Here is a 495,196-nt window from a genome sequence, read left to right as displayed (position 1 = left end):
CAATCTAATACAGGCTAAATATGTGCTATCATTTAAACATATTTACTTATTTGTCATGTGCAAGAAAAATCAGACTGACAAGAAAAAATAATAGGTGTAAATACTATGCTTTGATCCATATTCATTCTTCATGGTTCTCTGGATGTGACTAGCATTTTCCTTCCCAAGTCTATTGAAATTGTCTTGGATTGCCACATGAGTAGAGCTAAATCATCACGTAATCTTGTTACTAGGTACAGTGTACTACTACTGATTCTGCTTATTTCACAGCATCAGTTCATGTCTTTCCAGACTTTTCTGAAATTGGCCTGCTTATCATTTCTTATAGAACAATAATATTCCATAACATTACCATAACTTATTCAGCCATTCCCCAACTGATGGGTATCCACTCAGTTTCCAATTCTTTGCCCACTACAAACATTTTTGCCCACATGGGTCCTTTTCCTTTTTTTTATTATCTCAGATTCAGATCCAGTAGTGAGACTGCTGGGTCAAAAGTTTTATAGCTCTTTGGGCAGAGTTCCAAATTACTCCCCAGAATAGTTGGATCATTTCACAACTCCAACAATGTACTCGTGTTCCATTTTTGCCATATCTCCTCCAATATTTTCCTATCATCTTAACCAATCTGAGAGGTGTACCATTGCATCTAATTATCTAAATTTGCATTTTTAAAAAAAAATTTAATAGCTTTTTATTTACAAGTTATATGCATGAGTAATTTTACAGCATTGACAATCACCAAACCTTTTGTTCCAATTTTTCCCCTTCTTTCCTCCACCCCCTCCCCTAGATGGCAGGATGACCAATACATGTTAAATATATTAGAGTATAAACTAAAACCATTATTTTGCTGTACAAAAAGAATCAGACTCCAAAATATTGTACAGATAGCCTGTGAAGGAAATAAAAAATGCAGGCGGGCAAAAATAAAGAGATTGGGAATCTGATGTAATGGTTCTTAGTCATTTCCCAGAGTTCTTTTGCTGGGTGTAGCTGGTTCAGTTCATTACTGCTCCATTAGAACTGATTTGGTTCATCTTATTGCTTGAAGATGGCCAGGTCCATCAGAATTGATCATCATATAGTATTGTTGTTGAAATAAGGAATGATCTGGTCCTGCTCATTTCATTCAGCATCAGTTCGTGTAAATCTCTCCAGGCCTTTCTGAAATCATCCTGTTGGTCGTTTCTTACCGAATAATCTATTTTTTTACTATGCCACAATTTATTCAGCCATTCTCCAATTGATGGGCATCTACTCAGTTTCCAGTTTCTGGCCACTACAAAGAGGGCTGTCACAAACATTTTGGTACATACAGATTCCTTTCCCTTCTTTAAAATCTCTTTGGGATATAAGCCCAGTAGTAACACTGCTGAGTCAAAGGGTATGCACAGTTTGATAATTTTTTGAGCATAGTTCCAAATTGCGCTCCAGAATGGCTGGATGTGTTCACAGTTCCACCAACAATGTATCAGTGTTCCTGTTTTCCCACATCCCCTCCAACATTCCGCATTATCTTTCCCTGTCATTCTAGCCAATCTGACAGGTGTGTAGTGGTATCTCAGAGTTGTCTTAATTTGCATTTCTCCGATTAATAATGACTTGGAGCATTTTTTCATATGGCTAGATATAGTTTCAATTTCTTCGTCTGAGAATTGTCTGTTCATATCTTTTGACTTAATTTACATTTCACCAAAAGTGATTAGAGCATTTTTTATATGACTTGAATTTAATTTCTTCATCTGAAAATTGTCTGTTTGTATCCTTTGACCAAATTACCAATTGAGGGACAACCTGTATTCTTACAAATTTGACTTAGTTTTTTATAAATTTAAAATGAGGCCTTTATCAGAAACACTGGCTATAAATTTTTTTTATCAGAGCTCTGCTTTCCTTCTAATCTTGGCTGCATTTACTTTTTGCAAAATCTTTTCATTTAATATAGTCAAAAGTATCCATTTTGCTTTTCATTTCTGGTTCTTTGGCCATAAATTCTCCCTTTTCCACAGATCTGACAGTCTCCAGGCAGGTACTCTTTTTAACTTCTGTTGTGTTCCCTTCACCACCTTGTCACATAGTAGTAGGTGCTTAATAAATATTTGCTGATTTGATTTGATGATCTTGAGGTTATCAGTAGCAGTTACATAAACAGTATAGATATGTTTATCAAAAGTGTTTGTTTCTGGTTTTCTAGAGCATCATTCAAACATGAAAGAATTTCTTTAAAATGATGAGTCCTCCAGATGTTTTTGTAAATGATATTGTGCTATTTATGTTATATTTTGGAATAGCTCAAAGGTTCATAATGAGATCCACTTATTACCTAAGTGTAGATCCACTAATACTTAAAAGTATTCAAGTCAAGAGAATAGGAAAAGTCAAGAGAATAAAACTTCCTAGCTAATTCTATACTATGTTGCTTCTACTCTTAATTATTCTCTTTATCCTCTTCCCACTGGAAACCTTGCCTTGAATTCCATTCTTAGATGTTAGTCTCTAATAGATGAGCTTTTGACTAATTCTGCACTAGGTCTCTTATCTCCACCATGAGACCAAATGAAAAGGATCTCCACCTCTCTTGCTGTCTTCCCAAGCTGCCATCAAATCAGATAAGTACTTAAGGGATGGAGATGGGAGTTGGGCTCTTACTGCCTGTGTTTCATACCACTGGGGCCTTGTCTTAGAACCAAGTACGCCAGACTACCCTCTCTGGGTTCTATTTTCTGCCCCTTAGAGCCTTCTTTGGAACAACCAACAATGTATCTTATTTAGGAGGTACAGCTTCCTTGGTCTTTAGGATGGTCAGACATCACTACCAAGCTGGATCTCCAGGAAGGACTTCAAATAATATAACCTAGTACCTCCCTCAACAAAATTGCCTCCAATCACTGATAATCTACGTGGAATCTATTCAATAGTAAGCATATTCCCATCCTCACTTTTATCTCAATAGTTCTAAATCCTTATCTGTCCCATTCTCCATCTTTGATTCATTCCTGCTTTAGAGCTGCTTACCTTTCCTCTGTGCCCTCTAGAATGTCTAGTCAATAATTTAACACATTTCCTTTTGACTACTGCCTATAAACATGTCCATAGCTCCTCCTTCTAAAAACAAACAAAACTCCATCTCTAATTTGATCACTACTGTAATCCTATCTCTCTCCTAGCCTTTTCAGCTGAACAAGAAAAAATAATTTATATGCAATGCCCCCACCTCCTCAATCACTTCTAAACCTCTGAAATGTGGATTCTGAGTTCACTATTCAATTGAAACTGTCACCTCTCGAGTTAGCCTATTATTTTTATGGGCTTTTCTCCATTCTCATCCTAGATGCCTCTATTGTATGTGACATTGTAGGTCCCCTCTTTCTACTACTCTCAAGACCTTCTGGTGTCAGCTCTCTCTTACTTAGTTTTGTCTTAGTCTCTTTTCATGATTCTTTATCCATGTCATGTCCACTAACTGTGGGTGTCCACCCACCCAAACTCTTTTCTTGGTCCTCTTTTTTCTTCTTTACTCTCCGTTTGGTGATCTAAGCAGTTCCCATGGATTGTTATCTCTATGTATTTGATTCCTAGATATACATATTTAGGCTTATTCTTTGTTTTGAACTATGTAGTCATATATTGACAAGTGCCTCAGATATCTGGTACTAGATGTTCTGTTGGCATTTCAGTATGTCCAAAATGGAACTAATGATCTTCCCCCCAAAACCCTCTTTTTCTTTAAAATTTTCCCAATCATCCCGGTCTGTAACCTAGCTGTCATCCTTGGCTTCTCCAGATAGCTAATACATTGTGAAATCTTAACATTTTTACCTTCACAATATCTCTCTACATTTTTCCATTCACATCTAAAAGCCTAATTCAAGCCATTATCACCTTCCAACTAAGACCTCTCATAGCTTTCTAACTGGTCTTCAAGTCTCTCCCTAATCCAATCTATCCTCCACTTAACTGCCAGAGTGATCTTTCTAAAGGGCAATTCTGACCATGTTATTTTTTTATATTATATTTCTTTGTATCTTTGTCCAAGATCAACTATAAAGTCCTTTTTTTGTTGTTTTTTTAAAGTTTCACAACCTGGCCCTTAACTTTCCAGGTTTCATAAATAACACTTTAACCCCCTTCATACACACTGACCCAGCCACACTGGTTCCTATCTCCTACGTCCATTCCTTTGCAATGATTCTTTCCTCATCCCTAGAATGTTGTGTCCCTAACTTTCCTCTTAGTTTCTCTGACTTCCCTTCAAGATTTATCTTACAGTCCACTGAGTCTGGGCAACCAGCAAAGATAGTAACTCAATACCAGCTATCAGTAAAGCCCAAGAAATGTAGAATGTGAAGCTACTGTATGTATAAAACATTTTCATCTAGCTTTTTTTTTTGGCTGAACAGATATAGTTGAATTTAAGAAACTTAAAGGTGTATATGGGAGTATATGTATGTATATATATATGTATATGTATTTGGGTATATACACATATATTGTATATCTTGAAAAGTCAATGCAGATTGACAATGAATTAGGCCCAGAATTAAAGGGAAAAAAAGTAGATTGGAATTCATTTTTGGAAATTGTGCAGTATTTTCAATGATTCTAAGCTACTCCTTAAAAAGAAACCTCTGAATTTTACATCAATATTCTTGTGGTGATATGTGTAGCTACAAATCTTGGAACATTACACTTTTCAAGAAATCAGAATGTTAGGTGACCCCACAAGGAAATGATAATGTATTTTCTGATTATGAAGATGACAGCGAATACTCAGAAAATGGCCTTTATTTGGTAAGATCAAAGAAGATTCAACAATCCTGAGGCTACACTGGTTCTTACTTGCTAATTTAATGTTAAAAGACCTAGAGAAAAATCACATATTTTGGGTGGATTCTGTATGACATATTTATTAGAGACTGTTGATAAGTTTTAGATAAGATGGGAAGCCATGAATGAATGGATCATGATCTTTATTGTCAGCAGAAGTATTCACAAACTTGTGATTATGGATCCATTTAAATATTGAAGTATTTAGAAATAACTCTTAAAAGCAAACTAAGAGTCTTCTAAATGATCTGCTTCAATCTGGTAAGTGACTTGTACAGAGCCATGGATGTAACAAGTAGAAAAGAGAAGGAATGCAAACCTAGCCATTTGACTTTCTTTTACTATATGATGTTTTAAAATGGAAGCCACCCATGAAAATCATCTCTGAATTATTACATATATGGTGTAGTTTTAACTATTCCTAAGCAAGGGACCGTAGATTTCAACAACAGACTCTGATTTATAAGTCATTTCGTATTAATAGGAAACAGATGGTACTTAAGGGAATTCAAAGAACATTTATGAAGTTCCTAAGACTACAGAGACAAGAAATAGCCCCTGTCTTCAGGGAACTTTTATTCTATTGGTGTAAAAGGAACAGAAACACACAAAAATATGAAATATAGTATATACAAAAATAATTTGAGCAAAAGGCCCTAGCAACCAGGCAGAACAGGATAGGCTTTCTTGAGCTATGAGAAAGAGGTGCAGTGGAAACAAATTCTTGGCATGGACAGTTTATGTAAAGGCAAGGAGAAGGGAGAGTCCTCTATTGAAGAAAAGTAAGCACATTTACTGGGACTTTAGGTGCTCAAAATTCTGGAGTCAGATTGTAAAGGGCTTTAAAAGCCAAAAAGTGTAGTTTGTGTTTTATTCTAGAGGCAATAGGGAACCAGTGGAGTGATGGGTCAGATATGCAGTAGTCAGAAGAAGTGTTAAAAGAGACTTGCCCTGTTGGACTTAAAGTTAAATATTATTGAAGTAAAGCATGAGGTGCCTACCAATTTATCTGCTTGATGGGCGGTTGTTTTGAGTTTTATGATTAGATTTGTTACAAAGGAATATCTGTTTTTATATCTAATAAGGAAAATTTCTTATCCATCTAGTTCTGGTTATTCTTCCTCTTCCCAGTGGTTCTATGTACATTTCAACTGTATCACCTTTTGGAATTCCCTTTAAATAAGATAATGAGACTTAGTTTTGGTCAACCATGTAGTATAATTATCCTGTTGAAGAAAATCCTTTCTATTAAGACTAAGTTGAGGTGGGATAGCAGTGAAAATGGATAGGAACTACTGAAGAGGGTACTGAGTATAAATGTCCAAGTTGGGGCTAAATTGCCAGTGGTTACAGGAGTGGAATGCATTTTATAAAAGCAAAAGCAATAACTTCAGGAAATATAGTCAGACATTGATGTCTGCACTGCTGCCTGTTAAAAGGCACTTGACCTCAGCTTTGGTTTCTCATAATGTACCCAGAGCATGTGCACAAAGTACATAACTTGGCGTGTCTTGCTCATTTAGTATGCACATGCAAATTGGTATGGAAGGGAAGATGATGTATTTATTTGGGAGCTGGAGAGAATAATATATTGAGCAAGTGACCTGACAGGAGTTGATTGCTCTGTTAGGGCCAATTTATTTGCAGGTTTCATTTATAGTAGCATTACACCACCAACCAGAGCCATGATTTTTAAAGTAACTAGACATCATCCCTCCTATCTTTGCCACCTTTCCAACTCCACCACTCATTGTTTGAGAAATGAATAATTCAGAGAGGTAACAAATTTGGCGTTGGCCTAAACTGAATTATGGTGGTATGCTACAGAAAAGACTTCTGTCCACAAGGGATTCCTTCTTACCTCATGAAAGACCTCAGTTATGGTCAGATTTTTTTATTGCACCAAACCCCCCCCCCCCAAAATCCATTTACTGCAAAATTAAGTTCTTAAATAGAATGATGTGGCTCATGGATATGTTAAGTTCCCAAACCCAGGCTCTTGTACAAGTATAGAATCTCAGAGTTTTTTCGAAAAAGGAAAGGGAACCTTCGGAGATCACATTGCCTGGATCCAAACAAGAGCCCGCTCTTTCTGTGGGTATTGTCACCTACCAGAAAGGGATATACAGGGAGGGGGGAATCTAATACTTGCTCATGAATCCCATTAGGACAAGACAAATTTTTGGGAAAAAATTTTTCATCGATTCTACAAGATACTAGAGTTCCCCATTTTCTTCTCTACCTCATTTTAGAGATGAAGAAACTGAGGCAAACAGGGTTAAGTGATTTGTCCATTGTCACACAGTAAGTTTGTCATTGCTCCTAATTTCCTGTCTTCTGGTGCTATTTCCTGTTGCACAAGACAACTCTACCAAGACTGGTCAGGATCTTCTCTACAACTTTTTATAACCAAAGAGAATTGCCTAGTCCTTAAGCACTGAAAGATAGTTTAAAATGATACAGCCAAAGGCAGAATTTGAACCCCATCTTTCAAGCTTTAAGAGCTGGTTCTTTATCCATCAAGGGTAAAGTAATTTGGGGAGTGATTACTCCCCAAAGTCACTAACTAGCTCCCTGTTAACTCCAGAATCAACTATAAAATCCTTTCCCTTTTAAAGCCCTTTCCAAGCTTCTCATACCTTGCCCTCCTCCAGAGCTAATTGGGGAGCCTTGACCTGGCAGACAGTGTTATCAAATGAAAGCCTTAGTATGGTGTAGTGAAAGGACCTGCTGGGTTTAGATTTAGTACCTGGATTCCAATCCGGCTCTGTCATTTATTCATCTTGAGCAAAACCTCTCAGACCTTCAAATTCCTAGTCTACAAAAATGGGACTGATCCCATTTACCTTGACCACATATTTGCATAGAGTTGTTGCCCTTTTTGGGGGGATTGCGAGGCAATTGGGGTTGTGACTTGGCTAGGGTCATGGAGCTAGTAAATAGTGTTGTTGCCTTAACACAATGTACACTTTGTAAATTCCATCAGTGTTAAATCTATGACACCCCCCTCCTCCCATCCCTCCAAAAAAATCTGAAGTAGGAAGGCAACCATGTAGTTCTATTTCCATATTGCTTGTGACGTTGTTCCCCTCGTGTCTCTCAGAGGCAGCTAGGTGATTCAGCAGATAGGGCTGAATCTGGAGTCAGGAAGACCCGAATTCAAATCTGGCCTCAGACATTTACCAGCTGCGTCTCTGTGCAAATTATTTAATTTCTGTTTGTCTTAATCCACTGGAGAAGGAAATAGTGAACCACTGCAATATTTTTGCCAAGAAGAGCCCACGGACAAAAAGGTACACAGGGTCAAAGAGTGGGACACTACTGAACGACAGAACAACTGACATCTAGTAGGCGCTTAATAAATGCAGAGTCGGGCTGCTGGGCTGTTAAGAACTCCACATGCCAGTGGAATCTAGAGCTGAGAGAGCAGGTAATCAGGTTCGAATCTGCAGGAAGGCGGGGGCGGGGGTGGGGTTGGGGGGGGTGGGTAGAAAGGAGGGAGAAATCCGCTGTCCATCCCGAAGGTGCATGAGCCACAGGGCTGAGGAGACCTTGTGGTATAGAGGGACATTCTCTTAAGAACGCCGCCAATCTTTGATAGAGTTTCCCCACCAGCATTTCGGGATTTGAATTCTGGGATTCCTAGGTAGCTAGAAGGGGAGGTGGGGCGGGGCTCACAGCTGGAGCCCGAGAGGGAGGGGCTGCAAGCAGAAGCGGGCGAATTCAGGTCCACCTGGCGCCTGGGCTGGTCCTCTATCCGCTGCTCCGCAACTCAAAATTGGCAATTTTCTGGGCAGCGGGACCACGGGCCGACCAGTGAGGCTCCTTCCACACGGTATAAAGGAAAAGATCTGCTACAAACAGCGGGTCAGTCTCGACAACCCTTCCTTACTGACAGTTACAATTCTGGACTCCATCTGCTTGGGGGAACCTCGTGAGGCAAGACTTGTTACTCCCTATGCAGAGCTGGGAGAGAAATATTGAGCCCGGGTTCACGCCACTACTAAGTGTCAATAGCAAGATGTGAACTGTAGGCCTTCCTGATCACGACACCTATGTCCCACTGTGGATACCTCCCTGTAGCGGGAAAAACAAAGAACATACTTTGTTCTAAAAGCAGGCATATGGACATAATTCGAGGCCACACAAACCCACCAGAGACATCCCCATGCATTAAGAACAACACAGTCTCTGATGATGTGGGATGGGGGTTCAAATCCTGGCCTCTAACTTGGAGTAAATCACACAACTTACCCAGCATCCGTTTTCTCCTAAGTAGAAGTTTGGCTTGGATTAGATGGTCTCTAAGGTTTGTTCCAAATCTGTGATTTCTGTCCGCTGTTTAGCAGTTACTAAGAAATTCTGCCACCTGCCCACTGACACACCCTTCCTTCAGTGTGCCCATCTTCCTCTTCTTGTTGCCCAAGCTGTTATTGTACCAAGTTGGAGCTCTTGGCAGCCTTCTTGTATGCAAAGATCTCAGCAACCTGCATCCCTACTCCACGTCCCCAAGCAGGAGGATGAGTAAGAGCTAGGAAAGCCAACTTCATCTTTTCTCTTTTTTTCAAAAGAGCTGTGCTTTCCTGTTCTGTCTGTCTGTACATTCTGCTTCAGGACAGTCATCAAATCTTAGAGGCAGAGAGCGAGAACTGCCTCTTGTACCAGCTCATACAGAAAGCATTCTCTTGTTTTTAAGACCTTTGAAGGGGACTTCCCAGTTCTCACTGTCAGAAAATTATTGTTCTCATTCAACCAAAATCCCCTGTGCTATCTGTAGTTTATGTCCATTTTTTCTTTTCCCATAACCTTCAGGACAACTTTTCTCCCAATTCCCTTCCTCCCTCACAACCATAAGCCTCAACCCCTAGCCTTTTTCCTTTTCCTTTTTTGGGGGCCAGAGCCCTATGTTGTCCTCATTGCAGGGGAGGCCATGTTTGAACCCATCCCTAGCTTCTTTTTGTTCCTTACTACTGGTCCCCATCACTATTGCTTGCTTTGTCTCTACTCTCAATGTGTCCAACCCCATGTTTGGTCTTCTGGAGGATTCAGAAAAGGAAAAGACCCCTGTCTTTGCCCTCTAGGAGCTCATGGTCCACTCAGGGAGAAATGACAGAGATAAAAAGATGAGTCACCAGCCAGATGATGCTCAGAGACAACTAAGTTCTTTCAGTGCCTTGGGATGTGGTAGGGCAGCCAGGCAGTCCAATGGATAGAGTATGGGGGTCTGAAGCTAGAACAACTCACCTTTCTGAGTTCAAATATGACTCCAGACACTTGCTAGCTTTACAAATCCGGGCAAGTCACTTCACCCTGTTTGCCTCAGTTGTAAAAAAAAAAAAAAAATAAGCTTGAGAAGGAAATGGCAAACTACTCCTATATTCTGCCCAAAAAAATCCCACAAAACCAACCCAAATGAGGCCATGAAAAATTGAACACAGCTGAACTGACTGAACAATATAGGGAATTGATGTGAAGCACCTAATAGGAAGGGAAAGGAAAAAGGAGAACAGAATGGTCAGATTCCCCCCAACCTCATTGTGGGGAAGGGGAATTCCTGTCTCTAGAGCTCAATGGCCAAGGATGAGTTTATCCCCTCTCCTCTTCAGATGAATCAGTCTCATTGCTGTTATTTAGACTCCCTCTTCTTTCCATGACCACCTGGCTGTGTTCCAAGTAACTAACAGTTGTCCAGAACCACAAGATCCTAACTAAAGCTGGAAGAGACTGCAAAGGGAATACTAGTTCATACCCCTCATCTTACTGAAGAGGAAACTGAGGTGTAAGGAGGACAAAGGTGCCCACAGTCACATAGGGAGTAAGCATCAAAGGCACAATTGAACCCAAACAGGCTGGCTCCAGAGCCAGAATTCTTCCCATTATCCCTAGTACTTCTAGGCAGCCCCTAGACAAACTGTTGTGTAACTATTAGGTATTGTTATTTCTATGATTATTTTCAATATTATAACTAGCATATTTTTAAACTTTCTCTGGCAGGGGCAGAGATAAATGGAAGAAACTGCTCTTTAGAGTAGCTACTAGACCTTGAATGAAGAGACTACATGTGCTCCCTGAACAATAGGTTCATTTATATAATCTTCAAATAAACTTTTTAGATCCTAATTGCAGATGTGCTCATCCTTCTATTCGGACATTCTGGCTTCCGATTTTCTGCTCCCCATCCACCCTTTTCAAGCCAGCATCCTCTTTAACTTTCCCCATCTTCCCCCATGAATTCCAGGCTGTAACCACTAGACTAATCTCTAGATGCCTTCCTCTTAGTGTACTTCTTAGTGTCAGGCAGTCAACAAGCATTTATTAAGCACCTATCATGTACCAAGCACAATTCTTCCTTCACAATATTTATTCATTCATTATTATCACTCTTGCCCAGGAAGTTTACTCTTCATCCCCAAACTGTTGTTGTAGCCCAGATCCTCTGTCTTCCACCAATCTCTTTGGCACACCAGAGCTCTCTTTTTCTTTTAGGTCCAATCTCAATGTGTCCCTCCTCTGCCCAGAAAATTCTTGCAGCTTTCAACTTCCTAAAGGCAAAAGTAATGGAATCATAAATAGATTTAGAGAAGGAAGGGGCTTATTTCATAGGTGATGCAACTAAGACCCAGAGAGGTCAAATGCTTTGGTCAAGGTTGCATAGACAGAAAGTAGCAGAACCAGGATTCAAACCCAAGTTTTCAATCCAATTTCCTCTTGACCTGGCTATCTCTTATTCCTTAGCTTGATACTCAAGGCCCAGCAAAAACTTGTACTCAAACTGGACACACCTTATTCTCTGATAAAAGTTGTGCTTATTCTGAGTTTACCTCTAAGGTTCTTTTCATGTGGAAGACCTTCCCCCTCTTTTCTGTCTCCAAATCCTCCAAATCCGTCTCAAGTCCCCATTCTTCCATGAAGCCTTCTCAAACCCAGCCTAGTCCATAGCAACCTCAATCCTCTGGATTCTGGACTTCAACTTCCTTGAACCTCTGGAGCATTTCTTTAATGTAACTTCTGTAAATGTGAGCACACAGCCACTCTCCCTGCCCCCTTCATCTGAGTGCTGAGAGAATACTGAACCATCTGGTGTCCCTGCTTGCTACCATAAGCTCCTACGAACCTTGCTCCTTGGGGTCACCTCTTCCAGAAGAGAGGGGACAGTGACAAGAAGGAATTGGATGGTGAGGCTTATTTGAGTAGGAGACAGGTGAAAGATAATTTTGGAGGGGTTGACAGGGCCCAAAATGTAGATGGTTTTGAATGCCAATTTAAGGAATTTGAATTTTCCTTTAAGGACTTTGGGGAAGTCATTGAAAAGTTTTGAAGAAGGAAGTGACATGCTAGAAATGATGTTTTGTCTAAAAATGGTCCACAGGCTGGGTTGGAAAGGGAAGAATGGCAGCTGGAGGGAGGGGGTTCACCTATGTTAAGATGATGATCAGACTTGTGTTAGTATAGAGGAAATGAAAGTAGAAAGGAAAATATGGGAGATCTTTGAGGGGGAGAATCTAAAAAACTTGAAGACTAATTGGATGTGAAATATGAAGGACCCCCTAAGGGTTTTTTTTGCCAGGATGACCGGAAAGATATTGATTGGTGCAATTATCAGTCAAGCTGATGTAGTAGGGACAACAAGGAGTTTCATTTTGGATATGTCGAATTTGTGAGGTGTTAGAGGGACACTCAGGAGAGGAAGTGCTGTCCAACCAGCAGTTGGAAATGCATGACTAGTTTATAGGATAATAGGATTATAAATTTAGAGCTAGGAAGGACCTTCCTTATTTATCATTTATTCATGACCTCTCATTTTGCAGATGAAGAAACTGGAAATCAGAGAGTTTAATTGATTTTTACAGATGAAAAAACTGGAAATTAGCAAGTTTAGTTGATTTGTTTAGATCATATCATGGGTCAATGATGTGGATGGGATTTGAATCCAAGTCCTCTGATTCTAAATCCAGCTCACAAGAGAAAGGTCAGGACTGGAGATATTGATGTGATAGTCATCAACTTGAGACACTAGTTGAAAGAGTGGGAAAAAAGTGTAGGGAAGGCAGATTCTCTTTTTATGAGGGCAAAAGGAGAAAGCACCTGAACAGGAATACTTGAGAGAGGAGAGAATCAGAGAATGCAGTGCCAAAGGAACCAAAGGAAGAGGAATCTCAGGACAAAAGTGCTCAATTTGACCTTCAGCATGAGCACAATTAGAATCACAGTTTAGGTGTTCTAGGTAGAACCATGTGGTTAGGCAAGGGTAACTAGTGCTTTATTTTAGGCTGTTATAATTGAGAGCACTGATGTCAAAGCTAAACCAGTACATTAGAATCCTTGTGGACTTCATTTTAATTTAGTTTTCAAATGTGATACTTATGTTTTATTGTCTTTTTATTTATTTTATTAAATATTTCCCAATTACATCTTAATCTGGTTCAGGACCACATGTTTGATACCTCCAATTTAAAAGGTGTGTGGAATTCTTTAGCAGATAGAAACAACTGAACTTAATAAGCAGTTAGCAAGAAAAGTTAATTGAAATAAGAAGCTTCAAGACTGGATGCTCCTTTCCTGCTCCTCCCTCCCTTAGGTATCGTTTTAGATGAACTTCTTCCCATCCCAGTCTCACCTTATTTGTTCTCTTCCTTGTGGCAGCCTCTTTACAAGTGGCCTCCTGGTAATCTGGGGTCTTGGTCTCCCCCAGTGGGACAGTGCTCTGAACTATTTCCCCCATGGGACCTTGTGTTCCAAAGTCCAAAGTCTTCCCCCCCCCAACTAGATTTATTTTACAGAGTTGATTGGAGGGTACCTTCTTTAATGTTTGATCATGACCTCAGATTGGCCAGTTAAGGTATGTCCCTTGTAATGTAAGTCCCTTGAGGGTAGAGACTGCTCCATTTTTTTCTTTGTTTCTTCATAAACTAGCACTTGGCATACACCAGATGTCTTAATAAATTATTTTTTATTGAATTGTATTGCCACTGGTAAGTGTGGAGGAAACAGTGTCACCAGAATGGTGAAAAGGGAGCAAGATTTAAAGGGATAGAAAATGTGTGGGTTAAGAGAAAGTAGTATCATGAATGTAGATCCCGTTTTGGACAAATATGATCTTATACCAATACATTTAAGAGTGGTGGAAAGAAGGAAAATGAATCAATCTCTATGGTATTCTTGGGGAAAAGGGAAGGATTTTTAAGACCTGGGGAAACCTAAGCATATTCCTAGGCCTAAGGGACTATAAAAAAGGAGGGTGGGTGGGTATGATGTGATCAGTGGAGCAGATGCGCTCACAAATAAGGTAGTGCATGTGAAAAGTACAAAGTACTCTTACAAATTCAAAAAATCATTCATTCTCTTTGTCATTTGCATTTCTTAATAGTTCTCCTCCTTAGGGAGCTATGTTCCGCTCATTGCTGATACATATCCAGAGAAGCTACCCACCTGAACAATGTCAAGTACAATCTCACAAGGACACATTATGTGACCCGGACTGGCTTCTTGTGTTCTGTTGGACAAAATGCTTAACTTCCTCGGCCTTCAGCTGTAACTCGAGAAAGCTGGACTAGAGAATCTCCAAGGTCCCTTCCAGCCTTGACATTCTGTGATTCTTGGCCTCCTGCCAGTGTCTATGACCATCACTGAAGTCCATATGTCCTTCATTAAAGGGATTTCTAATTTTGAGAAGAGAGAAGGTTCAAGTTCCATCTCTCTTGGAGAGAGCAGAGTGAGCCATTAACTCTGTCCGCAGCACAAGGCTTCCCAGTGATTTTGCTCAGGGTCAGGAAGACGTTTTCCTTCACTTCAAAGGAATATTAGTAAAATGAATATTGATAGAATAATGAATATTAATAAAATAATATCTAGAACTTCCATAGCAATTCAAGGTTTGCAAAATACTTTATGTTATCTCATTTGACCATCACAACCACCCTGTGAAGTAGCTATTAATTGTAATTATTATTATTTTCATTTTAGAATGAAGGCCAAGAGAGATAATTTGATTTATTCAGGATAACACAACTACTAAGTATCTGAGGCAGGATTCAAACTCAGTTTCCCCCCGATTCTAATACTCTATCCATTGTATCATCTAGCTCCATTCATAATAGGAACAACTTTAGAGTATTTGTAGAAAATCAGACATAAGATCACAGATCTAGAGCTGGAAGGGGCTTTCAGTTCCACCCTCTCATTTGACAGATGAGGAAACTGAGGCCAATGAGTTTGAATGATTTTCAAGGTCCACAGCAAATGTCAGAGAATAGATCTGAATCCAGGTCCTGGGAATCTTGGGAGCAGCTAACCGGATCATCTGGGGTCAGGAAGACCTGAATTCAGATATAGTCTCAGATCAGTTGGGTGATGCTGGGCAAATTACTTTACCTCAGTTTCTCTATCTGTAAAATGGAGATAATAACAGTACTTACCTTCCAGGGTTATATTGTGAGGATCAAATGAGATAATATTTTTAAAGTACTTAGCACAGTGCAGTACACAGCAGGAGCTATATAAATGCTCACTCCTCACTCCTGCCCTCTTTCCCTAGACTCCACAACTAGTATTCTTTCTCCTATGCTATAGTAACTTGTGTATGTGGTGTCTTCCAGAGTTCCAGTAGCATCTCCTCACCCTGAAGTCTGCTCCTCAATGTTTTGAATTCTGATGTTTACTCATTATCTTCCCCCTGGGGTTGGACAAACTCAGGACTGACTGTCCAATGACTGTCAGCTATTCAGGGTTTTAAACCATCATGTCAGTTTATACACATTGCAATAATTTCTTCTGGTCTCTGAATCTTGAAGCAATCTTTCCAGATTGGCTCACTTAAGTGTCAGAGGAAGTCGCTTGAAAGATATTCCCATCCTGCTCTAGTTAGGGACATTTCTGTCCGAAGAACTCAAGAGGAACAGATGGATAATGACAAAATTTAACTCTCTAAGCACCCATTTCTGTAGACTCTAAGGACAGATTTTTGTCCTTTTGATTCCTTTGCCTCCTTCTCTAGCACAGCCAGGCACTCTCATCCTAACCTGATGTATCATGTGGTCAGGGATGTGTTGGAGCCAGCTTGAACCAGCTCAAAAGAGCCCATTGCTAAATTGATAAAATTTAGTGTGAGCACTGACACCTGGGAAAATGACCAAGGCTACTACAACCCAGGGCTTGACATTGTTTTGTTACTGTCTAGATTTAAGAAACTGGAGGAGAAAATGCTAATAATGCAAAGTAAACTTAAAAGTATATCAAGCATATTTTCCCGTTCTTCCCATTGCCCCAGAGCTAGTTGTTAAAACATTTACTCTGTGCGTAGTCAGTTTTAAGCTAAAGACATCTAGGGGGAGCAGCTAGGTGGTGCAGTGGATTAAGTATCAGCTTTGAAGTCAGGAAGGACCTGAGTTCAAATCTAATTTCAGACACTTAAGGTTTCCTAGCTATATGACCTTGGGCAAGTCACTTAACTCCAATTGCCTCAGGAAAAAAAAAAAAGAAATCTAAGGGATTAATTCTAACCTAGGAGAAAACAAAATGTCTAGCCCACTTCCTTGAGGGTTCTCTTTCTAATATCAACAAATGACATCTTTCTCTAATTTAGAATTAAATTCCTAGATCATTTGGGAAGAAACAAGATATGACAATGGTAGGGAGGAGTGCTGGGACTAGCTTGTTGGCTAGTAGCAAAGAGGAGCTACACCAATGGTGTGAACAATGGCAGCCTTTTTGGATTATGCATGTAACCTCTCTGTGGAATGACTGGAAAAAGTACCACTTATTTGTTAAATGTAAGTTTTAGCCTCTTTTAATCCAGTATGAAGTAAGCTAGATGAAGCAGTGGATAGAGCTCTGGGCCTGAAGTCAGGAAGATTCAAACCTCAGAAAGTTTATTAGCTCTGTGATCTTGGGCAAGTCACATAAGTCTGTTTGCCTCAGTTTCCTCATCTATAAAGTGAACCAGAGACGGAAATGTAAACCACTCCAGAATCTTTGCCAAGAAAATCCCAAAAGGGGTCACAAAAAAGTCAGACATGACTGAACAACATTCTCATCATGATTATACTCCTCCTTTGCCTCTCAATACTTCTTTAACTTTTGTCTACTTTCAGGAGAGAAATCCAGTCTCAAAAGAAAATATTTGTGCAATACTGTCCTTCCCCCTCTGCCCCACCCCAAACTCATTCTGAGCTTCAGAAGGCGGGAGTAGCATTTCTTATAAGAAGTCTCTCTGGATGGCCAACGCTCCCAACCCATTACTATTGCTCCCTCATACTTCAGATTGGCCTGGCATTCTACTTCTTTACATCCACGTTGTAGTTCCCCAGTAGAACATAAGCTCTATGAGGGCAGGGACAATTTTGATTTTTGTTTTTGCATCTCTAACAATAGGGAGCCTTGCACTTTTTTTTTGGTTTTAGCTTTCTGTGGGGATGAATTCATTTGGTTGAGAAATCTCTCCCCAGGGCGAGAAATTTCTCTAGGGAGGCAGTTCAACAATTTGTTCATTGTGTATATTCTGACAACTGCCTGAAGATGGGACAGTTAAGTGACTTGCTAATGGTGAGACAGGAAGGAAGTGTCAGAGGCTGGGCTGGTAGCCAAGACATCCTGACTCTAAGGCAAACCATTTAACCACTACCAGATTCCTCTCGGTTCCCACTTTTCTTTTTGTTAGAGAGCTAGGATTACATTGATGCAGGGAAAATCTTTGGGAAGAAGGCTCCAGGTACAACCTAGTCTTTGAGAGTTGCCTGGGGCCACTGAGAAATAAAGTGACTTATCCAGGGTTGCTCTGTCAATATATTTCAGAGGCAGAACTTGAACTCAGCTCTTCTTGCTGTAGAGGCTGAAGTCATCTCTTTATCAGTCATTCCAAGTTGCTTCTCATACATATAACTGGCATTTAATAATTATTTGTTGAATTGAATGTCACCTCTCCTCCCAACCAGGAGTTTGCTGGAGCCAGCTTGAATTAATTCTCTCAATTCTATTATCAAATTTTCAGTGTGAGCACCTTTTACCTCAAGAAACCAGAAAACACTACAAATCTGGGCTTGATTTATTATTTTGTTAATCATCAAGATTTAGAAAGTGTTAACAATAAAGATTAAACTTAAAGATGTTTTTTGTACATCCCTGAGAGCTATTTGTTAATATTTACTAGGACCACTGTCCCAGAGCCAATTCTACAATTGGGTTACCATTGGGACAGCTGGATTATTAACCCGAGTAGTTCCTTCCTCTGCCCTATTGTCCCTGTCCACTGTTGTAGAGCCTCCTCCTATGCCTCCAAGCTGCCCCTTTAGCCTGGCCTTCTTTTGGATGCATAGATGGTGTTTTCTTCGCTTCCAGAAATGCTTCATCTGTAAGCAGGGCCAGCTGAAATCCACAGAGCCCAGAACATTAAAGGGATTAGTGTATTGAACCACTAGCAATTAATTTTAGAAAGCTGGAGTCAAGTGAACAGCAGACCACAAGCTCTGGGCCGGTGGCGGTGGTCAGGAGGGGAAAGTGAGGAAGGGAAGATGTTAAGGGAAGAAAATGTGGTTTCATTAGTTTGTTTCAAAGAATCATTCCCCTCCAGCCCTTTTCCCTCAGCTCCCTTACACTGGCCTAAGGCTGCCAAGAACAGAGAGGCACTTTGTTTTGTGGGTGTCAGAATGATGGCCAAGAGGGGCCCAGGGAATGGAGGGGGAGAGGGAGACAAGTGCTCAGTATCATGGGGCTGAGGTGCCATTAGTTCCCGGTCCCTGCTTGGGTAGAGCAGGGAGTAACTGATGGCCATTCCCTGTGCCCCTATAAATGTCTCATAAGAATAATCCATGGCCCCAGAGACCATAAATGCCAACGCAGCAGGCTGGGTTATTTAGAGGGGTTGCAGGGTGATGGGGGGTGGGGAGCGGGCGGAAGGTGGAGGGAACAAGCAGAGACCTATTAGGCTGAACATCAGGGAAACATTTTCCCCTGGCAGTGGGAGCCATTTAGATGAGGAATAAGCTTTCAGGGCCAGAGGGCAGCTTCACTTGCAATCTGAAAGTGAGCTAGGTTCCCCAGGGGGACATCCTGGGTGTAGGCTGACCTCCTAATCTCTGTTCTTAAGGGATGGCCCAGCTATCTCCAATGACATTGCCAGGATCAAGTCAGGAACCACGGGCTCTAAGGAACCATGTTTTAAGTCTGGTTCTAAGGAGGTAACATAACCGTGGCTCTACCTATTACCAGGTATCACCTAGGGCCTCACTTATGCCATCCTTAAAATGGGCATATTCCTCCTTTTTACTTTGCAGACTGGGGTGGTCAGTATACAAGAATTTAAGAGAGCTATGTGCTTTGTAGGAACAAGAAAATCAGATTTAAAACACATCACCCAACTAACCAAGATCAGAGTTATAGCTGCTTTATGGTTTAAGGACTATTGTTGTACGATCACAGATTGAGAGCTAAAAGGGACTTTGGAAGCTATTGAGTCAAACCCCCTCTTTTTATAGTTGAGGAAACTGATGCACAGAGAGGCTGAGACTTGTCAGATACCACAGCTACTTGTATTGGAGATAAGATTTGCACTCAGGTCTTTTCTTCTTCTTTTAATTATAGGATAATCATAAAATGCCAGAGTTGGAAAATTCAGAAAGTATCTTATCCAATATTTAATTTTACAGAGAAGGAAACTGAGGTTTCTCTTTCCTCACTTTGCTCCCAGAAAATGGCTGAGTTCTTCCTTGAGTATCAGATATCATAGGATTTAGCTCTAGAAGGGACGTAAAAGGATATCTATTCTAGATTTTTTTTACTCATTTTACAGATGAGAATGATAAGGACATAGACTTCGAGCTGGAAGTCTATCATTCTAGCTCCATCTCTTCAGTTTAGAGATGAGAAGATAGATGCCTTTTATTGTTTAGTCATTTTCATTTGTATCCAATTCTTTGTGACTCCTTTTGGGGTTTCCTTGGCAAAGATACTAGAGAGGTTTGTCATTTGCTTCTCTAGCTCATTTCATAGATGGAAAAAAAAACCCTGAGGAAAACAGTTTATAAATATCTCAAGCTAGATTTGAACTCAATTCTTTCTGGATCTAACTCCTGCACTCTATCCACTGAGCTACCCAACTACCCTATTAAAGTATAGAGAAGTTAAGTAATAAGATCATAAGTAGGAGAGTTAGGCCTTGAACCCAGGGTTCTCTGAGTCCAAATCCAGAACTCTTTTCACAAGGTTATGTGACCTTAGAAACAGAGCAAGACAGTTCAAGTAAGTTGTCCAGGAGAAGAATGGTTGTAGCCTCCAAAAGTGAACTTTCCCTTTATCCTCTGCCCCAATTTGGGGCCAATTTGTTTATGAAATGAGTCTTTGGGGACTCTGACTTAACAACTACTTCCCCCCACAGGGACCCTCCCTGGCACTGAGCCTGTTCCTAATGAGGCTGAGACAGCACTGCCTTTCAGAGGTCAAACACAGCAGACAAGAAAGAGCTGAGATACCCAGCTCTCCACCCTGCTGCTCTATGCCTGCCCTAATGGAAATCGGCTTTGCCAGGCAAGACCTACAATTTAGGGCCCATTCTATCCTCTCCTATTCAAAAAACTGCAATGGCTCCCTATTACCTCCAGGACCAAATATAAAGTTCTCTGTTTAACATGTAAACGCTTCACAACCTGACTCTTTCCTCCTTTTCTAATCTCTTTAGATTTTATTCCCTTTCAAATTCTCTATGGATTAGCTGCACTAGCCTCATCTATGTGCTTTAATATGGGTTGTTCCCTATATCTGAAATGTTTTCTCTCCTCTCCCTGTCTTCATTCAAGGCTCATTGTCAGTCTCACCTCCTGGAGGAGACTTTCCCTCTGTGCCTATCTCCAGCTTATCTGAGACATGTTTTGTTTGTATGTGGTTACTTATAGGTTGCTTCCCCATTAGTCATGAACTCTTAAGGTGCAGAGACTGTCTTTGCCTTTCTTTGGGTTGCCAGGGCTTAGCATAGAGCCTGGCCTGTTGTAAACATTTAGTAAATGCTTTTTGACTGGCTGACTGACCATGAACAGGAAAGTTCCTTGGCCTAGAGTCAGGGAACATGTTGACTATCCTTCTGTTTCTTTATGAATCAAAATACAAAAGACATTAAAGAAATAAAAAACAGAACACTTGCACAGAAATGAAAACAGGGTGGAGAAAAAGCAGTTAACAGATCTTTTACTCTGTAGGATTATATGCCATCATCCAAACACCCATGGTGAATGGCTCTTCCCTTCTTGTCCCGTTGATATGTAGGACACGATACAAACAAAAATAATTCTCTACAAAACGAAGTACTGATCCCTACATTCTTCAGAGCCTCCCCCACCTCGAGACAGTGAAGTCCTCCTCACCTTAACCCCAAGGTTGATCTTAGGGGTCTGGTGGTTTGCAAAAGGAAACCAGTGAGAATACAAAATATCATAAATTCAGCATCGAGATTTGTAGGCAACTGTAACGCCGGGCTGTCCGCCAACTGGGGACGGTGCTTGCTGCCGGTCCTCAGTCAACCAGAAAGACTTGGGAGGGATGCTGTTGTTGCCTTGTCAGAACTTGGGGTGTCGAAGGGGAGAGTGATCACTGTCCCTCCCTCCCCCACAAAACCACCCTGGGGAAATGAGAAAACCAGAGGTAAAACTAAAATTGTAGGTCGTTTGCTTTGGCGGGGGGAACTGGGTCCCAGGCCGTGAACGATGGCCTACGTTGGGGAAAGAGGATGGGTCACGGAGGACAGAGTCCACGGAAGGAGGGAGAGCAGAGACCTTGCTGAGGAAGCCCCGGAGGGGGCTTGGCCGGCACCATTCTGGCAGGAAGGGTTAGTGTTCCCAGGCCAGGTCTTCGTGGCTGCTCCTGGTGTTCAGAAGGACATGAGTGAGGATGGAATGGAGGTGAACAGTCCTGGTGTGAGGCAGTCCCTGGGGGTGACGATGGGGAGGGGGGGCCTGCGCCTCGACGGCCCCTCCTAGCCCCCAGCTTTGGGGATGAGGCGGTGTCAGTAACCCAGGCAGCCCGCCAGCCACAGAAGGAACCCAGAGCCAAGGAGCGCGGCGAGGTGGGGGCCGGCACAGGAGGCAGGGTCGCAGGCTTGGCCTTCCTCCCCCTGGCAGAGAGGCTGGTCGCACAGCACGCCCTGGAAGCCGCTGGGACAGAGGCAACGCTGGTTCTGGTAGCACGTCCCCCCATTTTGGCAGAGTAAGTATTCATCATCACAGACATTAGCTGGGGAAGGAGAAAGAGAGGGATATGAGGCAGAAAATAAATCCTCCTAAGCCCGAACAAAGCCACGGCTCCTCCAAAACCAACCCAGAGGCAAAAAAAAGTCTGCCTTCTTCATTCTTTTTTCTCCTTTCTTTCATCCTGTCATTAACTTTTACATTCATGTAACTGTAATTTCTGGAAATTCCCTACTTCAATCCAGTCTCCCCACTTCTCCCAGGCCTATTCCCACCCTCAAACAGACTGAGCCTTTATACTTGTAACAAAGAAAAGCAACAAAGTACAAACGACCCAGAGATCAGAGCTGACAGTGTATACAGTAGCCCGCCCCAGTAGTCTGCCGCTCTCTGCCGTGAGGAGACAAGGGCCTTCTATTATCTGTCCTCTGAGGCCCTTATTCCTTTGACGTTATTTCCCCCAAACTCCGGAAAAGTAATTCTCTTGGCCATTTGCTCTCATAGGCTTAAACTAGAAGGATTTTTTTCTCTCTAAGTCAATCAGAATCCCTCTGGCGGTATTCTCCTGATTCCACCCTCTGGAGACTTGTGCAATAGCTTGTGCTCCTGCCCCTGTAGTATTTTCCCTCCGTTTGCCAGATTTGGGCTTCAGTCTCCTCACAGCCTTCTCTTCTCTAGGCTAGAGAACCCTGATTCTTCTCGTCTTCCCTCAGGAGATCCAGCTTCTAGGGAGCCCAAGGATTGCTCGGGGTCAGCCGGTACAAGATGAAATAAGGTCACTGGCAAAAGATTTCAAAGGCAAAACCCACCCACGTGAGAAAGAATTAAAAGTTGGCCTCAGAAGAAGTCAAACCTGGTTCTTATTAGTGTTCTCCACAATCCCGGAAGGGAGAGCATTGAACATAGAAACAATACAGAGAACCAAAGCCTTTCCTCTTTCCCATGGACCAGAGTAGCTGCTGATCGATTGGCCTGATATATACAGCACATACCCCATCACTATCATCACCATCCCCCTCCCTGTCAATCTGGTACATGTACACTTCTCCTTGCCCACCTGCAAGAGGGCAGTAGTGAGTAGGTGGGTACAAGGAGAGAGTCTTGGAGAGAGAGAAATGCAGGGCCCTTCCCCAGTGGAGATTGTCCCTCTAGCAGGGATTCTTAAACCTTTTTTTAAAAGTCATTGACTCCTTTGCTTGAGTGAAGCTGATGGATCTCTTCTCATGATGTGTTTAAATGCATAAAATAAAATACACAGGATTACAAAGGAAGCCAAAGGTTAGTGAGAAGAAAGATGCATTTTCTATTCCCATTCATATTCGGGGATCTGAAATCTATTCACACATTGAGTACAGCTAAAGAACCTCTGCACTAGAAAGACACTCCTCCCCAAACAGCTCCATGTATTCAATCAGAAAGACACACAGAGACACACACAGAGACACGCACTCCCTTTTATTTTTCCCATCTCTATCTTTCCCATATCTCCATTCTATCTCTATCCACTTCTCTATTTTCTCTGTCCTATCTTCAATTCCTGATGGGATCTCATTGGGAGGTTACTCAGACAAGTGTCCTGAATCTTTCCTGAGGTGGGACCTTACTGTCCACACAGTCTGGACATCCCTGTTTTTGATTCTTCCTGCATTTACTCTTGGTCAGCAAAGGCTCTGCTGGTCTGAAAATATTATCTAGATTGGATCATAGATTTATTGGGCAATTTGATGGCTCGATGGATAGAATGCTAGGCTTGGAGTCAGAATAACCTGAATTCAAATGCAGCCTAAGACACTTACTAGTTGTGTGATGGATCTCTTCTCATGATGTGTTTAAATGCATAAAATAAAATACACAGGATTACAAAGGAAGCCAGAGGTTAGTGAGAAGAAAGATGCATTTTCTATGCATTTTTGAGCAAGTCCCTGAACCCTGTTTGCCTCAGTTTTCTCATCTGTTAAATGAGCTGGAGAAAGAAAAATGGCAAACCACTCCTAAGTGGTATCTACCAAGAAAATCCCAAATAGTATCATGAAGAGTTGTATACTACTAAAATGACTGAACAATACAACAACAGATTTAGAGGTGGAAAAGATCTTAGAAATAACTGAGTCTAACTCCTTCATTTTACAATAAGAAAATGAGCCAAAGAGAGAGGTCAGAGAACCAAACCTAATGTGTCTGAATGGGATATAAACTAGATTTTTCTGACTCCCAGTCTGGTGCCATCTACTAGACTACACTTCTTCCATGATGCTAAACATCCTTGTGTTGTTATCTTCCCAACTCAATTCTGTTGGTTCAAATCCTAGTCATTCTTCAAGACCTGATTCAAGCCCTAACCTCTCCCATGACTTTTTCTGACTACTTGAGCCCACACTGATCTCTCCCTCCTCTACAATCCCATCTTTACAGTCTCTATCATGCAATCTGGCATTAGCTATAATCTCTATAGTGTCTAGTAGCGTTCTTTGTTTTGTGCATTTGGGAATGCTTTGCATCCTTACTCAGTTTGAGTCTCTCCATAAATATTGTGTTTGTTATATATATAGGAGGGATGCTTTACTACGTACTGTGTAAAGTTCAAATCCTTCAGCCTGGCATTCAAAGCTTTCCAAAATCTAATGGAAACCTACTTCTCCAACCTTATCTCATAGTACTGTCCTTTGAATATGTTCTACTCCAGTCAAACAGAACAAACTCTCTGCTTTCTGCTTTCTGCTCCTATCCCATGCTCTCCAGCCTTTATTTGGGTTGTTCCTTATGCCTGAAATGTCCCATCCTCCCTTCTTTTTCTATTTAATTCCTCCCCAGGCTATAAAGCCTAGATCAAATGCCACTTCTTCCAGGAAGCTCCCCTGTCCCTAGACATTTCCCACATCCCTCCCTTGAATTTATGTAATACTTTATTTATTTTGTTGTTATTCAGTTGTGTCCAACCCCATTTGGGGTCGTCTTGGTAAAGATACTGGACTGGTCTGCATTGTGTTCCAGCTCATTTTACAGATGGGAAACTGAAGAAGCAATTTTCTGGAGGCAAACAGGATTAAGTGACTTGCCCAAAGCCATACTACTAATAAGTGTCTGAGGTTGGATTTGAACTCAAGGTGAGTCTTACTGACTCCAGGCGGCTGCCCCTACACTTTATTTATACCTTTCTAATGTACTTTCTGTGTTTTATGTTGCATTGTAATTAGGTATGTCTGTTGTTCCCCCTACCAGGCTATTGAGGGGAGAGAAGCTGGGAAGATGGAAATGGCATCTTAGCTACACTTTGTGAACTTCTACACATGTGGACATGACTAGTAAATATGCTGTGGTTCAGTTTGAAATAAAGACATTTGAACTAAATCCCAGAAAAGCAACACAGTCTTATCCCCATTTCCAATCCAATTCCTGGCTTTCCTTCAGCATCTTTTGAGGTATGAATTCAGAGAAACGGAGGTCAAGCTTATGGGTAAACTCCACCCCCACCAACTTACGGAAGCAGCCCTGGCGCCAGTAGTGACTGGGGAGGCAGTCATCACACTTGGGGCCCGCAGCCCCTTCTCGGCACTCACAGTGACCGGTCTCATTGCACCGGTCATTAATAGATCCTATCTGGTTGCAGTTACATTCTGTGCAAACACAGGAAAGAAAAAACAAAACAAAAATAAAACTATGGTCAGTTTTACTTATAGCTCTCCCACTATACAAAACCTCTCTCCTTAGTTCCCTCCCCACCAACTCCCAGCCTCCCATCTCCATTCATTGGAATCGGACCCCAAAAATGGTGCACAGTCTTACCAACCATTTCTCCCTCCCTCTTGTAGTTTAGTTCTGTCCAGCTCTCTGTGACCCCATTTAGGATTTTCTTGGCAAAGATACTGGGGTGGTTTGCCATTTCCTTCTGAAGCCCATTTTACAGATGAGGAAACTGAGACAAACAGGACTAAGTGACTTGCCCAGGATCATACAGCTAAGAAGTATCTGGGATCACATTTGAACTCATGAAGAAGCAATTTTTTTCACCTTGGGCTTGGTCCCTAGTTGCTTATCCCCCTCCCATTTTAGAAGACAGGAGCAAGAAGAAAAGGAAGGGAATATATACTTATTGAGTGCTCCTCCATGCTGAGCACTGTGTTAAGTGCTTTGTAATCTCATTTGATCTTCTCAACAATCCCATAAAGTAGATACCATTATGATTCCCATGTTACAGTTGAGGAACAGAAACCTTCCCCATTGGCACTTGAAGAACTGGCTGTGGGATGCCCTGGGTGTGTGTGTGGGGAAAGGGCACAAGGCTATCAGAGCCGGAAAATGTGAGTTCAAATTCTTAGGTATGCTCTTCTTCTCTGGGCCTCAGTTTCTTTGTCTGCACAATGAGGGAGATTGCACTAGAATGATCTTTGAGTTCCTTCCTGCTCTAAATCCTGTAATCACTAAGCTCCTTTTGAGAGCTTACATTCTCAGAGTCATTGAGGATTCATCCCCAATTACTGTCTAGTTCTTAGCTACAGATGCTGAATTGGTCATTTTGATTTTGAGACATTCATATATTCAACTGCAAGCATTTTCTGCTTATAAATTTCCATTCACCCTTACCCTACCTTCCCACTCCACTCCCTATTATTTCCATCCCACTTACTCCTTCCTGTCTACCATGCTCCTAATCTTTCTTCTAATTCTGGTGGAATCCCTCCTTGTCCTTTCCCTCTGATGTCAGCCTGGGTCCTGTTAGCTCCATCTTCACCCATTTACATGTAGACACAGACAGAACAGACATAGACAGACACACCAACACTCAAAATTGTATTGGATAGGGAAAAGGAAGGGAGGGAGCCCACTATAATCCATCCAGAAGGTTCTGATTCTGCAACCTAACTCTGACCCAGGATGGGGCCAAATACAATTTAGTTTTGATGACCTGAAAGCTAAAGGAATTATCTCCTGTATTCTGGGCTACCCAGAGCCTTAATACAGACTGACAGCTCCAGGCCTAGGGCCCAGGAGAGGATGGCAAAAGGATTCCGACTCTCTCCTTGCAAACAGGCTGTAGGCACTAGAAGTGATGCCCCCAGAGGACAAAGTAGCCAGCCAAAAAGAGCCCAAAGAGCCTAACTGAGAAAAGGTGTGTGCACACGTATGCTCTGGGTTTAGGGGGAGGAAGAGTGGTACCAGCAGTGAAGAGATCAGCCTTCTCCTTTGGTAGAGGTTAAAAACAAAACAAACAAAAAATGAAGGGTAGAATTCGGGCAGCAGAAACCATGTGGCTCTATCCAAGGCCAAGCTATCCAGACATATTCCCATGAGAAGATTTGGAGCATTTATCCAAACTCTTCTTTTAGCAGCTCAGGAAATTGAGGTTTACAAGGGGAAAGTGATTCCCCCCATTCTCTTAAATAGCAGAGACAGGATTTGAATTCAGATCCTCTGGCAGAGTTTCCAGGGATTCAGTCTCCCTCTCCCCCAGAACAAATCAGCCATTAGTTGACTGTGATTGGTCTTCTGGCAGGAAGGAGGCCTCCAACTTTTACTCCCAACCAAAGCATAGCGTGTTTTCCCTCTGGGCTGCCAGTATAGAATCATCCATTTGGTGAAGAAGGTTGGAGTTTTAAGGAAATTTAGAGAATATTTATAAGGAAGAAAAAGCCAATGAAGATGTATGAGAGGGGTGCTTTGGACATTAATGAGTATGGCTATCTTATTTTAGAGATAGAGAAACTGAGATCAAAAAAAGGGGAAAGAACTGGTTCAAGGTCATAGAGATGTTTAGGGACACCTGCAGAATTAAAACCCATCTCTAATAGAATGTCAAAACCTCGAAGGCAGGGTTGTTATTGTTAACCTTGCCAATGGTTATTTTGCCTTGGTTAACCTCGCAATCAGTGCCAATTTCTGGCATAGTGCTTGGTACACTGTAGGTACTCAATAAATACCTTAATAAAAGGGTGCTGTTATTACGTGTCACTGGCATATCATTTGCTTGTTGCTAACCAATACCTTCTCCCCCCTTTCCTCTGGAGTTCACGTGCCCTTCAAAGCCCCCCTGGCTTGCTCATGATGCGACTGGGAGCCTCTGAGTCTGGCCATCAGCACGAGGCGGGGCCACTCACCAATGCAGACGTTTTCATCGTCCAGCTCGGCGGAGCCGTTGCGGTAGTAGCCCAGGCGGCAGTGCTGGCAGTGCTGGCCCCGGGTGTTGTGTTTACAGCTCACACAGGTCACCACATTCAAGAAGTCAATGTAGCTACAACGATTGGAATGACCATAACACTCGCAGTCTGCCAAGAGGCGAGAAGAGGAATCAGTCCCACACAGGCCTTGTAGCCAGGTGTGTCACCATGGCTGAGGGGGACCTTTATTTTGCAGAGGTTAAAAAAGTGGAGGCAGGACCCAAAGAATTCAAGTAACTTGCTCAGAGTCATTCAGCAAGTTAGAGGCTCTCCCCTGGAATAAGCATCTGGGTCTCTAAGCTAGAATTCTCTTGCCCCATAGTTCTCTAGGTTTCTTGCTACACAAATCTGGGTAATCCAGGGGCACAGGGCTCCAGAGTGTGGAATAATCATTCTAATCTGCTTCCAAAAATCATAGGTGGCTCTTGGAACTAATGGACAAATCCTCTTTGGGATCAGTTTTGAGGTTGTTTTAAGTCTCCTCTGAGGAAGAATGTCTTTCAGAAAACTTTCCTGTATAACAAGAAGCAGTCTTTTGGCCAGCACCAAACGTTACACTTAATCTTTGAGGAAGACTCCTGGACCTGGGGCTTTGGGGAAAACCTTCATAATCCTCAGGCTTTGGGGGGAAAGGCTAGGAAATACACTTTTAGAAAATATGGCCTAAAGCACAAGGTACAGGAAAGTATCGATCCATTTAGGATTTCCTATGCTGAAGTGGGCCCCTGACTTGCCAATTCCTATGGCAGGGATGGGGGGAACAGTGGAATCCAATGAAGATGAAGAACCAGGTCTTGACCAGGTGGGATTGACAGACCTTAGAAAGGAGTAAGCATGCAAGGAATAGATGGAATGGGCAGATAGCCACAAAAATTGGGGCAGTGAATTGAAGTCACATCAAACACAACAGAATGGACAAGGAGCTTCCCCACCCATGCTGCATTGGAAACAGGAACCTGGAAACATAAGCTCTCCCCAGAAAGGATGGGAAAAGAAGGAGGAGGCATTAGCCATGTTAACTAGGACAGGCTTTCTCATTAGACAATTCCATAAACCTTTAGCTCACCTGTCCCTGGATTAGTCTTTATTCCAGCCTCAGGACAATTATATTTGTTTCATCATCTTTGTACGTCCAGTGTTTAACACAGTGCTTGGCACATAGTAAACACTTAATAAATCATTCTTACTGGCTCCCTAATGCTTGAGGTAGTTTCTTCCCCTTTACCACCCCTCCAATCTTTCCCTTAGAGTTCTGGGAAGTTAAAAGAGAGTCTAAGATTAGAATAGATCTGCTAAAAGAGTAAGGTAAATTCCATCATGTCCCAAGTGAGTGTCCAGGGACTGGAAGTTTTGGTCATGTTTCTCTAGTGATGACATCATTAAAGGAAGGGATTTGGGATGGAGAGGGTAAGGTAGTGAGGAAGAAGAGGCTGGAGCATATCTCAGGAAATGAGGATCTGCCTTTAGAAACACTGGGCAAAATGTCTAAATAGCCTCTGAGGTTTACCCATCCTAAGGGAGTTTTACTTTCTACTGGGAAGGAATTACACTATTTATAGTGCATAATTACAATAAAAAATGTTTACAAGGTACTCTCCCCCAAATTGCTGTATGAAGTGCTTAGTATTAAGTATTATTGTCCTCTTCACATGTATAATTGATAGCATATTGCTTGCCTTCTCAATGTTTAGGGAAGGGCTCATGGAGAGAGAAAATCTAGAACTCGAAACTTTAAAAATGAATGTTAAAAGTGTAATTGTAAATATTTTTAAAAACTATCATTTGTGTATTTATGTATCTATGTATCTACCCATCCATCCACCCACCTGCCCATCCATTCATTTATCTATCTATCTATCTATGCACACATTATTATAACTATTCTAAGGATGAGGAAACTAAGCTTCAAAGAAATTTGTCCATAGGCATACAGCTTATGAGTGTCAGAGCTGGAATTCACCCCAGATCTTCTGATGCCTTTATTCAGGGCTATTTCTACTACTACATCATGTTCTTGTTTATGACAAGGAAAATCCCACTACCTTGAAAACATAAATAACTTTGAAAATGCCTCTTCCATCTGAAGAAAGAGAAGATTCATTCTTGACGTCTTGGGGAGTATGGGGTCTCTGGGGTACTCAAGGAGAGACAAGGATTCCAGTCTCTACATTCCCAGAGGATGCTTGGCAATGCTCTTTACCTCCAAGAGAGACTAAAAAGATATAACTTTGATATAGCTCATTACTCCAATCTTATTCTGTGGACATGGTCTGTGCTAACAGCCACATTATCACCAACCAAGACCACATCATCTTGTATCCAAGATGGTAGCAAGCAGACCCAGTCTCTTCCCTGCCACTAAGCCAAGGGGTTCCCAAGCCCCTACTTCCTGGAGGAACCCAATAGAAAAGAGATGTCAGGAAAAGATTTCTACTTTAAGCATGGCAGTTCAAAGCCTGAGTCCAACTCTATAGGGTTGGGAGGAACATAGAGAAAAAAACCAAAAAAGACATTTGACTTTTGCTCAGCTGTGTAAATGGATGTTCACAGTCCGGCTCCCAAAATGGCCTTTTGGGACTCTAGTCTCTTCGTCCTGTTGGGCTGTTTGGTCTGGCTTCCTAATGCTGCCTTAATGCTCTCCTCTGAGCATCCATCTCTTTCCCCTCTTACCTTTGAATACTTCAATGGGCACCACTTGAGGAGATTTAGGCTTGAGCTGGAAAAGTTTGGAGATCTTGGCAGGGACAGCAACAGTGGTGATGGCTTGGAGAAACAAGAGATAAGCTCTTTTTATCACTTTCCCTAAGGTCTCTGGATATACAGGACAGGAAGCCATGAAAAGGCCACTGTTGGCCTTATCAGAGGCTTAGAAGAAGCCATTCAGGCAGAGAGAATTTAAATAATTGGTTGCAGATCAGACAACAAAGTCAAAAAAAGGCTCCAGATCTGCCTGATTCCCCTTTCAATACATCCTCTATAGATCTGCCAGATTAATCTTCCTAAAACACTGATTTTAAATGTGCCATTCCCTTTAAAACTTCCAGTGGCTCCCCATTTCCCACAGAATACATTTCAAACACCTACCTTTGCAATTCAATACTTCTATTAAAGGTAATCAAACCATCTTTATTCTGATTTGTTCCTAGACTCCAATCCAACTGCTTTATTTATTCTCTTCTGAAGAAATTAGATTCTTTCCTACTTTGAGCCATTTTTTCACACTCTTATCAAGACCCAAGACTGGAATATCTTCTTCAATTAATTATATGTCCTGTCTTCTAGCATTTAAGACTCAGTTCAAACCACACTTTCCCTCCTACTCAAAGTGAATCCTCTCTCCTTTGCATGCTTAGGACACTTGACAGATACTATTGAAAAAACACAGAATTACGGAATAGTAAAGTTGGAAGGAATTAGTGATGATCTAGTTAGTCCACCCTCTTCATTTTATAGAGCAGAAAAACCAAGATCCTTCAAGAGAAAAACACTTGACCACAGCAAAACAGTGGTTAGACTAAGATGTCTAGAACCCTGGGCTTTTGGACCCCAATCCAGTGATTTTTATACTATCTCATGAATTTTACACATATTTCAGCTAGACTATAAGCTCTTGGAGCACAGGCACTAGGTTCTATTTATCTGTGTATTTTCCACAGTGCCTAACACACAACCCATATTTGATAATGTGTTGAACGAAAAGGGATCTTACTCGTCAATTGGTTTTATTACTTTTTTAAAAAAACAATGAAAATATTGAGGTTCTGAAAAGTAATGCTATCTGTTGAAAGTTAAATAAGTGAGATTCCAAACTAAGTCCTCTGACTTAAAATTATTTCTAAGGATGATGAAAAAGGCTCTAGGACATCAGTTTCTGCTTCCCTTTCAGGTACCAGATATCCCACCTCTTTAGAATAGGAGAACTGTCCCAGGCTAGACCATTGGACCCCATCAAAAATCATACTTTGACCCCCCCAGTGTTCTCTAAGCCAGAGCCATTATTTACCTATGGTTCCCCATCACAGTAATGTCTAATATTGGCATCCAGTTCTGGGAGCTGTTGACCAGCAGAGGGTGCTGAAAGCCTTGATTTATTCTTTGTACTTCCGTAGAAACACAAAGAAACCTCATTTTCTGGCAGGTGGGAGACTCAGTCTGGTGAGCCTTAAGACCCAAGCCTTCCATGATTTCCCAGTTTGGAAACAACTCCTTTCTTAGGGCTAAAGATGCTCATCTTTCTGATCAGTAGCAGGAATGGCAGGGAGGGAGCAGGAAACTTATTAAGAGCTGAGGAAGTTAGCCTAGTACTGCCTCTGACTCCTTTAGGTAAGTCATTTCCCTTCTTTGGACCTTAGTCTTCTCATTTGTAAAATGGGAGTGATAACCCCTGCCTTCTCCCTTCTCACAGGGTACTATGGTGAGGACAAAATGAGATAATGGATGTGAAAGTGCTTTCAAAACCATCAAACATGATTTAAACCGTGAAGGAAGGAAAATAAGAATTTACACTGCACCTCCTATGTGCCAGGCACTGGGTTGAGCGCTTTACAAATAGCTCATCTGATCCTACAACAATCTGTAAGGTGGGTGATATTATGGCATCCATTTATAGTTGAGGAAATTGAGGCTAACAGAGTTATATGACTTGCTCATGGTCATACTCCTGAGGTCAGAGGCCAGATTTGAACTCAGGTATTCCTGAGTCCAGGTCCAGTACTCTCTCCACAATGCTACCCAGGGGTATTTATGTGACCCTGGGCAAGTGACCTGTTTGGCCTTTGTCTCCTCATCTATAAAATGAAAGGGCTTGGACTTGATGATCTTTGTGCCTTCTAGTTCTGAATCTTGAGATTTCCCATCATTACTTAGCACAAAAAGGCCAGAGATATGTTCAGTTCAGCTCTTCCCCCATGAGAAACCAGAAAAGTAAAAATTTCCACCTGTCTTACATGACTCTTGTCTTTCCATCTGCCTTCTTACCTCTTCTCTCTGCATATTTTCTATTGTGACAAGATCTTAGATTTCAAGCCAGAAGGGAGGAAGGTGCCATATTGGGAGGGTCTGGAAGGGACCTTCACACTTCATGGGAAGTGCTACAAGTGCCCAGATTCTATCATAAATCTTTTGACTCCAAATCCAGGCATTTTTCACCCTAAATTCTAACCTCTTTGGCTTTGCATTCTAAGCCCTGGCATTATTTGGCATCATATCTAAAACAACAATAACAACAACCGTGATAATTCAAATTTCTCCAGTGGTTTCCAGTCTCTAACGCGCTTCCTTCATGAGTAAGCATGAAAGGTGGGCAGCAGGCAAGTTTACCCCTCCTTTTCTGTCCCTGTTTTCTTTTCTGTACCTGTCCCTTCTTCCCAGAATACCACCCTGTCTGTTCCCCGGGGTTGGTTTCTTCATTGATTTCCCCTTCTAACAGCAGCTCATTCTTGATCCTGCTACTTCCTCTAAATGAGTAGCTTTCCTTATTCCTTATCAAACCCCTCCCCATCCTTCAAGGCCCGGCTTGTCTTACTGAATTCCTCTGACTCCCTGGATCACTTAGTCTATACGTCATCATCTAGCACTCGGTCTTTGAACACAGAATTCCTCCACTCCAAAGCTTTCCATTATCCTCCCCCAACCCCATCATTTCTTAACTAGAGTCATGTAATCCAGGATTAAAGATTTGCTTTTATGTATTTTTGTCTCTTTAACTCTACATCACCTATAATGTGACTGGCACAGAAAAGGCACGTGGCAGGTGACACATACTTGTTAAGTGACTTATACTTGCACACATATATGCAAATATATACATACACACATATATCCATGTATAAGGATTACTTTTCCCCAATAAAATTGTGTGCTTTATTTAAAAGGCACAATGGAAAGATAAACATTAGCTATAACTCTTATCCATATATATACAAAAAAGGCAGCCACATCACCTGCCAGGTGAAAGCTGAGGCTAGCCAAGCATGGCTGAGGTCAGGACAGCTGCTGGCTTCTCCCCAGTGATCCCTATCAGCGAGTATTCACTTTTCTGGAACTGGGTGGACATCATAGCCACAACCCGGTAAGGGGAATAGGTGTAGGAGACATTGGGAGGATCCCTGGGTGATCTCAGGTGTCTCCTGGGAAGAGGAGGCCAGATGCCATAGAAATCTCAGAGTAAGCACCCTATTCTCAGAGATTCTCAGAGCAAGCCTATTGACCTGCTGAATGGTCTTATCCCCAAAACAAGCCAGGCTCATGGGATTAGAATTAGGCTATTCCGGTGACCTTTCAGCCAGATATATTTCCTTTCCAAAGCAGGTGGGTCAATCTCTCAGATGCTGGTTTGGGTGGACAACTCAGTAGCACACTCTTCCCTGTCTTCTCCAGGGCAATTCAATAATGCAGAGAGCCCTCACTGGCTCTGGTATCTGAGGACCTGGTTTCAAATTGTACCTTTGACACCACATGCTTGACCTCAGATAAATCATTTAATCTCCATTGGCTTTAGGATCCTAAATGAGGGGACTGGATGAGATAGCCTTGGAGGTTCGCTCCATATCCATGACCCTAAGTCTCTAAGTGCATGGGATCATATCCCCATAGGAGTAACTCCTACCCTAAATTATCTGGGTTACTCTTACAATTCCCTGCCTTTTTCTTAGGGGAAAAGGGAGCTCCATCCTATGTAGTACTCTGAAAGAGACAAGTACTTAGTAGTGCTCACTGAATGAATGAAGAAGGAACCACAGCATCTCATTCCACCCTCAGTGACATATCTTACATAAATGTCTTCTCCTTTCCCTACTCCCTAGTAGTTCTACTCAATATTAGTCCTCTTTATGAATGATCATCAATGGATTTCCCATCGGGAAAAATTAGATCTTCTTCCATAACTTCTCATTTTAAACTATTTCTGATAGATTTAACAAGTGACATTTTTGTGTCACTTTCACTTTTGTGAAGCACTTCACATACAAGTTTCATTTGGACCTCACAACTAGCCTGTGAAGTAAGGAGACTACTGATAGTAATATTTCCATCTTATAGATTTAGAAACTGAGGCTGAGAGAAGTCAAACAGTTAGTAAGTGTATGTATGGCAGGACTTTAAATCAAGTTTTCCTAATCCCAAGTTCAGTGCTCCATCCCCTTCACAATGCTGCTGCTCTAACTACAAAGGGAACACTGTAGGGAACACACTCTCCCCTTCTCTGATCATTAGGAACAGAAACCAAGGTTGGACTAGCTCCACCAGGAGGTTAAAGAAATTTTCATGGTGCCCTGGTTAGAGCTCTCACCTAGTGATCTGTGATGTTTCAGGAATATCTCTTAGGAAGATAATAATAATAAAGGTAGCATATAAAACTTTGCAAAGGTTAACTCATGGGGAAAGAATTTTTTTAGGATAGCACTCTGAGCTGAAAGGGGTTTTAGAGTCCATTAGGAAGCTGAGAGGAGGGAGAGGGGAGAAAGATAGAGACAGACAAAGATAGAGACACCGAAATCAACACAAAGGACAGATAGAGAAGGGAGGGGAAGGGAATGAAAAGGAAAAGAGAGAGGAAGGGAAAAGGAAGGAGAGACAGATAGACACACAGAGAGACAGAAACAGAGAAAGATACAGAAACAGAAAGAGGAAGGTTAAATGGAGAGAGGGAGGGAGAGAGGGAGAGAAAGAAAGAGAGAGAGATAGAGAGAGAGGAAAAAATGAGCAAGGGAAGGGAGAGACAGACAGATAGACAAACAAAAACAGAGATGAGAGAGAGAAGGTTAAAGGGAGGGAGGGAGGGAGAAAAAGAGAGAGAGAAAGAAAGTGAGCAAGGTAGAAAGTAGCAAGGAAAAGAGAGAGAGAGGGAGAGAAGGAGAGCGGGAAAGTGAGAGAACCAAAAAATAGAGGTACAGAAAGCTAGAGATAGAGAAGGGGAAGAGACAGAGACAGAAAGACAGACACACAGAAATATGGAAACAGATAAACAAAGACAGAGAGAGCAAGAGTGCCACAGTGACCTAGGAGACACTCCTCCAAGGGCATTCCCTGACAATTTTTTATTCCTTTGAGGTCCAGTAATAGTACCCAGGAGATGTTGTAATCAGCAATAAATATGTCCCTACCTTCTGTCTTGGTGTTAACCTTGGGCATAGGGGTGCCCATCTGCAGAGGGGCAGCTGTTGAAGAACTGGTCCACTCTCATGTAGGAACAAGAGGAAAGTCCAGTTACAAGGTGAAATAAGGATTAGGACTAGGAGGTCCCAGTGATATACTCAATTGTTCCCTAATAATGGTGTTATGGATTTAAACTCCATATTCCATGATGTACCAGGAATGGCTGTGTCTACACTGGTTGATTGGATCCAAGTCCAGATGAATGGCATCTACACCATTACAATCTTTGGCCTCATTTGATTTGATTCCATCTGCAATAGTGCATATTCTCTTCATCTCCTGGATGGGTCTTTTGCTTACTTAGAAGTCCAGATATATAGAAGTCTTGGAAGGTTCAATTCAATTCCTAAATTATCTAATCAATATACAACACAATCTATCTACACTGCCAAATGTAGACCCAGCCACTCTTGGGGAAACATAGCACTAGAAGCACTAGAAGCAATACCTTCAGCAAACATTTGCTAAAGAGCAAAATTATTCCAATACATATTTCTGTTCCCACATTAGACCTGACTTCTAAGTCACCATGAAAGGATCTCTGTCCCTTTGTCCAAATCTTGAGTTTTCTCAGAAGAAGGTTAAGTTGCAGCCAACTCTTCTTGACCTCATTTGGGGTTTGGTTTGGTTTGGTTTTGCAAAGTTACTGGAATGATTTATTTCCTTCTCCAGCTCAATTTACAGATGAGGAAACTGAGGCAAACAAGAGTAAGTGACTTGCCCAGGATCATATAGCTAGAAAGGATCTGAGGCTAGATTTGAATTCAGGTCTTACTGACTGCAGGCCAGGCATTCTACTTATTGAACTCACAATAAATTGTTATTCATTCATTCATTCATTCATTTGGAAGTATTTCATCACATTTAACCAAAATTCATTTCTCTTCAGAGTCTAATCATTGCATCTAACCTGGCTTTCTGAGGCTAAGCAAGGACATTCTTCCTCTTCTCATATGATAGCTTTTCAATTGCTTGAACATGCCTCTAGCCTATGTCCTTATTTCCTCTAGCCAGTCCCCATAAAATACAAACTCAAGGCTCTTTATCATCATAGATGTCCTCCAGTCAAACTCCAAAATACTATGTTGCTCATTTTGGGGATCTAAATGAAGAACATGATGATGGGAAGATGGAGAGGGGGTGGAGGAGGAGGAGAGAGAGAGAGACAGAAAAAGAAAGAGAGAGACAGGGCAAGGAGAGAGAAAGAGAGAGAGAGAAAGGGAGAGAGAGAGGGAGAGAAGGGGAAGAGAGAGAGGGGAGGGAGGAAAGAAGAGAGGGGGAGAGAGGGGAGGGAGAGAGAAAGAGAGAGAGAGAGAAGAGAGAGAGAGAGAGAGAGAGAGAGAGAGAGAGAGAGAGATCTCCTTTGCTCAGTTTCAAAGGATAAACCCAGAGGGACAAGATCGAAATTTGATTTTTCTGCTCCTTCGAGGGATTACAAACAACAGCAACTGGTAGAGTATAGAAAAAAAGAATCTAATGTCTAAAAAGTGCAGGGTACTTTTTAACTGGGAGCTGGAAGCCTTTGGTATCAAATTGATATTAATATGGTGTTCAATGAGGAGAGGAGACCGCCCTCCTCAAATTGGCAAGGGCTTAATTAGAGTCATAATAAAAACCAGCCCTGAAGGCATTTTGCTTTTTAATCATGCACATATATCACCCCTCCTCCTCCTCCTGCTAAACAGGAAAAAACGAAGAACAGTTTCTCAGAGTCCATCCTGACCAGCAATCCTGTCTCTGGTTTCTCTGAGTCCCTGCCTATGCACATGCTGACAGGCGGAAGGGCAAAGCAGATGATCCAGGTGTTTGGAATTTTCCTCTTTGTGTCCATAGCACTTAGTACAGTTTTGTCTGTTTGTTTTTTGCACATAGTACACGCTTAACAATGATTTATCTCTGGTTCATTTGGGAAGTCCCAGCTGGACTTGGGCCAAAGGGCTGGAATTACATATTTAGAGGTGCTGAGATGGCCCAAGAAATTTTTCTGGCTTGGTATCTGGAGAGAAAAAAGAATACACACAGAAAATGACATCCAGATTTCCAGGATTCCAGGTTTTTCTGGGAACGTTCTCAGGTGCTTCTGAAAAGTGTTCACTCAGGAAACCTGAGATATATGCCAGGGCCATATGGAGGATGTGATTGCGCCTCTCTTGTTACTTCTCAAGGTGCTGGGGTGCTGGGGGCTCTCCCAGGGAGGAGTGCCAGGAACAGGGAGGGCCAAGATCCCGGGTATTGGCAGGAACAATAGAGTCACATAACAAGTACTCTAAGATTGTTTGTGGATAATATGAACTGATGAGTTAAACAGTGGTAAGGATGGAGCTGATAAAAACAGTGATTCAGAGGAAGATGATTTTGCATGGACCCAGACACCTTATCCTTCAGGACTTGTGCTAACTGAAGTCTATCTTCGAGACTGGAATCTTAGCCTTCTTTCTGATGGGAAGTAAATCACTTTATTTCTCTTAGATGCAATTTCTTCATTTTTTAAAATGAGGAAGTTAGACTAGATGGGCTCAAAGACTTCCAGGGCAAAATCTGTGATTCTCTCCACTATTGACTTCTTCAGGAGGAAAATTTATTTTCTGGGTCTGGAAATGTTTACAATGTTCCCCACATTATCAATCTGTTAGTCCCATTATTTTGAGGGCTTCCATTAGCTGGATGCACTGGGCTTATTAAAATGCCTCTTTTTCTTGAAGCTCCCCGATTATTCCCTCTATCCCCTAATCAACCCTTGCCTGTGCTCTCTCCCAGGAAAAGGTTCTTAACCTTTTTTATGGGAGGGAGGTTCATGGACCCCTTAGACAGTCTGGTGAAGCCTATAGACCCCTTCTCAGAATACATCTTCAAATTCATGGGATTTGGGATTACATGGGATTACAAAAGAAACCATCCTTTGGAAATAGAGATGCAATTTTTTCTGTTCAAATTTCTAGACTTCAGCAATCTCTCCATGGATTTTGGATTAAGAACTCATGTTCTTAGCACTTATATGGACAAAGTTCCCAGTACAAGATTCTTAGGTTCCTGAAGGTAGAAACTGTGTCTCTGATTTCTTTTCTCTCTTTCTTCCAAAGCAAAGAATCCTTTTGCAAGATGTAGCACAAACTAGCAACTAGAAGCCTAGTACTAAGATTGTACGTTAAATCTCTTGGGCTCTCAGACCCTCTGGAACACTTCACTCACTACAATCAGTGAGGTCCCCAAGGCCAAGAGGCTCCCTTGACATACCTGGACTTCCCTGAGTTCTTCCACCTGCCCTGGTAACAGGCTGCTCACTGGGAGTAAACCCTGAGTGCAGAGGCGGCAAGACAGTAGGCAAAAGAACAAAAACCCATAAATCATATTAAACAAAGGATATCATCTTCTAGGGATGAGGGGGATTCTCCTATGGTCTTACCACGCCATCTCCTCCCCTACTTTGACCTCCCAAAGCTCACAAGCTAAAAGCAACAGGGAAACTCAACTTAAAGTGACTGCTCTAGCTCTAGCTTTTACTTCCAGAGACAATGCATTCAACCCAAGCAGTTGAGGAGGGTCTGCCTGTTAAGACTCTTACAAATGGAGGAATGATTGGGATGAGGAGTAGAAATCTGTTATGTGTTTTGAAGGAAAGTTTCTTGATTCCTGATCCTTCCATTCCCCCAAGACTGTCACAGAGGAGTGCCCTGACCTAAGGACCACCCTCTTAGCATTCTTGTCCCACTTCCCCCTCACTCTAATCCCATTTTCCTTTTTATGAGGATGCACTTAAACTGTTTCCCCCAGTAACTTTAGAAACAAAAAGAGGGATTCCCCTTGTCTTTTCCCTTAACCAGTCAATGCATGTCTCTTACTCATCTACCTCAACTCTTAATAACTGAAAAATTCACTTTCCATGCTTGGGACCTTTGAGATCATATTAAATTAGTTCTCCATCTAAATCTTGCGTTTTAAAATGGCAGTAGGTCTGAGGATGCTGGGGACATTGCTCAGCTGGACTAGGAAGAGGAGAAAGCAGGTTAGTCAAGTAATAATCCAGTTCCCAACCAGTTAGACTAAAAGAGCAAGGGAAACCACAGAGATTCTCCCTTTCCTCAAGTGACCTCCATTCATTTAGTTCTATTGACATGACTTGGGGAAGCCACGTGTCAGATTTCCAGGGACCCAGGGACCCAGCTCATGTCAATTTTACCAATAAGGTGTCCAGACAATGATGCTGTCAGGTTTGAGAGAACATCACTTAGTGACTCTTTTCCTTCTCTTTCCCTCCTGAAAATATGGTAAACAACCAAGAAGATAAGGTTTTAAATTCCTGTCCAAACTGGCATTTAATCCCCACAACAGAGATCTGCTATAGAAGGGCTTCCTTTACTGGGTGGGAACTTGGAGTAGATAATCTATAAGGTCTTATTCAGTTCCAAAAGCCAATGGCTCTAAGAGTCTGTGAATCAATAAGCAGAGTAATTTCTTCTCTGGTGTCACAAGGTATACTATGGAGAAAGGTAACTATCTAAAATGAGTTAGAGCAGCCAGGATTATTTGCTGAGCATTATTGGGAAATGGGGGTGAGTGGGTGTCTAATTTCCAATACCTACCTGTGGATTGTTGGGTGCTGGGAAGGGTGAGGGCTTGTGTGGTGGGGGTTGTGGGAGTAGATGTGGTGCTGGCCACCCTGGGAGCCATTGTGGTGACAGTGGCCTTGGGGATAGTGACCTTCGGTGGCCGACTGATTCCTGGCGAGACATGGGAAAAACAAGAAGGGGCGGATGGAGAAAGGGAATTGGACGGAAAGGGAATGATCATTTCAAAAATAACATCTATTCCTTGTAAGACATTAGGAGAGATCATAAGACACATGTCTCCTATTGGATCCAAGATCATTCTCATGATGGTTTTTTTTTTTACCTTTACCAAAAACCCGAGCAAAGGGGGAGTATGGTAGGTAGTTGCTTAGGACTGAGCCCTGAAGAATAGGGGTTGGGGCCATGGTATGGTCCCCTATAGCCCATGAAGAAAAAGAGGAAACTTCCACATCACTTCCTCAGAAGGCTTCTCTCAGTTTCCTCATCCTCTATTCCCCCCCAACTATGACACATGACTAGTTGGAATTTGGATATCAGATAGATTTCCCTAAGTAGAAGGCTAAAAAATGATCCTTTGCTGAAGCTGGATTAAGAGTTTAGAATTTAAATCGGTCACTGGTTAGAAGGAAAATCACTAGCAGTAGAGACCCTTCTGGGAACCCCTGTCCACCGCCAGTCCAGGTGAGAGGAGAGGTTGGGCAGTAAGAAGAGGGAGAAGAAGTTCACTGGGGGGTCAAGGGGACTTGCAAAAAGTCCAGTTTGTTCCTTTTTTCCAAGGCAGTGCTAATGAAGCTCTAGGGGAGAAACTGAAGAGGCAGTAAGCTGCAAAACAACAAAAAAGAAATCAGAAGAGACTGGGGGAGGGAAGAGGGGGACAGCAAATGAGACACAATTAGAGGAACGAGATGGATGGCTGGCAGGCACAGAAAGAACATTAAAGTCCCTTCTTTTTTTCCCCGTGCAAACAGGCTCATGCAATAAGGATGTCAACCTTCTTTCCTTTCTCTCCTTTACTTACTGCCAAAGGCGGAGCCTGCAGCCGCACCTGGAAAAGAAAGAAGACAAGGTCAAGTTATGGGGCTGAAGGCAGGGAGGCTACTTTCTGCAAAGAGTTTGTGTCTCCTGGGGGAGAAAGAGAGATGGTGATGAGAGATATCTCCAGCTTGAAGATATCCTGACCTTCAAAAGAAAAGGTTGCCAACTAAGTTTGGGGAGCATTTCAGAGGACACAAAGAGAAGGAGGCATCCTTCACTGGGTGTGATGTGGATTAGGAGAGGATTGAATTTTTCTCCCAGAGTTCTGGAGAAATCCATAAATAATATAGCCCAGATCTTGCTTCTACACCATTCCCCTGCCCTCACCCCTCCAAAATCTATTATTCTCCATTGTGCTAGAAGGAAAAATAAAAACATTTCTTTCTAAGACTCAGGAACATCTCAGATAACTCCAGGAGATTTCTGGGAAAAATCTGGGAGCTTCTGCAAACATACTGTCACTACCTGCCATGGTTTTTGCTGGCACGATCCTCTCTCAAATCCAATGAAGAAATGACCTTACAAAGAGCTCTCCCTTATGCAGAGATATGTTTCCCTTCCCACAGGGGAAGGCAGGAAGGGAGGGAGGGTTTAAAATAGTTACCTGGATCTCTCCTTTGCCCTTCTAACTCCACCTTGTATCACAGCTACTTATGTACTTGTCCTTCCCACAATATGGAAAGTACTATGAGAGCCAGATTCATGTTTCATGCCTAGCCTTGCAACTTCAGTATTTGATGCGATTGCTTTTGCAGATACATTTAGATATTTGTCAAATTGATATGAAGAGAGCAGTGGTGGAATAACAGAAAGAACAATGAACTTGGGTTCTGAGAACTGGTTCAAATCCCATCTCAGATACTTAGGGATTCCCATGATCCTTTGCTTGCCGCCTAACTCTCTACATCTCAATTACTTCACCTGTAAAATAAGGTGGGAGGGAGGGGAGGAGTCGGACTCCATGGCCTCTAAGGTTCCTTCCACTTCCAAATTTATGATGCTATGACCTGAATTTGAGTCCCAGCTCTGCCACTTATTAAATATTTGATCTTTAGCAAATCATTCCTCTCCTCTGATTCTCATTTTCTTCAACTAAAAAATGACAGGGTTGGAGTAGAGTAATCTCTAAAGCCCTTTTCAACTCTGATATTCCAAAATTCTGAGTGTATGAAATGATATAGGATGTGAAATCACCAGGCTACATAGGAAACTGCAAAAGGCAGGAGGCTTTCCTTAATCATATAAAGTTTAGGCCATGAGTTGGGGCAAAAAGATCTCATTTAAAAAATCTTCAGGCACTAAGTGAGAATCAGATAAGAAAAGGGAAAACATCTCGGAATGGGGATGACAAGCAAAGGGTCTCAAAAAACATTCTCTACAAGGAGGGAGACATACAGCATATGGAGGGAGAGGGAGAGGTAAAGAAAAGGAAGGAGGGAGAGGAAGAGGGAAGAAGAGGTCTTAGAAGAAGAGTTAGGGATAAAGGGAGAGAGAAGGAAATAGAAAAAGGAGAACAAAGAGGGAGAAAACAGTGAGTGGAACATAAAGGGAAGAAGAGAAGAAGAGAAGGAATGGAGAGAAAGATGATTTTGACAGAGTGAGACTGATGAGAGAGACAGAGATAGAGAGAGACAAAGTCAAAGAGTCAGAAAAAGAGGCAGAGAGCTAGGGAGCCAGAGAGAAACAGAGAGAGACAGAGACACAGAGAGAGAGAGAGGTAGGAAGGGAAAGAGAGGAAGGAAGAGACAAGGAAGATAGACACAAAAACAGAGACTGAGACCCAGGCAGAGAGAGACAGAGACAGAGAGATACAGAGAGAGACACACGCAGAATAAAGACTGGGAGACAACCAGAGACAAAGGGAGACTGGGGAGGAGGAGGCAGTCACGGAGCTCTTGTCATAGCCCCAATGCTCTCCCTGCTCTCAGAGGACCCGCGAGCGCTATCCAGCAGCTGACAAGCTCGTTTTCTTTCAAAGGCTCTGTCGTCTCCCGTCCCTGGCACACACAACATTCCTGTCACGGCCCTCGCAGCCTGTATTTTAGCTTTGATCATCTTAAAGCCACATAAATCTTTCACCCACCGAGAGGAGAAGCAAAAGAGCAAGGCTAAGCCTCCCTTCCCAGGCAAGGCCATTAGAAACCCAAGCAGTGACATTTGCAAGTCTGAGCTGTGTTTAAGGGCTTCAAGTGGGCTCGGGTTCCAGGGCTAGAACAAGAAAGACCAAAGGTCTTTCTGCCTCCACAAATGATCTCACCAACTTTGACCTTCTCCTCCCCTCATCACAGGGGGAGTCCCGAGGGACTCACTGCTTTGTGGAGATTTCTAAGAACACCTATGGAGAGACTTCCAGACCCTATCACTGGCCAGCCCTGCTTCTTATTGGGATCATAAGATTTTGACCTGACAGTCAAAGGTTTTCTAATATAATCTCCTCATTTTAGAGATGGGAAACTGAGACCTAGAGAGAGATTAAAGACTTGACTAAAGTCACACAGGTAAATGACACAGCTGTGAATCGAATTCAGCTCCTTTGACTACAAGCCCTACTCTCTTTCCACCAGACATGCTGCTTCCCTCCAGAACTGCCCATCCTACCAAAGAGGTTCTTCCTTAGAAATGACAAAGCTTGAAGAGGAACTTCATTATAATCTTTAAGAACAAAAAATGCTTTCTGAATGATGTTCTGAATTGAGAGGGAGACTAATCACACGAACCTAAGTCTACAGCCAGAAGAAAACTCAGAGGATGTCTAGTTAGACTAGACTAGACATCTAGACTAACCCTCTCTCTTTAAAGATAAGGAAACTGAGGCTTAGGGACTTTGAATGACTTGACTTATGTCCCAAAGATTGAACTGAGACCTTCTGACTCCAAAGCCATTGTTCCTTTGTTGTACCAACCTGCCTCTTGGTAGTCGGGAGATTCTGGATTGTATAATGATGAAAGGTTAGGGAATCTCCATATCATAGTGGATAGAGCACTGTACTTGATGTCAGGAAGCTGGGAGTTTGAATTCTCCTCAGTCCTACCAATTTACTGCCGTATAACTCTGAGCAAGTTTCTTAACCTTTCGGTCTCAGTTTTCCCATCTTTAAAAAAGGTATGATAAAAATAGCTAACTAAATCATAAATGAGATAACATACATAAAGTGTCTTGAAAATCTTAAATTCTATGTGAATGTTATTATTAAAGATGACTAAAGATGTAATTTTGCCCAGAGGCAGGGGAATGAACACAATGACCTCCCACAGGCCATCCCCAGTCTTAGTTTAGCTTCTTCCTATACATACATGCATTAGGGGACCCATTAGGGAGAGGCAGGTAGGACCCTGCTCTCCATGAGCGGGTTCGAAAGTTCTTCTTGCATTTGCCACAGTCCTGGCCAGTGGTATTGTGTTCACACTCACATTGGAGGCCGCCTTCTTTGTAGGAGCACAGGTTGGCATGGAGGTTGCATTTACACCTGAGAGGACACAAGACAGGAGACATCATGTGAGTCACTAGAGCCCTCTTGAGCTAATTGGACAGAATTTCATCAGAATTCCCTGGGGGCCTCAAGATTAGGGATGCAACCTCAGCCATATGAGCAGAAGGAAATGTTCATGAAGTATTCAGAAAGGTTTGGATGAAAGGGTCCAACACTGGAAACTGTCTTATTTGTCTCTAAACATTTCTCTCTAGCTTTCACTATCTGAAGACAAGGGCTTTCCAATATTTTTTTTTCAACTTTTGCCAGATTGGGAATTTTCTGGCTTATTCAGAAGAGAATCTCCATCTTGCTCCATTCATCTCCTTATCCATAACTCTACTACTGAACAAAGTACTACCTGAGTACTTGAAGAGTACTACCTGAACTCTGTTAAATAAAACATTAATTGACCAGTATGGCCTCGTTCCTTCTCCAATGGCCCTCCAATTTGTATGGCTTTTCATTGTTCTTCTTCAATATAATGCAGAGTGTGCCTAGTTCTAGACAGTGGTTTTCTTTGTTCTCTAAATTTCCCCTTTTAGAAGACAGGGATGTGTTGGAGCCAGCTCAGACCAATTTTCTTTCATTTATGAAGAGATAAGAGAAGACACTCCCAATCTACCCTTGGTGGAAATGCAAGTTACATGAGCATTGCACGTTGTACAAGTGTTCTTTTTTTTTTTTTTTCAATATATTGATTAATTGTGCTGATTTTTCCTCTTATTTTTCAAATTTTTTGATCCTTTAAAAAAATACAATCTGTTATATGTGATGGCTTTCTGTAAGGCAGGGAGAAGGAAACCAAGGAAAACTATGATAACATTTAAAAAAGAGAAAATATCAATACTTATTTTTTTTGAAAAAGTATGTATTTTGTATATTTTTTTGTTTCAGAGAGCCAGTTGTTAAACATTTAACACTACAACTGCTGTCCTTTCCCCACTGTTTCTTAGGTTCAATCTTTAAAATGTTAAAAAACTCAACTTTATTTAATTTTCAGTTCTGAATTTTCTTTTTCCATCTCTCTCATACCCTATCCATTGAGAAGGCAAAAAAACACCCAAAACCTATTACAAATATGTAGTCTTGTGAAACAAATTCTTACATTAGCCATGTCCTCCCTTCACCCCCAAAAAAGACAGAGAAAATATTATGCTTCAGGCTGTACTGTGAATCCATCCATTCTTTATCTGGAGGAGCACAACATATTTCATCATGAGTCCTTCAGAATTGTGGTTGATCATTATGTAGATCAAAATTATTAAGTCTTTCAAAGGTGATTGTCCTTATAATATTGCTATTACTAAATTGTGATCCTAGTTCTGCTCACTTCACTTTGCATCAGTTTGTACAAGTCTTCCCAAGGTTTTCTGAAGCCATGCCCTTCATCTTTCTTACAGCACAATTGTATTTCATCACAATCACATACCACAACTTGTTCAGTCATTCCTTAATTCATAGTGTTTATCTGCTTTGGATGTTCATTAGACCAGGTCTGTGTCTCTTTCCCTTAACTACTCCCAATCATCCTCCCTCTTCTCACTATGATGTTCCCCTCTACTTTCACTCTCCTAATCAAACAGGAACAAAGAAGAACAAGGAAACGAGGCCATTTGGACATAGCTGTCCAATATTCAGTAAGAGGAAGAACATTGGGCTCATGAGGGTTCTCAAACACTTGGAGGTCTTTAAAGACAAGACTTATGGGTCCCAGATGGTTTATGGGACTTCTCGCCAGGAAACAAATGATGGACTAAATGGACTTCTTAAAGGCTCTTCTAGCCTTAAGATTTTATGTATGCTGCCTCCACAATATACTCCCTGGGTGACTTTGGTAAGCCATAGTCTCATTTGGATGTCAGTTTTCTCATATGTAAAATGAGAATATTGGGCTAAATAATCTTGAAAGTTCCTTTTAGTTCTAAATACTGTGATTCTATGATGAATCCTGCGTTTTACTCCTTGCTCCTTGGGCATCTTGTGGTTTGGAATCAGTTTTGTATCTCCCCATAGGTGTACCTAAACCCAGCCAATCTCTAACATCACATTTAGGGGATGTACAATTGGCTAAACTGTAATAGCACTAGAAGCCAGGTGCATTAAGTGACACAAAAATTTATGATAATACATTGAAATAATGTTTTATTCTACCTCTTTCTTTTCTTTGCCTGATGGATTAAAAAAAAGCCTCATCCTTTAAGGCACTCTAAAATTCCAATCTATCTTGAAGACAGCCTGGTGGTCCAATGGATAGAGTGTTAGACACAATCAAGTAGATCTCTGTTAAACTCTGTCCTCAGAAACTTAAAAGCTATGTGACAATGGGTAAGTCATTTAACCTTTTTGCCTCAGTTTCCTCTTCTGTAAGATGAAGATCATAATAACACCTATCTCTCAGGGTTATTTTGAAGATCAGATGAGATAATATTTGTAAAATGCTTAGTAAATCTTAAAGCTTAAAGCACTCCACAAATGCTATCTATTATTAGATATCATCTTATTATCTTAATAATTATAGGTCAAACTTATCCCATCAAATAGGTCTCAAGATCTCTGTACACTTAAGTTTCTCTTGTATGGGCAGGAATATGCCTACACTCTGTATGCTTGTGTGTCTACTATCACTTATATTTTTTCCAACATTTAACCAACATTTTTTTCCTGTTTAATCTGCTTTAAGCTCATCCTTCTCTTCGTTGTGTTACCCTTTCCATTGCACTGATTCTTCTTTCTCTAACAGGAGGATTTAAAAATACTTGCAGACAGTTATATCTTCCCTTAGCTGTTGCTTATCCACATTCTACATATTTAACTCCCTTAATCTTCCCTCTACTCATAAATCAATCCTGCCAGCCCCTTAATCATTTCTGTTACTCACTTCTCTACTTCCTCTCATTTGTCTCCATCTGCCTAGTAAAGCCAGATCCAGAGATGCACCAAACCCTCCCAGGAAGTTCTGCCATGGGTGTGGAAAGGGGTCAAACATCCTGGACTGGCGCCTGTTCTTCTAGATATTATTTGGTTGTTTGGCTTTGGACAGACAGTAGCTAACTGTCTATTCACTCCCCAGCCTCGTGGGGTATATTCCAATTTAAAGCTATCTACCCTACTTACTGAAGTTGTCGTGGACTTTTCCCTCTCTCTCACCTCTCATGTCCAACAGATAAGCACATCCGTTTGATTCTACCTTGACAAAATCTCTCATACCTGTCTATTGCTCTCCCAATATTCTAATACAGGTAATTGCTATCATCAATCTGGACCCTTACAACAGCCTCCCCCCATGCTTGCTTCAGCCCATCCTTCATTTTTCTGCTAGATGTGACCATGGCCCTCCTTTGGTCAGAGATCTTAGGGAGCTCATTATTGCCTCCTGAATAAAATTCAAGCTTCCTTGCTTGGAGTTTGGGGACCCCCACAATCTGGCCCCAGCTAACCTTCTCAGCCTTATTTAATATCACTCGCTTTTACCCAGTGAGTGCCGTGTAGTGGATAGAGAGCTAGTTGGTCTTGTGGCCAGGCCGATCTGAATTCAAGCGTCATGTCCTGGGCCTCAAGCAACTCTCTTAGAGACCACAAGTTGGAGAGAAGGTGTTGACTTGATTGGTAGGAGTCTCCTCAGCCAGAATTTCCAAATACCAATTAAAGCACAAATCTAGTTCCTACATACAATTTATGCCCCAGCCAAATTATCCTATTCTTATGTCCCCTGTGCTTTCCCACAGCCATAGTTTGCTCCAGCTAGTTCTCATGCTTGGAATGCACTTTCTTCCTTCCTACCTTTTCTTTAAAGACCATTTCAAATTCTACCCCCTCCAAGGAGCCTTCCCTGTTTCCCCAAGGGGGTAACAAACTTGCTCTTTCTGCTTTGCTTCACAGATTTAATGCTTCTAGTCTGCAGTGTTGCATATTACAGTCATCTATGTCTGCATCTTATCCCCTGTTGGGCTGCAACTGTAATGAAAGCATTAGACATGAAATAAAATGAAAACAGGAGCTATGTCTCATTTAAACTTGGTAGCAGCACAGGGCTCTATATGTAGCCTGTACATGTCATTTGAATCTTGTCCCCACCATTAGAACATCAGCTCCTTGAGGGCAGGGCCCCTCTTTCACCTCTTTTTACATCTCCAGTGCTGGGCACGGTGTCTGAAACATAATAGGTACTTAATAAATGCTTATTGATTGATTACATATAGTAGGTATAGAACAATGTTTCTTGAATGAATGAATAAATGTATGATCAGTAAGAGCTAGGGAAAACCAGATTAAAGTCTAGCTCTCTTCTAACTCAGTTCAAGGGCTAATTCTTCATGGAACTTCCTAATTCGTTCCTTACATGCCTGTTGTCTTGATTGGACGACTTTCTCCAGCTGCTAATGCCTCTGAAATGAACTGGTATTTACTTTTGATATATTTTACATTTCAGAGAGTTGCCTAGAGTTGTGTAATCAAACTTCAAGGACCACTAAACCTTAAGCTTCCCAATGGGCACATGTTGATTGAGAAAACATATTAACATTATCTTTACTCTTCTTAATTTTATTTATTTTCTTAAATATTCCCCGATTACAGTTTAATGTGATTCCTAGATGAGTTGTAGACTGTACAGGGTCATGGGTCTCATGTTGGATACCTCCGGCCCAGAGCATAGTCAGGAGTCCTCAAACTATGGCCCGCAGGCCAGATGCAGCAGCTGAGGACGATTATCCCCCTCACCCAGGGCTATGAAGTTTCTTTATTTAAAGGCCTACAAAACAAAGTTTTTGTTTTTACTCTAGTCCCGCCCTCCCACAGTCTGAGGGACAGTGAACTGGCCCCTATTTAAAAAGTTTGAGGACCCTTGGATAGAGAGAGAAAGTCATTCGCCCAGTAGGTGGGCCAGTAGGTGTTAGAGGTCATTTATAAATATGTTTGTATGTTGTTCCTTCCATAGAATGTAAGCTTCTTGAGGGGAAGGAATGTTTCATTTTTTTTTTGTCCTTGTCTAGCTCTGTTCTGACAACCAGTCCAGGCTTAATGAATGCATTCTGCTTGACTGCTTGAGGCCCCAAAGATCAGGTTACAGAACAATTCTTCTGTAATCCTTTAAATGGTCCTTTAAAGCCCTGAAGGATATAGTGGATAAAACATTGGCACTTTGGGTTAGGAAAACCTAAGCTCAAATCCAGCCTTAGGAATTTAGGAGCTATGGAACCCTGGACAAGTCACTTAAGCTGTTTGCCTCAGCTTCCCCAACTGAAAAATGGGGATAATAACAGCACTTATCTCTCAGAGCTGTTGTGAGGATCATAAAAAGTATTTTTTTAAAGTGCTTTACAAAACTCAAAGCTAACTATGCTATAGTTAGCGTATCTCTTTCTCACTTCATTCTAACCATCCTGATCATTACACCTTATGGATCACACTGAGAAAAAACTCACTAGGACTCAGGAGAGGCCATAGGGAGGATGGGGAAGATTATAATTAACTTGGTTGGTTGCCAAATATCAAGCTAACAAATCTAGATTTACTGTGATCAGAAGCAAAGTTCAACTGCAACTCAGGTCCCCAACTCAGCTTGTTCTATGAAACTAACCATTAAGACCCTATGGAATGTCTTCAGTTTCTCTCTTGTAAAGAATTTTCCCTGTTGGAATTACCTGGGGGTGTGCAGTGCAGTGCAGTGTGTGTGTGTGTGTGTGTGTGTGTGTGTGTGTGTGTGTGTGTGAGAAAATATATACACACACACATATAAACACAGGGTCTCTGTGTGAGTGTATGTATGTGTGCAGGAGCAAGGGCTTTGGGTTATGCAACATATACACACAGGGTTATGCTCCTTTTATATAATACACATGTATATGCATGCAGGGTAATGGTCTCTGTATTACGTATATATATGTACCCAGTGTGTATATGAGTATATACATGTGTGTAACATACAGGGTTGTGGTCTTTATATTTAATGCATGTATATGCGCGCAGAGTTATGGTCTTTGTATTATATAATACTACACACACATACACAATGTATATGAATATATGCGTGTGTGTAACACGTGTATATGTGTGTATGTATTGCAGGGTTAAGGGCTTTGGGTTGTGTATACACACACACACATACACATACAGAGTCAGGCCTTTGTATTATGTATTATTATACATACATGCATACAAAATGTGTATATGAGTATATGCATTGTGTGGGGATCATCATGAGTAGCATGAAACCAAGACGGGACTCCTGCTGAGCCAGACTCACGGGGGCTTAATGAGGAGAATTTGCATCTCTAAGGAGCCGCTGGGCTCTCCTCCAGGTGCTTCTGGGCACGGAGGACAGTGGGAGGGAGCTGGGCCGGACGCTGGCTCTTGATCACTCAGACTTTGTAGGGGACCTCCAACCCCTTCTGCTCCCCAGGGCGCAGGGCTGTCCGGCAGCCCGGGAGCCTCATGATCCTCGAGTCGATGTCGCCCTTTCTTCTGCATCCTCTAGTTCCCACCCAAAGAAAGCCTTGGATTCTGTCTGAACGTTCCTGCCCAGGGAGTGAGACCGAAGGATTTTTTTATGACTCTGTCCTTACCTGAACAACCTTAGGAAGTAAGTTCTCCTCCCTAGGTCTTGGCTTCCTCTTCTATTAAATGCGGGATTTGAACTAGATGAACTTTAAGGTCCCACTGGCTCACAATCCATGCTTCCTGAAGTTCCACTTGCCCAGGCTCTCTGATTGCTAGTGAGTGAGGGCCAGGATGTCTGTTAAACCTTAATTCCTGAGCCTTTGGGGGCTCCCTCCCCTGCAGCCAGCCCCAGTCTGGTCCTACTTTGTCTCACGCCTGGCTCTAGTGAGAAGGGATTAGCCCAACGAGCCTAATTAGCTTTTTTTGTTCAGAGAACAGATAGGAATGCACTGAGAAAGAGCAGGACAAAAGGCCAGGTTACAGAATGTAGAACCACAGAAAGAAAATCTCCCTGTTGGGGCAGCTGGGTGCCGCGGTGGAGAGAGCACCAGCCCTGAAGTCGGGAGGACCTGAGTTCAAATCTCAGACACTTAACACTTCCTGGCTGTGTGACCCTGGGCAAGTCAACCCCAATTGCCTCAGGAAAAAAAATCTCCATGTTGGAAGGAATTGTAGACCATCAGTCAGTCTCCCCTAACCACCCAATAATGAAAACTCCTCTTTAGTATCTTTGGGGGCAAAAATCTGCTTAAATACCTTAAAGGAACTCACTTTTGTTTAAAATCAATTATTGGACAATCTTATTCGTGAAAACAAACAAAAAAACCCCCCAAAACCCCAAACACCATTCTTATGCTGATTCAAAGTTGACTTCTTTGTAACTGCTTCTCCTTGGTCATAGAGCACAGAGCTGCTCCTCCAGGTTCATTTTTTCTCCATGGCAGCTCTGCAGATATTGGCAGTATAGCAAGAAGGTTAGATTGGAATACTTCTCATAGAACTTGGCTCCAGGGGAGGGAGTAATGGGCTTGAGCCCCTTATTAAAGGGTATGTGAGACCAGCGGTACCTGGATGACTCCTTGGTCTAACATTCAGATGGGCAGACGGGGTGGGATTTGGGAATTAGTAACCAAGCCAGGAATTGCTAGGAACTCTGGGGGCCATAAAGAACGAAAAGAGAGGGCCTCCAGTTTCTTTTGAGGTGATCTAACTTCATTGTCTCTTTGTAGCCAGAGAAATCTCTCCCTGAGACTTCTACAGAGGGAGGAAGAGATTTCTCTTTGGCTCATCCCCAGAAGCATATATGGTCTTTGCCCGAGGAGACAGTGTATACAACTGCATGGAAGGGCTCAACTTTCTCCCCTGCTTCTCACTTCCATGCATAAGTAGCTTGGTACCAGCGGAAAGAGTACTGCATGTGGAGTTAAATAATCTCTATTCATATCTTGTCTTGACTACTGCTTCCTGTAGGACTTTATCTATAAAATGGCAGTGTGCACCCTTCTAGCTTTAAATCTATAATTCTATGTTCATGTTCCTCCTCAGCCCCAAAGCAAACCCTAGTTCCTTCAACCGCTTCATATATGAAGTGGTTTCTAGATTCCCACTCACTTTTGTGGTCACCCTTCCCCAACTGTGTCCTGTAGATTTTCATTGCTCTCTTGAAGTGTGTCCCATGGTGCTGAACTGGACTCTTTAGGAAATGTATATATTTTCAAAAAGGCAGTGCCGCCCACCCACTTCCTAGGCTTCTACAGAAAAAGGAATTTCCCAATAGACTTGAGAATTGAAAATGAGAGAAAGAACTGTGGACACTGAATGAGGATCGAAGCATACAATTTTCACCTTTTTTTTTTTTTCCTTTTTGGTTTGCTTTTTCTTTCTCATAGTTTTCCCCTTTTGTTCTGATTTTTCTTTCACAACATGAAAAATATGGAAAAATGTTTAAAATAACTGTACACTATTTTTCTCTCCCAACATGATACATATGGATATATGTAAAAAATGAATGCAAGTATAACAAAAAATGTTTTTACATGTAGCTGGGAAAATTTTTAAAAAATTAAAAAGAGAAAAAAAATTAAATGACTGTACATGTATAACCTATATCAGATTGCTTGCTGTCCTGGAGAAGGAGGAAGTAAAGGAGGGAGGGAGAAAAAATTTGGAACTCAAAATCTTACAAAAATGAATATTGAAAACTATCTTTACATATAATTGGAAAAATAAAATACTATTGAGAAAAAAAAGTAAAAGGAATTTCTTCAAGTTGAAAGAGAATCAGTTTGTCTGTTTACCTTTTTCCTCCCCTAATCTTCCTTCCTTCCTCCTTCTTTCTCTCTCCTTTTCCCTCCCTCTCCTTCCCTTTTTCTTTTCTCCTCTCCTGTCTTCCACCCTTCTCTCTACCCCCTTCTTCCCTCCCTCTCTCTCCTCTTCCATTCCTCTCCCCTCTCTTTCCCTCTTTCCTTCTCTCCTTGTTCCTTCTCTCTCTCTCCCTTTTCCCTCTCTTTTCTGTCTCTCCTCTATTCTCTCTTCTCCTCCTCCTTCCCTTCTTCCTTCTCCTTCTCTCTCTTTCCTTCCTGCCCCTCCCCCACCCATGTTCTAGTCCTTTTGTCCCAAGCAAAGCCAGTGGCTGGGGCTCCCTGATCCCTTGATCCCCCAGTGGAACAAGGCCCTTGATTTATTTAGTGGTCAGGACTTGCTAGGTCTGCTCAGTATATTCTTTTCTCCCAGAGGGAAAGAAATATGGAAAGTGAAGAAGAGGACGCCGTCCCTGACACTTTCCTCAGCAGCAGAGGATGAAGGCAGGACTGAAGTGCTAAGCTCACTTCTGGCTCTAGCTACCACTTAGTTCTCCCAAGTGACCCAACCTGGGGTGAAATCCAGGATCACCACGCCCTTGGCACAAGCCTTCTGTGACTGCTGGGAAGATGGGTGAAGGGATGACTCTCCATGTTTCTCTCAAGGAGGTCAGCTCCCATTGCTTACAGGAGAGGCACAATTGTGTCATGAACTTACTAGCTGTGGGAGAACCTCAGCCTGCCTCATTTTCATTTGGAAAATAAGGGAGCTGAATGATCACCTCAAAGATCCCTTCCAGCCCTAAATCTGTCATCCTATCTTGTCATCTGCCTTCCTAGGAGACATTCTGACTACTGTTCTCTCTCAAATGGAACAAACTGAGGTCCAGAGATCTCCCGGGATTGGGCAAAGATTACACAGAAAAGCAAATTTGCTGGAGAAAGAACTTAGACATGCTGCCTTCTGGAGTCCAGCACATTCTTGATTATGCTCCTCACCTAATTTCTTCATCGCAGAACTCGACGTTAAAGAAATATATAGAAAATCTTGTGTGCTGGCTTTGGACTCAGGAGACCTGGGTCTCAATTTTGATTCTGCCATATACTAAAAGTGGGATTATGGACCAGTCACTCTCATAACCTCAGTTTTCTCCTCTGTAAGATGGGGATAAAAACACAGAAGAGGAAACTGAAGCAGAGGGTAAGCAACTTCCCCAGTCACACAGTTAGTAAATTTCTGAGTTTGCATTTGAACTCAGATCTTCCTGACTTCAGGTTTAGGGCCCTATTCACTATGTCACCTAATTGCCACAGACTCATTGTGTTGAAAGCCTTTTGTAAGACATATTACAGGTACAGGACTGGAATTAGAGTTAAGAAGTCTAGGTTTCAAAAGTAGCATCTGGTATTAGCTGTGTGGCTTTGGGCAATCTCCCTGAACCTCAGTTTCCTCATCTATAAAATGGGGACAAAAAGGACGAAAAGCAATATAAAGTGCTGTATACACTTCCAAGTGTCCTGAAAACATCAGTTTGACTGTGTGACACTGAGCAAATCATTATCCTCATGGTCCCCCAGGCAACTCTAAAATGATACATCAAATTTAAACCTGTATGAATAGAAGCAATTTTCTCTCCCAGAGTTCCTCATACAGAAACTTACTAAGTCTTAAAATGCTACAGAAATGTTAGCTCACTCCTGCATGGCCTCCCTCCTCACACATAGATCCCTTTATTTTGACTTCCAAGGTCCTGTTTAACTTTTTCGTTTCATCTACAGGAATTGAAAAAGGGGAAGTGACAAAAAGGAGAAGATTAAAAGAAATAGCTCTTCTCTTCCTCCACCTCATCCCCCTTAGAGAAATACTTCTTTTAATGACAAAGTTAATTATGTGAATTTTTAGGGTTAGAAAGGATTTGAAAAATCTATCTTGTTTAAGCTGAACTGAAGCAAGATCCCCACCTATAATAATATCTCTGACAAATGAGAGAGAGAGAGAGAGAGAGAGAGAGAGAGAGAGAGAGAGAGAGTCTCTCTCTCTCTTTTGCTGAGGCAATTGGGGGTAAGTGACTTGCCCAGGTCACACAGCTAGGACGTGTTTAGTGTCTGAGACCAGATTTAAACTTATAGCCTTTCTTTGAATATCTATATTGACAAGCAACTCACTACTCTCTTAATTATTTTTAATTCTTAGCTTTACAGCATCAGATAAAATGAGCATTTATATAGTACAGAAGGAGGACCTGAACATTAAAGTACAGAATAAATTCAACAAGTAACTTTGAAAGCTTCCCTACTTGTCAATGATCCGTTGACCTCACTTCTCCAAGCTGTCCATTCCTCTCTAGAAAAGCTCTATTTGTTTAGCAATTTTTCCTTATGTTGAGTTGAAATCAGCTCATACATCCTCACCAAGCAAAAAGGTCTAATCTCTTAACCTCTATCTACCTCAGTTTTTACAAATGCAAAGTACACAAAATAATAACACCTACCTCAAAGGGTTGTTGACAGATCAAATGAGATGATGTTTGTAAAAAGCACTAAGTGTGGTAGCTGGTACCTAGTAGGTACTATATCAATGCTTATTCCTTTCCCTTTCACCTCTCCTTTCCATGTCAGCTCCTAAAAGGATTTAAGACAGTGATTGCATCTTCTTGAAATCTTCCTTCATGATCTTGGACAGACTTTGGGAGACAGTGATAGACAGAAGGGTCTGACATGCTATATAGTTCATGGAGAATGAACCACACCAAGAATCAGGTGTGACTCCAAACTAAATACATTTAGTTCCTTCCATTTTACCTTAATGTGTCACAATTTTTGCCTTCACTACTCTGATTGCCCTCCTCTGGATCTCCTTCACTTTGCCAATGTCTGTTATAAAACGTCAGCCCGGAATTCTCTTTTGAGAAGTTGGGAATTTCACAGTTTTCACTGGAGCTAGCAACTGAATTCTGAGTTCCATGTTTCCTTTTTCAAACTCCATCAAAAGCATGAATACAATAGAAGGACTATGACATGTAGAGTGGCTCTCAGTCACAGAAATTTCAAAGGTGTAGCATAAGCAACAGAGAAGGACTGCTTTTACAAAGATCAGGATGGAATCTCTTCAATACCCTATCACCCAATTAGTGAAGTATGATCAGACAGCCCTCCAATGTGATTCTAGAGTCTAGGCAGTGACATAGGGAGGAAGCAGAATGGGAAAAGGGAAGCTAAAGCATGGTATAGTATAAAGAGCAAAGGACTTGAGTCAGGGAGAGCTGGGGTTCACAATCCCATCTCTGAAATTTCCTAGTTAGTTGTGGGATTCAATCTCTTTCTTCATCTATAGAAGGATAATAATATCATTAATATTTACTTCCTAGGGTAGTTATAGAGATCAAATGAGACAAAAATGTTCTTGTGCTTAGCAGACCTTAAAGAACTAAATAAATGTCATTTTAAAATTGTTAATCAGCATAACTGATAGAACACCAGATTTGGAATTAAGAAGAGTTCAATTTAAATTCTCCTTTAGATTGTTCTCTCTCAACCTCAGTTTCCTCGTCTGTAAAACATGGATAAAAACAGAATCTACTTCTGAGGTTTGCTGTGACAATCTCATGATCTTTGTAAAGCTTAAAGAGCTTCATAAATATTACATTATTGTTGTTGTTGTGCTATCTGTGAGCTAGTACTAAGAAAAAAAAAAGATACAAGACTCCACTGGTAGAATGTAAGTTCCTAGAGGTCACCATTTTATTTTAGTACCCCCAATGCCTAGTGCAATGCTTGGCATATAATAAATGTTGATTGATTGATATATGTACAACTAGTCCTTCCTTTCCTTACGACCTTTACAAGGTTATTGGAGGTCTGAAGAACTTGCCAAGTATGTAATAGAAGGAACATTATGCTTCAAGTGGCAGCCTGGGGAATTCCTAGAGAGGTAAAATTGTTGTTGTCCATTTGTTTTTCAGTAGTGTCTGACTCTCTGTGACCCCACTTGGGGTTTTCTTAACAAAGATGCTGGAATGGTTTGCCATTTCCTTCTCCAACTCACTTTACAGATAAGGAAACTGAGGCAGACAAGGTTAAGTGACTTAGTCACACAGCTATAAAGTGTGTGAGGCTGGTTTTGAACTCAGGGGCTCCTGATTCCAGGACTGATGCAGTACCTAGCAGCTTATGAGAAGTAAAGTGATTTAGTTGAAAGAGAACAGACTTGAACCAGAAAATGGGATCATAGATTTTAAAATGATGGGGGGCAGGAGGGATGAAATAGAAGAATACAGGTATTTGTTATATATCTACTATGTGCCAGGTCCTACTTTACAAATTTTATCTCATTTGATCCACAAAACAACCCTGTGATGAAGGTGTTAAATTATCTTGCCCAGGGTCACAAGTATGTGAAGTCATTTAAACTCAGATCTTCCTGACTCCAAGTCGAGAGCTCTATCCACTATCCATAGCTCCTAGCTGTATCTCTTATTAACAATTTTAAAATGACATTTATTTCATGCTTAAGGTTTGCAAGGTCGTCTGATTCAATTCTTTCACTTTACAATTGAGGAAAGAAAGTCTTGGAGAATTTAGGAGATTTACCAAAGGTCATATCCGCAAGTTTTCTTTCTGCTATCCCACAGTTTCAACAACCTCAGCTCTGCTACTAAGTAGTGATGTGATCTGGAGCAATTAATTTAACTTTCTGATCTTCATCTTCAAAATAAGAGCATTGGACTAGATGATCTCTGAGGTCCTTTTCAGTTCTAAATCTTATGATCTGAGATCTCTCCCAGTTCTGTGATTTTATGATTCTAAATGAGCCCTTTCACAATGCTGCCTGATTCTTGTGACATCTTTCTTTTTCCAGGCATCCTCTCATAGGTATTTATACTTAGTTTTCACCAGTATAACTATAGTGGGGAAAGGGACCAACTGCACAGGATGATTTCTCTGGTTATTGACATTACTGAGCTCCAATGTACAACCTTATACTTGCCTGAATTTCTCCATTTTCTCCCAGTGACCAGCTTCCTCCTTCTTCTTCTCTCCCTCCCCAAGGTTAATGCTTCCAGTTTTGTTTTCTCTCCAGTCCAAATACTTTCCCTGTGTCCACAGGCTCAATTTTCTCAAGGAATAGCTTCCTCAATTTGACCTTCGAGAATCATCAATCTCACCAGAAAATGCTAACCCGAGCCACCTGACCCCACAACACAGCATTTTTCAGACCAATCCATCAGGATGCATTATTTAATAATGAGCAAAGGAGCAATTCAGGATTGGTCAGGCCACCTGGCTGCCACAGTACAAATTCCTAGCCCATCACTGGTCACCTTTCTCTCCCTCACCCATGGCCACAAGGTTCCACTGCTTTAATGCTCTGGGATTAGTTCCAATAGAAAGGGTACCACACCATGTGCCATGGCCAAGAATGACCTCAATCAGTTTTGGGGCCAAGAGTAGAGGTAATGGATTAGTGGAAAGGATTCTATACTTATAGTCCAAGGTCCTGGGTTTGAATGTTAGCCATGCTATAGAGTTAACTGTGATCTCTAGCAGTTGCAACTATTCTCTGGGCATCAGTTTACTCATTTGTAAAATGAGGAGGGATTGAACTAGATGATCCTGAAATCCAATAAATGCACTGTTTGACCTTAAGCAACTGCCTTCACTATTCTTCCATTTCTCACCATTTATGCCAATTCTGCCCCCTATGCCTTTTACAAGAGGTAGTGAGATGTACTTGACAATTGGCCTTGAAGTCAGGAAGACAAAGATTCGAGTCTACCTCGGACAGATACTGGCTATATGATCCTAGGCAAGACATCTGACTTCCCAGTCAGTGTCTTAAGCAACTCTTTGCAGAACAAATGTCAATCTGCTTTGATAGAGGGTGTTCCCTCCACCAACAAAATCACATCTCCAAAAACCAACCAAACAAACAAAAAACAAATCCCCAGAGACCCAAAACCTTCCTTTAGAGAGACAGGATAAGGGCAAGTATGAGCTCACAGAGATACTCTGCATTCTTACTCTAGAAAGCAAAGTCACCTGAATAATGAACTGCTTCTACTAAGCATATTTTCATATTACCATTTGTTCCATGGCCATAGCCATGGCCAAGGTCATTTTCAGTCCAGGTGTACAGGGAATTTTGACTCACTCAGGAGAGTAAACAGAGTTCTTTGGAAAGGTCTTTAGAGAAATTCCAGGAAGAAGCATTAATTATCATGACTATTAAAATAAACTTTTACAGTACTGATGAATTTCATCTTAACTCATTATAACAGCATGGGGTCCTATGGGCCATATTTATTCCAATGATCACTTATTCAACAATCATTTGTTGGGCACTTACTGTGTGCAGAGTATCTGGCATTAGAGAAGGGAAGGAATTGAATAAAAATGAAAACAAGACATGTTCTTGATTCTGGCGGAATCAATCAACAGACATTGTAGTGTATACTGTGTACCTGATACTGTGTTAAAGTTTAAGGATACAAAAACAAAAGTCAAACTGGCCCTACCCTTAAAGAGCTTACATTCTATTAGGAGAGATAATAAATAGGTACATTCAAGGTGCATACAAAACTTAACCTTAGAGAGAAAGGCACTAATAGCTGGGGGGTTGGGAAAGGCATCCTAGAGATACAGGGGTCCTCAAACTTTTTAAATAGGGGGCCAGTTCACTGTCCCTCAGACTGTTGGAGGGCCAGACTATAATAAAAACAAAAACTTTGTTTTGTGGGCCTTTAAATAAAGAAACTTCATAGCCCTGGGTGAGGGGGATAATCATCCTCAGCTGCTGCATCTGGCCTACAGGCCGTAGTTTGAGAACCCCTGCGAGAAGTTCTCATGAAACTTGAGTCTTGAGGAAAGACAGGAATTAAAAGAGGTTGAGATGAGGAGGGAGACATTGTGGGAGGAAGAGCATGGACTCTTGGACTACAAAAGGGAATAATGAGTAAGAAGACTAGAAAGATAGACGGAGCTGGTTTATGAAGAGCTTTAAATACCAAACAGATTTGTGAGATAATAAGGAGCCAGTGGAGTTTATTGAGGAGGGGACATGACCACATCTCTGCTTTAGGAAAATCAGGTTGGCAATTGTATGACTGATGAATTGGAGAAGGGAGAGAATGGACACAAGGAGACCAATTTTAAGTCTCTAGTGCTTATCATGGTGACTGGCACATAGTAGGCATTTTAAAATGCTAATTTATTGATTGATTCTTTTGTGCTATGCTTATGATTCCATTGTATATGGTGAGCCCCTGATATGGATTACTCTCTACCAACACAGATAATCATCAGTAGCTTTTCTGAAATTTAGTTTCTTGGAATACTGAGTAAGTAAGTTATTAGCCTACCTTCTATCACAATTAACAATTGTCAGAAGGATTTAAATCCTAGTCTTTCTAACCTTAAGTCTGTCCTCTCTTGACTAAGGAGAAAGACCACTAAAGACAAGTAAGTGTTACAGTAGATAAAGATCTGGGCTTCGAGTTTTGAAGAACTGAGTTTAAATCTAGCAACAGACATTTATTAGCTATGTGACACTGGGCAAGTCACAACCATTGCTGTTATTTAGTCATTTTTCTTAGAATTTGACTCTTCATGCTCCTATTTGAGAAAGATAATGGAGTGTTTGTCATTTATTTCTCCAGCATCTCAACCACAGAATGGGTTAAATTATAACAATCTCCCAGAGTTGTAGGGATCAAATAAAATATTATTTGTAATACACTTAGCACCATGCCTGGAACAAAGTAGGTGCTTAGTAAATTTTTTCCCCCATCCTTCCAATGGATAGAGATTACAGTTCTAGACATTGTCTGGAGATGTGATAAATGTTTAGAAATACCACCTTCAGAATAAATGCTTGACAAATCTATAAAAACTATGATTCTGTGCACTGTGACTTTTTGCTGTTGCTGAAACAATGGTCTTTAACTTTAGTTAAGTTCTTCTGCTGAGGTGCACACCCCTATATTTCTTTTTTTTTTTTTTCTGTAGAAGCATTTGCAATATTTCCCCTGAGTAATAAAACTCTAGGGAGAAAAGAACACTGAACTCGTTTGCAGTCAAGAGTCCTGGGTTCAAATTTAGAACTAGAAGGGATCTTGGAGATTATCCTATCCAATCTTTTTATTTCATGACAGAGAAAGTGAAGTTAATGCAAAGGAAACCAGAGGACAAAAGACTTGCTGAATGTCACATAGCAAATCATTGGCCAAGCCAGAACTAGAAACCAGGGTGTGCTGGCAATCTAAAACAGAAGGCCAATCTGTTGAGAGGCCTGGGTCTTTTAGGAAAATCTAATAAAGTGTCACAGCATCCTAGATTTAGGGCTGCAAGAGACCTCAGACTCTCTAGTCCAGCCCTGATATCTTGCAGCTGAACAAGATTCCACACATATTATTAAATGGCACATTTGGCCTTTGAATCTGGTTTCTTTGACCCCTAAATGTAGTACTTGCTTCTGTACCACTCAAAGGACATTTTCAAGGCTCTTCTGCATGGAAGGAGAATAATACAAGGTCAATGTGCCATCATTTGGCCCTTGGGAGCTCTTGTGCAGATTCCTTTTCCTCTCTGGGTTTCAGGTTTTTCTGTTTTGTTTTGTTTTCTATGTTAAAAGCCAGAGTTGAGTTAGAGGACCTCCAGTGGCCTAGACATGAGGATATTTGCTGGCTCACATTAGAACTAGGCTACTTAGAGAGAGACTTTGGGAGCAGGGGGCCCATCTGATCATTGCCAGTGACCTTGGCCGGCCTTGGTCTTTTCTCTTCAGGCAGCCCTCTGGCTCTTTCCTGGCTCTTGAGAACTATTTTCCCCCTCAGACATCTACAGGTTTTTGGAACTTTCGTCTCCTTTGGCCACAAAGGGATGGTGGTTCTTACCATCTCAGAAAAAGGCTCTTGTCTGGGTCTGCACCTGGGACAGCTGTGATCCTGTCTTAGAACTGGGCTCAGCATTCACAGCTCTCTTAAGCCAAATGCTCCCTGGAGCAGACGGTGACCTACACTACCTCAAGGCCTTGATGGCCTGAGGCTAAGGGCCTGCATGCCATCTGGAATCTTATTCTCCCCTTGTTTTCCTTGCCTGGGCTGTCCAACTGTGTCTCCTGAGGCTCCCTCCCACCTGGGCTACCCAGGAGTGGGACACAGATCTGAGTTCTGAGGGATAAGGTGTTCCTTTTGCCATTGTCCATGAACTCCACACCTCGTTGGCCCAGTATGAATTCTGTTGCCAACCAACCTCCAGAGAAGCTAATCGGTTTGACTTTCTAGTGGAATTGTTATTGATAAGTGTCTAACCAGCCCCAGGAGACCAGGTTGGTTTGAAGGGAGCTCTCTGCTTCTGTTCCTAAGGAAGTCCCCTTCTCAGCCATTCTGAAATATGAATGAACCCAGGCTTCCTCCCAGCCCAGTGTCTGTCTGGCACACTGGTTTAACCCCCTCCTGGCTGTGGGACTGGCACTTTGGTCGGGGGATAGCTAGCAGTAGCACGAAACGAGCTGCAGGATCTGTAGGACTCTTGCTCCATGGGGAGGAGCGGGCAATGCCCAGGAGCTGCTGGGGCGCTCTGTGTGGGCACTGGCCCTGCAGCAGGGTCTTGGTGGAGAATCGTGAGCTGGGGCCTTTCTTCCTCTCTGGGAGAGGAGCTGGATGCTTGGAGTCCCTCCCAGATACAGACGGCAGTATAAATGTAGGTCAATTCCTAGCTGCCTAAAATAGTGATGTCATCTGCTCCCCGGGGGAGGCAGGAGGAAGTGGTAAGTTTAGGAGGAAGGGTGAGGAGCTTGGCACTGGCACTGGGACGCTTTAGTTCTGCCCATCTTTGAAGTTCAAAAGAGAGAAAACTATTTGGAAAGCTGTCCTGGGGCTTGAAATGGAGGGGGAACCCCACTCCAGGGCATTTGTAAACACTTAGAGGCTCTCAGGGCTGTGTATGGAGGATCTGAGAATATAGAACCAGAAAGAAGCCTTAGAGAGAATCTAGTCCATCCCCCTCATTTTACAGATGGGGAAGCTTAGGTTTACGGATGTATCACAGCTCTCAAAAGAATCAAATCCATTTTCATCACCCAGTCTCTCTTTGGACTTCTATAAAAAACCAAAACCAAAACAAAAAAAAAAAAACCCCAGCTATGTGATTTCATGGATGAAGGGAACGTCTAGTGTAGAAACTCCATCTATTTATGCTGACTGGTAATTCATCTGTAATTTATGGGGCTGCTTGGTTGGCACAGTGGATAGGCAGCTGGGCGTAGAACCCGAGTTCAAATGTGACTTCCCATACTTTCTAGCTCTGTGATTCTCTGCAAGTCACTTAACCTCTTGTTTCCTCAGTTTCCTCATCTGTAAAATGGGAATAACATTAATAATATTTCTCTCCCAGGGTTATCGTGATGATCAAAAGAGTTAATGATTGTAAAGCATTTAGAACAATGTCTAGCACATAGTAAGCGCAATATAAATGTTGCTTATTTATTATTTTTATTATTAATTTATAGTCCCAGGAAATTGCCTGGCAAAATGAGAGGTTAAGTGATTTAATCTCATGGTCACAACTTACTACGTGTCTGAGGTAGAACTTAAATCCTGTTCTTTCTGATTCCACAACTAGTCTATTCTTGGCCACACTGCACCACCCACTGACTTTTTTTTCGTAATAAATAATTATACCTATGTTTCTATTTTGTTTTAACAAAAACCTTGTTAGGTAGACAGCGCAAGTGTTACTAGTTCCATTTTTATTGTTGAGTCATTTCTACTTTCTGTGACCCCATTTGGGGTTTCCTAGGCAAAGATACTGTAGCAGTTTGTCATTTCCTTCTCTAGTTCATTTTACAGATGAGGAAACTAAAGTCAACAGGGTCAAGTGACTTCCCCAGAGTCACAAGTTATTAAGTATCTGAGGTTGGATTTGAATCTAGATCTTCCTGACTGTAGGATCAGTGTTCCATCCTCTGCATCCCCAGCTGCTGGTGTTCCATCCACTGCACCCCCAGCTGCCAGTGTTTCACCCATTGAATCCCCAGCTGCCAGTGTTCTATCCACTCACCCCCAATTGCCAGTGTTCTATCCACTGCACCCCTAGCTGCCAGTGTTTCACCCATTGAATCCCCAGCTGCCAGTGTTCTATCCACTCACCCCCAGTTGCCAGTGTTCTATCCACTGCATCACCTAACTGTCCTAGTTGCAATGTACAAATGTGAAAACTGAGATTCAGATAAAGGAAATAACTCATTCAGAGTTACACAACCAATAAATGCCACAGGCAGAATTCAAACACAGTCTCCAGACTCCCAAGTTTAGCACTTTCCCCACCATATTATACTTAAGTCACCAGCAATAAAAGAAGTTAATTCCTTTCTCTTCTTGGTGGGAGGGGGCTATACTAGATATTCTCTAAGGCCCCTTCCAGTTTGAAATCCTATGTCTTATGAACTTGGATGATGAGAAAGGGGCAACAAGAGAATATATTGAAAGCAAGCAGGGGACTAGAGGGTCCAGGTCTCGCTGCAATAATCCAAGTGTTGCCTGGTAATGTGTATAAATGCTGGCCAGCTTTCCTCCAGGAACACAGCCGTGCCGGCAATTGAGTTCATTGGCCAAATCGAATTTGGGCTTCTGTACGAAGTTCTTTTCTATTAAGTGCTTTAACATACATCACCTCCCTCAGTCTATTGATGAAATCCTATTATCCGCTCGGAGCTGGAGGCAGCTTCCTCAGCAATCTTCCACCCACCAGCTTTGCCAGAGGTGAGGGTAATCAAGAGGCTGGGGGGTAGGTCAGCACCCGGAGAACCCATGAAGCTTCATGGATTGTGGATGTGATTGGGGGCAGGGCAGCACCCCAAATTCTTAAAGCTTGAGGCTGAGAAGGAAATTCGTTTTTGCTCCAGAACCTCCAGAGGGAGCAGACTGAGGACTTAGCCACCCTCACTCCTCTAGAAGAGGCAAAATTCTAACCATCTTTTGGGCTGATTCAAGCTTTAGGCACTCACTGTACCAGAGATGCCAGGATGGCGCTGGGGATGATACCAGGATTTGAAAATTGTGGGTGGAGAAAGGACTGTCTGCAAGAGTGGTGGGTGTCCCATATATACCAAAATATTCATAGCAACACTCTGTGGCAACAAAAAAGTAGAAACAAAGTGGGTGGTCATTGATTGTGGAATGGTTGAACAAACTGTGGTAAATGAATGAAATGGAATACTATCATGTTATGAGAAATGAGGAAGCTGAGGAACTTGAAGAAACATGGGAAGATTTATATAAATTAGTGCAGGGCAAAGAAAGAAAAACAAGAACATTATATACAATTACTATAGTCATATAAACAAAAGCAATATTAAAAGGTGGCCAGAATTAGCTAAATTGCAGTGACCCAGAAAACTCGAGGAAACACACTTTTCTACCTTTGACAGGACTACAGAACTAGAATGTTGCATTTTACTCCTCAGTTTTCCAAACCTTTTCTTTGTTACAAAGGGAAGTTCATAAGGGAATCAGGGCATATAGAAAATGACTATGCCATATATATATATTTTAAAAGACAGCATTAAAATTTTTTAAACTTACAGTAAGATGGGTGGTGATGGAAGGAGATTAAAAAACAAGATGGTGAGTCTTCCTGCCCCATTTCTTTCTCCCAGTTTTGTTTTCAGGTCCCTTTTCCTACTAGAAAAATATCCATTCTGTAATATTCTGTCTATTTCATCCTACACAGCTGGGACTTACAGGAGGAGGAGTTCTGGCAGAAAGAATATATTTCATTTCCCCTCTTGGGTTCGGAGAAGTCAGAACAATGCATGCATTTTTTTTTGGGGGGGGAGCTAGATGGTGCAGTGGATAGAGCACCAGCCCTGGAGTCAGGAGGACCTGTGTTCAGATTCAGCCTCAGACACTTAACACTTACTAGCTGTTAGTAGAAAAAGACTTCCTTAGGCAAGTCACTTAACCCAATTGCCTCAACAAAACAAAAGTCATATTTTTTTAAAAAAGAATTTAATGGGGAACTTACAAGGTGGCAAGTAATTGCCAAACCCCAGTGGTCCCCAAATCCATTTAGTTCTGATTGAATTTGGAGCATGACAAAGATGATTTGCTGAGCTCAATGTTTAAGAACCCAGGGTTGGTAAGCCCATGTATATGAATGAGTATGTATGTCTGTGGATGGATATATGTACGTGAATAGTTTTGGGTGGTGGCTCACATCTATGATCTCTCTTAGCTATAATCTATAATCTCACATCTATAATCTATAATAAGCTATGGGGAAGCTAAGGCTGGAATTAAAGCTGATTCAGAGTTTTCACTAAGTTTGGTATCAATAACAGCACCTATCTCTAAGGGTTTTGTGAGAATTAAAACACTTAGCACAGTTCCTAGCACCCAGCAGATATTTAATAGATTCTTGTTTCTATCCTATATCTATGTCTATGTATCTAAGTATATATGGGTGCCAGACTACATGTATGAATGAATATGTATAAATGTATAGATGTCTATATATGTATGTGTATTGTGTATACACAATAATGTGTAAGTGTATATATATATGTACATGTAAAGCAAGACACACATAAGTGTGTTGTAACGTATGATTATTTATTTGTATGGCTAAGTCTAAGTATATATATATTTATGGAAGAGTGTATATGTGTATGTGTGTCTCTGTGTGTGTGTATATGTGTGTGTGTGTGGGTGTGTAAATGGATATATAAGTGTAAGCATTTATGTTTATGCAATTATGTGTGAATTGTGTGTACGTATAAAAGAGGTATGGAGATATAGTGGATATGTACGTGATTAGACATATAAGCCTATTTAATATATCTGTTACTTTTCAAATGACACATGTCAGAGCTCTCTCGGTGCCTGTGTGCAAGGAGGCATCATGGGGTGGGAGAGGAAGAAAATTCCTGTTAATTAGCCTGGAATCGATCTGTATCCTCCCAAATTTGATTTTCCTTAAGCAGTCCCGTCTGTCCTGTCCATGGCCAATTAGCTTCAATTACAGCCTGTTAGTCAATGTGATGAAAAAGACTTAGGGAGTTCCAGTGGCTAGAGGAATAAGAACAATAGAGATGGGGCTGCAGCCTCCTGGACACAGGAGATCAGAGGATCCATTATCTGATTTCAGATTGAGCTGTTTTGTTTTGTTGTGTTTTTGTTTTGGTTTTTTGTTTTTCATGATGGAGGCAGGAGTAAAGAGACAGAATCTGGGGGCAGATACGTCTTTCTCATTCTTTTTGGTCCAGTCTAATATTAAAATGAATTTCCTTTCCCTGAGCTCACACTGACAATGAGGGGCTAGACTTAAAATGAAAAACAAACAAACAAACGATCTGAAACATTTTCTTCAGATCTTCTCTAAAGAAGAGTAATCCACTGTACTATGTTGTGCTTATAGGGGATATGTGTATACTCGTTACAATTATACCTCTACTAATGAAGAGGGCACACACCCCCAACCACTTTGTTGGCAGAAATGTTACCAGAGGTAGAAATAATGCAGGAGACAGAGATACCAGAAAGGAGAATTTATAGTATGAAAATATCATTAAATATTCACCAAACAACAGCAGTGCAAGATAACAGGTTGGCCAAGCCTCATTCATAATCAAGAGTAATCAATAATAGCAGCTTATGTTTATAGGCCCTTTATTATCATGTGAGGTATTTCTACCCATATCCTCTAATTTCATCCTCAACAGCCTGTTAGGCAATACAAATGCTATTATTTCCCTTTTACAGAAGAGAAAATTGAGATTTAGGAACATCAAGGTCACAAAACTAGCAAATCACAGATTTGCTATGCAGATATGAATGAAATTTAGACATTTTCAGATCTAAAACAACTCTCTTTCTATTATACCACATTTCTACTCAGTCTGTGATTGCTTCAAGAGCCTTTTCAGTTTGGGGGAAGAAAGCTAGGTTGAAAGGGGATAGTAAACACTTAAAACCAGAGGCCAGGTTCTTTGGATGAGATAAAATCAGAACCAAAATCAGTTGGAGCACTAGAAGACAAATGTCCCTGGCTTCATAGTTTGGCTGTGGGCCTGCCCATTTACCTTCCTATGGGTGCAGGCTGATGAGAACTGTGCATGGAAGTATTTTTGTCTTAGTGGGAACACTGCTGCTGGGTGTTATGACAGGAGCCAACACTGCTATGTAGGAATCAAGAAGATTTTTGCTTAAAAAAATAAAACAAAACAAAGAGAACTTTGAAAAGAGCTGTGCTTATGTTTAGGGGGAGGTAGGAAGGAGAGAAAATAATTTTTTTCCCTAACTGAAAAAAAGTTAATTAAAAAAAAACAAGAGTTAAGTTTTCAGGGGGAAAGCCTGGTACTCCCCAGTCGAGGTATCATTGTATAAAGACTAGCATTTATGTATCATGTTAAGGTTTGCAAAGCCCTTTATAAATATCTCATTTGATCCTCACAACACCCCTGGGAAGTATGTGCTATTATTATCCTCTTTTTATTGATGAAGAAACTGAGGCAGACAGAGGTTAAGCAGCTTGTCCAAGCTCTCAAACACAATAAGAATCTGAGGCTAGATTTGCACTCAAAACTTCCTGACTCCAGGTCCAGAGTTCTAATCATTGTACCACCTAACTTCCTGTACTGGTCTGCCTTCCTCATCTTTCCAATAGATGGTAAGCACACTGAAGAGCAATATAAAATGATTTGGGGGCAAGGTAGCATTTTCTACTGGAAGAAATTTTAGTCTTAGCAGGACTCAGAAAACCCGACTTCTGGTCCTGGTGTTACCCTGTTTTCTTGTGTGATTCAGTTTAAGTTAGTTAACCTCCCCAAGCCTCAGTCTGCCTCATCTGTTATTTGTGAAGAATAAAACTTGCCCTTAGTCACCTTGCCTATTTCTTGTAAGGATAGAATAAAGGCATACTATCATGGTTCAGAGCCAAGAAGGGTTTTAAAAATCATTTAGCCAACTCCCTTATTTTCTAAATGAAGAAAATTAGATTGAAGTTCAAGGTCATGAGGTTTAAATAGACTATTTGTGCCTGATCTGGGATAGAACCTTCTGAGCTCATCACTGATGACTGATCAGTTTGATCGAACACACAGTACCCTGACCCCATCATTGTAATATCATTGTCCTCTTCCATCTTAATGAAGGACAAATAATAGCTCATGAAGTGCTTTATTCTGGTCCCCTCCCTTTTCAGCATCCTTATATTATTTTCCCAATTAGAATTTAAGCTACTTGAGAGCAGAAACTGTCCCAGCTCCAAGTCTGTCATTCAGTGAACTCTATTAGATTGCCCCTCTTTTAGCTGCAGTAACTCCTAAAGATCATCTGCCAAAGCATGGGTGAGCTGTATCAGCATGGGTGGAGCATGTGCTCATGTGAATAAAATCATGAATTCTTGCAAAGTAAGTGCTGCTATTATATCTATGCCAAATACCTCTCAGAGGCTTAGCATCTCATTTTGGTTCTGCAGCCTTGTAGGACTATAGCCAACTAATCACCATTGCCTTTCCTCCCCAGGGCATGGATTAGGAATGACTAGGGCTCTAGGGATCATAGAATCAGAAGTTTAGGGATGAAAGGCACCTTAGAAAGCACTTACTCCAAACCCTTCATTTTACAAATGAGGAAACTCAAATAAAGATCCAAAAAGAAGTGATCTCCTCAAGACCACAGGGATAGTAAGTAGCAGAAATGAGCCTTCATCCTAGAGTCTCTGACTGTAAATCCAGTATCCTTTCCCTTGCACCATAAGGAATAGTCAGGTAAGGACAATTCAAAAGGCCATTCTTCCAAATATATCCATATATCTTTGGGACTTTCTATTCTAACCAAGACAAGTCAACCAGGCCAGACAGTTACCATATGAACCTGTATACATTTTAAGCCTTCTCCTTCCCCACTTCCACTCCTAAGGCGTGATCCTCAATTGTTGTTCAGTCGTGTCTCTTTATGAATTCTGTTTGGAGCTTTCTTGGCAAAGATGCTAGAATGGTTTGCCATTTCCTTCTCCAGCTCATTTACAGATGAGGAAACTGAGGTAAATAGGATTAAGTTAGCTAGTAAGTGTGCGAGCCCAGGTTTGAACTTATATCTATCTTCCTGACTCCAGGTCTGGCACAATATCCCCTCTAAGATTGAACTCTTTGAGAAAAATACTGTATCTTCCTAATACAGTGCCTGACACATATTCAGTATTCAAATTTGCACTACTAACCTACAAAACTATTAGCTCCTTGAGAGCAGGGGCCATTCATCTTCATATTTCCCACACAATACCTAGCACCATGATTTGCACATAATAGACACTGAATTTAATATTTGCTTCATTGATTTTAATTTCTTGAGTTGAATTGAACTAAAGGTTATTTTTCACTCTGCATAACTTGTTCCTTTGGGTGGAGTGCCACTGTCAGCAGCAACAGTCCTGAAATTCTGAAGGCTGGACAAGAGTAAGAGGTGTGAACAGTGTTTGCAGAAAATCAATAAAGAAGTGTTACCTATGAGATAGCAATTTTTTACATTAGGGTGAACTTGGAGGAGAGAGGTAGGGGCTGTATTCTGCAGAGCCACCTTGTCTATGGTGCTCCGGGAACAGTATCAATAAATGCTTTCCTTTCATTCTCTTAGCTGTAAAGTACCTGTGTAAAGGGGCAGGGAGTCTGCCCATAAGTACAGTAAGCAGAAAGGGCTCTGTCTCCCCACTGCCTACTCTACTCCCTCCCATACTGACATGAACAAACCAAGGATTCTTTCCCCCCAGCTGTTTCTATTCTCAGCCCTAGTTCCGTCCATCTCCAATTACCCAGCCGATCAATAGAAATAGTACGTTTATGGAAGATGAAGAAAAGAATGCAGAAGACAGACAGATTAAGAGTGACACACAGACAGGGAGAGACACAGATAGAAAGATAGACACAAGACACAGAGACAGGCAGAGAGATAGAGACAGAGAAAGATACAGAGAGATGCATAGAAAAAGACAAAGAAACACAAAGACAGAGATAGAGACAGAAAGACAGATGGGACACGGGGCAGAGAAAGAGACAGAGAGAGGGAGACAGAGAGAGAGAGAAACAGAGGAGAGAGACAGAAAGACAGGTAAAGACAGAGTGAGATGCACAGAGAAAGAGACAAAGAGATTTAAAGAGAGACAGAGACCAACAAAGGAAGAAAGACAGATGAGATACAGGGTGAGGGGGAGAAACAGACAGAAATACAGAGACACAGAGAGAGGAAAGAGAGACAGAAAAAGACACACAGAGAGATGCATAGAAAGAGACAGATGCAGAGAGAGACATATGATAGAAAAAGAAAGACGTGATGAGGGGAGAGAAAGAGAGACAGAGACAAGGAGAGAGAGAGAGAGAGGAAGAGACACAGAAAGAGCCAGAGAGAGGAAGGAGAGAGAGGAGAAAGACAGAGACAGAGACAGAGAAACAAGAATAGAGATAGAGAGGGACACCCAAACAGAGCCACTCAAAGTAAGAGAGTCAAAAGAGAGAAAAAACTAAGGGGGGGGGTGCCAGCAGCAAGTGAGGGGTATGTGCAGAAGAAGTGATAGGAAGTGAGAAAGCAAGGGCAAAACAAGGGGCAAAGACATGTGAATAGCTTATCTCTTTTTTCTTCTCCATTTAGAAAGTGACTCTGGCTCAAAACCTTTCTAAGGAAGGCAAGGCAAACATCCATGTTTCCAGACTTCTGCTATGGTCTTACCAATTCCCCCCACATTCACTCTAAGTTCTCTGAGATCCTCTGAGAGCAGAAACAGGCACTAGATTTGGGAGTCAGAACTGACTTTTAGGTCCAGTCCTCTAACTGACTGTGTGAACTTGGACAAGTCACTATTGATCTTAGGCCAAAACTTAGACTAAGTGATTTTTAAGAGACACTCTTTCATTCAGTAAGCCTTTATTAAGAGCCTACTGACATAGGCAGTAAATAACAGAGAAGGATTTGAACCCATGGCCTCAAAATCGAAATCTAAGGTTCTTTCCATTCATATTTTACTGGCTCCTTTTTTCTCTCTGAGTCCACCAAAGCATGTTGAAGACTAAGGTATTGCTTCTATGTTCTAAAAGTTTATACTGGAAGTAGGTACATGAGGGGGGAGAGCAGGGGCTACAAATATGGATAGCTTCAATACAAGCGCCACTTCTGATTCAAGCTGATTGTGTAATCTAAGGCAATTTATTTTAACCTCTCAATGTTTCAGGCAGCTTCTGAGCAGCTGCAAGTTGAAGAACTGGTATCAACATGCATTTGCTAAGAGGAAGATTCCTCTCTGAAGAGAAACTTTTATACCAATAACCAAAACAAAAATAACTAAAAAAACCACAACAAAAAAAATAACAAACAAACAAAAGAGAAAACCAAAAATATGAAATCAAATAGGGAAAATCATTACCCACATCAGGATATGAAGAAAGGCTTCATGGAGGAGATAGCATTTGATTTCACCTTTAAAGGACAGGTAGGGATTGGTAGTTGAAGAGAAGGAAGTAGGACATTCTAGGCAGAAAAGCCCTGAGTATGCAAGGAAGGGGAGAAGGGGCAGAGAGCAGTCCAGTCTGGCTGGAATGAAGAATGCAAGGACAGGAGTAATATGAGATGGGGCTAGAAAGGTAGGATGGCGCCAGATTGTGGAAGGCCTTGAATATCAGGTAGAGGAATCTGAGCAAGTCTGATATTCTATAAGATGCTTTGGGCAGAGGTTATTTTATCTTGTACTCTGGAGAGCACAGTTTCCTGGAACTGAATCGTGCAGAGTGGACACCTAAACTGGGCAGAATTTATAAGAGCTTGGGTCCCCGCTCTTTTTTTCTGAGAAAAGAAGTCACAGTAGCATGGAGTGTCCAGTAGACACTTTGTACAGCTGAGTGGATAGGAGGGAGGGAGTTGCTAAAGGTCTAAACCTAAGAACTTATTCATTATGCTTATTTTGGCACTGGATTTGGAGTCAGGGGCACCCAGGTTCAAATTTCAGATACTTAATTAACCTCTTTGTGCCTCTATTTCCTCATGTGCAAAATAGGAAAACTGGACTTGATGCTTCTTTCTAAAAGGAAGTACTGAATATCATCAGCACCTTACTGCTGGTTAGGTCAGGTATTTTCTCCCTCGAGTTCTTACCTTTAGTTCAACAAATATGAGTTAAGTATCTACTCTGTATATCCCAAGGGTGATCAGAGGTATCCCTGATTTGTTGGACTGTGGTACCTCCATGAATCTGGGGATGTGCTCTGGCTCCTTGCCGAAGGATGTACACTTTTTCTCCCAACAAATTGGGAGTTATCTTGGTTATTCCCACTACATGAAGGTATAAAGTATTACATTTATCAAGAGAAAACTGTCCCATGGAACTCTGACTCAGCTTAGATTTCTTCCCAAATCATCATTTCACTCCTAGATGTGTTCAGTGGCTCAAAGCCACTGACTTCTCCACTCTGAGCTTGAGTTTCACTATTAGCACAACAAAGAAAAACAATCCCTATATCTTCTCTTGCCCTTCCTAAGGATGTGATCAGGTGAATGATTTGAGAACCAACAGCATGAGATATAATTGCATTATCAAGTGCCAAGAAGGTGCTTGCTTTATTTTAGTCTCCTATCCCGGCTTCTTCCTTCTTCAGCTCAGGTGGTCTAGGGCCTTTCTTCACTCCCTCTCTGCCTCTTCCTCCTGCTACTTCCCTGCACAGAGCATCAAACTTTGATTTGCACTGATTCCCTACTCCTGCTGCCCCTGGCCCCTCTCCATCTCATCTGGGTACCTGGGGGCAGCTCATTCCCCCTAAGCAGCCTCCATAATTAGCTTCTCAACAGAACAGGAGCTATTTCCAGCTGCAGCCTTCGGTCTTTGGCCAGGCCTGTAGGGCATGTGGGTGAGGGGAAAGTATGAAATTATTCTTGGTGCTTGCATCAGTTTTTCTCCCTTCCTCTTTTTCCCTCTACACCTTTTCCCATGACAATTCCTAGCTGGGTTCTCTTGCCAAGGCACCTACACTTTCTCCAAATGAGATACATCCTCATCAAGTGGGCACCAAAAGATTGATTCTTTTTGCCAACTTAAATTTTTGTCCTAGTCATCAAATCATAGGGTCTTAGAATCATCGCACCACGACTCACAGAAGATCAAGACTGGGAGGAACCTGAGGGCAAAGGATCATGGATTTAAAACTAGAAGGGACCTTGACATTCATCTAATCCCATGCCCTCAAGGTCAAATAGTTCACTAATAGCAGAACCAGGTCCTAGGTCTCCTGAATCATAATCTCATGTTCTGCTTATTATATACCCTGATAGACAAGAGCAAGCCTGAATCCAGATTCTATCTGCTGCCAAAAGCTCCAGCACCAGAGAAAGAAACCAACATAACAAAGAAAGAGGATGAGCTAGAAGGCTCATATTCTTGGGGACAGTTTCTGGCCTTGCATTTTCTCCACTGGTTGGGGATGTCCTAGCATATGATGCTGGAAGATGGGTTGGCTTGTGTGATCATGGATAAAACCTAATTGAGCAAGTATCACCCCTAAGGTTAGCAGGGTTTATATGTTTGTTTTTTAAGTACAAAGATTTCTTCTGAGCTCCCTCAATCATTTGAAAGTACTCTTGTTTTAAATGCCTATTGTCTGCCTTGGGGATGGAAGATAGATTGGATATGTGAGGCTAATATTTAATTGGAAAGGCTGGGAAATACCATTCTTTAGAAATATTTTGGCACGGTCATGCTCTGACTCCAGTTTTAAGAACAAGATGTTACTCTTAGTTGTGGAGGAGAGTACAGTCTCTGCCATTCACATCTAATATTTCCCTTTGTTTTTCCTTGTTCCTGGCTGTCAGGGCACTTATCTTATTGGAGAAATAGAACCACCAAATCCTAGTTCCCGATGATCTTATTGAAGTTATTGAGAACTAGGATCTGGCCCTACTGACCAACGTTGCTATTGCTCAGCCAAAGAGGAAACTACCAAAGCTGAAGGGAAAGCTGACTTCTTGTCATTGTCTTTCTTCATTCCATTGTGGCCATTAAACTTACAATGACAGAAGGAGGTCTATGTATTCAGGAAGGAGGGGGAAAGACCCCCTCAAAACTCCCTGACTAAAACTCTAGGGAATTTATTCTTTGAATAGATTGCATTTGAAAATCCTCTCAGCTATACCACATCATTGTATGTGTACACCCCAAAATTTAAGTAACATTAACCCCAATCAGTACCACTAATTTTTAATGGTCATAGCCAATCAGTCATTCAATAAGCATTTATTAAGAGTTTATTATGTTTCAGGTTCTTTGCTAAGCACGAGGGATACAAAGAAAAGCAAAAAATAATGAGGTCCAGGAGCTCACATTCTAATGGGAAGGGCAATATGTAATTAATTGTATAGACCACCGACCTACATTGCAAATGGAAGGTAATCTAAGAGAAAGTCACTAGCAGTAGAGGGGAAAAGGGATGGTGTGGGGAAATAGCTCTTGTAGAACATGAGATTTGAGCTGCAACTTGGAAGTCAGGCGATAGAGGTGAGGAGGGAGGGCATTCTAGGCATAGGAGACACAGTAATGGGAGGGAGTTGGAAAATGAAGTGGCATGTAAAACACACTCATTTTGTCCCCCTCACCAAGTCTCTCACAATAATGGTGTTTCCTCCAGACTGCTCATTTAAAATTCTGAATTGCTATACTCAATTAGAAACCACTGGGGGAAGAGTAGACAGGAGACTGGGGCTCTGGGTACATTTCTCTGCTCTGATGAAGGGGTTTCAGCTATAACTCTTGCCTGGCACTGACTCTCCATCAGTATAGACTTTATGGGGCTGCTGACCATGGAATATAGAATGCTGGCAATATAACAGAGTATAGAATGCTGGGAATGTCCTGGCAAAAATACTGAATCTGGAGTTAGAGGTCTTGGGCTTAAATCCCACTTCTTTCACTAATCTGTGTTACTTCAATTAATTTCTTTGGGCTTCAGTTTCTTCATCTATAAAATGAAAAGACTAGGCTAGAGAGTCCTAAGTGCCTTTTAGTTCTAACTTTTGAATGATGTTTTTAAAAAATAAACAATATGATATTAGAGTTTGGAATGATTTTAGAGTGCACAAAATTTTACTGATGGGGAGACTGAGATAGAGAGATGAAGTGAAATGCTTAAAACAGTATAATTTGGGACAGAAGGAATTTGAACCCAGTTCTCTGATTCCAGATCTAGTGCTCTCATTATTATTTTTTTCCCAAAGTAACTGGGGTTGAATGACTTGTCCATGGTCAAACAGCTAGTAAGTGTTAGGTGTCTGAAGCTGGATTTGAACTCAGGTCCTCCTGACTTCAGGACTAATGCTCTACTGGACCATTTAGCTGCCTCTAGAACCAGGACTCTTCCCAGATTCCTTACTTGAACAAGTAATTAGCTGAAGATCACATTGGTAAATGAGGACCTAAGTTGGAGCAAAAACACAGGTGTCCTTGCCTACATTGATCAGATACTACAAAATGTATCCAAACCAGCATGGTTAGGGCATAGGCATCTGTGAATAGAATACATCTATTCTCAGAAATACCGGGGAATATTTGGTCCTGGCCCAACCAGACTTTGTATGGAACATGACTCAAAGTGGCTCTGGGAAAGGATCAAGTAGATAGTATGGTTATAGAAGATCAGATTCTATCTTTTCCACCTTCTTTTTCTGGGCTTAACATTTCCATGTCTTCCTGATGCCATCAAGACCCCAAATATCAACTAGAGTAATGGTGATTTCCCCACTAGAATTGGGATGAAAAAGAAAAGCAGAGAAAATTACAACCTTTTGCTGATCTAACCAGACCTAATTAATCAATACACCAAGCTACAATCTGTCCTGCCAACTAGCCACTGGAAGAGTACTTAACTTTATCTGTGAATTGATTGCTGTAGTTTTGCCACCACTACTGCTAATATGAGCTACCCACAGGGTTCTTCATGCCAAGTTCGAGATGAGAACCTTCGAGTCTAGGTGAGAAGGGGAGGCAGTGGGGGGGCAGGGAAAGTTCTACTAGCATAACAAGATTATCACAGAATTTCTAGAAGTAGAATGAATCTTGAAAACCATGACGGCTAATTCCTTTATTTTACAAACAGGTAACAATTTCAGAGTGAAGGGATCTGTCCAAAGTTAAAGTCAGGGGAAGGGGAGCTGGAACATAATGTTAAAGAATTTGGCCCATTTTTCTTTATAAGTAGAAATCACATCACTTTCCTTTCCCCATCTCCATCCTTCCATATGGATATTGGTCTTTATCCTAATTCTTCTCTTCTGGGCTCTGTAGTCTGTATAGACTACCAATGATTTCTGTCCAAGGTACTGAACCACTTCACTCACTGTGTGTGCTTGTCTGGTACGTAGATCCCAGCTTAACCTCAAGATAAGAATTCTGTTTCCTCGATCTTATTTCACTTCCTCTTTCTATAATTCTAACCACAGACCAATCATAGTACTCTTCTGCTTGGTACAAAATGTCTTCCATTAGACTCACTTTTTTGCGTTAACTATTAAAGGGGGTGGTATTATTTGTGGAAGGCCCTTCTTTAAATGCATGTGTTATCTTGGAGGATACACATATAACAAATAGATCCTATGGGATGGTGTCCTCAAGCCCTTTCCCATTAGCATGATTACATTTCTCAGATGAGTGATTTGTCATCCTGAATGGCACAGAGAACTTGGTCCTGAGGGGTTTTGATACAGGATGGAGGAATTTCAATATCTTTGTGAGGAAAAAGGAGACATCCTAATAAGACTCTGTTACTCTGGATGGGAACAACAAATAATGCCAAGCTAGGGAGGATGGGCTGCAAGTAATATAGTTTCAATCCAAGAATTTGCTGAAAGGAGAAAAGGCCATGAAGAATAAACTTTTGTCTAGTTCATACTTATACTTGCTTAGAGTTTCTAATTAAGCAACTTTGGTCAAGTGGCCTAAGGAAGGAAAAATTTACTCCAATAACTCTTAATTTGTTTAAGCTTTCATACAGATGTTCAAATCACCATAAGCCCATTTTCCTTGGGCAAGAAACTAACTATGCTGACTGAATGTTAAAGTATGTCAATTTAATTTCTCTTGTGACCATAAAAACTAATTAGTCAACCTAGAAAAGAGATGAAAAAATGATGCACTCCTTTCAGAAGTGGGGGACTGGGGGTGTGGAATATTTAATATATTGTCAAACTCAGTTGATGTGTTAGTTAATTTCTCCCTTTCTCTTTTATTCTTTATTGAAAGAGATTTCCTGCCATGTAGTGAAGAGAAATGAAGGATTGGGCTATATTTCAGAGTACAAAGAAATCTGAAAGGGGCATGCCTTTACATCTCATTTACTCTGTTACCTGCTCCTAAAATCCTGAAATTTCACAAAATATAGGTTGAGAAATTCAGTTGATTGGAGGATTTCCTGAGCAACCCAGTGCTATATTAAAACTACTATAGAACAACCAACCACCATACAATTAACCTTATTTAGTCTTTCTTGTAAGGGTTTTTTCTTTTTCTTTTTTTTTAAATAGCACTATGTGAGAAATGGTGTCATTAAAAATGGCAATCCAACATTTATGTATATTGGAACCATGATCCTTTAATGAAATATGTCAATATTCAAGACATTGTTAGCTTCCTAGATTAATGACTCACATCCCAGGAGTAGAGCTGGCCTCTATTTAGACCATATTGACATATACCTTGCATAATCTCTCAATATGCTAGAATAGAAAGTCATTTGGCACCAGACCAATTAAAAACAGTTGACATCTCTTTTGGGTGCCATTCAGTTGCTAAGTAAAAGTTCAATATGATGTAGGATGAGATTCCACTTCTCAAAATGACAATTCCTATTTATATTGGAGAGCCCTTAAATCAAGTATTTGCTTTCCCTCTTTAGAATAGCCCCTCCCTTCCCTCCCACAGCTCCCTCAGCCCCGGGCTTTACCTGCCAATGACCTCGATGTTGGAGATGGCATAGAAGTATTTGTAGAGGTTCTCTCGCTGAACATAGGTGCCCCCCAAAGCAGGCCGGAGCAGTTTCATGCGCAGGTCAGTGGCGGTGAAAAACTCCTTGAGTCCCTTGGCACTCTCCAGCCTGGTGTAGAGGTTGTCCAGGTTGCGGAGATCCGGGCCAGCAAAGATGGCAAAGCGGTCTCGTACCTCGAAGCGCACGTGCTTCTCCTTCTTGGAGCCCGCCCACCGCGAATACTCCTCTGTGCAGACCACCCGGTTAGCGCTCGTGGAGGACAGGTCACGGACCCTGCGGGGAGGCATGTTGAAGGCTTCCATGCAGTCTTCTGCGTAATACTGATAGGGATGCCAGGTCCGCCCATTGTCCAGTGACTTCTCCAGCATCATGATAGTAGGACGACCGTACTCAAAGGTCACCACTATGTCATCAGTCAGCTCGATGCTCTTGTTCCAGGAAAGGGTGATATTGGCTTCCAGTGGACTTGGGTATCGGCTCCATGTCACACTCTGCCAGTAGGTGGCCAGCCCCTCATCCTCCTTGTCAAACATGAGCCGAGGTGGGTGGGCCAGGTCTGGGTTTGAAGCATCACACTCATCACTGCACAAGTACGGGTTTTCCTGGGGGAGGGGGAAAGGAAAGGGGAAGGGCAGCTGTTGGCTTGTTAGCAGGGACCCCCTAAAAACAGAACAAGCACCGCCCTCCCCTCTATCCCAGAAGCTGTCTCCAGTATCTATGGCTCTAATGTTTGATTGTTCTCAACGCTACCAGAAAATGTTTTCCTCAACAAAGGGGACAGGAAGTACTTGAGAACATCCAATAACTGAGTAGGGCAGCCTCTGTCTGTAGGTTGGGAAAAATTTCCAAGATACCAGATTATTGGGCAGAGTTTCCAGAGTTGGCAGGTCAACATCCATCCCTCTACTTCCCTCTTAGAGTGTAACAATGCAGGTTACTGCATACAAGCTCTAGCAAATATCCCATTGCTTTAGCTCCAGGCACTTACTGAGAAAAAACTTTACCTTCTAGCTCCTTTTGTTTTCATATTGTCTCTTAGGTTGCTTCTAAAACCATATCTCAGCATTTGGAAGTTTGCACTATTATAGACTTCCTGGGAAGCAAAGGCTGCATATTTCTAAGATGACAATGGTCCCAGGTAATATGTTTCCTCTTTAGATTAGCCCTGACCCCTATTGTTGCCATTTAAATCTATTTTCTCTTATTTGCTTTTTATATGTGAACTCCAGTGTGAATACTGGAATCCTCAAAAGGTTACTCATGAAACTCTGACTCCCCAGGCCATTTTCAGTCCTATTTGATGAATATTTCAAATCCTTCATTTGGTCAGAAGCAAAACAGCTAGAATCCTCGCATTAAAACTTCTTGCTGCTTCTTCATATGGGGGCAAGAGGTGCTCATTAACTCCTGAGATGGAGAATCAGCATGGGACCCAGTGTCTAGATGGGATAGAGGCAAGATGCCAAAGGTAAATCCCCAATTTCTATAGCCAGGCATAGGTAGCCCAGGAGGGCTTTTATTTGCTCTTAAGCCTGTTGATAGCTCTTCCCTCTCTCAATTCTAATGCTTTAAAGGGCACCCCAAAGCCCCCTTGTACAAAAATAGTCCTTCTCCAATCCCTTTCCTTGCAACCAACCTGAAATTCAAAGACTCAAAGGATCAAACAACTACCAGAGTGGGAAGGACTCTTAGTTCAACCCTGACATTTTAGAGATAAGGAAAGCAAAGGCCAGAGAAGGAATGTGAATTGACTACAGTCATACAGTGAGTAAGTGGTAAAGGTGAGGACCAGAAGCCCCACATCCTAACTATAGAGTCCATAATGTATTAAGCAACAAAAGATATCTCTGTCTCTAGATGTCCATTATCAGCCTTCTCTAACTTTCTCTTATTAGCATAGATGAATTTATGAGATTAATATGCTATTACTCTAGGTCCAGAGGATATCAGTTAGTCCTTCCAGCACTGCTTTCTCCTTTCCAACTCTCCCCCCACCTCTTTTTTTAAACAAGTTCTCCTGATCCAGTGGAAGGAGTACTGGCTCGGGAATCAGAGGAAATGGATGCAAATCTTACATCTGTCACTTGTGTGACCTCGGGCAAGTTACAACCTTTTAAGGTCTCAGCTCCTCACTGTAAAATGAAAGGACTTAGACTAGGTGACCTCCAAGATCCTATCCATTTCTAAATATATGATTTGTCATTTTCTTCCTTATTTTGGGCTTTTCTGAAAAGGCACGTAGGGTTAGGGAAGGGATGGGAGGCAATGGCTTTAAGGAAAAATGCTTCATTTGGGATAATTTTTCCAGAAGATTTATCTGTAACATTTTCCCACTATCTTAAAATATCAATGCCCTACCCATTGATATTAACCTAATGGCAACTTGTTAATAAGCATTACTGTAAGTATAATAAAAATTATACTGCACAGATTGTATCAAGGGCAGGAACTATCCATTTTTCCTATGTCCTCAGACACTCTCTCAAAATCTAACCCAAGAGTGACCACAGTGGACTCCTGATCGCTACCCCTAGCTGACTACTGCAGGGGGAAGGGAGTTGCCTGATCATATTCTCCCTCCTACTGTCTTTTTTCATTCTCTCTCACCCAGACCCCAAAGAATAGTATCCTGGGACAAGGATTCAAAAGATGTCATAGCTGACATCCCCCTTTTTACTGTCTGTCCATCATTAGAAAACTGAAACCCTGCTACCACTGAGATCTAACCCCTCTGCCAAATACCGTCCTGCCCTAACCTGGGGAGTCAAAGCGCAGCCCCCTGCTCCTGGCTCTGAGAAGCAGATGGCCAGAAATGCTAATGAATCAGCCTGTGTATTTACCAGCCTGCTCCTGCTGTGGAGAGAGTTTAATAAACAGCAAGTACAATAAATAAATCTAGAAGCTGAACCAGACTGATATTCTCCCATTATCCATTCATTCTCTCTCTCTCTCTCTCTCTCTCTCTCTCTCTCTCTCTCTCTCTCTCTCTCTCTCTCTCTGTTTTCCACACATACTTGACTATTTAATCTTTAATTTTTTTAAGTAACAAGATATCCTGTTGGCATAGACCAAGTCTTGCCAAAGCTGAAGTCCCAAATACACAATTGTTTTATTATATCTGACACCTTCCCCCACCTTTCCTTTCTGCTTAAGGAAATTTGGAAAATTAATTGAACTGCTAGAAGCATGGTCACCCCTAATACCCCCACCAACCCAAATGCCCTGGAACACAGCTGATTAAATTGTGTGTGAGTAATGGGAATTTAGAACCAATCTCTATGAAGGGCAACTGTGGTTCACCCTTGTCTGTTGCTCCTTTGCTGCTTCCCACTTATTTTCATTAGACATGGCTGAATAATAAGATAAATGATGATGATGATGATAATGAGATATAATATGAAAAAGAAGGATTACATCAGGATTATGTTCCTAACCTTTTAAGATGACAGAATCATAGCCTGAAAGGCTGGAAGGACTTTAGAGATAAGCTAATTCATATGAGTATAGAGTTAGAGATGGAAGAGATTTTAAAAGTTGTCTAACCCTTTCCTTTCACAGATGAGGAAACTGAGGATTGGATAAAACAAGTGTGTTGCCTCCATCAGAAAACCAGCAGAGCTGGAATCCAAACTGAAAATCCATTGCACCATGGGGATAGAAACATGGCTTATTTGTGTGACCTCGTATAAGTCAATCTGCTTGTCTCTCAGACTTCTAAGAAGAAGTAATATATAATTATATAATATATATAATCTGTAAGTTGGGGATAATCATACTTACACTTACCTGTCCTACAGGGTTGTCTGAGGTCAGCATATTGTAAACTTTAAAGTGCTCCAAAAAGCATGAGCTACTAATGTGACAAAGGAGGAAACTAAGGCCGAGGTAGGGGAAGTTCCAGCTCATGACCAGAACCCAGGGCTCCAGATTCTGTGCAAAATCCTTTCTGTTACACAGGGCCAATTATTAGATTGGGAGACCTTAACCAAGTGGCGACTCAGAGCCCCTCTCCCAACCACAGTCATATCCAGTCTTGGAAAAAGCCAAAATACTAACATTTGCCTGCCAGTCTTTAAAGTTACACAACAGCAAATAGTCAGAAAGATTAGTTAGGGGGCAGCTAGGTGGTGCAATGGATAGAGCCCCAGCCCTGAAGTCAGGAGGACTTGAATTAAAATCTGATCTCAGACACTTAACACGTCCTGGCTGCTTGACCCTGTGCAAGTCACTTAACCCCAATTGCCTCAGGGAAAAAAAGAAAGAAAAGTTAGTTAGAAAGAAAATATAAATTGGTGGGGGTGACAGGGTAAGTGATGCAAGTGAAGATGGGTAGGAAGTGGTAAGCAAGGATAGCAGACAATCTAGACCCAGGGGTCCTCAAACTATGGCCCGCGGGCCAGATGCAATAGCTGAGGACGATTGTCCCCCTTACCCAGGGCTATGAAGTTTCTTTATTTAAAGGTCCACAAAACAAACTTTTTGTTTTTACTATAGTCCATTCCTCCAACAGTCTGAGGGACAGTGAACTGGCCCCCTATTTTAAAAGTTTGAGAACCCCTGCATCTAGACCAACAGAACCAAAGAGACTCAATAGCCAAAAGTTCTTCAAAACCCAGAGATGGGGGATACCTGGGAGGTTGAAAGAATAATCTCAGATTCCACCCAGATCAAACTCCAATCCCTCCCTGGGGATATCCTGTCTGACACAGACAGGGAAGAGGGGTCATAATGTCTAACTGCTCTCGGTGAAGAATGGTGAAAGCTGAAATCTTTATTCCATAACCTGTTCAGTGCTCCCTTCTCTGTGAACCAATAGTGAGCAGAACTTGCACCCAACAGTTACTTAGAACCAGGAGATCTGATGGTTTCTCTCCTTTCTTAGCTGTGAACTCCCCAAAAGACAAGAAGTATATCTTTCTATCAATTCACATGGACTCATATGTATTAACATGGGAAGTATGATTATAATAGTGAGAATATTCAGAGAATTTATTCACCCAGTGAATTCTATCCTTTAAAGTTGGAGTTTTGGAATAATGTCACATTTATTCCAATAATATTTTCATCACTTAAAACATTTTGGATTTTGCTTAGAATTGAGCATTTCACTTTTTCAATCAGTTACCATAAATAAGAATTCACCTAAAGGGAGACTGATAGGGAGAGTTGACATGATATTGTATAAGAATTTCTGGAAGGAAATTGGAGTATCGAACCTAGGGAAGAGGAAATTTAAGGGAGATGATCATTGTCTTCTAATAGTCACATGGATGTTTTTGGAAGGGAGAATTAATCTAATTTCTCCTGTAAGATTACATAAGAAAGAAATTCTAGACCTGTAGTATAATGCAAAAAGCACTATTCTTGGAGTCATGGAACCTAAGTTTAAACCAAACACTCTTGAGCTGTCTCTGTTCTCCCTCCTCTTTTCTTTCTGTCTAAAGGAATCGAAGGACTAATTGAATTGTTAGAATGCTGGTCATCCCTAAGATCTTAGCAACACCAAGTTCTCTGGATCACAGTTAGTTAAGCGGTGTGGCAGTGATGGGATCTCAGGCAAGTTTTGTTTTTTTCAGGCAACTCACTTTCCTGAGTTCCAGTTTTCTCAATTGGAGAAATGAAAAGGTTGAATTAGATGGCCTTTGGGATCCCCTCATATTCTAATTCTGTGCTCTTTACAAAAACACTGTGCTCTTTACAAAAACAGACGTCACATTTGAAAATTATAATGATATCCCTTTGATACCTGAGAGGCATTATAGTATAATGGATGAATTACATATATTGATTGCAAGATCTCAGGCAAGATTCTTAACCTCAAAGTACCTCCAGCAACTCTTAAGACTTAAGTTGTGGGGCAGTTGGATGGTGCAGTCCATAGAGCACTAGCCCTAGAGTCAGGAGGACCTGAGTTCAAATCCAACCTCCAATATGTAACACTTTCTAGCTGTGTGACTCTGGGCAAGTCACTTAACACTTGCTAGGTATATGAAGCTGGACAAGTTACTTAATCCCAATTACCTCATCAGGAAAAAAAAATTTGAAAAGATTTAAATTGCAGAGAAAGCTGAGAACGTTTCCTCACTAGGAGTTCCTTCACTCCAATGAAATCATAGCAATCATAGCACCAGTTAAAAAAATCATAGCAATCATAGCACCAGTTTGGCTGTCTGGCTTCCTGGATTTGGAGACAGAAAGACCTGATTTTGAATTCTTTTTCCAACTCACCCTCTCTGATCATCAATTTCCTCATCTATAAAATGGAGATAATAATACCTACAGTAACTATCTTTCAAGGTTGTTATCAGGTTCCAATTAGATAATGTATGTAAGCATTTTGCCAACCTTATAATAACATGTAAATGTTAGCTAATTTTTAAATTATATCCATATAACAATCTTTTGAAATAGGAAGGACAGGTATTATTTTTACTTTACAAATAAAGAACAATAAGTCTCAAAAAAGTAAGTGACTGGCTTTTCTGTCACATGCAATCATTAAAATGGAAAAACTAGGGTTAGAGCTCAAGGCTTCTGACTTCTTGTTTGGTGCTCTGTCTACCAAACTGTATTTTGAAGCTTTGCCTAAAAAAGTATCTATCACCCATCCAAATTAGTTCAGGCCTGAAGTATGAACAAAATTAGTCTAGGCGTAAAAGAAAACTGCAAAAAATCTCCAGTTTAGTTTTTTTTTTAAAAAGGGAAAATATAGTCCCACAGTCTTTCTGCTATGCTTTTTCACCAAGCATCACTCCTACTGCCAGACACCCTACTGTTCTGACATGGGGGAGTATGGCCAGGGCCAAGGAACATCTTAGCAGCTAACAGATTTTTTTTAACCTGTCTACCGACTTGCCAACAAAACCCTGTCTCATCTTCAATGCTGCCAACCTCAACTGGGTGCTGAGAAGCAGATGTTGGCAGAGTCTAAGGTGGGTGGCAAGTAGCTGCCAAGGACAAGCCCTGAGGGTGGCAGTGGGGGGGGGAGGAAGGGAGGACAATCAGGAGAAAATGAGGATCAATAAAAAAATCATCTGGGCCTCATGTAGCCCTGCAGGATGGAGGAAAGCTAACCTAAGATCACCAGCCCTTGTCAATATAAAGCAGGACTTGGGACGGACAGGGAAACCATCCTGGCAAAGAGGTGAATGGAGGGAGCTACCCAGATGTTTCTCATGTCTTAATAACATTCTTCTCTTTCATTTTGTTCTTCTTCTGAGGAGAGGTCTGAAAGACTGTGGGGGTCTTTTATTCCGGGAGAAAAGGGCAGGGGAAATTGTTCCTAACAAGCTGTTTCCTATTTATTGATAAGAAAAGTTGGAGCTGGAATAAATTATTAACACAGTGGAAATGGAGCCTTTTACTGAGGAGTTTCTAATTCTAGCACATGAAATCTCTCTCTCTCTCTCTCTCTCTCTCTCTCTCTCTCTCTCTCTCTCCACTTCTCCCCTTTCTTTCCCTCTTCTCTTTCCTTTCTATTTCTCATTTTCCTTCTCTCTCTCCATCTTCCTCTCTGTCTCTTTCTGTCTCTCTTGATTTCTGATTCCCTTCCCCTCTTCCTCTAATCCTCCTTCCCTCTTCTCCTTTCTCCCTCCTCTCTGTCTTCCCCTTACATTTTTTCTGTCTCTTCCTTTCATTCTCCCTCCCCCTTTTCTCTTTTTCCACTTATTTCTCCCCCTCCTCCCAAATCCCTTTCTTTCCCTCCCCCTCTCTCCTCTCTGGTATACTGATTCTTCTCTCTGCCCACTTTCCCTTCACTTTTTCATCCTTCACCTCCTTGCCTCACAGTTCCCATCTTTTCAGTTTCTCTTAAAGAAGAAGGAACACTAGTGCAAGGTGACCCCCTCAGCCAGGATGGCAGAAAACTTTGTGTTCCGTTCAAGATCCCATGAATCAGCAGAAACTGACACTGCCCTGTCTCACAGAGCAGTCCTTAGTAATCACAAGTCAGGATCTGGGGGGGGGGGTCAGGGGTGAGGTGGGACATGCCTTTTGTTTTTGTGAGATTCTTCCTCTTGGATTGAAGCAATTACTTAGGCAGAGCAAGAAGAGCCAGGCAAGGTATGTGTCTTTCCCTAGAGACCTGCCTACTGTGGAAGCCATCCAAGAGATGCCAACTCACTTGTTTCTCACCCTGAACCTTGCCCCTGAGACAACTAGTCTGTGCCCAAGAAAGGGAAGACTGCCTCAGCATACAGAATGAAATAGCACTTTGGAGGTCAAAGGGATCTTAGAAACCATTTAATCCAAGCCCTTCATTTTATACAGAAAGAAATTGAGTCTTAGATAGGAATTGGGGGAAATGACTTGTCCTGGACCACAGTGATGAGATGAAGACTAGACTCCGGTATCTTTATTCCCAGCTCAGAACTTTTTCCCAGGATAATATCCTACTTCCTTCTTAATTCCCAGAGAGCCCTTTGTGCACTTGCTACGGGGCTGAGGTATTCCCAGCCCACAGTATGGTTAGGTGGGAATGCAGGAACACCAGCACCACACTTATATATTGCATTTTCATTATATAAGCCCTTTAATCATCCAGAGAGTTCAGCCCCTAAGCTTACTTGGCCCAGCAAGCCATAATTCAAGCAATTATGTCAATTAAGGAAGCTGAACTAGACGATCTCTCAGGTCCCTTCCAGCCTTAACATTCTATGTTCCAAAGTCCCTAATAATAGCACCTACTTCGCTGCACTGTTATGAGGATCAAATGAGTTAATACATATAAAGAACTTTTCACCCCTTAAAGAGACATATATCCCTATGTGTGTGTATGCATATTGTATTTTGCTCTAAAGTTCTATGTCCTAAAATTCTTTCCAAAAATTTCATTCTATGTTCTAAGGTTCTAATTTTCTATGTTCTGAAAATGCCTTCTTATTCTGACATCCTGTGCTAAAGTAAGCAGGGATACCCTGTGATTCAGTGGACTGGGAATACCCCCAGGCCAGTGGTACTTAGGGGTAGATGAAGTAAAAGATAAAGAATAGATTCAAGACCTTTATCCTTGAGAGTGTAATCATTTTTTTAAAAAACCACTCAGACCCTAGTTCTTTCACTCCTAATAACTAGGGACCCTGAGCTTCATGACTTTCTCAGGTAACCTCATTTTCTTCAAAGAATTTTTCAAGGCTAAGTAGAGGGGAGTAATGGAAGGCTCTCTGTGAAAATGAATGGACATTAGCAAGGTGTGGAGCTCTCTGAAGGAAAGGGGATATGGGTCTCTAAGTCTGCTGCCATTTGATGTCCCTGATGGAGCTAAAGGAACCTTAGGGTTAACTATAACCAGCACATGTCTATTTGGTTATTGTGTCCCTTCCTCCCTTGGCCTTAATCCATCAGAGAATAGATTCTTTATGCTTCCCTAGGAGAAGGCAGAACACATAGAATGTGCAGATTGCCAGTACATACTGATTGCTCACAATACCATTGATCCTTCTCTTCCATTATAATGTATTGCAAATTGAGTCCAAACTCCAGGATTTATTCACTGTGTTGTATCATAGATCCCTTTGACAGTCTGATGAGTTCTAAGGACCCTTTCACAGAATAAAAGTTTTTTTTTAAATTCAGAATGAAAGGAAATGCTAAATTTCTGTTAAAGGTTACTATAGATAAGACTGTAATTTTTTTCATATCCAAGTTTATGGGATCATGTTAAAACTCCCTAATTCTATACAAAGCTATGATATTCATCTTGATGCAGTGGTCCAGTGGTTCTTTCATGTCTGGATTAAAGTAATTGAGAGACATATGTGTCTATCCAGTCAGTAATCTGGAATCTAGGATCCATTGCCTCTTACACTCCATAAGGAACTAGGATATACATATCCATGTGCATACAATATATAAATATACCCAGCACAGACAGAGATCCTTGAAATACCAACCAGCCTTTCTTCTTCTACCATTTATTGAATCTGCTTGCTAGCAAGTGTTTGCCTTTCTAGGACCTGGCATAAACTGTGACACAGCTGAAAAGACATCAGGTGTTGAGGTCCCAAAGAAATCAAGAGACAGATGAGGAAAATTTTCAATAAACATTGTTTCTTCTCCCACTATTAACTCCTTCCTTTTTTATCTTTTTCCTTCTCTTCTCTACAACTGAACACCCTTTGAAAAAGTCCCAACCAAATATATGATGAGGTGTGTGTGTGTGTGTGTGTGTGTGTGTGTGTGTGTGTGTGTGAACAGTAAGATAATCATATATATGAGTAGAATTGTAAGTTTAAAGTTCATGTCCCAAAATACAAAACCTTACTCTGTTAAATGCGAAATAAACACCGGCAGAGAGAGGCTCATTCTATTCCATCCCTTCTCACTCCCTAAAATTCAGGGATTTCTTGGACAGCAGTGATACCCACCAGTATGAGACCACCTTTGAGAATACGTGGCTACTGATATCTAGCAAAAGTCTCTCAAACTAGTGTCTCAAGAAGCAGGAGGAAGAGGGACTGGGCGAAGCATCTTTAGCCCTGCACACACTGTCTGCGAGATGTCAGTAAATCCTTGTAGGATCTCAGTACTAGAGATGCAGTGATGTCCTGGGAAGATCTGATTCACTGAGTACAATGCACCAGGATGAGACTTGTTCCAGTGGACCCAGTAGCTCTAATGGGCTCTACTTGCTTTCCCCCCCTGTGTTTGTGGGCAAGCTCCCTGCTCCAGGAAGCTAATTAATTGCCCAACTTCATATACCAGTTTTGAGTAGGTAAGCCCAACATGACTAGTACTTTTTCTCATCTCAATTTTTTTTGACCATTATGCAAGGGTCCTTTAAGATACCAAATCAGCCAACCCCAAAGACTGGCAATCAATCCTTTTCTAAAAGGCTATGTCATGTACCAAATCAGAGTAGGAGTTTTAAATACAGGATTCACAGACCCCTTTCCCCAAGGGACATAGATAAATTTCAGGGAATCAGGGAACTTGGATGGGAACAGAATGAATTTTTATTTTCACCAACTAAAATGTAGAATTTTCTGCAATTAGAAATTTTAAAAAAAAACTCATTAGCCTGAAAAGGGGTTCATAAGCTTTCCCATAAATTGCATGACATAAAAAAAGTTAAGAACCTTGAAACTATAGGAATATGGCTGTGATTGAGGGCCAGTTCCTGGGAAGGAGGGAGATGAAAGAGCAGGTTCCAGTGAAGGAATGAGGGCAACCAGGAGCAGCACCAAATGCCAACTCCAGAATTGCCTTCTGAATGCCTACTCCATCCCACCACAGTAACTGGCAGTAGATTCAGAATTGTCTGATTCTTCCTCCTCCCTCCACACCTTATCCCCAGCAATGTAATCTGCCTGAGATCTGCTTCAAGAGTCCTGGCAGGGAAGAGTTAACTTCTGTAGAAGCTAAAAATTCTATTCTTAAAGTGATAATCTCTGCTTTGCCCCAGGGCACATACAATTCGTCCTCAGTCCCCTTTTCTATGTAATAATTTCCAAACGACTCCTTCTTTGGGGCTGATAATCCCATCACCAGCTGATACTGCACCTGCCCTGTTCCCCATGGCCTCCCTCAGCCCCCACCTACCCTTACCAAAGACCAATGTAAGTCTACTGTCAAGCAACTCTTTCCTCTCCTCTCCTCTTTTTTTCTCTCCTCTCTCTCATCTTTTTCTCTCTTCCTCCTCTCTCTCTTCCTCCTTCTCTCTCTCTTCGTCCTCCTTCTCTCTTCTCCCTCCTTCTCCACCTCTTCTTCCTCCTCTTCCTCCTCCCCCCCATCTCTCTCTTTCTTTTTGTCTCTGTGTCTCTCAATCTTTGTTTTTCTTTTTCTGTCTCTGTCTCCTCTGTTTCTATTCTTCTGTTTCTGTCTCTGGTCCTCCTTTTACAAGCTAAAGGTTCCTGAAATACAATGTAGAGTTAATTCCCTGGCTCACAAACTCTTACAATATTAGAACCATCTCTACCTTTGAGATTATCTAATCTAATTCATTTCATACATGAGAAAGTATAGATCAGAGTACTAGAACTGGAGTCAGAAGACCTGAATCCAAATCCTGACTCTGCTACTTATTATTCTTGTGATCTTGGGCAAAGTCCCTTATTCTTTCTGGGCCTCGGTTCCTTGGGGTATATATGGACCAAATGATTCCCTTTCAACTCAAATCATGATACTATAATTTGCCTCAGATTGAAAACAAGAAGAAGAGAAAGTGGGATTGTTATTTGTGTCCCATATCTTTCTCTTGCCTCTACACTCAGTCCCTAGCATTCGTTTCAGAAGAGTCAGTCTAGTCTATCAGTTCCTCAAAGGCAGGAATTAAGTATCTCACATATCTCTTTCATTCCATCTTTGGAGAGAAAAGGGGAACAGGGGACAGAGACAGAGACAGACAGAGACAGAAAGACAGAGACAGAGTCAGAGACAGAAAGAGACAGAGACAGAGACACAGAGAGAGCCAAAGACCCACAGACCCACAGACACAGAGAAAGACAGACAGAGACATAGAAAGAAACTATTCCTTAATTCTACCCATTTGCTTGTTCCCATCCCTATCCACGCCACCTCCTCTCCCTGCCCCAATGCCTTCCCTTTCCCCTCTGCCTATTTAAAGCTTATATATCATGCAAGGGTGGCTCACATCCTATCTCCTTTATCCTTGACCTTGATGCCCCCAGCTTCTGATCGTATTCCCCTTTTCTGAATTGCTGCAGAACTGAGTATGAACCATATTTTGTTAGTTTATTTTTAAACCACATTAAATTATTCTCTGGTCTGTTTTTCAAAGGCAGGAATTAGTATCTCAGATATCTCTTAAATTCCATCATAGGACAACTACCTACCAGAAGGTCTTTCTTAAAGTGATGCTTTGGTAGCTTTATGTTTTCTTTCTAATGCTTCTAGTATTAGCTTGTACTTGTTTATGGTTGCTTTTGCATTAAAATGCTAAATACCTTGAGAACAAGAATTGCTTCATTTATGTCTTTGTTTCTTCAATGCTTGGCACAATACTTGGAAGATTGTTGATTAACCAATTTCTCATAGAAACTAGCACAATGCTAGGGACCTCACAGAAGCGACATTATAAATACTTATTGGTTTGATTTTTATGACAGTCCCTAGCTTATCAGTTTGGTAAATTGGATTTGGGGACACTGCTTTTTTAAATGAAAACATACCCATCCTAAGTACTATGGTAACATGTACAAAAATCCCTCCCTGAAAGGCATTTATAATCTAGTTTAAGAGACACCAATGCAGCTTTAGGAGAATGACTTAATGACATTTATAGAATAACATATTGTGAATTCAATTCAAATTTGTAACAGCATGAACAAGAAATAAGGGAAGGGACAAAAAAGGAGCCACTCTCCCAGTTCTATTGAATCAGAGTTCACCATTATAAAGCACTTGTAAGATTTATATAATGACGACATTACAAGAATGATCAAAAGAGTTGCCTAAGGTTACACAACTATGAAATATCAGAGACAAGAGTTTTAACTCATAATTCTGGGCATCTAGATAGTGTAATAGATTGAGTATTGGACTTTGGGCTTAGTGTCAAAAAGATTTGAGCTCAAATCCAGTCTCAGATACTTATTAGCTTGGGCAAGTCACTTACCTATTTTCAGCCTCAGTTCCTCCATCCCTAAGATAGGGATAATAATTCCACGGACTTTCCAAAGTTATTATGACATTTAAAATGAGACAATATTGATAAGGTGTTTTGCAAACAAAATCAGCTATTTTATTATTATTCTAATTCCAAAATCAGTATTCTTTTTGCTACATCAAATGCTCTTAGAAACAATGGTTCCTGAGACATTATCTAATTCAACTTCCTGCCTTTTAGAAGCATCTCTGAAAGAGATGGCTTTTGCTTGAATTCTTGTAATGATGAGAAGCTCAGTTCCTCTCAAAGTAGCCTATTTTCATCATTGATCCAAAAAGATCACTCTTTTCTAGAAATTTTTGTTTGTTAGAACTGTTACAATTGTTAGAAAATTTTTCTTTCTTTGTTATAGCTTGTGTTTATTATATGCTTTTTTGGGGGTATATATCTTATTTATCTCAAGCTTCCATCATGCTTTCTTCTTGTCTTATATTGCAAATGCTTCCAACTGAGCAAGAGAAGGAGAAAACAATGCTGAAGTTAACTTAAGCACCATCTCTCTCTGGGACATTAATAAGACTTCACATTTATATAAATAGCACTTGGTAGCCTAGAAAGCACTTTCCTTACAGCAATACAATGAAATATATGGCCAAAATTAGCATCCCCATTGCACAGAGGAGAACAACTGAGGTTCAGATTGGTCAATTGAATTGTCCAGTTCCTCGGCTAGTTAAGAGTTGGACCTCAAGGTCAATTATCTGACTCTAGAACAGACCGATTTCCACTATTACATCCTGGGTTCTCAGACTGCTGGTGCCTCTCCCTCTCTACTTTGGTCAATAGGGAATTCCCATAACTGGTTCTTCCCCTCAATGGCAGACACACTCAACCTGTTCATCACCAGAGCTCAGAATCTTGGCAGCTGCCCCATTGTTTGCTCCTTCCTCACCACCACCCCTCTCCCCTTGGATTCAGAACCTGGGACTCACCTCCCAAACGGCTCCACCATTTTTATTTAATAATTTTAAAAAACTGAAATGCTGGGGGGTGAGGGCAGGGAGGGGGAAGGACACAAGGTGTTGAAACAGGAGAGAAGCAGCGCAGTAAACAGTATTCAGAGAGCATCCAGTAAAGTGCATTATTGATTCCGCACTAAGAAAATGCTTAGAGAGTAGGAAAAACGTCCTGCTCTTTAAAAGCCTGGGCGAAGAATAAGCTGGGTACATGCAGCCTTTGCAAAGAGGGACTGCTCTGCTGACATGAATATTTTATTATGTTAAAAAAAAAAAACACAACGTTTGGATGATTTAAAGGGGGAGGGGCAAGGAGCGACTCGGGGTGAAGGGTTCCGTTCAGAAAAGGAAAGGGAGGGGGAATAGTCCTTTCTCCTTCTCCAACATGGGAAGTCCTCCTAAGTCACACCCCCAAGATCAAGAAAACCAAAGGAGGCTGGGACCTGGCAGTGCCCTCTTTCAGCTGCGACCTTCCTCCTAGGAACAGATAGCCAGAACTCTGAAATGGGAAAGAGTCACTCCTCCCTTCGCCTGGCTTTCTTCAACCCCTTGTCTCAGGAGAATAAGGGAAACAGGGGATAGAGCTAAGAGATCTCCTTTTCTCCACTGTACAACGGAGAAAGTGCTAGATTTGGAGTCAGAGGACTGATTCTGGCTCTGCTACTTGCTACTTAAGTACTTTGGGGCAATTCCATAACCTTTCTGTATCTTAGTTTCCCTATAAATAAAATGAGAAGGTCCCTTCCAGCTCTCAGCCCTATGAATCCATGATCGTATGATCTATTGCTTTCTAAATAGCCCACTACCTCCTAGAAAGGCATAAATGGCAGGCATAAATAGCAAAGGACCTAAGCTCTGAGCTCTGTGATCTATGATCTAAGACAGTTAGCAGCCCTCCATTATTATCTTTGCACGAGAACAGTCAGGTCACATATTTCACTCATTCCTTTGTTTGATAAATATGTTTTAGGACTTGCAAGGAGCTAGGTAGTGTAGTGGATAGAGTGCTAGATCTGGAGTCAGGAAGACCTGAGTCAAATACAGCCTCAGATATTTACTAGCAGTGTGACCCTGGGTAAGTCACTTCATCCTGTCTGCCTCAGTTTCCTTCTCTGTCAAATGAGCCAGAGAAGAAAATGGCAAACCGGTCCAGTATTTTTACCAAGAAAATCCCAAATGAGATCATGAGGAGTTGGACATGACTGAAATGACTCAACAATAGAAAGAAAGCTCCTTGAAGGCAGGGGTTGTGTTTGGGGTACCTAAATAGTACAATGAATAGAGGGCTGGGCCTGTAGTCAGGATGACCTGAATTCAAATCTGACCTTATATACTCCCTGTGTGACTCTGCGCAAGTCACTTACTCCTGTTTGCCTCAGTTTCCCCATCTGTAAAATGGTAAGCTACTTCCGTGTCTTTGCCAAGAAAACCCCAAACGGGGTCACAGAGAGAGGTACTGTGCTGGGTCACTGGGTGGGAGACAGACTGGTTTGGGATAGTCCCAGACCTCAGGACACAGATTGCCATCCTACAGAGCAGGGCATTGTAGAGGCAGAGGACTGGCCCACAGTAAGGGCGGGAAGCACTGGAGTAGATGTTTGTCAGCTCGTCCCTTCCAAGGAGAGCTCCTGTCTCGCCAGGGCTGGACCAGATGCCCTCCGAGGTCCCTTCCAATTCGGAAGGGGTAATAGTGTCCTGGAGCAGTTGAGAGGAAGGAGATAGCACTGCCGTTTGGGGGGCTTCGTGGGGGAGCTGCGGGGTGGATGGACCAGTGGGTGGGGGGATAGGGAAGGGGTGGGACAGGAGAGCACAGCCCAGATGGGAGGGAAGCACAAGGCTGCTTCTGGGAACAAGGAGCCTGGTTTGGCTGGAGCAGAGGGTGTGTGAAGGGGAGCGCTGGGAGATCAGGCTGGAGAGGTAAGCCAGGACCAGATGGTGGAGAGCCTTGACATTTAGCAACTCCAGGGACAAACACAGGCTTCTCATCACCAGACCAGCCTCCCTCCTCGAGGAAAGGTTAAAGGGACGGTGATTAATCCATCCAGAGAGGAGGATATTGAAGGGTGACAAACCAGGAGGGGGAACCCTCAGACAGTGCTGCCCGCCCCGGGGGAACCAAAACAAAATGAAAGCCTTAGGCTGTAAGAGGAGAGATCTGGGCTGGACATGGAGCAATTCCCTGGAACTGGAGACCATACAAACTTCTTGGAAGGATTCCTCCTTCTGGCATTAGAAAATCTGAGTTCAAATCCTGGTTCTTCTTCCCTGTGTAACCTACTACATCTCTGACCCTCAGCTTACCCCTACGTACATTAGAATGTTGGACTAGTGAATTATCAGAACCCTTCTAGCTCTAAATCAATAAGCCTGTGAACCTTTCTGTATAGTTGCTATTTTTTAAAGATACAACGGCCGGCCAGGCATGGGGGTGGGGGGGCAGTAGGGGGTGGCCAGGATGGACATGCAGACAGGGGCTGCACAGACTGCAGGGATGGGGGGGCGGCGTGGGGTGTGTGTCTGAGCTGATAATGTGGTGCTGATAAGGCAGGATGGCTTGGGGCTGCCTGGGCCCCCCACTTCCAGGACAGTGCAAGGTGCCCCTTCCTCAGGGCATAGAAATAGATATAAAGCCATAAAAATTGGTGTGGGGGTGGGGCATCCTTTTTAAATTTTAAGAAAATCTATTTTGGGACAGCGCTCCTTGATGCTGGGGGCATTCTGCCCCAGCCCCTCTTCTTTCTCCCCCACTCCCACCTCCTCAGCTTTCCGGTACCTCTAACTATCAAACATGAATTCAATAAAAACAAACAAAAAAGACTGACAAAATCTAGTTCTCAGTTTGTCCATCTATAAAATGTCCTCTCATTTTATACCTGTTAGGAATTCCCAGTTTAAACAGTCTATAGATTGAAATCTGAGATGATTGAAAGCAGGAAAATGAGCCAAATGATGCTTTTAAGGTCTCCTAATCAGGTAGGTTTCTAATCATGACTCAGCGCTTCAAGGTTTGCTTGGATAGAGAGCAGAAAGCTGGTCTCCAAGTCAGGAAAACCTGTATTTAAATCCTGCTTTTGACATGTGCTAGCTGTGTGACTTCTCAGTGCTCCAGGCAGTTCCAAGGAATTTATGTGAGTCTTGATAACCTACAGTGGTGGAAGAATTTCTTCTTCTGGGAGACCCCCTTACCCATGAAAGCTACCTCCTGCACACTTCTTTTCTAACCCAGTAAGGGAAGTAGAAGAAGTTCTATTTTATTAAGGAGAAAACTTAGAGCCACTATGGGAGAAGTGACTTGTTCAAGAACAAATAACCAGTAAGTGTAAGATGGATGACATCACAAAAGCCAAATTTCCCTTCTTGGCAAAAGCACCGAGATCTGCTGAATAAAAGCTCTTTGATGGTGATAAGGAGAAAGAAGAGGAAGAGAACTGTAACAGCAAAGGAAGGACAAGACAGAGGAGGCAAAGCACCTTTGTGCAGCTAGAGCTGGAAGTCCCCAGTATTCCAAGAATCCTTCCAGCTCACTACTTCCCAAATCCCCTCCACAGACTGGGACTCAGCCAGGTTCTCAAGCTCCCTCCGTGTAGAGGGAGGGCTCCTTCCCCACCAGGCAGACAGCCTTGGAGCCAAATGCCTTCCATGGTTCTTCAGCGACTATTAGAGACGAGGGGCTAATTTGAAAGCAGACTCCACACATTCCCCTTCGTACTTGGCCCTACTCCCCCTCCGACACTGACCCCCACTCTATTCTTAGTTCTAGTACTGTTGTCTATTATTGGGTATATCCATATGCATATATATACACAAATAAATGCACACAATACACACACATATATATGTATATGTGTGTGTGTGAATACATATGTATATATAAAATCCCCCTCTCCATTTCCCCTAAAAACAGATCAGGTTCCTCCCAACAGAACCATCTCACTTCCTTTAGAGCTGGTGCGTGGGAGAGCTCCCTCTGCCAAACAGACATGAAATAAATGAATTATCAAATAAGTAGATTAGCAAACTCAGTGATATTGCAAAGGGCAGGGGAGTGGCGTGGGGGTGGATAACTCCGAGACTGCTCCTCTTCCAATCTTCTTTTTCTGAGAGGTGTGTGTGTGTGTGTGTGTGTGTGTGTGTGTGTGTGTGTGTTTATTGAGAGGGAAGGAAGGAAGCTGATAAAGACAGCATGCTCAATCAGCTATGCACACACATACATAATGATGACAAATAATGCCCTGAATTTATCGGGCACCTTCTGAGAGGCTCAGAGTATTTGTTCCACATCAATTTGTCCCATTCATCCTAGAAACCCCCGAGTGACAGGACCAGTTTATTAAACAAATGGAATACAAGCTACGGCTGGTTCTGAGACCATTCGCTCCTAAAGGGCAAGACCTCTCTAGATTTTACTATCTAATAAGCGACTAGTCCACCACAATCATTGCCACGTGCCTGCTCTTTCATGTCTTTCTGAACATGGTGGTCTGCCTTAAATGAGGCATTCCTTAGAGGGCAGGGGTCACAGTTCATCTGGATCCCAGAACTGAGAAAGGCTTTAAAAATCACTTAGAGATGATATCAAATTGCTTGCTTTCTTGAAGAGGGGACAGGGAGATAATTTGGAACTCAAAATTAATTTTAAAATAATGTTAAAAATTCTTTTACATGTAATTGGGAAATATTTAATGAAAAAAATAAATAAAAATAAAAAAAACCACTTTAGGTCAACTCCTTTTTTTTACATTTAAGATTTAAACATCTTTCCCATCTCTGTGCACTTGTTCAAACTGTTCCCTATACTTCAAATGTCTCCCCAAGTATTTACCAGAAGAAACCTTATCCATTCTTCAAGGCCTTTCTTAAACAATTGTCCCATAAAGCTTTCTCTAATCACCTCTCCCACTAGCCCTTTTAAAAAATGAATTCTGACTGAGAAGTCCTACACTTTGTATCTTTAATACTTTCATATTATTTTTATTATGTACTTCTCTTATGGGGCAGCTTGGTGGTATAGTAGATATAGCGCTGAGCCTAGAGTCCAGAGGACCCGAGGTCAAATTAATTCAAATTCAAAATAAGAATTCATCCTTAGACACTTATTACCTGTATGACTCTGGGCAAGTTATATTTAACCATGTTTGCTTCAGTTTCCTCATCTGTAAAGGAAGCTAAAGGAAGAAATGTTAAACCACTCTAGTATTTTTGCCAAGAAAACCCCAAATGAAGAATCCAGCATGACTAATCAACAAATAAAAAACAAATCTTATCTTATTTCCCTGACTATCTTAATCCCCTTACTAGATAGCAAGCTTCTTGAGGTCAGGGCCATTTTTCTTTACAAATTCCATTTAGTGGAATAATCATGAATTTGGAGCTTTAAGGGACCTTAGAGATCCCTGTGAGTGCAAATCCTTCATTTTATAACTGATGAAACTGAAGAGAGAGAGTGACCTGTTCAAATCACACCAACAATAAATAGCAATAATGGAATTGGAACATATCCAGAGCTGTATTCAGGGTCCTTACCTCTGTATCATATCACCCAGCAAAAGGACTTGCAAATATTCTTGTTAGATTCTTATCACATGCCTGATAAAATTTTCAAAAGAGAAAACTGGGGCTAAAAAAAAAAAAAAAAAAAAGCAGTCTGCCCGAAATTACAGAAACAATCAGTGGCCAGAAAAAGGACCAAAATTTCCTGGCTCCCCCAAGTAAGGTTCTTTCCTCTACATAGCATGTGGCTTGACACCACATCAAACACCAACAGCTGCTTAATAAAGGCTCTTTGATGGTGACCATGGGGGAAGGGAAAAAGATTGATTACAAAATAAATGAGACATGTGACAATGAAAACCTGGAAATCTCCATACTTTCCAAGGGTGCCTCCCCCAGGCTGACCAGGGAAGGGGAACAGGCTCTTTTTTAGTTGGAGTTCTCCTTTCCCTCTTAATTACCCACTAGACGTTTCTCTCCCGCTCAGTACTTTCCGCCAGAGGTCAGGGGAAGGATAGGAATAGTGGGGAACTTAAAATCCAGCAAATGTTGCTCCTTGTTCAATCTTAGATGGGGTTAGTGACAGAAGGAGGTTGAAGCTCTTGGCTAAAATGAGATTTGGAGATTATCTACAGATTCTATTTTCTACGTTCTCTTTTTTACCCATTAGCACAGAAAACTCACCAGAGGATTTCCTTCCTGCCTCTTTCCTCTCCAAACCTTTCACTGGAGCTCCACGCAGTAAAGGAATGGATTGGCGTGTTTGTTATCTCCTTTGATTTCCCCTGCCAACCTTTTGTAATCAAATAGCCAAAAGGCAGAGATAATAGGAAGGATGGAGAATAAAGTAAATGGCCTGGGTCTTCCATTCACTAGTCCCTGGATCACTCAGTATGGATGTCTGAGACCGAGAATGTCAGTTTATTGAAGGCAAGGTCTGAATCTCTTATGTATTCAGTACAATCATAAAGTGTCAGAGCTGGAGGGACCTTAGAAGTCATCTGGGCAGAACTCCTTTCTCCCCTCCTACCCCTTCGTCCTTAAACATTCCTGGTTATGGCTCTGCGCTTTCCTTCCAGCTCTGATACTTTATGATTGGAAAAACGAGTTCATCTGGTGTGTGTGTGTGTGTGTGTGTGTGTGTGTGTGTGTGTGTGACAACACCCCCATGACAATAATATCAGGAGTCTCCAAATTTCAGTTGTTTTCTGCACAGCTCCCGCCTCCCTTATCTAGTAAGCATCTCTAGAAAAGGACCTTCCATCAAGGTGGTACCAAAGGAATCCATCAGAGTCAGCCCGATTCTCAGGTTAGCCTCCCTCAGTACCATTTCTATTCAGTGGGATCCCATTGCAATATTGGTGTCAGAGTTAGGAAGTAACACATACTTAACAGCCAAACTTAATTATTATGACCATGATTTGGCCGCTGTAACCCAGCGGGTTAAGAACTAACTGGTCTCAGAGTTCAAGGTCTTCCTTTGATACTGACTCAGACATACAACAACTGGGAAATTCATTTAATCTTGATCAGTTATCGGTTTCCTGATTTGTTAAACAAGGATGATAAAACACCCATCTCACAGGGTTGTTGTGCAGATCAAATGAGTTACTATATGTAAATTACTTTGTAAAACTTCCTGTGTTGAATGAGTGATAGCTGCCATTAATCGCTAAGTGTCCAATCAACTCTACAAATATAGAAGGTGCTGATCTGTATTAGTAGAGGGAATTCCTCACTGGGAACTGATGAAATTATATGTCTGGTAAAGCAAAAGAAAACAAGATAAAAAACAAAACAAAACAAAACAAAACACTCAGAATCTGTGTCACAAGTTGAATTATAACAGAATTTAATTCTGATTGGTGGTGGTAATAATAGTTGCTCATAACAACTTGGTGTGATTCTCTTGTTCAAAGGAGGGAGACCCCCTTCTCATTTCTTCTTATTTGCCCTACAGAGAGACAGTAAAGTACTGATCCACTTGAAATTAGGAGGGAAGACCTGACCTCTAGTTCTGATGCTTACTAAATGTGTGATCCTGGGCATGTCATGTCACTTCCCTAAGTCTCAATTTTCTCATCTGTAAAATGGGAGCAATAACACCTTCACCCCTGACTCCATAGGGCTGTTTTGAGGACAGTTTATTATGGTTGTTGTGGTGGTGGTTGAAGGCTTCCCCCTCCCTCACTTTTTTCAGTGGTACCCCTATTCATTGGTACTCACTGCTATTACTCCAGTTCATGCCAACCAAGGAGGTCATCATCCGCTCTGTCCTCTCTGTGCCCAGAGAAAACTTGAGATGGGGGGTGAGCCATTGAAGCAGAACTGAGTCACCACTGTAGCTTTGCTACATGTGTGAGAGAACACCCAAAATGGGTCAAAAAGAGAATTCATTAACCTCAGAGTCTCTCTGGTCAGCAGGAGGTTGTTCCCTGGCTCGAGGTGATCTGACAACTGGTGGAACATCCCTCCCTTTTGTAGGCTGGTGTCATGGATCAGACTCTCTCACCGCCTGGCCCTTGATGCTTCAGCCCAAGGCCAAGCTGGATGCAACACCAGTTGTCACACCAAGAAGGTATTTCCTAAGTTCTCGCCAATCCATTCTTCCCTTTTAGAAAGAACATTGGCTTAGAATCCAGAGACCGGTGTTCTAGTCTTGATTCTTCAGTCAGGCAGATCATTCTCCTCATTTAAGACTCTTTCCCCATATAAAATGAGAGTTGCACTAGATCAAGCCTAAGGTCCATCCCCACTCTGAAGCTCTATGCGTAATCTGTGTTGAATGGACTTAAACTACTCACTGATAGGTGGTTATGATGAGTAGGATGAAAATGACATCTCCCTGTTGAGTGACGTCTCTTTCATTGGGGATAGAGAATGAAAAGACTTTCCAGACAAAAGGAATCAGTTTGAAAGGGTACAGATTTGTGATAATGCTCAAGAAATGAAAGTGAAAAATGAAGACTTAAAAAAAATCCCAGAGTTGGGGCAGCTGGGTGACACAGTAGACTCAGGGGCATGTGAGTGCAAATTTGACTTCATTCACTTACTAACTGTATGGTCCTGGGTGAGTTGTTTAATCCTAAAAAAATCCCGAAGTAACCAGAAAATAGGTAATTGAAGGAATCAAATGGTATTTCACAAAATGGGACCAAATCTTGGGAAGTAAAAAGGGAGGCATGATTGCAATACTGGACCTAGAGATGGACTTCTAATTCAAGATAGGACAGCAATGTGAGTTTATTGTTTGTGTTGCTGCCGATACAATGACTTTGTGCACCTTTTGAAAAATAAGGTACTGTGGACAATAAGCAAGTAAGCATTTATTAAGCACCTACTATGTGCCAAACAGGGTGCTATCTGCTTCCTAGCAGATACAATGAAGAAAATACAATAGTTCCTTTTTTCTAGTGGAACAAAAAAAAATTTTTTTTTTACTATTTCTGTAATAAACAAATAAACAAAAAACAAATAAAATCACCCATAAATGAACAAATAAAAAAATAAATGACTAAATCACTCTCCTTCAAAAAGCCATATGGACCTTAGACCTAATTTTGCTGGTACCTCTTTTATGTACTTAGAAAATGTATTATATTCCTACTATGTATTACTTTGAATTACAGCTTTCTAATTCCTTACTGGAGTAGCTTGATTGTGCAGTGGATAGAGTGTTGGACCTAGAGTCAGGAAAATTCATCTTTATGAGTTCAAATCTGGCCTCAGATATTTCCTACTATATGACCCTGGGCAAGTCACTTAATCTTGTTTGTCTCAGCTTCCTTATCTGTAAAATGGGCTGGAATAGGAAATGGCAAACCACTCCAGCATCTCTGCTCAAGAAAACCCCAGATGGGGCTATGAAAAGTTGGACATGGCTAAAAATGACTGAAGAATAACAACCACCTCCTTATTAAATTGTAAACTCCATGAGAGGAGGGACACTGACTTTTTCAAGCTTTGAATCTCTTAGCACCTAAGATTGTAAAGCATTGGTCGCACAGTAGGTACTTACTATGCTTTTGCCAAATTGAAATGAATCACACATTTATTGAGTGCCTCCTATGGATTAAGGTGCTCCTTTCTGAGATCAGTTATAGTGTAATGCTGTATTTGAAATCACAGGACCTGGGTTCAAATCCTAGTTTTGACATTTATTCTATGTATCACGATATTTCTATGAAACCTCAGCTCCCTCAGTTGTGAGATAAGCTGACTGGACTAGATGGTTTAAGATTCCTTCTGCCTCTAGTTCTAGGCTCTTAGGATTCCAACAGTCAGATCCAAATTGGATAATAATGAAGCAGAGACTGGAAAGGAAGTATTTGGGGACCAGATGTACTCTCACTACTTCTGGTCCTTTGGAGGGTCACGGTAATATCACATTAAAAATAATATGAGAGGAGAAAATGGTGTTTGACTTCCTTTTCAATCCCAGTTCTCGCTGCAGCGAGATTTTTGGATTAGTACTTATCAAATAAGATAATATTTATTAAAAAGCACTTAGCACAGAGCATGGCAGTTAGGAAGTACTGTAGAAATGTTTATTCTCTCTCCTTCCCGCCTCCCACAATGGCATGGACTAATGGACAGAGCTGAGATAAGGTCTTGGAGTCAGGAAGGGTCAAGCCCTGCCCCTAGATTATATAAGCCGTGTGCCAAAGCCAAGTCATTTGATCTCTCAGTGATTCAGGCAACTCTCTAAAATTATAAGGGTCAGATGAATTGTAAATCTTCATTAAAAAATTCACAGAGCAGAACCAGAAGAACATAGTACACTGTAATAACAATATTGTACAATGATCAGCTGTGAATAACTTAGCTAGTCTCAGCAATACAATGATCCAAGGAAATTCCGAAGGATTCATGATGAAAAATGCTATCTACCTTCTAAGAAAGAACTGATGAAATCTGAATGAAGATTAAAGCAGGCTGAGGTGGTGGTTTTTTTTTTTTTTTACTTTATTTTTCTTCGGTTTTCTTGTCTGTTTTCTTTCACGATATGAATAATATGGAAATATGTTTTGCATGACTGCACAAGTATAACTTATTGCTTGCCTTCTCAATGATAAGGGAAGGGAGGGAAGGAGGGAGAGAATTTGGAACTCAAAATTGTAAAGAAATGAAGGTTAAAAATTGTTTTTACATGTAATTGGGGGAAAATAAAATATTAAAAAGGGAGAAAAAATCACAAGACTGGCCTAAGCAAAAAAAGAGAAACATTTTCCATTGCTAATAACAGGTTAGAATGCCTACTCTATAACCTCCCTCCCCCCAACACACACACACACAAATCATGCATTCAAATTTGTACTGTGATGATCTCCCCCAAAATACTATTAAATATTAGACAAGCCATCAGAACTAGAAGGGATCATCTGGCTCAATCCCTACTTCCTTTCTCCCTCTTTTTTTTTTTTTTTGGACAGATTGAAGAAACTAAGACTCAAGGGTTTAGGGATGAGGAAGAAATGAAGGCAACATGATATACAAGAAAGAGCACTGGCTCAGCCAAGTTCAAATCCTGCCTCTTATACCACTTGTGTAGTATAAGAGGGCAACCTTCTTGGGCCTCAGTTCCCTTATCTGTAAAATGAAGGGTTGGAACAGCCACTGAGATCTTTTCCAGGTCTAGATCTACGATCTTGAGTGATTTGTTCAAGGTCACATAACTGATCGGTAGCAAAAATGGAACTTGAGTTTAGATTTCTCAGCCCCATCTACTATAATGCTCGCTGCTACTCCAGCGTGCTGCTGTCTACCAGGAGTTTGGGTGTACTAAGGGAACAGAAACCAGTTTTAATACGTGTAAATGATTTGGCTGTGGGGCAGGCAGGTGGGATGGGGACGGGATTGACAACACAAACCGGAGAGAGGTGATTGAAGTTATCTGCTTTTTCCTGTGCTTTGCATCCCTGCTCCTTTCCAACTGCACAGATAATCGAGGCTGGACCATGTGTGAGCTGACCAGCTAAAATGCAGGCAGCGGACGCCTCTATAGTATACCCACGTGGAGAATCCCAGCAATGCATCTTCCCAGACGATAAACTACAGCAGCTTCAATTCGTTCCTTTCTCCCTCACCTCCCACAATCAAATCAATTCATCCTTGAGAATGGAGCTGGGATCCTTATGGGAGTATTCTAACCAGCCCCATCCCTTGGCCGGCTTGACTGTGGGCAGGTTATGTCTCAGGGCTGCAGCCTCTGCTTGCTCTTGAATAGATCTGCCCTTATGCTCTGCTGCCCCTCTTCACCAGCCCCTAAAAAATTCCCTCCCTTCCACTAAAAAACATGTAGCAGCACAGAACATTGGAGCTAGTTACCACTTGGCTAGCCTTATCTTTCTGCAGGGAAGCAAACAGAAGGAAGAGAATGTATGTTACCATTCCCTCTGTTCTCCTGAAGCCCCCTTGACCTCACCCAAACATGGCTATTCTTCTAACCTTATTTCCCACTATTTCTGAGAAGGAATCTTTCTCTCCAGCCAGGATGCTTTGGTTTCCCCTCAGCCCTGCCCTACTCTGTGTGGGGAGGGGCTGAGAGGGATCAATGATGTTGAGAGATAACGCTTCTTCCTCCTCTCTGCCTATATGAATCTCATCTAAACCTTCAGGGTGGGGGCATCCAGATGGCACAGTGGGTAGAGCACTGGCCCTGAAGAAAAGAGAACCCGAGTTCAAATTCAGCCTCAGACACTTAACACTTAATAGCTGGGTAAGTCACTTAACTTCAATTGCCAAGACAAAAAAACCTCTTCAAGTCCTGACCAAAGACAGTGAGTGGTTCAGTGTGAAGTGTCCTGACTCAGGAGTCAAAGGACTTTGATTCAAAGCCTGCCTTTTTTGTTTAATATGTCAAATCACCTCACTTCCTGAAGCCTCAGTTCCATCATCTGTAAAATAAAAGGGATGGACTAGAAGTCCCTGCCAGCTCTAAATCTATGATTCTATTCTTCCCCATGAAGCTTTCCATTACAACCATATCCATAGGGACCCCTGTCCTCTAAATGTCCTTGTAGGGTCGCTTGATATCCATCTCTTTGCAAGGATTCCTACAAGTCAAGTCATATAGCATATAAGCCTGCAGGAGGGCCTAGTCCTTTTATTATCTTAGTATGCTTCTCAACCTCCAGCCTTTGGCTTTGCACATTAAAGGCACTCAATAAATTTTTGCAGATCTATCGCCTGCCTTGAGTATAAGTGGCCTGTGATCCCTAATCCCTCCTCTCCAGGCCAAATCATTCCTAATTTTTTTTTACTGGATCACATCTCTCCTCTCTGCCTTCCTCTTTTTTCATTATCATAATTAAACGTTCTGCCACTAATGAGGTCTATGACTTTGGGCAAGTAACTTAAACCCTGTGGCCATCAGTGGCTTGGAAAAAAGGTCCATTCTTGGAAGATGGAGGACTCAACTTTGAGAGCTGGCTCTGACAATTTTGCTTGCTGTTTGACCTTGGGAACATGCTTTCCCTTCTTAAAGGGTTTTCTCCTCTAACAAGCAAGAGAATTGGACTGAAAGACTTTTAAGGTGCCTCCAGTGCTAACTCTCAGCTCACCCTCACTTAAAACCAACTCCCTCCATTGTCATGGCGTCATCTCCCTGATACCATGGTCCTCTTGAAGATGAAGGGCAAACAACAACAGCTCTAACTAATTCTGTAATTCTCTGATCTGTTGCTTTATCTTAAAAACAAGAGAATATGCTTCCTAAAGGAAGCAGGTTAGACTAGAAAAGCTCTTCTATCTCACATAGGTTTAAGATCTATGACTCACGGGGGTGAATGTTGAAAACTATTTTTGCATATATTTTGAAAATAAAAAGCTATTATTATTGAAAAATATAATAAAAAATAAATTTAAAAAACCTATGATTCAATGATTGCTCTCCCAAAGACTTTCTATTCTCCTTCACCCCCAGCTACATCCCCTAACACAAATGAACATCTGTCTACTACTACAATGACCCTTGCTATCTATCTATCTATGTATTATCTATCTGTATATATATGTATGTATAGTATGTGCATATGTTTGTGTGTGTATTTTTTTAGGTTTTTTTCTATTAGGTGTGGGGCACCTACTGATTTCCTCCAAGGTGTGTCAGGAAATATTTAGAAATTGACAAGTACTCCACACATGCAAGACGTCAGGAAGCCCTGCTGTAGAGAATTTTTCCCTTCTGTTTCTCCACAGGCCAGCACCTCTCTGACAGGCCTCTTGGACCAAGGCAAGCTGCTGCCCCAGTTCTCTCGGTTCTCTGCTCCCCAGGAAGGAGATTTCACTATATAACAAGATGTCATCAAACAGAACTATTCTTATCCTAGGCAGGGTCCTGCCTCGGGCATTTAAATAGATCATTGAACTGTTTTAACTAAAGTGACTGGGTGAAACTCAATCTCCGAAGTGGCTTCTAACTGAGGGTCAGAGATGCATCTGACTTCCAGAGTCTGCCTGAGTTGGTTGTTTTGTTTTTTAGGTTTTTTCGCCTGATCTGTTGGCCTTTCAAATCCTACAAGGCTTGGAGATTCACCAGAGAAGAAAATTGGGGGCAAAGGGTGGCTGGCGTAGGAGGGTTACACATGCTCTTTCCCCTCTTCTCCCTTTTCATATCCTTTTCATGTTTTAAAGTGTAGCTTAAATCCCTGGTATAAAGTAAAATTTGAAGCAAGGGTCCTGTGTTCAAATCCTGATTTGGATACTTATTGGTGTCCCTCTGAGCAAATCAATGAAACCTTTCAGGGCTGCGATTTTCTCATCTGTAAAATGGGAGGGTTGGGTGAAGTGGCTTTTAAAATCCCTTTCAGCCTGAGGCATAGATCTCAAACCTATGAGATAAAAGAGTTTCTCTAGTCTAACCTGCTTCCTTTAAGAAGGCGAAGAATATTCTTCTCTTTTTAAGATAAAGGAACAAGTCAGAGAATTACAGAATTAGTAAGGGCTGTTGGTCCTTCATTCTTGATGAGAACCATGACTTCAGGGAGGTGATGCTATGACACAAAAGGGAGTTGGTTTTAAGTGAGGGTGCACCGAGAGACAATCAGACCATAGGTTTAGAACTGGAGACACCTTTCAGTCCCCTTTGAGTGCAAGTCTTTGAGGCTATCATGAGCTTCCTCCTGGCCACACCAAAACATCAAAATGGCTCCCTCCCCCATCTCCGGTAACACTGACTATCTACCCCTAGACTGGTGATTAATCAGCCACTGCTTCATCATATCTTCTATACTGTTTATTAGATACTAGTTATCTCTGTGTGTCTACTATGTCTCCACTCCTCACTTAGACTGTAAGTTTTTGAAGGGAAAGTCATGGAATCATAGTTTTAGACCTGGAAAGAATCTTGGAAACTAATTGATTCAATGCTTTCATCTTTTAGATGAAGAAACCCAAACCTAGAAAAGTGAAACCAATTGCTGGGAGTTTTGCAGACAGTTAAGTGTCAGAATCAGAATTTGAAGCCAGATCTTCTGATTCCAAATTCCACATGGGCTTTTTCTACTGCACCAAGAATCCTTGTCTTTTTCCTTCCATTCCATTCCCTTAATACCCAATAGAGAGACTTTGTACATTAGTTAGTACTCAGTAAATGTTTGTTTAGTGATTGAGTCCTTGTATATTCATACTCATTTGTGGGCTTAAGGGGAAAGAATTCAGTGGGTAAAAAAGACCTGAGTCAGCCAGCATGGCAGCTTTGCATCCCATAAGTGGAAACTTTTCCATAAATATTGAGTTCTGGCGAGAGGCACGGAGTCTCTGACCTTAATTTTGCATGCAGTGTTCAATGTCAAACATTTATCGATGTGAAGGAGGAGAGATCTGGGGAGCACTGAGATTACTTCTGGCTCCCATCAGTTAATTTGTATTGTAGTCCTGACAATATAAGCTTTGCAGGTAGGTAAACTGAGGCACAGAGATGTTAAACTCAAATAAGCTGGTTCTTCTCTGCCCCTGACTACTGACTACTAGGATGACTACACTACTTTTGTGACACACAACTTTGATATAAGCTTAATGTTTGAGAGATAACAGGTTTTGTCTGTTAACCTAGAGACATTTGACCTTCAACTTCTCATCTGACTCTAAATTTTAAGATTCTACAATCAAGAAAATGGAAGCCCTGTGGTACCTTTGAGCAAATCAGGAGAAAGAAGCTGCTCCAAGTCCTAGGAAAGCACTGCAGATGCCTCAGAAATCATGAAATCCTAATGTTAGTGTTAGGAAGGTCCTCAGACATCCACTAATCCAGTGGTGTCCAACTTAATAGAAATGAGGGCCACTAAACCACACATGAGGATCCCTGTGGGCACACGATGACTTAGAAAACCACATATTTGTAATACCTACATTTTATTGTATTTTTAACTTATTTTTTAAAATACCCATTTTAATCTAGTTTGGCCACACTCAAGCACATTTTAGCCTGTGATGGGGGGACCACGTTTGGCACCTTTGCTCTGGTCCCAGAGATTTATTAATCAAGAAAATAAAGCTGAGAGACAGAAACCAGCCTGCTCAAGTTTACACGGCTGTTAAGTGGCAGAAACAGAATCAGAACCCAACTTTTCTTTCCACACTGAAGTTACATGACAATAGATAGACAGACAGACAGAAAGATATGGATATAGCTAGAAAAAATACATACACACGTATGTTTCTGTGTATGTATATGTGTGCATACTACCATGCTAAATGGCACAACGGATGGAGGGCCAGGTCTGGAGTCAGGGATGACCCATTTTCTGAGTTCAAATCTAATATCGGACATTTACTAGCTGTGTAGACCCTGACCAAGTCACTTTACCCTGTTTCCTCATGTAAAATTGTTGGAATCCTAGTGTTAACTCAATGTAATTGATACAATGCTTGTGTTCACACCTTTACTCATTGGAGTTCACAAGTATGGGAGATTCACAAAGTTAACTGTGTAACTTTGTGAATTCACACCTCTCTTGAAGCTCTTAGGGCCAGAAAGCACTCTGGGAAGAAACCCATAATCCCTCTCTCTCGTATCCCACAATTCTTCTCTCTCATATATAAGAAATAGACAGAGGCTCGCCGAGAGAATTCAGCTAAATTACACGAGGAGTGGAGCTGAATTTAGATTGAGAGGGGAGCATCAGGTGAGTTCAGCCAGAAGCCCTTTCTGAGTGAAGAGTCTTACTTCAGAACATTGACTGGGGTCAGAGAGGAGCACTCTGGGAGATTGAGACCCAGAGGCTCTCAGAGGCAAGACAGATTCATCTTTGTGCTAGCTCTGGAGGCTGAAGAAAGCAGAGGCAGAAGCAAAGGACAAAGCGGCAAGAGCTCTTGGAACCAAGGAGAGAGAGAGGCATCTAAGAAAAGCAAACCAGGAGATATTGGAGATTGAGAGCCAGAAGCCCTCTCTCCAGGCAAGAGAGATCCATTCCATTTTCCACTTGGCTGGCTAGAGGATTGAAGGACAAACCTTTGGATTTGGAGACATTTGGACGGAGCTCTTGGAACCAACAGAGAGAGAGGCCTCTAAGCTAACCAGGCTATATTGGAGACAATAAAAGATCTGAACTTTTATCACCTGGCTGTGTTTGGGATAATTATTGATCGGAACTTGATACTAAGGCTGCCTCCAGAAAACCTCCCTGAGAAACCTGCTCTCTCTCAGAGAGAACCATCATATTATTATTTTAAAGAAGAACAAGAACTCCAACATAAAATAATCTGGAGAAGGAAATGACAAACTGCTTCAGTATCTTTATCAAGAAATCCCCAAATAGAGTCAAGAAGAATTGGATACAGCTGAAAAATAGACTGAACAACTGAAACGTATGTATGTACAAATATAGCCTATAAACACATCTGTGTACATATGTAGTAACAACACATATAGCCTATATATCATGTATATATGATACCTACATAGGAGATATTTGCCGACATATACATGTATGTATACCTCATCAAACATATTCTATATACATATGATCTCTTCAAATCCTTCCAAATATCTTAACTTGCAACTATCAAATGAGAGAAATGGATTTGCTGCCCTCTCACCTCACTCCAGCCTTGCAATATTCATAAATAATAATAGCTTGCATTTATATGGCATTGTAAGGTTTGTAAAGCACTGTCCATATATTGTCTCATTTGATCATTACACCCATTTTATAGATGAAGAAACTGCCAACGAGAGAAGTGCCTTAGCTAAAGTCACAGAGCCATTTGGTGTTATTTGAACTGGGGTCTTCCTAACACAAGGTTCAGCTTTGGACTCCCTACGCTAAACTGCATCTCAGATACAGAGGGAATAAGGACACTGACCGAAAAACACAAAGTTTGCCTCTGGCCACCGGCTTTTACCTTCTTTCCACTACTGCTCTCCTCAGGTTGGCTATTGTCTCCAAGACACAAAGAAAGTTTTTTTCCTCCTTTTTTATAAGCAGCACAGGTAGCTGGCTGGCAACCTTTCTCCCTTGCAGAGAACTGCCTAATTACTTACTATGCCAAGCCATCTCCCGCCCTCCACAAAGGGAGAGAAAGTGCAGTGGTGTCTGTGGGGGACATCGACGCCCTCTTTATCCCCTCCCCAGTCCATAGACCAGAGCAGTGTGCTTGCTCCAAGCTGAGAAGGTGGCGAGCGAACCGCTCTGAAGCTCTGCAGCTCTCATTCAAATTTCACCCTTGCTCAAGCATCCTTGGTTGAGAGCTCTTCCCTATTAATTCTCATTGTGCATTTAGAACCATCCAGGTTTTTATTTATTCATTTATCTTGTCTATCTCCCCCCTCCCCTTCCTCGCTAGAGTGAAATTTACAATTCATTTCTCAGGTGGCCTTGCCAGAAGGGCATTGATGTGAACAATAAGGAGAAGGCAGCGGGAGAGGGAGAATTCTCACCCCAGACCCCAAGAAAGCCTCCTCTTTGTCCCTCTTTGCCTGCCTTAGTCTCCCTTCCTGTAGCAGGCTCGGGGACCTGGCCATGTAACTCCATTTGTAGGAGCGTAATAGCCACAGGATGGATGGTCTCTTTTCATATCATGGGGGCAGATTGGCTTTGGATCAAGAGAAGATAAGGTTTTCCTGTTTTCGAAACTGCAGAGGGTGGAGCTGGACAAGATCCACTGTTGTTAGAGAGCAGCCTTGACCCGTATTTAGGGAGATTTAGTTGGTAAGACTGAACCTGAATATGCATGCTCCGCTGCTTATTTTCAGCTTTCAGTAAGAAATGGTACTGGGTTTGAAAGAAGAAAGGCCTGGATTTAACCCACCTCAGACACTTATTAGGTGTGCAACTACCATCACTGAACTTCAGTTTCCTCATTTGTAAAATGAGGAGAATGTTAATTATATTCCCCTTTATCATTGTTGTAAGGCTCAAATGAACTAATATATACATATGTAATACATACATTTATTTTGCATATATATGTACATATAATGCTTTGTAAATCTAAAAGGGCATGCAGATAGAATTCATGGCAGTTAGCATTAGTGGTTTTAGTAGAAATATCATTAGATTTGAAGACTGAAGATATGACTCAAAGAGTCCCTTCACTCCTGGGGAAGTCAAGCCCTCAAAGGGCCACCTCAACGCCACTCTTTCCACCAAACCAGAAAGTCTCCCTCTTGTGGGCTGCACATTTGTAATCATGGGGCAGGGCCAGAACGGCGGCCCGTGATAGAGTATTCAAGGCAACCCAACAGGTGGAGAGGTGCTAGGATGCTGCTACTGCAACAGAGACCTTAGAGATGCTCCCAGTTTATTGTACCTCCCACCTGTCCTCACCCACCATGGGGATTAGGGTGGGGCCTAGGGAGCAGGAGAGGGGGTGCTAATGAAGATGAGTTGGGGGGAAGGATAGGAGAGAGGAGGAGACTCTGTCCAGTCCCAGATTTAGCCTCTTATAGCCAGTGGCTGGTAATACCTGGCTCAGGATCTGCCATTCTCAGGGCAAGGGCTCCATCAAAGGGAGGGAAGGAGGCATGCTGTCAGGGGAGAAGGAGGTTATTATTGTGAACTGGATATAGATGGGGAGGGCTTCTGACCTGGCTTTTATGGTTGTCTCTGACCCCTGAAGCTCTTTAAACAAAAGTGAGTCTTTTGAATTATGAATCAGCCATTTCCCCTCCCCCACCAAAACAAGCCTTGCGGTATGCCAAATAAAAGGCAATGATTAATATTTAAAAGAAAAAAAATACATTCAAGGTTTTAAATACAAGAGCTAGTGGTTGTCTTTCATTTTGGAGGGTGAAGAGTAGTTCTCACATGCTAGGAAGAGGGATACTACCTCTGAGGCGCTCTCACTGGACTTTCTGTTCCCCCTCCTGCTCTGAAAAAGCCTGGACACCAAGGCCTTCATCAACATTGCCCTGAAAGCACTGCCCCCTTTCCCCACCCCTGGGCTCTCAGGTGACCTTCTCAGTCACCTTCAGGAATGAGGAGGGCTTCCCTGCACCCATGGGCCCTCTTGGGTGAATCTCTATAGCCAGAAATTAAAACAGCCACACGTAACTGTACATGTATGTGTGTGGACCAGCAAAAGCATCTCTATTTTCAATGAATAAACTGAACGACCTTTACAAGGTCACCAAGGATTTGCATCAAAACTTAGGGAAGAAACTCAAGTATGCCTGGGTCTACTGCCTGATTTCTTAGAGAATCAGATATAGAGGAAACAGCATTTTATCAGGAGTCAAAAATGCCTGGATTTTTATTTCTGCTTCTACCACTTACTAATCATGTGGTCATACATAGAAATGTAGTTTCTCTAAGCTTTAGTTTTCTCACAAAGGGGCATAATAATCCCGCCCTCTCTTATCTCACTGGATCACTGGGAGAGCCAATGAGAGAACCGATGGGAAAATGGAGTACCATACAAATGTAAGGTTATTATTATTGTTTGTAATTTTCTCAGGCTCTTCTTCATTAGTAAAAGGCAGTTTAAAATATTTGAATGAAATTTTAAGGACCTGAGTTCAAGTATTCCTCAGTATCTGACAAATCCTGATTACATGATTACCCTGAGCAAGTAACTTAATATTTCAGTATCCCTGGCAACTCTCTAAGACTACAGTTTGAACTACTATTTACAGAATAGAAGGATCATTATTGGAAGGGACCTTAAAGCCATTAAGTCCAACTCTGATTTTGCAGATAAGGAAACTGAGGCACAGGGTGGCTCCGGATAATATAGTTAGAAAGTATCTGAGGCAGGTTATGAACAAATCCAGGTCTTTATGATTCCATCTCCAGTTGCCTTATTTACTATGCCCAGTTTCCTCATTTGAAGTTCTTCATACAAAAGGAATCGTGGATTTGAAAAAAAAAAACAAACCAAAACAAAACACTTCTCATTAGTATCTAATAAAAAGCAGCATTACCATCCTCATTTATTCTGATTATTGTATGGAATTATGAAAGAACTGGATTTGGAATCTTTAGATCTGAGTTTCAATTACGGTCCCACTCCTGACTACCTGTGTGCTCTTGAACAAATAACATATAACCATTCTGGCTTCATTTTCTTCAATTGAAAAATGTTAAGCTAGCGAATTCCCTTTCTGCTTGACATCTAAGATCCTATGATTCTATGAGTCCAGTAGCTGGCTGGCTGGGTCATCTGGACCCACCAGAGCTGCCTGCACAGGAGGGATTCGCTAGGCCATGATGGGAGCGCGTGGAGGAAGGAGCCCTGGACAGTTTCCTGAATTCTGCAGATAGACTCTTGCCTACTCACTCTAGAACAATCCCTTAAGCCAGAGGAGCATATTAAAGTCAAATTAAGTAACTAAAAAAGCCATGCCCCATGGAAAGGAGGGGAGGGAAGAAGGGCAAGGAGTGGGGATGATCACAATTGGGGATTAAGGAGTGAGAGTGCCCAGTGTAAGGAGTGATCCAGTGGGCACTCTGGATCAAGATCCAGTTTTCATTTAGTTAACCTCACTCTGTGTCTTATGGTCTGGTAAGTAACCTGCACTTTTGCACATGTTCAGGGATGAGGGGGAAGCAGGGCAGAGAAGGAAAAGAACAATAGTGAACTGAGAACCTGGAAACTCCCCAGGAGCATCACCTGTCTGGGTGGCTGGTCCCCCCTATCCGTCCACCCCCAGGCTTTTATTTCAAATGGGCCGATGGGAAGAGACATCCACTTACATGAGTGCAGAATCTCTCTGGGGGGTCTCCACAAGTGATCCCAGCGGGCTCCACCTTCACCGTGACATAGTCCTTCATGCTCATGGCCTTGGGCTGGCAGGCATAGAACTCCCAGGATGGGCCCTCGTCCGTGGTCACCCAGGATTTGCAGATGTCGTAGTCCCCCATGGCCAAGGGGAGGCAGTGCAACAGAAGGGATGCCAGGAGCAGCATGACAGCAGGTGGAGGCGGTGGACTCTGGGCCCCAAGAGGCCCCGGAAAGGCAGCGTCTGGGTCAGGAGTAAATGGTGGGCTCCACATGAAGCCGCCACATCTACCAAACAGGAGTGGCCAGGGGCATGCCGGAGACCCGAGGACCACTGGTCTGTAGGCAAGCAGGAACTGCTCTGTCCAGAAGGCAAATCTGGCCAGCCAAGATGGAGAATTCAGAGCCAGTGCTTCTCACACCGTCGGCCGGCAGACCACAAAGTTGTCCATAACTTCACACACCCCTGTTCCTGGCATAACAAGGTGGGTGGGTGACTTCTCCTAGAGGTGACAGAGGTGAAGCTGATGAAATTGGGCACGCTCTCAAATGGTGACAGGGTTTTGAAATGGGATAGGGAGAAAATCCACAGGGATCTGCATGAGGCTGGATCAGATTGCTTTTAATTTTTGTCCTTCCAATCAATGAAGGGTTTAAAGCGTCCTTAAAGTGTGGTGAGCTGGAAAGAACTTAGAATGAACCCCCCAGGCCTGAATTAGAAAAAAATAAAATAAAATCAGGTAGTATACATGTTAGCTGGAAACATATTCCTCTTTGGGACTGAATGTAATGTTTTGAACCAAAAAAATAGAAAGACTTTCATATGGGTTTAAAGTGACAGCTATCTTGTGATCATCTGAAAAAATAAAAAGCCACTGAGGTGTTGATCAGGGGATGGGTTGTTTTGCTCTACTTGAACAGGGATAGGCACTAATAGGAGACCAGCTGACCTTGGCTTCTAGCCACAGGCAACTTATGAAGTTTCTGAAGCTTCAGCTACCAATCCATCCAGGTACCTGGGGTCTGGCTTGTCTTTCATTGTAAGAAGGGAGGAGAGAGTGCTCATTAGCAACCACACCTGCAAGAAATTAAAGAGAGAGAGAGAGAGAGAGAGAGAAAGAGAGAGAGAGAGAGAGAGAGAGAGAGAGAGATAAAAATTTACAAGAACAAAAGCTCTCTGACCAAATGTGCAAAAAAAAAAAAAAAAATCAGTGCACTTATCTATCAAGGTCTCCTGAGAAATGTGGGTTATTTTTATTAATATTGAAATTGTGCATCTAGAAAAAGCACATCATTTAAAAAGGTGATGGGTTTTCTCATCATTTTTAGTGGTGGGGATTAGGCCAGCAATAGCTCCCTCCATCCTGGGGGTGGAGTGGAGGGGGGGGGTTGTAAAAGGAAATAAAAATCTTCAGATTTTCCAAAAGATCCCCAGGAGCCAAGTTTTAATAGTTGCTTTACTAGCAAATCAAAATGCCAGAGCTATTAAAAGTCAGAAACTAGACTATGAATATAGGTAGAAACAAACAGTAATAGAAACATAGGCCAATAAATAAGAATAGTGGGCAGGAAACATAGTCTAAGGGCCATAAATAAAAATGATTTATAATATAAAAATATATATATATAAAATTTAAGAAACTAGCAATATTGAAGGCTCTCAGAAGAACAATACCATCTCCTCCCAATTAAGTTTTCTGTTCAGAATCAAGGACACTGAAATTCTCATTTTTTGCATTTGTTTGGGTCACCATGATTGCTATCATCGCTTTCATGAATAATAATTATTAGAAATTTATATAATGATCATTTAAATGATACAACTAATATAACCATTGTACTTTTTTACATATTTTAAATATTATGAATTTAATTCTAAGGATTACTTGCCATAGTAAGCAGAATTCTGTAATGTACTTAGCCAATAAAGCTAGTCTCTTTATGATGACTTAAAACCAGAATCATGAGTTATGTATTGTTTCTTATTCTGTTAAATATAATATCAGAACTACCACAGAGGTGATAGTGAACATCATTCTGATCCCCATTCCACATCTCTAAAGATAAAAATGGGAAGGGCAATTTTTTTAACATGAAACCTGAGAAGTTAATAAATTTCCATAATTCCTTCTTACACACACACACACACACACACACACACACACACACACACTGAGTAGTCACTCACACATCTTCTGCCAAAAATGACAAAGTGGATGAGCCATTTTGGCTCAGTCCAGATTGAGTACTCGGCTTATCAGGTCTTGGGTGAAGCCTTAAATTATAGTCCCATTGATCTCTGTTCAGGGGCATTCATACATCTGTATTAACCTCTCCCCCTTCCCTCTCTCTCAGGATGAAGGGCTCCTGATGGAGATGAATGAGAACCTAAAACATCCTCATCTTTCTGTGCTGTTCAGAGGGAAAGCCTGTTCTACAGTTAGCTCGCCTGGCCTTGAATGCGCTCCCTGATAGAAAACTCTCAGAAAGAATACCGTCTGTGTTCTATTTTTACAGCATGAGTAAATGTAGTAAAAATAAAATAGTGTGTGACAGGCAAAGGTCTGAATGCTGATATCAGAGCTGTTGTTGTGTTCACCAAAAACAGTCCTTTCCTAATTAATTCATCAAATGGGTGACTTCCAACTGTTCGGGAATAGCAGAGAAAGGTAGGGAGCTCAGAACGGAGTCCAGCCAGAAACAATTGTCTCTTTTGCTCTCCCGGGGCTAGACATGGTGTTAACTTTAGGGATCCCTTTCTTTAACCTGCAGAACACGACCGCTTTCGTCGGCAAGTCTATTTCTAAGTGTGAGGCTGGCATCGGGAGGGAAGGAGAGAGAGAAGGCAGTCGAGCGGGCTGGTGAGCTGCGTGGACTTAAAAGTAAAATATCTATTAATTGCTCCCCATGTCTGTTGTCTTAAATGCCACACATTCCCCGGAAAATGGAGGTGTGTGTGTGTGGGGAATCAACAACAGAATCTGCCTAGGAAACGTATTTACAACCAATTAAGTGGGCATTTGTAGACATCGTGGGGGGGAAATTATGATTTCAGCACTCTAATATTACCCTTGGTTTTTGTCAAAACAACAATACCAAAAAACATCACCAGAGTTTTCTGAATAATGAAGCATAAATCAGGCGGTGGGAAACGAGAGGGGGAAATATTCATAATCAAAGGTTTCATTCTGGTAGATTGCTTTCTCCTAGGAAAATAAATCTCCACCTGCTATTATTAAGAAACTGCAGCTCTTGAAAACAAATAGAATCAATGTTCTTTATTTTCGTTTAAGAGTCTTGGAGAAGCAAAGTCGGGGATGGGGCTGGGGGGGGTGGTCGCACGATAGGGGGAGGGGTACTGATAGCCAGAGTATCAAACACACAAAATTAGATTTTACCGGGACAGCTGAACTGAGATTCCTATTGTGTTGAATTATCGCCTCTTCAGTCGGGTTGGGATCTGAGAGAGGCAACACTTGGAGTTGCAGACAGCTCTAGTGGCAATGAGTAAACTTGGAGCAGCTACTCAGTCCGGGCGCACTGTTCCTAGAAGGGTCTTCCCGGGGTGACAGGATCCGGGCCAATTACCCCCAACCGTCCTCCTCTCTGTGATTTCCGCGTCCGCCTCTCATCCTCCTACTCCCTCCCCCCACACCCACACCAAAGACTTTTCGGGGGCACTGGGAGGCTGCTGTGGAGATGGCCTGAGAAAGCGGACTGTCCTGGAAAGCTGTCTAGCAGGAGGCAAGAAGAAAAGAGGCGAGCGCCAAGCCCAGAGGCCAGGTGGGTGACCTCCCAGCCGGCGGCGTCTGCTGCCTCTCCTGCACCTCTCTTTGCCTCATCAAGCATTGGTGGCTGGAGGTGGGCGGCTTCTCCCCTCCGGTGTCTTTTCGCCGCACGCTCAAGCACTCGGGCGCCGACTCCTAGGCTCGGGCTCTAGGAGGCAGGACATCCGAAACCAAGGGTTAAAGTGAGGGTGCTCCCTGCGTGGTCCGACTACTCACAAAGTTCTGGGTAGTTGAGAAAAAAACAATTTTCCTAAGGTGAATCCTCTAGGGCACAGGGCGGGGAGGAGCATCTGCACATAAAAAGTCCCTCCGGGGAAGTTTGAAGGGATCTTTCTCCCCATTTTGTGGGCTCCAGGAGGAAAGAAGAGGAGCCGGTGGGTGGCGGCGGGCAAGTGACTTCGGCAAGGCTGGAGTTAAGTGAGGACCACACTACAACAGATCGCGGAACGCAAGCTGCCTGCCTTAGAAAAATGGGCTAATTCGGAGCAGTTCCGAGGCAAATTTTATTGAAAGTTGTGTGCAGGCGACGTTATTAATTAATAATAATGCATTTAATAAAACCCCTAGCACCGGCCAACACTGAGGGTGCCCTGTTCATTTGGCATCGTCTTCTTTAATTAGAAGACTACACTCGAAACCCTCTAGTAATTAGTTGCATCTTTTTTCCCTTCCATTTCTCCAGCATAAAACCATTTAAAAAAAAAAAAAAAAAGGCAGCTGCACCAACCTCTAAGCAAACAACTTCTTCTAGAGAAGCCTTGGGAATGGAAGCAACTTGCAGCTAAAGCGTCGCTGCTCCCTTGCCTTCCCCACGACACCCCGGCTCTCCTTCACACACTGTCCCCGAGCAGTACACACCCACCCACCCACCCATCCCTGCTTCTAGGAGGCAGAGTCCGACCAGGACAGAAGTTTCCCAGTCACGTCTGGAAAGAAGGCGCTCTTTGCAACTTGACAGTCATCAGTCTGCAGTCTGCATGGGGAGGTATAAGGAAGGAGTGAGGGGAGAGTATTGTTTCTGCCCCTCCCAAATGGCAGTTAAATTGGAGGGGAGGGATCGTAAGCAAATGAAGGGTTAATTATTTTTGCATGTGAATACAGACGGATGTATGCAAAACAACCTTCCCCAACACCCTCAAACAAACACAAAACCCCCGAAACCCGAACAGGGTAGACCAACCACCCCAACCCCTTAGCAGCCAGTAAAAAGAAAACCTTCTCCTTTAAGATCTTGCTACAAACACATACACACACCCCTCCAAGGGGGAGACTCCAGTTCTCTCCTAGTAGAAGACGCTACTAAATAACTTTTACATCTGATAATTCACCGGATTGCTTTAAGCGTCGCGCGATCTTGGGGAATGCCTGCATGGTCACCGGAGCCCTTTTAAAATGAAACCAGCCTTACGAAGCTGCAGCAGCTCTTCCCCCCACTCCAGCCTTGCTCTCGCTCTCTCTCTCCCTCTGTCTCCCTCTCTCCTCCTCTCCGCCTTACCCGGGCTTGGAGCCTTTCTAACAGGCGCAGTGAGGGACGGACAGATTCCACCAAGGAGCGCAGGTCAGCCAGCCAGCCAAAGCACCACCACCCCTCTGGGCTCTGCCTCTCTTCTGACTGTTGACTGGGTGGGTGAGGGGGATGTAGGGGTGAAAGCTGGTCCTTTCTCCTCCCTCCTCCTCCTCCTCCTGCTGCTGCTGCTGCTGCTGCTGTTGCTGCTGCTGCTGCTAGTTTGGGGTTGGAGAGCAATCAGGATGCATGTGGAGCTGCCTGCAGCCGTCCCAGAGACATTGGATGAGGGGAGGGGGGCAGGCAAGCCTGCCCGCGCCTCCCACTCGGGTGGAGTCGGAGGTCGGTCACAAACAAGTTAAACTTTTGTTTCCCCTCTCTCCCTGAAAAGAAACACGGAAAGAACCCACAGTGGTTGGGATCTGGTCCTTCCTGGGCTGTGGTGGGTTTCACCTCTTCTCATCTAGGACGGTCAGCATCCCCCCAGCTGAGCTCCAGGACAGATGGCTGGGAGCTTTAGGAAATCTCCCTCTCTCTCTCCCCCTCCACTCCTCTCCAAGTTAATACTGAGGCTAAATCCTTTTGCCATCACTTTCAATCACAATCGGAGCTTTTATCTCACTGTCTGATCCAGGCTGCGTAACTTCCTCTGTGTGGCTTTAACACACCATCCCACCACGGAGCAATGGTCTTCTTAAAGCTGCAGGAAAGAAATACAGTCAGACTCAGGGGAAGAGCCGCAGCAAAGGAGGGAATGCTGAGAGCAGGGTGGTCCAGGGCCAGTGAAGTGCCCTGGCCCCGGTAGTCGACTTGTGATGAAACAAGGCTGTGCTGAGGGCTAGTTGGTTAAACATCTCCTCTCTTGGGCCTGGGGGGCAAGCTCACCAACACAAACGGGGTGCATCCCTAGCCCAGTTTAGTCATGAATGTTTGGGGGATGAGCCACTGTTCTTGCTGGAGTTTTCTTGCAGCTTTCTTTTCCTCGGGTGGCAACAGGGGCTCCACTGGGCTGGCAAAGGGCCCATGAGAGTGGGAGCTGCCCCCATCTAAAACCAGACAGAGGGCCGGGAAGAGCCTTGATCTCTGAAGCCCAGCTCGGAGGACTCCCCTCTAACGTCCAAGAAGATTTCTTTCTCTCCTTCAGTGCTACACATAAGGACCAGAGCAGTGGAGAAAGGGGTGGGTGGGTGGATTTGGGAAGATGGGGGGGGGAGAGAACTGAGCAAATAACCAGAGACTGAATATCAGCTGACACATCAACGCCTCCACCCTGATGGGATCTGTTTTTGATTAAGCCAAGCCAGATTTTTCCACGGGAGGAGTAGGGGGATTGGCATGTAGCTACAAAAAGGTGTCATCGCACCTACCCTCACTGGCAGAGAGATGTGGTTGATGGAGAACTCCTCCAGGGATTGGGACAGAAACCCAGGGGGACCCTCTGAGTGTCAATGAGTAAAGGCAAATCACAGTTCTTCAACCCTTAAATTCTTTTATGTACAGCTTTTCTGTGGGCTGAAAAGGAGTTTCCTCTGTCCTCTAGAGGGGACTTCTGGGAGGCTGTTTGGGTATTCCTAGATCCCTTCCTTTACGAATTGGATCTAGGTCTGAATATCTCAGTTTCATATTATTCAGTTTCATAAAAGGGGATACTGGGACCTAGAGACAATAAAACAGTAAATTGGTCCAAGGTCATGCCTGGAGTAAGCACTAAGAATTCCAAGCCTTATCCCTTACTGATTCTCCACTTTAACCCTTTCTTATTCCTAGTCACAAAGTGGCTCTTGTTTCCTCATCCTTGGAAAATGAGATTATATCCCTAAATTCTATTTCACAGCCTATTGTGAAATATCATCATCACTTGTTGCATGGGAAAGAGCCCCTGCTTTGTCACTGACTAACTAGTTAACTCTGGACACATCATGGTTTCCTTTAAAGCCTTACTTTTCTATTTTAAAATGGCCATTGGTAATTCTAATACCCTCCTTACTTCTGGAGAGAACACATCTAGGAAAAAAATGTTTTAGAGGACATTTTGTCCCTTTCCCAGCTCTAAGCCAAAAAACCGTTTCAGAGAAGTACCTATTCTAATAATGACCTTTGGGGATTTAGATTTAGATTTTTGCATATCCCTTAGTCACCCAATTCAATGCTTCTTCACCTTCTTAGATGGATACAATTTTCAAGGTGAAAATATTATCATGATATTTAAATTACATGGTATTAAAAAAATGGGGGGCATAGTACAGGACACCTCCCAAAGGAAATGATAGACTGAGGTCCCCTCAGCTTCTTTGCTCTTCTCAGGCAGAATCATTAATCCCCAGGAAAAACCTTGCTCTTCCATCATCATGGCCTGCCTGGTTGTCAGTAACAGCAAACAAGAACTAGAAGAGTTTGCATTTTATTTCCATTTCATCTAAACACAGTAGCAAAAGGATCAGAGCTGATCTCTTATTGACAACAGGTTAAAATGCAATGCTGTGGCAATACTCTAAATTACCCCCTTTTCTCAGCTGTTGTCAATTGAACTCAAAATGGCTTCTGAATGCATAGTTTGCTTTCTCCTTTTCTTATCCAGATAGCCTAGAAAGTGTTGGGATTATTTTTTTTTTTCATGGTCTCTAAGGTCCTTCCTATTAATCTGTGTTCCAAGGTTCTTTCTCTCTCTAGTATTGTTGTTATAAATTGATAGGATACCACAGCAGTTTTTAGAAAAGTGCTAGAATTTCATAAATTCATTGAGAAGGCTCTAAGAGGTTATCTAGACCAACCCCTACCAGATACAGAAATTCCCTCTAATATCCTTAATAGATAGTTATATAGTTTTTCCTTGTACACCCTCAGTGATGGAAAATTCATTGTCTCTCAGGGGTAGTCTATTGTTGACCAGCTCTAATTTATAGAAGTCTCTTCCTTAAAATGAACCTGTGTACTGGCCAGTTCTCATTCTACCTTCTGGAGACCCACAAAATAAACATTGAATCATATGTCCACAAGGCTCCAAACAATGTTCCACTGGTTCTGTGATCTATTTTCAATGTGGGCATTCCCTCCAATGATGGAGATCAAAAATCATGCTTATCTACCTATCCTGTTTGGCTCTTGTCCATTTCCCCTCATAGGATATCCATCCTCGTGCTGGGGAACTTCTTTAAGTTTTCTTCATATTGCATGGAAAGCAATGGGTTACACTAACGGTCCAGGGAGTATCCTTTTGTTCTTTTAATATGAAGAGCTCATCTTTTATATACATTTCTTTCATGATATTTTATACTACTTCTCCATAATTCACATGATAGATCTTCATATATCTGAAACTGAGCTTTTGCTCCCCTTAACTGTGAAGACAATTCTTCATATGACATAGTTACAAGACTCCCTCTTCATTGTGGTTTATGCCCCTTGTGCCCAAAAAGGTCCTTTATCTATCCATAATGGAAAAATAAATCGGAGTCCTGGTCTTTTTGGTGAGCAAGTAGTCAGTATGTCTGTTTAGGAGGCACATTAACCCGTTCAGTCAATTAAAGGGCCTTGTAATAATTACTTCTGCCTTGGAATGAAATGAAATGACAGCAGCTCAGGGACCAGAAAAGGTTAACTCCCCCAAATCTCTCCTGTTTTCTTGCTAACCAGCAGAATCAATCTCTCAATTAGCAGAATCCTCATTCTTTGCACAATTTGATTCAAATGGAAGCCATTCAAAATGCAATTGTCAATTTAGGGTGCAAAGTGAGTGAACAGTTTAGGAACATCATAATTTTGGAACTGGAAAGCATCCGAGAGATTATCTAGTCCACCCCCCCTGCAATTACCCTCTGGAGTTAATGGGAATAATTGCTGTTAATCAAAGAATCAAGAAAGAGCCTCAGAACACGTAGAAAGTTAAAGCCAGAAAGGATCTTGTGAAAATACCACTAATTCCATCCCTATTCCCTCCATAGCCCACTACCTGAGACCCATATTACACAGATAGGAATTATTAACAGAATTGGAATCTGAATCCAGTTCTCTGACTCTAAATCCAACATTCTTCCCACTGTATTAGAGCTGCTTCCTTAGGTCCCTACCTTGGGAGGCATATGAACAAATACTGATGAAAATTAAAGAAGTACTATGTGTCTTGTACCCAAGTGTTTGTTGACTTGAATTATAATTGCCTTCCTCATTTTAAATCTATCTCGTTGACCTTAAGCAATTGAGATTCTGAGGCTTATTTATGGCAACATCTTTACTCTTACTAGGTCCTTTCCATGAATTTCAAAGCACAGATAGGTCATTATCTTAATTTCCAAGGTGTGGGGGGCTGAGAGAAAAATTTTCCAAGGCAGAAAGATCTCAGAAGACCTCTCCAAGGTCACAGAGCAAGTCAGTGGCAGAGTGGATGAGCAGAATCCCAGACTCCTCCCCACTAGTCCACTGCTCTACTCTCTAGACCATACTTCCATTAATTATTATTACTGTATTAATCATACATGTGATTAATTCAGTAATGGTGATACATAATTGATTGCATTTTAGATGGTGCCTTTCATCCACAGATCTCCAAAGATGTGCATTGCCTACAACAAGAGAGACATAAAACAAGACGTGTTCTTTATCTCTCCTGGATTTTATTGGATAAAGTTTCTTTGGGTGGAGGCAGGGGGCTAATAGTCCTTGTGTGAACCAGACGTTGACAGTTTTTGAATGTTGTTCTTCCAAAGCAATGCTCTCTTGGCCCGTGGTGCTTCTGTCTCACCTGTCTGAGGCCCTTTCTACCAAGAGAGGCATCCTGTCTTGCCAGGAGGAGGAAAGACCTCTGGGACTGCTACATACGACACGAGCTGAGGCATATCAAGTCCCATTCCCTGGCAGCATAATTCGGTCTGAATCCTGCTGACAAGTCTAGGTTCATACCAGGAATCAGATTCCTCATTTGTACTGGTTGGCCTCTAAGATCCCTTCCAGTCTACAGCTAAGATCCTATGACTAGCTGTCTCTTCTAGCTCTTCTAATCACAGATTTATAGCTAGGAAACTGAGGCCCAAGTAGTACAGTAGAGCTGGAAATTGAACTCAGGTCCTTTGATCTTAAATCTTTTTTTTTTCATATCCCTTGTTTGTAAAAATGAATCAATTGAGCTCAGTGATGTCAAAGACCTATCGCAGCTCTGTTATTTAATGTTCTGTTAGATTCTGACATTCTGTGTTCTAAGGTTCCTTCCAGCTTTGATATTTTCTGTTCTTAAGGTTCTTTCTGGGCCAGACTTTCTGTGTTCTAATTAAATTCTTCCCATGAACTCCGGGAGGTAATTAGAGTTGTAGTCCCTCTTTGGGGGTGGAAGAAATGGAAGCACTGAAAGTTATGACTTTTTCTTAGACACATACCAAGTAGGAACTGGGGGGGGGATTAAAAATAAACACTTGTAGGTTACTCACAGAAGTGATAGAGAAGAGAAGGGCACAAAACCCCCATAATGCTATGCTGCTTTTAAATTCAATTCAATTCAACAAGGATTTATTAATTGCCTACTATATGCCCAGCACTGAACTAGGCACTGGAGATACAAAGGCAAAAACAAAACAAGTCCTGACTCTGGGGTCTTATATTTTTTAGGGAGGATGTATTAGCATGTACATAGAAATATTATAACAAAATATGTACAAGATTATTTTTCAGAGTAAGGTCCTGATCTAATTTGAAAGCATGTATGGTAATAACAGAATGAGGATTCTAGAGGGTACAATGAAAAATCAGGGTAGAATGAGAAGAATATGGGAAAAGGAGAACAAACATGGAAGGAAGCCATCGTATACGGGGAAAGGAGGATCTGGAGAAAAATTCTGAATGCACCCAAAAGACAATAGATGGGTATGCCCTTCACAGCAGTCCTGGTAAAGAGATAGTATTCCTGGGGTGCTAGTAAGTCGGGAGAGGCAAATGCACAAGCATCAGGATAGATAAGTTTCTGATCAAGGCAGGATTTGGTGGAATCCTGGGGTCCTGGGTAGTTATATAGATACGAGATCCATTTGACATAATCAATTTTCAGTGTTCAGCCAGGTGAGCTCTAATGCAGAGCTGTTTCCATGGATAATGTCCACACAGTGGGCGAGAACTAGGAGGATCTTTGATCCCGAATTTTAGTTTGAAGTATGGAAGAGCAGAAGGGCATTGATGGATCTCTGATCCTATCTGATGATTAAGGCAGTGTTGGCAGAGTCTTGGAGCCTGGATGGTTATATTCGATTGAGTACTTCTCCTGATCCCTTTTCTCCCTTAGCCCTTCCCAGCCCCTGACTTTCCTTTTATTCCCCTGTATTCCTCCCCCCATACTTGTTGAGATTTTTTCCCCCTTTCTGGATCTCATTCAGGAGTGTTTCCTTCCACTCAGATAAGGAATGCAGAGTCAGGTCTTCTGTGAAAGATAGAAGAGGGAGAACTACCAGCTGCCTACTCTGGTGAGAATGCTCTATAGATCTTGCTGAAGGGGACAGCTTCCTGAAGGAAAAGGAGCGCTTTGGCAAATCTGGGGGAAAGCTCCAAGAATTCATTAGAAAGGGCTTTTCTAACCCAAAGGGAATATCTCTCTCTGAGTGGGCTCCAAAAGGGTAACATTCAATAGATAATTCCCTTAACCCCAACATAAAAAAGAAAGTGACTTCTTTCCTTTTAGCAAGTTCTGATTATATATGGGTATTGATTCCCCATGGAATGGAAGTCAGATTGGGATTTCTTGTAGGTCTGAAAGGACAAGGAGAACAATTGTTTCTGCTTCAAGGGAGGTGAGCAAACATCATTGGTACTGTAATCTTTGTTACTGTATCCAATCTCAGCTCAGGCATCTCTTCAATATTCCTAAGCAGATCATCAATATTTTCCAACTTTCCTACAGAAAAGATCATAGATCCTTTAGACCCACAGAGCTGGAAGGGACTTCAGAGGTCATGCAGTCTAACATTTTGCAGATGAGGGGAGATGTGGGGCTCAGGGAAGCAAGCCACTCATCCAAGGTCACACAGGCACCAAGTGTCAGAAGAAAGACTTGAACTGAGACACCCCCCCAACTTCAGAATCAATGCTCTTTCCCCTGTATCATGCTGTGCAGGTGAGGCTGGGAATAGAAGGACTGGAAGGAAGACAGGGATAGAGAAGGGAGCTAAGGCAGAGAATAAATCATCATGAATGTCAAAATATGTGCGTGTGTTATTGTATATAAGATAGACTATGTATATATTGGAATACTTCTCTAATAGCATTCTAAAGTCAAATATAAATGCTTTTTACATTATCCCTTGTTTGTGAGAGAAGATCCTCCATTTCAAGATATTAGTAGGGATAATCAAAAGTTAATTGCATAGACATTTCTTAATGGGCTGTGATATTGGGTCAGGAGGATGGGAAGGGAAAACATGAAACACTGAAAAACATTGAAAAGGCCCCTCCTTCCCCCAATACACTACACACTTACAGAAGTTGAAAGAGACCTTATGCAACACATAATCTGTGATATACTAGAGCCAGCTTGAGAATGGATTGTTAAATTTTCAGTGGGAGCATTTACCCACTAGAAATCAGCAAATGGCATAAATCAGGACTGGACTGACTGTTTTGTTGATTTTTAGACTTAAGAAAGTGATGGAGAAAATGTTAATAATACAAATTAAATTCAAAGTGTGCCCCTCCTTATTAGAAAGCCGGTTGTTAAACATTTAAAAAGACACCTCCAAATCCAACCCTCTTGATTTGCTTGGGGAAGAAAGTAGGCTCAGAGCTGTTAAGTGATTTGTCTGACATTACCCAGTAAAGAAGTGGCAGAGCAGAGACTGTAGGTTTCTTGGTGCCCATTTCCAGTTTATACTGCTGCTTAGTGCTGAGTTTCCACCTCTCCCGCCTTCCAGGACAATCTAACAAGGAGCTTTCTGATTTGAATTTCCCCTCCTCACCCTCTTGCACTAATGAGCAGTAAACCAGCCTAGAGGTAAGCATTCTTACCAGGGAGTCCTCTTTTCTTCTTCATTGTCTGGTATTAAACTTCCTATAATTAATGCCAGAGGTAGGGGGTGGATATCACTAGAATTTGTCTTCGATGCTCTTTTGCCATCCAATGGCAAATGCAGCCCTTGCAGGGAAGTTATGGAACCACGCTAGTCCACCACACATTCATGTTGTCTCATTTCTAGGCTGACATAGAAACTTGTGCATCTGCACACCAGCCCCACTCAATATCTTCTTTACAGGATGTACTCTGTAGCATCTCTATATGTTTTTCTGATTCTGGATGCTTATCTTTCTTCCCACAACTATTTATCTCCCCATTGCCCTTGAAATCCCCAACATTTTGGTTCTTCAAAGATCAAACATAGTGTTAACAACGATCATAGTGTGGACATAGGGTTTCCCTCACATTAATCCTGTTAGAACAGAAATGGAAGTATTATTCTGATTCTTTTTTTATAATATGGAGATAGGAAGCAATAAATAGAAAGACAATCTTGGGGTCTCTATTTAGGTTCAATTAGCATATAGGTGTGTGACTCTAGTCAAGTTCTTTAACCTCTCAGTACTCCAAGAAACCCTTAAGATGCATAAGTAGAGCAAATTGTCTAACGGGGAGGTCCCTGATGCAATTGAATTGTAGATCTAGATTTTTAAAAAATAAAAATAAAAGGTGGGAAAAGCATTTATACTACCTACTTGAAAGTTGTTAGGAAGATTCTTTGTAAAACTTAAATTCTTACAAAAAGGTAAGTTATAATTACTTATTTGTTCTGAACCAGTGATTTCATCAGTGTAGGAGTTGGAGCATGTAAACATATTCTTGTCCTCAAGAAGTCTGTCCAGAGAACAAATGGAAAGATTGAGTTGATTAAAACTGGGATGTGGCAAGGAGTAAGACTTAAATGAATGGGTATGAGGGATTAGGGCAGTAGTAACAAGAAAAAGGGGATCATAGGGAAAAGATTTCAAATGGAGCCATCTGGCAGTAGAATCAAACTTCCCTTTGAGGAAGTACCCATGCCAGCCATGCTTACTCTAAATCTAGTACAATCCATAACTCAAACTTCTTTTGGACCAAAATCCAGGGATATTCCAGGGGAATACTTCCATGTTGCCCGTTTCAATTCCCTTTTATGTGATGTCTTCTCCCATTAGAATGTAAGTTCCTTAAAGGACAGCAAATTTTTTGTTTTGTTTTTGCTTATTCTTATATTTCCAGTGCTTACCATAGTGCTTGTCTTCTCCTCTTCTTCCTCCTTCCCCTTCAGAAGCACTTAATAAATGCTCTATCTATCTTAAAATGCTATAACATAGTTTGTGCTTAAGATAGTCTTTTTTTTAAAAAAATGAATAAATCAGTGAACAAACACAGCCATCCAGATATACAAAAAAATTTATATAGTCCAGTGTCTCAGGTCCCCTTCCAGAGTATGAATGAGAGAATGCCACATGGTAGAAAAGGGTCACTGATTAAACAGACTGGTTAAACCCCTGTGACAGATAGCTAGTTCTAAGAGGAAACACTCCAACAGTCTCAGTAAAGGAAATTTAAAAGTCCCCTTGATAACCCAAAGATCCAGAGAGGTAGGGGCCAGAAAAAAATGAGGCTACCTTGCATTATCCAATCTACCCACCTTTCCCTTGGAATTACATCTTTAGTTTTTTAGGCAAAAGACCTATATCCACAGTGTAATGAGCTGGAAAGAATACAGAAAAATAAATCAGGAAATCTGAGTTCAAATCCCACCTTGGCTACTAATTAACTGTATGATCTTGGGCAAGTGTCCTTTCCTGGTCTCAGTTTCCCTATATGAAAAATGGGGCAGGGTGCATTAGATAATCTTCAAAGTTTCTCTAGCTTTAATATTTTACAATTCTATGAAAAGAACAGAATGCTGGATCCCTGTCTCCCCTAAACCAGGTTTTCATCTTTCACCAATATAAAGATCTTGGATCAGATCCTGGGAGACTCCTCCAGATGGAAACTCTGCCTTTCAGAGTTGTGGGAGCACCTAGCCCCCTCCTCCCCACTCTCTCTCTATCCTACCCCATCTTTAGTGCATCCTCCCCCCCAACACACACATCCATTCCCTTGCATTTTTCCTGCAGTATTTCCAAGGCTTATCAGCTTGGGGAGCAAGAGACTAAGTTATTCAAGAAGCAGGCACACTCTTCCTGTGGAATATTTTTAATCCTCAGACACTCCTGCCAGGTGCACATGCCTTCTAATAGATCTGTTGGTAGCAGGGGGAGGTTTTAGGTGAGCCGTGGAGGCTCACACTGGTAATGAGTGAAGTAATTGAATAAATGTTGGCAATCAGATGGGAAAGTGCACAATCAGCTCTAGGAAGCTGCCTTCCCCCAACACCCGCCCTGTTAACTCCTTGCATAGAGAAAAATGGCTTTTTTTCCTTTACCAAGCAGGTGATCAGTAACATAGAATAGACACCGCAGATGTGGCCTTCATCTTAGGCAAGTGCTGAACACAGGATAATTGTCCCATTTATAGAAATAGCTGCTCTTCCACCCAAACCCTCCTGCACACCAGTTCCTTCCATTCTCTTAGCTCCTGGAGACTGGAGCCCACTCAGTGGGGATTAAGTTAGTTTCCTGAAAGTGTGGAAGCATCACTGGATTTCCCTGAGGTTGTGATATACCAAAGCTCATCTAAGTGCCTAGTCCAAATCCCTGATTTTAGAGATGGAAAAATTGAGATGCAAATGACTAATTCAGAAGTTCATGGGATTATAGATCTGGGAGCTGGAAAGGACCTCAAAGGTTTTCTAAAAAATTAAATCTAAATCTCTCCTTTTGCAGATGAAGAAGCTGAAGGTTCAGAGAGGTTAATCTACTTGTCCAGAGTTACACAGTGCGACTCTCACACTTGGGCTCTTCTGATCACATTATTCTGTGTTTTTGCTTTCATATTCACTAATAATAACAACAACTTGTGGGATAGTCCAAGGAATATTCAACATGAGAAAGTGATAGAACAGTGACTTGCTACAGGACAAGTTATCTGAGCTCCAGCCAAAAAAATGAGAATGAGACCATAACTTATGCTTATTCAACACTTGACAAAGTGCTTTGCTTTCTGCATAACAGTTCTCTGAGATAGGTAGTACAGGGATCATAAGATGATCCCCATCTTATGGGTGAGAAATCTCAAGGTCAGAGTATTTCATGGTCATGTAATGACTTGCCCATAATTCCATAACAAGGAACAACAACTTACAGATCTTTTCCACGGGGAGTCCCTTGTGTACACAAATGCATGCATGGGAAATCAAATGCACGTACAGGAGCTGGGTCAGGGCAACTGTGCCTTTAAAAAGGAAAAGTCTTTGCAAAGAATCACCTAGATGGACAGTTCCTGCACTCCTTCCTGTCTCCCCAGTGTCATGGACACAGACACAGACACACAGACACACACACACACACACACACACACACACACACACACACACACACACTGTGTTAAGTTGCCACTTTCCTAGCTTAGATGTGGAAAACCACAAAGCCAGACTGTGCTCATCTTTTTAGCCATTTCCTCTACTGATGCATGCAGTCCCACGAGAACTATTGGCCCCAGGGGTAGGTGTCCTTCCCTCCCCACTCCCACCCGCTATGTCCCAAGTCCTGAAGGAAAATGACTAAGGAAGGATTTTAGACAGCCCCTAAAAGTAGACTATTCCCTCTGCATCTGGGCAATTCTAGCAGCTGTTAAGGTTTACTCCCTCTGGGCTCAATTCCAGATCATTTCTGCTCGAGTAAGGCCTGCAGAATTGGGGCTCCAAACATAGTATTTTGCAGGTAACATCATTCACAAAGTTGACTTTTGATGTTGGTTATCGGGATTGATTTTTTTTAATGGAACCTGGGCCTGATTGATGGGGACAAATCCCAGCTGTCAGTATTACCTCACCCTATCGATTGTTCTAGCGCTAGCCTTCCGACCTTTAGGATGCTCACTTTTAACCTACACCCTGGCCCAGAAAATGAGCCTTCACCTTTGCACTGCTGTCCCTTGGGGGGTTAGAAATCCCTGCCTTTCTTCAGTGCCTTCACAAGGCATTTCTTTGCCTTTGGGAGTGTATGCTCATTCCTTTCTTCTTCCTTTCATTCTCTCTCTTCTTCCTCCCTCCCCATTACTATTTATACATCTTAAGGAAGAAAAACAATTAACCCCTAACAAATACAAAGACTTGGACTTAGATCCCATACAGATCATTCTGTAAGGGCTTCAGGAAAGGTCATTTTCTATTCTTCTTCTCCCTTTCACTATTGCCCCCCCAATAATATAAAAGTCAACAGGGGAGGAAAGGAAGAGGAGTGGAGAGGAAAGAAGGGGTCAGAGGTCATTAATGACTGCAAGATCTTTCAGAATCATCTAATCTAACCTCTTTATTTGAAAGGTAAGGAAACTGAGGCCCAGAGAAGGGATGTGACTTGCCCAAGTTCTCAAAGGCAGTAAATAGCAAAAATGGAGTTTGAACTTGTCATTCATTCTTCTTACCTTTTCATGGGGCAACATGGTGGCACAGTGAAGAGTGCTGGGCCTGAAGTAGGGAAGACTCAACTTTCTGAGTTCAAATCTGACCTCATCATTTAATAGCTGGGCAACTATGGCCAAGTCACTTAACTCTGTTTATCTCAATTCTTCATCTATAAAATGAGCTAGAAAAGAAAATGACAAACCACTGCAGTATATTTGCCAATAAAACTCCAAAGAGGGTCACAAAGAGCAGGACATGACTGAAACAATGAATCAACAACCTTTTATTCCAAATCCATTCTTCTGCCTCATATTCTCTTAATCACTAAATAAACAAAGCCTCCCTCAGTCCTATATCTCTTGGACAAAAAGATGATTTTTAAGTCCTGGAAGGAAGGGAGGAAGAAAGAAAATGAGGAGGTCAAACTAGATCATCTCTAAGGGGCCTTCTCATTAAAAAATATTATGATTTTATTAGCCTCCTATTCAGTGATTATAGCAGCCCAGGAGGAAAGCAGCAAAATATAATGGAAGGAGCCTTGGCTCTGGAGTCTGAAGCCCTAAGTTCAAATCTCAGCTCTTGTGCTTAATACCTATGAGCTTTTGGAAAATATTTCTTATTTCATAGATTTAGAGCTGAAGGAGAGTTCTAAGAGATCACCTATACCAACTCTCTCATTTTACTAATGAGGAAACAGAGGCCCAGAGAAATTAAGTTAACACAAGATAGTAAGTGCCAAACCTTGGTTATCTAAGCTAAATCTCCTATATTCAAGTCTAGGGCTATTTTCACTGCACAAAGCTGACCCCTCTCCATTTCTTTGGACCTCATTTATAAAATGAGTTGAGTTTGATTCCTAAATCCATTCCAAGGACCTCCTCTTCTGATCTCTGACACATGGTGCTTCATTCCTGGCTTGAACGCTTGGAGCGAGAAGGAAATCACAACTGCGGCAGGCAGCCTGGTTCAGCGTTGGACAGCTCTAGTTGTTAGAAAAATCTTCTCTTTTTGGAGCCAAAATCTGCCCCAACTGGCTGGTTTGGCAGTGAATAGACACAGGCTTTAGATACAATCAGTGCTTTGTTTTTCCTAGAAAATAAAAATACCTGAATTCCCCTCCTTCTGACACTGAGCTGGCTCCGAGTCAACAATGGTGCCATTACAAAGTAGCAATGTGCTCAGGATTATTCAGTGAGGCCATCTGTGAGCATGGGTCAAAGATTCTGCCCCCTCTCCTTCATCTTTCCTTAAACAGCCAATGCAGGATTTAGTGACAGAGCTGAGAAAATTGCTGCCTGGCATAATTTGGGATCCTAGAATTTAGAGATGGAAGAAACTAGCTCTCCATTCCAATCCCCTCATTTTACAGAGAAGGGAGTGAGGATCCAGAGAGGAGAAGTCACTGAACAAGAATATCAAGGTGGGCTGTGGTAGGAAGAGGGGCGGGGGAGGGATGGTTCCGCCTTGGGGTCTCTTGACTCCAAAGCCATTGCTCATCCCACTCACAGTGCTCCCTTTCCTCTATACTGAGGCCGCATGGGCTATCTACCACTGACCTTGACAATGCAGAAGAGGAAGGTAGAATCCATCAATTTCTTTCTGGAGGTTTCTGTACCAGGATGGGGGTTTTGGACTACTTCTGGAACGGGATAAGATGGGGGGAAGCCGGTTGTGTTTAAGGAACAGGGTAATGAGCAGAACTGCAGTGTACTCCACTGCCTGGTGTTGGGCTTAGAACTCTTGTTAGAATAACCTAGATTTGATTAGAGAGATCTCTATTTCTTTTGAAGAAGCCTCTTGACCAAAGCTCTGAGCTGCAAGGGATTTTAGAGGCCATCTAATGTTATCTTCCCATTTTACAGATGTAGAAAGGTTATGGGTAGGTTATGTGACTTTCTCAAGATCACTCAATTAAAATCAAAGGCAGGTTTCAAAAAGGTTATCCAATTATAGAGCCAATATCCCTTCTACTGTACCAAATTTCCTCCCTTTCTGTGAAAAGGGTCCTTCAAACTGTAGAAAATATCCACTCAGACACTAGAGAAAAAACACAGGCTCATACTCCTGTGTACTATGAGTTGTTCCTTAATACAATGTAATCTTTGACAAGAGTGTGCTGGTATATGTTTAACAACCAGCCCTTTTGGAGGAAACATTTATGTATACTTCACTTTTTAATATCACTTTTTAACTAAAGCTTTTTATTTTCAAAATATATACAGGGATAATTTTCAACAGTGAGCTTACAAAAGTTTGTGTTCTAAATTTTTCCCTCTCTTTCCTTTTCCCCCATCCCTAGATGGCAGGTAATCCAATATGTGTTAAGCATGTGCAATTCTTCTATACATATTTCCACAATTATCATACTGCACGAGAAAAATCATATCAAAAAGGAAAAAAATGAGAAAGAAAACAAAATGCAAGCAAACTACAACAAAAAGTGAAAATACTGTTTTGTGATCCACACTCAATTCCCATAGTCTTCTCTCTGAAAGTCTTCACTTTTTTAAGTTTAAACTTCATTATTAATGTTTTCTCCATCACTTTTGTAAGTTTAAGTAATCAATTAAAAAAAAAAACCAACAAGCTAATTTGTAGCATTTGTCCATTTTCAAAGTATAATTGCTTACATTAAATATTCAAAAATAACTTTATTTGAGCTGGTTTGAGATGGCTCCAGAATACCCGTTATGTGTCGAGTTTTTCTTCCTCTCTCATATTCAGTTATCTCCTTTATTAAACCAAGAGGTTGAATCTCTTAAGTCCCTCCCAGTTCTGAAACCAATGACTAATCTAAACCTGTTAGAATGGAAGAACGCACAGATGCCTAAAGCAAAACATTTATTTAATATGAAACAAGCAAGTCAACCATGAAGAAGTCACCAAACATTTATTACGAGTTTACTAAATGCTGAGGACTGTGCTAAATGATGGGGACAGGAATAAAGACAGTCCCTGTCCTCAAGAAGCTTATGTTATAATAATAGAGGACATATCATGTAAATAAATAGACGCAAAATACATGGTATACACAAAACAATTGGGAAGAGCGCAAACAGCTAATCATTTATCAGGAAGATATTTTTCCCCCTGAGGCAATTGGGATTAAGTGACTTGCCCAGAGTCACATAGATGCTAACTACTAAGTGTCTGAGGCTGGATTTGAACTCAGGTCCAGTTCTCTATCCACTGAGCCATCTAGCTGATATTTTCTTGCCTGGAATATCCTTCCCTCTCCTCTCTGTTATAATTCTTTCAAACCTTCAAGGCCCCAGATCAGATCTCAGTCCTTGGAGGAAGCTTCCCACTGGTGTTCTTCTTTCTGCTCTTAAGTCTGACACACACACACACACACACACACACACACACACACTATCTGGTGTTATTGGTATTCCCTTCATGTGTATGTCCCTTCTTTCCCTAATTAAACTGTAATAAGTTCCTGGAGGGCCATGATGGTGACTTAACACTTCTTAGCCTCCCCAGATCAACAAAGGTAGAGTTCTGGGCCCAGAAGTGCAGGTGCTTGGCCACTCTTCATTTGAGTAATTGGTTCCCTTTCTCAGGAGGCTTTTTAAGCAGAGTGGAGCCCGTCTTTGCACAGTGGTTTGAGACAGTTCATCGCATAACCCAGGGAAATTGGCTCGGAGTCCTTTACAAGTCCCTCCATCTCTATACTTTTATGCTTACCCCAAACAAAATTTTCCTAGAAGGATAAACAGAATGAGAACTTCCCAAGAATAAGAAAGACACTGTGTAGTGAACAGACTTTTTTATTAGATGCCTGGCACTCACACCCCAAGTGTTATGGCACTGGTGGAAAAACTTCCAGCAATGTTGTTACAGTATGAAGGCTGTACTCTTGGAAATATTCAGAGAACTCAGGGAAGGCCTCCAGTACATTGGGTGGATTGTCTAAAGAGCTTTTATGGGAGGATGTACAACTGCATTTATAGAGCACTTGCAGGTTTGCAAAGTGATTTATAAATCTTGTCTTATTTGACTCTCACAACAACCCTGGGAGGTAGGTGCTATTAGCATGTCCATTTTACAGATCAGGAAACTGAGGCTTCTTTGCACTCATCCAGGGCCATACAGCTAATAAATATCTGAGGAAGGATTTTAATTTGGGTCTTCTTGACTCCAAGAGCAGCATGGGAAGACGGGGATGGTTTGCTTTCTGTACCAGTGAAGGGAGTAAGAATATAAGTTTCTCGAGGCCAGGTGCTGTTTTTGCTTTTTCTTTGACTCCCCAGTGTTTGATATATTAGGACCATAAGCTGAAGACAGGCATAAATTTAAGCTTGTGATCCTCAAGGGCACCATCTCAAGGTCTCTACTCACAGTAGATCAGAAGTACTTTTATTATGTCTCCCAGGAGCCTCTTCGTGAGTTTTCATCTCATTGAACAAATGTTTTTCTCTGCTTCTTATGTGCCTACAAAGTGGTAACCTCATAAAGGATGACATATTTGAAACTGAGGAGAGGCAGGATGGCGTGGTGAGAAGAACAATGCTCCTAGCACCCAGTAACCTGGGTTCTCCAGTTTCTGTTCTTTTCCTTCCAGCTCTCAGTCTCTTTATGCACCTCCATATGGTCATATTATCTCCCCTGGCTGGAGCTACTTGAGAGCAGGGACCATGATGATTTTCTTTGTGTCTTTAGCAGTTAACTACAGTGCCTAGCACTTGAATGAAGCTTTGGGATTCCCAGAGAGTGAGGTGATGACGAAGTGCTTGCTATCAGGGTTGTTCTGGCAACTGTTTAAGAACCGGTTCTCTGGGGAGGTGGGGAAATGTACACACCACACACTTTTAAATTTGATATTTACTATTAACATTTTCTCCATCACGTTCTTAATTCTAGACAATCGGGAAAATAATACACCAAACTTTGAATTGAACTTGCCAATTTAGAGGTAGAAATGCTCCAACTGAAAATTTAACAACCAGCTCAAGAGAATGGTACAAACTAGCTCTAGCATGCTCGGAGGATGGAGTATACACAGCCTATGAAAAACACTGAGGATGAAATGTTGAGTTCATGGAAGAATTAACTAGTTGGTTTGTCTGAGCTGTAGAGTGGGTGGATAGGGAGTAATGTGCAATAAATCTGGAAAAGTAAGCTAGAGTCTGACTGGGAAGGGCTTTAAATACCAGTCTGAGGAGTTGGTATTTTATTCTAGAATAATGAATAACCTTCAGATCAGACTTACGCTTTAAGGAGATTATTTTGGTAGCTTTGTCAAGAATAGATCGGAGAAAGGAAAAGCCAATTGGAAGTCAAGGAAGAAGCTGTTCCAATAGTCTATGTGAGAGATGATCAGAGCCTTGGTAGTGTGGTGATTAGAGGCATGGAGAGAACGGGATAGGTGTGAGATATATTGTGCAGGTCAAATTGACAAGACTTGACAACTGGTTGGATATGGGGGATGAAAGAGAGGAAAGACTCAAGCATCACTCCAACACTGCAAACTTGGGAAACCAAAAGAATTGTGGGATATTAAATAAAAATAGAGATCTTTAGGAGAAGGATAGGGTTAGGAGATTCGGAGATTATATGAATAAATGAAAAATAACGAATGAGCATTTACTATGTACCAAATACTGTGCCAAGCAAAGATGATACAAATGGAAAAAGAAGATAATATTTGCTCTCAAGTTGAGGGAGACAATATGTGCAGGCATGTATAGGAAAGGGAGATAGAAAGGCCTTTGGATCCTAAAAGCTCAGAAATTCTTTGGGTACATGAGAGTTTCTGCCCTTGAGACTGATGTATTACCATTGATAAGGGAGAATAAGCATAGGGTCAAAAAGAAGTGGAGGTTTGGGGTTCTCCCTGGTAGAAATCAACACAAAAGAGGGGTCACTGTCCAGTCAGGAAGGAAAAAAATAGAAGGAGAATTGGCCAAAATGTTGAAGGTAAGGTTGGGATAATTAAGAGAGAGCGGGAGAAAAGTATTTCTGCTTGGTGTTATATCCAACTGAGGCCTTCTGGGTGCTTCTGGAGGGCACTGGGATGGGTTCTATTTTGGACATATCCAGTTTGAGTTGCTGATATAAAATCTAGATAGAGATATTCAGGAGGCAGTTGGTAACATGGTAATAAAGTTCAAGAGGAAAAAATAGGACTGGATGTATAGACTTTGGAGTCATCTGCATAGAGTTGATTTTAAACCTATAAGAGCTAATGAGATCATTACGAGAGGGTGCATAGAGAGGAGACCAGAGGACATTGCTTAAGGGGATGTTCATGCTTAATGGAAGGATGATAGATGGTCTATCAGAGGACTCCCAGACAAAACTGACAGGTGGGGGGAGAGCTGAGAGAGTGAAATGAAAACTAAGAGAAGGAGAGAGTATTCAGGAGGAGGAGGCGGTCGATACTATCAACAGCTACAGTGAGATCAGGTGGCATGTGGACTGAGAAATAGCCTTTCGATTTAGCAGTTTGGATATCATTGGTAACCTGGGAGAGGCTAGTATCAATAGATTGGTGTAGTCTGAAGCCAGCATTTCAAGGAGATGGGAACTGAGAAATGAGCAGATGGAAGCAAGAATGCAGAGGATCCCTTTCTATCCTGTGCCTGGGAAAGGAGGAAGGAACATGGGGGATAGCTAATCTGAGAAAATTGCAGGGCCAAGTGAAGGTTCTCTGAAGAATGGGAGAGACCTGGACAAGTTTGGAGACATCAAGGAAATACTACATAAAGAAAAACTGAAGACGAGAGAAAGGAAAGGCATAAATCCTTCCCTTGATGATCCTTGATCCTGTCTACTTCTGACTTCTTGTGCCCCCACTGTCACTCCCACTCTCTCAGTAATCTTCCATCTTTATCTAGCAGTTGGCTATATTTTTGCTACCTACAGACATGTTCCACATTTCCTCCATTCTTAAAACCCCCTCACTTGATCCTACCAGACTTTCTAGCCATCATCCCACATCTCTCTACTAAACTCCTTGAGAAAGCCATCTACACATGATATCTTCACTTCCGTTCCTCTCCCTCTCTTGCAAACTCTTTCCAGAAGAGCTTCCTACCTCATCATTCAACAGAAAGTGTCTTCTCCAAAGTTATCAAAAATCAGTTAATTTCCAAATCTAATGGGCTTATCTCAATCTTCTTCCTGACTTCTTTGAAATATTTAACCCTGTTGATCACTTCCTCCTTCTCTCTCCTCCCAGTTTTTTCATGATAATGCTCTGTCCTGGTCTTCCTCATATCTATCTAACTGCTTCTTTTCACCCCCTTTGGATGTTTCTTCATCCATGTCATGCTCACTAAATGCTGGTGGTTCCCAAGGTTCTTTCTTGGGACCTCCTTTCTTTTTACCCTATACTATTATCCTTCCTTCTTGTAAACTTTCCTATTACTCCTCCCAGTCATTCTGATATTTTTCTCAGTTTCTCATTCTTTTTTTTTTTTTAGATTGATAAAAGAGGTTTATTATTAGATAAGCAAAGTTAAAGTATAGGCGAAGGTAGAGATAAGGAGGGCACTGGACAGAGGGTCCAGTGGACAGAGGGTCCTCACATGGTAGCCATGTTTGGAATCTCTGCCTCAGTTTCTATATCTTGACCTTTGTACTTTTACAACATCTCTCATATAATACCCCTTCTCTCTGATCAAACAACCACCACTATTGTCACCTCTTAAATGAACTACTGACCTAGCTTTTTGCTTGATTGTCTCCAGTCTCTCCCCACTCCAATACAGCCTTTACTCAATTTTCAAACTGATTTTTCTAAAGTATATGCTCCCTTCACCTATCCTCCCAAATAAGCTTTTATTGGCTCTCTTTTACCTCCAGGATAAAATATAAAGCCTTCTCTTTTCACATTTCTTAGCTCTTCCAAATTTTCCAGTATCTTATATTTCTTTGACAAGAAATAGGCCCCCCCCTTCACATCTTATGATCCAACTACTCTGGCCTACTTTGGTATTCCTTGCACGATGATACTCCATGTTGTTTTCACTGGCTGTCCACCAGACCTGGAATGAACTCTCTTCTCTTCAGAACAAATCCTCTGGACTCTGGAGCTCAAAAGGTCCTTCTCCAGACAAAGGAGGATAAGGGCTGGGTTTGGTGGGGAAAATCCAAGACTGAAACTAAAGCCCTTCATTCCTCTCCTGCCAGCTAACCTGCCCTATGCAGCTCTTTTTTGGGGGGTTAAGCTAGAATGCCATACTTAATTCACTTTCTAGAGTTCTTCATTCCAGTGTACTTAAGGCAAACCCAGAAAAGGATCCAAAAGACATAATGAAATCTTCAGGCACTTTGAACAGACCTCTAGTTTGGTGCAATTTCACTTTATCCAATAGTTTTCAAGGAATTTTCATACTTTTTCTAAAGCCCGTGATTGACTGATTGACTGATAGGGATTCTTACCTAGTGAAATTATCAAGGCTAAACTGGGGTAGAACAATTCAAAAACATAGGTACAGAGGAGAAATAGAAGGGAAGAAGGAGAAAGAGGAAGGAGATGAGGAAAAAAAATAAAAGGAAGAGAAAGGTGTAAAAAAAAGGGAGAAATGAGGACAATTGTCTAATAAATATTTGCTTTACAATCCATTATGTTAGGCCCAGTGGGGGAGACAGAGGCATATAAGACACAGACCTCTTCCTCAGAGAACTCAGTCTGTAATAAAATCATAGCTTTTAGACAGGGGAAAGGCCTTAGAGACAAATCCCCCATTTTATAGAAAAGAAAATGACAGCCCAGGGGATGGAAGTGATTGCCCAAGATCACACGGGCAGAAAGTGGCAGTCAGGCTTCAGGTTTAACTAGAGAAAGAAGACTAAAGCACACCAAAAGATAGTGAGCAATATAAAGAAGTAGGCAAATCCCCAAGGCCTGGCAGAGATAGTGAATGTTTCAGGACTCCAGAAGAGGGGGTGATCAGTGTGAACTGGCATCTCTAAGGAAAGCTTGAAGGAACAGGTGGGCTTGCATTTGAAGAATGAGTAGAATATAGAGTTAGGAGAGGGAGACAGACAGGCTACAAAGCTACTCCTGAGACCACTGATAGGAACAGACAAGAAGATATTATGCTTATTTGGGTGTCAAAGAGATCTATTTGATTGGCATGGAAAAATTTTTTTCTTGGAGAATAATAGGAAGAAAAGTTGGAAATACAGATTAGGGTCAGATTATAGAGGGCCTTGAATGCCAGACTGAGAAGTCTTGCCTTTTTCCTGTACACAGCAAAGTTTTTTGATTTGGAGAGTGATGTAATGAAAGTGGTATTTTAGGAAAATTAATCTGACAGCAGTGTACAGGATAAATTGGAGTGGGAGAGTAGGGAGATCAGCTAAGAAAATACAGTAGTTTAGGTAAAATGATAAGAGTTTGTAATAGGACAATGGCAATGGGAATTAAGGTTTGTTTAAAGTAGCAAAAGAACTTCCATTATAACAAAGACAGCAAATATTTCTTAGGTGCCAATTATATTTAAGGCCTATGCTAGGTGCTGAGGATCCAAATGATCATACTTATATTTCTATAGCCTTTCTCAGTGTTTGCAAAACACTTTCCTCATAACATCTTGGGAAGTAGGTTGGACAAGTAGTATAGTCTTCAGTTTATAGATGAGGAAATCGAGACTTCGACAGATTAAGTGCCTTGCCTATACAAATGGCTAAGGTAGGAGACTGATTTAGGTGTCCTGGTTTCAAGTATAGCAGGCCCCACTGTGTCACATTGCCCTCCCCAGAGATGAATGAAGGAAAAAGCACTTAATAAGTGCTTACTGTATGAAAAGCACAATGCTAGGCTCTGGGGATACAAAGACAAAAATATATATATATCCTCTTTCACGGAACATACTAATGAGATGGATATCACAGATATATCAGTAACAATGATGCAGAGTAAAAACTGGAATAGGAGCAAAAGAGAAATCAAGGTGAAATACACTATGAACATTTGGGAAAAGAAAGATTACTTCCACATTTCCTGTATCGTATATGTACCTATTTTATACGACTATTGTTTCCCGGGAGAGCAGGGACTATTTTGGCTTCTTTGTTGTACCTCCAGCACTTAGCACAGTGCTTGGCACATAACAAGAACATAAACACTAGAAGGTCAGGTACATCAATTTGGGTCAATTGATGCAAGAATTTTAAAATAATTTTACCATAATTTCTTTTATCTGAGGACATACATTTTGCATATAAATAATTGCAAGCAGATATTATAAAATGACTATGAATAAAAATTTTCATCCTACTATCTCTAGTGTATATAAATGCACCATTTTTAATTAATGCAACTTGGTCCTTCTAAATTCTAGTCCTTCCTTAATAAATGCTTGTTAATTGATTGGACACTTTCAGCTGAAGGAAATTAGGAAAGAGTTCTTGGAAGAGGTGGTGGGGGAAATGGGCCTCAAGGGAATACAATACAAGTCTTTCCCTACACAGAAATGAGAAGGGAATATATTCCAGGCTCTGGGTAGAGTCCTTGGTGAGCACGTGGAGGCAGGAGATGAGCTGTCTCCCACTTTGTCTAGAATGTAGGCTGTATGGAGTAGCCTGAAATAAACCAGGAGCCAAATTGGGAGGGGATGCAGGGGGGCTTAAATGCTAGTCTGAGGAGTCTGTCTGTGTGTTATCTTATGGGGAATAGGGAGTCATTGAAATGAAAGGGTATATACATAACATCTTGTGTGTTCTATGTATCTGTATGCATGGAAACACACACACACACACACACACACATGCATACACAGAAACCAAATGAGAACTTGTCGGAGAGACCCACAGTTTTGTCTTTCTCTTCAAACATTTTATCGAGTTTGCATGAATTTAATTGGAACTCAGGGTGGCCGACAAGCAGTTTGTCTGCCGATGAGCCTTCTCTAAGCTAGGAGTTGATTTATAGCATGTTCGGTGTTGAGCTTCTCATGTTTCCTTCTTGATTCAGATGCTATTTTCACACACGATGGGAAAATAACTCTTTCATAGCCCCCTTCTCTGTGGATAGAAGGGGGAGATCGTAAACATATGGAGAGTGTGGGGGAGATTCAGCACAGAGCTCTTTGACTGAAACTGCTATCTGAGTGCCAGTTTTCAACACAAAACTGAAATGAGAATTGGTTGTGAAACAGAGAGGGAAATGAAATTTGGAGAAAGAGGAGAAAACACTCATCACAAAAAAAATGGTTTCTTTTTCCCATAGTTTCTGCTCCCTGGGTATAAGGCTGCATGCCATGGCAACAGCATTCACACTTCTCTGAAATAAATGCTCTCACCAGCTGGACCCTCTATTAAATCGTGGCCCCAAGATTAGCATATTTCATGTGAAAGCCAAGGTGGCACCGGGTACCCACCAGCTGAACAGGGTGGCTGCTGGGACTGCAGCCTGGGAGGCAGAATAATGAGCGGCCTCGGGGAGAGCCAGAAGCTTCTCCATCCACACTACTGTACTTGTACAGTTCCCAAAGAGAGGAAGCCTGGGAGAGGGAAGACAAGGCTGGATTTGGAAACAAGAAAGCTGAGCTGAAGTCCCAACTTTGACCTTCAATAGCTTGGTGACTGTGAACAAGGCATTTTTAGTTACCTCATCAGGTGTGTGTGTGGGAAACACACGTGCGCTTTATAAACCTTAAGGGTAAGGTAAATGTGAGTTACACTATAATTGAGATGGAAGGCCTATCTTAAAGTTAGACGGTTCTGGACTCATCTCACTTTGAATACATAGCAATTAAATGAGCAATCAGGACAAGTCACTTAACCTCTTCATGCCCCAGATAATTTTTTCTCTAAGATTATGAATTAATGACAAATTTCAGATAAAAATTGATAGAATTTTCAATGAGACTTCCCCATATTGATTAAACCAAAGATTCACACCAACATAGTTACCTCTATCTTTCTCTTTCTCTCTCTGTATATGATTCTCTTTGTCTCTGTCTCTGTCTCTCTCCCTCTCTTTTCTTCTCTCTCTCTCACTCCCCCCATCTATTCATCTATATATGGATATATTTGAACAAATGTGAAAATGTTCAAATGTATAAAGGACTGCATGCTCCCATCCTCAAGTAGAAACTGCATGATACACTGAAGGACAGTAGGAAAAATACCTACCCATAAATGAGCCAAATGAGATGACCAACTGTGATTTTTAAATCATGCCGAGATGCCAAAGGACTGTGGTAACTGTAACCCCAACTGATGAGTGAAATACATGTTCTGTACATCATGGAAGAACTCCAGAGATCTTTGGTGGTGGTGGGTGTATGAGGTGTTCAAGAATGTATAATAGGCATAAAACTGTGGTGGCTGAACATGAACCTACTTATCAACCATACGAGGTATTTAAAGCACTTAGCACCGTACCTGGCACATTGTACATGCTGTATAAATATTTATTCCCTTCCCTTATTGAATTGATTGTCAGAACTTGGATTGAGGAGAAAGCAAGGAAAAAGATAAAGTTACTCGATGTCCAAGTGATTCTATCACAATCATTTCAAGAGTAAAGCCGCCTCTTTGGTCTAGTTATTTATTTATTTGTTTGTTTATTTATTAAAATTTATTTAAACCTTTATGAAAACAGTAACTGGTTTATAAGAAATTCTTAGTATTTATACCTCTGAAATACTCTCCACATCTGTTTTTTCCTTTCCTAGTCTCTTGGTCTCAGAATATGTATGTCTATAGAGACCCATTCTTCCTACTTCTAGGCATCATGGCAACACAGAAAGAATTCTAAATTTGGAATCAAAGGACCTTGGTTTGAATCCCAATTCTTATTGATCATATGTGTCATGTTGGGCAAGTCATTTAATTTCTCTAGCTCTCATTTTCCTCATTTGTGAAAGGAGAGCAGTCAGACTACAAGATCTCTTCTAGATCTCAAATTTGTGATTCTTATCTTTCTTTACTCCAATCCATTCCACATATGCTATCAGATTAATAATGTTCCTAACACACAGCTCCAGTTGTGGTCAGTGCTCAAAAATCTTCAATGGCTTCACTTTGCATTTTGAATAAAGTCCAGACTTTTTAGCTTAGTATTCAAGGCCCTTCCTAATCTCACAATGCATTACTTTCCTCTGTGTAGTCTATGTTCCAGCCAACCTGAGTAACTTGTTATTGCTTGCATGTTACTGTACTTTCTTTACAAATAATTGCCATTCATATATTTTTTATGTTAAGTTTACTTTTAAATCTATACATGTTTATATTTTCAAAGAATCTTTCTATTTAAAATATACTCCCTATATTTGTATTTGCTTAAATTCTACCCATAATTCACAGTCCAGCTAAATTTCACCATGAAGGTTTTTAAAAAAAATGTATTGAGTATTTTATTTTCCTTAGTTATATGTAAAAACAATTTTTAACATTCATTTTTAAAATTTTGAGTTGCAAATTCTCTCCCTTCCACCCTTCATATCACCAAGTCCCCAGTGAGAAGGCAAGCAATTCAATATAAGTTATACATGTGTAGTCATGCAGTAGTCAGTTGTGAAAAAAAGAATATATATATATATAGACCCCAAAAAAAACCCTCAAGAAAAATAAAGAAAGTAAAAAAAACTATGCTACTGGTATTCAGACATCAGTTGTTTCTCTGTGTATGGATAGCATTTTTAAAAAATCATTAAATCTAGAATTGTCTTGGATCATTGTATTGCTGAGAACAGTTAAGCCATTCATAGCAGATTATTTTACAATATTGCTGTTGTTTTTTACAATACATTTCATTTTGTATCAGCTCATGTAAGTCTTTACAAGATTTCTTAGAATATCAATAGTATTTCATAAAAATCACACACCACAATTTGTTCAGCCATTCTCCAATTGCTTGAGCATCTCCTCAATTTCCAATTCGTTGCTACCAGAAAAGAGATGCTATAAATATTTTTGTACATGTAAATCCTTTTCCATTTTTAAAAATCTCTTTTAGAATATAGACCTGGTAGTGGTATTTCTGGATCAAAGAGTATGCACTGTTTAATAGCCCTACTGGGCATAGTTCCAAATCGCTTTACAGAATGCTTGAACCAGTTCAGAATCCACCAACAATGTTTTAATGTCTCATTCCCCTCACATCTCCTTCACCATTTGTCATTTTCCTTTTCTGTCCTATTAGTCAATTCTAGTAGGCATAAGGTAAGTACCTCAGTATTATTTTAATTTGCATTTCTCCAATCAGTAGTGAGTTAGAGCATTTTTTTCATACTTTTGATAATTTATCAATTGGGGAATGGCTTTCATTTTTTTTATACATTTGATTCTATTTTCTATGTGTTTGAGAAATGAGGTCTTCTGTATGTGCCAAAATGTTTGTGGCAGCTCTGTTTGTAGTGGCTAGAAGCTGGAAAATGAATGGATGCCCATCAATTGGAGAATGGTTGAGTAAATTGTGGTATATGAACGTTATGGAATATTATTGTCCTGTAAGGAATGACCAGCAGGATGAATACAGAGAGGACTGGCGAGACTTACATGAACTGATGCTAAGTGAAATGAGCAGAACCAGGAGATCATTATATACCTCAACAATGATACTGTTTGAGGATGTATTCTGATGGAAGTGGCTCTCTTCAATAAAGAGAAGATCTGAGTTTCAATTGATCAAATTGAAGCAGAAGCAGCTACACCCAAAGAAAGAACACTGGGAGATGAATATAAACTGCTTGCATTTTTGTTTTTCTTCCCGGATTATTTATACCTTCTGAATTCAATTCTCCCTATGCAACAAGAAAACTGTTCGGTTCTGCACACATATGTTGTATCCAGGATATACTGTAACCTATTCAACATGTAAAGGACTGCTTGCCATCTGGGGGAGGGGGTGGAGGGAGGGAGGGGAAAAATCGGAACAGAAGTGAATGCAAGGGATAATGTTGTAAAAAATTACCCTGGCATGAGTTCTATCAATAAAAAGTTATTTAAAAAAAATAAAAGATCAATTGGTTTGCAAAAAAAAAAAAGAAAAGAAAAGAAAAAAGAAATGAGGTCTTTATTGAAGGAATTTGCTTCAACTTTTTTCCCCATAATTACTATTACTAACTTTATCTCCCTTCAATCTATTCCCCTCCTGTTTATTCTATTCTCTTGTTCCTTTTACTCTGTCCCTCCTCAAAAATGTTTTGCTTTTGAATTCCCTCTTCCCCAATCTGATCTCCCTTGTATCACCACCACCACTTTGCCTCCTACTTTTTTTTGTGTGTGGGGGAGAATAGATTGATATGGTCAACTAAATATATTATTCCTTCTTTGAGACAATTCTTATGAGAGGAAGATTTATTCACTCTTCCTTACCTTCTCTTTCTTCCTCTTCACTGTAAAAGTGGTTTCTTACTCTTTTATGTGAGATGATTTATCCTATTCTACCCTTCTCTTTCCCTTTCTCCCAGTAAATTCCTTTCACCCCTTAATTTTATTTTTTAGATATCATCCCTTCATATTCTACTTATCCTTGTACTGTCTGTTTAGGTAGACTCCTTCTAATTGCTCTAATAATGAGAAAGTTCTTATGAGTTACAAGTATCATCTTCCCAAAGTAAAAGGTAAACAGTTTAATCCTAATGTCTTATTAACCCTTATGCTTTTCCTCTCCTGTTTACCTTTTTATGTTTCTCTTGAATCTTGTATTTGAAAGTCATATTTTCTGTTCAGCTCTGTTCTTTTCATCAAGATTGCTTGAAAGTCCTCTATTTTATTGAATATCCATTTCCCACCTGAAGGATAATATTCAATTTTGTTAGCTTGTAGCTCCTTTGGTTGTAGTTCCTTTATCCTTCAGAATATCATATTCCAAGCCCTCTGATCCTTTAATGTAAAAACTGCTAAATCTTGTGTTTCCTGACTCGCCACCATAATTGAATTTTTTCAATTCAATTTCAAATGCAATATTTTCTCCTTGACTTGGGAGTTCTGGAATTTGTCTATAATGTTCTTAAGAGTTTTCATTTGGGGATCTCTTTCAGGAGGTGACCAGTGGATTCTGTCAATTTCCATTTTACCTTCTGATTCTAGGCTATCAGGGCAGTTTTCTTTGATAATTTCTTGAAAGATAGTGTCTTGGCAATGCAATAAATCTAAGATAATTATAAAAGACTCATGAAGGAAAATGCTATCCACATACAGAGAAAGAAATACAGAGTCTGAAAGCAAATCAAAATATACTATATTCCCTTTTTTTTTCTTTCTCTTTTTTTCCCTTTTATTCTGTTTCTTTTTTCACAACGTAACTAATATGGAAATGTGTTTAATAGGATTGTACATGTGCAACCCATATCAGATTGCTTTCTATGTTGAACAGGAGGGAGAGAAAGGAGGGAAGCAGAAAAAAATGGAAATAAACATCTTATAAAAGTAAATGCTGAAAACAAAAAAAAGGAAACAATATTAGGATAATAGGTTTAGAAGTGGAAAGGACCTCAGAACCCTCTTTTTACAGACAAGGAAATTAAGTTCTAAGCAAATGCTCAGATTCACAGCACTAGTATCTAAAGTCAGATTTGAACTCAGGTCTTTCTGAGTCCAAGTCCAGTGTCCAATCCTCCATATCAGTACTTCTATGACTAGTTAGTATGCCTAAGTTTCCCCAATAAGATGTGTAACAATCCAAATCTAGAAAAAACAGATGATTCTAAAAGTGATTATTCACATTCCAAAAAACATATCTACCTTTTAAAAAATAAATTTTTCCCAGAGTTACTTTACAGTACACATTCATAGTAAATTTAAAATCTAGTTTGAAAATAAAGTAAAATTATATTTTGATTCAATTTCTTAGGATGGTATCTATTATATAAATCAAAGGATATAGTAAAGTGTAAGGAGGTAGCTATATTCAAGTGTATCTATATAAGATATCCCCAGAACATAGGCTGGTGACTGAACATATGAATGAATGAAAAAACATTTATTAAATGATTACAAAAGTTAAACATTATTCTAAAGCCTTGCAATATAGATACAAAAGTGAGAAAGCCCTTGCCCTCAATGGCATTATATGCTCATATGGAGATGACAAGGGCTAGGGATTCAAGAATAGTGAATGAACAGTCAATTTAGTTACTGTATTCAAAGCACATAGAATGGGAAATGGTACATACAAGAACAGGGCAAATGACAAGAAGGTAGGGTTGGTTGACTAATTGGGATGGAAACACTGATCTAGTCTGGGGTTGGTTAGATACAGTGGATTAGCTGAATTGTCATACACTTACCAATCAGTTTAACTCAGTCTCAGGGCAAAAATTCCAAACCTAGAAGTCAATCTAACTTATCTAGGAATGGTTTCTAGAGATTGATTTAAATGATAAGAAATAGGGTCACAACAGAGCAAATGACAAAATGGCCAAGGGAAGCTCCATCACCTCTTCATGCTATTTATCACTGAAGGGACTCTGACAGTAGGCAATAGTCACCTCCTGGAGAAGAAACCTAATAGATTTTATTCAATAATATAGATAAATAGAAATAGAGATAAGGAGAGAACACTGAAGTGAAGTGAGGAAGTTGAACTCTGTAATAGCCCACCAAGTGAGCCCTGCACAGTTACAAACTTGGAGAGACACCCCTAGTTTCTACAATTAGTTAGACTACTGTCTAATCTGAGCTAGTACGGAGTGAATTAAATGTGTATCCAGCTTCAGTTTTACTGGAAATGAAGATAATTATGAACAGATATAGCTTCATTCTATCCTATGACTCAAGCCTCAATACAAGTGGTAGAGATTGGTTTGGAAACATGTATAACCATTCCCCTCCAAAAAAAGATTTCTGCCCTTTTTGTGTGTGTGGATGGGAAAGGCATGTCTTGGTTCTAAAAATCAAGAAGGTATAGTCTATGTCTATGGTACATGAGAGTAATGCTTCCCCTTTATTACCTTTTATCGAATCCAATTAAATGCTTTATAAATTAATGACCTTGGGAGAGGTGAATCAATGAGGCACATCGCCAAGGTTGTAATGAATGGGAGTGGCTAAGTAGGTGGGGGAAACAAGCCAATTGATTGGATGAATGGGAACATAATCTCACACCCCTAGATGCAAATGAGACTGTAAACCAAAGAATCAGTCATATAGAGCTGGAGCTAAGGCGTAATTGGCAACCAATGTTGATTATTGCCAGTGAGATCCTGGCAGAAACAGGTAGAGAGAAACTGATTCCCACTGTGACATCCCTCTCTCTGGTTTTGGATGAGTTGCATTATATCTGTATTTGGTACATAATCCCTTATAGTTCACTACATTTGACATAGATGAAATAATAAATGAATGGAGGGTTTTTGTAGATGACTTCTAAATGATTCTGATAATTGTATAATGTACATACAATCATCAGCTGACATATGTGCACACACTAGAATTAATGAAATAAAATTAATAGTTATTTATTCCTGTTTGCAAGAAACATTACTGAATGCCTATGGCCCCTATACTGAATGCTGTTTGGAATATAAAGAAGAAGAAGACATGGCTTCTGACTTTACAGAACCCTGTAGTTGGGAAGCATGATATGACAAGCATATGTCTCATAAAATCCCAGGCAGAATATAAGTGCCATAAAAGAGGGATGTATACAATGTTGTAGAAAATCAAACAGAGATCACTTCCAAGGATGGAGAGGGAGGGGGAGAAAAGATCAGGGCAGGCTTCATGGAAGATGTGGCATTTGAATTATACCTGGCAATAATAAACAGCCAGAGAAATGGAGGCTTTGAAAAGTTCATTGACTCCCCCAAGGCCACAGGGTAAGGCAGCAGCTGGTGTTTTTGTTCCTTATTTTTGGAGACCATCTGATTACCCAGTGTACACGATACTAGGTACACTTTAGCAAGACAAACTAATATGTTTATTGGTGGGGGAGGGATGGGAAGTAAGAAGCGAGGATATAGCAGAAGGTATTAAAAGTCAAGTCCATCACCATTACTCATCCGTGTGATTTCCAATTAAGTCAGATCCAAAATTCAGTTGGCAAATCATTTGTATTAACAATAACAATCAGATTAGGCAGGCATGATTGGATAATTCAATTGCTTTTGGTGTTTAATTAAAGGGGATGGACAGAGGCGTTCTGAAAGAGAGAAGCAAGAGGCCACTGGAAGACTGATCGGATAATCAAGAAAGATGGCTACAAGGCTGAGTTGAGCTATCCAGATACTGTTATTGGCGGTGTGAATACTACCGTGTGTTGTGCAAGCTGTGATATGCCCCCCTGGTGGAGATATGGATAACAAGATCAACAGCTTATTTCAATCAAAGTGATAGGAATAGGCTGGATTATAAGAAATAAAGCGATCTTGTTAGACTGATGAGAATGAATGGTTTCAAATAAAGTTTTCCCTCCTCAGTGAAGACATGCTAGGATCATGAGATTTTGCATTTAACTGAAATAATTGGGATGATCAGGTGATAGATTGCACAGCACCAGAATTGGAAGACACCTTAAAAAATAGAATACCAAGGGTGGGTCAGAATGTCAGAACTGGAGGACCTTAATCTGGGATCCAGGGAACTTCAGTTGGTTCATGGATGGATTTCATAGAATTCATGAATTTGGGATGGAAACAAAATAAAAGCTTAATCTGGAGCCCATAACTCGTTTTTTAAACTATTTTGATAACTATTTCAATAAACTTGGATTCTTTGGTAATCTTATATATTTTCTTTCATGCTTTTAAGAATATTTTTTTTGGAAGGTTCTTACGGGCTTCACCAGCCTGCCAATGACATCTATACTACAAAGTGGGTTTAGATCACCTGAGTTAGATAGCATCCAATGTCCTTTCATGTTCTAAATCTGCAATCCTATGATCCCATATAATTCTTTATGATGTATTTAGGGCTTCTTGGGACCACCCATGTGCTGATCCATTGTCCTTTGGGTAATCTACAACTTCAGTTTTGATATGTGTCATCAAATGGACATTGATAGCTAAAAGACTGAATGAAGCAAATATAAACTACATACCCCCAAGGATAGTTGTTGCTTTTTGTCTTTCCTTCTGAAGAGGACTGACTTCAGGGAGGAGATGCCATGACATGCAAGTGAATTGGATATAAGTGAGGGAGGGCTGGGCAAGGTCACTGCCTCACTTTCTCCTGCAGAGTCATTTGGGTCCAGTGGTGGGATATAGATTAGGACAATGGGGATGGCCCTGAACAATGGGAGATCTTGGCTTTTTGAAACTAATGTCTTCAACAGGTCTCAACTTGACTGAGGCTGTACCCATTCAGTAATTAAGATTAAGCAGCAATTGAGGCAAAGAATCTCCTCTCATCCAGTCAAAAAAATACATCCAACCAAGGAGAGAGATAAGGATTAGATAAACATGTGCTTTTGACTCTCTATCCAGAAGACTGACCTCTTCTCTGCAAATTAGAATCTTAGAGAATTGCCTAGCTCACTGTCAGGTTAAGTCGTTTGCCCAGAGTCCTGCAGTCAGGAAGTGTTGAAGGTGGGTACATCCCTAAACTAAAAGGAAACGATTATTTTAGTATTCTTTTCCATTGCTTTCTGCATTTGCATAGATAACTGAGAGTTGTCTGTAATTAATTATGGATAATCAATGCCCATCTATTGACATAACCATGATGGCTAACCATTCTTATTAGGCAGGTACAAGGGTATGCTGGTAAATGTTTAACAGCTATCTGGGGGTTGGGGGTGAGAGGGGAGTGTCTGTATGCACCACACACTTCTAATTTAATATGCATTATTCATATTTTATCCATCTCTTTCTTAAATCTAGACAATCAGCAAAACAATAAATCAAACTCTGATTTATAGCATTTGCTAATTTCTGAGGTATAAATGCTCACAATCCAAGCCCAATGAACTGACTTCAATATATCCCTGAGTAAATGCCCCTTTTGTTATCCCTAAAGGTAAGGGCCCCTATTGTAAACTTATAAGGATCAGAGTTTTTCAAGTTTGAAATAGACATTACTCTTTTTTTTTTGGGGGGGGGGCTGAGGCATTTGGGGTTAAGTGACTTGCCCAGGGTCACACAGACATTACTTTTTTTGATAAGTCTTTTTTTGTCCAATCAAACTGGATTTCTTTCTGCTCATCATATCTTATGGTATATCCTTTGCTTTCTTCCTCATACCTTGGGGGAGGGAAGGTTGTTCTTTCTCTCTTTTTAGAACCTTTAGTTTTCTCCAAAGTTCAATTCAAAATGCCTCCCTCCTCATGAGACTTTTCCTGATTTCCCTCCCCCTCCTGATACTGCCTCTCTCCCCAAATTGTATCTATTTTGTATATATAATTATTAACATATATAATAGTATAATTTTGTACATATAGTATGTAATATAATGTATGATATATTGGTATAGTATATATTTTGTATATGTAATATATAATATGAATATATGTCTCTTTTGAGAGAATGTAAGCTCCTTGAGGGCAGGGACTATTTCCTTTTGGTCTCAATATACCCTGCAACTGATACAGTACTTTGTACATGGTAGGCACCTAAGAAATGCTTGTTGCTTAACTCATTACCACAAAGGTCACAATGACAAGACTCATTTCTTTCTATGTACAAAAATGTCTCCAAATTAAATTTTTCACACACAATTCCTCCTCTCCCCAGCTCAAAAGCACAGTTCTATTTCCTGTCTGACAATTTCTGTGTCCAGAAACGTGGAGTCCTGGGTTAATTTTTAAAATTGTAGTTTTTCTCCTGTTGTGGTTGGAAGATTGGACAGTTTCAGCTGCCATGGAGCCGAAAGGTTCCCGACAAGTCGGCCGCCTCACAGCTTTTCAATCTACTTCTCTATCCTGGTGAATGATTTTCTTTCAATTCCCTTATTGAAGATTTCCCTTCATTTTATCTGTGTCATCTCTCTGTTGCTATCTTATTAGGGAAGAGCTTAGAGCTCTCCCCCTAGGGTCAGGCATTGTCTGGCGCTTCCCAGAACCCACCTCGACCTCCAGCAAGAGAATTAAAAAGGCTCATTCTTCCTGCCTCCAAGCCAGTTTCTGAGTAGGTAATTCTGTCTTTCCACTCATCCTGGGGTACTGATCTCCTTCACACTCACTACGGTGATTACAATGAAAAGCAGGAGCTCCTCTGAGCCAACGTTTTTGCCCTTGTCAGAGAACTGGCAGAAAAACAGGTGTACCAGAGAGGAGGTACAGATTTTGCAAGAAGCCAATTTTGGGAAGTGCTAAAGAGAAAAAGAGAAGGCAGCATTGTAATGAGCACACAGATAAACAATAAATGCCTGATGAAATAATTTTAAAAAGCATTAATATTAATAGTGTCGATCCAAATAGAACAATAAACATAACTCTAATTAATTGTTTTAAAAGGCAGCTTCGTTTCCATTTTTGCACTGCACTTTCATTAGCAAGACTCCCCGGGGACTTTTTCAGCCATGGGGAATAACAGCCAGTGATATTCTGGTTTCCTCTACCTACCAGAAGAACCCCCAAATAGTATGTGAAGACATTCCACTTTAGTCCAAAGACATTTATTGAAAATGTTCTATGCCCAAGGCTCAAAAATTCTTTTATGAATTCTTTTCCAGTTAAGACAGTCGTGGCAATAATCATGTCAATTATCTGACAAGTTTGGGGCTTAAGGCAAGAAATATTATCAAGAATGCAAGAAAGCATCATCTTTAGGCCTCACACCTCTGAACCCCACTACCAACATAGATATTAACTTCTATTTCCAAGAAGGAATTAGACTGGGCAGGCCAACTGTTGGCCAAATGTTGCCAGCTTTATTCACCGAGGCCTTGGAGTATCTCTTCAAGAGTAACAACATTTGGTTCTCCTATCCTTGGGAGCTTGGAAGCTCCCTCTTACTAGAATAATAACTCATAAACTTGTGGCTGGGACTGGTAAAGAGTCATACACGAAAGGAGCTTACCTGGATGTATCTCTAGCACTAGATGGATGAATAAGCCCCTGATAGTTCGTGATCCTTAGTAAAACAAACCTAAATTAAGTGCCTTATATCTCTTGCAGAGCAACATAACCAGATAGTCTTGGTTTCTCAAGGCAGTACATTTTTTATAATAAATATAAAGAAGCTAAAAACTCGTTTTTCCTGGATCAAAGAGAAGCAGGCTTTAGCTTCCATATTTCATGGGATGTGAAGAAGGCTCATAATTTATTGAAAATATGAAATGGACCATCTGTTAATATCTTGTCTAGTCTTCCTTTCCAGTAGGGAAATTTTTGTACAGTAACACCCCACTTATCAGGAAGCCAGAATTCCAGGAACCTCAACCATTTGGAGCATAGCCACAAACCTAGACGTAAATGAGAAAGGCTTCTGAGTAGCACAGTTATCACAAAGCCCATGCATTTTATTCCATGATGGAGGCTTAGAGTCAGCTTCTGACCCTCATTCAGACAATAGTGTATAACTGAACCTAGCAGATTCCAAAACAGAAAGTGTTCCTGTTCCTTAGCCCTTCTCTTCCCAGATTTTCACATTTCTATCAGATTTCTTCAGGATCAAGGTCAGCTACTTCTGGTCACAAAATAGGATAACTAGACAGAAAAACTGAGAAGACAAACCAGAAACAGAGAATTGGGGCAGAAGGAAGGAAATTCAATTATTAAAGAACTGAAGTAAAGCTAGGAATTTAGTCACTAAGGACTAAGAGGTCCTTATATATAAAGTCCATGGAGTTCCTTATCTTTTCCCAGTTCTGGACTAGGATTCTTCTGAGTATGGGGCAGTCAGAATATATAGGTGAAAGGTGGTAGGCATAACTACTAGCATAAGAAAGATATGGAAAGTGAGCAGAGGAAGGAGAGAGAAAAACATGAAAAGCAGGTATGAGTCTCCTAAGATACCAAGCAGCCTAACAGTTTCCTAGAGTGAATCAAAATGTTATATAATATAGTATAATAACATAGCACAATAGAATGCTAGAATTGTGATGGACTTTAGACTCAATGCTAACCTGATTCATCAAGAAAGATATAAATTAGCTTTTATTTCCTTTAAAAGAGTGAGGGAGTAGTAATCTAATATACTTTAGAAAGATTTCTAACAAAAGTAGGTAAAATGTAAGTTTTGCAAAAAGTGATGGCCTTACTTCCAAATGCATCTTTAATGCCATCATCTCCTAACTTCTCCCAACAGATCTCTCCTTTCTCTTTCCTTTATCATCTTTCTTACAGTTCTCCCCCATGTACTGGCTGCTTAAAAATGCTTAGAAACAAGTAACAACCCAACAACAACAAAGTAAAACAAAACTTAAAAATTCTAACTTGATCCTTTCATATTCTCTCATTCTTGTCCCATATTTCTCCTTCCCCTTTCAGCTAAATTCCTTGAGAAAACCATTTATGCTTGTTTCTTCTAGTTCTCCTTTCATTCTCTTGTAAACTCTCAGCAGTCTGACTTCTGATCTCCAATTCAACTGAAACAACCCTCTCCAAAGTTCTCAGTGATCTCCTACTTGCAAAATCTAATGATCTCGAGGCAGTTAGATGGCACAATGAGGCAGGAAGGACCTGAATTCAAATCTAGCCACAGACACTTAGTATTTCTACCTGTGTGATCCTGGGCAAGTCATTTAACACCAATTACCTCACACACACACAATAAAAACAGTCATGAAAATCTTATGGACTTTTCTCAATTTTCATTCTTCTTGACTTCTTATAATATATGATATTGTTTATCACCTTCTTTTTCTGTATATTCTTTCCTCTCTAGGTTGTTGTTGTTTTAACAATACTCTCTTGATTCTTCTCCTTTTTTTTTTTTTTTTTTTTTTTTTGATCCTTACCTGTCCCTTTTGGTGATTCTTCAAATATCATGTCCACTAATTGTGGCCTTGCTCTGAACCTTCTCTTTTCCCTCTGTATTCACTCATTTATTGCTCTCGTCAGCTAGATGGCATAGAGCATAGAGTGATGGGCCTAAAGTCGGGAGAATCAGAGTTCAAATCTAGTCTCAGACACAGACCAGCTGTATGACTCTGGGCAAGTCACTTAACCCTGTTTGCCTCAGTTTCCTCATGTATAAAATGAACTGGAGAAAGAAACAGCAAACTGCTCTGGTATCTGCCAAGAAAACTCCAAATGAAGAATAAGACATGTCTGAAACTACTGAACAACAGAAACAAAAAAGCAGATGAATCTCTAGTGTGTGTATCTAGCCCTAGTTTCTCTCTAAGCTTCAATCGTGAATCAGCATCTGTTTTTGGACATTTTAAGTTAGATGTCAAACTCAACCTGTCCAAAATAGAATTAACCTTCTTTTCTCCCAAACCCTTTATTCATCTGAATTTCCCTATTATTATGGAGATCCTCAAGGTGATATCTCAGTTATCTTGACTCTCAGTCCCAACTCCACAAATTTATTAACCCTACATATGCATTCTGTTATCAAACCTTGTCATTTCTACCTTGTCAATATCTCTCATATATGTCCCTTTCTCTCCATTTACATAGTTGTCACACTAATTCATTCCCCTATCACCATTTACTTAGATTATTTTAATAGCCTTCCTTGCCTCAATACTTTCTTTACTTCCAGGCCATCCTCCTCCCTTCAGCTGCCAAAATGATTTTCCTAAAGTGTAGCTCTGACCAGGTCACTCCCCTTGCTGAATGAGTTCCAGTGGTTCCCTATTATTTCTAGAATCAAACATAAGAGCCTCTGTTTGGCATTTAGACATCTTCTTAACTATCTAGTAATATGCTGGTAACAACTGACAAAGACATGCTATTAAGTATAATCTGCTTTATTAACATTTTTCATCATTTTCTTAAGTTTAAACAATCAATAAATCAAGCCCTGATTTGTAGCATTTGCTGATTTCCAATATGTAAATGGATGCATTAAAAATTAACCATTGTCTCTCACTAGCCAGTTTGGGCTTTCTCCAGCTCTCCTCTAAGTCCATTCTACCTCCCTAGTCTTACATTTTATAAATCTTCACATATTCTGTAATCCAGCTACAGTGATAATCCACCTATAATGCTGCTCCCATGTCTATTGGAATTATCTTGGATCACTGTATTGCTGAGAAGAGCTAATTAAGTGCTATAGTTGATCATGACACAATATTGCTCTTAATGTGTACACTGTTCTCCTGTTTCTGTTCACTTCACTCGGTATCAGTTCATGTAAATCTCTCTGGGCTTTTCTGAAAACAGCCTGCTCATCATTTCTTATAGAATAATAATATTCCATTACATTAATAACCATAACTTATTCAGCAACTTCCCAATTGATGGGCATCCACTCAATTTCCAGTTCTTTTCCTCTACAAAAAGAGATGCTACAGACATTTTGCATATATGGATCCTTTCCCCTCTTTTATGATCTCTGGGATACTGACTCAGTAGTGACACTGCTAGATCAAAGAGTATGCACATTCACTTCTAGCTCTTAGCTTTCCTGACTTTCTTTGATTCATCTAAAACACTATACTACTATGGTTGTTACTATTGGATGTTGTATATTTAATCTAGTCCATTGGTCCACACTCTTAGCCAAAACCAGAAATTCATGGTCATCAAAATAAACTAGTACTGACTAACAAAAAGAATGGTAGATCAATGGAATACACTAGACACAGTAGTAAATGACTATAATATTTAATGTTTGATAAAGTAAAAAAAACCAAGCTTTTGAGACAAGAACTCATTATATGACAAAAAATGCTAAGAACACTAGAAAACAGGATGACAGAAAATAGGAATAGACCAACATTTTATACTTTACATTGAGAAGACAAGGCCAAAATGGGTACATAATTTAAGACATAAAGGATGATATCATAAACAAATTAGGAGAGCAAGGAATAGTTTACTTCTCAGATCTATGGAGAAAGAAAGAATTTATGACCAACTAAGATATAGAAAGCATTGCAGGATGTAAAATTGATAATTTTGATTACTTAAAATTAAAAAGGTTTAGTACAAATAAAACCAATGCAACCATGTTTGGAAGGAAAACAGAGCTGGGAAATAATTTTGAATAGCAAATATTTCAGATAAAGGTCTCATTTCTTAAATGTGTAGAGAAGTGAGTCAAATTTGAAACAATATAAGTCCTTTCCCAGTTGATAAACCATCAAAGGATATGAACAGGCAATTTTCAGATGAAGAAATCAAAGCTATCTATAACCACATGAAAAATTTCTAAATCACTATTGATCAGAGAAATGCAAATTAAAACAATTCTGAGGTACTATTTCAAACATATCAAATTGGCTGATAGAACATAAAAGGAAAATGACATGTTGGAGGGAATGTGGGAAATTTGGGACACTAATGCATTTATAGAATTGTAAAGTAATATAACCATTCTGGACAAGAATTCAGAACCGTACCCAAAGTACTATAAAATTATGTATACCTCTTGATGTAGCAATGTCACTATTAGATCTGTATCCCAAAGAAATGGGGTGGGGAGGAATATTTGTCTGAAAATATTTGTAGTAGCTCTTTTTGTGATGGCAAAAAACTGTAGATTAAGGGAATGCCCATTAATTTGGGAATGGTTGAACAATTTGTGGTATGTGATTTTAATGGAATATTATTGTGTTATAAGAAATAATGAGCAAGATGCTCTTAGAAAAACCTGGAAAGATTTATGTAAACTGATGCAAAGCAAAGTGAGCAGAATCAGGATAATATTATACATAGTAACAAGAGTATTTGATGATCAGCTATGAATTCTCATCAGTACGATGATCTGAGATAGTTCTGAAGGACTCGTGATGAAAAATACTATCCATATCCAGAGAAAGAACTGATGGAGTCTGAATGCTGATCAAAGCACTATTTTTTGCCTTCTTTGTTTTTTGTAGGTTTTTTTGCGGGGGTCTGTTTCTTCTTTCACAACATGACTAATATGGAATTACATTTTACATGATTCAATATGTATAACCTATATCCAACTGCTTACCTTGCAGTCTCCAAGAAATGGAGATTATTTGGAACTCAAAATTTAAAAAAAAAATGAATGTTTAAAGTTGTCTTTATGTGTAATTAAAATATTATTTTAAAAAGACAACTTAAATCTCACCCTTTCAAAGAAACTTTTCTGGGTTCTTCCAGCTGTCAATATCTTCTTTTCTGAAATTGATTTCCATTGACTCTGTATATACTTTATATATATTTATTTATATATTTCTAGCCCCATTGTATTGTAAGCACTAGGTCTGAAGTCAAGAGAATCTGAGTTTAAATCCAGCCTCAGACATTTACTAGCTGTGTCACCCTGAGCAAATCATTGTTTTTTTTCAAATATCTGTTTGCCTCAGTTTCCCCATCTGTAAAATGAGGATAAGAATGGCACCTACCTCCAAGGATTGTTGTGAGAATCAAATGAGATAATAATTATAAAGTATTTAGCACACTTCCTGGCACATAGTAATATATAATTATAAGTTAGAATGTAGAAGGGTTACTTCTCACCCTCTTCATCATTATAATTACCTTTATGTCCTCAATACATAGCACAGTACTAGGCATATAATAAGCAATTAATGAATGCTTATTGACTTACTAAAAGATTAAGTTTCAATTACCACAATTACCAATGTGGAAACCCTCCTACCTAATTTGGCAGGTATATGAGGAACTCTTTGTATTGTTATAATCGAAACTATAAATAAATAAATAATGTAATAAAATTAAGATCAGTAACATGAAAATACTTCTTACCAGGAGGTAGTACGATAAGAAATAGTTGTGAATTTAGAACCAGGGAACCTTGTTTAAATTTCAGTATTACTATTTAATCAAGCAATTGGCAAGCATTTATTAGGCACTTACTGTGTGCTAGACATTGTACTAAACACTGACAAAAGGAAAACTTTTCTGTCCTCAAAGAACTTACATTCTAATGGGGGAGGTAACTTGTATTTTCATAAGTATATAGAGAAGATAAGTCAATCAGTAAGTATTTTTAACACACTATTTGCCAAGTATTATGCTAATTGTTAGTTATTCAAATACAAGCAAAAATAGAGACAGTGACTGACCTGAAGGAGCTTACATTCTTTTTTTTTAATTAAAGCTTTTTGTTTACAAAACATATGCACAGGTAATTTTTCAACATTGACCCTTGCAAAACCTTCTGTTCCAAATTTTCCCCTCCTCCCCCCACCTCCTCCCCTAAATGGCAGGTAGTTTAATACATTAAATATGTTAAAATATATGTTAACTCATATATATATATACACACCATGTTTTCCCAATAATAAGACCTATCCCGAAAATAAGCCCTCCCCATACTGTGTAAGATTCCTCTAAAATAAGCCCTCCCCCGAAAATAAGCCCTATTGAGATTGCTACTGTAGTGAAGGTGATCCCCTGCGCTACACGCTACATTACGGTACCCTCTGCATGCACCGTCCGCCCGCTCCCCTACCCCCCCCCCCAGGTGAAACGCACTCCGCACTCCGAGCTGCATCCAATCAGAGCTGCAGCAGTGAGCGCGTCATCCTGTTCTTTCCCAGTGATTTGCTTGCTGGCGCCATTGAGAGCAGTGCCACGGAGGAGAGCTGAGGCAGGACAACATAAAAACCCGGTATGTAAGCGGGAGTGAGGGGGCATGATGGAGGATAAAAGAAGAACTCAGGGGGCATCATGGGGGATAAAAGAACTCAGCCAGCACTCACCGCGCTAAAGAAATGAAGAACTTCTTTGCAGAGAGAAGAATAGATCAAGTAATGATTCCTGCAGGAATGACTGCCTATCTCCAGACCCTTGATATTGCAATAAACAAGCCATTCAAGGACCATTTGCGCAATGTAGTCAATGACTACATTGAAAATAGAATGGAAAGAAATCAGCGTGGAAACTTTGTGAAGCCCTGTCTGCAAGAAGTCGTGACTTGGGTGAAGAAGTCATGGGATAAAATTACTGACAGCTGTGTCGCCAAGGCACTACGAGCAGGTTACCTGGACAAGCCATGTTCATTTAAAGAGAGCTATATTGCTGGACATGGCAGATTGGGTCCACTTCTTCTGAAGGAAATAGAGGCGCAAGACATCCAGGACGGAATTCAGGGTATGGACACTTATGACGATGTTGTTGAAGAAGATGACATGATCATTATTGAATAAAGATACTTTTTTTGTTCACATTTACCTGTTTATTAAAATTGCTGTCAATGTTCATTAAAATAAGCCCTTCCCTGAAAATAAGCCCTCTGGTGTTTTTCTGTCCACAAAAATTAATAAGACAGTGTCTTATTATTGGGGAAACACGGTATATGTATATACAGTTATCTTGCTGCACAAGAAAAAATCAGATCAAGAAGGAAGGAAAAAAACTGTGAAAGAAAACAAAAAATAACAGGGTGAGTGAGAGAGCTATTTTGTCGTCCACACTCAGTTCCCATGGTCCTCTCTCTGGGTGTAGATGGCTCTCTTCATCACTGAACAAGTGGAACTGGCTTGAATTATCTCATTGTTGAAGAGGATTGATCATCATATAATCTTGTTATTGCCATGTATAATGATCTACTGGTTCTGCTTATTTCACTTAGCATCAATTCATGTAAGTAGGAGCTTACATTCTAATGGGAAGAATACATATAAAAGGGAGCTGGAAAGGGGATAACAAAGGGTAAGGAACAAAGGCATAAAGACAAGGCAGATGAAATCCAGGGTAAAGTCTAAATAGGAATGAGGCAAGGGTGGCTTGAGTGCCATCCTTAAACAGGGTTCCTGGAGGAGCCATCATAAGAATGGAAGGTGGAGAATATAAGATTCTACAGAGATGTAGGATACCTCCAATGTATGACTCCTATGACTTGAAAGAGGCTTCAGGAAAAGGATGCAACCTAGAAAAGAATGAGCAGACAAAGTACAGAATGAACTTAGGATTTCAAAGATATAGGGAACTCCCATGTGAGTATCAAGATAGGTCAGTACTTTCTCTGAAGAGGAGTTTTAGGACAATTTGATAAACTTGGAACTCTGGAGAGTGAATTGATGCATAGTATTTTCATCTTTTTTGGTTATCATTTGTGTGCTTTTTTTCATGGTTTTTCCTTTTTGTTCTGATTTTTCTTTCACAATATGACTAATATGAAAATATGTTTAAAATGATTATACATGTATAACCTATACCAGAGTGCTTGCTGTCTTGGGGAGGGACAGATAAGACAGGGAAGAAGAAAAAACTGCAATGCAAAATCTTACAAAAATGAATGTTGAACACAGTACTTTTATTCTTTTTGTTGTTATTTGCTTGCATTTTGTTTTCTTCTCAATTTTTTCCTTTTTGATCTGATTTTCCTTATGCAGCATCATGATAATTGTGGAAATATGTATAGAAGAATTACACATGTCTAATATATATTAAATTACTTGCCATTTAGGAGAGGGGATGGAGGGACGAGAAGGATAAAATTTGGAACAAAATTGCAGGGGTGAATTTTGAAAATTATCTATGCATATATTTTGAAAGTAAAAAACTTTAATAAATAAATGTTGAAAACTATCTTTACATATTACTAGGAAAATAAAATAGTATTGAAATTTAGAAAAAAAAAAGTCTTGGAGTAGCTAGATGGTACTGTGGATAGAGCACCAGCCCTGTAGTCAGGAGGACCTGAATTCAAATCATCTTTAGATATTTAGTAGCTGTATAAACCTTGACAAATCACTTAATTCAAATTGACTCTAAAAAGAAACTTAAGAGTCTTAGAGTCAGTTTGGCCTAGAGCACTAAAGTTAAGTGTTTTAGTGGGGTTAGATGGTAAGTATTGAGGCTTCCTGACTTCCAGGAAAGATCTCTAGTCACTATGCCATGCTGTTTAACAAATACAAATATAAATAAAATAAATACAAATTTGGGAATACTACATATTATTTATCTATCCTTTGGACAAGTTATTTGACCATTCTCATTTGTCTTCTGGGTCCTCATTTGGAAAGTGAGAGAGGGGAACTAGATAACCTCTAAGGTCCTTCCAGTTCTAAATCTCTGAGCTAATCCCTTTTGTAGCATCCTAACAAGCTTTTCCTTCTCCTCCCCACCCTCCAAAATTGGGATGGTTTTTAAAAATTTTTTATTCTCAGTTACCAAATCAGTCAGTATCAAAGTAAACTGAAGGAACAAGAGAAAAAGGGGGAGATTCTGGCTGAAGGGGGTGGTTTGGCTCAAATCCACATGACCTCATACATTGGTATTTTTTATAGTTCCATCAAAAGAAGTCTTGCCCTTTATTACTTTTGCAGAGCGTGTGTGGATGCATAAATCCACACATGCAGAGAGATGCATTCTCCTCTATGAAGGTGATGCATCATGCTGGCTTGGAAACAGCAGCTTGTCTACTCACCTGGGAGCACCAGCATTCCAACATGCTCCTTTCTTACACTTTGTTGGTGAATTGTGGGGAAATGCCAAATAACTGTAAATGAAGGGAAAATCACACATTTATCAGGATATATATATATCTATATATACCTCCCTATTCTTTAATTTCAACACCAATCCCAGCAGCATGTTACAAGCACAGAATTATTAAGAGATCATTATTGATTCTTAATCCCAGGCAACTAAAAAGGCTTTTTCAAGGCAGTCTGCTATAATTTCTTCTGTATTTGGTACAAGGCCCTAACTGCTCAGGAGGCATTACTGGGGGCAAGTCACTTCATCTTTCTGGCCTCAGTTTCCCCGTCTGTAAAATGAGTGGATTTGACTAGATAACCTCTTAGGGCCTTCTGGCTTAACATATTTGATTCTGTTCTTTAGTGTCCTGAGTGCAAATAGATCCTGGTCTCTGGGGTTGTTTCATGGAAGCTGAACATAACTGACTTTTGGGACAGACTTTTATAGGCAGGAATCAATGTTTACAGCCTGACTGTGGGTTTCTGGGAGGTGTAGTTCTTGACAGACGGTCTTCTCTCAGTCTTATAAACAACTGAGACTATGGTGAACAATATGGGCTTTAATACTGTAGCATGTGTAATAGGATGAACTTCTGCTGTGCCAGAGATTTTTTTTTAACCGAACACAGTTGCAGGCAGTGGCAGTATGAGTTGAGTAATCCAAGAGGAACAGAAATGATTGCTAGGAACAGTAGCAGCAGTAAGCATCAGTGGCTACAGTGTATTCTTGGAATAAGCAAGTACATGGAAAGCTGGAGCAAAGCAGCAGGCTGTGGGATTGTTCCCTGAGGAAACTGAGGGAGACAGGTAGAAAGATTTTCCCAGTGTCACGAGGCTCAGTATCTGAGCTCAGATTTGAATTTAGGACTTTCTGAGGTCTCACACTCAGTCCACTGTGTTACCTAGCTCTCCACATTCACATAGAGGGAAGCAAAGTCAGAGAAGACCTTATAAAGAAGGTAACTTCTGAGTTGAATCTTGAAGAAAGGGAGGGGTGACACATGATGAAGACTGGAGTGAGGTGTGGAGGAGGAAAACCCACCCAAGATGTGGAAGATAGGATGAGCAAAGTTGAAGTGGGGAAGGGCAATATGAGATTAAATGATAGAGGTACCTCATTCCACTATAGCTGTACATAAAGTATATAAATGGGATATCCCCCAAGGATCTTCTAGGAACAGGTACAAAGAGGAAAAATTCGGCTTAGCCATCACAGAAGAAATGTAATGGGTCTGAAAAAAAGAAGCATAAATTAAAATGACAACTTATTTTATTAACAGGTTCCTTCTATAACAGGAGGTGAAGTGGGCATTTCTTGGTACTGTACTTTTAGCTCACTGGAGAGTAATAGACAGACTTCATTTCAAGTCTCACATTGATCCCAAATATAAATACTAGACAGAAAAAGGAGAAGTGACAGTTTTATTGACCTAATCATAAAGAAAGTCGGGGAATTACAAGGTAGCCAATGAAAATGGGTGAGGTAAGCCTGTGTTTGATTCCATAGCAACAGACCCTCTTTCAAAAAGAATTGTCCAAAGACAGAGATCTTTGCAATGAGTCAGTTACAGTTACAAACAGCATTTTTGACTAGGAGAGTGACTCCAATTCAAATCCTTCCTCTAACTCATACTCGCTATGTGACTCTGGATAAGTCTCATAATGTATCAGGGCTCTAGGCAACTCTTCTCTTGGAGAGAAGCTACCGGCATTGATAGGAGTTTCCCCACTGGGAAGTTCCAGTGTAATCACAGGTCTCTCCGTCCCTGACCCAATTTTTGGCTACAAACTGAAAGAAGAAAATTCTTATCTAGTAGAAAACAATCCAATCTTCCTGGAGACCCAACCAAACAAAAGATCTGCTCACTTACTAAGTTTGGACAGAAATGCGGCCGGGCAGACTGGATGAACCAGGGGGAACCAAGGCTAAGAAGGGGGAGGGGGAGAGACTAGTGCCTGCCACAAGAGGTTACAATCCACAGGCCTCATGGGATCCCTGAGATTCATTTAGCTTCAGCTCGAACATTTCACACAAAACAAGTGTAACCACCAGATTGCTTCGTGTCTCCTCCTGCTGCCAAGTCCTCAGGCAGGGATCTCGGCAATTAGCCATTCACTGTAGCAGGCTGGTGACTGAGACACCAGACCTCCCTCCCCAGGATGGAAATACGCCTTCCTCCTCCTCTCTCTCTGGTGTCCCGCCCCTTCTCTCTTCCTTTCAGTTGCACCTCTTAAATGAATGCATTTTTATCAGGCCTGATCTCACCTTCGCTCTTTGAACACAGAAAAAAGCCGGTGCCCTAGGAAGGAAAGTATGACTCTCCTCCAGGAAGCTACCAGTTGAGAAAATTAGGGGTGGAGAGGAGGTGAAGGGGGAGTGGAGAAGAATCCCATTAAGGGGACAAAACTAATCAATACTAATAGCAAAGAGGAAGATTTTAAAAGCCTCTCAGTGAAGTGAGTCAGGACCTGCTTCTCTAGTCAATGAAAACCGGAAGTGTGGATCAGGAACAGCGAAGCCCCCGCTGAGCCCACTGCTTGGGAGCACGCCCAAAGGGTTTGAAAGAGCCCAAGGAGGGAGGAAGCGGGGGACAGGGACAGAGAGAATGGTGAGAGACAGCGGGAGATGATAATGTCTAGCAACAAATGAAAGAAAGGGAAAGCCTTTGTCCTTACAAGTGCGCTTGCTTCTTATGAGAGTCATGCTTTGTATCTATACCTGGAAAGCCCTCCCTCTTCATCTTGCTTCTTAGAAGGCCTAAGTCTTTTGAAAACTCAGCTCAAGCTCCACTTCCTACCTGAAGCCTTTGCCAATTCCTTCACCCCCACCTCCTGAGGCCGGCAGCCTGCCCTCTCCCCCTCAGTTACCAGATATGCAATGTGTATGTAGTTTATATGTACTTATAAGGATCTCTGTTCATTCCCAGATACAACATAGGTTCTTTGAGGGACGCGACTTTTTCCATCCTATTTTTGTATCTCTTCTATCTAGCACAGTATCTGATACATAGTTGATGCTGAATGACGCTTGTTGATTGACAACTAATCAGATATTTAGAACTGAAAGGGACCTTTGAGGTCTTTAAGTGCAAGGCCCTCATGCTACAGATGAATAAACTGAGGGCCCAGAGAGGTTAAATGAACCCAGGCCCTCTTTCTATTTTATCATACTGCTGAGGTTCAGAAAGAGACCCCAAAAGGTTGGGGTCACAGATCAGTGTTGTGAGGTGTCTCAAAAGAATTTACAGTCTTGAAGCCATCTCCAAGTCAAGGGGCAAAGTTTATTGTAATTGTAATGCCAATTGAAACGGGCTAAGTTCCAAAAGAATTTAGCAAGGAACCAAGAGAAAGGAGATAGATTTATAGGAAAAAGTTAGACCAGAACTTCAAGTTACTTATTTGCTAATTTTATGGCTTACAGGTGTTAAAATCATAGCCCCAATGCCCCTCTCCCCTGGAAAAATTGGATTTGGGAAACTGGGTTCGAAAAAGCCCTAAACTTAAAACAACCCAGAAATCCCCAACCCTTTTGTATACCTAAAAAGAACCTTGTCTCCTTCTCAGTTAGAACCCTCCTACATAATAACAGCAACAGAAATCTCATCCAAGACTGCTGTCTCCTGCCCTTGTCTTTGATGTATCGCCTTAACAAGCAGTTGCAAATATGTCAGATAAGGAAGCAGGCTAATCTGTTTGCTGGTTTCTATCAACCCTATAAAAAGCCCTGTGTCCTTTTGTTCAGGCCACACAGTCTGATTATTAATCCCATGTGGTCAAGTCGACATAATACATTCTATGATTAAAAATTAATATTTCTCAACTCGTCTTTATATTTTGGCACAACACAGGTAGATTTGAGGGGTGGTCCATTTATTATTATTTCAGGAACTTGGTTATCACTGACCAAAAGATTATCTGACAGTCAGTAATGTTTGTAGGACAAGTCTAAGTCCAGAAGACTTTGGAATCATTGACAGACAGAATGTTAGAACAGATTGTTAGGGCCTCTAAGGTCAGAGGGCCTCTGGATCCCTAATATATCTTTCCTAAAGTCTAAGAGAAGAAATATTATTGTATTCTTAGTCTAGAAGATTTTTACAATCATTGATGGACAAATTGTTAGACCAATAGCACAGTAAGGTAGGGGGACAGGGTGGGGTGGGTAGAGGACTGCAGGATAACTGATTCTAAGGACAGAAGACTTTAGAATCATTGATAGATTCTTAGAACAGAAGCTCTCTAAAGTCAGGGGACCTTAAAATTATTGCTGTATTTCCCCTAGAAGCTGTACCCTATCAATAATACTATTTTTTATTTGTTTTTTGAGATGGGGTTTTACTGTCCTCAACACAAACATAACCTCATGCTAATCAGCATAGGAGTTTTTTTAGCCTGACCCATGTTTTCCTACTTGAGCCAGTTGGCCCCTCTTTAAGCATCTTGTTGGTGCTCTGCTGGTTATATGAGTGCTAGATTTAGTTCATACACCTGGTGGCTTTTAACCTGCAGTAGCACAGAACTCCAGAACTTAGTTGATCCATCAACTTCAATCTACCTCCCTGCTGCCAGTGCCTATCAGGAGGCACCACAAGCATGCATCATCCTACCCAGCATCACGTTACCACCGAAAAGCAACATGGTGTAATGGAAAAATTGGACTTTGTTTCAAGACAGACAGGTTAAATTAGATTAGATTCAATACTTTCTAAATATATGTCCATGGGCAGCCTCAGTTTTTCTGAGCCTTTTCTGAGCCTGAGTTTCTTCATATTTGAAAAATGGTTAAATATTCCAGTAGTTAATTATTTGATAGCCTCCTTTACTCTCAGTTTTCTGTGAAGTTCTCATACAATACAGAATATTCATACTCACTACAGTCCTTTCCATGACCCTCTGTGTAATATTCACTTTTAATACGTAGGAGGTAGTTGTATTCTAGGCTGCTGTAAGGTTTGAATAAGATGATACATGTGTAGCACTTTGGAAACTTAAGTTGTGATAGAAATATTAGTTATTGATATTTTTCTTCTTCACTTTAACTGTTAGAATGGGGTTCCAGCTTGAGAAGTTCCCCTGAAAGAAAGGAAGTAGAGATGAGGAATCAATTCCCTGCCTCAGGATATAGAGGGCTTAGGACACTACTGGTTTGCTCAACATAATTCAATTCAGCAAATATTTATTACGTGCCTTCTGTATTCTGTGCTGTGCAAAAATGAAATCATTCCCCTCCTCAAGAAGTTTTCAAGTTTTTGTGGGTGTTAGTGTAATAAGAGCCACGGATTATATTAGCCCAAGAGTTCTAACTATTCTGGAAGAGGGAGAGGTTCTTTTTCCTTGAGAGAGATCTGGGAAGTCTTCAAGGAGGGGATAGCACTTGAAGTGAAGGAAGAGAATGATTTGAACAGACAGAGATGAGGAGGTTAACTCAGTGTGAAGGCGATTTTTCCCAACATCTGTTCACCTCCTTGAAAGCCCTGCTGAGTCCTGCTTGCCTCTATCAGTACCACTGTTTTCGAAAGCTCTTGCAGACAGCTTGAGGTAAAAGCTTTCCAAAGAGTGCAAGGGTTGGATTAGGATCCAGATCACTCACTTTTTGGTTTTCTGTGATATATTTGAAACATCATTAACAAAAACAGACTAACAGTTTTTATATGTTGAGATAGAGAATTTCATTTGAGGAAACTTCATCTCCTCCACCTGGGGCACCTAGGAAACATAGTGAACAGATCACAGGGTCTGGAATCAGTAAAACTCATCTTCCTGAGTTCAAATCTGGCTACAGACAGTTTCTAGTTGTGTGACTCTGGGCTAGTTATTTAACTCTTTTTGCCTCAGTTTCCTCATCTATAAAGTGATCCAAATAGGATTGCAAAGGATCAGACATGACTGATATCACTCAACAACAGAAATAAAGCTCCTTGAGGGCAGGAGCTGTGTTTTGGGCAGTTAAGTTGTACAATGAATAGAATAGTGGGCCTGGAGTCAGGAAGACTCACTTCCTGAGTCCAAATCTGGCCTGACACTTTAGCTGTGTGCTCCTGAACAAGTGACTTTATCCTATTTGCCTCAGTTTCCAACTCTGTAAAATGAGCTGGAAAAGGAAATGGCAAACCACTGCAGCATCTTTGCCAAGAAAATCCCAAATGAAGTCATGAAGATTTGGACACAACTGAACAACAGCAACAATATCTTCTCTGTCAATGGAGGTCAGCATTTGTTCTGCACTTTAGAGTTAGAGGGAGTTGCCTGAGACTCTGGAAGGTTAAATTATTTTCTGGTGTCACAAAATTATCAAATTTTGTGTTATCAAAGACTGGAATTTGGGTCTTCCTGACTTAGATGTAGTCCTATATCAACTCTGTCATGTCTTCCTTTGGGGGGTTACAAAAATGCCCACATGGATCTGTGTTCTCATTAATTTGAGGATTTCCTTGCATGATACAGATTGCAATCCATCCTCTGTGACTCTCATCCATGTCGTTCCAAAAGTTTGCAACAGGGTATCATTCAATACACTAGAGACTCCTGCAACACTCCTGGCCACCCACTTATCATGCATTGATCTCATCATGTTATCAATCCACATCGTCTTCTGTCGTGAAATTTTTTGATGACGTTATATTCTTGGCTTTTTTTTTTAAGTTCTCATTAGCAAAAGATTGCAGCCCCCTCATAGTATCTATGCTCCTTTCCATTGCCCTCTGTGTGATGCTCATTTGAAGATTTTTGGAAGCACTTCTATTCTAGACTTTGTTGTCATATAGCAACACCAATGTAATTTTATATTTTAAAAAATGGTCCTTGTCTTTTATGGGAAACTTGAGGGTAGGTAAATGTACTTTTCTATTTTCCAAAAGCAATTTAGTCTGCTTTCCTTCTTTTCAGATTTGGATCTCAGTTCATCATTCATGTTCATTATTGTCTCAGATGATGTATGTATGTGTGCTATTGGACAAATCTATAGACCATCCATTTAGATCCTACAACAAATAATGGTTTCCTAGTGATATAATGATTGGTTTGTACTAGTGTGGGGCATATAAGCTAGGAGCCCCAGCCAGGATTCATTCGGAGAGAAGGCAAAGTTCTGGCGGCAGAAGCTTAAGCTCTCAGAACCAAGGGGAGAAATTCAATTAGATCTTGCACTTCCCCCACTAAGACCAAGGCCAGACTGAAAGGCTCTCCAGAAAGCTGCCCAGCCCCAAGAAGGAGAAAACAAAAGATCTGTACTATAAGAAAGCTAACCGGGCCGCAGGAAAGGAGACAAGACTTTGAAAGAGATAATAAAAGATTTGGATTTTAACACCTGGCTGTACTTGTGGTGATTACTCTGAACTGAAAGGAAGGCTGCTTCCAGAGATCCCAAGAAAACCTTAACAGAGAACATTACATAGTACATAGTAGATGCTATAGAAATACTTATTCCCCCCTTTATTCCATTATCAGAAGGTCATTGAAGAAGGATATTTCTGTTATTACATCTTTCAAGGAACCTTAAATAATGCTGATACAATATGTGGATGGGATATATAAAGAGCCTGTACTGTTCATTTTGTTTAACTTAGGTGAATAATTTTTCATGATCAACAAACAACAAGACAAATAGGATCTTATATTCTCTATACTTTTCATATAGTTGTGAAATGGTTGTGTAGTTGCACTATTTAATATCATTTGTGAAAGCCTGCTTTTCCAATACTAACATTCTCACTGAGGATGCCCTTAATTCCTGTGTAGAAAAAGACATTAATAAAAATTACATATAGATGAGAGAGTGTGTATGTTTTCATAATTGTTAATGTTTTTTGGTCTACTTTTTTGAGTCAGTAAGGTAAGAAATTATTTTCCTTCATGTTCTTAATATCTTCCTTTCTTTTATATATCTTGTAAATCAGTCCCTCAATGTCCTCACAGTTGTGTTGCCTCCAGCGTAGATTTTCCCTCTAGATATATGATCATCCAGTCTGAATGTTTTTCTCATTTTTGTTCTCTTAAGTTACCTTTCTACTTCTTCAATGAGAATCTCAGGAATTGGGTTGTTAGGGTCCAAATATAGTGGTTCTATAATCCTATATGGAGAAAAGAGTTTGTTGTTGTCATAATTTTTACAAATTTTTTCCATTTTCTTTTATCATCTTTTTTTTTTTCTGTTTTCATCCTTGAATGCTCTTGGGATGACTTTACTCTCTCCTGCTTCTCTCTGCTTTATAACACAATATTGCTTATAATGGTCCTTCTTGACACTTTTTTTTATAGCTGAGTTTATGTTATAATCTGTTGTTGCCTTTGGCAGTTGTCTTCATCTATGCAGCAAGTAAGTCAAATATTTGCTGACTAAGGCACTTTCTGACAACTTTTTGGTTGCCCTGGTTGTAGCAATTAATTTACATTGATTTAACTACTGAATGAAATATTTACATCAGTGTTGATGTCATTTCTGTTGTCCATTTCTGGGTTTTGATTTTCAATAACTTGTTTAGACATTCAGCGTTAAATTTTCTTAAAATATACACCATATCTCTTTCTCATTACTATCTTTTCTTCTTGTTTATTTTAAATCCTAATCTTAGCTCCAATGAGATCATAATCTGACTGTATAAAGATAAGGGATTCAAGGGATCCATAATAAGTGTTTCCTGTTTGATAGAATATAATCAATTTCTTTCTTTGTGATGGTTTTGTTATTTGGTGTTTGCCATGTCCATTACCCAAACAATTCTTTTTTTGAAGAAAACATTCATGAGGCACGAGACTTCTATATAATCTACAATAAATAATGATGACAGGAATAATTATAATCATGCTAATAACAATAATACTTAAAAAGATCTGTTGTTTTCGAGATGAAGGCTCATGCTGCTGCCTGCTTGAAATCACTTCTCCATCCAGGTGCCATGGAAAGAACATTAGATTTAGACTAAGAATCTGGTTTCAGATCTTAGCTTTGCTATATTCTACTTATATGATCTTATGCAAACTGTTACCATTTCTGGGCTTTTGGTTCTCCATCTGTAAGATGAGGCCATTGACTTTTCCCCGTGGCTAAATCTCTTCCTCTTGCCTGATTTCCCTGGTTCAGTAATGACCTTCCCTGTTGAACCTTACTCTTAGAGTAATTCACTCTGTACATTTCTCATGGCCTTATTATTATGTATCATAGTTATCTGCCTCTGGAAACTTGTCTTTGATGGGTGAGCTTTAATTTGCTAGAAACCAGGATTGCATACCATTTTATGGCCACTTCCACATCATGCTGCCTAGAATCTGCCCATCATTCTCATCCATCTCTTACTGGAACCTTTGACTCTGCCTCTGGGGAGTGTCTTTTTTCTGATAGATGAGCTTTATCTTTATTTTGCCTGAATATCACTCTGTGCTAGGCTATTTTGACATCATGTTGTCAATAGACATCCTTTCTTCCAACCTCTTCCAGCTCCCCTCTATGTGTTATTTTGTCACAGTAGAATGTAAGCCGCTTGTCTTTCTAGTTTGCATTTATATCCCCAGCATTTTGCACAATGTCTGGCACATAGTAAATACTTACTAAATTGTCTGTCTGTCTATCTGTCTGTCTAGGTTCAAGAGCCATAACTTAGGGAAACCAGGAATTTGCTCCACAGTGCCTGACATGGCAGTGAACCCATGAATGTATTTTTTCATAACAGTTTTTTTGTCCCTTTTGGACATCTCTGGTTCCACAAGAAGGTCCTTTACAATTGCAGGATGACTGCTATGTTTCTTGACCTGATCCCTTTTCCCATTACTATCCAATTCCTAATGAATCCTGAGCTTGAGGAAAACAACTATTGTTTGTCAAACCTTTTCTCCCTGCTGTGTTTCCTACCCACTATCTACATTCCCCTTCACCTCTTTGGGGGGGGGAGGGTGTTGGTGGTGAATGGGCAGCCATGAGGGTTTGGGGCCAGACTCTGCTGGGGGATAAGCCTCCTCTTAAGTGATTTACTCAAAGTCCCTCTGCCTAGTATAACTTCAGTTTATCAAGTTTGGGTCAGTTGTGCCCCAAAGCAGCCTGCATATAAATAAAGCATTGGCTGATGTGGGACCATTGGACTTTCCTGTATTGCAGGTATGTTCCTCTATGGTTTGGCTTACCTCACTCCCTACTGCATCAGCACCTTCAAAATTGTTTCTCCAGCTCTAGAACAAGTCCTGGGATTTCTCCCTCAATGAATCCTTAAATCCCCAAATCTGAAATCTCTCTTCCTCTTTTCTCTTCCACTTGTACCAGGTTCCAAGATTGTTCTTTACAACTTCGGGACTGTTTTCCCTCTCTTATGTAAACTCCATGAGGGCAAGAATATGTTACCCAAGCCATCTTACTTTTCAACACTGTTCTGCTTTTCACTAGTTCCCAGAGAATTGAATTCCATTCATTTTTAGAACACTTGTTTGGATTCCAAAGGTTTTTATTGGGGACTTACCCTATTTAGCTCACTAGATCTAGTTGATCCCTAGACCATTTGACCATGTTGCCCCTTCCACTTATCCAGCCATCTACTCAGGTTGTCTTAAATCACTACTGCTGTATATGCACCTCATCCCCACTTGCACTTTCATTCCACTTTTTGCTTTGGGCACAGTAATTAAATCAATATTACCCGTTGCTTCTGGAAAGGGCATGTCAATTGACTACATTATGAATCAATTCACCATTCCTATGACTTAGTGGTACAAAATTTCTCTCCCTGGTCACCACTTTCCCTACTTGAGCATAAGCTCAGTGTAGGGGGTCTCTCTTTCTTTTTGAATTTGTATCCTCATCACTTAAGATAGCATACAAATACTTAGTATATGCTTTTTCATTTATATATCTTAGTATTTTATAAACAATAGATACTTAAATAATTTTTGGATTGTATTGAATCAAAGTTTTCCTCCATGTTGCATCTCTCTACTTTAGTTACTTAGTTACATGGATCAAATATGCTCACTTCTAAATGAGATTTGTCTATCTGGATATGAAAGCAAAGACATCATGGGAAGAAAAGATAGCAAGGCTGAGTGGCTATGGGACCAGAATGTACAATCCCCAAGTTCATCATCTGGCATGGTTTATGTATTTTTTTATGAAGAGATTGTGCCAGGAGGTAGGGGAGGGAGTGGGAAGGAGAAGAGAGAAGGCTTCTAAAGTTACTAAACAATATGAATACTTTATGACATAGTATTTATATAAATCAGCACAATCTTAATTTAAAGCAAGCTCTAGGAAGAAGATGGAGCCTATTTGTCAATAAGGACATCAGCTAAAAGCAGAATGGGGAGTTCTAGAAGGCAGTTAGAGATCCAGAACATGACTTTTGAGGAGCAGGAGGGGAGAAATGGAGCAATAATCAGTTAATCACCTGAGCATTGATTAAAAAAAAGTTTTTAAAACATCTATAGAAAGAAAGCATTTGTGACTGACCCTTAGTAGCTTTCTTTGTGGGAACCCAGGCCCAGGAATTAATTATAGAATGTTAATTTGCTTTAAGCTGGGACTATGTGCTTAGAGAGGATCTAGAACTTGAAGAGACCTTTAAGATCATCTAAATCACATATTCCTTCCCATTTTAAGATTTAAGAAAGTTAAGTGACTTACCCATGTCATACTAGAAATCAAATCTAGGTCCATTGACTCCAATTGAACTACATCAAAATACTTCTGAAAATGTGGTTACAGCCACAAACTAGACTGTGATAGTGTATGTAATAATAGTGAAAATAGCTAGCATTTAAAGAACACCTACTATGCAGCAGGCATTGTGCTAAACACTTCACAAATATTATTATATCTGATCCTCAAAACAACCCTGGAAGATAGGTGCTGTTAATATTGTAATGCCAGAGAAACTGAGGCAAGAGAGAGATTGGTTTTTAATATTTTATTTATGGAAAGTTTAGACTAGCTGAAGCCAGCCAGCTGCATGGGACTCATCTTAAAGTATTCAGCAGAGAACAACTAATGCAGGAGACTTTTATAGGGTTCCAGTTATAGAGGAAACAAAGGCGGGGGAGGGGTGAGCGGACAAGCCATAGTTTCAGGAAAGGATCATAATTTAGTTCTGACAGGATGAGGGTCAAGATAAGAAGATCAAGGACGGGAGACAGTGAGACAAGGGACAATGCGCAAATGCAGGGGGAATTAATCCAGCAAGTATTTGGGATAAGGCACCTGGAGTTTTATGACTCAATGGCATATAAGACTTCTTTTCTGACTCAGTTCTTTCAGTTCTAATGGCAAGGTATGAGGGGGAGGGGGATGGCCATAATAATTTTATTCAGGACATAGCATAAAATTCAGGGAAACTGAGGCGTTACAGTATTCCTAATTTACAGTTGAGGAAACTGAGGCAAATAGTGGTTAGATGACTTAAAATCACCAAGCTAAAGATGACAGGAAAAGATAATGATGAGTGTTGGAGGGAATGTGGAAAAACTGAAACACTAATACATTGTTGGAGTTGGAAACTGATCCAACCATTTTGGAGAGCAATATGGAATATAGAGAGCCAAAGGGCTATCAAACTGTACAGACCCTTTGATCCAGCAGTGTCTCTAATAGTCCTGATTCACAAAGATATCATAAAAAGAGGGAAAGGACCAACATGTGCAAAAATGTTTGTAACAACCCTTTTTGTAGTGACAAGGAACTGGAAACTGAGTGGATACCCATTAGTTGGAGAATGGCTGATAAGTTATGGTATATGGTTCTGGAAGAAACAATCAGAAGGATGATTTCAGAGAGGCCTGGAGAGACTTACATGAACTAATGCTAAGTGAAATGAGCAGAATCAGGAGAACGTTGGTCACAGCAACAAGATTGTACAATGGTCAATTTTGATGGACATATCTCTTTTCAATAGTAAGGTGATTCAGGACAGTTCCAATGGTCTTGTGATGGAGAGAGCCATCTGCACCCAGAGAAAGAATTGTGAGGACTGAGTGTGGATCACAACATAGCATTTTCACTATTTTTATTGTTGTTTGCTTGAATTTTGTTTTCTTTCTCATAGTTTTCCTTTTTGATCAGATTTTTCTCATGCAGCATAATTGTGGAAACATGTATAGAAGAATGGCACATGTTTAATATATATTGGCTTACTTGCTGTCTAAGAGAGGGGATGCAGGGAAGGAAGGGAGGAAAAAAATTTGGAATACAAGGTTTTGTAAGAGTGAATGTTGAAAACCATCTATGCATATGTTTTGAAAATAAAAATCTTCAAACAATAAACAAAATGCAAAAAAAAATCACCCAGCTAGTACATATCTGAGGCTGAATTTGAACTAGGATCTTCTTGACTATAGGTCCAGCATTCTGACCAGTGTACCATGTGCTCATACCTGTGGGTTGGGGTTGGGGAGCTTCCCCAGGATGTAAGGCTTTTAAAATAGAGGTGAGAATTTATTCTGAATATCTGGAGTTTAAAAGGAGGTATCTTGAAAAGCTTCCAGTTTTGGAGATGACAAGAATTTGAAGTTAGAGAATCTAGGTTTTAAGCCAAATTCTTGTTTTTTCCCAACTGTATGACCAGCTTGGAATATCTTAGCTTCTTCCAGGGGAAAAATAGGAAGTTGAAGTAGATGATCTTTGAGTCCTTTCCAGCTCTAAATGTTATATTCCTATGATTAAATTGACAATTCACTGATAGAATGAAAAACCTTAAGCAGGCATTAAGGTATTGATCCAGGGAGTCAGTGGAGTAATTGCATTTTTTTTTTTACACTTTTTAATAGGTGGCCAATGTTGATTTGTTCAGCACCTGGAAACTTTAATGAACTCATGGATATGGCATCATAGGCAATTTCATATCACTTAGGATCTAGAACTATCTGAAACCTCTCCTTTTACATAAAAGGAAACTGAGGCACAGAGATTAAGTGACTTGTCCAATGTTACTCAAGAAGTAGTAGTGATAGCAGGATTTGGATCCAGGTCCTCTAACTCAAAATAAAATCAAATGTCTCTTTCTACTGAACCATCATTATTATTTTATCAATTAAAACAAGGATCCTTTTTTTTTAAAAAATGTGTATTAATGCCTTTTGTTTTTATAAAATCTTCTCCTAATAGATTCTTACCCTTCCCCATAGCCATTCTTTATAACAAAGAATAAAAAAAGAGGAGGAAACAGTTCATCAATACTAATCAATTCATAAATCAATTATGACATCATATGTAGTATCAGTGTTCCATACTGAAGGTCCCTAATTTCAATAAGGAAGAGAAGAAGGTACATATTCATATCTCTTCTTCCTTAAGTCAACAAACATTAATAAGCACCTATTGAGTGCTAAGCACTAAGGTTGTAAAAGAAGGTAAAAGACCAACTAAACAAAACTGGGGCTTCTAACTAAGACTTGAAAGAAGCCAGGAAACTTAGAGACAAAGGTGAAGATTCTAGGTATGAGACATAGCCAGTGAAAAAAGTTAGGGATGTCTTATGTGAACAACAGCAAATAGACACCATCATCATGGCTTGCAGAGTATGTGGAAAGTAGAATAAAGTATAAGAAAACTGAAAATGTAGGGAAGGGGATAAAAATAAGAGCTTTAAAAGCCAACCAGCATCTTTTTATTTGATTTTGAAGATATCAGGGAGTCAATGTTGTGGTTTTTGATTCTTTGTTACTTGATCCCAGTCCAAGAGACTACATAAAAATAAGGAAACAATAAAGTTTGGTTGAATAGAAGTTGAAGTATGCAAAAGATCTTACAAGAGCAGAATTAGCAGGCCCTGGCAACAGGAGAGAATAGGGTATATATATGAGATGTTGTGTATGTAGAATTAATAGTACTTGAGAATTGGACATGGAATGGTAAGAAAGAGAGAGAGAAATTGAGGATGGCATCTGTTTTGCAAGCCTGGGAGACTAAAAAGATAGTGGTATCTTCAACCATAATAGGAAGATTAAGAAGAGAGACAGGCCTGGGAGTAGGGTGAGAGAATTAAAATCTTAGTTGATACTCTATACAGTTTCTTTAAAAAAAAAACAACATTTTATTGGTGTCATCTGTTTTTATATAATCTAAATTTTCCTCTATGTCCCTTCTCCTCCCCCCTCAGAGAGCCATCCCCCATAATAAAGAATTTTTTTAAAAGAAAGAAAAAGAACATAGCAGAAACTAGACGTTGATCCACATTTAACACCATATACCAAGATAAGTCCAAAATGGCTTCATGATCTGGCATAAAGAATGATATTATAAATAAATTAGAGGAACATAGGATAATTTACATCTCAGACCTGTGGAGGAGGAAGGAATTTGTAACCAAAGAAGATCTAGAGATTATTATTGATCACAAAATAGATAATTTTGATTATATTACATCAAAAAGTTTTTGTACAAACAAAATTAATGCAGACAAGATTAGAAGGGAAGCAATAAACTGGGAAAACATTTTTACAGTCAAAGCTTCTGATAAGTCCTCATTTCCAAAATATATACAGAGTTGACTCAAATTTATAAGAAATCAAGCCATTCTCCAATTGATAAATAGTCAAAGGATATGAACAATTTTCAGACAAAGAAATTGAAACTATTTCTAGTCATTTGAAAAGGTGTTCCAAATCATTATTGATCAGAGAAATGCAGGTTAAGACCACTCTGAGATACCACTACACACCTGTCAGATTGGCTAGAATGACAGGGAAAGATAATGATGAATATTGGAGGGGATGTGGGAAAATAGGGACACTGATCCATTGTTGGTGGAATTGTGAACACATCCAGCCATTCTGGAGAGCAATCTGGAATTATGCTAAAAAAAATTATCAAACTAGCAATACCCTTTCATCCAGCAGTGTTACTACAGGGCTTATATCCCAAAGAGATCTTAAAGGAAAGGGACCTGTATGTGCCAAAATGTTTGTGGCAGCCCTGTTTGTAGTGGCTAGAAGCTGGAAAATGAAAGAATGTCCATCAATTGGAGAATGGCTGGGTAAATTGTGGTATATGAACGTTATGGAATATTATTGTTCTATAAGAAATGACCTATAGGATGATTTCAGAGAGGCCTGGAAAGACTTACATGAACTGATGCTAAGTGAAATGAGCAGAACCAGGAGATCATTGTACAGCATATATGGCATACACAGCAACAACAAGATTATATGATGATCAGTTCTGATGGATGTGGCTCTCTTCACAATAGATGACACACACTAATTCCAATTGTTCAATAATGAAGAGAGCCATCTATACCCAGAGAGAAGACTATGGGAACTGAGTGTGAATCACAACATAGCACTGTCACTCTCTGTTTGCTTGCATTTTTGTTTTTCTTTTCAGGTTTTTTTTTCCTCTCTAGATATGATTTTTCTTGTGCAGCAAGATGACTGTATAAATATGTATATTTATATTGGGTTTAACATATATTTTAATATATTTAACATGTATTGAACTACTTGCCATCTAGGGAAGGGGGTGGAGGAAAGGAGGGAAAAAGTTGGAACAGAAGATTTTGCAACGGTCAATATTGAAAAAATTACCCATGCATGTTTTATAAATAAAAAGCTATAATTTTAAAAAAGAAAGAAAGGGGAAAAGAAAAAAAAATCCAAAAAACCAAGGAACATTTTGAAAAATAAAACTGTTATATGCAATGCTCCATACTCATAGACTCTAACTTCATCAAAGGAGTGGGGTAGATGTCTTTTCATATTTCTTCTCTGACACCAAGATTATTCTTTATAATTTTATAAAAATCAGTTTCACTTGTTTTGTGGTTGCTATTCTTTCCATTTGCATTGTTGTAGTGATTGTGTATGTTGGCTTTCTGGTTCTGTTTACTTTAATTTGTATCAATTCATGTAAGTCTTTCCATAATTCTTTATATTTACCATATTCATTATTTCTTCCAGTTACAGTAATATTCAATTTACATTCAGGTACCACATTTTGTTTAGCCATTCTCTAATCAGTGGACATCTATTTTGTTTCCAGTTGTTTGTTACTATCAAAAGTGCAGCTATAAATATTTTGCTTTATATGGGGCTTTTCTTTTTATTTTTACCTTCTTTGGTATATGCCTCAGCAGTAGAATTTCTGGACCCAAGGTATGTACATTTAAGTTACTTTTTTCAACTATTTCTAAATTGATTTCCAGGATGGTTGGACTAATTTTTTCACAACATCTCCAACAATAACAATTCCAATCTTTTGTCATCTTTATCAACTGACTGGGTGTTATAATTGTTTTGTGTTTCTCTTCTTGTTAATGATTTGGGGATTCAATGTTTTTTTTTTTAATTTGCAATCTTTTTGAAAATTATTTGTTTAAACCCTTTCACTATTTATTCATGGCAGAATGGCTCTTGTCCTTTTATATTAGTTTTAATTCACATATTGTTGAGCCCTGGATGAAAAAATCATAGCCACTCCCCACCCCTTCCTTGCCATTAGGACTGGAAATTGAGTTTAAAAAAAGAGTCCAGGAAAAACCTTGAAGCTCTGACCACCTTTACATACCATTGTGTCATAATCTAGGTCCTTGTTAGGATAATTCCTTCTTTTTTTGCCCCACGCCCTTTTTTTGCACAGCTCTGTTATGAAATCACTGGAGGCCCCCAATTTCTTTGGCTATCTATGGTGATTATCCTTACTTATGTCATGTCCCTGGTCAAGATGAGAGTGAAAATATTTCCTTTAAACCCGAGGTTCTTAACTTGCTCTGTTGGCAGATTTTAGGATCTGTGAATATGAATGAGGGGAAAAAATCTTTATTTCAATATTATTGGTTTCCATTATAATCCTATATATATATTATGCAGTTAAAAATTATTCTGAGATAGAGTGCATATGCTTTACCTGACTGATAAAGGGGTCCAGGATACAGAAAGATTAAGAACTTTAGTCTTTTTTGCTGGTTTTGCTTCTCTATCTCTCCATCTCCCCTCCCCTACTCAGGCCACAAGCTCTCTTCCTTTGATTTCCTCCCTTTCTCTTCTGGTTAGTAGTCTTATCCATTTCCCTCGAAGAGAACACACTTTATTTTCCCTAGTTACTGAAATGGAAAGGGAGGGGGACAAGAAATAAAAAAGCCAGTACATGATAAAATACAGTGAAGAATATCTGTCTTAATTATATTTATTGTTCTGGGGCATGTCTGAACACTAACACAGATCCTTTTCTAAAATCACTAAAATCTATCCATTCATTCATTCTTTCTTTCTTTCATTCATTTATTTCTTTATTCATTCAAGAAACATTTTTTGGAGGGCCTGAGTCTTACCTATGAATTTTTGTACTTGGGTCAAGCACAGCAAACAGCACTCAGGCAGCAGGCCTCCCGGGCCTTTTTAGTTACAGGAGAAGGCAAATATCTCCAATGAGGACAAAGAAGACAGAGACCCTAGGACACCTTAAGGCCAATGCTGGTGAAGTTGATCCTCCTGAGGACACCATCTGGTAGTTTCCTATTTTAGCTAATAATTCTTGATAACAAGGTGCTAAGGTGAGTCATTTTCTTCACACAGAAGCCTGATTTCTGGGGGTGGGGTAGCATGGAAACCCTTATAGCAAATAGAAAATTTATTTTGGGGAAAGCATTGAAAGAGCACTAGAAGCAAGGATGGGCTGGTAAATGTTTGACAATTTGGTTGTAGGAGAGAAAGATACATGCTCACACTCTTTAGTTTAATCTCCATCATTAACACTTTCTTAAGTTTAGACAGTCAAAAAAAAAATCAAATCCTCATTTCAAGTGATTGCCTATTTCTGAGATGTAAATACTGGGTGTAAACACTGAAATTTTAACAGTGGTTTGAAGCAGGGGGAAAGGACTGTAGAGATTATCTAGATCAATATCTTCATTTTTAAAAAAAGCAGAAAATTGAGATGCCAGAGAAAGAAAGTGATTTCCCCAACTTCTCAGAGGGAGGTTCATTGAACTTTGACTGATATTGTGCTGTGGTAGCACAAAATGGGAATCCAGGTTTATTCACAGACTCACAAACTGAGCCAGCAGAGACCTAAGTGTACTTTTTGTTCAATTGCCTCATTTTACATAAGCCCAGAATTAGTGTCAGAAGGAAGACTGGAAGCTGTCTCCTGATTCTAAGCCAGTGCTGTCTCAGTCAGGTTGGTGAAATTTGGCCTTTCTCCAGGGCAATGACCCCAGGAAATGTGACTCAGGGAAAGTAGCAGAACCAGAAGAAGGAGGAGGCCTCCATCTTCCCAGGCATATCGTGGGCTCAAACTCACTATCCTGTCAGCTGGAATGGTTGAGAAAAAGACTTTGGCATGGGGGAAAACATTGTGGGGTAGAGGAAGAGAGGAACTGAAGCTTTGTTTCCTTGTCTCCCTCGCTTCAGCCCTTGTTCTACTTTAAGTTACCTTCCACCCCAGTCCAACTTGCTAAGGTGCCACTATGGATTCTCAGACCTTGGGAAGCACTTTTCCCTTCCCTTGACTTGCTGCAATGCTCTGAAGCTCCCCACTCTTGACTTCCAGGGCACCCCACTCTTTGGGGAGATTGACGTGCCCCACCTCCCTCAAGAAGCCAAACTGAAATGTTTGGTGCCATTTCATTTGTCCAACCTTGTACCCTATGAAGGGCCCCCTTTTCACATACTGTTTGGGGAGGGGGCACAAAGACTACTCCCCAACAGCATGCTTGTGTTTCTTAATGCCTTGGTCACCTCCTGTTTTGGGGGAAAGAATATGCTTAAATTCTCCATTGCCAACCCTGAGGGACTTAGACTAAAGTAGGTCTATCTCCCCATACCTATACAGGGCTCAGGGCTCAGCCCCTGATAGACATGAGTTCTGTACTCTCCAGATAACTTCCATCTTGAAATCTGTGCTTGTCCATGCATTATACCCCAAAATATAGTTCAAGGAACTAAAAATCCAGCTAGAGTGAGAATCTAACTTGCCATTCTTTCCTTGCCTTCAAGGAGCTTAGAAAAAATATAGAAATAATTAAATATCTTAAAGAAAATGGAGATTCCAAGAGGCAAAGGAAGAGAAGTCAAACCTTACAGATATGGGAAAAGCCTTTATAAAGACCCAGAGGTGAGAGATGGAGTATTGTGTCAAGTTAAGTAGGTCATTTGCACTAGATATAGGGTAAATGAAAGCAATCAATGTGAAATCACTCTGGAATGGTAGGTTGAAGTCATATTGCAAAGTGTTTTTCATTGTCAAGCAAAAATAGTTTTGATTATGACTGTCTTCTTTAGGAGTACCCTATTATTTTCAAGACAATATAAAAATTACTCAGCCTGAAATTTAAGGCTTTCCCAAGTCTGACTCCTAACATTTCCAGCCTTGTTTGTTACTCTCCTACATATCTATTAGGTTCCTGTCAGACTGTATTATTGGTCATTCCCTAAACTCTTTCTTTTTCAAAAACCCTTCTCTGATCCCATCCCCAGACCTCATTGTTAGTACACACTCTCTCTCCTAAAGATTACTTTGCATTTATTTATCAATGTACGTGTTATATCCCTCCACAGAATGTAAATTACCTGAAGAAGGCGATTGTTTTATTTGTTATTTTCTATATCTAGCACCTAGCATAGTACCTTGCACATAGTAGGTATATAATAAATGGTTAATGAATCCAATTTGTTGTCTCTGCCTTTTCTAAAGACTCTTTCTACTTGGAATGTCCCCTATCCATCCTTTAAGGCTATCCATCCTCTATCCCCATCCTTAAAGGCTAAATTCAAATACTATCTTGTCCATGAAGTATTTCATAACCACCTTCAAATAGAAGAGTCCTATTTCTCTCATAAATGTTTATAATTCTTTATTTATATCTCTTTTATAGCACATATCTATGAATATGTCCTTTCTATCATACTAAACCAGATAATCCTTGAAGGCAGGAATGAGATCTTCTTCAAAATCTCTGTAGCTCTCTATAGCACTTAGCATAGAGATGGAAACCTTGAAAGTGAAGGGTATCATGGGCTCTTGAATGTGTCAGTATGATATCTGTTGAGGCTCTTTCAGCAACTGCTGTGCATTGTTCTCTAGGACCAAATAGAAATCATTAGATTTGCCTGAACCAGCCTATGTAGATAACACACATATACAAAAGAGGGTCTCAGTAGAGTAAAAAACCATGGGGGAGGGAAATAGCACTAGAGAGAGATAAAGACAGACAGAGACAAAGAGAGGGAGAGAGACAGAGAGACAGAGACAGAAACAGAGAGAGACAGAGAGAGAAGAAGAAGAAGAATTAGAAGAGAAGAAGAAGAGAAGGAGAAGAAGAAGAAGAGAAGAAGAAGAGAAGAAGAAGGAGAAGAAGAAGAAAAAGAAGAATTAGAAAAAGAAGAAAAATTAGAAGAAGAATTAAAAGAAGAAGAAGAAGAATTAGAAGAAGAAGAGGAGGAGGAGGAAGAGGAAGAGGAAGAGGAGGAGGAAGGGAAAGAAGAGAAGGAGGAGGAGGAGTAAGAAGAAGAAGAAGAATTAGAAGAAGAAGAAGAAGGGTTGGAGGTAAAGAGGGAAGGAGGAATGAAAGAAGAGGGAGGGAGGAAGGGAGAGAGGGAAAAAGGCCTGGGAAAGATATTCTGTGGGATACCCATGGTTAGTGTTAGAACTTGGAAGAAGAGTCAACAAAGGATCTGAGAAGGAGAAGTTAGAGAGGTGGGAGGAACATAAACCAGCTTGGAAGATATTAAGCCTGCCACCTGAGGGGCATTGGAGCTATTTCTCCAGCCTGTACCAAACACTCTGAGGTTCTATGGAGGAGCTTGAGACCTTTGCTAGGGAAAGCATAAGGAAGTGCCAGAGAGGGCTAGTTAGAACTGTGTCCAACAACTGTCTGTTCTTATCAAGTAAATCTTCCTGGAGACTTGACCCCAGAAACCTAACTGAGTAATGCAATAAAAAGAGCAGTGGGCCTGGGGTCAGGATGAGCTGTTGGAAATGTTGGGAAGACATTCAAAATCATGCTTGTCTAGATTTCTTTGTCCTTCACAAAGAGGCAAGAATGCTAGAGAACTTCTTTAAGATCCTGGAACCCTGCTTCTTCCACTAGTCCAAGGGGCTCTGCCTAGAAGGACCTGGCTCCAGAGGAATGCTATTGTGCTAGTCTATTAATGGCCCCATCTACTATGAGAGAGAGAGAGACTTATGTAACTGTGACAAGGGATGTCCTAGAGAATGGGATTCCTGGCAAGTCCTACTAATAGGCTGAGCTTCAGGTGGCAGGCTGATATGGGAGAGAGCCTTGAGAGATGGAGTAGATAAGATCTTCCCCTATACTGATTCCTGGATGGTAGCCACGGGTTTAGCTAAGTGATTTGGAGCCTAGAAAGCACAAAACTGGAAGATTAAAGATTCTTTCCTTTGGGAGCTAGATTAATGGAGAAATTTTGCCAATGGCTCCTATAGCGTGATTGTTTTGGGGGGCATAATAGCAAGCATCTGGGACATTATACCTTAACCATTCAGGGTGAAGCTATTATGAGGAAAACAGAGATGAAGGAATGAGTCCATTACCAATATAAACATTGGGGCGATGATACCATATTGTACTGGGCACAAAACCACATGATCCCCCTAAGGACAATGCAATTATTCCTGCCTAATTGCTTAACTGGGTTCCTTGTGCTAATTGGATCATCTACCTTATTTAAATGGTCTTACTTGTCCCTAACTTGCAAAATGGCACTCTCTGATCTCAGAGCAAAAAGGTTTCCCTTTCCTAATCAAAGTCCATTTCATCACAAATGTACTGCCAAGATCAGGTGTTCAGCTTCCTCAAAGCTATGTCTAGGATGGGGAAGGGTTCTCTATCCAATGGTTTCTGGAGTCGTCTCCAGGAAGACTTACGTGATAAGAATGGACAGTTGTTGGACACAGTTCTAACTAGCCCTCTCTGATTTCCTTGTTCCTTCCCTAGCATAGATCTCAAGCTCCCACAGAGAACCTCAGAGGGTTTGGTACATGCTGGAGAAATAGCTCAAATGCCCCTCAGGTGGCAGGCTTATTACCTTCCAGGATGGTTCATGTTCCTCCCATCTCTCTGATCTCTCCTCAGTTTCCTTTGTTGAATCTTCATCCAAGTTCTAATCACTAACTATGGGTATTTCACAGAGTATCTGTCTCAGGCCTTTGTTTCTCTCTTTCCCCTTCTTCTTCCTACTCTCTTCCTTCCCTCCCTCCCTCTTTTCCTCTTTCCTTCTCTCCCTTTTTTCTTCCTCCCTTCTTCCCTCCCTCTTCCTTTTCCTCTCCTCCTTTTTCATCTCTCTCTCTCTCCCACCACATATATGTATATATTTATACATAAAATTTCACTTAATGACTCATCAGTCCCCATGGATTCAATTAATATCTTTATGCCATTCCATACATATCCACCCTTAGCCTCTCTACTGACCTGAATCTTGGCTCTCCAGCTGTCTACTGGACATCTCAAACGGAGTAACCTATAAACATCTTAAATGTAACTCATTATCTTATCCTTCAAACCCTGCCCTCTTCCGAATTTGCCTGTTATTACTGAAGGTAACACCATCCTCACAATCACCCAGGCTTGACTAGGGGGCATCCTTAGCTCCTTACTTTCTCTCTTCCCCTCTGTCCATATCAATCATACCTTGATAATACTTCTCAAATCTGCCTCCTTTCTCTCCTTTGACAGTGTCACCACCTTGATGGAGGCCCTCATTACTTCATATCAGGGCTATTGTCCTACCAAAAATCTCTCTAAAATTTATCCTTCCCTAAATTACCAAAGTGATCTTTTTAAAGTACTGTCTGACAATGTCACATCTTCCCTCTACCTCCTCCCAACTCAATATATTCAGTGGCTCCTTATCATTCCTAGCATCTGATATATTTTCCATTTAAATTCAAAGTCCTTCATAATGTGCCCCTCCCCATTTTCCAGTTTTCTTATATCTTACAGCATTAAGGCACCCAGCCCATCTCCCTCCACTTCCATAATCCAGTGATGCTTGTCCTTGCCATTCCTTACACATGACACTATATCCCAAACTTCAGAAATTTTCCTGCTATTCCCCATGCCTGGATGCTCCCTCCCCATCTCTGCCTCCCAATTTCCTTAAGATGCAGCTAAGATCCCACCTTCTACAAGAAGCTTTTCCTACTCGGCCTTGATTCTAGTATCTTCCCTCAGTTGATTATTTTCTATTTTTTCCATTTTTCTTGTTTGCATATTGTGTCCCCCATTAACCTGTGAGTTCCTTGAGAGCAAGAACTCTTTTTTTTTTCTTTCCTTAATATCCCTAGCACTTAGCTCAGTGCCTGGCATAGTTGACACTTAATAAAGTGTTTATTGATTGAGTGAAGACAGGAGAGAGGGTCAGAATTTGGAACTGAAAATAAAAAGTTCTTTTAAATAAAGAAAAAATATTTATTGATTGGCTGCAAAGATTTTCTGTGTTTTTTTTTTTTTGGTGTATGTATGTTTTTGTTTATTTTATTTTATTTTATTTTTTTGTGGGGGGACCAGGGACCAAAGGGTTGGTATTATTGGTTTCCAATAGCATGGTGGAAGTGAAAGTGTCACTGCCTAACTATGGTGAACATATATTTACTTGGAAGAAAGGGAATCTCTTAACTAATGTTGGGATAATTCTGAATCCCTGGGAAGGAGCGAAGGGTCCTTCTTTAGTCCTTGTGGAAAAAGGAGCAGCCCCCTGCAGAGGTCTTTTTTTCATTAAAGCTTTTTATTTTCAAAACATATGCGTGGATAATTTTTCAAAATTAACCCTTGCAAAACCTTGTGTTCCAATTCCCCTCCTTCCCCTACCCCCTCTCCTAGATGGCAAGCAATCCAATATATGTTAAACATGTTAGAAATATGTGTTAAAAATAATATATGCATACATATTTATACAATTATCTTGCTACACAAGAAAAATCAAATCAAACGGGAAAAAATGAGAAAGAAAATAAAATGCAACATCAACAACAAAAAGTGTAAAAATGCTATGTTGTGATCCACACTGAGTTCCCACAGCCCTCTCTCTGGGTATAGATCCCTTCATCACAAGATCATTGGAACTGGCCTGAATCACCTCATTGTTGAAGAGATCTGCAGAGGTTTTGAAGGGGGTAAAAAATGTGCATTCTTCCCCTAACATCAGGGAGAGTTTCTGGTGGGTGAATTAAGGAATACTGACTGGGTGGTGGGTTGGGAGAGCCCGAGCGTTTACTTCCACCTCTGGGGAGGTTTATGAACTCTAAGCTACTTGACTCTGGATAACCCTGCTGGGTTACAAAGCATTGTTGGCCAGGAAGGAGGAAAGCTGCGTCTCTGATGCTCCCAGTGATGCTCCCTGCTCACCGTTACTGCCTTTTACCAGGAGAGGAATCTGGGACTGTGCTGGAGGTGACATCATCTCTTTTGTGTCCCTGATGTTCCTGGTGCCGTTCCAGCTCATTGGCTCATCATCACCACCTTGTATTAGGAGACCCACAGGGGACTGGCCTTATGGTGTTACCTGCTCCAGAGACCAGATTGATGAGATCTGAGATTTGATCTTTCTGAAGAGAGGAGAAAAAGTCTGGGCTTTCTGGCTTTCGTCCTCCACTCCCTCTATTTTTCCTTTCTTGTTTTCTTTATGGTGACTCTTGTGGGGAGGAGAAATGGAAGAATTATAACTTTCTTCTTTCTTTTCCCAGTGGAACTATCACTACTAAGCAGAGTTCCCAGATAAAGTCCAGAAAGCATTTAAATAATAGCAGAACCTCTAGAAGATTCTTAGGACCTTGCCATCATGGGAGTACTATGGGATCAATCAATGGCTACCAGAATTTCCCGCTCCCCGGCAATATGAGTGCAGAAAAGACACAAAGACCAAGACTTGATGGGCCCTAGGAGTAGGGCAAAACCCAACTTGTGTCTTCCTTGGTGCCCTTCCTAGTACTCCCTGATTGGGATGATATGGTTTTTTTTTTGGTCACTTGATGGTATAAAAGATCTCACTTATGTGAAGGTTGGATCCCTTTTGGCTTAGTGGATGTCTACATAACCTACCTAGTTGCTAACCAGACTTGTTTCCATAAGGAGATAAGAAGGCTAAAGACAGTGAGACTTATTGCATAACCTTGCTATGTTTGGACTAAATAAACCACAGTGTCTTATTTAGTTCTTGCATTGAACTTGAATTAGGAGAGGACTGGTGTTGGACCTGGCCCTATAAGCCTGTCACAGTAGTAGTGGATCTTGTCTCCTCCTTACCTCCAGCAAGGCTGCTAGTAGTACCAGCATAGCCTTCCTACTTTCCACAAACGTGGGCACGATTCCAGATCATATTTGTTCATGTCACCCACAAGCCATATTTTGTATTTTTAGGCAGTCCTGTATACATAGCTTACATTAGTAAATAAGGGATTGAGGCAGGGAGTGTAGGGCTAAGAAAATCCCATGATTTGTGTGTTTTTTTTAATCCTATGTTTAAAGAAAAAAAGAAAAGCACGAATAGAATAGGAATATGAAAACCAAGGATGGTGAGAGAAAGCCCTTAACCACTGGCTGAGAGTGTTCTTGAAAAAAAGAAGGGTTAAGATACAGGCTTATTGGGGGAGGGGAAGGAAATCTATTGATTGCTGAACATCAATAGCATTAAGTAGCTATGTTGGAATCCTTGCCTTGGAAGGATTCTGAAATCTCCTTATCTTTCTTCCTTTCTTATCCTGCTATAACTTTAGTAGATTTTAGTTTACAGGCAAGAAAATTCAGAGTTTAAACAAAGGTAGAAGGTATGGGTGGCTTTTATCTAGGCTGCTGGCTTATGACATCAGATCAAGCCCATCTGCTTAATGTAGATGAGTTTTTCCCCAGAGAAAACCCAACTGTCGAGTTTCCTGACAAGAGATTTTGGTGGTTGCGGGGTGAAGGGTCTGGGAGGAAGTAGGGATGGCTGTCCTAAATAATGGATTTCTAATGGCCTTGGAAAAGCTTTGTTACGTTATCCAGTGGGCTTCAGAAACCATGCTGTCCTCCGGGGATTTGCTGTGAAGCAGGAGACCAGAGAGAAGAAACACTTGCTAATAAGTGAGGAGGGGTATGAAATGAATGTTGATGTCGAAATAGCTGCTTTACTGGCCTCATTTCCAAAACGTGCCTTTCAAAAGAAAACCCTTAGAAAAGAAATTAGGATTATTGGGAGCAAAGAAAAACTTTATGAAAATACTAAGTAATTAAGTAGATGATGACTACTGATCAATAATAGTAACAGTGGTGTTAATATTAAATAATGTATTCATATTGCCTTTCTCTTCTGAATTACTCCAAGCTCTTTGTGTCAGATATTCTTTGAAATCCTCTCTCCACAATAACCAAAACAGTTCCTCTGGGGAAAAGGGAAAAGGTTATTCTCAGCTCTTGGGAAGAATTTTTTTGGGGGGAGATAATTAAGCTTTTAAAGTTATAAGAGACTTTTACTGAGAGGGAAAACAAAAAGTTGAGTTAGTGGAAACTATTCATTTTGTGTCTGAGTTGAATGACAGAGGCAGGATGAGGGCCTCCTTCTGGGTAGTTCTGTCTCTTACCTAGATCACCCCGAGTAAACATCTGCATTATCAGCACAACAGTATGATGTTTATCGAAGGGCCCTGAAGGAATTACCTAACCTACTTAGTATTTTGGGAAAATTGTGGAGGACAAAGCTGAAGTTAGAAAACTGGAATGATCCAGGTATGGTCTGAATCTTTTGGAAAGTGAAAAGGAATTATTATTTGAAAATTACTTACAGGTATGTTTGATGTCCATATTAAAATTTTTGATGAAGCCAGTCGAACTCATTTGCCTAATTTCTTCAGTGAATTCAGATGACTACTTGGTTCACTGTGTGGTACAGCCTTGCCTAGTATTACACACTTCTTAATTCTATTCTTTTACAATGCTTACATGGAGTGGCAGACCCAGTTTCATGGAGTATATATGTTCTAGAAGAGTTGTATGAATAGAATTTTTGGCATGCTGAAAAATATTTAAATGAAGCACCCTAGGAAAACTCCTTTATGTAAAGAAACCTGGCTCTATCTTTAAAAAAAAAAATCGCCTTTATATAAAGAAACCTGCCAACTCTTTGGTATTGTTGACCTGGCCCAGGTCAGACCACATTTGGAATATTTTGGAGCATCACATTTTTTAAAAAAAAATATTTATTTAAGGTTATACATGTATATTCATTTTTTAAAACATATTTCCATATGAGTCATATTGGGAAACAAAAATCAGAATGAACAGGAAAAACCATAAGAAAAAAACAGAAAAAAGGTGAAAATAGTATGTACTGATCCACATTCAGTTTCCATAGTTTTCTCTTTCTTCTTGTTGGAATTGCCTTGGATCATTGAATTGTGGAGAAGAATCAAGTCTATCATGGTTGATCATCATACAATCTTGTTGCTTGGTCACCATATTTTAAGAATAATTTACAGGGTGGAGTCAAGGTGTCAGAGTAAAGGCAGGGACAAATTCCCCTTCAAAGAATGTTAAAATAATGCATCAAAATGAATTCTGGAGTGGCAGAACCAACAAAGGAGTCAAGTGAAACAATTTTTCAGCCCAGCACAACTTAGAGTGTCAGGAAAAACTGGTCTTACTGGGGTGAGAAAGGATCACCATCTAGTGTAGGCTATGTCCCAGAAAGCAATCAGCAGCTCTTGGAGGTGACTGAATTTGCAGCTGTGGCTTCTGGAGCTCTCAGCCCACAGATGATATAGACAACTATCAGAAAGAGATTATAAGGTTCCCTTTGTTGGCATTGGATATATGATTCTGTTGCATTGCCCCTCTGTTATTCCGGATTGAAGTCCTGGGACTTGAGGAGACTAGAGTGTAGGGCTACTAGAGAGCAGGAATCCTAGTCAAAATTCTAGGGCAGAAAAGAATGCTGTGGTCACTCAGAATTCAGAACTCAGGCTAAGATTCTCCTTAGATCATACTATCTTGGAAGAATTGAAAATTTATAGTTCCTGCCCCCTGACCTCCTCATATCCACCAAGAATTAGTAACAGAATAACTTGAAGTTTGGTACAGTTCCTCCTCAATCTTGGAAACAGAGTCAAACTTTAATATAAAGTTAAAAGTTTTAAAAAATAGTCTAGAAAAATTATCAAATGATAACAACAACAAAAAGTAATCTGACCATAGAAAGTTTCTATGGGGACAGGAAAGTTCTAACCACAAAGTCAGAAGACAACAAAGTCAGAACAGCTACATCCAAAGCCTTAAAGAAAAATGTAAATGGGTTTCTGGTCCAGAAAGAGTTTCTGGAAGACAATATCAAAGAGGATTTTAAGCCTTAAATAAGCAAGGTAAAGGAAAATTTGGGGAAAGAAATGAAAGTGATGCAAAAAATCATGAAAACGAGTCAGCAGCTTGATAAAGGAGGCACAAAAATATTGAAGAAAATAACATCTTTAAAAGTAGAATGGGTCAAATGGCAAAAGAAAGACAAAAATTCACTGAAGAGAAGAACTCCTTAAAAAAAGCAGAATTGGCCAAATGGAAAAGGAGACACAAATGCTAAAGAAAATAATTCCCTGAAAATTAGAATTAGATAAGTGGAAGCTAATTATTCCCTAAGACATGAAGAAACAATCAAACAAAATAAAAAGGTAGATGGATCAAGGTGAGATAACTTAAAAATTATTGGACAACCTGAAAGACATAATTTAAGAAAGAATCTAGATGTCATCTTTAAAGAAATTATCAAGAAAAACTCCCCTGGTATCTTAGAACCACAGGGTTGAATGAAAGTTGAAAGAATTCACTGATAACTTCCTGAAAGAGATTACAAAATAAAAAATCTCAAATTCCAGAGTTTCCAAATCAAGGAGAAAAATATTGCAGGCAGCCAGAAAGAAACAATTCAAATAGTGTGGAGCCACAATGAGGCTAACACAAGATTTAGCAGCTTCCACATTAAAGGATCAGAGGGCTTGGAATGTGATCTACTATGCATGATTTAGCTATTCATATCAATACAACCATCTAAGACAATTCCAAAAGACTTGATGAAAAATGCTATCTACTCCAAAGCAATCACAATAGAATTTAGACAGAAAATGCCATCTGTATCCAGAAAAAGAACTAAAGAGACTGAATGTAAATCGACACATGCTATGTTCACTTCTTTTTTCTGTTTTTTTAATCTCTCTCATGACTTTTCCCTCGTGCTCTGATTTTTTCTCCTCCTTATGATTCATAAAGTACTTTGTATTAAAATAAATAAATTTACTAGAAAAATGTTATCCATTTTTCCAGAGAAAGAATTGATGGAGGCTGAATGGAGATTGAAGCATGCCTTTTTTAAAATATATATTTTCTTTGATTTTTTTTGGGGGGGTGTTTTTTGCAGAGATGAGACCTGTGTTTTAAATAATAAGGAAATATATTTTATGTGACTACATGTGTATAATCTATATAAAATTATTACCTTCTCAATGAGGGGAAAGGAGAGAGAGGGAGGGAAGGAATCTGGAACTCAAAACATTTTAAATAAATATTAAAAATCATTTTTACATGTAATTGGAAAAATATTTGATAATAAAGAATAATTCATATATTTTCATGGGTGACTTAAGATTTACAAAATGTTTTTCCTGCAACCTCTATGAGATAATCAAAACAAATTCTAAATATCCTTATTTTACAGATATGAAAACAAAGGATTAATGTATTTGTCCAAAGTCACACAGTAGATATCAAAAATAATGTCACTTAAGTCCCAAGCTCCTGATTTCAAGTACAGTACTCTTTCTACTATATCATGCTAATTCTCAAGACAGTCCACTAACAAGCTTGAGGATATTTTAAAGAGGGTTGCAGGGATGATGAGAGTACTGGAGACCATGTCATATAAAAGAGAATTGGTTGAAGAAACCACAGATGGTTAGCCTAGATAAGAGCATTTTTAGCTGGGACATGATAGCTGTCTTCAAGAATTTCAAGGGTTGTCATATGGAAGAAGAATTACATACACTTGTTCTGCTTGCTCCCAGAGAGCCAAACTAGGATGGATAGATGCAGCAGAGAGAAAAATGTGGGCTTGATATAAAGAAAAATCTTTCTGGCCAATTGGAACTATTCAAAAGTAAAATGGGCTATCTCTAAAAGGTCTGGGCTCCACAGCACTGGAGGGCTTCAGATGGAGCCAGGGTGACAATTGTCAGGTTACTCTGAAGGAGATTCCAGTTCAGGTTTTCGCTGATCTAGTTGCTCTCTAAGACCTTTTCTAACTCAGTGGTTGTTTCTTTTGTTTCCCTGGTAATGACTTTACCCAATGACTGATCTGTTTACATAGCTTAAACTTTTAGATTTCATTTTTTCATTACATGGGTAACGTCTGCACTTAGTTGGAATGTGTAAGTTCCTTTCTGAGTCTTACTAAGTTGCTTTTGTATGTGCACTCATAAGTTCTCTCTATTCAATCTTTTTCAGGACAGGGCTAGGCATTTCCTCTGCATAATATCTAAAACAATAATATAGAGTGTTAATAACAAAAGATTACCTTTTTGTAAAATCTAGCAGTTTATAAAGTGCTTTCCTCACAATAATCCTGCAAGGCAGATAAACCCATTTTCCAGATAAAGAAACTGAGATTTAGAGAAATATAGTGACTTGCTTAGGATCCCACAGCTGAAGTTAGAAGAGGGACAAACCCAATCTTCAGGCTCTAAATGCAGACTTTTTATACTGCAGACCACTGCCTATCAACTAAAGTTGAACATGTTGAGTCAGCATTGTTGACTGACTGACCGAAATGATGAGAAAAGCTTCTATCCTGAGAATTACAGCATCTTCAGCAATGCTGGTTTATATAGAAAGCCCATCAGTTACATAAGTTTATTGGATCTTTTGCCAAGAATGACATGACATGGAAGGATTGCCAAAAATAATTAGAAAGCTGGATTTTATTAAAAACATTGGATGCAATGTCTCATGAAATTTTACTTGTGAAATGAATTCAGATTGGGGTGGAAAAGAACCTTGCAATGCATATGGGTGGAAAGTACTGGCAAAGATTGAAGATAAATAGCAATGGGGTGGTTTTGCTGGAGGTGTCTGGAATTGGTGTTTGTTCTGCCCTTATTTAACATCTTTAATAATGATCTGGAAGAGGAGGTAAACAGCACGATAATGAAATTTGCATAAGATACTTAATTGGGAGGTGTCGTTATAACCAGGGCGGGCAGCAAAGTGATACAGATGCCTCAAAAGAGGTTAGAGATATAGGTGGAAAATAACAAAATAAGAATTTTGCTTGGAGGGAAAAAGACAAATTCAATTGGGAGGAAAGTCTAAAATAGGATATTCCCCCAGAGAAAAGAAAGATGGAGAAATAATGTCAAAAGAAGCTGAAACAGAGGGTGAACTGAGTTGGCAAGAAAAGGGGGATGGGGAAGACCAAGATAGATAGTTGAGGGCATTTAAAAAGGCGTATCAATGTCAGGGGTCCCCCTCTTTCTATCCCTAGAAAGCTACCCAAAGAAATGTCACATTGGGTCAGATCATTAATTCATTCAGACTAATAATTTATCTTTGTTGGATACTAGAATAGAGAGTGAGACTGCTTTCTTTCATGATAACCTCTCCCAAATTAGAGGGGGTACCACAAAATAAGCCTCCTACCCCTGTGCCTTTACTCTGGCATAATAATAGACTTTCTGTAGAAATTTTTATTTTAGAATCTACAGGTTAGAAGGGACCTCAAAGATGATCTAGTCCATCATGTATCTAAATGCATATATATAAACCCTACAGCACTCTTGACAGTGTTGATAATGGGACAGTTGAAAGAGCATGAGATTTGGACTCACAGGATTTAGGTCCAATTCCCGGTCTATAACTTACTACCTGTGTGATCTTGTACAAGTCATACTCTCTGTCAGGGTTTTTGGCATTTTCTTACGCATAAAGTGAGGGTGTTAGGCAAAATTACCTCGGTAGTCATTTTTAGCTTGAAATCCTATGTTGACCTAGCTTCCATTTGAAAATTTCCAAAGATAGGAATTTTATTATTTCTCAAGGCAGTCTATGTCATTTTGTACAGCTCCAAATGTTGGGGCATTTCGCTTTATATTGACCTGACATCCACTGACTAGTTCTAGTTTTGCCCTTTAGTGATGAGTAAGATAAGAGTAGGCAGACAGAGTATGAGATTGGCCTGGTACCCAAATCCTCTTACTCCAAAGGCAGAAGATTTGCCACTGCCAACATTTTTTTAATGGATAGAGGAAATCAAGCCAAGATTATGGAATAAAATAAATTAGCATAACCAGTTCTTCCCACAATTACTAAAACAACAATCTAACAAGAATGATAGACAAGTAATGACTGTGCTACAGTGGATCATATTTTTAATTCAAGATTACAAATTTTACCTACAAGTAAGTGATCACCAGTTTAGGAACTGCATGGACAAGGATCACAGACTCAGTGATCAAAGTTCTGATCTAGGCCAGCAGCACTTGGATGCCCAGAGTAGATCTTGAACTCAACCCCTTATCCAGATCAGCAGATCTGGGTCTCTCAGAGGAACTGGGAGTTCAGACTCAGCACCAAGAGTTCCTGTCTAAATTAGTAACACTAATATGAAGTTGCCCAAAGCAGATTGCTGAAAGAATGAGTAAACAAAAAAGATAAAGAGTTATTGTGATGCCAGTAGTGATCAAGACACAAATCTTAGAGAGGTGAACAACTCCTTCAAACAACTCCTATGTGTGTGTATACATATATAAGCAAAGCCTCAAAGAAAGATAAAACTTGCCTGTAAGACCAATTAGAATTACTAGAAGGAATGAAGCAAGAAAAGAGGGGAGAGAGAGACAGAGACAAAGAAACAGAAAGAGAGAGAGAGAGAGAGAGAGAGAGAGAGAGAGAGAGAGAGAGAGAGGAGAGAGAGCATTAAAAAGACATTATGAATGAAATAAAGGAAATAATTGGAAAAGAAATGAAAACTATGGAGAACAGACCTGAAAAGAGAATTAACAATTAGCGTAAAAGATAGAAAATCTTACCCAAGTCATAGATTTCCTGAAAAAAAAGTTAATGATTCCCTAATACAAGAAAAATTAAAAACAAAACTAAAAACCAATAGAAAAATGTAAAATATGTAATATAAAAATAATTAACCAAGAAAATAGAGCAAAGAGAAATAATTTAAGAGTCATTAAACCACCTGAAAGTCACTACCAAAAAAGAGAACATGTATGTCACATTTTAAGCAATCTTGGAAGTTAACTGTCCACATAACCAGAGGGCAATGTAAAAATAAAAAGAATCCATTGGTTACTTCCTAAAATATATCCCCAAATTAAAATCCACAAAAATATCATAGACAAAATCCAGTACTTCACAAAGAAAAAATATGGAAAGTATCTATAAAGGAAGAATGCAAACACCAAGTAACCACAGTCATGATCACACAAGATTTAGCTGTTATCACTATTAAGCATGGGATATTCTAAGAGGCTTACAATCAAGAATAACATATCCAGAAAAACTGTGTTTCTACAGAGGGAAAAAAATGGACCTTTAATAAAGCAAAGGACTGCCAAGTGTTCCTAATGAAAAGACCAAAGTTGAACAAAAAATTTGAAATACAAACACGTAAGTAAAAATAAATATTAAAAAAATACAAGTGAACAATCAGAAAAAAACTTTATAAGGCTGAAGTATTTGCAATCTAAAGGGCACGGGGGGAGAGAAAATTAGAGAAGTATATTTTAAGAAATGTAATGTCATCAGGAATAGGAAAAAGTTAACTAAAATAGTGGGCCCTGGGTGTTTTTGTTGTTTTGATGCTCTTAAAAGAATAAAAGGAAAGGGAAAGAATGAAAGGATATTCTAAGGAAGAAAAAGGGAGGGAAAACTTGTTATTTGACAAAACCAAGGGGCAAAAGTAAAAATCTACACAAATAAGGAAGAAGTTGGAAAACAGTCATCACATGAACCTCACTTTTATCTGAACTGTTTAAAGGACAATACAACACAAATCTACATGGAGTTAGGTAAGGAAACAAAAGGAAATGGGGAGAGATAAAGGAGAATAAGAAGGAGTACTGATCTAGCAAACATTAATCATATATAAAACAATGTTCAGAGTGGGAAGAGAGATTTGAAAGGAATGAAGGAAGAATGAAAGGCAATAAAGAAAGAAGAAAAGAAGGAAGGGGAGGGAGGCAGAAAAAAGGAAGAAAGGGCAGGAAGGAAAAAAGGGAAGGGAGGAAGAAAAAAAGGAAGAAAGGGCAGGAAGGAAAAAAGGGAAGGGAGGAAGAAAAAAGGAAAAAAGGAAGGAAGGTAATAAAGAAAGAAGGAAGGAAGGAAGGAAGGAAGGAAGGCAATAAAGAAAGAAGGAAGGAAGGAAGGAAGGAAGGAAGGCAGAAAAAAGGAAGAAAAGGAAGAAGGAAGAAAAAAGGAAAGAAAGAAGGAAGGAAGGAAAGAAAGAAGGAAGAAGGAAGGAAGGAAAGAAAAAAGGAAGAAGGAAGGAAGGAAAAAAGAAGGAAGGAAGGAAGAAGAAAGGAAAAAGGAAGAAAAGAAGGAAGGAAGGAAAGGTTAGGATAAGTAAGAATCTGTGATTGGCATCTGGGTGAAAAAGAAGAGGAATATGGGAAAGGAAGTTCTTTGAATCAAATATAGGCTTTAATGTGCTAAGCACGTTCATGTTCCATGCCCCTCTTTTTCTATATAAAGAAAGGCTGGGAGCAAAGAGAGGAAAAAAATGTAAGTCAGTATGATGAAGGGAAATGCATAAAATTTAAAAGTTTCTGCACAAGCAAATTCAAGATTAGGAGGGAAACAGTTAACTGGGGGAAATTTTTTTTTTTTGCAGAAGCTTCCCTGATAAAGGACTCATTTCCAAGATATATAAGGAATTGATTCAAATTTATGAGAGTAAGAACCATTCCCCAATTGATAAATGGCCAAAGGATATGAGCAGGCAGTTCTCAAGGGAAGAATTCCAAGCTTTTCATAGTCTTATGACAAAAATGTTCTGAATCACTAATAATTAGAGAAAAGCAAATTAAAGCAACTCTGAGGATTCATTTCACACCTATCAGATTGGCAAAGATGACAAAAAAGGAAAATGACAAATGTTGGAGGAGGTCTGAGAAAACAAGCACACTGATGCTTTGGTGGCAGAGCTCTGAATTTGTACAGCCCTTCTGGAAAACTATTTGGAATTATTCTCCAAAAGTTACTAAACTGTATGCGCTATTTGGCTTTATGATGACACCATTAACTCGATTCCTCCAAAGAAATCAAGGCAAAGGGAAAAGACTCATAAGTATAAGAATGTTTGTAGCAACTCGTTATGGAAAAGAACTAGAAACAAAGGGGAACTCATCAATTGGAGAATAACTGAACAAATTGTGGAGTATTAATGTGATGGAACATTGCTGTGCTTGAAGAAAGTCTGAGAAACCTGGGAAAACATATAAATTGATCCAGAGTAAAGTGAGCAGAACCAAGAGAACAAACTATATCGTAACAATGTTATAGAGAAAAATAATTTGGAAAGACTCAAGAACTCTAATCAATGACTTAACCAGATCTCCAAAAGACTGACGAAGGGTACTGGATCAAGATGGAAAATGACATACTTTTAGACACAGCAAACCTATGGATTTGTTTTTCTTGACTGTGTTTATTTGTTACAAGGGCTTTTCCCCCACTTTACTTGAAGTATATAGGTTTTGGGGAATGGGGAAAGCTATCAATAAGGTTGCCAAAAAAGGAGAAAAAACAGAAGATCACCGAAGCATTTTAAAATGCACAGAAATGGAAGAAAATTAAGAGGGGAAATATAGACATACAGGAGAACTTTGAAATAACATACTGCATCTATTATATGCTTTTTTTTCTTAAAAAACCAGGTTATACTGAGTTTCAATTGAGAAATGATGGACAGAAGCAGCTACACCCAAAGAAAGAACACTGGGAAACGAATGTGAACTATCTGTATTTTTGTTTTTCTTCCTGGGTTATTTTTACCTTCTGAATCCAATTCTCCCTGTGCAACAAGAGAACTGTTCGGTTCTGCACACATATATTGTATCTAGGATATACTGCAACATATCCAACATATATAGGACTGCTTGCCATCTGGGGGGGGGGGTGGAGGGAGGGAGGGGAAAAATCGGAACAGAAACGAGTGCAAGGGATAATGTTGTAAAAAAATTACCCTGGCATGGATTCTGTCAATACAAAGTAATTATTAAATAAAAATTTAAAAAAAAAACAGGTTATACATAATAAAAATTCATGGGGTTCTCTTTTTTGCTTCAATTTTGTATATGGAAATTGTCTTAACTTGCATGAACTGATGCTAAGTGAAGTGAGCAGAACCAGGAGAACATTGTACACAGCAACAGCAAAATTATACAATGACCCATTTTGGCCCTTTTCAACAGTGAGGTGATTCAGGCTAGTTTGAATAATCTTGTGATGAAGAAAGTCATCTACACCCAGAGAGGAGACTGTGGGAACTGAGTGTAGACCACAACATAGCATTTTCACTTTTTTGTTGCTGGCTTGTATTTTGTTTTCTTTCCCATTTTTTCCCTTTTTGATTTGATATTTCTTATGCAGCATGATACTTGTGGAAATATGCATAGAAGAATTGCATATGTTTAACATATATTGGATTGGATGGGGTAGGGGGAAGAGAGGGAGAAAAAATTTGGAAAATTGCAAGTTTTTGCAAGGGTGAATGTTGAAAATTATCCATGCATATGTTTTGAAAATAAAAAGCTTTTAAAAAAGGAAAAATAAGAAATATTCTCTTTTTCCTATTCATTAAATTCAGGATAAGAAAATAGAAGACAACAACAGTATGATCCATGATGATAGGCATTATTTCATTTCTTTGTAGCTCTACTATTTTCCTAGCAAGGCGTTTCATGCATTGTTGCCGTTTGTCTTTCATTCTCGAAGAGGACCGTGACATCAGGGAGATTATGCTGTGACATGCAAGGGAATTGGATTTAAGAGAGGGAGGGCTGTGCAGAGTCATCTGCCTCACTTTTCCTCCAGAGTCTTCTGGATCCAGTGGCCAGATATAAGTCAGTTTTACTGAAGATGGCCCTGGATGTGGTGGGAGACTTTGGCCTTTTTAAACTAAGATTTTACTTAAACAGGTTTCATTTAGACTGAGGCAGTGCTCAGTCAGCAATCAAGGCTAGTTAAGAAAGGAAACAAAGAATGGCCTCTTTTTGCCTAGTCCAAAAAAAAAAAAAATCTGAGAGAGGAAGATTCTCAGGGTTTCTGACCAAAACAGAAATAAAATAAAATACTATTTACATTCACCCTGAGCCAATCAGGGCCTACACAAGAAATCTAGCCAGTAAAACCTTAACTATCTTGCAAGGTTTCAGAGATCAAAATTTACATTCCACCGAGCAGAGTACTTGCTGGTAGGGGGATGATACTCTATGTGGATAGAGGAAAGGGAAAGGAAAGGAAAGAAGAAAGTACTTAACAAAATACCTGCTCAATTAAGTTCAATTAAAAAAATAGCCAGCTGCTTGGTATGTAAGATGGTAGAGATGCAGGCTTGTTATGATAATCTTGTTTGCTTTGCCATCAGTGCATCATTGGCCATGGTCAGTCATCTTGTCCTTCCACTGGATTTCAATGACTGTGAGCCAGAGGGAGGCTAATGACTTTGTACTTGCATTTCTGCCTTACTTAAATCCAACCCACTCACAGGTCAAGACATCACCCCATGATGTCATTGGTCGCCTTCAAATACAAAGGACCACCACCAGCAATTCTTTCTATAGCCTTCAGCTTCAACAAATTCCTTTGAAGTGCCTTCTTCCTTTGTTGTCCTATGGACTATGCTGTCAGGTTGTCCCTCACAAAATGATGTCATTTCTTGTGTTGTTAATTTTGGGGGAGAGGTTATCCCCAGCCTCTAATGCCTTATTGTATCAAAATGGGGAGGAAGGAAATAAGAGCCTATTATGTGCCAGATGCTGTGCTGAGGGGCTTTAAACAAACAAATAAATGTAAAACAAATAAATCCATCCATCCATATGAGTGTATGTTGATTTTAACAAACAACTTTGCAAGGTAGGTGCTCTTACAATTCTTATTTTACAGCTGAGGCAGAGAGAGGTTAAATGACTTTTACCTAGGAACTCACAACTAGAAAGTATTTAGGGTTAGAATTGAACTCAGGTTTTCTTGAGCTCCATCCAGGCCCAGTGCTCTATTCAGTGCATTACCAGCAGCCTTAATCCTTTTAGTCAGAGCTAAGCAGACAGAAAAAGGGACAACATGAAGCTAATAGGTCCTACAAAATGTTTTAATAATAGCTAGCATTTATGTAGCACTTTAAAGTTTGCAAAGCACTTTGACAAAAATCACTTCATGTGATTTTCACAACAACCCTGGGAAACAGGTGTTATTATTTTCCTCATTTTACAGATGGGGAAACTGAGGCTGACAATGATGAAGCTAATAAATGTCTGAGGTCAGATTTGTATTCAAGTCTTTCAGACTCCAGGTTCAGGGTTCTCTCTAATTCACCATTTAGCACAAATGGACCCAAATTACATTAACAGGAGTACTTTTTTCCTCCAAGAACTTTAGCTCCTTCAAGACATACCACTAAATTGCTGTGTGACCTTGGGAAAGTCCACCTTTGTGGAGGTCAGTTTGCTCTTCTGTACAATGAAGTGATTGAATTAGATTGTCTCTAAGGTCCTTTCCAACTCCCAGATTCTACAGTTTAATTTCATCCCTCTGGTCTATAATAATATGGGGAGTGAGCCCCTTAACTACTAAATCTTTTGGAATAATAATAATAGCTGACATTTATATAGCCTTTGAAGGTTTATAATGAGCTCTACATATATTATCTCATTTGAAACATCAACTTCGGTGTCGGAGGCAAAGAGGAGACACACATTGAAAAGTGTAAAGTCATGGAGAGGAGGGAGAGGAATGATTTAGCCAATTCTGAGGAGGAATGATTGATGAAATTTAGGAGCAGTCGATTTAGACTAAATATCAAGGAAATACTCTCTGACAATGAGAAATCAGCCTTCTGAGGAAAAGCTCCTAGCTCTGTAGGCTTAGTCACATTAAGGAGATGGGTGGTGGGGAGGGCATCTCTGCTGGGGTGATGATTCTGCATGAATCTCAGATACTGAAAAAGACCCTTTGCTAGTAGGACACATAATGGAGTTTGGGGAGGTGCTGAGTCGGTGGTACTGATTTCAGAAGCAGTTCCCAGTAGGCTCCTATGATAGCCACCAAAGTCAAAAGGGCAGCTGAGAAGCCTAGAGTATGCTAGGTGCCATTAAGAACTCTTCCCTAGCTTTAAGACTAGGAAAATTTATGTTGTGTATTACACAACACACAGCTCTGTATTAGCCACTTTCTGAAATCCAAAATTCCTTTGTAATTTAGCAAAGACAGGGATTGTCTATCAAACTATCAATAACAAAGAATGGCTTATCCCCATATAACATTTTATATTTTATTACTTTTTTTCTTGTATACTTTTAAAAGCATCTTACACATTCTAATAATGTATATAAATGTTTTATAAGTATTTAAGTACAATTTAGATTTTTAAATTTCTTTTTCCTCCTATTTCTTTTCTTCTTTTTCTCATCTTCATTTTCTTCTTCCTTCTTCTCCTCCTTTTCATCCTCCACTTCCTCTTCCTCTTTCTTCTCCTCCTTCTTTTCCTCCTCTTCCTCTTCATTTTCTACTTTCTCTTCTTCTTTCTTCTCCTTCTTTTTCTTTTTCTCCTTCTCCTCTTCATCCTCCACTTCCTCTTCCCCTTTCTTTTCTTCTTCTCCTCCTTTTCATCCTCCACTTCCTCTTCCTCTTTCTTCTCCTCCTTTTTCTTCTTCTTCTCTTTCTCCTCCTTTTCATGCTCCACATCGTCTTCCTCTTTTTTCTCCTCCTCCTCCACTACTTCCTTTTCCTCTTTTCCCTCTTTCTCCTGTTCTTCCCCCTCTCTCCTCTCCTTTTCCTCCTCCTTCAGAGGCAAGGAGACCTGGGTTCAAGTGTGTGCCTTTGGTATATATTGATTGTATGTCCCTGGGCAAGTCATTTAATCTCTTTTCACAACTCCCGGCGATTATGAATCACCGACCTGCTTCAGAAGAAGGAATTTCCTTATCTGAGAGTTCCCTATGAGATCACCCGTTCAGTACCTATCTTTATTCCTGTTGTTATTATTGTCTAAATTGTTCTTTAGACTAGTCCTGAGAGAGAAGCAGGAGAGGCATTGCTAGTCCCACTTTAGAGATGAGGATAGGGAAATTCGGGGTGATTAAAAGACAAGGTTCCCCGAATCAGTTGTGGAATCTCCGTGTCCTTGCTGCTGACCATAGGCAGAGCTTGCCTAACAACAACAGATGGTTCAGTGGTGGTGAAGAGGTGTTTCACCATAGCAGGTACGTGGGGTCTAGTGTTGGTGTTATTGGAAAGGGGAGCCAAGGGAAATACAGGGAATTTCCTGGGGGAATACAGGAGAGGATGCTTTAGACCTTAGTAGAAAAAAGAGTTACTAAGGCATTTAATGCAGCTCAGTTGCCTCTAAGATTGGGAAACTGTTAGCCCGTGCACTTTAGAGAAGGAAGTGACCCCTTAATAAATTCTGGAGACCTGGCTCAGCATATTCTCAGCAAACCTCAGGGCACTTAAAATTCTGGGCTCTTCCAGTCCCCTTAAACCTCAGGGGGCCTTGGAGGGGGTTTAAATTTCAAGTCAATGACAAGACACTTTAGGCTGAGGTTGCTCATATTCCTAGTTTGGATCTCCTTGGCCCATGACCTTACTTTACAGTTCAGACTTGGAGCCTCTAAAAGCAGCAGAAAATCAGAGGGCAGTGGTTCTTCCCACCTCCTTTCCCCTGCCCCTCCTGCCTTTGTACCCCCTGCTGTGCCTCTGGATGGATGCAGCCAAGGATCTGCAAACGGCTTAGCCACACACGCATGCAATCAATATCAGAAAAGATAAATCTGCTGCAATTGACTTCAGGCTGTACTGTCACTAAGTGACGATGAAAAATGATCAGTGCTTGAATACACTGCATTTTTATCTTTAAATCTTTCTACAGAAGCAAGTGTCAATATCAGAACACTAAATAATCTCTAGATAGCAGGAAGATGTAAGAACATTTTTTTTCCTCGTTGAAGATGGATGTAGCTTTTTCAGAGACCTTAAATACTGAAGCAAGGAATTAGCTCTGTAAATGCTCAAAGACCATTGGCTGCTTGGCCAGTCCTCCGAGGACAATTTGAAAGCCCAACTCTGTTTTTCCATCAGTGTTCTTTAAATAACAATGCTTGGCTCCAAGGACTTCGGGGCGCTTTCCAAGTACTAATGAATCAATCAATCAATCAAATAAACCTCCAAAGCATCTTTTTCCTTAGGCAGCACTCAGTGTCCACAAGGAATAGATCAAGGAAACTGAGGCACAAGTCTTACCCAAGGTCAAATAGCATTTCAATGCCCAGGAGAAGAATCCAAACCTGCAAACTTTGAGAGGTTGATGTCTTTGTTCCTCTCCTAAGATCATAGAGATCTAAGAGGAAACTGAGGGCCAAAGGAAGCGACTCATTCAAGGTCACACAGGTAGTAAGAAGTGGGGTAGCCTGGGATACAAAGTGATTTAGATGCCTCTTTTGTAAAATAAATGGGTTGAATTAGATAATTTTTCAGGAACCTTCCAATTATAATCCTATAACTGACTAATCTTATGATTCAAAAATCCAGTTTTCTTTCCATTATATTGAAAAATAGCTTAGTAGTAGTGATTCAGTGGATGGGTTTTGCATCTGGAGTCAGGAAGTTCTGAGTTCGATTCTAGCCTTAAACACTTACCAGATTGTGACCCTACTTTGACTTGCTTCAGTTTCTTTGCTATAAAATAGAGATAATAATAGCACTTACCTCCCAGCTTTATTGTGAGAATCAAATAAGATTAAAATATTTGTAAAGTACTTAATACAGTGCCTGGTAAATAAATATCTCCTTTCCCATATTATGCCATATTATAAAATTTTGATTTAACAATCAAATGATGGATCATTATCGTTATCAAACATTTAATTGGCACCTATGATCTGTAAGGTACCAGGAATTCAGAGATCTCCCAGCCTTCAAAGAGTTAACCATTTAGTTGACTGATAGAATTATTGAATCTTAGAGCTAGAAACATGCTGATATTATTTTTTCCAACTATCACATATTAAAGATTGAAAAACGGAGACCCAAAGAACTGAACTGACTAGTCCAAAGTCACATACCATCCTTTTTTCATATCAAAACAAAATGATATATTTAAGATTGTTCTGGGTACAATGTTCTAATTATACAAAGAAAGAAATATAGTTTTTACTTTTAAAGAATTTACTGAATATCTAGAGAAATAAGACATAAGAATGGGAATAATGGACATTATCTTATATTTGTAAGTACTCTACAGTCTCAAATAGTCTTACAAAGCTTTTTCAGTCATTTCACTTTTTTTCTAATCACAGAGGCTGATTGAGCTTATGTGGCTTTTTCCATGTAATATTTAAATATTAAAGCTGGGTCTCTGCCTCTAAGTCTAGGTCACTTTCCATTAAACCACCCTGCCTTTCTTACGGTGATACTTTCTGTAATCAAATGAGTTAATGTGAGTAAAACTTGTTGTAAAATTTAAAGTACCATAGAAATCATTTTTATTTTAATGATTAGGATAAGAATTATTTGAAGGAATGAGGAAAAATGCAGATATTAAAGAGTGAATCATAGAAAATTTGAGCTAGAAGGAACCTTAGATACCACTTCTTCTAAGTCCAAATCAAAGTATTCTTACATTGGAAAGAAAGAATGGAATGAAATCATTCTATAAGAAATCATTCATTATGACCAAGTTCGATTTATGCCAGAGATGCAACGAGCATTCCACATTAGGGAGACAATGAACATAATTAATCATATTGAAAACAAAACCAAAACCATTCCAAGTCACATCTCAATAGATGCAGAAAAGTCCTTCAGAAAAGCACAATGATGCTAAACTGCTAAGTTAACAATACTAAATGCTATAGAGAACCCTTTAAAAATATTATTAAAAAGTATCTAAAATGAGAATCAAGCATTATATGCAATTGGAATACATTAGAAGTTTTTTCCAATAAATTGAGGAATAAAGCCATAGATGGCACATTCTTCTTGTTATTATTCAACATAATTTTTTAAAAAATTCCAACAGTAGCAATCAGACAAGAGAAAAAAAATAAAAGTATAAACACAGGCAAAGAAGAGATAAAGCTATCCTTATTTGTTGATGATATCATGTTTTTCAAATCCTAGAGAATTAGGGAAAACTCCACCTAATTAATAACTAGCTTTAGTAGTATTGTAGATTACAAAATAAATCTACAAATCAAACCCATTTCTATATAACAAAACGAAATCCAAAAAAACTGAAATTCCATTTAAAATAACTACAAAATGCATAAAATATTTGAGGGTTAATCTGTTAAAACTTGATACTTGTATAGATTCAATTATAAAATTCTCCTTAAAGTAATAAAGAAAAACATTAAATAGGAAAATATTCAGTGACTATGGATGGGCTGTACTAACATAATAAAATTACAATGCTGCCAAAGTTAATTTATAGTTTCAATACTCTACCACTTAAACTACCAAAGGGATAGTTTACAGAACTAGATAAAATAACAAAATTAATCTGGGGGCACAAAAGATCTAGTATATCAAGAAATGTGAAAAGGCAGCAGTGAAATAAAAATAGTTCTTTCAGATCCCAAACTGTCTTAATAAAGTAGTAATCATCAAAAATATTTGATATTGGTTTTAAAATAGAAAAGTAGATCAATAAAAGACTAGACAAAGAAGAATCAGAAATAATGGAACCCAATAATCCCGTGTTTGATAAATTTAAAAATAAAAATTACTTAGGAAATAACTCTCTATTTGATAAGATCTGCTGGGAAAACTAGAAATCAGTCTGTCATAAATTAGGCTTAGACCAACATCTTATACGATATTCAATAAAAAGATACAAAATGGATATATAATCAGAATATCAAAGATCATACCATAAAAAATTAGAAGAGAAGCAGATCATATATCTTTCACAGACATGTGTAGATGAATTCTTAACCAAAAAAGGAATAGTGAAAATAGTAAAAGATAAAGTAGATAATTTGATTACATGAAATTAAAAAGCTTTTAAATGCATAAAATTAATGTATCTAGAATAAGAAGGGGTGGTTGGCTAGGGGAAAAATCTTTGAGCCAGATTTCTCAAATAAAAGTTTAAAGATACTTAGAAAATTAACAGAAATATATGATCAAAAGTTATTCTGTAATAGATAGTCTATCAACTAACAATTCTCAAAATAAGAATTATAAGCTATTAATAATTATATGAAAGAATGCTTCAATTACTAATAAAAAGAAAAATGAAAATGAAAACCATTAAATTGGCCAAGATGACAAAAGATAGCATCAAAATTGAAGTGGTTGTGGAAAGATAAATATGTTAATATATTATTGATGGAGCTATGAACTGGCATAATCATTCTGAAATATCATTTGAAATTATGCAAATAAAGTAGCTAAAATAACTAAATCTTCCAGAGTTTAGCACAGTGTCTGGCACATGCTTATTGTTGCTGTTCATTTGTTTGAGTTATGTCCAACTCTTTGTGATCCCATTTGGGAATTTTCTTGGTAGGGATAGTGAAATGATTTGCCATTTCCTTCTGAAGCTCATTTTGCAAATGAGGAAACTGAGGCAAATAGGATTAAGGGACTTGCTAGAGTCACATAGCTACTAAGTGTCAGGTCTTCCTGAGTTCAGGCTCTGCTCCAACTATTTTATTACCTAGCTGCCCTCTGGCACATAGTAGAAACTTACTAAATGATGATTGATGGATTGATTTTGGGAAACTCTACCTGGAAGGACAAACAACATGGACAGAGATAAATGAGGAAAATGGAGAAGACTGAGAAAAAGAGACAGAAATGGGAAATAGTGTCCTGATTGGAATGGAGGAGAGGAAAGCAGCAAGAAAGAAATTTAAATAGAAAATGTAGTGCTATCTTGATGAGAATGGGGATCTGGAAAGCCAGGAGAAGTAGGGACATCATTAAATGGGCATAAATTCCAAACAGTATTTCTTCTAGTACTATTACTGAGCTTTGCATACAGTAGGCAATTAAGAAATGCCTGATGAATTGTGAATTATTGAAAGGAGGGCATATAATATAGTGGGAAAAGCACTAAATCTGAAGTTAGAAATCACAGGGTTAAAATCCTGACTGCCATCACCAATGAAATGTGATCTTAAAACTCTTGGGGGCTTTCAGTTCCTCATTAGTAAAGAGAGCTTCTAAATCTATGATTCTATGAAATGAAAATGTGAATTTCACACTTTTGGAATATATTGAGTCAAAAGCATAAGCTCAACAATTGTTCAAAAACAATTTTTGAAATCAAATTACTTTTTTTTAACCTCTGCATTTTTGGGGGGTGGGTTTTTTGTTTGTTTGTTTGGTTTTGTTTTTTACTGGTTTTAAGATGGAATGAATTAAATGGCCAAATGATTCCTTTTTTCTTTTCTAAGACTCTCTGAGCTACATTCTCCTTTTCCCTGGCTGCTCTCTGGAAAAACAAATGAAGGGGGAAGGCGAGAGAACCCTACTAGCTTCTTTTTATAGTCTAGGAGGATGGTAGCAAGTCCTCAACTGACCAATCACAGCTGCTTAAAACAATAGTTCATGCTTTGTAATCTCATCATCTTGATTAGGGAATTGTACAATCTGATAAGGGACTAACTGTGGCCTAGAGCCCTGTAATCTTGTCAAGGTGACTGGGGACCTCCCCAATTTGATCAGGGACTCCTCTGATTCATCTCTTGTTCCTCTAAGTTCCCCCCTCCCTTTATGTTTCTATTAGAGAAAGACCAAACTCCTGTCTGACTTTCAAAGGACCTACACGATCTGCCTCCAGCCAACCAAGCCAGCCTTTTATGTCTTTATATTTTCCAGCACACATTCTCTGCCACTCTCCTTACTATCCTCCTCCTGCACTGCATCTTGGGCTCTTTTTTTCCTGAGCATCTATTAATTTTCCCTCGCATCCGATTTCATATCACTCTTTACTATTTTTATGTAATTATCTTTATCTGTGTCTATGTCTTCTACTAGATTGTAAACTCCTTGAGGGCAGAGCCCATGTCTTCTTTACTTACTACATGTCCCCTGGAATCCATGTACAAGTGTCTTGTGCTTAGAGACAAGGTTCAATAAGGACTGAATCTTAATGTCTCACTGCTCTGGGCAGCTCTCCAAGACTAAAAATTACAGAGAAGCTGCCAACCCACATTGATCAGCGGAATTGTGCCATAGGCTAAACTTTGCTCTAATCATTCAGTCAATCTATGTCAGAGGCAGGACTGGAACCCAGAACTACAGGTAGGTCATGCAGTGGTTAGAGCTCTGGCCTGAAGTCAGGAAGTTCTGAGTTCAAATCCACCCACAGATACTTTATTAGCTGTATAGCCCTAATTCACTTAATCCTGTTTGCCTCAGTTTCCTCATCTGTAAAATGAGATGGAGAAGAAAATGGAAAAACATTTTGGTATCTTTGTTAAGAAAAATCCCAAATGGCATCACAGAGAATCAGATGTAATTGAACAACACTGAATGACTTTCTGATTTGAAGCTGCCTCTCTTAACTCCTATGCCTTGGTTTGTATCATAGTATGTACTTAATAAGTGTTTTCTTTTAAAAAATGAATGAAGGAATTCTGGTTCTTCCTGCCTGGAATGTTTTGCCTCCTTTCCATCTACCTTGTTCAAGTTAACTATCTACTAGATCATAAGTTCTTTGAGAATAGGGACTATTTCATTTTTGGATCCCCACCACATAGCATATCACCTAGAATGTAGTAGTGACTTAATAAATATTGGTAGAATTGAATTAATTCCTTCAAGATCCAGTCAAGTTCTTTGGAAGGAGCTAAGCCTTCCCTAACTTGGCCAGCCTACACTGAAGTCTTTTTCCCCACCCTCTCCCAAGTCTATATTCTAATTTTTTTTTTTTTTGGTAAATAACATTTTACTTTCCCCATAGGTAGTTTTCAACATTCATTTTTTATAAGATTTTGAGTTCCAATTTTTTTCTCATTCCCCCACTCCCACTCCCATCTCCAAGACAGTAATCAATATGATATAACTTATACACATGTAATCATGTAAATATATTTCCATATTAGTCACGTTATGAAAGAAACAATAGAATAAAAGGGGAAAGTCATAAAATAATTCTGCCAAAAAAAGTGAAAATAGTATGCTTTGATATGCATTCAGATGCCATAGTTCTGATGTAGATAGCATTTTCCATGGTGATTCTTTTGGAATTGTCTTAGATCTTTGCATTGCTAAGAAAAGCCAAGTTGAATATTATTCACAGTTGAATATTGCAGTGTTGCTTTTACTGTGTACAGTGTTCTCCTGGTTCTGCTCACTTCAGTCAGCATCAATCTGTGTAAATCTTACCAAGTTTTTTTGTCTGCTCATCATTTCTTATAGCACAATAGCATTCTATTCCATTCAGGTATCACAACTTGTTCAGCTATTTCCCAATTAATGGACATTCCCTTACACTGAATTTTTTTTTTTTTTTCCTGAGCTTGGGGTTAAGTGACTTGTCCGGGGTCACACAGTTAGTTAAGTGTCTGAGATCAGATTTGAACTCAGGTACTCCTGACTCCAGGGCTGGTTCTCTATCCACTGTGCCAGGTAGCTGCTCCATACTGAAATCTTATTGCAAACACACCTTACGTTAGCATTTAATTTATCCCTTTTCATTCTCTGTGTTATTCTGTTTTGCTCAATATCCCATAAATCCTACAAATACTATCATAGCTGATTTCTTAGGGCTTAGGACATAAGAAATGTCTAATAATTGTTAATCCACTGATTCCATTATATTCCCATAACTCAGCACAATGTAAGGTACATAGGCACTATATATGTATATACATATATAAACTGATGAAGTCAACGAAAATGAATTTCTGAGATAGATACAAGTTTGCTATTCTCCAAAGTTGTGTTTTGAGAAGATTTTCAACCAACAATTATGTTCAACAGAAGCATTGTGAAAGAAATGAAATCAAAATGAACCTCTTAAGACCACATTGTTAAATGATGCAGAGAAACACATGACTTCTTCCTACTGTCAACTAAATTTTTCAAGCATTGAAAGAAGGGGAAAGGCCAGCCTCAGATAATTCAATTTGTCTTGAAAAATGAGGCAAAAAGTTGGATGCTTGTGATCTGAACTAGAGGGTAACATCCCTTTCTAGCTTTAATGGAGGCTAACAGCTAAGTACAAAGAATGATTCTGAAATCATTCAAAGAGAAAAACTATATCAACAACAACAAATTACTAAGAGGACATGGTTTTAGGACTCCTTCCCAACTATCTTTTGCTTGGTTATCAATCATAGACCAGCCTCTAAATTTGATATAACCCAAATAATTTATTCTTCTCTCCATATTCTCAGTGACCTCATCAGTTCCCATTGGTTTAACAATCATTTCTTTGTAGAGGACTCCCATTTCTCTCTATGTAGGTCCAGTCTTCATGTTTAGAATCATCTTCATTGATATTTCTTAGAATTCCTAGCTTTCTTCAAACTTGATGCAGATGCTACTTCTTATATAAGGGCTTTCCTGATACCTCCAACAGCTAATATCTTTTTCTTGAAATGATCTTGTACTAATCTACACAGTGAATTGTACCGTGAAGTACTTAGTAATTGATCAGTCCAATGACCCACCACAATTCCAATGTATTCATGATGAAAAATACTATTCCCTGCCAGATAGAGAATTCAGATAGAGAACCAGATAAATGCAGATTAAAGCTTTTTTCTTCTTTATTTTTTGGAGATTTGGGTATCTAAGAGGAGAGAAGGGAACATGACAAATGTAGAAATTTGTACTGTGCTGTTCAGTTGTTTTTCAATTATATCCAACTCTGTGACCCATTTAGGATTTTTTTGGCAGAAATACTGGAATGGTTTGCCATTTCCTTTTCCAGCCCATTTTACAAATGAGGAAACTGAGGCAACTAGAGTTAAGTGACTTATCCAGGATTACCCACCTAATAACTGTCTGAGACCAGATTTGAATTCAGGAAGATGAAGTTGTTCTGGCTCTAGGCCCGGCACTCTGTTCACTGCTCCCTCTAGTTGCCTATAAATATTTGTAAATATAACTTTATAATTATAATAGATTTTGTATTTCTTGCCTTTTTAAGAGGTTGGTGAGATAGGGAGAGGCTTGGGTACTGAAAATAAAATAGAATTTTTAAAAAATTATTTTAAATTAGCTTATACTTATTTTGTATGTACTTCTATAGTAGAGGGGAAAGGGAGTTGAGGAGAAGATCCTGCTTCTACTTGGCCCTCATTAATAAAATCACAGAAATCACACCAGGGATAGTTAACAGAGGCAATGAGGTATTAAGATTTCAAATCAAATGTAAAGATATCCAGTAATGCTTGATGGAACTTGATGGTAGCTTTTTTACTCCTTTATGGGATGTGAAGAAGTTTCTCAGTCAGGCTTAATGCAATTAGAGGGTATTAGCAAAGGTCCTGGAATGTCTTTAGTTGTTCTTTAAAAAGGAAAGACATAGACAGGAACCTTGATGAGCATGATCCTTAGCAACAGAAAAGAGAGTCAATTTTATATTCCAGAGAGCATTGGACCAGGTAATTGATAGTCAGAGTATAGAAAGTAGATTCAGAGAGAGCTTCCATATCCTCCGCTTAGGAACATTAGAATACCACGAGAAGAATGCTACAAGGACTCACCTGAGTTGGCCACATGTATTCCTTACCTGGGTGTTTCACTACCATGTTACTCATTGTATGAGCCTGATCTTCTCATTGATGTGGCTTGTATTGATGAGATTGTGTCTGAACTTTATGCAAAAGGATGATTTCCATTGTTTAAGTTGCCATCTCCGTAAATGTCTTTGTTTTAAATTAATTATGTCTGTCAAGTGATTATTAAAACTAAGCACTTAGCTTTGTGCTTGTGATAGATAGTTCTAGGAATGTGGATCCACAAATTAACTTCAACCCAAGGTTGCTGATCACCTAGAGACCCAGACTGAAAATATGAATTAGGAAAGGCACCCAAATAAGGGAGTTTATACAGATATGCATGCATATCAGTTCCCCTATAAAATATAAGCTTTTGAAAGTCAGGGGCTATTTAATTTTTTTATTTTTATCTTTGCATCTCTAGGACCTAAAAGAGTACCTGGCACAGAACATGAGAGTGCTTGTCAAGTCATCAGTATGGAGCATTGTGGTAGATGCTAGGGAAGATACATAACTTAGATAAAATATAGTTCCTAGTTTCTAGGAAGTTAAAATTCAGTGGAAGATAAAGGAACATAGGTAGCTAAATATGCAATATTACTTGATAAGTACATTGGGGAAATTGAAACAGTTCTCTGTGAGGTCTGATGGGAATAGTTGCTAGGGTAAGAAGACCAGGAAAGACTTCTTGGAAGAAGTAGCATTAGAGCTGGGATTTTTAAAGGATAGGTTTGTCACATATTTAGGCTTTATGTTTTACATGAAGTACTTGACTCAGTGGATAGAGTACCAGGCCTAGAGTTAGGAAACCCAGAGTTCAAATTTGACTTTAAAAACCTAATACCTGTGTGACCCTGGGCAAGTCACAACTCAGTTTTTTCATTTGTAAAATGAGCTACAAAAGGAAATGACAAATTACACCAGTATGTTTGCCAAGAAAATTCCAAATAAGGTCATGAAGAATCAGACACAACTGAACCATAACAACAAAATTTATATTTAAATATCCTTCAGAGGTTGTCTCATGATCACAGAAGGTTAGTATTCTAGGGAGGAAATATCCACTAGACTTCTCAGAAATAGAAATACTTTCATGACTTTCCAATTCTCTTCCTTTTGGGTCTTATGTGAAACAAAACTAGTAAAGAAAAAGCATGACAGAAAAAGGAAAATGATTTTTTCTTGAACTATTTTGGAGTCTGTGGTTGGGCCTAGAGCAAATTCTTTTAGTATTTGAAATTTAGATCAAACACCCTAAGTGCTTTCCTCCTCTTGACCTGCTTACTTGGGATGGCACCATCCTCAAATCATCCAGGCCTCAGGATAATCTTTGATTCTCTCCTTCACCTCTCCTCTCTAATCAGTTACCAAGTCCCACTTACTCTACCTTAGAAATCTTTCTTCTATCCATGTTCTCCTCTCCATTCCCAATTTTTGTGCCATCCGAATTCCCTGCTTTACACATAGTAGGAAATGCAAAATCTTATGCTGGGAGTTAGGGAGATAGCAACACAAATCACATAGTTTTTATCCTCAAGGAACTGATAATAGGCATAGGATGCCTGCTTATCAAAAATGAGAAAAAAGGAAATAGATATTGTACTTTGTAACTAAGAAAAAGAAAGGCAGAGGGACTTAATCCTTATTTTGAAGCCCCAGATTTCTAAATAGACTACCATTCTTATCCAAACATTATTATTTAGAGCAAATCTCTGTATCTAGCTAGATCTGATATTAGAAACTCAAGCAATACATTCTCAGTTTATGACTCAGAGTAATGATGAACAAATAAATGTTCATGATAATTTTGATTTTGGAAAATCAGCCATTTGAGAGAAATCACTGTAGAAAAGTAGACACAAGGCCTTAATAATACCTTTACAAAAAAAACTAGGTATTTGTTGTTAAGTTATCAAGGGGTCTATTTTATAAGTCCTTATCTCTACCCATAATGCATGCAATTAAAAGCAAAAAAACAAACAATAATATATAGGTGAAATTTCATTCTTAAGTCTTCAGCTTTTCAGAAAGACTTTGTCAAACTTCTCCTAAAATAAATTTTTATTCTGGGTCTCTAAGATTTTTTTTTTGATGGTGTGTGTGTGTGTGTGTGTGTGTGTGTGTGTGTGTATTTTGCTTTTTTTTTTTTTTTTTTTTAGGATCCCTATAATTTGGTAAGAGGGAGCTCTGTGAGGCTCTATGGAAAGATATTTTATACACACAAACACATACACACTCAGAAACACAATTAAATAATGAATTACATTGATTTTATGCATGTAAGTATAGAATGAAATCAAACTTCATGGATGCACCCTCACAGCAAACATTGACATTTAACAGATTATGTGATCGTAAGAGGAATATATTATATAGTATATATAATGAATTATATAGATTATGTCAGATATAATTATTTAATCTACATAGATTATATATATAATCTATCATGTAGATTATATAATATAGATTTTATATAAAATATAGATAATAAAAAGCATTATATGTGTATATATATACATGTCTGTGTATGTGTTATGTATGTACATGTATATTATGGCAACTAGAGAATTGAGTACCAGGTCTGGAGTCAGGAGCACTCATCTTCCTGAGTTCAAATCTGGCCTCAGACACTTACTAGCTGTGGGATCCTGGGAAAGTCACTTAGCCCTATGTGCCTCAGTTTCCTCATCTGCGAAAAAATAAACTAGAGGAGGAAATGGCCAACTACTCCAGATCTTTGTCAAGAAAACCCCAAGTGGAGCTGGGAAGAGTCGGACATAACCAAAACAACTTAACAACAGCAACAAAGGATTAGTGATTTAGAGCTGCATGGGATCTTGGAGATCACCTAATTTGCCCCCTTCATTTTACAGACGTGGAAATTGAGGCCCAGAGAAATGAGATGATTTTGAAGGGACAAAATTCAGATTTGAACCCAAGTCTTTAGACTCCTAATCCAGCAGTATTTCTTCCGCTGAGCACCTTTAGAACCTCCCTTGGTAATGTACTCCCAGACTAAACGACCCTTTTAGCTAGGATTTTCTTCCTGTTGCCTGTCCAAAGCCTTCGGCTGCAGGGTAAGCAGGGGTGGGGAACCCCAGCAGAATGAAGGCCCTGTGGGCCGGGTTGCAGCCCTGCAGGGTGCTGCAGTGTCTGCCACTGGCTGGGGAACAGTGCTTACTTTTGCAACCTGTCATGTCACCTTCCTTCCCTGGAGAGCCTCCCTCAGTTCTGAGACAGGAAGCCAGAAACAGAGAACCCTGTGAATTAGCGAGTAACTAACAACCAAGGCAGTGCTGGCTCTGGCAGCAGGTTTAAGTGTACTCACATTTCCAGCACATAGAACAAGCAGTCCTGTGTCAGGGAAAACTTGGAGCCATCCGTGATGGGCGGAATACACGCTCTGGTCCATATGCCAGAGAGCCTTTTCTTCTCCCTAGGTATCCATTTCCATCCAAGGAAGTTTTCTTGCACACACTTCCCGCTCTCCTCCCCAGTTCTTCCTCTCTCTTGAGTTGATCTTTTCTCCTGGGCCAGCCAGTCCCACTCAAATAACTGGGCAGTGACAGCGAGACACAGCTTGCAGGGAAGTGACCCCTTGCCCCTGCTAGAGCAGCCACTGTGAGTTAGTGCCTCCGAGCACGGGGCATCTTGTGGCCTCTCTGGAGCTGGAGCAGATTTCCAGTTTTTGCTTTCTTTGATGCTCTCCCTCCTGCGACTTAATGAGCTTGAAATCAAGGGGGAAGGAGGACTTGCCAGAGGGACATTGGGCTGTCTCAAGTGTTTCTGTAATAACTATAGATCTCTGAATCAGCCACCTGTCTCCTCAAGACCCCCTCAGACCTTATAATGGCTTCCTGAGAAATTAGCATATTTGATTGATCTTGAATTGTTGACTTTGTAGAATGACTTCATATTAGAGAAAAGAGTTTTTCATCATGCAGTGAAAACAGGTTTTTTCTAAGTCCCTCCATTCTTCAGCTTCATTTTTCCAGGGCTACCCCTCTTGTTGGACTTACATTTACCTTTCCCCTCGGTGGACTTTGGATTTGTTATCTTTCCCTGGGGGTGGGAGATAGGAAAAAGAAGAGAAAAAAAAGTTCTTCCAAGACTCCTCTGTTTCCTCATCTGTGAAAGGAGAAGATTGAATACCAGGAAATGAGTTCATTTTTAAGGTACTTTCAAACTAAAAAAAAAAAAGTCCCTACTTTAGGGTAGCTAGATGGCCCAGTAGATAAAGCACTGGTCCTGAGTTCAAATCCAACCTTAGACACTAAATGCCTCCTAGCTGAATGACCCTAAGCAAGTCACTTAACCTCAATTACCTCAGCAAAATAATAAATAAAAAGTCCCTATTTTAGTCCTACCTTCTAACTGGACTACCTGCCTCTGGCTTCCTCCCCACCCTAATGACAGTGCTCATATTGAGGTCTGACTTGGCATTTATTTATGTGATCTCTTTGGAACATACCATAAATCCTAAATGCCAAATTTGCAAAGTTGTCCTGCAAAGTTTGGTGTAAAAGAGATGCCCTCCCTCCTCTAGCTGCTTGCCTCTGTCTAGGCTGCTGCTTTTGTGTTTGACCTTTGAGTACACAACCTTCCCTCTGCCCTAGCCACTGATATTGAAAAAGAAAAGTATATTCTTCAATTTAAAAAGGAAACTGTATACTTCACTTTGTCTGTCAAGTAATATTGCTTGGCAGCTGTTGAGACAGCTGCCACATTCCCCCCATAGAGGTGGCAGCATTTCAGCGGGATTCTCCGGTGCTGGGGCTAGTAGTTTGCTGAATTTGTAAAATTGCTTTGGGATCCTTGGGAATGGGAAACATTCCAGAATTGTAGTGTTATCTTTGTTATTATTGTTTTATCTAATTTGTTCTGGAAAGCAATCATTTTGAAATGGTGCAAAAAATACAGCTAAAGAAATATATTTAAACATATATATTTTTATTTTTATATAATTCAAAAATAAACGCATTGATGTACATTTTCCAAGTGACTGCCTGCTAAATTCATAATGTAATACAACATGACTCAGAGCTAAATTTAAAGAGAGAAGCACATATGTTTAAAGCAGGCACCAACTTTCAATTTGAGGAGAGACAGAGTCGAAAGCATTTTTTTTAGCGTTTGAGTGGACTGAGTGCAAAGTGAATTATCTACAAACCATCTGGTAAGTCTGGTGTTTTTCAGTGCCTTCACAACTCTAATTTTAAGCCGTTATTTGGCCTTTAAATAACAATATATTTTCTTTCCATTCGGATTTGCACCAGATTCCACACTGATTGCACCACCACCTTCCAAAGGGGGGAAAAAATAGACTGATCTTTGAGAGCAAAAAGAGCAAAAGTTACTAAGTGTATTACTCTACAGATTGATTCTGGGATAAAACAGCAGTTTCATATTTTGCAAATGAAGTTTGACATATTCTGGGCCGGCATATTGCACTCACCAAACATAATAGTGAGTTTTTGCCCAGTGGAAAGATGTTTCATTCAAACATGGTACCCCTTTGGGGATCATAATTCTAAGAATAAGGCACAAAGAGTCCAATGAATGCCTTTGAAATGACTTCTTTTTATTGCTATGCTCTACTGATATGGATTGTTACCTAACATAATTATAGAATCTTAGAATAATGATATATGTATGCATATAATTAGAATCATAAGATAGTAATAGAATCGATAATAATAAAATCTTGGAAGGTACTTTAGAAGTCACATAAGTCAATTTCTCATCCAGTGGAAGGAACTCCCTCTATGGCAGAAGTTCCTAACTTTTTTTTCACTTCCTTTACCCCTTGACTTTCAGTAAAACTTCTTGGATTTCCTTTTCAATATGAAAGAAAATAAATTCTAGAGTTTCCTCCATGTAAGTAAAATAGCTGTTTACCAAATATTCTTTGTATACAAATTCTCTGACTTCCTAGGGATATACAAGTTTCAGGCTGCAACCTCCTGCTACATAGTATCCCTCATCTGGTGGTTGCTCAGCTTCTGTTGACAGAAGGCTCATTCCCTCACAAAATAGTCTGTTCCATTGTTAGGAAACTGCATTAAACAAACAAGTTGAGGGTGGAATGTAGGACTTGGAGTCAGGAACACTTGGGTTTAGATCCAGTCGTCAACGCTCACTGGCTGTGTGACCATGACAAGATGCTTATCCTCTGGGTCCCTAGTTCCTCCCAAAGCCTTCCTTTATAGAGAGCAGAAACTGGACTTTACTCCACTAAGTATCAGCTGCTCTGCCTGATTTCAATTCCAAAGAACCAGTTATCCCTTGTAACTCCTTTTCCTCTTCCCTTTTCCAATCTCCTTCCCCATTAGATTGTAAACTTCTTGAGGACAGGTTCTGTCTTTCTTTTGTTAATTACATCCCCAGAGCTTAGTACAATGTACCAGGGTACATAACAGATATTTAATAAAAGTTTTTTGAATTAGATCAGATTTAGGTTAGGCACCTTTGGCAGTAATGCTTTTACAACTGCCTTGGGCTTACTTTTGTATTCTTGAAGAAACTTGTAGAAATAGACAGGGCATATGAGGGTGTAAATCAGTGGAGATTTAAAATTATAGTACTAGAGATTTAGATTGTAATTATAAGGTTATAATTTTAGATTATAGAATTAGAGTGAGACGAACCTCTCAGGAAATTCAACCCTCTCAGGAAAACAAGACTTTAAATGACTTGCCCTATATCACATACCACTATGTGACAAATCCAGAATTTACAATTTGATTTCAAATCTAACATTCTTTCTTTCAATACCATACCACCTTCCAAACTTCTCAAACTTAGGTTTAATTGGGATTTTGCTGATCTCAACTGATGCTCAGTCTTCTGCTTCTCCCTACATATTTCCTAGCAACTTTACAACTCTATGTAAAATGGATTCGGTTTAATGCTATGGCTACATGGCTTGAAGACTATATGACTTTAGGAGTCCAAAAGGCCCAGTACACCATCAACTTTTATCTGCTTTCTCTTATCTGTCATTATAGAAAAAAAATTCATTTATTTGGCAATTTCTTAGGCACAAAAGGCAATGCACTCCAGCTCTGGGTATACCAGAAAAAAAATCATAGTTGCTGCTCTCAAAGAGCTTACAATCAACTAGAAGGGACAACCAAATATGCAAAGTGTGTACAGAGTAGAGAGTGACTGAGGACAAAGAAAGTATCCAAAATGTTGCAGTAAAATCTGAGGAAGGAGCATCACTCCCAGCTGGGTGCATTAGGGTGGGCTTTATGGAGGAGGTGGCTCCTGAGAGGAGTCTTGGAGGAGGAGGAGGATTTCAGCAGGTGGAGATTAGAATGAAAGTGAGTTTCAGATGTATGAGATAGCTTGTGTGAGTACACAGATGACACAAACTAATTAGAATCAATGGAAATGTCCCTTAGTACTTCTGGGGCAGCTCACTTAAGCTTTCTTGATCTTCCCTCCATTGGAAATAGATAGTATGGGACTAGATGACTTTACTGTCTCTTTTAGCTTTTTTTTAAAATAACTTTTTATTGATAGAACCCATGCACTCACTTCTGTTCCGATTTTTCCCCTCCCTCCCTCCACCCCTTCCCCCAGATGGCAAGCAGTCCTTTACATGTTGAATAGGTTACAGTATATCCTAGCTACAATATATGTGTGCAGAACCGAACAGTTCTCTTGTTGCACAGGGAGAATTGGATTCAGAAGGTATAAATAATCCGGGAAGAAAAACAAAAATGCAAGCAGTTTACATTCATTTCCCAGTGTTCTTTAAACACTACAAATCAAGATTTTATTGTTTTGTTCATTGTCTAGACAAAAGAAAGTAATGGGGAGAATGTTATTAATGAAGATTGAATTTAAAAGTATGATGTCTACTTTTTTTTTCAGAGCCGGTGGTTAAACATTTACCAGCACAACCTTAAGTATGATTTCCTGCTCTGAGCTCCGGTATCTGAGCTTTTGTATCTCTTTTATTGCACTTGAAATACATGACTTTATATAGTAGATTTATATATTTTTAAAATTTTAACAAATATGCCATGTCTTTATTAGACTATATTAGAACCTGAGGGACTATGTTTTATTCATCTTTGTGTTCCCAGTATCTAATTCAGTATAATGAATATAGTAGATACTTGTTGAATGGAATGTGATTCTTTTTTTTTTTTTTTTTTTTTGCTGAGGCAATTGGGGTTAAGTGACTTGCCCAGGGTCACACAGCTAGGAAGTGTTAAGTGTCTAAACCAAATTTGAACTCAGGTCCTCATGACTTCATGGCTGGTGCTCTCCCTTCCTGAGACAGTAAATAATTTGATATAGGTTTAACACTACAAATCAAGATTTTATTGTTTTGTTCATTGTCTAGACAAAAGAAAGTAATGGGGAGAATGTTATTAATGAAGAACCTAGCAAAGAACTTTAGGGGAGCAGTGGAAAGAGTGTTGGACTTGGGGCCAAAATATGTAGGTTCAATTATTAATTTTATTACTTCCTACTTGTGTACTCTGAAGAGGTCATCTCTCCTGAATTAGTTTTTCTTCATCCCTAAAGAAAGGGGATAATAATTCTTTCATTCATCATAAAGTTGTTGTGAGAAAGTATTTTTTAAACAATAGCACTATGGAAGAATGAGTTATTATGATAAGGGATCAGTGGATACTTGTTGAATGAAAAAATTCTTTTCTGTTTTTGTCCACTTCTTCTAATCTTCAGGCTTTAAACATATCTTGATTGTATATCTTAGACCCTTGTCAGTATTCTACAGATCTTTGCCTCTCCAGATATGGAGTAGCTGGAGGAATCTTGTATGGATGCCAGGGATTCACATCGGATGCACGACTGGTATGTAAATTTTGAAGGAGAGAGAACAGAGACTTCTGAATGTGATGTAGGGGGGGATGACGGCACAGCCAATTCTCCCTAACACGATATTTCAGATGACTTTGTCCCTAGAAGCAATGCCTCTTTCTGGGAAGGGAAAGGGAAGGCTTTCAGTGCATGAGCTGGACTGATGAAGAACAGAGCCAAAGATACTGGAACAGATTTTTTGACTGTCCTAATTCACCCATTCACTGGATGAAGAAACTCCTTGTAGGAATAGACAGGTGAAAACAGTTTGTTCCAGTGACCATGAAGGTGACTGAAGCAGGGGCTGTGGAGAGCTTAGAGTCTGTCAGACATTGAAGAGGCTGAGGTCATCCACTGCTTCCTAGGCCATTATCTTGATTTTTGTCTTGTGGCTGACTTTGAGATCACTCTGGAAGAGAAAATGAGGTGAACAACTTTGTGCAACTGTCTCACTTAAATCCAATTCACACACAAGTCAAGATATCACCTATGATTTTACTGGTCCTCTTCAAAAACCAAGAACAAACCACAATGAGAATAATAAAAAACTCTTTAAGGCAGCCTTTACCAGACTTGGATCCTGGGGTAGAAGACGTGTTGGAGAGTTAACTGCTTGTATTGTGTTAACCTTTACTGGGAGTTGGGAGACCTGAATTTCCAGGTTGAGTTCTCTTCAGGGGAATGTGGAATCTAGCTACAATCAGCTTCTGAAAGCTTGTTGTTTTATTTTCAGCCCCAGTATTTACTTCTCTAACTAACCACTACAAATCAGGGCTTGATTTATTGTTTTGTTAATTATCTAGCCTTAAGAAAGTGATAGAGAAAATATTAATGATGTAGACTAAAAATAGTTAGTCTGTGTGCACATTTTTTCTCCAGGGAGTAGATTTTAAAATATTTGCATTATTCCTACTTGTATGCTGTGTTGAACTCTAACCTGAAAAAGGTTTTTGGTTTTTGGCCTGGAGGATTGGAATTGAGATGGAGTGAAATAAGTACTCTGTACCGCTTGTGGCTGTAGTAAGAGGAAAATGTATTAAACTTTTATCTGATCTAATTAACCATTTGGCTTGTTGTTATTCAGTTGTGTTCAGACTCTTGGTAACCCCATTGATTAACAAGTGGTTAATTGACCTTGACTGAAATAACTAACAAGAATGCTGGGTCTAGTAAGACTGAAATATGGTGTTTGAGTGACACATTCATGATTGACACATACTCTTTTGATAAAGAGATCCAGAGGTCTCTGGGTGAGCAATAAAATGCTAGATGATTGACAGTCACCCATCCAGAGATCTTGACTATTGACAGAACTTAGACAATACTTTCATACTTGATGTACAAATTCGCTAGAAGAAAAGAACCATCCACTTGAACAATCAATCAACCATTTATTTTTCAAGACTGCTCTAAGTTCCTTGAAAATGGAGATGCTTCCTTATCTTCCTTAGCAGCTAGTACAGTAATCTCTATATATTAGATATTTAATATTCAAGGTTTAGTGAATGAATGAACCAATCCACAACAGGTTACTAAGTAGTAGAGTTGAATACAACCATTCTTCTTTCTAAAAAAAAAAAAAAATCCAAAGGAATTTTGTGTTTGGACATGTATAAATTTCCTTTTGAGGAACATAAGGAAATTCAAATTGTTTCTCCTCATACCATGTAGCCAACATATTATATCTTACTTGTTTTGCACCATATTTTAAAACCCTCATTCTGAGATTACAGAATTTAGACCTGGAAGGGAGCAGAGAGATTTTACAGATAAAGAAACTGAGGTCCAGAGGTGGAATAAGTTGACTAAGTTATGCAGCTAATAAGTAGAAGAGCCAGGACTCAGCCCGCATCTTCTAAAAACTGAGTTTTATGCTCTCTATTCTATCAGGCACTCAGAGCACACTGGGGAGGGAAGAACAAAAGAGAGAATATTTATATAGTGCCTACTATGTGCTGGGTACTGTTCTAAGCATACTTTAGAAATAATATTTCATTTTATCCACACAACCACCCTGGTAGGTAAGTACTAGTGAGGGGTTCCTGGTAACGAGGTGGGCCTTAGCAGAGAAAGCTTGAACCATTGTAAAGAATCTGTAAGCCTCCCTACTCCCAAAAGCAAGCAGGGAAGAGCACTGATGGGATAACATACTCCTGAGGTAAATGGGAAGGAGCGCTGACAGGATTTTAATTGGAACCTTTTTTATTTTGTTTAAGTGGACTTTCTCTGGTAACCCCACCAATCAGAAAACCAAGTTATCATGTCAAACTCCTGAGGTTATATTTCTCTTATAAAAGGACATAACACTACCTTACCAATTTGCTAACTTCTGTAGGAATTTACTCTGCACTGGTATACTCCCACCATCTTTCTTCTTGTAACAGCTAATTGGGTGAGCACACTGCTAGGGAACTTATCCTAAAAGCTCTTTTCCTTGCTGAAGACTGTCAAGGATTTAACTCACTCTTAGAAGTTTAATAAAATCTTAGTCCCTTGATTTGGAGAAAGTCTAAGCCTACAAATTCTTTTGAGACAACCCATGATACCAGCCAATAAACAATATAATTTGGGAGTATTGACTAAATCTCATAATTGTGTTACAGGGAGAATGTATCCCATAATTTCAACACTATTATTATCCCCATTTTTGATTGAGTTAACTGAGGCAGACAAAGGTTAAGTGACTTGCCCAGAGTCACAAGTATGTGAGGCTGGATTTGAATTTAGTGGGAGAATTGGATCAGGGTTTAATTTTCACAGAGTAACAAAGCTTAAATTAGAGAAATGTAGAGAAATAAAACAAATCAGAAAAAAATTGAAATTGAAATCTAAGAAATGGAATCTAAAGGGAAAATAAAAGCTTATGGAAGGGAGCCATAAATTAGATTAAGAAACACATTATAAAATGTAATCAGGGGTAGGGACTCAGACTTACATGGAGGGAAGATGTAATTAAGTACTTACTCTTGGGGGTGAAAATGTAATGATATAATTAGGGGTAGAGATTAGAAGGGGGGGAATTAGATTCTCCAGACCTTCTGTAACCTCTATAGTATCCAGTCAATGGAAAATCGGGGTGGGACTTGGTTTTGAGATTGGAAATAAAAGACTGCTTTTGCACTTAATGGGCATGCTTATTCTATAGGATACCTGCTGCTTAAGTTGCATAATAAAATGGACTTTTAACTTAATATCTCTCCTGAGTCCAAAGGAGTTATTTCTCACATTTGGATTGCCTGACTTCAGGCCAATTCTATCCACAGCAATACCTACCTTCCTTATTGGACAACCAAATGGATCCTTAATCCCATTTTATAGACCTGGAAACTAAAGTGCTATGGAGCTACCTGTGTCACCCTGGAGGATCATTGAAGGCATCTGTCTCCATGGGCACTTTCCAATATACTTTTCTGCTATTAAAGTAAATAAATTTATAGATAAGCGATTAACTCATCATTGCAAAATGTTTATGGCAGCCCTGTTTGTAGTAGCAAGAAACTGGAAACTGAGTGGATGTCCATCAATTGGAGAATGGCTGATTAAGTTATGATTTATGAATGTTATTTAATATTATTGTTCTGTAAGAAATGATCAACAGGATGATTTCAGAGAGGTCTGGAGAGACTTAGACATGAACTGATGCTGAGTGAAATGAGCAGGACCAGGAGATCATTATGCACGACAACAAGACTATATGATGATTAGTTGTGATGGACATTGCTCTTCTCAATAATGAGATGATACAAACCAATTCCAATTGTTCAGTGATGAAGAGAACCATCTACCCCAAAGAGAGAATTGTGGGAACTGAGTGTGGACCACAATATAGCATTCTCACTCTTTTTTGTTGTTCCCTTGCATTTTGTTTTCTTACTCGTTTACTTTCCTTTTTGATCTGATTTTTCTTGTGTAGTAAGAGAATTGTATAAATATGTTTAGATATATTGGATTTAACATATATTTTAACATGTATAACATATATTAAATTGCTTGCCATGGGGGCGAGAGGGGAAAATTTGAAACATAAGAGTCAATGTTGAAAAATTATCCATGCATATGTTTTGAAAATAAAAAAGCTTCAATTAAAAAAAAAATTGCATCAGCTGTAGGGGATACCTCCAGACCTATGGCTAATAATTTTGCTCCTCAGAGAAGAACTTCGTTTCCCTAGTAAACAAGGCTATACAAAGAGAGACAGTACAGACTATTGCCTTATGAAGAGAGAGACTAGACCTCTACAAAGATGCTGTTGTGGAAATAGTCACTTCACACTTGGGAAGATGTAGCAAAAATAAGGATGAATGAAAGTATTTACCTGAGGTTCAGGAAAGATGCCATCTGGAAAATGATTGTTGTGAGTAAGGAGAATTCGATAATTAGAATTGGCTATCTGTTTTAAATACTTTTACTTTTAAATATGTATTTACTTTTTATTAATATTATTTTATTTTTCCCAATTGCATGTAACATTTTTTTAAACATTCATTAAAATTTTTTTTGAGTTTCAAGTTTTCTCCCTCCTTCCTTTTCTCCCTTCTGAGACAGTAAATAATTTGATATAGGTTTAACATGTGCAATCATGCTAGATATATTTCCATATTAGTCATGTTGTAAAAGAAAACACAGGCAAAAAAAAACCCTCAGGAAAATAATAAAGTGAAAAATAGTATGCTTTGATATGCATCCATCAATTCTTTCTCTGAAGGTAGATAGTAACTTCCATCATAAGTCTTGGAATTATCTTGGATCATTATTTAAAACTTATTTTTACTAATCAGGTGCTAAGTTGAATTGTTTTAAGCTGCTAGAAAAATGTAAGTATTATCAGCATTCTTAAATTTCAGTGTCTTGGGGAAAATCCCAGATTGTTCTCACATTAATTATGGCTCTCCATAGGGATATATAAGATCCCAATATGCACACTGATCAGATCATTCCTGTGCACTAGACATATTGTACTTGTTCTCACCTGTAAAACTCTGACTAAATAATTAATGAAATTTATTTCAAACTGAAGCTAGATTGCTGATTGAGTTATTGGTGTCTTTAAGGTGTCAGCCAGGCCACTATCCACAAATGGCCTTGGCTTCAAGTTAGCTGGTTCGAGTTCCAGACTCAACAATTTGAAGTGTTAAAATCCTATCTTGCATTGTAACTAAAATGCACAGTCTCCATAACATGGTAATGCAATTATGAGGCAATTCCTCCCTCAAATGGGCTGTGGTTAAGAGCTCCACAACAATTCATGTTTTATTCTAGTTTGATTTAGCCTAATGTGTTAGTAAAAGGATTCATTTCTTGGGATGTTTCACACTTAATTATGTACTAACTTTGCAGAGAGTGGATACTCCTTATAACATGCTAGGTGGTTGATTAAGTGAACATCCAAATGGACAATCAATAATTTACTTGAATACCTAAAAAAACCTTTTGAGGTTCCTGTGATGGGAAGAATATGACTCATGAACGATTCTCTACTGGTTTTTGTGAAGGTGAATTTCCTTTCTCTTGCTATACTCTTATAAAGTCTTAAGATTTTAAGCTAAAAAGGAACTTGAAAAACACAATACTCAACTCCCTCAATTAACTGAAAAGGAAACAGGCCTAAAGAGGGGTCATGATAATCCAAGTTCACTTATTAAAGTGGCCAATTCATAAGTAGGATTCAAGATTCTCAATCCAATGTTCTAGGGACTTTTGAGGAAATGGTAGAGTAAGGAATTGCAAAGAAGCCTATGTTCTCACAACATTGTCCTAAAAATAGCAATAGAAACATGTACCACTCTCTTCTCCCATGAACAAAAAGCAAAACTGCCAGCAATTTTCTTTAAAAAACGAAACCCCCATCCCCATAGCATAGAAGAATAAATGGTTGAGATGAATCACCCTCTTTGATTTCTAGAACTATTCAAAAATACTATATCATCCCAGGTTAAGTACAGGAACACATAATTGTTGCTTAGTTATGCACAGGTGGACCAATTGTGACTGTCCTGGACAAATCACTCCCTTCAGACATGTTAAGCGTCCATTATAAATGTTAGACTCATTACAATGTTGGGTCCTCAATAAATCTTTGTTGATAAAGTCCTCTTTCCTATCTGATTGCTTGAATTTCATGTATTCTGAATATAATGATACTGTCAGCATATTTTAATTAAATACTAATAGCTTTAATTCTGATCGCTCATTCTCATGCCCCAGAGCTGACAACAACAAACTAATGGCTTCTCCATTCTGGGAAATCTTAGTAGCAGGGTTCTGTCTTTTACCCAAACATAAAATCATAATAATTAAAATAGCATGCTGCCTGCAATGAGTACTTTTAAAGTAATTCATAACCAGCAAACACACAGATGAAAGCAGATATGTGCCAGCTTCTATAATGTTTACTGCATCAATCTAGAAATGTTATCCTTTCCCTTACCAAATGAGAAATAGTTTGCCAAAGAACTCATTGCTTGATGGTTTAGGGAAAAACATGAATATACAATGATCCATTTCCGGTTTTCCCCAGCAAAGATGATTTCAAAAAAGCAAATATGGATATCAAATATGGAAATGGTTAAATTGGGTTTACCTTTATTGAATAAATCACAGTGTAAAACAACTGGTTGAAGTATGGGAGAGACATGACAAACAGGTAAGGGAGGGAGAATCATTGTGGCTAATATCTTGCCTGGTACTATATAGGTTGGACTAGGGAGACAGTATGGTACAGTGGAAAAAATACTGAATTTGGAGTCAGAGGGGCTTGGGTTCAAATTCTGACTTGCCACTTATGTAAGTTTGAGGAACTTTTTTGGGTCTTCCTTTTTTCAATTGTAAAATGGAAGAGTTGGACAAGATGATCTTAACTAGATGATCTTGAAGATTCCTCCCAACTGTGAATCTAAGGTCTGATGATCCACAAATAGATAGCTAACTCAAAACCCCAAGATTTCCTCTTCTATAAAAGGAAGGGGTTGGATTAAGTGACATATAAAGCCTTTTTAGCTCTGAGGTTACTGGACCCTCTAATTAGATGAGAAATAATATTTAAGGACAGGAGTAGGCCTAAGGGAGAATGGGAAGAAAGCTTCTCAATTCTCCTTTAGGAAAACTGATGAATACAGGTTTCTCTCTTCCCCTCACCCCTTTTCAGGTAAAAATTCTTTCCTTATAAAAAATGGGAGAAGGGGGAGATTAGGAGAAGAGGGGTGAAGAGCATACTTAACAAGTACAAAAAGGACAGCAAAGTTAAAATAACTTATGAAATTTCAGTTTGTTGCCTTGTCATTAAGACCCCTGGTCTTATCATTAAGAAGAACTTAGCTCTAATAAGCCTATTGTTTGAAACTTGCTTGATTCTGGGCAAGCATCCTGAAAATGGCAGTAAGTTCTGATTTACGACCCTGTCAGGGAAACTTTACAATATTTGTCTTGCACACATGATAGTATCTGTACTTGTGGAGCTCCTAAACCTTCTTGAAAAGAGACAAAACTCCTTTCTATTGCCATACACACATTTGTTTGTTTAATTATTTATTTATTTTGACAAAAAGCCTAAAAAAAGCTATTAATGAAGTTGTTTTTAAAAAATGGTAGCACATGCAAGTGGGTGAGTTAGGGGAAGAACAGCAATTATGATTTAAAAAAAAAAAAACACTTGTTAAGAAGACAAATCTCTGTTAACTGTGTTTTTAATTCATTTAATTGGATTTCCCAAATCCTTCTTTTCACTAAAATCAACTCTGGGGCCCCGTGCTTTCTGTTTTCTGTTTTTCACAGTTCTCTGAACTGAAAAGGGCTGGGTAGAGAGGTGACACACAGCATTTACATTTTCAGAGCTAAGTGATCCCACTGCTTTAGAGAAATTTTTTTAAATCCACGTTAAGGTGAAGCAGTACATTTGGCTGTTTTCTTATGATTTAGGGGTGGTGGGTTTTTGAGCTGGAAGGGACTTCAAAACAGAATGACAGAATAGGAAGGGCCCTTAGAATATTATAATAACTTCTTAATTGGTTTCCGACTGAAGTCTCTCCTCTTTCCAAGTCATGTACCATAAGCACTAGCTCAACAAGCAGATAGAGTGGATAAAGTGGCTGGCCTGGGGTCAGGAGGACCTAAGTTCAGATCCAGCTAAGATATTTAGAAGTTGTATAAGATCATTAACTGCTATCTACTTTAGTTTCATCAACTGCAAAATAGGGACAATAATTGCAACCACTTTCCAAAATTGTTGGGAAGATCACCTGAAATAATATTTGTAAAGCACTTTGCAAAGTACTTGGGATGTAGTAGGCATTTAATAAATGTTTGCTTACCATCATGTAAGCATTTATCGTGTACCAGGCTTTTGGATACAAATAAAATAAACTCACTTTTTGCAAGGGACTTCTTATAAGGGAGACAAAGACATATAGAGATATGCAGAATATGTTTATATGCAAATGTGTGTATACATGTGCATGTGTGATAGAATATATATTGCGTCAATATATTAAATATATGATTATAATAATACATTTTATATCCATTAAAATACATATATTTTATATCTTTAAGGAGAAATAAATACAATGTGGATAAACATAAGGTAGTTTGACAAGGAGGGCACTGTAGTTGAAAAGATTAGGAAAGTTTTCATATAACAGAGGTTCTTCCTCCGGGACTTATATAAACTGGATGTTTAAAATATCTTGATAACTGTTTTTCTATACAATTGGTTTCCTTTACAATCCTATGCATTTAAAGACATTATTCTAAGAAGAGGTCTATAGGCTGCATCAGACTGCCAAAAACATTTAGATCATACAAAAGGTTAAGAATCCTTGAGGTAAGAGGGGGTGCTTGAACTGCATTTTGAAGGAAGAAAGGGCAAAAATGAGGTAGGAGTATATTTCAGACTTGAGGAACTATCCTGAAAAGATGAAGATTGGAGATATAGGTTGCTTGTGTGGAGACAGAGAAAAGGTCAATTTGGCTAAATTGCAGATTTGTGGGAAGGAGATTCATCATGTCTAGCAGGTCTAGAAAGATCAGTTAGAACAAAGATGTGAAGGACTTTAAAGCTAATCAGAAGAATTTATATTTGATTCTAGAGGAAACAGGACACCATTGGCCTTAAATGAATAGAAGACAATGAGGAGTGATGTGGTCATTTCTGCACTTAGAAAAAATCACCCTGGCTGTGGAATAGAAGGTGGACTGAAGTGGGGAGAGACTTGAGTCAGGAAGACCAATTATTACAAGTCTCATTAACAAATTAGGTCTCCGAGTTTGACTATGCCTTCCCTCCCCCCTCACCTCCCTCTTCTAGGAATGCCTTAAAGGAGTCAAAGGATAATTCTCTAAACTTTAGTGGTTCTCAAAGTATGGTCTAGAGCATCCTGGGGATCTCTGAAACCCTTTTAGAGGGTCTACAAATTCAAAAATAGTTTTGATTTCCAATATGGTCTATAAATATAATCCAGATAAACAAAAACGCTTTGGAGAGATCCTCAATAACTTTTAATAGGATAAAAGTACTGAAAACAAGAGTTTGAGAACCACTGCAAAGCTATTAGCTTGCGATTGTACTTAAGTTCCCCCTTCACCAATTTTCAGTTGAGAATCTATTTAATCTGTCATCCTTAAGTAGCTTTCTGAAAAAGGTATCTACTAAGATGGTACAGTGAGAATAGTTAGTACTAAGAATTCCTTCCCCAAATCAGTGATACACTATTTCCTAAGGATACGCAATGTCAAGTAGGAATGACTCGGTTTTAAATTAAATTTTAGCAAAGGGATCCCTCACAACTTCTAGTTGCTTTTATACCACTGAGTGTTTAAGAAATTCTCTTTAAACATGGTCCATTGGCCCTTGGTTCTTGATGCAAACACGGTCATTGGTGGACCCAGGAATTTAGGTATTGAAGCCTATGATGGAGATCCAGCATCTTTCAAAGCTAGAAAAAGCCGTCTCCGGATGATGGGAGTGGAGTAGAGAAGGAGGCCTGAGCCTTTCCTTCTTCCCAGCCAATTCCTAGCTGGAACATCGTACTGAAGCCCAGAGAACTCCAGGCTTATATATAGTTCTCAGAGAGCTTGCCCAAATCCCCTGGTCGTTTTCCCTCTCTCTGCTCATCTCACTTGACCAAATGACTTTCAAAGACTTTTCACAGTCTCAAGTCTGAAATTGATGGGACATTTTATCAATTACTTCCAGTGACTGCCTGAGACAGCTCCCCTCACCAGAATGTAAGCACAGATTAAAGTCTCCCTCTCGGTGCAAATGCAATGCTGATGGGCCAGCTCTCATTTTTCTTTCTGAACCATTGTCTATTGGCCAGCCCAGTGCAAGAGAGGGGAGCTGAGTAGTGCAGTGGATACACTGCCTGGCCCGCAGCCAGGAAGATCAGAGTTCAAATAGGGTCTCAGATACTTACTAGTTGTGTGAACCTGGGCAAGTCCCTTAACTTGCCTCCGTTCCCCATCTGTAAAAAGGAGAGTCTAGTGGAGAAGGAAATGGCTGAGCGCTCCAGCACCTTTGCCAAGAAAAGGTATCGTCCTTGGGGACGTGCAGAGTTCTGCAGGTAGGACCGCACAACAGCAAAGTGCAAGAGAACTGAATTGGAGTCAAAAGACCAGGTTTAATCTTGAGTGTGATCTTGACTGAATCACTTTCCACTTCCTGGGCCTTAGTTTTTCCTTCTGTTGAGCAAGAGACTTGAATTCCATGATCTGAAAGGTCTTGTAGCACCTCAATCTTATCAATGAGTTTTTGACCTGTATTTGCATATTATAGTCGGACCGCCCAGATTTGATTACGGACCTAGAACTACATTTCCCGGCGGCCCGCGGGAGTGTAAGGGAACGCGGCCCAGTGAATGACGCCATCAAAGTGCGCGGCGGGCTGTCTATCGCCCCGGCAGCCGGCTGGGCGAGCGGAGGCCGGGGCTGGTAGCGTTCGCTATGGCGGATGTGTTGAGTGTCGGGGTGAATCTGGAGGCCTTCGCTCAGGCCATTGGCGCCATCCAGGCGCTGCGTTCCAGTGTGAGCCGGGTGTTCGACTGCTTGAAGGATGGCATGCAGAACAAGGAGACGCTGGAGGGCCGGGAGAAGGCCTTCATCGCCCACTTTCAGGACCACCTGCACTCTGTCAATCGGGACCTCAAGTACGTGCCCTCCCATCGGCTCGGGGATGACCCCGTTCCGCCCCCACCAGGCCCCCCGGAACCCATCTCCTAGCCCTAGCCGAGCTTCTGGCCGCCCTGCTTTCCCTGGCCAATGGGGTCTTTCCGGGACTTCCCCCCTCACCCCATCTTCCGGTCCCTATCCCTGCCCGTCGAGCTCTGTCACAGACCCCCAACTGACCCTCCTCCTTTACCCCCTCCCCACCTGTCTCCCCTTGCGTTTTCCCCTCGTACTTTCTATCCCCTGCCCCCACGTGGATCTCTTCCTTTCCCACTGCTCCAAAAATTGGGTTCCATCATCCCTGTTTTCCATTCTCCCTTCATTCATTCTTCTTTCACATCCCATCCCCCTCAGAGTGGCCTAGCTTATTTAAATTGTTTTTGTTTGATTTCTCCTCCAACCACCCTACTCAACCCTTTTCAGGTTCGGATCTGTTTCCCACAGGAATTGGTCAGTGACAATTATAACTTAGAGGGACTTTAGATATGAATAAAGGAGATCCAGAAATATTGTGACCTCTCAAAAGGTTTCACAGATAATGGCCGAAGCAGGATTCAAACCCAGATTCTGTGGCTCCAGCTCCTGTACCTGACCCAAACTAAGAAGTTCATAAATGCTTGTTGATTGATTTATTGTCCTTTTTACTACACCATACTGCCTCTTTTTTTCCCCTTTGCCTCCTCTTCCCTTTCCAGGAATGATTCCCACTTCCTTCTCCAGGAATATAGTGCTCATTCATCTCTGAAGACCCGACTGACAATATATGCACTTAGGAAGGTTCGCTTTTAGGTTTGGGGCTCATTTCTTACAATACTCCTGATATTACCTTCCATTCATTTCATGCTTTGCTGATTTCAGTTATGTATTTCATCTTCACAGCAGTTCTGTGAGGTAGGCAGAGCAGCTCATCTTATGGTTTGAGGGCTAGGATTTTTTTTTGATTGTTGCAGCTTTGTTTCCTTAGCAACCAGATGGAAGGAGGAGGTGGGATAGAGGAGGAGGCCAAATGATGGGCACATCAGTTTTTCACTAAGTGGCTGGCATTCCATTTTTTTGGGGGAAAGCCAGACAAACACACTCCCCTCCTACAGAAATTCACTGTTTTTTTTTTTTTTTTGGCACTGTGCCACTTAATGCTTTAGGAGAGTGAGGGAATGCTTTTATTACTTTCTTTATGCTTTCATCTTCCATTTCTACCTTCTTTAAGGTTGTCTTTGTAAAATTCACAATGCATAGTATGCACTATGTATGAAGTTTGAGATGTTTGATTTTGATCCTTTTTGCAACCTTTATTCATAAATCCTTACGCAGTGGTGCCAAGGATAATATTTGAGACTTTCTAGTGAAGATGATATTGGCACCTATACCTCGAAAGATTTTTTTCTTTGCTGTTTGGGACTATCCCTTCAGAATACTTTTGGAAGCTGCTTATGCTATTGGATCTCTTTGTCTGGTGTGGTTAACAGTTTCAGGGGACATTAAAGTGCCTTTTTTATACCACCTTGTTGGTGTTTTCTTCATTCTATTTGTTTATGTTACCTGTTTTTTGTTCTGTTAAGATTTGCCATCTGTGAAAAACATCCTATGCATATAGGATCTATATGAGCAATAAATAGTCATCATTTGTTTAGGTATTTGCTGCTCTGGCAAATTTAATAATTTATACTGTGGGTCTCTAAACTGTTAGTGCAGAGATTGTTGTGCCACATTTATAAATTCAAATCAATTAAAGTGAACAAGCATTTATTAAGCCCCTACTATGTGTCAGGCACTTTGCCACATATTAGAAATACAAAGATAGACTTGCAGCAAGTAAATAACTATATAAGAGTATGTTTACAAGGCATTATCAATATGAAATATTGGTAAAATCTTGCAGAAGGTGGGATTTTAGCTGATATTTGGAGAAAGCCAGGGAAGTCTGGAGGTGATGAGAAGGAGTGAGAGAATTTCAGGTATGGAGGATTGTCCAGAACTGGTAGATGTAGTATTTTGTTTGAGGGACAGCAAAAGGGGCCAATGTTATAGGATCATAAGTTAAGCATAAGATGCTGGTGTGAAAAGGAAGGAGGTAAGCATTATATGTAATATACTATTATATGTATTATGTCACTTGTTATATGTTTTATTATATACATATATATAGCATACTCTAACAGGCACTGCACTAAATGCTTTACAAATATTATTTCATTCAATCCTCACATCAATCCATTGAGGTAGATGCTATTATCTCCATTTTGCAGTAGTAGAAAATGAGGCAAACAAGGATTGCCAGGGGTCATTCAAGTGGAAAGTCTTGGAACTCAGGTTTTCTTAACTTGATGGCCAGCACTCTTAAGTGGGGGACAAGGTAGGTTATGAAGGTCTTTAAAAGCCAAACAAAAGATTTGATATTTGATTCTGGAGGTAATAGGGAGTCACGGCATTCACTGAATTGAGTGTGCTGTTGACATAGTCAGATCTGAGCTTTAGGGAGATAATTTAGGTAGTTGAATGGAGGATAGACTGAAATGTGGAGAGTCATGAAGTAGGGAGACCAATCAGGCTATTGCAGAAGTCTAGGTGTGAAATGATGAAGACCTATACCATGATTGTGGTAGGGTCATAGGAAAGAAGGGAGTGTATAAAAGAAATGTTGTAAAGATAGATTCAGTAGGACTTGGCAATGGATTTGATGGGAGATGGAGGAAAAGGGAGAGAGATTATTAATCTGGATGACTGGGAGAATGGTGGTCTCTCATTTGTAATAAGGAAATTAGAAAGGGGGATTTGGGAGAAAGATGATGAATTCAGTTTTAGACATATTGAATTGAGGTGCCGTTGGGACATACAGGGCAAGATGTCCAATAGGCAATTAAAGATACAAGCCTAACGGTTAGATCTGACAATTATTGAGTCTAAGAAGTTCATTTTTTCTTCAAATGGAATTTTAGAAAATTCATTAAATTCTTCATTTTTGTGGACACATTATTGATTGTCGTGCTTTTAAATTTTTTCATTTTAGGAATAATATTCCTAAATCAAAATTATTTTGTAATTGTAAGCTAATCTCCATTGATATGTTATTTTAATTGTCTTAAACCTTTATAACCTCTCAAAATCTCTTTTCTGTTTTAAGAAATCACGAGCTAACACATCAATATTTATCCTTGACTGTAGCGGATCCATTCTGGAATTTACATATAATCTGGCATAAATGATTGTCTTTGGTTTTAAAATTTTAATTTAAAATTCTTTTTATTAATAGTTTAAAAAACTGATTTTTTTCTGTTCTACATTTTTTATTTTCTGCCTTCATGCTGTCTCTTGTAACAAAAACATATAGTTAGGCAAAACATTCATAGCATTTATTCAGTGCTATGAAACAGGCATATATCTCATGCTATATTTATAGTCCCTCATCTTTCTATCAAAAGGAAGGAGGCATATTTTATTATTAGGTCCCTGGAATTAAAACTTAATTATTGCATTGATGACATTGCAATGAAAGAATTCTGCATTTGGCAGCAGAGGGATTTGGGATATGACTTTTGGCAAGTTATGTAACTTTCCTAAGCCTCAGTTTTCTGATCTGTAAAATGGGAAAAGTTAACCTCTAAGACCCCTTCTATCTTTAATTTATTCTACGACACCTTTATTGTTTTTCTTTGCATTTTTTGGACATGATATACATTCCTTAGTTTTGTTTATGTTGTCTTATTTCATTCAAGTCTTCCCAAATTTCTCTCTGATTTTTCTCATTTTTGCCAGTTTGTTAGATGTGAAGTGAAACATTAGTTTCTCTAATGATTTGGAGAAACTTTTTTTTTTTAATATGATGGCTAATTATATTACTTTTTCAGGGAGTTCTTTACTCATATTCTTTGACTGCTCACACATTGGGGAATCACTCTTATGTTTAATTTTTTTTCTCTTTCATTTTTAGTGAACTAGAACGTCTGAGTAACTTGGTAGGCAAGCCATCTGAGAACCACCCTCTTCATAATAGTGGATTGTTAAGCCTAGATCCCGTTCAGGACAAGACTCCTCTCTATAGCCAGCTTCTTCAAGCATATAAATGGTCAAATAAGGTAAAAGAAAAGCTTCTGTCTGTCTATCCATCTATCTATCTGTCCCTACGTATTTGCTCAACATATATATCATACTAGTAAATATTCCTGGATATTATTTTTGATGGAGAATGAAGGTATGCTATATTAACTTTTTGATTAAACATAGAATCATGAAATTGGATAGTGTGTCAACTAAGTCAATTACATTTATTCAGCACCTGCTGTGTTCCATGTATGTTGATGAGCAGAGTTATAGAACAGAAAACAATCCCTTTCCCTCAAAGAAATTACAATCTAATTTGAATGGGTAGATGTGGCTGTGATATCATACAAAACAGAATGAGATAGGAGCAAAAAGGAAATCTAGACAAAAGCTATATATAAGAAAATAAAAGTCCTTATTTACCAATAATATCTAGTTTCTTTTTTTAAAGATCTCTATGTTTGGACGTTTCAGAACATCCCTAAAATAAATAATATTGTATTACTTTGAGATTGTTCATTCCTTAATGAAAAAGTAATATTTTTTAGCCCATGTGTTATGTGGTTTACATTAAATGTTCACATGTTTATCCACTTTTAGTTTTCTTCTGGTAATAAAGATTCTTCTTTACAATGTCTCTATAGCAAACTATAGCACAATTCCCTCTATGACAGATCGTTCTTTTTTGTTTTAAATATTTATTTATTTTAAACATGCATTTTTAAGAATTTTGAGTTCCAAATTCTCTCCCTCTCTCCCACCCCTTCATCACCCACTGGGAAGGCAAGCAGTGTCAGTTGTACATGTGAATTCATGAAAAACCTATTTCTTTATTAGCCATGTTGCAAAAAGAAAAAAAAAAAAGACAAAAATTTAAAAAGCAAGAAAAATAAAGAAAGCAAAAAAAAGTATGCCTTCCTCTGCACTGAGAATTCATTGGATCTCTGAAGTTGGACAGCATATTTCATCATGGATCCTTTGACATGTCTTACATCATTCCCTTGAACAGTCTAACTAATTGATCGTTGTTATGGTGTTGCTGTTACTGTGTGTACAAAGTTCTGGTTCTGTTCACTTCACTTTGCATTAGTTCATATACATTTTTCTAGATTCTTCTGAAACTATTCTGCTTGACATTTTTTGAAGCATAGTAATATTCTGTCCTGATCATTTATCACTTGTTCAGCCACTTCCCAAATGATGGACATTCCCTTCATTTCCAATTCTTTTTACATGGCAGGTCAATCTTGGACTGAGAGGGGTGATAGTTCTTGATCTGCTGAGAGGATTTTGATGTATTAATAGCAAATTTTTATTAAGCCACTACTATGTAGCAAGTACTATATTAAGAGTTAGGGATTCGAGTATGAAAAATGAAAGCCAGTCCCTGCCCTTAAAGCCTGATGGAGGACAGACAACACAAAAAAAAAAAAAAATCTGAAAAAAGGCTTGGGAGGTATGCAGTATAGCCAGAAATGAGATATCTGCGCTGAGCTCTCCCTTTGGCCCTCTGCAATTAGAGAAGCTGAGGGTAATGACGGGATGGAGTCCTAAGGCTGATGAGGCTTTACAGGATGATGAGGTTAACCCAGGAGTGAGCATGGAGTTCACATTCCCCAAAGGAGTATGGGCAGAGAGGAAAGTATACTTAAGAGATAGTCTTATGGAGCAGGGGTCCTCAAACTTTTTAAATAGGGGGCCAGTTCATTGGTCCTCAGACTGTTGGAGGGCCAGACTATAGTAAAAACAAAAACTTTGTTTTGTGAGCCTTTATATAAAGAAACTTCATAGCCCTGGGTGAGGGGGATAATCGTCCTCAGCTGCCACATCTACCTCGCGGGCTGTAGTTTGAGGACCCCTGCTATAGAGCATAGGAAAAAAATGGAAGGAAATTCGTGTAGTTTTAAAATAGCAAAAATGTCTCAAGAAAGAAACACTGTACTAAGAAACCCCTTTTTAGCTAGGAGAAGATGTTTTGCTTTTCTCCAGAATTGTTTTTATATATAGGACTTAAATTTAAGACCTGTAGGATTATTTAAGAAGTAAATAGAACTGCTTCTGGGAGAGTTGAGTATCCAAGACAGGCTTGGAGCTGGCTATGACCAGAGGAAGTCCTTTTATTTTTTTTTAAACTTAGAGCTTTTTATTGACAAAACATATGCATGGGCAATTTTTCAACATTGATAAAACTTCTGTTCCAACTTTTCCTTTTGTTCCTTCCACCCCCTCCCCTAGATGGCAGCCAGTCCCATACATGTTAAACATGTTAAAGTATGTTAAATACAATATGTATACATATTTATATGGTTATCTTGTTGCACAAGAAAAATCTGATTTAGAAAGTAAAAATAATCTGGGAAGAAAAACAAAAATGCAAGCAAACAATAACAAAAAGAGTGTAAATGCTATGTTGTGGTCTATACTCATTTCCCAGTGTTCTTTTGTGGGGTGTGGCTGGTTCTGTTCATCACTGATCAATTGGAACTGATTTGGATCCAGAGGAAATCTTTTTGACTTTAACTTAGTAGGGAGCTCTTTCTCTCTCCTCTCCCCTTCCCCACATCTTCTCTTTCTTTTTTTTTAGTTCTCCATTTGTGTGGGAGGCAAGTTGTATCTTGGTTTCTTCTGGTTGTAGTGTTTCTTCTTGGAATTTCTCATCTGATACTAGTTCATAGTATCAAGGGAATTAAAAGTTAGAGGATAACCTAGAAATCATCTAATATAATTCCATGTGAGTTATTATTACAGATGAGAAAACTGAGGACTATAAAAGTTAAGATACTCTAGGTTATACAGATAGTAAATATTAGTGATGAGATTCAAGCCCTGATTTTAAATCCATTATTCTTATCTCAGAGCTGTGCAGAACCTTAGACATTATCTAGTATAACTCCCTAATTTGACATTTGAGAAAAGTTGAAACCTCAACAGGCTAAGTGATTTATTCAAGTTTACATAGGTAAGTGAAAGGACCTCCAAAGACAGTCTTCTTTCCTGTCTCAGTCCATTGTTCTTTGCTAACTATATGACTTTAGGTAAGTCATTTGACATTTCTGAGCTTAGTTTATAAAACATTTGCACTCTGTAAATGAGAGAGTTGAATTAGGTGACTTGCAATGTCCTTTTCAAGTTTTAAAATTTTGTAACTTGAGTCAGTTGATCAAAAAAGCATCTATTATGTGCTAGGTACTTTATTAAGCCCTGGGGATATAGGCAAAATATCCCCAGGAAATAGGCAAAAATATATCCTTGCCCTTAAGATGTTCTTATTCTAACGGGGAGACAACAAGCTAAAAAAACTTTGTACATTAAGAATATGTAAGGTAAATGGGAGAAAATCTTAGAGGGAAGATGAGGTAGAAAGGAAAGGAAGATGGGAACTGGGAAAGGCCTCTTTCAGAAGATAGTGATTAGCCCTGACCTTTGAAGGAAGCCAAGGAAGATGGAAGGTAGAGGTGAGGTGGGAGAGCATCCTACATAGAAAATACCACTGTAGAGGTATGGAAGTGGAAGATGGGAGTGTTGGCTTCAAGAACTGCAAGAAGAACTGCAGTGTTGATTGTCGGCCACAAAGGTATTCTTTTAGAATATACAGGTATACAGAATGTGTGTAATGACTGATGTATGTATCATTATCCCCAGAGCCAGGATTCATGGATGTTGACTAGTCAAGAGGAAAGTGACTTACATAAACTAAAAAAAAAGGCTGAGACTCACAGACCTGTAGTCAACCTTAGCCATTACAAGAACAGCAAAAAGCCACAGGAAACAAAGCGGTAGGGAAAAAGATGTAGTCTTCTTCAGGAGCCCTTGTGACTACTATTTTTAGTCTCCCATTTCCCTTTCAAAATTGTCCTCAATGTTCACTTTAATTCAGTTTTACACAGTTTAATGTGAGAGCATCTGGGGTAGTGGGCAGGCAGGTGATTTATTCCAGGCCACACATTCCAATGCTAGGGTTTTGTCAGAATTTTTAGGCCCTCCTGGTTGTGGGACTTAAGAATTCAATCATAAAGGTGCCTACATTGATGTTTCCCTTGCTTAAAGTTGGTTGTGGCAGAAGAGGGGTGTTTCTGGAATAATTGTCATTGAATGGAGAGAATATTATCATCAAAATAAAGAACTTTGCCTTTTCATTGAAATGGTTACATTTAAGTCTTTTCCTATATTTTGAGGACAAGCTAAATATGGAATGGTTTACAAATCTCAGAATAATTAGGAATACTTCTTTACAGTGAGAGAAGGTATTTTTAAAAAAATTGATTTTGAAGGCAATTCCAATAACTTTAGATGAAAAATGCCATTGGTAACTGGAGAAAGAACTATGGAGACTGCAGATTTAAAAACACTATTTTCATCTTTTTTTTTTCCTCCTGCTTTTTTTATTTCTCTGGCTTTTCCCTTTTGTTCTAATTTTCTCTCCCAACATGACTTATATGGAAATGTGTAAAAATTGAATGTACATTTCTAACCTAAAAAAATTTTTTTTTTAAATTGTTGATAAATTTTGTTTCTTTCCCTTTAGAATTTAAAATAGGGGAGAGGGACTGTGAGGGATGTTTTTGGCTTTCTTTTTATTCTGTTTTACTAGCAGAGTGCTGGGCATTTAATAAACACTTGATTAGTTGATTAGGTAGGATTAAGTGTTTCTCCCCCCCCCCCCCCCCCAACTTAATAGTATTTTGCTTTTTCCAATTATATACAGAGCACTTTTATAAGGTTTTGATTTCCATTTTTCTCTCCTTACCTCTATCTCTGTCCTTCTCCCTCCCCAAGATGGCAAGCAATCTGATAGAAGGTATACATTTACAATCATGGTAGGAGTAGTTTGACAACTATTGTTTTATGATAAAATTTGAGATCTGGTCATCATGTCAAACCCTATTCATTCCTACTTTTTTCTCATTTATAAAGTATATATTTTTTGCAATTTGATTAGTATATCAATCATTGACTATACATTAATTTCAGTAGTATCATTTTTATTGTATTGGCACGGCCTAGATAGGAACATTGAGTATTTCTTTTTTTGTATCGCTAATCCTTTAATAAAAATTGTTTTCATATACACACAGTACACACACACACACACACATACACACACACAAATCCTTTCTGTCTTTGTGGATTGGTTCTTCAATATTTAGTATATTTTGTCTTTTTAAAAAACTGTACTTTATTTTAATATTTATTTAAAAAAAATTTCGAGTTCCAAATTCTCTTCCTCCCACTTGTACCACTATTACCTATTGAAAAAGCAAGCAATTTGATATAAATTCTATACTTAAAATCATGCAAAATTTTCTTGTTATCTTAAATGGCATTTCAGAAAATAAAACTAATTCCAGACATAATATCAGTTGAAAATACAATAAGACTGAAGAAAGGTTTAGATCAATTAATACATGACAAATTCATAACAAATTGTTAGGGAAGCCAGATATGTTTGGAGAGGGTCTTAACTTTTTTAGGCAATCATTTTTTATTTAGATTTAAAAATTTTTTTAATTGATAGTTTTTTTCTATAGTTTTCCCCAGCATTGCCCCTCCTGTTTCTTCCAGAGAACCATTCCATAAAACAAATAGTATTTTAATGATCAGTACATTGAAAAAGCCTGAAAATATGTGTAATGTGTAATGCTTCTGACTTCTCCACAGGAAAAAGTTGGGAATATTTTCTAATTGAGCATTCTTGTTCTTGATGATTTTGCACCATTCACTTTGTATGTGCATTCTTTCTGTTTACATCATTGTAGTTGTTGTGTATATTTTTTCTTCTCTCTGCTTATTTCATTCTGTATAGGTTCATATAGATCTTTTCATGTTTCTCTGTATCACATTCATTATTTCTTATGGCACAGTAATATTCCATTATGTTCATATAACACAGTTTTTTTTTTTAATTTAAAATTTATTTTATTTAATAATAACTTTGTATTGACAGAATCCATGCCAGGGTAATTTTTTACAACATTATCCCTTGCACTCGCTTATGTTTTGTTTTTTCCCCTTCTTCCCTCCATCCCCTCCCCCCCCCAAGATGGCAAGCAGTCCTATATATGTATAACACAGTTTTTAAAATCATTCCTTCATTGATGGAGAATTGGTTTAAAATCTTTCACATCTTTTTTTCCTCAATAGTATTTTGTTTTTCCAAATAAATGTAAAGATAGTTTTCAACATTCATTTTTATAATATTTTGTGTTACAAATTTTTCTCCTTCCTTCCCAAACTTCTCTTCTCTCTAAGATAGCAAGTAATCTGATATAGGTTAAACATGTACAATCCTTTTAAACTTATTTCCATATTTGTTATGTTGTGCAAGAAAAATCAGACCCAAATTGGGGGAAAAAAACCATGAGAAAGAAAAAGCAAATAAAGAAACAAAAGGTGAAAATAGTATGCTTCGATCCACATTTAGCCTCCAGTTTTTTCTCTGCACGTAAATGGCTTTTTCCATCCCAAGTCTACTGGAAATGCATCAGCAAGTCTAGCATAATTGATCATTACATAATCTTGATATTATCTTGTACCATGTTCTCCTAGTTTTGCTCACTTCCCTCAGCATCGTTCATATAAGTCTTTCCAAGCTTTTTTGAAATAAGCTTGCTCAACATTTCTTATAGAATAATAATTTTCCATTACATTTGTAGACCATAACATATGCAGCCATTCCCCAGTTGATGGACATTCACTCAGTTTCCAGTTCCTTGTCACTACAAGAAGAGCTGATATAAACTTTTTTTGCACGTTTTATGATCACTTTGGATACAGACTTAGTAGTCACATTGCTGGATCAAAGGGTATGCAAAATTAAATTCTTTGGTATCACAAAAAGTGCTATTAAATATTTTGGTATATGTGGATATTTTCTGTGGTATTCTCTTCTTTATAATATAATGATTCTCTAGGAGCAGGTTTCTTGGGGAGGTTTTCTGGAGGCAGCCTTAAGTTTGGGTTCAAAGTAATAATCACTCCAAATACAGCCAGGTGTCTTCCTGGGCCCGGTTAGCTTTCTTAGAGGCCTATCTCTCCTTGTTTCCAAGAACTCTTGCCACTAATCTTTTGCCTCTGCCAGCTTTGGCTTCGTCTCCAGCCAGCACCAAGGTGAAAGTTGGAATGAATCTGACTCAGCCTCCGAGAGTGGGCTTGTGGGTTTCTGTATCTCCCAGAGTGCTCTGTGGCTCTAAGAACTTCTTGTTTATATGAGCTCTCTAAAGGTGTGAACACAAGCATTGTTTCTATCAGTTCCACTTAGTACTGTGTTTCAAGTTCTGGCCCATAAACATCTCCTTCTAAGATCAGATCAATCATACTGAATCATGCTAAATTAGATAATTATTGTCTCTATCAATTCTAATGATTTAACAGCTTGTAAGGAGTCTAACAATTTTCTTCTTATCAAAGACCTTCTTGGAATAAAAGCCTAATAATAGAATTAGTAGCTCAAAGGCTATGGCCATATTAGTCAATTTATATGTATAATATGAAATTGTTTTCCAAACAATTGCACCAAATCATAACTATACCAATGATTTATTAGTGTATCTATCTTCCTACAACCCCTCTAATGTTTTCTGTTTACATCTTTTGTTAGCTTTGCCAATTTGCAGGATGAGTTAAAACCTCAAGCTTCTTTTGATTTGCATTTCTCTCTTATAATTTCTTTTATAATTAATAATTTGGAGAGTTCTTTCCTGTGGTGGTTAGTAGTTTGCAGTTCTTCTTTTGAGAATTATTTGTTCTTTGATTACTTATTAATTGGGGAAATGCTTTTGGTCTTATTTATCTGTTGTTTATATATCTTGAAAATCAAATTCTTAGAGAAATTTGATCCAAAGATTTTTTTTTCTTCCATTCAGTTCTTTTCATTCTCATATTAGGTGCATTAATTTTGTTTATGCAAAAGCCTTTCAGTTTCATTTAATGAAAGTTATCTATTTTATCTTTTGTAATTGTCTCTGTCCCTTATTTGGCTAAGAATACATTTCTTCTCCATAGCTGTGAGAGAAATTATCTGTTTCTTTTCTAATTATTTGATATTAAGGTCATGTTACACTATGAACCTTGACATAAGATATTGATCATAGCTCAGTTCAATCAAATTTGATAATTTGATATAGCATTAAAAGTTTAAATTAACTTTTAGTATTGTCATTTTTATTGTATTGGAACCATGAATAATTCCTGACTAGCCTTCCAGCTATGTTAATTGTAATTTAATTTCTTTAAGTAGTGCTACACATTTTTGTATGCTTTAGTAGGATGATTCCCAGATACTTTAAAGCATTTTTTTAGTTATTTGGAATGGAATTTTCCTTTCTATTAATAACTCTCTGATTTTGTTATTATTGTACTGTTAATTTTTAAGGATTTACTTTGTTGCTGGCCACTTTGCTGTAGCTATTATCTCAATATCTTTGCTGATTTCCTGGGATTTTCCAAGTAAACCATCATATCATCAACAAATTAGGATAGTTTTAACTCGTCTTTGCCAATTTGCTTTTATTTTCTTTCTCTTGTCTCATTGTTATTGATAGTATTTCCAAAATTCTTTCAAATGATAGTGAGGACAGTGAGCATTCCTGCTTTATTCTTGTCTTTTTTGGAAAAGGTTCTAGTGGATTCCCATTGCATATTATGCTTATTCTTGGTTTTAGATAGAGACCTTTTATGATATTAAAAAAAATTGCTTTATACACTTTTAGCATAAATGAGCTTTGTCAAAGCTTTCTTTTTCTATACCTTTGAGATAATAGTGCGGCATTGAATATTTTTGTTTTTAATATAGCTAGTTATGTTGATTGTTTTCCTAATATTTAACTATCTTTATATCCGTTATATAAATCTCACTTGACTAATGATGAATGATTTCATGGATAAATTACTGTGGTGTTTGACAGTATTAAATTTTAAAAAATATGTATTTATTAATGATATGGGTTCATGTTCTTTATTTTATCCTTCCCTAGCTTAGATATTAGGATTATATTTGTTTTGTAAGGGAATTCTGCTTGGTTGCTTTCTTTCTTGATTTTTGAAAATAGCATGGGTACTAAATGTTAAAAGTTTGATAGAATTCTGCTGTGAATTCAGCAAGATTAGGAGTTTTTCCTTTGGTAGTTCTTTTCCAGTTAATTTTATTTCATCTTTTTTGAGATTGGTTATGTAAGATTTCCATTTGCTTTTTGGTTAATTTGAATATTTGATATTTTTGAAGATATTCCTTTATTTCTTTTGACTTCCTACTTTTTTTCTTAGCTAACAAAATTTTAGCTAACAAAAATGTTTTTTGTTAAAAATTTAATTTTTTTGTGGATTTTTTTTGTTTTTATAACTCTTTTTAAATTTTAATTTTTTCAATTAATTAAAATCTATTTTGCCTTCCCAATCTTTGAACAGACAAAAAACTTCTTGTAACAAATGTTCATAGTTAAGCAAAACAAATTCTCTCATTTGTCCTGTTCAAAAAGTGTGTCTCATTATGTATCCTGAGTCTGTCACCTCTTTGTCAGGATATGTGTAGTGTGCTTCATTATTGATTTTTTGGAAATTGTTATTGGTTATTGCATTGATCAGAGTTCTTTCAAAATCTTTCAAAATTGTCTTTATAATATGTTGTTATTATTGTATAAATTGTTTTTTTGATGCTGCTCATTTCCCTATTCCAGTTCATACAATTTTCCCCAGATTACTATGAAAGCAGTTTCTTTCATACTGCCCAATTCATCATTTCTTATAGCATAGTAATTTTACATATGGATTCATATACCATAATTTGTTCAGCAATTCTCTGATTGATGAGCACCATTTTTGTATCCAGTTCTCTTCCAGCATAATATCTACATATATTTGTATGAATATATTATGTATATATATGTATATGTACACATAACTGTCTTTCTCTATATCTGTGTATGTATATATAAAAGCTTTTTTTGTAGATGGTAAAGAACTGGAAACTAAAAGGATGCTCATCAACTGGAGAATGGTTGAATATATGATTATTATACAGACATGTATATATGTATGCTTTTATTTCTTTCTTTACTCTGTCTGGGGTATAGGCCTAGTATTGGTATTGGTTAATTTTAGTAACTTTGGGTATAGTTTCAGATTAGTTTCTAAAATGGCGGAACCCAATCACAGCCCCACCAACAATGTATTAATAAAGGCAATTATATTTGAACATCAGCTATCCTGGATGTCATATTAGACACACAGTATAATTTAATTTAATAATTGAAGAAATTTAGGCCTAGAGAAGTGAAACTACTAGTCTTAAATTGAGACTAAAATATAATTTCCTGTTGACTCCTAAACCAGAGCTTTTTCCACTAAAGGAGGCTGGAATTTAATTCCAATTTGATTTTTACCAACTTGAGAACACTTGTCTTTAACTTTTTGCCCTAGAAATAGTAATTCAGACTTGGATAGTATGTTATGAAAGGTTGTGCTCTGCTTTTAGATTTACCAAGTGACTTGTTAGTTACTACTCTCAAAATAATTATAAACTATTTTGATTAGTATAATTAAAATATTTAATTGGATCTCTGAAGTATTTCACTGGTGCGAATTATAGCTTCTTCTTGACTTATCCTCTGATTTTTATTTGGATCTTTTCTTATTTCTGCTGCAGAGGATCTGTCCAATGTGTTGAAAGTCTCCCTGAAGTTCTGTTTAAATACAGTTAGTAAATCCATGAAACTTTAAACTTAAAAGTAAATGTTTTGGAAGGAACTAATTCCTTAGAGGGGTTCACCTTGTTCTACTCTGCAAATGAGACATCTTTTTATTGATCTGAAGCTTTCATTATTAATCTTCTTTTTTCAAATAATTTAAATCCACAGTTAGGAAATGTGTTAATATATTAAGTAAAATGTAATCCTTAATGTGTTTTCCATGGCAGAGTATGCACAGGAAACTCTCATTCATGACTAATGATTAATATAATTTCTTTAGGGAATTTTGTAATTTTGTAAAGTCAGTTGAAAAATTAATTACATGGTGGTTGGTATAATTGTTATAGCAGCACATTTAAAATTAATCTAATCTAATAAAAGATGTCAAAGAGCTGTGAGAAGCACTTGTTCTGTACTAATTTGAAGAAAGAATTTAATTTTTAAATATTCGATGCATTCATAGAATTATTCTGGAGAAAACCGAGCAGCTTTTTCAAATGTGGCAAAAAATAATTGGTATTTATTCTGTCCTTGGTGTAAATTTGGACTTTGCAATATGTCTGAATGTAATAAACCAATGTAAAATTAGATTTAACTGACTCCCAGGGTGCCTTTCTGAACATCTCCAGCATCTTTTTTCACTCTCTGTCTTCTGCTTTGATTTTTTGATACATCTGTGATATGAAGGTTACTTGTTGATTTGGTCAAAAAAGCAGACTATGACCAAAACAAGAGTTCAGCCATTCCCTGGATTCCCTGGTTCTGCTTTTTGTAGTAGAGATTCTAATCTGGTATTTTTTGGGATTGGGAGAGAAGTGAAGAAGGGCTTTTATTTCTTCTTTATCTCAGCTGAAACTTTTTTTTTTTTTTTTTTTTTTGAGTGAAGGGTAGTACTGGAATTGTTTTCAGCTGTCCAGACAGCTTTAAAGTCCTCCTTTTGGTACTTTGAGTTTTGAGATGGAGTTGTAGTGATGTGTAAAAGATTTCTGATTTAGTTTTGAGTTTGTGACCCTTTCTTATTTATTTATTTTTATTTTTGATAAGCTGATAAGACATTTCCTTTAGTTAGTCCTTTCTTGTTTTCCCTCAAATTCCTATCACTCCCCATGGTGTTCATTCAATATTGAGAAAGCAAGCTTTTGGTAAGCAAAAGATGGGTGACTAGTATCAGTTCTCCAGAAAGACATGGGAAGGTTAAATGATGAAATGTTTACAAAATTGGTCACTTAATTCCCTGACTGTGACACTTGATGGGCTTTTAATCAATATTTTTTGTTCTTTGAATTTTCAAGGAGGTATACAGCAAGCACTTAGTAAATCTTCAATTATTATAATTCAGTTGTATCAATCACTGAGTGGGGTCAACTCAAGCATATTTTAATGTGGGTGTTCTCTGACATCTTTTATATCTGAAAATATTGTGCAATGATATTAGACTCCCATTACAAAATCTAAAGCCTGAAAGTGACCTTAGAAACCATCTAGTTCAGCTCAGCTTGTTTTGAAGATGTGGAAACTGAGATGCAGTGATGAAGGGAAGTGATTATAATAAGACAATTTTCAAACAATAAAGCCAGATTTCAATTTTTTACTTATGTATTTACCTTTTGTGAGTGACCTAATAATCTCAGGCATCAGTTTCCCTTCCCATTACCAGGGACATTACTGACTCTTATCCTTCTTTTTGTCCAGCCAGTAGGTGTGCTCAGGGAAAACAGACTCAGCAAATTTAGAAAAGTAAATCTATTTCAAGAATATTATTAAATATATCAGTGGTATTGACTTTGGGATTATCTTTTTATATTATTTATTGCTGTTATGATTTTTATTTAGAATATATGCTCTAGAGTTGTGTTCTAGATAATCCAAACTTCATCTTAGGTAGATGGACAACTCAAAAGTAAAGTTGAATAAACCAAAGTAGTACATTGCTTAACTTTGTGAATATAGAGAAAGATGCTAATCCACATGTCAATCCAATCTGCTTCCCACAACCTACTGTTTCCTTAATATGGTACAACTTTTAGAGAGGCTGAGAGTTCAGAAGGGGAGGAAGGGAAAAAACTTTGACAAAGAACAGTATGGGGGATTTAAGTAGAAAATAGATTCCCATTTTTGGCAGGACTGGGTCCTTTTGAAACAGTATAATCCCTCACATTGCTTGAATGTTTTCACTTTGTTTTATGTATTACATTACCTGAAATTAGACTGCTTTGTATTCCCTTTGGGTTAATCAATAATCTTTCCTAAAATGCTAGTATGTATAGGAGGAAAAAGGGATTACTTTTGAATATAAGGAAGTTTAAGACAAACTTGCAGACAGGGAAGAGTATTCAGAGCCTAGTTGGGTCTATTCCCATACCTTTTTCCCATACTGGAAGAAACTTAGTGTTTCTCAAGAGAATGGTGCTTAGAGATGGAGATTTTGAACTGAGCACCAGTGGTGAGAGTGGGGAAGGAGAGAACAATGGGGAGTGGAAAGCACTGGTTGACTTAAGGAGGTATCAGCCTTAATAGGGAGCTGATCTGCAGGGAGTTTGAACTGAGAGCTAAAGAAGCTCAATAGTTTAAAGTAAGGAAATTTTCTTTGGAGTAGATTAAGAAGAGATTTATAGCTTGAACACACTTCAGAGCCACTGAGTCTAACTTACTGCTTTTATAGATGAAGAAACAGATTTAAAGAGATGAAGTGATTTGCCCGGTATCACATGGAGATGAGGGGCAGAGCTGCCTCTTATGGTACTTGGAGCATTTTATCTGAGGCAGGAATGAGTTTGTGGAGCCCATTGTACTATGATTGTATTGTTCCTCTAATGATTTCACTGAGAAGTGGCATAGTATAGTGTAAAGAACATTGAGTCAGGAGTCTAGAAACCTGCATTCTAGTCCCACTTCTGGTCTGAGACAAGTCAATGTGACATCTAATTTCTTGCAGTCTGAATAAAATGAGGGACTTGGACTAGATAACTTTTTTATTTCTACATTTTTTCATGGAAGTTGTTATAGTAATACAGGATTAAAAAGGCAGTTGTTACATAGCAGATACAGGATTTACTTTGGAAATGATGATAACTTTATTGATAGCCTGCCTTTGCTAGGCTCCATGATAGTTCAAATAATATAACCTCTCCTCTGACCAGGCAATTCCTTAAAAAAAAAATTTTTTTTTTAGTTAAAGCCTTTTATTTTCAAAACATATGCATGAATACTTTTTCAACATTGACCTCTGTGAAATCTTTTCCCCAAATTTTCCCCTCCTTCCCCCCACCCTCTCCCCTAGATGGCAAGTAGTCCAATATATATTAAACATATTAAACTGTCTGTTAAATCCAATATATCTATACATATCTATACAATTATCTTGCTGTACAAGAAAAGTCAGATCAAAAAGGAAAAAAAAATGAGAAAGAAAACAAAATGCAAGTGGATAACAACAAAAAGAGTAAGAATGTTATGTTGTGATCCCCAGTCAGTTCTCTTTCTGGGTGTAGATGGCTCTCTTCATCACAAGATCATTGGAACTGGCCTCAATCATTTTATTGTTTGGAAAGAGTCATCCATCAGAATTGATCATCGTATAATCTTCTTGTTGCTGTGTATAAAGATCACCTGGTTCAAGTCATTTCACTTAACATCAGTTAGTATAAGTCTCTCCAGGCCTCTCTGAAATCATCTTGCTGATCGTTTCTTATAGAATAATAGTATTCCATGACATTCATATACCATAACTTATTCAGCCATTCTCCAACTGATGAGCAGCTACTCAGTTTCCAGTTTCTTGCCACTACAAAAAGGGCTGCCATAAACATTTTTGCACATGTGGGTCCTTTTCCAGGCAATTCTCTAAACTATAGAAATGCTGCTAGTCTAGGTCAAAGAAAGGAGTTTCTGCATACAAAAGAAATCACAAATCTAGAACCCATCTCCCTTCCCCCCTCAAAAAAGAGATCATAATCTGGGAAAGGGATATTATCATCATTTTCACTCAGGAGCATTGGGTGTAGAATATAGTGAAATATGGCCCCTGCCCTTGAGAAGTCCTGTGGAAAATTACTTTTACAAAGGTTCTCTAGATAGCATTGACCTCTTGTAATAATACACCAAGTATAAATGTTAATGAAATCAAGTGATGTCCGTCTAATTCTAAATAGCAAATTTGTATCCTGAGGCTTTGGGCCAATTCCACCATTTTACGTTCTACTTACTGTGATTTCTGAAAAAATGGGTCTTAAGAACTTGCTTTATTGTTGTTTGCACTCAGGTTTCTCTGTGTATTTCTTCTCTCTTTGCTGTTTGTTTTTTGGCTCCCCACATACTTCTCCCATCTCCTATTAAAAATATAATTCAGATCTGTTTTAAAGCTTTGCTCAGCCTATTCAGAGAATGCTGCATAGGCTATTGGAAGTAGCCCAAACTTTTCACCAGGAAGTGTCTGTGCTGTATAGGGTACCCTTTCCCTCTTTTTTTTCCGCCTCCCCCCCTCCCCCCCCCCCCCCCCCCTTCTCAACATTAGCATTTTTGAATTGATTACTTTTGTATACCCTGTTCTAGGGATTGTGACTGCCTAAAAGCAAGAGTGTTTCAGGGGTATGTAATATAAGAATAGCTTAAACAATCATTTTTTCCCCCTAGCATGCTATACAGTTACTATCTTAGGGACAGGATTTTTATTGTTTTGTGAAGGAAATGCATCATTTATAGCAAAAAGTCAGCAATTCAAATCTCCCCACTTTCCCTTTCCTAGTCCTAGGTTTCTTAGAGTTTAACCCTAAGGGAAGGCTTCCAGATCATGGGTGTCAGGTTGCAGCAATAACTTAATATTTTTAGTGCCCCAACCATATCTGAAACTACATTTCGGTCTTATATTTCTTGTTAATGAAACTTTAATTTTTCTCTTGTTGTGACTTGGAAAACAAAAATCTTGAGGCACTTACTGGGGACCACTGTGTCTTAGTTGTTATGGCAACCCACCGGGGCTTCTTGGACTTCTTGGACTTCTCAGTGGTAAATATTCTCTGCCTTGGAGTTAGGATCCCAATGTCCAAGAAAAAGAAGAAGAGAACAGGCAAGGGCTTATAGCTCCTGGGGCTTCTATTCATTTAACCCATATGTGGCTCTGAAATTACGCTTGGCCAGATGTGCTCAGTTGCCTTCCAGAGGATCTTTTCAGACCATTTTGTATTCAGTTAGACTCTTTAAGATTACCACCACTTGAGCCTCAGAACTCTGTATTCCATATGGCTATAAGCTGTTTCTATTGTTATCCAGGTAAATTTAACCAGGTCCTAAATGTTTAAGTTTACCTTAACTAGATCCCACCAATTTTTTTAGTCCTGGGGTGATGGTGGGCTTTTGTGTAGGGTTCCAGGAAAGCAGTGACTCTAAAAAATTGAGAATTTATAAAAACCCTGTTCCCTGTCTTTCCCATATCCCCCATCCTTTTTGATGTTTATTTTCCCTTTTCTAGCTGCCCTTGGTATTCCTTCTAATCTAATTTTGTTTGTGTAAATATTCTGGGAAAATAGAGGAGGATGGTGAGAACACTGTGTGATTTCCCCTTCCCCCCAACTCCTATAATTTTGGCCTGAGCTCTGGTTCTGGAGGCTTGCTGAGGGAGCTTGCTGCAGCTGCTACTACTTTTTTTTTCCTGCTCACTGCACTGTCCTTTGGTGCAGGAAATGTACTTGCCTGCATTCCCCTTTGGTTTGGAAATGCCTTGCTGCATTCCCTTATTTGGTTTGGGAAGTACTACTTTTTCACTGTAGTTACTTTTGTTTGGCAAAGGATAGAAAATGGTGTCTAGGCCAAGGGAGTCTAGGTTTAGCTTCTCAATTAATTCAAAGTTCTGATGACTTGAGATTTAATTTAGCCCCTAATGTCCTTAACTTTCCCTTAAGAAGAACTTTCTTTTATAGTAGTCATTTTCTAAATAGCTTTTCCCACTGGAAAAAAAAAAATCAGTCCTATCAGACTGATTTCAGTTTTATTAATTTTTTAAAATTAAAATTGTCTTTCATTAAGAAGAAATCATATTTCATATATTCAGTGGTTGCCATACTGCCAGGCACCTTAGAAAATAGGACCAGTTTCTGGTTTTTTAGATAGGTAACAGGCCCAGAGAAAGGTAGTAACTTACTGAAAGTCCACAGGAAAGTTCTTAAGTGGAACTTGGACACTTTGCAGTATTGCCTGGCAATATCAAGAAAACAGTGAAGCTGCTGCCCTCCATAAAAACATTGTATACTCATCAAGTTTACCCAACACAACAACCTGGGAGGGATAATTAACAATAGTCCCAGGAGTTATAAGCCCTTACCTGTTCTCTTCTTCTTTTTCTTGGACATTGGGATCCTAACTCCAAGGTCACAGAGTAAGAATCCAAGAGGCTCCTGACTAGCTTAAGAATATTGGGCAGTATTAAGATAAATTTCAATAAATGTAAAAGCTGACACTTGGGTGCCAAACCATCAGCTTCCTAAGTTTTAGATGATGGATAAATAAATAGGATAATTTACATATAGAATAATAGAATTTTCTGAAAAAGATCTGGAATTTTAAATGTGCTACAATCTCACTGTGAGTGAGTAGTATTATTTGGAGCCAAAAAACTGGGCTGATCTTGTGTTGACATTAAGGGGAGATCATAGTGAGGAAGTTAGACACCTCTTGTTAGACTTAAGGACTGTGGTCAGTTTGGAGACAGTGGTTTAAAAAGCACATTGATAAGGTAGAGACCATCTAGATGACAGCAATTACATTGATCAAGGCCTTGGCATTTTTGGTATCTGAAGATCATTTGAAGGAATTAAGAATGTTTTGTTTGGGGAAGACTCAGGGGGAACTTGATCACTTTAAGTATTTAAAGGGTTTTTATGTGGAAAAAGGATTAGATTTATTCTTTTTGGTCCCAGAGTAAAAAACCAAAAGTAAAAAGTAGTTTGAAGTTATCAACAGGCTAATTTAAACTTCATATTAAAATTTGGTAACTCTTAAGAGTTGTCCTCAGATGGAATAGACACCCTGGAGAGGCGGTAGCTTCTTCCTCAGAAGGCTTAGAGCAGAGACAGGATGATTACTTGTCAGTACTACAGTCATGGGCATTTCTTTGTTATATTGCTTGGGAACTAGATAGCTTCTGAGGATTCTTCCAACTTAAATTTTATGATTCTGATTCTATGAAACATTGCTAAAATTTATTGATATACTTATTGATATATTGATGTCTTGTCGAAGTGAATGGGTTCTTATTACAGGGCATTATTTCTTTCATTTTGAAGAGTTAGCACAATTTTGGAGAGCCTTGGACTTCATAGTTAGAAAATATAGCCTGAATCCTGCATTTACTTAGTTGTATGATAGCAAGCAAATCAGTTCACTATGTGAAGCCTGAGGTTTCTTATCTATAAAATGAGAATAATAATGATAATGATAATAATAATAATAATGCTCTTATTAATAGCATTTAATATAGTCATTTTAGGTTTGCAAAATATTTAGTATGTATTATTATCTCCCATGATCTTACCTGAGTTGGGGAATGTTAACTTCTTAAAAATCTTAATTCAATCACCAATTAATTTGATGACTTGGTGGGAAAATCTGGAGTGTTTGCTAGTGGACCCTGGTGGGATATTGATAATGAAAATGGTTCCTTGGCATGGAAATGTTTGAAGAGTGACTATAAAAATAGCACTGCAGTTGTATAAGAGCTACTCTCAGACATTCAGTGTGCTTGATATATTGTGAAAGCTATCAGTTGTTTTGTGAAATATCTCCTCTTAATCATTGAGGATACAAAGACAAAATAAAACAAATCAATGATTCAAGGTGCTTGAGGGGGAAACAACATATAAACTGACAAGTGTGTATGTGCATGCATGCAAGTGTGTGTGTTTGTTTATATGAATTTCTAAATGATTAGGAAAATCATCTCATAGGAGCTGTCCATGAACTGAAGTTTGAATAAAGCTTTGAAATCTAAGAGATAAAAGACTGTTGGAATCCTTACAAACTGCTAACTAATTAGAGTTGATCTAATCTTACAAGAAGATTTTGGCCAGAACCTGAAACAAGGTACTGAAACCTGAAACAAAAGAAAGAGGGAGATGTTGGAATCTTTACAAACTGCTAACTAATTAGAGTTGATCTAATCTTACAAGATGATGTTTTGGGCCAGAACCTGAAACAAGGTACTAAGTAGAACTAATTAATACAAGGCTTGTGTTCACACCTTTACTCATTGGAGTTCACAAGTATGGGAGTTTCACAAAGTAAACTTTGTAACTTTATGAGTTCACACCTCCCTTGAAGCGACATGGTTAGCTTGTATAAAAATATAGATGTAAGAAATAGAATAATGAGAAGGGGGAATAGAAAGTATAATAGTTAGCTAGAACATGGGGTATATGAAGTAAAGTAATGTGAAGTAAATCTGGACAGTGCACCTACGATCAGAATGTGAAGGACTTCAATTTCTGAAAAAGAATTTGCTCCTTAAGTTTTTAGGGAGCCACTGAAAAATACTTGAGCATAACAATAACTGGTCAGACTTACAGTTTAGGAAGATAATTTTGGCAACTTTGTAGGGAAAGGAAAGACTAGAATCTAGGAGTCCATTTAAGCTTTTGTAATCTAGGTGAGAGGTGATCAGGGCCTGAATTAGGCTGTGATCAGGGCCTGAATTAGGCTGAAGACCATATATTAGTGGTAAAGAGATGGATGTATCTGGGAGAAGCTACAAGATCTGACAACAATTTGGATGGGTGTGTTGAGAATTAAAGAAGAGTCAAGGATGATGAGTTTGAATTTAAGTAGCCAATTGGAGTGATAGTATTATTGCTTTCAAGAGAAATGGATAGTTTGGAAGGAAGGTGGGTTTTTTTTTTTTTAGGGGGAGGGGTTAGAGAAGATAATGAGTTCCATTTTGGAACTTCTGAGTTTAAGATATCTATAGGATATATCTATGTCTAGCAATCAGGTAGTGATGTGGGGATGGAATTCAAAAGATAGACTAGGGCTATATAGATAGATTTTTGAATTATCTGCAAAGAGATGGTAACTATATTAATAAAAGTTGGTGAAAACTTAGAGAATACAGAAAAAAAGAAGATGGCTCAGGGCAGAGTTTTGGAGGTGAAACCACTGTTAAAGGGCAAGAGCCAGATAATGACATAGCAAAGGAAATGGAAAAGAGTCAGAAAAGATATAAAGACTTAGGGAAGAACAGTGTTAATGAAAAACGAACAACAAAAAAGAATCCTTGAGGAAAGGGTAAGTTGTTCAGTCATTTAGTTTTGTCTGACTATTTGCAACCCTATGGGTCATTCTGTACCAATACCTTCTATCCTCTAATATCTCGAAGGCTGTCTAAATTCATATTCATTGTTTCCATGATACTATCTACACAACTCATCCTCTGTCATCCCCTTTTATTTTTGCCTTCAATTTTTCCTAATGTTAAGGTTTTGGTAAGTTCTTTCTTGCCATATGGCCAAAGTATTTAAGCTTCAGTTTCATATGTGAATAGCTGAATTAATTTCTTTATGTATCGACTAATTTGATCTCTTGTTGTCCAAGGGACTCTCATAAGTCTTTTCCAGCACTGCTACTCAGCTTTCCTTTTAGTTCAACTCACAGTCATACATTGCTACCAGAAAGACCATAGCTTTGACTATATGGGTCTTTATTGACAAGGTGTGGTTTCTACTTTTTAAGATGCTGTCCATATTTACCTTAGATTTTCTTCCAAGGAGCAAGTATCTTTTCATTCATGACTAGAGTTGCCATCTGCCATGATCTTTGTACCCAGTAACATCTGATTCTGCTTCCATTTCTTCTCTTTCCCCCTTCTCCCCCCCAGAAAAGTTCAGACCAGTTACCAAGATCTTAATTGTTTTTTTTTTTTTTTGTTGTGAAGCATTAAATCAGTTTTTTCACTCTTCCCCTTCACCCTCATCAAGAAATTTCTTAATTTCTCTCACTTTATGCCATCAGAATGGTATTGTTTGCATATCTGAAGTTATGGATAATTATTTCAGCAACCTTAATTCCAGCTTTTGATTCGTCTGGTTTGGCATTTCACATGATGTACTCTATATTGATTAAATAAATAAGGTGACAGTATCTTAAGCCAATCACTTGTTTGAGATTGGTTCTAATTTATTTCATGGCCAACATACAGATTTCTCAAGATGATTTGATACTCTCATATCTTTGAAGTACTTTTGCCCCTTTTTGTTGTAATCCACATAGTCAAAGGTTTTGGTGTAGCCAATGAAACAGAAATAAATGTTTTTCTCGAACTCCCTTACTCTTTCCATAATTCTGTGAATGCTGACAATTTGGTTTTTATTTCCTTTGCTTCTTTGAAAACCAGTATCCACTGGGTACTTCTTGCTTCCTACATGCTAAAGCCTCGCTTATAAACTCTTAAGTATATTCTTGTTGATATATAAAATGAACACAGTTGTTTAGTAGTTTGAACCTTATCTTTGAGGAAAGAGAAAGTCAACATACCAAATGCCCCTGAGAGTTTGAGAAAGGTGAAGAAGAAGACTATTGGATATAATGCTAAAGAGATCATTGGTAACCTTGGATTCAGCAATTTTATTTGAATAAAGGGGTCATAAGTCAATGGTGAGTCAAAAAAAGTAGACTATTCTTTCTAGGAGTTTAGTTATGAGGGGAAAAAAAGAAAGTGGGAGAATAGGATAGTAACTTGAAGGATAGATGGGATCAAGTGAAGAGTTTTTGTTTTTTTTTTTTTTAACTTAAGAATGAGAGTAATGTGTGTGTGTGTGTGTGTGTGTGTGTGTGTGTGTGTGTGTGTATCAGGTAAGGGGGGGGAGCACAAAGATAGGCTCCTGAAAGAGGTTGGAGAAGACGAGATTGAGAGGATAAGTATAGAGGGATTGGTTTTTAAAAAGAAAAAGGACACCGATTTTTCAGTTATTCTTGACTCAAAGATTAGTGTAGAAGAGAGGAGAGATAATGTTGAAGGATTCTGAAGTATAAAATATGGAAGAACGGGAAGTTCAAAACAAGTGGTTTTTAAATTCTCTGGATCTTTTCATAAAAGGAAAGTAGAGGGGAGGAGGTGGCATAAGAAGCTTGAGAAGAGAAGGTTTAGAACAACAGCCATTTCTAAATCTGGAAGAGGAGACACAAAATTTAGAAGCAGCTAAGTGCTATGATTCTAGATCTGAAGGCAGGAATATTTGAGATCCAGTTTGGCCTCAGACACATACTAGCTGGGTGATCATGCATAAATCACTTAACTGTTGTCTGCCTCAGTTTCTTCCTCTGTAAAATGGGGATAATAAGAGCATCTCCCTCCTAGAGGGGTTGTGAGGATAAAATGAGATGATGTTTGTAAGGCACTTTGCAAACCTTAAAGTCTCTATAAATTCTAGCTATTATTGGTTAAGACATGGCTTTGGGAATGCAGTAGCATTAGCGAAGGTACCTGACATGGAATTAAGAAGACCAAAGTTAAAAAAAAATTTTCAGACACTTATTGGATGTGTGACTCTGGGCAAGTCACTTAACCTCTCTGTATATTAGTTTTCTCATAAAATGGGTGAGTTGGACTTGATGTCCTGAAAGGTCACTTCTGATTCTAAACTTATAAATAATTATTTAAGTTATTCTAAATTTTGTCATAAAGATTTCTCATCTTTTGGTATTACAGACACTAATCTAGCTAGTATGGTATATAAATTGTTTTAGAACATTTAAAAAAACAAAGTGCTCTGTGAGCTATGGAAAAAAAGATGGTTAGTAATCTAGAGATCATTGTTTATTGATCACTTAACAGTAGTAACTACTATCTCAGCGTTTTTGGCTTGACATGACCATTTGTGTGAAGTTTTGAAAGATGCAAGTATGCAAATCTTGAGTATTTACATGCCTTCTCCTGGGAGAATAAAGCATAATTGGGGAGGTTACACATGGCTGACTACTGACTATCAATTTTCTAAATTCTATTTTGGTCAGTTTTATTTTTGCCTGGCAATTTTAGGAAGAAGAGTCAAATTGTTAGAGAATTCTTATTCTAGCTGTGCCATCATGTTAATTATTGGTCCTTTATATGCCTGTACTCACCAATCTCTGCCTACCTCACTGGGGTAATACATGAATTAATTAGTATTTTAAAGTTCTTTGAGAGGAGCCTGTGTGCTGTTGTTAAGTGTTAATGCTAATATCTTCATTATGGTTTTTAATAGCAGGAATAGCTGTGTCTGAGCCTAGGATTAGCAGGGATGCTGGTGGTGGTGATGGTGGAATAAAAGTAGAATCTTGCCTTTTCTCTAGATGCCTTAAGTTTTTTCCTGTTCTTGTAACTGTGGACATTTTTGTTTTGTCATGTTTGAATATACATTTATCTGATTTCTTTGCCCTTGGCATGCTGCTTATTTGCCCTTACATGCTTCATGTCTGAGGCTGTGCCTGTTTTCAGGGGTTTTCATTTATTCCAAGAGAATAGTAGGCATATGGCATACATTTTTCGTTCACAAGAGAAAGAAAACACTTGGTGACTTTAGAGTATGCTTTTCCTTAAGAAGGTACTTGAAGACCTCAAACCTGACCTAATTCCAATAGTTCTGGAATAAAAAACTGATTTTCCTTAAGGACTAATCCTTCCTTATAAAATGAATGATGTCAGCTTCAGCCTATGGCAGAAAAATTGCCACATGTGTGATGATAATTTTAAAAATACATAGGTTTGTATCTGACATTTAAATTGGATTTAAGCAATCTTTGCAAACACTGATACATATTGCCTTCACTAAAATGCTTTTTGAACACACATCTCATTGTGGTGTGGAAGTGATTCTGAGTTCTGAGAGATCATATTAGCAGATTGCACATTCTGGCAAATTTTACTGGGTTGAAAAGGTCTAGAGTATGGGTCCAGGTAGGCAGGTGAAAAGAAATTCCTCTCTCAAAGATTTGCTGCCATTTGTTGTTGTTTTGACATAAGAGCTTCTGAAATATGGAAGAGAGAACTGCATTAATGGAGAGAGTGTATCTATCAACGAAATCACTGGTGTTTCAAAGAAATAAACATACACAAACATGTATACAGGTACAGTGAGAAGAACATCAATTATAGAGTCAGAATTGAGCCTGTGCACTACTTACTACTTGTATGACTTTGGATAAGTCATATATATAACTTCCTGAGGTCTTCTTTTCCTCAGCTTTTTGACTAAATGGCATCAAAACTTCCTTTCCCTTTCAGACCCATAAATCTAGGATCATGCTAATTATAAAAGCTCTTTTCATTTCTTTGTCTTTAACTGTTTTCTCTTTGTCCTCTCTTTTTTCCCTCTCCCTCTTTTCTTCCCTCCTCTTTCCCTTTCTGTCTCCTTCCCTCCCTTCACTTTCTTTTTTAAGCATCCTTTCTCCAATACAATAGCAGCAAACTCTCCTTAGAACTTTTCCATGGGTTGTACCATTCATACAGAGTAAGCAATCTTGTGTTCTCTTAGGATAGAATGTATTGTTTTAGGATATTAGACATTTCATAATGTTTAAAAATAAAGTATGCTGTCCCTTTAAAATTTAAGTATTTATCTGGGTCTCTCTATATCCAAGAATAGATGAATTTATGGCTTCTTGATTTGATTGGATCTAGATCAATCAACAAACATGTATTAAGTACCTTCTATATATATACCAGACACTGTGCTAAACCCTGGAAGTATTAGTGAAAGGCAAAGACAATCCCTGCCTTTAAGGGGCTCATAGTCTAATGGGGGAAGATAACAAATAAAAATGTTAAAACAAGTTATATATAGGATAGATAGACAAGGACTCAAATTAAGAAAGATTGGGAAAGATTTCCTCAAGAAAATGGGCTTTTAAAGTAGGAACTTGAAGGAAGCTAGGGAAGCCAAGAGTCAGAGAAGAGGAGGGAGAGCATTCCAGGGATGGAAGACAGCCAGAGAAAAAACTGGAATTGAGAGATGGAATATTTTGTTTGAGAAACAGTAAGAAAGCCAGTGTCAGAGGATCAAAGAGTATATGAAGGAAAAAGATGTAAGAAGACTAGAAAATAGAAAAGGATTAGATTATGAAGGGTTTTGAACATTTTATATTTGATACTGGAGGTGATAGAGGCTATTGGAGTTTATTGCTTTAAAAAAACTCACTTTAATAACCAAATGGAGAATGGATTGGAATGAGGCGAGATGAGACAGGCTGATCCACTAGTAGGCTATTGCAGTGATCCAGATGTAAAAGTGATGAAGGCCTTCATCAGAGAGATGTCAGTGTCAGAGGAGAGAAGGCCTACATAATTGAAAGATGTTGCCAGGCCATGGCAATATGAAGGGCAAAGAAGATAGAAGTTAAGGATGACTCGTAAAATAGTGAGTATGAAGGACTGGGAGGATGGTGTTGCTCTTTATGGGGAAGGTAATAGAAGAGTTTAGGGGGAGAGACAATGATTTCTATTTTGGATTTGTTGAATTTAAGATGTTACTGGACATCCAATTCTAAAAGGTGGTTGGAAATGTGAAATTGGATTATCCTCTTTATACTTAGAAGCATTTCATAGAAGGATATTAACATTAGCATAGTTGTTTGCATGTTGTCTATACCCCCATATGGGTTTCTTGAAAGCTGAGACTGTTTTATTTGGCTTTCTTAATTTCCGATATGCTTAGAACAATGCCTCACACCTAGTGATCACTTATTAAATGCTTGACAGTTGACTGATGAATAAGACGGTATTTAGTTTTTTTTTTTTTTTTAAAGAATCATTTATTTTAGAACTTGAAGAGATCAAAACACTTTTCATCTAGTTTGTTGCATTTAAGTAAGTAAGGTGTTATTCCTAGTTTATAAATGAAGAAATAAAAAACAGTTTAGGTGACTTGTTCGAAATCACAGTTTGTAAATGGTATCTATCATTCATGTTGATTTTTTAAGTTATCTTCTCTTTTTTCCTTGTCCCTACCCACTCAGTCCTCTTACAGAAATTATATTAACTAGAAGTGTGGAAACATTCTCTGGATTACTAGAATAGGCCTCCATAGCTTGGTTTCATAAGGATACAAATTTTGGATTTAATGGCCTTAAAATGCCTTTTAAATGTTAAACAAAATAGCAGAGGACTATTGAGTTAAATTTTTTCCTCCATCTAAAATGCAAAATGGAACAGTAATTCTTGGGAACATTAATTTTAATTGCTGGATGTGCTCAAACATTTTGAATTTAATGCAGTTTCACAGTAGCTCAGACAATATAACCAAATTATTCTGCTGGCAGTTTTTAGGAAACCTCAGCCAAGATTTTGTACTGAGGGACCTTAGTCTACAAAAATGGAACATTGAAATATCCCAACAGAGTGTGATGTGGAATGTCACTTTTCCTATTGAGACTTTATTTAAAGAATCAAGTGTTGTCTTTCTAAATAATATTGTAATGTCTGCTGTGTGACTGGAATGCATGCATCACACTAGTGTAAGGTGTTTAAAGCCATTGGACAATGGAAGAAACATTTTACAAATAATATTTTTCTTTAGAGGAAATGGCACATAGTGAACATATGACTGTAAAGAAAGTGTAGTAATTATTTACAGAGTTTAGGATTCTACATGGTCTCATGTGCTTTTTATCTGGGAATCAATTTTTTTAAAATTTAATTTTCATTTAATTTTTTTCTCAATTATATGTAAACAAAAAAATTTAACATTTTAAAAAATAATTTTGAGTTTCATATTCTCTCTCCTCTTTGAGAAGGCAATCAGTTTGGTATAGATTATACACGTGCAGTCATGCAAAACATTTCCATATTGGCCATATTGCAAAAGAAAATACAGACCAAAAAACCCAAGAATAATGAAGAATGTTAAAAAAAAAAAAAAAGTGTGCTTCAATCTGCATTCAGACTTCATCAATTCTTTCTCTAGAGGTGGATAGCATTTTTTTTTTTTCAGAAAGCCTTTAGAATTGTCTTCGATTTTTGTAGTGCTGAGAATAGCTAAGTCATTCACAGTTGATTGATTATTGTACAATATTGCTGTTACTGTGTATTATGTTCTGTTCTGCTCATTTTACTTTGTATCAGTTCATTTAAGTCTTTCCAGATTTTTTTGAGAGCATCCTATTTGTCATTTGTTGTTGCAGTCATGTGCTGTATCTTGGTCAGCCATTTCCCACTTGATGGGCATCCCTTCAGTTCCCAATTCTTTGCTACCATTAAAAATAGCTCCTATAAATATTTTTGTACACATAAATTCTGTTCCTTTTTCTTTGATACTCTTTGATATACAGACCTACTAGTTGCATATTGCTAGATCAAGGGGCACACACAATTTGATGATAGCCCTTTGGTATTGTAGCAAATTGATTTCCAGAATGGTTGGGTCATTTCACAATTCCAAGAGTGAATTGGTGTTTCTAGTTTTCCATATCCCTCTAATATTTGTCATTTTCCTTTTCTGTCACACTAATTGATGAGTGTAAGGTGATAGTTCAGAGTTTTAATTTGAATTTCTCTAATCATTAGTGATTTATAATTTTTTCATATGATTATAAATAACTTTGATTTTTTCTTCTAAAAACTGCCTGTTCATATCTTTTGAACTAACCATAAATGCTATTCATTGTCCTCTAAATTTTGTGGGCCTTGGATCAAAGCTGTGATAATCTCGCCATCATTATTTTTCTGGAGATATTTACTGTTGACAATTTTGAGGAATAGAATTAATTGGAGGAAAGTGGGTAGACAGTTGATATGTTTTGAGATGAAAACAAGACATCCAAATGGAGATGTTTTATAGATACTTGAGAATACTGGACTGAATGTGTTAATAGAAAAAAAGAAAAGAAGGATACAGTAATTAAAATTATGTTTTAGATTCTTCTTTGTAAATAATTTTAGATAAGTAAATTCTCTGCTGTTTACCATTGAAAAATGGAGCACTCTATCATACTAACACTGTTTGACAGTAGTTTTGTTTTATCTAAGAGATTTTATTAGAAAATAGAACTGATTCCAAAAGAAAATGCAGTTCTGTCTCTTTTTGTTCAATAACAGTGATTCTGAAAGTTCATGTAAATCAAAGACTCATTCTAAATAATTCATATTTTTAAATACTTAAGTAGTACGTTTAAAGAAAATCTGCTGTGGAAAGTGAGTAATTTTTCAGTGTAAATAGTTCCCTTTTAATTGACCTTTTTTGCACAGTAAGATTTTAACCTCACATTTTCTTGAAGTGATTGGTACATACATATCTAAAGGAAAAAAATGAATCTGATGTAGCCTAATATATGTGTCTTTCAAAACTTTAGGGCTGCAAAAATGATGACTCTCTTCTCCTCCTACAAGATCGTAGCTCCCTCATCTGATAGTCCCATTCATTAATCTCCCAATTAGGATTGGATGTTATTTTTCTTTCTGATTGAAGTTAAGAACCAGATTGGATGGCCCTGTGAAATCTTATGTCCAGCTCTGGTTGATGTTGCCAAAAATCTACATACTTTATGGAGAAAAAAAACATGATAATAGTAATTCTACCCTCTCATATCCTTCTGTTTCAAACTAACTATAGTACCAAGCTAAAGTAAAATGTGCCAGAGCAAATCACAGAGACTTGGCTAGTAGATAAAATAATTACTTCTGTAGTTCAGGCCGGATTTTAACAAGCAGAAGGTGCCGTTCATTTTGCTTACTGATGACACACTTTCTCTTTTGAGAACTGGGTCAGAGAGGTCTTTGCTTTCCTCCTCTCTTAGCCCCAAGTTAAATACAGTTAAGGATGAGAGTAGTGTTGAATTTATCTTCCTGGAGGGGGCAGGGCAGTCTTACTTGGAAGTGTTTCAGTTGTAGTTGAAGAGTGAAGCAGAAAAAAAGGCAAGGAAAATAGTCCTGCCTTGCTCTGGTTTTTTGCTAAGGAAAAAAATGAAAATATTTTTGGAGTCATTTGTTTTAAAAGTGATTTTGAAGTCTTGTGATCTATTTTTGCATATGTTTATATTTAGTGTATATGTGTATCTATATGTATATGTACATATACATATATGTATGTGTTTATATATGTATATGTCTATCCATCTATCTGTATCTATCAATCTGTCTGTCTATCTACTCATAAAATTCAAGGGAGTGTGTGAAGAGGTTTCTTGTACTGCCTCTTAAGAGTGAAATTAACAGAAGTGATCCCAGCACAGAAGCTTCACCATAGAAAGAAGATAATATAGAATTTTCTCTTGGGGGAAAGAAAAATAAATTTTTCCTATGACCAGCTTTCTGGATTGTCTTTAAAGAGAAGTAAATGTATAAAAATTGAATTTCTAGCAGAAGAGAATTACAAGTTCTTTTTGCAACTAATTTGTCAACTTTACTCATATATTTGAATAAAGCGCTATTTGAATTATTCAAAGTAATAGTGCCTTTGATTTTGCACAAGTATGTGTATATGTCACAGATTTTTCATTTCTTAGTGGAATCTCCCATATTTATCCTCATAATCAAGGGACAGCTAATACATGAATATCTTTTATGAAGAAAACACAGAAATTGAATTTCTGAATTTCCTCATTTTTCTGTATTATGCAATTTAAATATATACATTATGATTAAAAATATACTATCTCTATGCAAAGAGAAACAATGAGCAAATTCAGGAATTCAAATTTTGTTTATATATACATTTGTGTATAAATTGATTGTCATAATATATTTTATAGCAGAACTGAATAAATGTTATTACGGGACAAAAATATCTTTTGTGCATTCATTGCATTGCTTAGGGTTTTGAACTGAGGGCATTTGATAGGCAAGGGTAAGTAAATAAATAGCTTTAACTCAAATTTATCTCATGGAATATAGACTTCTGACTTTAGTGTTTAAATGATCCCAGTTGATGGAGCTGTAATGTATTTAATGTTTAAATAATCTATTGTTATAACCCAGCAGTTACCTCTGTGCCCAACAGATCACTGGCTTTTTTTCACTTTGTGAGTACAACCATGTATTTCCTTTGCCCCTATCACCTGCCAGCTTTGATTTTGTTTTTTATAGAATGCTGTCTTAGAAATGTTGGCAGGATGGCCTTAAGATAACTTAGTCTTTGGAACTTGTCAGTGCAGTTCATACTTTGATTAAATTATTTAATCTAACTATTTTGTGTCACCCTAAGAGAATAGTGATGCACAAATTTCATTTAAACTTAAAGCTTTCTTGGCCAAGGTCTTTGCCAGTCTGACATCTAGTCACTAAATTTTTCTCAAATGTTTTGGATGTTGATACTGTTGTCTTTTTAGTTTTTTTTTTTTTTTGGATAACACTTTCTCCTGGTTCGCTTCCTACCTGACCATTCCTTCTCAGTCTCCTTTGCTGGTTCTTCATCCAGGAAATATCTACTAACTGTGCTATATCACAGGGCTGTCCTGGGCCTTCTTTTCTGTCTCTAGACTATTTCTTTTGGTGATTTTATTAGCTCCCTTCGATTAAATTATCATCTCTATGCTGATGATTCTCAGATCTACATATCCAGTCCTAACCTCTACGCTGACCTCTAGTCTCACATCTCCAATTACCTATTAGCCATCTTGACTTGAACGTCTTGTAGACATCATACAGCTCAACATATCTCAAACTGAAATAATCTTTCTCCCCATTTCCCTTCCCTTTCCAAACTTCTCTGTTATTTTTGCTCCACAGTTCTCTTAGTCCCCTCAGACACACAACCTTTAGTTCTTCACTTTCATTCCCCTATGTATCTGCTCTGTTGCCAAGGCATGTTAATTTTTGTCTTGTTAAGATCTCTCACATATATACCCTTCTCCCTTCTGACACTGCCACCATCCTGGTATGAACCTTTGTCATCTCACACTGGAACATTGCAATAGGTTGATGGTGGGTTTCCCTGCCTCAAGGCTCTCCCATTCCAGTCCATCTTCCATTGAATTGTCAAAGTAATCTTCTTAATGTGCAGATTTGACCGTGTCACCCTCCAGTGCCCCATTCTACCTAATGACTCCCTATCACCTCCAGAATCAGATATAAAATCTTCTGGTTATCATTTTTTTTAAGCCTACTCTCGTCTTTCCCCTTTCATTCAAAGCCTTTTATAACATAGCCCTCTCTTTCTCCTTTCAGTCTTCTTGTTCCTTCTTGATATCCCCTCCCATCTCTCCTACCTTCACAGTGATGACTGTGTATTTTAAAATCAGCTGGAGTCAGGAATTCAGATTAGAGGAAAATCCTTGATCTTTATTCTTAGTGAAGGTGAAGAAGGATCGAAGGTGAAGGAGAATCGGAGGTAAAGGGAGATGGGAGGTGAAGGGGGGTTGCAATAGCAATGTGTGCAGCTGCAACAAGAAGCCAGCCAGCAGTCTCTCTTTCCTCTTCCCTTTCCACTCCCCTGCCTCCACCTGCCAAAATCGTCGTTTTTCTATACAGCACATCAGGACTTGCACAAAGAGTGGGCGGGGCCATTCTTTCTCCAAGTATCTATTTTTTTTTTTTTAATATTTTATTTTATTTTTTTTTTAAATTTTTTTATTTAATAATTACATTATATTTACACTCATTTCTGTTCCGATTTTTTTTTTCCCCTCCCTCCCTCCACCCCCTCCCCTAGATGGCAAGCAGTCCTTTATATGTTGGATATGTTGCAGTATATCCTAGATACAATATATGTTTGCAGAACCGAACAGTTCTCTTGTTGCGTAGGGAGAATTGGATTCAGAAGGTATAAATAATCCGGGAAGAAAAACAAAAATGCAGATAGTTCACATTCGTTTCCCAGTGTTCTTTCTTTGGGTGTAGCTGCTTTTGTCTGTCATTTATCAATTGAAACTCAGGTCTCTTTGTCAAAGAAATCCACTTCCATCAAAATATGTCCTCATACAATATCGTTGTCGAAGTGTATAATGATCTCCTGGTTCTGCTCATTTCACTTAGCATCAGTTCATGTAAGTCTCGCCAGTCCTCTCTGTATTCATCCTGCTGGTCATTTCTTACAGAACAATAATATTCCATAACATTCATATACCACAATTTACCCAGCCATTCTCCAATTGATGGGCATCCATTCATTTTCCAGTTTCTAGCCACTACAAACAGGGCTGCTACAAACATTTTGGCACATACAGGTCCCTTTCCCTTCTTTAGTATTTCTTTGGGATATAAGCCCAATAGAAACACTGCTGGATCAAAGGGTATGCACAATTTGATAATTTTTTGGGCATAATTCCAGATTGCTCTCCAGAATGGTTGGATTCGTTCACAACTCCACCAACAATGCATTAGTGTCCCAGTTTTCCCGCATCCCCTCCAACATTCATCATTATTTTTTCCTGTCATCTTAGCCAATCTGACAGGTGTGTAGTGGTATCTCAGAGTTGTCTTAATTTGCATTTCTCTGATCAATAATGATTTGGAACACTCTTTCATATGAGTGGTAATAGTTTCAATCTCATCCTCTGAAAATTGTCTGTTCATATCCTTTGACCATTTATCAATTGGAGAATGGCTTGATTTCTTATAAATTTGAGTCAGTTCTCTATATATTTTGGAAATGAGGCCTTTATCAGAACCTTTAACTGTGAAAATGTTTTCCCAGTTTGTTGCTTCCCTTCTAATCTTGTTTGCATTAGTTTTATTTGTACAAAGGCTTTTTAATTTGATGTAATCGAAATTTTCTATTCTGTGATCAGTAATGGTCTCTAGTTCATCTTTGGTCACAAATTTCTTTCTCCTCCACAAGTCTGAGAGATAAACTATTCTATGTTCCTCTAATTTATTTATAGTCTCGTTCTTTATGCCTAGGTCATAGACCCATTTTGATCTTATCTTGGTATATGGTGTTAAGTGTGGGTCCATGCCTAATTTCTGCCATACTAATTTCCAATTATCCCAGCAGTTTTTATCAAATATTGAATTCTTTTCCCAGAAGTTAGGGCTTTGGGTTTGTCAAACACTAGATTGCTATAGTTGACTATTCTGTCTTGTGAGCCTAGCCTTTTCCACTGATCCACTAATCTATTTCTTAGCCAATACCAAATGGTTTTGGTGACTGCTGCTTTATAATATAATTTTAGATCAGGTACAGCTAGGCCACCTTCATTTGATTTTTTTTTCATTAATTCCCTTGAGATTCTCGACTTTTTATTGTTCCATATGAATTTTGTTGTTATTTTTTCTAGATCAATAAAATATTTTCTTGGAAGTCTGATTGGTATAGCACTAAATAAATAGATTAGTTTAGGGAGTATTGTCATCTTTATTATGTTCGCTCGGCCGATCCAAGAGCACTTAATATTTTTCCAATTATTTAAGTCTGACTTTATTTGTGTGGAGACTTTTTTATAATTTTGCTCATATAATTCCTGACTTTCCTTTGGTAGATAGATTCCCAAATATTTTATGGTATCAACAGTTATTCTGAATGGAATTTCTCTTTGTATCTCTTGCTGTTGGGTTTTGTTGGTGATGTATAAAAATGCTGAGGATTTATGGGGATTTATTTTGTAGCCAGCTACTTTGCTAAAATTATGAATTATTTCCAATAGCTTTTTGGTAGAATCTCTGGGGTTCTCTAGGTATACCATCATATCATCTGCAAAGAGTGATAGTTTGGTTTCCTCATTGCCTACTCTAATTCCTTTTATATCTTTCTCGACTCTTATTGCCGAGGCTAGTGTTTCTAATACGATATTAAATAATAATGGTGATAGTGGGCAACCTTGCTTCACTCCAGATCTTACTGGGAAAGGTTCCAGTTTTTCCCCATTGCATATGATGCTTACTGATGGTTTTAAATATATGCTCCTGACTATTTTAAGGAAAAGTCCATTTATTCCTATGCTCTCAAGTGTTTTTATTAGGAATGGATGTTGGATTTTATCAAATGCTTTTTCTGCATCTATTGAGATGATCATGTGGTTTTTGTTTGTTTGGTTATTGATATAGTCAATTATGTTAATAGTTTTCCTAATATTGAACCAGCCCTGCATTCCTGGTATAAATCCTACTTGGTCATAGTGTATTATCCTGGTGACAATTTTCTGTAATCTTTTTGCTAATATTTTATTTAAGCTTTTAGCATCAATATTCATTAGGGAGATTGGTCTATAATTTTCTTTCTCTGTTTTCAGCCTACCTGGTTTAGGTATCAGTACCATATCTGTGTCATAAAAGGAGTTTGGTAGGACTCCTTCAATCCCTATTTTTTCAAATAGTTTATATAACATTGGAGTTAATTGTTCTTTAAATGTTTGGTAGAATTCACATGTAAATCCATCTGGTCCTGGGGATTTTTTCTTAGGGAGTTGATTGATAGTTTGTTCTATTTCTTTTTCTGAGATGGGACTGTTTAGGATATTTACTTCTTCCTCTGTTAGTTTGGGCAAGCTGTATTTTTGGAGGTATTTTTCTATTTCATTTAAGTTGTCGAATTTATTGGCATAAAGTTGGGCAAAGTAACTCCTAATTATTGCTCTAATTTCCTCTTCGTTAGTGGTGAGTTCTCCCTTTTCATTTTTAAGACTAACAATTTGATTTTCCTCTTTCCTTTTTTTAATCAGATTTACTAAGGGTTTGTCTATTTTGTTGGTTTTTTCATAGAACCAACTCTTAGTTTTATTAATCAATTCAATAGTTTTTTTACTTTCAATTTTATTGATCTCACCTTTTACTTTTAGAATTTCAAGTTTAGTGTTTGACTGGGGGTTTTTAATTTGTTCCTTTTCTAGCATTTTTAATTGCAAACCCAATTCATTGACCTTCTCTTTCTCTATTTTATACAAATAGGCCTCTAGAGATATGAAATTTCCCCTTATTACCGCTTTGGCTGCATCCCATACATTTTGGTATGATGTCTCATTATTATCGTTTTCTTGGGTGAAGTTATTAATTATGTCTATGATTTGCTGTTTTACCCAATCATTCTTTAGTATGAGATTATTTAGTTTCCAATTATTTTTTGGTCTACTTCCCCCTGCTTTTTTGTTGAATGTAATTTTCATTGCATCGTGGTCTGAAAAGGATGCATTTACTATTTCTGCCTTACTACATTTGAGTTTGAGGTTTTTATGTCCTAATATATGGTCAATTTTTGTATAGGTTCCATGAACTGCTGAAAAGAAAGTGTATTCCTTTCTGTCTCCATTACATTTTCTCCAGAGATCTATCATATCTAGCTTTTCTAGTATTCTGTTTACCTCTTTGACTTCTTTCTTATTTATTTTCTGGTTTGATTTATCTAATTCTGAGAGTGCAAGGTTAAGATCTCCCACTATTATAGTTTTACTGTCTATTTCTTCTTGCAGCTCTCTTAGTTTCTCTTTTAAGAATTTCGATGCTACCCCACTTGGTGCATATATGTTTAATATAGATAGTGCTTCATTATCCATGCTACCCTTTAGCAAGATATAGTGTCCTTCCTTATCTCTTTTAATTAGGTCAATTTTTGCTTTAGCTTGATCTGAGATCAGGATGGCTACCCCTGCTTTTTTGACTTCACCTGAAGCATAGTAGATTTTGCTCCAACCTTTTACCTTTAACCTGCATGTATCTCCCCGCTTCAGGTGTGTTTCCTGTAAACAACATATTGTAGGATTCTGGCTTTTAATCCATTCTGCTAACCGCTTCCTCTTTATGGGGGAGTTTACCCCGTTCACGTTTATGGTTAGAATGACCAATTCTGTATTACTTGCCATCTTGTTAACCCCGGTTTATGCTTTCCTCCCTTCTTTCCCCTTTCCCCCCCTTCCAAGTATTAAGCTTGTGAGCACCCCTTGCTTCTCACAGCCCTCCCTTTTTAGTGTCCCTCCCCCCGCCTTAGAGTTCCTCCCCCTATCTTACCCCTTTCCCTCCCAGTTCCCGTATTCCCTTCCGCTTAGCTTATTCCTTCCCTTTCCACTTTTCCCTTCTCACTTTTCAATGAGATGGGAGAAGTTTCACCATAGATTGAATATGTCTTAAGATTTTTCACTTAAAGCCAATTCTGAAGGCAGTAAGATACCCACTATATTCATCCCCCTCCATTCTTTCTCTCGGATATAATAGGTTTCCTATGCCTCTTCATGAGATGTACTACCCCCACTTTACCCTTTTTCTGGTACAATGTCCTTTCCACATCAATTTCTAGAACAAGGTATACATGTATTCTTTATACATCTATATAGTCAAAATATAGTTCCCAAGATTAATCTTTACCTTTTTAGATTTCTCTTGAGTTCTATATTTGTAGATCAAACTTTTTGTTAAGTTCTGGTTTTTTCATCAGAAATAGATGAAATTCGCTTGCTTCGTTGAATGTCCATCTTCTTCCCTGGAAAAAGATGCTCATTCTCGCTGGGTAAGTTATTTTTGGTTGCATACCAAGTTCCTTAGCCTTTCGGAATATCATATTCCAGGCCCTTCGATCTTTTAATGTGGATGCTGCCAGATCCTGGGTGATCCTTATTGTGGCTCCTTGATACTTGAATTGGGTTTTTCTAGCCGCTTGCAATATTTTTTCTTTCACCTGAGGGTTCTGGCATTTGGCCACTATATTCCTTGGTGTTTTGATTTTAGGATCCCTTTCAGTGGGTGATCGATGAATCCTTTCAATGTTTATTTTTTCCTCTGTTCCTATGACTTCTGGGCAGTTCTCTTTGATAATTTCCTGGAAAATAGTGTCCAGGCTCTTTTTTTCATCATGTTTTTCTGGAAGTCCAATGATTCTCAGATTGTCTCTCCTGGATCTGTTTTCCAGGTCTGTTGTCTTCCCCAGAAGGTATTTCACATTTTTCTCCATTGTTTGATTTTTTTGGATTTGCTTGACTGATTCTTCTTGTCTCCTCGAGTCATTCAATTCCACTTGTTCAATTCTGATTTTCAGTGAAGTATTCTCTTCACTCACTTTTTTAAAATCTTTCTCTAATTGTCCAATTGAGTTCTTTTGTTCTGTGGAATTTTTTTCCATTTCGCCAATTTTGTTTTTTAGAGAGCTGTTTTCTGTTTCCAGTTCACCAATCCTATTTTTCAAGGATTTTACTTCTTTATCCACTCTCTCTTTAACTTTCTCCAGGCTCTTTTGCCAAGCCTCCCTCTCCTTTTCCCAAGCCTCCCTCTCCTTTTGCCAAGCCTCACTCTGCTTTCCCCATTTTTCTTCTAGCTCCCTTGTGAGAGCCTTTTTAATCACTTCTATGAGGTTCATCTGTGCTGAGGAACAGACGATCTCCTCCTTTGGGGAGTCACCTGGGGACTGCCTGTTTTTAGTCTCCTCAGGATTTAGAGTCTGCTCTCTATCTGTGTAGAAGCTGTCAAGGGTTAAAGTCCTCTTCAGCTTCTTGCTCATTCTGTCTATTAATCAGAGATAAACTACCAAAGAAAAACAGAAAAAACTGGAGTCTTTCTTTGGGGGGGGGGGGCTGGGTGTGTTATCGAGCTTCCTCTACAGACTGCAGGTGGCAGCAGTGAGGCACTAGCAGGACTGTGCTGTGCCTGCGCTCTGAGATCCCAGAGCGTGCTGAGTCACTGAGGAGGGGGAAGGGGGGGGCGGCCAGGTCCTGAGAGACTCCAGCTGTTTGCGGTTGTGTTCTTCAGCCCCGGTGTTTTTAGCTTCTCTGCTGGGCTGTTGACTTGCTGCAGGTTCCAAACCTGTAGCGAAGCTCTCCCCGCAGAGACGGCTACGATCACTCCCCACCCCCTCTCAGCTCTGCTCCCGTGCTCTCACTGCCGCTGCCCTCAGCCTGCGCCCGATCTAAAACCGCCCCAGCCCTCCAGTAAAGACAGACCTTTCTTGGCGGATCTCAAGGATGGCTTCTCTTGGTAACTATTTGTGGGTTTTTTTCAGTCAAGCATTGATTCAGAGGCTTGTAATGAAGTGGATAGTGAGAGAAAGCGCGGAGCTTATGCAACTGTGAGCCTCCTCTCCGCCATCTTAACCGGAAGATCTCCAAGTATCTATATTAATAGAGTATGGTCCAATTACTATTTAGCCTCACGTGCTTGGGACCTCAGTGCATCAACTTGAGCCTCAGCCCATTACACTTCACCACACATATCCTGCAATCCAGTAATACCAGACTACTTTGCCATTTTTTAAAAAAATAAAACTCCGTATTTTCTCTGGCTGTGTCCCATGTTTATAAGCCTCTCTTTTCCCATCTGACTCCTCAGTCTTGCTTTTCTGAATTCAAATCTGAACTAAAATTCCACTTTGTTACAAGAAGCCTTTCCTAATGCATTTTAATAATAATGGCCTTCCTTTTGATGATCATTTTCAGTATCTTACATATAGTTTAACATAGTGTCTGGAACTAACATGTGCTTAATAAATGTTTCTTAAATGAGTGCATCAAAAAAAAAAAATGAGGAAAAAAGAGGAGTAAACATTTGATTTCATTCTGATCCATTGAATTCTTTTATGTGAGGAATCTGCTTATTCGTCTGTTTGATTTTTTGAATTTTATTCATTTTTATTTCAAGTGAGGAGAGAAGCTAATTTCTTTTTTCTTTTTTAATGCAAAAGGGCAATTTAAAAATATAGTTTAAGGGGCAGGCTCTTTTCACCAGGTCCTGTCAAAAAGTTTATTTTTGAAAGATTTGTATTTTGTTTTGATAAACATACAAATCCCAAATATTCACAGCTAAACCCTTTTAAGGTATGATCCTTGAAAAACAGTTCCGCAACAAGATATAAAAATGTAATTGTAACGAATTGTATGTACAATTTTATACTTTAGTATTTTTCCTATGGGGCATTTTTGGTACTGAAGTAGATAGAGCTTTGGGGCTAGAATCAGGAAGTCTAGTCCTCTCAGATACTTTCTAGTTGTGTAACCCTAAGAAAATCACTTAATCCTGTTTGTCTCAGTTTCTTCATTTGTAAAATGAGCTGGAAAAATAATTGGCAAACTACTCTAGCATTTTTGCCAAGAAAATCCCAAATAGGGTCATGAAGAGTCAGACATGACTGGAATGACTGAAGAACAACAAAAATATCAATTTTCCTTACTTAAAAAGAATGTTTTAACTTTATGAAGACATTTTTTCTTTGCTATTTCTTTTTTTTTTATCCTATTTAAATTTCTTAATATATCACATCTTCCTTCCCCTCTTAGAGAATCATCTCAAAGCAAAGAATGATTAAGGGAAAAAAGAGAGAGGAAAAATTGAATAAAATGCATTTTTAAAAATCTGACATATGTAGTATTCCATTCTCATAGCACCCCTTACTCTGTAAAGAAAGAAAGAAGATTGTCTCATCTTTTTCCTTTGGACTGAGCTTGGTCTCTATGGTTTCACAACTTCAGTTTTGATTGCTTTGTTACTGTCCTTTTCATTTATGTTGTTGTAGTTATTACATATATTCTTTTTCTCTTTCTTTACTTTGTATCAGTTCATATGTTTTTCCATGCTTCTTTGTATTTATTATATTCCTTGTTTATTACAGCATGATCATTACATTTATGTGCTGGAATTTGTTTAGCTATCATTTCATAGCTCATTTGATAGGTACCTCCTCTTTTTTTTTTAGTTTTCTGCTACCATGAAAAATGTCACTATAAGTATTTTGGTGCATGGAGCCTTTCTTTTTGTCAGTGACCTATTTGGAATATATGCCTAACAATGGGATTTCTGGGTCAAAGAGAATAAACATTTTAATCACTTCTAAAAAGAATAATTCTAAATTGCTTTGCAAATAATGCGATAAATACACAACTCAGTCAACCATATATTGTTCTTCAACAAGTTTATACCATAGTAGTCATCGTAATTGATATGAATTTTTTTCCTCTTTTAATGTTACTTTCATTTGTCATATTTATATTCATTGTATATATGTTATTATTTTTTGTTATGCTTTTCATCTCTGCATCACTTCCTACTAATCTTTTTACATGTCTTTGAGTCTTTTGTATTCCATTGTTTCAATTGATGCAGTAATATTTTTGTTACTACAGTTGAATTTGTCATTGTAGCACAGTTCAGCTTTTATATAACCATTGGATACTGCTGAATTCACTTCCAACACTTTATTACTTTTTGTTATGAACACTTTTGTTTATTTTAGTCTTCTTTTTTTCCTTAGTAAGTAAATTCTATGGGTATGTAAGTCCAATAATGAATATATTGAGTTAAATGATATAAACATTAAAAAAACTATAATTGCATAATTCCAAATTGTGTTCCAAAACGAACCAATTCTTAATTCTACCAAAAGTGGATTAGCATACCTGGTTTTCCCAAAACTCCACCAAAGTTGATTTTTTTCTATCATTTAAATTTCTGTCTTTATCAAAAAAAACCCAAAAACTCATGTAGTTGACACACTTCAAATATTGCACTTTTTTTTTTTTTTGGCCTTTGAATTTGAACTTAGATTTCATTTGTAAAGTAGATTTCTTCACATATTCCTTTAAGCATTTTAAGGAATTCTTTGACAGGTTACCATATCCCCAATATTACAGAGAGAAAAAACTGAGATCAAAAGATATAATGACCTATTTCAAATACAAATCAATTAAATAATATATGCTCATGTAAGACATCTATCTCTTAACTTATTCACAAACTCATAATGTTTTAAATTAAAAGTACTTATGAATCATAATCTCTAGAATTTCTGTTGTTATAATTAAATTGTAAGTTGTCATCATGATTAACTACTAACATTTATAAGATCATAGGATTTAGAACTGAAAGAGGCTGTAGGGGGCATTTAGTCCAACTATCTCATTTTATAGTTGAAGAAACAGAAAACTAGTGAATTGAAATAGTTTGCTGAGGGTCTGCAGATAATAATTAGCAGAACTGGGCTTTGAATGTTAGGTCTTCTAGTTCCAAATCTAGTTTTTTTTTTTTTTTTGTATAATATCATACTGCCTCTTATTGAGCACCCATTATATTTGTAATCCTCTGTGAATGTTGAGGTGCCAGGAATAAAAAAAAGCTAGAAGACAAAAATCCCTTTAAGGGTTTGCAATCTAGCTGGAGAGGTTTTATTGTGGTATAATATATTGCTAGGAAAATTCAATTACGGACAGAATTTTGTGGTCATCTTCCAAATTGGTGACAGTTTAAGGTCCGGTGGTTCATTAGGCATAGATTTTTTTCCACTCTCTGCTAGAGAACAGACAGAAGTTTGTTATCTACACAGTCACAATATACCTGCTCATGAGTACTTGGAAACATCATACTATACATAAGAGGGCATCTTAAATCAGATGCTTGATAGGGATATGAATCATTAGAGTTGTTCTGTATGTGATGTTAATGACTGATGATTGAGAACTTAAGAAATCCAAGTATGAAATAGGGTCAGTTTTTGCTTTTGCTCAAATGTCATGTCTTTAAGATGACATCAGTTGCTTGAATATAAACCAGGTTCACTTTAGAGAAAGCAGGCATATTATGTTTACATTCTTACTCTTCTGCTTATCCCCTCCCCCATCTCACTTTCTGAAGGTTGAACTGACAGAAATCCTTGCAACTCCCACAGCTGAAGTCAGTGTTAACTATTCCCACCCACTTGTTCCATTTTTATGTCCATGAGAGAGCATCTTTTCTTTATATTGTTCTGGGAATGGATATTGTGAACTTCAGGTTGCAATTTTTTTTTTTTCCTGGAATGACTGCTTCAGCAGGGCAGCCATTCAGCCAGAGATGTTTTTCTCTTATTCCCTTGATTGGGATATGTTGTGGGAGGTATAAAGAGAAAGAATATGAATGCTTATTGTATATGTTATCTAATAGTTACCTTCATGAAGTAATGAAGCAAATGGTACAATATGTTAAACGTTTGAACAAATGCTATCTCATTTGTAATTGTATATAATGTTTCAGATGAACAGTTCATTGCAGATGGGGTACAATCTTATGAGTTACAGGTTGCTGTAGTCTACTGGCAGTCACTTTTTCTCCTCTAGTGATCTCTTATGAAAATAAACTTTATGAATTGAAAAATCCAGCAGATAATAAAACAAGCTGAACAGAATATTGTCTGTATTGTTAGATGTGGTCATTTTAGCAGAATTTTTGCTTAATTTCTTTTTGGTCATAAGGGTCATTCTGGATGGGAGTAGTTTAAAATGACTGTGATCTAAAGACAAGAGGCGTTAATAAAACATTTTTTTAAATCGCAAATTTAAACAATTTCAAATAGAAATTTAAATAATTTAATTTAGCAAAGTAATTTAAGTAGCAAATTTAAGTAATTTCAATAGGTATATGCCTATTGCATATATTCCTCCAGTAATCCTATTGTTCAGGCATGGATAGTCTGATGGCTAGAAGTTTGAACTCAAAGAAATACTTGTTAAAGAAAAAAAAAGTCTACTAGTTAAGTGAGTTTTCTCAAAGTTTGCACATTCCTTTTTTTTTTTTTAATGCTTATTAAACACAGTTCCCATATACGCATTTACAATTTTTGTGAATTGATTATTTAGTTTGTTGTTTGCCAATCATGACATGTTCATTAGATATTCCAATTCTGCAAAGCATTATAGCAGATTCTTTGGGGGAATATTAAGAAATGTAAAACCCAGTCGCTGACATCATTCTGCAGCCTAATTAAAGAGAAAGGAAACACAAATGGAAAGTTAAGTAATGATACCAAAAAGTATATGATGAGTGTCAAATGAGTTCAACAAGTGATAGGTTCTATAAATATTTTTTAAAATCCTTCATTTATTTTTATAAGCATTTTTTTCTTTTATTGCCCCTCCCTCAAGTTAAACATTGAAAAAAAAGAAAAAGAAAAACTATGTTAACAAATATGTGTAGCCAGCAAAATATATTTCTTCATTGGCTATGATAAAAAATATATGTCTCATTCCTCATTTTAAATCTGGCAGGTGGGTGCTGTATTTAATTTACAGAACTTTTGCTAGATTCATGCAATTCATTATTGCATTCTGTTGGTTTTCAAAAAAATCACCATACTATACCTTCCTTTCCTCTCTGTCTTCTCTGTTGCTCATTTTGAGCATTTTATGACTTTATTCCAGTTTTATCCACAGGATAAAATGTCAATCATTCCATTATTATAGAAATTAGAACTGGAAGTAGCTTAGAGATAATCAAGTCAAAACCCCATTGTACAGATGGGGTTACAGATGGAAAGGCTGAAATGCAGAAGGGAGAGAGAGTGAAAGGACTTGTTCAAAGTAACATGGTTTGTTAGTCAGAGGCTTTGAGGATCTTCCTGAAGCCCAAGTTTACTTATTTCCACCCCTATTTAATGCTAATATTTTTGCTGACCTTGAAAAAAAACTACTTGAAGAGAAGCATGATGGACTTTGACTAATGTGTTTATAGATTTCAGTTGTGAATTTTACCTTTCTTTTCTTTCTTTTCTTTTTTTTTTTTTACCTTTATTTTCAAAAAATTTGGATAATTGGGAGTTTACTGCATACAGACTTTAAAATGTTTTATTCAAAGCATCTTAATGAAATGTATTAGAAATCATTTAGCAGCATGTTAATTAATTTAAAATATGTAATAGATGCTACTTTGGATTTATCACAAATTAATGCACGTGGGAATTATTTGTTTTCATTCCAGGCTCTTCCACTTAATAGTCCTGATTGTTACAGAGAGTATGGACCTTGGACAAGTCAATAATTGCTCTGTAGCTTAGTTTTCATAGCTTTAAAATGAGGTAATAGTAATAGTCAATAATAATACTACCTCACATGGTTATTTTACTTCTTAGTAAATGTTGTAGTACTTTTGTAGAAATGTAAGACATGTTGTCATCTAACTATTCTGCTATATGACCTGTAAATATTTATTTAGTTTGGTTAAACATATGGTTTTGTTTTGGTCCCAGAATTAATTACTATATTTCAAAAAATATTTTTAAAGTATGTACAGATAAGGTGTTGATAAAAGTTACATAAAATATTTAACCCCAATCTGGGTCTGTAATTTTTTTAGAAAAATGTCAAGAGAGGTAATGCACAATATAGACAAAATAATACCAAGTAGTTTCAGGAGGGTGTGATTATTAATACTTTGGGAGTGGGATTGGGGAAGAAATCAAGAAAGGTATCCTTTGGGAGGTGATCTCTTAGATGTGTTCTGCAGGAAGTAAGTGATTCTATGAAGTGGAGATGAAAAAGGAGTATATTCCAAATAGAGAGGACCACATGCATAAAATAGGGAATGGCTAGCAAGCTGATTTGACTAGAACAGGGAATAAATACATAAAAGAACATAAAATGAAATAAGACTAGAAGGGGGGTTGTGAGCCTGATCATGTAGGGTTTTCAATATTCTGCTAAAGATTTTGTATTTTAACCTTGAGTCATTTGAGAACCACTCAAGATTTTTGAGTAGGGAACTAACATGGTCAGATATGTGTTTTAGAATATTGATTTGGCAGCTATATTGGTTATGAAATGGAGACTGTAGAGACTGGAAATAGCTAATTAAGAAACTGTTAAGCAGTCTAACAGTAGAAGAATCAGGTGTGTCAAAATTGATGAAATTTTGAAAAATAATTTACTGTAATTTTTCTTGTTTGTGCAAAGGAACTTTAAATACAAAAAAATTACAAACAGATGTTATAATTTTACTTTGTTAATTTTCATCCTGCAATCTCCCATTTCCTTTGCCTTATTGGGGAAAAAAATGCACTGCATCAAATGATACAGTTTAGTCCTTTGAGATATTCTTATATTGTCGTACTATGCAAGAGGTGATGAAGGTCTTAATTAGGGTAGAGATGCTGTGAATAGAGAGAAGGGACATGTGGGATATTGTGGAAGTAGAATCAATAAGATTTGGCAACTGTTTTTGAACCTGAATGGAGTTGCAGTGCCTTTTAAAAAAAATGACATTTGTAGGAAGGAGAGTTTGCTATCTTTTTTGGAAAATATAACAAGTTCTGGTTAGGACATACTGAGTTTGAAACCCTTATAAGACTTAATTTGGAGATGTGTAAAAAGCAATATGGTACTGAAGTTCAGAATTGAGATTGGCACTGGTTGTATGGATTTGGGAATCCTCTCTATAAAGATAATTTAAACAATGATAGCTGATGACATCATCAAGGAGGGCCCAGGATAGGGTTTTAGGGAACATTTATATTTAATGAGTAGGTGAATGAGTCCAGTAAAAGAGATTGAAAGGGATCAGACAAGTTCAAGGAAAACCAAGAAATAACAGCATCATAATAGCCATGTAATGGATGTATGTCCAAGAATAAGAACTTATTAATTATAGCAAAGGTACTGGAGTAGTCATATAGGATGAGGATTAAGAAAAGATCTTTGGATTAAACAGTAAAACATTCATTGATAATATTGGTGTATATATAGTGTTAGAAATCAGGATTGCAAAAGAATTGAGAATTGGGATGAGGAAATGGAGGCAATCATTTTAAGATTTTGACTGTGTAAGGGAGAAGAGAAAAAGAAAAATATAAGATGATAGCTTTAAGGGGATGGGAATATCTAGTATTAAAGGTTTTATAATCATCAGATTTTAAAAAAAATATATTTCCTCAAAGTTTCAGCCTATTCAATAATTCATTTTGATAATTCAGCAAACACTTATAGCTGTGTACAATGCAAAGCACTGTGCCAGGTAATGGGACTACCAAAATAAAACAGTCCTTTCCCTCAAGGAATTTTATGTTCTGAGGATATATAATGCATATTCTCATATGCACAAATACATATTCTGGTCCAGATCTGTGATTTCATATGTATGAAGAACTTCTGAGGAAGCTCCCTCTGATACAGGTTAGCAAGTAGGTTGTAAATTATAGTTTTAAATAGTTACCTGGGGCACTAAGAGGTTGAATGGCATTCTCATGATCATTTAGCTCAAATGTATTAGCTGTAGAACTTGAATCTAGGTTTTCTTAACTTCAAGGTCAGCGTTCTGTACACTGTTAGGCTGCCCCTTCTGCAGAAACACAATATGAGGAAAATGCAGTTTGAGTTCTTTCTTGAAAATCATGCACATCTTTACAGAAGTGGTATCTGATTTAAGTCTTGAAGGAGCACAAGGATTTTGAGAGATGGAAGATGGGGTAGGGAAAAGGAATTGTCATTCCTGGTATGGATCAGTAGTAAGAGATGGAATTTTTGAATCCAGTCATTCAACCTTGTTCTGACACCATATAATTTTATTAACACATCTCTTTATCTTTTCTCTAAGAACAGCATGAAATATTTTATCAGATGTTTTGCAGAAATCAAGGTAAACCAAATCCAAAATATATACAAATATGGTATAAAGAATATTTAAGAAGAAAGAGCTCTAACAACTGGGATATGGGAAGGGGGAGCCAGGCAGGCTTCATGAAGGAGATGGAACCTTAGTTGATTGGGTGTGAAGAGGAGGACCCCAATAGAGAACTGAGAAATACCCATTCTTAAGGGTCTTCTTGAGTAGGTGTTAATCCATCTAACATGTTTGAGAACAATTAGACAGGTAAGGGAAGAAAGAGAAGAGAGCAATGTTGTTGAAGTCAAGGAAGAAGAGAGTGTAATCCAGAAGGAGAGCTTTGATTAATAATGTTCAAAGTAATATGGTAATGTCAAAGAGACTGAAGCAGAGGCTTTTTGGTACTTCTGTGTATTACTGCCTCAGTGAGTTGTGAATATAAAGTGAGATAACATTTTGTATAACACTTTGGAAATCTTAAAGAATTATAAAAGTAGTAGTGGTGGTAGTAGTAGTAGTAGTAGTAGTAGTAGTAGTAGTAAGTAGGTTATTATTCTTCATTCTCAAGGAGGACCAAAATGACATCACTATGTTAGCTCAAGCTAGTGTGTCCTGCTGTAGTTGATCAGACCGATAGGAACTCAGAATGCTCTACTATAGGTCAGACATAAATAGTCCTCATGAACATTTGGGATAGATTCTATCCCCATTCTGAAGTTTTTAAGAGAGACCTTGAGAATGTCCTTGAATCACTTTTTCGGACCACCTTGTGAGCGCTTGCCCTGTATAAGTTTTCCATAAGAATCTTTTTGGCATTTATTATATAATGAATGGTAGTAGCAGTAGCAGTAGTAGTGTAGAGAACAATTTCAGTTGAGTGAATGGCAGTTGAAAGCCAGATTACATGAATTTGAGAAGTAAGTGGGTACTAAAGAAATAGAATGTAGAAAATAGTTGTTAGGAGATTGACAGTGAAAAGAAGGAGCAATATTGGACAATAACTTGAAGGAATATCAAAATTTTAAATGGTTTTGTAGACCTAAGCCTACTCATAAATGAAAGAAAGACCTAGCAAATAGATTGAAGATGGAGCTGCAGCTTTCTTCTGGAAAAGGTAGAAATGAGATTGGTAGGACAGATATTAAATGAGGCAACATTTTGTAAAATGCTTTGCACGCGAAGTATTGGCTTTTACAAGAGAAGGTCCAAGTCTTCCTTCAGAGACATGGATTAAGAAGGTAAAAGAATGTCTTAAGACATAAAAGGCTTTGAACTGTAGAGTTGGGGAGGGGAGAAAAGATCTCATGGTTGATAGACTTTATATTATCACTGTAATAATAGGAGAGGCTTCTACTTGGGAGGATGGATGAGAAATCAGGAGCTTGAGGAGAGAATAGTGTTAAGAATAATCACTTAGGATAGTGGAATAGTTAGTCAGTGAATAAACATTTTACTATGCAGCAGTGAAGACATAATTAAGATTAGAGAGCATAAATTTGTAGGTTACTTTATGTAGGAGAAGACCTTCTTAAAGTTATCCCATTTAAAAAATGAAGGCAATAGCTGTACCTGATCTAAAATTATATTATAAAGCAGCAGTCACCAAAACCATTTGATATTGTCTAAGAAATAGATTAGTTGATCAGTGGAATAGGTTAGGTTCATAAGACAGAATAGTCAACTATAGCAATCTAGTGTTTGACAAATCCAAAGATCCTAACTTTTGGGATAAGAATTCATTATTTGATAAAAACTACTGGGACAACTGGAAATTAGTATGGCAGAAATTAGGCAAGGACCCACACTTAACACCGTATACCAAGATAAGATCAAAATGGGTCCATGATCTAGCCATAAAGAAAGAGATTATAAATTTAATTAGAGAAACATAGGATAGTTTATCTCTCAGACTTGTGGAGGAGAAAGAAATTTGTGACCAAAGATGAACTAGAAACCATTACTGATCACAGAATAGAAAATTTTGATTACATCAAATTAAAAAACCTTTGTACAAACAAAACTAATGCAAACAAGATTAGAAGGGAAGCAACAAACTGGGAAACTGTCTTCACAGTTAAAGGTTCTGATAAAGGCCTCATTTCCAAAATATATAGAGAATTGACTCAAATTTATAAGAAATCAAGCCATTCTCCAGTTGATAAATGGTCAAAGGATATGAACAGACAATTTTCAGATGATGAAAGTGAAACTATTACCACTCATATGAAAGAGTGTTCCAAATCATTATTGATCAGAGAAATGCAAATTAAGACAACTCTGAGATACCACTACAACCTGTCAGATTGGCTAAGATGACAGGAAAAAATAATGATGAATGTTGGAGGGGATGCGGGAAAACTGGGACATTAATGCATTGTTGGTGGAGTTGTGAATGAATCCAACCATTCTGGAGAGCAATCTGGAATTATGCCCAAAAGTTATCAAACTGTGCATACCCTTTGATCCAGCAGTGTTATTTCTGGGCTTATATCCCAAAGAAATACTAAAGAGAGGAAAGGGACCTGTATGTGCCAAAATGTTTGTAGCAGCCCTGTTTGTAGTGGCTAGAAACTGGAAAATGAATGGATGCCCATCAATTGGAGAATGGCTGGGTAAATTGTGGTATATGAATGTTATGGAATATTATTGTTCTGTAAGAAATGACCAGCAGGATGAATACAGAGAGGACTGGCGAGACTTATATGAACTGATGCTAAGTGAAATGAGCAGAACCAGGAGATCATTATACACTTCAACAACTATACTGTATGAGGATGTATTCTGATGGAAGTGGATCTCTTTGACAAAGAGACCTAACTCTGTTTCAATTGATAAATGATGGACAGAAGCAGCTACACCCAAAGAAAGAACACTGGGGAAACGAATGTGAACTATTTGCATTTTTGTTTTTCTTCCCGGATTATTTTTACCTTCTGAATCCAATTCTCCCTGTGCAAGAAGAAAATTGTTCGGTTCTGCAAACATATATTGTATCTAGGATATACTGCAACATATTTAATATATATAGGACTGCTTGCCATCTAGGGGAGGGGGTGGAGGGAAGGAGGGGAAAAATTGGAACAGAAGCGAGTGCAAGGGATACTGTTGTAAAAAAATTACCCTGGCATGGGTTCTATCAATAAAGAGTTATTATATAAAAAAAAAGAATGCTGTAATTATAGTTATCAACCTTGTTTTAAAAGAAGAGATAAGAGAATAAATCTTCTTTAGCTGACAAGATAGAAGGAAAAAAAATGAAGGCAAAAAAAATCCTTTTTAATTTATCAGCAGTTTTATCAGTAATTTATCAACTCATTCTTCTTGTGTTTCCATCTTCCAAATAGTTTGCTTTAAGCTAATATGTCAAGAAATCGTGCTTTTAAAAAAAGTTTTTAAAAGACATATTCTAGGGTTCCTGAAATCCAGTATAATTGTCCATTTGTCATCTTTTATCATGTTGCAGATATGATTTAAAGTGTTAGAAACTTAAGTTCTGTGAATATATTCACCAGGATAGAAGTTGAGAGAAAAAAGTAGTTGTGATTTCAAATTGGGGATGAGTAATCTTTCCTGTTAACACCTTATAGTTTGGTCCCTGAATAATTCAGTCATTGAGCTATTCCTGCAAATTTCTTCTGTTAATATCTTACTGTGCTTTGTTTTGTTTTTTGAAACAAAGGCTTTTCTTTACTTCTCCTAGATGACCTACTATTCTGATAGTTCACTTGTTTTTGCTTTTTTGAGGGGAGGAGTGGTTGAGAATAGAATATTTGAAACTAACTCCAATAGTGTCTCTTCTACAGAATAAAAAGATGTGTTTGCTATTGCAGGCAAAACTTCAATAGCATTTTGTATTTTGACTTTTTATTAAATTGTTAAGAAATATAGTCATAATTGCATATATATTCCTTGATTCTCAGACTTTTCTTGCTGGTGTTTTGGGTTATTTAAGTCAGATTGTTTTTTCTTTTTGTTAGCATGTTTGTGTATTTAATCTATGTAGGGAATGATGCTTCCACAAAGGATTATTGGACTTAATTCAAATTGCCATTATCTCCCCTTAAAAAAAATGCATGGTGAATATCTGACAAGATAATATTTATTAGGTGGAACTAATCTTTATTATTAAATCTGAAAACTAGAGTAAAAACTTTTTGAAGATTTAATGTTAATTCTTTTTGCACATGTTTTGTTTTTGCTTTTAAAGCAGAAGTTAGATGACAACTGACTCTTTAAAAAAGTATAAAAGAATTAAATTGCCTTAAGATGATTCTGCCAACATTTAGAAACAAGGACATCTGAGGTGGTATCTTTTCTTAAATTCTATCCTCTTACTCCATGTAGCTGTATCCATCACTGAACATAAGAACTTTATCACAAACTGTGTATATGTCTTACTGCAGTATTTGAAAGACTTCAAATTTTGTTAATGTATCCTATTTCCTCTATACCTTAATAGTCAGTTTCCCTGAATTATTGTGGCTAAATATTTTATCATCTTGTGGCCCACCAAACATACTTAGCTCAGCTTGCTAAGATAGCAGACATAGTCTATTGTAATCTATTGATATCAATTGATTGATTGATCACTTCAATTGATTGATGAAATGCTATTGAAATCATAGCAGAGGGAAGAGGCCTAATGAGTCTCTTCTACTAGTGCAAGTTGACATTTTCTCTGCAACTTAGTTTTAAGAGAGAGCACTGAGTAGTCACTTGCCCAGGGTCACATAGCCAGTTTGGAACTTGAATCTAGGTAGTCTTGGTTCAGAGGCTGGTTTTCCATGGGCTACGCCACACTGCCTCTCACTAGGGCTATAAATGCTTCATTTATATTCCTATTTTATATACTTATATACCTGGAATCATGTCATGTAAAAATTTCTTGGATGAAACCAGGTTCTGAGTGGAAAAAATTTAAGAAGCCCTAATATAAAAAATAGTTCTGAATGATGGAAGTTAGAAGCAAGATTTTGAGTTGCAGCTAGGGCTTGTGTCTCCTTGCTTTAACTCCCTCCTCCCCCACTTCCCATCCCCACATACTTTTTCTCATTTTTAATTGCTTGGATTTTCTACATATTGAATATAAGCTACTCATCCTCATGATGATTAAATTTTAGCCAGACTTGATAAGAAAATGGTATAAAGGCTAGATGGAAGGACTTTCACTATGTATTTCAGTGCTTCCTTACACTTTTCTACTTTACTTTTTCTCTTTCTAATTTCATGGCAAACCTAGTAATATTTGGTTGAGAGTTTAACTTAAACCCTTGAAAAATAGTGGCTAAAGCATGACTTCAGAGGACCACCAGTGAAGCATGCCTTCCCCTCTAGTCAGGGATGAGGTAGTATCACGCTGTACAAAGAGGCATACATTGTCAGATTTGGTTAATGTTCTTGTGTTACAAGTGCGGTTCTATAAGAAGAACAGGAAAATGGGGAAGGGGATAACTGGGAAACATCAACAAAAAATTTAGCAAAATAATAGCATTTATATAATGTTTTGTCAAGCACTTTAGATATATTATAAATATATTACTTTAAATATATATTAAATGTGTTACTTTAAATATATTAACTTTACAACAACACAAGTAGTACTTTTAATGTCCTGATTTTATAGATAAGGAAACTGAGGCTTAAGGGATCACACATCTAATAAGTGTCTGAGGTAAGATATGAACTCTGATCTTCCTAGGTCCAAGATCTAAGACCTTTTCCACTGTTCCATAAAGCAAAGGGTTAAGAGAACAATAGTAATGGGTACTTTTCTGCTCTAGTGACCATCACAGTAGATACTGTTGTGCTCAAGGCAAGACCCAGATTTGGGAAAGTTAAGGGTGTGGAATTTGGAGAATTTACATGAGAGTTCACATTAAAAAAAATGGTCCCCTCTTCATCAGTGGCAGTGTTATGTGTTTCTTGATATTGTTTGGAAAAACACTGATGGTGTTCTGCTTATTCCTGGAACACATTTCCATTACCTTTTCCCCCATTTTAATCGAAGTCTTTTCTGTAATTTAAATTGATTCATTCATGATCTGTTTTCCTTGGAGCTAGCAGTTAGCTGGATATTTTTGCCATAGGATGATTATCATTTAAAGTTATTTAGATACAACATTGGTCCTAGAGTAAGGAGAATCTCAGTTTGAATTTAGCCCCAGACATTTGACACTTGCTAACTAACTGTGTGACCCTGGGCAAATTGCTTAACATTGATTGCCTTGTAAAAAAACTCAAAACCAACCAATCAACCAAAGTTATTTGTCATCCTGTGCACCCACTTCTTCCTGAGCCTCCTGATCTCCCTATTGTCACCCTCAGGGTAAGTCTAGATTCTTTAGCTTATATAGTCTTCTTCCAATCTACCTTTTCAGTTACCTATGCTGTTTGTTTCCTTAAAAACAATGCTTGACCTCATTTGATCTGCTTCCTGCTCATCAAAAACTCTGTAAATTCTCATGTTTACAGCTTGAAAAAAGAACAGTGATATATTGAAAAGCTTTCTGAAGTGTACCTTTATAATTTTGCTTATGCCTTTCTGTACACCTGAAATAACCTTCCATTTTCTTTGCACATAGCTAAACTCTAAGTCTCCTTTAAATCTTAGTTTAAGTTCTTCTATCTTTTCTTTGATAAATTCTTGGCCATTCAGCTCATAATGACAGTTCTACAATTACCAATTTTGTATAGCTTCACTTTCAGAATTTCAGAGCTGGAAAGGGACTTTTAAGGTTATCTGGTTCCCCTCTTCCCCTTCACTTTTAAAGGCGAAGAAATTGAGACCAGAGTAGTGGCTTGCCTAAGGCCATATTGTTAGTGGAAGTGTCAGAATTGGGACCAGAATCCTACTCCTTAGACTCTCAGACAATGGCCTTTTTTGTTTAAGCACCAGTAGTAGGTGTTTATAAGTTTTGTTGCTTGACGTGATGATAAGCACCATTTGTCTGGCTGTGTTGGATTGACTCTTTAATATATCTGATTCTTTACTTAAGTTCTAGGACTTCTAGTGATACTGAAGAGGTCATTATCAGACTAACCTCATTTCCTTTTATGATAGAGCCATTATAGGAGTAGATCAGAGAAAAGTTGTAGGTAAAGTATACTTAAATCTTAGCAAAGCATGAAATTATAGACCTAGTCCCTGCTCTTCTAGGATGGGAATCTGGAGTTGAAAGGACCTTAAAAGTTCTCTTATTCGAATTCCTCATTCTGAATGAAATAGGATCCAGAGAAGTTAAATGGCTTCTGGCCCAGAATCATACTACTAGTAAGTAGCAGAGCCAGGATGTTAGTTTAGGTTCTCCGACTTCAAATCTAGCAATTTACATGCTATTTTATGCTATCTCTTTTTTTCTTTTTTGACAAAATAGAGATATAGATCAGATGATGGTACAATTATAAGGGGATTTGGGGTAAATTGAATGGTTGCACATAAAAGGTCATCTGGGAGAAGTAATTAATGTGTTGATTGATAGAGTAAGGATCTCAAAGAACCTCGGAAGGCCAGAACATTGGACTGAATTTAATACTCCAAAATTTAATAAAAATAATTTAATATTCTTCACTTCAACAAATTAACCTCATAAGTCTGAGATGATGAAGGCACTGGGGAGACAATAATTTCCTTTTTCAAATGATCTAGAGATTTTATTTGACTAAAGGTATATGAGTGAAACATGGTAGACAAAGAAGCCAGTGTGGTCTTAGATTATAATTAAGTGAGGTATGTGTACAACATTAGTGAGATCATGATAGAGCTACTGTGTACTGCCCTGTTCAAATCACATTGGAAATAGCTCCCGTATTTTAGAAATGACATTGATAAACTGTTGGGCAAAGATTATTGTAGATCCTCAAGATCATTCCATAAGAGAAAATCATTGAAAGAATTAAGGATGTTTTGTCTAGGGAAGAAAAGACTTGGGGGAGAGGGGGAAGTCTAGGTTGGGGGAATGCTTAACTGCTTTGAAATATTTGAAGGACTATCTTGTGGAAAAGGGATTAGACTTGTTTTGCTTGGCCCCAGAAGACAAAACTAGGAGCAAACAATGTGTAAAAGTTATAAAGAAGCCAGTTTAGGATTGATGTCTAGAAAAAATTCTTAATAATTAAAGATATCCTAAAGTGAAATGTCCTCTAGAGGTAATCACACAGCTTCTGTGCTTCTGCCTACCTCCTCCACTGATAGGAAAGCAGTTTGTTGGGTGTGTTACAGTAGGGGTATAGGTTGGGAAGTTCATTCCAACTTTTAGAATCTGTGATTCTGCATGGTTTAAAAAAAAAAAAGCAGAATAACTTATAATTTCATTTTAAAACTGAAAGAAAACAGTTTTGAAAGAAAACAAAGTTTCACTTTTTTATTTTTTATTTTTAAAATTCTTTTGAAGAAGCTTGACTGTTTTTCTTCTTGTTGGATTTTGGTCATTCTTTTTTTTTTGGTGAAGTCTGTTTTCAATTGGGATATCATTAAGTTGTCTTGTTGAGTTGTATATGTGGGTCTTAGAGATCCTCATTTATGTCAATAGTTGGTGGATGTTTGGAATTATGGTTTAGCTGTGCAGGTGCAGAAGGAAAAACAATTTTGCTTCTTTCTCAGGCCTTCTTAATTATTACTTTTACTTCCCTCTCTGGCCAATCTAATACCCTAGCATCTCTGTAGGATGCTTATATTGATTTATTTGCTTGAAATGTGGAGAAGTGAGAAGAAGAATTGAAACTTTGTCTCTGGAATCACTATAGATCTGCCATAATATAGAATATCAGAACTGGAAGGTACCTGAAGAACCATTTAGCCTAATTTCTTCATTTTACAGAATAGGAAACTGAGCCAGAAAGAGAATGTCTTGCTCAAGGACTTGCTTAATGAATTAGTGGCAGAATCTGGGATAGAACCCCCATTTCTCAATTTTTAATCAAGATTTTTTTCTGCTACACTGTTGTTTTTATCCTAGTGGTAAATATGAGTCTTTTTAAAATCCAGATTCTTGCTTAACAATAGCCTAGGAATATTGAAGGTTTTCCTTGATTTTTCCCACAGTCTGAAGAGCCTAGCTTTTGGCCGCTTCAGGATTAAGTAAGATTACTTGCATCTTCTCTCCATCTCTCCTGTGTGCCTTGTATGAATGTGTCCTAATAACTATTGATATCAAGTTCATCCTGCAAGAAACTAAGACCTTTAGTGTCTGCTGATGTTGCAGTTTTCACATTGTGTTTTTCTTACCAGTAAAATCAATTGAGATAAATCTTAGTAACTTTTCTAGCACAATGAAGTGGTTAGGCCATGCTGCTCTGCCTGGTTCCTTCTTATACAGGGCATGCTCTAACGTCATGTGCAAAGTTATTTCAGGAAAATTGATTGGTTGATCCACTAGACTTAAAGGTCAAGCTAAATCACATTTTAGAAGGATTGAAGAAGATGCAAAATCGCCCCCATACTACATTTGGCCCTGTATTTTCCTTTGGTGCTGTTGTTTGCTTTGTATGGGAAACTTCTAATTTGCTAAGCAGAGACATCAGTACTTAAAGGTCAAAAGCCAGTGTGTATTTTTCATTTTTAAAATCGGGCATAGTCAGCCTATTTTGGCTTATGTACAAGGTACTCGTTGTCTTCTGGAAGTATTGAAGTGCTAAGAAGATATGCCAGCACACTGCCAAAATAATGTTACCCTTTATTTACAAGAGTGATGGACAAAGGGCCAGTGACTGCCCCCTGGCACTTTTCCAGACAATTGAAGAAGCTCGTGAGGCCAGAAGGTTCTGCCATTAGCTTTTCCTGTAGACCAGATGGAAGGGGACTGCTAGGTAGTCTTGGAGGGTAGGGACCTTAAAATTCTGGGGAATCATAAGAATAGTTCAGTGATTCGTGGTATTCTGGGTGACAGGCAGCTTGACATTCTGTAATTACCACCAATGCCAAGATACTTGGGGATGTCATGCTTCCAAATGTTCTGTGTTGAACTTTTTTTCATCTTCAAATAGGGGATGGTCTGATGTGAAGAGTTGTTGTGAATGTTTTCTTGTTAACCATTATAACTGTCAGCAATTGAGATCATCGTTCTTTGTCAAACTTGATTGAAAATAGGGTATCAGCCTAAAAGTTGATGGTTAGGATTTTTGAATTCAGAAATAAATCTTCTGTTTCTGAGGAAGAAATTTAGGCTAGAAAATGTGAGGAAAGATTAAAATGTATGCAAAAAAGGAAAAGTAGATCATATCATTATGCAGAGCCAGGAGGAAGAGAGGCTAGGCTCAACCTTCAGCTCTGCCATTTGCTGACTAGATGTCTGGGGCAAATAATTTATTTTCTCTGAGCCTTGATTTCCTTCCCTATACTATGAAGGAAGCAATTTCTGTCCCCTTCTTATAAGATCCCAGTAAAAATCAAAATTCATATAGCCTAATAAGTGAGAGTGCTTTTTAATCTCTAAAGCTCAATGGAAATATAAAGTGGCATTATTGTTATTAATGTGTATTAACCAAATTAAGATTTTAAATGAATGTGATTTTCCTGTGCCAATTAGTGGCAGACTTCTTATTAAATGAAAATTAGCCAGAACAAAAGAAAAAAGAAAATGAAAATAAAAGAAATGTCCTAATTTGGTTAACGTTCTACAGGTAATTTCCAACCCTGGAATTTCTGGAGAAAATGTGCTTTGCTTTTGATCTCTTAAGCAGATACAGAATTGTCCTTCAGATGTAAGGTCAGCATATCCAGCTGCAAAGCAGATAATTAGAAACAAAGTCAGTTTGCAGGCTAAAAATGTGATGCCGTGGGTAGCCAATAGAAATCCTGGCCCAGGAGAGAATTGTAATCCTCATCAGTTTCTCTGAGTGTTTCCATAGTACCATAGTTAGATACCATCCTCCTCAAACTCCTTTTGCAAGGAAATTGGAAGACATTCCTGGGGGTGGGGATAGAGATGGGGGTGGAGGTGAAGGAAACTAGAACTTGAGTTCCTTCTTCCCATATGGCCTTCTTGAGTTACAGGCTATGATAGGCAGCATGGTCTTATGGGAAATAAGCAGACTTACTCTTACTCATATGATTTGGGTTTGAATTCTAACACTGACACTTGATAGTTGTACATGGTATGTTGGCACATAGTAGGTAATTAACAAGTGCTTGTTTGTGTTTCTTCCTTTGTAAAAACAATACCATGTAAATATTTATCACTTTGTTTGTAATAGAAATACTCTGTCACAGTTACAAAGACAAAACAATGAACAAGTCCTACCTTTAGAAAGCTTCTATGATCAGAATCTCTGAAATTGTTTTATCAGATCCTAGTAGTTTCATCTCTTCTTTTACCCTAATCCTCTTAATTCATCCTCATTGGGTTCATTTAGAATTTGTTATCCAATTACCCTACTGGGCCCTCAATACAACAAGGCAATCCTGTTACTTCCCCTGTTTGATTCTGCATCCTCTTTCTTATAGGGGAAGAACTGTACTAAACTTTCTTTTCCTAAGCCTTCCCATGGCCAAGATTCCACATTCTTTAAAGAATCTTCACTAGATTCTTGCATTTCCTCATATTGTTATCTATCTGTCTGTCTATCTGTCTGTCTATCTGCTTGTCTGTCTTGTCTCTCTATTTATCTTTCACAATGCTGTTTAAGGTAGTTATTTCTACTACCTCTCCTCTTTTCAACCTTTTGTAATTGATAATTATTCTAGTATTTATATCCTTTATCCTTTGACTCTAAGTCATTATTTCTGTTGCTGCATTGTCTCCAATGGTTCTTATTACAGCTGTTTGCAAACGTCCCACAAAATCTGCAAAAGGTTCATTGGGACCTTGCTCTATTTTTGTGAAAGCATTATTTCCATCTTTCTGTCCAGGGAGAGAATTCCAAGCTTTTATTGCAGCCTTGGAAATTTGCTCATACACTGTTATGGGATAAAAAATCTGTTCTAAACTCTCTGCATACTAACCTTGACCAGCTAGTTGGTCAAAAGCAACTTGTACAATAGCTCCTGTTTGCCTATTGCGTTGGGCTTGAATCCTACATAATTCATGAAACTCCGAAAGCCACAACAAATTTTGTCCCGGTTCTAGACCTAACTTTCTAGCCTTCTCGTATATCACTCACCTTCTTTCACTCTACAGATGAGTACAAATTGTACTTCTTATGTTCCTCACATGTGATATTCATATCCTATTCTCATGCCTTTATACTCTTCTCCATACGTGTAATGCACTCGTTTCTCATCTTTATTTCTTAGAATCCTGGTTCTTTCAAATCTTAACCCAGTTCATCTTCTACTTGAAGCCTTTCTTGATCCCTTGATGCTAGTCCCCACATTATCATTATTTTACATATACTTATATACTTACATGCCAATTCTAGGTATAATGTAAGTTCTTTGAGGACAGGAATTATTTCACCTATATTATTATATCTAAAGGACCCAGCAAAGTGCCTAGCATACAATAGACATTTAATAAATGCTTGTTTTTTCTGGGGCAATATAGGTAGCTAGGTGTTGCGGAGTATTGAAGTTGAGTCAAAAAGAATTGAAACAAATCACTTAATCCTGTTTGCCTCAGTTTCCTCTTATGTAAAATGAACTGGAGAAGGAAATGAAGAACTACTCCAGTATCTTTATCAAGAAAACCCTGAACATGTCTGAAAAATTATAACTTGCTGATTCCTATTCCATTCCATCTTCCATTCAGCTGCCAGATAATCTTTCAGAAACACTGATGTGACCTGTCACTATCTATTTAGTGGCTCCTTATTTTCTCCAGGAATAAATATAAATACTTTAGCATACAAAATTTTTCATAACTTGCCCCTTTTTTACCTTTTCTATCTTCTTACATCTTATTTCCCTCTCCCTGTAGCATGCATCCTCTGTGGCCTCTTGTGACCTATGACTTTGGCCTCTTTGCTGTTCCTCAAACAAGATTCACTCCTCCTCCCAACTTAGGTCTTTCTGACTTCAGAGGTGGTGCTCTATCCACTGTGCCACTTAGCTGGCCCAACTCTGGGCATTTTCTTTGACTGTCTCCTTTGCCTGATTGTTCTCCCTTCTTGTTTCTGCCTTTTACATGTAAATGGTTAGGGTCAGATTTACTGGATTAGTCATTTTAAGCTTTTTTGCGCTTCAGAATACATTATTCCATTCCCTCCAGTGGTATTTGTGGATATAGATTAGTCTTGTGTTATTCAAATTTCCTTTCTTTTACACTTGAAGGCCTTTCTCTTCACTGCTAGAAGAATTTGTTGTTTATGTGAGGATTTGTTGATTTAACCACTATATGTCTTGAAGTTTGCAATCTCACTTTTTTTTTTTCCTGGATGATTTTTTTTTCCCTTGTAGATTCTATTTGTGATTTATTTTTTGCGCCCAAAAGTTCTAAGAAATTTTCTTGTAATATTTCTTGCATTTTGATGTTCAGATATTTTGAATTGCATTCTTCTGGGAAACATAATTTTTATGTTGTGTTTATGCATCTTTAAGGTCATTACATTTTGCTTGAATAGAGATCATACTTTCTTTTAATGTTAATTGCATTTTCCTTCTCTTGTTAAGATTGTCCTTTATTTTTGTGTATTCGGAATCCCGATTATCTATATCCTTGTTTCTTTGGTAAAACTTGCTATTATGGTTTCAAATTTTTCCAAAATTATTTTTCCTTATCAGGTCATAAATTCTACTTTCTTGTTTCTCTTTTAATCCATTCAAGTATTGCATGCTGTTGTTCCATGCTATCTTTGGAATTTACCCAGTTCTTTGCTTCATTAGTTATTGATTAATTTTCCATTGCATTGCAGATGCCTGATCTCTTTTACCTGATATAGAGGCTTTATTCTATTCTGTTCTAATACTCCCCCATTGGTTTATCTGCTGATGCTCTAGGTCTTGATTTTCTTTCTGGGTCTTTATTTATTTATTTTTTAAAATCATTTCAATTCCTTCCCCTTTCCTCCCCTTATATTCCTCTTATTGCTTACTTTCTTATTCCCTCCCCTTTATTGGTGGTCTGATAGTAATGACTAGATTTCAGAATTGTGTCTCAGCCTCAGGCTTCCATGCTAAACAATTCATAGTTCACCAGTGTTAGTCTGTACAAAAATAATTTCTGGCTTCAGCTAGATGCTTGATTTTTTTTTTTTTTTCAGTTTAATTGGAATGATACAAAGGCATATTTACATATCCTGCTCCACTGTCCTCTGTTACTTAGTTCTCTGAGTTTTGTTGTGGCATAGAATACTGTGTGTGTGTGTGTGTGTGTGTGTGTGTGTGTGTGTGTGTGTGTGTTGGGGTTGACTTGCCCAGTCTCACATAGCTAGGAAGTATTAAGCATCTGAGATTGGATTTGAACTCAAGACTTCCTGACTATAGGGCTGGTGTTCTATCCACTGTGCCATCTAACTGCCCAGGTATAGAATACTTCCACATTCCTCTCTCTTTGCTGCTATTGCACTTCTCACTGCTCTGAAACCCTGAGAAAATTTCTGCTGTTGGGATCTCCAAGGGTTGAAGGTACAGGGATATAGAGTTGGGACTAATGTTGCAAGTTTATAGGTTGGCTTGTATAGCCATGCTACAGCAGCACAGTTCAGTTGGGGAGGATTAGAGTTCATTTTGTTTATAAATCATGTCTCTGAAATCTACCCTTCCTTTTACTCCTTTCTTCCCTCTACTTTCTCTTCTCCCTCCTGTTTCCTGTTGAATGAAATGAATCTATATCTCCAATTGTGTATATGTGTTCTTTCTTTGGATCAGTACAGTTGAAAATGAGGTTTATTTTTTTGTTGTGCTTCTATTTTTTATGTAGTTTTATATGCTTGCATCCTAATTATGCAATTTCCCCCATTCTACTCTCCTTTTTTCTCTTAGTGTATTTATTTTCCCTCCCCTTTCCTTTCTTCTTTTAATATATAAAAAAAAAATAACAAAACCACTCCTAAGCTCTTTAACATTATTTGATTCCCTCTTTGATAGCTGGTGATATAAGTGTTCTTATGGGACACTTGTATAATTTCCCTTATTAAAATGCAAGCACTTCATCCTTGTTTAGTGTGATCTTATTGTTTGTTCACATTTGCCTTTTTATGTGTTTATTAACTGTATTTCATAGTTTCTATTTGGCTTTGGTCTTTTCATCAAGAAGGCTTCAAAGTTCACTTTTCTCCCTTGTTGGGTAAGTTTTGCTTGCTTGTAAATTTTTAACAAATGCTTTATTTCTAGGTGAAAGTATTTTTTAAATGGTCATGGCCACAAAATAATTCAACAGAATTATTCTTGTAAGACTAATACTGTATTCAACATTAATAAGTGCATTGTGGAAGGAACTTAGCAATCACAAACCAGTAAACAATCTCATATTGAGTTGTGCCAAGTACAGGCTTCTTTGTGCCAGGTACTATACTAAGTGCTCAGGATATAAAGAAAGACCTAAGATAGCTGCTGATCTCAAGGTGTTTATAGTCTGATGAGAGACAGAATATGCATATAGCCATATAAAAACAAGATAAGTATCAGTTTCAAATTGGATATCATTCATAGCAGAGGGAAAGCATTAGCATTAAGGGGAGAAAAAATTTAGAAAATCAATCTACAATTAATTTTGTTCTAGTTTAAAAGTCTCACGCTTTCCCTCATTTCTTCATTTATTGAATGTGCCCAGTGGGGCAAGGGACATTGAAGATACAAAGACAAAAGTGTAATAATCCTTGTCTTCTAGAAGTTTACATTTCATCAAGAGACAACATGTGTTTAGATTAGAATGAATATAGGGTAAATTCAATGTCCTTTGGGGAAAGTGTTCTAGTTTCTGGGGCTATTTAAAAGGGTTTCATGTGAAGAAGATGAAGATTGAGCTTCCTCTTGAAGGAAACAAGGAATTCTACAAAGAAAAGGTAAGGAGAGAGTGCATGGTGACAGTCAGTACAAAAATGTAGAGATTGATCATATTATATTTTGGGTGAAGAGCAGGCAGTTGTCAATCATTCTTTTGCCTGGATTCCAATATAGGATGGAGAGCAATATGTAATAAAGCTGCAAACGTAAGGTTGCACCAATTTGTAAGTCATTTTCAAAAAGTTCAATGGTAGACACTTGCTACTAAGTTTTGCTTATTCATAAAGATTTAGGTGAGTAAGATTTCAGAACTAAAGGGGACCGCAGAGACTATCTTATTCTTAATTTATTCTTTTTTCTGTATGAGTTTTTTCTCAATAGTGTCTCTCCTGAAAGTGGTCATATAGCCTTTCCTTGAAGACCCCTTGCCAGGATAACACACTACTATCCAAGGCAGCCCATTTTATTTTTAGATAGCTCAAGTCGACAGGAAATTTTTTCCTTATATTTAGTCTAAATCTTCCTTAGTGCAATTTCTAACCATTAATCTTAGCTCTCCTTTGAGGGGATAGAAGAACAAGCTGAATCTTTCCCCCAGAGAATTAGTCTTTCAAATACTTGGTGACAGCTATTATGTTCTCTAAGCTTGATATGGGAATGTGGATGTAAGTAGGATGAGAATGTGGGTGAGACTTAGAAAATAAGACAGTTCTAGCTCCATCCCAGAGGAAAAAATCCCTTGGCTCAATGTGAGAGTTTTAGTTGCAGCTCTACATTTCTGTAATAGAAAACTGTTTACCATTCATTTTGCCTATGAGGATTTAAAGTTGTAAAAGAATCCGGAAGAAATGGGCTTATAGAAAGAGTACTGGAAGACTCCTAACTTGTCAGAGTGACTAAGGACTGTGTTATGTCTTCTGTTTAGATTTCAAGGACACTTTAGAGATATTTTTCTCCAAACCCTGTTACAGAAACGGGAACTGAGGCTCAGATTGGGGAAAGAGATTTCCCCATATTGAGTGAGTTGTTGTTTGTCCTTCATTCTCAAAGAGGACCTGACTTTAGGGAGGTGAGGCCATGACATGCAAGTGAATTGAATTGAAGTGAAGGAAGGCTGTGCAAGGTCTCCTGCTTCACTGTCCCCTCCATTGGCCAGATATAGATCAGAATGCCTTGGAGATGTTCCTGGAGGCAGTGGGAGACCTTGGTCTTTTTAAACTAAAGTCTTAAACAGGTCTGTTTGACTGAATGATTAAGACTAGTAGCAATTGAGTCAAAGAATCTCCTCTTTCACTAGTTAAAAACAAACAAAAAAATCCAAACAAATAAACTCATGATAGATGGGTGAATAGTCCTCTGCAGACATAGGGAAAGAAGGAAATGTCCCCACCCTTCTTAATCCCTCTTTCAGTATTGCCCAGATATTGAGTGAAGGACATTAGACCCCTGGTCTTTTTGCTCCTTGTCATTGTTCTTTCTACCATCTCATTCTGCCATTTTTCATAAACTCATAGATGATACACCCTGGTGTCCCCTTCCCTGGCACTCTAGTGGCTGTTGCTTGCCTCCTTTTTTGAGCCGGCAGATCCTAACAACAGATGGTACTGTTTTGAATTAAAACAATTTAACGCAAGATCCATCAACTGCCAACATGAAACACCCTTAAAAAAAAGGAAAGAAACTCATTATCAAGAGTATTAAGCAAAGTAGGTATTTAATCTATCTTAATCATTTGCATTCTTGAGAAAAAGGAAGCCAGTGACAGCTGCCATGGTAGGCCAGGCCCTATGAATATATTTGCTTAGAATTGCTTCATAGGTTTACTTTTTCCCTTTCTTCTCCTCCATACTGCTTACCAATCTGGACATAGGTACGAAAGAACAGGCTTCTAAGTCACTCTGCATATCTTTAAAATAACTTTCTCCCCAGTTAGTTAAAGTTTCAGTCATAAAATCTGGGGCTACAGTAACACATTGTCTCATAGAATTAAAATGGAAATATAAATTGCATGCAGTTTTAGCTAATGCTTTGGTTTAATATATCATGCTTGTCTTCCTTTCAAGTTCCAAGGTTCAGAATTGATCCCTGTTACACATTTTGTATCTTACACATTGAATGAAAAAAGTTTGATAAGACAATTTCATTATTTTATTTCTAATGCTTTACTGAGTGGCATACATATAGCATTTGCATCATTTTTCATCTATCTCATTCAACATATGCCCATTTAGGTCTGTCTGAGACTCATTATCTTAATAAATTATACCAGTACAGGCATATTAATAGGCTTATAGTTTGGAAGGGTTTATGAAGTTGTGAAAACTCATATCCACAGTATATGGACATTCTATAATCTGTCTTCTGTTTATCCCTCATTTTTTTTTAGAATCCTAAAATTATAGAGCTGACTTAATTAGAAGCACTTAATTAAGAGCCCTACTTAATTAGAAGAACTGGTACTAGAACTCAGGTATCTGGATCCTTGAGTCCCAGTGTAGTATTCTCTCTTCAATACATTTTCTATTTTCAGCATTGTTTCTGCTACCTAATTCGGGGATTGATGATGAATGCCCCCCAAAACTAGCTCATTAGATCCTAAGTTTAAGAGCTGAAAGGGGTTGTACAGTTGTTTAGTCTAGCACCTTCATTTTTTAAAAAAAACAGCTTTTTATTTTTAAGATACATGCAAAGATAGTTTTCAGTATTCATCCTTGCAAAATCTTGTCCTCCAAGTTTTTCTCTCTCCTTTCTCTGATCCCCTCCTCTAGACAGAAGTAATCTAATACATATTAAAATTGTGCAATTCTTCTATATATATATTTCTACAGTTATGCTACACAAGGAAAATTAGATCAAAAAGAAAAAATGAGAAAGAAAACAAAAAGCAAGCAAATAATAACAAAAAAGGTGAAAATATTATGTTGTGGTTCACATTCAGTCCCCATAGTCCTCTCTCTAGATGCAGATGGTTCTCTCCATCACAAGTCTATTGGAACTGGCCTGAATCATCTCATTGTTAAAAAGAGCCAAGTCCATCATAGTTGATCATTATATATAATCTTTTTGTTGTTGTGCACAATGTTCTCTTGGTTCTGCTCACTTCACTTAGCATCAATTTATGTAAGTCTATTCAGGCCTTTCTGAAATCATCCTGCTGGTAGTTTCTTATAGAACAATAATATTCCATTACACTCATATACCATAACTTATTTAGCCATTCCCCAATTAATGGGCATCCACTTTCCAGTTCCTTGCCACTACAAAAAGGGTTGCCACAAACATTTTAACACATGTGGATCCTTTTCCTTTTTTATGATCTCTCTGGGATATAGGCCCAGTAGAAACACTGCTGGATCAGGGTATTATCTTTATTTTATAGATGCAGAATTAAGGCCAGAGAGTTGAAGTTTGCCCAAGGCCACATAAGTTAGTCAGCATACATATATTAAGAGCTTCCAATTTAACAGGTACTATGCTAAGGGATAAAAATACAGAGGAATATAAAAACACAGTCCCTTCCCTCAAAAGCATATATTCTTGTATATACTTAAGTACCTATAAGATATATACGGAAGAGATGGAAGGAAATCTCATAGGGGAAGGTTCTAGCAGCCTTGTGGGCCTAGGAAAGACCTGCAGAAGAGTTGAGTCTTGAAGGAAATCAGAGAAGCCAAGAAGCAGAGGTTAGGAGGTAGAACATTCCCCATGTGGGGGACAGTTAGTGCAAAGGAGAGGAGTTGGGACGTAAAATAGGCTAGTATAGCTGCTTGTAGAGTTTATAGAGGGGAGTGAAATATAAGAAACTGGGAAGATAGAAAATAGGTTGTGAAGAGCTGTAAATACCAAACGTATATTTGATATATGAGGCAATAGGGAGCCAATGCTATTTATGGAATAAGAGATAATGTTGAACATCATTTTTGTAATATTCTTCTCTAAAATGTAATCATCTCTGGGAAAAGGTTTCTTGGGGGGCTTCTGGAGGCAGCCTTAGTTTCAATTCAGTGTAATCATCCCAATGCAGTCAGGAGTTAAAGTCCAGATCTTTGTTTCCTTCAAAATAACCTGTTTAGCTTTCTTAGAGGCCTATCTCTGTCCTTGGTTCCGAGAGCTCTTGTTGCTAGTCCTTTGCCTCTGCCTGCTTCAGCCTCCAGCCAGCACAAAGGTGGAAGATGGAATGAATTTGTCTATGTCTCTGAGAGTGGGCTTGTGCTTTTAGTGGGCTCTTCTTATATATGCTCTCTTAAAGGTGTGAATCTTGTGGAACTCTAATAAGTACTAAGGACATTAGTGAACTAAAGAACTGTTAAGTAAATTAGATAATTATTGTCTGTATCAATTCCAGTGACTTAGCACCTTGTAAGAATTCTAATACATTTTGACATCTGAGTGGAAGAAGCACTGATATAAAGAAAGGCATGAGCAGGAAAGAAGGCTGGTCAAGTATTCCAGGTGGAAGATGATGAAGATCTGAATCTTAAGTTGCTAGAATGGAGAACATGAGAAAGGCACGAGGCAACAATGTTGGGATTCTAGTGTTCCTTTCTTTTTCACCACAATGACGAAGCAGTGACAGTGTAGTGGAAATGAGAGTGAGTGTTTGTCTGTAAATGGCATCAGTTAGGCTTTGCCTCTTCAGTCTGGTTGCATGTTTGACATAACTGACCCTTGATGATAATATGTTAAAAATGTGTTGATTTTATCATTAAATGTATTTGTTATATGAGAAAAGATGATGTTCCATTTGATTGGTTGATGTTCTGTTACTACATGCTATATTTGCCTTTCTTCATTTAACTTTTATTTATTATTATTATTATTATTATTATTATTATTATTATTATTATTTTGCTGAGGCAGTTGGGGGTAAGTGACTTGCTCAGGGTCACACAGTCAGGAAGTGTTAAATGTCTGAGGCCAAATTTGAACTCAGATCCTCTTGACTTCAGGGCTGGTGCTCTATCTACTGCATTAACTAGCTGTCCTCTTCATTTCACTTTCATTTTTATTGCTACTTATTTTATTTTTTTATTCTTTCTCTCCCTTTTATTCTTTGTTTCTGACTATGTCTTTGGTCAACCAGGAGGTTCCCATGGATATTGCCTCTTGGTTCACATTTATGTTACATTTACAAAGTCCTTTTCTTACAAGGTTTTGTGAAGTTGGTGATATAAACATTATTCCTTTACAGTTGAGGAAATTGAGGCCCAGACAAGTAATGTGAGTTGCCCAGGAATTATACAACTAATAAGTATTAGAGTAAGCGCTTGAACACAGGCCTTCTGACCCTATCTCGAGCTGACTACATTATGTCACACTATCTGGTTTTGAGACTTGGTTCTACAGAGGTTGCTGATCCCAGATCTAGCCTTTATCCACAGATTCAGGTAAGCATCCCATAATTTCAGTTCTGAGTGCCACCTCTTAGGAAATTTTGAAGTACTTTTTATTTCTTTGACTTTGGCCATCGCAGGATAAAAAAACTTGAAAAGTGCTGATATCAGTGGAATCTTGTCACTTTCAATACTTCTTACTGGGACCTGTATGTCCTTGATCCAGATTTAAGCTTTAAATGGAATAAGGTTTCTAGATATAGTCAAAACTTTGCATTTTGCTCTCTTTACAATACAGCTAAAAGAAACCATGCTGCTTTGTTATTTGTTTTCACTACCACATTTTGCCCGATGTATAGATTTTAAACCCTATATATAACTTTCTCGTGATATTTGCATGGGCAAGTTCTTGTCAGGTGATATTGTCTATGCATGTGCACCTTCTTCATTTGGTCACTTTTTGGGGTTATAATTGTACCAGTCAGTTCATAATGTTATATTTCTGCATATACAATTGTTCTTAAGGAATCTGCAGTTCATGTTTCCTATCCCTTTTGATTTGAACTCTTCTCCCATAGGAAAAGAAAGCAAAAAGGTGATGGCGTTTGCATTTTAATCTTTTAATAATTCATTTCACTGCTGCAGGGCAAAGCCTTAGATTTCCAAGGGCTTGAAAGGGAGTAGTTTGGTTTTGATTTGATCATACTGTCTGTGCTGAAGATACTGAGGAAACTACAGCTTAAAAATATAATCGGTGTATACCTGACAGCATTGAGCCCAAATCAGTAATATTAATTGATATCAAAGTGGTAATGTGAATTGTATTAATAATGCCATATTTGCAGAAAAGATTAGTTTTAAGCTTTTTACTCTTCCAACCCATCTTTTATCTTATAGATAATTTCTTTCTTCCCTTCTTGTGTGTCCTGCCCTTGACTTCCCTTTTGATTTTCTAAGATTATATGATAGTCACAGAATTTCAAGGCTGGAAGGATTTTAAGGACCACAATCTATTTGTTTTGCTGATGGGAAAAATGAAATCCAGAGAATCTGTGACTTACACAAGATCATAAGCTAGGTGATAACAAAACCAAGAACAGAGTCAGAACGCAGGTCTCTTTAATCCAGTGGCCTGAGAGAGAGTTTTGAATTGTTAGAGCTCAAAAGAACCTTAGAGATCTTCTAGTTCAAACATCTTTAAATTTTTTTTTTTTATGTTGGAGGAAGAAATTGAAGTCCACTGAAAGTGTCACTAGAACCTGAGTTCTAGTCTCCTAATTCCTTGTTTTCATATTAATTCTTTTCATTCTCAACATGAATGTTCATTTTAACTTCAGAACTTCTGTGGCCTTCTTCCCTCCTTTAATAAAACCAGGTATTATTATTATGTTCTAGGCACTGGGATATGCACTGGGAATATATCAAATAGAAGCAAAAAGAAAGATGTCCTCCTGTCAAGGAGCCAATATTCTATTGGGGGAAGATAGATAAAATGGAATTCCAATGTGGGCATAGATAGAAATGAAGAGATTCCATCCTGGGACATGGAGTTAAAAGTCTACAAAATTGGAGGTACAGTCAGGAGAGGAATATAAATTGGCATATCTCCAGAAGGGAGAGTCTGGGAGGAACCCACCTATAGGAGAAGGATAGATGATGTTCCAGGTTGAGGAGGTTCCAGGTACCGAGGGAGGATCTACAGTGAAGGTGTAGGAGACAGATGATACTGAAATTTAGAAAATAAAAAACAGAGAGGACGACCAAACTTAAAATCTAGAGGCTAAGCCACTGGAAAAGTGACTTGTATACAAAGAACAATTCATTACTTTTAGAGGCTTCAATTTAAAATACCTAATTTATGAATGAACTTCATATAGCAGTGGGCCACCAAGACCATTGAAAAAAAAATTTCTACTGCTGCTGTTTTGGACCCAGGTTTTATAAATGCTATCAAGTATTCACTTTTCCCTTAGCTTCTATGATGGAGGCTCCAGATATTCCCACAGAAAGTGGGTGACTGGATATTGCTAACTTTGAGTTGGGCTAATGGAAGATACTTACTACTATTTTAAACACTAGCAGTATTTTTAAAAAGTACATTTTGTGTTCCAAATAACTAATAGCTAAGGGAATTTTTGAAATATCTTGCATTTTTAAATCAGGGAAGATCTGTATATAGATGGAAAATGAATCCAAAATCCATTCCTTTGAAAAACAGGTTTGATGTACCCGACTATTTCTTTAATTCAGAAGCTGTCTAGTTTGTTAACTTTTGGTTGCAGTTGGGAGATTTTGTTCCAATTAGTTGTATGCCACTTAGTTTTAGAGTTCTGTCAGAATTGAATAATAACTTCTAAAAAAAAATAGCTTGCATTCATATAGTTCTTAACTCCATCAAATTCCCCTTTGTACTGTCGCATTATGGCATAGAAGCGACCCTGGGTTCTCAAATGTAATGGTAATAGTGAAGCTAGCTTTTTTGGATCCTGTTAAGTTGGAAAACCTGGACCTAGTGGGAGACTGTATTGCTGTTGTCTTTCCAAAATTCTATACCTATCTATGTGTGAATAGGTTTATATTCAGAAGGGTGGTCATCAAGGTTGAATGTTTTCTCTCCTGAAATTATGGATAGCTGACATACTGAATTGAGTTTTATGGTATTTTAAGCTTTTCATTATGCTTTTCTTAAAGCAGCCTGGTGACACAAAGATTGTGAATATCGTCACATTTTATTGAAGGGGAAAGTGAGGCTGAACTTAGCTTAGGTCAAATAACTAATAAATTCAGGAGGCAGGGTTTAACCCAAGTCTTATTTGACTCCAATACATATTTCACTCCTCTTATTCCCTCATTCAGAAAACAAAACAAAGCCCTGTCTCTTTACTGTAGTCTTGCAATGATTTAATACTGTTGCCCACAGGTATAGTGTGAGCTACCTCTAACAGCATATTCTTCACAGTTTTTTATTTGCAGAGGTTAAAAAAAAAGTATCTTGTATCTTGAGTAAATCTTACGTGGTATACTTATGAAAGAATCTTGACAAGAGTTAAATAGAATGGCCAGGCATTAATGATTTAGGAATTGTAGTCAATAGAGCACCAGGCTTGAAGTCAGGATGACCCAAGTTTAAATCTAGCCTCAGATGCTAGCTGTGGGACCCTGGGCAAGTCACTTGATGTCTCAGCTTCAGTTCCCTCATCTGTAAAATGGGGATAATAATAGTATCTTCCTCCCAAGGTTATTGTGAAGAGCAAATGAAATAATAATTGTAAAGTACCTAGTACATAGTGAGTGATATTATATACATTTTAGATATTGTTGATTGAGGTAATAGATTTGTTTGAGTATTAAGATGATATTAGGGCTCTAAGGGGACCCCAGAAATATTGGGTTCCAGGCCAGTGTCATAAGATGTGGTCCTCAAAAAGAATCTGCAGGCTCAGATCCATCTCCAAGTCGAGAGGCAAAGTTTATTGTAATTGTAATGCCAATTAAAGCAGGCTAAATTCCGGAAGAAGTTAGCAAAGAGCCAAGAATAGAAAGGTAAACTTATAGGGACAAGTAAGAGAAACTAGATGCTTCATGTCACTGATAAGCTAATTTTATGCCTTAAAGATGGAGTTGAGGAGTGGTCTGGTTCTGATTTTGTATGCAGGTACAGTATCCAGACTTCCTTGGGTAGAGCTTATGGGAACCTTCTGGAGATGTGCTTTTAGGTCTGAAATGTCACTAGATTAAATAGTGGGCATCCAGTTTTGTTCTGTGCCTGCCTTAACTTTATGTACCTCATTATTGTTGCTCATTTGTCTTTGAAACCCTGTTATCACAACAGGCTGTTATCTGACAGCCAGCAATGTTTTGGACTCAGCATCCTGGCCATATAAAGTTAAACTAAGGCAAGATAGCTTGAAGGAAGAAATAAATCATTCCTAACTGCATCATTCCCAAGGCCTTGGGGTTATGGCTATATCCTTCCTGAGAATTTCACCACATTAATAAGCAAGTGATGTTTCTTATCCCCCTTTTTGGCAGTGTGATAGTTTGGCAGGTGAGGGTGGTCAGTGAGTAGGTAAGAACAAATAACATGGGCTCTTGTTCACCAATCATCTATAGTTGAAGGAATTTAATATACTTTAAAGCATATAGTTAAGAAACATATATCTGTGTCTGGATTATCGTTATTTTGGGCAAGTGATATGTATTTTATCAATGTTTGCTTAGTGAAGCCATGAGGAAAATGTCCGTAAGACCTGTATATGTCTTTTTTTCCCAGCACAATAGCTTCAGTTCCCTCTCAATGCCGCAAAAGCTTCCCTAAATCCATTGTTTCTTGTGGATTTGTCTCCATGTTGCAAAGCCATCTGTTCTCTTTACTGTCCAAGCTTTAAATTCTGAAATATGAATTACCAACGGCTCCATGGTTTTCCATTGCTTGCTGTTTATTTTGTATGCCAGTAACTGGTCTTTAAACTGTTAAAACTACCATTTACTCTTACTTTCTTTAGCAGCCTTGGGCAGTCACTGTAAGTGAATGAGTTGTTAGCTAGGTGCAGAGTTGCAGTGTGAGTATGAACAAATTTTGGTATTCATTTCTTTATGCAAGTAGCTGGTATTAACTAGAGAAGTATTACTATGTCTTACAGGCAGTAGAAAGAACACTGGGGCCTGAAGTCGGGAGACTTCAGTTTATATCCTAGCCATGACACTAGCTTTCTGACTGTGGGGAAACTTACTAAACCTTCCAGGTTGTCAATTGTCAGATTTGGAAAACAATACTTATACATTCATTGCAATGCCTTCTTCACATGATTATTTTAAGAAAAATGCTTTGTAAACCTTAGCAGACTTAAAAATATAAATAAAATAAATAAGAAGATATATAAAATATTATGATTTGTAAAGAAACAACTATTCATGATACATAGAAGACTGTGCTTAGAGTCAAAATGACTCATATCCAACCTTGACTCTTATTAATTATATGTGCCTAGCCAAGTCACTTCATGTTGGAATCTTTACAAACTGCTAACTCATTAGAGTTGATAGATTATTGATCTGATCTTACAAGAAGATGTTTTGGGCCAGAACCTGAAACAAGGTACTAAGTAGAACTAACTGATACAAGGCTTGTGTTCACACCTTTACTCATTGGAGTTCACAAGTATGGGAGATTCACAAAGTAAACTTTGTAACTTTATGAATTCACACCTCCCTTGAAGCTCTTGAGGCCAGAGAGCACTATGGGAGAAAACCCATAATCCCTCTCTCTTGTATCCCACAATTCCTCTCTCTTGTATAAAAGAAACAGACAGAGGCTCTCGGACAGAATTCAATCAAATTACATGAAGAAGAGCAACAAGTCAGAAGAAGCCACGAGTTGGAGCTGAACTGAAGACTGAGAAGGCTCTCTCAGAGGCACAACCAGATTCATCTTCATCTCACACCACTGTGGTGGCTGGGCTCCTGCACTTCCCCCACTTGAGACCAAGCTGGTCTGAAAGACTCGCCAGAAAGCCGCCCAGCCCCAGGCAAGGAGACAAGAGATTCATTCCATCTTTGTGCTGCCTGGAGGCTGAAGAAAGCAGAAGCAAAGGATAAAGTGGCAAGAGCTCTTGGAACCAAGCAGAGAGATAGGCTTCTAAGCTAACCGGGCTATATTGGAGATAATAAAAGAGCTGAACTTTTATCACCTGGCTGCATTTGGGGTAATTATTGATCCGAACTGATACTAAAGCTGCCTCCAAGAAAACCTCCCCCGAGAAACCTACCTTCTCCCCAGAGAGAACTATTCTACTTATTTTAAAAGAAGAAGATCACCACAACTTCACATCTTTGTGCCTCAGGTAGCTACTTAGAATTGTGAAATTAACATAGACTCTCTATTACGACACTATTGACAAATATGACTATTAGTCTAGAGTCGCTTCTATCACAGGATCCAAACTTGGATCATTTAGCTAGTGAATGAACTTTAATTTTCCTCATGATGCAGTTGAATTTAAAGCTGTCAGTAAGCTTAGGGAGCTTATTTAACTTAACACAAGAGAATAAGCTATTAATTTTGTTGCTCAGTCCATTCAGTCATGTCCCAACTCTTTGTGATGCTCTGAACCATACAATGCTGAGATGCTCAGTTTTCTACTGTATCTCTCTTTTTTTATTAAACCTTTTTGTTTTCAAAACTTACTCATACATTTCAACATTCACCCTTGTCCAATCTTGTGTTCTAAATTTTTTTCTCCCTCCTTTCCCCCACCCCTTTCCCTAGACAGCAAGTAAACCAATATATGTTAAACATGTGCAATTCTTCTATACATATTTCCACAATTATGCTACATAAGAAAATTCAGATTAAAAAGGAAAAATGAGGAAAAAAACCAAAATGCAAGCAAACAAAAAGAAAAAAGTGAAAATACTATATTGTGATCCATTTAAGACACTTATAATAATTACTTGATGAATTGATAGTAAATATCAGGATAGTAAAGAGACTGAAAATGTTGTTATTGATGGTTACTCAAGGACTTTTTTTTTTTTGAAGAAATTGAATGTTTAGTTTAAAGAAGAGATTTAGGAAAGCACAATGGTTGTCTTTAAGTATTTGGGAACACAAGTAGTAGTCAAGTGGAAAAGAAGGGTTAGACTTGCTTTTTTTGCCTTCAGAAGGCAGAACTAGAAGCCCTAGGTGAAAATTGCAGGAAGATTTCAGGATAAGGAAAAACTTCCTTTTCAAAAAGTAGTGGGAAGGATGTGACTTCTCTATAAGCAGAGTTTTGTTTCTTTATTGCTGATGTTATAAAAGGGATTCCAATGAAGATTGGTCTAGATAAAATTTGATGTCGGGAAAGATTGAAGGCAAAAAAGAGAATGGCAGAGTATGAGATAGATACAGTGTCATGGAAACAATGAACATGAATTTGGACAGGCTTCAAGAATTGTTGGAGAATAAAAGGGGCTGGCCTGCTGTGGTCCATGGGGTCACAAAGAATCAGACATGACTGAACAACAACAGATAAACTCTGCCGGTTCTTTAAAAGGAAGATCACCTGAACATAATTTTCCAGTGATAGGACAAGACTTGAACCAACCCAACTGTTCTAACAATACTCCAATGTTCTTTCCATGTTCAAATAGGCTGTTTTTTTGGGATTTTTTTTTTCAACTTTGTTATTTTAAGAAATAAAGGAATCATCCTAATCATTGTTTTGTGTATTGAATGGGTAGGGGAGGTTGCAAAAAAATCTTGAAAGATAGACCTTTGTTCAACTGATGTAGTGAGAGAATAAGTTCTAGGACCAAGCAAGAAGGGCAGAGTTACCCATTTGGAATTGGTATTTACTTCAGAGCATGCTCCACTCAGCAATTAGGTGTGCCCAGAAAGTAATTATTTTCCATACTGTGAAGATTTTCCCCTATAATTGTCTTGAACAAAGCTTCAACTTTTATGATACTCCTGGTACTATCATCTTTGTCAATCAAGTATCTTTTGTTTTACCTGCTGAAGGGTGCACTGGAGATACTTCTGTGATAGTCCTATTAATTTAATTGAATTTTCTATGACTTTCTCAAACTGATCTATGCCAATAATACAAGACTTAGTAGAAATGCTCATTATTTTTGCTTCATTAATAACGCAGACTGAGACAATAAAGAAAGTTTGATTAGTATTTTGCTGGTTTAAAAATATAATTTGCTCTATAAATTAATGGGCATGAAATATAGGCCAGTTTTATGTTACAAGAGCTATAATATGGGTACAAGCAATCTCACTCTTTAATTATTTTGTATTTTGTCTTTCTGCATTTCTTATGGTATTTTTTAAAAGACCCATTATTTTCCTCTAACATCATTCACAGATCAATTTCTGTCCACATTCAGATTGCAGCAGTACATTATGTTTAGATAAGACCTATCTTATTCTAAGCTTTAGATGCCAAGTGACTCCATGTTTTGATCTGCCTGTATACTATGAAGTTTCTTTGTAACCAGTAACTGGTTTAGTTAGCTTCATTTAGGCAAATAGTGCAAGGCTTTCCTAGTCATAATTAGTTTAGTAAATTTTATCTATTCCAGCTGTGCAAGGTTAGGAAACTTTTCTAGTTGCAGTGCTCTTATGATCAAAAAAGAGGATGTGTGTCAGAATTTGGACCACTTGCCGATTAATCAAGTACTTCCCTCTCCCAGTGCAAATTTTCTCTCCCCCAACAAAGTTCCTGTGAATTTGTCTAGCAACAACAATCAGATATAAAGGCAGAGACTCAGAACTCTGGGCTTTCAATTAGAATATTCATTCTATTATAGGTCTGTGATTATTCATGGGACTAAAGAGCTATAGAGAACACCTTGTATCATATCCAATATTAACTGTCTAACTCATGAGCATTGAGCCTTTATGTTCCTTCTTAGTACCTTATGTGTAAACTCACACATGATCAGAACATCATTTTACTTTTTCGCATGTATTCAATGATCCCTTCTTTGTAAATGATTCCCAAATCTATTTCTTTTTTTGCATTTCATTTTCATTTCTTCAGTTGCCTGCTCATCAGCCTCATTTGAACACCTCACTGAGTGGTACCCACTGGTACCTCAAACTCACCATGTCCAAACCTGAATTAGTCATCCTTCCTACTTAAGTATGTCCTTATCTCCAATCAAACTTTCTCCATTGATGGCATCCTTTTCTTACTAGTTTCCAAGAATCAAAATCCTGGGGTCATCTTTAATTCTTTTTTTGCTCTCACTTCTTCATCTATTCCTGTATATCCTGTTGAGTTTTATTTCCACAGTTCTCACACATCAGACTACATCTTTCCAACTATTGTCATATGTCTGGTTCTCCTTGTCTTTTGAATTTATTATATGTTTATTATGACCTAGGCACTGTGCTAACTAGTTAGGATACAAAGAAAAAGCAAAAACAAACCCTGTCTCAAAGAGCTCACATTTTAATCGGGGAAACATGTGCAGGCAAAAATGAGATTTGGCAACTTATTGGATATGTGGATGAGTGAGAATGAGGAGTCAGGAATGACACTAATGGTGTGAACTAGGATGACTGGAAGGATGAGAATGCCCTTTGCAAAAATAAGAAAGTTTAGATGAGGAATTGGGATGGGAGTAGGAGGAGTAAGAAGATAAGGAGTTTTGTTTTGGATTTATTGAGTTTGAGAAGCTTATGAAATGATTTCAGTTTGAAATATACAATAGACAGTTGGAAGTGCATTCCCAGAACTTGAAAGAAACAAGGGTTAGGTATGTGACCCTGAGAATCATCTGCACAGCATCAGTAATTCAGCTCATGGGAACTGATATCCTCAGGTGAGAGATTATAGAGAGAAAAGGGAGGAGAATTTAATCCTGAAGTATGTCCACAATTAGTGATTGTGGAGTGGATAAATCTAGCAAAGGAGACTGAGAAGACAGTCAGATAGAAGAAGAACCAAGACGGCAGTGTCATGAAAACCCAGAGCAGAGAGAATTTTTCTTTTTCTTTTTTTTTTTTTTTTTGGAGGGGAAAGGGGTGAGGCAGTTGGGATTAAGTGACTTGCTCAGGATCACACAGCTAGGAAGTATTAAGTGTCTGAGGTCGGATTTGAACTCCGGTCCTTGTTACTCCAGGGTCATCACTCTATCCACTCTCTCCCTGCAGAGAGAATTTTTAAGAGGAAAAGGTGGTCTGTAGTATTAAATGCTTTGGAAAGAAGAATGAAAACTGAGAAAAGCTATTAGATTTGGCAGTGAGGAATTTTTTGGAGAGGGCAATTTCATTTGAATGATGTCAACTACTAGATTATAGAGTGTTTAGAAGAAAGTCAGGAGAGGAAATGGAGGCTTTGGTATATACAGATTTTTTAGGGAGTTTGCTTGAGAAAAGATGATGGTATATAGGATTTTAACTGGTGAGTGTGGCAAGATCACATGAAGGTTTCTTATATATAAAGGGGACAAAACATGTTAGCATAATAGTCAGCAAAGGAAGAAACAGTAAATAGAGAGATTGAAAATGTAACAGTGATAGTGAGATCAGTCTGTTGGAGTACTTGGGATTAAGAGTACTTTCTTTTTTTAATAATTTTTTGGGCCCATATGTACATTCTTTTAAAAAATAATAACTTTTTATTTTTTTTAAATACATGCAAACATAGTGTTCAGCAATTACCTTTGTAAAACCTTGCATTCCAATTTTTTTCTCCCTCCTCTCCCGCAGACAGCAAGTAAACCACTATAGGTTAAACATGTGCAGTTCTTCTAAACATATTTCCATATTCTTTATTCCATACAAGAAAAATCAGATCACAAGGGGAAAAGGAAAAAAAAAAAAAGCAAACCAACACCACCACCATTAAAAAAAAGGTGAAAATACTATATTTTGAGCCACTTTAAGACTTCATAGTTCTTTCTCTGGATGCAAATGGTTTTTTCCATTACAAGTCTATTGGAACTGCCTTAAATCACCTCATTTTTTAAAAAGAACCACGTCTATCAAAGTTGATAATCAAATAATCTTGTTGTTGTGTCCAGTGTTCTCTTCATTCTGCTTACTTTACTTAGCATCAGTTCATGTAAGTTTTTCTAGTCTTTTCTGAAATTAGCCTGCTTATCACATCTTATACAACAATAATATTCCATTACATTCCTATATTATAACTTATTCAGCCATTTTCTAATTGAGGGGCAGCTATTCAATTTCCAGTTCCTTCTCACTATAAAAAGGGCTGCTATAAACATTTTTGCACATGTGGGTACTTTCCCCTTTTTTATGATCTCTTTTGGGATTCTTTTGGGATACAGACCCAATAGAAATGCTGCTGGATCAAAAGGTATATACGTTCATTTTTTACATATTTACATATGAATCACATTGGGAAAGAATAAAGCGGAAAAAATAAGGAAAAAAACGAGAAAAAAAGGTGAAAACAGTGTGCTTTGATCCATATTTAGTCTTTATAATTTTTCTTCTGGATGCAGGTGGCATTATCCATCTAGAGTTTATTGGAATTACCTTAGATCACTGAATTGATGAAAAAAGTTAAGTCTGTTACAGCTGAATATCATACAATCTTGATGTTGCTTTTGTATAGTGTTTTCCTGGTTCTGCTCATTTCACTTAGCATCAGTTCATATACATCTTTCTGGTCTTTCCTGAATCAGCCTGCTCATCATTTCTGTTAGAACAATAATATTTCATTACTTTCATATACTACAACTTATTCAGCCATTCTCCAATTGGTGGACATTCATTCATTTTCCAATTCTTTGCCACCACAAATAAAGCTACTATAAACATTTTTGTACCTTTGTGTCCTTTCCCCTCTTTTATGATTTGATATATATCTAACTGGATTTTGGCATCTTGTCTTTTCCCTTGTCAATCTGTCATGCACATATATAGAAAGATATCTTCCCATTGTAGAGTTTTGGCTGTATCACTTTTCAAAAAACTACAATGGTGTTATTTTGGTCTACTCATTGTATTTAAATAGGTTAAAATGTCTGGCATCTAAGGCCCACTAATAATGGCTCCAGACCATTCCAGGCTTATTTCACATTACTTTCTTTCATATTATTCAAACATGATTGCTAGATAGTCTCCAAACATGCTGCCTCCTGCCTTTTTTTTTTTCCTTTTGGTATTTTCAACATACCGTCTCCCATGCTTGGGATAGATCTCTTCTTTATCTTCATGAGTCAAAGTCTTTTTCTTTTAAGACTCGGCTTAGGTGCTGTGTTGTTAGGTCATTTTTCAGTCTTGTCCAATTCTTTGTGACCTTTCCTGATCTTTCTTCCCTTCCAATACTAAATTGAAATTTTTTTTCCCTCCTGGAATTTTCCTAGAGCATTTTGCACCTATGCTTTGTGCACTATCCAAAGTGGTAATACCAGCAGCACCAGAAACTGAAACTTCTTTTAGTGCAATTTTACATTTCATAGTATGGGAAAATATTTTACTGTCATCTAATATACTCAATCTTGTGAATATGAACATATAGTGTACATGTATACTAATCTGTGTAAATTTCAATTTCTCAACTGTGGAATGTAAATTTCTTGAAGGGATGGGTTATTTTAGTTTTTATATTCCTTGTACTCACCACTGATCATTCAGTTATATCAGTAAATACTTACTAAGTACCTACCAGACACTGTCCAGACACTACGATCTAATGAGGGAGACAAAACATAACCAAATATATACAAAGCAAGTTATATTCAGGATAAATAGGAAATAATTAACAGAGTAAAGGCACTAGAATTGAGGGATTGGAGAAAGCTTCCAAGGGAAGGTGGTTTTTTTGTTGGAACTTATAGGAAGCCAGGAGGTCTGTAGTCAAATTGGAAGGAGGTAGAGGATTCTAGCTTTGGATCAGAGAAAATGGTTGGAATAACATAAAGGCCAGTGTTACTGGATTAGTAGGTATTAAGGAGTAAGGTACATTTGCCTTGAGCCAGATAAAGATTATGACACTTATAAGTTGAATTAGTCTATTGATAGCTTTCTACTCCATTTTCTTCCTTGAGTCTAATAAAGGAGATCACGTGTATTTTGTCTGATCAGAAATGTTTATATTTATGCACTTTAAATGAGATGTTATCCCTTTGAGACAACAGAAGAAAAATTTCAAATAATTCTTGAATTGAAAAGGTGGGGACTAAGGCCTCTCTAGCTTTCTGAATTTAATAAAGATTGAAATGCTATACTTGATTTGATATCCATTCATGTAGGGATGTGTGTGTGTGTATGTGTGTATGTATGTGTGCATGCACTTCTGAGACTGGTACTGTTATATTATTAATAACGCTGATCATACTAGGAAATCATGTCTTGCATTTAATATAGAACATAAGAGGCTTATCTAATGTGAATGAAGGCTCTCAAATTGAAACTGTAACTGTCATAAAATTTTAAATGAAGGAAATGTGTCACATTTAAATTTTTGAAACAAAAATAGTGTATTTTAATCACCCTGCTATATGAATGTCCTTGAAACTAGGAGTGAGGGATGGGGAGGAGGCTGTGGAGAGATGGGGAGAGACTATAGCAAGTGTTATGTTGCCTTTATGCACAGTGGGTTTTAGAAATTTATATAGAATGCTAAGAATTCTAGGTAAACTAACAAAACAAAAGGATTTTTAATTTAGGGAGGGAGTCATTCTGTTATTAACTTATCCAATTATACAAGTGATGGCAGGGATCTCAGAACAGTTGGAGATTTATATACACAAACGTGTGTGCTGAAATACCACATCATGATGACATTAGATGGAATGGTAACCTTTGATGATGAATTTTCTTGCCCTTTGGGGGGGGGAATAGAAGAGGAGGTGGGTGGTGCTTCACCAGACTCTAAATTTGCTGAAGTTTTTTCAAATTTAAATTTTTCCTAAGTGACAGTGTAAAGGAAAGAATGTCAAATGAATGTGAATCCAAAAATTCCTTCTCTGACATTTTAATGACGCTTTTTGAACCCGTTCAATGCTGAAAGCAAGAAAAAAAGATGTTTCTTATAATGCTGATATGTTATTGAATGGAAAGCCCTGGACTCAATATAATGTCACAGGAATCTTCATGATTTATATATTGTATGTGATCCTTTCATAAACATTGTTATTTTGTGCCCTTCGCACACAATGCAGGGTCAGAAAATGTCAGATGAGCTGTAGGATTGCTTTCATAGATGTTGTAAAGGATATTATTGTCCAGAAATTCTAGGAAAATATGAACACCCCAAATATGATGTATTTAGTGAAGAACTGCCGTGATGAGGACCAGTTAGCTAGAAAGTGGGAAATAATAGCATTGACTTTTTTACTAGTCAAGCCTGATTATGAAGTGGAAACTTTGTTGCTTTTTATCCATCAGATGGATTGTTTGACTATAGCTTGGTATGCAAAAGTTAAGATAAAATTTTTACAGTATATAGACCCTATTAGGAATCCAGAATAAAGCTCACTATGCCTTTTTCCTGAGAATAAGTAGGATAACTAGAACATTGATTTTATTTTGGGTGACAGTAGAAAGAACAGGACTTTGTAGGGTCTTGCTGTTGAGTGGTGCACTGGTTAGAATGCTAGACCTAATTAAGAAGAAAAATTTTAAGAAGTTCAGATTTGCTGTCAGGATGGGTAAGTCACCTTCTATAATTAGTAAACTCTGAGTAGGTCATTTAACATCTCCATTTCAGTTTTTTCATCTGTAAAATGGAGATAATAATAACGTCTACTTCCCAGGGTTGTTGTGGGATAATATTTGCAAAGTATTTAGTTTAATTCTAGATATATTTTAGATACTTAATGATGTTTGTTTTATTCCTTTCCCTACTGAAAAGGAAGTCAGAACAAGGGAAGATAAAATTGAATGTGTTTCTTGAGATGGTGATATAGATCCAAAACTGAGCCATATGTGATTATTGACTTGTATTGCATTTAGCTAATTGTATTTTTTTGGGGGGGGGTAGACAAATTGGGGTCAAGTGACTTGCCCAGGGTCACACAGCTAGGAAGTGTTAAGTGACTGGGGCCAAATTTGAACTTAGGTCTTCCTGACTTCAGGGCTGATACTCTATCCAGTGCACCATCTAGCTGCCCCTAGATAATTGTATTATTACAATTATACCAACTTGCTTCCGGCTCCAAAAGACCAACACCATTAACACTAGGATTCTCCAGATGATACTACATGACTGTGAATCATTAAACACTGTGACTACAGAAGAACAAAATTACAGGTGACATGAAAGACAACAGAATGGCATATGGTAGTTATAAGTAGGATTGTACATTTAACTAACAGTGACTTCATAGGTGAAAAGATATAAAAAACATTATGAGGGACATGTAGAGTGAAGTGGGTTAGCCATTTGTAGGAATAAGAGACAACAGATGGACAACTCAAGTGGCACATTGGTATTGTAAAATAATGAAAGAACAAGACAAATCTTCAGTGTTTTGGTGTGGATTCTCCCTGGAAATAAATGGATAAGATATGTTACATTGAAAAAATGTGAAGAAAGTATAATCACTACTATTGTAGGAAGTATACACACTGGTGAAATCAAAGATCCATCTAAGTAAGCATTAATTAAACTATATTCTCTGGAAAACCATGACTTCTTCAGTATCAAGTTCTAAGGACTAAGAACAGAATTTATTAAAATGCAGAATGTGAAATGTGTAGTGTAAAAATCCTTCAGTACTCTATAGAGCCATGCTTTTACTTGTACCTGTCTGCGTGGAAATTCCTTCTGATGATACAGGTTGCAACCACTTTTTGACTTAGGAGATAGCCTCTTAGGAGTTGCTGTAGTCAATGAATTGACTTCACTGGGTAGTGAATCCCTACCTAAGATAGCTAACTCGACAGTTAATCAGATAATCAGGCAGCCTTGAAGCTTCCCTTGGCAAAGCTTTCCAGAACCCAGGATCATTTCCACTAGTGAAGGCTGACATAATGATAAAATGAAAAAAGTTTTCTCTTGTTCATTTTAACATGATGTAAATGAAGATGGGAAAGGAGACTCAAATCTGTCACAAAGCAGAAGCCACATAACTATTTTCAACTGGCTTGTTTTGAAACAACAGTGGTTACTTCATCTCAGTTATTTCAGAAAGAAGGAAAAAATCAAATATGTAGGCTTGACAGGTGGTTTGCCAAATTTTCAGACCAAAGATGAATTCAAAAAGCCACCTCATTTTAAGAAAGTTACTTTTCCTGTAAACACCACCTGACAGTCTATAAAAAGGTTCCTGAAAACACTGCTTTTTACTTCATTGGGCTTCATATATCTTGCACTCTTGCTCCTGTGCTCCATGAGTCTGTCTTTTTGTGTTCTTGGAATTTTTGAGGTGATTGTTGCTACTTCGTTTATTTTTTAAACACGAGGTGGGTCTTTGGGGGCAAAGGGAAGAGGGCTGGCGTGGTCTGTACTGCTCCCTTTTCAAGCCCTGTCTTTCCTTTGGCATACAGATAGCAGCAGCACAATTTAGCACTTCGCCCACAGGATCCACCTCCTGATAGCAAAACTCACCAGTAGAAAAGCATTCAGCACTTCATTATTTCTACAACCTGAGTGAATTTGCAAATTAATTGATGTGTGGGAGGAAAGGCATCTGCTATTGTAAAAACCTTTAACTGTTGCAGTTAAACTGGAAATAAAATTAAGTGTTACTACAGTAAACTAATAGATATACTCCCAGGTGGCAAATCCCATACTGTAGTATAACAATGCTTACTCTTTCTGGTCCTTCTTAACTTTGAGGCTTCATTTCTGATCGATTTGCTTTCCTTTGCACATAATTCTTTGCCTCCCCCATCCTCATGTTTTATTGATCCTCTTGTTCTTTTACTCCTACAGTGATTTCTCCATTCTTTTTACCCCCCCTCAATACCACTGAACTTTCTATTAGGTCCAATCCCCCATTATCTATAAAGTGAGGAGGTTTGCCTAAGTGACCTTTAGGAACCCTTCCAGGTCTCAATATATGTTTTTTGTAACAAAGAAAAGCCGTCATTTTGTTGACTCTACAACTGATTGTGACATTTTGAACCTGTAGTACTCTGCCTCTTCTTAGAGAAGAGGGAAAAATGATTCCTTATTTGTGGTCTGGAATTGAGATTGGCCAGTTTTGCTTTTCTGTCCTATAAGCATCATGAGGTAGTGAGAAAGAAGTCTGGTTTTTGGAGGTGAGACCTGAGCTTAGATATTGGCCCTATTACTTGTTTACTTTCCATGTGATGGTGGACAGCTCACCTCCCTTCTCTGGCTTCTTTTCCTTATCGTTGAAATGAATTGGTTAAGTGAAATATTCAATTCTCTTCCAGGTCCAGATCTCATGGTCTAGTAGTAAAATGTACAGGTTCTTGCACTTACAGGTTCTTGCACTTACTAGTAAATGTTTCTTTTTCAAAATTCCCTTTCTATTATAATTTATAGTCAATGGCTTTACAATTCTGATTTAGCTTTATCCTGGTTTTTTTCTTTCCCTTTGAATTTTCCTAGAGTGGATTTTAGCTTAGGAGACACCTTTCTCCACTTTGAAAAGTTACTAAAAATTCCTGTGGAATAATTCTGCAGCTCTCTTTGGAGAAACACTGTCTGTCCTACTGAAACCATCATTTTGTTCAAGCTGCTTGCTCTTATGAAGTTTCCAAGAGCATAGGCAGGATATTATCCTTTAATAATTTTTTGGGTCACTAGTACCCTTGCTAAAGAGTTTTTTTGGTTTCTTTTATGAATCTACTACAGCTTGGCAGGGAGGGGAAGATTATAAGACATTGCTCTTCTTTGAAGAGAGGACCTTTTCTTTTTCTTTTTTTTTTTTCTAAGCTTACAAGCTGATTTAAAACCCCTTTTCTCTGTGATGCTTCCTTATTATTTTGGCTGTCTACAGTTATTTTTCCTGAGTGTAACAGTGAAGGGCAAGAATACCTGGTGGGTGATGGCAGCATTAAAAGCTGAACTTTTCATAGAAGCCAAGATGACATCATTACAATCACTATCCTTTGTTCTGTGGCCACAGAGCTCTGTGTAGTAAGGAATAGATTTTATTTTTTTCCTCCTCAGAGGTGAAGCATATGGCTCTTGTGCATAGTCTAGACTCTCCTTTAAATCACTTGTGAAAGCCTGAATCTTACTTGCCCTCCTTTGGTCACCGGGGTGCTGCCGTTTACACATAGATAGTACAGCTTTTTTCCTTCTTAGAACTCAGACAGAAGCCACCGGTTTGTTAATTGTGGACTAGCCTTGCATTGTCTAAGTAGGAAAAGAACTCATTTAAATTGACAGTTTCCAACTCTTGTGACCATTTTATAGAGATGATTCAGAGGGACATATTTGAGTTTTTACCTTGGCCTGTAACTTGGAGCCTGCATCCATTTTGCAAGTGTAATGTGGACTTTACTTGCAAACCTAGTGCAACCTTTATTAAAATATTATTTCTCCTGCCTGTTTTCCAGATTTCTATGCTTACTCACCAAACTGGCAGGCTGTTTGAACACTCATTATTCTTTTTTTGATCACGTCATTGCCATTTTTCCTTTCCTCCTAACCCTGTTTTACTCAGGCCATTCTTATTAAATATCATCATTTGCCCATTGGAAAGTTATTTGTAAACTTAATTAACCCCCTGTCAGTGCTTGAGTTAATTTTGTCCCTTTATACTCAGAGTTCCTGGTTGCAGTTCTGTATGTTCTGTCCCATGTCTGTTAGCTACTTTGTAAATAGTTTTGAAATGCCAGTTGGTGATATATGGGCCTCTTTAACATTTCTTTGATTTATGTGCAGTGCAGTGGAAAAAGGCAGAGGAAGCAAATTATATGGCGAAAAATGTTGCCAATCTTGACTTTTTTTTATTCTTAGTTGTAAAAAGTACACTTATCAATCAAAACTGATGGATTTTGAGTTTTAAAAGTAAAAATTGAAAATTTAACTATTTGAAGACTTAATAATGCATTTGTTGTCTTTGCTTAATTAAGACTAAATTGCCACTTTTGAAGACTATCAAATCAAAAAAAAAAAATACCAGTTTTCATTACTTGCTACTTTCTCTTCCCGACAAGAATCTCACAGTGGGAAAATTGATGGGAAAGGAAGATGGAAATTTTATATACTTGAGGAATCTATTCTATTCAAATCAATAAACATTTATTGAGTGCCTACTATATGCAAGATAGAATATCAAAACTAGAAGACATTCTTAGGAATGACAAGATTAAATCCAGTTCTTGGACTCTTAGGGTTTTGTGTGAATGAAAAATACCATCTCAATAAAGAATTCAAAGATGCTTTCCTGTTCCAGTCTTCCCAACTTCCATTTTATCAAGAACTCTTAGAATAAATACAGTTCTATCTGAATTTAGTGAGGATGTTTAGCACAGATCCTAGACATTCAGCAAATCTCACAAGCATCAAAATGAATTCATTTTCTCCTTTCTATTTGGTTCTTTTATTATTTAAAGTGTTACTCCCTACCTTGTTCCCTTTAACTAAAAAGAATTGGACATGACTTTGTTAAGAATATTTTTTTTTCTTTCAGTTTTTCAGAGAGGACCAGTGGGGTATATTTTTCCCTTATTTATTTTTTACACCAAATCTATAAGATCAGTTTACTGTTTGACAACTTTGGGGTGAAAGAAGTTAAAAGAGAAATGTCTTTCATTGAAGATACCCAGAGCAACTCTGTGGTAGCCACACTGAATTCTGGGCAGTCATTCTGCATAGAAGATTTATCCTGACCTTGTTTTTGTACTGCTTGGATAGTCCTTCTCTGACCTTAGGTCAGAGGCAATATGAGAATAATGTTATTCTAGTGTAAACTTCCCTGATTTGCTACCTTTATTTTTACCATTTTCATTTTCTGATTTCTTAGTTTGTGTTTTTTCCCTTTAGTTTGAACTAATGACAGTATGGTTTTCTAGCTTCTATTATTCCTCTTTAGTTAATGACTCTTTTTCCTTGAATTTTCTTTCTTTCTCTTTTTCATCCAATTCATACTAAGTGATAAACAATAAGAAGGCTTATTATTTGTTCATTATTTGTAATCAAGGTTTCCAACAACAGAATGGGAAACATAAAGAATACTTTTAGAGATTGCAATCTGCTACTGATGAGTTACCAATAAATTTCTAAATCTATACTATGCTGTAAGAAATGATGAGCAAATTGATTTTAGGAAAACATGGAAAGACTTGAATGAAATAATGAAGAGTGAAATAAAATAACCAAGAGAACATTGTGTATGATAACAGAAATATTATCTGTAAAATAACTTTGAACACTTAAGTTCTTCTGAGTATTAGAAATATTCAGATTAACCACAAGAGACTTGTGAAAGAAGATGCTATCCACCTCCAGAGAATGCACTGATAAATAGAATTATTCCTAGTATCTTACATGTCTATAACAATATGGATGTCTGTGTCAAATGGCCTTCTCTAGTTGGGGAGAGAGAAAGATAAGGATATAGTTTAGAATGTAAAATGTAACAAAAAAGTTTAAATAAATTTTTTTTTAATTGCCAAATTTAATGGACTTTTCTCAGTCCTCATTTTTCTTAATATCTCTCCAACTTTTGACACTGTTGAGCATTTGCTTTTCTTTGGAACTCCCAAACTTTTTAAAGTGACACTATTTTGTCTCTATTCTTTCCCAATCTATCTTGACTGATCCTTTTCAGTCTACTTTTCTAGATCTTCAGTCAAGTAACATTGACTAACCACTAACCATACATATAATCTCCCCTCCCTACCCCTTGTTTTAGCTAGTTTGTACCTTCATTATAGTTCATTAGTCACTACTATTAAGGGATATTATTCTTTCATTTCCTAAGTGTGGTAGGATCATTATATTACCATATTTTTTAACTACACCCTTCTTATGATAATTTTTCCTTGGAGTGTTCCTGAGACTTGACTGTCTCAGATCACTTGTCTCAAGTACAGAGCGACAAGAGGGAGCTAGAAGAAATCTTGGAACACTTGACTGGTAGATCTTAGATGGAAATTAGGATCAGTCTAGAAAAATACTGGTAGATCTTAGGTGGGAGTTAGGATCAGTTTAGAACAATAAATATATTTCAGTTTCACAAAAATTGCTTTATAGTCAGTACTTACATGGTTTTAGAAAGGGACTTTACAGATATCTTGTTCAAGTCTCACATTTTTATAGAATTTTAATCAAGCCTCTGAGCATGATTTAAACAAATCAAGATTTTACTTTAATGATTGAAGTATAACTCGAATAGTTCATAAATGCATTGGTTGTTCTTTCCTGCTGCTTCTGCATTTAGTTTGAACATTTCGTGTTTAGTTGTTCAGTTATGTCCAGCTCTTTGTGATCTCTTTTACACTTTTCTTGGAAGATATTAGAATGGCTTGCCATTTCCTTCTTCAGTGGATTAGATAACTTGCCCAGAGTCACATAGCTGATCTGAGACCTTGAACTCAGTTCTTACTGACTCCAGACCTAGTTCTCTTATCCACTGAACCACCTAGTTGCCTCCAGTTTAAACATAGCCATTGATTTATTGGTAAATTTTGTGTTATGTACATAATCTGTATGCAGGAATGCTTGTGAATTTCTAAAAATAAAATTAGAATCACTAGCCTGAGATGGTTTGAGTCTATCTGGGGTTTGGGATATTTTAAAAAACAAAAAAACCAAAACAAAACTAGAGTAATTTAGACCAGTGGTACGTTCAGCTATGTAGCTTGTCTCTGGACAATAGGGGAACAATGACTGCATTCTATTGGGTCAAAATGATGGGGGGAGTCCTGAAACTGTCCTGACTTTGGGATAAATGCTTGAGAGGCTTTCCTTGAAGGGAGAGGCTCTCCTGGGAGAAAGCCTGCCTCAGAGAATCAAGATAAAGTGGTTTCGTTTTGTTATCTTGGTGGGACTAGTTGAGTCCAGGACCACTCCCTACTTAGCTCAAATTTAAGTGGTCTCATTTAGTTGGAGCTGAAGATTGGCTCAGGACCATCTCATTCTACTGGAAATCTAGTCTGGGGGCAGTAATCTCATTCAGTTGAAACTTCAGTCTCAAATCTCTTTTAAAAAGAGAAACTTTGGGACTCATTTGTTTGCAGAGGGCTTAAAAAGCAGGTCCATGACAGGCCAAGGGATCTCTCCTTGGATAGCTGCCTGTGAAGATGTCCTGCTTGCTGAGAAGACATTCTCTTTTCAGCATTAACCCTTCTTTATCTCTTTTACTTACTTTTCTGTCAGGACCTGGCAGAGGCCCAAAGCAGGACTATGCCTTGTCAAGGAACCCCTCTCTCTCCTTGGCATAGGTGCCTGCCAGGACCCTATTCACTGAGAAGAGACTTCCTTTTTCTTTTTTTATCTTTCTGCCAGGACTCCTCTGCTAGGCCTTTACTTCTCTAGCAGGACCTTGCCACCAAAGAAATTAGCCTCGTAGCAAAGGCTGACTTTTCAGTGCCAATAAACTTCTTTTTGCCCATCTAACTTTTCATGTTCGTAAATTTTTTTATGAAGAACCTGCACCAACAAGAAAGAGTTCCTACAACTCTCTGCCCTGCGCCAAACCTCATCAAATCTTTAAAGTTTAGAATTGTTTGTCTTTTCCTCTTAACCTGCTATGGAGCTATCCCTAGGACCTGTTTATGTTTTCAGCTAATTCTACTTGTTAAGTGGACTAGATGATTTTCTTTTATGGTGGCCCTTGGAATTGTTTTTCCAGATATTGTGAATGAATGGAGAAGACTGAGAATATGGTACAAGCAAATAGGTGGTTAACCAGAAGCAAAGTAAAATATTATGAACCTTCTGGTGTCTACATTCTTTTTCTCAGCTACACTGATTTTTAAAGAAACTATTCAGATATCTGAGTGACAACTCTTTCAGCTGATTGACATCCTTGAGATATGTAACACACAAGCAGATGCAGTGTAAACAGGAGCAGTTGTGTAGAGAAAAGATTATTAATAAAGGTGTGAGCCTGTGAAGTTCAAATCAAAGAATTGTAACCAATCCTAAATGTTCTAGTGATTTGAAGAAACAACAGTGGTTGTCCCCATGGGCATGTATTTTAGTTTCTTTTTTTGGATAATATTTTGTATTTGAAAATGTGAGGATTATTATTTAAAAACAAACAGCAGTTAGCAAGTAAATGGTGCTACAAATGGACAGGAAACATAGCCCTGATCTCAGCATCTTTTAATACTAATTGAAAGGCCCCAAACCTAGCTTCAGAATAGAAAACAAATAAGCAAATAAATTGGAAGCCTTTTTCTTATAGTTTATTGATGCTGCTTTGACCAAGCTTAAAAATGCAGTTACTTTTAAAGGATCAAACCTAGGTTGGGGGAGGTAGGAAGAAGCAGCTTCCAAACTGATCTCATTATCTGAGATATAAAGTAAAAAACCCAAAGAAAACAATTAGAGCTGGCATTTCTCTGTCTTTCTTTCCTGGGCACAGCGATTTGAGGCATGCACACTTAGTTTTTCAAAAGAAGAACTAGGGCTTTATCATATTAAATGAGTCCTCCTCATTAACTGAACCAAAAACATATTTTAATAATGAGAGGCAGAAATATAGCCCTGATTATGCTTAAATCTTTGTCCTGGTCAGTGGTTTCATAGTTCAGGGACATGTTAACATTTATAGAGAAAATTTTGCCTTTTTCCCTTTTCAAGCAATGCATGATTTAAGTCAATCTAAGGTTATATGGTCTTCAAAATATGATCATGAGGCTCGGCTTGTGATTTTAAAACATTTTTAATGTCCAGATTGTTGACTTTTACTGTTTTTATGGATGGTCTGTAGGCTAAAGTAATTATTACATAGGTAGTATGCTTACTTGATACACTAATAATCGTGTTGAGAATCTTCAAGGAAAAATGAATTAATTATAACATATGGACTCTCCTTGAACCCGGGATTTTAAAAAATGTATTAATTGACATTATTACAGAACAACATAAAAGCCACAGAAAAGATTAAATTTGATAATGCCCAGAATGGGCTTTAGATTTTGTGACATTATTTAAGGCTTCACACTACATTTCTTCCACTTCTTCCTTTGAAAAAAATTTTTTTGAGTATTTTTAAGTGCAATAAAAAATGCAATTAAATTCTTCCCCAAACTCACTAACTTTATTATGTCTGGAACCAATCAGAAGAAAAATAACTGAAATTTCATTGTTTAGGACAGAGCAGAGAGGAGGCTAACATAAGAAAAAGTTTAGGAGTTCATCTGAATAAGAATATTACTATCATTGCTTATTTATATCCTTTATTCTCTTGTCTAAGAACGTCACATCCAAGAACATAACTTTTAATGGAGACCACAACTTAATTAAATGCTTGTTTTGCCTAAGTGTTTTTAGAACGTAGTTCTCTTGATGTAGACTCCCTCTACATCTTTGCTGATTATAATAAGTATTTTCTATAATGCTTTAAGGTTTTCAAAGCTCTCTTTTTTCTCCCTAAACAATTCTCTGGGGTAGGAAGTACAAATTTTACTTTATCCATTTTACCAATGAGGAATCTGAGGCTTTGAGCAAATAGCTGGCCAAGGATCACATAATTCATAAGTATCTGAGATGTAATTTAGGTCTTTCTTTTGAATCCAACCAAATTCAATGCACTGTCTACTGGGCCAGATTACTTATGAAAATCTTCAAGGCCCAGCTATCTAAAATCTTGTGAAAACTGGAATAGAGTAATTTAAAAGGTTCTGCCTGTCCCTAAAACCTAGGGACTCTGATCTACTTGCCCTCAAACAGAAATGGGACCCTTGCACATCCATTAGAGTTCCTTCAGCTGCATATTGACTTTGAAAACTCCATATCAACTTTACCTATGTTCTATTTAATTTTCTTTTTTTGGTAAATATTTCCTAATTACATTTTAATCTGTTTACCTAGCACTGGGTGTGGTATCAGCTGCTATGCTGACAGTCTGTTTGACACTTCTTAAATGTCTTATGTTGTGATTCATTCTTAACAACCATTTAGTACATACATGTGAAATACAAGGCACTTTATTAGACAGTAAAGATGCAGAGTTTAATTAAGATATGATCTTTATTCTCTAAGTACTTATAATCTAGCAAGGAGGGATATGACACATGTCCAAATATGCAGTATTATATGTATCAAGTAAAATAGCAGGCTTAAGATCAAATAAATGTCAGCCATTTTTAAGATGAACTGAAGGAACACGTTTTCCATTTAGGTGTTTGTACAGGCATCCAGAATCACGAGAAAGTGAGGTTTATTGCCTGGTGTTTACCAGTTCTGAGCATCAGTAATGCAGTAGTTAAGGTCTCTTTGTGACTGTAGGACAGAATCACACAGATTATGAATGCAGTGAAATGCTAATATCTTGGAATATCCCTCAGGATCTACTAATGTTCAGAAGTTATTATTAACTTGAGTCTATTAACAATTCTATTATATTAAAATTATTATCTTTATATATGTATTTGTTTTCTCCTCAGAATATAAACTACTTGAGAAGTAGGGATTGTTTTATCCTTGATATTTCTATTTTTAGCACTTACTATGCTGACTAGTATATAGTTAAGTATTTAATAATTTATTTTTAATTAATTGACTCTGTCCATGGGATTTTAGTTAGTAGAATTGTACCTTGCTTAATGGTCATAGTAACATTTGTCTTGAGCTAGAAGGTACCTCAAGAACTCTATCATTTTACAGATTTGGAAAGAGGCATAGAGAGGTTGAGGGCCGTGTCTAGTTAACCACAGATATTAGATATCAAAAAGGATTTGAATCCAGATTCACTAATTAGAGCCACTGCTTTTTCTTATATTACCTGAACATTTAACATCTTAAATCAATTTTTAAAATTTAATAATATATTTTTAACCTATTTCATGTAGAGTTAATTTTCTACATTCACTTTTATAAGATTTTGAGTTTCTAATTTTTCTCCTTCACTCTGTCCCTTCTCTTCTTCTCAAGACAGCAACCAATTAAATCAGTTTACTTTGGTAAATCTTTTAAGGAATGTAAAGAAATTTATGGTGAAAGAAAATTTTTTAATGTAAAGTATCATCTACTTGGTCTGTTTTGTAATACTGGCTTTTCCTTTATTGGTTGTTTTTGTTGCCATTGTGTTTGAAGTAGAACAAACCATTTTGGAAGGGCCTATCATGGGAATTCCATTGTCCTTAATCATGTACCTTAATTTTAAAATATTAATTATAATTGAACATTCCCTATTAAATATGTTAGATTCAGTCGGTATGATTTTTGTTCTGTTTTCTTTTTTTTTTCTATTCATTGAGAATTTAACAGAAACATTTGACCAATTTTAATGATCTTAGAAGTATTCTTAGGAATGTGACATCTACAGAACATTGCTAAGAACAGCAGGGAGAGTCACTGTCCATATAATTTTCTAATATGAGTTAGGAATGAGTTAATTTGAGTTAGGATTTATGAATTTTATTCTTTATTCTATAATTTTCATTTATGTAATTTTTTAAAATTCATGTGTTAATCCATAAGTATAATTGGAACTACTAACTACCTTAATTTCAACTTGATCATTTCGAAAAGTGCTGAGCTAAAGTTTACTATTGCTATCTTTGGGAAAATGATTTAACTAAATAATTTGTGTAAGAAAAATTAAAGTATTTTAATAATTCAGATCTCTAATTTTGACTGATCTTTTCTCTAATTCCAAATTCTTGACCTTTGTGAACACACATCAAGAAAGGAAACTGATTGGAATATATTTTAGTTGGGAGCCTGGTATTATGATCCTAGATCATTAATAGTAGAATTAGCAATCATAAAGATTATAATTAAGAAATTTCCCTAAGATGCAGGTTAAAAAACCAACTAAAGCATAACTTTTGAGAATCAGCTCTCAAGTAAAATGAATGAATGAATGAATGAATGAATGAAATAACCAACTGTGGCGGACAAAAGAAGGCTATATTGTTTACTCTTCTTGTTTAAAAAAAAATTGATGCCTTTTTTGTACCATTCACTCCCTATTTTGTCCTCTGCCTTTAAGCCTATCTTGTAACATAGAAAAACTTTTTTAAAAATTGAGCAAAAATACAGCCATTTCGGATTGCATATTGCAACATTCAGTTGCCATTGTCTCTTACCTTTCTATCCAGATTCCTCCCTTCCCTATTCTCCTCCTGCCCTTTTATTTTTATTCCTATTGAATCTTGCTTTTAAGAGGAGAAATGACGCTAAATGGAAAAATCACATTAGAAATTTGGGGTGTTGCTTTATGAAATAGAATTGTTTCCATGCCATAGATATTTGGAAAGAAGCCTATTTAGTGAAATGCTTTTTTATAGAAAATATTACAGAACTGGTAAATGAAAATTCAATAGCTGTAATTTGTGGAATGTTATGATCTTAATGTTAATTTGTGAATTGTTTAAACTTTCTTTCTGATATTCATAGCTATTACATAAGTGAACATTTTCCAAGATTTTTTTTCAGATCAAAACTGTGTTTCGTGAGGTAATATAAATTGTCTTTAAATAATGTATAAATCAGGTTAGACAGAAGCTGCCTATCAGTTTTATTAACTTTGACCTTTTTTTCTATTACAAAGATGGTTTGGTAAATATTTAATGGACCCTTATAGATCTTGACAGTCGGGTCTGTTCCTGGAAGCTGGGGAAGGTATATATGATTAACAAACATCACTTAATCACTGTGAGTCAGCTTTCAAGGATACATTTTGTTTTCGGGAATGGGAACTTTTCTGTTTACACATGTTCAAGTAGTATAGCATATATTGACTAGGTTCAAGATGGCACAAGATTTCATGGGAAAACATTTACCATCAGATGGTGATTAACACACAGTTCTGCCGATTTTTTGTTTGTTTTGGGCAAGTGATGTAAGGTACACCAGGTGGGCAGAACAGCCACCGTGCCACTTTGATGCATAGCCAGCAGAACTCTTCTAGAGTAAAGTCAGCAGTGATGGAATGGCTGAGCTTGCATGGACCCTAATAAAGATGCAAAGAAGAAAAGGAAAAAAGAGAATGCTTCTAGAGCCAGGAGGGGGCTCTTGCCAAGCTGTCTTTACCTTTAATTCTATAAACCCCTGTGCATATTGCATTCATTGCAAATTCTGGTGGGGAAGATCGAAAAGCAAGTCGCTGACATTTTGAAACATTGTCTTTCAAACTTGTACTGTCCCTTGCTTCCATTGATTTCCCATTTTAAAAATCTGTACAAGAAAAACAAATCTGAGCAAAATTCATTGGTCTACAATGAATTGTTAGAGCCAAATGATGCCCCCCTTTTCCCTTTCTGAGAAGAACTCTGTTTTTATTAAGAAAACCATATATCTTTGTCTTGTATTGCATATGGCTCATGCAGCAAATCGACCAAGTAAATCAGGAGCCTGTTAAAAAGCAATATGGATGCTCCAAACACTGACATTCGAGTCCTATTGGGTCACTGCATATCTTCATTTTTATGGCCACTTTCAAGGTGCAGAACATTTCAATTGGTTTTGTTTTTCTCATTCTCTGACTGTGCTTGGCTCAATGGCTTTAGCTAAGGCCATTTATTTTTCAGTACATTATTAGCCTTTGCATCCAGGACCCAGCCCTTTGTATATGGTAGGCACCAGTTTCATTATCAAGAGCTGTGGTATAACTGATTTTCCAAAGGAAATCTATGCCTAGCAAGATCATTTTGAAAAGAAATTGATTCAGAGCTGCCAAATAAATTACTATTTGTATATTTGGTTGACTCTAAGTGCTTAAAAGAATGTGTTATAATTTTAGAAGGGTGGAAGAAACAGACTGTATGTTGTAAGTGGTACTAATCCAAATTCTTAACTTGTCATTTTCACATTTGAATGTTTTATTTACATCTCTGTAAAATTGGAATACCTTTCAAGTAACATTTTATTGTAGAGACACATGCTGACATCTCTTACTGAGAGCTAAAATACAGAAATGTTGGATTTGAAATGGGAAGGTGAAGTAAAGTAACAGATATTACTACTTCACAGATTAAATTTAGGAGAAAAAAATAAGTGTATCTGCTGATAAGTGAGAATAATAGAGTTGCATTCTTAACCTCAATATATTTCAGAAGCAAATAGCATTAAGTCCATTTTCCACATTGAAAAACTGAGGCATAGAGAAGTAAATTGACTTGTTTTAAGTTGTTAAGTCAAGGTTTGATGTTTGAGTGGATGAGGAATATTAGTGCTGATACTGATAAGATTTAACTTATACTGCCCTTCCTCCCCTCCCCCAGCAATTGGGATTAAGTGACTTGTCCAGGATCACATAGCTAGGAAATATTACTTGTCTGAGTTTGATTTGAACTCAGGTTCTCCCAAGTTCAGGGCTGGTACTCTATCCACTGCGTCATCTAGCTGCCCCACTTATATTGCTTTTTAAAAAAATAAATTTGCCACTAATTATACCAATCTCTAATTTCTTTGGGAATAATTTCTTTGAACTTTGTTCATAATTAAGTTTTTTCTTTTAACTTTATTTAATGTGGGCAATGAGATAGTACAGTATCAGGCCCACAATTAGGAAAACTCATCTTCCTGAGTTCAAATCTGGCCTCAGATACTTACTACTTACTAGCTGTGTGTCAATTTTGCACAAGTCATTTTATCATTTTTGCCTCAGTTTTCTCATATGTAAAATGAGCTGGAAAAGGAAATAGTAAACTATTTCAGTATTTTTGCCAAGAAAATCCCAAATGAAGTCATGAAGAGTCAGACACAACTGAAAAACAACAAAAATTTAATGAAGATATTTTGGTATGGTTAAAAGATCACTTACTGTCAAAATTCCAATTCTTAACTTAAGATGTGTAGCTTTGGGTAGTTCCATCTAGTTTCTCTGAATCAAGGTCTACTAATCTACATCACTTATCAACCTCACAGAGCTATTATGAGGCTCTATTGAGCTAATGTATAAAAAATTTGTAATTCTTGCAATGCTATCTAAATGTGAACTATTGATATTAATTTAGCAAATATCACTCATGTTTATTTCTATAAGCTTAAAATAATGACCCTGTCATTAGTATTATTTTTGTACCTGGTGATTTTTTTAAATTCCAGAAACTCTTACTGAATTTAGTCAGTTGATTATGCTATTCATAATTGATGGCATGGAATTATTTATTTTTTTCTTACTTAGGGGAAGCTAAGTAGAATCTTCACAAACTGGAAATATATGCAGAAAAATATACTATTTATTATCCAGAGTATAAAAGTTAAAATAATCTTATTAATGCCTTCTTCTTTGGGACATTAGTTTTGTTTGGAATTATATGAGTAGACTAATGGGCTTAGACATATTAAGCATTGGATCTGCAATATGACTAACATGATGGAACATTTAGGGTGAGTTTTTTTTTTTTTTTTTCTATATAGTTGCAGTATCATGCCGGTCTAGCTTCTGGTCTCCTGAATCAACAGTCTCTGAAACGTTCTGCCAATCAGATGGGAGTATCTGCAAAAAGGCGACCTAAAGCTCAACCTACAACTCTTGTCTTACCACCACAGTGAGTATTGAGAGTTTTATGTGAATTTCACATTGTGACTTTGTTGGGTAGCCACTTAAGTATTGTCATTTTATTTTTAAGAGTCTTTCCTTCAAGAACGGTTCTAGTTTGACAAATTTAAAACATTATGAGGAGAATAGTAACATGGTTTGTGTGATAATTAGCTTTGTTAACTTTTTTGCTTCAAAATGCTTTATAAACTTTCTTTGCTTCCTTCTCCCATTCTCTAAGCAGGCAAAAGAGAAGTGTTTTTGTTCCTTTTTTATCAATGAGTCAGCTGAGGAACAGGAAGATTGATGTTTCCTTAGATAGCATTGTGAATTTAGCTCTATGAAACATGATCTGGTATGAGCTTTGTACCAACTCAGTGTTAGACTGGAGAAATTAAAGGATAGTTGTTGTTTAATGAGGAGAGCACTGAACATGTAGATAGTAGACTTTAGTTCCAATTCTAGCTGTGATTTTGGACAAATAACACTTGTAAAGCACTTAGTACAATCCCCTGCACATAGTAGACAGTTAATAAATATTAGTTCCCTTGTACATGCATTTTATCTCTCCACTCCTTCCCATTTAAACTTTTTAAGGCTCCATTGTCTAATCTTTAAAATAATGGGCTTTGGACAAAGAGAATTTGTTACTTGCAGCCCTGATTAAACTCATATTTTCTAACTTCTATTCCAAAAAGAATAGTTTGCTTACAAGATATATGTTTGCACATGGTCATGATGATTGCAAGCAAGTGGCCTTGTCTTTATTTTTTATTTTTTTGTCCTGTAAGTCATTACTTGATTAGTAGTCATATATTGGAACTTCACTCAGCTTTAAGCCTCAACCTATCATCAGACCTTGTTCGTACTATCAGATCTAGTCATTAGGTTGCAAGTATTTTTTTTCCTTCTCACATAGCTTATGTAAATGACATAGTAGCAATTTTTTGTGAATATCTTACACTGCTAACCACCTTGCTTATTTGGCTAATTGCCCAGAGAGTAAAAAATTGCGTTGTTGATTCTATTAATTGACTGATTTTTGTAAATCAAATTTCCTCTCTCTCAAAATTCTAATGGGCCTTATTTATTTTCATTTTGTGTGCATGGCAGTTCTACTGAGGCAAGATATTTGGCTAAAAATTGTGGGCTTTTTTGTTATGTTCCCAAAAGACCAAAGCCAAAAAGTATTTTTTGCTAAATCTCTTTTGACAAAAGTCAGTTCTTAGTCCATCTGTTCACCATTTGTTAATTTGCATTGGCTTGAAACCTGTTTACAGGTGACATGCAATTATGAGGACACCTAGAAACTATTTAAGGACCAAGGCAATCAGCAGTTGTGTTCCCATGCCAAAAAAAACCCCAAAAAACTAGATATACTCATGACTGTCATTATACATTTATAACAAATCACTCAAAATACTTAGTTTCAAAGAGGAAGGTGATTACTGTGGCCTAGGAAATAAAACAATGAAATGATTTCCTATAGTGAATAGCTTGGTAGTCCTTGTGACTATTGACTGCTGCTTTTTCACAGCATTGAGCTCTTTGATCTGTCCATATGGTGAAACTCTTTTAATACCGCTGTCTTGGAGACAGGAGCCACATTCAATCTTAAAGGCTAACCATATTATATCAGCTTTTTATTGCATGTTAGCTGTTGGGTTTTGAGGAAATGTGATTCAAATCATTTTATTATGGAATTCTATAATAGCAGACTGCTGTTATTATAATTTTAAATATAAGCAAGACCTACCACTGAACATGCTTAGTCTTTTCAGGATCCTTATCACATCTGTGACCTTTAAACATCCTATCAGGGAGCCTCCCTACTCCCATCCCCGACTGTAACGTTACACATCTGTTAGTACAACAGCATATGGATTTTTGCATTTTATTTTGTCAATAGTTGGACAGTTGCAAAGGCTACTATAGCAAAACCACAGACTGTACTTAGCTGCAATGAGACCACAGGCATGGTAAAGCAAGGATACAGGGGATTTGAAGGAATGTGTGCTTGAAAAATGTAGTTGGCTTTAACAGTACAGTTATCTTTGAAGATTTGAATTCCTTCCTGCTTGTCCCATAGGATTAGTGATTCATGGGATTAATGATTCATATCCTTCTCTCCCTTCACAAAAGCTTGAAAAAATACCAAGATTCTGTTTGAAATAAAAGAGATCTTGCTATTTGTTACCATTTTGAGGGCACAGGAGATGCCATCTCACTTCCTCAGCTTCCATATGCTCATATTCATCTAAGTCCTTTATATGAGAGATTGTGTATGTTTTCTTCTTGCTATAGAAAACTGCCTGACTGCATACTATAATAGTGTTATAGACAATTTGGATAAATATTATCTTATATAATTGGTCTGTACTATCAATTTTAAAGACTGATGAGTATATATTTCATAGTAGATTTAGCCACTTTATGAATTTTCTCAGTTACTGGAGTGAATTTTTATAATATCTAGACTTTTAGATATTAAGTCTTTTAAAAGACTTCAGTTGTTGTCTAGTCTACCTTCCAATCAGTGGAATCTTCTTTGCAGCCTTCCTGACAGATGATTATCCAATCTCTGATCTAATTCTGGTGCCTGGAAGTTCATTATTTTACAAGACAGCCCATTCCTGTGCTGGCTCTTAGAAAGCAGATATGTAGTCTGCTCCCTAGCCCATGTTCTAAGCCTTTAAAATTTCCTAAAACCAGGGAGAAGTTGGGCTCTACTCACAGAGACTTCAAGAACTAAGGATCACTTCTGTTCCATACTAAGGTTACAGAGTTCTGTGGAGGATAGATAATTCGAATACAAAATCACACACAAAGGCATCAGAAAGCATAATCAGAAATCACAATCACAATCAGAAAACAAAATTCTATGTGAGATCTGAGGGGAATAGGGGAAGACTTCATGGATTGGGCTTACCTCATCTTGGGCAACTGGTAACTTATCTTATGTTTTCAAATTCACCAGGGAAGGAGATTCCTTAACCACTGATGGATCTTATTTGTTTAAAGTAGAAAGTTGATCCTTTTATCTAGGAGTTTCAAATTCTATTGAAGCCTTTTGAGCAGATCAATAGTAAATACTATGCATTCAGCATTATTTCCAGACTAACAGTATTGCCTAACACTTTTGAGTGTATGGGGAAATAAAATTAGCTTCTTATATCAGCCTCTTGTGTTTGACTGTCCTGTCATGGGTTTGAACAAAAAACCAGTACAGTTCTAAATCTTTGTCCTTAGAAGGAATTGATTCAAGAAGCAACAGAGATAGTGATATGAGTATAGGACATTCAAGAGGTTCTTCAGTGTTAGATATTACAGTGTTTATACAACAGATTGCCTTAGGAACAGCCACTAATTTGTCTCTGGATATTTAGCTGAAAGAGGCTCATTTTCTGCCACTGTCATGTATGGTAATTCCCCAAAAGATCATCTACCTGAAATTATGCAGAGTACTCAGGAAATCCTATACCTAATTCCTTTCTTTCCAATATAGCTAGTAAATGTCTTAGCCTCTGGTTGTTACCTTCTATTTAACATGAAGTCAATAGCAATTGTACATCAGTTGCAAAGTGGTATAGTGGAAAAAGTGCTGGATTTGGAATCAGAGGCTCAGGATTAGTGTCTGGGCTCTTTTCTTTGCTATCTGTGGGATCTCAGGCAGATTATTTCACCTGCCTTGGCCTGCTTCCTCTTCTGGAAAATGAGAGAGTTCCACTAGGTGACTTAAGATTTCTTCTAGCTCTAAAATTTGTGGTCTTGTGTTGAAGGATGGAATCTTTTGTATATCTTAGAAGTGGGCTGGACTTTGATAATATAGGTAGTTATTTTCTTGTATGAGACTGATATTAGATTGGGGTTTACAAGAGGGTAGGAGTTGTCTCTTATCTTGTCTACTGTAGTCTTGTGCATATAGTGGGGACTTTAAAAATGTTTAAAATTGTTGCAGCTAAAGACACTATTCCTTCACATTCTTTCTATTTCTTGTGCATTTTGGAGAGGTTTGTACAAGCTAACCCCAAGCTAAGTGCTCACATTTGAATCAGACTCCTTCCTTCTCCAACTTCAGCCCCCTTAATTTGAACCTGTCCCTAAATTGAGATTTGCACCAGGATTGTAACCATGCTTTGTTGGTGGTATGGAAGTTTTTGCCTGATTTATGGCCAGCTTATTTTTCAGTGTCTCAGTTCTCCTGATGGCAGATTTTGCTAGGAAATTTACAAATACTCAGTTGATTCTTTAGCTCTTTATCTTGTAGAAAAAGGTAAGGACCTTAAAATATCAGTCATCACTTTTTGCTCAAGTAGTCTACTTGTACCTCCTTGGGAACTACAATACTCTCTTGGGAACATATCTATCTGTATTTATCTTATAGTTACATGATTTATCTCTCACATTTGAATATGAACTCTTTGAGGACAGGACCTGTCTTTTTCCTTTGTTATATACTGGGAGTTTAGTACAGTGCTTGTAGCCTGATTGACCTTCAGGATGTTGATGAACTCTTTTAGATAACTAAGGCATTACTGAGGAAATCATTTCTTCCCATTCTTAAATGACCTTGTATTCTTTGAAAAGATGAGTAGTTTTGTGACAGCAGGTCATTTATTCTCTTTGACAGTAGATTTTGTGGACTCAGTCATTGCCAGATTTTGATATTGTCGACTCTGAGGAATGCCCAGAAGAGAAGCCATTAACTTTGTGGTTAAACCTTTTCTCAGTTTTGGAAAAGTTATCAAAACTTTGGGAAAAATCTGCTAAGTTTTTCTTTTCCCAACTGACAAGTATTAAGTAACAATATTCATTAAATACCACAGAGAGGCTATGTAATAAAGAAATAATCCTCAGGCCTAGACAGGCGCTCTTCTCCAGAAGAGTTAAAATTGAGAATATAATTAAAGATTAAAATATTGTTTGCATTCTAGAACATGGAGAAATCTTTTCTTTTCATGACAAGGGATTGCATTAATAAGGTAGAGATCAGTTTCCAATAACTCACAATATCAGACTCTTAATTATTAACATCAGTCACATTTAAATTGCCTGCTTGGTTTTTTCTTTTAGTTTTCACCTGCAGTACAGGAATTGTGCTTCAGAACATGTGCTATTCCAGGAGAATTTTTGCTTTTCATTCCTGTGAGCAGAGAGAAGAAAAACTGCTCATCAGTTAGAACTGTTCAAAAAATGTAATGGTCTTTATGGGGGAGCTGTGAGTTCTCTTTCTTGTAAGTCTGAGGCAGAGGCTTAATGACCATTTGTTGGGAATTTTGTGGAGGTAATCCATCAGACCTTTCCCTCCCCATCCAGGTCCTGTGATTCTGGCTCCCCAAGAATCTTGTTGCTCCTTTAGCATGAAATAGTAGTGTTTACATATAATTCTTAATTTTCAGCCTATAACTATTACAAGATGGAGGAGTTTTCCAATGAGCCACTCTTGACAAATAGCTTCTTGAGTTTTTTCTGGCACCTAATGTTATACTATTTTGTCCACTGATTTTTAATAGTTTAATTTCTGTCTGACAATTAATTGAGTGCTATAATGTTTAAATGGATTTACATCATTTTGTTTACTTAAAAGCTTTAGAAGAACTATGATTTCATTGATAACTTCCTTCTTTAATGCAGATTACAATCTCTTCATTCCTTTGTAGTTTGGTAAAATCTGTTAGAAATTGTTCTTTGTTGGAGTAGCTTTCAAGAACTCTGGGTCACAGGGACAGCCATATGGTGCAGTGGCTAGAGCCCTGGCCCTGAAGTCAGAAAGACCTGAGTTTTAAATCTTACCTTGGTCATATAACACTTACTAGTTGTGTGATCCTGGGCAAATTACTTAACTCTAATTGCTTTGCAAAAAAAAAAAAAAAGTAGAAGAATAATAATTCTGGGTTGCCTCTGCTCCTCAAACAGGACTCAGAGTAGAATTTGAATGTGGGATATTACTGTATTGTGAGTAGTGATTAGTGAAGAACTGAGACCTTTAACAGATGTTGGTCACATGATAGAAGCATAGAAAAAGTATTTTAGTGCAACTAGGCTTAGAGATTTGCTAAGTCAATGACCTTGCGTAGTTGATTGTCAAAATTTGACTCCATCCAGGGCAATTTCTTTTTCTTCTAGCCTTCTCACCCTCACAACCACCCCTCAAACTCACATTTACTTTATTTAGTATGAAATAGAACTTGTAAATTCCTAGGGAAGTGGCTTATGGAGTTCTTATCCTATAATTACCCTTCTCAAATGTTCTATGCTTTGTCCATTGGTCTTTATTGTATCCTGTGTAGGTGCAGAATGAAGACACATCTGGTACCCAACTATAGAAATGCTATCATTTATGCTATGTTGTAAACAGGTTTTTGTTGTTGTTGTTTTTAAGAAAAGATTGTAAACAGTTTTAAAAAAAAAGGTTTGTCTTTGTATTGTTAACCATAAGAGGAATAATTCTCTGTATGATATAATGGAAAGAATATAGGACTAGGAGTAGGGAGATTGGGGTTCAAGTTCTAGGTCTACTCATAATTTGTTGTATATATGGTGGTCTTTAATAAATCACTTGAATTCTCTGGATTCTGTTTCCTCATATGAAAAATGAGGGCATTAGACTCATAGATTTCTAAGATGTTTTTTGGTTCTGAAATTCTGTGACAATATGATTCAGTAAATGAATGAAAAAAAGGAACCCTTGGATTCATTCGTCAGTGATTTCTCTCAGTGTTAGTGTTCTGTCTTAAATTGAACTGATAATACCTTATAGACCTATTATGGAACTGCTTAATTTGTCTTTTACAAGTCAATTAGTAACATTAATCATGTAATTTAGCTTACTTATAAAATGGCTCTTACATGTCTGGATTAAGACCAGATCCTGTGTGGGTAGGCTAAAATATGTATATATGAGGGAATAGAGCAGTCATCTGCAGTAATGATTGACCTTTGTGTAAGGTCATATAAGGGTAGCCAGGTACAAAAAAATATTGAAAGGGCTGAATAGTGGAGCAATATAATGAAAGCTGAGATTTATCTGATAGTTATATCCAGATGAACAAAAATAGTGCTTTGTAGTTCATTATCAGCTCATTGTCTTTATCTTTGAAAAGGAGGAGTAAGAAAGCTTGGAATAGGTCTGGGCACTTTGGAATATCTACAGTTTATACAGGTTGAATTTAATGGTCCCTCTAGCTCTAGCAGTCTGTGAAATTGATGAAATACAGATAATCACTCCATGTTACTTGGCTGTTTTTCTCTTGAGAGTGGGAAAAGTCATTGGGTAGAATAAACTAGGTAAGCTTCACCAGGTTTTAGTAGAAAAAAATTGTTTTATATTCTCAGAGTATTTGGGCTTTATTAGCATTTGTTATAATATTTTAAATATTTTTCTTCTTGAATGAACCATATTTTCTTTTATTTGAAAGGCATAGACAAAGCCAAAAATTGTTAGCAACACAACAATATAGACTGTTGGAAATTTCTCATTCTTTCCCTCTTTAATCAATTTTAATCCATCAGTCAATAAGCCTTTAAATACTGAATGCTAAACTGTAAGGATACTAAGAAAGCAGTAAGAAACTTACTTTCTGCCCTCAAGAAACTCCCAGTCTAAATAACATACAAACAATTAAAGTGCTAACAGTATGTATACATTGGAGGGAATTATCAAGGGAAGTTCTGTCATTTATATTAGCTTTTAAGGTGAGCAAGAAAAGACTTCTTACAGGAAGTGCCTGAGACTTGAAAGAATTCCAGGAAGCCAGGAAGTGAAAAGGAGGGAGAACATTTCAGCCAAGGTAGTCAAGACATGAAGTATCTTATGTAAGGAATAGCAAAGAGGTTGGTATATGGCAGGGAGTAAAGTATAAGAAGACTAGAAAGGGTGCAGGTTATGAGGGTTTTAAAGCCAAATGAAATTTTATATTTGATTCTGGAAGTAATAAGGCAGCCACTGAATGGGGGAAGATATACTTTATTTTTTAATTTTTAAATTTTTTTTAATGGAACATGATTTCTTTCTTTATTAAAGCTTTTTATTTTCAAAACATATGCACAGATAATTTTCAACATTCACCCTTGCAATTTTTTTTTCTTTCCCTTCCCTTTGTCCCCTCCCCTAGATAGCAAGTAATCTAATATATGTTAAACATGTGCAATTCTTCTATACATATTTCTACAATTATCATGCTTCATAACAAAAATCAGATCAAAAAGGGAAAAAAATGAGAAAGAAAAAAAAATGCAAGCAAACAACAAAAAAAGTGAAAATGCTATATTGTGGTCCACATTCAGTCCCTATAGTCCTTTCTCTGTGCACAGATAGCTCTCTCCATCACAAGACCATTGGAATTGTCCTGAATCACCTCACTATTGAAAAGGGACATGTCCATCAGAATTGATCATCATATAATCTTGCTGTTACTGTGTATAATGTTCTAATTCTATTCACTTCTCTTGGCATCAGTTCATAGAAGTTTCTTCAGGCTTCTCTAAAATCATCTTGCTGATTGTTTCTTATAGAACAATAATATTCCAATATTCATATGCCATAACTTATTCAGCCATTCCCAAACTCAGACACTCACTCAGTTTCCAGTTTCTGTGACATGTACTTTAAGTAGATCAGTTTGACAACTGAATAGAAGATGGATTGTAGTAGGGAGAGACTTGAGGAAGGGTGACCATCCAGAGGGCTGTTGCCATAGTTTAAGTTTGAAATGATGAAAAACTGTACCAAAATGGTGGAGAGCATCAGAGAGAAAGGGACAAATACAACGGATCTGTGGATGTATTACAAAGGTAGAATCAACAGGACTGATTGGATTGGCAACTGATTGTATATATGGTGAATGAAAAGTTGAGAATGATAACCAAGATTGCAAATTTGAGTGACTAGAAGAATAATGATAGCCTTATCCTTGTCAGTAACAGGAATTATTGGAAGATAGGAAGGTTTCAGGAGAAAGATGAGTTCAGTTTTGTCCATGTTGAGTTTAAGATATTTGTATTGTACAACCAGCTTGAGAATTCTAATAGATAACTGAAATGCCAACCTTAGAATAGGGGAGAAGTTAAGGCTGAAAAAGAGCATCATCCATATTGGGATGATCATTGAATGTAAGGGAATTCATGAGATCACCAAATGAAATGCGGTCAATTCTGCTATAATGACATGTGTGAAAAATCACACAATAAGAGCCACAGAACTTATGGGAAAAATGGGGTTAGAGATATAACACTCAAAAACTTGGTCAGTGACTCCAAAAAAAAAAGATAGAAACCTAATCAAAATGATAGTATGATTTTATAAATGTTATGCTTTAAAAATTGTTGTTTTAAAATGTTACAATAAACAGTGGTGGTATTTACAGTTTTGGATTGCTGTTTGTTCTCTTCTCCAATTCCCATGGGTCCCAGTTTAGCAGAGTCATTAGCTATGGGAGGTAGGACACAAGAGACCATGGTCTTGGTGGAAGGCTGGAGTAGGGAGTTGTACACTATATATAGCATTTATATAGTTCATCAAGGTTTGCAAAGATCTTTACAAATATTATCTCATTTTCCACTTTGGGTCAATCCTGGGAGGTTGGTGCTATTATTCCATTTTACAGATGAGTAAACTGATGCACATAGAACTTTAGTAACTTGCCAGATTTAATTACCCACATTCTGAGAACTTCCTGACTATACTTTGGTGTTATGTAGGAAGCTCTTGGCTTACAGAGACCCTCAGTATAGTATCAAGCTTCCTTTTTACTTGTTCTCTAGAATCCCTTACCTAGAACCTGATCCCTTGTTGCTTAGACTCTTGACTTGCTATTCATTATCCTTTGTTGCTGATCACTGGTTCTTGCTAACTGAACACCTGTATTTTACTACCTAGGTCTTTGATACCTTCTGGAGTTTTCTCTTAGTCTTTCTAATTATGCTATTTATCTGTTGCCTTTTTGTCTAGTCTGATTCCCACATCTCACTTTATTGGTCTACCTTTGCCTTAAACTGTCATGACCAACTTTTTTTGGCTCCAGTACTTTTTGTGTATATAGAATCAGAGTAGAATTACATATCTAGAGAACATTAATAAAAGCCTAATGGTTAAACCTATTATTTATCTATTGTTATAGATTGTAGATGCAGTTTTAAAAATACTATTTTGTTGCATTTACTGATTGTACTTCTTCTTAACAAAAGAAAAATCTTTTTTATCCAAGAAGCTAGGAATCTGATGTGGTTATTACATCACTAACCAGTAAGCAAAAGAAGAGTGTGGGAGGTGATTGTGTAAATAACCTTTGTTGGTATATGGTAGTATGTGTGCCTGTTTAAAATTTTTTTTCACATAATAAAGGGAGAGAATTTACAGTATTATTAAGATCTCATACTATTTTTTTTTCACAGTTCAACATTAGTTATAAGTTTATAGAGTCATTTCTTCTGCTCTTTCCAGAGTTGTAAGTTTGGGTGTTGGTTCTGTTTTTGCTTTTGTTAAAAATGAAAAAAATTTTTCAATTATAAGGCATTTATTTTTTTTTCTCCTTTCTCTTCGTCCCTCCCAGTAAAAAAGAAAATGAAATTCTTTTTAATATGCCTAGAAGAAAAAATTCCCATATTGTCAATATATATATTTTGGTGAAGTATGAGTCATATAGATTATTGCTGGACTGTAAATTTTATGCATAGTATCTGGTAGTCATGAACAGTTAGCAGGCTAGCATTTATCAAGTCATATGAATAAATGCTCTAAATCACTATTATTTAGAGAAATGTACATTAAAACAGCTGTGAATACATTTCACACATATCAAATTTTCTAATATAACAGAAAAATATAATGGTAAGTGTTGGAGGTGATATCGGAAAACTGGAACACTAATGAATTGTTCATGGAGTTGTAAACTGATCAAGCCATTCTAGAGAGCAATTTGACATTGTATCTGATCAATACAACAATTAGGTCTATGTCCCAAAGAGATGAAGGGGAGGGAAGAGAGACAGAGACAGAGAGAAAACCTATGTCCAAAAATATTTATAGCAATTTTAGCAGTTTTTTGTGGTGGGTAAGAATTGAAACTTGAGGGAATACCCATCAATTGGGGAATGGTTAAACAAGTTGTGCTATATATGATTATGATGGAATATTATTGTGCTATAAAAATGATGAATAGGATGATTTCAGAAAAACCTGGAAGAGCTTAATACAATTTGATACAAAGTGAAGTGAACAGAACCAGGAGAATGTTGCACACAATAATAGCATTATTCTGTGATGAGCAGCTTATTTTCAGCAATACAGTGATCAAAGACAGTCCCAAAGGACTCATGATGAAATGTTTCTACTTCCAGAGAAGGGAAGTGATGGAGTCTGAATATAGATTAAAGAGTACTCTTCCTTCTTTTCCCTTCTCTCTCTCTCTTCCCTTTTTCCCCCCATCTCCTCTCCTTTCTTTTCTTTCTCTTCCTCCTCATCTTCTTTTCTCTGTCTCTTCCCCTCCTCCCTTCAAATGATTAATAAGGAAATATATTTTACGTGATTATGTATGCATACTATATATCAGATTGCTTACTGTGTCAGGGAGAAGAGTAAGGAATAGAATCAAAACTTTAAAATAAGATTCTATTTTTTTTTTTTTTTAATTTGCTGAGGCAATTGGGGTTAAGTGACTTGCCCAGGGTTAAAATAAGATTCTTAAAAGTTGTTTTTATATGTAATGGGGGGAGGGAAATAAAATATATATTTTTTAAAAGGCCAGCATTGAAGACAGGATCTGTCTCACTTTATCCATGGTCAAAGTAACTAATGTCTTCTGTTGTATATGATAACACAATCATTGCTATATGAACAAATATTAATGTGAAAATGACTTTTATCACGTTGCTTGAGTTCATTTCAGTAACTTTACTAGAACTTGTGGTAGGCACAGAGGGACTTTTATTCTGCTATGTAATTTAAACCAAAAAAAAAAAAAAAAGGGAAATACGATTATCAGCTCCCAATTCCATAGTGGTTAAAGATTTACAAAGCATTTCCCTCATAATAATTATGGTATACAAATGCTACTTTTCCTGTCTCATACAGATTTTGAAACAGGTTCAGACAAGGGAACCAACTTTCTCAGGAAGAAACACTCATTATCCATTAGTAGGTCTGTGAATACTATTAGTAGTATTGTCACTTTAGTACTGGGTAGTATGAAAAGAGCTAGTTATTCTTTTAGGAAGGATATTTTAAAATGCATTTGCCAATTGTAGGATATATATTTTGCTCAACTCTCTAATTATTAGACATGGTGTCAAACTCAAATAGAAACAAAGCACCCAAATGGAATATAGGAATTCCTGCTGGCATCATATTGACTTGGAAAATCATATTTTAACATTATTTATTTTCTAATAAATTCTTATTTATTTTGTTATATATTTCCTAGTTACATTTTAATCATCTTCTCTCCAACCACACCACTCAATAGGTATTTAACCCCTTTGCTATAGTCTTTCTGGACTAGAGACAAGCCCTGCTATGCGGATTTTGTTGGCAAAGTAACTGGCAAGTGGGAGGGGAGGGTTGCAGTGGCATTGTTCTGCTCTGTGATCTGCTTATCTTTGGGGGCCTGAAAACATTACAGATCTTGGAGGTGATGTGTGATATGCATGTACTGTTCTCTGAAATGATGGAATAATGAGAGGGAAGGAAGAAGGAATAGACATCAGCATCTCATCACTTGTAACATGAAAGTATATTTTTATTTATTTATTATTTTATTCATTATTTATAAATGGGGGAAATTGAGAATAATAAATTGGTAATTGATTTGCCACAAAAGGAACCTGATGGATTTAAAACTCAGAAAATGTCTTAAGTTTAGAAACAATCAATTCAGTAAACATCTATCAAGCACCTATGTACTAGGCATTGTGCTAAATGTTGGGCACACATAATAAGAAACAAGACATTTACTGCTCTTAAAAGGAGTTTGTAGTCTAGTAGGGGAAATTACATACCAAAGAAACTGAAAAGAAATGGGGTGGAGTAGGGGGTGGGAAAGAGGGGAGGGGTGTTGGGTATCTTGAGCTGCTATTGGAGAATGGAGAATTGCTTTGAAAGTACTGGGCTTTTTAAATGAAGCCTTTGAGAGGAGTTTATTGCTCCACACTCCTACCTTCCTAGAGGAAAGAAACAGCTATGACAATGTGGCTTCTACAGCCTGGGATATCAGTTCTTTGTCCAATAAAAATGAAACTGCAGGATCCACAGAGAAGCTGGATAGTCTACAACTTGATTGCAAATACATCTTGCTAGAATTTATTGTTCAAATATGTAAAATGAGTCAATTTCTTTTAGCCCTTTGTCCCTTCAAATTGATTTTTATCTCCTAATTAGGCTTTTAATGGACAAAATTTTCCTAGTGAAAATATCTGAATGTTACTGAATGTATCTCAGCATACTCATGGAAATTAGGATTTCATAAAGATGTTTTTTAATTTTATTATAATTCCAATATGCTTTTCTTTAAATATCACTTGCATAGTATGCTTTAATGGACTGGCATTGTTCATTATTGCCATTGTCCAACTAGTATCATATTTTTTTCATAAATAGATTTTGAATTCTAAAATATTCTCTCTAGCTACTTCTCATTATTACTCTGGATAACCTATTTAACTGCCTATCTGCTGATAGCTCAGTCCCAGTTCAGATTCATTTTGGTACAATCAGCCCATGTGTTGCAGGGGCTTGAGGGCTGGATTTGGAGTGAGAAGAAACTTGAGTTCAGAATCCACCCCAAGATTTATTTGACTATGTAACCACAAGCAAGGTAACTAGCCTTTCTAAACCTTAATTCTTACTTCTATAAAATTAGGAATAATAATACAGGATCATTTGAGCATCAAATGAAACAGTATTAAGAAAATGCTTAAAGCACTATGCAGATTTCAATTATCATGTCAACTGTCATTCCCAGTATGCCAGGGAAAAAAGTCCTTAGTATACTACAGGAAAAAGATCATGGTTAGGGGTCCAAAGACTGTTTGAATCCCAGCTTTATGTCTTAGTAACTGTGTGAAGTTGAGCAAGATAGTCTTTTTGACTTCGTTTCCTCTTCTATAAAATGGGTATAATAATGTTCTATTCCCTGCCTCACAGGGTTATTATGAGGATCATAATATCATAATGTGTGCAAAAGTACTTTGTATCTATAAGCTATAATGCTTATAGAGGATTGGTGGTAATGTTTTGATGCAAATTTCAAGCAGAAGGGAGAAATACTTTTTGTTTGTCTCTTTAAATTATATCACAATAGACATTGCTCTGCTACTGCTTCCATGTTCTATCCATAATACATATGTTTGTAACAGAATCTGGAATTTTTCTAAATTTAAGTTTTTTAGTTTCAGCGAGAGAAGAAATTATTAAGTTAATTTGCACTGTTCTTTGGGATATTCTCAAATGAGACTTTGAAGAACAGAACTATGTGGTTCATTATATAGCTAATTTTTTAAATTCAGTATATGATTTGAGCAAATTACTTATACTCCCTGAGTCTTAGTTTTCCCCTCTTCAATTTAAGGAAATTTGTTGGTAATGGTTACTAATGTATGATTGTAGGCAAGTCACTTCATCCTTTTTGTTCTTCATTTCTTCATTCGCATGTAACCCTTATGTCAATAGCTCACCAAGGACCTTCACACACTTTGGAGAACACTCATATCCTCTGACTTTTTCTCCCACAAGAGAATTTCTGCATCTGTCACTCCCTCAAGATCAGAGAGTAGTCATCCTAGCTCACAAAATTCAAAATTTACAACAATTTTATTTACAAATTAATTGGGTGAAGAAAGGGTTTATCCTAGTCCATAGCATCAAGAGACAAACCCTCTCACTAAGTCTCCTGTGCCTCTCTAGAGACCAAACAACAATTGTGTGCTTTTAGTACCCTTGAGGTCAGGGGTTGTTTTTTATTTTTTCTTTGTATCTCTACCATAGTGCTTTGCTTGTTGTACATCACTTGCTTGTTGCACAACCCTGGATTTTTGAAGTGAAGGCTGTAATGGTAAAACTGATGTGTATATTCTTAATAAAAAAAAAAAAGTATCATCAAAAGATAATTTCAGGAAAGGAATAGTGATATTTAGATTTTTATTTGGCATAGCTATTTGCATGCAGCTGTTGTTGCCTAGGAGCCATTAGCCAAAAGATTTTCTCTTAATGGTAATGGTGAAAAGAATAAAAAGAATAATGATGCTTTCTCTAAGGAGGTGAGAATATATCCCGCATATTTTATTTTAATTTTTTACATTAGTATGTGATCAGAAGTAATTATATTTTACACTGACAAGTATATTTCCTAACCCTTGTAATTTTATTATTGCTTTAACATGTAAGAAAGAAAATTGACTTCCCTTTCTAGTAATTTTAGGGACTAATAATTGTAGAGTAAATGAAGAACAGTTGATAGTATAGTTGGTTGTTAGATCTGAAATTTGATTCTACTAACTGTAATCTTTGTACATCCAATCAGAGTGAAATTGATTTTTGCTGATAATGACCCTGGGGCAGGGCAAAATATGGAAATTGCCTTTTGAATCTTTGAACAGAAATTAACTTTAGTTCCATATACTTTGTGTTGTGATGTTTGTTTTTTTTCCTTGCATATAGATCCTTTGGGAGAAAAACTGTGTATGATTGATATAATAATAATAACAGCTGGCATTTACATAGTACTTTGAGATTTGCAAAACATTCATATCATCACACAAAAATGAGTCACCTGATTTAGGTAGGTGCCATTATCTTTATTTTATAAATCAGAAAGCTGAGGCTAGAGAGGTTAAGTGACCTGCTCAGTCACACAAGTAGCAAATGTTTGAGGCAGACTTTCGAATTAGTTGAAGGAAAAAAGACTATGTACACATTGGTGGGGACAGAAATGCATTTCACTCAACAGGGAAATAGGGAAATGGAAGAAGGGGGAAATCCAAGAGAGTCAAGTTAAGGAAGTGATTAGAGCTTTTACAGAATAATAAACTGAACTTAAGGAAGTACAAAAACCGTTCTAGTTCTTTGTGTGGTGGCAGAGAAATTGAAGAAAGTGAGAGGGGTGTCCATCAATTGGTGAATGGCTGATATGATATATTACCCTGTAAGGCATGATAAAGGGGATGATTTCTTTTAAAAAAAACCTGGAAAGACTTATGTGAACTAATTCAAAGTAAAATAAAGTGAGCTCAACCAAGGCAATAACTTACTAAAGAGGACAGACAGGGAGAGAATAAACACTTTTATATAGTACCTACTGTGTGCCAGATATTGTGTTAAGTCCCTTTTAAAAATCTCATTTGGTCGAAGATGATATTATAAAGTGAAACAATTTTGAAAAACTTAGGAACCCATAATGAAGCATACGGTCCACCTTCTGATAGAGAAGTGATGGGCTCACAGTACAGACGAAGGCATATTTTTTTGGGGGTGGGATTGGGTATGGCTATTGTGGAAATTTATTTTGCTTGATTCTGCATATGCATAACAGAAGTTTTATTTTTCCTTATTTCTCAGTTGGGAGTACTGAGAAATGTGAGAGCAAGAAGAGGTGGATGCCTACTGATTGAAAAAAAAATTTAATTAAAAAAATAGAGGATGTCATGGAAACACTTTTGTAAATTGATATAAAGTGAAGTAAATTGAACCAGGAAAACAATAACATGCAATGAGTACAACAATGTAAATAAAAAGAACAACTGAATGTTAAATTATAATAACTGTACTTGGCTCCCAAAAAGAAAATATGAGGATACATTGCACTCTGGAATATTACATACACTAACAGGTATGTTTGTTGTGTTGGTTAGTTTTGCTGAACTGCTTTTTCCCTCCCTCTTTTTAAATTATTTGTTATAATGACTGTCCCTTGGGCAAGGGAAAGGAAGATATTGAAAAATGAAGGTTATGTTAAAGCAAAAGATGTCAGTAAGGAATATTTCATATAAGTATATAAAATGAATTATATATGTACATATATAAACATACATACACACTCACCAAACAAGCTAATATGGAAACCACATGTAACTTAGCCAGACTATACCTTGTGTAGCTTCAAGAACTCGCTCAAGGTCACAAGAAGAAATGAAAGGAACAATCAGCAGCCCTATTCAGAAGGTGGTTTGAAGACTTCATTGCTATAGTTTGGATTAATTCCCCTCCCACCCATCCCTACCCCAAACTGCATTTATAATTTTGTGACTGAGGATCACTTGTTTGTTAATGTACTGTGCCTTTAACTTTAGACAACTTTTATTTTGATGTTGGCTCAGTAATGCTCAAGAAATCAGTTGTTTTTCTGGGAGTTATAATTTCCTCCATATCCATCACTGCATAGCAAGCAACCCAGTATAGGTTAAATATGTGCAATTCTCCTAAACATATTTCTGTATTTGTCATGCTGTGCAAGGAAAATCAGATCAAAAGGGAAGAAAAAAACATGAAAAAGAAAAAAAAAAAACAAGCAAACAACAACAAAATGAATATACTATCTTTGATCCACATTCAGTCTCCACAGTTCTCTCTGGGTACAAATAGCTCTTTCCATCACAAGTCTATTGCAATTGGCCTTAATTACCTCATTGGTTGAAATGAGCCAAGTCCATCACAGTTGGTCATCACATAATCATCTTGTTGCTGTGTCCAGTGTTTTCTTGATTCTGCTCACTTTGCTTAGCCTCAGTTCCTACAAGTCTTTCCAGGCTTTTCTGGAATCAGCTTGTTCATCATTTTTATACAATAATAATATTCCATTACATTCATATACATAATTTATTAAGCCATTCTTCAACGGATTGGCATGTCACTACAAAGAAGTAGCTGTGGGACCCTCTGCAAGTCATTTAATCCTATTTGCCTTCGTTTCCTTATCTGTAAAATGAGCTGTAGACGAATATTGCAAATCACTCCAGTATTTTTGCTATAAACTCCAAATAGGATCCAAAAACATTGAGACAACTGAAATTACTGAGTAACAAAAGCAATTAATGTATAGAGCATGGTTTGGTGGATTGCATGTGAAACCTGCAAATTTTGATGGGTTGGGATTTGGCTAAGGGTTTTGACATGAGTAGGGCACAATTGGTCATTTAATATTTCAATTGAAGATTGTCCAGAGATCTCCAGTGGGGGACACCTTCCCCTCTCCACAGTCTGTTTGGCCTTGTGTTGTTTTAACATTTTTATCTGTGTTGTGGATAGATGGCATGCTAATCAAATTTCACATGACACAAATCTAGAAAAGCATAACTAATACACTGGGTGATAAAAAAAAACAAAAAGATGTTGCCAGGCTAGGGAATTAGACTAGATCTTATAAAATGATATTGGATAGAGATAAATCTAGAGTTTGGTTCAACTTCACAAAATCAACTTCATAGATGCAAAAGAAGCAGCAGTGGATAGACATTAATTTGTTTTAAAAATGATGTGGGGGCTTTAGTGGGGAGCCATAATCTCAATATGAATTAGTGAGATGTGACAGACAAAAAAGACAATATGATTGAGGTAATAATCCTGTTGTACTTTGCCTCTAGCCAAACCAAATGTAGGATATTGTATTTATTTCTTAGTACCACAGCTTGAGAAGGACTTTTATTTACTGGAGAACATACTGAGGAGGGCAATCATGATGGGAAAGTATCTTCAGAAAGTGTAGGAGGATCAGCTGAAGAGACTGAGGATGTTTAACTTAGAGAAGACAAAGTTCTGAGAAAGTTCAAGTATCTAAAAAACCTGTCATATGGAGGAATGATTTATTCTCTTTGGTCTTAGAGGGCAGACCCAGGAACTATGGGTAAAAGTTAGAAAGAAACAAATTTATTGGGGGGGAGGTGGTTAGGGAGAAAGGGAGAAAGAAAGAGGAGAGAGGGAAAAGAACGGAAAGAGGGAGGGGGAGGTGAGTAATTCCAGTTCAATGAGATCCAGTATTCATACTCATTTCTTCTGGATCAGAATCTAGAGATTCTCCCTCTCTCCCTCTTTTCTTTCTCTCTCTCTTTTTCTCTTTCCCTCTCCCCTATCCATTGAGGAGACTAATAATAATAATATTTCTTATGCAAATAAGTCATGTAAAACATATTTTTGCATTATCTGTATTCTGAAAAATATTTTTCAATCTTCACTCAGTTCATTAGCTCTTTGGAAGTGGATAGAATTTTTATTCATCAGTCCTTTGGAATTGTAGTAGATATTTTATTGATTGGAGTTACTAATCTTTCAAAGTTGATTATCTTTATAATTCTGCTATAACTGCATAAATTGTTCTTTTGGTTTAGTCTAATTCACTTTGCATCAGTTCACATAAGTCTTTCTAGACATTATGAAGCCACCTTTTTCATCATTTCTTATAGCATAATACTACTTCATTACATTCATATACAAGTCATATACCGTAACTTGTTCAGCCATTCCCCATTTGGGGGCAGTCCAGTTCTTTGCTACCACAAAAAGAGCTTCTATAAATCTTTTTATGCCTATAGGTCCTTTTTCATTTTCTTTGATCTCTTTGAAGTATTGAGGGAGATTTTGGAGGGGGATATAATTGACAGAGGGATGTTATTGCTGAGTCAAAAGATATGCAATTTAATAGTCTTTTGATCTTAGTTCCAAATTCGTCTATAGAATGATAGGACCAGTTCACAGCTCCACCAACAGTGGATTCATTAGTGTACTTGTTTTCCCACAGTCCTTTCAGCATTTGTCATTTTCCTTTTCTGTCTTCTTAGCTAGTCTAATATGAAGACTCAAGAAAATTTGTTAACAAAGTTCTGAGTTTATTATAGGGGTGTAGGGAAATTCTGAATTAGACTAGATCACTGCAAAGTTTGTCTTCCTGCTCTAAAAATTCCATCATTTGCTAAGGAAATATTCCTATCCCAAACAGTGATGTACCTGAGCCTTCTGGTTTCCCATTCACCAGTGCCAGTGATTAATTCCATAGGCTCATCGGCCCAAAGGAGACCTCAGGGATTTACCGGAAGCAAAAATGATCTATCTCACTGCAATCCAAGGAACCCATGGAGTTCAAGACAGAAAGTAGCAAAGTGAAGATATTTTTCTCTTAAAAGAATTTCTATGCTGTTTAGTGACATTGAGAGAGATTTAAAAATCTGCACAGAAATCACTACAAATACAGAGGCACTGAAGATGGTGGAACCATATTTTACAATGAGGCAATAGAAGAAAATAAAAGAAATCCTGACTCATATGGGCAGAACTACGATGGAGGGGAGTCATCAGGGCTTTTTGACATAGGCATCATGAATATTTACTCCTTTAGCATGTAGAAACAATTGTAAAAGATCTCAGGTGGTCTCTTGAGCCATTCATAGGAGTGTTGAACTTTACTGTGTCTTTGTGCTAAGTTAAATAAATTCTATGATCGCAGAAGAAAAAAAAAAATCTATCACTCTATTTTCTCAGCCAAGAGACTAGCCCTAGATTTTAGTCAAATGAAAGGTCTGAGAGGTCCTGGCCACCATGGACTCTAGATTTTGATCCAGAAGAAATGGGTGTGAATCCTGGAAAAGTTATTTAGCTCTGTGAGTCTTTCCTTATTTGTAAAATGGGGATCATACTGGAATTACCCACCTCAGAGAGGTGCTGTGGAAAACCATTTGGAAATATTAAAGTGTTATATAAAATAGTGAGTTATTATTATATTAGTGAAGTCTCTGTTATGCCATATTTCAAAAATAGGCTTTATTAATGCCTACAGCAAAGTCACTTCCCCTGCTTTGGATGGAAGCCTCCTTTGTTTATGCAAAAAAAAAAAAAAATCCAAAGCAGAGATCATGTCTAATAATAGATACTGTATTCTATCCCCATAATCCCTTCACTTCTCTTTGCTCTGAGGGAGGAAATATGTTTCATTTTTCTGAATCTTCATGAATTTTTCCATTATTCAAAGTTCAACTTGGTTTTAGTGGGGTTTTTTCTCTCACATTATTTTAATCATAATATAAATAGCTTATTTGCTTCTGCTTATTTTGCCCTGCATTAGTTCAAGCATATCTTCCTATGGTTCTTTGAATTTCTTATATTCATCATTTTTTGGTGCACAATAAAATTCCATTATAACCATATGCCACAGTTTTTTTTAACCATTCCCCAATCTATAGATATCTACTTTATTTCTAGATTTTTTTGCTACTACACAGAAATGTATAGCATATTTTTAAAAGAAATGCAGTTGTGTTCCATTCCAATATATAACATAATTCAGAAGCAGGCTTACCAAGTAAAAGTCTTTCTTAATAGTTACATAAGAATAATTGCTCATTTGCATAGTGGTTGTTATGCAAATGAAAACAGCTAAATTGCCAGAAAACTGTTTGTTCTCCATTCCCTTTGAAATCTTGTTTACACCAACAATTTGTTTAGCAAATTCTTTTTTTCTTAGACATTGTAAAAGGCTATCTGCCTAGCTCCTTAGAATTTCAGAACTGGAAGAAGGTTATTTATTTAGTTCACCCCTTCCTTACCATATCTTCATTACTTCCTTTACCAAGGAGGTAGCAAAAGCCCTGAGAGGTTAGTGATTTGACAGAAATTTTAGCTAATTAGTGAAATGGCTGGATCTGTAGGCTCTCTCACTTGCCTTTCAGCATGGTGCTCTTTATGCATAGTGTCCCACAAGTCTTGGTGCAGTTTAAAATTATTAAAAGAACCATTTTTAAGCTTTTCTACATTAAGGCTTTAGAGATACCTTGGGTTATATTGTATTGTCTCCTTTTTTATAGTTCTGGGTAGTTTTATCACTCATCTCCCAAGCCAATAAAACTGCTGATGAAGATGATGATACAACTTGTTTCCCTTCCCTAGTGAGAAGAGCTTCATGGCAGACTACTTCCTTTCAGTCATGCCATGAATTTTGAATCCAAAGAAGCAAAATTGATTCGAATCCCAATTAGGGAACCAAATGATGTAGTCAGTGGCAGTGCAGAGAGTTGTGGGAACCCCTCTTTGGTTAGCACAGGTCCAACATGAAAGAATTCACGAACCTAAAATATTAGACTGGTAAAAGGAAGTTTATTAGCACTGAGAAGTCAGCTTTTGCTAGGAGACTGATTTGTAAAGTGGCAAGGTCCTAACAGAGAGATAAAGGTCCTAGCAGAGAAATCCTGGCAGAGAGATAAAGAGGGGTTAACACTGAGAATAGAATGTCTTCACAGTGGGCAGGGGTTTTGGCAGAAAGCTATGCCAAAGAGAGGTCTCTTGGCATGGCATGATTCTGGCTTTTTATCTCTGCAAAGAAATGAGCCCCCAAATTGCCATTTAATAGAAGATTTGAGACTGAAGTTTCAATTGAATGAAATTACTGCTCCCAAGCCTAGATTTCTAGTAGAATGAGACCATTTAAATTCAAGCTGAGTAGGAGGAGTGGTCCTGGACTGATTTTCAGCTCTATAGAGCGTGCAGCTACTCAATAGAAATATCAGGTCCAGATCTCCAGCTAAATGAGACCACTTAAGTTTGAGCTAAGTAGGGAGTAGTCCTGGGCCAATCTTAATGAAACCACTTAACTTCCCCAAAGGGGGCCTCCCTGTCAGAGGAGAGTTTCAGGGCTTACCCCAAAAATCAAGAAGGACTGTTTCAGCCCTCCCCAATGGTTGTAACTTTGTCTCCAGAAAGTCAAAGTAAAAGTGCTTATCTCTTTGCCTGCTTTCCCTACCAGCTCTAAATCTAGAGGCAAGTTATTGTTATTGTTTCACTTTTGTCTGATTCTTTGGGACCCTGTTTGGGATTTTCTTGGCAAAGATACTGGAGTGGTTTGCCATTTCCTTCTCCAGCTCATGAGACAAACAGAAGTAACTTGTATTCACGTAATAAGGTCAAATTTGAACTCAGGAAGATGAATTTTCTTAACATCAGGCTTGGCATGCTATTCATGGTGCCACTAAGCTGCCCTAGAGATATTTCAATTCCAAATTCACATGTCAGCCTTGGATTGTCTAATACTGCTCTCCTATTTGTCCAATTGATGTAAATTAGCTCTGAGGCCCTAGATCAGCTTCCACTGATCAAACCTTTCATCTCCTAAAAGTAAGAATTCTCTCTTATTTTTTCTGTTTATAAGCTTTAAATAAAACACATCCAGTTTACCTTATTTGTTGGCACAAGTGGTTTTAAGTAAGTAATTGAAATCTAGTGGGAAAGCAACAGAGAAGAAATTGTTATGCCACAGTTCTCTTTTACTATTCTGACTTTGTTTCTCCAACTCTCTTGACTGTTTCTCTGCTTCTCAGTCCTGCAAAACCTCCCCTCTCTCTTTAACAGACTATTTGATAAGGATAAAAGATCTTATATTTTAAAATATCACAATGCCTCTCCCCATCCCAAGTTACCGGAATGCCACATCCGCTGTTTTATCAAGATACCTCTCCCAATCTCTGGAGTTCCTTCCCCCATTATGTCATCCCATCTTCTCCAGAGGCTCACCCCGCCCTGTCAGAGTCCCATTCCCACTCTCTGCACCCTGACTCCGCCCCCACCTCAGTCTACCACCTATCTCTGAGCCACTTGTATATAGGTCGTTGACAACTCACATTGTTTATTAGATTCTTGAAGAGGATAGTCTCATTCAGCCCTTGGATCAAATTACGGATCCATTTGGTCCCAGTAAATCTCTATCATTTAATAAATTATTATATTGTTCTCTAATCTCTATCCTGCCTCAGTTTCTCTGGCATTACAAAATAAACAAGCTTGTGTCCTAGTGACTAACCTGAAAATGGAAAAGCAACTTTTCTGAGAAATAAAGGGGAGTCACCAGATCAGTAGCTTCCTTCAGCCTACTCTTACCATGACAGAACTGCATATTATTGTCGGAGAGGCTAAATTGGCACTACATATTGATCCCTGATTATTCTCTTCAAGTAGATGAGGCAGAGTAGAGTAATACACAGAACGCTGAATTTGAAGATATAGAGTTCAAATCTAAGCACTATTTGTATGACTTTGGGTCAGCCATTTAACCTCTCTGGGTCTGTTTTCTCATTTGTAATATAAGTGAGACTAGATGGATTCTAAAGTTCTTTTTAGCTCTAGTTCTGTGGTCCTGTGAATGTTGTGATCTCTTGGAGGGCAAGCAAGCCTCACCATTTGTGGAGAAAGCCTTCCCCCAGCACCTTGCACAGTGTAGGTCACCTAATAGGGGAATAATAAATAATGTTTAAATGCAACAAATTTTAATTGGCTAAAGAGGAAGGAGTTTTGGAGTCTGTTCTTAGGCTGGCTGTGTCACCTTGAACCAAGTTACTGACCTTGTGTAACCTGGCTTTGATTTTTTAGAATTTGTAATCCCAGTAATGATTTTTACTAGCAAAGTGCTTTAAGGGGTACAATATATGCTAATTCCAATGGTTAAAATGTCCTCTTAGAACATTTATTACCACAGATGAATTAAATTATTTCAAATATAGAAGCAAAATATTGTGTGGAACAAAAATATTGGATATAATTAGACTCTCTATTAATGAAAACACTTGCATACCCCTGCCTGATTGGAAATGAAAATTTAACAGCCTCACAAGGATGGTGTTAAATATTTACATATTTGTCTGAGAGATGCACATTTTTAGATACTAAAAATATGCATTGTTAATGACTGGGAGGGAAATTCAAGGTTTAATGTAGTAATAAACTTCTATACATTTGTCTCACACCAAAGTCAAAGCCAATTTGGGGAGGTATTACCAGCAGGCCTTTGAAAGAAGAGTAACTGAAATAAACAAAGCCACCCAAGCAATTAACTTTACTAGCACAAAGAACAAGGAACCAGAAAATACTAAACCAGGTTGGCTGCTTTTCTTAATTTATGCTATAAATAGTTCTCTTTAAATTTTTCTGCAGGGTATCTTGGGGCATTTGCATGTCTCTTGACTGTGGACTTGGTAATGAATTAAATCAAATGATAAAGTGTGTGTGTGTGTGTGTGTGTGTGTGTGTGTGTGTGTATGTATATATATATCAGTATTTTTTTTTTACTTTCCCCCCCCTCCACCCTCCTTCCCATAAATTGGAGAGAAAACTGGATCAGTGTAACTTAAAGTTGGACTTATAAGGAAAAAAACTGGGTAATTCTCTGCCTATCATTGGGACATACAGATTCTCCCGGCTTATACTTTTTTTGATCCTCACCCCCATCCCCTTTCCCACAGAAAATTAGTTTTTGTCCTTGGAATGGTATTCTTAAGACTATTTTCTTTTCTTTTCTCTTTTTTGATGTCTCTTGTTTTTATTTCAAATGTGTCCCTTCCTTCTTCTCTACCCAGTGAGCTATTTCTTATAACAAAATAAAATAAAATAAAATAATTTAAAAGTAGTTAAATCAAACCAAAACAACAAACTAGTTTTAAAATATATGCATTGCTCCACATTTGTAATTCTTCACCTCTACAAAAGATGAAGGAGGCACTTTTTTTATCTTTTCTTTTACAACAAACTTGGTCATTATAATTTTGTTTCATTTTCTCTGTCCATTTCATTTATATCACTGAAGTTATTGTACATATTGCCTTCCAAGTTCTGCTTGCTTTACATCACTTCCCTTAAATATTCCTTTTTTTTAAAGTTTTAAATGTTTTTTTAATGAATGATCTAGGACGATCTAGTAATATAAACAAGTTATTTAACCATTTCCTAATGATGTTTATCTACTTTGTTTTCAGTTCTTTGTTATTACAAAAAGTGGCACTAAGTCCTGACCATCTTCTTTCACAACAGAACATATAGTCTTCCAAATTGATCTTTAATTTTGCTTGTTGTGGTGTCAATATAGTGCCTCTGTGAGGACACTGTTATTACACTGGGGATTCTAGGAATCATAAAGCATGGTCCCTTCTAATCCTCTAGTAAAGGGAACAAGAAATAAGCATTTTTTTTAATTGACAACTCCAGTATAAATGCTCTCCCAGAAAATTTAATAATTGGCTCTAATGCTGCTTCCAGCTGGCTTTAGTAGATCCTTAATGGATTAAAAAATGACTACTTTGATATGGCAACCAAAAAAGCACATGTGATTTGGGACTGAGTTAGTAGATGTATAGTGTTCAGTTATAGGGAAGATAGTTTTACAGTATTCTCTCATAGTCCCACTGCATTTAGACTAGTGTGTCTAGCTCTGGGTACTACGTTTTAGAAGTTCAAATGTGGCCTGAATGTGACTCTAGGAAAGTCATTTAATCCTCATTTGCCTCAGTTTCCTTATCTTTAAAATGAACATAATAATAGTATTTATTTCCCAGAATAGTTGTAAGGCTCAAATGAGATAATACTCATAAAGTATTTAATACAATGTCCAGCATGTAGTAAGTTATCATTATCGTTCATTCATTTATTAATTCATTCATTGAAAGGAGCAGACATTTCCCTCTTAAGAAAATTGAAGTCAACTATTGAAATAATTTATCCAAGATTTCTCAAACACATATTGTTATTTTGCATAGGTAAGATAATTGATCTACTGGTTAATCAGCAAAGATAATTTATTAAGTGCCTAGTATATGTTAGGAATTGTGCTAGGCACTAGGAATACAAAAATATATTTAACAGTTTTTACCTTCAACTAGCTTATATTCAGTGGAGATAATGCAGTAGTATACATATATAAAATAAATACAAGATAGAATACTTTTGGAGTGGGGTAGGGGAACACTACTTTCCCTCTAAAAACTAGCAGCTCTATAGGGAGGAGGGGGAATCAGGAAAGATTTCATCTAGAAGAAATTGCTTAAGCAGAGGTTTTTTTTTTTTTGGTTTTGTTTTTTTGCTGAGTAGGCAAGTGGGGTTAAGTGACTTGCCCAGGGTCACACAACTAAGAAGTGTTAAGAGTCTGAGGTCAAATTTGAACTTAGGTCCTCCTGACTTTAGAGCTGGTGCTCTATCCACTGCGCCACCTAGCTGCCCTTTAAGCAGAGTTTTGAAGGAAATAAAGATACAGAGTGCGATGGGAGTTTCTTTCATTCATCGGGGATAGATAGTACAAAGACATGGACATTGTAGATGAAGTGTCATGAGAGGAGAGACAACTAGAAGACTAGTTTGGTTGAACCACATAGTGCAGGCATGAAAGTAATTTATAGGAGGAGGGGGGAGAGGAAGCATTTATAAAGTGCTTACTTTGTGCTTGGCATTGTGTTAAGTGCTTTATAAATATTATCTCATTTGATTTTCTCAACAACTTTGGAAGATAGGTGCTTTTATTTATTATCTCCATTTTATGATTGAGGAAACTGAGACAGGTAGAAAGTAAACAATTTGCCTAGTATCTTCCACCTGCTAAGTTTCTAAGGCTACTTTTGAACTCCGGTCTTCTTGACTCTGAGCCTAGTGCTCTGTCTACTATGTCGCTTATTTTCCCAATAGTTTTGGACAGGTAAAATGGTATGTAAATTAAATGAGCTTAATAACACTATAGCTTTTTACTTCTTTTAATTTTTTTTTACTTCTTTAAAAAGACTATGTGCATAGTCTTTTTGTTATGCCCATGTGTTTTACACACTTTAGCATTGAATTTCCAGTATTTTGACATGTATTCTTTAATTCTTTATCATGAAACAACATTTGTAGCACAAACATTCAGCATACCTTTGAGAAACCATCCATTTTTCCAGGTCTAATGTAACACATAAGTTTTAAATGGGATTTAAATGAAGTGAGTACCTAAGCTTGGATATATTCATTAATTGTTAATCTTTCATGTCATGTGATTTGATGTAAGTCCATGTTTAAGCATTCTGTCTCCATTTGGGAATTTCTCTAATTATGGAATAATTTTCCTTCTCAGGATGTCAATATATTTATCAGAGTTTGTCTTTCCCTCAATGAGGATAAGAATTCAAGCCCAATAGAAGTAAAAATTTTAAAAATATTTTATTGTCTGACAAGATGCTCAGATCTTATAGTCTCATCTAAAGTATTCTCATAATGATTTTGATACAAATTTGAATGAGGAAAAAAAAGTTCATCAATAAAAAATTACCTTTTTCCAGTACTCTTTTTTTAAAATCATCTTCCCTATTATAAATATTTTTCCTAATCTCCCATTCTTCCAATTTCAAGTTTACTATACATTGAAGAGGAATTGATAGCAATACTTTTCTCCCTATCTTCTCCTCCCCACGTATCTCTAAAAATCCTTGCTCGTTTTCTGATGATTAAATAACTTGTTTTGCAGCTTTGCCAGTTCTTGGCATTGTTTTTCATTTTTGTCTGCCAATCCTGTTGCATTGTGGGCTTTGATGGTTTTTGAAATGCTTGATTTCCCCACCTCAAAAGTTGTCTTGGTATCTATGCAGTCATTGAAATGTCCTTTTAAAGAACTATAGCTTTTGCAGGTATTCCTTATTAAAAACCATAGAATGAAAAACAACAAAAGTGAGTAGTGAAATGTGTATATAGTCTGAAGACAAAATCGTACTTAGAACTAACTAAAGTGGGGAAAACCAGTTCAATCTAGTTTCCTCTGGTCAAGGTCAGAGGTTCTGAGTCAGTCTAGTGTCGGTAGAAGTATCCATGCATAGTCATTACTTTTATTGAAAGAAAATACTTCAAAATTATTGTTTGCCGTGTCAAAATATTTTGGAGGTAATCTAATTTCCCAGAGCAAAGGCCCAGCAAGCAAGTTGTGTCCTGAGCTTGTGCTGTGGATGATATTACCCTCTGGCAAAGTGAATTTGGACCCACATCAGGTGTTCATCGAGGCATTTAGCTTCCCGTATTTCCCAGGATCATTGATTACATGTTCACAATCCCTGTTCCTTGTAACTGCTAGTAATGACATTTCTGTTCCTATCAAAGCACTCTGGTTCTATATCCTACAGAGTAATCACAACCCCCAAGACTTGAGACAGTTACTTCCCACAGGACCCAAGAATTCCTGTATTGTTCCAAGAAATGCCAACTATGAGAATGATTGTGTTGTGGTCCAACACCTTTTATGTATGTCAGTGAACCCAGCATGAGCAGGAGGCTTTCTTTTGGAAACGTCATTTTCCTTCCTGTGAAATTAATTAAACTTCTGTTTGTGTCCTGACTCAACTGTCTATAGCCTGCTCTCTTTTGCCACCCATAGGTTAGATTTCTAGTCCAATTGACAATCCCAAGTAATTTGTGCATTACTCTAGGTTGGAACTGCATTGCAAAAATCTTTATATTTGATTTGTTTATATTAGAGAGTTACTAGAGTCAATTGAGTTGAAAAGTGAGATGGTTAGGTAGTACTTTAGAAAATCAGTTTGGCAGTTTATGAGGAGGACCAGAATAGTTAGGCCGTGTGAGAGGCAACAAGGGCTGTGTGAGTGAAGAGAGACACTGTGGAGGTATAAATAATGACATTTGTCAAGTATTTGGATATATGAAGTAAGGAGAATCAGGAATCATGTATATAATTGCTCAAGTTGTGACCTTAAGTGACCAGAAAAAGAGTGGTAGTGCCCTTGACAGAAACAAGGAAGTTCAGAAGAGGATAGGAGATTTGTGTGTGTGTGTGTGTGTGTGTGTGTGTGTGTGTGTGTGTGTGTGTGTGTGTATGTGTGTGTATGTGGGAGGTGAGGGAATTGAGGAAGAAGTTATTGAGTTGCAATTTCAGCATGCATGCATGAATGAATCAATAAAAAGGCATTTATTAAATATCTGCTGCATACAAATCATTGGACTAAGTTTTAGGACTAGAAATACAAATGCAAGACAGTTACAGTTATTATTCTCAAGGTGCTCATATTTTTTGCTTTTGTGAATGTAAGCTTCTTGCTAGGAATTGTCTTTTTTATTGTATTTGTATCTTCAGTGCTTAATATAACATTTGGCATGCAGCAGGTATTAAGTAAGTACTTGTTCATTAATGACTTCTAATGAGACAGATAATACATTTAGGTTTCAGCTGCATGTCAGGTGGCAAGGCTCCTATGGTTCTTAGGATACAGTAGCAAAGCAAATAGTGATATATCTTCTTTTATGTCATTTCCATTAATAAAAACACATAAATTCTTGTCTGTCTTTTTGCCAGTGCCAAAGACTTTGGTGTAAAGAATTTTCTTTTTCAGGCTTTAATAATTGTGGCTTCTGAGGAGGAAGAGGCGATGGTACCTACAAAAGAAAGTACCAGGTCATATCTTCATGGGTGTTTTAGGGCCAATCTAGGGGACTGCTGCTCTCCTCAGAATTGTTGGTTTTATCTGCCTGTTGGCAGTTGGTCAGTGTTTGATGGTGGCAGGGAAGGTAGGCCCCTTCTCCATAAAGTTTCTCCCTTCTAATGGCTTCAAAAGCCAGTCTGGAAACAAGAGAGTGGTCTGGGAATATTGATGTTCTCATATGCCTTGGACTCACAGTCAGTCCTAGGATGTCTGTACCAACAGTCTGAAGGATGGTCAGGGATGCTCCGTCGATGTTACTTCCTGTCTCTCAGGCTTTCTTGATGCTTTTTCTAGGCTGGTTTGACTATTCTGTCAATGGTAGTTGGTCAGCAGTTAATGTTAATGGTGGTGGGTATGGCAGACTCCTGCTCCATAAGGCCTGCTTTCTCCCTTAATGATGGTTATCAGGACTGGGCTAGAAGACGGGATGGAGGAGGAGAAAGCACTGCTGTCTCTGGGAATCTTGGGTTATCAATCTGTTAGTGACAGTGGGTTAGTGTTTTGTTTTGGGAATGGAGGAAATGGTGAGCCTCTTTTTTATTTGAATTGTTGCTCTCTGAGATGTGTAAAGTGATAGACATGTTGAATTTGAGTTGCCTATGGGAAATCCAATCAGGAATGACCAATAGACTGCTGGTAATATTGAGACTATAGGTTGCAAGAAACTAGTGCTGAATAGTTAGATTTGGGATCATATGCATAGAGATGATTGATTGTTGAACTCATGAGAACTGGCGAGATCACTGAGTCACGGAGTGGAAATGAAGGAGTGTAGTGCAAGAACATGAGAGGAGCAAGACAGAGCTTTTTTAGATTAATGTTTTGATACTGCTTCTCTATTCAATAGTCAAAACCCATGTTGGAGAGAGATTTTCCATGCAAAGAGTTGAATGATGTACAAGATGATTGAATATAGTGCCTTTATTTTCAAGAATTAATTGTGAAGACAACTATCTGCTGTCAGATTTGCCAAGATGAGTGAAGAGTGATGTATTATTTGTTCCCCTTATCTTTCCCTCCTTCCCTAAGCTCCCATTTGTTTTATGCAAAGACAAAGTATAGACACATGAAGTAAAGTATGCCATGTGGGTAAAGGGATATACACTGTCGCTGGCCTGTTTTGAGCTCCCCAGCGCCAGAATCTCTTAATCACTGAGGTCTTTTAGCTGATTATCCAGTCACATTTTGGATCAAGAGGAAATCTAACATTTCTTAAGCCTGATAGTTAACCCCAAATAGCTGCAAGTGTGAGACTCTGGTAAACTGAAGACTTTGTTTTGTGTTCTCTTCTCTTTCTTTTTTCCCTTTTCCCCATTTCCTCCTTGCATACATTTTAAAAAATGTTTTTTCATTTTCCAGAAAGTTGTGATTTGTGTTAAATTTTGCACATAATTATAATTCAGGAATTTAAAAAAATTAGTGCCTCAGATGTATTAATGTTTTAAATTTAGAAATCATCTGATTTATTATTTTTAATAAAAAAGTAAAAGATTGAATTTGTTCAAATGATACAAGCTAAAGATTTGAATGACACACTTCAAAGAGCAAAATTAACAATATGATAAGTGGACAAGACTGTAGAGTTGAACCAAGGCATCAAAATGAGCAAAGGAGAAGAATGTGGCTAGTGTAGAAGTATTAGTGTGAGAGAAAACAGAGGAGTCAAAGGATCAAGTGTGGACAAAGAGCAGGGTTTGGTACTGGAAGACAGAGAAATGTGGAGATCTAATAGGTTGTGATCAGAGAAGGGAATTTCAAGGTCTGTGAATGTGGAAATGGTACATTCGTGGATGATGGCAAGATCAAGGATATTATCTGTCTGTGTGGCCTGTGTGGGATGGAGGAGTAGCTTATGGGAAGTGAGTAACTTGAGAAATTATGAGGTCAGGGTGTGAGGAGAGAGTATTATGATATATGTTGAAGTCCTTTAGAATGAGGGCAGGAGCTGGGAAGGAAAGAAAGATTGTGAGAGAGGTACTGAATTCATTGAGAAATTAAGGGGTGTTCTATGAAAACAGCTATCAGGATTTTGATTGCATGGTAGATGTGGATTTCATGGAACTCAAAAGTGGAGAAGTATTAAATGAGAGTTGTGGAGGAGGAATCTGGAATTGACTGTAGGGACCAAGGAGTGTTCTAACTAGCCCATTTTGATCCAAGAAGCATAGTGAGTGATGGAGGCCTTAGTATGAGGAGAGAGCTTAGAGTGAGACCATGTAAGGAATAAGAAAGGACATTTAAGATGAAAATAAAGGTGTCATCTATTGAGCAGGTGTTTTAGAGGGCACATTAGAAGGGGCAAGTTGGATTTTGATTAGGTTGAAGGGGATGGGAACAAAGAGTTGGGCAGTGGGAGATAAGGAATAAGCTTTGAATGATGCCTTCCAAGAATTTAGAGTTCACTGGGATTGGGAGGAGGTGGCCAGGTGGGAATTTGTTAATCATTACATGAAAAATTCAAATTTTAAAAATCAAGTGTATTATAATCTAAGGGTAGTGCCATTGACTAGGAGTCAGTTGACCTAAAGAAGAAGTCTGTGAGACCATCTAGCCCAGAAGAAGGAAGTGATGTGCCCAGATCGCATACCTGGGACAAGAATTTAGGTTGATTGACTGTCATGTGTGAGGCTCTGGAGCACATCACTTCCCTCTTCTGGGCTAGATGATCTCAAAGGCTTCTTCTAGCCCTAAAATGATGTTGGGATAGGATTAGAGACTGAGCTTTTGATTTCATTAATATAGAAAACTTTCAGGTGAGGAAAAGAGGTTGACCTCTTCTCTGCAACTTAGAATATTGCTTACAGCACTGAGAAATTGCTGCGTGACCAGGATTGACCAGCCAGTGTGTATCAGAGGTAGGATGCAAACCTAAATTTTCCTGCTTTTTAACTTGACTCTATTTGTTATGCCATGGGGCCTTTCTGGAATAACATTCTGTTACTTCAGGCTGGTTTATATTCCCTAACATTTGGTCGATTCATGTAGTTGAGGGAAATGGAAGGCTTGCTGGTAATGCAATGGATTTATAATATGGAAGTAACAACAACAATGAAATATCTAAGATTTATGAAGTGACTTGGGATTTGCAAAACTACTTATAAGTAATTTCGTTTGATTGTCATAGCAACCCTGTGAGGTAGGTGTTATAATCACTCTCTTTTTGCAGATAAATAAACAGCATGAGAGTGATTTGTCCAGGGTCACAGAGCCAGTAAATATCTGAATAGGACTTGAATTTAGGTCTTCTTGATGTCAAGTCCTTTTCTCTTATACACTGTAGCACCTATCTGAAAGAAAAGAATGAATGTTTTTATGTAATTTACCCTGACTTTCTCAACCATCTTTAAGTGTGAGCTGGTTATCTGCAGCTGAAAAGATGCTTTAGATATAGGTGACAAGGGATCACAATTGCCAAATCACTTGATGTACATTTTGTGTAAGCTTTAGTTTTAACAGTGATAAAGGCAGTCTGCTTGTATCTTGTAGTTTACTTAGATTTGGGTTGAACAATTTTAGAAAAAAATTATTGAATTCAGAGATTTGTTCTTTTGATTCTAAATTTTAGTAGTTCTGTGACAGTGAACTAGCCTTAGTTTTCTTATGTGTAAAGTTGTGAATGTTTTAGTATATTCCACTGAATTTAGAAGAATTTGGACATGTTAAATTTTAGCTTGATCACAATTTATTATTATTTATATGGATGTCAAATTAAGTAATTTGGACGCTTTTAGGTATAGAGATATATACATAAATGCCACAAATGTCACATACCAACAAACTGTTTTGTGGATTGCCATCACCAAAGGATTCATTACCAAGGGGCCAAATGAGCTTCTCTGTAATTAAATAGGCTGGTCCATAGAAAGTAGGGTCATATCTGAATTGTTCCTAATTTGATAGACCCTTCCAGAACTTATTCTCTGTTGGCATAAATTAGAGAACCTCATGTCATTTCCATGCTGTGATAGTGCATTGGAAAAGGACTTCCTCAAAAATAATTAAATAGTAAGAATTTCACATTTATAGAATTTTGTGATACTTACAGGCAGCTTATGAAGGTAGCAATGCAAAAATTATTATGCCTATTTTATAGATGAGAAAATCGAGATCCAGACAGTTACATGACTTATTTAAGATTGTACAAGTGGCAGAACAGAGAACAAAATCCAGATCTTGTGACACTACCTCTACTGTTTGAAAAGTCTTCTATGTGTCACTGGCCGTGTGCAGACTGGGCTTCCAGAGCAAAATGGTGCAAAGCTACCAGAGATTCAGGATAGATGGGGGCCAGATAAATAAAACTGAATTGAATTATTAGAATTACAGAATTTAAGCAAGAAGAATTATTTTAAGATTATCCAACCTATCCCTTCACATTACTGATGAAAACATTGAGTCCCCAAAGAGTAGAGTACTTTACCCTACTTACCTACCATTAACTTGTAAGATGGGTTAATGATGGATTTGGGACTAAAATCTCTTGGACCATTTCTCTTTCTAGTTTATCACATAGTAAGCAGAGAATTATATAACTGGCAGGCGCTATTGCCATATCAGAGTGAAAAATACTTCTGATTGGTTGCCAAGTATCCCAGAAGCATGTTGGCATTTATTTATCTTTGTAGGCTATTAAGGTAGTATCTCTCTTACTCTAACTTAGCATAGTCAAAAACATAAGCTACCGAAGGGTTAACCTTCATGGGTCCCTGCCCTGATAGAGTATAAAGAATTCTATCCTTGTAACTGACATCAAAGAGGTACAGCTGCTGCTAGAGTCCCAATTAGTTCTTTTCCTATTTAAATAGGATTCCTGTAAGTTGAATCTTGAAATAACTATGTTGTGATCAGACTTTGCAAGAGCAGGAAAGAAGGTCTCTTTTCGTAATTACAGTCTCCTTAAACTCTAATGATCTGTTTTTCACTCTTTGCTGATTAGATAATAAATGGCATTATAGACTATTGGAGGAACCAGCTCAATTTGTTGCTGCATTCATTTGCTATTTGGGTGAACAATTTTAGGCAGTTATTTCCATAATTACCATAAACAGTCTCTATTTACAGATTGGTGGTTTGTTTTTTGTTAAGTGTTGGACAAGTGCTAGTTCAAGTTAAATTCTAATAGTGAGAAAAGAGACTTTGATGGTAAGGTTTTTTGTTTTTGCCTGATTTCTCTTCTGTCTGGCCATGAAGCTCAAGATTGGTTTTCAATCAATTTGGTGACTTCTGTTTTCAGTAATGGAAGATTCAATGAAGGGTAACATGTAGTGTTCTCCACATTTAGTTACAGTACTACCACTCATGAAGCTGAGAGTAATCTCATTAAACTATTGCTGTAACCTAATATACTTTAATGTTCTTCAGAGTAACCTAATAGAACAGTGTCTAGCATTTGTTTCTGTCCTCCCTCATTTTACATTTGGCTCCTGACTTTGTCCTAGAATATCTACTTCTCAGCCAGTCCTGGAAATTGTGGGCCCAGGTATTGCAATGGATCTGTGATCTCGGTATATTTATTCCCTCCAGAAATGCAAATTGGAACCCATCAATTTCTGCTTATTCTGTGCCATTCTTGTCTATGTCCTTTCATAAATAAATCACAGAAGACCTGTCCAAATTGCTGAGGTCATTCTTTGAATTCTTTTGCAGGCTACCAGTAAAACATAGTGTGTGCCCATCTTTTTTTTCTTCACTCATACATTTCTCTAATTACATCTTTTACACTGCTGCTATGTAATTTCTAATTTGTATTATGCTGCAATCAGTTTATCATTTAAGATTGCCCTTTGAGGGATACTTAACTTTAGTTTTTTGTATAGTTTAGTTTATTTCATGACTCATGGCTGAGTAGCATCACCAAAACAATGTTGACTAAAAGAATTTTTAGAAATCCTGAATTTTCCAAAGCAATTCATTTTCCTCATCTCTTCCAGTCCAGTTCTGGGATTGTTCATACACAATGTTTATTTGCAATGTGTGTATGGAATAACCAGCCTTATAGATTTTCCATCAAAATGCATATCCTACTTTGGATAATAGCTATTCTTCAGTTAGTTTTTCCTTTGCAAATAGGCTAAATTTTTAAATAATTGTAGGTCTCATTTAAAAGTCTTTACAGTATTCCATACCTGGATTCTGTCAGCATAATGTCACTTAGAAACAGAAACTATCTACACCACACCATTTACAGACTATCTTCTTTCCATTTGGATTCTCTGCAAAAGCTCATTTACAAACATGGCAGATATCTGAACCAAGAGTACATTTTCCCATTTGGGGAGCTGATCTTCAAAATAAAAAAACAAATTATACATTTTTTGGGGAAAACTTCTATGATTGTGATATATGCATGGGTAATAACTTGTTAGAGATGAGCTCTGTTTTGCTCAACTGAATCAAATGCTTTTAAAAATGGGCAACAGTTTTCTGTGAGAATATTAACTTTATTCTGTATCATTTTCCTAGTTAGTTGTAGTTCCCTGTCCCCTACCTTCTCAAAGAAAAAAGTAGCTTTTCATTTATATGTTCTTAAATACAATGAGATCTTACTTTCTTTTATTATTTATAGCTGATGTGAAGTTATAATCTGCTATGTAATGAACTTATGAAAACTCACTTACTTTCCTTCTTATCTTCAAGAATATGTCAATATATGTAGATCATTATAAAAATTAATACCGGTTAAAAAAAAGTAGATTTATTGGTTGGTAGTCATTGATTCTCTTTTGGTCATGTTTTATTTTGGGGAAGAGGAGTAATAAACTTGAGAGTTTGTCTACACCTTTGGTATGTTCCCTTCTTTCAGACAATTTGCAATCAGTCCTTTGACACCTTCAAAATTGTGTTCTTGCCAGCATGAATCTTTTCTGCATATATTTGGCCTACTTCAATTTTTTTTTCTCATCTTAATTTTTCTTCATTTTCATTTACTCATTAAACACTTCAGAAAATGTAAGTTCAAAGGTAGTAGAATAACTCCACTATCCATGATGGTGCAAAGAATTTGTTGCAAAAATTTTTATACAACTTTTTCATTTTTTATCTATTTGTTCTCATTCTAGTTTCATTCTTAAACATCTTTAGGATGACTATTTAATTGAGTCTTTTGCCAAAATATCCTTTTATCTTTTTAAAATTTTTATTTTTTTAAAGTTCTTTTAAACCTAGCCTCAGCCTACTTTCAAGCTTTATTGGATACACTTAGCCTTCTGCAATTCAGATAGACTGCCCTTCTCTATAATTCCTCATTTATGGTTTATCTTTCCATATTAGGTTCAACATTGACTTATTTGTCAGCATGATGTCACTTTGCATGCCAGTTTGCATGTTACATGATAAACCCTCAGGATTGTTTTAATTTGCATTGCTCTCATGTTTTCATATGATCAGTTTTGGAATTCTATTGATATCTATCCTATATTTCCTCATCTATTGGGCAATGACTCTTAATGTTATATATTCATATCCATTTCTTGCATATCAGATATCTGACTTTTGCCATTGATATTTCATGCATACATTTTCCCATTCCACTGTTCTTGTTTTATTCTTTCTTCATTGATGTTGTTTATGCAAAAGTTTTTGCTATTATTTTCATGGTGGTGTTGAGCACTGTAATATAGGGTGACCATGAAATATGAAATGTTTCTTCCTGTCTGTGGTTATATAATAATACAGTTCTGCATACTTCTTTATTTGCTTCTCCAAATATAAATTCTTTTATTTCTTTTGATTTTATGTATAGTGAGAGTGGCAAAGATTGATATGATGATTTTTTTCCCTACCTTTACAATCTCTCAGGCCATGAGTGGGGAATATAGGAGGACAGTGGCTGAGTTGTATCCTCCTCTTACTCTACTTAACATAGCTACATTTTAGTTTAGGGCCTTATGACCTCTTACTTAGATTATTGATATAGCCTCGATTAATTTCCATGCCTCAGATCTCTCCCCAAGTCAGTTCAGATAGATAGGTAATTTATCATATGTTAAAAACACTGTGCTAAATTCTAAGGATATAAAAACAAGACAATCCCCACTCTAAAGGATCTTATTTTTAAATAGGGGAAAACAAAACACAAAGAGTATCAGGAAAACACGCATTATGGGAAGAGGAACAAACTGTCAAATATAGAGAGACCAGACAATGGGCTCAACATGAATGAAGTGAGCAATATGGCCAGGACTCCTCATGATAGGCCCTCCTAAACAGAGATTCACCAGACCATTGTACCATCTAGCTGCCCCCTCCCTCTATATAGTTTTAAAGCCTTATATAACCTACCCACAATGTGGTTTTCTAGTATCAGTCATTATATAACATCTTGTACTCTGATCTTATCAAATACATTCATCTCCCATCTCTGTGCCTTTTCACTGGCCATCATTTGTGCCTGAGTACCCTTCCTACTTGTATTCATCTCCTAGGGCTCTTCCTTTGAGATGCAGCTCAGGCATCATCTTCTGCATGAAACCTTTCCTGATATGGCTAAACCGCTACTGCCCCTTTTCCCATACTGCCTTCTGTGACTGTGTGTATGTATGAATGTTGTATGTATCTATCTCTCTCTATGTACTCATATGTATAGATATTTAAGGTATACTATATATTAATGCTGAATATGTCTTTATCTGTGTTCTCCTCCCCTTATCTTCCCCCCTCTCCACACACACACACACACACACACACACACACACACACACACACACTCCCATCTTACTAGAAATGACTAGAAATCTACATTTAAAGAGATAAGGGGAGAGACCACAAATCAAAACTAGCATTTCCTAGTCATCATTATGATTTAATTTTTGGAATCTCCCAAGCAAGTTGAATCTCAAACTGGACTGAGACCTGTTTTCTATTTTTATTTGCTTTGTGGGTAACCATGGCCAAAGAATTCATCACTAGGTGGAGAGCTTAGTGGTCTTGAGCCTGTCTCTACTTAGCTAGGCTGGTCCTGTAAAGCAGTCTTTTCTAAGAATCATCTTTGATTTCTTTGCAGCATAATAGAGGCTTGCATGGCCTTTAAAAAATCAGGATCACCTTTATACCAAGATAAAACATTAAAGTGGGACTTTATTCATGGGTAATAGTGATGGGAGGCAAGAATAATTGAATTTCTGAAATCAAAGTTTTAGAGCTCATGTGTGGCATAAAAAGAAAGTCAGGAGACTAATCTTAGATTAGTCACTCTTTGCTTTTTCTTCCCTTGTAAAACAAGGCATCTGAATTTGATGACCTCTCAGCTTTCTTGTTTGAGCTTTAGGTGCTACCCTGTTACTAACCTCTCACAATCATATCTAGAATGTTGACTCAGTATGAGACTGCCACAAGATCTTCCAAAAAGGTTTCCAATATTATAAGTCTGTCCACTAAAAGAGGAAAACATGGAAAAATGTAAGAAAACAAGGATTGAGATAAAAAGGATTACAACCTTGTTGAATACATCACTTCCTCTGTCCCTGGCATTTTAAATAATTGAGGTTTTATTTTATATTGAATCAAACTCCCAGTTAGTACATTTTGAAATGGAAAATCTGCATAGAAATTTCCACATATTAAAGTTAATTTGTATGAGTTTACATTTAATCCCCTGTATATTTCTAGACACTGGTTGATTGGCAATTTTGGTTCCTTAAAAATAATCCTTAAATTTCATTAATGAAATATATGTCTTTTTCTCCTCTTCCCTCTTCCCTGATTCACTGAAACATTGCTGTAGTTGAATTTTCTCACACTTAATTAAAATGAACCCAATATTTTTTCTTTTCTTTTTTTTAAAAGTAAAATTACACATATAAGACATCAAGAGAAACCGTGAGCAGCCTTAATATTAGAATAGAAAAATTGGATACATCCAGTTTTGCCTCTTTTGCTTAAAAATGAAGCTTACTTTTAAAAAAGCCTAACCCCTGGCACTAAAGAACTGATTTTTCTCAGTACTTTGTACCTTAATTCTAATGAATGAAGTTTTCTACTGCTTTCCTGATAAGGATCTGGAGAAATTAAAATTGTACACGGTAGCACCTTTGTTTCCTGATAATGAAGCCTGCACACAGTTAGTCCTTATGCATCTTTTATTTATATTACCTTTCTTTTGTATCACGTCACTTGTTGGATATAGATCCTTCATCTTCCCTGTTTCTGCTGTTTCAAAAAAGGGGACTTTCATTCATAAATGCATGTCCTTCCTCTTAGGAAACTGATTCTTAGTTTTGTTGTCAGAATAAGGCTGACTTCTGATTTTATTATTCTCAAGGCAAGGCCAGCAGATTTGTGCCTTTTCTTGGTGAAATTATCACTTAATAATTAGGCATTTGTTTCTTCTAACAGTATTACTACTGATTTCTTGAATTTGTATTATACTTTATAGTTTTCAAAGCATTTTCAATTCTATTACTGCATTGTATCTTTAGGGCAGTTACATGAGTTGGGTGTAGCATAGTAAAATTAGGACCATTGAAATTCAGTGAGTTGCCAAAGGTAGTTTAGCTAGTTGAAGGGCTGGAAGCAAAACCAAGACATGGTTTCTAATTTTTTGTCTTTTTCAGTGTCACATTTCCATTCTCTAGGACAGTGACCATCCTGTTGCTTTTTTTTAAACCAAAGATTTTGATAAAATCATAAACCCAAAATCTGATAGATTTATGAAAGTACATGAGGCCAGTCAGTTGCTAAAGCTTATCATTTCTACATTTCCCTTTCCACATCATCCTTCATAGATGTCTCTTTTTTTCCCTCGACATCCACCATCTAGGTCAGTCATTATCACTTTTTGCATTACCTTCATTGGTCTCTCTGTCTCAAGTCTTTCCTCATTCTCCACACAGCTTCTAAAATGCTTTATCTAGAGTGCTTTGTCACCACCATCTCCACTTTCCTACTTAAAAAACTCCCATAGTTTCCTAAGATAAGCTTATTATAAATTCTGTTTAGCATTTAATACTCTAGTGTGACCCTCTTCCTCACTTAATAGTCTATTTGTCTATTTCTTTCAATATACTTTGGTCCAGTCATGCTGGCCTGTGTGCTGTTAGTTGGTGTTCTACTGAATCTCCATGTCTTTGCATTGACTAGCCCTAAAGCTTGCCTCTCCTAGTTTCCTTTGAAGACTTGGCTTAAATTTTGTCTTCCGCTGGAGGCTTTTCTTGGTCCTCTTGGCTGCTCTTACTTTCCTAAAGTTACTTGGGTATACTTTGTATTTTCCCCAAATAGAATGCCAACTCTTTTCAGAAGAAAAATTTTTTTTGTATCATGTAATAAGGGTTTAATATATGATAAATTAAGGTATGAAATATTGATTGAGAAATAATATCTCATTCTCTTTGTGTTTTGAGGATTTTGTTGCTCTTGAATGGGACTGATTGAAGTATTTTTCAGTATTGAATCACATGATCCCTGTTCTCAGAGCTGGGGCCCTGGGTCATATGATCTCTGGAGGGATGAATTTTGAGCCCTTGGATATGGGAAGTGATGTGACCTGTGGGAGGTAGCCAACATTGGTGACCATTAGTCAAGGATGGTTCCTTCCTTTTAGTCTATCCAATGAGAAAGCTTGAATCTTGATTTTAAGTCCTGGACAAGGTGGAAGCTGGCCAGGTTCCAGGTGCACATGGTGCAGTTGGGGTGGCTCCCAGTTGTGTCTGGGTCTCTCTCTGCAGGGATTAAATAAATGATTTCTCTTTGTACCTGAAGATGTCTCTGATAGTTAATTTGAGAAAGGGGGTCTTGCACTCATCCCATACACTCTAAACTTGCTTCTGAGATATTTTAATTATTTTGACCATCAATTATCTTTTTATATTTTACTTGGGAAGCTTCACCAAATATCAGTATATACATTATAGGAATGAAAGATGAATAAATTTTAGTTAGTTTCATCTCCCTTTTTTGGGCAAATAAGAGTTTGTATTGAATGACCATATTAGCAATATGATATGGAATGTAGATTAAGCAAGATCAAAAAAAAATATTTATTGTTGCCAGTCTCTTCCATTTGACCCCATTGTGTCTACTGTGGGAAAAAAAATCTTACTGGAAATTATACACACTAAAATTAGTGAGATGGAATTTACTAACATTAATTTTTTTTTAAGTAGGAGAATAGTTAATTTCTTAAAACTTATGTCATTCATATGCAACTTTATTGCTTTATTATGCATATGTTAGGAGTGACCTTAGCCAATGCCCAGGTATAATTGACTTCTCCCTCCCCTCAGTGCTGGCTTCTCACTAAACTTTTTTTTTATATGCTTTATATTTTAACATTCATTGAAAATTTTAATTTCTAAAATCTCTCTCTCCAGTGCTTCCCCCATCCATTGAGAAAGCAAGCAATATGAGGTCATGCAAAAATATATTATCATATTTGTGTAAAGCTTTTTCCATAGTTTAAGCTAAGAAAGATGAAGTTAGGTTGTTTCCATGAGTTTATTCCTCCTAAGAAGGCAGACTATTAGAACTGAGTTGAGGGTGGACGTAGACAGCAACAATTATGAAGACCAAGTCACAGGGGAGTGGTATAATCGCATAGTGGTCTAATTGGGTTATCAAGACAAAAGTCACTGGTCAGGGGATGGGGTTAATCACATAGTGGCTTTATCAAGTTATCTCTGGGCTGGGCTCTTTTTCAGTGTATCATGCCTGTGTCATATTTGACCAGAGCTGGGGATCAACATAAGCCAGTCTGAGTTGGTTCTGTGGCATAACAGGGAATTTCAGGTTCATCATTTGAATATTTCTGATGTGCCCAGATTAAGAAATGCTCAGTTTGCCTCCTGCTTCTGATTTCCAGGTCAGTTTGGCTTCCTCAGCAACGTAAGGGAGTTTGAGCAAATTACGTTGCTGCACAGCACGTTGCTGCATGTTCACCACTACCAAGAAAAATAAAATGAAGAAATTATACTTTTATCTGTACTCAAAGTTCATTAGTTTTCTCTCTGGATGTGGATAGTATTTTTCATTGTTGAGTCCTTTGGAATTATTTTGGAATCATTGTATTAATCAGACTAGCCAAATCTTTCACAGTTTGTCATCTTATATTATTGCTGTTACTGTGTACAATGTTCTTTTGTGAACCTCCTTTTGGTAGTACTTAGGAGTTTACAGTTTATTTTGGGGGTATTCCATTAGAATTTTAAGTCTCTTTTGCCCAGAGCCAGTTTTAGTATTAAACCAGAAACATTACAATATAGCTATTTTTATTCCTGAAAGATGAACTAGAACAATATGAAAAAGTATATGTTTACCCTTGAGTACTATATAGATTTGTCAGTAGAAATACAAATAGAACCCTAAAGAATAAGTTCATATATATATCACTGATTTTTAAGTCTATAAACATGCAGATGATATTTAAATACGGGATTGTATTTTGTGTGTGTGTGTGTGTGTGTGTGTGTGTGTGTGTATGTGTGTGTGTATATATAGATAATGTACATATGCATATATATGTGTATATAGACATATATGCACATATAGACACTATGTGTGTGCTTTAATGAAAGAGACCAGAACAAGTTTGCATTGAGCTTACTTTTAACAGATGTGACACAAACACTGGTATAAGGGATTTGTCAGTACCAAGATCTAGTCAGGGGTCCTCAAACTACGGCCTCAGGCCAGATGTGGCAGCTGAGGATGTTCCCCCCCCCCCCCCCCGAGCTATGAAGTTTCTTTATTTAAAGGCTACAAAACAAAGTTTTTGTTTTTACTGTAGTCTGGCCCTCCAACAGTCTGAGGGACAGTGAACTGGCCCCCTATTTAAAAAGTTTGGGGACCTCTGATCTAGATGGCTTAGGATGGTCCAGGTCACATCAAAAAATCCATCATTGTTTCCTTGCTAGTGGTATTGAGCTGATTGCTTTGAATGCCTTTAGTGGCTTTTCAGTTTGAAAAGAACAAATTTGAATTAAATAAATTGATCCATTAACCTATTACAGGAAGGTTCATAATCTACTTTGGATTCTCAAACCAATTCAAACAAGCTTGACTAAACCACATTCAGATATAAATTCAGAGTGATATGTAGACTATAAAGTGACCATTAACCAACTTCCATTGTTTATAGAAGGAATGCACTTAATGCTATTTCATGCTGAAAGTACATTCCACTGTGGTGTTTCAGTGCAATGAAGTCATTGATCAGATAAAAATTACCAGTTACCAAGTAAGTGTTTCCTGGGCTGTAGGGTTTATGAATAATGTGTTCTCCAGTTAAAAACAGCACTTTAAGCAATTGCTTAAATCTAACCATTTGGGAAGGGCTAGGAAAGATCTTCATGAATAATTTCTTTGCAAAAGAAAAGATCAAGAGATCTGAAACACCACCCCCATCACCATCCCTGCCTTTTCTCTGTACCCTCTCCCCACCCTCATCCCTCACATTAGAGCTTATTATTTGGAAGAGACAAAGAAACAAACCAGATAGTCCATTCTGTGTGTCTTGTGTGTGTATGTGTGCGTATATATATGACTAACATATTTAGCGTCAGGGTATTTTGGCTTTTACTTTGAAAAAAATACTGTTCTTGTATTACAAAGGCTCAATATAGAATTGCTGGAAGGGTTGCTGTATTTCAGATTTAACATTGAACATTCATTAGCATAGTACCATGGGAAGGTTTGAAATATAGTTAATATGTCCTTGTATTGAAAAGGACTCCATCAAAGCAGACCAATTTGATCCCCTGTGCTTAAATATTATGCTTTGCATTTTCTAAAATAGACTTATCATCTTATAGGAATTATAGGTCCTTGATTCAAGGCCTGATAAGAAAAGGAAGTAGTTGTGTATAAGTAAAAATAAAGATGCCAGATTCTTTTCTCTTTTTATTTCCTATTCTCAGAAACTCCTAAATATCTAACCTCTCAAACTGCCTGAAAGTAGGACCTAGTAATATGGTTCAAACGATTTTGTAAATATGTGACTCTTTTCTATTTAATTTTTCTGGTAAGTAAAGAAGACAATATTAGAAACTGAATTTTTTTTTTTTCTGGTTAAAGATATTTTTCATTGTCCTTGATTGTTGAGAGAACTTGTATCAAGGATTGTTAAATCTGTTTTTTCTTTATTCTGCATTGTTGAAGCTTGGACCATCATTAAATACTTGAGGAACACTTCTTTTATCTAGGAGTTACATTTTTATCAATTTCAAGTCAACTATTTGACAAAGAGCGAAGATCTGTCAATTAAATGGCAAGGGCCAAAGTATCTGTATATATAAAGATCTATAATACTTCATAGAAACCAGCTAAATGGCACAATAAATAGGATACTGACATGGAGACAGGGAGACCTGAATTCAAATCCATCTTCACACATTTACTAGTTGACTACCTGGACAAGTTACTTAATCTCAGTCTTACTCAGTTGTAAAATGGGAATAAAAGTAGCACAAGTGCCTCCCAAAGTTCTTGGAAGAGATAATATTTATAAAGCATTTAGAATAGTGCCTGGCATATAGTAGGCACTTAATAATTTTTTTCTCTCTTTTATTTCCAATAGATACTCACTGTTTGTTCATATACCATTACAATATCCATGCTATCTGTTTTTTCACCAAATAGTAGAAGCAACAAATTAGAATAGGGCTGAAGGAAGAGTAAGGATAACTGACAATGGGACTTTGAAAGAAGAGACAGAAGAGTGAGTTGCAACAGTATAGAATGAAACAGTCCTTCATATCTCAGTAATCTATTCTGCATATTTTATGATGATATATAATAAAATACTTCTTGATGTTGATAATGATTATGCTTAGTTATCATGAATAGCTTAAGTTCTGTTTAAGAAGACAGGAAAATATGTATTATATTTGAGAAAAACTATCAAGTGTTTGGAATTTAAAAAATATTTTGGATGTTGAAAGAGAAAAGCTTCAGTTATCTGGAAAAATTCTCTTATTTTGAATCATTCCTTTCCCAATGATTCCAGCTGAATAAGACATGATGGTAGTTATTGCATCTCATACCTTGCAGCTATTGCTATTACAAATGTTTTTGCCGCGATATAGAACACTTGATGGTCTCCGTCTTGACTTCTTCTTCTGCTTGCTGCATCTAGGGGCTTTTAAAAATTTCATGTTTAAAATGGCAGGGCCTCCCATTTAGAGCCAGTCACACTTGAAAAATATCCCTTGAAATTATCTAAACTTAATTCCTAGCCATTCTGTTTCAGAAATACTAACCTCAGGGGGTCCTTGTTCTCTACACTAAAAGTTAATCTATTTGGAAAAATTCCATTTGCTCTCTGAAGAAATTGACTGGACATGGCTTCTATGACTGATACGGTTGCTATTATCCCCGAACACTGTAAAAATGAACTTTGAAACAGTTGGGTAGGGCACAAACAGAAAATGATGTATGGGTAGAAAACCGTGTGGTTGAACATTAGGTTTCAATATTTTACTGGTCTTTGTAGTATAGCTTTTAGAAATATGTTCAGTTTTTTAAAAGTTTTATTCCTAGATGGAAAACTTTCTCATAAACCAAAATAGATGAATCAAATGTGTTAGAATCAATGTAGAAATGTCATCCACATCTGCAGAATGAAATTCATTAACCAGTTAGTTGAAATCCAGATACAATAAAACTATCTTTCTATATACACTTCAGCTAGCCTTTTCTGTTCACACAAGAAAAGGCTGCTGATTATCAGGATTATTACTGTGAGCCTCAACTGTCATAGAAAAAAAATTTTTTGAAGCTCAAAGTTGGGTCTATTTGGATAATTCTTTACCTGGAATCATCTGAACATTAATTAAACTTAAGGCCATTTCAAGCTTCATCAACTTCAAATTGATGCTTTTCCCAAATTTGCACTTGACGACATTTGATCTGATAGGCATTTGAAACCTTCCTGATCAATATTATTTCATTTAAATTGTGACATGAATTTACTGTATGAAAAGTGAGAATGGTTAAGGTGTCATATATTTCAGGAAATGATAATAGTTAAATCTTATTGTGAAAGATAATTTCTGACCCCTTATGGATAGCCATTACTCATAATGAATGTACTAAAACATTTTAAAAGAATCTGAACCCTTGATTCTTTTCTAGGTATCAACTAATAATGTGTATTGACTGAAACATTTAAGAGAATCTTATCTACAATCTTGACAGCATGAAGTAGAAAGACTGGAATGGCAAAATAGCAGACCACTTCTGAATCTGCTTCTTGCTATAATTGTTGTGTGACCTTGGGCAACTCTTCTGGAACTTGGCTTTCTTAACCTTAGAACCAGAAGAGGAGTTCTTCACCTTTTTTGTGGCATGAACCTCTTTTGCAGTCTGATGAAATCTGTGAATCCCTTCTCAGAATAATGTTTTAAACACATTAAAACAATACAAAGAATTGCAAAGAACACCAGTTGTCAATAAATATTCATTTTTAAGCAAATTCATGAGTGCCATGTTCATTACCCCTATACTAGATGATTTTTCAGTTCTTTTACAACTTCAAAGTTTTGTGATCCTTTGGGGATTAATTTTTTTAGCAAATTTTAAATTTGGAAACCCTTGGAAGTTTTAACAACAGTCGATCAATTTTATTTCAAGATGTGAATTGATTCTTTTTAAGTACTTTCTCCTTGCCATGGAGTAAATAATAGTGTAGGTAGACTATATTGCCAACTTACTAAGAAATGCAGATTAAAAGGTCAGAAGACCTTTTATCATTATAATATTATTTGAGTCCCATTGGACGTTAATGGATCCTGCTATATTAGGTGCAAGCAGAGAAAAAAGAATAGCTTCTCTAAGAGGCAAAATTTCTCAACTAGCTAATAAAGGCAAAGCGTCTGTCATGTTCTGCCACCTTCATTAACCAGTGAGACACACTGAGGCCAATAACCATGCATTATTTAAAACTCAAATTGGAAGGAAGTAGTAATGCTCTTCCCCTTTTTTCATCTCTCTCTGTCTCTCTGACTGTCTCTCTCTCTCTCTTTCTCTGTTGTCTGTCTCTGTGTCTCTCTCTGTATCTCTCCCTCCTCCCTTCTTCTCTCAGAAATCCTTTAGAATATCGTGTTATTTTTATATATGTGCTCTGATTTGTTCTAATCAAGCTTAAATGTTTAAAATTTGACCACTGTTTTTAGTTTACTGACAAAAGAAATCTTTTCAACTAAGAATGGAAATTGAAATGAAAAATGAAAATTTCATTGGTGTTTTACCAATTAACTTTAACTTGGGCGGGGAGGGGGGGAGGAAGGGGAGAAGAATCCCATTTCATAGTTCAAATGTGTATCACCAAAGCTACCTTCTGGACTTTTCCTTAGGACTTTGCTTTACAATCAAGTAGATTTCTTGCCTTTATAATAATGAACTCATGCAGCCTATTATAAGTTCTGATGAGTTTTTGGTATAAAGATCGTGGCAAAAGTCTTACCACCTGACTATGTTAGAAATTATAACCTGTTTTTCCTAGATTCTTCTAGATGATCCTCTGTCTTCTTTAGTCCCTGTTTCTCCAATAATGGCAGGAATGAATCAATTCCTAATTAGGCATATATTTAGTTTTTTTTTTTCCCCTGAGGCAGTTGGGTTTAAGTGACTTGCCCAGGGTCACACAGCCAGGCAGCGTTAAGTGTCTGAAGCCAAATTTGAACTCAGGTCCTCCTGACTTAAGGGCTGGTGCTCTGTCTACTGTGCCACTTAGCTGCCCTCATATATTTAGTTTTTATACTGAATATTTTTTTATCCTATCTCTTCCTAGCAACATCTCTTCTCATCTAACATATTATTGTTAGTAATTGTATGGTAAAGTTTTGACATTTAACCTTAGTGTTTTTTGTCATTTAAGTTCTTCCATCATGCCTTTCAGTGACTGAAAATAATTGTTCCTACATTTCTAAGTCAACATGGATGTTTATGAATAGCATCTTGTCTTTCTACTGGACAAATTCAGTTTGTACCCTCTTCTTGCCAGTCTTATTTTCTGAACTGGCCTTTTCTCTGTTCTTATTTATGCTCTTTGTCATTATTAATTATATTGATACCTCACTGATCTTGAGCAGGATGGGATCTTTATTTCTTTTAATTTTTAAGTAATCCTCCTTAATCATATGGTTGCAAGAAGTTGACATTTTTACATCATTGCATTGTTGACTCATTGAGCTTATGATTCACTACAGTCACATTTGTTGAAGATGATTGCGTTTATGATTGGCTTTGCTCCATGAAAAACTCCAAGTTATGTGATACTACATTGCTCAGTGTGATTGTGTTTCTTTCTTTCTCTCTTTCTCTATCCTCTCTAGTTCACGTTACAACAGAAGTTCTATGGTTTATAGTAAAGGTATAAACAGAAGAAATGATAGTATGGCATAGCTTCTCTGTATTTGAAACAATCTTGAGTTGTGGTTGCATCTATTAAACTGTAGCACATAACAGTTTGTTTTTACAGTGGGTTTCTTGAACTTGAGGACCTTGATTCTCCATGGTTGTATTTCTAACTTCATCCCCATGTAACTGATTATTTTTATAAGCTTGAAGATCTTCAAGTAAAAGGCACATTGTGAGTTCCTTTAAATTGCACACATCCTCCAGGTGTATTAGGCTACAGTAAATGTTTTGTTTGTGAATACTCTTTTGGGCTTTCTCGATTGCAGAATTATAAGAAAAATAGTTCTTTGCTATAACACTGTTTTGGGTCCAGGCACTGAAGCTTTGTTCTATATAAGGATATGTATATAAGTGGAAAGAAAAAGAACATAAACCAAATAGTTGAAACTAAATACTGTGAAATTATAATAATTGAATGTGACTCCAGGTTTATAGAACTTTTATTTATTTATTTTTTAACAAAACAATTTTTTTTTTTTTTAATACAGGATGGTTTTCCTCGAGAGGGAGAAGGGAGGATACAATGGGAAATATAGTCAATGTAAAAATAAAAGCTATAATTTACTAAAAAAAATAACCTGTATAGTAATATCTTATTTGTAAAATACTTTATAGTTTATATTCATTATATATTCATTAATTTTTTTTTCACATAAGGAAACTAAAGTATGAAAAGAAAGTGACATGTCCAAGGCACATAGGTTAGTAGATGGTAGAATGGATGCACTCAACACCAAATCTTCAAATTCCAGAGCCAGTGCTTTTTATATTTTATTCTATTTTAACTTGTTTATATTGTATTCAATTGTATATATTAGGAGGAAGTATATATAAATTATATAAATATATAAATAAATATAGATATAAATCTGTAACTGTGTTTTCTTCCGGATCAAAAGCCTTCAGTGATTATCTACTATTTTATAGGATGAAATACATAGTTCTTGGCCTGGTGATTAAAGGCTTCTACAATCTAACTCTAGTATATCTTTCCAACATTATTTCATACTACTCCCATTAATATAATCTGTATTGCAGTTAGACCAGACTACTAGGTGTTCCCTAATCTCTTCTTGGCTGTCTTCCACTGCCGTGTAGTGCTTTCTCAAATCTTATCTTCCATTCTAGCACTGAGTTTCCATCGCAAGTCTTCTTGCTGAATTACTTTTTTATTTTTCTTTGAAACCCACCTCAGGTACAGCTTCCTTAATAGTTTTTCCTTCACGTAATCTTCCAACTCAGAGATGTTGCAGTTTTTTTTTTTTTAATCGTTATTTGAAAAAGATCTTTTGATTCTTTTTCTCATTGATGGTTTCATACTTATTCCTGAATACATATTATTACTTCTGTATTGGGTTGTAAGACCCTCAGGTTAGGAACTATCTTTCCATCTTTGTATCTCTTGTACTTTTTACCCTAGTATCTCGTACACAGTATAAATGCTTATTAAATAAAGTGAATTTCTTTTTTCCTTAATCTTTGCTACCTCACTGGAATCTGGATATTTGTTTTACATCATTTCTGTGAGGTTAAAGGCAGAACTATCATGGCTAATGTTTTTCTTGTAGCAAGTATATTACGTGAAATTACAGTGTTTTGATAATAGAGCCATCAAAAATATAATTTCCCATTTATCTAGAAAGCATGGAGAGTGACATGTTAGAATTAATTGAATATTCTGGCTAATACTCTACAATGTATTCCAAGTAGGAATTAATTTTCAAACTTCAGAATGAAGTGAGATATGTTTAATAACTCATTTATTCTAAATATAATTGAATTTTTGATAATTATAAATGCATCAGGATTGCATAATACCAGAGGATCTTCATTATGAACATCAGTTATTGTATGATATGGAATATTGATGTAAATCATAGAAATTTGGCATGATTTTACCTTGAATTTAAGTTTAACCACAGGAAAACATTTTTGAAACCATCTAATCCAAGTACCTTGTAGTTTTCCATAGGGGAAAACTGAGTCCCAGAAAGATCAAGATCAAAGACAAAAGCAAACAAACAAAAAGTGAAAATATTATGCTTCGATCCACATTCAATCTCCATAGTTCTCTCTTTGAATATGGATAGCATTTTCCATCCCAAGTCTATTGGAATTGTCTTGGATCACTATTGCTGAGAAAAGCTAATTCTGTCGTAGCTGATCATCACATAATTTTGCTGTTACATTGTGCAATGTTCTCCTGGTTCTGCTCACTTCACTCAGCATCAGTTCACATCATTTATCTCTTTATCCTAAAAGCAAAACACAGAATATGTTTGTGTATTGAGAATTAACTCATATGAGCCTTTTGCTTGGGTGCTTGGTTTTATATATGAGAATTTACAGTTTTGTTAACATTACTTTTTCAGCCCAAGAGTGTAACATTTATATTGAAGAAATCGTTTTGAGAAAAAGATATTGAGTTCAATTCTAAATTTGTTTAGAATGTTTGCCATATTCAGAAACTTTTGTGAAACTCCTAATTTTCTAGATGGACTTGGAGGGGAAAAGGTCTTGATGGTATGAAATGATGCTTCTGAAATCCTATTACTGATTGCATTATTCGACATGTGGAGGCTGCTTTTCCTTTCAAACTTTCTATAAAGGAATTCATGTCAATTTTCACAAACATTATAAAGACCAGTAACAGGCTCAGACAAGAAAACAGTAATGATTATAAAATCAAGATTCGTGCTTGAGTCTTTCAGGGCTGAAATCCCAGAGTTACATATTATAATGCTTCTGGGCCTTGTTTGGTTTAGAATTACAATAGCTATGGAGATTTTTTTTTTTTAGAAGACTAATGCAACCTACAGAACAAAGCAAGCTGTGTTGGTATCATTAAAAGTTCTGAAGGTGATTGTAGTTCTCATTTTGCCCCTGACCAAACTTTCTCTTGATCACTTAATTTGCTTTTCATTCTAATGAGATTTAGGCTTCCTGTCCAGGGAATTTGTAATGAGTTCCAAACATTATTTTTAATTATGTTCCTAATGTTCTGGTTAGGTAAATAAGTTGTTCCCTCTGATTTTTCTTCCCTAGGCAGGATGAATTTTCTCCTATTTTGGTTGGGGGGAAAAGGGGAGAAAGGTGAGAAGAAGGTGATGCTTCAAGGATCAGATTGATTTAACTGATGGTTCTTCATGTGTATAGCTTAAAAGATTTAGTATACGATCTTTGAAAAACTGTTTTATGCTGAGCAACTAGAGAGAATATTGGCAGTAAATATCATTGAATTTAATCTGTTAGTTGGATAATAAGCCTGTAGAAGGAAGGATTTTTGCCTGGAATCAACATATCTGTTCTCCCTGCATTCAGATATGATGGTGTTTTGCATAGACAACACATCATTGTGATCCTGGGTCATGATTTCACTTGTGTATGAAGAACATGTAAAGATTGGTTGAGGAAATTGTGGGTATTTAGCTTGGAGTATGCATGAAGACAACTATCATGTGCACAAAGGGTTATATTTGAGCCTAGAGAGAGCAATGCCGTGTTTTAGTTTAATATGAGAAAAACTTCCATAGTTAGAACTCTCTATGAGTGAAATGGTCTGCCTTGGGAGATAGTGGATCCTTTGTCAATAGAGGTTTTTAAGTGGAGGCTTCAGGACTTCTTGATCAAAATTGTTATAGAAAGTATTCTAGTTTGGGTATGAATATCTGTATGAGTACTTTTTTGGTTCTACTATTGGCATGTTATAGAAACTATTGCAGCAAATATATTTGCTTGCAGTTGATTCTGGAAAACCAAGCATATAGAGTTATACTTTTCATATTGTGAATGGGCCTTTGTCCCAAAGTGTGACATTCAGAGGTGGGAGACTCATACCATATCTTGCCTTGTGATGTTTTTCCCCTTGTCTTGTTCTTTGCCACATAATAAGACATTCATAGGTTATTAGACATAGGATTTTGTTACTAGGGAATTTCTCTTTTGGGTTCCATCTTCAATCCAACCATCACAGGGATCTAGGTCAGACTGGTCCCTCCCCTAACTTCATTTGCATTCATGTTTGTATTGTCCTCTGAGTCACCATCTCCTTTCTTTCATCTCAATTAAATAAGCATTTGGTGCTATAAAAAATGTTTCTAGTTACTGCTCTCCTTTCAGTTACCTTTAGTTTATTTCCTCCATGCTCAGGAGCTGTACAGTTCTTGTAATGCTGTTTTTTCCAGAGATGATTATCTTCAGGTTCTGGTTGACATAGACATCTTTTTCCTCCTGTAATTTGGTTTTAAAAATACTATTTCTAGAAACTGTTTTGACACCAAAAAACTAATCTTTTCTGCACTATAAAAAATGCCACGTAGTAATACAGAAGGTTTAAGGAGAGTGAAGAAGGAATTCATTACTTTGAGGTACTTTAAAAAATAATGCTTTCTATCCTTAGATTGGAATAGTGGGAGAGGGATAGTGTTAGGTTTGGAAAGCTGTTCAGTTTTACTTCCTGATCCTTAGTGTAATTTCATTAATTTTTTTGTGCTATCATGAAATTTCTAGAAGACCCATGCTAAACTTCAGGCCATTAATCTGGATAATCAAACATTAGCTGTTTTTTTCAGTTATAATATGGGGACTTTGAAGCATTTAAGTATTACAGGGCTACATGAACATTATATATGTATGTATTTTGCAATGGCCCAGAATTAGGAGTTGCATCTCCTCTTTTCCCTAAGACATTATAAGTCAATAAAAAAGTATTAGCAAGCTTTCTTCCTCCTTCCCAGGTTAAAAAGACTGTATATTTGTTGAATAATGACAAAGAAGTTCTTGACTGATTGAAATGCAATTTTGTTACAAAAATATTTCCTACTATAAGGTTTACTTCTTTGATTATTTTAGATATTGTGATGAATTCTTGAAAATTTGCTTTACTTTTCTGTTTAGGGCATTTTTTATTCCATTTTAGAAAGTCATTTACCATTATTTGGATGGCAGTGAGAATTTTATGAAGACTATCAAGTAATCTGCAGATTTCTGTTGATACTGAATTATAACCTGGCTGACCCACAAGAATAGTAGAGAAGAAATTACAGGGGGAAAAATGCCATCAATGTGAACCTTCAGTGAAATGAAATTCTCTGACTTAGAAACATTTACTTCTTGTTCTAGCTAGCAAGTGTGCATGTGACCCTGTGACCCTGCTCTCTTGCCTACTGCCTGTGTAATATTAGGCAAGGTATTTATCTTCACTGAACCTCAGTTTCTTCTCTATAAAGTGAAAGATTGAACCATATGTTTTCTAAAGTCCATTCAGGCTCTAAATCTGATGCTTTTCACAACTTTGTACCTATTTAGTCTGATTAACTCAGTATAACCCTTTCAAGTTATATTAACTCTTTCAGATATCTGTGATTTGTGGAATATATTATTAGAAGCTCAAAAATGTGTGCAGCAATTTTATTTTTTAACTTGTTATTTCTGTTTCTGTGAAGTCTGTCATATGTTCACTCAGAAATGTTAAAAATCAAACGGAAAAGAAACATCTTCTATCACAGTATCATTATGGAAAACTTGGTACTCCCAAAGCTGAGAATCTACATTTTAGAGCTGCCAGGAAATGCCAAATATTAATAACTTCACAGTTTTTGACTCTTAACAGGTGGAGAGGGAAGAAAGACTGCTGGAATTTGGGAAAGAGATGTAGTTTTCAAATATGTATTGTCAGCTCCAATTGGCTGTCTAATTGAATCTTGAGTTACTTTCTTATTGTGTGAATTGTTGCATCTCCATTCACATATTCTTCACTGTCTATCTGACTATGGAGTATCATTTCATAAGATCTGGCCAGAGATACCTGCTTTAATAACTATTGTTAATTGGTGTTGGTGGAAAGTGGAAAGTGGGTGGGTTTGGTTTTGTTTTGGTTGGTTGGTTGTTTAGTCTTTTGGTAACATGTAAGAGCTTGCAGAGGAAATGGCTGTTGGTTGAAATGATAACTTCTTCCCTGAATTTAATAAATTGTTTAAAAACTTTTGGGGAAAGCTGCAACCAAAATACTTGTATAAATTTGCAATAGAAAATTAATAGAGATGTAAAAAGATATAAAAAAAATTGTCTTTTCATTCAGAAAGCATGTGTTTAATGACTCGTCCATTTTTGTTAGTTACAGTTATATAAGAATATTTAAAAAATGAAACCTAACAATCTTGCAGAAAAATTTAAGTAATTTAAAGTTGGTTGTATCATCAGTAGCCACTTCATTGTCAAGGTGAATGCCCTTGACTCATCATATTACCCAAAGATCACTAGACTAAAAATCACATGATTCAAATCCTGGCTGTTACTTACAATTGATGTGATCTTTGGCAAGAAACTTTCCCTCAGATTCCGTATTTGTTAAATTAGATGGTTAGAGTAGATGGCATTGAAGGCCCTTTCTAGCCTCACAACCTCCTCTGCTCTATTTGGCCCCACCTGTAGAGTTTTTATGAGGATCAGAGAGGAGATAGTGAATATGAAGGTGTTTTTGAAAGCTATAGGGTACCTATAGTATAAGTATACTAAATGTAAGACAATATTTATATTATTCACCCAAAATTTTCTTATTTGGTGTTAAGTAAATGTTTCCTCAACTTGATTGTATACTTACTGAAGGGAGGGACTTTATTCCAGCTCTTTATATTCCAGCTCAGTACCTACTATAGTATCTTACCTTAAAGTGCTTGATAAATATTTTGTGCAGCTGCTGATAGTAGTAGCTGTTTAATAAACATTTGTTGATTTATAAAATAGGGGTGGAGCTAAAGACCAATTTCTATAACTTTTAACACTGGTGAGTAGAATGTAAGACTTAATTTGTGTGACAGCATTTCCCATCTGTTTTCAATGCTTGATGCACACCTGTGGGCTTACTGAAATAATTGAGACATATGGAGTATAGAGGGAGGGAGGAGAGGAGGTGTGGCACTATAGGAAGGGAAAATAAAGGTTTTGTTTTGAAACTGAAAAATTATTTTTGAAGAAAGTTTTGTTTTCTGTGTAATCTCATACTTGAAAATTATTTTTTTTTAAAGTTGTTGAAACTCATATTGGAGTATGAGCTTTTTTTTTGTATATTTGATTAATTTCCTAGGCATTTATGTAGTATAGTGGGTAGAGTACAGGGCCTGGAGTTAGGAAGACCTGAGTTCCAATCTAGCTTTAAACACTTAGATAAGTGACCCTGGGCAAGTTGTTTAACCTCTGTCTTGGTTTCTCTCATTGTAAAATGGATATAATAATAGCTCATACTTCTCAGAATTGTTATAAAACCAAATGAAATTTTTTTTCTTATGCCCTTAGCACGATGTGTGGGCACATAATAGATGCACCATAAATGCTTATTTCCTTTTCTCTTCCCTCAAATCTGAAAGCCCTACTTGTTAAACTCTTCTCCAAGTATGCATTGCACACTGCTTGGACCTTATTAGATTGCTAATAAAATCTTATTAATTGATTCAGAGGGATGCCTCAGATTCATTATTTTTTTTTCTACTACTATACTAGAAGCTGATGATTTTTTAAAATAGATATACAGTGGACAATGAGGCCCTAAGACAGTGTCATACATTCTTGGCATTTTGGGCATCTCGAAGTATGTTGAGTTTGTACCCCTCTTTGTCTCTGTCTCTGCTTTTGTCTTTGCTTCTTTCTCTGTTTCTCTCTGGGTCTCTATCTCTCCACACACATTCATACACATGAAAAACTGAAGTTTTAATGCCAAATAATTTTTTTTCACATTTTAATAGGTACTATAGAATTAAGCTTTTGCACAATTAATATCTTTGGAGAAAGCTTCTACATTTCATAATGATTTTGGCATTTTAATCCCAAGTTGATTTTTTTCATAATGTTTTATAGACTTAATTAGTTAATCAAAAGCAAGCATTGTTTTTAATTGGATAATATCTGATGATAAAAATTATATAAATTTCCATATTTTCATATTATGTAGATAATGATTTAATTTTTTAATAAAAGACAAAAAATTTTGTGGAATTCACATCGAAATACAAATAATCTGTACATACAGTCTAAAAAGAAAGCAAGGTTGATCCAGATTTTTAATACACTTCCTCAGCACATGTGAAATGATAAATGATGCTCAAAGAGGATAGTTGTGGTTTCAGTTACTTGTGGAATAGTTAAACAAATCCGTCTGTTTTTACTTGGTATAAGAAGATTGTTAAATTGCCTTACTCTGAATAGGTTTAGAGAAAATTCTTGAAATTATTTCTAAATGAGGTGATTGTTTCCCTTTTTTGACATGTATTGGGCCCTTTTACAGTAAAGTGGGATATTAATACATATATTCCTTTTGGAATTTGTATGGGTGGGGAAAATGAACAGCATGTATCTTACACACTGTGTGGGACAAATGCTATTTAAATCTTACTTAGCTGCTAAGCATCACTAACACAAGAAGATTGGATTGAATCCATTTCACACACACACACACACACACACACACACACACACACAGGTCAGATTCTAGAAAACTGAGCCATCTGTCCTACATAAAATGAAGAGACTTTAATGTCAATTTTTTAAAAATACATTTTGACTGTTTACATGTGGTGCTGTAGAATTAAGGTTTTATAGGATTTATAAGTTTGGAGATCACTTTTCCATTTTGCAATCATTTTGGCATTTTAATCCAATTTGATAACACACATCTTTGTACTAATGTTTTACAGAATTAATTAGTTCATTAAAAGCAGCATTTAAAACTTATGTCAATAGCATAACTACTTTTGAAGGTACTTTTGAAGGCATACTTTAGAATATGACTTTCATCATCTCTTTTTTTGAGAAGGAGGCTGTTTTCTTGATCTATTTGGTGGCTATTGATAATGACTTTTGTGGGCTAATATGAGAGGACCTTCTTTCATCTAAAATTGTTTTACTTGTTAAAAAAACACTGTATTCTAGTTTATATGATTAAGATTTAGAAAAGGACCTTAAAGATCCTGTAGTCCATTCTTCTCATTCAAAAGAAACTGATGTTGAGAAAAAGTTAAGTGACTTGCCCAAGATCACTAAGGTGGTAGGTAGAAGGGCTAGAATCTGTATGTAGCTTCTCTTTCGAACTCCAGTTCTTTTCCTGCTGCATCACCCTGGGTAAGGAGCTGTTTGGCTTAGATTTTCAGTGTTTCATTGTAGTTTAATGTTAGCTGCTAAGCTTTGTCATAGCTAGTTAGGCAGCCAGAAAACTCTTGGAGCTTGGTGTTGGCCATTTTAAGCTTGAGTTGTCAGCCAAGACCTCTAGTTGGAGAGATCCTGTGAAGAGTGGGAGATGTGGTTTTGGAGTAAGGTTGTGGGTGGCAAAGTAGAGCAGAATCATTTGCATTTAGACCACTGCCAAGGCCACGGAAACAGATGAAATCATCAGGAAGTAAATTTGAGGGGGAATAAAGAAGACTTCTGAAAGGTGTGTGTCAAAAATATGGGTTGAGGAAAACCTTGGAAGTAGTTCATATAAAAAGATCTGGTTTAAATTGACCACAAACCCATTACAGGCTGTCGCTGTGATACTCCTGCTGCTGCTGATACAATATTAGGATGCATTGTTGATGATAATGATAATTGACATAATTTTTCAAGGTTTGCAAAGTAATTTACATACTTTAAAAAATTTGAATCTCATAATAAACCCTCTGACATAAATCTAATGGTATTATTTTCCTCATTTTATAGGTGAGGAAATGTGTTGTGGTCCTATTGCTAATTCATATTAGAGATAAGACTCAGACCAAAGTTGCTTCTGACTCTAAAGGTTCAACATGCCATGCTACCTTTCAATAGCAAATATGCAGGTCACAGAAGATTCTGATCCCATTATACTATTCAGACCACATCAGTTCTGGTATTTTTTATTTGTCCTCTCATATTAGCCCACTGCTGTGTTCCTACTTTTTTGTCTGTATCTAAAAGGTAAAAATTAAAAATAGTTGAAGGAACTGGGGATATTTAGCTTGAAGAAGAAAAGATTAAGAGACAATATGATAGTTCTCCTCAAGTGTTTGAAAGCACTTATTTTGAAGAGGGGAGTGAACTTTGTGTACAAATGGCAGAATTGGAACCAATAAGTGGAAATTGCAGAGAAAAAATTTTTTGCTCAATATGAGCAAGGCTTCTCTAGTATTTTAGGATTAATAGACCTGCTTGCCTTGAGAAGTCTTTGCTGCCTGATTCAGAGGTTCGCACACAGAGCCTGGATGCTATACTGATTTAGGATGCCAGTATTGGATGAGGGCAGGGCCTTTCTGAGTCTACAGTTCTGTGTGGAGAAACAAACTGTGATTGAGGAAGAGCCTCAGGAGGGGACAGGTGTGTTATTGCTGGAGGGATGAAAAAGCAGTTATGTTTGATAATCAAGCTGAGAAACTTAGATTTGAGATTAGGCCCTGAGATTTGACCTTGAGCAGATTTTCTGGTAGAGATTGGAAGAGAGTCTGTTTAGTGTAGTACCAGAGATGGATGATATTCTGGATGGGATCAAGTTAAAAACTGGACCCAATAAATGTAGATGACATGTTGTATTAGCTGGGACCTACTATGGAGGAATGAGGTTGGAGAAACTATACTATCAAATGAAAGTCATTTGAAAATGAAAATAAAGTTTGAATCAAGAAAGGAAAGTCCAAAGTAAGATACTAGTGATCATGGAAAAGTTAATGAATAAGACAGCAAGAGAAAACCTTACTCTGCATAATAGCTAGTTTTTTCCCTACTGGAAAATAAAAAAAATTCAAGTTCAGATTGGGTTGAAATCAAAACCAAACATCTTTCCATTTTAAACTAGGATTATCACAGAAAACATGATGTCTTCTGCAATGTAAATAGGAACTGCAATTTTTCCAAATTATTACCGTGTTAAAAGGTTGACAGATATGTGCAAATTGTGACTCACTGCTCAATTTGGCACTAACTTAATGTCTTTCAGCACTGCGTCTGCCCAAGTGTAAACTAGTTACCACTGCTGTGTTCCTACTTTTTTGTCTGTATCTAAAAGGTAAAAATTAAAGTAATTCAATTCTGCTATAGAATGGAGACAGCATATGGTAAAAGTGTAGGAGTAGAGCACTGTGTTCCTACCTGTTCCCAAGCCTGCAAATAAAACTTATCCAGATTTTACTAAATGAGTGCTTACTCATGGCAAAGCTGTTTTCAGATACCATTCAGGTATTTCTAGCAGTCTCTACTGCTCTGGAGAGCATCATTCTGAGAAATACCACCAGAGAGGGGAGATGACAAAGAATGCAAAAGAAAAGTGGCAGTTCCCACCAGATTTTGAATTCAAAGTTCTGAGATTTCCCTTTTTCTGTCAATTCTGTCTAGCTGTGATACTGAATTCAAGAGGTTTTGATGCATTTTTAAAAGAGAAATGTTGTGGTTTTGTCCTGAGAATAAAGACATTGTTTTCCTTAGTAAAGATGCTCCTGAGTTTCTTCCTTCTCTACTTGGCAAATACATTAATACGTAACATAAATTGCCTTTTACAGGTGACATCTTCCTCGTATCAGGTACATGAATGAAAAGCATTTTTTTTTTAAAGAAATGCTTTTGCTCAATAACATTTTAATAGTCTGGGCTTTTCTGATAACCTAGATTCTCCTTCCCATCTCCTGCACTCTTTTCCTCTACTTCATCTTTTATATTCCATTCTGCCTTTTCCCTACTGCCTCTTGGGGACACATTTCCCCATTTATCTGTCCTCTATCCTCTAAGATAAGGTACAGATCTTAGATTGTACAGTATTTTCTTCAGACCCTGTATGGTACTGTGTGATTTAAAAACTGGATCTTTTTGAAAACACAAATAAGTGCTTAGAGTCCTAAAATCCTCTAGTTTGGTATCTGATAGATATTTTCGCCTGAGAAAATCACTTCAGTTACATTGTCTCAGTTTTCTTACTCCATTAAAGAAAAGCATTTTGGATCCTTCAAGGTGAAAGGTGCAATGGAGAGCAAATTATTATGTTAACATTGTACTGAAGCTTGGTGTGCTTATTTGCATTAGACTTCCAAAGCTATGATATCTATTGATTGAGAATCAGTTCAGAAGACACTGCTTCCCCTCATCCCCATTAGCATGTAGTTAGCAATGACCTCCATTCACATGTATATGACAGCTGATTTTTTTCCTTTCTGTTGAGTCTAAAGTAACCTGATCTAAATCATACATATCATCATAGAAGAATAAAATTTGTGATACTGATGCATAATGTTGGCTTGCTGTCTTAGTGTATTTTTTTTTAATGGGGCTTTGTTATACATTTTTCATGATCCAAAGAAAGATGTTCTTTTCCCACTTACTTTTTTCCATTAATTCGCTAATCCCTCCCTTCATTTTTTTTTATTTTGGGGGGATTATGTGGCATAAAAACAACAAAACCCCTCAAAACCTATAAAAGGAGCTCAGAAAATTGTCTATTGCCTTATGTATTGTCCATACTGAACAGATAGTTATCTTATTTTTTAAAGAGCATTAGAACGGGAATTCAGAATCTTTCTTGCTAGTCTCATATGATATTTAATCAAGTTCACCCTTAAGAAATTCCTCCTTATATCTAGGAATATTCTCTTTTAATCAGTTTCCCTTTGTTTGGGTCTTTGTGGCAATAAATGGCATTTTTTCTTATAGCAGCTGGCCTAAAGATAACTGAGGCCCAATCTCCGTTTTCTCCTCTTCTAAATAAACACCTATCAGTTTTTTGAACTTTTTTTCTTTGCTTCAAATTTTCCCCCTCTCTTAAAATGCAAAGACCAAGCTCTCTTTTCAGAATTTGCCTGTTTCTAATCACTTAGGTTTCCCTTAGAGTCACCTTCGAGTCTTTCTTCTCTCTCCCTTTATTTGCAATCATTTGCCAAATCTTCTCAGTTTCCTATACCTTCCTGCTTTTCTTTGCTTGTGTAACCAACACCCTCACTTGCCTAAACTGCTTCAGTGGATTCCCAGATTCTACTCTCTCCCTTTTCCAATCCATCATTCACAGAGATTCCACATAAGCCTTCAGTGGCTTATTATCTTCTGGATGAGATATCAACCCCTTCTCTTATATTTTTACATTCTGATTTCAATTTCTTTTTAGATTTATTTCATAGAATTCTGCTTAACACATACACACACTGTGTCTGCCAAACTAGCCACTTGCTCTTTCCTTTAGATAGCATTTCATCTGCTCTGGGCTTTGTATGGGCAAAAGAGACTGCCCATACTTCTGCCTTTTGGAATCTAGCTCGACACAAGATTCAATTCAGATGCCACCTCCTATATGAGAAATGTCCCGATTGTCTCCCAGTTTTCAGTGCTCCTCCCAGCCTTGTCTAAATTACTCTCATAATTTTATATATATTTTGTATCCATTTATCTTTGTATATATGTGATAATCGTACAATATCAATGTCTTTGAGGCTGTAATTGTTTTTGTATCTCTGGTGCCTAGAAGAGTGCCTGGCAATTTAGTAGGTCTTTAATAGTTGCTAATATTTAATTGAATTGAAAATTGGGCATAGTGCTATGGTGCAGTTTTAATTTGTGCTGAAAGATAAAGACTTTCTTATTTACATACTAAACATCTCTTAATACATTCAAATTTGTATTCAGTTTTCATTAATATTACAGTTCTTTTGGCTAAGGTTTTTTCCTGTTTGATTTTTGTATTGTTTCACTGCTCCTCCAAAATGGCACTTCTCTACTTTTTTTTTTCTCCCAAACCACTTTGCTCATGTAACTTATCTAGCCTTTTGTTATCCCATAGTCATGAGACAATAAGTATATTTCCTTCACATCCAGTGGGAATTTTAAAATGGGGACATATCCTCACAGGATCTCATACTAAAAGCGTCTGAGTCAGAGTAAGTACTGTTCTTATTATAGAATTAACTTCTAAATTGTGAGTTTCTACTCAGAGAGGAAACTCACTATTGAGATTATTTCACAGAATGTTCTGGTTCATTTTTCTCTTGCTAGTAGTGAGTTACATACATATCTGAACTATGTGTCTTCTGTAAGTAAAGATTTTCAAACATAAGAAAGTATTTTATGGTAGCTATTTAAAATTAGTTCCCGAAAAAAAAATGAGTAAAGAAATCCTTAGCATTTTGTTATTTGTCATTACTTTGAATGTTGCTATAATTTATATCTGTACTTTTTTTTTTTTACACTTAGATATGTTGATGATGTGATCAGCCGCATTGATAGGATGTTCCCTGAAATGTCGATTCATTTGTCCAGACCCAATGGAACATCTGCGATGCTTTTGGTAAGACTCATTTGATTAAGTTGAGGAGAATTATGGAGAAAATTTGACTGAGATTAATTTTCTAGTCCTGAATATTACACCTTTATTGATGTAAATTAAGCTCTAATTGGATAGACAGTAGTATATCTCTTTTTAATGATAGATCTCTTTCTTTGAGGAAAAAAAAGGTTTCTTAGTGTCAGGAATGATAAGTGCCCTGTAACTTTGTTATATCATATTCATAAAATCATAGTTTTAGAACTGAGACTTCAGAAGTAGACCTCATCTATGAAAAGTCACCTCTCCCTACTTCTTTGTAGAAGGAGGTCCACAGATATGAAATTCTTAATGTTTTCAATTTTTTTCAATATATTTATTGATTTTATTGATTTTCCCCTATTCCTTCCCCCCGCCTCCCCGTTTTTTCCCTTAAAAAATAATCTTTTGTTTTATGACATGCATGACTTTTTGGGAAGAAAGATTAGGAATATATAGAAGAAATGTAAGCAAGGTAAAAAAATTTTTAATAAAAATATTTTTAGAAAGAAACAAATTGTATCCAAGGATTTTGGTTATTAAATTAACAAAAGGAAGCACCTCTTTATAAGAGTTTTCCCCTGTAATGAGGTTTCACGGTATGAATATCAAGGACAGAAATTTTTTTGACACTCTAGTATTTTATCCTAAGATTCAATAGGTTGTAGTGGAAAGATTATCATATTGAAATGTTGAAGGTCAGTATCCCAATTCCATCTCCACCATAAATCTTAGGCAAGTTATGGCAGCTCTTTGGACCCCATTGTGCTCCTTCATAAAATGAAGGGGTTAGATTAAAGCGATTTTTTTAGTTTACTAAAATTCTGTGATTTTAAGTCTGTCAAAAGGAAATGATATTTAACCCTTGAACATTGTTGTGAATTACACTTTTAAATAGGAAGAAGCGTGATAGTAACTGAAAATATATCTTTATAAAATGAAGTTAGAGCCTGCACTAACCTTATAACCAGAAATTCTGGGGTTTCTGATTAGTAAATCTATTTTTGTTTGTTTGTTAGCACCAATCATGTTGACCTCAGTAATTCTCATTTTCTTATATCTTTTTCCTGTCAGTACATAAAATGTGGGATTTTGTTGATACCTCTTTATCATATGTATAGATTCACAAAAGGTCATTATGCTTTGAAATGAAAATGCTTCTAAAAATCCTAAATCAGATTATTAATTAGGTAGTTACAGAGCACTTCAAGGATGAAAAGCATTTCTCAGTGTTTGTTTTTAATAATAGTCTTTTGGAGAACAATTAAACGAAGACAGTTTTTGAAAAGACTCTACATTTCAAAGGAAACAAAGTTTATTAAGTAAGAGCAGCTGGTTTTGATGGATATCAATGAGATAGGGAATTAAAATACAGTGTCTTTTCCTTTCCAGTCTAATTGCTACCATTTGTTTAGAGCTGGGAGTGAATGCTTTGTCTGGATCTAGTATTTCACTTTTGTAGTCTTACAAATAGTCACTCACCTAGTCTTAGTTCCTATCTGAGGCAAGTAGTGAGAGTGCTTGGTTTATGTGGGTGAGAACAATTTGGTGGTTGTTAAATGTCTTTTTGGTTATTATTTAATGAAAGTGGGAGGTCAGGAGGAAATTTGATCTGGTGATGACAATAACATCAAATCACACATAACACTTTACAGTTTACAAAGGTTAATTTATTGTACTTTGCCAGGAAACAGTCTTAGCAAGGCTCTTCTGACTAGCAGAAGCTGCTTTTTATATTTCAGAGTATTCTTGGTTAAGATATTAAGAGGGCAAAATAATAGTTTTCATTTATGGGAAAAGGAATTTTTTTTGTACAAGATACTTTTGCACACAAATGCATACCACTGCCTTCCTTGGGTAAACATATAGATTATCTTATATTTAAGAACCTGTAAACTAGAATCCTGAAACATTAATCCTGTGTTTATCACACCTGTCAGTGTCTGTCAGTGACCAGAGAAGTTAATGAAGATAAAAATGAAAGCATCCTCAGTGAACGAGGTTTGTTCAAATTATCTTTGGGTCATTTAGTTTTTGTTTCATTATGAAGGTAGGAATTTGGCATTGGAGTGAATAAGCAGTGAAGGCTAGATTATTGATAAACAGGTCCAAGATATTAGTGTTACTTCCACTTGAGAAAACAGACTTTTATATCAGTGACCTGTTGGCCACATCAATTTTCAGACTCTCTTTTAATAGACTGATGAGAGAGCTTTTAGGCTCTACTCAAGAATGGAACTCATTTTACATGTACAACATATATATACATACATACATACATATAAATTTTATACCTGAGGATGATTGATTGAAGAAGTAGCTACCTCTAACTGGGCACCTTCATCTATTGACACAAGGATCTAGATAAAGTTGTTACTGTTTTTATGTATGTTTTTTGGTGATGTGAGTCACAATTAAAGAGAACTTTTGGTGTAATGTTTTCTTATATTATTGTTTAAAGAAGAAAGAGGCAAGTTGAACTGACTACTGGTAAGAACTGTTATTAAATATTCTTTGTCACTAGGAGCAGCATAAATGATTTCTGACCCTAGGTCCCAAAATTCCAGACTGGCTGTAAGTGCCATGGCTAAAGTCTGAAAGTTATCTAGAAAATTAGATTTATTTCAATCCACTGTCTCAATAAAAAAATTTTTTTCACTGATAGTAGCTAATGGGGAAATTAGAATTAAAATAACAAAAGGGGAAAGTAGATAGAATTCCAGAAAATTGTCAGATGAAACTTTGTTTTCATGGATACCTAAGGGGAGCCAAGCCTGTTTGTGAATTTCTTGACTGACCATTTCTTATCCTTGCCTCTTACTTCATTCTTTTTGTGAAGGAAGTGAAATGCAAGGAAGAAATAACTTTTCTGAAACTAGTTTTTATCCTAAGGAAATAAAATTCACCCTGATTGGCTGATATGGGGTTACCCAACACCCATTTCCATTCTTCTACTATAGCTTTGTCTGGGTTGGCTCCTAAACCACATTAGTAGCCCAGAGTTGAGTCATTTTTTTTTTAATACTTAAATGAATATTCTAATCCTCTTTGGTACCTATGTTTTATTCTTTTCTTTAGGTATAAACTCCCCATCTCTTTGGGCCTGTTCTCTGAGCCTTTCTCTGGGCCTTTAGAAGTTCAGTCTTTTTCCTTGACTTCTTAGTTTTCCTGAAGCATAGCCTTTAGTTACTAAAACCAAACTAATGTGATTGAGATTTTTGGATTGGTCTCACTGTTACTAGATCTATCATTAAGTTAGTTGCTTTTGCCACATACACCCTTCCTTTAGGACTAGGGAATCTTCCCCACAAAGAAGGGCATCTGTTCACTAGCCTTCACCTCCACTACCCCTTGTACTTTTAAGACTAGAATCTTAGAAGTAAAATAGAATATTCTTATTAGGATAAAAACTAAATTCCTGCTGAAGACAATGAAGAAACTTAATTATTTTTTAGTCAAATGAGTTAAATAGCATGAAGAGAGTTTAATCTGGAAGCCATGTATAGCCTAGATTGGAATGGTGGGAGGGCAGGAATAGAGATAGTTATGACTAATTAGTTGGCCATCACAGTAGTTTAGGTGTTAGGTAGGGCCTGGACTAGGTTAGTAGCAACAGAAATGGAGAGAAAGGGTGAGAAGGTGAAGATATAGATTTATAACTATCTCCATTATCTACTACAACTAGAGCAAATGCTGAATTGTTAACTTCCTTACCTGCTTACTCTAGTATTTCTTTGAATTGCTTTCATAGGGTTTAGGAACCTCACCAGATAACTTTATGATGAGGAGGAAAGTATAACAATGAGAAAGAAACCTCTTCCCCAAATCCAGTTTATACTTAATTTTATGTGGGCTAGTGAGTTTTTGTTTGCAGCTAGTTCTGTATAGGTAGTATACCGTACTGCTGTATGAATAGCCTAAGAATGACTAAATATATTTGGGGAATATCAAAAAGCCTAAATGTATTGCTTGGAATTTTTTACTGAATTTTCTACTATTCTTAATAACTTTTCAACTGTAAGTTCATGTAGGTTCCTATGTCTAGGCAGATCTTAGCCACATGAAACCAGATCGGTAATCTAAGAATGGTTTCTGAAAATGTTGGGGATGGGGGGGAAAGGGAGTGTCCTATTTATTTTGAGGTGTCTAGGGCAATTTTTTTTCCCCAAGTGTAATTTAATTGGAGATAGAACCTACTGGCTTCTGAATTGCACGAAGATAGAATGCTAAGGCAGTTTTCTGAATGTCCAAAGAACTCATCATACACATTTGGAGAACACTAAATAACCTAAATGTATTGTTTGTAATTTTCTCTTGAATTTACTATTACATTTCTCCTTACATTGTGTATGTGTGTGCGCTTGTATGTGTGCGTGCACAAACAACATAAAAATAATTGGGACCCCAGAATAGTCAGTAAGCAAGGACAGTTTTGTTTAATCCCTTTTCAGCTAGTCCTTCCCTCACCAAGCTGTAGACAGTTTAAATACTGAGGTAATTTGTTACTCTGAACCTTGAGACCCAGTGGAAAGTCAGTGCCAATGTTCCCAGTTTGGGAATTGGTATAATTTGTAATAAACTATTTCCTTTAGCATCTGAGTGATTAAAAATCTCATAGATAAAGGTGAGGTCGAATTGGGGTAAGAGAAGAACAAGAAAGTAAGTACTTAAATGCATTTGGAGAGTCCTGTTATTAAGCCAAATATAGCTGTCACAAAGTAACAAAAGAGACCTCCTAAGTCCTCACAGTAGAAAATCAACCCCAGAGCTTCTAGTCCAATTCTATTAAGTTGGGTATTGAGTCTGCTTAGTCAGTAAAGCCATATTTGATTAAGAAGCAAGTGTAAGTATTCCAGATGTGCATAGACTGACTCATAGATAGACATGTTAGTGTACTCTCCTGATGATTTATGTCCCCAAAAGTAAAAGTATAAGATTTTATGTTTCATAAGTCTATAAGAGAAATTAAGTTAGTAATTCATCCATGTTAGATGTAAAGCGGGGAGGTTGTGTGACCAACAAAATGGAAGATTAGACATTCTCTCTGATCCTCAGTACCTCTCAAACCAACATTGAAATTAAATGCTAAAGGGAAAACCATTGTAGCTGCCTCCACAATTTAGAACACTAGGTCCCCAAACAAGTAAAAACTTGAAGGCAAATACTCTTCTGTCCCTAATGAACACTCAGCATCCCCTCCTGCCACTGCCCAAAACACTCCCTACGGCTGGACTATACAAGACAGCCCATGTCCTTGCAGTAGATTTTTGCTCCATATCCTGACTCTCCCTTCTTCCCAGTGCTGCAAAGAACCAAATTCTAAGCAGTTGTCATTTTCTCAGGTTGTGCCATTATGACACACAGGAGCTTTGTAGGAGAGCAGAGGAATAGAGAATGGGTACAACAGGTGCCCATTTTAACAGAGTGCTTTTTTCTATCCTAGTCCCCTTGCAGATACACCTTCCAGGATTTTTTAAAAAATTTTTTATTTAATAATTACTTTTTATTGACAGAACCCATGCCAGGGTAATTTTTTTACAACATTATCCCTTGCACTCGTTTCTATTCCTATTTTTCCCCTCCCTCCCTCCACCCCCTCCCCTAGATGGCAAGCAGTTTTATATATGTTAGATAGGTTACAGTATATCCTAGATACAATATATGTGTGCAGAACCGAACAGTTCTCTTGTTGCACAGGGAGAATTGGATTCAGAAGGTATAAATAACCCAGGAAGAAAAACAAAAATGCAGATAGTTCACATTCGTTTCCCAGTGTTCTTTCTTTGGGTGTAGCTGCTTCTGTCCGTCATTTATCAATTGAAACTCAGTTAGGTCTCTTTGTCAAAGAAATCCACTTCCATCAAAATACATCCTCATACAATATCGTTGTCGAAGTGTATAATGATCTCCTGGTTCTGCTCATTTCACTTAGCATCAGTTCATGTAAGTCTCGCCAAGCCTCTCTGTATTCATTCTGCTGGTCATTCCTTACAGAACAATAATATTCCATAACATTCATATACCACAATTTACCCAGCCATTCTCCATTTGATGGGCATCCGTTCAATTTTCAGTTTCTAGCCATTACAAACAGGGCTGCCACAAACATTTTAGCACATACATACATTTCCCTTCTTTAGTATTTCTTTGGGATATAAGCCCAATAGAAACACTGCTTCCAGGACTTTTGAGAGCCAAACTCCAAATATCAAAAATTTTCTCAAGCTCTCAAAACTGTGGCATCATTCTGTGCTGCAACTGAGCTGGGCCCAAGCAGGAGAGTGAGGAAGGACCTTTATGGACAGGGCTGTGTGACTCTCCACTGAACCTGAAGAAAATAGACCAGCATTCAGTTGGGGCTAATTCTGTTCCCAAACAAGTTATTCTCGACAGAGGCCCAAGCTAGTGAACCATGCATTGTTCAGGATAGGGCAAGCTTAAGTTAGTTTTGATCTCATTTAGAAAGAAACTGCCATCAAAGGATAGGGAGTCAGAAATGAACAATAGGTGAAAATAAAGGCAGGGGGAAGGGACAAGAGGAGCAGAAATAATCCAGATCTCAGGAGGAAGAAAACTCAGAGACTTAGAAAATGAGCAGATAAACCAATAGATAAAGCATCTGGAATTGTTTTTTAAAAAAATCAAGAAGTATATCAGTGAAACAGACTAGACAAGATAAAATCAGAAACAATAGAATTCAACAATCCAATGACCATATAGAAAATAAATTACTTACAAAAGAATTCCGTGTTTTATTAAAACAAGCAAACTTCTGGGAAAACTGGAAAGCAGTTTGGTAGAAGTTAGATTTAGATCAATACCTTGATGTGATTCCATATTCTAAATAGATATATAACCTTAATATTAAAGATCATACTATAAAAAATTAGAAAAGAAGCAAATTATAAACCTTTTACAGCTATAGCTTAGGAGACGTATTCTTAACCAGATGGGATAGAGACAAAATAAAATGATTGCAAATTGAACTCAATGTTGGGGGACTTGTGGGAAGATAGGCCCTCTGATGCATTATTTGGGGAGCTGTCAATTGCTACAACCATTTGGAAAGGCAACTTGGAATTATAAAGTAAGGAAAATATCCATACTCTTTGACCTAGAAATTTCAATTCTTATACTCCAAGAAAGCTTTGATAATATCTCTATAAACATCGAAATATTTATAGCAGCACTTTTTATGATAGTGAATAATCAGAAACAAAGTAGATGCCCATTGATTGGGGAATAGCCAAACAAATAGTGGTATAGTCAACTTTGCTAAAATGTAATTTGTGTTCTTAAAAATCACTGAACTTATATGGAATCACAGAATAAAAAATACGGACTCATGGGGGAAATGGAATAAGAAAAGCAACACAAAAAACTTCCATCAGTGACAACATTTTAAAAAGATGGAAACCTAATTAAAATGGTAGCATAGTTGTACACATGTTACATGTTAAATGGTCTAGGTGAATTGTGTGAAAGAATGGTAAAGTTAGTAGGTGGGTACCAGCCCTGCTCTATCCACTGTTTTTACAGTAAAAGAAAATATACAATAATGGTACACTCTTAAAAGCTTTGAAGTTTTCTTGTGGAAATGGACATAGAAGGGTTGCTGCTTCTAAGTTCTGTGTAGAAGTAGAAAGGAGTTATATCTGAAATCTGATGGAAACTTATAATGCCAGATAAGAATAGGGATGGTTTGTATTCTCTATTTGTTTCTCACATGCAAATTCATGCATAAGCAAACCTGAAATTTGTGTTATATTCAAATTATTCCCTAACATATCTGTCACGTTAGAACAAATTTGTGTTATAACTATCTTGATTATATATAAATGTAATGGAATGAAATGATGAATATGAATAATATAGGGAAACATGGAAAGATCTAGATAAACTGTTGTAGAATGCAGTAAAATAGAGCCAAGAAAACAATATATCTAAGTGACAAACAATCTAAATGGATAAAAAAGATTTCATATGCAAGAATAGCAGAATGAATGTTGCAAAATTCTAAAGAACAAGCGTAGCTTGAAAGAAAAGATTTGAGAAGTTGTTCTCAAGCCAGCCCCTTTGGTTAAGCGGTATGTCTACAGATGTTCAACACTGAACATCTTTTTGGACTTTTCCAGTGTATTGGTTAGTTGTGCTGGCCATATTTTAAAAAAATACATCAATAAAAAACATTCTGATCACATTTCTTTATTGTACCAAAAAAACCTCAAATTTGTTTTCCTAAATGAATGGGACATTGTATACTGATTAGGACTGGTAAGCAATAATTGGCTTAACTTCTTTTAATTACTTTGTGAACCTTGTATGTCCAGTTGTAGGGGGGGAATGTATAGCTTGTATATGTGCCTCAAATCTTAGCAAGTGTGGACTTATGCAAGCTTTTTATAAGATCTTTAAGCTAATCCATGTATCATCTAGTTTAATTGCCCTGTTTTGAAGCTTTGGAAGTATTTACAAACTAATAATCACTAGTATAGTTGAGTTCTATTTTTATTCTTTGAAAGAACAAATTCATTTATCCAAAATAACTTTAGTTTTGTGACTATTTGACTGAAATTTATTAACTGACATCTATTTTTGTTCAATTATTATTTTAAAAAAAAAGTGAGTTAGAGTAAATTAAATAACTGATTTATATTAACATTAAAATTTTAATAATCAATTTTTGGTTAATTTATTGGTTAGAGTGTTTAATTTAGAAAGAGAAAGAAAACTTGAATTCTGGACTAAGGTAATGAATCTATTACCTTAGTTTAAAAAAAATACTCCTTTTTAATGAATTTGTATAGCATTGGATTTGCAAAAGAACAAAATGCTTTACCAAATTTTAAATTATCCACATTTAAATTATCTTAAAATCTCTTCAACACTTCCATAAAGTGGAATCTATAAAAATTAAATGCAATACTTTTGTGTAATGTATTTTCCTTTGTAAAATTACATCAATGTATGTTTTCTCTTTTTAACCTTCCCAGATTTAGTGAGGTATAGAACAGTTAAATTTCTTATGTTTCTATATGTTGTTTTATCTGTCTGCAAGCATATTGTTTCTTTGGAGTTTAGGATGAAGATTGATATGAGTTACATCGTTGATTCCAGCAAGTATTATTGTAGAGTAGTGGGAGCAAAGCTAACCCCCTAGGCTTCTTGCAAAAATTATGCTAGAAACCATAGTTGTAGACTTTGGCCTTGACCCTCAGTACTTTTGACATTTATTTTTGTATTGTTCTTTGGAAGATCTTCCTACCTTTGTTCTATGCCTCTTGTGTGACTTTCCTATTTGTTTATCTCTTAGGGTTTTAAATCTTTATTCAGAATCATTGGTCATCTGCTAATCTTTATGTTAATAACATATATTTGAGATTTATTCTTATATCACTTCTGTCACCTTTCAATAAAGGTTTATTGAATGAGTAAGTTTGTGCTTTACTTCTAGGAGGTCCTAAGGCAGCTCATAGATAAACACAGTGTGAGATAAGACATTGAAAAATAGAGACCGTCTAAAGGAAACACCAGGATAGCAGTCTCAAACCGATTCTAGCACGTGGCCAATAAAGCTGAGTTTTCTGGCAAATGAGAGAGAAAGAGAGCTGCATTGGGTTATGTTGTTTTTGTTTTCTGACAACAAAACACTTGCAAATTTATCTGCAAAGATTTTTTTTTCCTTTTCTAGAAGGACTCATGCAGAAATTTAGTTTGTGGTTCCTTACATAAATATTTATTATCTTTGGTTATCAAAAAAAAATAATGAATTGGAATTTAATGACAATTGAGAAAGTTTTCTTTAGTCTTTTCTCAATCAGTAATTAGCCCAATTTTGCTGCCATGCAGTTTACCTACTATCCCAGTTAATGTAGCATTTAAATGTATTTTTTAAAATCACAGGATCTTATCTTTAGAACCAAAAAGGACCTTAAAAGCTCTGTCATTGACAGATGAGCAAACTAAATCCTAAGAGATTGCGGGTCTTATCCAAGGTCACATATGTAATAATTATTCTAGTCACTTAGGTCCTCATCTGGTTCTCCAAAGGTTCTGCTCAAATTTGAGAGATTCTTCCATCTCAAATGCCAAAAGTACTGAGAAATTTTATCCACTCTTATGAGCTTTGGAGGTTTTAAGTGTAGATCTTCACATCTATCTGTGATGGAAATCACATGTCCAAGGATAGACATTGTGGTTCAGTTAAGTTGTTCAGTCATGTCTAACTCTTCATGACCTCAGGGGCCATGGCATATCAATGCTCCCCATGGAGTTTTCTTGGCAAAGATTTTAGAGTGGTTTGCCATTTTATTCTCCAAAGAGGAGGCTACCAGTGGTTTATCAGACATTAATGTACCTGAACTCAGGACAGTGTTTGGATCTGTGAGCGATGTTTGCCATTTTAACTTTCATACAGATTCCCTTTTCGACACCTTTCTCCTCCTCCCTTCTAATTTTAGTAGAAACTGCCAACATGGCTCACTCAAGCAGCATCTTGGCTTCATTGAAACTGTTGCTCACTTCAGTCAGTGGGTCAGAGAAAGGCATTTCTGAAGGATTCTTCTGAATAATTCATGGATATTTTTTCCTGTGACTTTTGGATTTAAGTACTAGGTCATTTAACGAGTATCAGTTCAGTCGCTTTTTACTCTGGGAAATGGGAAAATGTAGTTATTTTTAGGGAGTGGGCCCATATGTTGTGAAAATAAAGAGGAAAATACTATAGACAGAGCCTTCCTAAAATCCTTTAACTTTTTAGTTTCAACTTTTCAATGAGGTATGATAGAGATAACCTATAAATGACTATTTGCAGCACATTGAATTTTCTTTTACTAGCCATAGACTTTTCAGCTTATAATCAGAAGATTGACTGTCAGCTATTGGATTTTATTTTGGCTTACTGTATTTCATGAGGACAGCATTACTGAGGCAGGGAGGAGTTGTAATTTGTTTCAGTGGAGAGAATTAGCATATTGATAAAATGATAGCTCTTACAAAATGTTGAAAGTTTTTCATGGAATCTGTAATACACCTTGAATTTGCAGTTAATATGTATCTCTTCATTTAATCCTCTTATTGCTGCTCAAACAATGTACAAAAGTGGTAAAACAGCTAATAGCATCTCCATTTTACCTATGAAGAAACTGGCTTAAATAAGGGAAGGATCTTATCTAAATTTCCATGCTGAGTCATAGTGCTACCAGCAGCTCTCTCCTGATACCAAGCTGAGGGTTCTTTCAACTGTTTAACCACCTCACTTCCAAAGAAGAAGAATATAGCTGTTCTAAAGTTTAATAATTGTTTTTGAAATGCCACTTACAGATCAATAGCCTATATTATAGACAGGAGAAGAATGTATAAGTACCATAAGACTTAATGAAGAAACTGTATATGGAGTGCTTTGATTTCATTGGTCAACATCAGTGTATTTCTAAAAGCAGAAAGTACTGCACTAAGAAACTCTGGAATTTCACAGATAGTGTATCGCGGAGCCCTTATAATTTCCTTAGAAGATACTACCATAAATTCTTGTTATTTGCAGGACAAAGATGTTGATCAATAGTCTCTTGATCCCTTGCAGCATTGTCTCAGGGTTTATCAAATGAAAGCACGTTTCTCAGTATCTAGTGGTCAATAAGATGAACCAAAATGAAGATAAGGTTCCTGAATCATCATCTCTATTTTGTAGAGTTATTAATGAGCAAGGCTGGGCTATTTTCTCTAGACAAGCAAGTCATCTTGTATTTCCAATTTATACACAATTGTATCTCATTAGCCTGGATTTACACCACATAGACCAAGCATGTAAATAATTGAAACCTTCCAGAGCTGTGTTAAATCCTCAGTTGATTTTAAAAGGCGTTTATCTTGGTATTTCACTCTGTTCCTTAATCCCAATCTACACAATTGATTTTTTTTCCCCAGCTAATCTTTTAATCATGTCTATGCGTTGAAAGAAAACAGTTGTTCAGTTTTAATAGAAAGTGCTGCACAATTCATTTCTAGTGGCAGTGATGTGAAGAGAGAAAATTTTTTTTTAATTTACTGAAATCCAGAAAGTTGACATCTGTGCTGAAACTTTAACTCTTTTTTTTTTTAATATGACTGAGTATATAAAAAATGAGCAGAATGGATCTAAGCTACATAAAAGATGAACCAGGTCCCATATTTTGTGATTATTTTTTCAGATTGATTTCTAGAGATGTCATGATTTTGATCACTAGTTCATCCTGCATTATTAGTAAACTGAGCCCTTAAAATGAATTCGTTATAAATTCACATAGGAAAAATAGAAGAATGATTGACAAAAATTATCTTATTTTTATACTTGCTTTAAGAATTAGAGATATGTGTAAATCAAATGACTGTTAATTTTTATGATCACTAGGGCTTTTCATGCCAATTTTTCAGGTCAAGAGGGAATGGCTTGGTGAACATATGAAACACGTTTAATATTGTAAAAAATTTTTTTTCTCTCAAAGTCAGAAGTTTTATATCTTGACAATTTCATGAATAAATATAGTATGTTTTAAAGCAGACAAAATCGCCTTTTTGTGTCTACCTTTTTAGAAATTGATTAGCTATTTGCAATGTTTATTTAATTACAAATCTAAAATTTCTGAAATGTTCTCCAAATATCAGTTATAGAAATGTGAGAGAGATTTACAGAATTTTTAATAACCCAAAAGTGGAAAGATTTTTGAAAATTCACAAAAGTGTTATAGTTTTGGTGTATTTGGAACTCTTAGCATACATGATTATATATATAATTTTTTTTTAATTTTTTTTTTTTTTTTTGCTGAGGTAATTGGGGTTAAGTGACTTGCCCAGGGTCACACAGCTAGGACGTATTAGTGTCTGAGAGCAGATTTGAACTCAGGATCATCTGACTTCAGGGCTGGTACTCTATACACTGCGCCACTTAGCTGCTCACATACATGATTTAAAAAAAAAAAAATTATCATCAACGATTTTATTGAGCACCTACTATGGGCAAGGGATAGTTGTGCAATAGGAATCCAGAGATACTTAAGGCACAGCCATTATGCATGAAAGAATAATACACTAGTAGAGAAAATCAGACAGACATAAAAAAAGATGACAAGCAATATAAGGCAGTATATGCAAAATGAATAATCAGCAGGATAAGAAATTGTTGTAGGAGTTCAGAGGAGTGAGCAATGTGATAGACTTTAAAGAAAAAGTGGGACTTGAGATTTATGAGGAAGACAGAACTTTAACTAGCTTTGGAATGCAAGAGAGCATTTCACGTAAGTGGGAAACAAGGCTAGAAAGAGGTCGATCCTATTGCCCCTATTTTTTCCCACCCTGACACTTCAGTATTTTGGTGGATCTTGATCTAATTGATTTGGATAATGATAATAATAATAATAACTATTATTATAGCTGCTATGTATATGGGACATTAAGACTTAAAAAGCACTTTATATACATTTTCTCATTTGATTCTTAATGACAAACCTGAGAAATAGATACTAAAAGTAATAGGATATCTCCCAATTTTACTGAAGTTCAGATTAATTGATTTGTCTATGGTAGCCATTGAGGTGGAATTCAAACCTAGATCTCTCCAGATTCAGAATCCAGCACTTCTCCCAGCATACCATGGTATTCTGGTATGTGTTGTAACCTGTCTGTGTTTTCTTATACTACATTAATCTTTATGTTCCCTTCATAAATCTTCTAGTGGATCTTCCTAACATGCTGGATGCCTTCTGTTTAGCTCACAGGATTTAGACCTGGAAGGGATCTTAAAAGTAGTCTAGAGCAACCTCTCCATTTTACAGATAAGGAAGCCAAGACCCACAGACATTAAGTGATGTGTTAGAAGTCACATAAATAGGACATAGCAGAGCTGGCAATTGAATTTAGGTTCTCTAACTCCAGATTTAGTCCTCTTGCCACTGTGTCAAATTTTTTTTGTTTGTTTGTGTGTGTATGTGTGTATGTGAATGAATATGGATATTTTGTAGAATCTACCTTACCCCCCTTTCTGAACATACTTGTCCTTGATGCCTTTTAAATTACTTCTTATGTGGTAGTCATTGTTGATCTGTTGTCTTGGATCATCTAAGATTTTGATTTTTTAGTATCCCATGATTTGGAGCAATATCACATTTGTAAGAGTAATTTTTAAAATGGGTTTTTGTATTAGGGGGACAGCTTCAGATTATATAATTTCCCAAAATAAATACAATCTGTTCCTCTCCTTCTATTCAACTCTGACTACTCACTGTCTATCTGAAGTAATCTACCTGTCCAATATGCATTTACAAGTAAAATAAGTTAATGGGCTGCCTGTTCAACTGCATGCTATAATCTGAGAGATTTTCATAATTTCATTTTGTTTCTCCTTTTGAGATTGCTTGATTTTTTTTTTTCAATTGGTTTTAAGGCTTACAAGTCACTGCATTGTTCTGTGTCATGATGCAATGAGCAAAATAGCATCTGTCAGTGGGAACATCAGAACTCAAGGTTACCTTTCTGGTAGTATCTATCAGAGAATCTTAACAAGAGCAGGGAGACAACTGTTGGACTTGACTTTACTGTTTCAAATTATTTTTTTTTTGGTAGTGAACAAAATGAAAATAAGCCTGTGGCTTGAAAGTTGTTATTGTCTTCATTGGATAATGATAGCTTCTATATCTATGAACTTTTCAGTTTGGGGGGCTATCTCTACTGTAAGACATTTTGAAAATAGATCCCTGAAAAGCCTTTTAAATTGTTGCCTCCAGCTCAAATTTCTTCACTTTTGTATTTGGTCAGGTCTAGCCACTCTTTCTAAATTAATTTTCTTTTGTTCCATTTCCACATCCTCACAGGGCACTGAGTATTAGAGCCTCAATGTGATGGTTTCACTGACATCAAATTTCTCCCCATCACTGTTTTATTGTTTTCTTTCTAGTTTTATTTTTTCACCCTTTCTATATTCTTTCTATATATGTTAAACAATATATGTGAAATATTGTATATTTGCTGGTGGGAAAATGAGCACAGAATTTTAGAACTGGAAAGGGAGCTTTAAAATATAAATATAGAATATTAGAACATACAATGTTAGAGCTACAAGAAAGTATGAAGAAACTATTCCATTTTATTGGGCTTAGGAGACTGGAGGTCTGCACAGGCTATATCATCACTATCCTAGAAAAATTACTCATATAGATAGAAATGAGTGAAGGACACACTATCTGGCTAAAGAAAAAGGATTTTTCTTCTAAAAAGATAATGTTATGAATAACAGAAATCTTGTTTCAGGGGGAAATGTTCTCAGAAATAAGTCCAATTTTCCAGCACTGTTTTCTTCTCTCATACAGTCTTTATCAAATGATGATTTTGTTGATAAATTTAGTGTACTGTTGGAACGTTTGTGTGGATTGGGCCTACTCTCAAAAGGAGAAAAGACTTTATAGTTTCCATTCATTCTCATTAAAACCAGAACATTAGCATCTTAACTTTTACATCTTGTTCCAGGAATTTTAAGTAGTTGGATTGTATGGAAGTGGGTCTTATTAATTGCAAATGGACTAGGCATCTGTTCACTAACATGGAAGCTCTGTTGTGTTTTTATATATGATACAGCAGTTGTGTTTAAATTAAGATTGTCAGTGTTGCTGTTGTGAAATTAAACTTTTCAGTAGTTTATAATGAAACCATACGAATGAATTTTAGACTGAGTCTTAGGCTACAAGGCTTTGATATGAGAGCACTTAAGTGGTTTAGGATTGATAGATTTTGTCTCCAGTCCATCAAGCAGACACTGCATGCCCTGTATGACTCTTTAAATACATGCCCTCCTGGTTTGGTTTCAGTTCTGTAGTGCTCAAGTGAATAGAGTTGGATGTTCTGGGCTTGTGCTAGAGGTTGACCTTTAACTGTTGTCTAATACAAATTGCTGGTCCCTGTCTTAGGGAGGCAACCACTGGAAAAGTTGGGAATATCTCAGGTAGTGCTCAGAAAAAACCTCCTGCTCATATACATAAAGTCATAACATGTCACTGAGGCAAATCAAGTTGATCTGCCTTTCCTTCTTTATACACAGTTGCCAGTAGTGTTCATTTTAGTCCCTTTGTGACATTACCTTTTCTTTTCAGGGTTACAAATTAATATTTGTCATAATATAATTTCAGTATAAAATTATTAGGTCACGAGGCATGGCAGAATACTCAATGTGCTTTGTCTCAGCTTCTGTGTAATTCTAATGGTTGGCTACTCTAAGGCTTATAATTATATCTTCATCAGAGCGGAGCTCCCTTTTTCTTCTATTGCTAGTTTCTATTTCCCAACAATGGTTGAAATATATTTGCCTCAATAACAGACAATCCCTTAGAAGTCTGGTGAAAAAGACACTGTACTGGGAGTCAGGATGGTTGAAGATTGTCAAGATTCATTGCTCCTTTCGCTATATTACCTTGAACAAATTACAAGACCTGTGTCTTACTTTTTCCACATTAGAAATAAAAATTATCACCATGTAATCAGTGTTAATGACCATCATAGATGACAGATAATCCACTTTAAAGTGATTAAAATGTTCATATACTTTGACTCAGAAATCCTACTGCTAGATATATACCCTAGGAAGATCAAAAATAAAAAAATAATTTGGGATTTGAATGAGATCATTGCAGGTGCCCAAGTCACAGGTGCCCATTTGGGAACAGATAAACTGCTTTGGCCACTATTTTATATCATGTGACCAAAATTCAGTGCTTAAGTCAGTCTTTGAAAATTGTCAAGGCCAAGTCTTTTAAGGAACAAAGAGCTTCCTTTCCAAACTGAATCATTAAGCTTTCATTCCTCTTTTGACTCCCTTAAATGCAGAAGTCATATCAAAGATATCAGCTCAATTTTACCAGTTTCACTTTGGTCTAAAGTAAATGAGCGCTCTGTGTTTTAAGCTCAGACTACTTAGCTAGCATATTTGGAGAGTAATGTAGCCATTCAAGTCACCATTGCCAAAGATGCAAGTTTCACACATTAGTGGCTATGACAGCCCCATATTCACTTTTCATTATAGTTCTGAGGTTTCCTTCACAAGATGCATTTGGCATGGATCCAGAGACACAAAATGTCACTTAGCAATGTTCATCAAGATTGTAGATCTCCTTAGACCTATAATAAATCAGTGGCCTATTGGTCTTGGAAAACAAAACTGATCATTCAGAGCAAAGAAAAGGACTAGTACATAGGGAGATAAGGATTTTTTAAAAACTGAGTTTTTTTGCAAAAAATGAGACATCTTGGCTTATATATTCTCTAAAGACATATTTAATCTTTTCAGTAGCATGGACATAATACAGCACCCCTAGGGTGATAGTTTTCTCCTTTAGTCTTTTCCAAAAATGCTAAATTATTTCCTTGTTGGTTTTCAAAAGGAAAACTTAACCACAACTGTAAATAATGTATTTCTACTGAATTTCAGAGGCTACATCTATTTTCATGTAGTTCAAGTTAGCCCTGGATATTCAATCCTGGATCTTGAATGTATATCCAATTCTACACGACTGTCCCATCTTAGAGGCAAAGAAAATATTGGGGAAGCAGTTCCCTAACTCCCCACAGCATTTTTAAACTTGACAATTATCTTCTCATCCATGTGAAATAGTAAACATTTTGTGGCATCTAAACTGCCTTGAAGAATTTCTTAAAGATATCAGTGTCTTAGTGTCATTGCACAAGACAAAAGAAACTGGGCTTCTTCTTTTGACAGTGACATTAGAGAAAGTATTCCTTGCAAGAGTGTATTCCAAATGATATTAATACCTTTTATCACATAAATATTGTCCTCCTTTCTGTGGCATTCATCTGCTCATAAATTGACTAATATTGTTGATGATTGATCAGAACAGAGGGCTATCTTTTCCACAGAAATGACAAAAATATAATACTTCTCAATTCATTATTTTGATTTTTTGAAGGGGATGGTGGAGAGATCTTTTCTGGAATATCTTGCATTGGGGCAGCTTCTCAGCTATGTTTGCTTATTCAGCCTTCAAAGAAGACGTGTTTTAATTAATAGTTGCTCTCTAAATTAGTTCCAGTCTGTCCCCTGGCTTCAGCATTGGGTAAGAATGCTTTTGTTTTGTTTTGTTTTGTTTTTTTAATATGTGGTATGTGCTCTCTACACTCCATTCTTTTAATGTCTAGCTTGTGAATCTGAGAGGGGGATGCAGACCTTTCTTGGCACTTAGTTCTATTCCACAGGAATGGAATAATAGTAGCAAAGTAAGCAAGATGACAGTGTCATCCACACAATCCTATCCTAGAAGATTCTTATGGAGTACAAAGTAGCAGAAGCTATTAGAGAAGACAGGTTTCTACCAGTTATACAAATAATGTCAGAATGGGGTTTTCTTCAGGACTGTGGATCTGATTCTAAGACCCACAGCTTCCCTAGTATTTTTTCAGATCTGTTTGTATGAAAGTGGAACTACTACCAATTGTACAATTCTCGTCAAAAGTAGCTACCGTAAATTAGGACTCCTTGGTGTGCTTGTGACTGTCACTTGTCAAGAGGAAGGTGATGGAGAGGAGATAAATGAAAATTGGGGGAAAAATAGCTTATTATTCTTTCCAAAGAAAAATGTCAACAGATTCCAAGGAAACCATTTTAGGTGATGAAGGTAATATTGGATTTTGGTTTTGGTTTTTAATTGGGAAATATCTTTAACACTTTCTAGAATCAAGAGGCAGAACTTTTCTATCATCAGGAACAAATCAATTTCTGTCAGTACATAATGCTTTTTTCTTTTTATCAGAAGATGGGTCTATTTCATCAACAATGGGGCACTGATTTAGCATTATTTCTCCAGATATTATGAGGATTTTTTACTCATTCATCACTACTCTCCCACTTAGTTTCTGTTATTACAATGGCTTAGATTTATAGAGGAGCTGGCTAGAATTAAGATATTTAGTCTACAATCATGGAACAGAACAACGCTAACTTGATTAAAATAGGGAGGGAATATGTGACTATGGCCTCATTATTTCCAAACTAGCCATAGATATCAAAATGTCATTACCTCCCAAAAGAAAGCTAGTCAATGGCGGTCTCCGTTGAAATGATTAGCAATATTATTACCTGATCTTGTCCACTTATTATCAGAATATGCCTTTTTACCATAAGAAAAAATCACCAGTTTACTTTTAATAAGGGAAATCATTCAAAGCACTTAATTTGTGTTGATTTTTTTTTTTTTATTGGTGCACTATTGCAATTAAGTTAGATTAATGAAAGGTAAATTCCAGTCTATACTGGGAGAAAAAAAAAATCTTGTAAAGAACCTAATTAGCATGTTTGTTTGTTTTAGCCTCTCTTGGCTTAATTGCATCTTATCTTGCTATTTACAAACAGACATCATTAAAGAGTAATGAGTGTGTGAAGAGAGAGCATTTATATTCCAAGCAAATGAGATAGCAGAAAGAGGAGGAGAGAGATTGAAAGTCTGTTGCTTCCTCTTTATTACAGTGAAGGTGAATATATGATCCACCATATTGGTCTACAGATTAACAGGAGGACAGACATAGATTATGCTGGTCTTTTGTTTTTAATTTGTTGCTGCAGAGTAATCTGGAAAGGTGAACAAATATGATTGTCTTGTGACCTTAGCTGGTGATATTTCAGTTAAATATTTTCCTTCCTTTTCTTTCAGTCCTGCATTGAGGGCATTGCATTTTAAGTAAAAGAGAATTCTCTCAGATGTTGAGGAATCTAGCCTGAGCTTGGGACCTTTTCCTGGATAGTCAAGTCCGAATGACTTCAGTAGCTTTGGGTTTAAATATTTAAGTTTAATTGAAATAACTTAGAATGTTACTTCATTGGCATTCCAAATTTTTTTAAAAATTAATTTACAATAGAATTATAAAATTGTAAAAGAGGTTATATTTTCTTTACTGGATATTTAATTAGCCAAAATTTTCTTTTTCTTTTTTTTAACATTTGCTTTAAAAATTTTAAGTTCCAAATTCTCTCCTTCCCTCACCCTTTAAGAAGGCAAGCAATACATTATACATGTAAAGTCATACAAACTTATTTCCATAATATCAACTCACATTTTATATAACTCAGTGGTCGCCCAGTTAAAATGAAGAAAATCTGAAGTTTATTTGAGGTCTTAGCAAAAGAGAGAATGACAAAAATATAGGGGAGCTTCTGTATCATGGAATTCAAAAGTTCCTGTTTCCCTTAGAATTTCTGTAATTTGTAGAATAAGACGAAAATAAAATTCTCATCTCTCTGAAAAAGACCAAAATTTAGAAGTAGAAACAAAAAGGACCTGGGAAAGACATCTGTGAATTATCTTCCTGACAATGCTTCCTTCTAAGTACAGAAACGTACAGAAATCTTGCAAGTAAGTTTCACTCAGTTTCCTCTGTCATGTGATTATCATTCTTGCTTTTTTGTTGTTTGTTGTTCCTTCAATTGTTTTTCAATTGTGTCCGATTCCTTGGGACCCCATTTGGGATTTTCTTGGCAAAGATACTGGAGTGGTTTACTATTTCCATTTCCAGCTCATTTTTTAACAGATTAGAAAACTGAGACAAACAGGCTTGAGTGACCTGTTTAGGCTTACACAGCTAGTAAGTGGCTGAGCCCAAACTTGAACTCAGGAAGAGGAGTCTTTCTGACTCCAGTACTGGCACTTTAGGTATTTTGCCTATGTACTTTGCCACCTAGTTGCCTTCCATTACTATTATTGAAAATCAATCAAATAATGCAGAATGTTGGAGGGGATGTGGGAAAACAGGGATACTGATACATTGTTGGTGGAATTGTGAACACATCCAGCCATTCTGGAGAGCAATTTGGAACTATGCTCAAAAAGTTATCAAACTGTGCATACCCTTTGATCCAGCAGTGTTTCTATTGGGTTTATACCCCAAAGAGATACTAAAGAAGGGAAAGGGACCTGTATGTGCCAAAATATTTGTGGCAGCCCTGTTTGTAGTGGCTAGAAACTGGAAAATGAATGGATGCCCATCAATTGCAGAATGGTTGAATAAATTGTGCTATATGAATGTTATGGAATATTATTGTTCTTTAAGAAATGACCAGCAGGATGAATACAGAGAGGACTGGTGAGATTTACAAGAACTGATGCTAAGTGAAATGAGCAGAACCAGGAGATCATTATACACTTCAACAACAATACTGTATGAGGATGTATTCTGATGGAAGTGGATCTCTTCAATAAAGAGAGTTAATTCAGTTTCAATTGATCAAGGATGGACAGAAGCAGCTACACCCAAAGAAAAAACACTGGGAAATGAATATAAACTGCTTGCATTTTTGTTTTTCTTCCCGGGTTATTTATACCTTCTGAATCCAATTCTCCCTGTGCAACAAGAGAACTGTTCGGTTGTGCACACATATATTGTATCTAGGATATACTGTAACCTATTCAACATGTAAAGGACTGCTTGCCATCTAGGGGAGGGGGTTGAGGGAGGGAGGGGAAAAATCAGAACAGAAGTGAGTGCAAGGGATAATGCTGTAAAAAATTACCCTGGCATGGGTTCTGTCAATAAAAAGTTATTTAAAAAAAAAAAAAAAAGGAAAATCAATCAAAGTTCCAATTTTTTCAGGAGATACCTATTTGACTGGATTTTCCTTTTTAAGTTTTGTTTAAACTAAGGTTACAGACAATTATACTTTAATGGCCATTGTATGTTTTTTTTTTTTTTTTTTGGAAACAGAATATGGTAATGAATTGTAGCCATTCTGAATAAAAGTTTTTTGAGTGAAGTTATGACTGCTGCATCATAGAAGCAGCATTTGAGGGAAACCTAACTGCATTGTTATCCAACAAAGAACAATAAGACTTTGAGGTTGGAGGGGACTAACTTATAGCTCTTCCATTTTCAGCTCTCAGAACTATGGGACATATTTTCCCATTCATGTTAATTGAATTTTAAAGTGACCTTGTACATTTATTGATTTGAATTAAAATTTTCTACATCAAGGTCAACTTGGCACATTTCCTACAGGTGAAATATTAAAAAGCCAAGTGCTGCGTAACAGAGTATTGACAGAAGAAGATGAAATATAATAGGGAAAGTTTGCCCTAAAAGGTAGAAAAGTTGCCTTTCTAATACAATTGACAAGCACTGAATCTTTTTTTTTTTTAATATCTTTTTATTGATAGAACACATGCCAGGGTAATTTTTTACAGCATTATCCCTTGCATTCACTTCTGTTCCGATTTTTCCCCTCCCTCCCTCCACCTCCTCCCCCAGATGGCAAGCAGTCCTTTACATGTTGAATAGGTTACAGTATATTCTGGATACAATATATGTGTGCAGAACCGAACAGTTCTCTTGTTGCACAGGGAGAATTGAATTCAGAAGGTATAAATAACCCGGGAAGAAAAACAAAAATGCAAGCAGTTTATATTTATTTCCCAGTGTTCTTTCTCTGGGTGTAGCTGCTTCTGTCCATCTTTGATCAATTAAGGCTCTCTTTATCGAAGAGATCCACTTCCATCAGAAGACATCCTCAAACAGTATCGTTGTTGAGGTATATAATGATCTCCTGGTCCTGCTCATTTCACTCAGCATCAGTTCATGTAAGTCTCGCCAGTCCTCTCTGTATTCATCCTGCTGGTCATTCCTTACAGAACACTAATATTCCATAACATTCATATACCACAATTTACTCAACCATTCTCCAATTGATGGACATCCTTTCATTTTCCAGCTTCTAGCCACTACAAACAGGGCTGCCACAAACATTTTGGCACATACAGGTCTCTTTCCTTTCTTTAGTACTTCTTTGGGGTATAAGCCCAGTAGAAACACTGCTGGATCAAAGGGTATGCACAGTTTGATAACTTTTTGAGCATAGTTCCAAATTGCTCTCCAGAATGGCTGGATGTGTTCACAATTCCACCAACAATGTATCAGTGTCCCTGTTTTTCCACATCCCCTCCAACATTCCGCATTATCTTTCCCTGTCATTCTAGCCAATCTGACAGGTATCTCAGAGTTGTTTTAATTTGCATTTCTCTGATTAATAATGATTTGGATCATATTTTCATATGTCTATAAATAGTTTCAATTTCTTCATCTGAGAATTGTCTGTTCATATCCTTTGACCATTTATCAATTGGAGAATGGTTTGATTTCTTATAAATTAGAGTCAGTTCTCTATATATTTTGGAAATGAGGCCTTTATCAGAACCTTTGCTTGTAAAAATGTTTTCCCAGTTTATTGTTTCCCTTCTAATCTTGTTTGCATTTGTTTTGTTTGTACAAAAACTTTTCAATTTGATATAATCAAAATTTTCTATGTTGTGGTCAATAATGGTCTCTAGTTCTTCTTTGGTCATAAATTCCTCCCTCTTCCACAGGTCTGAGAGGTAAACTATCCTATGCTCTTCCAATTTATTTATAAACTCATTCTTTATGCTTAGGTCATGAACCCATTTTGACCTTATCTTGGTGTACAGCGTTAAGTGTGGGTCAATGCCTAGTTTCTGCCATACTGATTTCCAATTTTCCCAGCAATTTTTGTCAAATAATGTGTTCTTATCCCAGAAACTGGTGTCTTTGGGTTTGTCAAACACTATATTATTAAAGTTATTGGCTGTTTTGTCCTTTGAACCTAACCTATTCCATTGATCAACTAGTCTATTTCTTAGCCAATACCAGATGGTTTTAGTAACTGCTGCTTTATAATATAATTTTAGATCTAGTACAACTAGGCCACCTTCATTTGATTTTTTTTTTCATTAATTCCCTTGACAAGCACTAAATCTATGCAGTGATGAGTTCTATCTTAAATGGGGTCCTTAGCATATTTACTTATGCCTGACAACTGGTTTAAGGATCTGAGTCTAAATTCAGGCCCCATACTTCCTGTTTGAATTTAGTAGTAGAGAGCCTGAAACTCAGTTTCCTCATCTGCAAAATGACCTTTAATTACATGATCTTTAATTAAAGTCCCTTAGTATAGATTTTCAGTTATAAATTTGGAGTTATAACTTTAAGGATTATTTAGAGGCTCTCTCTAAATAAGGGAGTATAGTAGAAATAGCACTAAATGTGGAACAAAAAGACCTGAATTTAAATCTTGCTTCTGCTGTTTACTTTAACAATAGGTGAATTTAAATGATTTAAAACTTGAAGATTGCTTTACATTTATTGACTCATTTGAACCTTACAACAGTCACGTGCCATGGGTAGTAGGGTATTTTCCCATCTTACCGAGGCTCATAAAGTTTGACTTTGTTCTTGTGTCCAGTCAATTTGCATTTATTTTTCTTACCTGGCCCTTCAAGAAGCATTTCTGAGGTGCCTCCTAAGTACCAAGTCTTATGCTGAGTGCTGAGGTTGCAGAGACAAAGACATTTCTGTTCTGTTGTGGGAATTGGGACAGGAAAATAAACTTGGCCAAACATGAAACCCGCTACAAAACCTATGTAAAGTAAATGCAATATGATTTTGGGGAGCAGGGAAGAAGGGTGCCAACAACTGTAGCAGGAACCAGGAATTCTAGCACTTGAGCTGTCTTGAAAGAAGCTCAAGTGTATTATTGGGGGTGGGAGGTAAGTGCTGTGTACAAAGATGTGGAAGTGGGTGGGACACAGTGGCTCTCTTGAGCAGGTTCTCCCATCCTCCACATCTTAGAAGTCTGAACCAAGTGATCTTCAAGGTTCCTTCCAACTTTAAAACCTTTATATTGCTATGAATTTTTCTTTCTATCAAGGATGCTGTGGTCAGATTATCTGTTTCTGTTTAGTGTCTTATGTTTTACTCTATCTTTGTATTTACATGTCCTCCCTTTACCACTTCCACCTCACAAAATATATTTATAGTACATGTGTATGTGTATTTATGGGTATGTAGATGTCTCTGTTCTGTATATCATGTATGTTTGCATGTACATTTAAATACACCTGTAGAGAGTATAGTAGATAGAGAGCAGACTCAGGAGTCAGGAAATCTTGACTTTAACCTACTGTCATTGTAACTGTAAGCAAATAATTTAATCCTTCAGTAGTCTAGGCAACACTCTCTAGGACCCCTGGGAATTGTCCTCACAGGGAGCTGCCTTTACTAATAAAAGTACTGGGACTAGCACAGCCTGCCACTGACTAGGAGATAGTTCCTCCCATGCTGCCTTGTCTGTCTTTCTTTTCCCAGCATCATGTACAGGACCTTCCTGGTGCCTGCTCTCCTCAAGGAGAGCACCAGGCAGTGTTTGGCCCCTCATCGTTGAAAACAAAATCTACTTTGTACTGAGAGCACCATTCATAATCTGGCTCCAATCCAGCTGGTGGTTATTGTTGTGCCAGTGACTTTAGCCTTTCATTTTCAACAGATTACTTCTCTTTGCTATTCCAACTTTTCCCAAATTTCTCTCTCTCAAAGTATCCCAGGTTGAACCTTGCCATACTTTTCTTTGCTTAGTCTTGCTCAAGGCCACTATTTTCCTAGAAAGAACCAACAGCCAATTTCCTCTGTGGATTTTCTGTTTAATTTCTCCTTGCTTCCTGCCTTCCTGAAGGCCTACTGTTCGGAAAACAATACAGCTCAGCTGGATACCTTTCAGAACTACACAAACCTGGCAGTAGTTCTGAACCTAGAAGGGAATTTTTATAAAGTTAAAATTATACCAAGTAAATACTTTATTAAATGAATAAAGTCATAGAGGGAATGATGTGAGGAGGGTAGGGAGGCATCAGGGTAAAGTAGTTGTGGTGGGACTGAACTTTATATAGCAAAGTTCCAGAGAATACTTCTGGGCAGCTTAGAAGATTAAGTGACTTGGAGTTCTTTGTTGACCATCTCTTTTTTTTCTTCACCTGATTTAAAAGACTACACTTGTCATAGTAAATATAACAATAAATTAGTAGTCAGAAGGCCTGATATTTAAATTCTGCCACTTATTAGTGATGTAATCTTGAGCATATATACAGTAATATATCGGTAATTTACATTGAGAGGAAAGTCAGTTATAATCAGGGAAAACTGATTGAATTATAAACTGAAGGTCTTTTAATCTTATTTTTATTAATCGCATTTATTTCCTACATATTTTTGTTTGTTTTTTGTTTTTTGTTTTATTTTGTTTTTGTTGAGGCAATCAGGGTTAAGTGACTTGCCCAAAATCACACAGCACAAATATTAAGTGTTTGAGATCAGCTTTGAACTCAGATCCTCCTGAATTTAGGGTCGGTACTCTATCTACTGTACCATCTAGCTGCCCCTCATAAATATATTTTCACATCTGTCCCTCCTCTATCCAAACCCAGCAAGTCATACTTTACAACAAAGATATTAAGAGGGAAAAAAGCAGTTTAGCAAGATTAACTAACTATATCCATTATGTCTGGCAGCATATGTGATAATCCATATCCATAGTTTCCTATCTCTTCAATAAAGAGAAGAATGTTGGTTTTCTTCAGTTTTCTTCAGGGTCAAACTTGGTAGTTATAATTTTACATTATTCTATTTCATTTTATTCTTTATACTTATTAATTATATATGTACATATATAATATATAAAATTATATAAATTTAAAAGTAGATATTATAATTTATAATCATTGAAATGGGCTTTTAAAGGTCTGACAATGAACATCCTAAAAGGACTTGGGTAATAGATAAAAATAATTTCTGGTTTTTTTATATTTTGTATGTAAATGAGTCCTAAATTTACTAAAAATTAATAGAAACTGTTTATTTTGAAATATTTTCCACTTATTTTTTCTATTATCAGTTAATACTAGGTAACTTTAGTCAGAAGAAGTATGACACAATCCATGTCCTCAAAAACTGCTTAGACTAACTGGAGAGAAGACTAATGCATATAAAATAAATTAGTAAGTACTGAACTATCACACTGATTGTAGGATTTAAAGTAATTTAAAGGAAACTTTAGAGATGAAGTGAGACTAAAAGATAGCAAGTCACCAACAATTCTGAATTAGTACAAGCCATCCATATAGTAGTCTGTATTACTAGTGTTCCAATCAGTGCAGTTGAAGTGCATTGCTACAAAGGTTAGCAAATTTTCTTTAATATGAATAATGCAGGGGCATCTATTTATAGGAAACAAGTGATAAGTGTAGAACGATTAGTATTAATTTTCCTCAGCTCCCTCAATGCCTTTTCTTCAATGGGAAGATTTAATTAAAATTTGAGTGTATAGTAGTTGGTTGGGTAGCCATAACTGACTATTTTTGTGTTATTTACAATTTAGGTAATTTCCCATCCCTCTTTTTCTTTGTAACTTATCATGTATTCTCTCACAACAGTTAGTTGGCAACTTTCCACAGCAGGAGCCAACACAGCAGGCTACCACTCTGTAACCAGCCAAAGTGAGAAATTAGACAGAAAGGACTGTGAACCTGAGTGACATCTACCAGGAGAGTCAATTTATCCTGGCAAGTATATAGGTAAAGATAACATGCCTAAACATTGATCACTGGATGGGTTGTGAGCCCTATAGAAAGTCTGGCACATGATTTCCCTTTAAACAGGATAGTGTTTGAGCCCTCCTAGTGAAGTAGCAAGCCCTTTGGAAATCTGCATGTTAGTATAGAACATGTTACCTTGGCAACAGTGAGCTTGCTTCATTACCAGATGGCATTATCTTGAATTTCTGATATCCCACAGGAATTGCCAAGAATCAGACCAATAGTACATGTCATTCAGAATCGTGTCAGTGACCATGATAAATGTTAACTACTTAGAGAAGAGATTTCATAGTCAGATAAACCTATACAAGTCATTGTATCCTCCTTTGGTTAGCCAGAATGCCCCATTTCCCTCCAATCTCACATCTAGGCACTTTTGAGTTGAATAATAGTTGAAATAAATGAAAATCTCAACAGTCATGTTGATTTTTCTTTCTGCATATAAGAGTTAGAAAAGAATTTAGAAATATAGTGATTAAAAACCCACATTTTACAAATGAAAACAAGTCCCAAAGAAGAGAAATGATGTTGCCAAGATCATACCACTTGTTAGTGACAGAGCCAAATCTAGACTTCAGGCCTCCTGCCTTCAGTTTTAATTCCACTGTAACACTGTGCTCCCATTGGTTTGTCATATACCATTAAATCATAGCAAACATATGCATTAGCTATTGCAACATAACAGAGAGATTACATGTGGTAGAACAGATTGCCCATGGGAAAATGTTGCTTTGAGTCACACAAAGGCAAAATTTAGACCATAATGAATTACCCCCAAATCATTTTATCATAGAATCTTAAAAGCATTGCAGATGTAATCTGGCTGAATCCAAAACAGAAGTCTCCTACCACTTACCTGACATCTTTATCATCCAGACTTTGCTTAAAGAACTCTAGGGAGTTCCTTCCAATGTCCCACATTTCCAGTTTAGGGTAACTAATGATTAGGAAGTTTTTTTTGTTTTTGTTTTTATTTTTTTTTTTCATCAAGCTTAAGTTTGCTTCTGCGATTTCTACCCATTGCTCCAAGTTATGACTTCTGATGCCAAATGGAAGGATTCTGATTCTCCTAATTATAGCCCTTCAAATACTTGACAAAAATTCTCATCTTATCCAGAACATCTTTTCTATCTCTTTTCATATGGTATGATCTTGAAAATCTTCATCATCCTTCTGTCTTCTTCTGGTTATTCTCCAGCTTAATAGTGGACTTCTAAAATGTGGTACCTATGACTAAACACCTTCCTCCAATTATTGGATGGCCTGAAAAGAGTACAGCAGGACTGTGACTATATACATCCTGGAGTGCTGCCTGAAACCCCCTTTGCGTTCTAGGCCTCCATATTATACTCTGATCTCATGCTGGTTTTGTTCTCTACTAAAAACCTGGATTTTTATATTTTTGTTTATTCTAAACCAAAACACTAATCCAAAAAGAACATTTCTAAACACAAAATAGAGCAAATAAAGATTATATATGAAACTACATATCCTTATTATATAGTTTATTTTTATAATAAATCCAACATAACATGTTCAGAGCTGTCCTTGCTTCTGTGTGTTTCCTTCTGAACTTTTTTCTGTTTTCTACTGTTCAATCTTTTAAAAATAAATTTCCATTGCTTTATGTCACTTAAATTTCTACCTGTATCTCTCCCTTTTTCTCTTCCAAAGAGCCGTATTATTCTGTGCATTTCGAAATGCTCCAGTGATCATCTTTTCTTTTTGGGGGAAGGAAATAACAGTATTGCTAGTTCCCATCTCTTTTTAATCCTCCCCTCAATAAAATAAAAACATAATCCCTGTAACAAATAAGCATCATCAAAAAAAAAAAAATTCCACAACTTTTTATGTCTAAAAACCTATTTTGCACCTTAATTCTATTATCCTTCTTTCATGAGATGGTAACATGCTTCCTCTGGAGATATGATTGTTCATCGAAATGGTTAAGAGTTCTTAAGTCATACAGTGTTGTCTTTATGTTGTTGTTCCTGTACAAATTGTTTTACTGGTTCTGTTTATTTCATTCACCAATAAGTTCATACAAGCCTTCCTAGATTCCTCTGAAACTATCCTGTTTGTCATTTCTGTCATGTTCAGATTAAAAGAAAAACAAATAGTGTTTTTCAGGTAAATTAGTATTTCTTCACTATTCCTCTACCTCATACTTGTGAAATTAATTCATTGAAGCCACATGTAAGCCCAATGCACTAGCCAATCTAGATCTTTTGTGGATTCTGATTCTGTCATCTATATATGTTAACTATTCCTCCAAGTTTTGTGTCATCTGTAAATTTGATTTGCATGCCTTCTATACTTTTATTTTATGGAGCACCTAGAAGAAGCCTGTGAAAACAGTCTGAATCAACCTAGGAGTGTAGTTTGACTAAACAGACTCTTAAAAATGCAAGCTAAATTTGACATCATTTAAAAAAAAAATCAAAATCTAGTTTCTCTGCAAAGTCCTATGCTAGTACCTCTTAATGGTATGTGCCAGAAGAGCATAAGCTTTGTCAGATTCTACCTGATGCCAGAACTTCTGGTACATCTAGTACATTTCTGGCAAAGCAGGTTGGGATAGGTTACCGTAACATTAACCTAGAGATCGCACTGCTAGACAAATGCCTTAAGGAGTTCAGCAATCAAATGAGATATATCAGAATATGTAGAGCAGCAGCATTTGAATGAAGCAAATGTAGCTTGATGAAGGACTGGACAATTTGTGATAAAATCACTGCATTGTAAAGAACAATAAATATGATGATTACAGAAACATGAGAAGACATGTGAACTGATGTGAGGTAAAATTGTAGTGTTCTCTTTTCTCAAATATGATTGTTTTCTAGTAGCAGATTTCTTGGGGAGCTTCTGGAGGCAGCCTTAGTTTCAGTTCAGATCAATAATCACCTCAAATGCAGCCAGCTGATAAAAGTTCAAAGCTTTTATTGTCTCTTCCAAAATAGCCCGGTTAGTTTTCTTAGAGGCCTATCTCCCTCTTTGGTTCCAAGAGCTCTTGCAGCTTCTCCTTTGTCTCTTCCAGCTTCAGCCTCCAGCTGTCTCTGAATCTCCAGTTCTGAATCTCCTGACTGAATTCTGGCTCTGTCAATCTCTGAACTGACTCCTCACTGAGGCTCCAAGAGCTTCTTTATATATGATCTCTTAAAGGTGTGAACCCAAAAGTTGACTCCTCCTCCGAGAGTGGGATTGTGGGAAGTGTAACTTGTGAATTCTAATGTGTGAACTCTCAAAGATGTAAACTTAAGCATTGTTTCTATCAATTCCAGTGAGTAAACACCTTGTTTCAAGTTCTGGCTCATAACATAAAATGACTACAATAGTGCAAGTAGAACAGAGACTTTCAACAAAACAACCAAAATGGAATGCTACAAAAGTATAATAACCAAGCTTAGTCCTCAGAGAACAAATATGAGAATGGACCCTCATCCCTTCTTTACAGAAGTGGGGTTCTATGGATATAGTGTTTGACTTCACAGATGTGCTAGTAGATTTTGCTGAACTATTCATTTCTTTTTTTATAATAAAGAATGGCTCTTGCAGGGGGGGAGAGAGAGAGAGGGAAATCATGGGAATGTAAGTGAAATAAAAATAAATGATAGTACTTTTTTTTTTAATTTAAAGCTTTATTTAGTAGATAGGGACAGGATAAGAAGCATAATTCCAACAACAGACTATATTTGCTTCTCAAAGACCAGTAGGGCTGACCATAAAATGTTGAATACTTTGGCTATTCCAACTTACAAAACAAAAAACAAACAAATGAAAAATCTCCGCTCTTCAGTCCTCTTGAATTCAAATCCAATCTCAGATATTTACACTCTGTGTTACTCTGGGCAAATCACTTCACCTTGCTTGTCTTAATTTCCTCATCTATAAAATGAGCTAGAAGAGGAAATGGAAAGCCACTCTAATATCTTTGCCAAGAAAATTCAAATGAGGAAACAGAGTCAGGCATGAGTGAAATGACTGGACAATAACAACATAGATAGTGAGGTTCTTCATGTAGTTTTATTTGTAGATGACATTTTGCTGATTGTATCAAGCCCCAGAACTTAAAAGAAACTCCTGAATGAAATCAGTAGTCTTAGAAGACTTGCCTTAATGATTCACACCAGAAAACCAAGTGGATGAAGAAAAGCTGTTGCCCAGACTATGATATGTAATTGGATGGACAACCCACAGAGTTATTAAATCATTACATAAATCTTAGACTCTGTGAATGTGCAATTATCTAGGCTCTAAACTGAACAGGAAGAGGAGAGGGGAAGAAAATAGGCTAGCTCGTCTCTGGGAAATTGTTCCGTCATTTTAATGACTCAAACTTCTTCCTGAAACAAAGACCTATCTTTTAAGCATTGATATGATATTCTTTAGTGATGTCATAGCTTTAGTGAAATCATAGGATTCTACTAACTTTAAGGATAATAAAATTCTAGAACATGGTTGTTGAATAGGCTTCATTGAATTCTTGGTAGGAGGAATGGTATGAGAAATGCATGACAGAGATGTGAGATCCAACAAAGCCATTTTTATGTGAAGCATGCTTCAACCTCAAGAAAACTTGTCAGTATTTTCATGGGTCCACTGAGGAAAACTTATTGAGGTTATGATGGAGGGAATGCTGCCCACCCTAGCGAATCAAGATAAAGAGGTTTCATTCTGTTATCTTGGTGGGACTAGTTAAGTCTAGGCCACTCCAAGTAAGTGGTTTCATTCTACTGGAAATCTAGGCCTGGGGGCAGTAATCTCATTCAGTTGAAACTTCAGTCTCAAATCTCTTTTAAAAGAGCAACTCAAAGCAGGACCATGCCGGCCAAGGGACCTCTCCTTGGCATTGCTGCCTGTGAGGACCCCCTGCCCACTGAGAAGACACCTTTTTCTCAGTGTTAACCCCTCTTTATCTCTTTGCCAAGATTTCTCTGCTAGACCTTTACTTTTCTGTGGGGACCTTGCCACTGAAGAAATTAGCCTCCTAGCAAAAGTTGACTTCCCAGTGTCAGTAAACTTCTTTTTGCCAGTCTAACTTTTCGGGTTTGTAAATTCATTTACAAAGGACCTGTGCTGACCACAAGGGGTTCCCACAACGCTCTATCCTGTCGAACCTCATCAGTTATGGACAGGAGTCACACAGTAGGAAAAGATATGGATAAGTTGCATGAAGAGTGCTTATATCTGTGAAATCACAAAGCTCCATCTAAATATGGAAGGGAATATAAATACTTTGTGTAGTGTACTAAAGTAGAGTGTTGTGCATTTGCAATTAGTAGACCTGGGTTTAAATCTTATTTAAAGGCCATAGGGAAGCTATTTAACCAGAATTTTCTTAAATTGAAAGTCTCTTCCTACTCTAAAATCCATGATCTTATGCCTGTTCTTCTTGCTGAACATTATTGATAGAGTATAAATAAGGAATGTAGGCAAAGTGCTTTGCAAACTTCACAAAGCATACTTAAAATATCAATTGTTATTATTATTGCCTCTATTCTCAATAAACTTTTCAAGTCAGCAAGCATTTTTATTAAGTGTTTCATACGTCCAACTATTGTGATAAGTGCTGGAATTACAAAGAAATACAAAAAAAACAAACAAACAAACAAACAAAAAAAACCCAGCCCCTGCTTTCAATGATCTCATAGTTTAATGGAGGAAGCAACATTCAAATAAATATGTGCAAATAAGATAAAAAGAAAATAAAATCTAATTTAATCATAGAGGGAAGCATTTAAAGGAATCATCAAAAAGCTACTTGTAAAAGATAGGATTCTAACTGGGACCTGGGACCTTAAGAAAACTAGGAAAGCAAAAATACAAGGATAAAGGAGAGAATTCAAGGCATGAGAAACAACCAGTGAAAATTCATGGTGCCAAGAGGTGGAGTGTCTTGTGCATTTAATAATAAGAAAGCCAGGCATCAGTTTCAGAATACATGGGAGGGAATAAGGTAAAACAAAGAAGAATAATAGGAAAGGGAGGGCAAGTTACGATTTCATTTTTCTATTAAGTTTTTTTATTTTGATGGTATATTATTTTTCCAATTATAAAGATGATTTTCAGTATTCATTTTTGTAAAATTTTGAGTTCCTTTTTTTCTCCCTCTCTCCCTTACCTGATCCTACTCCAAGACAGCAAGAAAATTGATAAAGATACACTTAAAATCAATTTTAAACGTATTTCCATATGAATCATAGTGGAAAAGAAAAATTAGAACATAGGGGAAAAACATGAGAAAATAACAATAAGTGAAAATAACATGCTTCAATCCACATTCAGTCTCCATAGTTCTGGATGCAGATGGCATTTTCCATTTAAAGTCTATTTGAACTGTCTTGGATCTCTGTATTACTGAGAAGAGCTAAGTAGATCATCACACAGTCTTACCGTTACTGTGTACAATGTTTTCATTGTTCTTTTCATTTCAGAATCAGTTCATGTAAATCTTTCCAGACTTTTCTGAAATCAGCCTGCTTATCATTTCTTATGCAACTCATATACCATAACTTATTCAGCCATTTCTCAATTAATGGGCATTTCCTCAATTTCCAATTCCTTCCCACTATAAAAAGAGCTGCTATACACATTTTTGCACATGTGAGTCCTTTTCCCTCTTTTATAATCTTTTATAATCTACACACAGTAATGGCAGTGCAAGATCAAGAGGTATGCACAGTTTTATAACCCTTTGGACATATTCCAAATTCATCTACAGGATGGCTGGATCAATTATGATATTCTTTAAAAGCCAAGCAGAGAATTTTATGTTTGATTCTTGAGACAATAGGGTGCCACTGTAGTTTATTGCAGGGGGATCTGACATAGTTTGACCCTTCACATTATAGAAAGACTAGTTGTGTAGAGGATTGGACTGGAATGGGGAAAAATTTGAGGCTAGGAGACCAACTACCATGTTTCCCCGATAATAAGACACTGTCTTATTAATTTTTTTTTTGGGGGGGGGGGGGAGACAGAAAAACACCAGAGGGCTTATTTTCAGGGGAGGGCTTATTTTAATGAACATTGACAGCAATTTTAATAAACAGGTAAATGTGAACAAAAAAAAGTACCTTTAGTCAATAATGATCATGTCATCTTCTTCAACAACATCGTCATAAATGTCCATACCCTGAATTCCATCCTGGATGTCTTGTGCCTCTATTTCCTTCAGAAGAAGTGGACCCAATCTGTCATGTCCAGCAATATAGCTCTCTTTAAATGAACATGGCTTGTCCAGGTAACCTGCTCGTAGTGCCTTGGCGACACAGCTGTCAGTAATTTTATCCCGTGACTTCTTCACCCAAGTCACGACTTCTTGCAGACAGGGCTTCACAAAGTTTCCAAGCTGATTTCTTTCCATTCTATTTTCAATGTAGTCATTGACTTCCATGCGCAAATGGTCCTTGAATGGCTTGTTTATTGCAATATCAAGGGTCTGGAGATAGGCAGTCATTCCTGCAGGAATCATTACTTGATCTATTCTTCTCTCTGCAAAGAAGTTCTTCATTTCTTTAGCTCGGTGAGTGCTGGCTGAATCCCAGATTATCAGGCTCTTTGGTTACCTCGCATAACAAGTGGCAGCATTAAATCAACCACTTTCTTGTAACGGCTTGTGTACACCAGGCTTTTTCGGTTTCAAGAACGTAAATGCCTGATACACGTTCAGTCTTCTCTTTCTTGCCCTTACTGATGATTAGAGGTGTGGCTTTCTTTCCATCCAAACGAATTGCCAAAACACAGGTGACTCATGCAGACAGAATAATAAAATTATGACCATCAGTCCTTCTTTTCACTCCATCATGCCCCTCAATAATGTTTTAACCTCATCATGCTCCCTGAGTGCTCCTTCTATCCCCCATGATGCCCCCTGAGTTCTTCTTTTATCCTCCATCATGCCCCCTCACTCCCACTTACATACCGGGTTTTTATGTTGTCCTGCCTCAGCTCTCCTCCGTGGCACTGCTCTCAATGGCGCCAGCAAGCAAATCACTGGGGAAGAACAGGATGACACGCTCACTGCTGCAGCTCTGATTGGATGCAGCTCGGAGTGCAGCGTGCGTTTCACCCGAGGGGGGAGGGGAACGATGGTGCATACAGAGAGTACCGTAATGTAGTGTGTAGTGCAGGGGATCACCTTCACTACAGTAGCAATCTCAATAGGGCTTATTTTTGGGGGAGGGCTTATTTTAGAGGAATCTTACACAGTAAGGGGAGGGCTTATTTTCGGGGAAACACGGTAATAGAAAACTATTCTGATTTTCCAGATATGAAGTTATAGAGGCCTATACTAGGATAGGGACAATATCAGAGAGTTTTTAAAAGGGACATATATGAATGTAGAAGTGATGAAGACTTGATTAACTAAGGAGGATATGAAAGTGAAGAGATGAAGATGAACCTAGATTATGAGTGTGGGAAGCTGATGAGGAATGTAGGTATTGAGTATAGATGGTTATTTCAAAGTGTTTAGCCATAAAAAAGAAAAAAGATAATACAATAACAGAGTTGAATTCATCAGGTAAAAGTTTTTTTGAGAATAAAGTAGACATAGGCATGTGTGTAGGCAATTGGGAAGCAGCCAATAGACAGAGAAATTGTAGATTAGTGAGAAAGTGGAGATGATAGAGGAATCAATTTGCTAGGGAAAACAGAATATAACAGGATACTTATATATACATAAGAGAAAAATTTGCCTTGCCAAGGAGAAAAGCCACCTCTTCATGCAAGTCAGGGATGAAGGAGGATAGCAGTAGAAGGCATCTGAGTGATTTGAGATGAGGAGGCAGTGATAAGATGGGGTTCTCTGTGAATGGTCTCAATTTTTACTGAAATATTGGCACAATTTTCAACTAAGAGGTTGGAGAGAGAAGCCAAGGAAGGTTTGAGGAAAAATGGAAATGTTTTTTAAGAGCCACTGTGGTGAATGGGATAGTAAATTGATTAGGGAGGCATAAAAGGATTGTCTTGCTGAAGGGCCAGCCTATTTGAGATTATGTCATATAAATTTGTAGTGGTACCAGTCAGCAAGTTTCATATTATTCTGCAGATTCATTCAGAAGTATGAGAGTAAGAGACAGGAATGTGAATACTACTGCACAAGTTCCCAAGGGAACATAGAAACTTGTCAAAATGTATATTTGGAGCCAACATTAATAAACTATAGAATAGTTTATAGGGTCAATAGGGTACAAGAAGAGGTGCCAAGTAGTATCTAATTTCAGATCATAGATCCAGGGTTGACCAAGGAAAAGACCTGCATCTAAGGTTAGCATTCAAAGGCAAAGAGTAGTCCATCGTACTAGGCTATTTCCTAAACAAGAAGCATATTCAGAACCAAGCAGCAACTTTGTGGCACAAACCCCAGGAACAAAATGAGACCTTGGTTACAGCTTCCAGCCCAGTGTGAAGCCTGCCAAGGACAAACTAGGGCAGAAATCCCAGACCAAAGAGAAGCTTATGGTGCTGTTACTCTGAATCAGCAGAGCTTTCTGATAGAACTGACTGATAGTAACCAAATCCAGCAGCACTTTATTGGAAATCCAGATGGAACAAGTCCATGGGCCTGTTGCACATTCCAAACTTATCCAGGTCAAGAACTTGTAGTGGTCCAACAAGGGGAGCAATAATTAGAATTTACTCTGCATCAGACTACTTTGGAAACACTGAAAACTTGCAGGTCCCCAGCTTGGATTGTCCCTGAGATGTTGGCAAAGCATAATATTTAGTAACCCAAGAAAGCATCCACATGACCAGCCCAGATTTACTCAGAATTATATTGAGTCTAACTCTAACATAACATCCAAAATCAAGAAGTAGTTTAAAAGAATAAGCAAACAAAAAAAGAATGTTACCATAAAAAGTTATCATGGTGACAGAGATGCTTAAGATACAAATACAGAAGGAAAGTCTCAAAAACATTTGCAAGCAAGCAAGCACCACCTCAAAGAAAAACATCACTTGAGTACAAATTCAAATAGAATTCCTGAAAGAGTTGATATAAGTTTTTTTTAAGCATTTTTTTTGTGACTGAAAGGAGCATATTCAAGGGAAAAAAATAGAAGAGAGGTAAAAATTATAGAAGAAAAAATTAAAAAGGAAATTAATAGCTTGGTAGAAGAGGAACAAAATTTTGCCCAGTTAGAAGCTGATGATTTCATGAGACAAGAAGAAAAATTAAAGTCAAAATTCTAGGGTATAGTAAAAAAGAAAATGCAAAATATATTCTAGCAAAAAACCAACAGGCTTGGTAAACCTGAAAGCCATGAACAAAAAAGAACTTAAGATATCTTAATTCAAGAAATCAAAAAACTAAGATCTCTTAGAACCAGAAGGTAAAATAGAAATAAAACATATTTACCAGTCTCCTCCTAAAAGAAATTCGCAAGTGAAAACTTTCAGGAATATTATAGCAAAATTCTTTAAAGTTCCAGTCAGAAAAAAAGTAATGGAGAAATACATCAGGTAAGAGTTTTTTGAGAATAAAGTAGACTTGGGCATGTGTGTAGGCAACTGGAAAGCATCCCTAGACAGAGAAATTGGAGATTAGTGAGAAAGTGGAGATGATAGAGGAGTGTCCAGAAAGAAAGTTTTGAAGTACCAAGGCAAAATCACATATTATTTAGCAGTCATCACTTCAAAGGAATGGAGAACTTAGAATATGATGTTCTAGAAAACAGAGGATACAGGCTTACAACTGAGAAAAATTCGGCAAAATAGAATATAATCCTTCTAAGGGGAAATAAATCTTTGATGAAATAAAGGACTTCCAAACATTCCTAATGAAAAGACCAAGAGTTGCCTAGAAACTTTGAAGTATAAGCACAGGAATTAAGAAAAATATAGAAAGGTCATCATGAATCAATTTTAAGAAATAAGGATAAATTGTTTACAATTGAATATAATTGATAACTCTTGTTGCTTCTGAATTCTCTCATCAAGGGCCCTGAAGGAAGTTGAGTTAGAGAGAGCTGGCAAATAGTCCTTATGTTTCTTTTCTTTTCTTTTCTTTCTTTTTTTTTTTTTTTCCTGAGGCAATTGGGGCTAAGTGACTTGTCCAAAGTCACACAGCTAGAAGTGTTAAGAGTCTGAGGCCATATTTGAACTCGGGTTCTCCTGAATTCAGGGCTGGTCCTCTATCCACTGCACCATCTAGATGCCCCAAGTCTTCGTATTTCTCGATGATATTAAAATAAGACTAGAAAAGGAGGGGGAGAGAGATTTATTATTTGAGGGAAATCAAAGAAGAACATTTGGGGAAATTATCTCACTTAGTAGAGATGTACAAATAGAAGTTTATCCAAAGCAGGAGGAAGATGTGCCATTTGGATCTCACATTCATCTGAACTTATCAGAGGAGGGAAGAATACACATAGTTGGGAACAGAAATATATTTCACTGAACAGGGAAATAGGAATAGGAATAGGAAAGTAAAAAGAAAGGGGAATACAGGAATAAGGGAGGAATTAATTCTAAGCAAAATAAATTCTTAAGGATGTACACTTTTATCTCTTTTTGAATAGGCAAAAAAATTAGAAACCAAAAGGGCACTTATCAATTGAAGAAAAACTGAACAAACCATGATATAGAAATGTAATGGAATATTAGTATGCTGTAAATAAATATGTAGGGATAAATCAGAAAAACTGGGCTGACTTATATGAACTGATGCTGAGTGAAGTGAGCAGAACCAGGAAAATACCTTAGAAAAAGCCAACAATTGGAGCAGCTAGTAGATGGCACAGTGGATAGAGTACTGGTCCTGGAGTTAAGAGGACCTGAGTTCAAATGTAGCCTCAGCAATTTGGAACTATACTCAAAAAGTTATCAAACTGTGCATACCCTTTGATCCAGCAGTGTTTCTACTGGGCTTATACCCCAAAGAGATACTAAAGAAAGGAAAGGGACCTGTATGTGCCAAGATGTTTGTGGCAGCCCTGTTTGTAGTGGCCAGAAGCTGGAAAATGAAAGGATGCCCATCAATTGGAGAATGGCTGGGTAAATTGTGGTATATGAATGTTATGAAATATTATTGTTCTGTAAGGAATGACCAGCAGGATGAATACAGAGAGGACTGGCGAGACTTACATGAACTGATGCTAAGTGAAACGAGCAGAACCAGGAGATCATTACATATGGCAACAACAATACTATATGAGAATATATTCTGATGGAAGTGGATCTCTTCAATAAAGAGAGTTAATTCAGATCAAAGATGGACAGAAGCAGCTACACCCAAAGAAAGAACACTGGGAAATGAATATAAACTGCTTGTATTTGTGTTTTTCTTCCCGGGTTATTTCTACCTTCTGAATTCAATTCTCCCTGTGCAACAAGAAAACTGTTCGGTTCTGCAAACATATATTGTATCTAGGATATACTGTAACCTATTCAACATGTAAAGGACTGCTTGCCATCTAGGGGAGGGGGTGGAGGAAGGGAGGGGAAAAATCAGAACAGAAGTGAATGCAAGGGATAATGCTGTAAAAAAAAAAATTACCCTGGCATGGGTTCTATCAATAAAAAGTTATTTAAAAAAAAAAATGTAGCCTCAGATACATAATACTTATGTGCTCCCTTATTTCCTGGGCAAGTCACTTAACCCCGTGTGAAAAAAAAGACAATTTCATAAAGACAAATGACCAACTAGGATTCAAAGTACTCATGGTGAAGTATACTACTATCCACCTTCTAATAATAAGAAAATGGACTCAGCACAATAGGACATCTTTTTTTCATGACCAGTGGAGAAATTTGTTTTACTTAACTCTACATGATTGTAAAAGGGTTTTGTTTTTCCTTCTTTTCTCCATGGGGTAGTTGACTAGTGTGGAGGAGAGAAGCAGATTTTTGCTAACTTAAGTATAAATATATATATAATACTTGTTTTGGAAAAAGAAACTGAGAAAGCATCGTTTGAGCTAGAATTTGGTTTAAATTGTCCTCTCCTTTTCTCCACACTATGGAGAAAATCAAGATTCCCTGCCTCAAGGTCAGGAATTTCTTGTTGTTGTTGTTGTTTTAAAATGAACTCATTTGGCAGTCTTGTGAAGCCTATGGATCTTTTCTCAGAACAATGGTTTTAATTGTATAAAATAAAATAAGATTGTAAAAGAAAGCTATTTTATTGATATAGTTGTTAAATTTGTTTTAAACCAAGTTCATGGACCCTAGAATTAAGAATTCCTGCTCTAGGCTGACTAAAATAATCATTCCTCATTTTCCTTATCTATAAAATATTTGTTACCACTTATCTCACCTAGTTGTTGTAGGGAAAGCACTTTATAAATAATACATTATTGTATGTCTGGCCTTAGCAAATATTCTTAAAAATTCAAAGACCAAGTTTCTTTTCTTTTCTCTTTTTTTCCCTCCCTCTCTCCCTTACTTCCTTCTTTTCTCTATCCCTTTCTTCTTTCCTTCCTTCCTCTTTTTTTTTTTTTTTTTTGGGGGGGGGGGGAACATTCAGTTAGCTAACCTTTATCAGGTACATAATATGTGTATACTATGAAGCTGCTAGGTGACTCAGTGATTACAGTGCTGGGCCTGGAGCCTGAAAGACCTAAGTTCAGACTGCTCATTTGGCTGCATGAACCTGGACAAGTCATTTAACCTCTGTTTGCCTTAATCCACTGGAGAAGAAAATGACAAACCACTCCAGTACCTTTGTCAAGAAAATTTCTTGAACACTATAGCAAAGATCCAAGTTTCAGTGATAAACTATGTTTTGTTTTATTTTTTCACATTCATTATTCTCAGCTACCAGTGCATCATTTCATCTTTCTACTTCAGTATTGGATAGTAAAAGAGACATTTAAAATTTCATGGAGCACCTTTTTGTTTATTTCTATCAAATTCCAACTTTTAATACTGAGAATTTCTACTGACTGGCATTATTTATCAGCTTCATAAAAGATGATGCTGGCTTATAGAACTTATGTTTCTGGTTCCTGTCTTTGCTGGTAAAGAGATCAAATGTGCTTCTGCCCTTTCCCATTAAGATCTGGAGTGAAGCAAGGTTGCCCACTATCACCATTATTATTCAATATTATATTAGAAACACTAGCCTCGGCAATAAGAGTCGAGAAAGAGATTAAAGGAATTAGAGTAGGCAATGAGGAAACCAAACTATCACTCTTTGCAGATGATATGATAGTATACTTAGAGAACCCCAGAGTTTCTACTAAAAAGCTATTAGAAATAATTCACAACTTTAGCAAAGTTGCAGGTTACAAAATAAATCCCCATAAATCCTCAGCATTTTTATACATCATCAACAAAATCCAACAGCAAGAGATACAAAGAGAAATTCCATTCAAAATAATTGTTGACAGCATAAAATATTTGGGAATCTATCTACCAAAGGAAAATTAGGTATTACGTGAGCAAAATTACAAAAAACTTTCCACACAAATAAAGTCAGACTTAAATAATTGGAAAAATATTATGTGCTCTTGGATAGGCCAAGCGAATATAATAAAGATGACAATACTCCCTAAACTAAATTTATTTAGTGCTATACCAATCAGACTTCCAAGAATATATTTTAATGATCTAGAAAAAATAACAACAAAATTCATATGGAAGAACAAGAGATCGAGAATCTCCAGGGAATTTATGAAAAAAAAATCAAATGAAGGTGTCCTAGCTGTACCTTATCTAAAACTATATTATAAAGCAGCAGTCACCAAAACCATTTGGTATTGGCTAAGAAATAAAATAGTTTGATCAGTGAAATAGGTTAGGTTCACAAGACAAAATAGTCAACTATAGCAATCTAGTGTTTGACAAACCCAAAGATCCTAACTTTGGGGATAAGAATTCATTATTTGACAAAAATTGCTGGGTTAACTGGAAATTAGTATGGCAGAAATTAGGCATGGACCCACACTTAACACTGTATACCAAGATAAGATCAAAATGGGTCCATGATTTAGGCATAAAGAACAAGATTATAAATAAATTAGAGAAACGTAGGATAGTTTATCTCTGAGACTTGTGGAGGAGGAAGAAATTTGTGACCAAAGATGAACTAGAGACCATTATTGATCACAAAATAGAAAATTTTGATTACATCAAATTAAAAAGCCTTTGTACAAACAAAACTAATGCAAACAAGATTAGAAGGAAAGCAACAAACTGGAAAACATATTCACAGTTAAAGGTTCTGATAAAGGCCTCATTTCCAAAATATATAGAGAATTGACTCTAATATATAAGAAATCAAGCCATTCTCCAGTTGATAAATGGTCAAAGGATATGAACAGACAATTCTCAGAGGATGAAATTGAAACTATTACCACTCATATGAAAGAGTGTTCCAAATCACTATTGATCAGAGAAATGCAAATTAAGACAACTCTGAGAAACCACTACACACCTGTCAGATTGGCTAAGATGACAGGAAAAAATAATGATGAATGTTGGAAGGGATGCGGGAAAACTGGGACACTGATGCATTGTTGGTGGAGTTGTGAATGAATCTAACCATTCTGGAGAGCAATTTGGAACTATGCCCAAAAAGTTATCAAACTGTGCATACCCTTTGATCCAGCAGTGTTACTACTGGACTTATACCCCAAAGAGATACTAAAGAAGGGAAAGGGACCTGTATGTGCCAAAATGTTTGTGGCAGCTCTGTTTGTAGTGGCTAAAAGCTGGAAAATGAATGGATGCCCATCAATTGGAGAATGGTTGGGTAAATTGTGGTATATGAATGTTATGGAATATTATTGTTCTGTAAGAAATGACCAGCAGGATGAATACAGAGAGGCTTGGAGAGACTTACATGAACTGATGCTATGTGAACTGAACAGAACCAGGAGATCATTATATATTTCAACAATGATACCGTATGAGGATGTATTCTGATGGAAGTGGATTTCTTCGACAAAGAGAAAATCTAACTCAGTTTCAATTGATCAATGATGGACAGAAGCAGCTACACCCAAAGAAAGGACACTGGGAAATGAATGTAAACTGTTTGCATTTTTGTTTTTCTTCCCAGGTTATTTCTACCTTCTGAATCCCATTCTCTCTGTGCAACAAGAGAATGTTTGGTTCTGCACACATATATTGTATCTATACTGTGGCATATTTAACATGTAAAGGACTGCTTGCCATCTGGGGGAGGGGGTGAAGGGAGGGAGTGGAAAAGTTGGAACAGAAGTGAGTACAAGGGATAATGTTGTAAAAAATTACCCTGGCATGGGTTCTGTCAATAAAAAGTTATTTAAAAAATTTTTTTAAAAATGTGCTTCTGCAAAGGTTTGCCCCAAAGGAGGAAGGTGTATTGACATTCATTTTTGGGAGGTGAAGGGCAATAGAGTCAAGTACTTATTTTCGAACTTAATAAAGTACAACATTATTACTCATTTTGTTAAGAGCTAGTATCTACTTCAAAGGCAGAATCATTGATCTTATTGCCTTTTGGATTTGAGTTACATTAAAGAAGTGACAGATATTTGAGGTAAAAAATATAAAAATAGTATAGAAACATTTAAAGTATTGCTTCCAGTTGGGGGATACAGTTTGTAGGCTCCAATGATGCAACATCTCATTGTTCTTAGCTTTTGTTTGAGTAGTGCTGTTGGGGATCTGTTTGTAATTTCTACTTTTAGATGATCCTTATCTATGTTTTTTTTTTTTTAATAAATGTCCACAATGTGTTTTGATAAACTGCAGTATCTGGAGACTTTCTGCTTCTGGTTCCTCTTTAATAAGTTCATAGCCTAGTGGATAGAGAGCTGACCTTGGAATCAGGAAAACCTCTATCAGTCAGCAGATATTTATTAAGCTCTGTGCTAAGACTGAGAATGCAAGGAAAGATAAAAGACAGCCTCTGCCCTCAAGGAGCTCACAGTTTCATGGGAGAAACAACATGCAAACAACTTTACAAGCAGCGTACAGGTGAATAGTGAATAGTTAACAGAGAGAAAGCACTGGAATTAAGAAAAGTTGGAAAGATTTCTTGTAGTTGGGACTTGAAGCTAGGAAAGCTAGTAGGCAAAGATAAGGAGAGAGAACATGGGCCAGACAGCCAGGGCAGAACTCTGTGGAGGGTCTTCTTTGTGAAACATTAAGAAGACCCATATTACTGGCTCCCCTGGGGTATGTTCAGAAGTAGGGGAAAGGAAGGACCTTAAGAAGCCTGGAAAAGTTGAAGGGAGGGAGAAGCTTCAGAAGGTATTTTTTTGGTTTGATTCTGAAGGTGGTAGAGAATCACTGGTATTTGTGGAATAGGGACTTGGGGTAACATGATTTGAACTGTACTTTAGGAAGTTCTGAGAAGATGGACTAGAGTGGGGAGAGAGTTGGGGCAGGATGACCACGCTGAGGTAAGGTGATGAGGACCTGTGTCAGGATGACAGCAAGGGGTATAAGGAAGACAAAGGAGACAGTCCTTGACAACAGATTGCACACAGGAGTGAGACATAATGAGGAACAGAGGATGACACCTAAGCCTGAGTGACAGTGAGGCTAGCAGGACCCTCAAATGTAAGAGGTGAGTCAGGAAGGGAGAATTGTGTGGGGGAAAAGAGAATGAGTTCAGTTTTGATCATATTGAGTTTAAGATGTGTATGGGACATCCATCTTATCTGAGATGCAAGTCTGGAGGTCACCTAAGAGGTTTGAATTACATAAGTAAATTTGAGAATCACCAATATAAAGATGATAATTACTACAATGGGAGTTGATGAGATTACCAAATAAAATAGTATAGAGGGAGAATAAAAGAGTCCAAGATAGACCATCCACAGGAGAGTTATAGTAACAATAGGTAATAATTATTCAGTACTTTAAAGCTTGCAATTTTTTTATTTTATTAAACTTTTTTATTTTCAAAATATATGTATGGATAATTTTTCAGCACTGATTGTTGCACAACCTTGTTTTTCCCTTCCTTCCCCTCCCCTAGATGGCAAGTAATCCAATATATGTTAAACATGTGCAATTCTTCTATACATATTTCCACAATTATCATGAAATAGCAGATTAAAAAGATCAGAAAAAATGAGAAAGAAAACAACAGCAAAAAGAGTGAAAATGCTATGTTGTGATCCACACTTAGTCCCCACAATCTTCTTTCTGGGTGCAGATGGCTTTCTTCATCACAAGATCATTAGAACTGGCCTCAGTCATCTCCTTGTTGAAAAGAGCCACTTTGATTAGAATTGATCATTGTATAATCTTGTTGCCATGCACAATGATCTCCTAGTTCTGCTTACTTCACTTAATATCAGCTCATGTAAGTCTCTCCAGGTTTCTCTAAAATCATCCTGCTGATTATATCTTATAGAATAATAATATTCCATAAATTCATATAACTTATTCAGCCATTCCCCAGCTGATGAACATCAGTTTCTGTAATGACTGCGTATTTAAAATCAGCCGGAGTTAGGAATTCAGGTTAAGGGGAAAATCTTCAATCTTTATTGAAGTGAAGAGGTGAATAAGGATTGCGATAGCAAATATAGGCAAGAAAGATTGTGATGGCAATATGGGCAGCTGCGACAGGAAGCCAGCTAACAGAGGGGGAATCTGAGCTGGAAGGTTGTTGCAATGGCAAAAGCAAGCAGTCTCTCCTCTCCTTCCTTTTCCCCTCCCCTGCCTCCACCCACCAAAATCGTCATTTCCTATACAACACATCAGGACTTGCACAAAGAGTGGGTGGGGGCCATTCTTTCTCCAAGCTTATATATTAATAGAGTATGGTCCAATTACTATTTAGCCTTATGTGCTTGGGACCTCAGTGCATCAACTCAAGCCTCAGCCCATTACAAGTTTCCAGTTCTTTGCCCCTACAAAAAGGGCTGCAACAAACATTTTTGCATATAGTGGGTCCCTTTCCCTCCTTTATGATCTCTTTTGGATACAGATCTAGTAGGGACACTGCTGGATCAAACAGTGTACACAGTTATTGCTCTCCAGAATGGTTGGATCCGTTCACAACTCCACCAACAATGTATCAGTGTCCCAGTTTTCCCGCATCCCCTCCAACATTTGTCATTTTCTTTTCCTGTCATCTTAGCCAATCTGAGAGTAGGTAGTGGTACCTCAGAGTTGTCTTAATTTGCATTTCTCTGATCAAGTGGTGATTTAGAGCATCTTTTCATATGACTAGAAATAGTTTCTTCATCTGAAAATTATCTGTTCATAGCATTTGGCCATTTATCAATTAGAGAATGGCTTGAATTCTTAAAAATTTGAGTTAATTCTCTAGATATCTTAGAAATGAGGCCTTTCAGAACCCTTGAATGTAAATTTTTTCCCCAGTTTATTGCTTCCCTTCTAATCTTGTCTGCATTAGTTTTATTTGTACAAAAACTTTTTAACTTAATATAATCAAAATTATCTATTTTGTATTTAGTAGTAATCTCTAATTCTTCTTTGATCACAGATTCCTTCCTCCTCCACAGATCTGAGAGGTAAACTATCCTTTGTTCTTCTAATTTGTTTATATCACTCTTTGTATCTAAATCATGAACTCATTTCGACCTAATCTTGGTATAAGGTGTTAGGTGTAAGTCAATGCCTAGTTTCTGCTATACTTGTTTCCAGTTTTCCCATCATTTTTGTCAAATAGTGAATTCTTATCCCAAAAGCTGGGGGCTTTGGATTTGTCAAACACTAAATTACTATAGTCATTGACTATTTTGTCCTGTGAACCCAACCTATTCCACTGATCAGCTAATCTATTTCTTAGGCAGTACCAAATGGTTTTGCTGTTTTATAATATAGTTTTAAGTTTAATACAATTAGTCCACCTTCATTCTTGCAAGCATTTTTCAAAAAAAATTTTTTTTTTCACAAATGTTTCCTGATTTTATTCTCAAAAACCCCTTTCAGGGTAGGTACTGCTGTCATTCCCATCTTATATGAGAGAATAAGTGAAGCAGGCAGAAGTTAAATAACTTGCCTAAGATCATACAGCCAGGAAGTGTGTGAAGCTGGATTTGAACTCATCTTCTAGGCCTCACCAGCCAGCACTATATTCACTATGCTAATTGCCTGCCTGTAGTATGGAAACTAGAGATAGATGAACTGTGTTTTAAGTTGTTGTCTTCACCTAGCCAAAATATACTCATAATACTTGTTATTTAACTTCAGTTAAATACTGTTTTTTTATGTTGCATTAAAAAAGCCTATTTAATGGTTAGAGAACTACATAGAAGAGTAATTTAACAATAGGGCTCTGCCACTTAGTTGTATTTTTTCTTTGATATTTATTTTGCCTCAGTTGTCTCATTCATGAAATGGGAATAAGAAGGAAGATTATTGAAAAGTTGGTACAAGGACAGATTATGCACCTCACTTGAATACTGGGAATTGATTTTATATTTTTCATTTTTCTCTCTTCCAGCAAATATCCATTTACTTTTTCTCTAGAACTCATAACTTCATTTCTTTTTCCTTCTTTTTTATTCACTACCTACACATAGGTTCTATCACAACTGAAAATATGAAAAGCGTCATGAGCATTTCTCAGAATACAGTTTTGTAATGAGCATAAAAATCAGTTGTTTCCATTTTACCTTTGGATTTATTATTAGAAATCGCTTATCTATTCTGACCAGCTTTTCTTATAAATGAATACTTCATTTACAAGGTGGAATAAAATGAAATATTCTCTACCTTGTGCTTCTATGTGCCCCTGAGTATGCATATGCCCACCTCTCTCTACTGGCAGCCATTATAATCTGGACAGGCTGGCCAAAGGAAACACAGACCTGCTCACTACCTTGAAGCCCCAGAATTCTCAAGCCCTCCCTTGATGCCTGAATAAGGTAATTTTAGGGCAGATGAAAGAAAGAATTACTTTACACAGTGGGTAGTAAACATATGAGACTCCTTCTCTTGAAAGGTTATGCACGCTGAAAATATAAATAGGTACAAAATGTGTTTGGCTGGATTAGTGAGTGATTGATCCAGAAGCAGTAACAATAGAAATTTGCTGCTATCCCTGAGATTTTGGGGGCAGTGTTAAGAAAGACAACTGGAATTATCTCATAAAACATCCCTTAGTATGATTGTCAAAGATTAAGTAGGATAGAGCATTAACTTATCCTATTTTCTAAAAGAGACATTCTGAATTCTGTGATTAACTGAGGCAACCTTTGCACTTTATAAATGAGAGGTGGTGATCATGATGATGGTGATGATGGTGGTGATGGTAATGGTCTTATTGTTTTTTTAATCACATTTTAAGTTTTCTCTTGTTTTTATCCATTTTTGATAGGTTACTTTAGGAAAGGTGCTGAAAGTCATTGTGGTCATGAGGAGCCTCTTCATTGATCGAACAATTGTAAAAGGATATAATGAAAATGTATATACAGAAGATGGAAAGGTATGGTGTTATGTTTTGGGAATTTTGGGAGGAGATTTTTATACACTCACATACATATAGTTTTTTTGTTCAACTCAGGAAAATATAGTGGATCCCCAGATGAAAAGATGAGCAGTCAGTGCTGATATTTTTGTAAAGTGTATGATTTTACATTTTACACCCTCTGCATGGGTTTTTCATCCTCAAGCTTCTGCTTTTCTTTAAACCCTGCCCTTAGTTGAATTTCTAATTTATCACCTTAGACCCCAGTTGCCTCATTAAACATGTCTTCTGAGGAAACAGATTTTTTTCCCTAGCCTGGCTGCACATTAATAGCCTATGGTTCAGCCTTTTGCTTTTGCCAGTATCATAAGGAAATTGGGGGTTAGTTTTAAGCACAATTTGAAGATCTTTCTTCTTTGAAACTTCCAAGAAGCCCTGAGGATGTTGCATGTCTGTAATAATAGCACACATTGAACATCTGCTACTTAAGAAAGAGAACTTATTTCGGAGTGGATTGTATATGAAAAGTTCATCCACCTTGAATCTCAAATTTCTTTTTACTAAATGGTTCAGTAGAATATATCAGAAGCAGAGCCTTACACTCTGTTTTTCGGAGTGAAATGGGCCTCCCTTTTGAGATATTAGCCCAACTTGTGCTGGTCATTTTCAGACACCAGCCATCTCTCTCTCTCATGAACTTTATAAGTTTCTTCCTCTTATAATGATTCCCATTAAAGTAATAAGTTCATTAGAGCAAGCCAAGCATTCAGCACCCAAAGGCCATGTTATAATGAGGATAGAATAGTTTTCAAAAAGAAGTGATAGCTATATCATAATGCAGAAATAAGCATATAAGGTAATGACACACATATGTATAAGCATATGTTTTTATTTATGTGTATATATGTATATAATTTGTGTACATATGTGTTTGTGCACATGTATGTGTGTGTATGTATGTATATATAGCAACTTATTTCCAGGAATCTATCATTGCTCAAGTTATTTTGTGAACTCCTTCCTTTCAATTTACCCTCATGTTCTGTTCAGTATTTTTAAGGGTAGCAATCTTTGAATTTTGGAAACTGCAATAAGTCCTTTCAAACTAGTGATTGATTAAGTGGTATCATGTTGGTTTTAGTTCAAAGTATTGCCTTGGAAAAGGCTTTATTTGTGTTTGTCTTGTAGACTAGTTGAGTTCTAAAAGACAAATTCAAAATGTAGCAGGGTAAATTCCATTCTGTGTCTGTGTCTGTATCTCAAGCTACCATTTCTGCAAAGTCAAAACTAGTGTGAGACACAGTTCATATCCTTATAAAAGTTATGATCTAGTTGAAGAGACAAGAAATTAGCACGTGGAAAGCTAAATAGCAATACGGAAATCAACTAAACTAGTAGTACGTATGATTACAAGGTAATATGTAGTGACAGTGGGTTATCTAGACAAGCCAAACTTAGGAAATAGTAAGGGGCTCAGAGCTCCCAAAGAGATCAAACTATTCGTGAGTGCTTTGGGGGTACTTCAGAAGCAGCTAACCAACTTGGAAATTAGGATAAAATGTCAGAAGTCAGAAGATTTCAAGGGGAAAAGACCTGAGTTTGAAGATAAACTCTAATACTTAGTTGGACAAGTCACTTAAACCCTCTGATTGAACCAGTCCAGTACTTATCAACTCTTTTGGGTATAAAGACTCATTTTAACACACACCACCCCACTCCACCCCTCCACCCCCCAAAAAAATCTATGGTCCCTGATAATTATAATTCCTGTTGATTGAGAGATTTCATGCTGATAAAAAGCTACTTTGAATTCAGAAATGCTTTTAAATGTTTCTATTTTATTTATCACAAAAGCATTCATTTGAAAAAGTATATATAAGTGAAATCTATAATTAGTTTATTCAGGATATAGAATATATGTTGTTCAGTATAAAATACTATTTATTTTGTTGCATCTAAAGACCTAAATGGCAGTTTTTTGTGTGCTTTCTGATGCTTGGATTTTCTACAGTAACTTGGTAACTTCTTTTCTTATCCAACAGGTTGGGAACAATCAGAAAAAAGCTATTTATTTAAGGTCCTTTCTAGTTATAAATCCCATAATCCATCTATTTACATAGAAACAATTGATAAATGACATAATTATATGGTAAGTTTTATTGTATAGGTACAGTTATAGCATAAAAGTACAGATAAAATCAATTCCTAATACATTTATTTTACCAGTAGCAGATCCAGTGAAGCTGTTTAAAGTATTTACTTTTAAAAAACAAAGTAGCATAAAGAAGAGGAAATGAATGTCAGAAACACAAAGGATTATTTTTTTGTCAGAAAAAGTTTTGTGTATCAAGAAGATATAGTACTATTGTCCTTTAAGCATTAAAAAAAAAAAAGTTGTTTAAAAATAAGCTTAAGGGAAAACAAAGCCAAAATGATTATATGATACTTTTATTTAGCAGTTTATTAAACATTTTCTTAATCATTGTCATTTAATCTCGACAGCAGCCTTGTCAGATAGTCAGTATGCATATTATGAGCTTCATTTTTACAGATAAGGAAACTGAGGCCTATAGAGGTTAGTCTCCTCAGCTAGTATGGTCACACAGTTAATAAACAATAGAGCCAGGATTCTGAATTTCAGAGGCTTTGTATTATATTTACCTCTCCTAAAGTAGTTCTTTATAAAAAGTGAGATTCATAGAAGAAAATAGAAAGGTGACAAAGTAGAACTTAGAGAGAAATGATCATGAAATATCAAATGTTTGATCCATATCATTTTGCCTAGTTCCCACATTTTACATATGAAGAATTGTAGTTAAATAAAGCACAAAAGCTTCATATCTACTATGAATAAAAGGTAATTTGTCACAAGCTCTGAAAGTTATAGAATTGGGAATTTTGCCAAGAAAGTGGGACTTAAGATGGCCATACCTTTTGTCTCAGAAGTCACATTGCTAGACGTATATCCTGGGATTACCAAAGATAAGAAAGTCTAATATATATACCAACATGTTGAAAGCAGTACTTTTTGTAGTTGCAAAGAAATAGAAAAAAATGCTTTTCATTTAAGGAACGTGGTGCCATAAGAAATGATAAATATGAAAAATACAGAGAAGTATAGGAAGATTAGATTGACTGATCACGATTGTAGCAGAGCCAAGAAAACAATATACACAATGATTAAAACTATGTAAATGGAAAGAATTAGCAACAACTACAAAAGATTGACTATATAATTTAATGATCAACCTTGACCTCAAAGAAGACAAAAAAAGTACCTTCTTCCATTCTTTGTAGAAGTAAGTGCTGTGGGAAGGAGACGTTGCATGTCCCAGCAGTTTTGGTGTATAAATTGATGACCTTTGCAAAAGTCCAAACTGTTTTTTCCCCCTCTCCTTTTTTCTTCTTCAAAGGATGGCTCTTTGAGGATGGGAAAGAAGAAGGATAGGCTTGAAAGTGATAGTGTATAAAAACAAAAATATGTCAACTAAAACATTTTTTTTAAAAAAGACCTTTAGAAGGAGGACTGGAAAATGGGTTTATATGTCAATATTCTGAAACCAGAGGTCTAACTGTACTGAGTCACAAATGTGCTACTTTGTGGTACTAAATCTGGCTTCTATCCTCTTTTTACATAAATCGATGTCAACCACATCTATGGGCCTAAATGATAACCAGGACTCAAACCTAGAAATAGCAAAACAGACAGACCCGAATTAGTACATTATTTTAAAGTTGCATTAGCCAAACATGATGGAGACTCTGCTCTCAAATGGCCAGTCTGCCCAAGATCTAATTGTAGCTGACTTGTTTAGTTTCTTCCCTTTCCAAGCACTTTTAGAGTCACCAGGTTTAAGCTGTGGATAAAAATAAAATTCAAGCAGACATTATTAATGATCTATTTTGAGATTTCACACACGTATATTTATAAATTTACATGTTCAAGTGAATTCATGTATTGAAGGATCTGGCACATTCTAAATGATAGGGCAGCATTTTGAAGGAGCTGTTTGAGGTTGAAGGTGTGATCTGGGGGTATTGGTAGATGGAGTAGCTACTGAACAAATTGTTTCTTGCACAATCAATTTGCTGTCTAAAAAAGATGTTTGTTTTTTGACTGACTGACTATTCAGGTGCTATTTTAATAGTTGCCATTATTGCAAAACCCAACAATATCACAGAATCTTTAGATCTGGAAAGAACCACAGAAGATACCCAGTCTAGTTTATAACTGAATAGGAAATTTCTCTATAATGTGACAAATGTTCATCCAGCTTTCAGTTAAAGACCTCCAGTGATGAGGAACTCACTACCTCCAGAAGCATCCCATTCCACTTTGGACAATTTTAACTTTGGGAAAATGTTTCCTTTTTCCAAGCTGAAATGTGCATTTCTATACTTTCTACAACTTCTTCCCCTTGATTCCTTGCAGGACCAAGCAGAACAAAGTCTTTTTCTTCCACATTGCAACCCTTCACATAGTGGAAAGTAAATGTCCATAATTTTAACATCTCACTCTCCCCTCATGTTCTCTTTTTTAGAATATCTGTTCTTTTATAACCTATTATACCTATTACTTTTATTACCTATTGTAATCTCCAAATTGTCCCTTCTACCCATCCTGGTAATTCTGTTATATCAACTAGCCAAGGATTATATTTATAGTTATATATGTATATAGCCATATATTTTTTTGCAATTGAGTTTATTCCTAATCTGTAACATCTATCATATACTAATACATTTTAATTAGCTCTTTTGCTAACATGATGAGCAGGCACCATCCCTGTTTTCCAGCTCTAATGTATGCATTCCTCAGAAGAATCCTAGAGTACAGTAACCACCATAGCTATTATTTTGAAAAAATAATAAAAATAAAGCTTCTTTCTTTTTCCATTGAAAATTCTTTATAAGCAAGCATAAGTAGCCTAATTCTAATCATCAAAACAAAAATGCACGAGGATTTTTGGTGATATGCTGACCCACTACTTTTCTGTAATCATAAGAACAATAAGAGCCATGACATGGCATATTTTATCTTGGGTGCTTAAGCTGAATATCTGACCAGAGTCCTAATTTTGCAGCAGTTAGATATAAAACTAAAGAAACATAAGTGTCTCAGTTGAATTTATCTTATTAGGGGATTTGGGTTATGTTAATGCTATAGCTTCATTAATTACCCCATATCAATAAAAAAAAAAAAAAAAAAGCTTTTAGCCTCCTAGTGTAAGCGAGGAAAAGAAATGGTAGTATCAAAGGAAAGCTTCAAAGCCTGCTAGAATTGTCTCCAGGGTAATTTCTGATCCTTGCATTCTTTCCACTTCAAAGTTGGACGTGTATGTGTTTGGGTCAAGGGGGAGGGGGAAGGCTTGAATCTGACTTCCCTAATAAGTGTTGGCACTAGCCCTGTTTGATATTAGATGCAGGGAACATTTGGATTTGTTATCGCCTTTGAAATCATTCTGACGACCTTCAGAAAATGGCTTCTTGTTACCTACAGATGGGGAATGGGTGGCGGATGGCTAGGTGAAAGAGGTGAATGGAAAGGGGGAATGAAAGGAGGGAAAAATCCCAATTTAATTCACATTCAGAGAGTGCCCTGAAATTGTGCTTTCAGCATGTTTGTTTTTGTTTTTTATTTTTTATTTTGTTTTGTTGTTACAAATGTGTGTCTTGATTGAAAGTGAAAAGTTAAAGAATAATAGACCTGTAACAATGCATTCTTTAGTACTATTACTGCCATCTTTTTTATTTTCCTGGGGGAGGTTGGACAGGCATAAAGATGCCTGAATATGAGTTTCTTATTTTGGAAACTTAAGTCACACTAGAGCTTGAAAAAATTGACTGCCATTGCTGTTTTTAGCCCTGCAACAAATCTGAGCTTTTATCACCTGTTGACTTTTTAAATATACTAAATATAACTTTGGAAGATGAAATATCTTTGGGAATAATAAGTTTCTAACAAAGATCCATTTGTGATGAACTTTTGAAAATTGCCCTGAATTTCAGCAGTGATATATGTGAAACTTATATGCATCAACATCGTCAAATTTTTAGAAAAAGCAGTGGATTTGGAATCCAGGGATCTGGATCTGGATCTAAGATATGGAGCTTATTTTTTTATGTGTTACCTAATCTAAGTTACCTAATAATCTTTGGGTCTGCGTTTCTTTATATCTAAGATGGAGGGATTGAGCTGGATGATTTCACAGGTTCCTTTCAGCCTCAAATCCTTTGACTTGCAGTACAGTAGAGAATCCCCTCAAAGTATGCACTTCAGATTAAAAAATTTAGTGAATTAATGAATAATTGATTTGAAAAGTATTTATTTGGTGCTTACTCTGTGCCAGGCACTATGCTAAGTGCTGAGTATACAAAAAGAAACTGAGGGAGACAATACATACAAGATAGCACAACTGCAGAGCAAACAGAGAAACTTAAAAGTCTTAAGGGATGCTGTTCTAGGGTGTTCTAGTGGCAAGTTCCATGGGACATTAGAATAATTGATGGCATCTCTTTTTCTGAAATTCCACAGCATCTTGATTTTTCCCTTTTGAAACAACATACCTATTGAATGAATCTTGGGGGTCTTTTTGGAGGATTGTTTTGCTTTGTTTTGGTTTTTTAGTTCCCCCTATGGGATTTTCTATGTGAATAGAAAGGTACTTTGGGATTTTGATTTATACAATAAAAACAGATTTTTAAAAAATAATTTATGATTTTTGGAATTTGTTTTTAGTTTAAAAATAGTCCATTCATACTCCTAAAATTTCCTTTGCTACATAGTACAATGTACAATTCCATTCCCAAGAGTCTAGATTATAGATTTAGCTATCAGTGCCCATAATGTTGGGCTCTCCATTTTTTTTTTTTTTTTGCTTTTTTATTTGTTTATTCTGATATTACAGATGAAAAAAACTGAGGCCCAGAAAAATCATATGCCTAAAGTCTCTCAGTTACTTACAGCACCCAAAACCAGGGTTTCTTCTAGATACAATGCCAGTGATTGCCCAGTCTGGATGTCTAAGGAGCATTTTTCCCAAGAGAGAGAAACATAGATGGTATAAAATTTTGTTAGATGATCTCTGGATAATTTTTTTTAATTAAAGCTTTTTATTCATGAAGTATATGCATGGGTAATTTTTCCAACACTGACCTCTGCATAACTCCCTGCTGCAAATTTTCCCTTTCTTCCCTCCATCCCCTCCCCCACCCGGCAGGTCCAATACATGCCAGATATGCCGAAGTACATGCCAGATCCAGTATGTGTATACATATTCACACAGCCATCCGATGCTTAAGAAAAATCAGATCAAGAAGGAAGAAAAAGAAAATCTGCAGGCTCTCCGTTTTTAAGTCTTCCTAATGCCCCTGGATGGTCTACTTAGGAGTACTTTCTTTTTCCAAAAATTGTAGTTCAAAGTGTTCTCATTGAGTAAATTAGAAATTTGCAGCCTCCAACATCCGAGAATGTTTATTTATGAATTTTGGAACCAGCAAAAAATTGGTCGCCTTGCCCTTGTAGCTGAGAAGCTCAAGCTAATAAATTATTCAGTGGTACCAGCACAAAATATCTGAAATGAATTTTCAGAAATCTTCCTTGTCTTCACAAAAAAAAGGATATTGACTCCAGACCCTCATTTAGATGTCTGTCTTTGGCAATTAGCAGAAAATCCAATGTAAATCATCCATTTGCATTTATTGTAAAATAAGAGAAACCAATTGTCACTCCCATTCTAACCAGTGTGCACCAAATAAATAGACTATCTTTCTCCCCAAATATCTTTGGCAGTCCATTGGGTATTGAATAGAATATTTTAACCTCTATTGGGAAACACTGGCCTACTACTGAATATCTGTGGTTAGTTTTACAAGTTTTCATTTAGACTGGGAAGACCACCTCTGATTTATGTTTAAGAATATTTCTTTCTAGTGGGTATTATTTTAATTAAACCAATTTCTAGGTTCTTAGATGTAGAATTAAAACTTCCTTTTCATATTAAAAATTGTATTTTGTGTGTGGTGCTTATATTCCCCTTTTTCCTTTTTTTCTTGACTATCTCTCTTTTGTGTCTTATCCCTTTGTGCATTGTTGACAAAGCAGAGAAAGACAAATAAAAGAGAATTTTAGCCAGAAAAGGCCATGGGCCTAAAATGAAAAGATCATTACTTTAGCGTCCTAGTATGAGAACATACGTTACTTTTTTTCAAAAATTTAGCTTTAAAATCTAAGTATCTCATTGTCTTTTTTGCTGATGATTTTACTTAAGCATGCAAAGAATTATTCTTATTCATCCTGCAATCCCTGAATAATTTTTATGTGCCAGAGTCCCTCAACTGGGCTATTGGATCCCTGGTATATATGGCTTCCACATAAATGGTTGTATGCTTCAGTAGAATTAATAATGTAGGGATAACATAGAAATTACATTTTGTGCATGTTACCTAAAGATTCACCTGCACAGGACATTGAAGTTCCCTCCCTTAAAGGAAATACACAAGTTGTCAATTTTGCTAACAGTGAAATTCTAGCAACCTGCTTGTTTCTTTCAAAAGAGATCTGAGCCTTCCCCTGGCAAAATATTTAAGTATTTTTACTATCTCTGTTATCCCAGATGCTCCCACTCCCACACATTCCATTCTCTTTTCAGTTCCCTTCTTCTAGATACCTGAGGATCCTCAAAATTGTATTCCACTAGTGTGTTACTGTAATGAATGTAACACGTTCTAGAAATGAGTCAAATTTATCCTTTCTCTCAGGAACTTTCTCTCAGGATCCATTTCTGCTAAAACAGCTAGATAAGCTAATAAACTAACTCATGGTAGTGTTTTAGTTTTAGTGGATACTAATAGCTTAGAATACCTTATTCCCATCTTGCTTCATCCTCCCTATGCCTAATTCACTTATGTTATCAGAGATCCTCTAGATACATAATGGCTCAACCCAAGGAATGGTTTTAATGGAAAGAATTTCAAGTACTGGAACAGACCAATGGAGGAGATGTGTTTTGAAGAGATAGCTATATAGGCATATATCAAATTACCAATGTGTTTTGCCTGCATGAATGATTAGCTTAGGAGCCATTCAGGTCCATCTTATTTGAATTAGTCCCCTGACCTTGACCTGAATATCAAGGTGATCTTAGATAATAATCTTAGATCTCAGATTTGAGGGTAGAAAGTAGGGAAGAAGAGGCAGAAAGTAGAATATGGTCATTTCATCTCCTATTGGGACCCTCATCAAGAAATAGCTAGTATATGGAATTTTGCTGTACAATAAGTCTCTTTTTAGGAAGGTAATTTTTCTGTATCTGTAAGAATACTTTCATTATTGGAATATCCAGAATGGTAAAATAGACAGTAGAAAGTTTTTTACATTTGGAGCAGCAAACTGTTTCTCTTCCCCCAAATCTCACTTTTCTTCATAAAAGTTAAGATATTAAACTAAAGAACCGTAATATTAAATTTAAAAAAAATCTTAGACTTTAACTGGTCTCAGAAATGATCTCATCCAGCCCATTCATTTCACTGATGTGAAAACTAAGGAGTAATTTGAGGAAGTGCCAAAAGGCTCTTTTAAAAACATCTTTTTTGATTTGTGTGTTCTAAGTGTTTTTCTTCACCTGAATACTGCCCTCACTTGTGCTCTAGAATTAACAGCACAATTTCAGTGCAAGCGTTCCATGTCTCCCATCTCATTTTGACCACTGGTCAACCCCAACAAGAAGTTCCAAGAGGTATATTGAATAGGTGTTTCAATTTACTCTAATCATGAACTCATATTAAAGAAGATTTTTAGTACCTGAGGGACATGTTTCTGGCTTCCTCTTTTAATCTGTAGCATCCATGAGCTGCTTCTTAATACTATGTTGTTGTCATTTTTCTGCCTTATTTAATTTGTCCCAAATTCTTTTACTTGAGACAATGATGGGATATTTATTTGTCGTGTGAGCACAGGAAATCCAAAACCTTTGGTTAAAATTAGGTTAGTAAAGTATTTTGTGTAGCATTATGGGCCAGTAGGAAAATACTAAATTGGTACTTAGGAGTTCTAAATGACTTCCCTTCTCCATTTAAGGAGCACACTTAGTCCAGCCATTTCTTCATTTCCTATCAAGCTGCTCACCTCTGGGCTATTCTGTCATGCCTTCTTCATCCTAGAAAATAATTTTAACCCTGGAATTCACACATCAGATGTACCTGATCTGCCTCTAGGTCATCATGCCTCTAGGTAGGGTACATTCTCCCTAACCCCTTTTTAACTTTTATGTATTGTCTTCTTCTTTAGAATACAAGCTCCTCAAGGGAATAAACTAGCACTCAGCACTGTGCTTGACTTTTAAATCTTTTTGACTGACTGATAGTTACTTCAATTTTCCTCATATATAAAATGAGTTGGATAGCCAAGTCATTTCCTCCTTGGAAGAAAAAACGATTGTAATACCAAGCTAAAGGATATAGTTCAGGCCCAAATTGCTCTCTTAAAAAAAAAAAAAAAAAAAAAAAAAAACCTAAATTTTCATTTTCATAGAATTCATAGAATTATAAAGTCTAGAGCTAGAAGGTATTTTAAATATCTAGTCTCATGGGGAAGGCCTAAGAAGTGTCTTGTCCAAGATTTTGAAGTAGTTTAGTGGCAAAAGACAAGTCTAGAATTCAAGTTCCTTTCATTCCTGTTGAGTGGTTTTTTTTTTTTTCTGTTGAGTTACATCATCTCATTCTCTATTTAAATGACTTGATCATTTGTATTTCTGATTTTTCAAGCCAAGTAACAGACACAGTAGATTATAGCATCAAATAGTATAATAGATACTAATCATTTTTAATTTTTTTTCAGCTTGACATATGGTCTAAGTCCAATTATCAGGTGTTCCAAAAGGTAAGTTTTGCTTTTTATTTCTTTTTTAAGAAATATGAGAGACTTTGAAGGCTTTGCTACTTTAGGTTTTGAATGAATTCTTTTTGTAATAACTAGCATTTATGTAGTCCTTACCATGTACCAGGCATTATATATATTAAGCACTTTACAATTATTATCTCATTCGATCTTCAAATTAACCCTGGGAAGTTGGTATTACATAATCCTCATTTTATAGTTGTGAAAACTGAGACAGACAGATTTAGTGATTTGCCCAGGGTCATACAATCTGTATCTGAGGTTGGATTTGAACTCAGGTCTTCCTGACCCAGGGCTCTGTGCCACCTATAAAGAAATTCTGAGCTCTGTTCTTTTTACATAGCTACTAAGTATAAAGATGTCTCCAAAATAGCCAGGGATCTCCTTAATAATGCCAGATACAATGGCCTTTATTTAATCAGTTTTCTTCTTGACCTTTTAGTAGCTTTGGGCACTACTAACCACCCTCTCTTCCTGGATAGTCTCTCCTCTCTGAGTTTTAGGGAGAGATGGTGATAATGATTTGATACAGAAGAGCAATTACTGGCCACCAAATGATGACACTGGAATAGGAACCAAATGTAGGGTCTTTGCATGACCAAAGAATTCACAGCGGCCATTCTCTTTGGCCAAAGATGGGTTTATTTAGTAGAAGAGGTTACAGACAAAATGAAGAGATGCAGTAGGTACCAAGCGTGGTAAATATGAAATAGAGTTGGGAGAACACATGAACAGGGATTTCACAATTAATGATGGAAAGACAAGTTTCTTGGTAGAAGTCCCAAACAACCAGGAGAAAGGGAATCCCCATAAGGTTGGAATATGCCCTTTTTAGCCCTGGCAGGCTAAATAGCAAAAGATATTGAACATTTTAAAAGATTTAGTTGGCTATAAGAAGTAGAAGGATACTACAAAGCAAGGTGGGATGAAAGGAGAGACGCCCGTGGCATGGAAGAGGAATTCAGCAAAGATGGAACGAGCCATGGACAGATTTATAGGGGAAATTAAACCTCTGGAGTTCTGACTGGATAGGGCAAGGTGGGGCTACCCATGAGCACCACAGAGGGTGGGCCCAAGCGGCTAAACATCAGTGCCTTTCGCAGCCTGCCCAGTCTCTCTCTGCCAACTGCACTCAGTTACTTAGGACCTCATCAGTAGTACTCTAGTAGTTTTCCTGATTGTCTGCTTTTTTCTTCTTTTCAGTCTTCTTTTCTAGATCATTATAAATATTGCATCCCCTCCTAATGTACCTAAGTACCTCTAGGGTACCTACCTATGCTACTTTATACCTTTCTATAACTGTTGTCTTAGTGAACTCATCCACTCCCACAGGTTCAATTAACTTCTCTATACAGTTGACCTACTAATTGCAAATCACTCTGCAAGGTACTAAATCAGTTAATGAGCAAGTATTTACTAAGTACTGGTTTATGTACCAAGTTCTGTTTTAGCCAGTGGGGGTATTCTGCAATAGAGGGTGAAACAGTCCTTACCTCCATGAGCTTATATTCCATTGAGGAGAGGAGAAGATAAGTGCATATAAATGTATGTATTTAAAATAAGTATAAAATTAATCAATATGCACACAACTATAAAGTAATTAAATAGAAGGTAGTTTTGAGGGTACCTGAGAAACATCTTAATTGAAAAAAAAGAACTTCTTGGAAACTGTGTTCTAGACATAGGAGATAGTTAATCCAAAGACATGGAGATGAAATTGTAATATTATAGAAAGGAGGAAGGTTTAGCTGAATTGTAGAGTGATGGAGAATGGATTGCAGTGATGGAGGGGTTATAATGTTCAGTGAGGCTGGAAAAATAGTTTGTAAAGAGATTGTGGATTTCTGGGTCATATGAGCAACAAGATGGAGAATTAAATATTTTATCAGATCCCCTGGATTTCTCAGACCTCTCCAAAACAGAATTTATGCCAAAAGAAAGTTAAAAACAATAAGTTGGTGTTCAGTCACCCTGCACTTATTTACCACTCCTCTTCCACCTTCCAGTGAAGCAGCCATCACAGAGTCAAATATCCCTCCATATGAGCTCTTTAAAAACCCCACATCTCATTGTGCACCCTTCCCTCTTCCAGTGCTGGGGTCATCCTGGCTCTAAGCTGTGGAAGTTTGCTCCATTATAAAAGGAGCCTTCAAGAGCAAAAACCTTTAGGGACTAGCGGTCAGGCATCTCTCATCATCATCTCCCCCAGAGCAACAGTGCTGCATAGCCCCAAACTGCTGATGCTCGGGTGACAGCTCTGAACAGTTGGTGCTGGTCCAGAGAACCAAGGAGCAGAGGGATATAGGAGAGGGCATTGGAGGGGGAGGACTATGAAGTATTCCACAAAGCCTGAAGCAAAGTACTCAACAACCATCTGAGATCCATTCTAGCTACCAGAAATCACTTGAGGCAGAGAAGCCTCCAACAATAGTAGAAAATAAGAGGTTTGAGGGAAAGCCAGAAATTGCCAAAAGCTCAGAAAGAAGAAAACTCAAAGATCTTGAACATAAACAGAAAAATCAACAGGGAAACTATTGAATAACAGAAGAAAATAGGACTTCCAAATCAAGTGAGTTCAGTCACCTACAATTAAATACTTCAAAACAAAGGAAAATAATCCAAGTTTTAGTGAAATGGAGGAACCTGTGGAATTTAAGGAAAACATGGAACCATAGCACACTCTTGCTGAGTAGTTTAAAAGAGAAATGAAAATTGTAAGAACCGTATATATGACCCATCTTCACAGCAAAAATAATAAGAAGAATAGAAAAACTGAAATCTGCCTTGGCAATTCTTGCCAAAGAATCAGAAAGGAAAAAAGTATATTGGGAATCCAAATACACAGAAATGAAGGACACTCTAGAAGAAGAGAAGCAAAAAACAATAATATTAAAAGAAAATATGCTTACTTTTTAAGCAAAACATTGATCTCAAAAGACAGCATATGTAGAGATGATTCAGGGGTGATTGGGTCTTCCAGAACATGACAGTACAAAAAAATCTTCACACCATAATCAAGGAATTAATAGAAGATTACTGCCCAGGACTTCTGATCATAGAAAATGAAATATTTTTTTCAATTGAACGAATTCACAGAACACCTTCAGAAAAAAAAAAAAGCCTCAAGGCTGCAAACTTCAAGACACATGGTGATTGAGGAATGACTAAACAAGTTGTGGTATGTGGAGATAATGGAATATTATTGTTCTATAAAAAATGATGAACAAGCTGATTTTTAGAAAGGCCTGGAAAGATCTATGTGAACTGATGCTGAAACAAGCAGAACCAGAAATTCATTGTACACAATAATAGCAAGAAAGTGCAATGATTAACTATGAAAGACTTGGTTCTTCTCAGTGATCTAAAGCAATCTCAATAAACTTTGGACAGAAAATACCATCTGTATCCAGAAAAAGACCTAAGGAGACTGATTATAAATCAACATGTGCTATGTTCTCTTTTTTCCATTTTTTTAAACTCTCCTATAGTTTTTCCCTTTTCTCTAATTTTTCGATTCCATCATGATTAATAAAGCAATGTGTTAAAAATAAATAAAATTTTTAAAGAGATACAGTAGTTAAATTTCATATTTCAGTTTAGAAAAAAGTTCTACAAGTGAGCAAGAAAAAGGCCTTCAACTACAAAAGAAAGGAAATTGGTATACAAGACTATTCTGTACCCACTAGAAAACATAGAAAGGAATAGAATAATGTGTTCCAAAGAGCAGTGGATGCAACCCAGGGTAATCTGTTCTACAAAACTGAGCTTCTGTGTATGGAAAAAGATGGATATTGAATAATAAATTAGTAATTAAAATATTTTTAAAAGAATATCAGAACTGGAACTTATTTGCTTCTCTAATGCTCTAAACAACAGAATTGTAGGAGTAGTGAATAAAGGCAATAGCCAAGGACAGCAACAGAGTGACAACTGAGAGATCAGTAAGAGATTTCTTTCTAATTGCACCCAAGAAGTGAAGAGGTAGACAAGAGGCATTATGAATAGAATCTGACAACATTCTGTCTATAGGTGAATTTTTTTTCTTTTTCAGTGGTAATGATGGTGGTGGAGGAAAATATAAACCTAACTATCATAATTTTAAATGTGAATGAATTGAACAATCCATTAAAATGAAAAAGTGGCATATTGCTTAAAAAAACAAAACTATGACCTGTTGCTTATAAGAAATAGATTGTTTTATTTTTTTTAAATTTTCAGTAGCATTTTAATTCTCCAAATACATGTAGTTAGTTTTCAACATCTGTTTTTGTAAGACTTTTGTGTTTGAAATTTTTTTCTCTCTTTTTCTTACCTCCCAGCTTCTCCCCAAGATAGCACGTAATCTGATATAGGTTAAATGTATGCAATTCGTTTAAACATATTTCCATATTTATCATGTTGTAAAAGAAAAATTAAACCGAAGGTAGGGGGAGAACATGAGAAAGAAACAAACAAAAAGTGAAAATACTATGCTTGAATTCATATATAGTCTCCATATATTTCTCTCTGGATGTGGATCACATTTTCCATTCCAAGTGGATTGGAATTATCTTGAATACTGCATTATCGAGAAGAGTCAAGTCCTTCCCAGTTGATCACCACATAATCTTGTTCTTACTGTGTACAATATGTTAATGTTTACTTCACTAAGCATCAGTTTGTATAAGTTTTTCCAGGTTTTTCTGAAATCATCCTGTTAGTCATTTCTTACAGAACAGTAATATTCTATTACAAAGAGATACATTTTTTAAAGAAATATACAAAGTAAAACAGAAAATGGGGGGATAATTTACTATACATCAGATAAATAAATTCAAAAAAGGAGTTGCAATCATACTATCTGACAAAGCAAAAACAAGTATTCAAAAAATAAAAAGGAATTAAGAAAGAAGTTTCATTATGCTGATGGTATCCAGGTTGTATAGAACTTTAAAAAATATGGGAAAGTTTATGTTTTATTCTAGAGGAAATAAGAAGCCTCAGGAGTTGGCTGAGTAAAGGAGTCACATGATAAGATCTGCTCTTAAGGAAAATTACTTTGGCATGAATGTGTAGGATGCTTTGGCTTGGTGAAAGACTGGATTTAGATCGACCAAATAATCTACTATCAGTAATAGTAAATTCAAATAGAATTGGGGGCCACCAAACTATACATAAGGATCCCTGAACACTGCATATTGACCAAATCTTAAAGTATAACTTTTATTTATTTTGATTGTATTATTATTTAATTTTCAAATATCTCCCAATTATATTTTAATTTCTGTTCAGACCACATGTGGGAGTATTGTGGGTCACATGTAGCCTGAATTACATCTTTGACATCTCTGATGAAGGGAACAATAATGAAGGCCTGAACTAATGTGATGACTTTGTAATTAGGGAGGAGACATTAGATATGAGAAATCTTTTAAAGGTAAAAATGACAGGATTTGGCAATTGATTGGATAAATGGAATAAAATATAGTATAAAACCTACATTTTTCAATTTGGCATTTCAAACTTTCAGAGACTAATATCAGTCTACTTTTCTAGCTTATCACACAATACTCTCTTTTTACGTATTCTACATTTTAAACTGAACTATTTGCTATTCCTCATGTAAGGCACTATATATCTATAATGTACCCCACTCTCACTTCTACCTCTAAGAATGCCTAGTACATTTCAAAACTAGTATGTGAGGGCTTTTCTGATCTTTACTAGCTACTATTACCTTCTCAAAATTACTTTTTTTATCTTGCAAATATTTTATATTTATTTATCTCTGTTGTCTCTTCTGTTCTACTCCATAGAATGTAAACTACCTGAGAGCAGTGACTGTTTGGTTTATTTCATTGTAATTCCTATGCTTAATTGATCTGGAACCTGCTAGGAGCTTAATAAATGCTTCAGAATTGATTAATGGATTATGCTAAGCATTTTTCAGGTTCATATGTCCTTAGAACTTTCCCATTGGTCCTACCTAGTTTACCTGAAAGAATCCTGGTTTCCTTCCCCTCTCCCCCCCCTCCTCATGGAAGAATTTCCATCCATTCACTAAACTTTTGCCTAGCTATTTGTTATCCACAACCCCCACAATAGTATTTGGAGCCAACTTCCTCATACTAATTAAGAAACAACATATTTCCCTTTTTTTCCTACCATATTCTTGCCAAAGTTTACTTTCCTTCCATAGTGCAGATAATAGTTGACTTTAATTTATAACTAAAAATGCTCCTAAGAAAGATATTTGATTATCATCAACTAATATGTACCATCTGAAGATATTAGGTACCCAATGTGCTAGTCTTTGGGTATAAAAAGATATTTTTACCTTAATCAGTAGTAGTGGCAGGGTTATATTGATTCTCAACATTTTTGTCAGTGAATCCCCTTATGACCAAAGACAACACAGTTGGCGGACATGAAAGAGATCAAAACTAGGTAGGGAGGAGGGGAGAATCAAAACCATGCTCATGACCTCTTTGCCTCCATGACCTAACCAATGGAAATAATGAAGAAAATAGACTACTTACCATCTAGAGTTTTAGAGGATCATAATATATTCTAATTTGCCTCTTTGTTGCAATGAGTGAGCCAAGTACTTAATCTTAACCCCTTATTTAAGTGGCCATACCTATGGGAGAAATTCACTTGTTTAGTTAGCATGCACATATTCTTAGTCTTAAATGTGCACTTCTTTCCTGTAATTTTCTTGTCTGTCTTGTAATTTTCTCCTGAGTAGTTTGTAGAAAACATTCCAAGAGGAGGGAATTCTGCTCATTATCTGTTGCTTCTTTTGTTTTGATTGTTAGGGACATTAATGCAGAGTTCATTTTATTTTTTTAACTGCAATTACAAGTTCTGTACACTGTAGTATTATAATTAATTACCAGCTGCTAGTTCCACAAAAAATAGATGATCACTTCACTTATGGCAATAAATACCTTGGACCAATTTAATAAAGGTCCAGTTTTTATGCAAATACCCTTTACTAAAGAATATCATTGCCTTTACGTATATTTTTTACAATGTTCTGCTTTATGAACACTTTTGAAGGCAAGATGGAAGCAGTTTTATTAGAAGAGTTGTAAAATAAGTAAAGTATAAAGGTGTATAGACTATGTTGTATTTTTATTTCACATGCTCTAAAAATAATCTATCAAATACTTTGTTTAAAAGTCAAGGAGGGTGGGGAAGTCCCAGCTCAAATTGAACTAAAGTTTAAGGTTAGATGTCTGTTAAAAAGATTAAATAGCCATTTGAAGGAACTTAGAAGTTCCTATTATTCTCTTGCTTGCAATTTAATAATGAAATTGGAAGCTAAAACTCAGAAGGCAACAATGTTGAGGGAATGGAATAAGTATTATCTAGTAGTATAGTTATATATTAACACTAAAAATTCAAAATTCTTTTTCTACATTCTACATGTAATTTGAAATATAATATTTTACTTCTAATATTAGAATCAAGAAGATAAAAGTTTAGGTATTTGGGTGTAGGTTATAGAATATTTGTGTCAAGTACTAAAGACAGATACCATTAAAGTCCTCTTTTCTCTTGAGACAAGTAAGAATTAGTGGATTAAAGAATCCTCTCTTTTCTCTAGTGAAATATTTTCTTTGCTGTGTCAAGTAGATAAGAACATAGTAGAAAGTAATCCAGTACAGCGTTAACCTTAATAATCCTTTATCAATAAAACTTTGAACTAATTATTGCCATGGAAAAGTTTGGATTTTATAATGAAGTATATTTTCACATAATATGGTGTGTTCTTTCAGAAGATGTTTGTATAGTGATGAAATAGGTAACATTAATGAGGACATAATGTAGAAATAGCCATAATATCTTTATTTGTTAGTGTTCATCTTAATTAACATAATTAGAATGGCTAATGGCCAGAAGTTATAACTTCTCATTGATAGTGGTCAAGGTCAACCAACCAGTTATCCCTGAACCTTCTACTTTCTGTTAAAAGTTAGAACACAGTCAGTGTTCTATGGCCTAGGATATGGACTTTGAAAGTGTGGTCTCTTTGGTGCAGTCTTCATGAAGCTTACCCCTACTCCTTCATCCAATATGATTTCAGAGTAAAAATAGTTAAAGATGGTATTGGGTACAAACTTAACTAAAATTATCCTTTTTAGGATTGACTGGCCCACCACAACTAGCTGTCCACTTTACTTTTGTATCAAGTAATATTGCTCTCTTAATCTCCCTGAAAAATCTTGTTTTATAATATGACAGTTCTATCCATAGTAACACTCCCCTACTAGTCAATTCAAAAAGTCCTTTTCAGGCTTTTATCTTTTTTTTTTCCCCTGACCACTTATATATAGTAATTTGAAGTAAATGCAATTATCAACATTATTTAAAAAGGCTTGTGGGAACAGATGCTACTTTATACTTAATATAAAGAAGTTCCATGAATATATGACTATGAACATTGTTATGTTTAAGGAAGAAAACGGTTTTCAAACTTTTTGATGGCTAGTTGGGAGGTACTGTAATTCTCTACTTCCAGTAAACTGGAAACAACTAAAGTAGCATCATTGGAGAAAGTTTGCTTCTGCATTGCTTTAGTGTTAAAAACCCTTAGGACTTCCTTCCTTTGACACTCATTATGTGGTTGCAATTACTTGTTGCATGTGTTTTCCTGCCCACAAATAGTAGCTGTAAGCCACCACAGAAAAAGCCCCAGCATGCTAAGAAGGCAGGAAGCCCTTTGAGGTCTTTTTCTTCAATGTGATGATGAAGGACAGAGGAATTACCTGGCAGAAACAGCTCAGGTTCCTAAACTCCAGTTAATACCATAAGGATTGCAACAAGGATTGACAAAACATGCACACACCTGTCAGCATCTCCAGGGCCTATGGCCTTTTTCAAAGAGGTCAGGACTAGGATCTTGTGAATGTGCAGCTAATCCTGACAAAGGAAGCTGAAATTTGCTCTTCCTTTTTATTTCTAACTTTGATACCATCCCCAGCTGGGCCTTCACTCCCCTCTTTATTAGACCCCTTACCTAAGTGTGTCTAAGTGGATTAGGGCTGGGGACAGCTCTCAGTGGACCCATTACTGCTAACAGGTCTCGTCATTTATTGTGGTCCCCTGGGGACTTCTTGAACTTCGTCCTGGGGTGAAGAAGCTTTTTATAGCCAGCATAGCTACAGCAGGGTGGATTCAGAGAATGGAACACCAAAATAAGGGGAGGGGTAGGCAGCACTATCTGAAAGGGCAGGAACAACAAAGCGCCATGAATGGTTTTAGTGTGTTCATATTTTTCTGACATTTAAACTCTGCAGGTGCAGTGAGTGTTTTGATCTTTAACCCTCTCATTTCAACTCAGTGTGAATTTTTATACAGTAACTTGGGAAGAATGAGAGTGAATCTAGAGCTTCTGACTGTGTTAAATCTTGGCTGGATGTCTGAAGAAAAGAGGCAAGTGTGTAGAACTCTAGGCAGAGAATTGAAAGATGGGATCATAAGGATCAGCACATGGTTCTTTTAGCATTTTTTACTTAGAAGTGAAGCCAAAAAATAGCCTTCAGATCAACTAGTTCTTAATGTGGCAACAAATCAGTTTTCTTCCTGGCAGCATTGTGCAGGGGAAGGAGCCTGGGGTTACAGTTTTGTTTCTGCCCCTACATTAATGATCTTGGGCATGACACACCTCTTCCAGACCTCCATTTTATCCCCTGTGATAGTTGATGAATGAGCTCTAGATGGTAGCTTTTAAAAAAAATAAAACAAAGACATCCAGTAGTATTACCAAAATCCAATCAAAGAATAGATTCTGAATGGATCAGACAAATTTCAGGGTTGATTTTTAAAATAATGATCATCAAAAGATGCTGGCTCCTTCAGGGTTGGACATTCTGTGATCCTTCATGGGAGAGCTATGCTTACCTGTTTGATTGACAAAGCTATAAGTTGTAACTGTTTTGCCTGAAATTTTGCTCACTCAGAATTGCTGTTACAGCCCTTTTTCCAGACTTCAAGCTGGACCTAAGCTTGAGAGTTGCTTAAATTTTATCTGAATGTGTTTATTGAGATACTTCAGAAAACTAAGCATTTACTGCAACTCACTGGGGGTATACTTGACATCTTGAATGTTTAGTGATGGTTTGTAGTAGGTTAATAGTAGCATAAAGTGCCTTACTAAGTATTCAGTATTCCTAAATGGGATTGTATATAGCATGGCTTCCCATATATGGAGACTATGCCTTGTGATTACATTGTCACAAAAAGCTAGGGGTGAGACATCTCTGAATATATTGATGTGTATGCTCGTTGTGTGGGATTTGGGATCAATGTAAATGCTGATAAATAATAAGTAAAACCATTCTTTTAGACTTCACAACCTGACCTGTTGTGATAATTATATTTAGGCTCTCTTTCCATCAGCTCCATGGCTTCCTTGTTAGGAATCCACTTTTAAAGCCATAACTGAAGAGTTTTAAAAGGTTAAGAGGTAGGCTATATGTGTCAATGCTCAGACTTTATTGCAGATCACAATTATATTTTATTCTACATGAACATTATTAGAAAATTCCCCCAAATTTTGCCAGAAAGAGCAAGGAGTAGTCTGAGAAGCTAAATCTGTATGAGAGTAGCCTCTACAAAGCAACAGAATCTTTTGTTGTTTTCTAAGGAAGATATAATTTTGTTGTATATCATTGATGGTCATGTTTGCATTTGTTTATCAGGCCTTGCATTCACGTATTTTGTGTGTTTATAGAGTTGTAGGGTTTTTTTTGCCCAGTGAAGCCCAGGGAGTAGTTTTTACCAGTACAAGGACAAGTGATCAGCCTAATATATGAAAATGTATTCCTGTCAATAATCTCTGAATAAAGTGACCATGCAGGATGAATGCATGTAGAAGATAAAACTGGGGTATTGATGGCATTTGGTGAAAGAGAGAAGATGGGCGATTCCAGGGTCATCCTGAATGAAGGTCAGCCCCTCCCTGGTTTGTCTATATCAGATAAGCTGGGTAAGCAGAACGTATAAATAGTGAGCCTTGTTAAACTTTTGCTCTGGGGGCCTGTGCAGCTGATTGCTGCCAAGTAGGATCAGTATGCTGCTGCCCAGACAGTTGAAATGTTTCAGCATTTCATCTTGTCTTTTATTAGACACATTTAGATGTGCTTCTGAAAACCTTATTCCCCTCCCCCGTATCCCCTTTCTACTTCCCAAATACTTTAAGCATCTAAAACCAGAAAAAGATTAATCAGTGATTGATTCTTAACACCCATCCTATCCATCTCTTACCAGTGGGGTTTTTTCTTCCCAATTTTTGATGCCTGTATTTCACCTAAGGTCCCTTTCCTCTCCCAGACTCCCTTAGCAGTTGGAGGGTTCTGAGTATAAGGTGCTTGGCAGTTACCACCCTTACTAAAACATAATGGAATTGCCCTTGGTGACAACTATTTGAGTCCCATCTTGCTTTCTCTTTTAGAGGCGTTATGAATTGCATTGAAAGTGGTATGTGGGTTTCTGGCATTAGAAAAGTAATGGAGTAGTAATTTTTCATTTCTATAGCCTCTTCTTGAGGACTTATATAAGACTATGTAAACCCCCAAGACACGAATGGTGACCTGTTCTGTGGTTGAGGGATGAGAAGAAAAAAGTTCCTCTAAAGCAGTAAGCAAAAAAAGGACTGGACCAGAGAAACTATAGCAAATGTTTTGGTCACCATGAGGAGACAAGCCATAGCTCTGAAATTCTCCCTCTGAGCCTCTACTTAGTGTTCAGTTTGGCTATTATTCTAGTGCTGACTCACTGCATGAGCTTAGATTGTAGGTAATAGAATTCTTTAATTTAAAGAGAGCTTAGAATTTTGTTCCAACTTCCTCCTTTTATACATGGGGAAACTGAAGACCAGGAATGCCTTCCCTAGGAATACATTGCTGATTAATAGCAGAGCTAAACCTGAAACCCAGGTCTCCTAGTTTTCAGTCCAGGGCTCTCTCCACAAATATCAATCACATTGCCTTCCTCCTGAGCAGCTGGATTATCTATATTCTCTCATTCACTCCCCTGTGGTCTACATGACTGTCTCTCTAATTTTCTGAGAACTTTGATATATCCTTAAATGTTTTCTATCTGGATGTTTCTACAGAAAATAATAGTTTTAAATGAGTATAGAACAATTCAGGTATCTTCAGCTTTTTATTTTCTTGGCATGCTGCAATTGAATCTGGCATTTTACCATTAGGAAATAGTTCCAAATGGCAAAGACTTTTTTTTTTTTTAAGGCATTTGGGTTAATCACCTTAACTCTTTAATTCTGGGTAGCTAGATGACACAGCCCTTGGAGTCAGGAAGACCTGAGTTCAAATCTGGTCTCAGACACTTAACACTTCCTGGCTGTGTGATCCTGGGCAAGTCACTTAACCCCAATTGCTTTAGCAAAAAACAACAACTCTTTAATTCTTCAGGAATCTTTGTGGGGTTCATAAGGCCAGTCAATCCTAAATAAAGTGTGAAACTGAGCAAGTTTGTTTTCTCCAAACTCTAGTTTTGTTCTACAGTTGCCTTCCCATTCTGTAAGTTTGCTTACCCTCTTTCAGGGCTATTCACTGTAGTGCTTCTTGGGACAGTTTCCTAGAATTCTGACATTCCTAAACTTCCCAAATATTAAAACTCTCTCCTATGTCCCAGTTTCTCTTCTTGATGACTAATCAGTTAATTCATTAATCTGTTCTTATGAGGAAAGTAAGTCTCAAAAGGAGCCTCCTAGAATATTTTAGCCCAAAGAAATGACTGTGATTATGTTGGAGATATTCCCAGGATGACATTAGAGATAAGTAGGGCTCTTGAACACCTTTTCACCTGTGCTGCACAAGCAACTAGTAAATTCAGAGAAATTCAAGTTGGAAGGGTCCTTAAAGAGCCCTTTTCTTGCCCAGGATCACACAAGATTTTTGAAGCCTGCTACTCTGGCCCCAGTTTGATGCTTTTTTCCACTCTCCTGATCTCTTCTGCCTAAGAACAGTATCTCTCTTCCTTTCTCCCTTCTTGACCTCCCATATGGATAGAAAATCACAATCTTTTGGCCCCATCTGATAGGAGCATATTTTTTTAAACTAAGGTGGATAAGTTACAAGTCCTTCAGAACCCCTGCAAACTACTCCTTCATCAAACAAAAGAGGCAATATTGATTTTCTTGAGGTAATCCCTACCCTCATAGGCTTAGATGTTTTTAGCTTAGGCCTTCTAGACTTGTTTAACCTGTGGAGTACAAATCTAGGAAATGGATTAGAGTTTAGCTCTGTATGGTAAATAATAATAATAAAATAAAATAAACCTTTTTCTTTTTATTCCATTATACTTTTAACAACTGTTTGGAAAGAAAGCTATCTGTCTTACTTTTTTGTCTCACTCTAAAAACAATTACTTTCATGTTTAGCTAAAATTTGAAATAACTTCATTTTTCAGAACCAGAAAAACATTTGTTATCTGTACTTCTGGGGATGTTACTCTGAGATGATCCCTTGGGTCCCTTCTTACACTTACTCCTCTTGAACCATTTTTCTAATAAGAAGGCATGTCCCCAAAGTAGCGTGGCAGTCAAGGATCATTTTCTATTTGTCTTAAGTTCAAATCTTGGATTCCAGAATCATCAGTGAGCAGAGTTATGTAACTGACAGAACCTTAGAAGGTGTGGATTCAAATCCTGGTTCTTTCACTTAATCGGATAGTAGATAGAGAGCTGGCCCCAGAAGGAGGAGGATCTGGGTTCAAGTCTTTCCTCTAATATATACTGCCCTATAACCCTGGGCAAATCATTTAACCTCTCGGTGATTCAGGCAGTTCTTAAGATTTTAAATTACAGATTAGCACCTGAGCTATTGGTACAAATTTATTCACTCTTAGCTCCTTACATCAATAGAAATCACAAGTCCAGTAAAAAAAAAAAAAAAAAAAAAGAATAATAATGATTGGGATAATAGGTATTTATATTGTTGTTTGTCCTTCATTCTTAAGAGGACTGTGATGTCAGGGAGCTGATGCTATAACATGCAAGTGAATTAGATTTAAGTGAGGGAGAATTGTATAAAATACTGATTTACCAAAAAAAAGTCTCCTTTTGTCTGCATAATAAGCCTATGAGTTAGGTAATACTATAGCTAATTTTATGTCCATTTTATAAATGATAAAACTGAAATTTGTAGATTGACTTGACTAGGGCACACAGGTCTTGCAAATGATGTTGAAAACCAGGTTTCTGGCACTCTTTCTGCCATGACAGCACCAAAGTGCTTGATCTCACGCAAATCAATACAGACTTCATCCTTCCTTCCTTCTTTCCTTCCTCCCTCTTTTCCTTCCTCCTTCCCTCCCTCCCTCCTTGTTTCCTTCCTTCCTTCCTTCCTTCCTTCCTTCCTTCCTTCTTTCCTTCCTTCCTTCTTTATGGCCTTAGACAAATCCCCTCATCCTACTGTTTCTTGATTTCTTTTCTAAAATAAAGGGATAACAGTAACACCAAGAGTCCCTTCTTTATCTTCTCTGATTCTATAAATGAATGTGTGAATATGTGAATGAACCATTGAACAAAAATTTGTGGACATTGTGCTAAGTGCTAGGGACATAAATATAAAAAGTGAGATGGTTTCCTGCTCTGAAGGGCTTACATTCCAAAAGGGAAGCAAACAAGTAGGGAATTAGAGCCAGGGGAAAGGGAATCCCAAGGATCATAACTATATTGTCTTAACCTTTCTAGTAGCATTGACTTGATCCCTGTTCCAGTAGCAAGAGGTAAAATGCAGGAAGTAGGTGAGGGGAGAACTGTATGGTGGCAGAAAGAGTGCTAAAGACTTGATTTTCAGGGTCGTTTGTAAGACCTTCTTGCTGTGTGGCCCTGGTCAAGTCGATCTACAAGTTTCAGTTTTATCATTTATAAAATGGAGATAAAAGTAGCTAGAATACTACCTAACTCATGGGCTCATTCCCCTCTGGGCAAGGGTGGAATGATCTTCAGCTAATTAATTCTCAGGAGAAGGCTGAATCCCTTAGGTGGCATTCAAGGAAAGACGCCATCCACCTTCATTTGTATTTCCTTAAGCCAGAGAACAGCATGAGGTGCAGACTACTAGCCCATGTTTGGCCTTGCTGCCTACTAGCTACAGTCAGAACTCATGAAATCCATTGAAATGCTAGGAGTAGCATAAAGATTTCCTTCACAAAGAGCAATACTGTATCAATAACTTCCATGGTTCCCATCAGAATTCTCTGAGCTGTTTATAACCTTCCATCCATACAAAAATCTCTAGCAGTCAGATGGCACAGGACCCTTGGAGAAACAGAAAATGGCAACCTCAAAGCAACAGGTGGGGGTGCCAGAGTACAAAACCCAGCTCCCCACTTAGTTTCTTGGGCTCTTTTATTCTTTTTGAAGAAAAAAATCTTCTCAATTTTACTAAAGAAAGGATGCAAATAGGTATTAAGGAAATAGGAATTTCCTCAAGGACTTGTATCAATACAAACTAATGTGAACAGTTAGTCTGCTTAGACTAGAGCAGACAGCCCTTTTGTATTTTCAGGGTCCAAGATAATTGATAGAACCTACAAATGCTGTCAGGTTATCTGCTGCCATAAGGTAATCAGGTGCACTTGCTTGCCATTCACTTAGGATCTTGGAGTTTGGAACTTTAAAGTCCTTCACTTCCCTTCAAGTCCTTTTTTTTTTTTCTTTTTCTTTTTACAAATAAGGAACCTCAGACCAAGAAGGTATATGCATGCCCAAAGTCCTCTACCTCCTCAGTAGAAAGAAAAGGGCCTGGACTGGTTGTTTTTTTGTGATTCACTAAACACCAGTGCATTTTGTACTCCAAACTTTAATTTTCATTATGTTTTTACATCTGATCTCTCATTTATCTCATTTGTTTCCCACAATCTCTTTTGAGGGTAGGCAGGTTTTATTATCCTATTTGACAGAGAAGCAAATTGTGGTTCAGAAAAATCACATGATTTGCTTATGGTCACACAACTAGTTAGAAGCCAAATCAGTTCTTCTGGTTTAGAGTCTTAGAACACTTTTCTGGGGTAAAAGTAAGAAGCCACATTTTGTCTGTGTTCTTTAGGAAGAGGTAGAATATGGAGGTTAAATAGATTCTAACTCTCTGTCACACTTCTCTTGGTGGGTTTTTTTTTTGATTGTTGTTGTTTGTTTTTGTAAGGCAATTAGGGTTAAGTGACTTGTCCAGGTCACACAGCTAGTAAGTGTTAAGGATCCTAGGCTGGATTTGAATTCTGGGCAGTGGGCCCTCTGTGCCCTCTAGCTGCCTCCATACTTCTCTTGAATAACTAATTTGCAAATGGTTACATAAGGCCCTATTTCTTAATCTTTTAAACCTATCCTAATGTATAGAAATCATTCTTTCTCTTGATTTTGTGTGAGAGAGCTTTACTGCATTCATCACAGATACTATACATCATTGTTACTTTAAAAAAGAAGAGGAAGGCATAATGTACATTGGATTTTTTTTCTTTTGGGGAGCTTTTTTGTTGTTTTTTTTTGCAAGGCAGTTGGAGTTAATTGAAATAATGTAATTGTTGAAAGCAGGATTTCCCGAGCTCTGTTCATTCCTCATTCAACCACAGCCTAGGATCATGCTATTACTCACTAAAAGTCAAAACAGTCATTGCAATGCAGAAGAAAAAACCAGAGATCATTAATTCAGTTAAGATTAAGAATCCATTATATGCAAGGGGATATGGGAAAGATTATGGAGATAAAATCAAAATGATTTGACAACCACTTCCTTATTGGGGGTGAGAACAAGAGAAAAGTCAACTTACTCCCAGGTTTTTGAGGCTAAGTGCCTAGGTGATTGGTAGGATAATAAATAAGCTAGAGAAGTATGAAGACCTTTGTCTTGGAGATGACAATACTTTCTCTATGTCCTTATTTATTCTTGACTGATCTTCAAGACAAATTAGGAAATAGAGAGAATGTACCTAATTGCCCTAGCCACATCACAGATACTGAATGAACTAGCCACTGTGGTTACATGACACCTATTTTTTTTCTTTTTGTTTATTTGTTTTATTTAAAATTAACAGACATTTAAATTTTCTTCTCATCTCCTCTAGTTTAAAAGAAAAAAAAACAAAAATAAACCCTTTCAACAAATATACATAGTCAATCAAACAAACATAATCGACATTCAATGCTCTCAGCAATCTCATGCTGCAACCTGTTAGAAGAGCTCAATTTTTTAGTCAATCAATAAACATTTATTAAGTGTTTACTATATACCAGACATTATGCCCAGAGATTTGGATAAAAGAAAAAGGGAAGGGAGAGCCTCTATCCTCAAAGTACTTACACACTAAGGGAAGAAAAATAAGTGTACAAGCAGTTCTCACTTTATGAAAGTGGACCCATTTTGCAGACCTCTGGGTAATTTTATGTAACATGAATTTCCCCTCAAATATGGGACCAGGGAAAAAGAAACAACTTTGAGGGGAGGAAAAGGGAAGGGGAGTGGAAAGGAATAGGGTCAGTCATGGGATGGGCATGGTGGGAAATAAGGGAAATCAAGGACATATTGGAAATACCCTAGTATAGAGGAGGGCCAGAGTAGGGGAGACCTAGCTGGCGCAATGTAAAGGTCTTTTTCAGGGCTGGAGGTCTGAAGCCAAGTCCCTGATCAGGCATATGCCTCCATTCTTCTGGTTTTACTTAGAGGGCATTTTTTTTTTGGTGGGAGTAAGAGAAGGCCTGGAGCTCCCAGCCTAGGGGGCAGAAGTGGAGAAGAAAGCAAGCATAGTACTGTACCCCAAAGTTAACATAGCTAGATTTGGGGGTTTTGTAATGTAATTATCTTTCATAATTTTATTTAAAGTTGGATTTGCAAAAGAGGGAGAACTGTATTTTTATACATTGGGACCTAAAAGATACATAGAAACTAAATGAAAGGTAGTCTCAGAGGGAAAAGCACTGGCTTCTGGGGGGGAGGAGGGGGGGACCAGGAAAGGCCTTCTATGAAAGGTGATACTTGAGTCTATGCTAAGAGGCAGAGTTTAAAAAGAAGAAAAGATGTGGAGAGGGAAGGTGGGACATCATGAATGAGGAATGATAAGGAAGCTGAACCTTAGCGCTTGTGGAAGGAGGCCAGGTGTAAGAAGGCTGGAAAGGTAGGAAGGGGCCAGAGTGTGAAAAGCTTGAAATGCCAAATGGGGGGAGGGGGCACTTTATTTTGACACCAGCATTCTCTCAGTGATGCTCTGTGGCTGCCACAGAAGAATCAGTATTGTAAGTGACACAAAGAGAGTCAGCTGGCAGTAGGTCTGCACGGTCTGTAACGCTACCAGCAATAATAGCTTGTGCTCCAGAAGGGGCAAAAAAGAAGGCAGACAGATGACTGGGAAGGTGGGGAAGAGCAGGTTTTCCGCTCCAAGTTTACTTTACAAAAAGAGAGAGAGAACAGTCCCTCAGAGCAGCAGAAATAAACAAGGGCTCCTCCTAAGACAATTTGAGAAGACCCCAGGAAAGACTGAGCTCCTCTGGGGATGGGAATGGAGGTTTGTCCTGAATGACCTGCAGACACCTTTGGGCTTCAGCCTTAGAGCAGATCTCACAGACTTTGAGGGAGCAGAGGAAATGAGAAGGACCTTCCCCTTTTGAGGGATGCCCAACACAGCTGTGCTGACCAAGCCCCTCCCAAGCTGTGGCTGCAGGGAGAAGGAGCTAGCACACACCTGGTGAGCACAGAGGGTACGGGCCCTGCTGCCTAGGAGCACTGCGGGAGAGCGGGCCCTGGCTTCATTTCTGGTACAGAGAGAACAGCCAAAGTGTGCAGCCACTAGAGGGCCAGAGGGAGCAAGATCCTGTGAGAGACAGGCTAGCTGTGGGCTGAGGGGAGAGGAGAGCTCAAGGGTGGGCCCCAAGACAGACCTCAGACAATAACAGTCCAAAGGATCCGAGGCTTGGGACGACATTCCTCATACCTCAGGACTACACCTTGGTTACACTAATACTTTTTTAAAACAAAAAAATTAAACAAAAACGAGTAAGTGAAGGAGAAAGAACCCAACCATACGAACTATGAGGATAGAGAAGATCTGGGTCCATATTCAGAGGAGGATAATGGAGCTTTCAAAAAAAAAAGTCACTCCTTTTTCATTGAGAAATGTCAAATGGCCCCAAGGACAAAATAGTTCTTGGAAGAACTTTAAAAGGATTTGAAAAATCAATTAAGAGAAGATGAAAGAAAATTAGGAAAAAAATAAGAGCAATCTGATAAAATCAAGAAAATTTTAAAAAGAAAGTCAACTAACTGTAAAGAGAACACAAATTTAAGGAAAAAATAATTTCTTAAAAACTAAAATTGATATTGTTCTGTAAGAAATGACCAACAGGATGATTTCAGAAAGGCCTGGAGAGACTTACATGAACTGATGCTGAGTGAAATGAGCAGAACCAGGAGATCATTACATACTTCAACAACAATACTATATGGTGATCCATTCTGATGGACATGGCCCTCTTCAACAATGAGATGAACCAAATCAGTTCTATTTGTTCATGGTTGTAGAACCAGCTACACCCAGTGAAAGAACTCTGGGAAATGAGTATGAACCACTACATAGCATTTCCAATCCCTCTGTTTTTGTCCGCTTGAATTTTTGATTTCCTTCTCAGGTTAATTTTACCTTATTTCAAAGTCTGATTCTTCTTGTGCAGCAAAGTAACTGTATGGACATATATACATATATTGTATTTAACATATACTTTAACATATTTAACATGTATTGGACTACCTGCCATCTGGGGGAAGGGGTAGGGGGAAGGAAGGGAAAAGTTGAAACAGAAGGTTTTGCAAGGGTCAGTGCTGAAAAATTACCCATGCATATATCTAGTAAATAAAAAATTATAATAAAAAACAAAAAATTAAAATTAAAATTAAAATTAAAATTGGGCAAAGGAAAGCTAATGGCATTCTAAGACACCAAGAAATCATAAAACAAAATCAAAAGAATGAAAACATGGTAGAATTAAGGGAAACATTTCATCAGAAAAACAGCTGATCTGGAGAACAGATTGAGGAGAAATATGAATAATCAGACTACCTAAAATTTATGATTAAGAAATAATCTTGATAACAGTATTTGCAAGAAATTCTCAAGGAAATTGCCCCAAAATACTAGAACAAGAAGGCAAAGAAGAAACAGAGAAAAAAAAAATCTACCAGTTACCTCCTGAAAGAGATCCCAGGAAGAAAACTTAAAGAATATCATTGCCAAGTTTTAAAGCTCCCTGGTTAAGGAGAAAATATTTGAAATAATAAAAAAAAATTCAAATATCATAGAGCTACATCAAGGAATACAGAAGATCTAGTAGCTACTACATTGAAAGACTATAAGTCTTAGAATACTATATTCTTAGAGCAAATGAACTGGGGTTATGACCAAGGAAGTCTTAGCTTAGCAAGCAAAGTTAAATATAATCTTGAATGATAAAAAGACATTTAACAAACTCAGACTTGAGTTTGCCCCACCTCCACCCCCCTCCAAAAAAAAGCAGGTATAATAATCATGATTTCAGACAAGGTTAAAGTTAAAATAGATTTAATCAAAAGTGAAAAATAGAGAAACTACATTAAATGTCAGCAGTATTATTCAATATTGTTTTAGACCATTTAAAAATTTTAGACAGTATAAAATACCTGAGTATATACCTGCTAAAACAGACCCAGGAACTATATAAACATAAACAAAAACATTTTATACAACTAAACTCAAATCTAAAGTAATAATTGTTCTTCATGGTCAGGTAAAGCCAACATAATTTTTAGAATGACAGTTTTACCTAACTAATCTACTTATTCAATATCGTCCCAATTAAAATTTACTGAGAAAAAATAATAACCAAGTCCATTTAGAAGAACAAAAGGTCAGCCACTTCAAAGAAACCAGGGTCAAAGGTGTTAAGGAAGTAGATTCAGTAGTATCAGACCTTAAACTATATTAAAAGGCAAGGTCAGTGATAAAGTGTGAAAAGGAAAATTTCTATTATTTTAAATTGAAAGTTTTTTGTATAAATATAACCTATAAATATTTATAAGTAAAACCTATATAGCTTAGAAGAAATACAGAAAATTGACGGGGGAGCTTTCATAAATAATCTCAAATAAGATGTGATTGAGTTGGAATATTATTATGGAAGGAGATGATGAGCTGATTGATTAGGAAAAAAAATGAAAGGATTTGGACTTCTGAAGGAAGATTCTATCCACCTTTAGAGAAATAAATAATAAAAGGAAGCAGCATTGTATAGTCTTATATAAATATGTGTATTATTATATTTGGGCCTATCTGTGTATGTTTATCGATATTTACATTTTTGTGTCTATGTGCATATATGTATGTATATCTCCACACTTGTAGCCTTTTTGGGCGAGAAGGAAAGAGTAAAAAGTACACAGCAGAGGACAAAAGAAAACCAATAAAGAAGCAAAGAAAAACAGGGCAACTTTGAAAACAATATGCAGTATTTATTATATAGGTTTTCTTCAAAAGGAAATTTATTATTTTTATATTGAATCCTCTTTTGCTGTGTACATGCATGTTTTAGTTTTTTTTTCTCATTTTGTATTTTAAGTTTAAAATTTAAAAATTATTTAAAAAAAGAAAGAAAAGGCAGGCCACTCATCCAGTAAGAGCAAAGAATAGAAAGGCAGCATGAGCATTGCAGTGCATTTCTACTAAAGAGGAAAAGAACCAGAGGAAAGTCTCCAGGGATTGGGACAGATCTTGATGGAAGATTTATGGGAGGACATGAATAAGGATTGCACAGTATAAGCAGGTTTAGTACTGCTGGAAGATATTCTGACATCATTGAGATCATGGGGCCTTTGATATAAGAATAGTATTATCATTTGACTTGTGTTGCATATGAAAAACACACAAGATCATATGAATTACCTTGACTCATATAAATGAGCACATTCTGTAAATTCTTAAGAATGCTGATGTCAGAAATCTACACTGCCAATGAAAAGAAGTCTGAGGCTGTGTGACCAGAAGAAGCTGCTGAACATCTCTGAACCCTAATTTCCTAAATGTAAAATGAGCAACCTAGAATTCTGCTATCTGTCTCCCTCTCAGAGTTGTGGTGAGCAAAGTGATTTCTGTGCCATAAAGCATTATGTAAATGTGACAGGATTAAGATGTGCATAAATAAGTACAAATCTAAAAAGAATGTGATAAGTGCATGGGAGCGGTTCAGACATTGCTATATAAAATGTTTTGTTATTTGCAAGATTGTATGTCAGAAAAGAAGCTTGTTACTCAAAACTTTGAATCTGATTCCAAATACATGGTTGCTGTCTGTCCCAGGGCTAAGAGGAGGTATTACCTGTACACTCTCCCCAATTTATGAACTGCATGGGGTCTTGCTTTTTAAAAATAACAACAGTTAGTAACTGCCATTATGAGCCACTCTTGTGATTGTTCCTCTCTCCCTACCCTCCACACAGTTAACTTTCTGTATGTGTTCTCCCTTTCTTTTGTTTTCCTGAATACTTGAGATGAAGAAAACAGGGGAAAAGATATTTGTTTAAGTTTGCTGAACTCCTATCTACTCAATAAACTCCAGAAATTAGGGTGAGATGCTCAAACAAGAAGGGATTAAGTTTCTACCTGCAAATTTGTGATGGTGGCTATGGAGGGCCCCCATTCCCTTGAGGTTTTGCTACACCATTATTATAATTGATATAGGCACATTTGACAAAACATCGCTGATATTATTTAAACAGGCTTCTTTTTCCTTTTACATTTGAGACAGAAAGATGGTATAGGTAGAAACTGGAATGAGAGACAAGAAACGTGACATGCAGTCCTGGACTTGCCATGGCTATATAGCCAATGTATGTAAAAACCATTTTCATTCATTCAACAAATATCTATTAAATGCTTACTATGTATCAGGCACTGTGCTAGGCACTCAAGATACACAGATTAAAAAAAAGTTCCTGCCTTCATGGGGCATATATTCTTTTGGGAAACAATATGACATTAAAAAAATAACAATGCATACATAAAAAATACTTTCCTGAGCAAAGGACACTAAGAATGGGAGGGCATCCAAATAGGTTTTGGAGGAGTCAGGTCAGAGCTGCTTAAACTGGGCCGTGCCCCATGAGGTCATGTAATTGAATGTGGGGTTGTGAAATTAGGATTTATTATCAGGAAATGTTTGAGTTCCTATTTAATATACCTATATACCCAGCATTGTGTAAAAATTTTTTTGGATGAAAAGGAGTCACAAGTGGAAAAAGCTTAAGAAATCCTGCTTTCAGTGGATTTGTGAGGTAGGGTTGAGGGAGGAATGCATTGAGGCCATTGAGGCATTAAGGCATGTGTGTCCATAGCTGGGGATGAAAGTTCATGGACTAAGAACCACAAATAAGTCAGTCTGACTTGAGCAGTACACGTGGAACGCGGTGTGGAGTAAACCCAAAGAGGCAGGCCCTAATCAAACTGTGAAAGGCTTTAAAAGTCAAAGAAAGAGATGCATTTGTATTTTGTCCTAGGAACAGTAGGGAGTCACTTTCTGAATAAGAGAAACCAGTGTTTTAAAAGTATCAGTTTGGCTACGTGTGAAAGAGACGAACTGTGGCAAGAAGTAAAGTTGGCTTGAATCAGAATGGTATCCATGTGGCTGAAGGGAAGGGATGGATTGGAGATGTGGCTCCAGGCCGATGGGCTGAGGGCTCCAGGGGCGGGTTTGCCAAAGACAAGAGAACAATGGAAAGAATGGGAAATATGGGGACAATGTCCCTACTATGAAGAAGGAAGTTAAGAAGAGTTCCTTTGGGAAGGTGATGAGCCCAGGTTGGGAGGACTGTGTACCAGCTGAGGTGCTATTTAAGCAGCCTCTTCTCTTGCCATGTCCACCAGCCTCTACTGCATCCTGCTCATTTTTCTCATTTGTAGAATGGAGCTTTGACAGACTCTTCTCCTCACCCACATTTGGTACTGAATGCTGAATGGTACATTTGCATTCTCTAAACTTGAGCTGTAGCACTCTAATCATTTTGTGGCCGTGGGTGCTGCGTTTGAAAAAAGGGACTAATCTTGGTTAAATAGGGAGTGATGCCATATTAGACAACTATGAAAGTGAGATTTTATAAAGCAAAGTCCATCTGTTGGTTGTGTGAGGAAGATGTTGCCCTTTATACAAAATAAACACAGACAGTTCCCACTGAGAAGCAAAGGGAGAAAATGTATCCCCAAATGAGGCAGAGAATATGCAGTTTTTTCTTAGCTTAGGGGTGAAATGATACTGCCATTAGTAAAGTCTTGTGTCCTTTTCTTTCTTTCCACCCTCCTGTTCAGAACAGGCCATTCCTTTTGCTGTCCCCACTCTCACTGGGTGCCCTCAAAGTCGTTTTCTGCACTCTCTCCTTTTTTCTTTCTTATTCTCTTCTTTGCAGGTTCGACCTAGCAAATTCTGTTATCACTCTTCGATTTGTCCCTGCCTTCTTCCCTCCCTCCCCAGCCTTCCCTTGTGTTTGGCTCCCACTTTGATCTTTTAGAGGCATTTCTCTCCTTCCTAGCACTTACCTGTGCAATGATTCACCTCCTTTTTGTTCAGAACCTAAGTGCTCTTCCACTACCCCAGCACCTTTTATCTGCTTGTGGAATTTCATTAGCTTCCTGTTATAATAGAACCCGCATCTATGTGCTGATGCTGAAATGAATTTGAATTAGCTAATAGCATTTGTTCTTCCATCCCCCACACAGCCCCCAGGTATATTTTCCTGTCTTGGGCGCAAAATTAGAATCAACCTTGTTACTGAAAAGTATAAAATAAGAAAATAATATTTGATGTTTAAGAAAACCATAGTTAAGAATATATCTGAAATTCACTTTACTTTTTTGTCTCTGGGCTGTGAGCTAGGAAACTAAGAACTAATTGAGGGCGGGAGGATGGAAAGAATACAGAAAATTAGTCAGCTTTGTTTTCTCCTATTAAAATACGACTATAACTGACTAGATGGGAAATGAAAGCAATTAACTAGCTCTCCAGCCCTGAAAAAACCTGTCATCCACGCAAATGGAAATTCTTTCAAATTAAGCTTTTAGAGAAAAGAAAAGCACTCAGTTTGGTCAGCCTGCTGACCCATCTGCTGGCCACCATCAGAAATGCCAGCTGCACTGCTTGAACTCTGCATGTTGAAGCAGGGCCTTGTACTGAGTGGTCTAGAGGAAGATCTTTCTAGTCAGTTCCAGTTTTCTTTTGAATTATAATGTAATGATAGTGTTTATGTGCAGATCTCCCAACATATCATTTATGGGAGAATTTGGCCAGAAAAGAAGCAGGGGCTCGAGAATGCTTGATTTGGAGACAAAGCTAAAGTATCCTACTGACTCTGACACTTCTTATTTGGGGAGCCTCAGTCACTTGTCTCTCACTCAGGTTCTCTAGGTTCCTCCTCTCAAAACCAGACTGGATGACCTTAGGGAACCTTGTAAGCCTGAGAATCTCTGGTTCTAAGATCTTGGCTTTCCTAAGCAGTGATGAGTTGGGAAAAGCTGACTCGATAATTAGGTACAGGATTTGCCTTCCTTAGTTCAAATGCAACTAGTGGGTGAGCAGAGTCCCAGATATCAAGAATCTTATGGCAGTATCTTTTCCCCACAGTACCGGTCATCTTTCCTACTTCTTCACCATCTCAGTCAGCTAATCAGCACGATGTACTAACCTTACTTTTCAAGTGCTTGTATTTTGGGAGCCTGTTTTTTGGTAACAATTCAGTCTTAGTGTGAATGTATTAATTTGGAATCACAAAAGGCCAATAAGTTGAAATCAATATGTAAATAAATTATAATACAAATATATTGAGAGTCTTTCCTTTTCAGGAAGAGAAATTTTGCCAATGTCTTAGGTAAATTAAGAAAACTGTACATAACGTGTAGGTATTAATCAGGTAACAAACATCATAACAGTTTGCAGAATATTGTGTCGGAAAAGGTAACCATCTGAAATACATTTAGTTATCTAACCTTTACCCACATGCACTATTTGAAATGTTGCCATATTGAAATTTAACTTTATTTTTTCTCCAGACTCACATTTTTTCCTTTCTTCTTAACTCAGGTGACAGATCACGCCACCACTGCCCTTCTCCATTACCAGTTGCCACAGATGCCAGATGTTGTGGTCCGGTCCTTTATGGTAAGTGGCCTTAGCAAAAAATTCCTTCCACTGATACCTCCAGATTGATAACAACAACAATAATGATTAAGAGAGTAGCTTGAAAACCTCCTCCTATCTTCAGATAACTGTAAGTCTCAAACCAGATTTTCTCTCATTTACCATTGATGAGAAACTCTTAACCTGTTTGACTTTCAGGGCTTTCTCATAATTGCTGAAAAGGAGGGGAATTGGGATAGATTTTTCTAGATAGTAATGTCTAACTAACCCAGGCACATTTTATTTCATGATGAATCAAAATACAGGCTGTGAAATTACTATTTGTCTAAATGTTTCAGGACCTGCTGTTTGGTTTATGTAATTTAAAGCAACTGGTTTGACTGATTTTTTTAGGACTTGAATTGACCAGTTGTTCTAACATCTTGTTGGCACAGTCTCACTCCTGTGGCATCTGGCCCCATCTTTAAAAACAGTCAAATTCTTTTTTTCTCTTCCTATTAGAAAAGTTGGCTCTGAAAGAACATAATCCAAACTCTTCTCTGTCAGGATTTACCTTTTACTGAGGTTCTTTATTTCTAAATATATGCTCTTAGCTGGGTGGGATCATTTTTGTCTAATTCGTGTACAATTTTGTGCCTGAAATTAAGGTTTAGAAAACAGTGGTATGTTTTTAAAAATCATAGCCCTTTTAATCAGTTAACTAAAGCAGAGAGTTGATGGTCTGAAGTGAAAACTTCATTTTGGACGGATGTGAGTGATAATCTTAAGTCTAGTTTGTCTAAGTTGACGGTTTCCCTTGAGTGACCTGCCTTTGGGCTTTTAGAAAATGCAATTTTTACAGTGAGGAAAGATAAGCTTCCTCAAACTGAAGAAAGCATTAGCAATTGAACAGAACAGTTCAGTTTGTCCTTCTCCCCATGTCTGCTGCTGATCTCCAAAGATCTAGTCCCTTTGAAGGAGAGCTATTGACTATCCAAGCTTTACCCCTCTGGAGGAGGCAGTGATGAAGATGGAAGGATTTGTATCAATAAACTCAGCTGACCTCCACTTCAGAGAACAATTTTCTCATATCGACTTAATTCAATAGGACTTGAAATGATGAGATTCATATGCACCCTTCACAGTAAGAACTCGCTTGCCTGGATTTTTTTTTTAAATAGTGAATCTCCTTGAGCTTAGAATTGAGTTATACAATTCTCATCCTTATTTATGATGCTTAGAGGAACCCAGTGGAGAGAGCTGTATTCATGAACACTTAAATGTGTTAGTAGTTGCCTTTTATCACCTTATTTGATGCTATCAGGGTAGCCATGCCCTCTGTTTTAGATCTTATTTTGGCCGTGGAAGCTAATGTGACCTCTGAAATCACATTAGAAAAAAGGATACGTTGACCTCTTTGGGAGAATTCCAAAGTCGTAATGTATTCAAAGACTTCCTTTTGAAGGTCTGTGACCACTTGTGGGCTCAGTAAAAGAAAAAGGGAATTGTGGCATACATTACAAAGATATAGAGCTCTGGAAATAAATTGTGGTTATGTAGGGCCCTTGATGATACATGAAGACCTTGGACCATTATAAGCCCTAAAAAACAACACCTGCTTTGTTTCTCTTTTTATTTTTCTTACAGCACTACTTCCTATTCACAGGGTCCTTTAGTGTGGTAAAAGTGAGGGGATTCTAACAGAACTGAAAATCAGCAATATTGTGACCTTGTGGTTTTCTGCATGCTTCTCTTTCTATACAATCACAGGATATCTTTTTGGGTCAAAGCCAACTTAAGTTCTCTGCCCTCAGCATCATTATGCTTGACAGGAAGGATGACATTGGAAGCATCCAGATCCAGTTTCTTTCATTTCTCTGTACACTTCTCTTTTTAGACCTGGTTAAGAAGTTACATAAAGCTGTTCCAGGCTCCATGCCAGCGCTGCGGAAAGTTTTTGCAAGATGGCCTTCCTCCCACATGGAGGGATTTCCGAACCCTCGAAGCCTTCCATGACACCTGCAGACAGTAACCCTTCCCAGCCCTGCTTTCAGACCCTCAGGATGACAAGCAGGTGGAAAACTAAATCCAGCATTCAAAACTTTTCCAGATCGACCCTAAGCAATATTGATGGCTCAGTAGTTAATTTACTTCTCAGCATCAATACATTCATTCTTTTTCTTTAGTAAACAGTACTTTGCTATGTTTTAAGGCTGAACCAGTGCTTTTGAATACCAGGTTGTTTCTGTGGTTGATGGGAACTAATTTTATACTTCAGCTGGCACACAGAAGGAAAAGAGGACTTTTTTGTGTACATAATATAAGAAAGTAATGCAGCATGTTCTGTGTTTGTTAGTGGTGAGCTCATCTTTCTGGATCAGTCTCGTAAGTCATTCTCAGGAGCTATTGTCATTTTAATGAGAGCTTCACACATGGTGCCAGAAATCTACATTGTTAAATAACTTATTTTTATAAGCAATAAACACTTTGTACTCAAGATGAAGATTTCTGTCTTGTTTTCTCGCAATGCCTTATACAGCCCGATTCATTTAACATATGAGCTTTTTTCTGTTTTGGGAAACAAAACAGAACCAAAACCCTGAAGTAATGTTCACTTTTTTTTTTTTAATCTTGTTAAGGATACATAGCAATGTAGCTTACTTTGAGAAAGGAGGGCAGTTTTAGCAAACATGAAATTTCAAAGGCCACTTGAAAAATGATAGCTTGTGCTTTTTGAGTAAAACATACAGGTGTTTCTTTTTACTCAAACCTAATTTTAAAAAAAGAAAGAATATAAATTATTAACCAGTTAGGAAATGTCTAAGAAGTAGTTACAGATATGACTTGTGTTAGCATGATGTTGGTCCCGGGAGTCATTCTAAAACGAAATTTAAAGCTATCAGTTAAGTGCAAAAGGTTCAAACCAGTAACTAATTACACTAAAATTAAAAACGAATAATCCAGTAAAGAACTTGATGGGAATGAGGAATCGTTTTCATATGCTGTTGTAAAGCAGCTTGTATTGCAAATAGTAGTTCATTTTCATTAAATAATGATCATAGACTTAAAAGTGAAAGAAGGACCTTTGAGGGCCATACAGCCAGCATTCTCATTTTACTGAAAAGAAGGAGATGTCAGTCCAGAGAGATTAAGTGATTTGCCCACGGTCTCCTTGTTTTATTGTCTAGGAAATAGCAGGACTAGGATTTAAACTCAGATCCTTTCCTCTAAATCCATCTGTCTTTTTATTCTCATGCTTGAAAAAATGAAGTATTCAGTTCAATGAGCACTTGTATTCATTTCTTGGAGACACTTTCCTTCCTTCCTTCCTTCCTTCCTTCCTTCCTTCCTTCCTTCCTTCCTTCCTTCCTTCCTTCCTTCTTTCCTTTTTCCTTCTTTTCTTTGTTTCTTTCTTTCCTATAATTCCACTGGCATAGAGAACTTTTAGTGAGGAAACTCCCTCTACCGATTCAAATTAGCAACTTCTCCAATTTGTCTTAGGAACATTTATAAGTGAGTAATACTAATACCTGACATATATACTTTGAGGATTATGGAAAGCTTCACATTATTTCATGCAAGCCTCACAAAGCCATATTAGGCATATAAACCAGGGATTATTCCCATTTTACAGATGAAGAAGCAATTTCAGAGAGTTTTAGTTGATTGGCCTATGGTCACACAGCCAGGTAATGTCAATGGCAGAATTCAAAACCAAATCTTTCTGATACACAGGCTAATAGTCTGCCCCTTACATCAATCAGACTTAAACTCCCTGTGTGCAGAATGCTGTCCTAGGTGTTTAAGTCACATGTACTTCCCCGTCAGGGAGTCTAGTAGATAGATGTGACATATACACAAATAACTTATATTAAGTAATATAAATCAAATAAAGAGTTCCAAACAAAATGCAGTGTATTCTGAAACTCAAAACAGCATGATAGTTGCTATGTGAATTTTATCATGTTGCATCTAAAATGAGCAAATAGACAAAATAAATATTAAGTATTTACAAAACATTATCACTTTTGAGGAGTTTTTTTAGGAGGTTTGTTCTTTTCATGGTTGTCTCTTTTGTTCTTTCACAACATGACTAATGTGGAAATGTGTTTAATGTGATTGTACAAGTATAGTCTGAAGGGGAATTCAGCTTTGGGGAAGGGGAGAAGAGGAATGGAGGGGAAAAAATGGAATTCAAAATCTTATAAAAAACAAATATTGAAAACTATCTTTACATTGCAAATAATAAAAAACTAGTTTACAAAAAAAAGTATCTGATATTTCTATACCAGAACATATATGTGTGACTTTCTGTCTATAATGAATGAAAAGAAAAATAAGCAGTTCAGCAAAAATGAATCAACATATTAATCTTATTTGACAATATATGCAACATTCCTCACCTATAATCCTTCATCTGTTTAAAGTGGGGAAAGAAGTTCCTTCTTTGTCCCTCTCTCCCACAATTCAAATTTGGTCATCATGGCTAGATAGTATTTGGTTGGGGGGGAGGGGTTGGTTTTTTTAATACTGTTATATAGTCACTATGAATATTGATTTCCTAATTTTTCTTACTTCACTGAATCAGTTTATATGCCTTCCCATGATTCTCGAAATTCTTCCTGTTGTTTACAAGGCATTAAAATTTCATTACATTTATTTATTTAACATAATTTGTTTAGTCATTCCCCCATCGATTACATTTTTTGATAATATCCTGTACACTGCTCATCTGATCTAATTCTTTTTTTTTTTAATGTGTTGCAACCTTCTCACATCCACCATTTGCCCTTTGTTTACCCTTTGGGTGATTCTCAATTTCATTTTTTCAGAAATAATATAATATATAATATAGTTATATGACTTAGCTTACGTATGCATATATATAAATATATAACATAAACCCTATTTGTAGGGTCATGTTTGTGTTTATTAACTATACAATTCATTACCTTGTGCATATAAATAATTATTTTTATTATCTTGTAAATAAATGGTACACACACCCACTGGCAGATGACTTACATAGGCTACCCATCCTACATAAACTGCCTATGGGCAGCTAGATGGCACAGTGAATAGAGAGCTGAGCCTAGAATTAGGAAGACCCACATTCAGATCCAGCCTCAGAAATCTACTAACTGTGTGACCCTAGCCAAGTCTCTTCACTTCTGCTTACCTCAGTTTTCTCTACCATGAAATGAGGGACATATTAACACCTGCTTCACAGGATTGTGGTGAGCATCAAATGAGATCATATATGTTAAGCTGTTAGCATATAGTAGGTACTTAATAAATACGCTTTCCCTTCTCTCCTTCCCTATCCAACTCTGTTCATAGACTAGATGATAAGCTAATTCTTCATCTAGTTTTTTTTTTCCTTTCTGAAATGAAACTCTTAAGTAATTACTGATCTCATTAAGACATGGCAGTATTTGGGGGCTTGATGCAAGAATCCTGTGCAAAACACTATCATTTCCTGAAAAGTAAAATTTTGGCAAGAGTATCTATTCCCTATAAAACCTTTCTGGAATCCCTGGTCAATTAAAAACATTTCCCACCAAATATCAGTAGCATTTTGTTTTGTATCTTTCTGTTAAACTTGTATAGTGGTGGAAATAGTGCTAGACTTACAATCAAGAAGATCTGGGTTCAAATAACAGCTCTCTAGGCAAGTCACTTCCATTTTTTGAGCTGCTCAGTTTCCCCACCTATAAAACAGAGCTAATGCATATAGTGTCTACTTCATAGGATCAAATGAAGGGACAGATGTGTAGAGAGAGTAAGTAGTTGCCTTGGGGATAGTGGCCCAGCTTTGTAGTCGACCTGAGTTTTTGTCCTGTCTGATATATACTGACCATGTGGCTCCCCATGCAAGGTCACTGAACTTCTTCCTATCCCTCCTGTGCCATAAAGACTCTTAAGTTGTAGGAAGCTTATGAATTTTCACTGGTAGAAGGTGTTTCTTCATTAAAAATTCTCATATAGATAAAATCAGTCATAGATCACAAAAAGTATGTTAAGTCCTTGTTACCTTTACAGCAATATATGTGTGTATTTATGTATATGTAGGTGTGTTTGTGTATGTGTGTATGTCAGTGATGATTATGGTGTATTAGGAACTATGTCTTATTTAAACTTTTCTCTATTAGTGCCTAACATGATCTTCCTCACATAGATGCTTTAAAAATATTTATTAGATGGATGGATGGATGGATGGATGGATGGATGAATTTCTTCCTTAGTTGCTAAGCATAACCTGGCATTTCAGAAAAGTCACAGAGACTGTCTAGCAGTGGAAGAGGAGAAAATTGCATGGAAGTGGTCATTAAGGATCCATGGATGTATTCTGAACACACCTAGCAGACCATTTGTGGCTGTTACTGTTGTTTCATATACTACAAGGTGCTAGAGTGATTAAGGGGCTGGATCTGTAATCAGAAAAGTTTGAGTTTGAATCTAGCCTCAGACACTTATTGTGTGTGACCATGGGCAAATCACTTAATCCCAGTTTGACTTTGTGTCCTCATCAGCACAGTCGTAGTATGATTATTGTTTTTTTTTTTTATATCTTTTTTTTTTAATTTTTTATTTAATAATTACATTATATTGACACTCGTTTCTGTTCCGATTTTTTTTTTCCCCTCCCTCCCTCCACCCCCTCCCCTAGATGGCAAGCAGTCCTTTATATGTTGGATATGTTGCAGTATATCCTAGATACAATATATGTTTGCAGAACCGAACAGTTCTCTTGTTGCGTAGGGAGAATTGGATTCAGAAGGTATAAATAATCCGGGAAGAAAAACAAAAATGCAGATAGTTTACATTCGTTTCCCAGTGTTCTTTCTTTGGGTGTAGCTGCTTTTGTCCGTCATTTATCAATTGAAACTCAGGTCTCTTTGTCAAAGAAATCCACTTCCATCAAAATATGTCCTCATACAATATCGTTGTCGAAGTGTATAATGATCTCCTGGTTCTGCTCATTTCACTTAGCATCAGTTCATGTAAGTCTCGCCAGTCCTCTCTGTATTCATCCTGCTGGTCATTTCTTACAGAACAATAATATTCCATAACATTCATATACCACAATTTACCCAGCCATTCTCCAATTGATGGGCATCCATTCATTTTCCAGTTTCTAGCCACTACAAACAGGGCTGCTACAAACATTTTGGCACATACAGGTCCCTTTCCCTTCTTTAGTATTTCTTTGGGATATAAGCCCAATAGAAACACTGCTGGATCAAAGGGTATGCACAATTTGATAATTTTTGGGCATAATTCCAGATTGCTCT

At 37.6% G+C, this 495,196-nt stretch overlaps 2 protein-coding genes and 1 long non-coding RNA gene across 4 annotated transcripts; 1 reads left to right on the top strand and 2 right to left on the bottom strand.

The window, feature by feature from the left end:
• Positions 1-20,977: 20,977 nt before the first annotated feature.
• NTNG2 (netrin G2) lies at positions 20,978-122,779 on the bottom strand. Of its 2 annotated transcripts, XM_051980222.1 has the most exons (10): positions 121,635-122,779; positions 116,327-117,429; positions 80,079-80,722; positions 45,202-45,374; positions 41,891-41,917; positions 40,885-41,022; positions 30,821-30,913; positions 28,091-28,258; positions 25,478-25,612; positions 20,978-22,044 (listed from the first exon to the last, which is right to left on the bottom strand). In XM_051980222.1, exons 2-10 carry the CDS (start codon positions 116,624-116,626, stop codon positions 21,818-21,820), a joined length of 1,905 nt encoding a protein of 634 aa, XP_051836182.1. In that variant the 5' UTR covers positions 116,627-117,429; positions 121,635-122,779; the 3' UTR covers positions 20,978-21,817. The 2 variants fall into 2 exon arrangements, with proteins under 2 accessions (XP_051836182.1, XP_051836183.1); XM_051980223.1 differs by lacking the exons at positions 30,821-30,913; positions 40,885-41,022.
• A 114,227-nt stretch (positions 122,780-237,006) lies between these two features.
• On the top strand, positions 237,007-490,398 carry MED27 (mediator complex subunit 27). Its single transcript, XM_051980225.1, has 8 exons — positions 237,007-237,271; positions 241,219-241,363; positions 338,183-338,313; positions 401,982-402,075; positions 450,784-450,891; positions 461,711-461,752; positions 487,866-487,943; positions 489,799-490,398. The coding sequence occupies exons 1-8, from the start codon at positions 237,069-237,071 to the stop codon at positions 489,931-489,933; spliced, it is 936 nt and encodes a 311-aa protein (XP_051836185.1). The 5' UTR covers positions 237,007-237,068; the 3' UTR covers positions 489,934-490,398.
• Positions 283,320-298,627, bottom strand: LOC127550927 (uncharacterized). The gene is made up of 3 exons (XR_007950962.1): positions 298,382-298,627; positions 286,755-286,880; positions 283,320-283,531 (listed from the first exon to the last, which is right to left on the bottom strand). It is a non-coding gene; the product is annotated as an uncharacterized LOC127550927 (long non-coding RNA).
• Positions 490,399-495,196: the final 4,798 nt, after the last annotated feature.

This window comes from Antechinus flavipes, chromosome 2, assembly GCF_016432865.1.
Source record: "Antechinus flavipes isolate AdamAnt ecotype Samford, QLD, Australia chromosome 2, AdamAnt_v2, whole genome shotgun sequence".
Taxonomy (NCBI): domain Eukaryota; kingdom Metazoa; phylum Chordata; class Mammalia; order Dasyuromorphia; family Dasyuridae; genus Antechinus; species Antechinus flavipes.
The sequence above is the reverse complement of the archived record's forward strand: the minus strand, read 5'-3'. Positions and strand labels throughout refer to the sequence as shown.

Coding starts and splice junctions, on each gene's coding strand:
- MED27 (XM_051980225.1), top strand. CDS start 237,069: ATGGCGGATGTGTTGAGTGTCGGGGTGAATCTGGAGGCCTTCGCTCAG. Junction 450,892..461,710: donor TATATACAGAAGATGGAAAG/GTATGGTGTTAT, acceptor ATTTTTTTTCAG/CTTGACATATGGTCTAAGTC. Junction 487,944..489,798: donor TTGTGGTCCGGTCCTTTATG/GTAAGTGGCCTT, acceptor TTCTCTTTTTAG/ACCTGGTTAAGAAGTTACAT.
- NTNG2 (XM_051980222.1), bottom strand. CDS start 116,626: ATGTGGAGCCCACCATTTACTCCTGACCCAGACGCTGCCTTTCCGGGG. Junction 41,918..45,201: donor TAATGGGTCCCCTAATGCAT/GTATGTATAGGA, acceptor TTTCTTTTCCAG/GTGCGGCTGCAGGCTCCGCC. Junction 22,045..25,477: donor CTGGCGCCAGGGCTGCTTCC/GTAAGTTGGTGG, acceptor CTCCTTCCCCAG/CTAATGTCTGTGATGATGAA.